General features: G+C 45.3%; 6 protein-coding genes and 2 long non-coding RNA genes across 17 annotated transcripts; 3 read left to right on the forward strand and 5 right to left on the reverse strand.

Moving 5' to 3' along the window:
- Positions 1 to 7,224: 7,224 nt before the first annotated feature.
- Positions 7,225 to 201,864, forward strand: LOC116939625 (tyrosine-protein kinase receptor-like). Of its 2 annotated transcripts, none has more exons than XM_032948250.2 (25): positions 7,225 to 8,110; positions 73,833 to 73,913; positions 77,600 to 77,749; positions 97,094 to 97,655; positions 124,170 to 124,387; positions 143,741 to 143,863; positions 148,928 to 149,023; positions 151,036 to 151,213; positions 152,634 to 152,784; positions 160,087 to 160,218; positions 166,468 to 166,618; positions 168,819 to 169,001; positions 170,185 to 170,283; positions 174,086 to 174,259; positions 175,352 to 175,459; positions 179,786 to 179,972; positions 181,823 to 181,907; positions 183,054 to 183,118; positions 187,157 to 187,286; positions 188,150 to 188,247; positions 190,404 to 190,496; positions 193,929 to 194,030; positions 196,473 to 196,607; positions 198,014 to 198,104; positions 198,880 to 201,864. In XM_032948250.2, exons 1-25 carry the CDS (start codon positions 7,225 to 7,227, stop codon positions 199,669 to 199,671), a joined length of 5,070 nt encoding a protein of 1,689 aa, XP_032804141.2. In that variant the 3' UTR covers positions 199,672 to 201,864. The 2 variants fall into 2 exon arrangements, with proteins under 2 accessions (XP_032804141.2, XP_032804142.2); XM_032948251.2 differs by having other exon boundaries at positions 143,741 to 143,845.
- Positions 8,125 to 36,401, forward strand: LOC142921794 (uncharacterized). Its single transcript, XR_012939662.1, has 2 exons — positions 8,125 to 22,207; positions 22,261 to 36,401. It is a non-coding gene; the product is annotated as an uncharacterized LOC142921794 (long non-coding RNA).
- LOC116939621 (CAP-Gly domain-containing linker protein 4-like) lies at positions 200,590 to 290,062 on the reverse strand. Of its 6 annotated transcripts, none has more exons than XM_032948242.2 (16): positions 289,942 to 290,062; positions 285,368 to 285,533; positions 275,352 to 275,491; positions 267,332 to 267,425; positions 266,973 to 267,134; positions 265,226 to 265,344; positions 259,622 to 259,843; positions 250,181 to 250,316; positions 247,254 to 247,421; positions 244,219 to 244,320; positions 238,697 to 238,837; positions 231,637 to 231,777; positions 226,162 to 226,285; positions 218,569 to 218,633; positions 210,799 to 210,874; positions 200,590 to 210,003 (listed from the first exon to the last, which is right to left on the reverse strand). In XM_032948242.2, exons 2-16 carry the CDS (start codon positions 285,504 to 285,506, stop codon positions 209,574 to 209,576), a joined length of 2,259 nt encoding a protein of 752 aa, XP_032804133.2. In that variant the 5' UTR covers positions 285,507 to 285,533; positions 289,942 to 290,062; the 3' UTR covers positions 200,590 to 209,573. The 6 variants fall into 6 exon arrangements, with proteins under 6 accessions (XP_032804133.2, XP_032804134.2, XP_032804135.2 ...); XM_032948243.2 differs by lacking the exon at positions 289,942 to 290,062 and adding an exon at positions 289,448 to 289,714; XM_032948244.2 differs by lacking the exon at positions 289,942 to 290,062 and adding an exon at positions 288,462 to 288,613.
- A 3,935-nt stretch (positions 290,063 to 293,997) lies between these two features.
- Positions 293,998 to 314,578, reverse strand: ABHD12 (abhydrolase domain containing 12, lysophospholipase). 2 transcript variants are annotated; one of them, XM_032948249.2, is made up of 14 exons: positions 314,482 to 314,578; positions 314,262 to 314,383; positions 308,950 to 309,062; positions 308,449 to 308,554; positions 307,820 to 307,939; positions 307,119 to 307,149; positions 306,683 to 306,728; positions 306,098 to 306,224; positions 305,068 to 305,105; positions 304,109 to 304,188; positions 303,232 to 303,314; positions 302,197 to 302,275; positions 301,244 to 301,359; positions 293,998 to 300,404 (listed from the first exon to the last, which is right to left on the reverse strand). In XM_032948249.2, the coding sequence occupies exons 2-14, from the start codon at positions 314,360 to 314,362 to the stop codon at positions 300,386 to 300,388; spliced, it is 1,059 nt and encodes a 352-aa protein (XP_032804140.1). In that variant the 5' UTR covers positions 314,363 to 314,383; positions 314,482 to 314,578; the 3' UTR covers positions 293,998 to 300,385. The 2 variants fall into 2 exon arrangements, with proteins under 2 accessions (XP_032804140.1, XP_032804139.1); XM_032948248.2 differs by having other exon boundaries at positions 314,262 to 314,569.
- Positions 299,477 to 305,229, forward strand: LOC116939624 (uncharacterized). 2 transcript variants are annotated; one of them, XR_004402440.2, is made up of 3 exons: positions 299,477 to 299,599; positions 302,209 to 302,294; positions 304,059 to 305,229. It is a non-coding gene; the product is annotated as an uncharacterized LOC116939624 (long non-coding RNA). The 2 variants fall into 2 exon arrangements; XR_004402439.2 differs by having other exon boundaries at positions 304,073 to 305,229.
- Positions 314,579 to 321,173: 6,595 nt separating the features above from the next.
- Positions 321,174 to 375,227, reverse strand: LOC116939620 (glycogen phosphorylase, muscle form-like). The gene is made up of 21 exons (XM_032948241.2): positions 375,080 to 375,227; positions 374,574 to 374,865; positions 351,518 to 351,619; positions 351,050 to 351,128; positions 348,400 to 348,503; positions 342,836 to 342,967; positions 341,728 to 341,839; positions 340,224 to 340,306; positions 338,250 to 338,393; positions 337,067 to 337,159; positions 336,798 to 336,944; positions 335,732 to 335,895; positions 334,666 to 334,780; positions 333,790 to 333,891; positions 330,880 to 331,027; positions 329,555 to 329,613; positions 328,679 to 328,820; positions 326,831 to 327,038; positions 325,326 to 325,460; positions 324,350 to 324,416; positions 321,174 to 322,644 (listed from the first exon to the last, which is right to left on the reverse strand). The coding sequence occupies exons 2-21, from the start codon at positions 374,814 to 374,816 to the stop codon at positions 322,462 to 322,464; spliced, it is 2,562 nt and encodes an 853-aa protein (XP_032804132.1). The 5' UTR covers positions 374,817 to 374,865; positions 375,080 to 375,227; the 3' UTR covers positions 321,174 to 322,461.
- A 17,463-nt stretch (positions 375,228 to 392,690) lies between these two features.
- LOC116939619 (E3 ubiquitin-protein ligase TRIM9-like) lies at positions 392,691 to 459,028 on the reverse strand. Of its 2 annotated transcripts, none has more exons than XM_076064722.1 (12): positions 458,889 to 459,028; positions 453,400 to 454,903; positions 443,608 to 443,703; positions 439,545 to 439,667; positions 421,799 to 421,909; positions 417,195 to 417,348; positions 406,033 to 406,190; positions 404,383 to 404,521; positions 403,604 to 403,828; positions 402,360 to 402,438; positions 401,346 to 401,508; positions 392,691 to 401,056 (listed from the first exon to the last, which is right to left on the reverse strand). In XM_076064722.1, exons 2-12 carry the CDS (start codon positions 454,852 to 454,854, stop codon positions 400,964 to 400,966), a joined length of 2,796 nt encoding a protein of 931 aa, XP_075920837.1. In that variant the 5' UTR covers positions 454,855 to 454,903; positions 458,889 to 459,028; the 3' UTR covers positions 392,691 to 400,963. The 2 variants fall into 2 exon arrangements, with proteins under 2 accessions (XP_075920837.1, XP_075920832.1); XM_076064717.1 differs by having other exon boundaries at positions 404,359 to 404,521.
- An 8,004-nt stretch (positions 459,029 to 467,032) lies between these two features.
- Positions 467,033 to 483,667, reverse strand: LOC116939743 (steroid 17-alpha-hydroxylase/17,20 lyase-like). Its single transcript, XM_076064733.1, has 8 exons — positions 482,897 to 483,667; positions 480,903 to 481,041; positions 478,411 to 478,655; positions 477,011 to 477,097; positions 474,599 to 474,796; positions 472,386 to 472,555; positions 471,522 to 471,625; positions 467,033 to 470,031 (listed from the first exon to the last, which is right to left on the reverse strand). Exons 1-8 carry the CDS (start codon positions 483,353 to 483,355, stop codon positions 469,775 to 469,777), a joined length of 1,659 nt encoding a protein of 552 aa, XP_075920848.1. The 5' UTR covers positions 483,356 to 483,667; the 3' UTR covers positions 467,033 to 469,774.
- Between the last annotated feature and the right edge of the window lie 7,603 nt (positions 483,668 to 491,270).

Here is a 491,270-nt window from a genome sequence, read left to right on the forward strand (position 1 = left end):
CGTCATTACACATACTTAAGTTGCTGTGACCTTCACGTGCGTGCTCACACGTGCAAAACAGTACCCAGAAACCAGAGTTTGTTTCCTCGGCCACAGTGAAAATCAACATCTTACCCACACAATACCCGTTATAAAAGTGTGCGTGTTTCTCTTCTAATGGATTATGGCATCTCCTCCACAGATATGAGCTGGGAGGGTGATTTAAATAGTTTCGTTGAGCTGATCGCCGAGAGATGCGTTGACACGAGTTGTTGGCTGGTAACACATGAGGTGGGAAATGTGACAAATGACAAACGAGCAAATTAATGTCTGTCTGCAGTGGCCCCTTAGTTGGTCATGAGTTGTTCCCCCTGCCGGCACTGCTGCTGAATATGCATGAATGTTACGTTACCAACAGATTTTTCACCCAAACAGTCTTGGAATTCATATTCTTGGTTCTTTCGATAAAGTCACGTAGATAGAAAATTTATAATAAAAATAAAGTGAATAAAAAACACACTAATGTATACTATAGCTTGGTTCTAATCCGAGTGAGTGTACTGGCAGTCTATAATGTAGACTGTAGCCTGGTTATTAAGTATGGTGAGTGTACTGGCAGTCCATAATGTAGACTGTAGCAATGGATATGAAGCTATCATTATTTTTTGCACTGTTTTATTATTGTCGAATATCAGTTGACACCGTGATCATCTTGGGATTGTAGCTGCTACAGGGCCCCTACACGCCTGTACTGACCACGTTAAAACCGTGTCGCACAAATTGCTCAAAAACAATAAACCAAGAGGTGTGTGTTTTCACACCAAGAAAACACACACGTGGCTGTCACTCGAATATCCTTCAAATGTTGTTTCCATTATGTTAAACACGAGCTGTCTGCATAATTATAGGTGTGCTACCGCAACCTGCATTACCCCATATTAACTGCTTGGTATTCGGTGTATTAACATAGTCAGTGTACTAACATAGTCAGTGTATTAACATAGTCAGTGAATTAATATTCACAAAGTCGCCAGAATAAACCTCTGCTACCTATTCCTGTGGTCGTGCATTACACACCAGTGTCCTTTTCAGCGTCGGCAGACACGCACGCTTTTTGACTTTTAAAAGATATTTAAAGTGTTGCCAGTGACAACCATTTCGACAAATTAGAGGCTGCCTGCACATCCATTTCGACGTGAAATTGGGTATGTCTTTAAGTGGTTGAACAATGCAGTGGCTCTGCCTAGCTCCATGGTGTTTTCGACCTCGACAATGGCACAGCGGTCACGCAATTGCTCTTTAGTGTGTATGTTTAGATGCATATATATTACATTAACATTATGTTGCAGCGAGCACCCATTCAGGTGAGCGTGGGACACGATGGATTTGTAAGGCCGTAACAATGTACGCGTGGCCATCATTGTCTCCCAGATGATATTGGCCACAGATGTTCATTTGAGGCTGAGTCAACCGAAGAACAACTAGGTAAGATACTGATTATCAAATTTAATATATTATGTTTAAACAAAAAATAATGGGAATCATATGATTATTTTAGTTGTAGCAGAGCAGTGAAGTCAATATCCTTGCGAGTGTAACAATTGATTGGAGGGTCGCCTAAGTCCACTATCTCCCAGGGATTGATAAATGAGTACCGCTTTGTAGGATTCAATATTGGTTTGTCCCATCCATCGGGATATGAAATATCTAACACCTGCTCAGAGCCACCCATGGACATGAACATTGCCTACCCAATTATCATTTAAGCCAAGTACATTTTTTTTTATAACTCCACGGCACCTCTCATGCAGATGAATGTTAATTTTAGTTGCCACCGCTGTGCTTTAACAAAAAAAGTTTTCATATGAAAATGAACGGCTTGTTAAGGTGATAATGGTGCTCCTTTGACTTTTGACTGCACATTATTCCTGCAATCAAAATGGTAATGAAAATATAATCATAATTATTGACTCCCAAAGTAAGTTTCATTTTATTTTATTTGGCACACGGATGGCCCCGTTTCGGCAGTTGCCTGCTATTTTATAGTCGAGATCCGTAGTTCATGAGTACTGCAACAACAAAAACAAATACAAAAATATCAATATTGCCTGAAGATACATTGAAAAATTATCCTTTATCAGTCAAAATAGTTTTTTTGTTGTTGTTGCTTGGACAAAAGGTCGCACTGTCTATGTATAATTGGAGAGACGAATTTAGTGGTAACTGAACGATTTGTGTTGCTACATTGTAGATGGGCCCTGGTGTATCAATAAGCAGAACAAGGTAGTAAAACTAGAAACTGGTTTTTAATCCGCTGCCCAAACAAAATGTTTAAATAAAGGACAGTACGAATATAGAGCTTTTTGTTGTTTCCCCCTAAGGATGTATTTATCCTGTTAGTCTAGTTTCAAACTTCATTATCTCAAATGGCCTCTCTACTTAATGACCGAATGATATTAATGTCGTACCCTTTGATAGACAACATCTGTATCTCACCAAAAATCATTTATTTAAAACTTATTTTTAGTGTTTAGTTTGCTGTCCTTCTCCTGCACTTCCGATTAGCACGGTTTGCTACATACGGCACGAAAGAAGTTCAACAGACATACATATCTGATGCACTCGCACGAACAAAAATACACAATTAGTATGGACAGTACCTGTTTCAGATGGGTTTTTATAAACACTATTCCGACTCTTCAGATGATTTAAATAAATATATTGTGTAATTTTATGCCATTGTCCCAAACATTTTATTTTCCAGGAAGTATGACTTTGAAGTACAACACCTTCGTGCGTGATACTTGTTTTGTTGGTGGCAACCCTAAGCATTTGATCCAACAGTCAATTAAAGGCCATACGGGGGATCTTTGTCTTTGTGGCGTGTGACAAGTGGAGCCGTTTTGAACTGCTCTACAAACCCGACGACCCGACTACCACCAGTCCTGGGCCCTCCGCAGGCACCACAGTGGCGAGATGTTAACTACATCGCCCGGTATGCAGGATATCTTTGGTTCGATCCCAACCCTGACTCCTGTATATTCGGAGTTTGCGTGTTCTCCCCGCGGTCACGTGGCTCTTTCTCTGGGTACTCCGGTTTTCCCTCCACATTTAGAATCATGCGTTCTGAGTATTTGGCAGCTGTACACATTTCCACGTGAGAAGCCACTTCGTTGAGCTATTTTTTTGTGGCCAGGTCGCTTCTAAAAAAAAGAGCTATATATCTCGGTGGGTCTAAGCTGGTAAAATATGTTTTTTTTAAGTTTAGTTTAAAACGCGCCAGTGTATTAAGAACACGTGATCTGGCGCAGCAACCATGTTCACACTATGCAAGCACTTTACGCTCTATAATAACAAACATAAACACTCATGATTTATATTTTAAATTAAAGATTGACATTTATGACCGGTTTGTTTAATACCCGCTATTTGCCATGGGTTGCCTTCATCGCATTGAAGATATATTAATGATTATTGTAATTCACTGCGAATGACTGGATGTCGCAGTGGCTGAGCATCCGACTGGCATTGCGGGAGGGAGCACAAATCTTTGCCATAGTTAACTCAAGTATTTAATTCCCACGTGATCGATAAATTCACTGCCACTTTGTGGATGTAATTACCCCTGTCATAGAAATGTGGAATCCCCTTCCAAGGCTAAGAGTGACAGAGTTTTTGTTTTATTACCCAAAATTCTCCACTACAGCGCTCATTGATATTTTGTACGTTTTTTTTAAATCTGCTGATGGCCCACGTGCTGTAGAGAGATGGCACTTGCCAATAACATCTGGTAAACAAGCAATATCGGTTTAGCATGCCTACCTCTGCCGATGAGCCCCAGGAAGTCGAAACCGGTCCAGTGTTTGCATGCTCAAACAAACACTGCTCGTGAACACAAGGCAAACCTATATATGGCTAACTTCATGAGACATCGAAGAAACGGCCCTACCTTATCTTGCATTGTTGCCCTGGTAAAGCTAAATGTTCGTGTAAACTGAAGATTTTAAGCACTCGCAAACCGATCTGTTTACCTTTGGCATTCGTCCCACCGAGACGATCACGCATTATTAAGGTGCCATGGTACTGTCTACTGATTATATGTGTGGCACAGCATATGTATCAATTCAGTGCTCGACTCCAACCGGGTAATGGCCTGATCACATTCGTTGTTTCGACGAGGTGTTTGTAGGTACTGCCTATATGAGTTGTACACCCCTAGCTGCCTCTGCTCTTCATTGGCGTAAAATAAAGGTGCATTGAAAATGTTGATACTGATGCTTCTGTTGTTGTGGAGAAACTCATGCAGCCAACTATGGCTCTAGGGTTTGGTGTTACATGTTATTTATGTAGTTTATTGTAAAAATTCGGTCACAGTCCCTATGATGACTGTGACATTGCAATTATGGCTTTATTTTTTGTTTGTTGATTTCGAAAAGTTTTTTGGTTTGGACATGTTTGTTTTGTTGTGGTACGGAGTTAGATGGCCTTAATCTAAGTTGTCTTGTGGTTGTTGTTGTTGTTGTTTGACTTGCATCCCACTTGGATTTTTGCACACAGCGTTGGTGTACGGTGCTATTTCAGGAATATTTTGATGTTTTTTCCTGGATTTTCTGTTTGCACAGTCACATAGTCACTTTAAGATGTTTTCTTGTTCGTGTTTTTGTTTTTTATTTGTTGTGGTTGCACCCGATTCAAGAGCCGAATGGCTCACAGGGCTATACCAAATAAATAAACTGAAACTGAGTTATGCAATCTCAATTAAGAGTCCTTTATTTGAGTTTGTGGACATTTGTATGCTTTCCTTTTCATAAATTGTTATTTTATTTCACGTAGTATTGGTTATATATCCATAATAGGTTTTTTTGGGGTTATATCGTGTAAATATATAAATGTGTCGTTAAACCCGCCACGACCCGACACAGCCAACTAGTAAGGGTTGTCACGTACACAGAACATGCCAATTCATCATAGTACAGCACACCGGTGTGTTGGAGAGCCAGGCCACAACATTTACAATCCGAGTACGACGTTTCGCCAGCAATTACAACTAGCTTCATCAGGCGACAGCCAGATTTGTAGAGAAGTCCACCTGATTAGTTCCTTATGGATGATATTGGTCGCGAAAGCCTACGTGTTAAACTGGTTAAATATGTATTCCATAATGTTTATGGAATGAAATACATGACCCCGCCATAATAATGTGGCATTCCCACCAGTGGATCAGGACCGCTGAATTAAATTAACATTTCCACGTACTTATAGAATGAAATACATGATAATAATGTGGCATTCCCCCCAGTGGATCAGGACCGCTGAATTAAATTAACATTTCCACGTACTTATAGAATGAAATACATGATTATAATGTGGCATTCCCACCAGTGGATCAGGACCGCTGAATTAAATTAACATTTCCACGTACTTATAGAATGAATAACATGATTATAATGTGGCATTCCCACCAGTGGATCAGGACCGCTGAATTAAATTAACATTTCCACGTACTCAGATAAGCAATCATGTTCTTTCACATAGAGGTCGTCCATAAATTACGTCACGAACCTGGGGGGGGGGGGGTTGAGAAATATGACGTCACATCAAAATGCGCAACTTTAAATAAATATCGACAACACGTTCTACTTAATTAAATAAACTTTTTAATAAATGTTTTCTCCTACAACATCAAAGTGCAGCAGTACAATGACAATAGTTTAAAGCGATTTGAAGCATTTTTTTTTTGGGGGGGGGGGCAGAGCTTTGTGACGTAATATTTGAGCGGGGGTCTGACTTTTTGTGACGAAGTGTGACGATGGGGGGGGGGGTCAAAAATCGTCCAAAATCGCGTGACGTCATTTATGGACGGCCCCATACGAGTAAAACGAACATATTTCATACTGGTATTTCGAATCGTCAACACACTTGCAAGGAAACATTCCCACCACGTGGCTCAGTTCCTCTCTAGGACGGCCACTTTAGACTTGTCACAAAGAGGTATTATTGTTATCGACCATGGAGGGTGATAATGATGCCCCTCGATTGCCGTTTGAATTTGCAGCTATTCGATTGTGAGCGCAGTGCTCCACCACTTGGCGGGCTAAACATTTACTCGGCTGAATATCTACATAATTCACCTACAGTCTAGAGAGCCCAGGGCAACCTTATAGCACTACTACCCATTCCACGCCTACCACACCTACCGGTATCACACCGGCATCCCTACCACCAACGCGTTTATCACAAACACCCTTAGCACAAAAACGACTACCACCCATTTAATGCCAATACGACCACCCATACCACCAACACTACTATCACCCAAAATACCAACGCTACAACCACCTACGAACCCTATCAGCCCCTACTACGGCCACTCATCCCTGCCTCTTCCCTATCCCTATCACCACCCACCGAGACTCAAATCACTAACCACTCCTACCAAATCGACTACCCCCCATCCCCCCACCAGCAACGCCTACCACCCTTACTACCACCACCACCACCCCTCCCGCACGCCTACCCCCCCTTAGGACCATCACTCAGCGCCAGGGGCAAGTGCTGAGGCTCGCGCTGACGTCACGCGCGTCGGATAAAGCGAGGAGCGCGCAGCGAAAAGGGACGTGGCTCATATTTGAGAGTCCGCTCGCTCGCTCGGGCTCAGTCGGGGGTCGCACAGCCTGCCCCCCCCCCCCCGCTCCGGCTGCCTACAGCCTCAGCGCACGAGGGCTTGGCTTTGACGGCTACGACACACGCCTGCCCGCACACCGCACGCACTGAGACGCGCGCACGCACGCACACTAATGTCATGCACGAAGACTGCATCTCGCCTGGACTCTTAATCACAGCCACGCCAAAATAAAGCGGCAGGAGCAGCAGCGCGTCGCTTGCAGTTCATGGTCACGACATTCTCTCGCGTCGTTTGTACCGGTAAAGCAACGATAGGAATTGGGCTCTGAATAAATAAAAGGGATAAGCCTCTCTCGGTAGACTCACAGGCTCGTGTCGGACACGCTTTTTACGCATTAAGCCCGCAGCGGAGCACTGCGGTTCTGTAACCACGTCCGTCAAACACCAAATGAACTCGCGCTGACGAACTGCGTGGCTAAGAGGGAAGGGACGTGCGCTTGGTGTGCGTTTCTTTGGGGAGGGCGGCGGGGGGTAGTGTAGTAGAGAGTGGGGAGGGCGTGTGGGAGTGGACAGGTTACCTTGGCACTCGAGGGAAGCCCCTCTGCAATGCGTTGCCCGTGAATGCAGGGAGGGGAACCTCTCCGAAGCCACCCGTACCTCCCTCGCCATCCCATCACGCGCGCCCGAGAGAGAGAGAGGAGGGAGAGAGAGCGCTCATTTCTCTCATTCCCTCCTGCCGCTGTCACAGCGGCCAGCAGCACGGGCGAGGAGCTCTCGGCACCTCGTCATCTGCCGCACCTGCAGATGAAAATCATGCCGCCGACGACGACGAAGAACAAGAAGGTGACGACGGTGGTGATGATGTGCGTGCAGCTGCTGCTGCTGCTGCTCCTGCTGCCGCCACCGCCCTCGGACGCCCTCTCTGCGAGTCGCTCCACGCCCCCGGGCTGGGAGAGCGGCTACGTCTTCTCTCCGCCCGCGGGGCTGGTGCGCAGGCTGGCGGGCAGCGGCGACGCGCCGGGTGACACGGCCCGCGCCGAGCTGCTGCTGCAGGAGCCCTGCAGCCCGCCGGCTCCCGCGCCGGGGGACGTGGCGGCTGCAGCGGCCGGGTCTACCGCCCGGACCGGCTCCCCATCGTCATCAGCCTCCTCCTCATCCTCATCGGGGACGCTCCCGGCTGAGCCCGAGCGCACGGTGCTGCGCGGGTACCCGTTGCCTCCCCCGATATGGTTCCGCGGCCGCATCGGCAGGGTGGTCACTCTGACGGTGCCGAGCGACGCGCTGAAGAGGTGCGCGTCGGCGAACGCGACTTCTGCGCCCGGGCGAGGAGCCGGAGGGGCCGAAGGGGCACCGGGAGCTGCAGGAACGGGGCCCCTGGACGTGACGGCCCAGCTCATGGAGGCCGTGCGGGGCATGGACCCCCGGGTCCGTCTCACGCTGCGGCTGAGGCCGCGGCCCGCGTGGCGGCACGTGCACACGCAGCCGCTGCTCGTCATCACCACCACGGGTGAGTGCGTCCAGGTTGGATACCTGGAAGTGGCGTCGCGCTTAGTTTGAGCGGGGGGGAGGGAGGTGGGTCTGGGGCCGCGGGGGAGTTGGGAGAGCTTTTGTGTTTGAACCCGGACGGGTGGCGATGTCGTTCGAGCAGCAGCGCTTGACTCAGCCCGGGGGAAGCAAAAAAAGGCTGCGAGTTCAAATAGCGGCGGCCTATTATCATCAATACGATGTCGATGAAATCAGTGTCGGGGAGTTCACGGGTGGTCGTCTTTACGGATCACGCCACTGGAATGTGGAGTTTGCACAGGCGCGCTCTGGCCAGTCACTGGACAATGGGCGTTTGAGCAGGGAGACACTTTGTGCGGTGAAGTATGGTCAAACACCCCCCATGACGGACACGGCGTGAGGGAGCCTTCATCCAGCAGTGGATTGACATGATGTGCATTTGCACATAACGTCTCAAGGCGTCTGGGGCTTTGAGACTATCAAATTCGACGTGTTCCTGAGCAAGTGATTATATATTCCACATTTGTGTGGCGCGCCGCTACATCAGTCTAATATCACGAGGGACAACCACCGTTGCCTTCCAGCAAGTGGCTATGCTTACCGTGTCCGTAGATTACGTTGCATTTTACGTAGATTCTATACGGGATTACTTACACCTGCTCAATTGAAACCTCGATGACAACGTTTAAAATGTTATCGTACTTGATATCACCTTGTCCTGACCAAAATCGTAAAAAAATATATTAGGCGCGTGCTCGCATTCAAGGGCCGATCCGTCAATTAAATATCGCTTCTTAAGTTGGCAAATAGACAATGTAAAAGAAAACTATTACAAACGAGACAAAAAACACTAACAAATAAAAGCATTTCAACGAGATTCGTCCTGTGGTAGTGGTGGGGGAGGGGGTTACTAATTAATGTTCAAATATCGTACAAACACAGTAGTACCTTCACTTGCAATTTGCAATGTTGCAAATTGTGGACTGTAACATCACGGCGTTATTATAACGCAGCCACGATTCAACGACGAACGGGCACCCTTGGAACGCCTCTCAATCCCACTGGACGGGGATACCTCCACGCGAGCGGAGGTTCAAGCACACATTTTCGGGGTTGGCCGTCAAAACTAAGATCGCACTATTTCACAACCCGCTGTCCACGGTAGTACATCGTTTCAACAACTGTGTTTAATAACAGATTTTTTTTTCCGTTTGTTATATCTTACGTGCACTTTGCAAAAAAAAATAGGGCGATGCGTTAATGACAATCGGTGGGCTCTCGTCGTGTTCTGAAAGAAGAAGAAGAAATACGTTACCGGGGGAATTGAACTGGATGGATGTGCGGAGAGACGGAATGAAATATTGGCCGGCCGGCTTTATCCTTACACAACCCACGGGTTGGACGGTGATTATCTGAGCCATCGTAGCTGCAGGGACGCCGGCAGCTGTCCAGGGGCTACTGGTTTCCCCCGCCTAGTCCGGAATCAGAATGTTTACTTAGACTCGAGGAATCCGATGAGCTTACGAAGCTCCATTGTCCACAGATGCCCACAACTCTCTGTCTATCGCCTGACGAGGCTGGTTGTTGTGATTACTCGGCAAAACGTCACGGTGCCCGAAACGTAAATGTCGGATGAGGGCCACTTGTGTTGTGGCCGTCACGTCGTGATTTTTGTTGTTTTATTTTTTGCCTACTACGTGACTTTACCGAATAGAACCAAAGAGTATGGATCCTTGCAGTCACGAAAGCTTCAAATCTAGAAATGTCGGAGTGGGTTTACTCTCCCAACACACAGGTGGTGTGCTGAACTCGTAATGAATTGCCACGTTTTGTTTACGTGACACAACTATACTCATTGACTTCTGTCGGGTGGTGGCGGGTTTAACGACACATGTATGTGACCATACTCCCACCACCCCCCCCCCCCCCCAAAAAAAAAAACCCTCTATTAGAGATGTCCAGTACATCACCAGTTTTGAGTAATCCTGACTGAGTAATCCTTGTTAGGTGTGTAATCAAATGTAGGGTTACTTAGCGTACCTTGGTGGATTTATGTTTTTTACGAATGTGTTTTTTAGAAAGACTTCATTAAAAAAAAACATGATTTGAACCGCAATCATGAGGAGGATGAAGTGGTGGTGTCAGCGTCTTGGGTGTGTGTTAGAGCAGCAGCAGAATCATACAGGATCGCAACAGAAAACCCCATGTAGCTTATTGCAGCTATTGCCAATGTTACAGTGAAATCTGATACAGGGTTACGTTCACTTTTAATCAGAGCGCATTGCTTGAAAAATAAATGACATCACGTCCACGGAGGAAATTGGGGCAATGAAATAAGGTTGGTGTGCAGGTGTTAGGCGATTTATTGCCCTGGATTGTACGAGGTAGTGGCGGTTTGGCGAGGCCTTCATCAAGCAGTGGATTGATCATGGCTGATGACGATAATGATGACTTAGAAATCCTATCGCAATCAGCGAACGATTACCTTTTTTCTAAAGTAACCTTCGAAACACCGTGTGCCAGCCTCGCGGTAAAACACGGAACGCGCTGCATTCATTATAAACATTCCTTGTACGTATAGCGCCGGGCGAAATGTTGTTGCCACAAATGAATTCAAGATGTTGGGGGATTTCAGATGACAGCTCCATACGCACACGCTCATGGGAATGTCCGTGTTTTATAAAATATGTATTGTGCTGCCACATCAAATAAGACGCGTAGCAATCCCTTTGCGTGGGTCTGTTGATAATGTACGGTAATAGGTTTACACAGTCTCTCTCCGAGTACAAATAACGCAAGTGGACATATACACGCGAATTCTTCTTTGCCTAGCCTCCTCTAATATCGAGTGATTGAATGCCCTCTATTAGACACTCTGAGGTTATTATTTTTTTCCAAGCGATACATGATTGTTATAATTAATATCTGCGGTGCTTCATGTCAGCTGGAGCTGTCCGAGGCCGAGCTCCAGAAAGTGTGCCATGGTAAGTTCAGTCCTGAGTATTTTTGCCGCATATGAAGGCCTGGATAAAGGATCTCGACAGCAGATGGGGCTTGCAAGTGGCAAATGCAAGAGATGCGAGAGTGGAGCGAGGAGGGCCTGCACTGTTGAGAGAGACGAGGGACAGGAACTCGCGCGTTGGATCAGTGATGACCCTAAAATCACGATCACTCTGTTTCCGGTCTTTATGAGATGTGCGCGGTCGAACTGGAATTTTTTGCCGAGTGATTTTTTTGCGCAACTTGCTTACATTTATTTATTTACAATTTATAAGGCGCAGCAGACCCAACAAAGGTCTTCAGAGCGCCGTACAGTAAAATGCGCATAAAACAAAACGACTCATATCCAGTTTACCTCACATATCCTCGAAAATATATAGGTTTTTAGTTTCTTTCTAACGGCGGTCAGGCGCCGTTCTTCAGGCAGGGCATTCCAAATGTGTAGACCCAAGGACCGCAAAAGCCCTGAGCTCCGAAACGTTTTTTCTTCCCAAAAGCGTGGCTGACAGCAATGAATTTTCGTTAAATGTTGATGTGAGGGGGAATAATTCCCCACGCCTCCCCCTAATAGTATCAGGGCAGCCAATCAGCGGTAACATATCTACACACATAGCCAATGACCAGATTTGGTCTTCCTCCAAGCACTGAGCGTGACTATATTATCTCAGATTTCATCTTCATATAGGTCTCGTTCATTTAATCTCATCGTAGTTACGCTCTGCTCCCCTCACAGCCAATGTGCAATGGAATAAACACTTTGTTCACGAATTCTCTTGTCACTCTAATTTTTGTTCACACAAGTCATACTCGTGGCACCTAGAGGTTTGGCGACCAGGGATTGAGAAGTGTTTTAAGTTGACCATGAGAGCGTAACTGACGCGCGCACGTTAAAAGAGGTAAATCACTTGAAGGGGTTTTATGTTATGGAACCAGTCCACAGGTGTTGGCTGTTGCAGGAAGGCGGGAAGCCATTTGTGATGTGTGAGCGCATCAGCAGCATTGGATGACAACCTTCACTTTGTCGCGAGTCGTCAACAAAAAAATAAGAGTCGAGAGTGTGGTAGAGTCCCATTGAAAATCTGGCGCCAATTGCATACGTTAGTTGGTGTCGTGGCGTTTGCGTTATTATTGGTAGTATTTTTTTCTATATATATAAAAGCCACCCTTTTTTCATTTTCCCCGCCCCGCACTCGTAACGATTACCCCGATCTATGCGCCCGTGCCTCGTGCGTGCACGGAATGACTAAGAAGTCCCCCACCCCCCCTTTGCCTTCCGCTACAACGGGACGAGTGACGCAACTGGCAGGCAGTGCTGGAATGACAAAGGTGGATCTCAACGACTATCGCCAAAAAAAGAAGCCACCTCCGCGTTAGGAGCGCGGACATTCCAGATTAGAACACACACCGAGCGCTCGGGATAGAGCCCGCAGCTCGGAGTTACGAGCACTCTGGGTCGCGTTTTCATCGCTGAACTTTATTTATTGTGCTCACCCCCCCTACCCCCCGTAGTTTTACACCCTCTGGCAAAATCACCTTCCTCGCCCTAACACTACGATGGGCTGCTGGGAATAGCGTTGCGATATTGTTGCCGTGAATGGGTTGCAGCCAGGGTCCATGGTATGCGAGGGAGACCTTTCAAAGGTGTCAGTGGAGCGCGCGCTAACCGACGGTGCCACGTGACGAGGAATATTCGAAAGGGAAATAGACTCCCCAAACATGGGCACAGGTGGCGGCAGTAACCCACCTGCTGCACTTCCCGAAAGAAAGCACCCTGAATGACATCACCATCCTTGAGTGATCCCTGGTGTTTGTGTATCTATGCAATGGGGCTGACTGCCGTGCCACGATTCACCTGTGTGTAAACTCAGTTTACAATGCACCTATCACTTACAGGCTGTTTTCATTGCTTTGGCTCGTGAGCGGAATACTAAGCTCTTTCGGTTTGTCCCGAGTCGAGGCCAGGCATAGTGCAATCAAATCCTTCCTCTGTTGTATTTGTTTTTACTTCAATTATATGCTCGTTCAATAAACGACGGACTATGTGGCAGGTGTCGCGCATCAAGGCGTGTTGCTGCGACCAAAGTCAAAACAAGGCGGTATCACCCCACGCAGCGATGCGTGGGATGAGTGGGGTGTGATACCCTCTGCTGTTGGCAACTCTGAGCCGGTCGTGGTAACTCGGCAATTCTATGGCTGGGGGGGGGGGGGGGGCAAAGAGAGCAGCAGCTATTTGCTTTCCAACGGCAGACGTTCCAAAAAGGATCTTGCTTCCAGACAGAACACTCAGCTTTTGGTTTAGCACTCCCTCAAAAGATTACAATGTCTTGGATATATGGTGCATGGCTTTAGATCTGGGGGAGAGTGGTCAACGCACTGCCTTGTGAACCCCGAGACTTCACGGCTAACATTGGTAGTGGGCGATATCTAAACCGGTCCTGGGCACCCCCCCCCCCCCCCACCTTTGCCAGTGGTCAGCATGGTGAAGTATGGTCAGCATGGTGAAGTATGGTCAAACAACCTCCATGACCGATACGGTGGTGGTATGGGGGGGGGTCCTTGATCCAGCAGAGAATTGACCGAGAGCTGAAAATGATAACAATTTCACATTTCTGTTAAAAAGCTACAGCTAACATTGTGCCACTTTTGGAAGAAGAAAGGGCACCATCCTTTTCGTTATTCTCCACTTACGGAGCAATGTAAATTATATCACGTGCCTTTGACTGACGTGAGTTCCACTCTGTGGGAAGCCTCGTTGAAAGACCGACTTGCGTCGTGGCAATATGGAATGTTCACCTCTGGCTCAGGACCACCGGGTAGATATGAGCAACTCTTAAGGTTGACTGGGGATTCTTCGAACACGGACTTGATTTAAATTGACGGTGATCGGTGAAACATAAACACAGAGATTGCACTAATGTATCGGATTGTAACACAATGCCCGTTGTGCTCATTTGTTCCATTTGACACCTCCAGTTTGTGCCAGTTACGTATAAATTGCTGTGAGCGTCACACCTCTCGACCTGGTGAATGGAGCATCGCACGCGCTAAGAGTTGGGATCTCTTGTAGAGTCACGATTAAAACACACACGTTAAAGGCGATTCACGGGCATGTGTTTTTTTATTATTATTGTTATAGCGCGATGTTTTAAAAAAAAATAAACAATCGCTCGCCCGTTCACCCTGCCACGTTCGCCATTCTTCTACGATTCGTGCAAAGTAACACACAGGTGTGTGTGTGTGTGGCACTTTACACCCGTGGTGGGGTGTTTTAAACCCACCTCCTTGCTTCAACCGTTACAGTTTGGGTGACCTTGTTTATTGTTCACATTTGGTCCATGGCCTTCTGTTATCACGCTGCATGCGTGTATCGTCAACAGTCGAGTGTCCCCCTGTCGGTCCACGTGTTTGGTACTGTTCATCCGGCAGAGGCGGAAATTATTTTGAATTCACAATCTGAAGATTGTGACGCGCACACGATACCACAAAGGCCCAGTGTAAAACATAAACATGTATACACAATTGTGTTGGAAAGTGTGTGGGCGCAAGGATATATATTTTTTTTTTATTTTTTTTTTACCGCGCAATGTTTTATACGATCCGTGTGTACATTTTTAAACCGATTATGTTCTGCGCACGTTCAAGGACTCGTCAAAACAATTTTGTGGGGAAAGACAATTCCATTATGGACTCGGTGAGCAACGCTCCACCTCAAGTGGCGTCAGAGAATGGCTCTGGACGACGACTGCTTCGGAATGCATTCACGGGGGGTGGGGGGTGGGGGGTGGGACTTTGTTAATCTAACCCAAGCTTGGGAGCACATCTTGAATACAATGGGCAACGGGTGTTGGTCGCATGGGAATCCTAGCGAAGTTTGTAGATCTCAGCCGGTGTATGCAGATTTAAGTGAACGTTTTTGATATTTTATCAGTCATCGGTGATTGGGTTCACAACAATCAAGTGGCTATACATGAGATCCTTTTTAATATATGCAGTAACTGAAGTACATTGGGTAAACATTACAGCTGGGCTATCAGAATACCTTAGCAATAAATTACTCTGCAAATTAGAATTTGTACAGAAATTTCTCGCCTCATCTCACCTCTTTTCCTATGTGTGCCGCTGGTTGGGAGGTCATTGATGACGTCATCATCAGCCACAATCACGCTGGGCGTGGCTTGTCGGGGGTTTCCCGCATTCAGGAGGCAGGATGCCAAGTTGTCTGCCGTTTTTGAAGGGTCCCGAGTCATCCGCCACAAAGAATAAGTCGATTGCAACATTATGTTGATACATCGATTGATTTGACTGATCGTCCCAGGTCTATTAAATATACTCACTGCTGCGAATGCAAACCTCGTGCCCCCTAATGTTTCAGAGAGCTTTAACAGTCAAACGGGCGACGCTCTGCGTTGCAACCACACAATGAATTGCTTCTGCGTACAATGCACGGAAATGACCTTGCCATGCCGCCGAGCTGATTTTATTTAATTTCTGTCTCGGCATTTATATACACATGTATTGTCAATATTATTTCCTGGCCTTTCTCATGCTTTATGCGTCTGATTTTATTTCTGCCTGTGCCACATCACTTCCGCAGCCTCCATTGAATCGCTGCACACCGCAGGGTCACTTCCTCTCCTGTGCTGTGCCTGAAGCTTGTTAACTCCCTCGCCCGGTATGCAGGAGGTCGTGGGTTGGATCCCGACCTTGACGCCTGTACATTTGGACTTGCCACGTTCTCCCACATGTGCTTCCACGGGTAGAACATGGCTAATATCAGGGGCGGAGCCAGGGGGGGTTGACAGGGGTGACATTCTGCGTATAAGTGTACGACGACACTCGGTCTGGCGGACTCCGTGCAACTGCATTGTCAGAGTGTGTCGCCAACCGATGGCGTCTAGTTCAACAGCCTGACTCTCTAATCATTCTTGAAATTAAAATTTGTTGAATGTCACCCCGGCCTGAAATCCTGGCTCCGCCCCTGGCTAATATGATACACATTTACGCATGATAGAGCGCTACTGAAAGAGAGCTATATAGCTCAGTAGGCCTTACCAGATAGAATAACAAAGAGCTTAATAAAATAGTTTCATTATTTAAAATCAACACTGGTGGATATTCTCTCTTGTACAAGAATGGCTGTGGTTACATATTCCTTTACTATAGCTCAGGGGATGTCAAAACTTATTGGATTTTTGGCCAAATTGACGAGCAAGTTAAGAGCGATGGACCACAGACGTTTACCTATATTAAATGTGATACATACTAAATGTGTGCATTACTCACCAATAAGGATGTAGTTAAACCAGTAGAAAAGACGTGCAAGAGATATTACTGGAGTGAGATGAGAAAAAAAGTCATGCATTAAATAATTTAAACATACATTAACATAAAATCAAACAACAGGTTTAAATTCAACAAATTAAAATACAGAGTGAAACATAGTATCAGAAAAGGCCAATAAGAGTCAAAGGTTCTGGAATGATGCATAATAAAATTCAGAATTCAACATTCGAATTCGTATAGGCATCATAACAGCAAATAGTTGGACATGCATATGAAATATTTGATATTCAGATGAAAGCAGCAAGTCTAAAAGCATTTACATTCATATTGTCGGGATAGTTAATTAATAGCAAATTTAAAAAGTGACTGTGTTTGAATATAGATACAATATTGTTTGATCTTTGTAGAGCATCTTGCTTGAAATGCAAATGTATTTATTTAGTGTGTATAATAAAGGTTTTTTTAGGTTAGATCGCATAAATGTGTCGTTAAACCCGCCACCACCCGACACAGCCAATTAGTAAGGATCGACACGTAAACAGAACGTGACAATTCGTTACTAGTGCAACCACAACATGTTGCGGATTCGCTCTCCAACACACCGATGTGCTGTACGAGAAACTAATTGGCACATTCTGTTTACATGATAAACCTTACTAATTGGCTGTGTCGGGTGGTGGGGGGTTAAATGACATATTTTATATTTACGCGATCTAACCCAAAAAAAAATCTGCATTGTGGATGATATTGGTCGCGAAAGCCTCCTACTACGCGTAACATTCCTTGTGTATTTTGTGGACTTTGCAACAACAACAAAAAAAATTCATTTAACTGGACAGGATTGGTTGTAAATTATTCATCATGAAATGTTTTAAATTTAACTGGACAGGATTGGTTGTAAATTATTCATCATACAATTAGAAGACAGATTTATCCCACTGCCTATATCTCCGAATAGATAACCAGGAGCACGCCCGTCTGTTTGCAGAGATTACCGTGTTAGACCGGGAAGTTTTCACCAAGAATAACGCTCCCACGTTAACACCCAACCTCAGCACTGGAGCACCTGAGCTATAAGCTCGGATGCAAGAAAGAAGAATACACCAAGTACATGGGGGTACATTCCTAAACCTTAGAACAGTCTTAAATACCTGAGCCCAGAACGGCAATGACCTGGCCAACCGCCCCCCACCCAAAGCAAATAACTTCCTCCCCTACCTTCCCCTTCTCTAATGTGCCTGATACCGTCGATGCCTCTGGTAATGCTGTCCAGAACGTCAGGATGTTACAATGTATGATTTGGGGGAGGATGTTGAATAAAAACAATTATATATTAAAAAAATAACAAAGCTCAATATTGGAGCAGACAACCCGGTCCAAATGGTTTAGGGCAGCGCTTTAGAGCTGACTGCAACACGCCGTAATCGTCAATTGCCAAGTAAGTGGGGGCAACCAGTTGGTAAGGGGGCAGATGCACATGACCTGAAGACAAAGGTGGTGCCCTGAAACTGTTGATGCAACTTGCTGGCCCGTCCCGACTGGGACGTGTGTGAAAAAGAGCTTCAAAGCTCCACGGATTCTTCCAGCATAGAGAATCTGATTCTGACTCGAGGGAGCTGTAGAGAGCTCCCTGGAGAGGATATTTGGCCAACTCTTCCATGCTGGTCAGACATCCTTGGAAGAGGTTGAGAGTACCTTGAATCAGAAACAGAATATTTATTTACACTGGAGTAATCGGATGAGCTATAAAGCTCTATTTTTTTACAGATGTCCAGTAGGGGCTGGTAAAAACGTTACAACAACAGTACAAAAAACATGATTGTAGTGCAAAGTACAAGGTGAACAAATCCACCACCCACGGCCTGCCGATCAACTCTCTGCGGTGTACAAATGTATCCTGCTGAGTGGACAGAGGTTGAAGAAGCTCACCCATTGTTTCAACTGCTGTGCTGTGAGATCGACCCCTGGATTACAAATCCAGTGTTCCTAGCAGCAGACCGACAGATCTATTTGTGAACTATAGCCCGATTTTATTGTATTTCATTGATGAGGTTTGGTGCATGCGAAATTACATTTTGATTTTTAAAAAAATCTCACCAGATATCCAGGTGTGCATCGGAAGCAACCATTTCCAAAGGGTGAGCAAGATGAAGTGTTTAGTGACATTTCACAAAGATCTGTTTAACTTTGAGAGAGATTTATGGATTGGAAATGTTAAACGTTTAGTCTTCTGTGCATTTAGTCTTAGCCGCGGGTGTCAGTTGGACACGAGAATGCGGAGGGAGAAAATAACTTTGTGTATTTAGGTAGCAATGTGCACGATAGAAGAGGTTGTGAGAATGAAGTTAAAGGACACATTGCATATGTAACACGATTTTTGTTCCTGGGTAGTAAGTGTTATTTTCTAATTGCTTATGCCTCAAAAGTATAGAAAATGGCTATTATTCCCCACAAACTTTGCTTTTGCTTTAATGACCAGAACTTTACGTGAACGAAAGACACAAATGTACACCACGTTTTCTCATTGAAAACAGGTAAATTTCTAAATATCACTGTCCTGGTCACAAAAGCAAAGTTACACAGTATTATCAGGATAGCGTTTTGATGGATATGATAAACCAATTTTGAGAGGGCAGAGATATCAAACTTTGTGTTAAAAGACAAATGTTTGCGTATTTACATCTTGAAAAGGCAACTGAGCAGTTTCTATGTCCAGGCTCGATGTAACATCTTACCAATTTGCACTTATATTTATTTCATTAAAATATACTTTACCAAACATACATAGACACACATATATGGTATAATATGCATAGACGAAGACAAACATCCCCTGTATAGTCTTCAGAGACTTTTGGGACAAGCGCTGTTAGCAAGAGTCTATGAAGTCTGGCATGCACGCAAGGGGGTGGGTAGCTAGCAACACGCCCAGCCGCCTTTGTCTCCTTAGTGGCGATGTTTACACAACCCACCAGATACTAATTTGAGGCTAAGTCGACCTCATGAATTAAACTCCTGTCTTTTTGACCTGGATAATCAATTGAGATGGAACATCTCGTCAGGGATGTCAAGTGACACGTACAAGCATTTTAAATTATACTACTTTTACAGCATATACGTTTATACAATGTCAAATACATTTACGCTGTCAAGAATAGGATCAAGACAGTCAAGGCAGCACACATGCACATCACGCCGCATCTAAATGTAAATAATTATGCACGCTGCCTGTGCAAAGATAATGTTCAATGTCTGCAATTAACTTTATGCGATCGGACTCTTGAATGGCCATTTTTTCTATTTTGTAAATCGGCGTTCAGATGTTTAGCAGATATAATGTAGGCCACCATGTACCGATCGCTCAAATTATTTCCGAGAATACCCACTGATGAGAATGTATGTGGAGACATAGTATATTGGTTTCAATAATGAGGAATTGTGTGGTTGCCTTCCATTAAGAAAGGTGGGTTCTTTTATCAATCGGGTCAATACAAATGAGGTGAGCAGATTGAATACATTTGACAGATTTTGAAGGCATTTCCATCTGAACTCTCTCACAGCCATCAATTCAGAATGGAATGATGGGAGCTGTAATGCCAAGAGGCAGCGTTCTTCACTAATTCTCAGAGGGGGGGGGGGGCATTTTCGCTGATAAGACATAATCAGTGTAAGGGCCGCCACACATTTAAAACCAGTGGGTTTTACAGCATGATGGGGTTTGTCGTGACATTAGTACCAATCATCATAACAATCAGCGTGATTGGGTAGCAGAGTGATGTGTGTACTTCAATCACAGTAAATTCAAAGATGTTTTATTATGAAGTAGAATTAAGTAATATTTCAGCTTTAATTGATGCACCCCCTTGCCCTTGTTAGACAATCAAAGCCAGAACTACTTGAACCCGCCCGATGATGCAACGGCATCCGTATTGGAAGGTCTGCGTCCTGTGAGAGGAACAGAGGCACAACCTGAATTTAAGGGAGTGATGAAATGAAGTTTGAAGGCATGGAGTTTTCTTCTAAGACTGCTTACATTTACATGTAAAAGGCAAGTCCTTGGACGGTTTGTGATGTCCGTGGCAGAGTAAGTGGAGTTTGGTTCTAGCCTGCTAATAAACCAAAAGCCAAGGTCAAGATGTCGTCATGGCCAAAACCGTAGATGCCATCACACCTCTCCAATCTCACCGATGCTAATAAATAAAAAAATATATATTGGTCCAGTCCACTGAGGTGGCAATCAGCTTAGCAGATTGTAAACATCACTTTTTTAGCTCGAACATTTTTAGTTAATGAGATATTATACACGGTGCGGCAAAAACCGTACATTTGCACGGTAAATCATCGAGGGTGCTCTCCCCTTGCATCATTCGCCTGGACACTACTCAAAATGCCCACGTTCATCTTGTATTTTAAACAAACAACAATATACAATGTATTCAGTCCAGTCCTGACATCTCTTTGGTTTCTGAACTTTTGCTGCACCCTGTATATTTGAGCTACAGACGTCAACGGCAGCAGGGCATGCAGTGGGCTCTGATCGTGACCGACTCTGATGGCTCAGCTGGCCGTTGCAGGCAGCATTTGGGTCACCAGCTACATTTGGAAATGTAGATCACCCTCTCCGTTCCATATATGTTGCGAGATGTTACTTTCCAAAGGGATGCAATTCCCTTTGATACATCTCTCATAATGATATCGGTTGGTTGTAAACGTTATTTTTAACCACTCGAATGCATGAATTATTAAAATATACTATCTGACACATTTTTGATTGGACCTCTAAGCCATCTCGCCACTTCTTCAAAGGGTCATAAAACACAAAAAAATTTGCTTTTAGGTTGTTTTACATTCGCAGTGGCAACCTATGATTAGTGACATTTAAAAAATGGTGTTCTTTCAACATTGAGTGGATTCATAACGAGCCCGGGTGCTCGATCAAACCCACAATCAGAAGGAAGCATATGCTGGATAAAAATGCATGGTCAGAGGTTACCTCAATAGATGTGTCAATAAAACGAGAACCATTTTGTACGATGTCAACAGTGGTTAAATTAAACGTTAATTGTGCTTGAGCGCTGCTGCAAATGCAACATCGCCAAATGATGTGTTTAATTACATGACGAGATTGGCCCATGAAATGGGAAGGTGGAATTTCCAGAGTTTGTGAGGGAGATGCACCTCGTCCCCAATGGTGGGAGACACTCGAACTTTGACCGTTGATAGCTTTTGGCTGTGCAGAAGTGCGACTCAATCACTGGTGTAGAAAGCGCATTTTCTGCATGTCTCGCTGTTGGAACAGCGTGTGTTGTATATGAATCATACAAAAGTACGTTAATCATAACATTGCCTCATTGTGGGGCGGACTGACCTGCCCATCTGAAATGAAAACACAGCGATGCTTTGAAACGGATGTCAGAGGGCGAGTGATGTCTGGAAAGTTAAGGCGAGGCCAGTTTTTTTTTTGTATTTTAAATGCTGATGAAGTTGTTTTTCTCACTGTACAATATATAATGCATTGTTATACACGGAACCACTGCAATTGTGGAGCGCAAACAATGCGCACAAACGTGTAAGTTATGAAACATTTTTTTTTTATAATGGAAATACTAGAGTCACATGTACATGGCCAATTCGTCATCGCAGTCAGCACTGTTGACTTACATTCTGACAGTTAACAGTTCACATCTAATTCGGGGTCAATGCAGCCCATTTTCCCTTCCAGGTCAATTAATGGGTACCAGTTTGTTTGAAGTCAACAGTGATCATGCAATGGCCAGACTGACCGATATCGTGGAAACTGAGAATGTGGAATATGTAGGTTTGTCGCGGTTGTACCTGAGGTGTTTCTGAGAGAGAATGTGTAATATGTAGGTTTGTCGCGATTTGTACTTGCGGTGTGGAATCTACACCTCGGGTTCAGCGCTGGCAACGGATGCGAGGAACAACCACTCTGATTGAGCATGGAGACATCTTGACGTTCATCACTTTGTATTTTCAAAGTGCTCTCTCGCCACAACATAAACATGTTACCAAACAACAATTGTTCCATTTCCTTTAAGCTACCTAAGAGGTTTGACGGTGCCCATTCAGGGTTACATTTTGACGTCCCATCGCGCTGGACGTGCGCGCCGCGCTAACGGCTTTGCAGCGACGGAATCTTGCGGCAACAGCTGAGAGCCATCCTTGGGAGCGTCGCAGCTTGAGACCACGGCGGTCATTTGGCGAGTCGGAAGAAGAATTTCACGGGACGTGCTGGGACGTCGGCCTTTAACCGGCAAGAGACGGGTCGAATGCACGCGATGATGGTGCTCACACGAATCTGGTTATGTTCACGCCGTGCCAGGGGAACGACACCCCCCCCCCCCCACCCTTGGGTTGCAAGTCGCGTGGTTCAATTTGCAGTACGGTCATCGCACTATATTGTTGCACTGTTGAAAAGAAGGCGCCCGTAGGTACACTCGGCGCAAAGTGAGAAGCTGGAGGTGACGTGTGAACGGTAGTATTGGGGAAGTAATTAAAGCCAAATGTAATGCTTCCCCGGCCACCCCCTATGGGTGGCGTACTCATCTAAACAGGTACTCGCTAATATTGCACGTGTGCGCGTGCGTGTGTGTGTGCAATCGTACTTGCCCCTTACAGTCTGCTACACGGTAGATCTTTGTCTTTGCAGTGTGGAGTGCAGTAGTGCAGTGGTTGGTGCACTGCGCCACGAACTCGACAGCCAAAGTTCGATTCCTGCTCACGACCAATAACGTGTGGCGAATATTTGAACCGGTTCTGGGCCTCCCCTAGGTCGACTAAGCCTAAAAAAATAGTACCTGGTGCAGCCTGTAAACATTAGCATTGGGGAGACAAAGGCGTCCAGGCATGGTGTTGGCCCCCTTTGTGGACCGTGCCAGCCTTCATAGGTGCTCTGTAACAGCACTTGCCCTAACAATCCGTTTAGGTTATACGGGGGGGGGGGGGGGGGGGTAGGAGGCTTTGCCTTTGTTCGTGATGGTGCAGTGGTTCTTGCGCTGCACCACGATCCACTTGGGCTCGATTCCTAACTTCAGCGGAACGTGCCAGCGTGAGCAACATGTGGATACCTGGAGCTGTTGTAGGCCTCTCCTAAGTTGATCCAGCCTCAAACGAGCGCCCGGTGCAGAGTGTAGACATCAGTAGCAGGGAGACAAAGGTGTCGGGCAGTCGAGTAGCTGTGGCCAAAGCACCCCAGCATTATGGTAAGCCTTGTCGGGGACCAGCACTTGCACTTTACAGTCCGTAAGTCGAAACGTGCTTGTTTTGTGTGTGCTCAACATCTGCATGTGTTCTCTGTGTGTGTGTGTGCGCGCCCGCTTAACGCGTGAGGAGTGAGTATTATGTTTCACGCGCACGCATTTCACCGCAAGTGATTGATCAAGATGCGAGTGCTGGTCTCTGTATTACACACCTAATTTGAGAAGGGGAAATAATGTGTGCGCTTATTCATTATCCGATTATGAGGCTCAAAAAGTGATTTCCTGCTCAAATGAGGATTGAGCCAGTGCTAATGTCCCGGTAACAGTCCTCAGCCAGCGATGGAAATTCCTCATTCCTATGATGGGGGCGAGTCCATTCATAGGACAACCACTGTTGACTTCCCCACAAAATGGTACTCATCGTATCAAGCACTGAGGAACGGTGGGGCTTGAGTCGACTCCCAACCAAGATCTGATCTCACAACCTTCCGATTTGTGAGCTGTTCGCTTCGACCGTTGGGCCACCAGGCGATGGTTGTGATACTGGCCGTAGTAATGTGGAATTTATACAACTGGCTCAGGGCTGCTAATGGACGTAGGCACTTCTACATGCTATTGTAAATTGAGCAGCGAAACTCGTCGACTTTTTTTTACTTTGATGTTGTATCGCGATGAAATCTCTGAAAGCTATTGTTGTTCATTTTCCAAAACCTATTCGTGGTCTATTGGTGACATTAATATGATACATATTTGACCGTAGAAGCCTAATGTTTCCCATTACATCTTGTAGGCTTCTGACAAATTTAGTTTGTAAGTGTTCAATTTCCTTTTTAAATTATTTTATTAAATCTGCGAGCACATATGTGCTTTGATTAACTATAACGCACAACTAATGTGGGAATGGCCCCGTGGCTATACGTAGATGTTGCGTTGTAAGTTTATACTGTGTATGTAATTATAGTTGATCAAATATCATTTACAGTGAAGCCGTACAAGTTATCTTAATCATTTTAAATAGAAATATACATGTACAATTCCATGTGTCCTTTATATAAACATACATGGAGAGCTCTGTTTAACAAAACACTGCTATGGAGTTATTTCAATAAGCACTCTGGTACCAACAGCATTGCCTTAGCACCAGGCCCAGGTTAACAGCGGTGTAAATGGGTGGCGCTCCCGCGACAAACGCTCAACTGAAGCTCAGAAGGTCGAGAGGTCAAATGCCACTCGGAGGTTGACTCAGACTATCATCCCCGCGGCGGTTACTAAGACTGGCGGTACTCACTTGTTGCCAGTCCTGAGTCATTGGTGAAAATTCTACATGATGGTGGAGATCCAATATCTTGGTGGCAGATTGGCACAGTGGTTAACGCTATTGCCTCACAGTTAAGAAGAGCCTGAGTTCGATTCCCGTCTCCTCCTGTTCTGCACGGGTTTCCTCCAGGTTCTCCGGTCTCCTTCATCCTGCGAAAACCTGGCAGGACCCTCTCCTGAAAAATCACTTTGAGTCTCAGTAAGGCTTTCCTGGAGTAAACAAAAATAAATTATGATCACGTTATAAGTATCTCCAGAGGACAACCACTGTATACTGCCCACAAAGTATGACCGATTTCATTGATGCCAGAGAAATTGCGATTCTTAACTCGTGACCTACTGGTGGTGAGGTGGGGGCTTTGGCAAAGCGCTACCTGAACCACGTTTGTGGAACAATTTCTGCTGTTTCAATCGTGGCGCTCATTTCAAAGGAAACCATAACGTGCTGGCGCACGTGAAAATACTACATGTTCTATACAAATACTACGTGCATTTGTTAAGGTGGTATAAAATAAATAACTCTCAACGCTCTCTAAGCTCTCTTCGGCAGGCAGGAGACTCACACATAATCCTAGAACCTAACCAGCAGCCGCAGAACATGTTGTGGACATTGTTCACACTCATTAAGGATCATCAGTACGGCATAGCCATGTTACACAAGTGCCACCGACCGTGCCCTGGATCTAATTGAGCCCATTGCTTTGAATTAGTGCACAACTCCAAACCCCTCGGGGAGTGATGGGGCTCCTAGGCTTTTCGTCTCCGCTATCTAACTCTAAGCCGTGGGTCATGCGGTTTAATGCGCTCGTTTTTTTTTTCGGGCACACTCTGCGAATGTGTCTCCATTTGGCAATAAATTTTGCCGAAACTTTCATGCCCGTCCACAGAAGTTTCACTTTTGACGGCGCTGCTCCCCACCGCATCCACTGTGCCACCTGAAAGACCCGCGTCGCCAAAGTTATCGACTAACGTAACCTGACCATGCGCCCTTCTCCAGGGGTCACTTCCACGCGGCCTCGCGCGTTCCAAAACGTGCAGGCACCGCTTCACGCAGCCAAGGGGAAGACGAATTTGACGGAGAGTGGTGATGTTTGCAAATGTTAAGAATAGCTCCTCCCGTCATAGAAACGTGGAATTTCCACTGACTGACCCACAGGGGTGCCGGCAGAAAAGAGCATCACACCCTTGCTCATGACTGCACGGCGACACTCTCGTTTTGACTAATGTAGATGCAATATTTACGTCGATGCACAACACCCGACGATTATTCAAATATCCCGTTATTTATTGACCCAGCCGTCCGACTGGTGTCAAGACGAATGCGACAGGTTTGGTTACGCCATGACCACCGTCCTCCCAAATCAATTTTTGACCAGTTTAGGCGCCTTTGTCTTTGTTCACCGAAGAACCGCCAATATGTAAAACATTGTTCATCTCCCGTGTCGCCGCTCGGCATTCTAATTGTCCGCGCAGGGCGAGGGAAGTAACTACGTTGGCACAGCAAGGCGGCGGCGGCGGCGTGCGTGCCGGGCGTGCTATTTGTCCGCTCGGCAGCCACGGCCCATAAAGAGAAATTACCCTTCGCCAAACACGACGCGCGGCGGGGGGAGCAGCCGCTGTCTAGCGCGAGGGTTGAGCGCATGCACGCATACGCATGCAACCGCCGAGCCAGAGGGCGGGCGAGCACTTCATTCAATAAGGTGAACCCGTAATCATATTGCGGGCCCGCCATGCCACCTCGATATGAGATTAGGCGCAGGTCACACAGAAGCCCAGAGTGCTCCCTCTGAAAGGTCATGCTTGACACACACACACACACGTGTACACACACCTACCTCGCACACGAGCCCTAATGGGGATGGCTAATATGAGCAGTCCGGTCGGTCCCTGCCGTCTGCAATGCTATCAGTCTGGGCTCGACGCCAGAGGCGTCCCAACTGTTTTCTCAAAAGATATCAGCGAAATCACCGCTCGCTGCAGCGCTCTCAGTCTGCTGCCCGTGAACAACAGCTGTGCGAGCTACGCGTCGCTCCCACGCATCGTGCCATGTGTGCGTGAGCGCGTTTAGTTAGTTTCTCCTAGCGGGATATTGCTTCTATTACAGTATATGTGTTAGTATACGTAAAACCTATCCTTCTTCTTGTGCGTAATGTTGAGAATTAACGTGTTAATTTAATTACGTGACTTGTTTACTCGGATTTATGAGTCTACGAAGATCCGTGGATACATAATCCATGAATGCCTGTTTAAAGTTAAGATGTAATTTTGTATTTATATTGTCTCAACAATATATCGTTTTTTATGCGTTGATTTTTACATTGTGCTATACTGTATTGGATTGTACTTTCTCATGTTATTTGAAATTGGATACAACTGATTCTTAAGCAATACAATTCATGCGTGGGTAACAAATGTAAATATATGGATTTTTTATTTTAATCTTCAAGAAATAATTTGTTTTATGCCATGCAGTTCCAGAAATGTATCGCGTTATGATCAGTTATATCAAATCTAGTCGTCTATCTACAATTCTTATCGGTAGTAGAAATTCAAACAATATTATAGTACAGTTACAATCAGAAGTAGGAAACATAGTAGTCACATGATACTGTTTATTTAAATATTGAATAATAATAATCGTACTTAAAACCCCTTGCAATAAGTGCACATTACCTGCTATGACATACGGATTGAAAATATTGAAACCGGCAGTGTATCAAAAGATGAATTTTTTGGGGAATTGCAATGCCAAAGTCATCAGGATTAACACGTGAATTAGAGAACAAGTGTGTATGAGAGACATCACTTCGACCATTAAGCAAAGCACGTGGGTTTGGGTGGGACACCGCGAGAAGGCAAAGGTGACCTCTGGTTCAGGCGAGCGATGTAAATGGCAGCCAAAGGAGAAGCCCATCAGAGTGGACGACCAGAGGAAATGGAGGGGTGATATCGTGCCATGTGCAGGAATGAGAGAAGCCTTGCGCGGAAATCCTGCGCCTCCAATTAGTACGTACGGTGCGAAGGAAGTTCAACATACGTAGCTTCGCAGGATTGTAAGGGACAGCGCCGGCGTGGGGAGGCCTTCGTCCAACAATGGATAGACTATGGCTGATGGTTATTATGATTGAATGGTGGCACATGGATTTTTAGGTCGGATCTGGGAATCGAGAGGTGTAGAGAGGTGTAGTCAGCAGTTGTTTATTTACAGGAGCAGAACTAAAACGGCACAATGGTGTCTGTGCACTGTATATACATATATATATTTTTAAAAATGCACGCATTATAAGTTCTGAGTTACGAGTTCCACCTGCGTGGAACCGCGCCAACCAACGGTTCATATCTACCGAAGAGCTCATTCCGTGTGCACTGTGGGCATTGCGCATGGTTTCAGTGTCCGATCAGTATGGTTGCAAGGAATGCAGGGGCCTCACAGGCCTTATAAAGGAATGCCCACCTAAAACACGATCGCGTGCAATTTAACTTAAATATGCAGTTGAATACATTATTAACCCAATTCAGAATTTGAAATATATATTTCTGCAAAAGGCAATTTGAAAATTCACTTTTAAAATCCTGGATTTGGGCTTCAGAGCAGAGTGCTGCCATTACTGACTTTCGGTTTTCAGCCTGTCTGCTTTATGTTGAATGAAGCTGGGTTTTAGTAGAGACGCTCTCCCTGCTGGGTTCAGTATAGACCAGGGGTTGGCAACATGCAGCTCCAGTGCTGCATACAGCTCTTTAAGGACTGCTTCGTGATATTATTTATTAAGGACCCACCGTCTCGTACTCACATTGCATTGCAACTCTTGAAATATCGGGGTTTGTACCGAATAATGTTAAACTGGCTCTTATTATTTTAGTTGCCGATAACTGTGTATAAACACTCTCCCCTCTGGGTTCTGTATTGACACTCTCCCATCTGGGTTTAGTATCGACACTCTCCCATCTGAGTGTCTCAAACAAGAGGGGATAGTGTCTCTACTGAACCCAGAAGGGAGAGTATCTCTCCTGAACCCAGAGGGGAGAGTGTCTCATTGTGTGTGGTGTTGTAGCCGGCGCCATAGGGCTCACACATTGTGCATGGGATCCAGGTGTGCGGACTCCTCGGGTTTATCGCCATGCCTGTGGATTTGTTTTAAGTCTTTGAGACGCAATCGCAAGTTCAGAGCTCAAGCTCGTGAATGTGTTGGGGGACGCTACATTACCCATTAGTAATGAGCGACAGTAAACCGATATTCACACAAAAATTAATCGGCCAAACAAATGCCATAGGTTGACATAACACATAAAACAAGTTGCACTTTGGGATGTCATTGGAGGACGAGTTGGCAGTATTCAAACTTTACAATGTTCTCTAAGAAAGTTTGACTTGATTTTAGTATTTTCGGCCTTATCTTGTTTGCCTTGGCCACATGCAATCGCTATTTTAACTCCCCCCCAAAAAGTTCACGTTTCTCACTGACAAAGGTTCAAACTCATGCCAGACAACCTGTGATATAATTCGCAGCCTAGAGGAGTATCTACAATGTTACATCCTGAATATGTTTGGGTTGGGTCTTCAACACGTGTTTCAAAAGATCATGTAAATATTCATGGCTGGATTCAGCCTCGGGGACGTTGCTAGATCTGTCAGAAGGAAGTGATGGCGAGCTCTAGTGGCGGCATCATTGGTGTTGTCAGTGATGTCCTCTTGAGTGTAAATGTGCTTGAGGGTTATACTGCACGTGGTTTGGCGTGTTATCCGACGTTTCGCTCCACTTGCTGGGAGTTCGTTTGGGACATCATGCCAAAAGAACACGTGGCACAACTCGAAAAAAACATCAGAGAGCTACAGAGCACAACTGAAAACCTACGCATAGGGCCCTCTCCTGCCTTTCCCGTGGCGATGCAGCGATTGCTCCGCGCGGTAGCTGGGCAGGGAGAGCTATAAGGGTTTACCGCGTTGGCCGCTGTATCAAAACATGCACAGACAGCGTGGCCAGCTACAAATGCAATATCACAACATCTGCAGCTCACACCTGTTACATATTTGGGCCATTCCTTAGATGCTACACTACGTGTTTGAAAGTAATTAAACTTCAGGCACTCCAACACACTCCCGAGTAACTTAAGATCGCGAGGTCAAGGGGTCAGCCCCGTCAGTTCTGTTAATGCCTTGGCATTACTGCCTGCAGTGAGCTTCTTTTGGGTGAATTATATACGTAATCTTTATATTTTATCTTTTTTATTATTACATTTTTTTATTGCTGATGTGACGGTGCACGTCTGCAATCCAGCACTATTAGAAGCAGAGTTAGTGAATGATTTAGATGTCGCAGTGTGCACAAGACACTAAATCTGAAGGGCTACGAGATAGCCAGAAGGTGGCAGTACAGGAGATAGGTAGCCCCAATTTGCCCGTACAGCTGCAGTCGAGATGTTTAAGCGTTATTTCTTCGTATGCGTGGCGGTTTTCTCTGGCCACTTTGGCTCCCTCTCGATAACAAAATAAAACTAAATATTTCAATTGCGAACTGAGAAAAAACATTCCTAGCCAGCCGTTTCTGAAGACTCCAGTCAAGGCTTTTTGCTATAATTAATGAAACTCGCATGTCAGATGCAAATTTGTTCTCTATAACAATAAGAAAAAAACCTTTCACCGTATTCTATCCCTTCCATTATTCCACTGTCTCTCTCCCCTGCCTCCAACGTGCTTCCTCATGTCACGCATAACCTTTTAAGTTCCCATGTGTGGCTCGTTACCTTGAACGTAAAACAGTAACTTATTTTTGTGCCGTAAAAAAATATTTATACGTGCGTAGTACATTCATAGGTTTGCTTATGTTAGCGTACTTTAGATTGATTTTTGTTCACACAAAAAAACTGGTCCCTCGGTGGAGAAACGCCAAGGCCAACCGGAGTGGGACACAAAGAGGACACGGGTTCTATTTCGTCACGAATCCTCATTGCACACCAATATGTATTAATCGCAACTTAAACGTTGAACAAAAAAAATCGGATTATCATGTGAAGCGGCCAATCGAATCTGTGCCATTCGCACATTGCATGAGGCCACCTGCTGCTGTTTTACCCTCCCTCATCCGGTGGTTGGTGCCAGCCCATTGAGGTGCCCCCCCCCAAGCACGCGTGACGACAATAGTCTACATCAGTGGTTCTTTATGTTTACTGCAGCCTACGCCCATTTGGTTCTCAGAAAGGGCATCTCTTGTGATAGGACTTGTAGGATGGACGTTGAGATTCATAAGGGCACGGGATGACCAATAAGGTCTGAATTGGTCTGTAATAAGGTGGGAAACTGATAAGGAGTTGACAGGTGTGCGTTACTCACCTGCAAGCATTATGATGTCCTGATCAGTCTATCAGCTTGTCCCCGGCCACACCTACCAACTGCTCCTGGACACAGTTTCGCTTCCTTAAACCCTCGCAGCAGCGGCTTTTAGCTGGCTAGCCATCGAACAAAGACGGTCACCGCATCGCGCGGCGCTTTCAGACGCGCTCCTGCGGCCGTCTGGAACGCTCTTCCTTCCGTTATTAGGAAGCCACTGGTAGCTATGCACTTTTAAATCATCTCGTTTGAAAAAATAATTTCTTTACAATTATTTTACAATTATTTTTGTGTGTGTTTCGTTTGTTGTCCTTCCCCCGCACCACCAGATTAGCGGAAAAACGTTCAACATTCATGCAAATGCATCAGCGGTGGCAGGTAGAGCCAGTTCACTCATCTCCTCGACAATCATTCTCACACGGGGAGGTCAGGGGGCGGGGTAGATCCAAACAAAGACGATGATCCCCTCGTGTAGCCTTAACAGACTGTAGGGGCAAGTGCTGTTAGCGAGCACCTATGAAGGCCGGCACGGCACACGAGGGGGTGGGTGGCCAGCACCACGCCCGACCGCCTTTGTCTCCCGCAGTGGCGACGTTTGCTACACGCCGCACCAGGACCGGTTCCTGATAATGGTCACCGGTGTTGGCCGTGAGCGGGAATCAAACTCGAGTCAGCGGGTTAATAGCGCAGCGTAGCGCTCACTGCTACACTACCGCTCCCCACAAGATCCAATGCTTGTGCCACAGACAAGGTGACGTCTGGGCCGGTCTCTGCGTGTGACTGGACGTGGAGAAGACGCGGTGTCTTGCAGAGCAATGCTTTGGAGCAATGTCCTTGCAGGAGAAAAGCACTGCCTTTGCAGCCCGCATTGTGTAATGTTGGCAGCACCATTGCACATTTTCACATGGGGGGGGGGGGGGCAAAGTAGACTTTTTGCAATGCCTAATTTTCAGATGGTAGACAAGCCACCGACCTTTTGACATGTTAACTTGGAGTAAAAGGGGTTTTCTTAATTCAAATAATTTATTTTGATTGGCTCCCCACTGTCGCGTGACCTCAATGCGACCTCCGAAGTAGCCTAATTTCACTTAACAAATTAACAATTTTATTGTGATGACCATTGCACTTAACATAAATAACAGTGCCTTAAAGAGGAAAACAATAGAAAATCAGCGGCATTTAGGACAATGTCCCTTCCTTGATTCGCCTGCTATGAAGAGAGAATGCAGGAAGGAGCTGTGTCTGAGTGAAAGGTCTGCCTGCCCCGGAAGTTGGATTATTAAAGCGTTTAATTCCCCATGGGATTAGGCTGAGAATGCACAAGCAAGCGCTTGCTTTCCTTTGCCTGTATTTTGATCAAATAATAAGTGAATTAACATGGCTCACGTGTGACTTTTAACCACATTGTACGAGATTAAAGATCGGTGGCTAACCTTGTAATATAACTTACACGAGCTGTTATTAAGATGTATTTATTTCGCGCTGTAGCCTCACACGTGGTTAATGACCTTGAAATATAAACAAAGAATACAAATCACCGTTAAAAATTACTATACAGTAAATATATTTGCCATGCACACAATTCACAGAAACAATGGTTATAGTTGTATTTGTGTAAATTGCATTGCTACGTAATTAGCGGTTCATTCGAAGTGTAAACAAATCTCACCCATTAAATTCCATTTCAAATTCATTGAGCTCTCATATTTGTAAAATATATATACATTAACAAAATAATTATCAACCGCTATAATGAACTAAATAACGTAAATATTTGTATTTGATCAAGTGTGATCATAGTTATTTGTGTTCACTGTTCAGTGTGAACTCGCATGCGTGGTGTTTCTCCAGGTGCTCCAGTTTCCTCCCAAATGCATAAATACTAATTTGCTGAAAACATCTTAAGAGGTAGAGGACTGCAGAACAATTGTTGGCATCGGCTCACCGCCTGGTAGCCTTCAATGTTGCCTGTGGTTCCTCAGCGATTGTGACGACACTATATTAAAAAAAATAATCGTGACATTTGATTTGCGTCTGTACATTAATCTGTGCAATCTTCCACTCCTATGTAAATTACTGACCAATGTTGAAACTAAATAAATGTAACCGGCTCAAAGGTTGCTTGATCTTTCACCTACAGGGAACATGCATAGAACACGTGTAGGCGCTTGAGAACAATATTACACGAGTGTGTTTACAAATGCTCGGATACACTTTGTTTATCTTTAATTGCACTTTCATTTAAAATCCATCCTGGTGGCATAGTTATAGCACCAAACTCATTCAGTTGGTGATGAAATTAAATCATCCCACTGAGGTTTGATGAAATGACTACGGCTGTCAGATATTAACGGTGGTTACGCTTCAGATTTCCACCACTGACCCCATCAGTAGAAATGAAGACCACCTCCACAATATATGGAATAAGGAGTCGTGTTGGGCTTTAACTTGTTTTTTTTTTCCCTTCAAGACATTCACTCGAAGCGCTTTAGCTGGGTACAAAACCAGAGAGCCGGACCCTCCGATGTGCCCATATCTGTTACCCCAGCAGATATGCCTCGAAAATTGCCTCTTCCTTTCCTTTTGTCAATCCGGTTGCAGCCGACGTAAACATTATCTGTAAATTTTCCACATTATCCCCCAAACAAGTGCGTTTTAATGGTGTTTCTCACTTTCGGATAAAAGCCACTCACGGGCCCTGTGGCTATGCAATTTACTGCCCAGAGTGGTCAATCAGTGTGACCCGTTAATCCTTTGAGCAGACGTGGCTTTATGCCTCCAAAAGCAATGTTCTCTCCGTGGCAGAATTAACCAATGAGTGTATAGGTCTATGTAACAAGCGTCCCACGAAGCGACGATTTTTAAATAAACCTTCAGACACTGCGTAGTATTTTAACTCTGTTCTGTGGTTAAACGGAGTGGTTATTTTGTGTGCGTGAAAAAGTTTGATTTTACATTTAAAGGAAACCAATATTTTTTGGATTTCAAACCTCTGGCAGTATTGTTCATTGCTTATAAATAATTAAAGATACGTTTACTTATTGCTCAGCAATGAAGATGGATTATGGGTTACGCCATCCTCCTTGTGACGTCTGAATGTGTGTGATCCACCAAACCCCTCGTCCAAAAGACTGGATGGGCAGGTCTATGCCACCATGTCCAGCCATCACTGACTCTCAAGAGTCCAATACACCTTAAGTCAGTTGAGTTGATGGTGTATAATTGATACATTTGGAGCAAATAAATAACACAATGAGATTGTCAGATTGACAACTGTACTTTTAATTGATATCAAGGGTGCTAAATATTCACTCCGCATCAGAACATTTAGGGGGCACTGTGAGACCATTTGCCAAATCAATTAACAATCTGCTGTGGGAATCAAACCTTTGAGATTGTGCAAAGTAGATCAGTGGATAGCATGTGGACTATGCAGCCACTACGTGCGTTATATCGATCTGTGCTAACCACAAAGTTCACCATTTCACAGCAGTCTGGGCACTTGAGCCTCAGGCTACTCAAACCTCAGACTAAAATGAGCAGGTGGTAATGATGGGAGGGTAAACCGTGCGGAAACGCTTGGGACAGGAGGTTGAAAACCGCTATTTTAGCCTAAGTGTCATGTGCTGTTACAGTCAGCCTACATGTACTCTTTAATCATCAGACAGTGCTATCATTAAGCGCTGCATCTCTGCCACTGAGTATAGTGTGTCTGCAAGCCGTAATGGGCAGTGGATTGTTGTTTAATGATGTGCTGCGCCATCCTGTACTGTGCCACTGTGGGCGCATGACCACTGTGGTTTTTGCGTATGTCCATGTGAGAGTGTGCGCGTGGGTCTGTGTAGCAGTATCCATTGTGTTTGCGTCTGTGCGCGTGCCACGAGCTGGATGTTTGTGCCCTGCATTCGCGTTTCGCGATGGACACAAAAGTCAAGCGCCAAACGAAAACGATTTTTGAAACGACGGGCAGAACCGCTGCCATAGGACACTGACCCTTTCCCATTCCGATGATGTACACTTACATACACTTACGTCATCGGAAAGGGAATCGAACGGAATTGGAAGAAAATATTAAATAACTTTATCGGTCTCGAGGCTCCCACAAAGGCCATGCGGGAGGGCGCGTGGCACAGTTTGACGCCAGCTAAGGTAGGGAGGGCGCGTGGCACAAGGTAGGGAGGGCGCGTGGCACAGTTTGACGCCAGCTAAGGTAGTGTGCGGTCGTGTCGCAAAGGTTCTCTGCGATGAATATAATGTCTTTAAAAACGACGCTATGCCTCTCTGAATAAAATTAACGATAACCGCTTGCGCGATCCAAGATTCAGCGGTGGACGGGACCCACCCTGCAACTTGCAGACATCTCGGAATGGGAAAAGGTTAACTGTGAGCAAAGTTAATGAATTTGGATGAGCTGCCCAATACAAGTTCAGCATATTCTGTCCCTTTTGATGCTTGGTTGCAAAGAAAGTGATCATCAGAAGCAGGACACCATACACATTGGTTTTGGTGTTGTGCAGAACATTATGGCATTCACACAAAATGATCCCTTACAGCAGGGTTTGGCCACATGAAATGGAAAAAGCTAATTTACAGATTTTCGTTTTTATCTGAACTGGTGATGCTGCGGTGATAAAGTTGCAAGTCTTAATCCTGGTCAGGGGTTCCACTTCACCCGTCAATCCTTCTGGGGTTGATAAAATGAGTAGCACTGTATGTAAGGTCAAAAGTGGCACTTCCATGAGAAGACTGGCCCCCGTCAGAGGAATGTAGAATTTCCGTGACTGTCGCGGGGTCACCAGTACAGATGCGCACGACCCCATGCTCATTTCAGCACGGAGGCATTTTGACTGTTTCGCTGCGGTGATTGATGGCTGTACTGGGACCATCATCTATCACCTCACTGCACTCGAAAACCTGGCTTAATCTTGCGTGGCTGCCAGGAGTTCAAGCCCAGTGTGTCTCGGTGGTGCCGGTCCGGTGCTTCTGCACTGGAATTAGCCCCCTGAGACGCCCAGCCACCTTGATCTAGTGTCTGAGGCAGTTATCCCGGTGAAGGGGGAAAGTGTAGGTAAAGAAATAAATAAAGTTGTATACACATTACTCACAGTGCTTAGAGAGGAGAGAGAAAGGGAGCTGGTGAGAGAGAGAGAGAGAAAAAGACGTGCTACGAATCACTCGCAGCGCTCAGAAGCAGATAAAGACTCGCAGATCGGCTTGAAAGGCTCCTTTGTGCCGGTCACTTTCAGTGTCCCTGCTCCTCGAGCAGCTTTTGAGAAGGCTGCACGGCCAGGCTCCGCGGTGGAGGATGCAGAGTGGGGTGGTGGCGGCGTAGGGGGTGGGGTAGGGAAGTGGACGGGACCAGGGGACCAAAGAGGCGGTTGCCCCCGTTACCCGAGGGGGGGAGGGGGAGTTTGGGGGCCCACGCTCCGGCCTCACCACGCTAGCAAGAGGAGACTCCCAGAGAACCCTGAATGCCAAATGAGACCCATTCTCTAATCCTGTGGCTCGACTTTGTTCGTGGCCTTGGTGTTGCCATTATTTGGCCGGCACGGCACGTACGGGAGGGAGCCTTTGTGCTCTGTGTGCGGACTTCAACTGAAGCCGAGCTTCCCCAAACTCCAGTCCTCACTACTCCACTCACGGTCCACATTACCACATCAACAGATGCGGGCTTGTGCCTCTGTTGCCCGCATTTACATATGGATACAGAACGGTAAAGTGGAAAGTCGGCAAGTTCTCTCCGCTTGAATTCTAGTGAAGTTTACGTCATTCTTTGTTTGGAACTGTTAAGGAATTGGCCGAATATCTCAATGTAGGAATTTTCTTTTAAAAAGGTCTTGATATACTCAGGCTTTCTATAATCAGGGACACGACTCTCCAATGTGTTGTTTTCTGGTTGTACCGTGTGTTGTTTTGGCACGGTGTCTGATATTTTTCTCCACGTGCTGGAAGCTTCTTCAGGAACTGAAACATGTATGAGTGGAACGGAAATCGTGCCGGACAAGCGGTATGACCCGAAAACAAGACGCACTCGTAATAGGCATTACATTTATTCAACCGAGTTTATCGAGCTGAGTGGTGCTGCAGCTGTGTGCTCAGAAAGTTGTGCCTTACCAGGGTCAGTGGGAAAACCACATCGTTTGGTATCGGGAGCGATCAAAATGTTTCTGGCCTGACAAAGGAAGAGTGGTGTCTGAATCAAATGTGAATGTTCATTTAAAAGTACGTTTCTATCGTGATAAATTGTAATTTTATTCCCGATATATATTTTTTCCCACCTAAATTCAATATAAACTATACTAACATTCTAGAAAATCAGAGGTGGCAGGGTAGTTCAAAGGGTAGAGCACTGAACTGACACCGTTGAGGAGCTGGCTTTGAATTCATACAGCATCTATGAAATACTAGACATCTGTGAAAAAGAGCTTCATAGCTCATCGGATTATTCCAGTCTAAATCAAGGTTCTGATTCTGAAATCTGGTTCTCAAGTGTCACCAATGAATGCACAAAGAGCCCTTATAGTAAATTAGGTTTTTCACTTCACTGGGCTAATTCCAGTTTGTGTTGATGTTCAGAGCACATAAAAGGTGCATGCCTAGAGTTGTTAGATAAGTCTATTTTAGTGACTTAGAGTAGTTCTATGACATCATCTTCCAAGATTGCTCACTGGATGCAATGGATGTAAATTACATAAATTTTGGACAATAATATCATAACTGGGATGTTTTATTTATTTCTTTCTATTATCTAGTGAAAATCCAAACGAGTACTGGCTCCCAATAACTTCAACGTATTCTACCAGCGAAGGAATCAGTCGCAGAGACATTTGATTTCTAGTGACAATGAAGTGATGCAATTGAGGAGCATGGCACAGATCTCCTCCTGGCAGAGAAACACGATTTGGAACGTCAACAGACCAAGTGCGCTGCATTGAATTTGTGATGCCACTGCAAACACAAACGCGGTGTCGTACAGCTGTCGTTCAGTGCTTTGGAGGTTGACGGTTTGGTGGCTCGGACACGTTTTTTAGAAACTCTCGAACTCTCCGGGTCTGTAACTCACCAAGGTGGCAAGTCCCGGGGGGCGAATTTGTGAACACGTCTACGCGACCTGCATGTGCCTTGGTTTTCTCAAGGTATCTTGTTTTTTTGCACAAGCGAAATACTTCGCTCATTTAAAAGGAAATCGGGCAAACGTACAAATGTAGCCCCCCCCCCCCCCCCGGAAACAAAGTCTCGAGACTCCTGGATAAATAAACTGCACGATTGATGTAAAGTTAACGCTCGTTATCAAGGTTGCTCATTGCATTGTTTCAGGATTGCTTATTGCATCGTGGATAGCTGTCGCGTGCGGGTACCATTTCAGCTCATGGTGAGATGATATTTGAGTTGGCTGTGCTCAAGTATATGTCTCCTCTCAATGAGTGCTGTTTTTCAGACCAGAACTCCACTGGCCCAGAACCAAGCCAGCACTCAGTGGCATTTACAGTAACTTGCTAATTTATAGTCAAATAAAAACAATCCACACTCCAACCGCAATAAGAACAGCGCTTGCTATATGTATCCAATGCTGGATGAATGCCTTCCCCAACACCGTGTCGATCATGGGGGTTGTATAACCATACTTCCCCATGGAAGGGGTTAACGCAGATTGGTGATGGAGGCACCTGGGACCTATTTAAATGTCACTCACCACTGATGTCGGCTGTCCCCAGGAATTTGACTCAAATAGCTGGCTTCGTATCGCAGCACAATGACAAACATACCACTGCTCCCCCAATGAGTATGTTAAAACTGTGAATGAATACTCACCCAATGAGAGGCACTGCACGTGGAGTTTTAAATACCGTAAGTCAAACTCGGCTTACGTCGGGGAAGGAGGGGAGATGGGTACCCTGGTTACAAATATCCGGGGTCCCAACACGTGGCATGATTACAGGTAACCACGGATATCATTGAAATAATGTGCAGAATACATCCGTTCGTCTGTGGTCCGGACCTCGGATAGTTGGAAGTATTTACCAAATTAGTCGGTTTAACCGTGGTGTAGACACCAGGTATTCGGATGTCCACGCCCCCCCCCCCCCCCCCCCCCCGGGATATATGGAAAAGATAACCGGGTTTTGCCAACCCAAGGTAAACGAGTTCATGGACAATTTGGTCACGGATACATGGAGTTTGACTGTAGGCCTAGTTAAAGAATGGGGGGGGGGGGGCTATTGAATAAGTATCTCTCAACAGTGTGCTGCAAAGAGAGAGTAGTGGCTGATGCATGAGTGTGAATATGCTCTCTGATGAGATATGCATGAACGCCTGGCGATTTCTCACATGGATTGGATGCAGCATACAATAGTGAACGGCAAATGAGGGTGGGTGTCGTGTTGTTTACTGCAGTCTTTGTTTTAATGTCACGGGGGAATTCAGGGACCCCAGAGCTTCCAGAGAGCGCCCTCCACTGGACGAGCTGTCGCGTGTGTCCGCTATGGCTCGGCGTTTCGCCAGGTTAGAGGTGTAAAACTTTAGTTATCGAACATTAATTTGTTGAGATAAATTTCGTCCAGTGGGTTACTTCACTCCGCAAGAAGAAACGTGCATGGCAATAACGTGCGCGTGTGTTAATCAGGGTGCACCTGGTTCCTCCCATGTGTATAAGCACTAAGCACTCATCATGAAATTTCGATTTAAAGCTTTCGTGACTGCAGGGAATCATCTTCTTTGGTTCTTTCGGTAAAGTCACGTAGAATGAGAATAAAATGATAAAATAAAAATAAGACGATAAAATTCTCACGACGTTTCGGCTACAACACGAGCGGCCTTCTTCAGGCGAAAGAACAGAACTGTCGGGACGACAGTTCGAAAAGATGGCAAGCTACCCTTTTTGGATGTCTTAATTAAAAGGAGACCTGACGGTTCAATGAGTCACTCTGTCTACAGAAAAGCTACCCATACAGATGCTTACTTGAAACCGGATTCCCACCACCATCCATCCCAGAAGAATTCCCTCATCAAGACTCTATACCATAGAGCCCAATGCATTTCCGACCAGGAACACATTGCCAGTGAACTCAAGCACGTACACCAGGCTCTCAGGGCTAATGGTTACTCAGACTACACAATCCGCAAAGCCATCACTCCAGTCATGAAGAAGGACCCTCTTGAGGAGCCACTCAAAACCATCACCTTACCCTACATTGCAGGTGTCACTTAAAAGATCTCCAAAATCCTGAATAAACACAAGATCCAGGTCCGATTCAAACCAGTACATAAAATCCGTGACCTGGTCCCATCTGTAAAGGATGCTGTTCCAGACATACAGTACCCGGGCGTTTACAAACTAAAGTGCCTCTGTGGTAGCAAACTACATTGGAGAAACCAAACGACATATCTCAGACTGCATCCGCGAACATAAAGCAGACTTGAAACACGGTAGGACGAACTCTTCTGCCATGGCAGATCACTGTTATAATTCAGTGGGCTCACATGACATTGACTTCTCCAAGACGGAGGTTCTTTGCAAGCCAACCGGCTACCATGAGAGATTCGTTCATGAGGCCATGCACATATACAAGCACACAGACAATTTCAACCGAGAAGATGGATTCTGGCTTAGTAACCATTGGGAAGATGTTTTAAACCATTTCGGTTCTTAATTAATTGTATTTTACGGTTACCGTCAGACCGCAGCTCTTTCGCTGATATTGCCTCTTAATACCTCTCACACCACGGTTAATGGTATGGTTTATAACATGGAGTATAACAACGCATTATGGCTGTCTCTCTCCCTCTCGTTCCCGAGCATGAATTGAGTCGTCCGTCTGAACGAAGCTCGTTCGTTTGTCCGTGGTGCTGGTCGTTGATGGGAAGAAAAACCGCCACTTTTCGCAATATGGCATTGTGATATATAACGACTTATTGTTGGTGGCTCAGCTGATTGGAGAGTATATAGAGTTTATTGATGACATTGAGGTAGTTTATATTTTGGTTTTCATTGGTTTTACTATATGGTATTCATTATATAGTGTAGTGTATACCCAGTTGCTTTGTGATTAATAGCTCAGCTTATTGAAGAATATATCAAGTACAATTATTATACTGATGTAATATAGACTTTGTTTTTTCTCACATTGGTTTACAGTATGATAGTTGGGTGGTTGGAGGCCCTTTAGCGTCCATATACTAAATGCCTCTGTTGATATGTAAACTTTGACTTTAACACAGCTATTTTTTTGTCACAAGCTAATCCCTAGCTATTTCAATGCTAAATTATCCTGCTTTCTAGGTCATTCACACCTATCACCGAGCTTAAAAGACGACACGAATCTCAGCAGCACTCATTGAAGCACTGTCGTCCCGACAGTTCTGTTCTTTCACCTGAAGAAGGCCGCTTGTGTTGTGGCCGAAACGTCGTGAGAATTTTATTGTCTTATTTTTATTTTATTATTTTATTCTCATTCTACGTGCCTTTACCGAAAGAACCAAAGAAGATCACTCATCATTAGTTGGCTGGAAAGATTTTAAAATAAAAACCCGATACTGGACCCGCCTAAAAAAAAAAGAGCCATCCGGTGGCGAGATGTTAACTACCTCACCTGGTATGGAGGAGGTAGTGGGTTCAATCCCGACCCTAACGCCTGCTGTATCCCATGTCTCTCTCCCCGTGGTCGCTTGGATTTTTCTCCAAGGGTCCTCCGGTGTTTCTCTCCACATTTAGAATAAACATCACGCGTTTAGAGTATTTGGCTGCTACAGATTTCCACGTGATAAGCCACTACTTCGTTGAGTTGTCATTTGTGGCCAGGTCGCTTCTGAAAAAGAGCTACATAGCTCAGTGGGCCTTACCTGGTAAAATAAATAAAAACTTTTAAAAAATAGTTTTTTGTTTAGTCAGTGTGGCTTTCCTGGACAAATAAGTTAATTATATTTCACTACGCTTCGCTTATGGAGAATGGCAGTCCGGCAAAAACATGAACACTTGATAGACGTAGGGTGGTTCATGGCAACAGAACTGGTTTACTCATGTAGGTGGCACGCATTCATTTGAACTTCATTACTCAACATGGATCGGGATAAAAAGGATGCTATGAAGAGAAACAAAAGCACGATCGAGTGCACTTGAAGAGTTGAACATCATAATGAACAGGAGCACACCAATGTTTCCAAACATGAAAGTTTTCAATCAGTGCGCACTTCCAGTTATGACATGGAGACTGACAAAGCAAATGGAGCAAAATCTGAAAGGCGTGTTTTGGGATTATGCTTCACGATGCTGTTTTACCCATGACTGTTTTTCAGAAAGGTCCACTCAAGTTTCGCCTGTGGGGGGGGGGGGGGGGGGGGGGGCAATGATTTCTGTACATAATCCCAACCGAGTAATTTGAGGGTATTTTTTCTTACTTGCCAAAATTTGAGATCGTGACGCCAGCACACGATGGCTCACTCTTTCGAATGACGCCACAGGAGCTGCCAAACGGACAGCACGGCATTGCTTACATTTAATACATTCGCGGTATTAATCACGGCGGCCGCAGGATTTGAACCGTGAACCTCTGCGACACGTGGCGAACACGCTTCCGCTAGGCCCGTGTCACCGCCTGAGACAGGCCTTCGTGGAAGCACATTTCCACAACTTGCTCAGTGTTCATACTCTTTGGTTCTATTCGGTAAAGTCACGTAGGTAAAAAAAAATCACGACGTTTCGGTCACAACACAAGCGGCCTTCATCCTGTGACTTCTTGTCCCGTTGTCTGTTAAAAGCTCTAACAGATAGGCGAAAGCCCTCCCCGTAGAAGTTATCAATTCTAGTGCCATCGATAGAGAAAGATGCACTGCCCCATTGCTCGAGCATATATTGTGACTTGAATGCATGAACATACCGGATATCTGTAAAAAAAAATTGCATTATTGCTCATCGGATTCGTCCAGTACGAATAAATATTCTATTTATGAAACTCCTGTTATCCGATTGAATGTAGGGGCGGGTGCCAAATCGCTATTTTAAAGGCATGGTAAATAATGGCTGATCACAGATTATTAGATAAACACAGATAATAGGATGAATATAGTTCTTCCAGGAATATACTTTGTGGGTGACTCTCATCTGTGAAAAGGCTCAGATAATAGCGTGAATTTGCAACCACTTGCGGGACAATACTGCGTAATGTGCATTCATGCTCAGTTTCTCGGAAGCATCGACAATACCATTATGCCCAGACTAATATGACCTGGATAAGAGGGAAGGATCGGATGATAGTATATTTATAAGAGGAGTGCCACTGTAATAATAACCACAATATATCTACTTTTTCACATTGAAAAAATAAAAGAACGTTAACACATGAACACAACGATCACCGCTGATATTTTGCTTCAAATGAGCATTTTTTAAAAAAAAAATTCACAATTACCATGATCGCGGGACATGGAAATCATTTTATCTCCGTGTTATTACAAATGGCAATGCACTGCAAGAAATGCACAGGAATGTACACGATTATCTCAAATATTACATGAACACGATGTTTCTTAAAAGCACAGACCCTAGTGTTGCTTTGTGGGCGTTCAGTTTGCATTTCAGTCTCATGGTCATTATGGTACACAGCATTAAATGCATTTTTTAAAATATAAATAAAACACTTTGTTTGAAGCATTTTGTTGCCAATTTTGCCCCCAAAACAATATATGTATGTTGAACTTCTTTTGCACCGTACACAGCCAATTCGTCCTAATCGGTGCTGCGGACATATATCTAGTTGTTGGTATTGGTAAAAGGTGTGGTGAGTTTTCACAATGATTGGTTTGTGGGGTTTTTTATTTATCATTTTGATAATATGTTAAATGTGCTCGGACAAAGGTATCTCCAGTGCCTTGCAAATAAGCTGCCTATCGGATTTAACAAACATTTTAAAAATTGGCTTACCAATTAAAATAGTCTAATCAGGTGCTGATCGCCTGTTTACAGCCCATAACAAGTGAAAATTCCACATTGCTATGATAGGGACACGTTAAACAAAAAGGACAACCACTACTGATCTCTCGCAATGTATTGAAGGATGTGTGTCCTTCCACTCAAGAACCAACAATACTACAAATAATAGCAATTACACCAAAACAATCAGCAAGCATAATTTTTTTTATCAAAATGCAAATCGACATTTTGAGAGGAAAGCGATTGTGATTGCTGGATAGATAAATTACAGTACTTTAAGATCACCATTATTGTACGTTCAATCTATTGAAAGATATACTTAATATTTCCAATGAGTATATTTATATAAGTACCAGCCTCAGATGGGGCATTGGGATAACACAAACACTCAACCAGTTTCAGGCCCAGTATGACCAGCGCCAAACCCTTTGGACCTTCATCAGGGGTAAGCGATTCACCGAACTTTGCTCACAACTAGTACACTGTATAAAGGGCTTCATGATGTGTGGGTCCCATGAGGAGGAAGTTAGTATATGCTGGACATTTCCGACAAGGATCAGCTCGAGAAATGACAAAGATGATTCTGAAAGGCAAAATGGAAGGCAATTGGGGAAGAGGAAGGAAACGGATACATTAGTGGAAGAATGTGATCAGTGGGATGGGACTTTCCACGAGACACACTGGACATCAACCCTCAGTTATGAGGATGACATCAGATAGTAGTAGTAGTAGTAGCATCACTTGCAGAAGCAGTGTCATGCAGCTTTTGCTTATTTTTAATTATTGGGACACTGGTGGCAAATAACAAAAAAAAGTTTTAATATTCATTTTAGGCCTCGGTCTGTGAGAGCTAAATGTTATAATACCAGAGAGATATCTGGTGTTATAACATGAGAATGATAATGCTGATGTATTAAAAATTGTTTTTGTGTGCTTTTAACGCAACAACCAAGAGTAATACAACAATGAGCCCTGGTGTACACAACCGTGGTGTCAAAGGTGCCAATGAATCTAGTTTTATTGGTAATATAGATGTAAAGGTAAAAGTGCAGCCCTGAAATGTATCGCTCATGCTACTGCTGGCAGAAGGGGCTCCGCTCGAGGGCGCTCTAGAGAGCCTGTTCAGAGAGCATTTGAACCGATTCTTCCATGCTTGGAAGACATCTTAAAATAGGTGGGTGGTACGCACACTTTACCCCACCACACCGTGGCCTGCCATCGACAAACTGTGGTGTTTCCATTTACACTGCTGGGTGGACAGAGAAGACGCTCTGCTCCTCCCACCCAGCTTAAAATACGATGCCAAGCTAAACAGTGTTCATTGGAGCCCTGCCTTTCCGACAGTTCTGTTTCTTCACCTGAGGACGGCTGCTTGTGTTGTGGCCGAAACGTCGTGAGAATTTGATTTTATTATGTTTTATTATTATTATTATGTTATTATTTCCCTTCTACGTGACTTTACCGAAAGAACCAAGAAGATGAATCCCTGCAGTCACGAAAGCTTTAAATCGGAAAAAAAGAGATGGGGTGATTAAGAAACTTGCACCTTCGTTTTAAATGCCGTGCTGAGCGATTGATCCAGCATTATCTGGATTGCAAGTCCATTGTTGCTGTATGTATGTTGAACTTCTTTTGTACCGTACGTAGCCAACCGTGCTAATCGAAGGTGCGGGGGAAGGACAACAAACTAAATACAAAGAGCAGTTCTAAAGAAATGACCGTAGTTTTTCATCCGAAGTTAAAAGTGCATAGCTCCAATGGCTTCCTAATATCGGAAGGAAGAGCGTTCCAGACGGCCGCAGAAGCGCATCTGAAAGCGCGCGATGCAGTGACCATCTTTGTCCGATGGCCAGCTAAAAGCGGCTGCTGTAAGGATGACGGCCGGAGTTCACGTGATGGTGTATGCTCCTTGACGGGATCGGCAGGGTTCATTTGTGGCAAGCACTCTGTGTGTAATTATTGCTGCCTGCTCTGGTGCCATGCTAACCATTACACCAGCGCAGCATTCCCTATAGGGAATAATAACAATCCTTATTATATTGACTCCAGGGGGATCAAGGGCTAAGTAGACACCTTATTGGGATTCGAACTCGCAATCTTCTGTGAGACAGGGTACTGTAACCGCCACGCCACTCTGCTAGATGATAACAGAGCATACAGTGTTGCATAGAGCCTCTTGCAGTAATGGAATGTCAGCAAATGTGCACGAGCTGTGACAGCACAATCTGTGCCTCTGTTTGATTAATGCCCACGGGTAACTGGGCCAATGTCTGCGGCCTAACGTTATTGAATGAACAGCATGCAAATACAAAAAGCATCACACGAAACATGTTATACTTGAAAATAAGAACATGGGCCCGTACGGCAGTTTATTGAGTATATTTTCCACACACAAAGACCCGAATGTTGTAATGTGTTTACGTGTGCGGTGTTAAAAAATAAAATGGCCGGGCGGTGCTTCGGTTCGATCATTTCATTCAATATTGAAAGGTTTGAGCTTTTAATTTCCCAGTTTGCAGTTAAACTCAGCCCCACTGAGGTCAATAACATTTACTACCACATTGTGAAAAAGTAAAAAGTCCAAAGTGGTTGTTCTGCAGAGCAACTCACCGCTGCCATGGAAATGTTGAATTTACCCCATTTTCTCAGGACCACCAGTGGTGATCAGCGGCCCCCATTGCTCGTTTGAACCAGTGGGGGACTTCTCCGTCTTGGTCCGGTTTTTAAAATCCTTTCCTCATTCCAAATAATGCGGATCCATTAAAATGTTGCGACTGTGCAGTTTAAAAAAAAAAGTATATCTCCCAGAGCCTGTCCATTACGGGGGTTGTTTGGAAAAAAAGGTTTGCAAAAATAAATACGTATGACCAGCGTCAAAGCACCACCCTGCGGAATGGACGGTGGGGTGGGTGGCTCATTCCCATCGGTGTCCCTAAGAATTTGGTAGAAATGTTGCATATCCTTAGCGTGCACTAGCATCTATACCGGTCAATCACCATTGCCCTTCTGAGCAAAGTTTTGCGAATGGCATTCATCCTGGAGGGATGAATGGGCTTAGTCGACCTTGGACAGGGAGTTCAACTCACAGCCTTCCAAATGTGAGTGGCACCCTCTGGCCACAATACCACTTGTTCATGCATTATGTATAATACAGTTGGCAATGGGGCATCGGGTGCCACAGTGGTAACGCACTGTGTTATGAACTCGAGTTCAAATCCACCCAGAGCTCACATCACCGGCGATTATTAGCTGAACTGGCCTAGGCCTCCTCTTCACCAGCCCACACTGAGCAGCGTGGTGAACTGTGTTCAGATAACCCCAATGACCGACACTGTCTTCATCTAGCAGTGGATTGACCAAGGGCTGTAAATTTATATATATTTTTTTATATAATATAGTCATTCATATTTTGTTATCCAGGCAATTTCCCATGAATGTGCAAGGACAATGTGAAACACCAGAGTTGTCCAGTTATTAATAATTCATATTTGAAGTTAAAGTAATTTTCTGCTCAGAATGTTGGCTGTGATTCCTGAACAGAATGTACTATTCTAATAAATGAATGTACATGGTCCTTATTGAAATTTACATTCCAGTTCACAAAACAGCTTCCGTAATTCCCAACAAAAAATTCAAAATCGTTGCAAAAAACTGTTGAGTTCGTATAATCTGTCTCTACGGAGAGTGATTTATCTATTTGCCTTATATATGCAGGTTTCGTCATGCCTCAATAGTAGTTTCGTGTCATCGTGAAAAATCAAAGCATCTTCCTGACCCAATACTCATTGGCCAGTACTCATGCCAATACTTCTCAACCAGTGGGTTGAAATTCCACATTCCTATCACGAGGACTTGTCTATCGGACACATTTTATCATCCGTAAAGGGATTATGGGCTCAGTTGACCTCTGACCGAATTTTCTACTTGAAACCTTCCAATTGTGAGTCAGGCGCCCCCACCAGTAGTGCTACCCAGATAGAATGGGTCCTCAAAAAAGCATGAAAAATGTCCTTGGCTACTCTAACCCCTTTACCCGTTCCCCCATAAGCCAACTCTGACCATCTGCACACAATGAAATAAACAACCAATTAAAACAGTAACCGCCTGGTGATTAATCCCAGACTGACAGGCCCAGGTCAGGAGATAATAGAGCCAACAGTGCTTTGTCAGCGGCATTTCGTGCTCATTTCCTGGCCTGCATCTGGTCGTTTAAACACGGCCTTCCTGGACTGTGGAGATGGGTAATCTCAACCGCGTAAACACGTAGACACACGGCGCGACTCGCCTGCCATGATTGACGGCGGCTGTTGCTTCTTGACGCACGCACCGCTCTTGAAAGGGGAAATTCAATTTGCGATTAACAGTACGTCGCCGCTTTGGATACGCGCTGGATTCTTGTTGTGTGAAACAGAGGGAAAAAAAACACACCGCGATTCAAAACTTAAAAAAGGAATATTTTGAGATTGCTGACAGTCGACTAATGGAACGCTCCTATATGTGTGTGCGGGTGTGTGATGACGGGGAGCGGTATCTCAGTCGATAATGCATCGTGTACCATTATGAACATGCACATATTTGATTCCTAACCATGAGGCACCAATGGCAGCCTATATTAGACCTCTCGTGTTATCTGAACCTCGAATGAGAACCTAATATTAGTGGCATGTCAACATTCAGTTCGTTGAGATACCTCAATATTAAAGGTGCTTTGTGAAATGGAGATTATTAATATTAAGGAACCTAATAAAATGTCCACCTCCACTTGTAAGTCACACCAGTCATAATAGGTACTGACATTTGCCTCATTAGTTTATTTAAATTATAAGCTTTGTGTTTTGTATAAGTGTATATCGTGGAAAACGTAACGGCTGAATATTGCATGAGACCCAGCATTTGACTCATCATCATCAAACAGAATAACAGTGGCTATTTAAAAAATGACTTGACATGAAACACATTGTCATTTGTTATGGTCTCATATGTACTCACATGAGCAACGGCTAGTGCAGCTTATTTCAATTTCTATTTAATTGTCAAACACCAATGGGAGGCCAGTACTTGCTGCTGAGTGCAATTTATTTTACATATAGTCAAATCGACCATTTGTGTGTCATCTATAGATAAAGCAGTCATAATCCTTTCGATAATTTGCAGTATTTTCTCTGGACGCCAGATACAATTCCTTCTACACATGTCAGGCTATGGACTCGACTATACTTTGGTAAACTGATCAAGGGAGATGGCGAGATGAAGAGAGTACATCATTCTTCAAATAGTGTACATTCAGGCCATACACAGTCTTTCCAATGAAAATGTTTGCCCGTATAAGTCCAATTTATTTGAATATAAAATTATTCTATTCCAATGCAAACCTCCATCCGCTCGAAAATACACACCTTCATAATTTTGTTCAAATAATTGCATTTAGGACACGGTAAATGAAATATATATAAAGTAGCACATGATCAATTTCATCCAATCACAGGAAAGCAATAGTCAGCCAAATCTCTGGATGATTATATTATGCCAGCGTACCATGGGGACATATATGGGGCATCACATCTGTTTATAAAAGTGCATAGTGCATCAATTATACAATGGAATATGTACTTTTCTGTGCGGATTAGTGGAATAAATTCCTTGGTAACAAAGTCTAGTAGATACGATTTATTCGTGTTCTTGTTTCCGGAGAGCTTAAAGAATACATTGCCTTTGAATCCGAGACTATCAAATTTCGCAGTAAAAATAAAGTACGTAAATCAAATGAAATCACTCATTTCCAGCTTATTGTAGAGGTGCCTTTGTAGACTACAAAAAAAGCATGCAACTCAGTAGAAACTGATGCGGTCATCGAAGCTCTCACAGACCGAGGCCTAAAACGAATATATAATATTGTAAGGACCAAAACAACAGACCACACTTTTACTTGCCATGCTACACGTGCATAACGGACAGTCAGGGGAGTGTGTCCATGGCCTCTGATTGGTGCAGGGGAGGCCTCGAAAGGGATTGGCTAAGAACAGAGAATATAAGCGATTGGGAGAGAAATTAAAACGTGAAAGGGCGCCAAACGAGCGACAAACCGGTGGAAAAGGAGGATGGGGATTGGCTGAGGGGGAATGGGGTGAGCGAACCTTCCAGAAAGGGGGACTCCAGGGACATAAAAGGGGAATTTTGTTTTAGCGCAACGCGGGGGTGGGGATGCTTGGAGAGAAGACAAAGAGCGTGCATCAAGAACCGAAGTCCGGGCCTAGGAGTTGTGTCCGAATAAAGGCTGCTAGTAAAAGAAGAAACGACGTGTTGGACGATATTACAATATGAAGAAATTATGAAAACCATTTACAAAAAACGGAATAGCCATACTGAGATTACATGGAATAAAACAGGATACGCAAATGAAAAGGGGAGTCGGACAAGGTGACACGCTTTCACCAAAGTTATTCACAACGACAGAATATATTTTTTTCTTCTGAAAATGGATTGGAGAAACAAATCCATTCATTATTAATGGAGAGACATTAACCATCTCAGATTTTGCTGACAACCTAGTCATTAAAATGACCAATGGGAATGAACTACAAGGAAATGTTAGACCAGGTTAATCAATAAGGCTGCAAAGTAGATACATATAAATATGAGCCCAACAAAAATTACGTACAACAAGCTCGCTACATAATCAGAGATACCTGCTGTGGGAACCCCAACTGAAAAACACAGCAGAATGTTGACCGAGGGCAGTTACTGACGGGGCCGAGAGCCACGTGTTGAAACGAAGAGGTGAGTCACCGTGGATTGGAGTGATTTTGGAAAACTTAATCTCCCTAATCTGGAGCCACTGTCTAAAGGACACATTGCAAAGTCCTACGATTGTTGACATCAACATGGATTCCTTAAAGACACAAATGGCATCGCAGATTCTTCATTTTGATATCACCATTCTTTAATTGACATACTTGCTCATGTGGTAGATGATCCATAAAAATGTGGAGCTCTTTGTCAAAGCACCACTGGCTGAAGGCCTCCCTGCACCTTGATGGTCATAAGTATTATTTGACCATACTTTACCACATTAGTCAGGGTAGTTATTTGAAGGGAAAATGATCAGGACTAGTTCAAATCATTTAACTTTGATGTTTATTACAAGTCACGTGCTTAAACCGAACAAATGTGTGCTCCGCTTAGTCCAAAATTCACATGATCGCCTCTACAGTACAGTAGTTGCATATATTTACAACAGTGGGCAGAGTTTGATTGATTTTGATTGGCGTGGCTCTGCTATCCACTTAGTGGGCAGAGTCTTCTGTGCAGGAGCAGGAAAGGATTTTTCAAACCTGTTTGAGTGAGTATGTTATTGTATGGATTCTAGATTTAAAGCTTTCGTGACTGCAAGGATCCATACTCTTTGGTTCTATTCGGTAAAGTCACGTAGGTAAAAAATAAAACAACAAAAATCACGACGTTTCGGCCACAACACAAGCGGCCTTCATCAGGTGAAGGGACCAGGCTGTCTCGAGGACAGCGCTGGAGTGAAACACAGCCACGCTCAGACCGCGACCTTTAAGCTGTGTGCGAGGAAACAAGGTGCCTTGACAAAGGAATTAGCATATTGTATGGACTTTTGTAATAAAACAAGATCAATACGTTCTTTCCTACAAGTTTTAGCTTTGTTCATTAACAAATTCAATTTTCTTAACTTAAGCATAACTTATACCTAAATTAGTGTTTTTTGGCATAGATATCCGCGGAAAATTGATATTTTTGGATTATCCAAGATTTTTAATTATCCGCAGCCATCCTCCTCGTCATTAGCGCGGATAATTGTAAGTCTACTGCACATTTCTCTCTCATGGCAATATTGAATTTCTACCAAGAGGCTCAGGACTGCCAAATGACTATTAATGCCACCCAATGTTGTTTACCTAAAACAAGCAATCAAAATCTTGAAGTTGTTGACGTTTATTTGTTTGAGTCAATTTACTATTATAATGAGCCGAGAATGTTTGTGTGTCCCGCGCATGACGTCATTCCACATCGAACAGCCCCCCTCATTAATAATCATGAACAGGTGACGTTCTCCACATGGAGCACCTCCCCCCCCCCTCATTAATAATGAGCAGGTGACGTCATTCCACATCGAACAGCCCCCCTCATTAATAATCATGAACAGGTGACGTCTTCCAAATGGACACCCCCCCCGCCATTAATAATTAGTGGCTGACGTCACTCCACATGGGGGGGGGCGAGGCGCCTCCTCCCCCCTCCTCAGCGTCAACTTACAACCCTCACTACAAAGGCAGAACCCTCACGTCACGCGATCTCCGTAACGCTGTTGAGACATAGAAGTTAAAAGGACTCATTTCGTATGGACAATGTAAAAATGTTCCAGACTTATGAGCCAACCGAGTGCTCGTGGCGAATAGAACGCACACGCTCAAACGCACACATATCTATATTGAAATTATTTCGCACCATAAGTAGCAAACCATGCTAATCGGAGGTGCAGGGGAAGGACAACAAACTAAACACAAAAAAGCAGTTCTCAAGAAATGAGTTTTAGATTTAAAAGTGCATAGCTCCAGTGGATTCCTAATATCGGAAGGCAGAGCGTTCCAGATGGCCGCAGAAGTGCATCTGAAAGTGCGCGATGCAGTGACCGTCTTTACTCAATGGTTAGCCAAAAGCCACTGCTGCTGTAAGGATGACCGGAGTTCACGTGGTGGTGTATGCTCTTTGACGAGATCAGCACACACCTCTGAAGACGTTTGCATTATAAAGTGGATTTTTATGCATTTAAAATTGATGGGCACGCTTGCGCTCCAGAGCCCTTTGATTTGATCCAAGCAGTTTTCGCTGGCAGATGTAGACAGGGGTGGACGGCCAGTCCAAGGGAGCAGCTGCTAACGCTCTCGTCTCTCTGACAATGGGAAGCGCGCATACAGGCGGTAGTAGTAGTCGTATAGAGCGCGCGTTCACAACAGATTTCATCAAATATATTTGCGTGGAGTGATTTACTCGGGATATTTTCCCCATTTTCTCCATTTGGTTGAATGGGGTCAGCAGTCAAGGTTCAAAGGACTGGCGTTCTCAAAGAAGCAATGTGGCAGCATCCACCTTCATGAGCAGCCCTACCATCGCCCACTGATGTAAAATACTTTTTATTGAAAGAAAATTCATTTACATACTAGGGCACCTGTTATTATCATTTCAGGTGTTTAAATAATTTCACAGCATCGACCATTGCAACCAATGTGAGCCAGCACGCATTGTGGCCGACGCGGCATTCTGGGAGTTCATCTTCTTTGGTTCTTTCGGTAAAGTCACGTAGAATGAGAATAAAAGAATAAATTGATAAAATAAAATAACACAATAAAATTCTCACGACGTTTTGGCCATAACACAAGCGGCCTTCATCAGGTGAAGGGACGAGACTGTCTGGAGGACAGCGCTGGAGCGAACACAGCCAAGCTCAGACCGCGACCTTTAAGCTGTGTGAGAAGAAACAGAGCGCCTTGACAAAGGAATTAGCATAGAATTTAGCATTGACATAGCTGAGTGATTAGCTTGTGACTGGTCACAGAAATGGCTATGTTAAAGTCAAAGCATACACATCCACAGAGGCACCCCTTGACAAAGGAATTAGCATAGAATTTAGCATTGAAATAGCTGAGTGATTAGCTTGTGACTGTTATTTTATCAATTTATTATTTTATTCTCATTCTACGCGACTTTACCGAAAGAACCAAAGAAGATGAATCCTTGCAGTCACGAAAGCTTTAAATCAAAATTCTGGGAGTTGTTGTGGCCACCACACGTGTCACTGCCTCTATTTCCCCAGCACTTTTGTTGACACGTCACACCAGAATCTGAATTTTAGACCGCGTTGACCCAGATAAAGCCCAAGCACCGGGTCATATTTAAAATGACATATGATGTGCACAGCTAGGAATCAAACTCGGAATGCTGGGCATACGGCACAGTGCGCTGACTGCTATGCCAATCGCTGTGTCAGCGCTCTCCCCGTACCATGGCGTGCACACATTGTAGCAATCGTCACACATTCACGAAAATTAATTGCCAAGGGCCTGCAAATTCCCGTCTTCTATGCTTCAGAGAATTGATTATGTTGCCGAGGGAAAGACAAAATGCCTCTTGGATCCGCACTGCCTGCACTGCGTTTGGACACGAGGATCACGTGCTGTCTGGGGCTGCACGCAACGGGGCTTTGCGACTTGAAATTATGATCCACATTCCGCATATAAGGTTTGCCTGTCAAAATGGTTTTTTTTTGTTGTAACAAAGCTCGCTATAATAGAACAACTGAGCCCAACGAAGACCAGCTGGATGACACTAAGGCAGAGCACTCACTCGATTCACAATTGGAAAGTTGCAAGTTCAAATGTTGGTCAAGGGTTGCCTCAACCGATCATACATCTGGGGTCAGATGGATGATTGCCAAGAGTGGTTGAAGTCAAGAGTGGCTGCCCTGTGGAGATATTGGTCCTTGCCATGGGAATAGTCAATTTGGAATATCAATCACATGGCCAGCACTTACATGTGTGGTGGAGTGAAATGTGGGTACTCACACATGTTTAAAAAAACATCGAGTCAGCATGTGAGAGTAGACAGCAAAAAAATGCCCTCTGCTAGAGGCTCTTTCTAGAGCTCCCTCTGGTGGAGGCCAGAAGTTCAGTGTCGCACCTTTTCCATGGCTGCCCGACAACACTCGTTCACAGCCACGTGACTTTCAGGTGCACCGCCGAAGCGCCCTCCAGTGCCGGCACGGTTGTGCTGGAAACCTTTCGGCACCATGCACTGAGTGGGAGCGATGCGGGGCCGAGCTGACACGGAGCGCGGTTGCGCGCTCTTAAGTGTTCCATATCAGACTGCAGAGTGTGAAACCCACGACAATGACAGGCGACATACCAATGTGCCTGAGCGAGTATTTCCAGCTATGACATAATGTACTAGGTTTGAACCAAAGACAATGACAAATAACATGAAACAGTAGCTGAAGAGTTGCACAAAGAAGCATGGAGAGATACATACTTGGATTTACACTTTGAGCCAGAAAGTGGAACAAACGGACCGGAGAACAAACGCAAATGAGACACGTCACATGATTGACTGATAAGGAAAGTGGGTTTGGGCAATTAACCGAGAGATAAAGTGGGTTTGGCCAGGATACGTCGTTGACAAGAATGGCGATTGAATGGCAGCCGAAGGAAATTATCTCTGAAAGGATCTCTGATAAGGCAACCACTGTTGAGATGGAGTGGTAAGATCAGTTCAGGTAATGGATGAGATGGGTTGTGGCATCGTAAAACCTTGGGGGTTGGCAATGGCATGGAGAGAGGCCCTCATCTAGCATTGAACAAACCATGGATGATGATGATGGTGATGATCATAATGATACTGACTAGGAGCTGGGATTTAACAGATGCGGTGGCAATTTTGGTTACAGAAGCAGATTTGAATAGTCGCAATGCAATATTAATTTACATACATTACAAAATAAAAAACAAAGTTGTTGGTTTTTTTATGGTCTGGTGGTGTCCTTTAGGACACAGAAGTCGCTCTCACCGAGAGGACTCCAGCTCCACCGGGAGACAGGATCCGGTCCCGCGCTTGCGGCCGCGTGTTCTCTTCCGTGCACTCAATCACGCAGCGGCCGCGACCTACCGACGCAAGTGCATTAGGCTTCAATCACCCACTCGCCATTCGAATAGTAAACAGTTAGCAACATGCGCGTGCATGAGCCTGTGTGTATGACAAGGAAACAAACATCCGGCGATACTCTATCTTACCATAACACGGGTACCACTCTGAAGGTATAATGTCAATAGAGGTAATGCCTTTACATTTGAATTATATAACAAACAAGCCATGCTTTTTTTTTGGAGTTACACCTGACATCCCGTGACATTGGCTTTGGATACAGCCATTATCCAGAGCAATGATGCGTGTCTCATTTATCTACCTTTATCTGCCACTTGGCAATGTAAAATGTTTGACATGGACACACGCACCAGACAAAGATCCATTGTTTGACATCAAAGACCAAGGAAGCAAGTTGCCGTTAGTGAGGCCATTGAAACAAGCGTGCCATTCGAGGGGGTGATGAGGCAAGCACTTTTCCAATTTGTCTTTATCTCCCCATTGCTGATGGTTGCACACGCTGTATCAGGTACGCAATTTAAAGTGTATGTGACGAAAAACAACTCACACACAATCACAGAAGGGTTTAGGTAAAATAAAATTCCCTTTGAAAAATCGGATGAAACAAATAAGTACCTGTAATAATAGGGTTTTCCCCTTTTTTCTGGCAACAAAACTGAAATCTTTTTACAAGGATTCATGTCTGCATTAACCACAATACCTGCAGTCAAATTGCAAAAAAAAGGTTTCAGTTTTGTTTCCAGAAAAAGGGGAAAAACCCTATTATTACATTTTGGTACTGGCAAAGGAGGTCTAATGATGTAGATGCTTACCCCGAGCCCTCATTACTTTGATAGTGCATTGTTTTTGAGCTGTACGCCTTCTGGCGTCATATGGTGGAGCATCAATTGGGTCGAGGCTCAAAAGAAAGCCGTCCCTTGGTGTGGACCAATCAATTTTACGGACAATGTATATATTATCACAGTGTGGTTTTTGTTTGCATTTTGACTGCAGGTATTGTGGTTAATGCAGGCATAAATCCTTGCAAAGAGGTTTCAGTTTTGTTGCCAGAAAAAATGGGAAAAACCCTATTATTACATTTTGGTACTGGCAAAGGAGGTCTCATGATGAAATAAGTACCTGCTTGAGGCAATGGGTCTTTCATGATTAATAATCGGTCATGACATCATAGGTAGGGTCTTCAGCAAAAAATACGACACAGTGTGGATTTGTAAAAGGGGAGGCCCAGAACTGGTTCAGATAACACTCGCCACTGATGTTAGCCGTGGAACAGGAATCAAAATTTCAGACCTCCGGGTTTAATGTGCAGTGCTCCGAGCACTGACAAACTTCACCACTGCTCCACCCCCGCAAAGCGACTGTGCCGTGTGAAAAATGCTCACGAATTGAATGAGCCAAACATTCCAACTTAGCACCTTTCTGCAAAATAGGTTTGAGAATCAGCTTTTTTTTAAGAAAACAAAATTACATCTTCAGCAGTAGCTGCAAGAACTGCATGATCCTGATCATTATCATCATTGCTGGCGTCGTATTATTCATCATCATCATCAAACTACTGGACATCTGTGAAAAAGAGCTTCCTAGCTCATCGGATTTCTCCAGGATAACTAAAGATTCTGAATATCATTCTCATTAGTCAAGCTTTAAGGATTTTTTTTTGGTCTGACCACGTCGTGACCCAAAAATCAAATGAAAAGTTGAATTTGTGTCTCGTATCTCACACATACTACCAGCCCAATCTCCCACGGCACAAAACACGTTCAATGATACAGGCGTGTCCTTTACAGCAAGCAACTGCACACTAACAGTTGGTGCCACCGTTAATTGAGGTGCATCAACATACTGCATGCAAACTGTGCACTGTATATACAGTGTAGTGTATGTACAGTGTACGATGCGTACAGTATGCACTGTATGTCCAGTCCACATTGCATACTGGAGGTGGAGCACACAGTCCTGGGCCCTGGAGGCAAACTCGAGGGCATTTGCTCAGGTCTCTTCCTCACCTTGGTCTTGGGAGTGTCACCTCGGGTGTCCTTGATTCGAAGACTTTGAGGATTTGAATGTTTCAAGCTAGTCATGGGTTATTTCTTACCAAGATACATTTCATAATGCAGGTGGACCAGGACAGTGGTAGAAAAGGCCCGCCTGAAAAAGTTGGTACTCCTTCTCGCTTGTCTCCTATTCTCCTGGCTCCCAATCCAGGAATGGACATGTTGGCAGTGGAGGACATTATACATTTTTGTTCATGCTAAATGAGACTATTACCATTAGCTCAAACTGCCTCAGTCTACATCCAGTCCCAGCATGACTCCTCAGAGGAAGATCTCCGTGGGCCTCCTATGATGCTGTGGTGGCAAAGTGAGATCCCCCAGTTATGAGGTGAGGAACCTTAGAAGGCCATGAAAGAGAAGAGTGCTGGCCTCCATAAGGCCCTTTATCAAGGCTGCTTCTGATAAGCCGTCCCCAGCCTTCTCAAGATCGGCTAAACCCATGTTGCTGCTGCGTCTTTCTATGAATGGCCAGCAGGAGGAAAGCATCTCTAAGGAATGGGCTAAGCTTGGGAAGAGGTTGGTATCCTCAGATCAAGGCAAGGTTCCAGATCATGTTATCGTCTACTGTAATGTAAATACATGCAGCCGACAAACACCAATGCATTATCTCTAATTCCAACCCTCGTGGGAGACGGGCAACATTTGTATTATGAATCGTATGAAAGTGGTTGTCAAATAGGCTGTTCTGTGGTATGAGTAAAACTCCAAAATGCATACGTGCCTTCATTCGGACGATGGCAAACACACATTAAGAGGCGCGTGGCTACGACGCAGTATTCTCCCCATGATCAGCCACAAAACTTTGCTTTGAGCTGCAATAAAATATCCCACGGTGGTTCAAGCATTGCCTGAATATTCCTGACAATGTTTGAAGGGAATCCTTCAACAAATATATTCCACATTTGGATAATGGTGTGCACATGTAGATGTTATTTGTAAAACAAAGAACCCAACTTTGATACAATGCTGTATTTGAAGGATTAATTCATATTTTTAAAGGGCCTTCTATTGGACTGATCATCACATACTATTGACTGGCTTTATCAGTCATTAATGAGCCCGGGTAGTGTCCTATTGAGTACCACTGGTCTGTAGCAGTTCAATATTGATTGAACACTAACATTGTCTGATTGAAGCAATTTATCTCTAACTCTGGCAACTTGCCATAACAGAAAATATGTCTGAATGAGGTGCATCAGTAGCGACTTCTCTTAATGACGTCCTCCAGCATCGCCCGAATTGACCAACGGTGTCGTCTTGGACCTGCCAAGACAGGGTACCCAATGGTGGCCATCTGCAATGCATCACAACATGGAAATCGGTTCATTATTTTGTGAGTCATTACCATCTAGTCAGCCTGGGCTATGATTACACCGTAGCATTCTAATTTTAGGTGGACCTAGTTTTATCACAAATTATAGACAAGCCAGAATTGTAATCATAATTGTAATCATCGCAAATTCTAATTGGGCTTGTAACATAATTGTCAATATTAGAGGAAATGAAATGGAGATACATTATGGCTTCTCTAAAACATTATATATTTGAAGTTTTCTTGACTGCAAGGATCCATACTCTTGGTTCTTTCGGTAAAGTCACGTAGGTAAAGAAAATAATAAATAAAAATAAACACTTTGATGAAAAACTGTTTATTCATACTTTTCAAATGCCACTTCACCTAAGACCACATCACAGAATGTAATAAAAACAAATCACAAGCAGTAATAATAGTGTTAACATTTAATTAACATTTAATAAAGAACAAAAATGTAATGCAAAAATGTTTTCAACTTTTGTCGTTTTTTTTTATTACAAAACATCTTTTTTTTTTACTCCAATCACAATCAGGTTACAAATTCCAATCTCAGTCAGGGAGTTGACCTGGCCTGTCAGCTCTCGCAGGATCAATACAAATTGTGATTGTGAGTCAGCGGTGGAATTTCCAGATGGACACAACCAATGCCCCATGTTTATTTCATCAGAGAGACATTCTTAATCTTTTTTTATTAATTACCTATTTGTAGTAATGGACGTGAGTGGGAAATAAATACAGTTGTACCATTTGACAGAATTTCGCGAGTATGATGACAGAAGCGGCCCAAAACTCCCATGATTCAGATTTAACCAGGACTGCATGCCTTCTTTCACTGCCCGTATGGACTTTCACTCAGTATTCATTGACAGGGCTCTTTACAACTTCATTAATAGATCGTTCTAACCACGTGATTTTTTTTTTACAATTAACAAATGGACTCAAGATTTGTGCCACTCATCACACGCATTGTAATGTTCTCACTGTAGCCATGTAACACGGTAATACAATCAAGCAACATTTACCACGAGATTGCGATGCTCTCTTTAGTGGGGGCGAGTTTTTACTCAAAAAATGTATTGAACGAATTAACAGACTGCATGATTCCGACAGAATTTCAACTGTACAAGTCAAATTGGCTAGGTTCATGTACAATATTCTTTCAAACTTTTTCAGATTTCCATTTCATGTGCATGCTAGAAGTCTTGGAAGAGGTGGGAGTGCCCACCACACACGACTAACTCTGGTTTTATCAATTACACAATAATAACCTAGATTTTATAAAGCGCCTTTCATATTGAAGTATCTCAAAGCGCTGTACGTAAAAATAAACTCACACGTATGGACACAATCTAAACGACATAGAAAGCTGATAACAATATCCATTACTACACTCGAAATTCCAATAAAATTGAGAACCATGATAAAAACGAATAATTACAGAGTAACCCGATGACAACATTGGTTTCCATATCTTAAGTTATGAGAAAAAGCCTGTAAAAAATAGGTGCGTTTTGAAAGACGGTTACTTAAAAAGTGAAGCAGACTCAGAATCCCTAATGGGCCCAGGAAAGGAATTCCACAGTCGTGGAACCTGGCTGCAAAGAAATTATCTTATCGCTTAGGTGATCAAGAGGCGGACGGGATTCATGAAACATCCCCATTGCTTCAACGACTGTGCCAGGAGATGGAACCGGCAGCCACTGGAAGCGCAAGCACAGCGTGCTCACCGTCACACAACGGCAGTGTCCGTGGCAGCATGCGATCTCCCTTGCCCAAATGGCATCTACAACATTTTATAAAGACAATGCGGCACAAAATTAGATCCGTACCTTGCCTGTTTTTTTTTATTAACAGCTTGCAAATTGCGCATAACAAAGCAATTTGCTTGTGCCCTGACTGGAGAACATCATGTTATGTACGCGGCACTTGGGTTGCCACCGTAGCTTTTAAAATGCAGACATTGTGTAGTGCGTCGTTCTTGCTTGGCGTACTGCATCTACAGAGATAGCATCCCATGCGTTGCATCGTAATACTCCATTACAGTATTTTTAAGTGAGCGCATTTCTGCATGCACTTTGGAATTCCGTTAATGTGTGTTTATTTGTGTGTGCATGTATGCGTTGGCCAACGGTATGTATGTATATCTTTTGGAGAGGATCTCTACATGTTTGCATTGGGTTGTGTGAGTGGGGGAGCGGTGGCATAGTGATCAGTGAATTGTGCTACCGGCATTTTTGTTGTGCAACCTGCATTTTTTAATTATTATTATTATTACCAGTCACAGCTAATATCAGTGACGAGTGCTACCTGAACTGGTCCTGGGCCAACCTCAGATCAACCTCGCCTTAAATGAGTAGCTGGTATGGAATGCTAACATCAGCAATGTGGAGAATAAAGCAGCACCCGGGCGTGGGACTGGCCACACCATCCCCAAATTACAAATACATGCCAATGACCCATGCTTTGGCGGTGGTGAGGTCACAGTGGATACTTGAGCGCAGAGTCGAAACAATGCACCGCACTCGAATTCCGAGTTCATTACCCGATGAATCTCAGAGCCGTTTGAGGGAAAACATCGTCTGCAGATGTTACGTTCACGCGCAATGAGTCTTAAGCCACCGGTGAGGAGCTTTATTGGTCAGAATTTGATCGATGCATTGGCATAAGCGTATAAATGGCATCTTTGTAAATATGACAATTGTGTCTGGTGGTGGAGGGATAATGATAATATTGGCATTTAACTAACACACGGCCCGAACCCAAAATCGAATATGGATCATGATATATATATATAAAAAAAAAAATCAGCTTTGGGAAGACAAAGGCGGCTGGGCATGATGCTGGTAACTCACCCCCTTGTGTGTAATTTTATCCTGAGTAGGCACCTACAAACAGCACTTACATCAAATGTACATTAGGCTAGAGAGGCAGGAGAGCTGTGGTGCGATGGCGAGTTCAATCCGCTACAATTCCAATAACTGCTGTTCGATGTCTCTGGCCATGTTTATACCATGAGTGTGAGCCTGCAATGTGTAGCGGCGATGCAGCATGTCAACGGCATCACGTGGAGAGACCAAAGTGATCGGGTCAGCCAGTACTGGCCACACCATCTCTCTGCCTGTGCTGTCCTTGAAAAGGTGTTCACTGGCGTCTCTTGCCCCATCGGCCATTGGATGTTGAAAGCAGGACTTTATTTTTGTGTGTGTACAATATTACCCCATCATTTGACTGTGCCTGCCCCGAGGTGAACCACGTCTGTGTTTGCGTGTGGTTTATGTTGTTGCCATGCCGCATTGCATTCACGAAGCGTGCTGGTGCACGGTAAACATTTAGGTTAGGATGTGCTCTCAGTCGGCAAGCATATGAGGCGGTTGGTGGCCAGTAAATACTATTACAACAAGTAGATTACCCACCGATCTCTCGGGATTTTTGAGCCTTAGCCTTCGGTGAGAATTTTCTGGGGTAAATGAAAACATTATTGTCATTAAATTTTATCTATATTCCATCACCAAGCGAGATACCATTCAGGATTGTGGGTGTTTGAGTATTATCCTCGAGCATACATGGCTTTTCAACAGCCACTCTGCTTTCATCCCACAATCAAAATAATCATTAAGGAGTTAGGCAAACATCCCGAGCAGAACCTTCCTCAGTGAGGTTTTCCTGGATAAATAAAGCGGTATTGTTTATGTATTCCAGAAGCAGTGAGGGTTGTACTGATTACCATGACAATGCAGTAATCATGTGTGTCACTTCAAGGTGTGCATTATTTGTATGACAAATAGACTCCAAGATGTTAGCAGAATGGATGGTAATGTTGTAGCACACTTTATTTTCCAAACCAGCTCTGAGAGGCGGTGTTAAGCAACGTCAATATCTGTGAACATCGGCACCGGTGTCGATGGCTGACGAAGTAATGCTCTTTAATTGTTTTCTGTATTGCCACGTGTGGAGTGGTTCATTGAATGTCGCATTGAGCGTGTGCGCACGCGTGTCAATCAATTAATCAATCAGTCACTCTTTCATTTTCTTCTCTTTGAAACGGGACGGAAAATTAAATGGAAACCCTCTCTCTTTTTTGCAAGGGAGATCACGTAAATAGTTTCAGCAGAGCATAACCTGCGCATCGGACAAAAAAGTTGCACAATCTGACAGAAGGAATGAAGCGACGGTGAGGTTTGGTGGCATTAACAGCGTTACCCGCGATGCCATTTTAATATTTAAGAAAATTCAGACATACTGAACACTGGACTTGCACTGTCACTCAGTGGGAGGTTGCTGATTCTTCTCTGCTGCCCCCACTGTCTGGAACTCTCTTCCCCCCCAGCCATCTGTGCTGTCCTGAGCCCAGGCTCAAGACCATCCTCTTCTCCTCTATGACCGCATCTTGCTGTCTGTAAAATAAATATCTCCACGATTATTGCACAGCGTCTTGAGATGTGGTTGCATTTAGATGCTGTATAAATCCAAATGTTATTGCAGCACAGGATTGCTTGTTGCTCTAGTCATCTTGAATGCATCACTTATGAATGTGTACGCAATGGAAATTTAGCAAAGCCTCTTAAGCTTAGTGTTTTGCTTTTACCATATGTAATAGCCACACCATTTTTCGACCAGGCAAATTCATAAAATGGTGCTGGAATTATAGATGTGTTTTAGTCTCTTCATTCACTTAGTTTGATCAACCCTGTAAATCGCCGGTCGGTAATTTTACACAGTTTTTTTTTTCCTTTCTCATGTATCTATATACGAAAGAGATTGACAGCCGATAGGTGAAATCACATGGTGCGTAATCGCAGTCTTGGATAAGTCTTCAATACAGCAGTGGGTAGAGAATGGACAAACTAACATGTACCATTCATTGCATGAAATGTTTTTACTTTTACATTTAAAATAAAACATGTACACTGTCTAGTTAACAAGTGAAAGGTCAAATTTAATTTATTTGTGACGAAATTAAGCATGTGTATCTGTTGGCAGGCTTCAGCCTAACAATACTAGCACAAACACCACCACCAGGAACACATACTTGCCACTACCACACTACCAACACAAACACCACCACCAGGAACACATACTTGCCACTACCACACTACCAACACAAACACCACCACCAGGAACACATAAATTGCCAGTACCACACTACCAACACAAACACTACCACCAGGAACACATACTTGCCACTACCACACTACCAACACAAACACCACCACCAGGAACACATACTTGCCACTACCACACTACCAACACAAACACCACCACCAGGAACACATACTTGTTACTACCACACCACAAACACCACCACCAGGAACACATACTTTCTACTACCACACCACCAACACAAAGACACCACCACCAGCAGCATCAACAAGGCAAATCCACAACCAACAGCGCCACCAATATGAATATAAATACATTTTAATAATTTTATAAGCTAGTAATTGAATTAGGAATGTAGATAAAACCTTGGAAAATAATTAAGGAAACTAATTTAAAATAAAAAACAAAAGAATGCGGGTGGAGCTCAGAGTGTGTTTAGCAAATGTCAATCCCTGATACGTATATATACTTTAAATACAGTTCACCAATACATAACTACTTGCGTAACTATTGAATCCAGGTAACTGAAAACAAATTCACATTGTCTGATGGCAGCCATTCACCCCATAGGACAATCACTATTCACTTCCCAAAAAATGGTATATATTGAATAAACCCCTCAGGGATGATGAGCTGATAACAGGCAATTTTGTAATTGTGAGTCAAGTTCTGTCCTGCCATATTTCCAGCCTCTCATTAAAGCCAAAAAAAATCCCAATACAAGTTGTCCTGCTGGCAACTTGGCATGAGACGGAGGCGTTGTCCTACCAGAGCTCAATATCATTACAGGTGAATGAAGCCCAGAGTTATGCTCGGTATGCCAGAGGTGCCAGCCCAATGCTCGCAACATAATTATATCTCCTGCCTCAGCACCCCCTGACTGGAATAGATTTATTCAGGGGGCTGGGTCCAAATCTTGCCTGCTGCCATTGGAGTGGCCATCTGGCATTCTAGCCCTCATACCATTCACATGCTATTTGTGGTTCAAGATTCAATATTTACTCAGTGGCATGAATAATTTTACACAGCCACAAAGTTGTACTTACACTGCACTGGCAGTTCGGACAACGTATTGATCGCATCCACACGTTCACCATGCACCAGGGGAATCGGCAGTGCGATTATATGTCTGTGTAAATGCTGACATTTGGAACCACAACACCTTGGCGATCTCGCCAAGAAGCATAAACCATCACGCAAACTCTGGTCATCCTCGCAGCGGATTTTGTGTCTAACCATCGAACAAAGACGGTCACTGCATCATGCGCTTTCAGATGCGCTTCTGCGGCCGTCTGGAACGCTCTTAGCAATATTCGGAAGCCACTGTAGATATGCACCTTAAAATCTAGATTGAAAACTAATTTCTTGAGAACTGCTGTTTGTGTTTAGTTCGTTGTCCTTCCGCTCCCCGCAAATTCGATTAGCATGGTTGGCTACGTACAGTGCAAAAGAAGTTCAACGTACATCAATTTTTTTGAGAAGGCGTAAAAGACAGTAGTTGACCTCACCCTGAAGGAGCTGTTGCTTCCATTGCTGTATCCCCACAACAGATGGTTTAGCACCATCTGCCCCTCACAAATCCAGAGCGTGCCTGCTGCTGTGGTCACGTGCTCTTGGGTAGGGTTCACACTTATTGGAGATCATCAGAAACACAGTTAATAGATGGTATCGCGAGAATTTGTTTATTGGGGAGCATGTGCAATGCAGAGCATTTGCTGTGTTGTCAGTAAAATGTATACTGAGTTCGGTGGTGTTGGGGGTGGTCAGAAAGGCATGGCCATGCACGCTGTAAGGATGGGGCTCTTGAATTTCGGCAAGGAGAAAGAGTAAAATAATTCCCTTCTCCAAGAATCTGGGGCCATTACCCAAACTTTACGTTGTTTCTGAGTTGGGTGGGAGCAGCAATGCAGTGGTAATCGACCCAGTGACCTGAGTTCGATACTCAGCCATAGCCAGAACGACCTGTCCCATCCTAGTTCTGCATCCTTCACCAATTCGTGCTGACCATTGCGGTGAAGTATGGTCACACAACCCCAATGACTGGCACACCATCTGGAGGCTTACATCGAGCAGTGGAATGACAAAGAGCTGTACATTACAATTGATTCATTTGTATGTTTTGAATAACAAGGCAGTGCTTGCGAATGACGAGAGTCGTCAAACATTTTCGTTTAACGCTTGCACCGTCATTGTTATGTGATCTTGTTATAGTGGCCTTGGCGTAGTGCCTAGCAGTTACAGACAGCAGGATGCTAACACAGAAACCGTGATAGCAACAGCAGCAACAGCAGAGATAAGACTGCTAAAGTAGCGTAATGCACGGGTCGACACTGAGACAGGCACACTTCGGCCTGATAACGCACGGGCGGGTATACTATACCCAACTTCGTGAAAAGACCCCCACGGTATGCGACCGTGGAAGAGAAGCTTGGAATACAACTCGAGTGAAAAAAAGTGAACAAGACATACCCTCCAAAAACATCCGTACAGAATTTGCCAATTCGTGCAGGGGAATTAAACAATATGCTAGGTTGTGGAAGAGACAACTTGCTGCAGCCCAAACTCTGATCCAACTGGCCAGCCAGTCGTCAGTTGCATACAACTCCTTCTGTTAAAATTGCCCTTAATTGACAGTGATTTAAGTGGGCTAAGAGAGTTTTGTACCCCAGATCCTAGCCCAACTCCTGACCCCAACCTAACGACGCAAATGGACCTATTAGTACCCGACTTTGAGTTCCCACCTAATAGACCTCCTCTCCTACAAAACAGCTCGGCATGTTATGAACTCCAAGAGGAAGGTGGGATAAGTTGAGTCTCCATGCTGGGACTTTAACTCGTAAGCAGCATTGAAATTGTGAGTCGAGTAGCTCTTCCACAGCACCACTTTGACAAATGCACACAGATTCGCAACAAACGGCGACGCCAACTTGCACATTTTCACAAAGCGCTTGTATGCAGCCTTTTCTGCAACGCGTAAACGCCGTGGAAGAATCGTGTCGCTCGCGACGTCTCGGAGGGCATTTCACTCTACACAAGATATGCGACGTGGGCGTTGACTTTGCTTGGGCCAAGATTATCCACACCGTGAACACAGCTTATTGCCCTGCCCTGGGGGTCGCTGTTTTGCTTGCGCAACCACGATTCCAAACATCGTCCGCCCCCCCCACCACCATCGCTCTGTCCGTGGCCTCACGCACAGATTTCCCCCACACCTCTGATTCCACCCCCCCTCCCCACACCTCGGGATTAGTACGGTTGGCTACGTATGGTGCAAAATAAGTTCAAGTTCAAAGTTCAGTGCACAGAGGCCCCTGCACACTGTGGAATTATTTTTCACGCCCGCCGATGTTTTGCGTACGCCCAGCGCTTTGTGATCACTAAACACACGCAAGTTGCATCAATTAATTATACAACCACTGTATGTGTGTATGTTGAACTTCTTTCGCACTGTACGTAGCCAGCCGTGCTAATCGGAGGTGCAAGGGGTAGGACAACAAACTAAACACAAAAAGCAGTTCTAAAGAAATTAGTTACGTTAGATTTACAAGTGCATAGCTTCAGTGGATTCCTAATATCCTGCAATGGAGAATCCAATCGGGATTAATGGGGCAAGTTGTCCCCATCTTCATGAAAGTATCTGCAGAGCAAAGTGGTTTATTATAATAATAATTATTAATGTGTTGTTGTTGTGAACATTATTATATTCTTTCTGGGTGGAACGATGGTTAGAGAGACGAAAGCTATGAATACAATTTCCACCCAGGGTCAACTGAGCAAATCACCATCATAATCCCACCAGGTTTGATCAAATAAGTACCATGTTTTGGGGATTGAACAATGCTTGTCCTATTATCAGACTAGTTCTGCTCATGGAAATGTGGAGTTTAAACTTACTTTAAGGATGGGAATACTAACTTTAGAAATAAACATTGTTGTTGTGACTCAAGCCCCATCATCTCTTGAAACGTTCGTAACATTATAAAAGTGCCATTTGATTGTAAAGTCACCACTGGTTGAATGTAGGCCTACGTCAGCAGTTTTTTTCTTGCCGTGGTTGTCCCACCTGATGACGATTGCTTGTGTTGCGATCGAAACGTCGTGATCTATTATTTTTCTACCTACGTGACTTTACCGAAATAACCAAAGAGTATGGATTCCTGCAGTCACGAAAGCTTCAAATCAAGATTTCCACCACCGGCTTAGGTTCCACCAATGATGATAAATAAGCATTGCACACCGGGGGAATGTTGGGATTGCTACCGTTAGCTCAAGAATGGCTTCATCAGCAAAGGAAATGGTTGCTCTGCAGCCTTTTTGTTTTTGTTTTCATGAACTAATGTCCAGACTTGAAAGAGGAGAGCACATACGCATGTTTTCAACGCTTGTTTCCAGAACGTGGCTCCCTGCAGTCTGGGCTGCATCTCACCCCTGTATCTCGATCTGGCATCCGAGTGCACACGTCGGCCATTGTGAACCCACACTTCCCACGCTCCCTGTATTCCTCCCTCTCCACTCCTTCACAGTCAGTCCTTTTTTTGTGTCCGGTCCCAAAAAAAAAAACTGAATGAATGTGGGAGAGGCTAGATGTGTGCCACAATGGGTGCAGATTGATGCACTCGAAAGCGGATATTTTAAGAATTCAAATTCCCCTCATATTGACATCTCTGCCGGCCTTCTCATGTGTCTCCCTGGCAGTTTTGCGTACTAAGTGATAAGCTTACGTCTCCGCGCAGCGACAGTGGAAATATAATATGAATAATTCATCAGCATTTTTGTGGGACGGCTGCCGCTTTGCTGCCATAATGTGCGCTTTAAATGCAAACACCTCTTGCTTATCCAATATTGCGGTGTAGTGTCGCATATTGATTTCCCTTCCAGCTGCTGGAACCCAAATAAATAAAGCTGTGCTTATTAAACTCCCAGGCCAGGGAAGTGCAACGATACACAATTCCATTCTCAGCAGGGCATGTGGCAAGAAATGGCAAGTGGCTGTATGTCATTTAAACTAGCATAAATTAATATATATATGCAGTGGATATTTTTTTCTTCCCTTCATTCAATCATTCATTGGACACCTTGCAAGGAATGAAATTGGAACAAGTGGAATAAATAGGCCTTCTCCGAAGGGGAGTGAAAATGATTGACTGTTTGATTGCTTTGTGAATTAATCAATTGATATTCCCCATTCAACGTTATTAGAGCCTATTGAGATTAATTATCTCTCTAGTGAGCCACGCTGTGGTAGATCACTTGCGGCTGGGCGATAACTTGAGTGCATCATCATCATCCCTCTGGGGTTGATAAAATTAGTACCACTCATGTAGGAAGTCATGCACAGCGGTTTTCCGATGCAGAGACTGATATAGCAATGTGTAATTTTCACAACCGGCTCATGGTCACCAATCCAGATGAGCAATGGTGCCCAGTAATGTGATAGGGGAGTAACTCAAATTTGAAATTGGGCTGTTGGCCCAAAATACCTCGTCCTGTGAATGACATCACAATGTCTTTAACATGTGCCCTTACGCTACATGGAACACTTTGTCTGTCAGTGTGTTAACAGCTAGAAGTTAGGGAATGTGTTTTGGTTAAAATGTTGTAAGAATGGTCCTCCGTATGAAGGGAGTGTTTACAATTCAGCTCGTGTTTGTAAACCAGTGTCATGTCCCGCGCTATGGATTGACTCTGCTGCATGGGTGATGGGCTGGGTAGATAACGGGGGGGGGGGGGGAGCTGAAAACCTGGTTTGGGAATCGAAACAAATATATTGCGCAAGCAGCTAACTGTGTGCCTTTTAATCACATTAATTCATTATTCTCACTTGTTTGGACAAAGAAGACATCTATCCGCATTGAACATATATACACGCAAATAATGATATATGTACACAACAAAGACAAATATTCCCCGTATAGCCTTAACAAACTGTTGGGGCAAGTGCTGTGAGCGAGAATCGAGAACCTATGAAGGCTGTCACAGCAAACGAGGGGGTGTGTGGCCAGCACCATGCCCGGCTGCCTTTGTCTTCCCAGTGGCGATGTTTACACAATGCACCAGGTACTCATTTGAGGCTTAGTCGACCTCGGGGAGGCCCAGGACCGATACAGAAAATGTCACTGGTAATAGTCGTGAGCGGGAATTGAACTCTGGTCGCTGGGATCGTAGTGCAGCACGCTAACCGTTCCACTACCGCTCGCCACACAACAAAGACACACACACGTGTATGGTGACATGATGAACATACACAAAGCAAAAGCATTCGCGATTGTGGACATATACACCGCATCAGCTTGTGCCATTAATAGGTACTCATTAACAGGACAAGATTTAAAAACGCGTCGTTACATGGGCAGTAACATTAGAATGTAAAAAAAAATATTATTTACAACACAACATGCAACTCACATTATACACGCCATTCAGCATAGCCTATGCAGGATGATGGGGCGATTGCTGTCGGAAAGCACCTATTAAGGCAGACACAGTGGACGAAGTGTTGGCGGCATAGCGCACCAGTTACTCATTTAACACCAACTAGAGCGAGGCTATTATAGGACATGTTCATATACTTTGTGTGTATACCCACGATTAGTACCTACTGCTATGGGATTCTAGAGAAATGCACCACCACCCCCTATAAAAAAACAAGCAAATACAAAGATACCCCAGCATAGCCTTTAACATACTTTTGGGGTAAGTGCTTATTAGTGAGCATTTATTAAGGCTGACACGGCACCTCCGATTAGCACGGTTGGCTACGTACGGTGCGAAAGAAGTTCAACATACACGTACATACGTGGCACACGAGGGGCGTGGGTGGCCAGCACCACACCCGCCTTTGTCTCCCCAATGCTTACATTTAGACACCGCACCAGGTGCTCATCTAAGGCCGAGTAAATGTCTTGGTAGTCTCAGGGCTAGCTTCAGACACGTCACTGATATTGGGCACAAGCAGGAATCGAACTGAGGCTCATCGAGCTCGTAGTGCAGCGCGCTGACCTCTACACTCCCGCTTCGGCTCCATGTTACGGGAATGTTTACGCACGCACAGCAACAACAACAACTCTTGGCCGTCAAACAGCCCGCCACACCTGCTACCTCGGACAGTGGCCCTGAATCGAATCTGCTTTTCCGCGATCACGTGACATTTTGAAAACCTTGTTAAAATTCAATACGGAGGAGCCAATACATTGCTGTTGTCCCAAAATCGCCGACGGTGCAAAGTTCCGGAATGAGAGACGTGTGTCCACGTGCAGGGGCTTTTAGGCTGCAGCGTGACGTGCGCTTATGGGGGTTGTTGACCAAGTGTCCAGAGCGAGGGTCGCCAAGGGGGTAACACCTGGACATGCGACACATTGCTCCACCTCATCGCTAAAGTGTAATGCAACACCTTCACAACCCCGAAAACCTGTTTTGAATTGGTAAATCGATCCATGGAGGCCAAACATTCTGAGATCGTTTGTCACGTTCAGCCAAGGTTTCCGGATACTCGTACAATCAAGTGCAAGTGTCTCCTTGCGCAAGCAAATAATTACAACAATTGAGTACATTTGGTAATCGCGCCGTTATTATAGTGCAAGGCTTTCACGAGGGAAGGTGCTGTGTTTAACATAGTCTTCAGTAGATTCACAGTAGGGGGTAAAGTTGCTACACGTAATCCCAATTGAGTAATTTTGTCGAAATTAGGCAGATTAGGCTGCAGGGGAAGGACCTTGACGTGGGCATACAATGGCCTGCTCATTTCAAAACGACACCCAGGGAATGCTTGAACAACCATTTCGAAGTAGACGCCGCACACATATTTAGCTAATATAACCACGGTAATAATCAGGGTGGCCTGCTGGATTCCAACCGCAAGCGTCTCCAACAAGCAGCGAATGCAACGACCGCTCAGCCACGTCATCACCCCTGGGTGCAGAGCTCACCTCCATTTTCAGCACTGAGCCCGTAGGAGGATGTTCACGATGTGGCAGGCGATGGAAGCCATCTCAGAGTTGATTAAAAAAACGCAATGACAAACAGGAGGGCAAAGACCGCTGTGCAAGAAGATATTGAGAAAGGAAACAGTCGTGCCCCTAACGGTCCAAAGGGCCAGGGGACGAGAAAAAATATGGCAGGACCTAGTCTTTCAATATAACTGGTAGCTTCCTACAAAGCGGTACTCATTATTGTGGACCCCAGAGGCATATGGTGATTGATTAAGTTGACCAACCAGCCAGAATTAGGACTGTAAAAATGTACAAATGAGAGCCCAGTGCTTCCATGTTATGGCTAACCCATGTTTAACGGAGATATTCTCTTTTTACTGTTTCCACAGATGATATATTATGGAATCGGGCTCTCATTACAAGTAGGAAAAATCCCGAGGGCATCTGAGGCCCATTCACTTGTTGAGAACAACACTGCCCCTAACCATAATGGGTCGCCAATATTTTAAAATAGCTTGTAAAATCCAGTGGAATTAGCGCTCTTCTCATTAAAATTTTACATCTTTAAAGGGCACACTAAATGTCAACCAAACAACATTACGCGTGTTAATTTTATTGGTTCGGCGGCAAGCGTATGGGCCTCTAAGGTATCCAGCTGCATTCCTTGGACCAAAAAGATGTTTTTTTCTGGGAGGACACTGGCATGGCCATTGTGCCCTATAGGGTTGAGTTTATGGGTTCGCGACTTGGCTGGTACAATTTTACAATTTACTTCTGGGCCACATTTATCCCTGTGGTGTAGCTTAGCCGTGACGATGATGTAATTATGCTCGCTTAACTGTGAATGACCACATCATTGTGTTTCGTAATCACACGTCCCACCGAGACCGTGACTCCTGAGAGCCGTTTGCTGTAGCGCAAGTGCTGGCAGTATGAGAGGTGCTGAAGTGATGGCCCGTCACGAGTAGCCGTTTAATTTGTGTGACTCACAACTCATGGAAGTCTTGCAAAGACTAATAGCATGCTTTTGGTAAGCGAATTGTTATTTTAATAGTTTGTTCAGCTGATGCAATGTACGGGAAGCGAGCGGTGGCACAGTGGTTAGTGCGGTGTCATGAACCGGTGACCTCAGTTCAATTCCCGGCTGTTGCTCATAAACTGGCCCTGACGCCCCAATTGATCAACCCACGATGACAAGCGAATTGAATTACAGTCAATTGGCAGGTTGCATGCGGTAGGGTGCAGTGTGTGGGTACTCCCACATCTTCTCACAGACGTCTGGCCATAGTGGAAGAGTATGCTATTCTCTAATGGGGTTCTGAAAGCTGCTAATGAACACAGTGGTAGCGTACACTGACGTCTTGGTAATGGCGTTCATGTTCTCTTGATGCCCCTTGATGTCTCAAAATTGAATCGTCACAAATTTCCCCAATCCTAATAACAAGCGGCATCTCATAAAATTGTGTGGACGTTGTCTATGCACAGTCTGCTCTGGCCTCCCGTGAAGCTGCTGCTGCTGCTGTCATTGCTGTTGGCGGTGCCCTCTCTTACGTTGTTGTTGTTGTTGTTTGTTGCCGTTTCAGAGAACAACTCTAAGCCACAGGATACAACCGGCACGCGCAATAAAGCCTGGGCGCCCTCCGGAGAGACGTGGGCACATGGGGGTGAGAACACCACACGCAACATTCGCCAGCCTCACCCATTATAATCGGCCAATCATCCGTCCATCCATTGGAGCTTTCGTATATATGTACGTTGAACCTTTGTCGCACAGTACGTAGCCAACCGTGCTAATTGAAACCAACCATGCGAACCGGAGCAGTTTCTGCGGGCGTGTGGAACGTTCTTCGCTTCCAAACAAAAATCATCTAGGTTGAAAAATCACCTACATTGAATACTAATTTCTTTGGAATTGCTTTGTATGTTCAGTTTGTTGTACATGCAGACGGTGGCGAGGGCAGGTCGCTTTGCTTGAACCGATGCTGGTGAACTCCCCGGATGTTCACTTGCACCGTCTCATTGGAAGGACTAAGACTCTAAGAGCTCAATGCTGGCTGAGAGACTTATTGCTCCAACAATTCCGGGCTTTTATAATACAACAGGAAATTGATTCATATGATGATGTCTTACAATTTGACCACATCTAGAGATGCCGCACAGAAAGGGTGGCCTCTTTTGTTTCCTTTCAGACCACTGCAAATTAACGTCTGTTTACTCGTGCTTTGTGCTGTTTACAACATCGGATATTTTATTACGTAACTCAAGCAGGTTGTTTTGAGGCCCATGAAGGCAAAGGCACCATATAAATATATCTTCATCAATTTAAGTGAATAAATTACACATAACTGTCCGGTGAATGTATGTAGTACAAAAACTCACTTGTAAGGACAGCATATATATCATGTGTATATCTATCTGTCGGTCTCACTCTCTATCATTCTCTATACATTATATTTGTCTTTCTACCCGCCTAACGCATTCATGAACTCAATCATAAACAAACATTTCCAGCTATTGACTTACCTATCCACTTCAGTGTGTGCTTCAATAGGGATCCATTAGACCGAAATTACCTTGTTTACAAGGATGTTACATTTGCTTTGTACATTGTGCCTTTACAAAGCTGGTTGTATGTGTTTTTTTTCCATGACATTAGCAAGGAGTGGCTTATATGTCCCCACAGTGCCATGCAAATATTATCCTACGTGACTTTACCGAATAGAACCAAAGAGTATGGATCCTTGCAGTCACGAAAGCTTCAAATCTAGAAATGTCTGTGATGGTTGACTGTTAAGCAAGCGAAGGATAAACCTTTCAGCCGAATGTCAGGAAGTGCATGGTGGGTTCAGGAAAGCATTTTCGAGTTCATTATAGAAGAAAAATAGTTACAGGCAATGATAAAGAGATGGTTGAGATGCGAGGGGCATACAGGCGAAATGGAAGGTAGGTAATTAAGACAGGCACCGGGGCGATATAACGGTTTTTGATGAACAGGAAGATCTACAGGCAGATGGTTGGATAATGTACAAATATGATTTGGCGCTTTCGTGACTGCAGGAATTACTCTTTGGTTTTTTCGGTAAAGTCACCGAAAAAAACAAAGAGTAACGTACAAATAGATCGTGGCGGTCCGGCGTCGACTTCACAAACAGGCGAGAGATCTCTGAGAAGGCAGAGAGGTCAAGGTGTGGTGCCATCGACGGTGAGGGTCATGCCGACCACTACTCTTGATATCGTTGTTGTGGGGCGGCAGCAGTTGCTTCTAATCCAAAACTCTGTCGGAGACATTGGTGGAATCACAAAGATTTCATCGTTTGCATGGGAAAGCAATATCGCCGTACCACAATGTGGCCATATTCCATGAAAAACGACGTGTGGTCTTCAAGGTCTCTCATCAGGCTCATGGTAGAACCCTACGCAGTGTCACTCAAAATCTGCTTTGGACACCAAGGTCTCAAGCTGTTACAGCCTCACGTCGGTTCTCTGCTGTCGCCCCCTCGGTGTGGAACTCTATCTCTTTGCACATCCGCAACGTCAAATGCACTCTTGACTTTCAAGATCATTTAAAGGCATCTATCTCTTTGTTTCAGGGCTTTCCAGCAGCCCTGAGCTTGGCTCCGCACCTCTGAGTTGTTGACCTGTCTGTAAATCTGGCGTGTTATGAATGTCATCGTTAATCGTTGACCGACTGACCTGTAATATGCATATTCATCACCACTCCTGCTCGCCGACAAATGTCATTAAAGCAGGTGTAAAGTACTCCGAGCTTCTGGCTGATTCCAAGGCGGAAGTGAAAGTCTCTCCAAACAATCAAAGTGCACATTTGTCGTCGCAAAAGAGTGGCCCGCTTCATAGTGATGGGAAGTTCAGTCACGCTTTTGACAAACATAGGAAACCCTGCAGCAGACCTTTACATTTACAGAGTGAGCGAGAGAACAAGTGAGAAAGTGAGTGGGTGCGGGTGAACAAGTGAGCGAGTTGTTCAGCGAGCTGTTCAGTGAGTGAATAAGTGATTAAGCAAATAATTGAGGCTGTGTTGTTTCTCATAGAAAGGAAAAAAAACAATGGTGCTGTGATTTTGCTGCTCACAGTGTTGAGGCTGGCGCATTATTAACAAAATTTGAAAAAGGTTTAGTTTGTAGTGCTTTAATAGTTCAGAATGTAATTTATCAGTCATGCCCTGTACATACTCTTTGGTTCTTTCGGTAAAGTCACGTCGGTAGAAAAAATAATAGATCACGAAGTTTCGATCGCCACACAAGTAATCGTCTTCACGAAAGCTTCAAATCAAGAATGCCCTGTACAGTGCTGAGTAATTTGAGGGCCTGTTTAGTCACATCAAATACGTCATGTGCTCGCCAAATAAAAAGACCAATAACCGTACGTCCATGGGAACAATTGCCATTATTTTTTATGTAATTTAGCTCTGGATAATTTCCACGTGTTATCGTTCAGCTTTGGCGGCCAGTACATACCGACCTATTCTTGAGAATAGTGGACAGGACAAGCCGTTCCTGAGCTGATGCTGTTCTTCTAAAGTATTTATTTTCTTTGATTTGGGTTTACCGATGACAGCCGTGTTTCTACCGTTTCAGCAGTTAACACCTCGTGCCATTAGCTGCTAAAAAACAGAAAGATAAAAAAGAAATTCATATCCCAGTCGGCGGTCGACTAGGCCTCTACATGTGGGAAGCCAACAGCTATTGTCATGTGTATATAATGGTCCCGTCATAGGAATGTAGAGTTTCCACCATTGACTCAGAGCCACAGGAAGACCACTGTCCAATGCTCATTTGAGGAAGGAGACACTTTAACTTTTGTTTAATATAGCTTGAGAGTCAATGTAAATGTGTTTATTTGTATTTTATTACAAGCAAAAGGAGAAAAGATAATTGTATCATAAAACATTAGACGACATTAACCCTTGCAAGGCTTCCTTCTGTCACACAAAAGGAATACATGCTCAGAATGCAAATTCAAAATGCCACAAAGTCAACGAGACAGACGGGCAACCAGACACAACATCCATGTACACAAACAAGACAGAAAAGATGGACAGATGATGGAACAGATCGAAGGACAGAGAGAGAGAGAGACAGACACACGTGCAGACAAAGACAGGTTACAAAATAAAAGTCACGATCGCCAGCCGCTCTCCTTGGGACTGCCATGGCCAACACTGCCGTGCATTTCTGTGCCCACGTGCCGACGATGATGTGTAACGGCAATTTAATTTACGATTCAAACAAAACTCAAACAAATGTGCTTTTTCTGCTGGCCTCAAACAACCTGCCTCTCCCAACCTCTCCCGTCCCCCCCCCCACCCCCGCCGAACAACGCTGCATTCCAGGCCACGACTGCGACTTTGACTCGGGCGGGTGCGTATGGTCTCTCCGCGGGGACAGCGGCGTCTCGTGGAAGGTGGTGTCTCCACGGGGGGTGCCCCCAGCACGCCGGGTGCTGCTGCCCCCGAGAGACTTCACCCAGGGCCGTCCGCAAGGTGAGCCGTCCCCACTCACGCGGGAAGCCCTGGGCCCCCCCTCCGCCACGTCGGCAAGGTCATAGTTCACGATGCGATATGGAAAAAAAGCGTGCCGCGAGGATTATCGCCACATCAGTTTGCCCTTAGCTCTGTAATTGTATTTCATGTTTCATAGCCTTTTTGTTTGTGCTTTTACAGTAGTCACCTTTAATGCGAATATAAAGATTGCTTCCTGGTTATTTAATTTCAATTCACTGAATATAAGCCTGCCATAAGTCTTTTGATTACTGTAACGTTGCAATCCATATGCTTATGATGCACACGGTTTCATAAAATCATGAAAAATCTAATGCTTGCAACATTATTTTAATTTAACGGCATAATAGTCCTTTTTTAGAAATGTAATTATTTTTGTGAACCTTAGTTATTATTTTGCCAGAAATATTTTGTCAGGATAGGAATTTTTCTTTTTTAAATGTAACAGGTAATGGTAATCACTATGTGAAAATATTTGAGCAAAACAGACGATGCAACAATTGTTAATCTTATAACACGATAGCAAACTCTTGGGGTCTTTGGTCTACTCGTCCATGTTCATCAGAAGTAGCCACACATTAACCTCACCACACACGATCTGCCGATCGATTGACTGCCATTGTACCCTTTTTTACTGCTGGATTGGACAATGGCAAAGATATTTAAGAAACTTGCACCATTATATTCTTGGTTCTTTCGGTAAAGTCACGTAAAAGGGAAGTAATGAAATAATATAAAATGAAATAATTTTGCTTTATTTTATTATTTCCCTTCTACGTGACTTTACCGAAAGAACCAAGAATATTAATCCCTGCAGTCACGAAAGCTATAAATCGAAATTGCACCATTATTTCAACAGCTACGCCAGGAGATGCAATATAACTGTCGTTCCCTGGTTTGCAATTGCAATGTGCTAACCAGAACACAAAGGAAACTCCCGACTGTGGATCCTGCATCGTACAATATATTGTATTGCAGTCGCATTGGGCAACCCCTATGACATACGCCCAAGGGGGGACAGATTTCGCTACGTGTTTAAAAGCAAGAGATTAGCTTCGGAATACTTTATATTATAATAATCCCACGGATTTATATTCATGTGTCCCTTAATCCAATCCACTCACGCTCACATTGTGAAATCCTTTACAGATGATGTGTTACACGAAGCGTTTACAAGCAAGAGATACCTTTGGGATTACCTTTTGGTTGCAATTGTGATTCTCAAGGCTTAAAGTTCCCTTATTCCAGTATAATGGTTACTATTGATGCTTTGTACATTCTCCCCCTGTCTGGATGGGTTTTCCTCCGTGTCCTCCAGTTTACTCTTATAGTAATAAAAATGAAACGTACAATGTAACTGGTAATTAGTCAAACATCTCAATCCTGAACAAAAAAAATGTACTTGCAAATTACTCAATTGGGATCACACACAGCAGGCACTTTCTGCTCTGAAAAAATTGGCAGGACTATCCCCAACAATATTCTCGAGACTCGGTGAGGCTTTTAAATAAGCGCATTAATAATTTAATAATAACCATACACCCGCTGCTTGGCTATGAGGTGGCAAGAACTTGGTAGTACATCAAGTAGGTCGATAACTAAATATGTATCTACTTAAATTTTGATTTAAAGCTTTCGTGACTGCAGTAATTCATATTCTTAGTTTTTTCGGTAAAGTCACGTTGAAGAGAAACAACAAAATAACAAAATATATATAAAACAATAAAAAATTCTCACGACGTTTCGACCATAACTCAAACGGTCATCATCAGGTGTGTCGGTTTGCATAAATTTATTTTGAAAAGTCATATTTATTTATTTATTTATATATATAAAATAACGTTTGCGTCACGCGCACCGATTGGCAGTTTGCCCAGGACTAGTCCATCTATTTTTTGAAAAGAGGAGGGGGGAGACGAAATTTGTTTTTATGTATGCTGTCTGAAAGCCACTGTAAGCGTGAACAATCAAGAACTGAAATGATTTATCAAATCTTTCCAATGATTGCTAAGATAGAATCCATCTTCTCGGTTGAAATTGTCTCTGTGTTTGTATATGTGGATAGCCTCATGAACGAATCTCTCATGGAAGCCAGATGGCTTACAAAGAACCTCCGTCTTGGAAAAGTCAATGGCATGTGAGCCTACTGAATTAGAACAATGATCTGCTACGGCCGCATTCGTGAACATAAAGCAGACCTAAAACACGGTAGGACCAACACCTCGGCCGTAGCAGATCATTGTTCTAATTCAGTAGGCTCACATGCCATTGACTTTTCCAAGACGGAGGTTCTTTGTAAGCCATCTGGCTTCCATGAGAGATTCGTTCATGAGGCTATCCACATATACAAACACAGAGACAATTTCAACCGAGAAGATGGATTCTATCTTAGCAATCATTGGAAAGATTTGATAAATCATTTCAGTTCTTGATTGTTCACGCTTACAGTGGCTTTCAGACAGCATACATAAAAACAAATTTCGTCTCCCCCCTCCTCTTTTCAAAAAATAGATGGACTAGTCCTGGGCAAACTGCCAATCGGTGCGCGTGACGCAAACGTTATTTTTTTATATATATAAATAAATAAATATGCCGTTTTCAAAATAAATTTATGCAAACCGACACACCTGATGATGACCGTTTGAGTTATGGTCGAAACGTCGTGAGAATTTTTTTTTTTTATATATATATATTTTGTTATTTTGTTGTTTCTCTTCAACGTGACTTTACCGAAAAAACTAAGAATATGTATCTACTTTTCAGCATGTCATTCGTTTATTCTCTAAAAGCTCCTCGCTGCCACTTTAGGTGAGTGCCTCATGCACAATGATCTCTGCCTGATCCGCCAACTCTGTCTGCCATGTTGATGGACTACAGGTGTGCACCACGACACAAAAAAAAACAAAGATCCCCCATATAGGCATTCAGACTGTCGGGGCATGTGCCCGTTAATGCGCATCTGTGAAGGCCGGCATAACACAAAACGGGGTTGGTATGGTCAGAGCTATCCCCTGCCGCCTTTGTCTTCTGAGCGCCGATGTTTCCACGCCATACCAGAAAAAAATAAAAAGCTGAGTTGACCTCAGGGAGGCCCTGGACTGGTTCAGATATTCGCCACTGTTATCTGTGGTCAGGAATTGAACGCAGGTGGCTGGGTTCGCAGTGCAGTGCACTAACTACTGCACTTCCGCTGGACCATTACGAGCTGACAACCACGGCACTTGACCGGTGCCTCCAACCCTGACAATTGGCTACTCGTTTTGTAAGGGCACGTGCACGGTGTGTCCGTCAAGGGCACGAAGCTACATCGAGGTCAAGTCAAAAATAATGAAGTCAAAGTGCTTTTTTTCTTCAAAAGGGGCAATGGTGTGGCGCTCATCTCAGTCGGCAGCCCTGACCGAGATCATGGTGTAAATTTCACATTCCCTTCGCAGTGGCCTTTCCCTCCATAAGACGACCACTGCTGACCTCCCACAATGTGGTAATCGTTCCAATCGAGACTTTCAGGAAGATCGACTGAGATGGTCCTCGACCGGAATGTAAACTCAAAACCTTCTTGTTGTGAGTCGATTGCCCAAACCACTGTATCACCCACCCGGATATTGTAGGAGGGCGGCATAAACAGGAGCAGAGACGACTCATGGCCACCAAAACCTGTCGCTGCACTGAAAGTTCGATGAGACCTCGCGTTGTCTCGCTTCATCTCTCAAAGAAAGATGGAAATTTATATGAGCAAAGGAATGCGGAGGAGCTGTTTGTCCAGTTTCTGAGAAAAAACTATTTCTGAAAGCCTTTTCAAGCAATTTGTTATTTTGCACTTATCTTTAGCAAACATCCATTCCAGCTTAGGCAACCGCCTGAGAGAAAAATATAGTATCTATCAAATAGGCTCACGATGTGTATGTAGTTTTGATTCCTGGCAAACATTCCGGTCGGTCCGTATAGATAAGGCTCACTGTTTCCATAGCACGTTATCAGGTAACTCATTGGCATTGCATGAAGGATGTGGAAATAACGAATTTGCATCTTGTCGTTCCTTTACACGCTTTCAAAACATGGCCCGATTTTGGCTCATTTAACTCAGAATCGTGTAACTGAGTTGTTAACCTCGGGCAACAATATTAACCAGTGTCCGAGAGGACACGCACGGGGAGATGGAGTGAAGTTCGTGGGCGGCTGCTCGGTGGATTGTTGCATCACAGGATCGTGAGAGATGATGGCAGCTTGGGAAGGCCTTCATTTAGCAGTGGATTGACCATGGCTGATGATGTTGATGATGTACCGGACATTTCAAAAGACAGTTAATCACGTGACTTGGCTGGATGGCGCCGAGGTGAAAGCATTCAACGTTTGATCCTACGGTTACAAATCCTCTGTTGTGCAGGTCAAATAAGCAACGATGGATACATTAAGTACAGCTTTGTGTTGAGGTCAGCAGTGGTTGCGCTATGGATAGACTGGTCCCACAATAAGATTTTAGAGTTTCCTCCCCTTAACAAACATGGGAGACACTTTGACTTGAAATTACAATCACTATAGTTTACTGTAAATCCATCTCTGTCAGAAGACCACATAGTTACACGAGATCCCATGCTCCCCAAGCCAATCGGAGAATAATCAATATTTAGCTTGCGGCGTAATAGCACTGAGCAAGGTCGGTGTCTCTACGATCAAACAAATCATGGGGTTGCCATGGTCCCTGCCGACACCTCTGAATTAGTGCTGGAAATTCCACATTCCTAAGGCAGGGGCAGTTTAGTCTAATGGAAGACCACTGTTGTTGGGCTTTGCCAACCTGAAGGATAACCAAGGCCTCGTCAAGCCCCGACGGGAATTTTAACTCACGATATTCTGACTGCGAGTCGAGAGATCCAACCACGGCAGCACTTGGCCGAAAATAATTGCTCGATAAATAATTGGTGAAAACATTTCAATGGGGCGCACTCAAAGGTGTGGCATGGATGGACCCAGTCATCGTAATGCCTTGCAGTGCAGTCTTTTCTCCTCGGCCACGGTAGTTGCGTTCCTGAATAATTAGTCAAACATCTAAATTCAGAAGAAGAAAAAATGTACCTGCAAATTACTCGATTGGGATCACACAAACAGCAGGAACCTCGCACTCTGCTCCAAAAATTTTTTTGTTAGGACTGTCCCCAACAATATTCTTGAGACTCGGTGAAGCTTTTAAACAAGTCCATTAATAATTAAATAATGACCATACACTCGCTGCTTGGCTATGAGGTGGCAAGAACTTGGTAGTACATCAAGTAGGTCGATAACTAAAGATGTATTCTTGGTTCTTTCGGTAAAGTCACGTAGAAAGGAAACAATAAAATAATATAAATATAAAACAATAACATTCTGACGTTTCGACTGCAACACAAGCAATCATCATCAGGTGTGAAAACCAGCGCAGGAAAATTTGAAAAACCTGATGATGATTGCTTGTGTTGGAGTCGAAACGTCGTGAGAATTGTATTGTTTTATATTTATATTATTTTATTGTTCCCCTTCTACGTGACTTTACCGAAAGAACCAAGAATATGAATCCCTGCAGTCACGAAAGCTTTAAATCAAAACTAAATATGTGTCTACTTTTCAGCATGTCATTCGTTTATTATCTAAAAGCTCCTCGCTACCACTTTAGGTGAGCACCTCATGCACAATGACCTCTACCTGATCCTCCGACTCTGCCTGCCATGTTGATGGACTACAGGTGTGCACCACGACACAAAAAAGACAAAGGTTCCCCATATAGCCATTCAGACTGTCGGGGCAAGTGCCCGTTGATGTGCATCTGTGAAGGCCGGCATAACACAAAACGGGGGGCGGTATGGTCAGAGCCATGCCCTGCCGCCTTTGTCTCCTGAGCACCGATGTTTCCACGCCATACCGGAAAAAAAAGACTGAGGCGCGTGGGTAGCAGCTAGAAGCATCCAGCAGCATCCCCCGCCTTGCGTGAAGCTATGCCGAGGCAGCCGTACAACGGCTTATTCCTGCTCGCGCGACGTAGTTCTGCTCACTTCAATCGCGTTATATCCAATTCGCAGTTATTAAAACCCGTGTCGAAGGAGAGCAGGCCATGTGCAGGACACAAACCAGCTGGTTAGAAACATTATTGAAAGCTACACGAACACACAGAAGCGAGGCATTGTACCAACTGCGTGGGTTCCGTGGTTGTGCTGCGTGGCTCTGCGATGCGTTTTCTGTCCCCGCTCGATGTTCGGCATGATGTCTGCGGAAATCCCTGAGGAAGTTCCCGGCACGCGGAATGAATTGTCGGACATCATGCTGAGCAACATGCAGTTGAACCCCCCCCCCCGCCTCCCCACCCCCAGCAAACACATCGGCAAGAGCTACAGAGGATTATGTTGCTTGTTTATAAGCTTTGTTAATCCCTCCTGACGATAATCGATGACTCCGACTGGACCTTGCCTCTTGCACTGTTTGTTGTTGTTGTTGTTTGTCGGCTCAGGGCAGGAGAAAGGTCTGTACGCAGTGGCACACACAGACTGCTGCCAGGGCTCCCCCTGTGCCGTGGGGCTCTCCCGGTGTCGTTTTGGGTTGTTCCGGCAAATTGTTCTTGCTCCATGTGCCTCGGAATTTCAGTGTCGGACATCGTGCCGAACAACACACAGCAAGCACGACCCGAGAACACACCAGGGAGCTCTAGAATTTCCGTGTAATCTGCATGCTGGTAATCAATACCCCCCAGTGCGCTGTGTTAAATAAAATAAAATAAAAACTAAATAATGATTTCCTCAGATTTCAGGGAAGACAATCAACAACATGGTGAAGTACGGTCAAACAACCTTTCAAACGACCAACAACATCATGGGGTTACTTTCATCCAGCAGAGGATTGACATAGAGGATGTGAAGAAAAATAAATACCCGAGTTCAAAAGATGTAATGGGGGTGTATTCTTATTTTTTCCTACCTGGACTCAAATATCGACTGGATCACCTCTGAGGACAATGACACGACGTTATTGTGCAGCTGCCCGTAATCTGATTACTACAGTAACCTTGATGGTACAATCACAAGCATCATAGCGTGGAGCTAACACGATCTCCAGTGGGTTTAAACCTAATTTTATTTTTGATGAGGCAATTTGTTCTCCTTAATTGCATCAGCGAGCCAGTCAGAACACCGCCTCTGCAAACGAGACGATTCCTTGACCAAAATTACGTCGAGGTGGTCTCGAGCGACCTTCGTCGTCTTGGTAGTTTAAAAAAAAATATCCTGAACCCGGGATCACAAGACCCCCTCCAAAAAAAACGCTCAAGTGGCCCAAATCCTTCCCGGTGTTGTGCAGAGGTCTAAGAAGGCGTAAGTAGTTGTTGCTGTATTATTATTATTATTTTTCCAGGCACGTAATAGAGGATTGTAAACAAGCTGTAGATGCCGCTGGATTTATCCAGTACAGTAAAGTCACACCAGGTGTGACTGTGTAGACTGTAGATGCACACGTGCCAACAGAGGCGAGGAATTGTTCCTATTTGTCTGGCACTATATCTGGTGCGTGGTCAGACAGGCCTCGGGCCCAGTGGCGCTGTCTTTCTGTTTGTCGTCATTCTTTGGAGGAGCGTGGTCAGCCAGGTGGGGTGTTTGGCTGTTGTGTTGGCCGGCTCTCTGTGTTGTGTTGCATCGTGTTTCTAAGTTGACTATGTTTGTGTTTTTTTTCATCATTCATTCTTACCTGATGATGGTTGCTTGTGTTGCAATCGAAACGTCGTATTCTATTATTGTTCGATTTAATTTTCTACGTTACTTTACCGAAAGAACCAAAGAGTACATCTGATTAGTTTAGTAATTGAACGGATGATCAGTTTGACTCATCGATGATGTAAATAATCAGAGAACTCAGATCTACTGGAGGTGGTAATTTGTCCCAGGTGACTAATGTGCATATTAGAGCAATAACTAAGCTGGAAGTACTGACATCTGGGTTCAAATTCAGGATCCTAGGGGCCGTCCATAAATGACGTCACGCACCTGGGGGGGGGGGGCAGACATTTGTGACGATGTGTGACGAGGGGGGGGGTTTGAGAAATGTGACGTCACATCAAAATGCGGCACAACTTTCAATAAATATAGACAACCCGTTCCACTTAATTTAAAATAGACTTTTTAATAAATGTTTTCTCCTACAACATCAAGAGTGCAGCGCCCAACTAAATAAGCACTACAATGACAATAGTTTAAAGCGATTTGAAGCATGTTTGATTTTTTTCGGGGGGGGGGGGCAGAGCTTTGTGACGTCATATTTGAAGGGGGGTCTGACTTTTTGTGACGCCGTGTGGCGAGGGGGGGTGGTCAAAAATCGTCCAAAATCGCGTGACGTCATTTATGGACGGTCCCCTATAGCACCCTTGGGTGATTGAGGTTCTCTCAAGTGTAGTAAGCTGATACCATTAGGCTGGTCATCGGTGATGCACATAAAGCTCTCAATATGTTCAATACGGTTTTCACTGAATTAATCATATTGCAGCGCTGAACATACACATATAAACATTTAGGTTATATATATGGAGGTTGAATTCAAAATTACTATTTGGTTTATATTGTGCATACGTTTGATTGAAGTATGTATAATGTTTGGTACTAAATTTTAAGCAGAAAATTGCGATTTAAGTACCGTTCATTGGAGTGATTGTAAGCTCCTAAATGCCATCTATGGATACAGAAAAACCGATGCATCCAGCTATGTGTGGAGATCAGCAGGGGAAATGCATAATAAACTCTTGTTTAAACAAAGTAGACATCTACTGAATCAGTTGCGTGTCCATTGAGAAGTGTTATCTGGAACGATTGATATCCTTTATTTAACCTGGGCGTGGGCCCATTGCCATTATTTTATTGCATTTTCTATATTTAATTGTGTGAGAACGCAAGAACGATCATTATCTCCAGTGATTGATATCCTTTAATTAAGCGTGTGAGAACCTGTTGGGATTAATTGTCTCTTGTGACTGATGCGAGAGTACTTTGACATTATCTCTCGTCACTGAAATCATTTATTTAACCTGTTGAGAACTCTTTCAGATCCATTATCGCCCACGATTGATGTCCCTTGCCTGACTATGGCGAGCCCGTTTGGGATGCATTATCTCTTGAGGGTGCGAGTCCATTGAGATGGATGTGGAAAAAAAACGATGGTCTCTGACCAAATCACCTTGCATGTGCTTCATCTCGTTGGATCACGAAAGCTAAGGAGGGCTGAGCCTGGCTCGCTATTGGATGAATGATGACGAGTGTATATCAGATGCTCTCGGCGTCAGACTACAGGCTGCAACGTTGCCAGCACCAGTGGTGAGATGTTAACTACCTCGCCTGGTATGCAGGGGGTCGTGGATTCGATCCCAACCCTGACGCCTGCTGCTGCTGTATATGCTGTTTGCGTGATCTTCTCCCCTTGGTCGTGTAGATTTTTCTCCGGTTACTCCGGTTTTTCCCTCCACATTTAGAAACGTGCGTTTAGAGTATTTGGCTGCTAAAAATTTCCACGTAAGCCACTTCGTTGAGCTATCATTTGTTGACAATTCACTGCTGAAAAATAGCTAACAAAACTCAGTGGGCCTTACTGGATAAAAAATATATATTTTGATTTAAAGCTTTCATGACTGCAGGGATTCATATTCTTGGTTCTTTCGGTAAAGTCACGTAGAAGGGAAACAATAAAATAATATAAATATAAAACAATACGATTCTCACGACGTTTCGACTGCAACACAAGCAATCATCATCAGGTGTGGAAACCACAAATTATCAGGTGTGAAAACCAGACCTGATGATGATTGCTTGTGTTGCAGTCGAAACGTCGTGAGAATTTTATTGTTTTATATTTTTATTATTTTATTGTTTCCCTTCTACGTAACTTCACCGAAAGAACCAAGAATATAAAAAATATATAGTTTTAGTATCCCCTTTCACGTGCTGAACTGCCACTTGATCATGCCACTGCTTCTCCTGTGCTGCCCCTATTGTCTGGAATTCCTCTCTGCCGCTATCCACACTACACAGGAACTTGTCTTGTTCAAGTTCAGTCTCCAATACTTTTTGTCTTATGCCCACGACTTACTGCCTGTGTTTCGTGATTTGGTGTCTGCGATGGAATGAGGCTGACGTGCAAGAGTGTGGTTGGGTGCACACTGGCGCCTAAAGCAGACTCGTACTTATTTAACTTCTCAAAGGCAACGTTTATGAGCTAAGTGCGGCTCGCTAGAAAATATGTTTTCAAACGATTTCCACGGGTTCACAAATGCAGGAAACAACCGCGAACAGGAGTACAGATATTGCAGGAGTTATTTTATCAGGGCTTTTATGCTCTGTAAATATGCCTGCACTTTAAAGTGAGCTGCGTTTCAAAAGTGGGAGGAAAAACACGCGCATTGCTTATTTATTTATGCTTTAAACATTTGACTAAAAATAAATATTTTAAGAATTGTGGGGCTAGGGAACACATAAAGCGATGTATTATTCCATCTCACGTTTACAGTGTTCTGTACCATGGCCAAGGTGGTTTTGTACTTCGGCGCCACGGTGGCGAGATATGAACTCCCTCGCCTGGTATGCAGGAGGTCGTGAGTTCGTTTCCAACCCTGACGCTTGTACATTTGAAGTGTGCATGTTTTCCCCGTGGTCGCGTGGATTTTTCTCCGGCTCCTCCGGTTTTACCCTCTACATTTAGTAACATGCGATTGAGTATTTGGCTGTTATAAATTTCCACATGATAAGCCACTTCGTTGAGCTAACATTTGTGGCCAGGTCGCTTCTGATAAAGAGCTAAATATATTTCAGTGGGCCTCACCTGCTACAATAAAAAGTTTAGTTTAGTACCGTGACCAGATTGAGACTGGTTCAGCTGCTGGATAAAAGTTCACACAGTTTCGGTCATGGTAGTTGTTTGTCCATACTTCAATGCAGATTGGTGAAAGGAGGGCTTAGCTAGGACTGTTTGAAATATATCTCTCCTGACATTATCCTCGACGAGGAATTGAATTTATCCATGACAAGGAATTTAACTCAGGTTGATGAGTTCAGAGCACGGTGCACTTAACAGTGGTCAACTACTTGACTGCAGCTTGTATGCGTCCTTGATCACCCATTCCCGTTTGTTGTCACGATAGCCCCGCGCTATTTGAATACTGCCAGGATATTACGGCCGCATGCTCACTGCGCTAAATGGGAGGGTGGGGGGGGGGTTAATTGAAGCCTGTACACGCTGACCTGCAAGCAGCCTCAATCGTATCGCCCGTCAGACAACCGACATGTGCTGTAGCATCACCGCCACTCAGTGCCGGATTATCCTAGTAGCACAAGTAGCTACATATGTAGTAGCTATTACATATGTAGCTACTACATATGTAGTAGTAGCTACTACTACACGTGTAGTAGTAGCTACTACTACACGTGTAGTAGCTACTACTACTACTACACGTGTAGTAGTAGCTACTACTACACGTGTAGTAGTAGCTACTACTACACGTGTAGTAGTAGCTACTACTACACGTGTAGTAGTAGTAGCTACTACACGTGTAGTAGTAGCTACTACTACACGTGTAGCTACAACACATGTATAAGTAGCTACTACATGTGTAGTAGCTACTACTACACGTGTGTAACTACTACAAATGTAGTAGCTACGGGCCCCGCACTTTCAAGGGGCCCGCGCTAAATGCTCTCAAGCTATCAATTCCGGTCCAGTGATTCTGCACTTGCTCTATTACTATAGTACTATACCGCCTTCAACTTTTATGAACGACTGGGTGTTTAAGGTTAGCGACTTGTATTATATGGCTGTATAGAAAATAAAAAAAATACAATTGCTTTACTTTGCAAGTTTAAATTTTGTGGGTTTTTTTCATTTATTTTAGGGCCCCTTGATAACATAAGCTACAGGCCCCGCACTTAGCTTAATCCGGCACTGCCGCCACTTAGTGTTTTGACGGGCGACCTCCACAGTACGTCTCAAGCTTAATCACGAGCACGGCAGTAGGAGCACAGAAGACGAAAATAGATGAGAGGCGATTTTTAGATAAGCGATTAATCAGATGTATGTATGTTGAACTTCTTTCGCAACCACGCTAATCGGAGGTGCAGGGGAAGGACAACAAACTCAACACAAAAAAGCAGTTCAAAAGAAATGAGTTTTCAGTCTCGACTTAAAAGTGCATAGCTCCAGTGGCTCCCTAATATCGGAAGGCAGAGCGTTCCAGCGCGCCATGCAGTGACCGTCTTTGTTCGATGGTTAGCCAAAAGTCGCTGCTGCTGCTGCTGCGAGGATGACCGGAAATCGCGTGATGGTTTTATGCTCATTGATGACAGCTGTGCCGCACAAGCAACAATAAATGTCAAGGTACCCACTACACTAGCATCACCTTCACGTTGTACACACATGAGGCAGGAGGATGAATGGATTGACAATGACCTATTCTCAATCAGGCAGAAGCATTCCCATACTCTGCAATTGTTGCGTACCTAGGGAAAAGCACGTGTGTGTTGTATTGCATGGGGAATGTATCTATGTCTCTGTTGTGTCTATAATCATTTAAGAGTGGGTTTACACTCGATCACTTTACACACCAGTTTGCTCAAGCCACTGCTGGCGGAAGGGTCTCCACTAAAGCCTCGTTCAAGTGAGTGACACCGCAGAGGGGTGTAAAGTTAACGCTGCCGCCGTGTTAACTGGGTTTAATTTCAGAACGTTAAGTGAACTGGCAGCCAATCAGCGCGAAGGAGAAGCAAAGGGGTTGCGGATCCAAGGGCTCTGAAATGTTTCTCGTGGGGTGCTTAAGAAATACTCATTGTTTTTTTCGGTAAAGTCACGTATGTAGAAATACCGTAAAATTATATTAAAATAAATCACGACGTTTCGACCGCAACACAAGCGATCTTCATCAGGTGTAAAAAAAAAACAAATAGCGAGGGAGCACTTAGGGTGACATCAACGCAACACATAGAGAGCGTTAAACTGCACGGAGGTAAATACAACAAGAAGATGAGAGACGGGAATTCAACAAACCTAAGAAAAAATTACGTGATGCAAAACCAGTCGGCCAACATACGTGACTTTACCGAAAAAAACAATGAGTAATTTATGCAGTCACCAAAGCTTTAATTCTTTGCCACAACAAGAAGATGAGAGACGGGAATTCAACAAACCTAAGAAAAAATTACGTGATGCAAAACCAGCCGGCCAACATACGTGACTTTACCGAAAAAACCAATGAGTAATGTATGCAGTCACGAAAGCTTTAATTCTTTGCTTAAGAAATAGCCACACACCACGAGACCCTTAACGCCACGCTGCTCAATTTCCAACGCAGCGATGTGAACACATGCTACGTGACGGAAGGGCACGCTTCCCCGATCCGGTGAGAACCCACCCAGAGTTGTAGCATGTCTCGGCGCTCAGGTGGACAATTGTGGTTCTGCGCACATCTCCATGGGCGATGTGGTGGGAATTCCAACATCTCAGTGGTGGACAGCCACTGTAGACTTGCAACAAAATTCTATTCATTTCATCAACAACTGAAGAAGGTGGTTGGCTCAGTCAACCGGTTGAACGCCATAAACCTGATGCGCGATGAGCACTCTGACACAATGCCGCCTTGTCAGAATTGTCCTGAAATAAATCGCTACTGCACATATTAACCAAAAGAGCTCGAGGAATGAAATGTACTAATTCGTTTTGAATATCAAACAGCGCATTTGTTTTGCGACATCCGAGCCCAGAGAGAATTAAACCATTTGTTAAAATTGAAGTGCGCCGACTGATTTCCGTTAAAGCAATATGTGCAATAATTGATGTAACACGCTTTTCAGCACATACAGCTTGCCGGCTGAAACATTGGCAATGTACCTTTCCCCAAGGCTCTTTTCCCATTCCCCAGAGAGAGGGGCAGAGGGCCTTGTCTATTGCACTTTCACTTTTTTTCTCTACAAGGTTTTTACGCTGAATAAAATGTCGTGCACACCACATCCATGTACGGTCGGGTTTGTAATGATTCACCCCCCCCCCCCCACCGTAACCAAGTTGGCGCCACAGTGGCGAGATATTATCTCCCTTGCCTGGTATGCAGGAGGTCGTGGGTTCGATCCTTAACCCTGATTCCTGTGTATTTTAAGTTTGCATGTCCTCCCCGTGGTCGTGTGGATTTTTCTCCACATTCTCCGTTTTTTTCCCCCCTCCACATTGAAAAAACATGCCTCAAAAGTATTTGGCTGCTATAAATGTCCACGTGATAAGGCACTTGGATTGATCTATTATTTGTGGCCAGGTCGCTTCTGGAAAAAAAAATTGGAATATGACTCAGTGAGCCTCACCTGCTTAAATAAAGCATTTAGTTTAGATTCGATGAATTGTGCCGATTCATCTCGGGAATCATTTCCCTTATACGGGGCTCCGTACTGGCGTCAGGAACAGTTCCTTTCGGTCGCCAACACACACCAGAAAGTCGGAGTGTGAACAACTTCCTCGTTGGTGCTGTCTGTGCTTCACCGTCTGTCTCCTGTCTCGCGTATTGTCGTGATTGCCCTGTCTTGTTTGTTGTGCTGCGGCGCCTTGTTTGCTTTGTTTTTTACCGACGTAAGTGTTTGTTCCGTCTCATTCGTTTGCTTTCTTGTTCTGTTGATCTCGTTCCACGTCTCACGCTTCTACCGTCTAATTTTGTTCCGTCACATTCGTATCGGTTGTCTTGTTTTGTTTCGTCTGTTTCACGTGTGCCGACCCATTATACTGTTCTCGGGCAGAAGGTGGCATTCTGCATTCGTTCGATTGTAAAATAGCACAATTGTAAAAAAAAAAAAGTCAACTTTCAACGAAGCAACACTATTTTCGGAAGAATTAACTTGTACCGTTTAAATCCGAGCCTGAGTTAACAACCCAGCCCATCACCTCTTTGGGTGTCAATAAAAAAAGAGATCACTCCGCGTGAAGCCAGTCGTAGTTATCCTATAGAGAGAATGACCCTTGGTAAAGGAATATGGAATGTCCATGGTGGACCTGGGATCCCAACAAAGGTGAGCACTGCTCATATTAGAAATATGCATTGAGATTAGATTATTTTTGTGCTATAAATGTCCAAATGATGCGCCACTTTGTTGAGATATCATTTGTGGCCGGGTCGCTTCTGAAAAATAAGTTAATGCCTCAGTGGGCTTTGCCTGGTAGGGTGAGGATGGCATACTTTTATTTGTATGTGTTTGGGTGATTTGTTTACCTTACTTGTACTTTGAACTACCATCGTGTTTTTTGTACTGTTTGTTGGTGTAACGTTCTTACCCCGTGCCCCAACTGGAGATATGTGAAAACGAGCTTTATAGCTCATCGGATTCCTCCAGCATTAATAAATATTCTTATTCTGAATTTAAAAAGTTCTGATATTGCTCTATACATTCTGCTGTAACGATTGATTGTGCATTCCGTCTTCAGTAAGCCCTGCCGCCCATATAGGGCTGTCACATATTTGGTTCTATTTTTCTTTCCCTTTCCTCCCCATTGCACGTCAACACAAATAACGCAGAAGGAATCAGATAGCAATGCCGGCAGCATACCTAACAATCTTGAAATCACACACCACAGTGGATTCACGAAAAGAGAGGCACATTCCATTTATCGATAATGACAGCAAGCGTACTCTTTTGTTGCTCGTGTGATGGTGTTTGTCAAAAGAGAAAGCATCTCTCTGAACTGGATTGTTTCAAATGGCCCCTTCGTTTATACCTTTGTAAACAGTAAACTACATATCTCTGTATACATCGGACATTCTTTACCATTGTTGCACATGCACTGAAATGCCTATATTGGAGCCATCACTCTTTTACTCAATCTCTTGCCATCTCTGCCTCTCGCACACACACGGCACACGATAAAAGAACGGAATGAAAAATCCAATTGATATTCCTTATATATCCTTGCTCTCTGACTATGCCCTGTCATACCGTGTTCTCAGAAACACCATGGCAACAACATAGCCTGCAACAACAAAAAAGGGCCTGCTTTTTTTTCCATTTCCCCAATGCCTATTGCGGAATAGGGTTTTTTGGTCTATCGCGGTGTTCTATGCAGTCTGATGTTTCTGCAAAGCGTTGGAAGGCTAACTGTATCCCATAATGGCGGCCATCACAGGATTCTGCCATTATCAGCCACTGGTGGGAAGAAATTGCAATAGCCAGTTATCGGCAATCTCATTGTTACTGTCCTCCATTTTCGGTGAGAAATCAGATTACATTCATATCAGATTAATGTTGCTTAAGATGGTACCGAGTGATTACGGTTTGCGATGGGACTAGTTCAGCTTGAAAATGTTGAAAGTGACGCTAAACCACTGCAGATAAATTATCATGTAAGCTGCTTTGTTCACCGGCATTAGCCGCCAATGCTTATGCCTCACACCTCCAAAGATGGCTTTTTGCAGAGCTGCTTTTTATGTTAATTAATTATACGTTTTAATTCGAAGTAAACCTTAAAATAATCGAGACAGGTGCTCACTTGACTAGCGATCAAAAGCCTTTAGTTCCTGCTTGGGGGATGATTTAGCCCATCATCTCTGCAGCGTTAGTAAATTAGAATGTACAGACGTCGCTCGCAAAGCATGCGCTCCTGAAAAACAGCGCGTAAATCGAATTGCGCTCTACGAAGCCTAGTTTCCCATAGACATACATACTATCACGGGGGAGGGGGTGCGTTTCCGAAATTTGTTTTAGTGTAATTTCACTTAATTATTTTAGCCCTGTTTTTACAATATATGTATGCATTTAACACGTAATAATGATACTATTAACATTACAAAAATGACTTAATAGGGAGCTTAAATAACAGCGAATAAGAATTAAGATTTAAAAGATTACTAACTCACAAAGATTACTCAATAAGGAGTAACTTCTGGGCGGCAGCAGCAGCACGCATGATGCTCTAAGATGGCAGCGGCCAGCCCGTTATATGACACGGTGACACCATCAGAAATATAGATTTTTCTTTTACTTCGAATTTTTGTCATTTCATTTTAAAAATGTAATTTTAACTTTCCTTCTTGCGCGCGTAACTGCGAAAAGCTTAGCGCGACGTATGATTCCTAAAAGGTGAATCGCGTAACTGCGAATTCTCTCGCTGAGGGGGCGCTTTTTGCGCGAGGGACGCCTGTACATACAAGATGATTTCATAGGAAGTCACCAGTGGGTGTCCTACGGTGGTTGTTTTCGACAGTTGAAATGTGAAATTGCGTAGAAGGAAACACAATTAGATAAGCTGTTATTCATCGGGGAATTTGTCCACGAATTACTTTGTATAATATATTGATAATTATTATAAGCGATAATAATTTGGCAGTTCTTTTCAAGACACCGCTGGATGAAGAAGGCCTTCGCACGCCTTGCGGTCGTGGAGGCTTTGTTTGACTATAATTCATCAGTCAGCGTGGGTTGGTGATATCGGTCACCAATCGTGTTTGCCATGACCAGGAATCCGACTCGAGTTCATAATGCAGTGCACTAACTAATGCTCCACCACTGTACCCCTAAAATAACCATCCATAATTATCATGTCATAGTAATTGAATATATCTAAGGGCTCGCGTGTTGTTTGTAGACCCACTTTTCTGCACATTATTGGTGACAAAAATGGCCAATTTGGCAGAAAATATCCACTAATCAGCCATTTTCACCACCAACCATTGATATCAAATGCCGAACTGTGAACTAACACATCAGGCCCTAAATGTATAAACAAACAAGTTATGAAATCAGTATATGAAACATGAACATTTGTTGAAGAACAATGGGATACTGAACAAAATCTGCGCATTCATATCCCAGGCTTGTTTTGTTGAGGAACATACACAACCGAAACGGTCGCCACTCTGACCACAATTGTGAATATTGTACATCGTGGGTTTGTGCAATAACGTTGAAACATGATGCGTTGACTCTGGAGGCCCCATGCCTCCTTACCTTATTACGGCTGAAGCGCCCCGTGACGCACAGACAAGGGCCTGCACGTATTTTTAGCAGCGTTTTTTTATTACTTCGTGATTAACGGCTGTCTGACACTCAGCTCAATTGATTGGTAAATATCTCCTGGGTTGAGTATCCCCCCCCCCCCCTCTTTGTAGCTGTTGCAATTATTTATCCCAAAGTAAAAAAAAAGTATTTTAGTCAGCTGCACGCTTACTAGAAGAGTACAGTACAGCAAGAAGGTATGTGTACGTATGGCTCTGTTTGCACCTTGTAGGGCTATTCCCTTCCGTGTGTGGGTTTCCTGTCTGTATACGCCCATGGTTTCCTGCCATGTGTAAAACACTCGTTCAAGAAAAGTTTTGGAATCAGTGGGAGGGGGGGGGGTGTTGCTAGATAAATCACATCATCTACAGCATCAGAATCAGCAGCAGCAGTGTCTTCATCCTCACCAATATCTACATCTTCACCTTAATCAATACAAAATGTCGTCTCCGAGTACATATATTTCACCACACCAGACCCCCCTTTCCGAGAGCAAAATGACGCTCAAAATTTGTGGCGGTTTTTCCACCGTAATTTTGTGGAGTGGGGGTGGGGGAAGTCACAAATCGGCAAGCGTGTCGAGGACAAGAGGACACCACACCCTCTTAGCATTCTCTTCAGAGACCACGCCCCTAAATATTGATTGACACAATTTTGCAATTTCTGGCACTGCCCTAGCACTGCCCTGACCCGTAATCCCATCCACTTTGGCCCATTTCACCGGTGTGGAATGAGGTGTGATGGAATCTGCTCCTCCACTGCTGAGACCAGTCCATGCGGAATTCCATAAAGTGGAATGAGGCACAGTTTCTGGAAAAAAATGGCAATTGTTTTGTTAAAACACGAAATTAATCAGGTCCCCGTGAGTTCAAACTCCACTTTGGAGTCGACTCTGCCCATCAATAATCTGGGATGAATTAAATGAGTACCACTTTGTGAGAAGTCAACTCCGGAGAGGTTGACAATCACTAAATAAATGTCACATTTTCACAACTACCTCGTGACGGCCAATGGAGATAAGTATTGGGAAATTGACATTTTTGTACTTTCATGATTGATGCAGACAGCAAAGTATATTCAGATCCCAGAAAAGAATGTCTCATTGTGGATAAACTTGGAAAACGTCTCATAAGCCTTACCCAATATCCTTGAAGGGCCTGTCTTAATACACCGTACTCATTTTAGGCTGGGGAACGAGTGGATTGCCAGCGGTGTCTATGCAGTATATATGATTGCGATCATGATATATGAACTGCAGTTTTCATTGCCATCATTGTGTCTTTCTTTTTGCGTGTCTGCCTGACAAAAATAACAAAAAAATAAGGCCGCTTCCTGCTGATGGACTTCACCCGGGCGTCATTCCCCAATGCGTCCGTCCTGCTGCTCAGCCCCGAGTTAAACCTCGGTGTGGCCTCCGAGTCCACCTCGGTGGGCCACCCTCAGGCTGCTGCAGGAGCTCCTCCTGGAACTGCGGGAGGTCCTGCTGGTGCTGCAGCAGACCACCCTCCTGCTGCCGCCGCCGCTGCTGCTGCTGCTACGGCGAGAGACAACACTGCTGCGGCGGGCGTGGGCGATGAAGGCGGCGGCGGATGCCTACTGCTGCAGTTTGCCGTGCGCCTCACTTGCAGCCACGGCCATTGTGGTCAACTCACCATGTCCGTGCGGCAGCCCGCGCGGGAAGTCCAGGGAGGTGGCGAGGAAGAGGAGGAAGAGGAGGAGGAAAAGGAGGAAGATGACAACGACGATGACGACGACGACGATGACGACGATGACGAAAATGACAGCGGGGTAAGGAAAGAGGATCGGCGGCGGACGGAGGAGCAGAAGGAGTTCAAGGAGGGGGAAGCCCAGTCTGTGCCCGTGCACATGTCATCACATAGCTCCGGGTGAGTGGTCCCAGCATCATCTACCTCCATGCCAGCACCGTAAACTCCCAAGGATCAGGTTCACGTGTTAACGAATGTGTCTTTACGTGCGATTTTTGTGTGAAAACATAACGACATGTCCGCTACCAATGAGGGGCAAATGGCTGAAGCGAATATGGCGATGTGTTTCTGCCATCTGATCAAGATGCGAAAATAGTTCCAATGGTGAAAATGGAACAACATTTTTTTTTTCTAATGGATAAACAAGATGGGTGGGGTTAAGGTTATGTATTTAAGTGCGAACTTCTTCTGCACCGTACGTAGCCAATTGCGCTAATCGGAGGCTCAGGAAAATGTCAAGGGTAGAGCTGGCATGAGGAGTGAACGTTGGACTGACCGCTGTCCACCCACCACAGTTAGCCAAATGGCAGGTTGTGTGTGTGTGTGTGTGGGGGGGGGGGGTGGGGGGGGGGGGCAAAGTGTGTGTACTCCCACTTATTCTAAGATGTCTGGCCAGCATGGGAAAACACATCACGACACCCACGAGGCGCTACTGCCAAAAGTAGCGTGAGCAAGAAATTGCACGGCTGCACCTTCACATGTTTAGGGATGAGACTACAGTCTGGTTGGCCAGTGTACTCTCTTCTAACAGTGCATGGCTTCTTGTAGCCAAGTATGGCCTTCCTATTTTCTGTTCACTTTGTTGGCGATAGTGTAGGGGAGCGGTAGTGTAGCGGTTAGTGCACTACGAACCCGGCGACCCGAGTTCAATTCCCGCTCACGGCCAACACCAGCGACAATTATCTGGGCCTCCCCTAGGTCGACGCAGCCTCAACCTGGCGCGGTGTGTAGTAAACATCACCACTGGGGAGACAAAGGCGGTCGAGCGTGGTGCTGGCAACCCACACCCTCGTGCACCGTGCCGGCCTTCATAGGCGCTCGCTAACAGAACTTGCGCCAATAGTCTGTGAAGGCCATAAGGGGGAATCTTTGTTTTTGTTTGCTTGTGTCCCACGCTCTAGGCGGGAATGGCAGAGATCTCTGCATGGGCAGAGATTGATGAGTTCCTAGAATGCATGCGCGGCGCTTGCACTTGCAATGGCAGTGCCTCCATTGTTAGACAAGTTCACGTCCCTCATGCACATTCTGCAAGCATTGCGAATGTTCTTTTTGAAATGGAATCAGTCTCTGAATTCTCATTACTCGAGGCCTTAGTAGTAACCTAATGTAATCCCGCAATTGGTATTGTAAAACTAGCTTCATCCGACTATTTGCCAGCTTTCTTCAAATTTAATTATTGTGTTGACATCCTCAGAACGTAGTTTATGTACTCTTTGGTTCTTTCGGTAAAGTCGCGTAAGTATAAAATATAAAATAAATTTAATTTAATTTATTTTAAATAAATTTAATTTATTTTATATGTTATTTTATACCCACGTGACTTTACCGAAAGAACCAAAGAGTATGGATCCCTGCAGTCACGAAAACTTCAGATCTAAACGAAGTTTCTGATTAATAGTACTCACGATAATGATTCACAAAGAAGGATGAAGGTGTTGTTGGTTCACGGGGCCTGTATGACCAAACAACAACAACAACACATTACATTTGTAAGGTGCTCATATCGCAACAAGCATCTCAAGATTGCATTCCTCACCACACTGGACAGTGGAAAAAGGTGGCTGGGATAGGACCTGTTCAGATATCACTTGCCACTAATATGAGCTGTGACCTGGAATCGAATCAGTACTCTGGTACTATTATTATATCCTTTCAATACAAAGTTGGAGAAGAATTACTATTGACAGGTAATGTATAAATAATGAGGGGCAATTAACACATTTAAATATAATATTGTAGTTATAGTCTCACAATTATTTTTTGTTGAGTTCCATTCATAGTTTTTTAGTCCCGTTTCCCTTTGAGTTGATCACCACTACCTGTACAATCGAACTTGTGGGTTTCCTTCTTTGCGACTTCCACGTGAAAAAAAAGATCTATTAGTCCACAATCCAAAATAAGAACCCTCCTGAAAAGCAGTCCTTGAGACTCAGTGGAGCTTTCCCGGGTATTTAGAACATGTTATTTCTCACGCTGCATGATGTTGCTTCCAGCCCTTCCTTTAAAAAGTCATTGGCCGGTGACACGAAAAGGAGCCTTTAACACATTCGTGTGCGGCTGAAAGGATATCCAGAGGCAATGTTGACCAGTTTTAATTCGGCTTGCCAGGTGGCGGTCACCAAAGGCACCTCTTAAAAGTGATCAATCTTCCCTATTTTCCTGCTGGGGTCAGCAGGTACATACGGTGGCTGGGCTGGGTCTTTCACCCCTGCTTGCTACGTGCTAATTATAAATCCCATTGCGATGTGACCCATGGGAATTTTTCCCCGCCGTGTTTTTCATTTTCTCAGTTTAATATATATTCAGAGTTAACGCCCATCTTTATGGATTGAAGTAAAAAAAAAATAGTTTACTGTATATGTATCATTGATTCTATTGTGTGCATGTTGAACTTCTTTGGCACCGTACGTAGCCAACCGCCCTTAATCGCAGGTGCGGATTCAATTGAAATAAATTATTACGCTCACAAAATACGCATCAAATAGTGTGCGGGAGAAATTAACAAATGCATGCAAATTATATGATAATGTTAAACACAGGCTAACGCAATAAATAAAAAACCCAGCACAAACAAGATGGCAAAAGTGAGATAAAAAGGATTTTTGAATCACAATCTCAAATGTGAGATTGGGGAATTCATCATTTGCATGCCTAGAATAGACCGTAGCTGCAGATGTTACAATTCAATTCACAAATAGATTATTTGAACTTAGAATGTGCATCGATCGTTATTGCAGCTGGATTAATCAATTCTAGCATCAATTATTATGATTGGTGGATCGTCATGGCAGTGGCTATGCAATTCAGAGCTTTGTAGACAAACGTTGGTAGATCACACGACGATTTTTGAGACTCACAAAATCTCTGGATTGCAAGGTGACCAGGAAAAGCACAGCAAATAGATTATTTCGTGCAGATATTTGAGTGTTATTCCGCTCGTATGCATGTATTTCCTCCGGACACTCCTAAAACACATTGTGTAATTAAGTAATGAATTATTACCATGCCGTGCGATACATTAACGTCACTCCCAGTCGCTTGGGATCCGTTTAAAAAAAAAACGAAATCCAATCGGATCTGTATAATTACGGATATGATCCGAACATTTTTTAAAATATATATTCCTATCAAACTGATCCACGTGTTTGCGTTAAAAATCCCCGAACCATGCACTGTCAGTTGGCTGCTAGCTGCCGACTAAATGACAGGGGCAGGGTTGTTATCGATTAATTCAGGGGAAAACCTCAATGCACTCACGTGAATATTTTTTGCACGAATCACCCAGGTAACTGTTGTTATGCAAGTACAGCTGCTAAGCCCGCAGTGCATTGTAGGCAAAATCTTTATTCGCCAGACAGACATGAGAGATACAATTCCCTTTTTAAACGAGACAGATTTGCAGTGCACAAGGCCATCAAATGTCAAAGTCAAGGTGTCTTCCTACTTAAATGAGAAATGAGGTGGTTGCTCATCTGAGACGGTTAGCCCTAAGGCAGGGGTGGAAATGTTTCCACATTCCTCTGGCAGGCCTCAGTCTCTCCCAAACGCAATCACTGTTGGGCTTTCCACAGAAGTGCCATCAACACTGGAGGGATTATAACACAAGTCTGTGGCGATGATAATTCAGCAAAGGGAAAAAAAAAACCAAGAGCCTGAAATAGGGTATAATTGGCCTCATGTTACCAGGGCTTAACTCAATTACCCAAATAAAGGTTAAGAGGTGCCACATGTGGAGCATGACATTTTATAATGAATGGTATCATTTGCATCTGATTACTGAACCTTTATTGGTGCTATGAGCTGATTCGGATACAGTGGCCTACAGAAAAAGGAATCATTGTGAGCTTAATGTTAAAGCCCCTCTCAAGTGTGTGAGTACTGAAAATAGGCCCTGTAATCTTCAAAAATGTGTATCTACGAGGGTAGTGTTGTGGGTATAGCGGCCAACAGGGTCAAGTTCAGAATCAGAATCTTTATTTGAGGCTGGAGGAATCCAATGAGCTGTGAAACTCCTTTTCACAGACGTCCGGTAGGGCGAGTCAGAAAGTTAAAACGACAAACAGTACAAAAAAACCGATAGGAGTTTGTAGTATATCCTCCCTCCAAGGTCATGAAAACGAATACTACTTCATGGTCGTCCTTTGCAGAAAATGATTCTTGCCATCGGGATTTCTCATCGTAGGCCCACGATCAGCAAAGGAGACGACTGCTGGTCTATTGCTAATTTTAATGAGGGCACTTTGAATTTTCCCTACAGTGTAGGAAAGGAAAATGTGGTCTCAGTAAAACAATAACACCTTCTTTTAATTGCTTGTTCATTGTATTGTCTTGAAACGACCGCAGTGTTTATTATTGTACCAGTTGATTTTTTTTTTCATTCAAGCATAGTAGAAAGTCTGCGATAGCAAGGTGACTCAGGAAAGTGACAGCGATGGAGCAATAATGCTTTCTGTGAAGGCCTCGGTTTAATAATGAAGGGGCCTGTGCTCTAGACAGCCACGATGCGCTGCTCTGTCCTGTGTTGCTTTACAACTATGTTATAAACTAGACTACTATACATTGCAATGTTATACCTTCCAATCTAAACTACATTGTAGAATATCGTATACACAGCCCAATGTAAGCTCTAACATTATGCATTATATTGATATGTCTCCAACTCAACTTTTTTTCTACATTACACGACTATACACCGTAATATACACTGCCATAGACAAACCCACCCTTGAATTACACAATGCGTTACTATACACTACCCTATACTTTAGACTGTAAAATATTTGACTTGTAATATTACACTATGTATTATTCTACCAATCCTACTGTATATCACACTGCTGTATATTCACTATACAATTACGATACTACATATTGCCTTATGAATTATGTTAAACATTACAATGTTATACTATTTATTATTATACAACATGCTATAAACCATACCATTGACCGTCGTGTGAAAGGTATTAAGAGGCAGTGCCAGCTAATGGACTGCGGTCTGAAAGTCACCGTAAAATACAATCAATCAAGAACCTAAATGGTTTATAACGTCTTTCTAATGGTTACTAAGCCAGAATCCATCTTCTCGGTTGAAAGTGTCTCTGTGTTTGTATATGTGGATGGCCTCATGAATTAATCTCTCATGGTAGCCGGATGGCTTGCAAAGAACCTCCGTCTTGGAGAAGTCAATGTCATGTGAGCCCACTGAATTATAACAGTGATCTGCCACGGCTGAGGAGTTCGTCCTACCGTATTTCAAGTCTGCTTTATGTTCACGGATGCGGTCCGAGATATGTCGTTTGGTTTCTCCAATGTAGCTGCTACCACAGAGGCAACTTAGTTTGTAGACGCCCGGGTACTATATGTCTGGAACCACATTTTTTACAGACAGAACCAGATCACGGATTTATGTACTGTGCTGAATTGGACCTGGATCTTGTGTTTATTCAGGATTTTGGAGATCTTTTTTGTGACCCCCGCAATGTAGGATAATGTGATGGTTTTGAATGGCTCCTCAAGAGGATCCTTCTTCATGGCTGGAGTGATGGCTTTGCGGATTGTGTAGTCGGAGTAACCATTAGCCTTGAGAGCTTGGTGTACGTGCTTGAGTTCACTGGTAATGTGTTCCTGGTCGGAAATGCATTGGGCTCTATGGTATAGAGTCTTGATGAAGGAGTTCTTCTGGGATGGATGGTGGTGGGAATCCGGTTTTAAGTAAGCATCTGTATGGGTAGCTTTCCTGTAGACAGAGTGGCTCATTGAACCATCAGGTCTCCTTTTAATTAGGACATCCAAAAGGGCAGCTTGCCATCTTTTTCGACTTCCATGGTAAATCTGATGGCTGGGTGTGTGGAATTGATGTGGTCGAGGAATTGGTCTTGAGCAGGCCGGCCATGTGGCCAGATGACAAGTGTCATCCACGTACCTCTTCCATAAGGTCGGGCATAGAGTGGCAGTCTGGATGGCGTCAGTTTCAAATTTCTCCATGAAAACCTTGGCTACAACCGGAGATATGGGGGAGCCCATTGGGGTGCCCTCAGTTTGTTTGTTTTTTCGACATAGAATTGTAATGTATAACGACTTATTGTTAGTAGCTCAGATGATTGGAGAGTATATTGAGTTTATTGATAACATTGAGGTCACAGCTTAAAAGCCGTGATCTGAACGTGGCTCTCTCACTCCAGCGCTGTCCTACCAGACAGTCTCGCTCCCTTCACCTGATGAAGGCCGCTTGTGTTGTGGCCGAAACGTCGTGAGAATATTATTGTGTTATTTTATTTTATCAATTTATTATTTTATTCTCATTCTACGTGACTTTACCGAAAGAACCAAAGAAGATGAATCATTGCAGTCACGAAAGCTTAAAATCGAAACATTGAGGTAGTTTATATTTTAGTTTTTTATCAGTTTACTATATGGTATTCATTTTATAGTGTAGTGTATACCCAGTTACTTTATGTTAATAGCTCAACTTATTGAAGAATATATTGAGTACATTTATTATATTGATGTAGTATATACTTCGTTTTTTCACATCGGTTTTATTGTATGATAGTTGGGTAGTTGCAGTCCTTTAGCGTCAAAATACTAAATGCCTCTGTTGATATGTAAACTCGGACTTTAACATAGCTATTTCCGTGACCAGTTACATGCAAATCCCTCACATTAACATCATGCTAATCTCCCAGTTACATGCTAATTTCTGACTTTAACACCCTGCTAATCCAACACATTAGCACAGCTACTTCAATGCTAAATTATCCTGTTGATATGTAAACTCTTTTGTCAAGGCGCTCTGCTCCTCCCACCCAGCTTAAAAGACGCTGCCAAGCTTAGCAGTGGTCATTGAAGCGCTGTCGTCCCGACAGTTCTGTTCCTTCGCCTGAAGAAGGCTACTTGCGTTGTGGCCGAAACGTCGTGAGAATTTTATTGTATTATGTTTTATTTGTATTATTTTATTTCCATTCTACGTGACTTTGCCGAAAGAACCAAGAAGATGAATCCCTGCAGTCACGAAAGCTTTAAATCGAAACATAACAAATAATTACTCTCGATTCATAAGTCCGTAAACCTGTGTTAAAATAAACACGTAGGCTTTCGCGACCAATTTCATCCATGGATGATGATGGATGATAAAATAAACATTATGAACCTTGGAAAGCAATAAAATAAACACTGCGGTAAACGTTGTGGGAGCGAACAATGTGCTGTAAATAGCTGAGGCTTGCAGTAAATGATGCTTGGTATTTGTCTCTGATCTGTGACAACAGTGGCCATCGTCTATAATAGAGGGGTTTATTTTGGGTTAGATCGCGTAAATATATAACTGTGTCGTTAAACCCGCCACCACCTGACACAGCCAATTAGTAAGGTTTGTCACATAAGCAGAACTTGCCAATTCGTCACTAGTACAGCATTGGCATGTTATGTTTACGTGACAAACCTTATTAATTGGATGTGTCGGGTGGTGACGGATTTAACGACACACTTACCCGATCTACCCCCCAAAAAACATCTATTATGGATGATATTGCTCGCAATAGCCTCACGTGTTAAAGTGGCCATTGTTTTCATTTCATTTATAGCCACACATTGTACGTACACAATTCACTATATTGCACACGTGCATTGCATTGTGTGCGAGCGTGGCTGTGTGCTGGAAAGTGACGAGCGTGGTAGGAGCGTGACTGTGTGCTGTAGAGTGATGAGTGTGGTAGGAGCGTGACTGTGTGCTGTAGAGTGATGAGTGTGGTAGGAGCGTGACTGTGTGCTGGAGAGTGATGAGTGTGGTAGGAGCGTGACTGTGTGCTGGAGAGCGACGAGTGTGGTAGGAGCGTGACTGTGTGCTGGAGAGTGACGAGTGTGGTAGGAGCGTGACTGTGTGCTGTAGAGTGATGAGTGTGGTAGGAGCGTGACTGTGTGCTGTAGAGTGATGAGCGTGGTAGGAGCGTGACTGTGTGCTGGAGAGTGACGAGTGTGGTAGGAGCGTGACTGTGTGCTGGAGAGTGACGAGCGTGGTAGGAGCGTGACTGTGTGCTGGAGAGCGACGAGCGTGACTGTGTGCTGGAGAGTGACGAGCGTGGTGGGAGCGTGACTGTGTGCCTGAGAGTGACGAGCGTGGTGGGAGCGTGACTGTGTGTCTGAGAGTGACGAGCGTGGTGGGAGCGTGACTGTGTGCCTGAGAGTGACGAGCGTGGCTGTGTGCTGGAGAGTGACAGTGACGAGTGTGGTAGGAGCGTGACTGTGTGCCTGAGAGTGACGAGCGTGGTGGGAGCGTGACTGTGTGCCTGAGAGTGACGAGCGTGGCTGTGTGCTGGAGAGTGACAGTGACGAGTGTGGTAGGAGCGTGACTGTGTGCCTGAGAGTGACGAGCGTGGTGGGAGCGTGACTGTGTGCCTGAGAGTGACGAGCGTGGTGGGAGCGTGACTGTGTGCCTGAGAGTGACGAGCGTGGTGGGAGCGTGACTGTGTGCCTGAGAGTGACGAGCGTGGTGGGAGCGTGGCTGTGTGCTGGAGAGTGACGAGCGTGGTGGGAGCGTGACTGTGTGTGTCAGATAAAGACAGAGTAGGGAGCGGCTGTATACAGGGAGTCGTGAACGCACTGCGTCACGACCCGCGGCACGGTTACCGCTCACGACCAACAAACAATCAGTGACATGTATCTGAACTGGTCTTCAGCCTCTCCTAGGTTGGCTCAGCCTTAAATTAGTATCGAGTATGGTTTGGAACCGGCCCTACCCGCCCCCGTGTTTGCCTTCAGCAGTGCTCGCAAACAGCACTTTGCCCCAACAGTCTGTTAAAGGCTATATGGGGGATATTTGTCTTTGTGTTCCGTGTGTGAGAGTGATGTGCTTGCGCGCGCGTGCGTGCGCGTGTGTGTTTAAAGAGTTAGTGCCCCAGCTGGGTGACAAATGCGAGTGCACGTGAGTGAAAGGCCTCGAGCGCGATGTATTCGACTTGACAGTCCTGTCCAGTATGCACTTAGGTGGGGTCAACTGCGTTCTGCAATAGGAACAGATAGTGGGGTTTGTCCTCTTTCTGTTGACTTATCATCGGCGCCCAAACAGGACCCGAGAAAGCGCTTTGAAAAACCACAAAGTAAAAACGTCTACATTCATCTACAATTTATTTGCTTCCGAATTTTAGGCATTAAATTGAATATATATTTGTATTAATATATATAATTATGAGCATAGACTCGACTACATTTGTGCCAAGTTTCAGCTTTCTGGCTCTTCTACAACATCATTAGAATTTGGAACAGTCACTCTGGTCACGACTGGCTACACTCTGGTGGGTTTTCAATATGCATCGTGATCTTTTCATCGCAGAATTCCATTATGTGACGTGAATATCTTTCACCGTACCACACTCAGTTATTGAACTCCATGAATCTGATTAAATAACAATGTTCGGCTAGATACCATTACAGTGGTGATGATGTGATGATAGAAGTTCAAAATGACAATGATAAGAAGACATGCTCGAGACCTGTTGGGTACGTAATATTGGGCCAACTTAATTGTACAGCCCCTTTTGTCAACCCACTGCTGTAACCGAGGCCTCCCCTCGCCGTGCTGGTCATTGGCATTGTTTGATTATACTTCATCATAGTGGTGAGTTGGGGGTCAAGGTATCACTCGCCACTGATGTTGTCCACGGCCATTAATTGAACTCGGGCTACCAGCCTCAAATGGGTTAACTCACTTTGCCACAAGTTCCCCAACACAAATAAAGTAGTTACTCTTGAAAGCAACGGATGGCATCAGACACAAATGGCCCCTGTAATTCGGTGACTGGAACATGCTTTACTCAGCGGCAGCGCGAAATGCTGGAGAAGAGATCATTCATTGTGACAAACCATCACGTTATGCTGCCGAAAATAAATCAGGGCACAACCGCACATTGCAAGTACACCCACATGGGATTTTCATATGCGGTCGTCGAGAAATATATGGAATGTGAATTACAGCGCCCATCAAAGCATGGCGCTAGCACCTGATGGATTCCCATTTGGAGGGTCATGCCCATCGCCAATCTTACCAGCATATCGTCATTGATAATGACTCATTGTCGTCATGGCAATCTGTGCCACCATCATCAGGACATGGCGGGTCATAGTCGGTCACCGAGTCAAAATTCAAAGTCCAGGGCAAAGTGTCTTCACGTTTGACGTAGGGTGATCCTCTTCTCCGTTGGCAGTCCATAGCAAGTAGTGGCAGTTCCACATTCCGATGGCGGGGACTGTGCTCTCCGTGAGGTGGCTACTTTAGGCTTCCCACGCTGAGAGACTAGAGCACTCCCTCGTGCTAATATTCAGAATGGGAGTGTATGTGATCCTGTGGTCATGCAAAGTCGGAATAATGAGATGCTATGGGGCAAGCACAAGCCATATGACCTAATCTTCCAATTAGTGTGCAAAGCCACCAACCTACAACTTGCAATTGCTCATGCTCGCAGTTTATGCTTAAGCTAACAACACCGGTGGAGACACTTTTTTACTCATGGCATGTGCCAGCTTTTTCCGTCTCTGGGACTTGTGCCGAAGCCTTAAGATACCAAACCGCTTTACGAACCTTGTTCAGCCTGCTGCGGTCTATTTATGACGGGTGTATAGTAGTGTGCATTTTGGGGCAACGGCATTTCTTCGTGGGAATAACCACCTTCACGTATATGCTCTTTAAAAAAAGGGTCATTGCCCCAACTGTTGCCCGTTATGTTTTACCTTTAAGGCAGTGAAATTAACGAATGAGTCGAGGTGTTTTTTTTTTATGGCAATCGAAGCTTTACGCCGAAAGATTCCTCTGTCGTAGCAGCCGGGGGAATTCTTTTTTTTTTTACCATTGTGAAGTCATTAGATGAAGAATCCATTTGGAAATCTCGCAGAGTAGTGACACCCATGTGACGGAGAATGGCTCCGAAAGAGACTTTTACAGTCAATACTTCTCACTAAATATCTACCGTTTGGCCTTTGTACCCTTTACCCAGTAGGGGGTCGCATTTTCCCATATACTATGCTATGAGATTTTTTTAATGGCAGTAGAAGTGATCTTTTGACATCAAGAGCTGTAATTTAGGGAAAGTAAGTATGAAACTAGGTTGAGACAATCAGATTGCTACACTTGTTAACCACAGGTGACTGCTGGATTTCCAACGCAGCATCTCAGCATTGCCAGCTCTGACCTTTTTAGCGATTGATTGCAAAATATAGACCACCTAGCAAACATTCCTCTACGACATGACTGTAAACACTTGTGCCAACGTGTTATTAACATTCAATTTATAGCGCAGCGTTACTCAAGCGTCCCTATGCGTATGCAAGATCACTTATGTAATGATAAGCCCAGAGCCAAATGCCACTTGTGACCAGTGTCAGTGACAGCACCTGTACCATAAACAGCTTTACTCATGACACGCGGTAGCCACTGTGATATACGAATATAACAAATGGCCTTTTCAGTAAAATGGCAACCGTAATGGAGACAACGGTTCAGCGATGATCTTGGCTGAGCGCACGTGCACGCCTGATGAAAGTCATCGCTGTTATTTGTGCCCCCGTTTGTGCCACAGGCCAATACGCTTGATCAGGGTGAACTGTTGTGGAAGGTAGCGGGGCAGGGAAGAGAATGAAGGTCAGGTAGCACTGTGTCTGGAGCCTTTGGATGGTCAAGAGTTAAAATACCGGTTGGTAGCCAAGTCAGCCGATCAGCCTTCTACGGTTGATAAATGAATACCACTTTGGAGAGAATTCAACCGTGACTACCTCTAGAGTGACTGACCTGCACCGTGGACATGTGGAATGTCCACTACTGGTTCAGTATAATGGAGGTGACCATCATCCTCCTGCATGCTGGATCACAGAGATAAGTTTCACTTGAAATTAGGATGCAGGTAAGTTGATTACATCAACTGGTGAAATAAATCTGATACTTGTCTTGCTGTGGCTCTCTTGACATTGTTTCATAATAATACTAATTCAGAGTGCTCAAATTTGTTGACAGCAGCACAAAGCTGGTGGAGAAGATTAGCCTCTCCAGAGGACAACCACAGTTAACTTTCCACTAAGTGGTACTCAATTTATCGAACGCACATGGCTGAGAGGCTGAGTTGATTGACCACCGAGTGGTATTAAAATTCACGACATTGCGATTTTGAGTTGACCGCTATGACCACAGTGTCACCCCGTCCAGATGGACAGGGACACATTTTATTTATGACAGGCCATTGCAAGGTGACTTAGGGCCCATGAAAAACAAGTGAAAATGGGCAGGTAGAGGTAAGGGTAAATGAATAAATAACTTAAATACAATGCGGAAGGAATACACTGTGCATCGCATAATTTCCACAAAGCTGCTTTGATCGTCTCGCAGCAGAATTCCGTTCTTAGAGACATTTGTTGATCCTTGCACCACGAATCTTTCTCATCAGCAAACTTCAAAGAGGCGCTGGAACACGTAAGGAGGAGGAGGAGGAGGGGGGTATGCAGAAGGTCATGGTAATGATGAACTATTGCCCATTTATTTTTGAACTCCCAAATAGTACATGCATCTTTCTATATTTGATTGAAGCCTGGGACAATGCTTAAAATTCCAAATTTATATGGCAACAAAAGCAAATTATCCATGTGGTTGAGCAATGGACTGCTAGGTTATTGCCCACCAAACTCATTGCCCAAGTGACTCTTTTAAATATTGAAAGTGTAGAAGGCACATTGTAACTGTGAGTCATAGTTTAATTTATTTTGGTGAGGAAAGTCGTTAAAATATCATTAAGATAGCATACCGCCATATACGTAATATACCAATATGTTATCTGCTTATACAGTAGTATGACATTAGTTTAGTATGTTACCATTACAAAAAATAAATAACTGCATATTTTAAATTACCCGTCCATACGTGTGGGTAACAGACCAAATGGTCTAGAGATAAAGACGCAAATAAATTATTATTTCCAAAGATTGGTCGGGTCATTTGTGGCCAAATTCCAACTATGAAACCTAAAAGTGTTTCCTTGCTTAAATTGGGCAGTGCTCATCTCCATTGGTGGCTTCAAGCCGTGGCGAAAATTCTACATTCAAATGGACGCGGCCCAGTTTTCTCCATAGGTCAACCGCTGTTGGCGATTCCCAATGTGGCACTCATATAATAGAAAGTCAAAATAGTTCTCAGTTCTGAATTTCACATGGGATGATATTTCCTATTTTTTTCTTGTTATTATTCTGAAGGATTACATAGTGATATGTTAAACGTTCCATTTAATTCCACAGCTGTTATACCATAGAGCCATGTTGCACCTCCAATTAGCACGGTTGGCTACGTACGGTTCAAAAAAATGTGAACATACATACATGTCTCCCTGCCTTGGAAATTTGGATTTTCCACCACCATCTCACTCCTAAAGATGAACTGATTTTATCGCTCCATCTCCGCAGTGGCCATTATTTTTCATAATTTAGTTTCAGACAGTTCGAATTCTGGGGTTTAGGCTGTGACATATACATGCGACGACCTATAAACGATTTTGTCCACAGAGTTTGTCATTTGTTAACTCTACGGGAATACAACACACACTGTTGCAAAGTGGAAATGAAAGACCCCAAGGATGCATATGTACAAAAAACACTCATAATTGTAGCATACCATATACACTGAAGTTCAAAGGACATTTAAATAGTGTGCAACACTTAGTAGTTTTAATGTATTAATCTCTGAACACTTTTACAAATTACAAGAATCTAAATTAGAACCAACTGCACCATAGCCATCACTTCTTTTTAACTCTAAAAAAAGTTACATTTTGATTGAAAGCTTTCGTGACTGCAGTGATTCATATTCTTGGTTCTTTCGGTAAAGTCACGTAGAAGGGAAACAATAAAATAATAAAAATATAAAACAATAAAAGTCTCACGACGTTTCGACTGCAACACAAGCAATCATGATGATTTCTTTGTGTTGATGATTGCTTGTGTTGCAGTAACACAATCATCAACACAAGCAATCATGATGATTGCTTGTGTTGATGATTGCTTGTGTTGCAGTAACACAAGCAGCAACGCAATCAATCATGATGATTGCTTGTGTTGATGATTGCTTGTGTTGCAGTCGAAACGTCGTGATAATTTTAATGTTTCATATTTTTTATCATTTTATTGTTTCCCTTCTACGTGACTTTACCGAAAGAACCAAGAATATCTAAAAAAGTTGTCATATCTCAGTCTGAGCGAGCGAGCGAGAGAGAGAGAGAAGAAAGTGTTCAATGTGCAAGGATCGCATTGTCTTAGCGTCGTTAATATTCTCGCTCCGTACGTTTCACCCACGACATTTTGCCTTTGCTAACGTGCCAAGGCTGCCTGGCAACATCTTGTCTCAGAAAAAAAATCTCACAGGCTTCGTGCAAGGAACAAGCTTAGTAGCACTCATTGACAATATTAGAAGCGACTGGCCTTCACAGCCAAGCCTGTGAACCAAACTCTTGTACGGTGAGATACCATGACGTAGTCTTTGCAACTAATCTGGAGATTTATTTTAATTGTGTGTCATTGATTTGGTTGAAAGCCTTTTTTTTTTACCATCATTTGTTGTTTTCTTATTGATAGGTTTTTTTGCTTCATTCTGTTATTGCAAAGTAAAGGCCTGTGTTTTAAGGCTGATGCTAGAACTCACTTGACTTTTGATTTGGGAAAATAATAATATTGCACACTGTGTATAATAATGTCCTTTACTTATGCTTATCCAGTGCCATAATAGTAGTCAACAGTGTTCATACTATGGTCCCTTGCCATAAGAATTTAGAATTCCCACTGCTGGCTCAGGTTCACCAAAGTGAGTTCGGTAGATTCAAAGTACAGTCGTGCAAACCAACGTATCACCACTCTCCATCCCGTGTATTTTTTTGTAATCAAATCTCATACATCTATGGCACATGTAAGCATAATTTACATCTAACTGAAGCATGATATTATCGTCTGTGTAAAATCAAGTAATGGCTATTAAACTGAACGCTCTTGAGAATTAAACGATTTCCAGAAAGACATGAAACAATTTTAAGGTTCGATTTTCTCTAATGTGACGATGCACCCACAAGACCGCTGAAGATTTTTTTATATATATCTATGGGCTTGTGACATAATTTTTATGAGCACCTGAAGTCTCCTTGGTTATGTCCAGGGATTTTGGTCATTCCTATCTCGTTTGCACCCTTGGCAAGATCGTTGGAGATGCGTCTTGCTGTGAGCAAGGAAAGCTGCCTCTGTCACAAGCCACTTCTTAAGTAGTAACTGTAAAACACCGACTGCCGATGCCTTGCAATGTATGCCCCAACGAAGGGGTAAATGGAGCACAGTTTGTTTTCTTGGCAACAACGACACGTCACAATCACTGCCTCAGCTCAGTGCCACCCAATTGGAATGGCTGGAGGTGGCAGCCAGGGGGATTTTGTGGCTGCTCACGATGAGTGCTAATGAGTGCTCTATGCTAATGAAACAAAGAGCAGCCTTAGGCTTAACCTCTTAGCACCACTCTTGCCTAATGGCACAGTATTGACTGCAGGCAACCCCCCCCCCCCCCCCCCCCCCACTTTTAATTAAACATCGACTTTATGTTGGTAAAAGTTGACCTTATTTACCGTTTTTGAAAATAAATAGACAACTATAAACCGTCCCTGTGCGTGCGTGTAAGGACAATGGTCTCAGGATTAGACACTCGGTGTCATTGGGGTCATAACACCGGATCCACCACACGTGGCGACCTGCCAATCGAGTCAACTGTGGCATTCCCATTTGTACTGCTGGGTGGATTTTGGGCCAGCGTGCAAGAGTAGACCAAAATGCCCTCCCTAGGGACACTCTACATCTCCCACTAGTGGAGGCCCTGTTGCCACCAGCGGCATGAGCCATCAGTTGCAGGGCTGCACCTTTACCCGTTTTGCCTTTCACATTGGATCCAGCGATAAGTACCCTGTTGAATAATATATGAACGTATTTTAACTAGAATTGACAAACTGTAAAATCGTATACGAAGTAATTATAACGTACGTGAGCAAATTGGCAATGTATAAATAAGTAACACATCTTAATGAAAGCATCTCTCTGTTCGGATAAGTGTTGGGTGGAACTCATCTGCATTGGTCACCCTAAGCCAGTTGTCAGAATTTCATATTATTGTGGCATTGGCCGGTTCATTCGTAGGACACCCACTTGTCAATCAATCATAATTATGTTTACTACTGATAACAATTAATAATAATAATGATGTATGTATCCAGGACAGCATCACGAAGTGCTTAGATTTTTCAGGAGGGTCCTGCATGAGGATCCTGTCCGAGAGACAGAGACTGGCCTCCACCAAGGGAATGTGGAATTTTCACCACTGACTTAGGTTCACTAAAGGAGAGGACACCTTGACCTTTGACCTTCGTCGTCATAAACACCATGATTATGAATTAAATTATTTTTTTAGTGACTTGCTAAACTTCCTTCTATCTCACTCTCACATCCTTTATTGCATTTTTTGTTGTTGGTGTAACTTGCGGACCCACCCTTAATGGACAAAAATAGCTTTGTAGCTCATCAGATTCCTCCGGTATAAATGTTCTGATTCCCGATTCATCTGGGCTCCCACCCAAGGTGCCTCCTATTGCGTCTATACAAACGAGGTGAGATTGTGTGTGGGGGGTGGGGGAGTGCACTCTTATGCAAGCAGATTCACCTCCCTAAAAGTGTTCCTGTCACATTGCATTTCGCCCACAATATGTCTTAATGCATTCCTGGTCATCGATGTGTAACCAAATGTACATATTTATCACAATAAAGGCACGGAGAGAGACAGTTGAGCATTTGAAATGTTAGTAAGACTCGCACTCCCATTAATACTGCAGCCCAGGCTTTAGACGGTTTAGCGAATAGTTCTTAGGGCTTAGCTCAGAGAGGTCAGAGTTCTTTATCGAAATTGAATATTAAAGCCAAAGTCATAAGAGCATGAGGAAGTGTTGCACGAGGGCAGGTCACAATCAATATTACAAGTTCAAATCCCAGGCATGGGTTCAAACTCAGCTCATAATGATTCCTCCGGCATCCATAAAATTCTAAAAAGCACTTTTTGGAAAGTTACATCTGTTGTTCTATAGATAAATACATCCCCAGACATAGGAACATGCGGTTTCCACCACTGACTTGGGGATTAGAGATGAGATCTTGCATCATGCTCATTTAAGATATGAGACCGATTATTTTTCCTTCAGTAAGAGAGCTCTTTCAATTCAACAGGCACTCGCCTGCATCCGAACAAGAAAATCCAAGTGTTGATTATTACAGTACCAGGTCACTCTTACCTTTTGGATCACACCTGTTTCTATAGAAAGGGGTTCATTAATTCCCTGTCGAGTTGAGGCATCCAGGTTCTGTCAAGCCACGATGAGCTTTTGATGGCAATCCCTTCCCTTGCTAAGAAGATCAAATATGCAATGCCTTTTATTTCGGTCCCACTTGCTTGTTGAGTGTATAAGTACGGCAGCGATGTGAATGGTGACCTAAATTAGTAGGAAATGTAAGAATGATTCGCTTTGCGAGTTGCACGGAAGACTGCAGTGTGACTGGGGAGACAGTTTCTGTGATGCATAGATAATGGCAGATCGTTTGTAAGTGGTTTTCCAATATGATGTTGTGTACAAGCTAGCAAGCCAGTCCACCTGGTGAGGCTCAATCTAGATTTGAAGTTTTCGTGACTGCAGGGATCCATACTTTTTGGTTCTTTCGGTAAAGTCACGTGGGTATAAAATTAAATAAATTAAATCACGACATTTCAGACGCAACACAAGCGTCCGTCATCAGGCGGGACAACCACAGCAAGAAACAATTGCTGAAGTGGGCAAACGGGCTGCTTGTAACATATTGCAGTGTTAAACTGGCGAGGCTCCGCAACATGTAGAAACATTCTGATCCAAATGTCGGGTTAAATAACACTTCACTTTGTCAATCCACTGCTGCATGAAGGCCTCCCTGCACTCCATGTGTGAGTTGGCAAAGCGATGCTAACCACTAACGTTAGCTGTGGGCAGGAATTAAAAAATCAGGTCACTGAGTTCTTAGCGCTAAGCACGAATGACCAATATTCGGAGAACAATTGTTTACGGGTGCTTTTAAAATGTTGATTATTGCTATTATTCTGCCCCCATATTGCAGTGTTACCAAGGTAGAAAACAGATGGATAGGGGATGAAGTATCCCCTTAATGTGTCATCTTCAAGATGGCGATATTTAAATTAGGATTTGGCTATATCATCTATTTTTTACTCTATTGATAAAACAAAACAATGACACTATATATGCTATAACCTTATGTATATTCATATCATGTGGAATGTGCCATATCTAAGAAGCTAACCAAGGTTGAGCCTGGATAGTACATGGATAGGTGAGCATCATGGATGCCCGGTTGTTATACACTGTGTTATGGGTTTCTATGAAGCAGTGTGCAGAAAAATCCATTACACTATTTTACTTTACTTCATATGCTCCTATGTAAATGCTCCCCACCCCCCCCCCCCCCCCCCCCCCCCCCCACTTTATAAATCCGCACTGATCAGCGTGGTAAAGTATGGTCAAATAATTGCCATGACCAACGGGGTATGAGGACAGTCCGTCATCCAGCAGTGGATTGATGCAAGGGCCGTGCAATTTGTGAATAGAAAGCGGCAGCGTGTAACACTGACTGCGTGGCTGCACGGTAATCAGGTGATATCTGGCTCCTCTTGGCATGTGATTAATCTTCTTTGGTTCTTCCGTCTTCTTTGGTTCTTTCGGTAAAGTCACGTAGAATGAGAATAACATAATAAAATAAAATAAATAGACAATAAAATTCTCACGACGTTTCGGCCACAACACAAGTAGCCTTATTCTTAGCTCTTTCGGTAAAGTCACGTTGAAGGGAAACAATAAAATATATAAAACAATAACAATTCTCACGACGTTTCGACCATAACACAAACGGTCGTCATCAGGTGTGTCGGTAGCCTTCATCAGGTGAAAGAACAGAACTGTCGGGACGACAGTGCTTCATGTGATTAATGATCGAGACCGTGGCGTCAGCGGCAATGGTGACGGGGCTTTTTGGTTCACGGGCTCCCAAAGCGAGCAATGATAATGAGCACCAGTGCACGTGTGCCACTGTGACGCACACAAGTTAGCACCCATGCCTAGTTGAAGTAAATATATGAATGGCAGAATGAATAAATTAATTACACAATGGGCCAGAGGTGAATTTGTGAATCTGTGAAGTAGATTTTGATTTAAAGCTTTCGTGACTGCAGTAATTCATATTCTTAGTTTTTTCGGTAAAGTCACGTTGAAGGGAAACAATAAAAGAATATCTGTGAAGTAGGTTTAAAATAATAATGAATCATACTTCTGAGTATGTTTTATTTATTGTTCCGTAGATTCACAGCTTCTTTGGTATATATAAATTGAAGTATATACACTATATGTGTCGTCATCGTTCGAATATCCAGCTGGATGGTTCCGTAGTGGAGCAATTGACTCACAATCTGAAGAGATTGCGATTTAAAATTTGGCGCCACGGTGGCGAGATGTTAACTACCTTGCCTGGTAGGCAGGAGGTCGTGGGATCGATCCTGACCCTGACGCCTGCTGTATATTTGGAGTTTGCGTGTCTCTCTCCACGTGGTCGCGTGGATTTTTCTCCAGGTCCTCCAGTTTTTCCCTCCACATTTAGAATTAACATGCAAATCTTGACTTAAAACTTTCGTGACTGCAGGAATTCATATTGTTTGGGTCTTTCGGTAATGTCACGTAACCTATCTACGTGACTTTACCGAAGGACCCAAAGAATATAAAGTAACATGCATTTAGAGAATGTGGCTGTTATCAATGTCCACGTAATAAGCCATTTCGTTGAGTTATCATTTGTGTTAAGGTCGCTGCTGAAAAAGAGCTATATAGCTCAGTGGGCTTTACATGTCAAAATAAATAAATAGTTTAGGTTAATTCTTGATCAGGGTTCGACCCAGCCCATCATCCTTTCCGGATTAATTAACTGAGCGCCACTCATTTTGGGGAAAACGCCGGTGGTTGCCCTTTCAAGATGACCTAACATCAGAGGAATATAAAACGTTCACCACTGGATCAGAGCGGCCGGTGGGAATGAAAGGCGGCCGATGATTATTTGAGCAAGGAGACATTTTGACCCTTTTTGCGTGATGCTATCTAAAATCGTGTAACTTCTTCCAAAGTTGAGAAGTCAATGGTGCTTGTCCTACGGAGAGATTGGCTCCCTAAAAAAAGTAACGTGGAATTTTCACCATCGTCCAATGGCCCTCAGTGGAGATGAGTACGGTCCAATTTTTGAACGAGTGGAAACGTTTAATTGATTGCACTATTTAACATTTGTCAATTAAGGTTAATTGTGGGGTACATGCAATAATATATCACTGAACATTGATGGACAATCGTGTCAAAAATGTGAAGCCTCTTATCTCCGCGATCTCATTCTCTGTCTGCCTCAACTGAGAGGGAGACGTGAGGATAATTGGGGAGGGAGATGTGGGTGGAGTCGTCTTCCCACACCTCCCTCCCCCATCTGTTGGTGTTCTACAGGGCTGTGTTCTTGATTCACCTCTTCCTCCCTCTACATTGTCCCTCTAAGGGCCCTCATCCAGAATAATGGCATCTCCTTTCACTGATATACACTGATGATACTCAACGTTGCTTCATTACCTCTGGTGAAGACTCGTGAAAATATCTAATCCCCATCTCACTGCATATCCAGAGCCAGGCTAGATTATGAGGTGCATTACTTCAGCCTCTGCCTCATTAATTCACCAAAGACAGTAATGTATTTATTATTGTTATTATTGTGTTGTTTTAATCATTGTAAAGGAAGAGTAGAATTACGTATGTGTTATGAGAACGTACCCTTAATTTTTACCTTTAAAATCATGGGAATTATTTTTATTATATATGAATTTTGGATCTATGCACCGTTCTTCAGGAACGCATCCTATTCATGAATCGAGGAATGCCCGTCGTATATGTGTGTAGGTTTGAAGTATGTCCCGATTCATATCACTACTCCTCTGAAGAATTTAAAATTAAATAAAAGTATATGCTCAATTACGAAAAATAGCCAAGAGCACAATTGTGATAACATTTGTGAAATGTGTTTGTTTTTACCTTAACCCACACGCCGTGAAAATTGGCGATGTTCTTTTAGCACACGCCTCTCAAGAGTAAACGATCGCCTCCGTAGCAGAGCACACTGTAAAGATTAATGGAGGCACACAAAAATAAGCCCAGCCGTGTTCCTGTGAAATTCGAACAATATCTGATCTCTAGGCAATGAGTCATCTGGTCAAACTGGACATCCAAAAATACGCGTGAGATTGGGCAGGGATGCACAGAATCGTATGACCAGATTGTGCGCATGCAATATGCATTTTGAATGCCAATCACTCAAGCCTCAGGCAACATTACTGATTCCCAGATGCATGTGAATATTACAGTGTATATATCATAATATTGTCATACATAATGCTCAGAAAGCATTCTGAAAACATTCCACGTTTATATCTCTCGTAATAAAATCCCATACTTGCTCATCATCATCACTCATGGTCTATTCACTGATTAATTATGAACTAAATTAATTTTTTAGTGACTTGCTAAACTTCCTTCTATCTCACTCTCACATACTTTATTGTATTTTTTGTTGTTGGTGTAACTTGCGGACCCGCCCTTAATGGACAAAAATTGCTTTGTAGCTCATAAGATTCCTCCGGTATAAATGTTCTGATTCCGATTCATCTGGGCTCCCACCCAAGGTGCCTCCTATTGCGTCTATACAAACGAGGTGAGATTGTGTGTGGGGGGTGGGGGAGTGCACTCTTATGCAAGCAGATTCACCTCCCTAAAAGTGTTCCTGTCACATTGCATTTCGCCCACAATATGTCTTAATGCATTCCTGGTCATCGATGTGTAACCAAATGTATTTATTTATCACAATAAAGGCACGGAGAGAGACAGTTGAGCATTTGAAATGTTAGTAAGACTCGCACTCCCATTAATACTGCAGCCCAGGCTTTAGACGGTTTAGCGAATAGTTGGGTTTGGCAGTTCTTAGTGCTTAGCTCAGAGAGCTCAGAGTTCTTTATCGAAATTGAATATTAAAGCCAAAGTCATAATAGCATGAGGAAGTGTTGCACGAGGGCAGGTCACAATCAATATTACAAGTTCAAATCCCAGGCATGGGTTCAAAACTCAGCTCATAATGATTCCTCCGGCATGCATACAATTCTAAAAAGCACTTTTTGGAAAGTTACATTTGTTGTTCGAAAGATAAATACATCCCCAGACATAGGGACATGCGATTTCCACCACTGACTTGGGGCTTAGAGATGAGATCTTGCATCATGCTCATTTAAGATATGAGACCGATTATTTTTCCTTCAGTAAGAGAGCTCTTTTAATACAACAGGCACTCACCTGCATCCGAACAAGAAAATCCAAGTGTTGATTACTACAGTACCAGGTCTCTCTTACCATTTGGATCACACCTGTTTCTATAGAAAGGGGTTCATTAATTCCCTGTCGAGTTGAGGCATCCAGGTTCTGTCAAGCCACGATGAGCAATGAGTCATCTGGTCAAACTGGACATCCAAAAATACGCGTGAGATTGGGCAGTGATGCACAGAATCGTATGACCAGATTCTGCGCATGCAATATGCATTTTGAATGCCAATCACTCAAGCCTCGGGCAACATTACTGATTCCCAGATGCATGTGAATATTACAGTGTATATATCATAATATTGTCATACATAATGCTCAGAAAGCATTCTAAAAATATTCCACGTATATATCTCTCGTAATAAAATGCCATACTTGCTCATCATCACTCATAGTCTATTCACTGCTGGATGAAGGCCTCCCCAATGCAATCACCATTTTTCATAGTCGTGATGGCGCAATACATATCACCCACGCACACGTGTTGACCTCATTGTTATAGTGGTTCTGCTCTCTGCAGAACTCTCTAGATAATCGTGTCTTCTGGTGATGTGTTCTGCCCAAGCCTACTTAGCAGCCAATATTGATGTCTATGCTCTGCATTTGTTCTCTGATTCATATGTTCCTCTTTCGGTGTGCAATTCCCATCGTGCATCTCTCCACACTTTCTTGTCTCCTCTTCAGATTTCGTTCCATTTTGTTTGTCAGTGTCCAACACATTCCTGCGGAGGGAGCTTGTAGGAACGTTGGGTTGCTCGGTCAATGGCCAGGATCAATGGGGGCACCACGTGGTGTATTCCGCAAATATGCCCGACTGTGAGGGCGGGCACAAGCCGGCGTGAGTAGGTGAAACGTTGAGTTTTATAAGGGCACCACGGGCTGTCCAGCCCCTCCCCACCCAGCCCCACCCCTCCCACCCCCCACCCAGCCCCACCCTCCCCACCCTCCTCTTCCCACCCAGCCCCTCCCCACCCTCCCCACCCTCTCCTCCCCACCCAGCCCCACCCTCCCCACCCTCCCCTTCCCACCCAGCCCCTCCCCACCCTCCCCTCCCCACCCAGCCCCTCCCTCCCCACCCAGCCCCTCCCCACCGTCCCCTCGCCACCCAGCCCCACCCCTCCCATTTTTGGATGCACGACGGACGGACACAATAATCCCCTGTGGGCTGGTGTAACCAGGAGGTTCCTACCAGTATAAAATGTTCTCCTCTCGCATGGTGGATGACCATCGAGTACGGTGGGTGGGTCAAAAAACCAACTTGCTGTTGTCACTGTCTCTTCCTAGTCACCCCACAACTCAGCAGACTGAGAGCTTGCCGGCACACGATGAAGTCGGTGCAATTCACCAAATTCACCTCCAAAACAATGCGCTACCAACATACGCCTGGTATACCCACCAGCACTGTCGTAGGCCGGCACACAACTTGTGTCAATCCACTGCTCGTTACCTTAATGGAAAGAATAGAATAACAGATCGAGGGAGGATACGGATTCGGTGCACTTCCAGTTAGTGCTAAGGAGTATAGCGCCGTTTGAGACAGATAGATGGATCGAGGAATGTAATCAGGCCAAATGTGATCCGTGAAAATACAGCCACTTGGCAGCTGTTAATTGCAGGTTGCCACCATGCTGTTTTTTTAAATTCCTATTTACTCGACTGAAGAACCCATTCATAGTACAGTGAGGGAAAAAAGTATTTGATCCCCTGCTGATTTTGTACGTTTGCCCACTGACAAAGAAATGATCAGTCTATAATTTTAATGGTAGGTTTATTTGAACAGTGAGATACAGAATAACAACAACAAAATCTAGAAAAACGCATGTAAAAAATGTTATGCATTTATTTGCATTTTAATTAGGGAAATCAGTATTTGACCCCTCTGCAAAACATGACTTAGCACTTGGTGGCAAAACCATTGTTGGCAATCACAGAGGTCAGATGTTTCTTGTAGTTGGCCACCAGGTTTGCACACATCTCAGGAGGGATTTTGTCCCACTCCTCTTTGCAGATCTTCTCCAAGTCATTAAGGTTTCGAGGCTGACTTTTGGCAACTCGAACCTTCAGCTCCCTCAACAGATTTTCTATGGGATTAAGGTCTGGAGACTGGCTAGGCCACTCCAGGACCTTAATGTGCTTCTTCTTGAGCCACTCCTTTGTTGCCTTGGCCGTGTGTTTTGGGTCATTGTCATGCTGGAATACCCATCCACGACCCATTTTCAATGCCCTGGCTGAGGGAAGGAGGTTCTCACCCAAGATTTGATGGTACGTGGCCCCGTCCATCGTCCCTTTGATGCGGTGAAGTTGTCCTGTCCCCTGAGCAGAAAAACACCCCCCATAATGTTTCCACCTCCATGTTTGACGGTGGGGATGGTGTTTTTGGGGTCATAGGCAGCATTCGTCCTCCTCCAAACACGGCGAGTTGAGTTGATGCAAAAGAGCTCCATTTTAGTCTCATCTGACCACAACACTTTCACCCAGTTGTCCTCTGAATCATTCAGATGTTCATTGGCAAACTTCAGACGGGCATGTATATGTGCTTTCTTGAGCAGGGGGACAATGCGGGCGCTGCAGGATTTCAGTCCATCACGGCGTAGTATGTTACCAATTGTTTTCTTGGTGACTATGGTCCCAGCTACCTTGAGATAATTGACAATATCCTCCCGTGTAGTTCTGGGCTGATTCATCACCGTTCTCATGATCATTGCAACTCCACGAGGTGAGATCTTGCATGGAGCCCCAGGCCGAGGGAGATTGACAGTTATTTTGTGTTTCTTCCATTTGCGAATACTCGCACCAACTGTTGTCACCTTCTCACCAAGCTGCTTGGCAATGGTCTTGTAGCCCATTCCAGCCTTGTGTATGTCTACAATCTTGTCCCTGACATCCTTGGAGAGCTCTTTGGTCTTGGCCATGGTGGAAAGTTTGGACTCTGATTGATTGATTGCTTCTGTGGACAGGTGTCTTTTATACAGGTAACAAGCTGAAATTAGGAGCACTCCCTTTAAGAGTGTGCTCCTAATCTCAGCTCGTTATCTGTATAAAAGACACCGGGGAGCCAGAAATCTTTCTGATTGAGAGGGAGTCAAATACTTATTTCCCTCATTAAAATGCAATTCAATTTATAAAAATTTTACCATGCGTTTTTCTGAATTTTGTTGTTGATATTCTGTCTCTCACTGTTCAAATAAACCTACCATTAAAATTATAGACTGATCATTTATTTGTCAGTGGGCAAACGTACAAAATCAGCAGGGGATCAAATACTTTTTTCCCTCACTGTACTTACTCATCAATTGATTATTAATTCAGCTGGGTGGGGGGCTCTGGCTACTCACCACTAATCCGTTACTGCATCAGAAGCATGAAGGTAAACGTGATGTGTACTGTGTATACGAGTTCCTCTTGAGTGCATTTACTCTTAAGCACACCTGTGTTCACTTGAGAGGTCACGAAGCAGTGGCCACTGTCGGGTTTTTAAGATACACTCAAGCAAATCCAGTTAATGCTGGTCCTTCGTATATATGTGGGCCTGCATATAGCATCACGTATATTTGTATAAAGACCACAATTTTTTGGTGGTGGATTTTCGATGATTGAAGAAAACTTGCAAATGACACAAATTAGAAGGAAGGTTGCAAGTTGCAATGCCATTTGAGGGGGGGGGGGGGTTTGACACTTCCAATTATCCATCGTAAGTCAATAAAAAACAATACGGTGATAGTAACTAGAAGCCATGCAATTGCTGGAATGACCTCTACCATGAGAATGTGAAAATGTCAAAACTCTCAGGGCAACCAATGGTGATGACCATCGCGCTGCTGTCCTTTGAGCTGGGATGCACTTTGACTTGACATCGAATGAGCAGCCGATTTGTCACACCTACCTGCCTGTGTCACAGTTGGACGTTGGTGCGCGGTGTGGTGGGGCGCCCAAGAGGTCCCTTTCACATCGGCCTGCAATGCACTTGGGGCCCGAGGGAGCAGCAACAAGGCACCCCGCGGAGGCCTGAGGAGGGGCAGCAGCTGCTGCCCACGGCGCAGACGCCACTTCTCAGGGAACGCAGCTCAGCCCTCGTGGCCCTTGATGGCATCACCTTACGGTGGTGCCCACAGCCAGGTAAGCCTTCGTCTGTTGTTTTCTGTTGTTTTCTATCCATCGTCAGCCATGAATCTTTACACTGTTGGATGAAGGCCTCCCCTAGCCGCCCACCATCCCTCAAGGTCCCACAACGCGATAGCCGATCAAGCGCCTGCACACGAGCCAATCTCATTCCTCCTTCTCCATTGGGAACATTACCAAGCTGCAGCGTGTGCGGGCACTGCAAGATCACTAAGATCTGACCGTGTTCGTCCAGTGCTCGCCGAGCTACATTGGCTTCCCGTAGCCGAACGAATACGTTATAAGGTCGCACTCATTACACACACAAAGTTCTTGCCACAAGTGAACCACAAAACCTTGCTGATCTCGTCAAGGGGCATAAACCGTCATGCGCACTCCGGTCATCCTGACAGTGGCTTTTGGCTAGCCATCGAACAAAGACGGTTACTACATCGCGCGCTTACTACATCGCGCGCTTTCAGATGTACTTCTGCGGTCATCTGGAACGCTCTTCCTTCTGATATTAAGAAATCACTGGAGCTATGCACTTTTGAAATAATCTAGATTGACAAACTCACTTGTTTGGAACTGCTTTTTTGTGTTTTTAGTTTGTTGTCCTTCCCCCGCCCCTCTGATTAGTGTGGTTGGCTACAGTTATTCTTTAACATCTCTCGTCTTAACCTATGATTAATATCCCTAGCATCATATGCATTCACCCCGGGTCAAGGTTCAAAACTAATTATGTTTTTTTCTTTTAAAAAATGTCCAAACAGTCTAAGAACACACTAGGAATGCATCTTTGAAAAATGTCTCAGCAATAACGGTATGCACAATTTAGTCAATTAAATGAATGTTAATCAACATCTTACCTCCGATTAGCCGGTTGGCTATGTGCGGTGTGAAAGAAGCTCACCTCATGTCAGCCGCTTATAAGGGTTTTTGATTAACACAAACTACCTTTTATGTACACAAATTAAAGTGAAAAGAGAGTCACCTACTTCACAATAGACTCCTCTTTCAAAGTACTACACTTCAACAGCCCCAATGACAATTATGTTGCAAAATAATTAAATCATTTAAAATTAACACAACCAGCTTTAAATTACAACTGTAATTACTGCACACAAAAATGATCATGAGTTACCTTGAACACATGTAAATTCACTACAGGCTTTGCATCGCATAGCCAAATTGTTTTTTTAATATCTGCTGTGAATCTGCAATGGCCCAGCAATATCACCAGCAAATAGGCCATTATGCATCGCATCTCAAATCACGTTCCATTGTTCCATAGTTCCATTTATTTGGTATAGCCCTGTGAGCCATTCGGCTCTTGAATCGAGTGCAACCGCAACAAACAAAAAACAAAAACAAGAAAACATCTTAAAGTGATTATGTGACTGTGCAAACAGAAAATCCAGAAAAAAACATCAAAATATTCCTGAAATAGCACCGTACACCAACGCTGTGTGCAAAAATCCCAGTGGGATGCAAGTCAAGCAACAACAACCACAAGACAACTAAGATTAAGGCCATCAGTCTAACTCCGCACTACAATAAACAGAAACATGGCCAAACCAAATCACGTCGTCCCATGATCCAAATGGCCTCATAGATATCGTTATATTAAAGTTAAAGGGACCAGAATTCCTATACACTCTGGCTTCAGACTTACATGGCATTGCTCCCAATCCATGTCGTTTTTTTCCACCAAATCCACCAGGCAGAATGGGTGTGGCACCACTCAGCAAAATACCTGGCAGCCAATCATCGTTTTGGGGAGGAGCCAAGGAGACTCAACTGAATGCATCATCCAATGGCATCATCCTAGCCGAACCCAAAAGGTTGAGCACCAAGCAGGCCTTAATCCGTCTCGCGCACAACGTGAATTTTGAAAAATTGTGCCACTATACTCTCTCAGCGGTTTATGCACAAGCCATGGCCATCAACGTCGATTGCCAAGATTATGCAAACGGTGGGAATATTTCCACGATCTCTAGGCTCCGCCCTACCCCCATCCATTTTGAGCCTTTCTGCCAGTGCGCGGAATCGACTCGGAATTGCAAATCTGTGGATAGGGGCTGATTTCCCATAAAAGCAGCCATCTTTCTGCCAAATTGAGTCTGAATATGGCCCAAATGGAGTCTGAATATGGCCCAAATTGTTGCGAGAAAAAAAAAACACAAATCGTCGATGCACAGTTTGGTACGGTTTCACTTCTTGTTTCGCATGCCTCCAGCCTCCAAGGCAGGGGCTCAGTGTGAAACTGATTCAGGCTTCCTTAAATTGCTGCTGGTTAGCCGTGGCGCAGCTGCCGCCCGTGATTACCGTGATTTTTGCTGCCACATCGTGTAATTAGTGCATCGTGAACGCGAATGATAATGAGTGCAATGTGAACGCTAATGATAATTAGTGCTGCTGATGAATGTGTTAGGGTCGCCGGCCCCCGGGATCTCCCCTGCCTGCGACCCTGTCCGCGAAGTACCGACGCTCCCAGACTCTCCACTAGTGTGGGAGCTGCCGCCGCCGCACTCCTCCCCTGGCGGGGAAAGGTCGTCGCGCTCCTGTTCCCCCCCCTGTGCCGTCCCCCCCCGAGTCCGGGTCTCCTGCCGGTGGGGCATCACCCTCGACCTCCCTGGGACCCGCTAGCGCTTCGCCGGCACCCAAACGCGACGCTCCCCGCCCGCGCAGTCCCACGCACCAATCACACGCGGGTAACAGGGGGTCAAAGGTCGGAGGGTAAGCGACGTCGTTCGTGCTCACTCCGACGCTTGGGGGGGTTGGTTTAAACGGGTTTAAAGGGCTATGCGATGGGCATGCGTGCGAGACGGGTATCCGCTCGCAGCGCAGGAGTCCGCAGCCGACCGTTCGTAGCGCACACAATCCACGCGGCGCCGCTCCACACACGCGGCGACCACCGAGAACAGCAAGCGAACCCACGCTTCCACTCTCTTTCCACACCCCCGCAAAAACCACCACACCAGTCTGTTATGTAACGACCACCGCGACAGCAAGCGCACCCACGCTTCCGCAATAACCACACCAGTCTGTTATGTAACGACCACCGCGACAGCAAGCGCACCCACGCTTCCGCAATAACCACACCAGTCTGTTATGTAACGACCACCGCGACAGCAAGCGCACCCACGCTTCCACTCTCTTTCCACACCCCCGCAAAAACCACCACACCAGTCTGTTATGTAACGACCACCGCGACAGCAAGCGCACCCACGCTTCCACAAAAACCACACCAGTCCGTTATGTAACCGCCGACGATTTATTCCACCGCGTCGGCGAGCCCTTATTTAACCGAGTCAGTCGGGATCAGCGGGGCAGGACCGATCTATCTCTCGATAGTCGGCACTACACTCTACCTGTCCTTCTCCCCTTTACCCTCTCCGGTTTTGCTCTTAAGCTAAGTCCCAACTCCCTCTCTCTCTCTCTTACTCACGGTTCGTCGTCACTGCTGTCTGGTCCTCGCGGCGCGTCGATACGTCCCACGGACGTTCGCGCGGCTGGACTCGGGAGTTGACGGGCCTGGGGTTGACTCGAGTAGCCAGAGACCCTTTTTCCTTCGCCCTGACCCGCTTTATTCTTTCTACATCAAAGGGGCTACCTGGTGCCGACTCGCGGGCCAATCAGCTCGCTGGGATCACCCGCCAATCGGTAGGCCCATCTGTATCCCAGCATCCCCCGGGCCGTTGCTTTCAGCGACGTCCGCATCTAAATTTACCTGCTCAGCGACCCTCCAGCCAGAGGGCGACCCTGCTTTCCCGCCGCTCGTGGCTCTGCCCTCCTACCTGCCTGCTGACCCGTGTGTGTTGTGTGTGCTGTCTACCCGCGGTGGCTCGGCAGCCCCGTCGTGACCATGTAATTACAACCAAAGTCACGGCGCCGCGGTGGGTGTTAGCGTCGGGGGAGACCGTCCAATTCCCTGGCTGCAGGAAACCGTGAAGATTATCCCTTTACGAGGGCTTCTGGGTGAAAACCTGTCGGCCAGGGTGTCTCCCCACGCGCTCTAATGGTGGGGGCGAGTGCGTGCGTGTGTGTTCCGGTGGGGGGGGGGGTGGGGAGGTGGTGGGGTGGGGCAATGTCGGCCTCGCCGCTCGGAGCGGCGAGATCGCAGGTGGGCCACCCGCCGATCGGCTCCGTGGCGGCGGCATCACATAGCCCCCCGAGGTGCCAGTCCCCGTCCCGGGTTGACTGGAGCACCTCGCCTGGGCCGCGCCCACGAGGTAGCGCTGCGGGGTCCGGGGGATCCGCCCGGATCTCGTGGCTGGCCTCGGGGGAGGTGGCTCCGTCCTCGGGGTTTCCTGCAGCGGTCTCCTTCTCCACTCCAGTGGCTCCTCTGATCCCTCGGCACCTGGGGGCTGGGGGACAAACTCCGCGGCAGCGGGGTTTAAGGGGCGGCGTCCCCGCCGTCCTCTGGCGGGGCCGGGACGCCTCGGGGCTGGGGGCACGGCGGGGCCCATGTAGTGCGCGAGGCCCCCGAGCACGGGTGGCGCAGGGGCACCGGGATTTCGCGGTACTCGGGCAGCGAGGTTCTCCCCCGCCGGGGCTGCCCTCCATGGTTTTAAGCGGCGGACGTTAACCACCGTTTCTCGGCCCCTCTCTCCACCCTGGATTAGTACCGTCCAGGGAGAGATCTGCCGTACCACGGTCCAGGGTCCCCGCCAGTAGGTGGTCAGCTTCCCCACCTGTCCGGCCCCGACGCGAGGGGTGTGTAGCCACACCTTGGTACCTGTCAAGAAAAGGGGGGGCTCCACGCGGGGTCGGGTGCTCTGTTCCTGTCGCCGATGCGCGGCCTCCCCTTGCGGGTAGGCCCGGTCCCGGACCCCTCGTAGGGTCTCCATCAGATGTTCCACGGGGCGACTTCCTTCCTCCGTTTGGGGTGGAGGAATGCCGAACAGCAAGTCTGCGGGTAGACGAGACTCACGACCAAACATCATTAGGAACGGGGTTTGGCCCGTCGATGTGTGCACCGTGGTGGCGTAGGCGAACAGGGCGTAGGGGAGGTGTTCGTCCCAATCCCGTTGGTTTGAGGCCGCCATACGCTTGAGCTTTCCGGCCAGAGTCTGATTCATACGTTCAACCATACCGTTCGCCTGGGGGTGGTACGCCGTGGTTCGGTCTTTCTGGATCCCGAACTCCCGGCACAGCGCCTGAAACAACTCGGCCTCGAACTCGCTACCCTGGTCGGTAAGGACTCGCTCCGGGATCCCGTGCTTAAGTACATAGTGCTCCACGAACGCCCGGGCTACTACCAGGGCCGTTTTATCGGGGATGGCCACCGCCACGGGGTAGCGGGTGAAGTATTCCACCGCTACGAGGATATAGCGGTTGCCCCGGTGGGATCGTGGGAATGGCCCCTGGAGATCGATGCCGACCAGCTGGTTAGTTCGACTGACGCGGAACGGCCTTAGGGGTACTTGGTATCGTGCCGGTTTCGGCCCGCACTGCTGACAAGCGCGGCAGCCCTGTACCCAGGCGGCCACATCTTGCGTCAATTTGGGCCAGAGATACTGGCGACGCAGAGTCTCCCGAGTGCGCCGTTCCCCGTCATGGCCCCCGAGCGGGTGGTCGTGTACCAGCCGTAGCAGCTGGGGTCGCACCTGGGCGGGAACACAGATGCACCCCGGCTGGCCGGCCTCGGTTAACTCCCGTACCACCCCGTTCTGCACACACAACCGGGCATACAAACCGCTCCAGGGCCCTGGTAGGGTGCCTTTCCCCTCCCGCAGGGCCGCTTCCACCGCCGCCAGATCCGGATCCCGCTGCTGGGTCTGCCTCAGCTGCTCGTCGCTCAGGCCCGGGAAGGCGCAGCCGACGTCCTCCTGGATCCGTCCGATCGGGGCGGGGTGGTCCACGGGGTCCCGAGTCGTGGGCCCTGCGCTCGCCGGGCGGCCGACTGGGTCCGCGCCTCCACCTGTGGGGGTCTCTGTGGCGCATACCGCACTCTCTCTCGCCGGGGGGGGGTTAGGTTCAGCGGGTTCCCGGGGGTCCGTTGCCTGTCGGCAACGTCCCCCCGTGAAGCACGGGCAGGCCTCCTCCGCCCTCGTCTCGGCACACACCGCGGGTCGCCGTGATAATGCGTCCGCGTTTGCATGCGTCCGCCCCGCCCGGTATTCGATCTGCAGGTTGTACTCCTGCAGCTGCGCCAGCCATCGGGCCATCTGTCCCCGCGGTTCCTTGAAGGTGAGGAGGAACTGCAGAGCATAATGGTCCGTGCGCACTCGACATTTCCTGCCGTATAAATACGGCCGAAACTGTTTACACGCGAAGATCACAGCGTACAATTCCTGACGGGTCACACAGTAGTTCAGCTCGGCCCCGCTCAGGGTCCGGCTGGCGTACGCAATCACCCGTTCCACCCCTTCCTGCACCTGCGACAACACCGCACCCAGCCCGCTGCTGCAGGCGTCGGTGTCCAAAATAAAGTCGGTGGTAAAATCGGGGAAAGCCAGTGTGGGGGTGTGTGTGAGGTGGTCTTTGAGGGTGGTGAAGGCCGTCTGGCAGGCCTCCGTCCACTGATAGGGGTGCTTGGGGGAAGTGAGTTGGGTGAGGGGGCGTGCAATCTCGCTGAATCCCTTTACAAATCGACGGTAATAGGTGGCGAGCCCCAAGAATGACCTTATCTCCGACAGGTTTCTTGGCTGTGGCCAATCCACTACGGCGCGTACCTTGTCCGGATCGGTGCGCACCCCCGCCTCGCTGACGCGATGTCCGAGGTACCCCACCTCGCGCTGTGCGATGTAACACTTACGCGGCTTGAGCTTGAGATGAGCCGCTCGCAGTCGCTGGAACACCTCCCGTAACCTGGACCAGTGCTCAGACAGAGATCTACTGAACACGATCACATCATCCAGGTAAATCAGGCATTGCTCCCACTGCAAGCCCCGCATCACCAACTCCATCAGCCGCTGGAACGTCGCGGGCGCGTTGGTGAGCCCGAACGGGAGTACTCGAAACTCGAATAGCCCCATCGGGGTGGTGAATGCGGTTTTTGGCCGATCCTCCTCCGTCATCTCCACCTGCCAGTACCCGGACGCGAGATCGAGGGTGGAAAAATACCGCGCTCCGGCGAGGCTGTCAAAGGTGTCGTCGATGCGCGGTATGGGGAAGGCGTCGCCGAGGGTGACTGCGTTTAGTTTGCGGTAATCGACGCAAAACCGGGTTGACCCGTCCTTTTTTGTTACTAGCACCACCGGGGCAGACCAGGGGCTCGCCGAGGGCTGAATTATGTTATCGCGGAGCATGTCCCTGACCGCCTCTTTGATCTGGGCGCGTTCGGGTGCGCCCACGCGGTACGCGGGGAGTTTTATGGGTCGGGCGGCCCCGGTGTCGATTTGGTGCTTAACGAGATCTGTGCGACCCACGTCTGAATCGTGTTCGCTGAACACGTCGGCGTACTCCCGCAGTAACCCGCGTAGCTGATCGGCCTCTCCCTTGGGTAAATCTGCCCAAGGTACGTGTACCGCGTCAAGAAGGGGGACGACCTCGGCGTGGGGAGTCGGGCCGACTCGCCAGGCCAGGTCTTGTTGGTCCTCGGGGCGACTGGGGTCCTCCGCCCAGAGTGCGAATACCGAGTCGCTGGAGTGGCGCGCGTGTAGGGGGTGCACGGTGGCTACTGTGGTGCGCCGTCGTAGTATTGCTGGGGTGCCGTGGGGGTTAAACACACGCATGAACAATCGGCCCCCATCGGCGTTTACCAATGTGGCTGACCCCACAACCCCGTATCGTTTTGCCAACTCCGGGTGAGGAGTTAGCATTACCTCCCCCGATGGTCGGTGCGCGGGGTCGGTGGAGGGTGTCGCCACAGGTACCAGCATCTCGGCGAGCGGCCCGATGGTGACGGCCGTCGTCAGGGTAGCGGCCACAGGTGTGAAGCGGGGGCGATTCGGCTCCCGTCCCAGGAATGGAATCCGTTCCCCGCTGCCTTCCACGGTGGCGCACCGCTGTCGGGGCTGCACGTTGAGCCCCAGCTTTTCCAGGAGGTCGGTACCTGCGATACACTCGTGGCACAGCACACTCGAGACGTAGAACTCCTGAGTGCACACCTGGTTTCCGAGACGGACCTCGAGGGAGATCCTTCCCAGCAACCCCATCCCGGCTCCGCTCGCTGTGTGCAGCGCGCAATCCGGGGCCGGCAGGCGGCTCACGTCAACCCCGAGCACGCTGCAGTGCGCGGCGCTCACGAGTGAGGCTACGGCCCCCGTGTCCAGTAGGATCCGGGTGCGCTGCCCGTTCACCTGTCCTTCCACCAGTGACGTGGCCCCCGTGATTCCTGCCACCAGCTCCCGTAGCCAGTCGCCCGTCCTCACCGCGTCCTTGGGTGTTGTGGCCGTGACCTGTGTGGGTGTCACTTGCTTACCATTATTATTATCGTCGTTTTGTTTCGGGACCTCGGTGATTGCACCCCTAGGTGGTCCACTCTCTAGGGGGCGTTGGCGTTTAACCCTTCGGTATATCTAGCGCGGGCGATCTGTGGGCAGTCTCTCATGAGATGCCCCTGACGGCCGCACATATAACACGCCCGGGGGGGGGTGGCGGCTCCATAGTGGGCACCCTGCCCGCTCCCTCTCCCCCCCGTGCGCCGCTGCCCAGACTCTGCTTCTAGTCGGGCTACCCTCCCAGCTAGCCCTCCCAACTCGGTCTGAATCGTCTCTACCGTAGTCTGCAGCGTAGTCACATGTGCCCGTACTTGGGTTACGTTGTTGTCCACTTGGGTTACTTTGTTGTCAATCCCCCCGATGCCCGCCTGTATCCCCGCTACCCATCCCGGGGTGGTCTCGCGGGATACCGGAGGCCCCCTTTCCCGACCCCCTACCATCCTGGTGGGCTCCTGTTCCTCCTCTTCCTCCTCGGTGGACAGACTTGCGATGGTGCGCTCCCGTCCCAGTCCTCGGAGCTGTGCGCGTTCGCTAGAAATTCTTTCACATTTGCGCGCGCGCTCGACAAGGGCATCAAAGGAGAGGCGCGTACAGTTCACGTCTGGCTGCCACCACGCCGTGCGCATTAAGTATCGCTGGATTTTCTCTGTGGCCAGCTCCTCAATCGCTTCCGTGGTGTGCCTCGGGCGTGCGATCTTTGTTAGCTCACGCACATCCTCGGCATAATCGCGCAGGTCCTCGCCGGGTTGGCGACGGCGTGCCTCTAAGGCCGCTTTTGCCTCCTCCTCATCGCGCGTACCGAAGCGCAGATCAAGTCGGCGCATCAGCTCCTCTAGCTGTGTCTGCGCGCTTGCGGGTAGGGCTTCCACAAAATCGGCTGCCCGCCCATCCAGATTCATATTAAGTTGACGTAGCGTCTGCGCGTCCGTCCACCCATTAATTTCCTTAGCCCCTAGGACGTTGCGGGCAAATGCTCTCCACGAAGGTGTACCCCGGCCAGTGAATATATGCCTTATTTTCGCGTGGGGTAACGCGGGGGTTCGTACCGCTTCTGACACCATATTGTTAGGGTCGCCGGCCCCCGGGATCTCCCCTGCCTGCGACCCTGTCCGCGAAGTACCGACGCTCCCAGACTCTCCACTAGTGTGGGAGCTGCCGCCGCCGCACTCCTCCCCTGGCGGGGAAAGGTCGTCGCGCTCCTGTTCCCCCCCCTGTGCCGTCCCCCCCCGAGTCCGGGTCTCCTGCCGGTGGGGCATCACCCTCGACCTCCCTGGGACCCGCTAGCGCTTCGCCGGCACCCAAACGCGACGCTCCCCGCCCGCGCAGTCCCACGCACCAATCACACGCGGGTAACAGGGGGTCAAAGGTCGGAGGGTAAGCGACGTCGTTCGTGCTCACTCCGACGCTTGGGGGGGTTGGTTTAAACGGGTTTAAAGGGCTATGCGATGGGCATGCGTGCGAGACGGGTATCCGCTCGCAGCGCAGGAGTCCGCAGCCGACCGTTCGTAGCGCACACAATCCACGCGGCGCCGCTCCACACACGCGGCGACCACCGAGAACAGCAAGCGAACCCACGCTTCCACTCTCTTTCCACACCCCCGCAAAAACCACCACACCAGTCTGTTATGTAACGACCACCGCGACAGCAAGCGCACCCACGCTTCCGCAATAACCACACCAGTCTGTTATGTAACGACCACCGCGACAGCAAGCGCACCCACGCTTCCGCAATAACCACACCAGTCTGTTATGTAACGACCACCGCGACAGCAAGCGCACCCACGCTTCCACTCTCTTTCCACACCCCCGCAAAAACCACCACACCAGTCTGTTATGTAACGACCACCGCGACAGCAAGCGCACCCACGCTTCCACAAAAACCACACCAGTCCGTTATGTAACCGCCGACGATTTATTCCACCGCGTCGGCGAGCCCTTATTTAACCGAGTCAGTCGGGATCAGCGGGGCAGGACCGATCTATCTCTCGATAGTCGGCACTACACTCTACCTGTCCTTCTCCCCTTTACCCTCTCCGGTTTTGCTCTTAAGCTAAGTCCCAACTCCCTCTCTCTCTCTCTTACTCACGGTTCGTCGTCACTGCTGTCTGGTCCTCGCGGCGCGTCGATACGTCCCACGGACGTTCGCGCGGCTGGACTCGGGAGTTGACGGGCCTGGGGTTGACTCGAGTAGCCAGAGACCCTTTTTCCTTCGCCCTGACCCGCTTTATTCTTTCTACATCAAAGGGGCTACCTGGTGCCGACTCGCGGGCCAATCAGCTCGCTGGGATCACCCGCCAATCGGTAGGCCCATCTGTATCCCAGCATCCCCCGGGCCGTTGCTTTCAGCGACGTCCGCATCTAAATTTACCTGCTCAGCGACCCTCCAGCCAGAGGGCGACCCTGCTTTCCCGCCGCTCGTGGCTCTGCCCTCCTACCTGCCTGCTGACCCGTGTGTGTTGTGTGTGCTGTCTACCCGCGGTGGCTCGGCAGCCCCGTCGTGACCATGTAATTACAACCAAAGTCACGGCGCCGCGGTGGGTGTTAGCGTCGGGGGAGACCGTCCAATTCCCTGGCTGCAGGAAACCGTGAAGATTATCCCTTTACGAGGGCTTCTGGGTGAAAACCTGTCGGCCAGGGTGTCTCCCCACGCGCTCTAATGGTGGGGGCGAGTGCGTGCGTGTGTGTTCCGGTGGGGGGGGGGGTGGGGAGGTGGTGGGGTGGGGCAATGTCGGCCTCGCCGCTCGGAGCGGCGAGATCGCAGGTGGGCCACCCGCCGATCGGCTCCGTGGCGGCGGCATCACAAATGCAGCTGTGCCCACAACAACACAACCACCACACTTTTCCCCCAAAAAACATTTTTAATACTGCATCCCCAGCTTGCCGGCAGTGCGTTTATTGGAAATAATACTGGTATTTAAGTCTGTGGTGCACAAGGGGTTGGTGAAATGCTGAGATAATCACATGGCTAACATTCACATGCTCAGCTATTAGGCGGCCTGCAGTAAGACATTTTATGACCTATTCGGTGCAGTTATTTTGGTCACATCTCCATTGGTGATTGTGTTTTTTTTCTCTCTGGGCACTTCAGTTTACTCCCATATACCAAGTTACCATAGATGGAAAGGGTTGAACATCTCAAGCCTGAAACCGTTCTGAGACTCTCGCTTTAGTTGCTGGGTGACCGACACGCTTTTGTATTAATCATTTAGCTCTTAGTACCCTGCGGGCAGGGGGGGCTCTTCCCCTCTCCCTTTTTGAGAGGTCTGGGGCAGGGGTCGGCAATCAAAGTAACGAGAAGAGACACTTTTTGTTCTAATTCGATCAACAAAACTCATTATTTATAGAGCCGTGTGAACAACGTCACGGAGCGGTCCCTCCAAAGAGCCGCATGTGGCTCCGGCGCCGCAGTTTGCCAACCGCTGGTCTGGGGCGATCACTCCTAGACCATGCAACAGGCTCCCTTTTAGGCGTTTTGCATCTCCTCGCAGGAAGTGTTCTCGCAAAGGCCTCTTGCCCCACACTTGATTCACCTGAAGACGAACACTCCCCGTGCTCCCCGAGCCCTTTAACCCCCTTTGGTGGGTGGGGGAGGGAGTTCCTTGTCCGAGTTGTTCCACTCATCCTCTGTGTCCCTTGCCCTTTTTTTGTTTGTTCCTATAACCTGCTTGGCCCTTGGGGGCCCTAACATGCTTTGAGACTCGCCTGCACTGACCGAAGAGTGGGCTGTGTCCGCTCTTGCCTCCCACAGCAGGAGGCTCTGTATCTTGACACTTAAGCTCCCCCACGATTCCTCCAAAACAACTTGCCAGGGCCCTCTCCAGAGCCCGATGGCTTCCTCGTACGCCTCACGACCCGCATTCTGCACGGACTTCTACCTCACCTGGCCACTTATTCACGAACAGAGGCCCAGGACTGGTCCCGGATTGCCCCGTAAGGGCCATCACGGCTTCAAAGGACCACTTGCAGTGCTGTCTCATGCTGGGAAAGAGCGAGATGGATTCTGACAGTGCCGCCATCCTTTTCCATGGCATTTTGGTGCCAAACTCTAAAGCCTCCATTCCATTGGCGGAAGACAAAGCTTAGCAGAGTCTCAGGACAGTTTTGGGCAGATTCAGCTGGAGATATTCAACTCCCCTTTATAAATTTGATTTGAAGCTTTCGTGACTGCATGAATTACTCTTTGGTTCTTTCGGTAAAGTCACGCAGAAATAAAATAAATAATAGAATACGACGTTTCGATTGCAACACAAGCAACCGTCATCAGGTATGAATGAATGCAGGCTCGGAGAGAGACACATGTACAGAGAGACACAAAGAGAGAGACAAACACACAGAGACACACAGAGAGACACACATGGGAGAGAGACACATAGAGAGACACACACACAAGCAGAGATAGACACACACAGAGAGACACACAGAGACACAGAGAAACAACGACTCTGTGACGAGGCATTATATATAGAGATGGGGTGGGGGGCATAGAAATTAGCATGTCAATGAGAGCGGCAGGAGGAGAGAAATTGGAACTTGACAAACCTGGCAAAATTTAGAGAGCGGCAGGGCGAGAGAAATTGGAAGTTTGAGAAAACAAACCGAGTAAACTTAGAAATGTAATGCAATGCAACACAGAGAGCCGGCTAACACAACAGTTAACACAAAGATTGCTAAATTCGAAGTTAAGTGTGAGTTGTGTGGAAATCCTCCCCGTAGAAGTGGTTCAAACTTGATTTGAAGCTTTCGTGACTGCAGGCATTACTATTTGGTTATGGCGGTAAAGTCACGTAGAAATAAAATGAAATAATTGATCATTTATGGTCCCGTTCCCTTCTTCTGTCTGTCACGTGGAGGCATGGTACTGCCCGGGGAAATAGAATCACTGAGAGTGCGGATTGCTAAGCTGAACTGATGAGCAGTCTCGACACTTCTTTGCGCGTGCGGCCATGTTATAATTATGAGAAATACCGCCACCGTGCAGCGCTCATGCGCTAAGTAGCCGAGTGGGCTGCACCGCCGTTGCCTGCAGGACGTTTTGGACGTCCTGCTTAGGAGCCGTCCATAAATGACGTCACGCGATTTTGGACGATTTTTGACCCCCCCCCCCCCCTTCGTCACACGGCGTCACAAAAAGCCAGACCCGCCCTCAAATATGACGTCACAAAGCTCTGCGCCCCCCCCCCCCCCGAAAAAACATGCTTCAAATCGCTTTAAACTATTGTCATTGTAGTGCGTATTTCATGTGGCGCTGCACTCTGATGTTGTAGGAGAAAACATTTATTAAAAAGTCTATTTTATTAAGTAGAACGTGTTGTCTATATTTATTTAAAGTTGCGCATATTTACGTGACGTCACATTTCTAAACCCCCAGCCCTCGTCACACATCGTCACAAATGTCTGACCCCCCCCCCCCCCAGGTGCGTGACGTCATTTATGGACGGCCCCTTAGTGAAAACCCTACTCTTAATCCCACTCGCACAAGCTAATTTTACCATTAAGCTACGTGAGCTGAAACACTTCCAAGCCCTGTCTCAGAAACTAAAAACCCTGAGGAAATGGTGACATAAGGGGTCTTGTGGTGGCGGTAGGGGCATTCTCTCGTGGGGTGGTGGGTAGCCAGAGCCCCCCACCCAGCTGAATTAATAATCAATTGATGAGTAAGTACAGTGAGGGAAAAAAAGTATTTGATCCCCTGCTGATTTTGTACGTTTGCCCACTGACAAAGAAATGACCAGTCTATAATTTTAATGGTAGGTTTATTTGAACAGTGAGAGACAGAATAACAACAACAAAATTCAGAAAAACGCATGTCAAAAATGTTATAAATTGATTTGCATTTTAATGAGGGAAACAAGTATTTGACCCCCTCTCAATCAGAAAGATTTCTGGCTCCCAGGTGTCTTTTATACAGGTAACGAGCTGAGATTAGGAGCACACTTTTAAAGGGAGTGCTCCTAATCTCAGCTTGTTACCTGTATAAAAGACACCTGTCCACAGAAGCAATCAATCAATCAGATTCCAAACTCTCCACCATGGCCAAGACCAAAGAGCTCTCCAAGGATGTCAGGGACAAGATTGTAGACTTACACAAGGCTGGAATGGGCTACAAGACCATTGCCAAGCAGTTTGGTGAGAAGGTGACAACAGTTGGTGTGATTATTCGCAAATGGAAGAAACACAAAAGAAGTGTCAATCTCCCTCGGCCTGGGGCTCCATGCAAGATCTCACCTCGTGGAGTTGCAATGATCATGAGAATGGTGAGGAATCAGCCCAAAACTACACGGGAGGATATTGTCTGATCTCAAGGCAGCTGGGACCATAGTCACCAATGAAACAATTGGTAACATACTACGCCGTGAAGGACTGAAATCCTGCAGCGCCCGCAAGGTCCCCCTGCTCAAGAAAGCACATATACATGCCCGTCTGAAGTTTGCCAATGAACATCTGAATGATTCAGAGGACAACTGGGTGAAAGTGTTGTGGTCAGATGAGACCAAAATGGAGCTCTTTTACATCAACTCAACTCGCCGTGTTTGGAGGAGGAGGAATGCTGCCTATGACCCCAAGAACACCATCCCGACCGTCAAACATGGAGGTGGAAACATTATGCTTTGGGGGTGTTTTTCTGCTAAGGGGACAGGACAACTTCACCGCATCAAAGGGACGATGGACGGGGCCATGTACCGTCAAATCTTGGGTGAGAACCTCCTTCCCTCAGCCAGGGCATTGAAAATGGGTCGTGGATGGGTATTCCAGTATGACAATGACCCAAAACACACGGCCAAGGCAACAAAGGAGTGGCTCAAGAAGAAGCACATTAAGGTCCTGGAGTGGCCTAGCCAGTCTCCAGACCTTAATCCTATAGAAAATCTGTGGAGGGAGCTGAAGGTTCGAGTTGCCAAAAGTCAGCCTCGAAACCTTAATGACTTGGAGAAGATCTGCAAAGAGGAGTGGGACAAAATCCCTCCTGAGATGTGTGCAAACCTGGTGGTCAACTACAAGAAACTTCTGACCTCTGTGATTGCCAACAAGGGTTTTGCCACGAAGTACTAAGTCATGTTTTGCAGAGGGGTCAAATACTTATTTCCCGCATTAAAATGCAAATAAATTTATAACATTTTGACATGCGTTTTTCTGGATTTTGTTGTTATTCTGTCTCTCACTGTTCAAATAAACCTACCATTAACATTATAGACTGATCATTTCTTTGTCAGTGGGCAAACGTACAAAATCAGCAGGGGATCAAATACTGTTTTCCCTCACTGTAAGTAAAACTCAGTTTTACATCGCACCATTCACACAAGGCAATCAGGGCTTTACAATAGAATCCCAGTAAAAATCCTTAACATTAAAACTAATAGGAAAACAACACTACGCAGATGGATATGCAAGATAAAATTAACGTGTTTTCAGACGAGCCTTAAACACCTTCTCTAACGGGGCTTCCTAATGGACTGGTGCAAGACATTCCACAAACGACGCCCCTGACTACCGAAAGTTCACTAACCCATTGAACGCAGATTTGTCTTTGGTACAATCAGATGCCTGGATTTGGTGGATCGAAGTTGCCAGACAGGGGCATACGGTATTGAATCGGAGCGTGTCGGTATCCAACATGCGAAGAAACTAAAACATTATTATAGATTCTAGATTTGAAGCTTTCGTGACTGCAAGGATCCATACTCTTTGGTTCTTTGGTTCTATTCGGTAAAGTCACGTGACTTTTCTTTCAGTCCCTGACCAAAACGGCCAGTCAGCCTTCACTTCATGGGCGGTTATTCGATCCGTGTTGCTACACTTATTGTCTTACGGCCCTCAAATCCAGCCTCAAGACTGATTTCTCTTCTTGCGATCACGACTGTCTCTTCCGATGAAGTTAATTCGAAGCACTTCTGCCATAGAAATATTAAACTGAACTAAAATAGCATTGTCTCAACTCCCTCCCTGGCCTACCCCTCTCTCCCTGCTCAACAACATTCCCCAAAACCGCTCTCTTCTTTTTCAAACTCTCTACATATCCTGATCCCCCCCCCCCCCCCATGTTTGAAATCACGACGAAATGCGGTTGCATTTAAGAACGTTTCACAAATTTCGATTTAAAGCTTCCGTGACTGCAATGATTCATCTTCTTTGGTTATTTCTGTAAAGTCACGTAGAATGAGAATAAAATAATAAATTGATATTATTATTATTTTATTCTCATTCTACGTGACTTTACCGAAAGAACCAAAGAAAACGTTTCACAAACCCACGTGAAACTGCACCGTGTGGTGCAGCGCCCTCTGTCTGAATCTGCCGCAACAGATTTTGACTGGCAGACTTAAAAAAAAAATTGACGACTCTGTAATTGTTTTTTTTTGTCTGTGTGTGTGTATATATATGTTGCGCTCGAGCCTAAGCGTCGAGCATTGTTAACCATGTTTACAATGTCACCTTTGCCTTAATAGCGGGGAGGGATGCGGGTCGGCTCGACCATCACAGCTTCCCTGCCCCGCTTTCTAGTGCCACAGTCGTGGGGTTGGGGCGGGGGGTGGTGGAGTTGGGCGGGGAGGGGGCAGTGGGGTTTGGCAGCCGTCACTGTTATCAATTCGGTACTACAAAGCACTTAATGTAATTAAATGTGAAGTTCCTGCGTCACGGGATGTGGGTCTGTGTACTTGATGCATTGTACATCGCCGGAGGTCAGCACCCCGAGCGGTAACGCAGTCGCGCTGTTCCGCATATCGCGACGCGTTCGCAAAATGAAAGGGAAGGAACGCAGCCTCTACGAGTCCTCACGACGCTCTCTCCTGTGCGCTTTGGCACGAGCGATGGAAATGCCGGAAGGGTGAGCGCTTCAGTAAGCGAAAACGGCAACAAAAAATGTCATCGTCTCTGCCAAAAATGAGCAAACGTGGCTTTGGTCATCATCTCCATTGCCGCCGCTGTGTGTGTGTTCGGGTCACTGACGCGTGTCGCGAGGCATGCATGTCTGATGTCTCATTTCGCGTGCTTGGGAGCCTCTTTTGGGGAAAGTGAATTCGTCGATATCTTGCTGAACAGCCCATGAGTACAATACAAATGCACATCAGAGAGCTGATAGATCACAAACGTGACAACTACACACAGTGCAATATCTCCGATGCTACTCAAGCAGTGGTGAAAATGCCACATTTCTGTGGTGGCGGTCAATGTCTCCATAATTCAGCCACCGTTTTGATGATCTTAATATCAAATAATAACGACAAACTTAATTATGCACAGGTGGATTGCTGTTGGCTCCCCCACAGTGATGCTAATTCTGTCAGCTCATGAGGGATACGTGGCTGAGTGTTGTGGTGCTGTAGTAGAGCACTTCAATAATGATCACAGGGTTTGGACTAATTTGTCTTACAAATAATTTGGGTCAACAATAGGAATATAACATTTCCACTACGGGCTAAAGACTGCCCACAGAGATTAGTTTTGTGAATGTGATCATTTTTGCATGGACACAGTCTCATAATCTACACGTAACCAAACAATTAAGTTGGACGAATGGTAATCAAGTGCTGTTGAACATGTTGTAAGTGCATTGTACCACCCTAACATTCTCCGTGCTAACAGTTTTAATTTAGGGTTTTTTAACCTGTATATTTTTGTCATCATGTATACAACATCCACGTATTAAAAAAAGATGGCACTTTTTCAGTATACTGCTGGATGACGGCATCCCATTCCATGCAATGACGTAACTAGTGAAACAGGAAGTGCATTTATTATATGTAAGGTGCAAATTAGAGAGACACATTCTGGCCCTTACAGTTTAATGAAACAAATTTTGCAAGGGATTCATCAGTGACTTCTCTACCAGATGGATGCAGACAACACAACCCCTCTCAGGAGGCCTGGTCTGGTGGGTGCTCAGCAATGATATAATTTATCATTGTCGCATGTTGACTTCACAATCCAATTATCCACCTGGTTTTAAAATCGCTTTCTCTCTCCCCTTTGACTCAGACCTTTGGGTACCACTCCAACAGCTGTCTCGCAAACCTGTTCATCTTAATCCTTTACACCTGTCCATCCATTCTCAATATTCTGTCCTGATTATCGACTGCAATTGCATCCCCAACGTTACGTTTTATTGAGAGGTTTGTAACATAAATGGCATCTGCAGTGCACAGCGAGAAGTGCAGCTTAGTTTTGTTTATATATCACTCACGTTGGCAGGAAGGTAAATATATATATTTAGCTACTACACCAACATGTGTAAAGAAAACACATTTTAGACAGACGCAATAAGACCTGCCAGTGGTCACTACAATTCACCTGCTATCTTCTTCTTTCGTATAGCATGTAAGCAACAGTTTGTATAGATGTCATAGATCAATGTTAAGGTCTTCAACCAATCCAAGGCGGCAGTAGATGCTGTATGGATTGCAGCGATGCTGCCAGGGTGTGCGTGGACGGCCAACTCGTCGGTGATGTGTTCGACGGTTTGTGCTTTACCACAAGCGCAGTTTGACGATTCTTTTTGATTTGACATTCATGGAACGTGTACGCACATCTCCCGCGCTGTGTCCGAGCCCCGGTTCAGTGCGGGGTCTACAGCCGTCGTGAGAGAGAGAGAGAATCCCGGCATTTCCACGGTCGGGTCCTCAATGATGATTTTGTTTGCCAAGTTCGTAACCGCCCACCCTTCTTCAGACCATCGAGTGCCGGTGTCTTCATTTTCAGCTGCCAGAGCGGAGGCGCTGTAATCTGCTGGGAGAGTAATGCGTCAAATACCTCGCTCTGACTAGCTCCGATTGAAACACAAGCCTGCCATCATGTTCCCAATACAATTCAAATTTTGCCTAAAATTTAGTTGCAAGCCACGAAGTGGCTGTGTGGGTACAGCTTTATCATGGGGCAACACATTGTTCTTATTTCAGAGATGAACGTAACGTATTGTTTTTGTTTGCCTCATGTTGATTTTGTTCAAAAGATGTCTCCACGCCCGCTCGCGGTTTACATGTTGCAGGGTCCTGCTCGCTGGAAGGGAGCAGTTGCAGTGGGCCGACTGTCCCGAGTAAGAGCGACGGGACTCGGGAGCAGGAGGTCGCACAGATGGCTGCACCAGTGAGACGTAAGCGTCTAAGTACAGGTATACATCACTAATAGCCAGCATTGTGAATACCACCAGCAGAAGCATAAATACGGCCCCTGGAATCAACAATTTATTTTAACGTTGAAGTTAAAAACAACAACAACAACAACAACAAAAATCATGCTCTCATCATAATGGTACAATTTTTTGTTTATGTTATCAGGAATATCTACATGATAGAAATATGCAAAGGGATTCTGCTTTGAACAGATAAGAGGAGAATTGGTTTCTAGAAATTAAGAAGAAAATTGCCCAGGCCACTTTGCAGTGAGAGCGCGATCCACACTCTCGCAGTGCTGCCACATTACATCAGACGGTGCCCTGCCTCCTCGCGGCAGAGAGGAGAAGGCGACGTTGCCATAAATGGAAAACATCTCAAGTTGGACCCGCCTAGAAAGGTGTCTCGGCAGGTCTGCAACCAAGTCAAAAGACATGGAGGTTTTCGATTATAATCCCTGCTCACGCATTAACTTGGCAAATGCAGGCACGGCACCACAACACGCGTGGTGAAGGAAGTCTCACATCATGTGTGTGATCCACCAAGCATCACCTCTACATATAATAGCTGTACAAGGCAGACCCCCGAATAATCTTGGCTTGTGATGTAATTTCCTCGTCATTCCACAATGTCATTTTGGCTATGCCCGCTGTAAGGGCATATGGAATGGAAAACTACTCATCTTTCATGCAGATATCAAAATTGAGATGTATCCGGAGCTTTTATTTCGTGCAATTAAGGAAAATGCTTTTCTGCCCATTGTCAGCGGGCAAAAAATGTCAAAATTGGAAAAAAATATTGCAATTTCATATTTTCCACCCACATAATATTCAATATAAATGTATTTTCTGTGAACACATGAAATAGACCCATCATTTATGAGAAAAAATAATAGTCCAGGCAAATGAAGTACAATCACAGAAGGTAGTTCAACAATTGGTGAATGCTATAGAAATTATAGTAAAATAAAAACATATTCTTGCCTTACCATTATGTGAGAGTTCTAAAATACATTTGTTAATATTGCGGCTCATAGATCCAATTCAGGCTCAGCCACAATTTGGACGACTGAAGAAGCAATGTGTTTCAGGGCAGTAACAATATTGCAAATGAATCTGCAATTAAATAATATATTGCAAAGTTGATCATCGATTGAGCCACCGTATGAAGGCATAGGGGTTAATCTGGCACAGAGACGCATGTGGCCCTTGAGTTATGCAACACTCAAGTGAAAATTAGCACAATAAAGCAAATAATAAATTAACAAAGAGGGCAAAACATGTAATTGGTTTCGTGGAAATGTTACAAAAGAGTAAAGGAGTGCGGTTTGTATGATCAGATGTTATCACATAGGTCATAAAGAAGAGTAGCTGATTTTCCTCCAGCCTTGTTCAATATTATCTCTGCATCTTTAACCACCCTACATATGAAACGATTTTTACGTTTTAAGTAAGAATTTTATGCTTTTACAGTCACCCTGTAATTTGTACACATTCCTTTGTTGTAAGATAGTAATAACAACAGGATAATCTAGCATTGGGATAGTTGACCAATTCCATTAAAAGGAATGCTTTGCCTATGAGAGGAAACGTGAGGAAATGAATGAGATCACAGTCTGGGTCTGCGAGAATTCGCCTCGCTGCCCCATTTGCTTGCCCGCCATGTTTCCCACCACATCACATCTGGGGATTTCACATCTGCGCCAAAAAACGCCGGCGGTGCTGTCTCCGTGCTCCTGCTGTTCATCTCTGTTGATGTTCCTGAGACACATCGGGTTCCACATTCAACACCATCAACAAGTTGTCATTTATACAGCACCGAAGCGCCACCGCGCCTCAAAGCTTTACACTCGGCTGGCTGCCTTTGTCTCCTTGGTGTTGTTTACAAACCAACACCAGATACCCATTTAACGCCGGGTCATCCGCTGCAGCAACTTCAATGGACGAGGTGTCATTTGTAAGCTATGATACGACAGAACATTTTATGCAAATTCGGTCAAAATTATGAAAACATCTGACACGTGACCAGATAACCCTAACTGTGACCCAATAATTTTGCTTACCATTCCCACAGCTTTGTTTCTCCACGCTACCACTTACAACAGAGCTGTATGTTTTTCTTCCGATTTTCATTCCGATGGCGTACACGTACGATTCAGCAGTACACATACATCATCGGAACGGAATCGTAAGAAAACATTCAATAACTTTATCGGTAAAGAGGCTCCCACAAGGCTATGTGGGAGGGCGCTGTGGCACAATTTGGCGCCAGCTATCATAGAGTGCGGTCGTGTCGCGACAGTTCTCTACGATGAGTACAATGTTTAAAAAAAAAAACAACAGCTCTATGCCTCTCTCAATAAAATTAACAAGAACCACTTGCGCGTTTCGAGATTCAGCGGTGAACGGGACCCACCCTGCAACTTGCAGACGTCTCAGAACGGGAAAGGGTTAATGGGATTCACTCTGCAATCGATACTTAATATGCGGCTAAATTGTAACTCATTCTGGATATTGTATCAATTTTAATTAATAAGATGCCATTTGAAAGCTTTTTAATATGTAGGTTATGGTTATGAAGTCACATTAGGGCCAATAATTAGCCTGATCTGCCCCGTTGCTGGCAGCTTATCAAGCTCATCTTGAGCCCCATTTTTTATAGAATGGAAAGGCGTCATTCTGTTTTTGTGCATCTGTCTATCAACTGTGACGTTTGCTCATGAACCTACATTTAAATGTGCAATTGCGCAAGATGTTGCCTTATTCTATTATTTCTGTGTATTGTTTATTGTGTCATTTAAATTAAATAAATTCACCAAATCACAGTGGGCGGGTAAATACAGTTCCTCGATGTGATGTATTACCTTTGAATCTCCATGGGCTACCTCCTAGTATACATTCATCCATACACACAAAAGCACACAATTGCACATTTAAATATCGCCATCGTGTTTCCTTTCATCTTGGATGATTAGTAACCAAGCCAATGCCACTGACTCAGCTCGTAAAATATGAATGTGGGAACAGAGTAATTTAAAACAGTGACACTCTCCACCGTTCTGTTATTTACCTATTTAATCAGGTGTGTTTTTTTTTACAGGCAGGCATTTAAATTTGCCACGTTCAGTTGGTTATAAAATATCTACACACTCTCTCCTTAATGCATTGTCAGTGTTTTTTTGTTTAGCTCTCTGTCTTTTGCTGTATGAGGCTTTGTAAACACAATATGCACAATCCGCTTAAACACGCTTCCATCCCCCCCTGTTTAATATGCAAATATGTACTTTCTCAAGACTTTAAACAATTACTGAACAAGGGAATGGTATTAGCTGTAAAATACCCGCACCACAGCTTGTGCTCATTCCATGAACTGCTCTCCGTGAACAACGTAATTATCCGTACCCAATTTAGAAGTGTTTTATTTTAATGACGGCTCTGCTCATTTGCCTCGAGGCCTCATCGCCGAGCCTAGACGCTTGCAGCTATGCATTTTCACTGGAGATCTCATCTACGTGTAAAGGATGCCATGTGGTCCCCCCATGAACGGTAACCAATGTGCGGTCGCGCGTCAACTCATGGTAATGCGCGTCGCGGTTCAAACGTGTTCAAATATCACGTATGCACACAAGCCAGCAAGGAAGCTAGTCTCCCCTGCAAAAATTGGCATGCATCGCAGTTGGCTTTCGGAATGTGACGTGGAAAACGTGAATTAGAGAGAGAGAGAGAACAAAAAGAATACGACAAACATACACATTGTTGAAGATAATGGTGTTGTTTATAGTGTTCCTGTATTCATGATCGTTGTGATTTTAGTAAAAAAAAACAAATACTTGAATAATATGTGGAGTGGTTTGAATTATTATGAATGTTAGCTGCTATTTGAAATAACATCAGGTAACCACTGTTGCATTGCTAGATTTGTTTATCATGATTTTTTTAAGTGCTTTTACATCAAGGCAAGGGTTACAGTGCAGGACTGTGCATATACCCACTTGTTTTAACACATAAGCTGACGGAAAACAGAACAAATAAATACTAAACCTAATAAGAAAAAAAACATAAACAATTGTGGTAAGTGGATGAATTTAAAGAACGTTTTGTACTTTGGTATTTTAAAAAAAACCTACTTTTTAGTCATCAGTGCCAGCATCCACAGAGGTCTTCATTTAACCATTACTTTCGCATTACCCTGCAGGGTCACGAATGGTGATGCAGAGAAGGCTTTGGGGAAACTTATACCGGCCCCCAAAAGCCTTCTCAGCATCATGTTCCTGACCTGGCGGGATAATGCGAACATACCGGTTAAACAAGACCACTGCGGACGACCAACAATAGAATGCAACGTAAAAAATGCCAAAAATGAAATGGCGTCTTGCTGTGCAAGATGTGGAAAGGATGTCGATGTTTAATGTATTTTACGCAGGGATACTCCAAGGAATAATTGGCAAGACAGTTCATGAATAATTAAGTAATGCATTCATGGTTTAGAATCAATAAAGAATGCATTCATAAAGATAGTTCATTCATGGTCCCATTGACCAGCCTTCATCATTATCAAGTGCTTTGTTCATGTTCATTTTCATTTAGCTTTTACTTATTCGTATCATGTAGCTGGTTTATCCATAGGACAAACACACACCGCAGACCTTCTACAAATTGGCATGCATTTTATTGGCTCTGGAGATGTAATTGGCAGCAATGTCTCCAGAACAAGATTCGAGCTCCGAACTTTCTTTTAGGCGTTAGAGCAATCCAACCGACGTATAAACTGGGCCCATTGCCGCCAGGGGTTTAGTGCGAAAGACGTTCCACATACATATATATACGGTGTGATTTTGTGGCAGAGTTTCCGGCATGTGTCTGCAGAATGCATGACCCAGAATTCTGCATGAATATGAATGGACTCCATCCCCCATTGGGGGCTAATCTCACCGTGCCGATCGAGGCGAAGTGGGATCAGTGCGGACTGCAGTGGGCCCATTATTGCATCCAGGTTTTGGGGGGTGGGGCGGGGGGTGGGTGAGGCTTCATAGTTCCCTGTGCTTTCTTCCATGCCACCCCAAGCGCAAGCACAGAAGAGCCGTCGATCGGTGGACATCGATTTCCAGGACTCGAAGCTTGATGGCCTCGACTTGGAGCTGGAGCTGAACTCCACACATAGTATGGCCAGCACCGGTATTCATTTTGTGAACAAAAAGCCACTCAGGAATGGTCGTCAACTAAGTTCTTATTTAATTTTAGTCAATGATGACTTTGAGTGGACAAAAATAACCAAGCTTGATGATGACAATGACTACTTACTAAAAAGACCAACGCTTCACTATGACGGGCGTAACTGATGGGTGAAGGCAGCCTAAGCAATGCACCAAGAGAGACCAAATATGATAATTGGCTATGTATTTTTCACCACGTAAGGCCCACTGAGCTATACAGCTCTTTTTCAGAAACGACTTGGCCACACATGATAGCTCAACGAAGTGGCTTTTCACATGGAAATGTATATCAGCCAAATACTCTAAAATACAGAATATACAAATATTTACTGAATTCACTGATTGGCCAACCTGGTAATGCTAACAACTACAGATGGACTGTTTTTTTGTCCGCTTTAGTTGACGAGACTAAGAAAATTACTAAATTAAAGCCACAGACAAAGACATGACTAAAATCCCACAGGTCATCGTTGACTATATTAACACTGGCTAGCACACACATCTCCAGAGAGGCGCAGTTGAATTCATATTGTGCGTAAATGTGTAGTGCATTTAAACGTACAATGCTTGCTTAACAGCGTTTGCATACATTGCAAATATGATCATTTGTGAAATGTAACACTTTTATATATGTATATTAACATTTCCAGATGAGTGAATGTCCTTCTTACCAACTATGAAATGTAATGTACAGGGCAGTTTCTTTCACAAAACGCACACTTGCATAGATGGCTGAGCTGCAAAGTGGTGGTTGTAAGAGAAACATTCACATCTTATTGATGTAATTTAACACGTTGAATTGTAAACGCTGGTTGTCACAGCGTGACGAGCTCAAACAAGGACCGCATCCAGACAGCACCCGAGCTATGAGCAGATACCCCAGTGCATCTGTGGCCCCGGAGATCACAACCCAATCGGGGATCGGATATGTTAGAGTGCATCGATTTACTTTACCACATTAGAATGTTGTGAACTACAATGGATAATTACATCATGGGACCTCCTTTGCCAGTGTCACAATATGAGAATAGGTTTTCCCCATTTTTATGGCAACAAAACAGGAAGTGTAGAGATGTTAAAACACCAAACTGAAACCTTTTGCAAGGAAGCATGTCTGCATTAACCACAGATACTTGTGGTGAAAATACAAACCAAAAAACATGTTCTGACAGTATATGCATTGTCTTTGAAACTGATTGGTCCACACCAGAGACAGCTTTCTTTAGAGCCTAGTCTCAAACGGTGTTAGACGCCAAAAAAAGGGGAAAAGCTATTCTTATATCTTGGATAATTATAGTTTTTAAATGACCCCATGTAAGGTGTGTCACTTCTGGATAAACGTAGAACGTTACGGCAAAAAAACCTCTAAAGGCCAGACTTCATGAAGCTATATGTTGAGGTGAGCTAGAAAGACTGCCTAAAAGTTAATAGGAAATTAAACCAAAAAATGCATATCGGAAACGCTGTTCGTGCAGTAAATACACCGCGCACGGAAAAATGCTGACTGCTTCAGTCAATCCACATGCATCTGTCTTACGACGAGGTAAAGCTCTATGGTAATCATGTGTAGGACATTCAAGATGCGCTTATCAACATACAGTGGAGTGTAAGACGCTATTGATGAAAATTACCTGGAAATTACATTTTAAGTGTGTATTCGTGCAGTCTGAAAACCAATTAAGAAACCGCATTACGTCGTGCTAACGGTGAGGATGTAGAATTTTGTTCCGGATTTATATATCCAAATTCTTTTTTTTATTTCCCTGTGGGAGGAAACCGGAGTGACCTGGAAAGGATCCGCTCGCATAGGTGCGAGAGAATGTGCAGAGACATGCGCTCCCTTGTTGGGGCAACCGCAACCACGTGCATTCTGATGTCCACCTTCACCACTCGCCCGTCTTTGTTTTTGGTTACCCCCCCCCTCCCCCTCACCCCTCACCCCACACCCCCGGTTGTCAGCCAAGGACAACACGCTCCAGTGGATGTTCAAAACATGCGGCGCGAGTGGGCCGCTGGGGCCCACGCAGGTGCAGTGCGACAACGCGTACCGCAACACGAACATAACGGTGGAGGTGCCGCGCACGGGGCCTTTCCGCGGCGTGCAAATTTGGCACGTCCCGTTCACCAAACACTATCAGTAGGTCTGCCGCAAACATCTGCAACTAAAAAAACACAACGTGGCTCACTGCAACAATGGTTTCTCGATCGGGCGATCAGCCGTGGGGGCGGGAGGGGGGGTGGGAATGGGGGGGGGGGTGGTCTCTTGGGTGTTGCCGTGAAAAATTACGTTGAACAGGTCCACTGTTACGGGTCAGAGTACAGCTGAGTGTGTGCCAGCAGATTGGCTTTGATGATGGCACGCTCGCCTAACCGAGAGCGCTGGTCGTGCGGCAATCAGCTCTTTAGCTGGTGCTCCCAAATGGGCGACTACAAATAACAAGTCTCTGCACTCGAAAGTTTTGCACATCAAAGCCATGGCCACTTTTGAGTGCTGCAAATGCAACAACAAAAAACACAGTTGAGAGCCCCCTGCACTGCAAGATTGCAGTCGTGGTTTTGTTGTTTATCCTATTGCCTCATCTTTCTCTCTCCATTTGTCTGCCAAACTCTCAGCTCCAGCCACTGCTCGCTGCCTCCTTAACATCGCACTCTATAAACCCGCGCTCAGTGAATTGTTACACCTTTTCCTCTGCTGCTCTCAGGTCAAGTGAATTTTGTTTTATTAATTGATCTGCCGCGTTTCTGGTGTAGGTATGCCACGTGCAAGGTGCCATTGTGCACACATTCAACGCGTCTGAATGCAGACACAGACACTGACGAATGGAAACAATTCTTAGGGTTCCTTATTAACTGTGTCGCTGGCAGGAGGTGGTTATTAAGGCATTTATGTCACACAAGGTGGAGGTATGACCAACACCATAGCCAAGGCTGGATTAAGGTTAATGAGGGGCCTAACGATAATAGGAGGGAAGGGCCTAAAGTCATCACATTTAAAAAAAAAGTACGTAAAATTACCACATTTCGATTCAAGGTAAGTCATCAAACATCAATCTCTCACGACACTAATTTCTTCAAACATTTGTTTACCCCTTGTTTTAGCTGTGGCAAAGTTATGAATAATGTCATCGTAATTCAAAGACAAACAAATTCCCGTGGCCGGGATACCGTTGCTCAACAGTTACTTCATTATGGAAAGGAGAGCCAACAAAACGTGAATGGCCTGAGGCCGCTGGGTTAATCCGCTCCTGACCATACCTGGCCCATTTTTATTTCTCAGCGCTGACGTCAATACACCAAGTTACCAATATTACACGAAGGTAACCTCGGGGAAGCCCAGGAAAGATTGGTATTAAAATGCCCACTTTTGAAATATAGCAAGAAATCAAATCCATGTCACTAAAAGAGTGCATTGCAAAAAAACACTGTGGCATAGCCAAAACCACGATCTGTAGCTACCTCAATACAGGTGCCCACTTTTGCCCGCGCAGAAGTGATGATGAGACTCGCTTGGGGTTTTTTTTTGCCAGATTACGGACCCCGACTTTGTTTAATTGCAGGATTTCGGCGTACGGGGCAGCTGGAGGGAAAGGCGCCAGAAACAACAAACAACGTGCTCACGGCGTTTACATCTCGGCCAACTTCATCCTGCACAAGGACGAGATCCTCTACATGCTGGTGGGACAGCAGGGAGGCGACGCGTGCCCTTCGGTGAGCAGCTCTTGCACCTCCCCCCAAGACCACCACCGCCAGGAAATTGTGGGAGGCAAAACACTGTTTGGCCAAACCTCCAACACTGTGGCCATCATCATCAGCAGCAGCATCATTATATTATATTACAGTTACTTAATCCAAGTCGCTTAACAATAATGTAAAAAATTGTACGATAGATGAATGTGGTTGAAATAAAGAGTGGGGTTATTAAAAGTGGTGGTTTAGCTATGGTGAGAGTAAGGAGGGACAGTTGGACGTGGTTAAGGCATGTTTGGGTTTGGGGTAGTGACAAGGGTTTGGGTAGGCCTGGTCGTAGCTGGTGGGTCAGGGCAGGGAGTAGCAGTAGGATAGGCCAAGGGAGCAGGGCAGCCTGCTGGGTTCGAATCACAACCTCTGCAATAAGCAGCAAACGTGCTTATGGCCGAGCCATTTGATCGCACTGTGAGCTCTGCACGAATACCTGTGGCACCTCTGTGTGACGAGCAAACGTTGTTCTTGCTGATTTATTTTCTGCATCTAAATGCACTTTTCCCATGTAAAACTTTTACACAAAGCCATGTATGCATTAAAGAGGCTTGACAAGCCATTCACACACAATTTTTGCTCTGAACACTTAAAAAAAAACACATTCCATGAACTCCCATTTGGCCATATTAACCATTTATACTCGAGTGGGCTTTTGATTTACGTCAAAAGCTCTCGGTAATTACCGCACATTTTCAAAACACATTTAATGCTACATGCGGGGAGTCTTAATCCACTGACCAGTAGCGGGAGCTTAAAGCTCTCAACGCATGCATTTCTCAATTAGAGCTGGGTTGTCATGCAGCAGTAGCAGCAGCAGCAGCATAAATGACTGTCCCCATTTAAACGCCCACTCCGTCCAATCCCACCTCTCTTGAATTGTATGCACATTGCCTTGACATCCTGCTACATTTGATAACTTAAGGCTCCACTCAGTAGCATGTTGAGCTGTGTGCGCAGGGCTGAAATAACAGCATTGTACATTGGTTGCAGAGCGCAATGTCTGCAGAAGCCCAGAGTGTGGGTTGCGGTTGTGGAGCTGAGGGCAATAGACTTGGTGGGCGGCGGGGGGGGGGTCCCCAATATATACGTCACCGCGATAGACCATAACATGTAGGCGTTCGCGACCAATATTATCCGTAAGAGAGGGTTTTGGGTTAGATCGGGCTGTCACCTGATGATGCAGGTTGTAATCACTGGCGAAACGGTCGGACTCGCATTGTAAATGTTGTCGTGGGTTTTACTCTCCAGCACACCGCGTGCGCTGTACTCGTAACGAGTTGGCATGTTTTGGTTTACGTGACCAACCTCACTAATTGGCTGTGTCGGGTGGTGGCGGGTTTAACGACACGTATACATTTATGCGATCTAACCCTAAACCCTCTATTATGGCTATAAATCTTGTTTCGCACACGCATCGCCAAGTTTATTCAGAAACCCATCGTAAAATTTCCCCGCACATACACCGTTAAGTTGTACAACTCGTATTTCGCGCATGCAAAGCGTATTATTAAGTAACACACCGTTCCATTGCACGCATTTTCAGGTGCTCATAAGTTGATTAACTATGACTACCCCAACCGGTAATAGGTAATACATATTCTTAAATGAACATCATTCATTGTAATCTACACTTAGAACACGTATATATTTACGCGATCTAGCCCAAAAAACCCTTTATTATGAATAACAATGGTTGCGAAAGCCTACGTGTTAAATCTTAGCATCTATCCCTAGCGCCTTGACTGCTGCGTCTCGTCGCGTTCTCTCACGTCGTGCGTAGCCAGTGCTCATTGTAATCGGCTTAAGCCTGTCCCAACACCTTCAACAATCAAGCACTACTCATCCACTCCTCAAGGTAACATCATAAATATCATAGGTGAAGATAAATGAATACAAATGTAATGCTGTTTAAGATTCTGTGCTTTTTTTTTGTTACACTAAAAATGTGTTTTCTGTTGGATTTATTGCTTAAAATGTCACAAATACGTTTTCAATTAAAAATAAAAGGAAAACTATGAAGGCCAACACGGCACACGAGGTGGTGAGCGTGCCAGCACCACGCCTGACCGCCTTTGTCTCCCCCAATGGTGATGTTTAAACAACTCACCAGGTGCTTACTTGAGGCAGAGTGGACCTAGGGGAGGCCCAGGACTGGTTCACATAATCGTAAACTGGTGTTAGTCGTGAGCGGGAAACGAACTCGGGTCGCCGGGTTCGTAGCGCAGCGCGCTGACCATTACACAACCTCTCCCCACGCAGACATGCACGCATGAACACTCGCACATGCCTGTGGCTCATGCGGAGTAGCAAAGGAGACCCCCCCCCACTCCACAAGGGATATTGTTGCCTTTGCTTTAGTAGCACCGATTGTGTTGGAACAGTTAACTTTGATGTAAATCGCTTTTTATATTCTTCCCCTTGTGCCGAGATTTTTACAAGGCACCTACTCCCACTCGTTATGGATTATTCCTTTTAATACTCACTTCTGAGACATCTGGGATATCGTTGGCAAGGCAAAGCAACAATTCGATGCGCCGACGATTTGATGAACACAACTGCCAAGTATTTAAAATCTATCGTCGATGTCAAAGAGCAGGATGTAACGATGAGAAGATCTCTCCCGCAAGCACAACTGAGGCAAAGTGCCCAAGTTCTTGAGAGATAATTTCGCAAAATTTGTTTCTTAATTTGCACGTACGACTGTGAAATGGCATTCTAAAAGGACGATGCATTCCCCGACACCTGCTTTCCTCTTGCCATCCTCGCAGCATCTTTGGGGTCGTCCATAAATGACGTCACGCACCTGGGGGGGGGGGGTCAGACATTTGTGACGATGTGTGACGAGGGGGGGGGTTGAGAAATGTGACGTCACATAAAAATGCCCAACTTTAAATACATATAGACAACACGTTCTACTTAATAAAATAGACTTTTTAATAAATGTTTTCTCCTACAACATCAGAGTGCAGAGACACATTAAATACGCACTATAATGACAATAGTTTAAAGCAATTTGAAGCATGTTTTATTTTCAAAATGGAAATATGGTTTTGGGGGGGGGGGGCAGAGCTTTGTGACGTCATATTTGAGGGAGGGTCTGACTTTTTGTGACGGTCACTGCATCACGCGCTTTCAGATGCGCTTCTGCGGCTATCTGGAACGCTCTTCCTTCCGATATTTAGTAAGCCACTGGAACTATGCACTTTTAAATCTAGTTTGAAAACGAATTCCTTTAGAACTGTTTTTTGTGTTCAGTTTACTGCGATTCCCCCGAACCTCCGATTAGCATGGTTGGCTACGTACAGTGCGAAAGAAGTTCAGCATGCATACAACCCGCGAAGCATGGCATGTCACATGACACCACGAGCCCCTACGTGGTGCTACAATGCGCGTAATCCACTCAGCCTAACACCTACTTGTATTCTTTCCACCTGGTCACCTTTTCACAGTTCTGTGGCCTAAATGGGATGACAGCTATTAAACTCACAGCTGCAGCGAGACAGGTTGGGAGAAACTTACTTGGGGAATCATGCGAGGACCCAAAGGTGCATTTACAGATTGGGTCTGGCAGGCAACCGCTGTTGACAGCGCAGCCAAGGAGGAAACCAGCCAGCCTGTAATCTCATTAAGGGAAATTGAGTCTCGCTTTTTGGATTGCTTAAATTACAATGTCACGGTAACAAAGGAGAGGGTTTTCGATTAATCAAGCAGACACTTGAGAGTGTGTGTGTGTGTGCAAGCACACTCTTGTGTACATTTGAAGACTTCTACACAGGCGAATGTTTGTATTTCTGCCGCGGGCTACTGGGGAAAAAACGCGTGTTATGTGTTGGGGAGCGGCGATGCAGTGGTTAGGACACCGAGCTACAATCCTGGCGAGCTTGGTTCAATTCGTGGGCAAGACCACTGATGGAAAGTTGCATTTCGAGCTATCCTGGACATCCCCTAGGTGAACTCAGCCTAAAGACAAAGTAGATCGCGTCACGTGTGTAAACATCAGCACGTGGGTAGACAAACGCAGAGGGATTTTTAATGCTGGCGGTACAACCACCCCCACCCCCCCCCCCCATGTGCCACGCTGACTGTAAAAGGTTGTCGCGAACAGCACTTTGTTAGATCGCGGAAATGCAAATGTTGTTGTTAAACCCGCCACCACCCGACCCAACCATTTAGTAAGGTTTGTCACGTAAACAGAACATGTTGTTTCGTTTTATGTCTGAATGTACTCGCGCTTTTGGCTTTGTTTTCGGTTGCACATGCATGCGCTGACACAGAGTTTCATGGGTAACATTAAATATATTTATTTTAAATACCATGTGTTGTATTTTGCTGAACGGGAACAGACCTCGTGGCTGAACTGGATGGCTCTTGCAACTATCATCTGGAAACACAGCAACATTCACTTATCAGGCCTCTCTCTCTCTAGTGATAAGACTCAGAAAGTAGAAATTGGTCCAGAGTTTGCATGCTTAAACAAATTATGCTTGTAATACAATGATGCAGAAGGTCTAATAGCTGATTAACTGCAAGTAGTATTTTATTTTCAAGCTGAAAGGCAGACTGAGTTTATTTATCTATGTACATATAGGCATGTGTGCGTGTATTCATGCGTGCGTGTTTGATTAATGTTTATCTGTACACACTTTACACGTATTCACACACTTTACAAAGTGTGTGAATAAGTGTATGAATGAGATTGCATGCAGGCATGTGTACGTATGAGCCTCTGTGTGTGGGTCTGTGCATGTAGGGAAGGGAGTGATGGTGACCTCAATCAATTTCCTGACCATGTAGATTCATCGCGATTTATATCTGGTTAGATCGACTGAACCTGTAATGTGTGCCATGTATCAGGCACGGGGGGTCCCTGATATACGGCAGGGTCAGGGACCGAAAGGTTGCTCCTTATAACGAAACGATGTATAACGAAACATTTTCCCCCATACGAATAATGGGAAATTGGGAGGATAGGGGCCGTCTGAGTGTAAACATTGCTTATGCGACGCAAAGCGGGGCAATGTCTCCTACAAGAAATGCTGTATATGTACAGTATATATTGTACTATACTGTACATGTGTTGTACTATACTGTACAATCCATAATGTACACATTTACAACCAATTTTGAGTTCAAGGACCTTTATACAGGATTTATACTTACCAAACCTTTAATAGAAAACCATTTTCATGAGCATTTCGAAGCAGCCTTGTACATTTTAAAAAGTTTTACTTTTTTCAATGTAGAAAACGTATTCGTTAATTTCTTAAGCAATGAGTCAAACAGAAAACCATTTTTAGTGTCAAAAGCACAGAATCTTAAACAGCATAAAAATATGTTTAACTTAACCTGTAATTCATATTACCTTACCTTGAGGAGTGAATGAGTTGTGCTTGATGGGCTTGATTGGAGAAGGATGTTGGGAGAGGATTTAAGCCGATTTAAAAGAGGGCTCGCTATACGCAGAGCGTGAGAGAACGCGATGGTGACCCCGAAGCAGCATCAGCAGGCAGGCAGGCTGGTGGCTGACTCGCGAAGCTGAGCACGAGTCGAAAACGACGGGAGGGAAATTTTACGTTGGGTTCCTCAACAAAAAGTCTGAGACGCGAGTTTGCGAAAGGGCGACGTATATCGGGGACCCCCTGTACACGGCTTGGGTCTGTCGCTGGCCACACCGTTCCTTCGTGTGCTGTGACAGTCATTGGTGGGTGCTCATCAACGGCACTCTTTCTCTTGGCCAACAAAGTTAAGCGGGGGCATCTTTAACGTCACTGTCCGCGCGCGTGTTTGTGTGTTCACACTGCACAGCGATAATGACAATCGGGCGGCTAGTCCGCCAATAATACATCAGATACCGTCTGTATGGGCTGACGTGCAATCAACGAACATGTGCTGATGTGCCATTAAAAGGAGGCACCAGACAGAGAGTGACCTCTAAGTTAACCTGGAGAATGGATCTGGAGCAAGCAGAATGGCGATGAGCAGGAGTTTGATTGCGATGACCTAAATGAGGACAATATACACTGCAAATGTATACAAGTTTTATTTGCGTGAGATCGCGAGTGGAAGCACGTGGGAAGCACGTGGGAAGCGAGTGGGAAGCGAGTGGGAAGCGAGTGGGAAGCACGTGGGAAGCGAGTGGGAAGCACGTGGGAAGCGAGTGGGAAGCACGTGGGAAGCGAGTGGGAAGCACGTGGGAAGCGAGTGGGAAGCACGTGGGAAGCGAGTGGGAAGCACGTGGGAAGCGAGTGGGAAGCACGTGGGAAGCGAGTGGGAAGCACGTGGGAAGCGAGTGGGAAGCACGCGGGAAGCAAGTGGGAAGCACGCGGGAAGCACGCGGGAAGCAAGTGGGAAGCACGTGGATCGCTTTATGGCGAGTGGTGATGAAGAGTTCGTCCACTGTACTAGAATCGTGGTGTCCCTTCCTCAATTCCTAGCCTACGCACATATTCGGTGGCAACTTGCATGCGAACCTGACTGATCAAACAAAATATGAGAGTGCGACGCAGGGTGTGAACGTTCGCACTCGGGATGTTTGTGTCGCAACGATCTTTTATTCGCGTGTGAAGTTTTGCTTTGCAGATGCAGAAACCTTTGTTCGCTTGTACTGCACTGCCAAAAAAAAACGATGCCAATTACTTTTTGCACCTGGGTCTCTCAAAACCAATCCAATGAAGTGGCACCGTGACAGAGCGAATTGATTACGATGGGATGTTATCTTTGGCATGTGCTCACCACCATGGTATCTGCGATACAATACATACAAATTTGCTGCATGAAAATTACGTCAAATACTAGTTTTATGTAACATTTTTACGGTCTTTTTTTGTGCTTTGCTGTATTTCCAGTGAGAAGAAGATTACTTAAAAGTTTTCAACTGCATTTCACTCATCTTAAGCCAGCCACGAATCTTTCTCATTCATACAATCTCGCCAACAGTGCACATGCTGTACGTTACCGTATAAATGAAATAATTGCCATGGCATTACAGCGATTACTCCGATTACTCCTGGAAACATTTCACACAGCATACATGTATGAGAAAAGTATTTACAACTTTAATTAGTTGGGTTTTTTTTGTCGTATTTTCTAAACACTTTTTTGGAATAAAAATCTTGAGGGAAAAAAAAATTCAACGACCAATATTAATGGCAACGTCACAAAATTTAGCAAAGCACATCGCGGTAACCCACCACCAAGTGCTCACGGGCGGCGTTTACCGCCGCAGTTTACGATTGCTCAAGCGGTTATTGTCGTTCCTCTTGCGGCGCGCAGATTGACCACCATGTGGACCAGGTTTGCCGAGGAGAGTCCACCGTTATAGAAGACGAGAAAAGGAAAGAGGGCAAAGTGTCTAAGTGGGCAGGAGGAGGCGGGGGTGGCGGAGGGGCCACGTTCGTGTTCAAGGTGCGTACCGTACTTCGGCACTGTGCATCGTCCGAGCGTCGTCAAATCACTCGCGGTTGAAAGCCGGTGCACGTGTCCGCGCAAACGTCTGCAGCGATCCCATCGATCCGCTGTTATCCGCGAGGTCCAAACGACATTGGAGGCCGTACTGTTGTCATTCTTGTCCCTTTGTGCAATCCCTGTCTTAAAAGCAAAAGCCTATTTTTATTTTACCAGGTGAGGCCCGCTGAGCTATGTGTCTCTATTTTTTAGAAGTGACCTGGCCACAAATGAAAGCTCAACGAAGTGGCTTATCACGTGGACATTTATAGCAGCCAAACCGTGCACACCAGTGGCAAGTGGTCTGCTGGAAACGCTGTTCTTTTTTATTGTTTGTGCTTTATTAAATTGGTCAATGAAAAGTGGCTGCAAATAAATCCTGTTTTCCAAGTTCGTGCTTTACCACTCAGAGAAATGCACGGCTCACCACAGCTAATTGGACGCAACCATAGCGCCCACCATATCGAATCAGACGCAATAGGAACTTATACAGACAATCGAATTAACTGCCTGATATCTGTGTTACCCGCGTTTTTTTATATTCATCCTGATATCCGCAATATCACAAAAGAGAAAGTATGAGCAAGGCGAATGTAATTCTCTCATCTATCAATCAGCCTTGCCAACGCTGACGTCCATTCCATTGCGGAGGGATCCACCTCAGAAGAGATTTGTGATGTCCTGGGCTTTGTTCTAGTACTGTACATTGCACATCAGGGCATACATATACATTGGCCTACCGCATCAAGGTCACGTCACAACCAATCAATCAGCTGTCCTTCACTCGCCAAGCGGTGGTGGCCCCAGAGGCAGCAGGATGAGATCGTTTTGGAGAGGCAGGTAAACTCTGGTGGGCAGGACAATGGGTGTAACTGGACGGGGTCGCGAACGAAGGGAGTGCATGCCAAGAGATAGGAAAGGTTTTTTGAACCCTTTTAACTCCAAAGCGGTATCTTTCATTAATTCTATATATATAAAATGTTGAAAGTGTAATCACAAAAAAATTGCTCAGTATTAATAGTTTCATTTCACACTGAAAGCAGAGTATTATGGGTAGACGTGACAGTATTTGGGACGGTGAAATGGCCAAGTAGCAGCGCGTTTGTCTCGCTCGTTGCAAAGGTTCACAGTGCGAGTCCAGCGACCGCCCTTGGATGAAAGGAGTCAACTCCGAGTTAAACACAATTCAACGTTAAATAGGATGCGATCATAGCAAGGTGTAGGACACTGCGGTTGTATTAATCATGCATGTGTGCCATCTGCTCCGCAATGGACGTGAAAGTTCCCATGACGTTCGGAAAAGGGTAGGCCACGTGTGCCGGCATCGTGGTCCCAAATCAACAACTACATAACCTACTCACACATCACTGACTCGTGCCGTTTTGCCCGACCGCTGAAAGCGGTGGCAGAAGCATCCCGGGCGGCTACAGGAAAGAGCCTTGCTGGTCCCAGGAAAGTGAGAGGCCGCTGGCAGAGATCAGTGCCACCCAAGACCCGGGACGCAGCACCGGCACTCACTAACGTTTTCCGAGGAATCACGGAAAACGTGGCCTTCTCACACTTCAGCAGGAAACGTGGGAACTTCCTCCGCCGTCTTGGAGCCACCTCACTGCTCACACCTGAGGGGCAAAAGGTCAGGGCCGATGACATAGCGGCCTGGCTGCATCCTAGCCAATTCAAAGGCCCAGACTACTGCCGAAAAGAAACGCACGGTGCAAAAGTTGCTCAAGCTCTCTCTGTGTGAAAAAAGCTAGCCCGCATCAATACCTTTTAAGCAAACTGGGCCTGCTGAAATACAAACCTGTCAACCCCTTATCAGTGCCTACTTTATTACAGACCAATTCAGACCTTATTGGTCACCCCGTGCCCTTATAAATCTCAACGTTCATCCTACAAAAGTCTCATCACAAGAGAGAAACACAAACAAATAGACAAAAAACATTTTTGCCCGTATTTGAAACGATTGCATGCCGTATGGACCTGAAAACTCAATTTCCCTGTACAAAAATGCGGGTAAACCGTGTGGGTTGACACAGTATTGGAATGCTACTGCTGGGCTTCTGGCACCTCCGCCATAATCCAGAGAAGACAATTGACTCATTGGAATTCCATCTGTTCAACAATGCCGCCAGGAAAGAATTCAACGTTTCCTTTTGCCGAAATCTCCTGACCCACAGACCGCGTCCGATGTACCTGGGGCATCACCCTTGACCGGACTCTCACCTCTCGCCGTCATCTCACCAACATCGGTCAAAAAGTAAAAAAAAAAGCAGGGTGAACCTGATCGAGAAACTCGCTAGAACGCCATGGGGGAGCACAGCTCGAATGCTCTGCAGCACCACAGTGGCCCTGGTTCCCTCTGCTGCAGGACACTGCTCTGCCTCATGGTCCAGCAGCTGCCACACAAAGATAATAGGCATACAGCTCAACACCGCCACGACAACTGAGTGGCTCCCGGTGCTGCCATCCGCCACGATGCCGCCGTGCTAAGCGAGATGGAAAACATTTAAAGTAATCCCGCCAGGAATGCGCTTAAAATCGCACCGGCAATTCTAGAAAACAGCAGCCAATACCCATGCAGTTGGCACCACCAACATTTTATCCACGTGGATGGAATCGTGGGACGCATGCAACGTCAAGGACCAACGCCCCATCACTGATCCAACCGTAGAGATCCCCGGCTTCGACCTCCCCTCGAAGACAGTGGACGGAAACTCGACATGATTCGTGAGCGCTGACGCGGCCACCTGCTTCATGAGTGTAACATCAGGAATGTGGACCCCGAGCGCGACTGTGGCCACGAGTCCCGGACCATGGAGAGTACCTCATCGCCCTGTCCACTAAGACCTGTTTATTATTTTACCAGGTAAGGCCCACTTGAGCTATACAGCTCTTTTTTTCCAGAAGCGACCTGTCCGTAAACGATAGCTGAACGAAGTGGCTTATCATGTGGAAATTTATAGCAGAACAAATACTCTAAATGGATGTTTCTAAATGCGGAGAGAAAAAACCAGAGGAATTGGAGAAAAATTAATGCGACCACGGGGAGAACGTGCAAACTTCAAATAGGGTTGGGATCAAACCCACGACCTCAGAGTTGGGATAAAATCCACGACCTCCTGTATACCAGGTGAGGTATTTAACGTTTCGTCACCGCGGCATCTCAGGAATCCATGATGTGGAATCGCCAATTTAGACATCCCATGATAAGCATTTCCCATCATGCTTATAAAAAAGATTACTTAATTTGATGAAACTACAGAGCAACATTACCCTTCACTGGCAGACATTATCAGTCTGTGATAGCCCTGCACTATAAAAAATTATGTGAATACTAAATGTATTGCATTATTATTAATTACCACTGCTACATACCTTTGATGATTTGAATTTCAGTAATGCATTGCTTGTAATGTATTTTTTTCTCAACACGACATAACTAAAAACAAGACAAAGATCCCCTCTATAGCCTTGACAGACTGGTGGGGCAAGTGCTGTTAGCGAGCACCAGTGAAGGCCGGCACGGCACACGAGGGGGTGGGTGGCCAAAAATACGCCCGGTCGCCTTTGTCTCCCCAGTGGTGATGTTTATACACCAGACTAGGTATTAATTTTATGCTGAATCGACCTAGGAGAGGCCCATAACCGGTTCAGATCATCGTCACTGGGTGTTGGCCATGAGCGGGAATCGAACTCTGGTTGCCGGCTTCGGTAGTGCAGCACGCTAATCGCTGCACCACCGCTCCCACTAAATAACTACAGAACAGACATATATACATACATAGATGCAGGTATATCGCTACGTACCAGCTAAAGTACTGTGCGTGACATTCTAAATGAGGGTGTATACCGTGATGTCGGGAGGGCGGTCTCCGTGTGACCCGGGGGATGACAGGGCATGCATCACCGAGCAATTGTGTGTCGTGATCTCGTCATCGAGGTCACACGGGGCACGAGAACAAATGCAGGAGAATAGAGAAATAAACATCACTTATAGGACTCAATAACGCCTTTCCTGCTTAATGCGAACACACCCATGTTTTACTGTGAGTCACCCCAAGCTGAATTCAATGCAATTTGATTTTAGTTCAATTCATTGTCCTTTTACCGAAATGGATAAAAAAAACCCTTCATTAATGTACAGCCCTTTGTGAATCCACTGCTGGATGAAGGCCTCCCCCCTCCCCCCAGTGTCGTGTCGGTGGTGTGGAGGTTGTTGGAACGTACTTCACCTTGCGGGATTGTGAAGGGGGAGTCACCGAGGGTCAGTTTGGAGGATTTGACTGACCATAGAAAACAATGGCAAAATACAGACATATATGTAATAGAGTCTTTGAAGTCCATAGAACATGACGCATTGCACACTGGGAATACCGTTCAACCATAACTCACTCGATCTCACCGGAACGCTCCACTCTCCCATCGCAAGGTCCCGAGTTCAGATCTCAGCCCGGGATTGGCACAGGTTATCATCACGCTGCAGTCCGGAAATTATTACTGCAAAGTAGGCAGTCAACCCTGGTCAGAATATGCAGAGAATCACACTTTGCTTCAGCACCCAAGATGAGGTGAGGGACACCTCATTTCCTTTGGGTTATTTGGCCATGGAGGCAACTGTGGACTTGGCTTTGAATATATCTAGAGTGCTTGATCTAGAGTGCTAAAGACAGTTGTTCCAAATGTAATGCCAATAGGCTGCAGGAAGGACATGGCTTTCAGATCCACACAGGGGGTTGAGCCACTATCTCTTTGAAGTTGCAAGTGTCCAGGGACTAGCGTCTTCACAGTGTACATAGTGTAAAGGTCGTGCACGAGTAAGCATTTATCCATGCTGTGTTCATTGGCTTTAGACCGACTCTCTTTGCTGAATTTTTGGACCTGACCTGCACACCACCCAAATAAATTGACGTCAATAAATAGACGCACGGCTCCATGTGGTAAATTTTTAAACATCTGAAAGAATGAGATCTGCACTGCAGCCGTCATTGCCGCCAGTGCTTTCGGAGGGCGATCTCAAAACGGCTCCAAAATCAGCTGCATTTAAATGTTTTGCCATCATTCACATTGAGAGCCCAATACTTTCACAGCCACACATCCAAAGTAAATAAAAACAACGGATGTTTTATTTTGCACCGCCTTTTGCTGCAAATCACATAGCTTGCGCAGCCACCTATAAACCTATGACATCCTGGCTTGCATGGTGGTTGCCCATCCAAGTACAAACTGGGCTCATGTCTTAGCTTCTGCGATCTGATCAAGATCGAGCCCGTTCTACGTGGCCCTCGGCATACCCTAGTGAATATTAAACGGCACATTCACCAAACACACATTTCTACGCAATATTTTATTTTCTACACAGTTTAGGAGCGCAGATCCAAAGCCCCAAAAATGGCAAGCGGCCAGCAAGAGTGGACTCTTTTCCTGAATTGAGCGAGGTAAAAAGAACTGGGAAAGAGAGACGATGGGCGAGGGAAATTCCAAAGTCGAGCAGTGCGAGGGAAGGAGCAGAAAGAGAAGTGTTTGGAACTGCGCGGTTGAACCCAAAAACAGGGCAAAAAACCTACGTACATATGTGGACCAGGGTAAAGTTCAACTCGGCCTCCCTCCACCACCTTAGATGCCTCATGAGTACTTGTTAACCCTCTTCAAGGTCTGGCTCCTATTTCTCTCTACACCTCCGCCACTCCATGATTCATCACCGCAGGCCTCTTCTTCACCCAAGCCACTCTGCCTCAACCGCTCAACAGCCAGGAAACCCATCACGTCGACCCTTACACCATTACCCCACTCGCTCACCAATCTCGCCACTGAAGAGCACGCAACTGCCACGGTTGTTGCTGTCGTGTTCAACGTGTGGGTTGTCAAATGCTTATCACATTTAAGTTTTTTGGATCGTACTATTGGAAAACATAGAGAATAACCCCCATTTAGATGCCAATCTGTAATAAAAAAAATAATAACTGCTGTTTTGATGTTTCAACTATTTTCCCTTATGCTGTATTATGTATGTATGATTAACTTATTTCACACCGTACGTGGCAAACCGTGCGAATCGGAGGTGCGGGGAAAGGAAAACAAACAAAACACAAAAAGCAGTTCTAAAGAAATGAAATTTCAACATGCCGCGCCAGGTTTTCCCGACAAACAGCGCTGCATATCCTGCGGCGCCCTCAAACCTGGTTAAATGAGGCGGGACCTCTGTTCGTACAGATGCAGGACGGGGTACGGATACCCCTGTTGGTGGCGGCAGGGGGCGGAGGCCAAGCCTACAGGGAGGAGGGCCGCCCGGACAAGATAGTGGACGATCCATTCGAGGGCAACCTGTCCGTGCCAGGCGTGAATGGGCACACGGGGGCTGCCGGTACGTCCATGAGGCACATGCAAGACGAGAAAGACAAAGATCCGTTATTCGATTACACTTTTTCACTTATTTGAAGTCCAAAGTCACGGTGCCGCCCTGTTTAAATTAACAATGGCATGGGCGGGCGCTGATCTCCATTGGCAGCCCTTATCCATTGTAGGCAATTCCACATTGCCTTGTCCAGAGCCAATCTGTCCAGAGGAAATGGACCATTGCTTCTCACAGAGTGTGACTCATTTAATGGCCATTTTCCCCTGGAGCAATGAGTTGATCTCTGAATTGAGTTCCTACTCTCGATCTTTCCATTGTAAGTAGTCAAACGCTCTATTTGCAGCGTCTCCAGGCCAGATGGTTAAGAATGAAGATTATTAACACTTTACAAATACGATTAACCCATTGGTTGTACTATTAAGATGAGTTAATTTGCCTAACCCAAATGGCCAGGTAGCTATTGGATTTAAACGTGTATACTCATATGGACACGTGGACATGCTCAAACATGCCATGTGCATGAGTTCCTTTCTCAATACACTTGCATGGATGCACTGTTGTGCCACGTCTATAAAAAAAGATGTTGAATGCCACTGACAACGAAAGGCAAACTGTTGTTGTTGTTGAGGAAATGCATTTAAGCTTTCTTTTCATAATCAAAAACACAATGTTCTCTGTGAATGATTGCAGAGGCTAAAAATACCTGTTGCGTAATGCTCCATGTCCTGGGTTTGTAGAATCAAATCCAGGGCATGACAGCATCCTGTTGGAACGTATGCTAATGCTTTAACCCCATGTGACTGTTGGCACAAGAGTAACCATTTATATGCCATTGTCCAGGCAGCAAAATTTGGACAATTGCCGACACTTACACTAAATGACCGTCACGGCCCTTCTAGAAGGATCGCTGGTTTTTTTATATAGTTGCTGCGAGGTTCTGGAGACCTTGAGCATTTTGTTGCAATGTGACATTTTAAAGTTTTGCAAGCTGCCCTTGCATTTGGACAGATAAAGATAATGACGTTCATATTTTAAATCCGCCAATGTGCCTGTAAAAACATAAAAAGTCTGCAATTGAATGCGGCAACCAATATTTACTCATGTCATTTGCTTTTTTCTGCTTCCCAATTAAAAACCTCACTCCGTTAACTTACACCGCGGTGACGCAAAGACGCACGCTGATGACGCCGTAATTTTTTTAAAAAATATTTAAAACAACACATTTTAAAAAGTTGTTTGTTCAAGTTTACAAACAACGAAATAAAATCCATTCTCAACCTGTGTGTCTGTCAACATTTGTTTATATTTAAGAAAAAAACCCAGCAGAGTAACCTTGAACAGTTGAATTATAATGATACCAGCAAAGATGATGATCACCATTCAAGCCCGTTATCCCTCCGGTGCCCTTAAAATAAATACCACTTTGTGAGAAGTCAACATTGGGGTTTCCTTTTGAGTTACTGCCAAACACTCCATTACATTCCTCACTGCATTTCTCTCCAGCCATGTGGCACCGTAGGGGTTAGAGTACACGACTCACAATCAGAAAGTTGCGAGTTAAGTCTACCTAAATAATCTGCTCAGAGATCATTCCAAAGTGGTGAGCACCACTTTGTGGAGAGTCACAAAGTGTTGTTATAGAAACCCTGGTCCTGTCCATAGCAATGTGGAATTTATGTCATTGGCCCAGGGCCATAAATACATGGTGCTTTCATTTTTTTTAATACTTATATGGGACTATCGTTTTTAACGTACAAAAGAACGGATAATACACTGTAACATGATAAAAAAAAACTATTTTATGTTAATTGCTTCAAAAGTCAAAGAGTCTCCACACATATGCCTGGAATTTTCTCCAGGTGGTCTCCAGAGCCCGGAGGTGGCATATTTCTTGTGGTGTTGTTACAAATTCTCAGAAGCGTTAAAAACATTTTGAAGCGCCCTGTATAGGAATAATATTTCATTGCCCTTCTACAGTCTAGCCAAGGAGACCCCAAAGGGCAACTGCCCCTGTGTGGCACGAGTTGTACCCAGCACTGCTTTGCAAATGGGCATTCGTCTACCAGTAAGGGGCGACAAGAGGAGAGCATCACTGAATTCTTGTTTGAGCAGAGGCTCTGCCTTGATCTCACTGACGGCTATTACAGTGGTGATGAAGATGAGTGCGATGCTTGACTTCTCCCCTGCCCCTGGGCCCTTGGCATCGCAGGAGGCGGAGGAGGGTGGTACGGCCACGTGGGTCCTGCCAGGTCGGGCCGCTCGCTGAACCAGGGGGGACAGGGTGGCTCTGCGTGCCCGGAGGCCCTCGTCAACTGGGCCTGGGCCACTTCGGGCGGCTTCGGAGGCGGCGGCGGTGCCTGCAGCGCCGGGGGCGGTGGCGGCGGCTACATTGGTGAGAGTCGATCCACCTCGGTGACATGGCAAGCGCTTGCAGAGGTTTCCGCTGTCCGAATCCGGCAGCCAACCCTGATGACTACCGTGCGTGTATTAACGATATAAATAAATCATAGCTCCGTAAAATTACACGCCGTCTGCTTCACAGTGGAAGTTAAAGATCCTCTGAAAGTCATTCACAAGAGTAGGCGAATGTGTGTGCCTGCATCATGGTCAAAATTTGCCAAATCAGAAAATATATCTGCAAATTGCTCGATCGCGATGTACATAGCAACCATCGCTGCCCAATGAGAGCACTTGGCAGGATCCTCCTGAAAAAATGACTCAAGAGTCAGTGAAGGCTGCCCTGGGCAAAGGACCGTAGGAAATAAACTCTCTGTGGCCACGACAATGGCTTTGGTGGGCTGCTACGATGCTCACAGAACTTGGATTATGTTGTTTTGCGTTTCTCAGGGATAATTCGACCCGGTTGTTGCTATCCACATTGTTCTTTCTTTATATATCGGGTATATGCAGCATGTCTTTGTAGGCAGAACATTGTCAGAATTGCAGTTCGTAAAGTCGTTCATATGGAGGCTTAAATTACATGTGGTATGTATGTACGAACTTCTTCCTCACCGTACGTAGCCAACCGTGCTAATCGGAGGTCTGACATTGTGAAGCGTGAAGATGCCATGTGTGGTGATGATGCAATATGTATGCCGCGTGGTGATGTGTGATGTGATGTTTAATGGTGTGTGATGATTTGCGGTTAGATGTGTGATCACGTTGTTTAGATGTGTGATGATGTGATATGTGATGAGAATGCGATGTGTGTTGATGCAATGTATGAGTAATAGTGTGTGCCGATGCAATGTGTGAGGAGTGGTGGCGCAGTGGTTAGCACACTTTGCTATTAACCCAGTGACCCGATGTCGAGTCTCGCTCACGACCAATATCAGCGGCAAATATTTGAATCGGTCCTGGGCTTCCCCTAGGTAAATTCGGCCTTAAATGACTACTTGGTGAGGCGTGTAAACATCGGCACTTTGGGGAGACAGAGGCAGCCGTGCGTGATATTGGCCACCCACCCCCTCGTGCGCCGTGCCGGCCTGCGTAGGTGCTCGCTAACAGCACTCTCCCCCAACACTCTGTCGATGGCTGCACGGATGCGCGATGCTTTGTGATGGTGCTGCATGCAGGAGGGAACTCGGCCTCCGACAACAACATCATGGCCGACGGGGAGAGCGGCGTCTCCTTCATGCACCCCGATGGAGGGCTCTTCACCATGCCCCTGGCGAGTGAGTGAGACGCTTCAGCTCCAGGACCGCTTCCCTCACTGGCTTGGCGGTTCAGGAAGGGCCCCGGCTGAGCCATTCTGCTGCCTTGCCCAAAGCTTCGGAATTGGTGTACTTGTGCGATTTGAACTCACATACGTCATCTATTTGACGTATTTATTTTTCAGTGACTTTTCTTTCCTCTTCCTATACTTTGCTCACCGATTGTCTTTTTAGCGCTGTTTTTGTTGTAGTAACTTTTTTACCTGCCCCCACTGGACATCTGTGAAAAGGAGCCTCATAGCTCATCGGATTTCTCCAGGATGAATAAAGATTATGACTCCACAAACAGCATGTCCGGTTTAAATTAGGTCTTAACATCCACGCGGGTGGATGTGTGGCAATTATATGCAAAAGAAAACGTTGCAAGTTATAATGCTTGGTGGGAGTTGATCGACCCATCCTCCGCACTGGCCATGATAAACTAAGTAACAGTTTGTTGAAAATGAATACAAGCCTATGCCATAGAAACGTGGAAATTCCACCAGCGGCTGAAAACTACCAACAGAGATTAGCGCTGGACAAATTCTCGCTTGAGTAGAGAGACATGTTGGCATTTGTTTAGTGTTGTGCAGAGAGCTTGAGAGAGCATTAGCAGGAGCACGTGGGATAGCAGACCTGGAGCCCGTAGTAATTACAGTTATGACAGCACTGTTAGCTGAAATCACAATAGCATTTTGATTGCAATTCATTACGAATCATCACATTTACAATCATAATTGACCCCAGGTGTGTGGGATAGTGTGGTGGAGAGTTCCGTCGTATGGACGGAGCGAGCCTTAGACGGAGAGACAGCCGGAGGAAGGTGCGCCCGTTTTGGCCGGTCCGCGAGGAAGCAAGTGATCGACAGAGCGAGGTTGGCTGGACAAATCTGTGACGGTGAAAGAACACAGAAATCCTGATGAGGGCGTCAATAAGTCATTAGTTTTTCAAGCTGTATTTACCCCCTTCAATGTCCCCAGGGCTGTGGTCGGCTCAGAGTTTACGCCTGCTGTGGTCTCCTGAAAACACGTTGTCCAATTGATGTTTTCAACACATTTTAGAGCAGAATATTGCGACTTAATGACACTCATCTTCGTGAGTAAATTGAAGACTCGTAGTTTCGTCGCCGCAGACAGTCCGACTCCAATCTGGGTACACCGCGGACTGCTTTTTGCATCAACGTATACAAACGTCCTTGTCATTGTTTACATTGAGACAGGCGTGCGCTCTGTAATTCCTCAGGCCATTTATAAGCAGCTCGGGCGGTTAATAATGCACCTGCGTCAGAGCTCTCAGCCAGTCAGTGGAGCTGCGATCCTCAGAATAAAATCGTGGGCTTCCACCCGTAATCAGATTTGGTCCTCGAGCGTATCACATATTTAGTTCCGCAATTAATTAATCCATGCCCAGCTCTCATTTCTTGCTCACCAGAGGTTTGGAGAGCAAAGCTCTTACTCACCTGTTAAGCTTCAGGGCTCTGCATGCCACACTTTGCCGGTGGCACGATCAGAATATACAGGCATGGAGATATTTTAAAAAGCGCGGTCACCGATCTGAATCAGCACCCGACACACTTCTTATCTATTACAGCCCAAATATTCTCCACATCTCCTCTCAGTCCCCTCCAGCAGCCCTCCCTTACCTCTCAGTGTCCGCAATTTCCCCTGGAACATGGGCCCATTTGAACTCATTGCACACAATCAAACGATATTCTTATCAGCACAGCACCGTGGACGCAGGCGAACAGCCGTGCGTGACGTTGAAGCGGGTGAATTGTGGAAAATGTCACATTTTTATCTCGAATGGGTTTTTTTCTCTCTCTCTTCCCCATCAGCTTATCTATTCAACTTCTTGACATTTTTCAATGACTGTATGGCTCATCACTAGTAAAGGGAGGTTTGTGCCACATTATTATTATTAAGAGGGGCTGATGCTTGAAGGTAAAACGGCGATGCAGTTGCTCACGGTTGAAGGGTTGATTCAAGCAGCCGGTGGATAATATTTTAAGAGTTTGAAACGCACGCCATCATCTCACTCCTACGTGGATGCTGTAGATATAAATACCCAGTGGCATCATTAGCAAAGGCGGGTGATTGTTTGGCAGTGTCATGGAACATACGCCGCAGTTGGCATTGTCCACAACTTCGAGGCGCACTTTGTTGAAAGTCAACAAAGTGGTTGTCCTATGGAATTTACACCGCCTGCACAGGATCACTAGCAGAGTTGAGCACCATCCAAAAACGAATTTGAGTATCATGATATACTTTGAGACTGTTAGAGAATCAACTTTTTTTTAAGCTCCATTGTATTTCCTGTTAGATCCTCCAAATGATTGATTAGATCAAATTAGACTTGATTCGAAGCTTTCGTGACTGCAGGAATTACTCTTTGGTTTTTTCTGTAAAGTCACGTATAAATATGAAATAATATAATACCTTAATAGCGTACGACGTTTCGGTTGCAACACAAGCAGCCATCATCAGGTACAGAAGAGCTAAATTTACGAGAGAGAGGAAACACATAACCCCAGATGTATATACAGACACCCAAGTAGGGGGAACTAACACAGATGCAACAGGGGACACAGAGAGAGAAGCATACCAAACAAACAGGGCTTAGCAAAATTTGATCAAATTACTCGTTATGGAATTGATCAAACGTTCCGCAAGAGGGCATTGAGACTCACTGAGGGGCTCTTCCTCGCAAAAGATAAAAAAAAACTATTCAATTGGGCTTTCACCTGGATAAAGAGAACTGAATACGTTCAACACTATCTTCTTAATCGGTGGCACCTATGTGGCAAGATCCGTCAGCTCTAGGTTATACATTTCAAATGAAAGCCACGGAGTGTCTCTATTGTTCAAACAAGCGTGGGGCTGTCCTCTCCCTGAGGCAAGGGTCAGTGTCACCCACCCATGCTGACGTCCGACGGGGCTACGTTCATCCTCGCAACCCCATGCACACGTGGGCCGAGTTGATCCCCAACCACACTTCGACGTCCTAAACCTTTGAAACATGAGTCGTGTGTACTCTGCCACTGTCCCACCCCAATGCAGGAGATCACATCGTTATTTTAGTTAGGCGAAGAGCCCACATTTTCTGTGGTTGGGGTCCAGTGAAGTTGAAGAGGCAAGGAGGCATTTCATTTATCCAAGGTGGCGCCAATTACTGGCAAGGCAGACGACCTTTACGGGGGATTCACTACCAACTGGAAGCAATTGACGTTGGAATTTTAATTGAAGCTCACACCTGCATTATCTGGAATGAAATATAAATGTGTTCTCTGCATTTTTTTATATATATAATATATTAACAAAACATATAAATGAAAAATTAGTAAAAGGTTTTTAACATGTAGAAAGCGTGCTCTCCTTAATATCAGCCCTGATAATGAAAAAGCAATAAATTTACAATTGAATTTATGCACGTTTGGACAACTCTTTGTAGTTCACCTTTTGTTCTTTTCATCTCCGCATCACGTTTTGTCTTTTTTTTCTCGATCTCTCTTTCCGCCCCGACCTCTCCATCTCTCACGCTTCCTTTGCACACACCACATCTCCCCGATGCACCGGCAAACCCCACTACTTCCCTCCGATTCATCTCGAGACATTTCCCCGACACGCGTTCCTTCTTTCTCCGCCGTCGCTCACCTCTCCGCCCCTCTCCTCCACCCTCGGCACTGATTCTGCGCGCCCGTCATCGACCCACCACATTTTCCGCGTCCTCTACCGGCCCCTGTCTCTCCGCCCGCCTGACCGTACTCCCCCGCCCCCCCCACCACCAGTAATGGAGAGGGACGGCGAGGTTGTGGTGGAGGAGTACCTCAACTGCAGCCACTGCGAGTCCAAGCTGTGCAAGCGCAACGCGGACGAGCACGACAGCATCGTCTGCCACTGCCAGGAGGGCGTGCTCGCCAGCGACGGGTTCTCCTGTTCCGTCACGACCAGGCCACCGCGAGGTGCGTGCCGCCGCCGCCGGCTTCTTACGCCACGACGCGACGTTGGCAGGGAGGCATCGCGGCGGTGACGCCGGTTGCCTCACAGCGGCAACCAGCTGGGGTCGATTGCCTGACTCGGGCGTCTTCCTGCACGGAGTTTGTTCGACACGCAGCAGGCTTTCGCGACCTATATTATTCATCATAAAAGGTTTTTGGGTGAGATCGCGTACCGTATAAATGTGTCGTTAACCCGCCACCACCCGACACAGCCAACCGGTAAGGTTCGTCACGTAAACAAAACTTGCCAATTAGTTGCTACTTCTGCCCACCGGTGTGTTGAATGTAATGCATGGAGTTTGTAAGGTCTCCCCCTTGTTCTGCATGGGTTTCCTGCATGATCTTCAGTTTCCTCACATAGCTACGAACGTAAAATGCGATGTACGTTGGCCAGACATCCCCCATGCGGGACCCTCCTGAAAAAGTCTTTGGACTCGGTGGGGATTTTCCAGGTAAATCTGTGATTATGAATATGATTATTGAATTCAGCTTGGCTACAGCGCAACACTAGCAGTGTGTGCATGCACAATGCAAAACATACGGCTTTGTAAGCACAGCTCAAGAAGCTGTGTACGCTCAAGTCAAAGTAACACAAACCCGAGGTGGCTAGGTGGCTCATTGCGCTTGCAGTGCTGAGGTCAAAGCACAGATTCAGCACCAGGAGGAGTCACACATTTTTAAACCAGGCTCTCGAGTGTGGAAAGCTGATGGTTGCCAAGACTTCACCGAAAATATTATCGTATTCAATTAAGTCATCTCACCTAATTTGACAAAGTTCCAGATTATAAAATATTGGTTTGATTCCCATAATATTTCACATTAATTTATATATATGTGTGTGTAGGAAAATGCGGCATACTTCAGGTAGTGTAGATAAATGAGCTCACTTGAAGGGATCCCGACCATTGACTGCACGCGGCATTCCTTACGACACTGCAGCCGTGTGAAAGTGCAGCTGTATCCTGGCTCTCGTTGACGTTCCGTGAGGCGCCTTTGCACATTAGACGGTGTGTACATTCAAATTGTTGTTGTTGACGGCATCGTGGGCGTGTGCAGAAAGCGACCCGTCCCAGCACACCGGCATGCCGCTGTCGCTGGTGCTGTCCGTGGTGACACTGGCAACGGCCGCTGTGCTTGTGCTCACCTGCTCGGCCATCATGATCGGTGAGAAAGCACGCACGGACGCTATCGCCACCTTTCCCTCCCGCAGACAGATGCATGTACGCGTGTTGAACTTCTTTCGCACCGTACGTAGCCCAAACCGTGCTAAATCGGAGGTGCGACGGAGTTCGTGAAATGGTCGACGCTCTCATTGCTTCCATCGCCCGGGGTTAAAAGCGAGGACAGCAGGAGTGTTTACCACTCGCACGAGCCGCCTGCTTCGCGATGCGCGTTAAAAAGAACAACACGTGACGAAAACGTTCGAAAGACAGCCGGCCAGGTGTGCCGGCATCAGGCTCCAAATTTACCAGACTTGAAAGATGGCTTGCACGTTACCTAACTGGTTAAAGCTCCATGTTAATTGTTGTCCTTCCCCCCCACACCTCCGATTAGCACGGTTGGCTACATACGGTGCGACAGAAGTTCAACGTACGTGCGTAATATTGCCCTCTGCTGTGAAATGGCTGCAGACGGCTGTGTGTGAATCACAACACGTACGCGAGAGCCTTGCGCTCTGAGAATGACACGAACACGAAAGCGCGCTTGTGATTTTATTTGGCAAGTGGCAAAAGTACATTCACGTATTTGGTATTTTAAAGAGTAAGGTAATCGGCTTGCTTTATATACTGTTAAGATTGCTATTGTCGCCATTAACATTGCAGTAGATAATTAGGATGTAACCTCGTAAAATAAATATTTATATATCCAGCACTGTATAGGTGTGATCTGTAATGGCTACTATTTGTCCTCACTCTAACACAAGCAGCTAAAACTATGTTTTCCAACTTGACTTAAATCTTTCGTGATTGCAGGAGTTCATATTCTTTGGGTCTTTCGGTCAAGTCACGTAGAACAATTGTATTTTTTACAAAAAACTACGACGTTTCGATCGCAACACAAGCAATCGTCATCAGGAGAAAAAAGAGCGAGAAAGCTGCTGAGGCAAGGCTGTTTTAAAGGTTTGAAATGGGTGTAGCCCAATGGTCATAAACGAAGTGGGCGGGGCTAGTGGTGTTAAAGTGAGAAATTTGCATGTCAATGTAAGGTCGGAGAGCTACCTCCACGACGAGGGTCTGGAGGTGGCCATTGTATTGTGAGAGATTAGCATGTCAATGTAAGATTGCAGAGCCACCGCCACATCGAGGACACGAGCGATGGTGGCTGTGTTAGTGTGAGACATTTAACCTGTTAATGTAAAGACATTTAACCTGTTAATGTAAAACTAGAGAGTCGAAAATAACTACGAACATCGGAAGGTAGGATGGAAACATCACAGCCAGTTATGACTTAAACTGGTTAATAACGTCCTTCCAATGATTGCTCAGTTTGTACCCATCTTCTCGGTTGAAAATTTTGTTCTACGTGACTTTACCGAAAGGCCCAAAGAATATATTTTCCATCTTTTGGTTTGTGTTTTGGAACCATTTTCTTTTTTTTATCATTAAAGTACAGTAATTATATGATTGGCTCACACGTGACGTCATCGCATATATTCCTCTGTTTAAGAACGAAACAGGAGGATCTCTCCACAAATCTGGCTGTCGCCTGATGATGCAGGTTGTAATTACTGGCGAAACGTCGTAACTCGAATTGTAAATGTTGTAGTGGGTTTAACTCTCCAACACACCGGTGTGCTGAACTAGTAACGAATTGGCATGTTGTAACGACACATTGAAATTTACGCGATCGAACCCAACAAAAAAAAAACCTCTATGAGTAATTATGTATTTTTTTTATTAATGTTATTCAACACCGATAATAATTACAAAGTGAAATAGGAGTGATAGTACCGTGTCAGCAGTGCCTGCTTGGAGAACAACAGGCGTTGCAGGTTTGAGCCATTGACATTTCAGTAATTTTATCCAATTCCTTTATTTTATATACTGTGTGTCAAATATTTTTGCTTTCATGAAACTTAAGGAGCTGTAAAGACCGTAGTATACCAGCAGTTAATTTGGGCATAATTACAATTATTAAAATCACAATTCCCTTTGTTTAAATGTATTTCTGTCCTGTTTTGATATTTTTTTAAAGTCTCGCAATTTGGCGGGCAAACATTTATTTTCAAAAACACTGACATGCAGGATATTTCCTCAGTGGAATGTAACCAATAACATCCACGCACCTGGCAAATGCGTCATGAGATTACTCAGACTTTCAAGAGCCCTGCAGAACGCTCTTGTGGTCAGCGACTGAAGAGACTCTCATTCTCAAGAACAGCCACGGCCGGTTGGTACAAGATCTCTATCACTTCGGCTGTCAAATTCAAGAGGCGTTTCCATCAATGATTACCGATGCCGTGTGTTAATACCGGGAAACAGCCTACGCCAATTAGTCCCATTAAGTCATCAATATTGACGTATCGTTTTTTCCCCCCTGTCTGGAATAAGTTTCATGTTTGCACTACGTTTAGGCTTAACCCCCACAAATCAATATTCCCTCAGCTCCGTTTGTAAACCCGCTGCCCGTGGTGCTTTGATTAGCGAGCTTTGTCTAATCGTGGGTGGTGAGTTGACTCGGCCCATCCTTTCTCCTCCACTGCTCTGTGAGACATGGATATTGGACGACCTAATGGTAGAATAGCCCCTGCTATAGGAATCTAGCATGCGCAATGCTAGCTCAGTACTGTCAGTGCCAATTAGAGCCACCCAATGCTTATCATAGTGGGGAGAGACACCACTGACTTTTGTAAACTTCACGGGAAATAAGAAATAATCTAAATGACCAAAACATGTCACAACAACTGTCACGAGTAGAACTACATTTTAAAGAGGCCAACAAGGCTTACACCGCTGATTGATGAAAAGACTGTGATCATGATTTGAAGTCCTTCATCCAGAGTGAGTGCCATTAGTCAACTGAGCCATTTCACAAAGTACAAACGCAAAACAAAAACTACGCCAGCAAGGTCCAATTTATGAAGGGTTTGTTTTTTTTATTTTTTATTTTTAAAGATTTTGCCAGTGATTCTATAAAAGTGCAAATCCCAGCTCGGCTTGCACTCGACGCGAGTACTCGCCCAGTGTGCAGCCGCTTCCCAAATCTGGCATCACGTGACCCATCCAGTGCTCGCCAAGCTGCACTGGCTTCCGTTTGCCGAACGAATGCATGATAAGGTCGCACTCATTACACACAGGGGGCTTGCCACAAGTGAACCGCGGTACCTTGCTGGTCTCGTCAGGGAGCATAAATCATCACGTGAACTCCGGTCATCCTCGCAGCAACCTTTGGCTGGCCATCGAAAGAAGACGGTCACTGCATCGCGCGCTTTCACATGCGCTTCTGCGGCCGTCTAGAACGCACTTCCTTCCGATATTAAGGAAGGCACTGGAGCCATGCACTTTTAAATCTAGATTGAAAACCCAATTTCTTTCTAACTGCTTTTTGTGTTTAGTTTGTTGTCCTTCCCCCGCACAACTCCGATTAGCACGGTTGGCCACATGCGGTGCGAGATAAGTTCACCGTACGCGCACACATTAGCACGCAGCAAAGGTCGTGACCGTAACAAGATGCGATCTTGACGGGGAGGCTAAAACCAGCAGGATTAACAATGCGCGTGTTTTTGCGTCGGTCAAATTAAGAGGCGCAACTTCCTGTGCCAGGATCGATGACGACGCGAGAATCCGCAGGAGAATTATTTTAACACCACTCTCGCCTGAGGGGCCGGATGTAAATGACGTCCCCAGCACCATGACCCCCCCCCCCCTGCTTCGACCCAATTTGACATTTACGCCGTTGTTTCTCTGGGGGGCGGATTGAGATGAGTGTTGTGCGAGAGACCACGGCCTGCGGGGATGACGAAGATGCCCGTTAGGAGATTGAAGTACGGCAAGTAGGTTCCTGGCTTGTCCGCGAGCGTTTGCGAGTGAAGTCACCAGTGTAGGCGTGGACTTCTCCACGGGTGTGCTCGTTTCCTCCCGCTCGTTAAACACTGATGTACAAACTTACGGAACCTCCTTCAAAAAAAGTGTCCTGTCACTCATTTAATTTGTGGTAAATGGTAACACTCATCTAAGTTAGAGTACTTGTCTCACAGTCAGAAGGCAGAGGAGTTCAATCCTGGACAGACACTCAGACCATTTTCTCAGCCCCATAAAATGTGTACCCTATATTGACAGCAGTCCTTGCCATCGCAAGTTGGAATTTCTGGAATTGGTATAGGACTGCCAATACATATGAGCACCTCCAAACGTTCAATTGAACAGGGATACACTTTTTAAAAAAAAAATGTTGCTGCTACTTGTTGATTATGATGATGATAAGGTGATGTCACTGCTGATGATGGCGAGCAACACTGCCTCACAACGTGTGGCGTACGGTGCTGTGTAGTGTACCGGCGCAAACAGGCCCAGCTGCAGGCCGTGCGCATGGAGTTGCTGAGCCCAGAGTACAAGCTGAGCAAGATCCGCACCTCCACCATCATGACCGACTACAACCCCAACTACTGCTTCGCCGGCTCGCCTGCCGCTCTCAGTGACCTCAAGGAGGTTCCGCGACGGAACATCAACCTGCTCAGGTGGGTGCCACGCCGTTCACGCACGCCCGCTTTGTGCGGATTCACTGGGCAATGCCGCAAATGCGTGCAAGCACAATCAGTGGCTGCCTACAAAGACAAACATCCCCCGTATAGCCCTTTGTCAAGACTGTTGGGGCAAGTGCTTTTGGCGAGCACCTATGAAGGTCGGCAAGGCACATGAAGGGGTGGGTGGCGAGCGTCACGCCCGACAGCCTTTTTCTCTCCAGTGCTGATATTTACACACCGCACCAGGTACTCGTTTAAGGCTGAGCCGACCTAGGGGAGGCCCAGGACCAGTTCAAATATTCGCCACTGCCATTGCTCGTTAGCGGGAATTTAACTCGGGTAGCCGGGTTCGTAGCGCAGTGCGCTGACCACTGCGCCACCGCTCCCCAAGCACTCGCACATATACGCAGATGCACTTATCCACGTAACTATTGATGGAAAGTCTCCACAAAAAGGGCACGCACGAATGCGTGCATCGATGTCCGATCTGCACACGCAGAAGTGCTGGTGCACACTCATTGGTGCACGGTGTATGCGCAAAGAGACCACGGTCCATTCCCAGAGCATGCACGTCAACCGGTGCTTGTTCTGCACGCACAGAAGCACGTAATCTTCCCGTGCACGCTCTGCACACGCAACAACAAAAAACACCGATGCACTCCTCGTACGCAGAGAAGCGCCGCCGTTCAGGCAGCACACGCGGGCGAAAACAATTCGCGTCGAAGACACCGATGCTTTTTCGGTGCGCCCTCCGCGTGTAGACGGTGAGAAGATCACGCGCTCCAACGCCACCACTTTCAATCAAATGCGCGTCGGTCGAACCACTCTCGCCGCGTCAGCCTCCCACAGCCCAGGGTGAGCGAGGTGCCGGCGACTCGTCGAGTCGCTCCACGCAGGCTCTTGTCGCACGACGCCAACAGAGGCGACCCAGCGTGGACGGCTGCCGATGTCTCGGCTCTCGGTCCCCCGCCGGCCCACCCCTCCCGTGCCCCTGAGTGGGTGATTTGAGTGAACGATCGATGGCCGTGTGACCAAGAAGAAGAAGAAGAAGACAAATGGCAGAGGCAGTGTGCGGCGAGTGATAGGGCAAGGAGTGACCGATGGGTTCACTCTGTGTGCATCCCGAGACGAGGGGAGATTCATATTTATGGGTATTGTTTTTGATTTGTGGCAGTGGAAGGTGACACGCACATGCACACGTTGCTGCACGTCACATTAAGAAAGTACACATGCATGCACGCACAAGGACAAAGATTCTCCGTATGGCCTTTAACAGATTGTGGGAGCGAGTGCTGCTAGCGATTAGCACCGATGAAGGCCGGCACTGCACACGAGGGGGTGGGCGGCCAGCAACACGCCCGGGTGGGCTTTGTGTCCCCAGTGGCGATGCTTACACACGACCTCATGCACGGACACACAAATATCATAATCATCTCATCCAAAATAAATATAAGACATTTCCATTAGCATCATAAAAAAATATACATAATCATCACTTTCACATACTGTAAGCATTATGATTAGAATACCGTATGTCACTATTCAAAATACCAGTCAGGGATCATCCAATCACGAGATAATGATAAAAGAAGTACCATTTTTTAGGAAGTCAACAATGGGCATATGATGAATAGACTAGCCCTGCCATATGAATGTGAAATGTCCACCCTGGCTTCAAGGCGGTCATCGGAGCACTGCCCAATAAATGCTTGTTCTGAGCCAGAAGACACTTTGACTGCTATGGTCGTCGTCGTCGTCGTCGTTGTTATCAGCGTGCGAATGGCTTGTGTTGTGCAATAAACCGGTCGCCAAGAGCGACGCTTCCCCTTTGTGGCGGCGAGCAGGGCTTTGGGCCACGGTGCATTTGGCGAAGTGTACGAGGGGCGCGTGACCGGCATTGAGCCAAGTCCTCTCAAGGTGGCCGTCAAGGTAGGGTCATGGCAGCCGTACTTTCCAGTTGAGTACAAGCGTGCGCGCGTGCGTGTGTGTGTGTGTGTGAGTGAGTGAGGCTCGTGATGGGACTTTTTAGATGTGGCACAAAAGGACTTGGGAGTTGAGTGGACCTGCCTTTTGGCTTGTATCTGCAGTGGGGGGTTTGGCCTCTGTGTGGAAGGGGCCAATCGTAGAGACTACTGGGGCAGATGGTGGCAGCCACCCTCCAGCAATGATGAGAAGAAGCAAATAAGGGATGATCCCAACCATGAGGAATCACTGTTTAAATGTGGCTGAAAGACACCCATAACCTTCTCCCTTCCAGCAGAGTGATGTAAATGCTGGTTATGCTGATGATGTAACCTTGAAATGGACACTAATGCACAAGCAGTAGGTCGCAGAGTGACTCAGTTCGCGGGTAGTTTCATAGTTTTAACACAATGATAGTGCAGTAGTTCAGTTTACTCTTTGGTTCTTTCGGTAAAGTCACGTAGAAAATAAAATCAAATAATAAAAGAATACGACGTTTCGATCGCAACACAAGCAACCATCATCAGGTAAGAATGAATGAGGAAAAAACACAAACATGGTAAACTTAGAAACACAATGCAACACAACACAGAGAGCCGGCCAACACAACAGCCAACACAACTGCTGACCACGCTCCTCCAAAGAATGACAAACAGAAAGACAGCGCCACTGTGCCGAGGCCTTAAATAGAGAGAAGGGGGAGGGGTTGGGGCAGAGAGAGAGGGGGGGGGGGGGGATTGTGGCAGAGGACAATGAGAGAGTTGTGTGGAATTCCGAACCATAGTGGCCGGAGGAGAGACAATGGACTATAAACAAACCAGCATGGCAATATTTAGAGTAAGAACATCGGAAGTTTGAGAAAGCAAATTTATAAATCATCGGCAGAACGTAATCAACCAGGCTATGCGTTAATTGTGTGTTAACCGACTCTCTGTGTGAGTGTATGTATGTTGAACTTCGTTCGCACCGTACGTAGCCAACCGTGCTCATCCGAGGTGCGGGGGGAAGGCCAACAAACTAAAAGAATATTATGAATAAAATGTAAAGTACTAGCGCGTGGCCTGTGGCTGAGAGTGGGGGCTTAACGTGGGCGAAACGAATGTCGTTTCACAGACACTGCCCGAGATTTGTTCGGAACAGGACGAGCTGGACTTCCTCATGGAGGCTCTGATCATCAGGTCAGAGTTCACACGTATATACACACAAACAGATATACTCGCACCCAAATGCTCATACACAGGTGTACATGCACACACATACAGATCGCTTGTCTACTGTGTGCACTTCAAAGTAAGAAGACTGCTTTCAGCAAACAGAGAGGGTTGATGGTGGAGGAGCAAGAGGGGGTGATGTGGAGAGCTTTGATTAACTCACGTTAACTTTGGTTATTTGTTCAGCTTTGAATTAAAGCCGCCTCAGCTGGTCAGGGCAACCTCGTGAACAACCAATGGAGACTGCCCTCTGCCGAGAGAACGTACACGTTAATTGGTGTCAATCCCACATTCCTGTTACGGGACTGCCCACAAATAGTAATACTGTACAGTAATAGTATCTACCACAGTGGGATGATGGATAATTAATTGACTCCCACCCGATATTTTAACCTTATCACTCTGCGATTGTACACTCACCTCCACACCACAATTTTTCTGGATATTGACTCGATATGTAAATGATGGATGCATGCACGATCTAGACATTCGCACTGTGCACAGTTTGATCGCTTTGTGCAATAACAAAAGTGTGGACGGGGAGAGGCAGTGGCGTCCCCCACTCAGTCGTGAAGTTGTCTCATTTATCGGGCACAGGATTAGGAAGGTCTGTCACTCTGTTATTACAACACCCACGTCGCAAAACCAAACAAAAATCCCACATTGGCTAATGAGCTTTTAATGAGCACAAAGCGGGCGTGCATTTTTTTCTCTAAATTACATTTCAGCCAATCTGGCTTAGCGAGCCCTGCTGAGATAACGAGAGATGAAAAAATAATTCAATTAGGAGCACATATATACATACATTAATCGTCTATTGATAAAAAAAGCTAATATATTTTTAAGTATGCCATGCTCAAACAAGCATTTGGTGGCAGCCTCTAAGTTAGCAGTAGAAATTATACATTCCCATTACAGGAACCAGTATCACCAGATGGTGTCTTCCGGCGACTGTCAACACAGTGGCACTCGTATTATCGACTCTGTAGGCACGATGGGTTGAATGGACATCGGGCCAGAATTTTAACTTGTAACCTTCGTATTGTGAGTTGAGTGTTCTTTCACAGCGCCACCTGACTAGGACATAATAAAATAACGAAATATGTAATAGATATTGTACATACACTATTCTTTATCCACATTGGCAGGGCTCATTAGGAATGAGACGCAGTAACATCATTAGCATTTCTGTGGCTAGCCTTCAGCATTTGGAGCTGTCCATGGTGCTGAAAATCCGCTGGAGGCACCGTGTGTATGTGGGGAGCGATGGGGAACGGTGGTGCAGTGGTTAACACACTGTGCTGCAAAAAAGCAACCTGAGTTGGATTTCTGTTAACAGCCAACATCAGTTTGGAGAGCTGAATGGAGTGCAAAAGAACTCACAAACACCCCGTGAAAGACCCAACGGAGAAGATCCCTGGGTTTGATCGTCCATGAAGCACAAACCATGGCAGATGCGGATACCTGATGCACAACTGGAACATGTAGAAACCCTCTGGTGTGCGACGGTGGTCATCCCAAATAGGCCATGCAACATAAAACGACGCAATGCCCGATTCACAAATACGAAGGAAACTTCGCAGCGATGCACTCTGCTACTGCTGACGCCATTATCTGGCTTGACCACCTGAATGTGAAATTGTAGTTCTTGCTGTGCACCAACATCAGCCATACGAAAGAAGAGGAAGCAATGAATATCTGAATCGGTCCTGGGCCTCCGCTGGGTCAACTCAGGCTTAAATCAGTAGCTGGTACGGTGTGTAACTATCAGCACTGGGGAGACAAAGGCTGCCAGATGTGGTGTTGGACAAAAAGATGAAGACAAAGATCCCCCGTATAGCCTTAACAGGCTATAGGGGCAAGTGCTGTTAGCGAGCACCTACGAAGGCCAATACGGCACACGAGGGGGTGGGTGGCCAGCACCACGCCTGGCCGCCTTTGTCTCCCCAGTGGCGATGTTTACACACGACACCAGGTACTCATTTGAGGCTGAGTCGACCTAGGGGAGGCCCAGGACCGGTTCAAATAATCGTCACTGGTGTTGTCCATGAGCGGGAATTGAACTTAGGTCGCCGGGTTCGTAGCGTTGCGCAGCGCTAACCGCTACACTACCGCTCCCCACCATATCATAGGCACTTGCTAACAGCACAAACAGTCTGGTGAAGGCTATACCGGAGATGTTTGTCATTATATATTGTAAAACCATGATTCTAGTAAAGTGACGGTACGACAGGGAATGCAATTTGGAAGTTAGGGATAAAATATACTTTAGAAATACTAATGAAGAGAAGCTGTGGCAGGTAGTGCACGTCTATTAGATGGCGGAGGCCTAATTATGGGAACGGCAGCATCCAAAGGTCAGCAACCCACAAGAAGCCTGAAGCCCAGCTGGTGGAATACCGCAAGAGCAGACCTCGGAGGTGTCAGCTGTACAAGAGTTATGGGACCTGCCAGATGCAGTGCCAGGTTGTGGTGACATCAACAACATTGACAGTAGTGACCTCTTGATATTCAAAAATATTCCCTGGACCCTCTGACAAATGACGAACTCAATTTTTTAGAAGCCAAAACATTGCAAAGTAACAGTGTCTGCATGATCAAGCTAGAAATTGGCAGTGCTTGTCTTGTATTGGCAAATCTCAAGGCATTGGTGTCAATTCCATATTCGTACAGTGGCAACCAATCTCGCTGTTGTCTTCTCGCATGAAGAAACTAGAAACAATGGGCTGAATAACTTCTTGTACATCAATGGCTAAAACAAATGTAAAACATATGGGACTTTTTACTGTCTTTATAATCTGCAAGCTACCAGAATGCAGTCTTTTTTTCTATCAAAAGTCAGTCAAATTGTATACTGGCTCCAATGAGCAATACGACACTCATTCCTCATTGGCATTACTGAATCAGTGGAGGAAATTCTACATTACATTGGACAACCACTGTAATTATATATACCATTATACAAGTGCAACGAGTCATTCAGACTGCATAAAATAAATTGACATGGAAACGTGTGGGTTCTTCCCAACTGACATTTGTGCTCAATGCCATCCTGACAAAATGTGCATAAGATTGGTAAATAAAATATGCCAGTTTAACACGTAGGCTTTAGCAACCAATATCATCCGTAATATAGATTTGTTTCTGGGTTCGATCGCGTAAATATTTCATTTGGCTCTCGTCAGTTTGGGTGCTATAAAAAACACATCCAACAAGTCACCAACTGTGTAATGGTAACTTATGTGTCCCTGGGATGCTCCAAATACAGTGCGACTCAGATAAACGCACGCTCTTTTTTCTCAGGCTCATATTGAAGTTAACAATTACATTCTCAGCGGCGGATGTGAACGCAGCCTTATGTTTTTGAAAACATTGATTGAAAAAATTGAGACATCATCACACAACAGGAAACGTTGGCCGTGTAGCTCGGGAGAGAAATGATTGTGTTGGGAGTGATAAGCGATCCCACTCTAACGATGCTGGATTTAACACCCGGACCCAACTTGAGCTTACCCCCAGGTTCTCATTTGTATCAATTTAGCTTTACTCTCGAGCCGAGACTTTGATTGGGAAGTGCTGCAGCTAGAGCACATACCTCGCAGTAGGAAAGTGATGGGTTGAGGACCACATAATGAATTCGGCCGTGTAGGTGTCCGCGCTTGTGCCGCGTCTCTTGCCTTTGTTATTAGGTTGTATCGTGTGAAGTTCGGTATCATCTCCAATATTTTTCTCTTTCATTGGACGTCATGCTGAACAGCACGCGTCGGAGAACAAACCGAATACCGCTTTGTAGGAAATCAATGTAGTTGTCCTACAACGTCCCTGCAATACGAATGTTGAATCTCCACTGCTGGATGAGGACCGTATTTTGGAGATGAGCGCCATCCGATGCAAAAATTCGAGCAGGACCCAGATCGTTTAAATTAATTATTGATCTTTGTCAACAAATGTACCTATCTTGTTTCGCGCATGATGGTAATGGCCGTCTGCATCTCGTTCCGACAGTAAGTTCAATCACCACAACATCGTGCGCTGCGTTGGGGTCAGCCTGCAGACCCTGCCGCGCTTCATTCTGCTCGAGCTCATGGCCGGCGGAGACATGAAGACTTACCTGCGAGAGGAACGGCCCAGGGCGGTATGTGCAGGGCCCAGAAAGTGTGTTGCGTCTGTGGGAGGAACGGCGGTGCAGCGATTGAGATTCCTCGGCTCGATTCCTGGGCCACAGCAAACATCAGTGGAGATTATCTCCACTGGTCCTGGGTCTCGCCTAAGTTGACTCAGCAGCTGGTGCACGGTGTAATCGTCAGCATTGGGAAGACAGATGCAGCCGGGCGTCGTGTTGGCTACATCAGCACCTCGTGCACCATTGCTGGCCTTAATGGGTACTTGCTAACAGCACTTGCCCCAAGAGTTTGTCGAGGCTACACGGGGGAACTCGGTCTTTTTGTGGGAGTGGTGGAGCAACGGTTATCGCACCGAGCTACGAACTCGGTGAGCTGAGTTTTATTTCCTGCCATGCATAACACCAACAGACAGTTGGTATTTAAACCCTGTCCATGGACTCCCCGATATTAATTCGGCTTCAGTTGTTGTACCTGGTGCAGTGTGTAATATGTCAGTGCTGACGAGACAAAGATGCTTGGGCGTAGTGGCAGCCACACCACCTCCCTTTGTGTCCCTTTCCAGCCATAACAGTTGCTCCATTAACAGCGTTACCCTCAACCGTATTGAGGGGCAAACAGGGCCATCCTTGTTGCTAAAATCCTTGCCAAGACCGTTCTCCATTGGCAGACAAGGGAGATGCCCCAGTGGCGATTAACAATCAGTGTGGTTCCTCTTGTTATGAAGGGATAATAACCGGGACCTCTTTCCAAACGTTAATTGGCCTTGATGGAATTCCCCTTTTGAGGTACACTGGTCATATTAACTTGCAATGGCTCTACTGAGTTACACGGGGCCATTGCATCACCAGCCTCCACTGTTGGATGTGTGCCCCAGGGCCGCAGCTCCTCGCTGGTCATGCTGGACCTGCTCACCATGGCCAAGGACATCGCGTGCGGCTCCCAGTACCTGGAGGATAACCACTTCATACACAGGTAGGGGCTTACCGTGCCAGGCATCTCAAAGGGTGGTGACCACCCACTGATGAAAATGCAATATGCAAAAGCATAAAAATTACGGAACATTGCATTACCCTGTTCAAGGATAGAGACGCATGTGAAAAGGAAATATATGAGGGTTGCGTTTTTATTTTGAAATAGGTAAAGCCTATTGGGGCATACATGCAAATTTCCGTTGGGTTCCTGTTATAGAAAGCTGGTAACAGCAAGAAAAATAAAAACATGAACAAAACAATCAAAAAAACAAAACTGTATATGGTCAAATTCCAAATGGCACAGTCACGGGTCAGGATGGTAGATATGAATTAGAGGATGGGGTAAGGGGCTAAGCGAGAATGTGGACAGAGAAGAGGAAAGGTTCAGAGTGTGGCATGGACAGAATAGAAGATATTGGAAGGGTGAAGGCAGTCGGTGATAATCAGAGGGGAAGACGAAATACTGTGGAAAACATGGAGCACAATAGCCATCGAGGCATTTGCCTACCATAAGTAGAGAGATCACTGTCTTTGTTAATATGAAATCTACCATCATTCTGAAATTCTCCACCATCACTATAGGGACAGAGCAGTAGCTAAGTGATTCACATACTACGTTATAAACCCAGCGAAATGCGTTCAATTCCTGGCCATGCCTAATATCGGAGGCGAGTGGGATCTGAACTCGACCAGGGGTTCCTCGCTTCACAAACCCTGAATTGACCAGTGTGGTGAAGTATGGTCACACAACCACCACGACCAACACGCTATGGGGAGTCCTTCATTCAGCGGCGATAGAAAATACAAACTCTGTACGAGTCGGGCATCGAACCCAGGCCCTTCTTGCTGCGCGGTACGAGCATTACCACCCTGCTCCCCAAGCGGCAACAGTGTGACCGCACGCTGGGAACGGAGCACACGTTAAGCAATCGGGTTCTAGTGATGCATAGTTTTAATCGCATTGCTGGTGGGAGGTGGCAGATCTGGCTGATTGGCTTCGTGACTCATTGTGCCTCAAGAGAATGATCACTTGACTCGAAAACGAGAGCCAGGGAGATCATGCAGGATTTCTTTTTCCATCAAGAGGGCTACAAGGTGGCTACGAGGTGGCCTAAACATGAAAGGGCAGCAAATAGGTTTCTCTCCAGGCACTCTCGTATCGTATCATGTGCAAAAAATCCTAAAATATTAATTGGCCAAACATCCGAAGCAGGATTTGTGTGAAAAAAAGGGTCCTAGAGACTTGGCAATGCTTTCTTGCTTACAGCACGCATTATTAATACATAGATATTTGAAAACAACATTTTCCAACTTGTGAGTGCAAAACACATTCTCAAGCAAGTCTGTAAAATTTAATGCACAAAAAAGCGGTGTTATTTTTGTCTGGGGCATCATATAGCAGCGTAGCAAGACTCTAACGTAACAAATGATGATGACGTAACATCTGCTCGCATGAGTAGAGGGATTACGATGAGTCGTCGAGTGAGACTGAAAGAACGGCGGAGTGTGGAGATTGTGGGGAGAGGAGCGAGAGGCTCTGGGTTTCAGGGGCTTCAAGCAGAAGGAATCGGTGAGAATGGCAGTGGCGACTACAGCTGCAGGGACACGATGGACCAACTGGGATCGATAGAGATTGGCTCATCTCACCCGGCGGAAGGCAATTTCAGAGTAACAAATAAAATAAAAAAACCTCTCCGCACATCGACGATCCATCCCTGCACGTCTCGTCTCTTTCTCTCACCGTCACTCCCTCGCCACACTTTGCCACGTCTAGCGGAGCTTCAGCGGTCTGTGCTCTTCCCACTTCACTCGCGTTCGTTCTGGCTGTCCCTTCACCCACTCATGTGTCGCTAAGCTCACTTCGTGTCACCGTGCCAATAGTGTTTCCATGCCGACCTGCCACATGGAGCACGTTGTGGTCCTCTTTTAACACTCCATACCACACAACTCCTGTCTTACCACCCTATTACAACTTACATTCTGCTAATTCAACTGTCAATCACTTACCACTTTTGGCTCTACACCACCAACGGTAATTAGGTTCACAGTAGGTTTTAGCCTTTGCTCAGCGGATTTCAGTAATTAAAACAAAAGACTCCACCACGGTGTGTGTGTGTGTGCGTTCTTGAATGGCTGGCTGTGCGCATGTGCCGACAGGGACATCGCGGCCAGGAACTGCCTGCTCACGAGCAAGGGCTCGGATCGCATCGCCAAGATCGGGGACTTTGGCATGGCTCGTGACATCTACCGGTGTGTTGCAGGGCTTCTGTGGGACTCCTAGGACAGATGTGAATGACAACCACGCCCCCCCCGCCCCCGAGGGCTTTCCCTCTGTCAGCGTCTGCCCTTGGGCTTGCTGTGTAGCTCTCCGACGTGCTTACGTGTTGTTCGGCACGATGTCCGGCGATCTTGCGACACGTACTCCGCGCGCCGGAGCGAAAAGCAAATCGGAGAGATGTCCTGCACGACCGCGAAAGCCTACGCAGCGGTGTGCTGAATTTGTCCCCCACACAGTGTAATAGGGAGGGGGGGGGGGTGTTGGGGCGATGGGGGGGGGGGCTCATCAACATAAACCCTTCGGACAGAAAGTGCGGCCGAAAGCAATGATGGCGATACCGTGCTGATAATTGCCAATAAGGATGACATTGGTATACAGCTGTCGTAGTGTTCACCTTGTTGCTGTAAGCAAACACGTCATAATAATCGGTGCTTTTGAGCTGATCATAACAAAGTTGTGTATAAAATATGCATGATATAGTGATGTCTTCTTTGATGTACTAAGCATGGTCACATTCCTGCTATATTTTTCTATTGAAGACAACGTTTTGTGCTGTGTGCATATATACACACACACACATCGATAACATTTCTTCCCAGCCTGTACATGTGTGTTCTCTGGCTGCTGAATTGCCTCTCCAGCTAGACAATGCACAATGATTTGGTTAATGCGCCAAAGGAGAAGGGCTTGTGACCAATACGGAACTGCTGTGATTGATCAGCATCATCAACAAAAACTGACAAGGTGCTGCGTTTATTTGATTAGACTATTGATCAATCAGGTCAATCGACAGTTACTCTGATTGAATGGCTGTTATGAACTGGCCTTTAAAACTGGTTCTGAGAGATGCACAGACTTACTCAAGGCAGCGGAAAGTAATTCTGTTTGGTGAATGACGGTGGTTTGCGCGAGTCAATTATGCGATTTGAGATTGTAGTACTAAGGACAGAATTTCATTTTTTTGTATTCGTTGTTATTCCCACAACGCCATTCACGCATAATGCACTTCAAAACACTGCCGAATTTGTAACGGGCGCAATTTTTTGCACGGAGGCGCAGGAAACCACAGACAAGTGGAGTGAAGGCAGCCAGAACTAACGCGAGAAATTGCCCAAACTCTGTGGTCATATATTGGCGTGTTGGGGCAACGCCACGAATGGGTGTTCATACATTACGTTCATCATCCCCCCCCCCCCCCCCCAGTGATTTGATGAATTGTCCATCGTTTCTCATTGTTGCCGGGAGATCGACCCAGACCAGCAACCTCTGGGTTGTAAATCCAGCGTACGAATCATTAGACCAAGGGAGCAGCAGCAGCAGTATCCCTCTGCACGTTAGTACGTCGGAATATCCACCACCGACTTGGAGCCCGCCAAAGGAGATGAGCAATGGCCCCAGGACTCACTGAACTAGATTTTTTTAATTGATTGTATATCCTGGGAATACGACTGTGACGTAGGCACAACATATTTCTGCCCTCAAAATATTACCGCAGGGCCTTTCGATGACAAATGTTTCGCATACGGTACCCTTCATTAACGCCTTGCAAAAGATTACCAAGCCTCAGCGGCATCACAACGCCCCTGAACTGGAACCGACACCGCAATGCAAATTAGCAACATGAAATAGAACAAGGCATTGCTGGTAATGAAACTGACATTACTGTAAATTGTGTGGAGGCCGACTTTCATAGCACGCAGAGGACATCTCAGCTCTGCCTGTCTCACCCCAGAGGGCGTTCGAATGCAACAGCCGTGGCTCACAGGCACTGCGGTTGCGTGCCGAGAGCCAAAGGGACCAAGAGATCCAGAGCTGAAGCCTGGCTGTGCATCAGCAGCGCCGCTGTCGATTTCTATCATGAAAAAAACCTTACGGTGGAAATATACTCGAGAGTCGTGGTTCAAAAGCTGTGCTCCACGGACCACTTGTGGCCCGCCGCAAGGTCGTGGGAAGTGGTCCGCAAAACTGTTGCGGACGCAGCGCTATGATTTGTGGGTCGTTTTTTTTTTTTACAGCCCATTGCGCAACAATGTCGATGCTGATCATGATTCAGCGACACACAGCGGGCTATTGAGTGAATCTGCCGATTGCTGGAATTCGGTGCTGATGAATAGTTTTCGTTTTGAGAAGTACATTATTGGTGCGTGGTGGTCCGCAAAAATATTTCGAAGATTGCCGGTATGATCCACGGGTGCGAAAATGTTGGAACCGATGCGTTAACGTATCACAGATGCACATGAATCGTCCTGCAAAGCCATGACTAGATTCTCAACATCGGTAATGAACGGCTGAGCTTCAATTTCATACAAGGCTAGCTGCATTCGCGTGTCGCTTTTGTCAGTTGATAAATGTAATTTTGTTGCCAAGGGAATTTCTGTGACGGAAAGGTCATGCGTTTTTTTTTTATGTGGCACCGAAACTGCAGTGTCCGTTGAATAGTTTCCAAGTACTGCTCACAATCTTTAAGATAAATTGGAAATCGTACCAGAACTCACGACTTCTTTCGTATGACCTCTTGCTGATTAACATGCTCAGTAGAACAGGAGTACCACGAGTCCCACTCAAAATGTGTGTATACACTTTGTGAGGAAGACAGCAGTGGTCATCCTATAGACAGACATGGTGACCAGGTTATAATAAAGCAAAAAAATATAAACTTGTAGAATAAAGAACACTTTCCGCTTCAAATTCAGATCTTGTATTGTGGTCTAAAAACCGGGTCACCTGGGAAGTCCCCCCAAATCTCGTCTCATCTCAGAAGCATAATGTTCATATGGGAAACCAGGTTCATCTTTTGGGTTCTTTCGGTAAAGTCACGTAGAATGGGAATAAAATAATAATAACAGAATAAAATTATCACTGAGAATAAAATTCTGTTATTATTATTTTATTATTATGTTGATTATTTAATAATAATAAACAACAAAATTCTCACTGAGAATTCTCACTGAGAATTTTATTCTGTTATTATTTTTATAATTTTATTCCCATTCTACGTGACTTTGCCGAAAGAACCCAGAAGATGAATCCCTGCAGTCACGAAAGCTTTAAATCGAAAGTAAACCAGGTTGGTACGGGCTTCTGCGAGACTACATTGTGGACAGCAGAGGGCAGTGCAGAAACAAATCCATTGTAATACTGAATGATCCCACATCTATGCTCTTCATATTCACCAAACCACACAAATCAGTATGGCGAAGCATGTTCAAGTAACCACCCGCCCCACTGCCTGTGAGGCATGGGAAGGCCCTTGTCCAGTAGTGGATTGACAAAGTACTGTGCATGAGGGCTGTACAGGTACACTTCCGTACATGAGATACTGAAGGGGGGTCGTGGTGGTGGGGAAAGCTGACGTGCACACATCCCTTGAACGCTTCCTCCTCCTATGGTGGGTGTGGGCACAGAGCCAGCTACTACCGCAAGGGTGGTCGTGCCATGCTGCCAGTTAAGTGGATGCCCCCGGAGGCCTTTCTGGAGGGCATCTTCACATCCAAGACGGATACATGGTAAGTGAGCAAATGCTGACATGGGCGGGTGGCTTATAGGACTTGATGGTTAGAAGGCTAGCAGCCCTGAAATCTTTGACTTAAATTCGATCTCCAGCAAACCATGATTAAACCGGATTTTCAAGGGCAGTGAGCTGGTCTCACGTCATTTACCAGTGATTGTATATTTTTTTAAACTTCGTGAAACTACGTTCAGTTTTTCACTTATTTTGACATTCCTGTACCGAGTGGTAAACATTTGGCTCGATTTCCACGCAACGAAAACTCTTCACTCGTCAAGTATATACGGATAGGTGTGGAAAGGAGTCCAATTGTAGTTACTTCAAGGAGTAGTTTTACGTGACATGCGCTCGTAGCTGTTTCCTGGCACGATATGGTATTGCACTGCTTGGCGTGAGAATTCCTTGCTGGAAGCTCTTGATCCCATCGCGTGATGCCGGTACACGTGTGGACATACGTAAATACATCCTATTAAGAAAAAACAACAAAAATATGACCACAGGTGACATTTTGTTGGTCTGAAAATGTTTTGAGATTATCTGAAGGCTGCTTTTTTACAGTTTAATAAATCCTAAATCAGGGTCATATGACACATGACTTTCAAATTTGCCCTATGGTAAAGCATCAGTTTGAAATAAATTTGACGTATGACACGCCAGTGGTTGTGTTTACGATAAAAAAAATAATTGGGTCTGCCGTCAAGCATCTTGTTCACCTCCCATGGATTATTAGGGCATCACACCGACAAAAACAAAGAGTATATGTCAAGAAAATATTGATGCATTGTGTGTACGTGTGTCTCCACGTTTGTGCACGCGGGCGCTTATGTGATTGTCTATGCGTGCCTCTGCATGTGTGTTTGTGCTCAAGATGCTCTTGTGAGCCTTTCCCCATCGTTGCGCGTGTTTGTGTGCTCAGCTGTGTGTTTGTATTGGATTTGCCTGTGCACGTGTACACGCGCGTTTTGTTTACGCGCACGTTTGTCTGCGTGCGTCTTTGTGATCCCAGCGACTGGGGTTCAGTTACCAGCTGTAGACAGTCAATCAGTGGCAAGTGCCGTCAGAACCTGTTATCGGTCCCCGTGATGTGAGCTCAGCCTCACAAAGATACCTGGCCTCCTGATATAGTAGCACTGGGCCAGACTTTGGGAGCTGCTCATTATCGACACCAGCCTTTTCAGTCTACAAGGCAAGATTGGGGGATCCTTGTGAATTGGAAACGGTATTGTAATGGTCAACATAATGCGGCACAATCCTGCCGCTACTCGGTTTCAATTCGAGGGTCAGAAAGTTGACCTTGACTTGCTGTTGCCGATGCTACCCCTTTATGCACCCAGCTGGGATTTGACTAAATAGCAGTGCGGTAGAGTGGTGCCGCAATTGTTAATGCGCTGCGTTATTAACTCGGTGACCGGAGTCCGATTCCCGGTGACGGCTAATACCAGCGGCGAGTATTATCTGAAAAAGTCTTGGTCCACCCCCCACACCAACTCGTACTGATCAGCGTAGGGAAGTACAGTCAAACAACCCCCATGAAAGGCATGGCATGAGGAGGCCTTAGTCCAGCATTTGATTGACAAAAGTGCTGTGAATATGCGGTTTTTTTGTCTCAACAGTGTATGGGCGTACTCCACGTGCTGCTGTAAAGTTCACTTCGAGCAATGTTGGGTGTAAACACAGCAAATCCTATATATTTCCAAATTAGCCAGAGAACAGTATAAAACGTGTCTTCTCCAACACACCGCTCATATTGCATAACGCATTTTAGTGTTCGTTAAGTGTTAACAGACATTTGTACGTGTACGAATTGTGTTTGCAGACCATCGTTAAAAAAAATTACGTCAGCTGTACAGCAAAGCATTACGGAGACTTAATGCTGTTTCAGGAAGCGTCCTATACATTGGGTCTTTAAGTGTTTGCACGTGGGAGCAAAACAATAGTGCTGAAGAAAACCCATGAGTATGTAGGGGGATAACACTCAAAAGGCCAACACAGTTAAGGTCACAAAACCATGTGTTGCTCCACCATCTTCTGGCCACCTCGCAGCCCTGCGGGTTTGGGAGATTCAGAGCACATGTTGAATCTGGCTTTGTCTGTGTCATTCGCCGACGAGCAAATGACCCACAATTTCACCCGACCTCGTCATCAGCCAAGTCGGGGGTTGAGCTTGGTTTGTGCTCGGATTGGTGGCCGCTTTTCAGATAATTTTATCATTGGCCGCACGGCTACGTGGTGTCCGGAAAAAAAAGTCCACGCAGAAAAATCCACTGCAGTCCTGTTGTACCATTTCATTCTCACATCTATGCTCCCCACCCGCACCAACCCAAGCCGGCCACAGTGTGATGAAGTTCGGTCAAGTAACCCCCACGATCCACACTGTAAGGGCTCTCTCGTGCGCTCTGTACGTGTCACTCACGGCTGCCTCCCAACGTTGCTTGTCTAGGTCGTTTGGGGTGTTGCTGTGGGAGATCTTCTCCCTGGGCTACATGCCCTACCCGAGCAAGAGCAACCAGGAGGTGATGGAGTTCGTCACAAGCGGTGGCCGCATGGACCCACCAAAGAACTGCCCCGTGCCCGTGTGCGTACCATGCTGGAACGTTTATGTGGATGCCTTTAGATACCACTGCATTGACAGAGTGACCTTTAGGATATCCGAAATCTTGTTGATTTTTTTTTATAGAGCGTCGTCCTTTACGTCGGGGCGGTTTAAGAACGCTTTACACATGATAAGCGGCTTGCATCACATCTCATTTCCACACTGTGGAAAGCGCATTCCCAGTGGCAGCTGTCCTTGTATGGCACAAGGTGACTCAGCAGCCGGCGTGCAAGTGGGCATATGTCTGCCAATAGGAGGCGATGATTGCTATGCGTACTTCAAATTGAGTAATGTGAGAGTAATTTTCGAATTTAGTCAACTTGGATGACACCGACAACACAACAGGCTAGCTTGTTTAAAATGTGAGTGGATCTTTAACAACAAGAGGGATTGAAGCGGATGCCGCATTTATTACAATTAATGTACCTGCAGTGATAACCATGGCGGCCTGCCAGATTCGAACTGTGAACCTCTGGACAAGCGGTGGACACGCGATTATTGGGCCATGTTACCGCCCCATGCATCGAGACAATGTATCTACAATGTATCTGAACTCTTCCACTGAGCAATGCGGCGGTGATGCAGGAGTTCCAAATTGTGTGCAAACGGAATCCATATGGTGCCCCCCCCCCCCCCAAAACTCTATCGAATGGATTTCCAAACTCGATATAGTTATGAACTTGGTCCTTTGTTCTTCAAATGACATATGAAATACGATGTGGGTCATGCACCGTTTTTTGGCGAGTGGTGGAATTTACACACTCCTATGGAGGGGGTTCCAGTTTATACATTGGATGACCACTAAGTAAACCCAAAAGTGTAGGGGCTGAGCCAACTCTCAGCCACAAATTGTAAGTTGCAAGTTAAATCCCTGGTCAGGGGTTGCTTCAGTTCAAAACGTAAATAAGCACCCTTTTGTAAAGTCAATAATTCTAGTGATAGACTCGTCCCTCACATAAAAATTAATAATTTCCAAGACAGGCCTTGGGGCTCCAGCAGAAGTATGTATGTTAGACTTCTTTCGCACCGTACGTAGTCAACCGTCATCAAAAGTTCAGATATTGTTGGGCATGGAAGACACTTTGACTTTCACAATTGCCATGGTCAGTGAAGTTTTTGCTTTAAATTTGTTTTACCTGGAAATACTGCCAAATATGTACTTACGATGTGTTGAGGAAATGAAAGAAAGAACACGTTGGCAATGTGCTAGTTTCAAGCATGCCTTCATGCAATCCTATTTGTTAAGCGTCATACTTTATGCGCACGTTGGGGCCTGATTACGTTGACGGCCGTCCTAAAGCGACTCAAGGGGTTTCACATCCAACTTTTTAATATGTGGGTGGGTGAATTGATGTTGCTATCGGTTTAAGAGGTTTCTGCTCATACAGGTACCGGATCATGACTCAGTGCTGGCAACACCGACCAGAGGACAGACCCAACTTCTCAACCATCCTGGAGCGAATCACTTACTGTACACAGGTGCAACACTCCCACACAGTGCTCTGGTGACATTGAAGTGGGAATCTTAGAGGTTGAAAATAGTAATATATGGCTGCTCTACATTTCCCCATAAACCACTTCGTTGAGCTATCATTTGTGGCCAGGTCGCTTCTGAAAAATATCTATATAGCTCAGTGGGCCTTACGTGGTAAAATAAAATAGATGGTGCAATGCTCCAAGCGCAGGCATTGGAAGTGCGGTCTTGATTGTACAACAGTTGTGAGATTTGTCATAAATAATAATCAGGTTTGATGGTATCAGTAGTGTCAACAGCTCTGGTCTTCATGGTCACCTTGATCTTCTGAGGTGGCGCATTGGCTTAGGTGGGCTAACATCATGTCAGATTGGCTAACAATCTGAGCCACCCATCATCAAAAACGAGCGCCTTAACAGTAACGAATTGGTAACCCATGACTGCACAGAAAAACAATACAAAACGTGTTTTTTTTTTATTCCGGCAATGAGGACTACATTTATTTGAATGCCTTGCAATAAATACTCTTCATCAGCCATGTAAGCGTCCACCACGTTGTTTTAAATAAGAGATCTCTTGAAGTGACTCCAGGAGTAGGTCTGCGATATTTCTAGGGGCCATTCCCTGCTGACACAAATTCAGACTCTACTTGCCAAAAGCACTCCCCATGGAAACGCACTCGTCTTGACATAATGCTGATACATGTCACAAGGGATTCAAAAACATCTTGAAATTTAAAGAAAAATTAATAACACATCCATCTCTTTCCACCCTGAACAGGACCCGGATGTGGTGCAGACCCCATTGCCAACTGAGTACATGCCACCTCCGGATGACGAAGGCAACACTGTGATGCGTCCTCCCAACCCAGACCGGGTGCCCCCACTGCCCATGAGCGGCCCACTTGAGGCAGCGCCCTTTGCCGCCCCTCCACAGCCTGCCCGGCCCAGTCCCACTCACCATCAGGCTGGCCATGATCCCAGGAACCCGGGTAACCAGCAGCAGCAGCAACACCACCAATCTCATCAGCATTATCCACTTCAACAGCAGCAGCAGCAACAGCAGCACCTCAAGAAACTGCAGCAAGCCACGGCGACCCTCTCGCACCCTGGTCAGCCAGCTCCTGGCCAGGCAAACGGCAACAACCTGTGGAACCCGACCTATGGATCTTGGATGACCCCGGCTGCCAAGGAGGCTGCTTTCAAGGCAGGGACGTTGGAGCTATCGCAGGACCACGGTCCGCTGTCGCCTCCCTGCAACTACGTGTCAGTGGCGCCGCGTTCGGTGGCTTTTGTGCCGCCTGAGCGCGAGGACTCGGGCTTCGAGGGAGGCGCCGCCACTCCGACGGGAGCGCAACCGCAGCAGCAGCAGACGGCGGCCGAGCAAGTAGGCGGGCCGCCACGGGGTGGCACTGCAGCTGGGGTGGCAGCCGAGGATGGCTACAAGCAGGCGGGATACGCGCGGCAGGAAAAGCACCTGCCAGGCGTCAGCACGGCTCGCACAGGCACAGCGCCCTCCACCCGGGACTCGGGCCTCTCCCTGGGCGAGGGCTGCAGCGTGACGACGCTCTAACCAGCCGCGCCGCTGTGCTCTCAACTGAAGCTAATATGCCAGTGTACACCACAGTGCAGCTTAAGCGTGTTAAGTTTTAAATACTAACGTTACATTTGAGGTGAGGTTCTATTTTTAAGTTAATTGGTACGAGGCGAATAGAAAGCCCAGGTTAGCGATGCCTCACAAGTAGTGGTGATGTCACACTGGGCAATTACTCTAGCAGATGCTACAGAACTTCTTCTGGGAGTATCTTAATTAGGCCTCTCTTACCCAACACTCGATGGCACTTGTTGATGTTATATATATAGAGTTGTTCACCACATGTCTGTCAGAGTTCATGTGCATTTACAAACGTCGCCTTTGGAGATGGACTGTAAAGATCACCAATATGCTCGACACAGGAACTTAGATTAATCTCGGGTTTGAACCCAGGTTATTAGTGGTGCCGGATTTGTGCTCTGACAAGGGTATTAAACCCCTCCAAGTAACCTTTTCACCCCTCTGGTTATAAAAATAAAATAGCGTAACATTAAGTCATATATTTTTCAAAGCAGTGTTTAAAAAAAAAAGGCATCACATATAGCATATAGTTTTTAAACTTTTCTGGAGAAAAAAATACTGATACAAATTGGTACGGCTAGGCTCTTATTTTTGCTTAGATGGATAATATTATCATGTTGTGAAAACGTGCAGTGTTCTGCTCTTAGGAATATATCCTGACGCACTGAATAGAGGGAGTTGTGTTGTATTATATTCTACACAGTTTCCCAAGTGTAGCCTAATGTACATTAGAAAACATGTAGCGTCTCCATTTTAACATGTGGTCGTTGATTGAACGTTGTCCTTAGTACTGAACTGTAAACATAAAAGTTAAGAAAAGCTGCATGTATTGTCTGTCATATGTACATAGATTTTAGACATGTCAACAAACCTCACTTAAAAGCGTGTTCTTCCCTTTATTTAGCAATCATCAAAACAGCACCCAAACGAAAGCCTTGTGGAGTTTAATGCAGCAACACAACCCCACTAAATGTCTACATACAAATGTGGGATGCTGTTCAATGGGATAACATTTCCAGGATACAATGTGGGGCTACACGTGACAAAAGTGTTACAAGCCCAAATTTAACACCACTGATAGGCAAAGTGGGACACTCCATATTAAACACCCCCCCCCCCCCCCCCGACGTGCCAATAATGATGACACAAGGGATACTGTGGGATGTTAAAGATTGACTGTTTCCCACTTCCTACATTGGATGGCATACTGTTTAGAGCGCTCAGCTTGCTGTCAGTCATTTTATTGAGTCCTCTGCAAGTCTATAAAATGACAACTGCTTTGTCGGAATTACAACGGTGGCTATTCCATAGATAAGCTGAAATTCCAACCAATGGCTCAAGTCTGCCAATGGATGTAGTGCTCTCCCTGTGCTCACTTCAATTTGGAGACACTTTTGTCATTTGGGAATTCTCCTTTGGTGAAATTCCACTTGAAAAATATAAACCTCCAACAAAGCCGCTGCTTTCCTTCTCACAGCTCTAGTGTTGAAACCGACCATCCTAACAATGTCAACACTTGGCAAGGCATACAAAACACAACGCCACTAAATTGCAGAAAATTCATGTTTTGTTTCAGTGTGTCTACATAAACATCTATACCCTATATTCTTGGTTCTTTCGGCAGTCACGTAGAAGGGAAACAATCAAAAAATAAAAATATAAAACAATCAAATTCTCATGACGTTTCGACTGCAAACACAAGCAATCATCATCAGGATGGAGCAGAGCTTCGCAGACTCCACTCCTCACATCCTGCCACTTGGCACGCACGGCCGTTTTGTCAGTGAGAATTTTATTGTCTTATATTTTTATTCTTTTATTGTTTCCCTTCTACGTGACTTTACCGAAAGAACCAAGAATATGAATCCCTGCAGTCACGAAAGCTTTAAATCATCTATACCCTGTCACGGAAAACATGTTCACCTATTTACTACGCCGCTCGCTGTTACATTTTGTTCGTGAGCTGTACAAAAGAAAACACTGCTTAACATTCATTTCACGCCAAGTCTGTTGACGACGAGCCTGCTTTACTCAAAATGTAAATGCAAACTTGAACTCTGTTGCTATGGTCGACTAATGCGTTGGACTGTGCTGAAGACGAGACTCCATTGCATGCTACCTAATAAATAAAAAAAAACCTCTTGGCACTCATCGTTTGCTATGCACGTGTCTTCCTTGTTAAAACCCCGGCACAGGGTAATAAACGCGAGTATCAGGGGGCAATCCATTCAGTACGTACGCATGTAGGGGGGAGTTAACCCAAATGCGTACGCTTGGTTATGGGGGGGTCTACTGACAATGTAGGTACGCATAGGAAACGGGGGGGGGTGAAGCCTCGATAATAATTTGTCTATATTGGCCTTCAAATTAGTTATAGTCCGGCGGTGGACTATCTGTTTGCTTAAACACGTTAATATTATTAATCCTTGATCGTTTCTGCGTGGATTAAATATCGGCCGTTCTATAAGATTCGGGGGGGGGGGGTATGTCAAGCGAACGTACGCACGTGGGGGGGGGGGGGGTAAAAAGTACGCGTGCGTACAGGGAGGGGTCAAGTTGTGACAGATCTTTGTGTACCTACTAAATGTATGACTCCCAGGCGGGGTGTTAAAACACGAGGACACTTTTAAAGACAACGCGTGGACTTCAAACACACGCTCCGAAACGATTACCGTCATCATCATCAACACTGCTTTACAACAGAAAAAAAACATATCTGTGGCCCTTCTTCAAAGCATCCAGACTTGAATTCATCTGTTGCCACATTATCTGAAATTCATCCCATTATTTACAGAATGAAGATGCCCTCTTTACCATGATCTCGAGTAGCCGCTCATACTACCACAACTCCCATATAGTGTATGACATTGTTCACCTCACCACACTTAACATCGCGAAATAAATCATGGTTATCACAATCAGTCCAGATAATGGTCATAGGTAGGGTTTCTTTTCAGAAAGGAGAATCAAACGGCCTTGTTCAGGGAATTTTCTTATTTGCAATTAGGTCCGCCAAGAGCACAGATAAGAGGAGTTCCTCCAAAGTGATAGACCCACACCTTACAATGTATACTGTTACTGCTTTACACCCTTTGGAAACGGTGATGCAAACATATGAATAGTTTTTAATTCTATACAGTATACGAGCAGATTTCCATGAGTAGACACTCAAGAGCAAACATGCCAATTCAAATGTCACAAAAATGAAAACCATTCAAATTATATATAATTTGATACGTATTTTTATTATTTTTTTGTTCCTGGGTAGTAAATGTTATTTCCTAATTGCTTATGCCTCAAAAGTACAGAAAATGGCTATTATTCCCCACAAACTTTGCTTTTGTGACCAGGACAGTGATATTTTGAAATGTACCTATTTTCCAGAAAATTCCAAATAGATTCAGTGCTGAGTAAACTTGGAGTAACTTCTAGAACATTCCAGTAATATAAATAGTATAAATACAGGGGCATTAAGCCCACCAGTTCAGTTTAGTTTCAGCTAGCGAAGTGGATACATATCTGTATTTTTCTGAGATGGCATCAAGAGGCTGAAAGCATTCGGCAGACGCATTTTGCTTTGTCTGCGGCCAATTTATCAAGACAAGAGCGAAAAAGTACTCTGTGGAAGCATCTGCTAAGATGTGTGTGAGGCCTACGAGGCATATTTCGGCATGCCTGTCGGGGGATCAAGACAACCCCTAGGCACCCCGTTTCACTTGTGAGTAATGCAAAAAAAACTGGAAGGTAAGATGGACAATTGTTGCTTGGAATTTTATGTTATAAAATTTGTTTGAAAAAATTTAATTCTACAAGTTTTTAATTTAAAAATGTTTTACAATTTTCAATGTTATTAAAAAAACGTCATATATGAAAAATGTTGCGATAATCTCTTACACATTAGTCATGGGTGAAATAAATGTATTTTTGTAGGATGGTACAGAGGGGAAAAGAGAGCCATGAAGTTCGCTCTCCCAAGAATTTGGCGGGAACCCACTGACCACTGAAGCAACTGTTACTTCTGTTACGGACTGGCAAGAATGCACCAGCTATCACCTTCCTTCATCCATCGCCCCGGTGCCACGCTGCCATGAGCTCCCTGTACCCACTCCTCCGGAGAGAGAAGCCGTCTTTAGAAGAGAGCAGCAAGTCAGAGAGCGAGAGAGACGTAGATCCAGTTGACAATTTCAGAGGTGGAGCTGAGGAGAGAAACCCATACTACCCTAAACAAAAAAACCTCAACTACTTGATCAGAGATCTTTTCTAATGCCGATTTTTTTGACGTCTACGCTCAAGCAGTGGAACTTGTTGGATAAAAGTGTGCAAGTCGCGGATCAGAGGAAGCGTCACCAACCTTTTTGCAGCTTCTTCACCCGTCAAGATGGGCTCTGCTTCTACCACAATGTAACCAGTCGGAATCGCCTGTAACCAGTGGCACCTTTTCATTGACGGCTAATCCAAGAAGCTCACTAGTACAGAGAAAGTGGCTTGGAACAGCTCTGTCGCAGTGGTTCGTGGCTTCCTGGGCAATCACAAGGTCGAAAACTATGTGGAGCTGGTTGAGACTCTGGTGAAGAACTACGGCACAATGGGCGGTAGGATGTCCCTCAAAGTCCATATCCTTGATGCTCATCTTGATAAATTCAAGAATAACATGGGAGCGTACTCAGAGGAGCAAGGCGAGCGCTTCCACCAGGATATACTGGACTCTGAACGGCGCTTCTAAGGACGAGAACATGATGGGAGACTACATTTGGGGGCTGATTCGTGAAAGTGATTTACAGTATAATCGTAAATCTCGAAAAATGACTCACTTCTAAATCTTTCGTAGTCATTAAGGTATTACTTTAGTATAAATACATGTAAATTTTGATTCATGGTTTTTTTCGGACTTTATGTGAACGACAAGACACAAATTCGCCCTTTTTCTCATTGCAAATAGGTACATTTCAAAATATCACTGTCCTGGTCACAAAAGCAAAGTTTGTGGGGAATAATAGCCATTTTCTATACTTTTTAGGCATAAGCAATTACGACATAATACTTACTGCCCAGGAACAAAAGATGTGTTACATAGTGTCATCGGTGCACGATTTCACGATGTGGAGGGTCAACGAGCAACATCCATTTTGTGGGAACACAAGACGGCCATATTTAAGTAATGTTCATTGTTTTCAGAGACGGTTCACGTTAAAGTGAAAACCTTGGGCGTTAAGGTGGCTTTCTTTCACAGACGAGTCAAATTTCAGCTGTGGTAAATAATTAATGGACGGGTACCTGCTTCTGGTCTTAAAGTCTGGCAAAATCGCCCGATGAAGCTGAATGTACTGCCAGCGAAACGTCTTGCTCAAATTGTAAATGTTGTGGATTTACTATCCAACACACCGGTGGGGCGAAGTAGTAACTAATTAGCACGTTTTGTTTACGTGCCAAACCTTACGAATTGGCTGTATCTTGTGGTGGCGGGCTAACGACACATTTATACTTACGCGATCTAACCCAGATTTTTGTTTAATTGGTCGCGAAAGCCTACGCGTCAAACTCATCAATGGATGCATCAGCATTTTTCATAGATGTAAAGTCACAGCAAAACACGTTTTCCAAAAAACCAAAACCGTGGAGTGTGCCATTAAAAACGTTACACAAGGCACTCTGTACAGACATGTGGCAACAATGGATGCTTGAATATATATAGCCGACAAATGCACAAACTCTTGGGTTTTTCCATTGGAGTCATTATTAAGAGATCAAAAGGCAACACACAGGCTAGCAGAAGCTAACACCGTTATAAATCAAATACAGATGCACGCACAACTGCGAATGATATCCGATGCAGGTCAGGCTAATTAGCAGACTCGCTTCAGTCAGGAACTGTCCATGGATATATATAGCATGGACATCTGGAGCCAGACAATGTCTTCTAAGAATAGGTTGCCACCAAGAGCAACACTGTACTGCACCGTAGGGGAAAATGCTAATGGACACGAAGCCAATAGTCTGATTAAATGTACTTCCACGACAAGCAAGGCAATTGAAGGTCATGTGCTTATTCTGTCATTGAGTCAGCAATCAATGCATCCATAAATGATTTAAACGTACAGCAGCTTTCTTTAAAAAATGTGTATTAAGGCCCAAATACCTTCATGAAGTAAACCTATTTCTAATTAGGCTTATTGAAAAGGCAAATATTTTTTTGAAGTAACTGCCACCATATATATGTGCTATGTTGAGACTGACACCCACCAGGCCAAAATGTGGAATTTCCACCTCTGGTTTAGGCCACCAATGGAGTCGAAAACATCCAGTGGCTTGAGGGAGATAGTTTGAATAAAAAATGTTGTAAATAGGGGACGAGTAAACATAGAGCATACATTTTTTTCAAAAATGTAGCAAAGCTGTAATGTGATTCGAGTGCCAACTCACAATTTGAAGGCCATGAGTTCAAATCCTGGTCAGGGTAAAGTTAGTATCGCTATGTTGCAAGTGAACAATTATGCTTTGCAGACAATGGCTCGCACCATGGATATGGCTTACAGCGGCAATTCAGATAAGCGCTGCCCAATGTTTGAGCAAGGAGACATTTAATTTACATATTTTACAGAGTTGCTGCTTGAAACTGTGTAGGCTACATTTCCCTCAAATAAAATATTCTTAAAATCTCCACTCTACACACTCAATTGTTTATTTCATCCACATTTTGTCTATGGCTCATTGGGCCACTATTTGGATCCAATCCTTAATCTGAGCATCAAGCATCACTTGCCTATGGCCGAATCACCCAGAATTAACTTGATCTTGGCAGATCTCAAATGCTAAGCAGGTTGGAGCCTGGATAGTGCGTGGATGAGAGACCAATGCGTTATAGGTGGCAGGGCTGTGTAGTGAGCAGCAGAGGGTAGTGCGAAAAAACCCAAATGTTGTACTGCATTTCTATGCTCCTAGATAGACTGTCCCCACCTTCACTGACCTTCAAGGCCCAGTGGTGAAGTATGGTCACATAATGGTGTGGGGAGGCTCCTGTCCAGCAGTGGTTTAAGATCTATACATGTGCATCTATTGCAATAACGATTTTACGAGGCTGGGTTTGCCGGCGAACACAGTAAATCGTGTACTAAGAGGTGTTAATAACGAGGAGTTTGGCACCGGTGTTGTGGCATTGTTTATAGAACCAACTGAAAATTCTGAATGGAAGGATGCCCACTGTAGCCTGGACTCCCTCTCCTGCCTTCTTTGGTTGCTTAGTTTTTATGAGTGTACATGTAACTGACAACAGATCATGTGGCACAAAGGTGAGCAATGACAACACTTCTGTTAACACACATTCATACAAATATACGTAATTCAGGTCTAAAGTAATAAACTCACTTACACACATGTGCATGATATAAAAATGCATATACATAATACTACAATCACACATTTGTAAAAGTTCAAGTGTTTACCTGCTCACTTTGAGTTATGGTGCAGTAGTCATTTATGTTGGCAGTACCCATAAGAAGCCAGTGGTGGAAATTACATATTGCCATGGTGAAGAACAGTCTAACTCGTGGCTAACTATGTACATATTATTCACGCTGACAGGAACTATAAATACAAATGCGTACATAGACACTGGGTGGCACTTTGGTGAGGGTACACACTTTGGTTCGGGCACTCTACTCACACAATTCACAGACTTTGAGTCAACATCCTGATTAAGGGGTTGACTCAGCCCAACATCCCTCCGTAGTTCAACAGCAGGCTTCTTGTGGTGAAATAGGGGGCCCCTAAAATGGAAACGGGACATTTCCACTGCTGGCTCGCAGGGACGCCAATGGGGATCAACAGTATCCCGTGTTGCACCTCCGATTAGCACGGTTGGCTACGTACGGTGCGAAAGAAGTTCAACAAACGTACGTACGTACATGTCCCAATGAAGCAACAGACACATCTTGGCCATTACTTCTGCGCAAATGCCGTGCAGTAATCCTCAAATGATAGGCCTCCGCTCTAGTGATCTTATAACAATGGATGAAGTTGGGTATGCTTAGCAATGTGGTAATTCCCACACAGTAAATCGTTGCCAAGGTCAACAAATAGCTAAAGCTAGAATTTGGTAAATCTCAGAAGGCAGCCTGGCAATCAAACCCGATATTTTTTCGACGCTTGATTAAGCACCCCGAAATTAACATAAGATTAACCCAATGCTCCATCTTATTTCAGGAAATAAACATGGACACTGTTAAAGGCACAGCCCCATGTTCAAATTGGACGCCAGTGATGTGTGCTCAAGATGGACTTCAACTGAGAGTGCCACAGAGAGAATGGCCACTGGTCCAGTGTTAGCGAGTGACTTTTTGAAAACCATTTACAAATTATTTGAGGCTTTAGAAGCAATGTAACACTCCATACTCGTTATAAACCTTTTGATCGCAGGTTTTGTAGTGTGATAAATACAGGATCCTAGAAAAGATACTTCGTTCGTTGTCAGTTTCCCGCGAATCATTTTCAAATAAAATACATTGACATTAAAATGATACTGTGCTGTATCTATCACAGTAATCTGACTACCCAGTGAAACAGGGCTCCTGGTAAATACTTTTTGTAATTTTCATAATTTAAAGATAAGAATTTTCCATTTATAAAGCACTGCAATACTGGTTTCTCAATCATATTTACAAACACCGCTGCAGCACAAAGATTAAAAAGGGGCAAATCAAACAAAAGTAATTAATGCAACCGAGAAAATAACTGGCAGAGAAATACAAGCCCATCGATCCGCACGCACAACTTGCACAATCCGCAGAGGAGCGAGAGCCCATGACTGTTATAAAGTGACAATAAAACCAAAAGATTACATTCATGTTGAGTGGAGATTCGTAACATCGATTAGAGTGACGTGTCCCTCGCAACCCCATTACACTCCAAAACTGCATGGGTGATGAAAATATTGTCAGCAAGGGTTGGGAAACGATTCTATTGCAGACATTGTAATCGTTCACAAATCTGCATTTCCTGAATCTAAAATATTCCCAAGTTCCTTCTATAGTCTAAATTACTTTTAATTCTTCATAATTAATTTCCAGTTCATCCCATTAATTCACCCTATGTCATGGTACCGATTAAAATATATATATTTGTTCGGGTTGTTGCAATACATAGGATAGTTCCTATGGGGAGACTGGTCTCTACCATGGAGATGTAGAATTTCCATCACTTTCCCAGCACTACCAGTGATGAGATGTGTGCATAGAGACACTATAAATGTATCTTGTAATATGTAACTACTCTGTGCATTGATACCTGTCAAATCAAATCTTCTCCTTTTACAGCATCTAAAACCCAGCAGCAGTTATTTACATTTAAAAAGTGCATAAATGGTTAACCAAAAAAGGCAGCACAGAACAATTGGCGGCTGTAGCAATATTCATATTTCTATATATTAAAACTATTATATTCAAATGGTTAAAATTACTTATTTTTACTTTACAATCCCCCGATATCAGAACTTATAATTTCAGTATCTAAGTCAAAGTGCTCGACTTCAAATCAGAAGGTCACGAGTTCAAATCCGAGCCAGGCGTTGCTTCAGCTCATTATCCTGAAGCGATTGATAAAAGTGAGCAACACTTTTGTGAGGTCAACAGTGGTTGTGCCACGGTAATAATGTCGCTTTCCGTGGGAATGTGGATTTTCCACCAGGCTACAACCACCAACTGAGATAGAGAACCAGTTTTTCTATTAATTTCAGCCGATGGACACTTTGACGTGCCATACAGCCCACACAACTATAGTCCTCATAGAAGACCACCCAAACAAATGCAACAAACATCCAACAGCATTGTGGACTTGAACGGCAAACGTGCCGACCCTGGCAGGGCACTTCAGCCGAGCAGTGCCTCGCCAAGCAGCCGGGCGCCATTGATGCCGCGGTAGGAGACACGGCCCGGCCGCACCATGACGCCACAGCCCGGCCGGCAGCTGAAATAGCGGTGGCCGCCCACGGCACCGTCGTGCTTTCCGCGTGGCGCCCTCAGTTCCAGGCCCAACCATGTGCCCGCCGCAAAGCCCACCTCGCCCACAAAGCGCACTGTGCCCATCTCGCCCGTGCCCGCCACCAACACCTGCATGCCATCCCGGAGGCGGGGAGCGCCGCATCTGCCACCACCGCCGCCCTTCTCCACGTTGACCCTGTCGCTGCCGCCCGGGACCGCCGCAGCCGGGGATGATGTCGCCGGGGAGGCTGCGTCGTTTGCGGCTGATAATGCAGCGGTGTGGCTCAAGCTTCGACACAAGGAGCCTGGTTTGCCACGACTGATTAACGTGAGCACAAGAAGGTAAATGGATTAAAAAAATGAAGCAGCAGGTCAATTCAGATAGCAGACACAGTGAGAGAAATGTCAAAGGAAGAGAAATGGAACGTGAAAGGAACAAAGAGTGACGGGAATAGAAGTGCATGGGAAGGGAAGAGTATGAAGAACATGCAACAAATTAAACATTCAAATGTTTACGACCGATTCCAGTTCGGTGACATTTTGATTACAGTGCTTCATAGACGTTTGTAATTCTTTGGTTTTTTTCGGTGATGGCGACCGCTTGTGTTGCGATCGAAACGTCGTGGGTTTTTTGTTTTGAATCTCCGTGACTTTACCGAAAGAACCAAAGAATATGAATTCCTGAAGTCACGAAAGTTTTAAGTCAAAGTTTTGACGTTTGTAAGCTTGAAAATGCAACCAAATCCCCATCAGGGATTAGCTGAAAAAAAAAACATATTTCTTCCATCAACTGAGCTCATCATCCCTCCAAGCTCAATAAAATGGAGACTGGTTATGCAATCGTAATGTTCAATTATCATCAGTCTCAGGGTCGGAATGTACAAGGTAATATATCCATTGCTTACTATAGCAGGAAGACAATTTGACTTAAGACCATTTTTTTAGTCCATTTATTTATTATGGTCGTCCAGTATTTAAAAAAAAATCATTACCATTCATAAAGATTACAGGATGCAGCGTTTGACACCTCAGTAAATAAGGTACTTATGCTGTATTTCCGACACACTCATCCACTAATAGGAGATAATTACGAGGCTACTACTGCAGAACGAACCTGCTCATGGGTGTCCGACCCAGAGGCTTCCTTGGCGGTTTTCCAGTGTTGGGAATACTCAGGCTCCGCTGGAAGGCTGCGCAACCAACCACACAACGGACACTCCATAATTCACGAGTGGCGATTTGGCCATCCGTAACAAGCACATCCTACATTATCACATGACAATATGTGGAGGTAAAAAAAAAAGCAGCCACAACAGCAAACTGTTACTATTCATAATAAAGGTTTTTGGGTTAGATCGCATTTATTTATAAATGTGTCGTAACCCTCCACCACCCGACACAGCCAATCAGCAAAAAAAGTGTCACGTTGACAAAAGACAAATAATTCACTACTTTAGCCCACCGGTGTGTTGAAGAGTGAATCCACATTTACATGCTGGATGTGAATTACCCGATGATGCTGGATGTATTTACCAGCGAAACGTCGTACTGAAACTGTAAATGTGGATTCACTCTTCAACACACCGGTGGGCTAAAGTAGTGAATTATTTGTCTTTTGTCAACGTGACACTTTTTTTGCTGATTGGCCGTGTCGGGTGGTGGAGGGTTACGACACATTTATAAATAAACGCGATCTAACCCAAAAACCTTTATTATGAATAATATTGGTCGCGAAAGCCTACGTGTTAAACTGTTAATCTATCATTGCAACGGTCCACACAGAAAGGGGAACTTCCACTCAGCTTTGAGTGGCACCAATTAACTCTCCAAAGTGTCCACTATAGTCGTCAAAGGAGACATGGCCGACTCTTCGGGGGGGGGGGGGGGGTAGGGGAGGGGGGCTGAGAAGGAATTGCCAGCGTGCATCACTTCTCTTGCCGTGCCAACATCTGAGAATAATGAAGGTTAGTTTTAATCGGCTACAGTGGTCAACGTTCGCTCAAGTTGACAATTTCTCTCGAATGGCCTTTCAGACACATTCTGCTCAAGACTTCATCAACGCGAAGGGGTCGTGCTGTAAATATATGGGCTCAAAATTGAAAGGTTTATGGAGTTCCAGTCCTGGTCAGCAGTCACCTTGGCCCTGTGGGGTTAATAATGTACCACTTTGGGGAAAGACAACAGCCACCCTTTGCAAATACAATCACCCCTTCATAGGAATGTTGAATTCATTCCACCAACTCAGAGGCATTTAGACTGACAGTTTATGTTCGTTAAACCGACTTGTGTGCAAGTCTGATATGTGCAATACTAACCGGGAAACAATACTCCTGATAACAAAAAAAACAACGCAGCCTGACTACAACATTGTTAAAAGCTTCCTGTATGCTTGGAGCTCACGTGTAGTTAATTAGCATGAAAACTATATATGTATACAGTTCATTCGGTTTGAAAATACTAAGAGCTCACAAGAGATAAAGGTTTTCTGAAAGTAAATTAGCTAAATTTTGATTTAAAGCTTTCGTGACTGCAGGGATTCATATTCTTGGTTCTTTCGGTAAAGTCACGTAGAAGGGAAACAATAAAATAAACAATAAAATAAAATATGCTTTATATTTTTATTATTTTGTTTCCCTTCTACGTGACTTTAACGAAAGAACCAAGAATATAAATGAGCTAAGTAAAGGTTCTTTTCATGCAGAGATAAGAATGTTATAATGTGTCATCCCTGCATTGAAAAACAAAACAAGATATGACTATTCCACTTGGAATATGCTAATCAAAAGTCACAAGGCTTATGCAAATGTAATTATTCTCTCTTGGGCTTAACAATGTAGGTTTGTGAATAGACTTCTAATTTGCATCAATCGGTGCCATATTCGTGAAGTCTAAACCAACTAATTTATAACAAAAACATCATAACATATTTCAACACTTTTTAGTGATTCAACATCAAGGCCAAGGCCGCTGATACCACACACTCACCATCAGATCCTTTCTGCTGCTAAATCCTGAAATATGCGTAGCTGCTACCCAACATCCATGGTCTGCTCTTAAAAATATCCACCCATCTGCCAAAAACCTGACCTCTGGGTGCCACTCCAATGCCTGACTCTCTCTCTCTACACCTGTCCTCCTTCATCTTGCACGCATGCACAACCCATTGCCACCTCATCACCCTGATTTACATAGACAGCACTTTGCTGCCACATCGAAATTGTACACTTCCTAGTTGCATACTCTTTCCTTCAATGCAATGCCTAGTTTCTTCTGCATGTGCTTGCATTTAAAGACTAGAATCTTAATTTCTAAGTGCGAGTGAACAACTGTCCCGACATATACTATCACAACTGAAACTAAAACCTACAGAATAACCCAATATGACCCCCATGTTTCACTGTCAGACCTCACTACTCAGTTGATTCCCAGAAGCCAGTTTTGGAGGTCCTGAACAAACATTTTACTTTGTTTAATGGCCCAGTCGCTATATCAACCAGCCAAAAGGTCACCTTGGCAGACAGAAGTAGTCAATGCCTCCAGGCTTGGTTGTTTTTGCAATAACAACCAACACTCAAAGTGAGGCGTAAATACGAATGATTCCACAATGTGCCCACCCTCTCACTCTACAGATATTGAATTGGCAGTGTTAATTTTGCTGGAAATAAACGTCACGTATTTTTTTCGCAAGACTAAATCGATATTTTCATCTCCAGACTGCCGCTTGTTAATTGTATTTTAGGATTCTTCCTTTGTTGTAGGAAAGGTTTACAATAACCTATGGCAGATAAAAAATACATCAACAACAACGCTGTCTTAAATTTATCTTTCACAGGGCGGTCCACCGGTGAAGTACTCCATTTACGATCGAAAAGTTGCAAGTCCAACTTATGGTCATGATCAACGCAGCTCATCATCCTCTAGAATTATTAAAATAAGTATCCCTTTTAGGAGAATCCAAGAGTAGTTACCCTATAGGATACACTGTTCCCTACTTTGGATTGTGGAAATTTCACCATCAGCTCATGGCCACAAAAGAAAATGTGACACTTAATTTCTTGTTTAAGCATGAACTAAATTTGATAAATAAAACCCTGATTTATTAACTATTACTCAGCTATGATGGATTGTGATCACAGGCATAGTTCCATCAGCATGAAACAGAAACATAAATTACATCTGAAATAACTCTGAAACTTTAAATAGAATGACATCAAGATTGCAATTCACACGCAGCTTAAATCACTGAGCATAGGCTGCAAGTCACTCACAAAACCCATCTTCATATTCGGAATAATTTTGTGTGGCACTCTGGATGGGTTTTTATATTTTGGTAAATGAACATCATGTTCAGAGGTTGGCTTATAGTGGAGTTTCGTGGAATATTAACATACATAAATGATTTTATTCCCAGTGCCAAATAGATAATGTAAATTCTAATACAAAAACATCCACAGTGTCTCATGATCAAGCAAGCAGAGTGCAGCATTTATTTTTGATGGTAGCCTTCAAGCCAGAGATGTAAATCTCACATTCCTAGTGGATGAGCAATAATCTCCACAGTAGATTTTAACGACCCAGAAGGGATAGCAGGTGGAGTGAACCCCAGCCAGGATTAAAACGTGTGGGCTTTCATTTGCGAGTCAGGCGCTCTAATCATCGCGCAACTAAGCCAGATGAGCAGAAGCCTGCTTGTGCAAAGTGCCACTTCCCAGCATACAGAACACAGCCACATTTAGACACCATTGTCATCCAGTTGCTGCCACCAGCATTCACACAGCATCCACAATCAGATTCACAAACACTTCCCAAACCACCTAAATTGCGAGCTATTTGCATTTAAGAAAAGACTGCGACACAAACCCTACCCTTTAAAAAAACACATTAAAAAAGTTTTATTAAAAATTTCTATATACTCCCGTCAGGGTTACTCAATAGGCGCAACATGGACCAGCACCCCCAGTTCTTTGTGATGTGCCCCCCCTCCCCTTCTCTCGCACCCTCATTGTGTGGCTGCGGCCGGCACGCTAACCCGCTCGCTCGATCACTCGCGTATAAAAGAAGGCCGAAACTCTGCCTTTCATTTACACAAAATACTCTTCTATTCAAGGCTTGCCTTTTTGTCTAGATCAATAGTGGCTGAAGCCTTCTGAATATGAAATGATGTGGCTTCCCACATCATTGAAATTGAAAGTTTTCTTCGGTGCAAGGCTGTGAGTTTTATGTAACTGTCTTGATTTGTAATAAGTTCTGCTACGATAGTCCAAACCTGTACATTCACAGTTGTCCTTTTACATGGGAAATGTAATATTTTAAAAAGAATGTCTGCCTTGGAAACAAGCGAGGGTTGGGTAGAGAATATTTCGGACGATTAAGTGGAAGTACTGTACACGTAAAATGCCCACTACATATTTTTTTGTGTTCTATCATGGGACCTTATTTGCCAGAATCAACGTATGAAAAATACGAATAGTTTATAACCTTTCTGGAAATAAAACAGGTGTTAAGATGTTAAAACAGATGTTGAGATGTTCAAACATCTTTTGCAAGGAAACAAGTCTGCATTAACCACATGTACTTGTGGTGAAAATGCAAACAAACATGCTCTGATAATTCTAGATTTAAAGCTTTCGTGACTGCAAGGATCCATACTCTTTGGTTCTATTCGGTAAAGTCACGTGACTTTACCGAATAGAACCCAAGCGTATGCTCTGATAATATAGTCTTTGAAACTGACTGTCTCTGGTGTAACTCAATAAGTTTAAAAGATAATGCATAATATTTTCAGAGCATGTTTGTCTGCATGTTCACCAAAAGTATGTGTGGTTAATGCAGACATTACCGATATATAAAAGGGAAATTTGTGAATATGTCTGTTCGAAATGTTTAGCATACTTCCCGACATGCAACAAACTTAAAATTTGGAATATGGGTAGTTTCCAGACTGTACACCATGCAAACAGCATAAAGATGGACTTTTGTATAGTTTTTTTTTGGGGGGGGGGGACGCAATAATGGATATATTTTGCATGGCAAGTGAGCCGTGACGTCAAATCTGTGATGTCACCCGCATGCGGAAGTGTTACGCAGTGTGCCTGCTGATGTCACACATCCCCGCCCAACCCTCCGCGAGTAAAGTGCCATACAAATGTGTTGCAGGTCTAAGGCGTTCTTCGCGCAGCATTGGTTTATTATTTGAGTCGTTTACTGCCGTACGCACCTTGAAAGTTGTGTGTGTCTGCAGGAAGCGTGTGTATGTGTACCTATGGATGCGCGTGTGTGTGTGTGTGTGGGGGGAGCGGTAGTGTAGTGGTTAGCACGCTGCGCTATTAACCCGGCGACCCGATTTCGATTCCCGCTCACGGCCACCACCGGTGACGATTTTTTGAACCGGTCCTGGGCCTCCCCTAGATAGACTCAGCCTCAAATGAGTAACTGGTGTGGTGTGTGAACATCGCCACTGGGGAGACAAAGGGTGTGGTGAATCCAAGTCCCGGGCAAAGCCGAGTAGTAAAGCTAGTTCCTTACAAAAGGCATCTACAGTATTTGGTGATTTAACATCTTAACACCTCCTGTTTTATTGCTAGAAATGGTAAAACTCATTCTTAGTTTTTATACTTTTTCTGTACTGTTCAACAGAATGCGAAATCCCCATTCATTTGCTCGTGAGCAACATTACGTGTGTGTGCCAATGTCAGAGACAAAGGATTTGCAGGCTGACTGCTGCAATGCCCTTGAGCAATATTGTGGCCAAGGTGGAGTCCTTCGTCTCCAATTGTAAAGGTGTAATGACCATGACCTTGGCTGCATCACGACACGGGTGCTCGGTGCCTGGTGACTGGCGCACGCTGTTGCACGCGCTTGGGTTACTTATGACCTGCAATGGCAGCAGGACAGTGCTCCTGCAGCTGGAGGCAAGGATTGAGAGGTGAATTATCACATTTCTACGTACCAAAAAAAAACTGATTTCATATGCCACGTTGCCATTTAGTGATTATTACTTTGATAATATAATGTAATACATTATAATAAGTTGCGGCCCTTTGTGAATCCATTGACAGATGAAGGCCTCCCCATGCCGTGTCCATCATGGGACTGTGTGACCATGCTTCACCATGCTGGTCAGTGTCGTTTAGTGGGGGGGGGGGGGGAGAAGACAAGTTCAGATATTATCTGTACCCAGATTGATAGCGCAGTACACAAACCAGCATGCCACCATAACCCTGAGCAAAATCAAATACATCAAACAATGATTCTTGATAGACATCTTCCATTAATTCTCACAGCGATATCAATCCTCGTCCATGCAGCAGTCAATACAGGCTCCTGTGAAAAGAAAACTGCCCATTCGTCTCTCATACCTCGGTCACGAATTACAGATTACAGGACAAGGTGCTGCACGCAAATTCAAATACCCCTCCAAGCGCTGCACACCGCAGACGAACACGACACAAACTTCAACCGTACATCGCACATCATGACGTAGCGGGATGACAGCACTCCAACCTTGTGGGGGCGGGGTGCAGGGGCAAGTGAAGGATTCCAGTGTGGCTGTGGGTTAGTAACGATTCCTAATGAGTCTATACGGATACATCACTGTGCAGCTTGTGCTGGCGAGTAACAGTATGTAAATGAGTCAAAGTCAAAGGAGGAGGGCCTGGCGCCTACTCTGACGCTTCTGCAATTCGCAAGCATGGTGTTCATGAATCCGATGTATGACGTGGTTGTGCTCCAGTGAGAGACAATATCCATCCAAACAGCCGTGTGTCCCTGAGTCACAAGATGATGCATATAAACATATATATGCACCAAACATCAAACTCAAAGTGAGACCCAGTGGCATATCGTCTATGTTTATGTGTACAAAAAAAAACAGATGCTTGTTTATGAGCTTGCTTTTTCCCTTTAAGGCAGTATCTTTCCAAGCATGAGAAGCTCCACTGTGTTGGAGACAGCAGTCTGCAGTGAGATGGGGGGGGTGGAAGATTTGACAGAGGTGGTTTATTTTTTATCATTGGGAGGGATCTCCAGAGGCAAGCAATATTGTTTATCCAATTAAAATTAAACGCATTGAGGATGACTAACACGCAAAAAAACTCCCTTGGAAAAGTTTCCTCTGATTAAGTGATGTTTTCCTTTGTAAAATTAAATTATTATCAACACGCTCGGGTCGGTATAGGGGTTTGAATACCAAAGGAAGAAGCAGGTTCTCGTGCAAAGCAAGATAGTGGCAGAAGCATATATTTGGTGTAAGCAAAGCTCTACGAAATGCAATAGCTTATATTAAAAAAACGCAATAAATATTAAGCAAAGTTGACACTTTTGACAAGAGAATCAGATCACAAACAGAAGATTTTGATTTTAAATCCTGTCGAGGGATGTCCTCAGCTCATTATCAGTGCTGGGTTGATATTCATTTTGTGGGAAGTTAACAGTGGTGGTCAGTCTATTTTACAGGACAGACTGGCCACCACCATGAATGTCTAATTCCCACCAATGACTGAGGGCTGCTGAGGACTACCCCATGCTCATTTGAGTAGGGAAGCACTAAATGTATTTTCGGGTACCCAAGGCATCCATCGACTCTCAAACATTTCATTTGATATCCCTGGGGTCTTATAAAGGGGCATCCTTCAAAAACGCAGCACAATAGATCCCCTTGCAAGGCGTCTGTGTCAAGGTTTTCCCTGGAATGATAATGAAGAAAACCAAACAAACCCACTGCAGATCCTGTGCTGCAGTGAATGCCATTCTGATTAGCTGCTCCGTAAAGCATTTGCTGCATGTTCAAAGGGACCTATTGGAGCTCACTGGATGAAGGGACTTTGAGCCGTTGTTATACATGGCCCAAAAAAAAACCTTGCACCTTGAAAACAGAGAGACATACCGGACAAAGGATGAGACGCCTTTCCTGTGGGCAAGTCCAGTAGCGACTCCATAGACACCGTCAGCCTGAAATAGGGGGCACAAAGTCAGCGCAAAGTGTCTAGACAGATTTAGCATAGCAATTCCAGCGTTGGCCAGACATGCAACTGGGTGTGCCAGGAAAGTCCCAGACAGGCAACGAGGAATCGCTCAATAAGTCCTTCGCAGCCTCAAAAGTCTCATAGAGGAATCTGAGAATTCCCAGACACATCCATGATATAGCACCATTTAGAAAACCAGACACGATAACAGAGTGGAGGCCAAGTGAGACTTTTCACTTCAACTCCCCCAGATGTTTGCAGTAGCACATAGTAAATGATTGAGAGAGGTTATGTTCAAGAGGTGGCCTAACTCATAAGACCATACATACTTGGATGTGTCACAGTAGTTTTCACATTGTGCTATGAACCCAGTGACCTGAGTTCGATCCCAGCCACAGCTGGCGACCGGGATCAGAACCTGTTCCGAGCCCTTTGAAAAATGACACATGGGTGTCTGGTGCAGTGTGCACAAACTGATGATGCACATCTGGAATCCTGTGCTCTTGATCGGACTTGGTGTGGATTGGTGGATCAGGAAGGGGGGGAGGGGGGTTGAGGAATATCAACAGCTGCAGAAACAGCAGCTTCATCATTAGCCCCATCATCGTCGTCATCATCATCGATCTCATTTATCATCACTGTCATTATTATCCATTACTATCCTACATATTTGGCTGAAAAACATCTTTATGTATTAAGGATGGAAAGGCTTGGGCAATTGTTGATGCTGGCTCACCACCTGGCTGCCTTCCAACCTGTCGGTGGTTTCTCAGCAATTCTGTGATGCAATTTGCATGAACGAAATTGTATAAAACTAAACGCAACATTATTATAACACCTGAATTCATAAAACGTGTGAAAACAGCTTCTGCATGAAATAGGCCCTTAGAAGTATAAAAAACAGCCATTATAATAATTATACCCGCTCCTACTGGACATCTGTGAAAGGGAGAGCTGTATAAGCTCATCAGATTCCTCCAGTATAAACAAAGATTCTGAAATATTCTGATTATGAGAAATCATTAGTGAGTAACGTGCGTGTCGACCCTTAAAAACCGCTATTGTTAAACATGCAGGAAGATTACACACATCCTGCTTGAAATGTGGAGTGATATTAGCTTGAAATTCGCTGGTTCGCCATTTTTAAGACAAGCAGATAAAAAAAAATCCTGAGTGCCAGGCTTGGAAGATTTTTAACATTCAGGAAATGGCTATGGGCAGGGGGGGGAGTCACGTGGGGTAGGCGCTGTTCCCCCATCCATGCGTATTAATTAAATTGATATTGAATTCCTGCATTGCTACGTTCTCTTGAATACTGGGCAAAGTAATGGTGTTCTAGTCTATCTAGTCGGAGAATGTCGGTGACCACCGTTTAAATAAACTAAATATTGGGGGTGAGACAAGGTGGTTACATTTACAATGCCTTTCTGGTTTGCACTACAATTGCACCATTTGTCGGGAAATCAATCCAATGGCTCACAAACACACTCCACTGCAGCCCACCTACCACCTCTCAACCACCTCTTGGACGAATCCATCATTCCAGACATTTCATGTCAGTAGCAATAGACCTAATACGGGGGAAAAAAGGATGGAACCACTGAAATGCAGGCAGTCTTGCATTGCAGCCTTGGCCCATTTGTATTCTGCGCAGTGGGACGCCCTGCTCTGCATGCTGCCTTGGAGCCCCTGCATGTGGGCTGACATGCCCTAGGGAGGGCCTGTGCGCACCGCTCAAATGCATGTCTAGCGGACGTGCAATGACTCACTGGAGTGTGGGTGTTCTCCTTCCTCGCTCGATCAAGGGGGAAACACTCTCCTCCCCCACCACCCTGGTCTCACTCTGGGTCAAAGCAGTGAAAATAATACCACCATTTGGCTAGGTCGCTCTGAAGTTTGTGTCAGAGCACTGAGCCAGCACCATTTAGAGCCTAGGTTGAACTCTGGGTTTCAACCACCCGTCCTAGCGAGTTGATGGTCTCTGCCAGGTGACAAAGGATCGCACAAAATGTTTGTTTTTGACTTAATTCAGCGAATCTTAAGTTACGTAAGTAAAAAATAAAATAACAAAAATCACGACGTTTCGGCCACAACACAAGCGGCCTTCATCAGGTGAAGGGACGAGACTGTCTGGAGGACAGCGCTGATAGGAATACTGTGAATAACCCAGTTTAGCCAGACAAATATAGAAATCCATATGTTGAGGTAAACAATTGAAAATTTATGGACAACAGTAAAAGTCAACAATGTCACTTCCAGGTTATTCCCTAAATGTGAAAGGTCAAGTCTGAGTGTCTTCATGCTTAAACGAACAAGGAGCAGTGCCTACCTGCACTGCCAGTTAGGAGCCAAGGATGAAAATTCCACTTTCCTATATCAAAATCAGTGTCTTTATAGGACAACTACCATTGAATTCCCACAACATCAGTAGTCATTGTATTACTCCTAAAAAGAATGATGGGCTGAGTCAACCTCTGGCCAGGAATTTAACGTGTGATCTCCCTCTTAATAGTTGCGTACTCTAACCACCTTGCAACTGCAATGGGAAATACGTCGCGCTGTTTATAATTGCACACATGCCAATATTACAAGAGAAAATAAATATATTAAACACTTCGTAGGTAAAAAAATAGTATGATGGATCAAAAACTGAGTTGAAAAAAGTTTAATCTAATTCGTTTTGGGATATGCTATTTAATGACAAAGGCAATTTTTCTCTACTAAAATGTCCAATTTTTTTATTATATCAGTCAGTGCATCTGACAAAATGCAGATATTGTACCACCAATGCTGTTTTTTTAACACTATTTGTACTGTGGGAAAATACTAAATATCGGTTCGAACACCAAACAAGGGTTGCTAAAATCACCACACATTCATACACAAACAAGACACAGATCACCAGTTGAACCTTCTAGACCAGAGGAACAAGTGTTCTGAGCCAGTGCCTAATAAAGCCTCATTCACACATGGCATGGTGGAGTGGTCAGCACCATTCTTGACCAACTTATTCTTTTCAGTGCTCATGCTATTGACCACATTGCACCAGATCATTGTTGAAAGCCAAGTTGACCTTGGGGACAACAGAAAAGGTGTATATGCCATTTGCAACTGACTTTGTGTCATGGCTCGGAACTGAACCTAAGTTTCTGGAATTATAATCCAGTACACACAAGACAATCCATCACCACTCACTCCCACCCCCTCAACCATACACCCACGGAAGCAAATGCACACAGTTATGTGCAGTGGCACACACACGTATGCCTTCATCCTCATGACACCTTTCAAACTGGACCTGAGATATTTCAGAACTGTGACCTAAATTTGGAAGTGGAATGAGTCAACAACGATGTGGGGACAATGGGTAGGCCAACCTTGAGGCACCGAGAAATTGAAAGATTAAACAAGCAAGAAAACAACCTCAGGGAATTATGGGTTGTTACACATTAACACTTTACTAGCTCATTGGTACAGTAGAATATATTAGTTAAATCACTGTAAACATAATGCATGAATGAACAAATCATAAGGGTTGCTTAACATTTTATAACATTATAAACGCACCTTCTGCCTGCCTTCTGCCTTGATTTGTTCTTCCAATCACATGGCAATTTGTTAATAACAGCAAAGTTGCAAATTACATGCTGTAAGTGCCCGGGTGACTCGGGATTCAGAGCAATGAGCCAGCATGCTGGGATCTCTGTAATTTTCAAGTGTAGCATGTTCATGGTCTCAGCCACACACCAATGACTGCATAAACGTATACATCACATTTAATTTAGTTTTTCACTTATCTTAGGTTAAGCCAGCATCTGAAACATACGTATTTTAATTTAAAGCTTTCGTGACTGCAGGGATTCATATTCTTGGTTCTTTTGGTAAAGTCACGTAGAAGGGAAACAATAAAATAATAAAAATATAAAGCAATAAAATTCTCACGACATTTCGACTGCAACACAAGCAATCATCATCAGGTGTGAAAACCACAGCACATTTTCTTGCTGTGGTTTTCACACCTGATGATGATTGCTTGTGTTGCAGTCGAAACGTCGTGAGAATTGTATTATTTTATATTTGTATTATTTAATGTTTCCCTACTACGTGACTTTACCGAAAAAACCAAGAATATACATATTTTAGTTTGATTCACATGCGATGAACAATCTCTATAGGGGATTAAATGCGTGACCCGTGTGTTACAGAACACTCAGCATATTCTGAACTATTAGGATCCCATAAAGATTTAGAGCTCATGCTAGAGCTCGTAGCATATGCGTGTAATCAAGATCACTGGAGGCAGGGTGGATGGCTGATGCGGAGATAATTATGTGCTGTAAGATGGATAAACATGCGGGGCTGCGAGATGGCCTGGTGATGTTAGAAAACAAATGGATCCATGACCAATCTGTGTGAACCTTTGAGTGATATTCCCTCGTATATAAGGGGATAACACCTGCCCATATGCAAACACAACAAAGGAATGGTTCAACATCCCAATGCAAGATTCGTATAATAAGTGTTTTGAATATTCAGTGAGCCTTTCCTGAGCAAGGGACAAGACATGTCGATCCCCCATGTGGGAACAGGTGGCCTTAGTGTCAGGATGGACAGGGCCAACAAGCCGAGAGCATCTAAGGGTAGTGCTTGTGTCAGCTGTACAGGGTGGTAAATACCAAAGTTAATTATGTTGCGCTACGTACAATATTCACCAGCTGCGCATCACATTAATAAAAATATTGGATTTAATAGGGAAAATTGCAGGTTTAGGCTAAAATGGTGTGGCAGGGGGTCCTGAGTCAGCAGTGGATTGACAAAAGGGCCATACATGTACATGTGTAGTGACATAGAATTGGTCACTTAGCAGCATAACGCTGGTTGCTGGCAGGGGTGGGGATCTGCATCTTATAGCAACCCTGACTGGCAGAAGGCCATATGATAGACCAGAGAAGGATCTAGGGGAAAGGTTACGGAAGGGGCACATCGGGAACCTGCTAGAAGGTTCCAGAAGGGGGGCGTGACCGGGGCAGAGCCAGGCCACTCGGACAGTATAAGAGGGGCCCCAGGAGGGGACCTCGGGGCTGTCGTTTGGAGTGGGATCCCCGTCGTTACTGCTGAAGATCGTCGCCATCATCGCTGTCGTCTCGCCGCCATTGTCGCTGTCGTCATCACTTGATAGACGTAGTTGGCTGTCTTAATTCAGCGCCGTCAGTGTCAAGACGGCTAGCGTTGTGTGTAGGCTAGTTAACCAGTGTAAAGTTGCGTATAAGCGAGAGACAGAGGAGTGTGTAACAGTGTAGGGTGTGTATTGTACAAAGTGTGCTCGGTGTAAATAAAATAACTGCCTCCAAGAACTTACGTCTCCAAGTCAGTCACTACACATGTATTTATATATGCTGTTTACATGAGTATTATTTAAATATCAGGGCTAGATTTAATAAAGCAGTTTTCCTCTTAGCATGCCTATGTATAGTGGAGAAGGGCCCCAACACTGGCAACCCCCTGGCACTAGTGTGTTGGTAAGAATGCCCGATCCACTCGTGGCATATGACCGTGCCCATCCACTGACCTAAAACATTGTACGAGATGCACGTGACTTCTCCCTGACCAGGGCTTGTCAGGTCCTCTTTGTAAAGTGTATTCCTGTGGAAGAACTGAAGCTCTTGTCAGATGTCAGGCCTATCGCACTTGACATGGCACGTGGCCCACAACTGCCCAGCTTGCCTACCATTTTTATGTGACCACCGCGAGGCCTCGACTCTTGGTACTCCCGGGCTGTCAAATACCTTGAGATGCAAGCCTACTTCTTCCCTCCTTCTGGGAGCCAGGCATGAGGACACCCCTTGGTGGGTATCAGCTGGTGGTTTAACGGTTGCGCCGCACCCAATTGCACTCGCCCCCCCCCCCATGTGGGGTCATGTGCTTAATGGCATCATAAGGCATGGGAGCAAGTGCGGAGCTGAATTTTTATGCTGCACAGGGTGATCACAGGTTAAGAAAGCCTGAACATATTCGTAATCAATAGACTCTGGAATGTATTAAAAAAACGTATTTCATTGTTGGAATAAGAAACATTTCTGAGAAATTGGGTTACCAAGGGAGCAGTAGTAATGCAGGTGTATGTCAGGAGTGAATTATGCCCTGGGGAAGTATGGTTTTGTTGTCTTCACATCTCTCTGGCGTCAAGGCATGTTACAGTGCAGGAGTGGAACATGTTGATAATGAGCACGAACCTATTCCTGCAGCCTTCACCTTGTCCTTAAGTTTTTCTAAGTGCCTTGTCAAGGACCTAATGCATATTCCTGCTCATCAGTGCCACGGTGAATAGACCATTAAACTGGCCTCTCATGCCTGAATAATCCAGCTTGCTATATCAAAACATTGCATATCACAGTCCTTATTAATGTCATTTAAAATTATTACAACGGCACAATTAGCAACTTAAAGTCCTTCAATGTTTCATGAATTTTCAGGCAATCCAATGTTGTGACAAGACACGAAGACCTATTATTGCATTGGGAAATTATCAAAAATGAAACAACAAAAAAATTTTGCCAAACAGGCCTGTAAAAATCAAGTTGATCTTTTTCAAAGGAACTACAAAGCAACAGACTCGAGATACCCTACATCATACCCACCTGAGCATTGAACTAATTTTGACCCAAAATTGTAGCAAGAAAGCTAGGCCACGGTTCATAAATGTTGAGCACGTAGGGTCACACAGCCACTCGTAATCCAAGTGTGGTCTTGTGGGTTAGGCAGAATGTTGAGTATAATCATCTTCTCTCAAACCTTTCTCCACACGTTGCTGCGGGCATCTTGATGAGTCTTCGATTCAGGCATCTTCAAGAGTCGACCGCTGGACAATTTCCGTTACTTATGAGGCTAGTGGGCCACTCTGTTGTTTGGCAGAATGGATGGGGCACAAGCCTCGTGAAACACAAAAAAACAATCCAGTGAAATACGCATTATTAGAAAACAGCCTCTTCTGAAGGTCACTTCAATTGATTGTCACGACACACCATATGGTGGTTCTTCATGCAGTATGAAAAGTATATTGTCCATTTCACGAGCAGCGTTTGTCTCATTTGTAGTCATGTTGTATTTTATAAGTACATTTTTATGTTTCTCATTTGCATTACCTCTCTCGCATGTTTTGACTTGTATCATTCATCTCACTTCATGTGTTTGTAGTGTCACATTTTTGCTGTCCGTCTCATCTATATTTCCTATCTCCTTTCTCCTGTTTGTCTCATTTGTATTGCGCGTCTTGTTTCCACTGTGCCTCTTGTTTGTCTTGTTTACAATAACTGCCTCGTGTGATTCCTCTCGTGTCTATCACCCGTCTTGTTTGCATTGTGTCTTGTTCATCCCACGAGCATAAACATAACATTCACAAATAATTAATTTGCAGAACTCGTGAATAGTCTGCAGCAGGGCATCACTGGAGGACGTTGCAGCTTCAAGTCTCGCTGCCTACCAAAATGCGGCACCGGATGGGCAGTGGACCGTACCTCTGGACGCGTGACGGGGGTGCAAATACTCCGTGCTTGGCCGGGCACTGGAAGTAGCGCACACCTGCTACGGAGCCATCATTGCGGCCGCTTGGCTGCTCCAGCTCGATGCCGTACCAGTGTCCTGTGGGTGCACGCACACGGTCATGTATGTATTTATGTCGAACTTCTTTCGCACCACACGTAGCCAACCGTGATAATCAGAAACACATCAGTGGTGAATAAACAGTAAAGACACCGTGAAAAAAGGCCAGCGAGTAGGTCCAGTTTCTTTGTGACTATGGTAAGAGAGCTCTATTAACAACAACTTTCTGGGTGGCGCTGTCGTTCGATTCCTGGTCAGAGGTTGACTCAGCTCATAATTTATTCGAGACAAATAAAAATGAATGCAACTTTGCGTAAACTCAACATTGAACCATGGATAGACTGGCCCACAATATAGGAAGATAGAATATATATAAGTGCTCAACCAGGATCACCAACTTATCTGCATGCTAGCTGCGGATAGAGTATGGACTACAAATAGGGAAACTGAATGGACTGGATATTCTTGGGTCTTTCGGTAACGTCACACAACCTGCCTCAGCAGCTTTCCCGCTATTTATTTTTCTCCTGATGACGATTGCTTGTGTTGCGATCGAAACGTCGTAATTTTCGTTCTTTTTTTTGTTATTTTCTTTCAACCTATCTACATGACTTTACCGAAAGACCCAAGAATATTATTTCCTCCAGTCACGAAAGCTTTAAGTTATGAATGGACTGGCTTGTAAGAAGATAAATATTTATCAATATGTGCACCGTTGACCTTCGACAAAGTGGAATTAATTTGATCCAATTCCAGAGGGATGATGAATTGAGTTTAACTCCACCGTGATTTGAACTCATGACCAGATTTCAGCATGCTTACAAAAAATGCTACGAGGCAATACACTGTTTACAGTCTTCAAAAACAAACCACAAGCGAGGCAGTAATTCTTTAAATTTCATCTCACTCTGCGTTAAACAATTAAATTCGATGGATAGCACAGTGCAGCCCAGAAACGTTGGATTATAAATGTTTAGCTTAGCATTACGGCACATTTGTTCAATTTGGAAATGTCACACTGTAGAGACTCCTACCAGATCATGGTATGTATCTTTAGGGAACGCAGACTGACAAGGGTGTTTGAACACTTACCCACAAGCTTATCCAAGTCTCATTCCTAAATATTTAATCTGATTTGACCAATTAAAACACCCTTGTTAAGCCTGGGTCAATGTTGGCTTTAAAGTGGTCTGTGTTTGCTGTGTTTACTGCTGAATTTACAGCTCTCGGCATGATCTATGACAGCTGCCATTGCACCCATGCTTTATAGTAGGGAAACATACTTCCACCCACAAATGCAACAAGTGTACACGCTAATGTGCAAAGCAAAAACCAATGTGGTTGTGTTTAACACGTAGGCTTTCACGACCAATATCATCCATAATACAGGTTTTTTTGCGTTAGATCGCGTAAATATATAAATGTGCCGTTAAACCCGCCACCACCCGACACAGCCAATTATTAAGGTTTGTCACATAAACAGAACATGCCAATTTGTTACTAGTACAACATACCGGTGTGTTGGAGAGCCAAGCTACAACATTTACAATCTGAGTATGATGCTTCGCCAGTAATTACAACTTGCTTCATCAGGCGACAGACAGATTTGTGGAGAAGTCCACCTGTTTCATTTCTTTAATTAGCGGCGTAGATGTTATTACAATACTTGTGCGCTTATCTTGCGCAAAGTAATTACAACTAGCTTCATCGCCTGATGAAGCTAGTTGTAATTACCCCCCCCCCCCCCCAAACACCTGTATTATGAGTGGTTGTATTTTGGACAGATTGGCTAGCACCATAAGAATCTAGACTTTCCACTACTGGCTTAGGAGCACCAATGAATTTAAGCAACACCCCATTTGTTACTTCAGCACTGAGACACTTTCAATTTAACTTTGAATATGCTCTCGTCGAAAGGAACACAGCCAAGAGGATGTCCACTACAGAATTGAAGCAATGACTCAGCTCGGGCGCCGAAGCGATATTAATTTTTGCATTGTGAGACAGTGCGAGATGGTGGGTGGGAAGCTTGGGGGGGGGGGGAGAAACCTTCATCAAGCTGTGGATAGATCACGGCTAATGATGGTACTTTAGCAAAACGAATCAAATGTAAGTGTTTCACCACGAAGAATAAGCCCGCAGAAGTGTTCACCTCTTCTTTACCAACCCAAGACAGCGGTGTAAACCCCACATTCAGTCCTACCATACGTGCAAATACCCGGAATCCCACGTGCAGTGTTTTATAACGCTCAGAATATCAATATTGTAAAGAATACTGCGGCCGTCAAATATACTGCAATACTAACCCCAGCACATGCCTTAATGCCATTCAACTCTCACTGCCTGAGGTGACCTTTGAATAAAGGATGTATAATTAAACACTAAGCAATATTTTAAAGTGTTTCTTGAAAATTAGATTTTTCATTTTGAAATTCTAATCATTTTCTAATGAAGACCCAGCTCAAACATTCATTTCATTTTTTTTACCTGCCGTATGATAAAATACAGTAAATATATCATCTTGGCCATAACCAAATATATGTTTTACACAAGGTGACAGCAGAAAAAGGCTTGCATCTTATCAGATATCCAATAGTTATTGCAGTCGTTTTTTACGTCAAAGTATCACACTCCTTAGAGTAAACATTGATTTAAATGCAGTCAACGAATGACAATAATAAGCAAATGTTAAAACAAAATCAAGAAACCACAGTGTCCTGTCAATCAAACGAAATTCACATGGAAGTATTAAAAATGTTACATTCCACAGGGAATTCTGGGGAAATATTTCCAGATGTGGTGCCGTCCTCAGGCACTCCTTGTTACAATATTCAACCTCACACAGCTTTAGAGTGGAATACAATTTGATAATACTAAACATAAACATCCATCTCTTCACTGCCATCCTTCATGGCATAGTCATCATCATCAGTTATTGCCTGATCACTGTTGGCTGCAGGCCTTCCAATGCTGCGACCATCGCTCATAGTCCTTTGCTGCCACTCTTGAGACTTGAATGCATGCTACGACACAACGTGCTACTGCACACACATTGTCTCATCATAATAAGCCACGATCCAATCTTGATTTGAAGCTTTCGTGACTGCAGGAATCCACACTCTTTGGTTCTTTCGGTAAAGTTACCTGACTTTACCGAAATAACCAAAGAGTAAGCCACGATCCATCCACTGCTGGTCTCCCTAAGTGGTCACCATTTTTCATATTCTTAGTTCTTTCGGTAAAGTCACGTTGAAGGGAAACAACAAAATAATAAAATATATATAAAACAATAAAAATTCTCACGACGTTTCGACCATAACACAAACGGTCGTCTTCAGGTGTGTTGGTTTGCATAAATGTATTTTTAAACAGTGCATTTATTTATTTATTTAAAAAACGTTAGCGCCACGCGCAGCGATTTGGCAGTTTATTTAGGACTAGTCCATCTATATTCTGAAAAGAGTAGGGGGGAGACGAAATTTTTTTTTTATAATGTATGCTGTCTGAAAGCCACTGTAAGCGTGAACAATCAATTAAGACCTGAAATGGTTTATCAAATCTTTCCAATGATTGCTAAGATAGAATCCATCTTCTCGGTTGAAATTGTCTCTGTGCTTGTATATGTGGATAGCCTCATGAACGAATCTCTCATGGTAGCCAGATGGCTTACAAAGAACCTCTGTCTTGGAAAAGTCAATGGCATGTGAGCCTACTGAATTATAACAATGATCTGCCACGGCCGAGGTGTTGGTCCTACCATGTTTAAGGTCTGCTTTGTGTTCACGAATGCGGTCCGAGACGTGGCGTTTGGTTTCTCAAATGTAACTACTACCACAGAGGCAACTTAGTTTGTAGACACCAGGGTATTGTATGTCCGGAATCACATCTTTTACAGACGGAACCAGATCACGGATTTTATGTAATGTGTTGAAACGGACCATTTATCAATCGTGCGATGCAACAATCAGTCTAGTGCCTGCACATGAGGTGATTGCATCACTCCATCTCCGTGGTAGACGTACTCTCGGGTGTGTACCCTCCTTTGGCTGCCACTGTCATTAGTCTCGACCACCAGTCATCATCTTAACAATCAATGTGATGTCTCGAACTTGCGCATGTTCTCTAAATAATGTGTTCCTCATTCCTGTCGGTAAATATAATTACAAGAATACAACTCTCAATATATAGTTTAGCCGTTGTTATTTCTCTATAAGCCACAGCGAGTTATAATACACTGTTTAAAAAAAAAACATTCATCTTTATGGACGTTGGTATGTTACCATTAATCTTAAGTTCAGTTTTCCAAAAGCACTCCAATGTTCTCAAATTGCACCTCCTATTAGCACGGTTGGCTATGTATGGTGCGGAAGAAGTTCAACATACATACAATCAGCCGGTTTTTGTCATCATTTTGATCCAGGTTTACGTTGGTATGCATACTAAAATATGTTTTGCAGCTGTGTTTCTCCAACAGACATATTCAATTGTTGAGCAAACTTGTACATATTTATTTTTCTACCCACTGTGAGCTTTATTTATTACTTTTTTCATAGGAGTTCCTGTAAAGTCAAGCTGTGTTCATAATTACTCCATTATCAGCAAGTGACTATGTCATTGGCAAGCACTGGTCAATAACAACGCCTAATAAGGCCCAAGACTCAACTCCCCATCCTCTCTTCTCGCCTGCACAGCCCAAGAACAAAATGTTTAAAAATACTAAACGGATAATTGTTTAACCGCCATAAAGTTGAATAAATAATTATCACATCTTTACACGAAACATTTCCCCCGTGTCATAATGTATGAGTGATGTAACAGATTGTGACATTATTTTAAAACTGTGTTGTGTGGGGACCGCTGCAATCGATTTCTAGAATGACATCATTAACAATACATTTCTGTTTGATGATGTCAACATTTATATTCTTGTCTAAGCAGTCTGTAGGGGATGGTCCTTTTGTAAAATGGTGAACATTTTGTCAATTTAGTTAATCACGGTAAACACTCCATAATAGGAAAAAAAATATATACGTATATAATACAGAAATAAACAGCAAGATTTGTAATAAACAACGATACCAATTATATATATACAAAATGTAAATGATGAAGTCACCCACTAGGGCAGGGGTCGGCAAGCTGTGGCTCCGGAGCCAGTTGACCAGGGAAGTCCTATTCACCATGGAAGTCGTCCGGTTCTCTATGGGAGTCCAGTTTACCAAAATAATACGGTAAAAAAGCCTCAATATTTCAAGAGCCACAATGTATGTGAATACGAGACCGTGCTCCTTGATAAATAATGTTCACGAAGCAGTCCTTAAAAAGCCACACACGGCTCCGGAGCCGCAGGTTGACGACCCCTGGGCCTAGGCAACGGGGGCATCACTCACCAGGCGCGAAATGCGTCGTGCCTTGAAAGCGCAGCACGCCTGCCCTCTGCCCCGACACCAGCAAGCGCTCTCCCAGCTCCAACTCGGCAGCCCCATCTGACGTGCCGCCACTCCCCGACGAAGGTAGCCGCTTTCGGACCCCTGTTTCCAGCACCAACATCGGCAGGTTACACAATCTGTAAGGTGTGATATAGCCCATATTTAACACTGTCGTATAATTTGCACAAATCGTAAACAATCGATTGTTGCATGTAGGATTCTATGCATGAACCTTGAGGGTAAGAATCAACAGTCATGAGAAATGAAGCAAAAACGGTTCCATAGATAGAATTCAAGCATCTTTACAATGGGGAATTGTCAGTGCGTAATTTAGTCGCGATCCCTGGAATGGCCACTAGTGGCAGTAGAGTTTAATTTGCAAGGTGATACACCCATCGAGTCTTCTCTGCAAGGATGACCTGAGCCAATAATTAAACAAGCAGTATAAAACATTACGGTATATCGTCGGGAAAAATCCTGATTGATCCACTGTTTCAAAAAAACGCCAGAAAAGAAGAACATATGCGAAGCCAGGGATGAGAAGGAAAAGAAACGACCAAATAAACATGACCACTAAAACCGCACCGAGTTCTTACGGCCCTGACCTCACCAATCCACCCAGACCACACTGACCACCCCCATTGATCATGGGATTTGCATACCAAATCCAGCAGGGAACTCCTATCTCAAATATGCATACACTGTGTAATTACTCTATTCCATCCAGTTCCCCACGCTGCCACTGCACAACTGCCCACCCACTATTCCCCGTCCCAGCCTCTGGCTTCTACATCCCTTTGCCTCTACTCCCCTCTGCCCCTCCATCTCTCTTTTAATTTGCATGAATTTGGTTGCATCTATCAGTGTTGGATGGAATTGGCAGAATTTGACATATCATGCTCACCTTTAATACAGATATACACCCAAATTTTGTAAACAAATTACAATAATACACTTTGAGGATCGGTGCTATACAACATCATAAGCCCAACCTGTACAACTTAAATGTTTTACAGGTTGCCCTGAAACTATTGCATGGCTTTAAAAGCCACAGCATTGTGCATCAGTGATGTGCGCCAAAATATTTTCCCCTTCTGTATGGCGCAACATTCATTAAGATGGCAGCATTGTTCTGTGCATGAAGTAAAATTGAATAAGGGCAAACATCAGTCACAGCAAAAATGCCTTTACAGAGGCATAAGGTTATGTGTGCCTATTAATATACATTCATGAATTCTGCATTAGTTATTTGAAGAAACACATACCCAAAGTTATGAACCATGGATAAACACAATGACAGTCCATAAGAGGTTTTTTTTTGGTTATATTGCGTAAATATATAAATGTGTCGTTAAACCTGCCACCACCCGACACAGCCAATAAGTTAGGTTTGTCACGTTAGCAGAACGCGTCAAATCGTTTCTAGTACAGCACACCGGTGAGTTGGAGAGGAAAGTCATAACATTAACAATTTGAGTACAACGTTTCGTCAGTAATTACAACCAGCTTCATCAGGCCACAGCCATATTTGTGGAGAATTCCGCCTGCTTCGTTCCTTAAATAGAGGCGTAGATATGATGACAACACGTGTGTGCGCTTCTTGCGCGAAGTGAGGGGGGGCGGGTTAATGAATGTATATTAATATGGTGTAAAATCAACGTGCATTATGCATGCGCATTATGGGAGCCCATTGCTCTTGTACTTCCTGTCGATTGTGTGTCCCAAAATATTCATTACTTGAGCCACTCAATAAAGAATTTATATCATGTAATAGCATTGTATGTATCAGAAAATCGTGTGCATTAACATTGCTATCCTGTCTGCACATGCAGAATTGTAGTACGGCAAGGCCTCGTTTAATGCGTTGACGGGCACGTTCCGTATTGTGTGAAAAACGTCCCCAAATGGAAGAACCGCGTTTATGACGATAAGTCTTGTGTTGTGAACACGCGGCATTACATCATGGGACCTCCTTTGCCAGTACCAAATATATGAGAATAGTTTTTCCCCTTTTTTCTGGCAACAAAACAGGTGTTAAGATATATTCTTGGTTCTTTCGGAAAAGTCACGTAGAAGGGAAACAATAAAATAATAAAAATATAAAACAATAAAATTCTCACGACGTTTCGACTGCAACACAAGCAATCATCATGTGTTGCAGTCGAAACGTCATGTGTTGCAGTCGAAACGTCGTGAGAATTTTATTGTTTTATATTTTTATTATTTTGTTTCCCTTCTACGTGACTTTACCGAAAGAACCAAGAATATGAATCCCTGCAGTCACGAAATCTTTAAATCAGAAATATAATATTATGTAATTTTTATAAGTCATTGCTTGAGCCACTAAATAAAGAATTTATATCATTGAATAGCACTGTACGTATCAGAAAAACGTGTCCATTAACATTGCACGGATAATTATGCATATAGAAGCAGATAAAACGGACACCTAAAAATGCTAATGCAACATTTCAAACTCGAGTTAACTCATGCGTGACCTATACCAGTGGTGAGTTATCCATCTTGTAATTACACACTCCGTGAGCTTACAACCAAATATATCTCACATTTTCCAGTTAATGCATTTTTACTTCACAATAAAAACTGCACCTTAACTGCACATTAACCAGCATTTGAAAAATTGTGTTTTTTCTCTCTCTCATTTAATGGTAACGGTCGACTGAACTGGGTATAACAAGCACATCTATAGTTAAATCGTCTCCCTGCTCAAATGGGCACTGGGACAATACTCATCTTTGTTGACAGTCCTAGCCGGTGGTAAAAAAAATCACATTCCCATGGCAGGGGCCAGTCCACCTATGGAACACACTCTTTACATTCTAGCAATGTTGTACTCGCTCTATGGCAGGCTGAATTGTCTCCGTATCAAAGTTTGAATTCTCAACTTTCAGATTTCAAGTGCTCTTAGTCAAAACGCAACCTGGCTCAATGCAGACAGGTACAGTATTTAAACCCTTGCAATAACTGTCATCCCATATTGATTACTGTCAACCAAAAGAGACAATGACAGTGTGCACTGTGTTCTAATATAAAAAAACAAATGTCATACAGTATTTCGATATGGAACACCTGCGTGAATTCTGAGATGACTGACCTCCAACGTGTGGATTGTCATATGGCTTACCGCCGTTTCCTCCCATGTAAAAATACGAGCAGAAAAGCCTTAAATATCACATTCTAGAACAGGACCATCTATAGAATGAAGCGAGCTTCCCAGGGTGAATATTTAATATCAAAAAATAAAAAGCAATAAAAAATGGTTTCTAATTTCCTGGTACTATTCAAATTAAAAGCCCATTTAAACCATGAAGAATGTATACTTCTTCCGTGACAATGCATATATTTGCACAACACTTCAGTATTACATTTTTGTGCAGAGTTCATTCATTTATTATGTTGAAGAAAAAAAAGAACCTTCAACAATATTTCTCTGGATCATCAAAAAAATCTATATTTTTTAATATTGCTGTTTAAAGGCTATAGTTTCTCCCATGACATGGAAGCATTTCCATTTGTACAGCCCATCAGTCCTCAGCTGTCAATAAAAAGGGTACGAATTTGTTAGAAATCCGCAGTAGTTGTTTTCGAAAGACTGGCCTCCAACATGGAAATGTGGAATTGTGACGACTGGCTCAAGACCACCAAGTGAGAGGATTACTGCTCAATGCTCATTTGAACAAAGAGTCACTTGGTCTTTGTGTTGATTATAGTTCATTAACTGACTAATGTATAGATTAACCTTCTCTATATAGAGTAATGGGATCAGTATAGAATCAGATATACGCTACTGGAATCTATGTAATACTGGAATCGGTATAATCAGTACATACATTTACCTCTCCCGGATAGCTTCACTGACAATCAAGATAATTTTTCCCAGTAAGGCCCTGCTTTTTGGATGAGTAGTTCCTGAATGAATTGTTCACATGTAGCCAGAAATTGAGGTGCTCTGAGAAACCCAAAGCATACAAAGGTATAAGATGAAAAATATTAATCCAGATAGGTCGGTAGCCCAATTGCTCTGCTCCCATCTACTGAAATACAACAAAGCTCACCATATAGCTTACAGATATTTACATCCACTTGTAACGTATTTTGGATGTAATAAGAAAATGTATCAAATATAAAAAATAAAATTATGAACTCTAGATTTGAAGCTTTCGTGACTGCAAGGATTCATACTCTTTGGTTTTTTCGGTAAAGTCATGTAGGTAAAAAATAAATAAAATACAATAAATGAAAACTAAATTAAATCACGACGTTTCGGGAGCAACACAAGCGTCCTTCTTCAGGTGGGGACAACGCAGCGAAAGCACAAACGCTTAAGTGTGTCTCAGAGATGGCTGTGACGAGGGATTATATAGTCGCGCTGCATGGAGAGAAATTATGAACTTCAATTTATATTTCTTATCATATGAAGTATATTTTTAAGTAAGAACATTTAAAATGATTATCCCTGATAGCAAATCCAACATGCTCAAGCGCAGCTCAAGTACAGCGACTGTTTCTGTGGCAATACCACCACGGAAGTGGAGCGATGAGTTTAGCTCATGTGCAGGAGTGAGATGGATTGTGGCATCGCAGAGCTGTTAGCAATGACGATGGCACAGAGAGGCCTTCATACAGCAGCGAATATATAACTACTGATGATGACAGAAGACTACATGGTTTTAATAGCATCAGAATGAAAGGCTCATCTTTCTTTAATTGGCTGGATTGTCAGCTTCTCATCACGTGTAAAAACCCAACATGAGGCACATGGCAAGTCATGACAGAGACTATTTTAAATTAACAATTCTTCATATGAAATATTTGTATTTCAGAGTCTATCTTCACACTTGAATGAAAGTGTTAATTTAATTCATAACCATTACTGCTTTGGAGTAATGACAGTCATTGCCAAATCTCATTTTAAACTAATGTACCATTCATTTTCATTTCCCAAAAGGAAATGAGATATCATTATTGTGTAATTCACCAACCCAAGCAATCAAAGGAGTACCTGCATTTACTTATACAGCTGCCATTAATATATTTTAAATTGCACTTGGTCTGTACGAGATTTGGTCTAAGATATACACAAATATAAAAATGTGTACACAATAAAACCTTGCAAAGGCAGATTTTCTGGGAATATTTGTCAAACTGCATATACTTCCAATAACACATGTCAACACTATCTAATCTGATTAACACTTAAAACTTACGAATAGGTAACTCCATGTCTATGATTTACGAACCACATCATTGCAGTTTAATCTTAGTGTTGTGTAGTACAACCACGCAGAGATGAGGAATACTAAAGGGGCTGTTGCCGTTTATTAAAACACTCTCACACTCGGCATCCTCCACTCACACCAGTGGAGGTGCACTATCTCGGTCCTTCACCCGGACACTAAATACTATTTGGACCCTACCCTCGGCTATCCCTTTAGCTCTCACTCGTCTGCCTGGAGCAGGGGATCAGCCAACACTGCTCCGCAACGAGGAGAGAGACCCTCTTCCAGCCGGTCCTTACCCTGGCTCCCCACGACGACCCTGCCCCCTTTTTCCGAAAGCCCCTTACGTAACCCATGACGTTACGTCAACCTGGAGGAAAATCCACACGACCACGGAGAGAGAGACATGCAAACTCCAAATATACAGGAATCAGTTGGGATCGAACCCACGACCTCATATATTAGGCGAGGTAGTTAAAATCTTGCCACCATGGCACTCATGAAAGGATGAAGGGATTTTTACAACGGACTTGAAGAGAACAGATTCACATAATTCCACGCAACAAATAAGTACGCAGCTTTGCAACTGCTAGTGCACAAATGCACATAAACTCTAGTAATGACAATTGTCAGGGATAGCATCTTGCACATCCTCGCTTGGACAAAGCAAGCGGATTGACTGCAGAATACCACATCCTATTACGTGCAGCGTAAATACCGTGCCAACAGATTTCCCGTTTGAGATTTTTAGGCATTCACATTTTTCTTTTTCTTTAGGCCCCCGTCCATCTGCTTAGCAGCGACGGTGGGTCTGAATGTAGTCCCGCCCATTACTGTTTGTCGTTTACAAATATCACGGCTTCGTTTTCTGCCAATCCCCGCAGTTATACGTCTTCTCACACTTGATCAATCCAACGCGGCGGTATTTTGTCTGCCTCCACATATTGATCCTTTTTTTTAGGTGTGCATTACCACATGTGGTATTCTGTCAGGATCCATTTTGAAGATAAGTCAAAACCACTGCAGTCTTCTCGCGTCGGTATTGTGTAACATTGCTTTTCTTTCCCTAGACATTTTCTTAAATCTGATTTTTTTAAGCCTTGAAATTCCCAAAATGTAATTAATGGTTTTGAACATTGATGAACGTTAAGCAGTAGCCAATACTCATGCAGGTATCACATTACACGCATCATGGCCCAGAAGTCATCATCATCATTATAGGCTATCCCTCGCAAATAGGATGATTTTGTTCCATAGAAAAGATGGATTATCTGTGGGTCCAAAGATAGCTGAAGAGACCAATCTGGGATTGACAGATCCTGCCGCAGTTCAGGCACATGTGTCCAGAAAGAGTGGGTGGGTGGAACTGCATTAGTAAGTCGGGCTGCAGCGTGCTGTTTCTGCCATTCCAGTTTTTCCTCTTCCTGTTTCCGCTTTTGAGTTTCATAATGTTAGGAGCCTTGAAATACAACTCTTGTTTCCAGCTGAAGTGATCCTGGGCAATAGTCTCCCATGAGTTGGTGTCAATGGTGCACTTCTTCATGTTTAATTATCCGACTTTAACACTACCAATGCTGGGTAGAGCTGTGGTTAGAGCAGCACTCGACTGAATCGAAAAGGTCAAATCCCACTCTGGAGGTTATGCTTGGAGTGTAACACACGCAATGACATCTGAAATAATGAACAAATCAACCTCTAAAACAGTGAAGCACAGGCACCATCACACCCAGTGGGGCTTTGAGACTGGGATGGCAGACGTGAAATGTATAGCAGCAGGGTACCGTGCTGGATGCGTGATTCTGCTGGCTTTGTCCGGGGGGGCTGAGCTCCTGCATTGCGCGATGGCTTGAGTGGCAATGTAACTGACGCCCTTCTCCTGGTCAAGTGGGGGGAACTGGAACCGGATGAGGATGAGCCAGAGCCTGAAGGCACAGAGCAGGTTTTTACTCACATCTATTGTGCATTTACTCACATCTATCTCATTCTTCAGCTCCCAAAAACATCCTCAACGACGAACTTACATTTTATCGCTGCAAGCGTGACCACTAAGTATCGTTGAAGAATTGAACACTTACCATACGTTATCGACCTCTTTCGTAAGTTGGGAAGTTTTTAAAACCATGGTGACATGGAGGCGTGTGTCAGTGAAGTGATCACAGCAATGCTGCTTCTCCCACTACCGCAATCGGTTCTGTCACCATCTCTGCTTATTTACGCATCTCCTACCTCTCCACATATCCCGTTCCTCTCACTCCACATATCTCGAGCCTCACATCGCACACAACTCCCATTAGCAGTGATGATATAACTAGTTGCTTCACTTTTGACAGCAATGTTCAAACACAAAGTTTTCATTCAACACCTTCATTCCAATTACAATTGTCACGACACCATTGCATTTGCTCTGACGTTGCAGCGAGCACCCAAAGGTCAGAAATCAAGAGAAATACCAAAGTCCCAGACAGTTGATATTCAATGCTGGGTATTGTCTGCGGAACACTTTTTGTAAATAGCATAAGGAAGTGAGGGCAATATGCAGAAGCTTCAATGGCACAGGCTGCAATTACTTTTTAACCTTGACCTTTGGTCAAGGCAAATGGTCATGTTGATTTTGATGACACAACGAGTGCATTTCTATGAATGGGTGAAAATTTAATAAAATGACTGTGCTGGGAAGATGCAGTTTTAAGACATGGGTTTGAAAATCCCAAAATCAATCAATAATAATATTAAAAAGTCAATGTCGACATCAAAAGCAGTTATGGATATTAATAAATAGATTCAATAATGTCTATTAAAAAGAGCATTAATAAAAAAAGAAAGGGCTGCATTTTATTGTTTCCTTTATCTAAAAATAATCAGATACACTATCAAGGCAGCACTGAGGAGTATAGGTTCCAATAGTCCTTTACCTAGGAAAGCCAAACCAAAGCAACCCTTGATCTTTGAGAAAAAAACCTTCATTGGGATGTTTGACCAATTATTATTTTTAATGAGTATGGAGGAAACTACAGTAGGGTACTCGGAGAAAAATCTGTATGCAGGAGAGGAACATATTCAAACCTCCACGCAATGGATGTGGAATGCATTGCTGGACTGCCATATCCTGGCTATTTCATAGTTCAGAAAATGTAGTGTCATGCACATGATGCCCTTTGCATGATCCACTAATCCTGCTGGTTTGAAGTCTTGTCACCCACACCCTTGCTAGGTTAATACATCACAGATAATACAAACAAAAAAATCCACAATTTTTCACAAGCCTCATCAGTCAAGGTGTGTCCCTGCTAAAATAAAAGTGTGGAGCAGCCTTCAGGTCCAAAATATGTTCTGGACCAGCAGTGAAATTTCTATATTTCTATCGTAGAAAACAGTCTGTCTATAAAAAGTACACTCTAGGTCTTTCCCACAAGGTTTACTAATTTTATCCACAATGGCGTGATGATGTATTGAGTCGATCCTTGACTGAGATTTGAACTCAAGGTCTTTTGACATGGGTAAAGCGTTTTAAAACAAGTACAACAGGCAGTGGGTGTAAAAACGTTCTTCACAATCACGGACCGGTGCATGACAAAAGACCGTATTGCAATAATATTAAAAAAACGTAGCAGAAAAAGAACGATCACAATTAATAAAACACAAAAGGCCCTTCTCTGCCAACCGCGCAAGCATTGCCTGGGCTTAATAGAGTGGAGGGTAATCAACGCGTTTAGGTAGAGTCTGACAAACACTGCATTATTTATTTCACAAGTGAATAATTAAAAGCACTGGTATTTTATCAGACAGCATGCCAAGGTGAAGTGACAAAATGGAGGAGACAATTAAACTGGTCTCTCTTCCTCAATCGGTGCAGCATGGAATAGTTGCGCACCAGTACCACTCAATCCAAGCCGATTCTTAGCCACGCGGCACAGGGTCGCCGTGAATGTTAAAAGGGAAACAGTACACAAGTAACAATTATCGTTATTGAAACATATTTTTTTAATTCAATATCAATAGTGCGACTCATTAAAACAATATATGGTGCTTTTAAAGTGTATTCCTGCTTCACTCTCACAATACTACCCATCTATTTTTAGAAAGGCTTTGTGGTTTTGTGGCTACAGCTGTAGCTATTTTATGTTCTACCATGTCCTGCCACACAGCAGTCCACCCTAATGAATTACATATTCAGTTTTCACCTTGATAAAAGCACTTGAGTAATAACAAGTATTCTTTATTATTATGTTTCTATCTACGTGGCTTATTGATTTAAAGCTTTCGTGACTGCAGTAATTCATAATCTTAGCTCTTTCGGTAAAGTCACGTTGAAGGGAAACAATAAAATAATAAAATATATATAAATAATAAAATATTTATGAAACTTTCGTAACTGCAGGAATTCATATTCTTTGGTTCTCTCGGTAAAGCCACGTATTCTTAGCTCTTTCGGTAAAGTCACGTTAAAGGGAAACAACAAAATAATAAAATATATATAAAACAATATTGTTACTGAGTCACAAATCATTTCGTCCCAATTGCAGGGTTCAACAAATTTAGACTCACATTAATGTATTCATCCCACAGCGAATGAAGTACCTGATTTGGTTCAGTAATGACATGAAGGCCTTATTTCCCAGTGGTGCACGCTTTCTTTGGAAATCGCTGCTGCATACTAATTGCTCTGCATCACTCGGTTGTGGCTGAGTGATACAATACAAAACTATCCAATATGGATGTACATGCAGTCTCAATAAACAGCTGTACCCCCAAGACCAAGTACAAGAGAGGGAAAGTGGAAAAGTTGTGTCGTATGCTTATAACGATATGGGGCAATCATGAAGCAGTCTGGAGTCAATCGTGGAAAATAAATTGTATCATGGTAGGATGATCAACTGTGGTATCCAACAGAGTAGCACTTCATCAAACTTGATGAATTTACAGACTGGGTAGGACCCTGACTAGGACGTCAACTCAAAAAGATTTTGGGGGAGGTGGGGTATTCGAACGTACACTGCTATGCCAGTCGTCATAGATGCTAGCTAACAGCACTTGCCCCAAAAGTATGGTAAGGCTATATGGGGGATATTTGTCTCTGGTGTCGATGGCTTGTGTAAGATGCAAGAATGATGGTGGGTGTCATTTTTGTGAAATGGTGACAATAGATCGCAATTCCTTGATGAACTCGAAGCATGGCGCAGTTTGTTACACAAATTCTCTGACAGCAATGTTTGGACAGCCAATTGGATCTGGCATAGTCAGTCACACTGTGTCATTGTACCTCTGTGGCAGGGGCCTTACTTTAATTGTATGAGTGCAGTCATCTGCCTTCCTACACACCCGCATATACCTGGATGCTGTTGACCAACATAATAGCGTTTTGAGATACTTTAAGACGATTTACACTGATATAAGGTCAGGTTATGTGCTATCCATTGGACCAAGCAGGATTTTCAGAATGCTATATGTATTGTTACATTTCCCAGCAATCATTTTTTTTAAAACATACTATATATGCAGTATGGATAAAGTCGCAGAGTGAATGATAAATCAATCAAGAAGCCTTCCACAGAATAAAGATTGACAGAACATGTTTGGGTAAGACCCCAAGAAAATAAACGTTAAAATCGAGTCACTGTCAACGTGCATACTACCCAAAGAACCATGGGGCAACACTCAAGAATTCGTTGTTATGAGTCATTTGTGGATATGTAACTAATGCTTGGTGGAAACCAGAGTCTGCCTCTTACATAAAACCACTGTTGCCTTCTCTCAAAGTGCTACTCGTTTCATTGACCTACGAGGGGCAATGAGATGAGTCAACCATCGACTCGGATTTTAACTTGAAACCTTTCAACTGCGAGTTAAGTGCTGTAAACCAGAGTGTCATCAGGCCAAATTAACCCTCCAGAACTCAGCTAATTTGATTTACTTTGTTGTCAAGTTCTCATGTGTCTCCTAATGCTTCTTGTACAGCAGCATCATGTCCACCTATAACACTTACTATGTTTACATCCACCTTTTTAGTACATCACATCAAATGAGGCTATTTAATTATTTCCAAAGTGATGTGAATCAGAAGTGACACTGCTATTTTTTAGCAATGGTAAATTTGAATGCATGTTTCCACAAATGCACAAGAAATTGATTGCTTAAAGCAAGTGATGCTCTCTCAGGTTTACATAGCCCTAAATTTAGGACTTTATAGCCTGAGGATTGTTTTCCTGCGCTAAGACGCCTAACCGGCAGGAAACATCACCGGGCCCTCGTGACCTCGGCCAAATGAATAAATAAAATTACATTATGTTATTCACATTTCAGGGTAGAAAAGTGGCACAATGATTAGTTCACTGTGCTATTAACAAAGTCACCAGAGTTAAATTTCCTACCACAGCTAACATCAGTGGATAGTGACTGTCACAAGATGGTCTCTTCACCAACTCACACTGACCGGTGTGGTGAAGTATTGTCAAACAACTCCCTTGATGGACACGGTGTGGGGAGGACTTTATCCACAAGTGAAATGACAAAGGGCTGTAAATTGTTGTATTAAAAATGTACATTCAGATCAGCCCAATGTGAAAACCCAGTCCAACACATTGTGTTGATTTGCAATGGGCAACCAGGAGTGTCCAATGCAAAAAAATGCATTTAAATATTTTCTGCATTGCCCTTTAAAAGAGATCATATTTATTTTGTTATGCATGAGATCGATCTGGATAAAATAATGGTAAGGCCCAAGAGGTGGCCGGGTTGCTTAGAGATCACGGCACTCATTGACACCACTGAGGTCCTGGCTTCGAATCCAGGTAGCCACACATGATTAAACTGGATTCTCAAGTGTAGTGAGTTGATGGTCTCAGCCCAATCACCAATCACTATGTAAAACACAAATGATGCACAAAACTGGTCTGTCACATAATTTGGCTACATTCTAGATCTAAGAATTAAGATAATATACACTGTCATACAACAAGCATCAATGTCTCTTTATCTGTGTAACAAATAAAACAAACTTCAACTCAACATCAACAGAGTGTATGGAAAGTGCATCCCCTATTGTGTAAAAATAAAAGGGTTTTTAGAACAAACTATGTGAATGCTTCTTGTACAGCCATTCTCTGACACATCAGGTAACAATGCCATTTAAAATGTCTGACATAACATCGGTAGTGGACTGAGAATAAAATGGTAAAGAGACTTACCAATGCATTAAAAACATACTTTCCAAAAACGTAGCACACACCAGTATCACCCAATCCAAAAGTTTGATGGAAGCACGGCACACTGCACACTGCCATCCCATGCCTACACACACAGGTACCTTGTGGTTTGTTGCTGTTATTCTCTGCGGAGGCATCGGAGGAGAAGGCCGAAGCCTGCACTTTCCGTCTGGGGCTACTCAAGGGCTTCATATTCGTGTGACCTTTTAGTGCACATGGCATAAAGTACACCAAACAAAGTAAAATGGTAAGATAAAAAATATATATTTTTTACATGCTAAAATACACAATAACATTCAAATGTTTAGAGATTACATCAAGTGACGTTGGCACCAATGGAATTAGCCGAGATGGTGTATTGCATTTTTTTCAAATACATAAAGAGCTAAAATGTTAACTTTGTTTATCTAGCCTCTTATAAACTTAGTTTTAATGAAACTACGTTTCATTGCGTTTCATTAAAAAGGAAGCCATCAGGCTGCTTATAGTGAGCACAACACCCACGCCTGCGTGAAGTGCGAGCCGAATTATTAAAGCACATTAATCATCATTACCGGCATGCATTATTAAAGGTGCCCGCCTTAATAACACAGTACTATCATATTTAATGAAGGCGCATCCATGCACACGTGCCTTGAAATATAATTTTACAAATTATTAAAGTAGTGCTGTTGATCTAAGAAAGCCTCACTGAAAGTCTGAAGTCTTTAAGGGGGGTACTGGTATTGGAATTTTTCGGTCGATTCCTTCTTAAGCATGGTTCCAGTGTAAATGGAGGAGTTTAACACGTAGGATTTTGCGACCAATATTATTCATAATAAAGGTTGTTGGGTTACATCGCGTAACTATAAATGTGTCATTAAATCACCACCCGACACAGCCAATTAGTAAGGTTTGTCATGGAAATGCAAACCTTTATTATGAATATGTAAAGGAGTTCCAGCCCGGATAAGTCTTGAACTTGGAATTTAACACACCCCGAACCCCTTCGAAGTACTCCTTTGATTCACTTTCCCATCCCTTCTAGAACTTTCCCGACTCTCCACCAATCCCCCTTCCGTTTTTCCAAACAGTCTAACAACCGAGCCCTCATTTCCATTTAGATTTTCCCGGGCCTCTTTCACCCTACGTTGGCTCCTCCCCCTGTGATAGCTCCTCGCCAGTGAGTGTCGAGCACGCTATTCAAATTCACGAGGAACTGTTAGACACTATGAGTATATATTTGTGTATTTCTTAATAGGGTTTGCCTCACGGTATCCCTTACACATATGCTGAAAGCACCACAAAGCTGGGTTCAGCAAGCGACTTGCTGTGCTGTAATCTTCAGAATGCACTCGATCTCGTCAGACCTCAGGATCTAAGCAGAGTTGAGCATAGATGGGCGACCACCTTGCACAAAAGACAGGTGTAATGGGCATTGTGGGCGGCGGTGGAGAGCAGTGCAGCAAAATCCACTGCAGTTCTGCACTCATGCTACCTTCACCAACCCGCACTGACCAGCGTGGCAAAGTATGGTCAAATATCCCACAAGGTGTGAGGGAGTTCCTCATCCAGCAGTGGATTGACAAATGGGCTGTCCATATACATGCACAAGTGTGCTTGCAAGCACCAAGAACACAAGCCACGTTCCTGCACACACGCTGACATCTAGTGGATATTGCTGGGTATTCACATTCTACAGTAACGGGAATTCAGTATATATCATCTACAGTCGTGGGAATGTACAGGATCTAAAGAAGGGTTAATATAAACGAATTCTTCCTTTCAACTTGACAGAATCTACAGCCGTGTGAAGACACATATATGTTTATAATCCTTCCTTTCAAGTCCTCACAGTGTGAATTCCCCCACAATTTTTGCACCATCTTGATATGAAATAACATTTATATGCTTTTTTGAAATCCAAACTCTAAAGAGGCATAGGCTTGCTTGCAAGCTAGCCATTCCACATTAACACACGCCCCTCTCTCCGGGGCTCTGTAAAGGGTCGACTGCAGTGTAGAGGCAGTGGTTCCCAACCTATGGTCTGAAGACCACTGGTGGTTACCGGGCCAACCGGTGACCATGGAAAGCCATGGGAGGACGGCTGCAGACCTGTTGCAGATTCAGAAACCATCGTATATTTTTTTCTTTCTGCATGGGGGGTTTGCAAACAAAATGTTCGAGAGTTCACAATTCGTCCACGGGCCCGGAAGGTTGGGAACCACTGGTGTCGAGGAATTACCTGGAAGTCTACCATTTCATGTCATCGTGCACCTTTGCAAAAATTCCTGATGAAGATTGCAGTATGGAGGATTTACCTGTAATCCCACCATTGTGTGTAAGCACGTTACCGATCCCTGCCAGTGTAGAGGGATTTACTTGTAAATACATTATGCTACTCGTCGCATGAAAACCCCGTTATAATGCAGAAGATTTACTTGCGAGCCACCATTCTGTGCACACCGGTCATGGTGAGTGTCCATAATGCAGGCTACAGTATTACACAGAGGATTTGCTTGGATGGCATCCGACATGAGAACACCCACACCAGTGTTTTCCATGTTCACTGTGTAAACAGCGTGGTTTTACTGCAGGGGATTTGGCTGTCGGGCAACAAAACCCTTCTACTCCACACGCCCGTCACTGCACTCTACACATAGCTATGTATTCCCCGAAGCAAGCGATAAGTCACATCGAGCTGTCTGCAACACACTACACGAATCCTCGACCGGATGGGTTCCAATTCTTTCAAATGAAATAATTGGAACCTTACAAGCGTAAGGTCATGAGTTCAAATTCTGATTGGGGGTCAATTCAGTCCATTGCATTCCTAGGGTCAATAAAAAAAGTACCAATATGTTGAAAGTGGTCATTCTGTTAAAAATTTTGCCTTCTCTAGTAATGGAGAATTTCCTTCACTTAATGAGAGTCACTCCATTGCAGATTTGAGGAAGGAGGCAATGTATCCCAACAGTTCTATCCAATTTCAAAGTGCAGAATGCTGTTATTCAAAATAGGCAATCGAACCGCCTTATGCTCATTTCAGCAACAAAAAACCCCACCTTCTTTTTATTACACAAAAGGGTCCCGGCTACCTTGCTGGTAATATACATGCTCAGGTACATTCCACAGAAAGCACTGCGGTCACGCGTACCGGCGGTGCGGCGTGAAGCAGCGTCGTCGTGGCAAGGGTCGGCGTGTGAGCCCCGTGCCGCGATTCGCGACACTGGCACCGCGCTCCTGATCGCTCCAGAGCTGTTCAAGGAGCCGTGGCGTGACGACTCCTCAGCCCTCGCCACTTTGGACAGTGGTGCAAAGATCCCTGCAAAGCAGAATATCCACCGGTGCCCAGTTAGGGCACTGAATAAGGGGCCCAGGCTGTGGTCTGTGGATTGTGGACCGTACCGGCACCGCATATGGATAGGTGTGAAAAACGGCCCTGCGCATTGTACAACACAGCACAATTCGGATTTATATGGCGTCTAAAATGCAATTGCATCTCAAGATGATGTACAGGGCAGTGGGCATGTTTATTTTATAGACAAGTCAAAGGCAGATGGGGAGTTGGCATTGTGCAATGGTTAGCACACTGCACTTGCAAGACGGCACAGGTTCAGTTCGATATGCTGGCGCAGCAGTTGAACAGCCTCTGTCCACCCAGCAGTACAAATGGGTACACCAAGACTAGGCGATCGTTAGGTTGCATGCGGTGGGATAAAGTGCGGATACTTTAACCTCTTCCAATGTGTTTTGTCAACATGGAAGGGAAGACCAAATACCTCCCCCCCCCCGCCCCGAGAGCTTCATCGAGTGGAGGCCCTTCTACCAGCAGTGGCGTGAGCAAGGGCTGCGCCTTTACCTTTACCATAGGCAGACAGAAAAAAATAACCCTTCTGCACAGCTGAAACTGTAAGGACTCCTTAATAAAACATGAGTATCAACCCAAATGCCTTACGCCCCTTTGAGAAAACAATGAAAAGGCTCTATACTTTAATCTCAGCACTGCTTATACATACGGGCAATTGCTTCGTTTCCATGGCTCTATGAGCTGCTGCCAATGACGGTCAAGAGCGATGTAATTTGCATCTTAAATAACGAATGTTCTTAAACATTACCAGGACAGGCCGCAATTGAGAATAAGTAGTTTCAAGGGGACAAATGATTGTTTGATTCACGAGCAGAGTCACTGTTTACGAACATGCTGTAGTATATAAATCAGTACCGTGGGGTATCTGTGAACATTTACCTTGTGCAAAATACAGTGACACTCCTCGCTCATCCACGATGATTACGGGGGGGGGGGGGTAGGGGGAGCAGACCCCCCCTCACAGAAAGACAAAATCAGGGATGCAAAGAGTTTTCATCCGATTGTCCATTAAGCGTACTCCTTTTGTCCGCAATAAAGATTATGGGAAATCGGAAGGGGTCTGTGACATATCGTACTCTGGAAAGCTAAGCAGAGTAGAGCCTCGATTAGTGCTCGAGTGGGCAATCGTCAGTGAATGGGAATGGCACTCTATTACAGCTTCAGTGACTTCAAACGTCAATCGTCATCGTCATCATTTACATCATCCCGCAGTCAACAGGATGGATTTGTCACATGTACAATTCGAGGAATATTACTGACAAGGACATCCTCATCTTATTCAAACATCTTACATCTTAATATATAAATCTTAATATATATATAAAATCTATACACATGTAACCTATTGATGATCAACAACCATATAGAATATGAATAGCATTACATCCTATACATAGCATGTGGATATAGTATTCCATATTCAATATACACCACTGCATGCATATCGAATAGCATTTGAACTATAACACTCCAAAATAATTCACAAGGCCGAAAATACGAAAAAAAAACATTTCTCAACTGTAACTGAATTAAAAGCATTAACTGACGAGCACCGTTAACTTAAATAATCTACAAATCGTAAAAGTGCTTGAATTAAAACCAACGTGACGCATGTATACATGAAAAACCACGAATCACAGAAGAGGGGGAGGGTAATTGAATGGGCTCATGCGATGCCCGAATCCCTGCAGTGGAGACAGAATTTTTACATCAGAATCTAAGCTCCCAAAAAAGACGAAAAAAACACCCCAATATCTATGAATACATTTGTTTTAAATGTATTCATCTGGCCGTGAATAGCTTGGTGAGCTCACTCTGTGAGTCATCACAAACATAGTTCCATGGAGAGAGTGAACCAACCCCATCATCAGAACATGGAATTTCAACCACTGATTCGGGACCAGAAACAGAGGGGTTGCTCCATTGATTACAGAAGTAGCAAAACACTACGTGTTTATAACTGCTATTTATTCATAATAATCCCATTTATATTCCAATAACACATTTGGCATCATGTAATGAGAATTCTCACAACGAGTAGTGTAGCATCATCTTATGATGGCCAATATACAAGGCCTCAGAAGGTGATATCACACTCAATATCCCCAATGAATGTATGTTGAACTTCTTTCGCACCATACGTAGCCAACCATACTTATCGGAGGTGCGGGGGAAGGACCACAAACTAAACACAAAAAGCAGTTCTAAATAAATAAGTTTTTAATAGGTGACACACCATTATAAATGTGTGCACTGCATGGCGATTAAACCATAGTGATGGAATATGCTAATTTAAATTACAAAACAAAAGTATGAAGATTATCATGAGTGCAGTAATTGTTAAGTTGGCTGAGACCATCAGCTTACCACACGTGAATCCCCAGCTCATTCATCGGTGGCTGCCCAGATATTAATCCAGGCCATCCGCCGGACTAATTAGTGGCCGGACATGACATACGCTCCCCTGAGTCAGTTTTTTACCCTTACAGCAGAGCACAGTACAGACCTTGACGTGACTCAGACTAGCCCAACAGTGGGAATGTGGCACTTCCCAGGCTTCTGATGAAGATCAGCATTAAACCTCGCTCAACAGATCACGGGGACACTGTGGCAATTACTTTTGTGCTCAAGACTTTATGGGGGGGGGGGGGGTGTGGTGGGGGGACAGTAACCACAGTTCCGGTGAGTGCTGAGTCTAGGAGGGTGGGCCTCACCGTGCCGTGGCGCACACGTGAAGTAGCGTGTGCCGTCCACGCTTCCGTTGTTTTTGCCGTCGGCCTCGTCCAGCTCCACGCCAGCCCACTGGTCGCCCGCAAACTCCGTGGGGCCACAAAACCTCAGCACACCCGTCTGCCATACACACACACACATTGATGCACACTCAAATATATCCTACTTACACATAATGTATATACAGTATATATACACATTGTTGAGGCGAGGAATTTACATGCAAATCCTTATTCCTCATCCAAATTACCTGCGATGATAAATGGATCAGAAACGTGGACATTGACCAAGAAAATGGAACAAAACTGAAGAGTGTGCAAAGGAGACAGATGCATGGAAACACAAAGAGCAACACATGGAAAAAAGGTAATACGTAAGGGGCTTTGGATGGGAACACGCCGCTGAAAGGGATAATGGTCACTCATCAAGGCCAACGGTGGAGTGGCAGCCAAATAAAGGTGAACGCCAGAGATCACATTGTCCACAGAGATGGAGCGATGAAATCCGTTCGTGTGCAGGTTCTTGGTGGATTGTAACATCGCAGGATCATGAGAGATTGCGACCGCTCTGAAGAGGCCTTCATCCAGCAGTGGTTTGATTGTGGCTCATGACGATATACACAAAGACTAAGCTTCCCATTTTGTCCTATAGACAAAGCCTATATGAATATGAAGCGGGGAAAAATATATCTCAAATTATTGTATAGACAGTTGGGGACAAGTGTTGGAAGGGAGCAAACTACGTCAGAGAATGATGTGCCTGGCACAAAGCCTGGACACATTTTATCTCCATTGCTAACGATCACACACTGTTTCAGGTATTAATTTATGGCTGAGTAAACCTAGGACAGGTTCCTTGCCACTTGTGTTATCCATGGCTGAGAATATAGTCCAGATGGTTAGGATAATAGCACAGCGCGCAAACACCTACACCACCAAAGACAAAGATCCCTCGTATAGTTATAGCAGCCTGACAGGGCAAGTGCTGTTAGCGAGCACCTATTCAAACTGGCAAAGCACACGAGAGGGTGAGTGGCCAGCACCATGCCTGGCCAACTTTATCTCTCGAGTAGTGACTTCTACACATGGCACCAGGTACTCATTTGAGGCCGAGTCGACCTCGGGGAGGGCCCAGCACTGGTTCGGATTAATTGTCACTGGTGTTGGCCACGAGTAGAAATTGAGTTCCCGTGTTCATTGCACAGCATGCTAACCAATGTGCCAGTGCTCTTCAGCGACACCACGATTGCAATCGACACACACTTCCACACAAATGTCCCTTTTACCTAATTTGCTTTACAGACTAAGAGTCACATCCTCTGAAATCATTATTCAGCTCACATTTGAGACATAGGTGAAAATTCGACATTCATACACAGAGACTAGTGTTTCTACAAGATTTTGATTTCTGACAAAGAGGTACCTATTTTATTGACCTTGGATAGATGATGGGCTCAATTGTCCCAGAGCAGAATTAGAACTCACCAACTGAGATTTGAGTCTCTGTAACAACACCAAATGAGAGCACCTACAGAACATAGCTGACATTCTTCAGTGGTGTGACCAACATGAAGTCTTTTTAATATTTGCACAACTTGATCTACACAAAACACTTTCACATCTGTCCTCCGTGTTTTCTGTATCACTATTTATCACACGCCACCTTTTCAAGGCAAAAAAATACTAATATCAAAGGATTTCGACTTGATTAGGTTGCTGAAGAAAAACTACAAAAGTAATGCTGTTGAGCTTCACAATGCATGACAAGAGGTATTCCGATGGTGACAAAAGCTAGCATAATTGTTAAACTCAGCATTCATTATTTAACACGTTGTCTCAACATTAAAACATCCTTTACAGCGGATGGGGAGTGTTACTGACGTGTGAAAATGATAGCTTGTAAAAAGAGCTTTCAGACGTCAGCTATAAAGCCAACAGACATTTTTTTACGATCAATAGGTCATCACGACCATAGCATGTGATGCCACATTTCACCAGCACTTATTCTCCCTAGACACTGCAACTGCTTCGTCCGACCTCCTAAATTCCAAGGCCCACTCTTAAACGTTTTTCAAAAATTGACTTGAGGCCTTCCCCTGTTCCCTCAACCTCTGGATGCCATCTCAGTGTCTTCCGCAATGGCTTGCCCTCCTTCGTCCTGCACACACGTGCACCACCCATCTCAACCTCCTCTTTGTGTTTACATCTACTAAATGTTTTAAGTTGCTTACCCTAATTTACCATTACATTTCTACCATCCTCTGCATGTACTGTAGCTATATTTAAAGAGCCAACGCTTATTTCTGGTTGCTTTGCTTCGTCCAGCTCTCCGACCCATACGGTTAACGTACATTGCTTCTGCCTTAAACATCCGTCCAGTAACACTAATGTTTGACCTCTCTACTCGCCCATAGTACACTGAGTCCCAGCAAAAAGCCAGCTTCACAACCTTCTTCGAACAAGCTGAATAATTATGCAAATTACAGTTCTACATAACCACAGTAAATCCCCTAATACCTCCATTAGTGAATGTGGGTGGGCAATAAAAGCAATGAACACAGCAACGTCAATTAGAAAAACAAAATGCCAAACTGCAATGTCGTGAACAAATGGACGACTTACTGCTTAATGTTGCAGGCCACGAGTGAAATTGTTTCCATAAATTATAGCTTTTCTTAACTTCAATTACCATGGAGGGTTTCTAAATAAAATAAAAAGTAATCATGGCGATGGTGCTGCAGAAGGGTGGATCTGTGGTTAGTATGCTTCACATAATCAGGGGTTGAAATTATCCCAAGCCTCCCTTCAGAGTGGATAAAGCACCATTTTGTAGAAATAGGGAGACAACAGTGGCCATCCTATGGAGAGAATGGCCCTCAGCAAGGGACCATTGACTCTTCAGCACCGGCCCTGGACGCAAGTGCAGATAAGCAACCCTCGCCCCCCTTTGTTCGTTTGAGCCGGGAGACACGTAGGTCTCAATGAAGTTACGCCTGTGATCGTGCATGCTTATGCATGGAAGTGTCTGCACAATACAATGTCCCTAATTAGTATGCAGCACTGTAAATTACATTTACATAAATTAGGCAAAGAAAAGGCCGCGCTCTAACTGCATCGCACAAGAAGATTATGTTAGTCGACTTTCATTAAATCAATGTATTGACCCTAATAGGTCGATGGGGTGATTAAAGTCCTAACCAAGGTTTGAACTCCCAAAGCGTCGACTGTGAGAAAATGGTCTAACCACAGCATCATCTGTATGAATGACCCCAACACAGGAAAGCACTGATCCTGTAAACAAACTCCAGCGAGTGGTTATTCTTCAGTGACCACATATTACGCCTAAAATTGTGCTAAAATATTAATCTGAACTACCTGCCATGCAAATAAAAGCATATTACTCTTATGGCTAATCAGGCATAGGACACCAGCACAAATTTGTGGATATTATCGGAGCTGTCAGGACATGGTGCTGTAGGTGAAGAGCAGCTGAAGCTAAACTACTCATATTACCCCATTGTGTGTCGACACATAAGAATTGATCAATTAAAACATATCCTTGCACTTACATGCATTGCATAGTGCGTATGTACAATATGTTGAACTTCTTTCTTACCGTATATAGCCAACCTTGCTAATCGGAGGTGAGAGCTGATGACGAATTATGCAAAATAAATATCAACCAATACTGTATAATGACCAAGACAGAAAATAACATGATAGAATATACGACACAGAAAATATAAATGAGACAGTACAAAGCAGACAAAAACACGATTCTTTGATTTAACAATGATAATTTAAGGAATTTCTGGGGCATTTATTGTACCAATGGATGGTCTAGAGACCCTGGTGCAAATGACAACAGGTTTATGAAATGTGCTCAAGCTTGGAACTCAGCAGACCACGACAACACATATCAATGGTTTTGTAAAAATCCAAATAACTATAGCAAGAGCTCCAAATATAATTAGAATACCAGCAGATTCACAAGTAATCTTTACAATTGGCGATTTATTCACTTTTTTTATTTGCACTTTATTTGATTTGATTAATTCTGCCCATTTGTTTTATTTGTTTTCTGCCCTGTAGCGATTCTGAGGTGATTAATATGGTACTTTAATTGTGTATTTTATCGCTTTATTTCTCTAAATCCAATTTTCTCCGATTTTCAGAAAATATATTCCAGTATCTCTGTAAATAGCACTGATGAGACGTTCAACCCCTATACGGACAGAGCTCATATATGAACACCTTTTAACCTTAGTTGGAGAGCGTTAGGAAGGAAAACTTTCAGGACCAGAAAGAATAACTGTAGACATCATGAAAGAAGTAGCACCAAGCTGCTGGATACAAATTGACACTTATCTACAATCAGAATCTTTATTTAGACTGGAGGAATCCAATGCACTATGAAGCCCTTTTTCACAGATGTTCAGTAGGGGCGGGTCAGCGAGTTACAACAAACAAAGCAAAAACATGATTGGAGTGCAAAACAGAGAAAAGGAAAGCAAGTCCTGAAAAATAAATAAATAAACATATACAAATTTAGTATATAAAGTACAAATTGCATATGTATATAAATTCCTACAGATTTTTCAACGATAAATGCAAGCTTGGGTAAGGCAGAAGAACAACGATAAAACAGTTCGAGACCACACCAAGACAACACACAGTCCCTCAATAAAAGTGCACATTAAAATTAAGCTACGGATACACGATTGAAGATCACTAAATGGTTACATTGAAAAGAAAAAAAAACTCAATTATGGAATGATGCCTCAATATTTTTTCTATTCCAAAGGCAGAACAATATAAAAAATAATTACAATAAACCTCTTATCACACATAAACCTCTTATCACACATAAAGGAAACTGTTCACGAAGGTCATAGAGAACGGAATGGTAAATTAAGAGGCCACCCAGCCATGCTTTTAGAAAGAAATGCTGTATATATAAACCAAATATAAAATCCCATTCTCTCTAGCTTTGCAGACAATGAAAATACAATTGATTCAATGGAAACTGATTCATTCATCCAAGCTCACACAAACCGAGGCTTAATACAAAAAAATATAATTATCAAAACGCAATTTTTTTAAAGAACTACAATAAAATTGAAGACTTTGTCCCGAAAATAACACACGATGATTCAACTGCATTGTATGTACCATCATTAAAACAAAAAACAAAATTTTTAAAATCTGTATGCAATGCATCGCTTTCCATTTCATACCGAACACTCAACAGGCAGTGATTTATCGACCGAGTGACAACACTCGACCGGCATTTGCAAGTGCTTTTAATCACAATCAGTTTTGTTGCCAAGGTAATTTAGCATGGGCTGCCAAGCCTCCTTCTTAAAGGCTGGCCTCTGACTTACAGGTAAAAATAAAACACTGCCACCGTAGTAAAGAGATTCACCGGGGTGCAGGGGGACTGCATACATGAGAAAACGCTTGTCCGCTTCTATTCTCAGTATTAAAAGTTGGACACTAAAGATATTCAGCCTCAAGACCAACCTCTTTATAGGCGTAAACTCTTCTGAGCTGGAACATTTTAAGAAAAGAGCATGAAAAGTGAAAACGTGTGACCAGTGCGATATAACAAAATCTGGCGGGATTTTAAAGCATTAAAACGTCTCTCTGCTCGAATGATTGTTGAGCATATATCATTTGTATTGGTGATCTGGATGGAGGCAGTGGTGAAAAAAGATATTCCTGTGGCAGGTAAGCATTACTATATTCTCCAAAGGACAACCACCACAAACTTCCTACACAGTGGAACTCGTTTTATTGACCACAGACGAATGGACTTGGTTGACCGCAGACTCGATTTGAATGTACTGTATTACCTTATGATTATGAATCAAACATTCTGACCATGGCGCCTTCTAGTTTCTGGATACGTGCTGCAAAGCATAGCCGAGTTTAACCTGAGATGGGAGTCTGGGAATTGAACGTGATGTTTCATGGTAGTGCTCGATCAGTCCTTTGACATGGGCATTTGTGCCATGAGCTATCATCTGTCCACTTTCTCCAACAAACATTTTACTGTTGAAATTATTACTACCTTAACAGAAAATACAAACTTATAAATTGCCCACACACAATTTTAACCAACAAAGAAGTATTTACACTGTGATATTACATTATTTACCAGTATTATCTACATTGAGTAACATAAACATTGGCCTAACACAGATATAAGTTCAAGGCAAACGCTACTTCTCTGTGTACATTTGATTTAACTCCCATTTAACTGAACGGCTGCATTCATTTTCACACATTTTGTTTATTAAGAAATAAAATGTGGAAAATTTGCTTTTTTTGGTCAATTACATTTGTTTTCGTTAACGTTCATAGGTCGTGTGTGCACTTGCGTACACCAGTGGAGGTGTAGAGGTTAACGTGCTGTGCTACAAAGCCGGCGACCAGAGTATAACTCCTAGCCCTGGCTAATAGTAGTTCCAGCGATTTCACAATTCGTGGATCTTTTCTAGGTGAACTCACCCATAAATTAGTACAAAGCGCAGTGTGCAAACAACAGGCGTGGGTGACTAATGCAGTCGCGAGTGGGTCTGGTGACACCCGCTTGCTGTTCGTGGTACCGGACTTAATAGGCGCTCACTAACAAGCCCTGAAGATTTTGATTTAAAGCTTTCGTGACTGCAGTAACTCATATTCTTAGCTCTTTCGGTAAAGTCACGTTGAAGGGAAACAATAAAACAATAAAATATATATAAAACAATAAAAATTCTCACGACGTTTCGACCATAACACAAATGGTCGTCATCAGGTGTGTCGGTTTGCATTAATTTATTTATTTTTAAACGGTGTCTTTATTTTTTTATTTAAAAAAACGTCAGCGCCACGTGCAGTGATTTGTCAGTTTATTTAGAAGGACTAGTCCATCTATGTTCTGAAAAGAGGAGGGGGGAGACGAAAAATTAATGTATGCTGTCTGAAACCCACTGTAAGCGTGAACAATCAATTAAGACCTGAAATGGTTAATCAAATCTTTCCAATGATTGCTAAGCCAGAATCCATCTTCTCGGTTGAAATTGTCTCTGTGCTTGTATATGTGGATAGCCTCATGAACGAATCTCTCATGGTAGCCAGATGGCTTACAAAGAACCTCTGTCTTGGAAAAGTCAATGTCATGTGAGCCTACTGAATTATAACAATGATCTGCCACGGCCGAGGTGTTGGTCCTACCGTGTTTAAGGTCTGCTTTGTGTTCACGAATGCGGTCCGAGACATGGCGTTTGGTTTCTCCAATGTAACTACTACCACAGAGGCAACTTAGTTTGTAAACACCAGGGTACTGTATGTCCGGAATCACATCTTTTACAGACGGAACCAGATCACGGATTTTTTGTAATGTGTTGAAACGGACCTGGATCTTGTGTTTGTTCAAGATTTTGGAGATCTTTTTTGTGATCCCCACAATGTAGGGTAAAGTGATGGTTTTGAAAGGCTCCTCAAGAGGGTTCTTCTTCATGGTTTGAGTGATAGCTTTGCGAATTGTATAGTCAGAGTAACCATTAGCCTTAAGAGCTTGGTGTACGTGCTTGAGTTCACTGCCTATGTGTTCCTGGTCGGATATGCATTGGGCTCTATGGTACAGAGTCTTGATGAGAGAATTCTTCTGTGATGGATGGTGGTGGGAATCCGGTTTCAGATAAGCATCCGTATGGGTAGCTTTCCTGTAGATTGTTCACGCTTACAGTGGGTTTCAGACAGCATACATTAATTTTTCGTCTCCCCCCTCCTCTTTTCAGAACATAGATGGACTAGTCCTCCTAAATAAACTGCCATATCGCTGCGCGTGGCGCTGACGTTTTTAATAAATAAATACGCCGTTTAAAAATAAGTAAATTAATGCAAACCGACACACCTGATGACGACCGTTTGTGTTATGGTCGAAACGTCGTGAGAATTTTTATTGTTTTATATATATTTTATTATTTTATTGTTTCCCTTCAACGTGACTTTACCGAAAGAGCTAAGAATAAGCCCTGAAGAGTCTATAGAGTTATACAGGTATATTTTTGTTTTTGTACAACACTCATAAGCCATATCTGAAGCAAGCTTCAGCCTCCCGTAGGTCAACTCGGTTTTAAAAAAAGTGCAGCTGGGCTTGGTGCTGGCCATACCACCACCCCATCGTGTGCTGTGTCGGCATAGATAGGTCCGGTCCATGTTGACAGCATTTACCCCTACAACCCATAAGGCTAAACAATGGATCTCTGTATTTGGTATGCATGTGTGTGTGCATGTATACATTCACTAAGTACATGAAAACATATTGCAAACAGAAGCGCTTTACTGCTTCTCAATTGCATAAAAATTCCCAATTGCAACTGCATTGCATATTAAATTATGTTTGCTGAATGAAATTACAAATGTTAAATCTGAATGCTGCATATTTTGCGTGATTTTTTTAAAAACACAAATCATGTGTAAATAGCAATGTGAGGCATGCATTAACCTTGCTTACTTACGTGTTAATTAAATTAACTCTACATTGCAACAGCACATGGCACTCCACCAACAAGCGTCAATGCGAAATCGAAATACCAAATACGCCTCACTAATACAGATCCTGGATTGTGCTTCGATCGGTGACTATTTAACAAAAGGCGGAAGACAGCAGTGCAATAAAATCCATGAATCAATAAATACAAGATTTATAATGCGCGGCCATAATCAACAAAAAGCTGACACTGAAGTGAGGATGGCACAGAGAAAAATCAAATGAAATGAAACTAAACTGAAGAGAAAATTAATGTTTTTAGTCCAGTCTTAAAACCACCAATTGTCATGGCTGAGCCGACTTTAGTTGGCAGACTGTTTCGTTGCAGCATACTATCCCTGCCACACCACCCAAACTGCATTGAGATGTATATTCTTGGTTCTTTCGGTAAAGTCACGTTGAAGGGAAACAATAAAATAATAAAATATATATAAAACAATAAAATTGAGATGCTTTATTTCTGCAGCAGATTGACAAAGGTCTAAACTTGAATAAGCTAGGTAGAATTGTGGTTAGAGTGCTCAAATGATAACTTGAAGTTGCTCTTTCAAATCCTAGTCTGCGGTCAAATCAGCACCCCACCCTGAGACAAGTCAAGTACCATTTTGTGGAAGTCAACGGCGATTGTCCTACGGAGACATGGGCCCACACAATGAGAATGTAAAAATTACAACACTGGTTTAGGGCAAACAAAGGAAAAAGGTTCAACCCCAATGTTCAATTGAGCATCCAAGGATGCCCGTCCAGCCCCGTTATAGCAGACTTGTGCTACAGTGGCACAGCTCCTTAAAGGGGGATGATTCAGTGTGGTCACAACCAAGATTTGAAATGTGTTTAACGCTATATCAAAGAAAGGTGCCGGTCACGTGGGTGCCTAGTGGCCTCACCTTGCGGCCACCAACAATGACACGCTGGCCCACTGTGAGTCCAGGTGGCGCTGGTGGGGTGGGCTGCGATGGGAGTGGAGGCGTGGGCAACAGTGCGGGAGCGGCTGTGGCCCGGGAGAGCAGTCGGCGAATCTCCCTTGCCACCAGTGCCACCTCAGCCATCTCCAGGGGCATGTCAGCTGCGTCTGGCACCACATCGCATGGCACCTGCCCTCGGTTGTTCTGCAAGGCACACACAGGCGGCAGAAAGTGTTACTTTGTTTAAACTAACGCACCGATAATCAGTTCTCCACACCAGCTTCCCGGCAATCCCTACGTTGCTACACTTGAGATACCAGAAACGTTTCCTCAATGCACGAGCAACTTTAGTGATCTCCACACCACTCACCACAACCCCAACCAGCCCTACTCGACACACTAGCATAAAGCAATAGCAGGCATATGTTGATACAATTCTACTTGCAATATTTGCTTAAAACATATGTTCAAACCTAGCACAGCCACTGTCAACAGATGTAAGAAGGGCGAGTTTGCTTTTCTGAGCAGTGTACATGAAACTATAATTAAAATTCCCAGACCATATGGCCATAACTACACATTGGTCAATCATATGCATTGCGAGTTATTTTCAACTGCAAACATACGGTTTAAGCAACCGCAAGGATATCACAAAGCAGTCACTACCTCAATAGCCAAAGCCAATTCCGATGGCAATATTTGCTCTGAAAAAAAAACGTCAATTTAGGGAATACTCATTAACACTCCACAATAACGCTGGTAGCTCTGGCAAATAATTTGAGAGCTGGCTTTACAAGGTAAATCACCAGCAAAAGCTAATTTACATGGCTTGTGCAGTTTTTCATCTTATTTAATGTAATTTTTAGTTTCTGCAATAAGCATTACCGTTTGCTAAATTTTTCACTGGAAATGGTCCGGGGATTTCAATACTATTACATTTTAAAACCGCCTTAGAAATTATGATATTCTTAACCTGCAATTATATTTATTTCAACCAAGTTTTTATTAAAATTTCTTTTTTTGAAATGCCAAATCATTATTTTTAAACTTCTCTCATAATTGTTTTAAATATAAAACTTTTCTTAGTTATTTGTTGTTGCTGAATTTGATTTACTTATAAAGTAAAATTCCAGCCAGACAGCTCCATATTTGAAGCATTTGACTTCAAACCTGAAGGCTATGGGTTAACGTCTCCGTTGAGGGCCAACTACCCCTATCACCCTTCTTGGGTTAAAATAATCAATGTCTCTCCGTGGGACGTCAACAATGCTGGCATTTGGAGTGACCAGCCTTGGCCACCGGATTGTGTAATTTCCACCCTTAGTTCAGGGCAACCAACAGAGACGAGTGCCAATTCTTGTTAGTTCAGATAAACAATTAGACTGTTTTCAAAACTTTACAAGACTCCATAATAGAGGTTTTGGGTCAGATCGCGTAAATATGTGTGTCGTTAAACCCGCCACCACCCAACAGCCAATTAGTAAGGTTTGTCACGTAAAAAAAACATGCCAATTCGTTACTAGTCCAGCACACTGGTTTGTTGGAGAGTAAACCCATGGCATTTACAATTCGAGTACAAGATGACACGACCTCAAAAATAACACTACTGTGGAGGTGTATTGCTGTAATTCGGTGATTATGCAGAACAAATGTTGGTGATTCACACGTAGATGGCGCCAGTCATCGGTGGAACAAATACCTCCTGGGGTGCCCAGCTGCCAGGAGAAGGCAATACAGACCTACATCATTGAACCTCCTTTGCCAGTACCAAAATATAATAATAGGGTTTTCCCCTTTTTCTGGCAACAAAACTGAAACCTTTTTTTACAAGGATTCATGTCTGCATTAACCACAATACTTGCAGTCAAAATGCAAACAAAAAACACACTCTGATGACTCCAAAAGGCATCATCTGGTCTAGCACCAATTGAGACTAGGCTCTAAAGAAAGCTGTCTCTGGTGTGGACCAATCAGTTTCAAGGACAATGCATATATTATCAGTGTGTTTTTTGTTTGCATTTTGACTGCAAGTATTGTGGTTAATGCAGACGTGAATCCTTGTAAAAAACGTTTCAGTTTTGTTGCCAGAAAAAAGGGGGAAAACCCTATTATTATTACAATACAGACCTGTGAGTGCAAAGTTCTGGGTGTTTCCACTCACATGCTCATACTTTCTCTGGGCATGCAGGGCATTCTAGTTTACATCCAAACAAGATAAGGCACCTACAGTTGTACGACAAGTCTTTTAAATTTGTATATGTCTGGGACCATAAACTCCATTGCGCTAGCAATATGCGACACTGAGTTGTTCAAAGAGGTGGCTTGAAGGGTAGAACATTGACGGACAAAGCTAAGTGAAGCGACAGCCTTGAGATATTAGATGAAAACGTGTTGTTTCTAAATCCTGTTCTACTCGCAAAGTCAATGGTCATATCAGATGAATTTGAATTATCGAAATACAGCTCTACCTTCCAAAACCTATTTCTCACAAGTGTAGGGCCAAATTATGCATTCATTGTTACAAAATCGCCAAAATAACCGTACGTATCTTTGTGGAGAATATGAAAACTAAATAAATAAGCAGGCAAAATGCTTTTTCCAATAGATTTCTCTCTACATAGAATTTGTCGAGGTTGATTCCCTTAAAAATGTTCCAGCATATATCCCAATAATACTTTTCTGTTATCTTCTGCCCACTCAAAGCACAAGGATTTTTTAAGCATACAAAAACTGCCACAAAAACATATTCAGGAATTGTAAGATGCAGACTTGGTATTCTTTAGTGATAGGGTTATATAACATTCATGACATTATTAGTTTCATATTTCTTGTGAGTCATTGTTACAGCTATAACTTTCTCATAACCACGATTTATTTTTTATTTATTGAGAAAAAGAAGTTGCCAACTTTTCACCCAGGCAACCGGAGAGCACAGACTTAGGTTTTTCTTAACCCATAACTTAAACAACAACTACATATATTTAAGAACGCACAAGTAAAAAAAAAACAATATACTATTTATAATTTCAATAAAAAAATTTACTTAAAATATCGTCAATGATTCTTATCATTATCATCAGCTGTTGTATATCCACTGCTGGATGAAGTCCTCGCAATGCAACGCATCGCCCTCATTGCTTTACAATCGATCTCACTGTTTAACATGTACACTTTTGTGACCAATATCGTCCATAATACAGGTTGTTTTTGGGTGAGATCACGTAAATATATAAAAGTGTCGTTAAACCCGCCACCACCCGACGCAGCCAATTAGTAAGGTTTGTCACGTAAACAGAACATGCCAATTCGTCACTAGTACAGCACACCGGTGTGTTGGAGAGCAAATCCACAACATACTCTTTGGTTCTATTCGGTAAAGTCACGTAGGTAAGAAATAAAACAACAAAAATCACAACGTTTCGGCCAAAACACAAGTGGCCTTCTTCAGGTGAAGGAACAGAACTGTCGGGACGACAGCACTTCAATGACTACTACTAAGATTCGCAGCGTCTTTTAAGCTCGGTGGGAGGAGCAGGGCACCTTGACAAAGGAATTTACATATCAAAAATAGCTGTGTTAAAGTGTTGAAGCAACAGGGTGTTAAAGTCAGAAAATTAGCTGGGGGATTAGCATGTTTTTGTGTAGAGGGTGCAGAGGATGGGTCACTGTGTGTGTGCAATAGAAACGGAAAAAAATAAAGATCGGCAAGAATGTGCTGTCAGGGGAGAGTAGAAAAAAGGGTTTAATAGAAAGTTCGGAAGGAATATGCTTGGTATACCATTACTTGAAATTGCTGTTAGAAATTAGTTGACGTTTGGTATGATTTAAAACGTCTTTCCAATGGTTGCGTAATTTGAAACTATCCTCTCGGTTGAAGTTATGTCTTGTGTTTGTATATCTGAATGGCTTCGTGGACAAATCTCTGGTGATAACCTGTAGGTTTACAGAGAACCTTGGTATCGAAGAAGACAATCTCATGATCACCCATAGTGTTGTAACAATGATGAGCCATTGCAGATGAATTCGTTCTGCCGCGTTTCAGATCTGATTTGTGCTCGCGAATTCGGTCAGAGATATGTCGTTTCGTCTCCCCGATATAGCAATCACCGCAGGCACAACTCAATTTGTAAACTCTGGGGTACTGTAAGTCAGAGATGACATCCTTCACGGATGGGATCAGGCCACGGATTTTGTGTACTGTATTGAACCGGACCAGGATCTTGTGTTTGTTTAGAATTTTGGAGATCTTTTTAGTAACGCCTGCTATATATGGTAGTGTGATGGTTCTGACCGAATTCGCGAGCACAAATCAGATCTGAAACACGGCAGAACGAATTCATCTGCTGTGGCTGATCATTGGTACAACGCTATGGGTGATCATGAGATTGTCTTCTCCGATACCAAGGTTCTCTGTAAACCTACAGGTTATCACCAGAGATTTGTCCGCGAAGCCATTCAGATATACAAACACAGACATAACTTCAACCGAGAGGATGGTTTCAAATTGAGCAACCATTGGAAAGACGTTTTAAATCATACCAAATGTCAACTAATTTCTAACAGCAATTTCAAGTAATGGTTTACCAAGCATATTCCTTCCGAACTTTCTATTAAACCGCACATTCTTGCCGATCTTTAATTTTTTCCGTTTCTATTGCACACACACAGTGACCCATCCTCTGCACCCTCTACACATAAACATGCTAATCCCCCAGCTAATTTTCTGATTTTAACACCCTGCTGCTTCAACACTTTAACACAGTTATTTTTGATATGTAAACTCCTTTGTCAAGGCGCCCTGCTCCTCCCACCGAGCTTAAAAGACGCTGCGAATCTTAGCAGCGGTCATTGAAGTGCTGTCGTCCCGACAGTTCTGTTCCTTTCACCTGAAGAAGGCCACTTGTGTTGTGGCCGAAACGTCGTGATTTTTGTTGTTTTATTTATTTACCTAAGTGACTTTACCGAATAGAACCAAAGAGTATGGATCCTTGCAGTCTCGAAAGCTTCAAATCTAGAAAAGCCACAACATTTACAATCTGAGTGCAACGTTTAGCCAGTAATTAAACTGGCTTCCTCAGGCAACAGCCAGATTTGTGGAGAAATCCTCTTGTTTCGTTCCTTAAATAGAAGGATGTATTTACGTGATCTAACCCAAAAAACCTGTACTATGGATCTCTTTGTAAATGCAACGAACTCATCGCCCCATCTCCACACTGGTCCGCTGGTGCGCGTTCTCTCCTTTGGCAACCGCTTGATAAATCGTCTTTGTCCATTACCCCCTTCTCACAACTGCCCTCGTGCACGTACGTTCTTTAACAACCAGTAACATGCCTGTGACGTGCATTTATTCCCGACCAGCTGGTCCCCTTTCTTTTAGAGTTTTGCCCAGCTCGCAACTCTCCTTGTTTCCATTAAACGCTCCTCGTTTCTCAACCTCTCCTTGCACCCTTCATCTTTTGTTCCATCTCGATGGTGCTAAAGGTATTAATTGGCTGGACCAAAGCGAATGACTAAACTGTGAAATAAGTCACGTGTTACATGGACAGTTGGACTGGACATAGGCAGGGATGCGCCTTCTTCACTCACCTTGAACAGAGGGTTGGCCGAATGTTCCAGAAGGCTCTTTGCAGCAGACAGACACAGGTTGGAGGCCGCGATGTGCAAGGCCGTCCCAAAGTCAAAATCACTGCAGGTTGCGTCTACCTCTGGTAGGCAAGAGACATTAAAACGCAGATGACTCCTACAATAACCATCAGGGCCCATTTCAAATGGGGGGGGGGTTCTCTTTCCCTCCACGAAAAGGCACATGTGCAAAACTGCTGCGAACACAGTGGTGTGTTTATACGAGCAATGTCATAAAGGTTACTGCACCACTAATCACAGAAACTCATTACACTTGTGTTCACAAACTGTAGGAGCACAATTAGCGATCAAGTGAAGACAATGTGTTTTATTTTATCCAAATGCCTGGGCACTCAGTTAAGATTAAATATACAATTGGGTCAATAACCAATGATACACCAGAGACAATCAAGAAAACGTTTTAGTTTCATAATCCTTCACTGACATCAAGGGTGATATTTGTCGCTCAACTTAATTGTATAGTTAAAGAAATCCAATAAATTATATTGATCTGACACATTTCAACTGCTTTGTTCAAAAAGTCTCCCTCCTGAAAAGTTCCACATTCCCATGGTGAAGGCCACTTGTGTTGTGGCCGAAACGTCGTGATTTTTGTTGTTTTATTTTTTACCTACGTGACTTTACCGAATAGAACCAAAGAGTATGGATCCTTTCAGTCACGAAAGCTTCAAATCTAGAAAGGACAGTCACTACTCACTTCACACAAAGCGGTTGTATATTGAATCTATTCCAGAGGGGTGACAAGCTGATTCAACTCTTGACCGATAAAACCTTACAACTGTATGGTCCTTTCATCAGAGCCAGCCAAACAAACACTTGATTATTCTTGGAAAAGTGAATCACAAATCAATTACATCTCCTCTTACATTGCTATGGTGCAGGGGGGAAAAACTGGTCTTCTAAAAGTGGCCCATTTGTTGTCGTGACAGACATCAGCACCGTGAGCAGGGTACATTCTTTCCCTTGAGATAGTTCAGGCCATGAACAGGACACACATGCCCAGCTCAGAGCCAGTCGAGGCTAGACATGTAGTTTTGGAGACAGACTATATGTTTGCACACTACTTAAAGATAACAAGGTATATTAAACATTGCAGATAGAAATACAATTTAATCAATTTAAATATTTATTTTTTACATTGGTTAAGTTAATATTTGAGCAAATCATGCAGGCTTATTGTTGGCTGACAGAAGCAATTATTGATATCCCAAAGCAAACACCAAGGAGAAGAGATGATTCTCTATGTGGGCTGAAATACATTGTGCGATGACAAAGTAAGCTTCATAGCAGAATGAAAATGGCTGTAAAGATGAAAAAGAATTGTAATTTATTCATTATAAATGCGGCTTATTTAAGCAGTACAAATAAAACGTGAAAAACACACTAATTCAACTCTACTTTGCATTTTCGGACTGTAACCAGTGCGTCATTCGGCATGATGTTCCGACATTTCTCTCCACGAGCCGGGGGGGGGGGGGGGGGGTGAAACGTCACAGATGTCATGCGGAACAACACGCGGCACAATCAAACACGTACATACTCACATCAGGATGCTCCACGTGGTGCCGACAACACAAGCAAGCCTTCATGGCACCCTGATGGTGGCCAAGATGATAACAATGAAAAAACTGGTCTACAATGCCAAGCTGACATGGGGCAGTGCATAACGCAACCACACCGGGTTCCTCACCTTTGGGCCCGGCTGCTTGAAGGACGACAGGGATGATCTCGGGCACGTCAAAGTAGGCAGCATAGTGGAGCGCGTTCATGCCCGTCCAGCGGCTTCTCAGTGACGGGTTGGCCTCCAGCGTCAGCAGGCGTTCCGCAAATGCCGCTGCTGCTTCCGCGTCGCCTATTCACGAGACAACATAGGAACGACAACAACAGCAGCCGCCATTCACAACAAAGTGACGGTGGCATTACCGCATAGCTTGTGCCAGGCTGGGTGCACTTTGAAGGCCACGCGTAGCATCGAAGGCTCAACGGCAGGAGATCACAATGGTCACAGCAGGTAACATTTTGAGATAGGATGAAGGGAAGCAGTCTTACCAATGCCTGGTGCCCCAGCCTTGCAGGTGTAGTGGAGCAATGTCATGTCGGTGAGCTCATCTCGATCATTGGGGTGGCAGCCACGCTTCAACATCTGAACTCACACAGGAATGAGGGCAGCATCAAAGAGGGACTTCTGTCATTCATTATTCTGCTGTGGTGCAAGCAACAGTAATGAGCACTTGTTACAGTTGGCATAGCACACAAAGGCAGTTTCAGAATTAGTATGATGAATGGCTTCAGCATCTAAGTGGTGATGAGTCACTCACAAACTTGGGTTGTTGCTCATCCACATTGACAGCGGTACAGCGGTGTAAATTCCAAATTCCTATGGTGAGGGCCAGTTTATGCATATCACACTCAATGTTGTCTTCCAACAAAGTGGAACAAATGTTATCAATGTTGAATGGTTGATAAAATGAGCTGAACCGAACCCGAATTCCAACTTGCAGAATTTAAAATGCAAGTTGAGTGCACACACCACAGTGCTATGGTTTCACACTCATATGTTTAAATAAACAAGATACATTAAACTCTCCCAAGTCTCGATCTGCCTACATTTAACCTAATGAAGACTATGTGCTGTAGGTTGTAATTAGTATGTTGTACAAGAGAACAATCACATTGCTATACACATGCTCCCCAAAAAAATGAATAATACCCCAACAGGCAGGTCATTATGTGACTACTGCAATAAACAAAATACCCCATGGTCCCCTCTGTGGCATGGTTTTGCATGACAGTCCACAATTCAAAGGAAACCCTGAGAATAACAAAAAACAATTATTGATGTGTCCAACTCACATGAGCAAAGCACAATGCTCCAACCCATCAGATGCAGAAATGGCACAATACCACATGGCTGGAACACAAAGTATTGCTTTACAAAAACTTGTATGCATTACAGTGTACATCTCTCTAGCCAGATGGTATTTTATCACAGAGCATGATGCACAATTGGAGGAAGTTGTGAGTTCAAATCCCAGTATGTTGTCGACTCAGATCATCATCCCTCCAAGATCAATAAAAAAATTAGTATCACTGTCAGGGAGGCACATTGGGGAGATGCATCCCCAACAACAGCCATGCATATATCTTTCAACACTGGTTTAGAGCCACTTATGAGGATGTGCACCGCTCCTGGCACCTTTGATTAAGGAGACACGCTGTGATTTTAATGAGTAACCAACGATTAAGGGGGAAGGCATGTGAATATATGTAGTAATGCACATGAGGTTTTTTTAACCACTTTTTTAAGCGTGGGCATTGACTGGTCAGTGTACAACAAAGGAGGCTGGATAGCAGAACATTCTCTACTCTCGGACCGCCCTACACACTGGAGTTTAATAATTGCCGCTTTCGCAAATTCTACAGCGTGGGCGTAACAGCTGGCGGCAACCTTTCACAACAATGTCCAAGGCACACAGCGATTGCCAGAATAAATTTAGAGTAAAATTCCATGAATATATTTCCTCGAAATATTTGTTGTAATTTATATTGTGCAATTAGTAATGTTTTCATAAAACGGATAACCTATGATAAATTACTCATTTCAATTTCAATATTAGTGCTCCAATGGTTTTTTTTCTGTTATACTTGGAGGTGGTAAACTACATGCATTCTCTCGTAAGAAAAAGATATTTACCTCCTTTAACGTAAAATAATAACCAATAAATTCCACTGCCATATATACAACACTAATTTTGGCTCCCAAGACACCACATTATTTGGAATGTTGTGGCAATCAATACGTCTCCCTGCTGAACTCAGCAATGGGATGGTGCTCATATCCACAAGTGGCTCTGAGCCATAGATAGATATGTCAAATTCCCTTTGCCAGACATGCCATTCTCAATGTCCTGCCGTGTCGTACACCAAGACAGCGGGACATGGAAGGGGCAGTATGGACACAGCAGGACATTGGAGGGAGACATACCACAGTGGGATATGGAGGGAACTATGTGGACAAAGGAAAACTAAATGTAAAATCATAACAGCTCAGATATCATGAGCCATTTCAGGAAATTATACTTTTTTTAAAATTGTGGTGGTGCATACCTTTGAACCAGTGCTCTAAGTGACAAGGGTTGGTGGATCACGTATGGATGTAAACCTAGCAAACGCCCTATAGATTTTTATAGCACCCAATTGCAAGGCGGTTTACAGCAATTTAAAAATGATACATATGATGATAGAGTGGGCATTGGAGTGTTCCTCCCACAAACAGAGCACTCATTAATGGAATTGGCCAAACATCCCAATGCAAGACCCTTTTGAAATAAAATCTTGTGGCTCAGCGAGGCTTTCTTGGATAAATATAGGACATCACTTGGCAAGAATGCCAACTTGTTATTTTCCGACATGAACACTGCTGATCATAATGGTGTTTAGATTCAACAGATTGTCCATGTTATCCTGTTTCATGGTGTGTTCTTACTCATCTTGCTCTGTCTGATGCTTTCAAATATTACCAATTTATTCAGCGAGGTGAGATTTATTATAACTTCACTAACACTGCCTTCCCCCAGCTTATTATTCTTGAAGTGTTAATCTTATTGCAAAATTACATTCGTTACATACTGTATTGTTTAATGTTTTGTACAGTGTGTATATATACGTGATGCATTCAATATTTGTTGTGTTCTCTCATATATTTTATCACTCTTCCAAATAATTTATTGCCACTTTGGGAGAGCACTCAACTGACAACCAGGTGGTATTTAGTCAACTCAGCCCTTAAATCTGGCTCCTGTCAAGGGATACTGGCTCCTGTGAAGGGAATGTGTAATTTTTACAACTCGCTCATAGCAATTTAAGTAGAGCTGAGCAATGGTGAAATGCTAATTTGAGCAGGAAGACGCAATTACTTGACTAGTTACACACACGCACTGTATGCACAGTTGCATATACAATAACAATAATAATGTACGGCCATTATTCAATGCACTGCGAATGAGGGCCTCTCACACTGTCATACTTCACCACGTTGGTAAATGAGGGTTGGTGAATGGTGTGCGCGTAACCACTTCAAATATGACCCACCGGTGTTCGCTATGGCCAGGAATTGAACTCAGATCACCAGGTTTGAACTCATAGGTCTGAGTTCATAGTGCAATGAGCTAACCATTTGCACCACTGCTTCACCTCATAAGTATCCATTATATATTGTGCATATATACTACACATAAACATGTACTTTTTCAGCTCTTTATCAATCGATGTACGTATGTTGAACTTCTTTCGCACCGTACGTAGCCAACCGTGCCAATCGGAGGTGTGGGTGGAAGGACAACAAAATTCGATGGAGAATGGAGGTCTGTATACTTCTCCGCACTGGTCAGTGAAGATTGGTGAATGGGGGGGGGGGGGGGCACCCAGCTCTGGTTCAGATTTCACTCAACACTAATGTTGGCTGTGGGCAGGAATCATACCGAGATCGCTGGGTTCATAGTGCAGTGCACTAACCATGAATAATTATAATCTCTATTTATTAATAGCGCCTTTCAAATTGAAGTATCTCAAAGCGCTGTACGTAAAAGTAAAACTACACTCACATATAGATGATATCCAAGAAAAATATAAAGCTGAAAAGAATATCAATGGGCTTTGGCAAGACACATCGTTGGATAGGATGATGACCATCGGACAAGACTGGTGATGGAACAGCAGCTGAAGATGTGAATGCATCCAAGAGGACAACCACTGCATAGATGGAGCGATCAAATCAGTTCATACACAAGGGTGTGCTGTATGGAGAGAGCACTGGACCATGAGCAATGGCGATGACGTGCGGAGACCTTTAGACAAAAGCAGCGAGACAATGGTGAATGATAATGATGACTATGAATGCACACAGCCATGAAGCTCTGCATGTATTCGTTTACCTCCCAATAGGCTGGCCTCCACCGCCTACGTCACCTGCTGCATGGCCACGTTCATTTTTAAAGACGCCAATCACAAACCTCAACCACTGCCCACGATTTGAGCGTTTACGTAAGGCAGGCAGCAGTGCACTCGCCAAGAACTCCCACTCGTGATGAAATGTCAATAACCAATTGTGGCATTTATATTGTGCCTTGGTTAGCCTCTCACACGCATCTGTGTCCAACACACTAAAGGCAATAAAACGCAGTGCTTTTTTCTCATTTATTTTATTACAGCATTTGAGTTGAAAATAATTTAGCAAATTTATCCACTAGAATTGGCCTACAGGAGGTGTTATTGTTCCAATCGTGCCCCTGGTGACTATGGGATGGGTTAATATAAAGATGAGTGCATAACTCCACCGTCGCTAATAACGAGTGGATATCAACAATTCCACAACTAGTAAAAAAAACGTATTAGTGGGCACCACCTAGAGACGAGAATTTACATAGCAAGCTCAGGATGCACTGCCTGCATTTAAATTAACAACAGGATTCCAGTGCTCATACACTTAAGAGAGCAACGGGGAGGCATTTGTCTCCATTAGCCAATGAACAATGGAATATCCACCATCCTATGATAGGCGTGAGTCTCTCCGTAGCACAACCACTGCTGACTTACCGTGAAGTGGTAAAGAAAAATCAACCCCAGGGGGAACAGATAAATGGAATTTGAATTCCAATTGAGAGTCAGCATCACACAAATACATTTTTATTGTATTCGGTACATGCGTTCTATAACTGTGCGGGCATGAACTGCGTAAGGGCATATTCCATCACCTTGCTTCCAAGGACATGTGTATAAATGCGGAGTCTGTAAATATATCTTCAGAGTATGACGTGCACATGGTGAATCACAGGTGTAAGGAAATGGATTACCTATGGTGCTAACCCTGGGGGTAATTCAAACGTGGGGTATTAATAGCGGGTCTCTGGATTCTGCGACCGTGTCTGTGCGTCATTTCCACGATGTGGGTGCGTGGGCCGTAGCAGAGCCGCTTTCGAGCTGTACTTCAAAACCCACGCAAGTACATCCTTCGGTACAGTGCCAAATGCTTGTTCACCTTGTTTTCCACGGAGACTGCCGCAAACGCCACCAATAAATGGGGTGCATACACCACACCAAAGCGCTTGGATCACAAGACCCTGCTGAATTGTTCCATCATGTTTCGTAATTTGAAACAAGAGTGCAATTTTTACGGGCTACCTTGGCAGCTCGATAGCTTTACGGCTCACAATAGTCCTAGAAATCCATTTTGTAAATGGTCAGCGGTTTTATTCCTGGATTGGCCTGGTAATTTCGGTGGGGAACAATCAATATGCATTCAAGAAGTAATAATGGCCATGCTGATGTCATCGCTTCATACTGTAAAAGCCAGCAACTGGTGAATAGCATGCAGTTAATTTCCAGTCTACATTGTCTTTTATAAATTATTAGCTGTACTACCCGGCTTCGCCCGGGACTTGGATCCACCACGCGCGAATCGCTACACAGGCCCCTCCCACACACACAGGATATAGACAAAATCCCCCGTGTAGCCTGTAGGGGGCAAGTGCTGTTAGCGAGCACCTATGAAGGCAAGCACGGCACACGAGGGGGTGGGTGACAGAAGCACGCCCGGCCGCCTTTGTCTCCCCAGTGGCAATGTTCACACACCACAGCAGTTACTCGTTTGAGGCTAGGTCGACCTAGGGGAGGCCCAAAAGCGGTTGAAATAATCGTCACCGGTGGTGGCCGTGAGCGGGAATCGAACTCGGGTCGCCGGGTTCGTAGCGCAGCGCGCTAGCCACTCCACGATAATGGCGTTACGCTTCCACATGCGCGGGTCACGTGACAGATTTGACGTCACAGCTCACTTGCCGTGCAAAAAATATATGCATTATTGAGCTCCCCCTCCCAAAAAAATGCGTATTTTTATAATTTTTGCATGATGTACAGTCTGGAAAGTACCCACATGGCAAATTTCCAGTTTGTTGCATGTCGGGAAGTATGCTAAACATTTTCAACAGACACATTCACAACTTTGCCTTTTATATATATGGAGATATATTCAATACTCGGGGCATCATGCATGAAAGTAGGCTACAGACAACATTCATGAAAGTAACCATGCAAGAACTGAAATCTAAAATATTAATATTACGTACAATTAAGGTATTAAAAATGTATGACCGTCCCTCGAAAATGCAAAAGTTTAAGTATATCCCTGCATGGAGTGCTGTTCATTTCCATTGGTAGCCTAGAGTCAGTGGTGAACATTTTCCATTCCTGTGGCAGAATCTAGTCTCACCATACATCTGTAGTATAACCCACACTGTCCGTGTGATCATGCAATCGCGCAGTTTCCACAACACACCTTCATACTCCACTACACATCAATTGTGACTTGCCAAAAAGTGGAACTCATTTTATAGACCCACGAAGAGGATGATGGATTGCGTTCTCCCTAACCAGGATGTGCACTTGCAATCTTCTGACTTCAAGACTGAAATATTTTTTTGTTTATTTTTCTCCACCAAAACTATCTGTGAATCCGTCAGGATTTGCAGACAACAGGAAGACCTGTAAATCCCCTAGGCCCTGCATATAACATGATTTACAGATAAGCGGATGATGGATGAGTTGTACTGTGTTTTTTGTGGGTGTGAAGCAAATTTAAATTTCTGTTCCCGCTGTCCCCTTTCATTGCTCACGCAAACTCGCCTATCACACATCCCCACCACCCTCCCCCCTTGTCCTTTGTCACCATGATTATCTTGTCCTCTCTAAGTGACCTTCTATTTACGTCACATGAAGTTTAAAGTATAGATTCTTAAGAGCCATAAAATCTGTAATCCAAGGACACTGCTCTTTAAGCTCGAACCAGGATTTGACAGGTGAGGTTTAAAAGGAGATTTGATGAAAAATAAATTAATCTGTCACATGGCTATAGTTCAACAGTGCAAAGATGTGAGGAAAATGTAGGAAAATTTGTTTTTTAGGTTGCACTGGGTGATGCAGTGGTGTGCAAAGGTGATTATTTCAAATCTCACGTGTAGGATGACACTGCCGTTGTCCCTCCAAGGTTGCTAAAATTATAAACCGTGTATCACTTTTTGGGAAGTGAACAGTGGTAGTTGTATCATTGTATGTGGTGTTTGATGAGTTGGGTATCCACAATGAAAATGTCACGACAGGTTCAGTGGTGAAATTTCTACAACTGGCTCAGAAGAATGCCAATGGAAATTACTTTCTACAACAGCTGGGTCATTCTTATTCTTATCCTCAGCATGGAAACTAATGCTCGTGGGATCATGGGATCAGTGGAATCATGAAGAGGCCAGACATTGCAGACCCCATTTTGGTGTAAGGGAGGGCTCACGAGGCCTGGCTGACCTAGGGAAGCCTAATAAATGTATGTCAGCCGTATGTTTCAACAGAAATTCTGGTCGAGACCAGTCAGTTGGTATCACAGTCGACCAACGGGACTACAATAGCTACGAATATAACCTTCCGGACAACCACTCGGACTACCGATACCACCAGAACTTGCACTGGAACAACTGAGACCACGGGAATGGCCACTGGGACCAGCGGAATTACCATTGAGATCACCAGACCTACCACGAGGGCTACCACTAGAACCTCTTAAGACTACCACTTGGATGGCCAGGACTACCACTGCAACTACAGGGACCACCGAGACTAGCATTGAGAATTTCATGACTACAAAATTATTAGATGTTCTCCCACACGTGTGTAATTTATGTAAACACACAAATGCTCACTCGTGTATGTATGCATGCATGTGTGAATATCTAACACAGAAATCGCCCACAGAAGAATCTTAATTCCTGCAGGAATTGCACAGCTCTAGTCTTGATAGATGTTTTTTATATTTTTATTTCAGCATGAAGGACACAATGAGCTGTTTTTCTCTATTTTACGAGTGTCCCACAATGGTAAAGATGTTATTCAGTGCAGATTTTAAGTTACAATCACAGCACTTCTGATGACAATCTGCAATTTCGTATTTGCTCATGTGCACATGGTTCTCAGAAACTGTGGCCAGTGAGCAGGCGGGGGTAGAGTAGGTGGAGTAGAAGTCAGGGGTCACCTCGTTGCCGATGAGCGCCACGTGCTGCTGCACCTGCGGGACCCACTGGCGCAGTACGGCGAATAGCTGTGACACCGTCGTGCTGGGGGACAGCAGCAGCGTCTGGCACGATGGTTCCTTCGGGTCGAAGAACGCAAAATCTGTGACGAGAACAACCACACGCCGCCCACGGCCTGAGTTTAGACCTGCCGTTGTTAAAGTGGCGGGGCCAGATTGACAATGCAGCAGTTGCCGAGGGCCCCCTAGTGGAGGGTCTAAATCGAAGCACGGGTGGGTGTCGCGGCTGCAATGGGATCACCTAACTTAAAGGGGCCCCACAGTTTGACTCTTACAGAGGCGCTCGTGAAGATTAATGTGGTGTCAACGTTTTTCCCTAAATGTTGGTCGAGATCTTTATTGAAAGCCTGCAGTCAGATTGTGTTTCTACACAGTGAGGCAGCGCTCTTTTCCATCAGTGGCCCCGAGCCACCAGAAGAACGTCTACGTTCCGATAGTAGGGGCCAGTCTATCCATAATACAAATACGGTTTAAATCCCTCTAGTAGCTGTTTTTTAGACTGGCCCCTGCTATGAAAATGTGGAATATCCATTGCTGGATTTGGATCGCCAATGGTTAGGGAGGACAGCTCCACAGTCATTTGAGGAAAGAAACACCTCGAATTGACTCCTTACACTTGAATGAATTTATCTATGATTCAATCAAAAACTACAATATACTGTTAAGTATATTATGCAACAGTCACAAATGCAATGCTGTCCTTACCTAAATGGGTGGCTGGGAGCTCGTGTTCGTGTCAGAGCACTGAGCCAGTGCCACTGAAATCCTGCATCTAAATCCTTGGCCTCCCACCAAAGATAAAATCAGGTTCCCAACTACAGCAGGTGTGATGGTCTCAGCTCTATAACAAATTACTGTCAAATAAAAACAGCACTCACTTCAACTGACAGAAACGGTGATTTAGTGGTTCACACACGATGCTCTGAACCTGGAGACCTGAGATTGAGTCCCACCAACAGCTAACATTAATTACACGGTTCTGGGTCCCCCTTTCACAAACTTCAAAGACCTCCATGGCCGACAAAAGGCATAGACAAACTATCCAGCAGTGGATTGACAAAGGTCTGTAAATAAATTTAATTATTACTTACGATTTGCCAATTTCTAGCGCCTAATTATGAAGCTCTCTGCTGTGCAAACGATTCTCATCTTAACGGCCGAGAACGTGGTTGGTTAGTAGGGAAATAAAGATGCTAAATAAATGTAATAAGGAATGAAACGCCACTTCAAGTCCTTCCTCAACGTGAGGCAGTGATCATCTCCATCAGTGGCTCCGAGCCACCATAAATTGCCCAAAGAAGAATCATAATGCCTGTAGCTCTAATGTTCACATATATTTTTTGGGATTTACTTTTTTTTTCAGCATAAATGACCTAATGATCTGAAATGCTCTAATTTCATGTGCATTCTGATAAACCAGACACTTGTTTACACATACGTAGACTACAGGATAAAAGACTGCACATGAATGCAACTGCAAGTTTACGGGGATTGTATGTCCAAAAATGCAGGGGCCTCACTCTGCCAGAACCGACGACGCATAGTGAGGTTCAGTACTGCGCAGAGTGACACTCAGTACTGCCGACTCCGCACAATGTGAGCACGCAAATGCCACTTGAGCTGCACGGGAGAATCTCCACTCACAAGACAGCTGACGACCACACCTCACCAAAAATAGCCGGGTGGAGGGTGGCTGGCAGCTGTCGGTGAGTGGAAAGTTGAGTCAACTCTGCAGCAGACGCAAACTTTTGGATCACCTCTCACCAAAAATCGACAGAGGTGGCGAAAAAATTCCATCGCCAGCTCTGCATAACCTTTACGTTTTAGCGCATTGCAAGGATAAGCACCACAGTGATAGGATGCAATAGCAAGCTTGAACGCAAATACAATTGAGTGGAAATGACAGAGTTGGGTACTTGTGTACACAAAAACCACACTTAATACAGAATTGGACCAAACGTAGAAGGCTAGGACCTCCTGAAAAAAAATTCTGAGACTTGAAGGGGCTTTGTTGGATAAATAATGGATTATTGTAATTATTATCTTTCCAGGTGGTGCTGTCCGGTTAGTGTGTGCTTTTCACAACTGGGAGTTTGAAATTTCAGCCCCAGAATGCAGTGGATATCCCACGGAGAATATGGCACCCTTGCTGGTAGAATTTCCACCACTTGCTCAGGACTCATGACGGAGATAAGCGCAAACCAAATATCATTTGGGTACAAGGATTATATATATATTTTGTATTGAAAAAAAAAGTAATGCATTTTATTATATCTACCTTAAAAATTCCACTAAAAAACGTCACAACCAATCAAAACACAAAAACATTTTTTAGTACTGAAAGTTGGTTGTACCACACCTTTCCATTACTTCCTTTCAGCCAGACTTCACAGCTGTTGATACCCGACCTACACGACATACTCTTAAGAGTTTATCGCCCTCTGTGTTTACGTCCATTTAACAATAATGCATACAATGTATTTTTACATCTTTCCTGCCATCAATCAACGTCTGTGTGTCTAAGTGGGAAGTTGTGGCATACCAGTATGTACATATTGATTCACCTACCTGACAATTCAAGATATTTACACGATTAAAAGGTCAGGATTTAAGAACTGATTCTCTTTATTTAACATTATGGTCAATTTAGCATCTATATAGGGGCTGCAGTTTAAATGTGAATCAATCACATTATGCATCTACGAATAAAAAATAATCACTCTATGTATACATGATTTAGTGCATTTATTGTGAGTGGAAGAATACATTTTATTGGAAGAATTCATGCATCTTGACATCCCTCCTTGTTTGTGCACACTATGATATGGACACAGCGACCTGGGTTCAAATCCTGTCCATGTACATGAATAAAGTGGTATCTGAACCTGTCCTGGTCTTCCTCTAGGTTGCCTCAGCCTTAAAGAATATCTGACATAATGTGATCAATATTGAACACTGGGGAAATTAATGCAAATGACTATGGTGCTCACTGCACTACCCGATTGTGTGCTGCACCAACATGTGCTCACAGAACACAGCACTTGTCCCAAAAATGCCAAAAGGCTAAGTGCAATGCTTGTATATTTTCATTCGTGTTATAAAAAATATAAATTAAATAACACATATGGGCCTTCCACAGAACACTCAGGAGAGACAAGCTCCAGTAGTTTCTACAACCGGTGCAGTTCCTGATATGACAAATGATCACCAAGACATTTTCAACTTTATTGAAACCTGAATGTAGTCCAAGCATTTGCAATAATGCCAATGTGGCACCTTGCAAGCATCCATTTATAAATTACTAAGTAAGTCATCGCTGCCCCTTGCATTTCCAAGTGTCAAGCTATGTATCATCCTTCATGTTAACTATGCAACTTTTCCTCGACCATTTGAAGACCAGGAAAAATAAAACCCACGAGCCCCTTTATGCATGCAGATAGTATGGGAGAATAAGAATTGCTCTTTTTCCCTCAAAAAGTCACAGTAATGTTCTCCATGTCAGCAAACATAACCCAGGGAGAAACTCATATAACCATTATCCTCCCTTGGGAACCTTGCTGTATATGCCGGGTATTGAAAATTTGATGAAAATAATAACGATTAAATGAAAGTTGGAAGAATGCGTAAATACCCGAAAATATGTTTATGTAATTGTGTGCATAAATTATGCTAATTCGATATATAATCGTATTTATTTATGCGCATGTGTGTGGTTATGCTAATGTACGCAGTTATGATAATTAGGTCCTGCCTCGCTGACGAGGGTCGTATCGTCAATCGGGATAAAACAATTAATTGTATGAAGTTACAGAGGGAAAAAATTATTTTATCCCCTGCTGATTTTGTACGTTTGCCCACTGACAAAGAAATGGTAGGTAGGTTTATTTGAACAGTGGGAGAAAGAATAACAACAAAAAAATCCAGAAAAACGCATGTTAAAATGTTATGAATTGATTTGCATTTTAATGAGGGAAATAAGTATTTGACCCCTCTGCAAAAGATGACTTAGTACATGGTGGCAAAACCCTTGTTGGCAATCACAGAGGTCAGACGTTTCTTGTAATTGGCCACCAGCTTTGCACACATCTCAGGAGGGATTTTGTCCCACACCTCTTTGCAGATCTTCTCCAAGTCATTAAGGTTTCGAGGCTGACGTTTGGCAACTCGAACCTTCAGCTCCCTCCACAGATTTTCTATGGGATTAAGGTCTGGAGACTGGCTAGGCCACTCCAGGTCCTTAATGTGCTTCTTCTTGAGCCACTCCTTTGTTGCCTTGACCATGTGTTTTGGGTCATTGTCATGCTGGAATACCCATCCACGACCTATTTTCACTGCCCTGGCTGAGGGAAGGTTCTCACCCAAGATTTGACGGTACATGGCCCCGTCCATCGTCCCTTTGATGCGGTGAAGTTTTCCTGTCCCCTTAGCAGAACACCCCCAAAGCATTATGTTTCCACCTCCATGTTTGACGGTGGGGATGCTGTTCTTGGGGTCATAGGCAGCATTCCTCCTCCTCCAAATACGGCGAGTTGAGTTAATGCCAAAAAGCTCCATTTTGGTCTCATCTGACCACAACACTTTCACCCAGTTGTCCTCTGAATCATTCAGATGTTCATTGGCAAACTTCAGACGGGCATGTATATGTGCTTTCTTGAGCAGGGGGACCTTGCAGGCGCTGCAGGATTTCAGTCCTTCACGGCGTAGTGTTACCAATTGTTTTCTTGGTGACTATGGTCCCAGCTGTCTTGAGATAATTGACAATATCCTCCCGTGTAGTTCTGGGCTGATTCCTCACCGATCTCATGATCATTGCAACTCCACGAGGTGAGATCTTGCATGGAGCTTCAGGCCGAGGGAGATTGACAGTTCTTTTGTGTTTCTTCCATTTGCGAATAACCGCACCAACTGTTGTCACCTTCTCACCAAGCTGCTTGGCATTGGTCTTGTAGCCCATTCCAGCCTTGTGTAGGTCTACAATCTTGTCCCTGATATCCTTGGAGAGCTCTTTGGTCTTGGCCATGGTGGAGAGTTTGGAATCTGATTGATTGATTGCTTCTGTAGACAGGTGTCTTTTATATAGGTAACAAGCTGAGATTAGGAGCACTCCCTTTAAGAGTGTGCTCCTAAACTCAGCTCGTTACCTGTATAAAAGACACCTGGGAGCCAGAAATCTTTCTGATTGAGAGGGGGTCAAATACTTATTTCCCTCATTAAAATGCAAATCAACTTATACAATTTTTGACATGCGTTGTTCTGGATTTTGTTGTTGTTATTCTGTCTCTCACTGTTCAAATAAACCTACCATTAAAATTATAGACGGATCATTTCTTTGTCAGTGGGCAAACGTACAAAATCAGCAGGGGATCAAATACTTTTTTCCCTCACTGTATGCAGGTGGGCTGTAAGTACGCCAGGTTAACCTCGGCTTCGTTGCCTAGGTTCGTATTATCGATCGGTATAATACAATAATTCTTGCTTTAACATTTACTGATTATGTATTAATGTGTTTATATCAGGTCTCCAAATTCAAATCTCAACGCAGGATACAGTTCTTATAAATAAGATTATGCATGAACTCAGGAACACTTCTGTGTTAGGCAATTTTAATTCTAAACAAAACCTTAACACTTCTAATATGCGAATTATTATGCTTGGAATTACCAACACAGTACTCCAGGAGAAGTTCCCCTCATTGATCCATACATTTAACCCAAAATGGTCACGTTGTTAATTTGGTAACAGATTAATTGAATATTTCCTCAGAGTAACACGAGCATATACGGCAAAATAGGAATAAAAAGTCCTTAAAAGTTCATGCAACGATATTCACGAAAGGCAATAGAAAATTGTTATACCCCAAAGGCAAAAGTATACGTCAATAGATTCATCGGCAAGACTATATAATGAACTAAATGTCTTGGAATAAGGGTGTGCGACGGTGTGCGTACTCTCCTACAGAAGATTCTTATCTTTGGCTAAGCTTTAATTAATTCGTGGACAAGATTACATGATAAAGAAACAGGTTTAACACGAGAGTCTCTCTGTGAGCGTATAGAATCGTGACGAAGGTTAAGAATAATTGAGTTTGTATCGATGAATCTATTGGTAATTATGCGATTGGAGGTAGCATCACACGAAAAAAAATAATGTACTTATACACGACGTATAATTATCACTCGATGGGCCGTGATGCTTTCACGGCCAGCTGATGGTTCATGCACTTGATAATTAGTCTTCTTATTAAAACCTATCTTCTTATTAATGATTCGTGTCTGGGTTGAGTGGGATGGATTGGGTTAAGTGGGAATGTGTTCTGGATCAATTCTATGCGTCAAGCAGACGCCAGGTGATGCGTGGTAATGTGGGGCAGTGTGCGTATCATACGGATAGCTGGGTTCTCTATCTTTCACACGGGCGGCCCGAGTTTGGTCCACAGCTGGCTGGACGAGTTGACATGACGCTCGTTGTCGCGCGCGACGATTCATCGTCAGATAGCGCCCGCAGCTCGTCCGCTGGCAGCTGACACTCTTGCTTGGTGTCGCTTGATGGCGCTTGGTGGCGCTGCGGCGTGCTCTCTCCTGCTGCGGCTCTCTGGTGATGAACGATGCTCCCGTTCGTTGATGGCAGGCTTGGTCGACGTTTGGCGCTTTCCGCCCTCTCTGGTGTATGATGCTGAAATTCTCGTCAGCTTAACTCGAACTGCAGAGCTCTTGTGAGCCGAGGTTCAAAGCGGAATGCTGTTTGAGCGATTCTTCTTCTGATGGCGCTAAATTCGCACGGCGTAACATGTCGCTAAACGGCGAGCCTCGCCATCCTGGGTGAGTTTGTTGAGTCTTCTTCTGCGTCGGTGGTGATCTCCTGCATCGGTGGTTGGCTGTTATCTTCGAGGGCTGAGCATCTTCAGTAGTTGGTCGCCGTCTTCTGCCGCTGGTAGCTGTGATTAAATGCTGTCGTGTCTCCCTTTTTATGCCAAAATTTCTCCCTCTGGCTCGCCTCTTCACAAAGGACCGGATCTTTCTTTGATCTCGCTCTGTGTTGTGGGGGATGGATTGTCGTGTGTCCGTGTGTGTGTGTCATTTATTGAGGCAATATGAGTTTCATCAAGGCATGCACAGATGGTCCCTGCAATAAAGAGTAATTTCCCTCGCTCTGGTGTTACATTCTTTGCTATGCCGTGCTGCGGGAAGACAAAGACGGCCGGGAGGCTCCTCTCCTATGGAACACAGTCCATCCCGGCTGTGTAAGTTTGACCTATTTCGCCTCATTTCCTCTGGACAACCCTCGGGTTCAATACTGCACAAATATCATTTGGTCTATGTTTCCTTAGACCTGCGATTCATTGTCATCACAACGCATTTCCTAGGGTTTATTAATTTTCGTTCCCCCGTCCGTATCCGGGGATCGGTGCTGTTATGCTTGAGTTATTATTTACTTTAAATTTTTATGTCTTGAGTTTTATAGGTAAGTTTCTTGACTGTTGGAATTCATATTCCTTGGCTTTTGTAAGGTCATGTAACGGCAAGATGTAATGTAATTTAAGGTGTTAGGTTAGTGTTAATATGGGATTATTATTTTTGGTTTATGTTTCCCAAGATTATTCCTATAATGTCAGCTTATTCTTGTTGTTGAATTTTTCTTGGACTTTCTCTTAATTAAACATAACCAAAACCTGTCTGTCGGTTTTTGTCTGATGTGTGTTTGTTCTATTGTCTCCTCAAGACCTGGCCCCTTCCTTGGGGGGGGGGGGGGCGTGTGTATGTTTTTATTTTACTTTATGACTGACCCTTTCCGTTGGTGGGAGGGGAGGGTGTCATTATGCTTGCGCGAGTGACAGGACAGCTGCTCGAAAAGGGGGGGGGGATTTCGTTTGTTTGTGTTCCCAGTGACCCCGCGAGTGATTAAAAAAAATATCGGCAAAATTATTAATATCAAAAACAAAAATGGAAAAAGGCCTATATACAACAATCTAACAGTAGCGCATGTAAAATATATATTTTTGTGGTCACATTTTAAAACACGAACACCATAGGGAGGGAAATAGTTAGAGAAACTATTTGTAATACCGACAGATATTTAATTTTTATTTAACAAAAAATTATGCAGAACGTATCTGCCCAGATGACGCTGTGTTTCCTGGGTTCCAATCACAAACTTGCAGGTTCAAATCACAGTCAGGGATCGACTCTGGAGTCAATAACCACTTTGTAGGAAGTCAAACCAGAAATTTTACCACTTCCACGATAGTGTGGAATTTCTACTCGCTCAGGGTTGCCAAATGAGATGAGCACCGTCCCTTTTGCTGGTGTGAGTAGAAAGACACCTTAATTAAAACCACGTATAAGAAAGGCCTATGCACGTAGGTTGAGTGTTAGCATCAGCAGCACACATCAAAAAGCAGTCAGGTTAAAATTAGAAAGGGTTTCCGAGTGGTGGTAATCAACCAAGCGACAGGTGAAGAGTACTTTAACCTTCAGAGCTTATTCACAAACACACTGAGCCAACCGCAAGGTCATTTTAAAAAATAGACTGGTAAGCATGCAACCATGTTGGGAAAAGCTAGCAGAGTACCATCGAGTCTTTGACAGGGTCAAAAATATGTATGCTATATCAACAAGCAGGAAACCAGCCCAATAAAGGAGCCTGTGCTTTCCTAAATAAATGTTGTATAAAGTAAAAAGAAAACACGCAGTGATTAAAAGGGTTATTTTTTATTGTTGGGGAGCATGTTTCCTAAAGTATGTAATCCAAAGAGTGCAGTTACCATTGAGGGCAGTATGAACAATCTAAGCATGTAACAATTCATATATTAAAAGTGATTCTTACACCAAGGACTGAAAAGTACATATGGAGATAAGTGAATTTCACTTTATGCACATTACATACAAAATGTACACTCATGTACTTTTATGTTAAAGAATAGGACAGAACAAATTAAACATAACATATGGGATGTGCAATATAAATGTATGTTGAATTTCTTTCGCACCGTACGTAGGTGCGGGAAGGATACAATTGCAAACAATCCAAAAACATGTCATTGATATCTAAATTGAATCATGACTCTAAATTGTGGGGGGTCAGAGGCTGAATATTTAACGTGCCTGATAAACACTGCAATTAATGTTCTGATTCACAGTACCTACTTTAATTTTGATCATTAATACTACCAATGAAATTATTTCAAGCATAAAGTACAAAGGTTCCTCATCCATATACTGATGAAATTCCAAAACACTTCACCTTGAATCTTTGGGCTATTGCAGGTGTTGGAGACATTGCCAGGTTTTTTGTCAAAAATTCTACAAAAAGGAACATTTGTGAAAATGTGAATCAGACCTAAAGAATCTCTGGACTGAAATTACTGGAGATCATCTCTGATGGTGGTTCCTAAGGTAGTGGTTAAATTAAAATTGTATCCAGTATCATAATGCAAAACATGTGAAGATGCTTTACAGACATTGTGAGCACTATCAGGATAGTTGAGGAGTTACAATAGTTTATAGGAAAATTGAGATATAAAACCATCATTGTAGGCAATCAATTATGTGTAGCGGAAAAAAGGTAGGTCTTGACTGAGCAAGGTCTTAAACAGTGAGAATAGGTTTTTTCCCTTTTTTTCTGGCAACAGAAAAAAACCTATTCTCATATTTTGGTACTAGCAAAGGAGGTCCCATGATGTCTTAAACAATGTTGGCAATATAGATAACACGCCTGAGAGAGAATTCCAGACAAGAAAGGTAGCAAACATATTAGTCAATCAAGGGCTCTGTCCACAGTCCTACCGATCAGATATTTCTGTAGATCTAAAACTAGTGGGCCTGTCAGCAAGCCTTCACTCGTCTGTTGGCCTTAGTGCCTGCACTAAGCCTAGCAAAGCACCGTGGTGACCCTCGTCACCCCTGTGGGAAATGGTAGTCGCTGCGTGTGGGCTGTGGGAGGCTTAGTCAGAACCTGCTTACCGCTGCCGGGAGGCATGGGGGCGGCTGCCACAGCATGCACCCTGGACACGATGCCCTCAGTGCTGTCGATGGATGACTTGTAATCCAGCATGCCGAACTCCACCTCCAAGGCCGGCTCCACATCCTCCTCTCTGGTCATGTTTGCTGCGGCTGTTTAACTGGTACACTTTAAAAAGAAAGGCCACAAAGATACTTACGTGACTCACGGGGCTAACAATATTCCCGCCATCGTAATAAGTGAGCAGTGTTGAGCTACTGGATCACAATTTTGGATTCCCACCGAAGGGTAAACCAAGTTCTCATACTGGGAAAGGTATAAATGCATTCATCACTGTGCAGCAGAACCAATTATAAATATCTGGTTTTGAACATAAACTTGTGAACGACAGCTCTGAGTGCTTAGGCATCTGAAATATTTACTGACACAGTTGAAAATGGAAATGAGTGGTGGTGCAGTGGTGGCATGTTGGTTCGTGCACTGACAGATGAACCTCGCAAACGAAGTTTGATTACCGGCCAAAGCTAATGTCAGTGATGCATATCTGAACCAGTCCTGGCAATCCCCTTCACCAACTCGTACAGACCAGCATGGAAAACTGTAGTCCAATAATCCCCACGACCAACACAGTGCAGGGGGACCCTTCATCCAACAGTGGACTGATAATTATTGATATTATTGTAACGTTATTTTTCTCAATAAAGACCTCGTCAGACTATGTTGGTCGTTAGAGTTATATGACCATACTTCACCGTGCTGGTCAGTACGTATTTTGAAGGAGGGAGCCCAGGCAATCTAACCGAGTTGGCCGGGTTCAATGCAGTGCGCTAACCACAGCACCACCGATCCACCATTGTTTTTTTTACAGTAGGGCTTCTGGAAGTTAAACAGCAAGGGTAAGCAAATACCAGTGTAGGAGCAACTAGAAGTTAGGTGACATCTCCCATGAAATGAAGACCGGTTATTGGAGTGTCACATTGAGTGGAAATGCTTGAGATTTAAATTTCCAAAAGCAGGCAGCTTTAGAGATTAAGTAACAAATTTGCTGCACTCCTTGGCAGAGGACCGCTATTTACAACCATTGCTATTTTGGCTTCCGCGCTGATAGAATATTGGAGCAATTATTTTACGGCCAACTTTCCATGCAGCCAAACACAAATGCATGGGACGAGGTTTCAATTTCACAACGAGTATATAAAATTCTAGATTTGAAGCTTTCGTGACTGCAAGGATCCATACTCTTTGGTTCTATTCGGTAAAGTCATGTAGGTAAAAAATAAAACAAAAAATCACGACGTTTCGGCCACAACACAAGTGGCCTTCATCAGGCGACCTGCGCTTGGCTTTCTTCACTCCAACGCTGTCCTCTGGACAGTTGGGTCCCTTCACCTGATGAAGGCCACTTGTGTTGTAGCCGAAACGTCGTGATTTTTTGTTGTTTTATTTTTTACCTACGTGACTTTACCGAATAGAACCAAAGAGTATGAGTATATAAAACTTGATATGGAGCTTTCGTGACTGCAGGAATTACTCTTTGGTTCTTTCAGTACGTGACTTTCGGTACGTGACTTTACCGAACGTACCAAAGAGTAACGAGTATATTGCCTCCCTGAGTGACAGCTGCTTGCAAATATTATTCTGAATTCTACATCACAACTGCAAATCTATTAGAAATTGTCTTTGCCTATTACAATTCAATAAATAATTTAGCATTGTTACGCTTAATAAGAGATTACAAAAACGTTGATTGCACAGCTTCGTTCAAAGGATCTTAATTGTGCATTCATTTTTAAGGTAAACGATTATTTGATTAATTATTTAGCATTTTGCACAATGATTTTACTGGCTTATCATCACTAATTTTATACCAAAATTTCATTATGCACCATTCTTAAAAGTGGACGCATCTCTCAAGGTCCTTCAGTTACGTTTGTCAATCCACTGCGGTAAGAATGCCTCTCCACACCGTGTCGGTCATGAGGTTTGTTGGACCATATTTCACCACGCTGGCGATTCAAGGTTCGTGAAGGGGGGATTGAGAGGAGGGAAGGAGAGACAAGACCGGTTCAGCCCGTTGCGGTGGTGCAGTGGTTGTTAGCACATTGCCTTCTGAACCTGATGGCCTGAGTTTGATTTTATTAACACCTAACATCATCAACAAGTGAAGTGCAGGGGACATAAGGGACTAAAGCAGCATACACATTTAAAAAAAAAGAATCTAATTGGGTATCCGGCCGAGCAGCAGAGTGCCTCACATCTGACAGGTTGGGAGTATGAAGTTCCCGATTGAAGTTAGTTCTGGCAAAGTCGACCCCATGAAGTGTATTTTATCAGTAACATATTGAAAGTGTAGCATAAACATAAAACGTCAGTGTCCTACACTCAAATACGCTGTGAGCAGTGCTCATCTTTGTCAGCGTTGGAGCCTTGAGTTGTGAATTGCGTTACAAACCCGGTAACCTAAGTTTGAGTGACGTCTGAACCGGTCCCCCCCCCTTCACCAGCACACACTGACCAGCGTGGTGAAGTATGGTCAAAGGATTCCGCACGTCCGATACAGCGAGGGGCCTTCGTCCAGCGGTGGATTTGACACACGACTGCTGCAAATTTAACCTTTGCCAGAGGTGGAAAAGTTCCACATTACTATGACAGGCTTAGTGCAAAAAGTGGATTAGATTACTCAACTACGGCATAAATGTAGTAAAATTCTAGAAGATATTAATAAAATCGTTGCACACAATTCAAAGGACGCGCAATTTCAAACCCCGACACGAATAACGCAGCGCGCTCTGTACCGTGTCCCGGGATGCAAACATAATAAAACCGAACATCTGAACAATACAAATTGTCACACATTTGGAAAATTAAAGACGAGTCACAGTAGAGCGATTGTGACCATGGCGACCCAAACTACAAACCACTTTTAAAGTCTGCGCTCGTTCCACATAGGAGTGAGGAAATAGAAAAACTACACCCAAACCTCCCGGCTTAGCAAGAACCTAGACGACGTCGCGCACCTTCCAAAACACACTGCTACCATCATACACACAGGCGGAGAGTACAAATAAAAATTCCTCTGGCCACTCATCCTCTCACCACGACGACTCCTGCTCGCAACGCCAACGCGCGCGACGCAGAACCCCGGACAGCGACCCTCGGTCGGCGCGGCCTCCCCATTGGTCGGCGCATGGCGGCGCGCGTCCTCGAACTCGGGCCGCGGGGGACGCCCGTGGCCACGGGGGACGCTTCGTGGCCACGAGGGACGGTCGTGGCCACAGGGGACGGTCGTGGTCAAGGTTGACGCTTCGTGGCCACTGGCGACGCTTCGTGGTCACGGGCGGCGCTTCGTGGTCACGGGCGACACTTCGTGGTCACGGGCGACGCTTCGTGGTCACGGGCGACGCTTCGTGGCCACTGGCGACGCTTCGTGGTCACGGGTGGCGCTTCGTGGTCACGGGTGGCGCTTCGTGGTCACGGGTGACGCTTCGTGGTCACGGGTGACGCTTCGTGGTCACGGGGGACGCTTCGTGGCCACAGGGGACGGTCGTGGCCACAGGGGACGGTCGTGGTCAAGGGTGACGCTTCGTGGCCACTGGCGACGCTTCGTGGTCACGGGTGACGCCCGTGACCACGGGTGACGCTTCGTGGCCACGGGGGACGGTCGTGGCCACGGGCGGCGCTTCGTGGCCACGGGGGACGGTCGTGGCCACGGGTGACGGTCGTGGCCACAGGGGACGGTCGTGGCCACGGGGGACGGTCGTGGCCACGGGGGACGGTCGTGGCCACGGTGGCTGAGATGTTAACTCCCTCGCCTGCTATGCAAGAGGTTCGTGGGTTCGATCCCCACCCTGACGCCTGCCGTATGAGGAGTTCGCGTGTCTCTCCGTGGTCGCGTCGACTTTTCTCCGGGTCCTCCGGTTGTTCCCCCCCCCCCCCTCCGACACATTCAGAATCAACATCACGCGTTTAGAGCATTTGCCTTGCTATGCATTTACACGTGAGGATAAGCCACATTGAGCTATTATTTGTGATGGCCAGGTCGCCTCTGAAAAAGAGCTCTAACATAGCTTAGTGGACCTTACCTGGTCAAATACAAACGAGTGCGGCGTTCACGCAGCCAACGCCGCCGCCGCCGCCGCTTCTTCGTCTCAATTCTACTTCTCGTCAACACGGCTGACGAGACGTTAAAGACAACTACAATTGCACGCGGCAAGGCGGCCAAGCCAAGTTCACGAAGCGCGTGAGGGAGCGGCGGGGTGTGGGGCCGACGCTGACGCCGTTGCGGTGGCGGGAAGAGCACGGGGGTCGGGGGGAGGGGGTCGGGGGGGGGGCGCGTGGGCGCGCGCGCGCGGCCGTTCAGCCCCCATGGCAACGGCGGCGAGCGACGAGAGTCGGCGCGGCAACTGCGAGGCGACTTCGCGGCGACGTCACTCGGCGAACCCACTTGGCCCCCAACGCGTGTGAGGACGCCGCCGCCAACCGCCGCCGCCGCCGCCACCGCCGCAGCAGCAGCAGCAATCAACCGCCGCGAAGCAGGGGGCGGCCGAGAGAGATAGAGGGCGCGCGAGGAACTTACGCGTCCTGCGGTGGCACCGTTCGTGCCCGCTTGCTTGCTTGTGTTGGTACGCGCACCGCGTCTCACCACCCCTTACCCCCCCCCACACTCTTACCCTCGGCCACCCCGTCCCCTTAACCCCCCCCCCTTAGGGGCCGTCCATAAATGACGTCACGCACCTAGGGGGGGGGGGGGTGTCAGACATTTGTGACGATGTGTGACGAGGGGGGGGGGTTTGAGAAATGTGACGTCACATCAAAATGCGCAACTTTAAATAAATATAGACAACACGTTCTACTTAATTAAATAGACTTTTTTTTAATAAATGTTTCTCCTACAACATCAGAGTGCAGCGCCACATTAAATACGCACTTACAATGACAATAGTTTAAAGCGATTTGAAGCATGTTTTATTTTCAAAATGTAAATATGGTTTTGGGGGGGTACAGAGCTTTGTGACGTCATATTTTAGGGGGGGGTCTAACTTTTTGTGACGCCGTGTGACGAGGGGGGGGTCAAAAATCGTTCAAAATCGCGTGACGTCATTTATGGACGGCCCCTTATCCCCCCACCTTTCTCTTACAGCCACACCCTTACTCTCAGTGACTCCGCCCCCTTACCCTCGCCCCTCCCCCTTTACCCCCCCCCCCCATTCCCTCGGCCACCCCGCCCCCTTACCCTCGCCCCCCCCCCTTACCTCCGGCCACCCACCCCAGACGGGGTTTACATTCGCCGCGCCAGACATAGGCGATGCGCCACACGCGACACGCCGCAGCGGTAACACACGCCATGTTACGTGGGGGTAACCGAGGTAACACACGCCATGTTACGTGAGGGTAACCGAGGTAACACACGCCATGTTACGTGGGAGTAGCCGCGGTAATGCCATGTTACGTGGGGGTAGACGAGGTAACGCGCCATGTTACGTGGGGGTAACCGAGGTAACACATGCCATGTTACGTGGGGCGGGGGGGGTGCGAAGTCCGCCTCGTGTCATTGCTCGTTGGGCCGTGTGACGTTCCCTCGAAAGGCGGCACGCGTATGGGCCCCGATGCATCCGCCAGTCGTCTCGGTCAGGTCAACCCCGCGACCCACTTGCCAGCGAGCCTGTCAGACAACACTTCACGTGGCCTGGCACAGACGCCCGTCACTTAGTGGCGAATGTTGTTCTCGAACGCCGGGGTTTGTTCCCCTGAGTAAGATGGCGTTGTAGAGTCCCGTGTATGTTGCACGCTACTGGTAGTCCAGTTATAGGGGCTCTCGCTGTGCCACGGAGTGGTTGGTTAGTCGCACGGCACGTGCTATCCACGTGGGATCCTTTCAAATGAAAAGGGGGTTTGGTTACTCGGATGATGTGGAGAGAACTCGCGACGCGAAGGCGCGGCGATGTAAATTGGTATCTGACCTCACCCCCCCCCCCCCCTTCGGCAATTGTTGATCAGACGTTCTTGGAAGATGCGGGAGTACACACGCACACATTTTACCCCACCGCACGCGGCGATCAACTGAACTGTGGTGTTGATACCCCCCCCCCTCCACATTTACACTGCTGGGCGGACAGGTGCTGCAAGTTGTCCAGAAGATGGCACGTTATGTTTGTGACTTGGGGCCCCCGTGAACTCAGGCCAGAACATTTCACTTGGTACCACCTGAAGCGGGTCCTAAACATGTATCATGAACCACCGCAAATGTACCACCCAAGTACTTTAACCTATAGCAAACTACCGATATTTCACCACAGTCAACCCCCTCCCCACCCCCTCGCGCACCCTTCCCAAGCCTCCGCCACCCTCACGCGTTCCGATTACTTTTGAGAGATTAATTTTGGGTGAAGTAACTAATTTGCACGTTTTGTTTAAGTGACAAATCTTCCTAATTGACTTTCTGGCGGTGATGGGTTAGCGATACATTTCAATGTACGCGTTATAGCAAAACACTTTTTTTGGATAATTTTTCGGTAGTTTTCAGGAAGTCAGAGGTATATTTGCAGTATTTTGTGATGCTTTGCGGTAATTAGGACCCCTTGACGTGGCATAACCTTAATGGTTCCAAAATTTGATGGCCATAAACAGTCAATTATGCTCTAGCCATATAAAATTAGTGGGGTTATCAAATGAATTACTCTTACAAGCCATGTAAATGATTTGGAACAGTACTAAAAACAATGCTAGCATATTTGGTAGTAATTTATGCCTTCGCCCATGGACTTTGTCTAGTCTCGACCCTTTTCTCCAAGACCTTTTATAGGTACTTACAGTGAGGGGAAAAAAGTATTTGATCCCCTGCTGATTTTGTACGTTTGCGCACTGACAAAGAAATGATCAGTCTATCATTTTAATGGTAGGTTTATTTGAACAATGAGAGACAATAACAACAACAAAAAATCCAGAAAAACGCATGTCAAAAATGTTATGAATTGATTTGCATTTTAATGAGGGAAATAAGCATTTGACCCCTCTGCAAAAGATGACTTAGTAATTGGTGGCAAAACCCTTGTTGGCAATCAGAGGTCAGACGTTTCTTGTAATTGGCCACCAGGTTTGCACACATCTCAAGAGGGATTTTGTCCCACTCCTGTTTGCAAATCTTCTCCAAGTCATCAAGGTTTCGAGGCTGACGTTTGGCAACTCGAACCTTCAGCTCCCTCCACAGATTTTCTATGGGATTAAGGTCTGGAGACTGGCTCGGCCACTCCAGGACCTTAATGTGCTTCTTTTTGAGCCACTCCTTTGTTACCTTGGCCGTGTGTTTTGGGTCATTGTCATGCTGGAATACCCATCCACGACCCATTTTCAATGCCCTGGCTGAGGGAAGGAGGTTCTCACCCAATATTTGACGGTAATTGGCCCCGTCCATCGTCCCTTTGATGCGGTGAAGTTGTCCTGTCCCCTTAGCAGAAAAACACCCCCAAAGCATAATGTTTCCACCTCCATGTTTGACGGTGGGGATGGTGTTCTTGGGGTCATAGGCAGCATTCCTCCTCCTCCAAACACGGCGAGTTGAGTTGATGCCAAAGAGCTCCATTTTGGTCTCATCTGACCACAACACTTTCACCCAGTTGTCCTCTGAATCATTCAGATGTTCATTGGCAAACTTCAGACGGACATGTATACGTGCTTCTTGAGCAGGGGACCTGCGGGCGCTGCAGGATTTCAGTCCTTCACGGCGTAGTGTGTTACCAATTGCTTTCTTGGTAACTATGGTCCCAGCTGCCTTGAGATCATTGACAAGGTCCCCCCGTGTAGTTCTGGGCTAATTCCTCACCGTTCTCATGATCATTGCAACTCCACGAAGTGAGATCTTCCATGGAGCCCCAGGCCGAGGGAGATTGACAGTTCTTTTGTGTTTCTTCCATTTGCGAATAATCGCACCAACTGTTGTCACCTCACCAAGCTGCTTGGCAATGGTCTTGTAGCTCATTCCAGCCTTGTGTAGGTCTACAATCTTGTCCCTGACATCCTTGGAGAGCTCTTTGGTCTTGGCCATGGTGGAGAGTTTGGAATCTGATTGATTTATTGCTTCTGTGGACAGGTGTCTTTTATACAGGTAACAAGCTGAGATTATGAGCACTCCCTTTAAGAGTGTGCTCCTAATCTCAGCTCATTAACTGTATAAAAGACACCTAGGAGCCAGAAATCTTTCTAATTGAGAGGGGGTCAAATACTTATTTCCCTCATTAAAATGCAAATAAATTTATAACATATTTGACATGCGTTTTTCTGGATTTTGTTGTTGTTATTCTGTCTCTCATTGTTCAAATAAACCTACCATTACAATTATAGACTCATCATTTCTTTGTCAGTGGGTAAACGTACAAAATCAGCAGGGGATCAAATACTTTTTTCCCTCACTGTACATTTTTGACCACTTGAAGCAAACTGCATTCGCTAAACATCCCAATCTCGGACCCTCCTAAATGCCTTGAGTTTAAGAATTTCCTACATGAATTCAAGGATTATTATCATTTGATGACTTTATTCCTGTATAAAAGGCACGTAATTCAAATTGTTTTTCCTCTGCTTAAATACAACAGGAAACGTTTTCTCTCCAAAAGTCCCAAATACAACAGGAAGCAAGTGAAAATTCAAAACAGGTTTACTTATTTCAGGTTACACAGTTACACTTGTTAAGTTTCAATTTTTATTTGAATAGAACAGATAGTATACCATGTATTTTTTGTAAAGCAGTGGTCTCAATGTATTTAAGAGTTTGACCAAACAAAAATACCAAAACGTTACCCACATTGAACCACAGCAAACCTATATATTCCACCTCAAGGATGTTTTGCCATAACAGAATGTTTTATATGCAATAAACAATTTTCAGTCAGAACTTTAGTACATCTTGGTAGTCAGCCTCATCCCTATACACTAAATCCAGACTTTCCACCACCGGTTCATCAACTGCCATAGCGGATGAAATGGTTTAAGCATCGGTACAATGCTCATTTTCATTGACAGTCCTGAGCAAGTGGTGGAAATTGCACATTCCTCTGCCGGGGGGCGAATCTCTGCATAAGATTACCACTGTTGACTACATACAAATTGATACTCATTTTATGAGTCCCAAAAGGATGGTGGGCTGTCAACCGCCGACTGAAATTTGAACTTGCGGCCTGATAATGGTCAGTTGAGCATTCGTATCACATTCAGTTGGGATTTAATTCTTTATATGATTGAACTTGTAGAATGTACTTCAACCCAAAGATGGGAATTAATTCTAAGCAGTTAAGATAACCATGACGATGCTTGGTGAGATAGGCTGTTCCCACCTTTGGATACAGAAACATGCCACACAACACCCCCTGCAATCACTGCATGCATGACAATCACCGAATTTATACTTCAAGTAAACCATGGTCACATCGTGTTGTAGAAGTGACATAGGACACTCCCAGGAGGAGCAGAGGGAAACGGGGTGATTAAGTTTTCTTTAGGCAACGCAGCAACATGAGAACGTAAATCCTAATGACCCTTCACCACAATGCTAAACGTTGCGCGATTGTTTGTAATCTTAAAACAAAAACCGATGTTGAAGTGCATTAACAATTGTTTAAGAGTTTTCATTTTGCCGAGCGATTGATAGATTTGATTTAAAATTATGACTGGTATTATATATTTAAAGCATTCGTTAAGAAATTGCAGAACCTTCCTCTGAACGTTTACGGCTCAATTTTCTCATCAAAAATTATTACTGTAAAAATTGTAATAACGTCATGAATGCGATATCTGGTACTTCACACGTTTTACCCAGGGTCTTAAATAATGTTAGACTTGAATGTAGTTTGAGCAAATTTTTTTATAATCAGGTGAGAGGGTATTTGGGAAGTATTTTATTGTATGTTTAAATACTGAAACTAAAACGGACAATACAGGACAAAATCATCTTCACACAATTTGTAAAAAAAAAAAAACACACGTTTAAAAGTATCTTCATGACGGAAACAGGCAAATATATATCTGTAATAATGACCGATGGGGTACCATATACGCATCTAGAGGTGAACTATGAGAAGTCACACACGGCCGCCGAGGGGGAATGTTATCATCTGCTGCGACCTATCCACTGTGGATGAGGGTCTCCCCAAGCCGTCACAATCCCTCATGGTCAGACGGATACAACAATCCTCACTCCATCCGCACAGTGCACGTCCACTATACAAACTTTTTTTATTTTAACAGATAACGGCCAGTGAGCTATCATAGTTCTTTTTTCAGGAGCGACCTTGTCACAAATGATAGCTCAATGAAATGACTTAACACGTACAAATTTATAACAGCCAAATACTCAAGCGCATGTTTCTAAATGGAGGGAAAAACCGGAGATAATCCGCGCGACCACGGGGAGAACATGCAAACTCCAAATATACAGGTTGGGATAGAACCCACGACCTCTTGCATACCAGGCGAGGTAGTTAACATCTCGCCACTTGGGCATGTTATCCCCTTTGTTGCCACTCCTCCATTAGTCTCAACCAATGGACATAATTCCTGTCAGTGACGTGTTACGGTACGTATTATAGTGATAAAACGATCCAGAAATAAAACTAGTTTGGACATATGAATCATTTGGCGGGACCCCGGGGTCCCGCAAAAATCAGGTCAATAATTATTTTTCAGTCCGCCCACTCGTGATCCCGACAGCAACGCGCCGCCCGCCCAGACTCGCGCCAACAAGCGCCAGCAGCAGGCGGCGATCAACGCGATGGGCGCAACCCCACCGGCCAAACGCAAGCCCCGGGGGGCGTCTGCCGCAGTCGCGCGCGGCGACAACGCCCTCCGGTCAGCCGTCGATCCTCAGCTTCTTTGCCAAGGCGAGCCCCGCCCCCGCAGTGAATTTAACGTGTTTATGTAATTTTTCAACTTTTTAAGAAACTTAGTGCCTCGAGTAGCTCTCGACGAGGCCAATCGATTGACACTAGTTTTGTTGTCGGTAAGGCAAGACTCGTGTCGCTACGCGGTTTTTCCCACCCCGGGGCAGTGATGGGACCCCGGGGTCCCGCCAATTGCTTCACATACTCATTAAATTGTTGAAAAAGTGTCCACCAATACATCAAAATGGTCCTAAAAAAGTGATTCTCATGTCGGTGTGTTGTGCTTTTTTATTTACATGTAGCTCTTTCACAGCTGTAGAGCCTTACCAAAATCCACCATCAAAAGGCGCTTGCGATGATGAGTCAAGGCATTGATAGTGGACGTGTTCAGTGGCTGTGGTAATGGGATGGAGTGATATTGCCGCTAAAATGTAAGCAGTAGGTTAGCCCACGCAGAGTGCATTATAATGCATCTAAACTTAGCTTCGTATTACGAAGCTCTTGCATTGATAAAACTTAAAGGTTTATGCTTATTCATGTTAATACGACAAAAATCAGGTATAATTGTGCAACTTAAGATTTTCTTACGAGAAACCACCAATATACAATATATGATTCTGAGCAAAGCACGAGGAATGCAATCACTTCTCACCAGCAACACACAATTTGATACAATCACTGCAAATGGTTTACCATGCTTTCTAGCAAAATGTATAAAATCCTTGGGATTTTTGCATTTAAGTATTTTATTTTTCTCTTGGTTATTTGAAATGAAGTGGTTGTAGCACCACAATCAACACAATATTCGATTTTTTTAAGAGAATGTACCATCATTGATGGGGTAAATGGTGTAAATACCAAAGTTGGGGAAAGTGTTTTTAATGTTTTGATTTTAGCCAATGATAAATATTCACAATTGTACCTTTGGCATGGAGGAATGGTGTGAAGGGATTTTTTTTTCATCCAAAAACATACTGTATATGCACCCAGTCTCTGTAAAATAACCATTGAGTGATGACATTCGTTAAGGACCTGTCTCTCACAAATACTAATCTGTACCCTCTTAAGGTTATTTACACATCTAATGAACACATCCTTACATAAGAGGCCAAAGTGCAAAACAAAGTGCTTCAAGTTGTTATTTGTTATGCCATCAGTAACTAAATTTAAAGCAGCCAACTTTCTTCATTAGGAACCTTTTTTTATTTACAGTGGGATTTTAACCCAGGAACTCGGTCACACATTTTTTCAGATTCTCAGATACTGGCACACAGTATTAAACCCCTGAGCCATCTGTCTCTTGGTGAGGTGCATTTGTAAACCATTCAGGCAAAATTAGTGAATAAAACAGTGAACACCACAGTCTCGATCATGAGCAGGACTTACAATTATACACTCTATGCAGCTCGAAATTCACTCCCAAATTAAAATCTCTAAGGGCAACAATCACAAAAGCATTGAAATAAAAGGAGAGGGCAACCAAAAAAAAACACCGGTGTCGTTTTTGTGGAAGCGGAAGTAAGTCTCCGTGTGCACGGCTGTCCACCGCGAGTTTGAAGCTCCGTTAATGAAATGGGTGAAAAATGTAAGTATAACGCTGCCATAGCACCATCTAGTGTTCTCAACGAGACATGGCTACCCCGTGGGTTAAGACGAGCGCAGCATACCGTATTAGTTCCTTACATAATGCCGCGTGAAAATAGGTTTTCCACTTTTTTCTGCCAACAAAACAGCTGTGTTGAGATGTTAAAACACCAAACTTTAAACTATGATAATATATGCATCGTCTTTGAAACTGATTGGTCCACGCCGGAGACAGCTTTCTTTCGAGCCTTTTGGCGTCCTCTGGTCTAACACCGTTTGAAGAAAGAAAGCTGTCTCCGGGTGTGGACCAATCAGTTTCAAAGACAATGCATATATTATCAGAGTATTTTTTTTACCACAAGTATATGTGGATAATGCAGACATGATTCCTTGTAAAAGGTTTCAGTTTGCTGTTTTAACATATTAACACCTGTTTTGTTGCCAGAAAAAAGGGGAAAACCTATTCTCATATTTTGGTACTGGCAAAGGAGGTCCCATGATGTAATGCCGCGTGTTCAAAACACAACACTTTTCGCCATAAACGCGGTTCTTTCATTTGGGAACGCTTTTCGCACAATACGGAACGTGCCCGTCAACGCGGTTTCTGAGCGGGAACGCATCTACCACATTAAACGAGGCCTTGCTGTACTACAGTTCTGTAGGTATAGACAGGAGAGCATCTGAATGGACATCAGGGGAACCATGCTCTCTGGACTCATTTACATGCTTGAAATGCACATTATGTATAACTGCATGGCACAGCTGCTATGTATGACTGCATTGCACAGCTGCACACAGCCATTCGAGCAGTCTTACCACGAACCCAGTGGGAAGCCTGAGACTCACCCAGCCAGTCTCTCAGGAATCTAGGTACCCTGTGCCTCCAATTAATAAGGATGCTGCGATATAATTATTAACGACACAACACCACATTTCACGATATGGAAATTATTACATTATCAGTTTCCCATTACGTTCTACAGTATTTGTAGTTTACGTTATTGTATGCTTTGCTAAATTTCAGTACGAGTAAAGATTACTTTAATAGTTCTTCGAACTGCAGTTCACTTAACATAAGCCTTTCACAAATACTCTAATCCTGTAATTCCATTTTACAAATGCTGTCAGTTATAAGAAATCAGCATTACTACTAAAATAATGTCAATTGCCATGCCATCAGTAACATCGCAAAGCTTTATGCATGCACACATTTTATAAGATAGTTATTTACAACTTGAATTATCAAGTTTATTTCATATTTTAAATCAGGAAATGTAATATTTAATATTAGCGGTAAATACGACATAACGATATATTACATAATCTGATACGTTATATTGTCATATCGCAGCAAGCCTATTAACGAAGTGAGAGCTCTGATTGCATATTTGCCATGAAGCAGCACTGCATTATGGGGCTATGCAGTGTTAAATTATTTGCATCCCAGTGCAGACAGGAAATATCAATCTTTTAGCATTTACGTGAAAACATATTTGCTCTACGTGCCACAGTTGCTACGCCTGTAAATATTAACAGCGTCAACCAAATATCCAAAACATTTACTCAAAATGTTTCTTACATTTTTGCGTATATATAGATGCGTGGGAAAGTGTGACATCACACCACCGTTTCTGCAGTCCAAATCAACCTCACCCATCCCCGCTGGCCACCAATGGACTGGTCCACAGACACCTCATGCCCCCACTGAAAATTGCATCAGTGGAGGACAACAGCACCAATTGGGAACAAGCCACAGCATCATCAAGAGCAATCCTAATACAGGTGAATACCACCAACCATGTGCAACATTCAAGAGAAACGAACCTTCACATCAGTGCTAAAACAACTGTGTACCCACTATGTCACCACCGTTATCGCCCATTCTGTAATTGTAAACCATTACCAACCTCTCGTACCCGAGGAGGGGTGTAAAATCAATGGCCGATTAATCATCTCTGCCCTTCCCCAGCCTCAAGTGCTTTTCCTCTAGTGGAAGCAGAAGCACTTGAGGCTGGCTTTAAAAGGCTCACACGCCTTCCTGTAGTCGGAAGCCAGGATATGAGAAGTGAAAATGTCGTCCTCTAATCACGGAAGCTGATTTCAACTGCGAGATTGGTTTCGATCAATACTGTCTTGACATTAATAGCATCCACCTGTGTTTTGAGTTGCACCTTCCTTTGAAAGAGACGTGTACATTTTGCAGAATCGTTAATCACATCCTTGTTCATTAGGTCACACCATGCACACAAAAGCACTGCAAGACAGTTTTCAACATTTTGCAGGCACCGACCTTGGCTGGGATACATTTGGTCAGTAGCAGTGAAAATCCACGATTTCACTGCCATGCCCACAGCATGGTACATTGCACAAGCGTTTACTACCTGTCACATCCAATGCTTGAAACATTTATTCTAATTTGTTCTTCTTTTACAATGTTAGTTTAGATTTTGCTGTAAAAAATCAAATCAAAGTAGCACAAAGCAACTTCCCTCCCTCCGTGGATGTACAGATGTCCTATTCCCAGACTCTGTGTACTCCCACCAAGAAACACATGTCTAGTATCCTCCCTCAGAGGCTGAGGAACCTCCTGCAGAGGCAGAAACAAAACAAAAGCACAGTTGTTGCACAGGTAGTGTGTACATGACAGGAGCCGTGTACGCTGTTAACATGCCATCAGGAAAGCAGCATTGAATTCCCACAGTGGCACTCATTTTATCAACACAAGAAGGCATATGTGGTAATATGCTCTATGATGATAGTTTTTACATTTAAATCTCCAATTGTGAGACGAGTAGGTTTGCAACAGTTGCACGCAGTATACTGAAAAAGTGTTATTTCCAAGGTTAATTCAACGTAATGTATTCTAATTGGAATAAAATGCTCATGACAAAAATAAAGCAATCAGATTATGCTACTTTGAAAATACAAGTGTTATTTGTTTACTTCTAACTCAGAGTAATCAGTAGTCAAGGGACTACTTTGCAAATGTAATCATTCTAGTACTATATGTATGTTGAACTTCCATATGTAGGCAACCGTCTTAATTGGAGGTGCTGTAATTGCCACTGAAAGGCAATTACAGTAACACACCGTGTCCATGTACAAATGATCACTACACACTCATCATCTCTGTTGATAGCCCACAGCCAGTTGCAAAAATTCGACATTGTAATGGCAAGGGCCAGTCTTCTCCTTAGGAATACCACTGATGACTTCTCACAAAATTATATGTAGGGTATTTTATCAACCCCAGGGACATGGAGGGCTGGGTCAACCCCCCGACAACCTGAATTTGACCTCGCAACCTTCCGATTTGAGTTGACCGCTCGACCACTTTGCGACACGGACACATTTACCGTCAAAGGGAAGCCATTTCCCCCGTTTCAGAAGTGACTATGACACGAGTGAAGGAGATGTAATTCTCACCTGATAATGAGTGGCAGTCCTGGATCTGAATACACGTACTTGTGGCGGTAGCCTAGGTTGGCTGCAAATGGGACAAACTCCACATTCACTTTCGCTGATGCTGCTATGTCGTAGAGCTGCAAGCAGTTAAGTAGACACACACACATAGACAGATTTTCCATTTAGCATTTTGGAAATGCAGGGTCATATGCTGTTAGCACACCTGCATAACAGAATCACAACAGACATTTATTTCTTCAGTGATAATGTTCACTATGTACCCATCGTAAGACTGTGGCAACCTAGTGAAGGCCCAAGACAACTTAAGACATTGCTATCAAATGTGTGCATATCTAGGAACCCATAGTTTTCAAAGTGTACGAACCATTGCCACTGTACCACATATAAGTAATCACGTTCGCGAATAAAATATTGGCCAAATATCACAAGCACACGATCTGAAAAAGTATCTTCAGACGCAGCGGTTCCCAAGTGAAAAAAGTCAGTTTCTACTACACTAATTTCCACGAGCGGCACTGAGCCATTGGTGGGTGAGGGCTGGTTTCTCCACAGCATGAGCACTGTGGACTCGCCGCATCGTGGTCCATCGTTTTACTGCCCCAGAAGGATGCCAAATTGAATCAACCACAGCTGAGATACGAACTCGTAACTTTATATTGAGTGGAGCCCTTCGCGAGAGCCCCCTGACCATTTTAAGTGGATGTTAAAACCCTTGTTTACATCTCTAAGAGTATACCACAGTACACCAATTCAGTAATAACTACACCCGTGTGACTACAATTACCCAAAACGCTTATTGAATCTCAATGGGATTTCACCTGGGTTAAATGATCATAGACTAAATTTAATCAACGTTAAATAAAATCACTTTTTCACACAAAACGATACATTCTGTAAAATATATATTGTTTACAACACCAGAAACTTCCACAGATTTCTATTCTTCTGTTTACCTTTTTTCCAAGATGGAAGGGCACAATGTGGTCATCTTCAGCATGCAGGATCAAGAGGGGACAAGTGATGTGCTGCACACTGATCCACACAAGTACAGGTACACACACAGACATAAATGTACACACACACACACATTTGGCCTTCCCCATGTTTCTTTACAAACTGTCGGGCAACTGCTGGAATGGCAAACAAAAGGGATAGCGGTAAAAGTGTCATTAATGCCATAAGAAAGAAAGAAGAATGCCTAGCTGTCCTTATGAGTGATGCTAGGCGCAACAGGTATTCATTTTAGGCTGAGCTGATCTAGAGGCGACTCAGGCCAGGTTGTGATAAACAATCGTCGTTGGTCTTGTGCATGGCCAGCAAAGCAAAGGCAGGTCACTGGGATCGTAGTGCTATGGACTAACTACGGTGCCACCATTCTCATACACATTAATAAACACACGCACAGTTAAGTTCAGAGGCACATGCAAAAGCAGTCACTCATTCAACCCAGAAGTCTCAAATGCAGATGCGCAGGTCTCATATTTGCCAATTATGTGTAATCACTTGTGAATTTCAGCTTTGATCATCTGCAAGTTTGCCTGTCTGCTAGCCATTTAAAATATGGTAATGTTTGATTGGGATAACTGCAATGTAGTGTAGACACAATTGTGTTCTAAGAAATCAAGGTGTGTGGCATAAACGTCAACTATAGTTTGTATTGAACTTTTGTTATATGACAGAACAAGACTATACGTGTTTCATATAAACAGTGGTTCAATAGCAAGTCAAAAGTCAACGCATCTTCCTGCTTAAACTAACATTTGAAAGGTATTAGTTAAATCCCCGGACCAGATTTTGAACCCGCAACCTTGTTCGGTCGAGCCAAGTGCTCAAACCGCATCAGCACTTGGCCAGACACTGATGTTGGCACATAATTTATCCATACCGTCATCAGAATGTCAAGACTTTTTTTTCAAGATGCTCTTATTCCTTAATGATTTAAAAGACGACTTAATATCTGAAAGCGGCAAAAATAAAAACCCCCTTACTTCTCGTCACTTGCGAACCTAACGCCACTGTCCGTGATCGAGTCCAAGAAGAACCAGTCAAAGGCGGGAAATATTTTGTATATCTGCACACGCACACGCACGCACAAACATAAGATACAACACAACACTTGTTTTAGAATATGCCATCATGTAACGCTAGGTTTGATACTATCCCAGATATCTGCCCTGGCAATAATCCTACACCACCAACCCTGACACTAGCCCATTCCTCAACAATGGTGCCTCATATTCAATACATCTTACTTGTCATGTGCTGCTGCTCGACGAGTACCCCCCATTGGTGCCACGAGTTCAATACATATTCCCAATAGGAATTATTTGAAGAAAAAAAAATAGCTCTCCCACCGCTATTCATGTTAGCTTTGTGTTGTAATACTCTACTAAATTGCAATGGTGTACCATTTCTAAATGTCTGTATTGTGTTGGTATACTCTTTATAGGGCACACACATATTGCAATCTCCTTAAACATTATACTCCATACTTTTTTATTTAAAGCTTTCGTGACTGCAGGGATTCATATTCTTGGTTCTTTCAGTAAAGGGAAACAATAAAATAATAAAAATATTAAGCAATATATAAAAATATTTAACAATAAAATTGTTTTATATTTTTATTCTTTTATTGTTTCCCTTCTACGTGACTTTACCGAAAGAACCAAGAATATGACTCCATACTTTCTCATCAAGAGCAGGATTTTTGTATGTCCAACTGTACTATTTTCCAAAGTATTTTTCATTACCTTTGGATTTCTGTGCAACATTAAGTACACATGAGGATGAAATGTAGATGAGGGTACACGTGAAGGATGTGCCGTCTAGAGCCATGATGAAGAGCGTGTCGTCAATGCTTCCTACCTGGGCGAGAGGGTGACTATCGGCCTCCTCCCGGATATTGGTGAACGGAGCTTCCAAGATGACAGCACCTGGGGGTGCCCCTATGCACGACAGAGAGCAGCACCAAGTGAGACAGGAGGAGCTCATCACTCTTAACATTCACGAGCAAATCCAAGTTACAGTCCAATTCCATCGACACACTGTTATCCATATGTAGGGGAGTAGTGGTTGACGGCACGTCACGCTCGCCCTCGGAGAGAGTGGCGTCGCAGAACGTGACCTCAGGCGGACCCTGGGGGACGGTGACGTCATGCCCCAGGGGGGGTATTTAAAGAGGGACCCGGGGTGTAACCGGGGTTCGTCGGGGGTAGGAGTGGGGACTCAGGGTAGTTGATCCTCACCCGAGGCTAGGGGAGGCTACTCCGCCCGACCGGCCGAGGTTGGGGTAGTCCCGGCATGGGGGAAGGGGGGAGTTCCGAGTTAGCCGGGGTTGTAGGGATGACAGTACCCTGTCCCCTGGGGAGTTATCGGCTATGGGGGTTTTGGTTCAGCATAAGCCCTTAACAAACTTGGAATAAGCCCTTAACAAACTTGGCGTAAGCCCTTCATAAATGTGGCGTGAGCCCCTAACCGCAAACTGCTTCGGAGTCGTGGATTGCACCGCAACACATACGCTAAATAATTACATCTGAAATAAGGTTCCATTGTCCGAAATATCTTGCAGGTAAGAATGATTAACCAGAAGTGGTTATAGCAAGTGCTAAATTCATCAAATTTCCCACATGAACATGATGAAGATGCCAGCAATCATGCTGTTCCCTCTTGCTGCTGCCACTGCTAATGGTGATGTCATTATTATCATCATGATGTTGCTGTCGTTGCTGTAAACCACTGGTGCTGGTAATATTGGTAATTACAAATTTATGGTGTTAATTCGTTAACGACTAATAGTTAAGGAATTTTACGTGAAATTCCAATACCTTGCTCACACAGTTTCCGACCCACATTTGTAGCAACTCTGAAAAAAAATAAAAAATAAACATTAACTCAAACATACATGCATACAGAGCACAAAGACATAAACTGAATGATCTCCCAAGTAATCGTATATACTGCTAGATTAAAAATTCGTTCTCTCGAAATAGTGTTTGTGTTTAGTTTGTTGTCCTTCCTCCACACCCCTGATTGACACGGTTGGCTACTAACAGTGCAAAAGGATTTTTTCGATTTAAAGTTTTCGTGACTGCAGGGATTCATATTCTTGGTTCTTTCGGTAAAGTCACGTAGAAGGGAAATAATAAAATAATAAAAATAAAACATTATAAAATAAAATTCTCACGACGTTTCGGCCACAACGCAAGCAGCTTGCGTTGGCCGAAACGTCGTGAGAATTTTATCGTTTTATTTTTATTCTTTTATTATTTCCCTTCTAGGTGCAAAAGAAGTTCAACATACATAGGTACATACTGCTGGGGCAACTGCTGTTATAGCAGACGGAGTAAAACCTGTCGAGCCATACTCGAGGAAGCCAGAGTTCGTTGTTAACCATTCCCCACACAACAACAACAACCGCCATTCGCCACTAAGTGGCGGTGACGTCACCACAACGTTTGTGCCAGGCCATGTGCACTTTGAGCCCATTCCCCACACAAAGACAAAGATCCCCCGTATAGCCTTAAGACTGTAGGAGCAAGTACTGTTAGCGAGCACCTATGAAGGATGGAACGGTACACGAGGTGGTGGGTGGCCAGCACCACGCCCGACCGCCTTTTTTCTCCCCAGTGGCAATGTTTACACACCACACCAGGTACTCATTTGAGGCTGAGTTGACCTAGGGGAGGCCCAGGACCAGTTCAGATAATCGTCACTGGTGTTGGCCGTGAGCGGGAATCGAACCCGGGTCGCCGGGTTCATAGCGCAGCGCGCTAACCGCTACACTACCACTCCCCACAATTCCCCACACACACACATACACACGCGTGCACGCACGGCCAATCACAGCGAGCTCACCCAGTGCCGAGCGAGTGTCCCCAGATGTACACGGGCCCTGCCGCCCGCTGCTGTGCCCACTTGTACACGAAGATGGCATCTGCCGTGATGCCCTCCTCCGTGGGCGTGCCCGTGGAGTCACCCCAACCTGGCAGGCATCGACGACGACGACATTACATCAGGTGGTGCACCTGCCAGATCCCCTTGGTTCAAACGTGTTCTTCAACTACAGTTAAGTCAAGTCAAGATGTCTCCTTGCCCAATCAAGCAATTTGGTAGCATTACCTCTGGCAGCCCTGAGTCAGGTGGTGGAATTTACATACGCCCATAGTAGGGGTTGGTCTCTCCGTAGAATGACCAGTGCTAATTTGCTTTAAATCCTGCCTTAAAATATCATCTGATGCTAAAATCAGTTTATTCCATACCAAATAATTTGTTTTAACCAGCAATCAAAAAATAAAGCATGTGCACACCGACAATTGGGAACGATACCAATATCAAGTTAATTTATCTGACTGAAGCCTGAAACTTTTCAATGAATCCTTAGTCACGCAATTGAGTATCATGCAAAGCAGGTTAGTATTGTACAGTTATCACATTACTTACCCCGATAGTCCAGTGTCACCACGTGAAAGCCACTGGCACTCAGCACCTACACACCCAAGGAGGCACGCACATAAATGTAAAATCATCCATTTGAAGTCACAACTGATGGAGAAATTCATAATTCTTGCAGGGAACACCCTCGCTATGATGCGGCAACAAAACGCACTAACACACAATATGAAACATGATTTAGTAACACCACGTTGACTAGAGGCGTGGACATGTGATCTCTGAGTACTGGCCTTAGTAACCTGGGGAGGGGGGAACATGGGGACCAGAGGTGTTGATTGCGGACCGCCATACCAACAATTTAAAAGCTACTGGCTTCGATTTTTCCAAGCCAAGGTTGAAGCCGGGCTCTTTATGCATGAGTCCATGGCCACTATAAGGGTTCATTGTCCTCTAGATATCTATGTACAGCACTGTAAACACATACCTTATACAGCTCCACTCTGTGATGTCCTCCTCTGAAAATGTAACACAAGATACACCACATTAGGGCTGACATTTGAAACGCATACCTGGCTTTCAGAAGATACAAATCTCTATATATGTTTGCGAGATACACGTGAGTGTTTGCGAGGTGCACTTATCCTCATTATGGCCCAGCTGATGGTGGAAAAGCAGATATTTTCGGCACTTATTGTTTATAACTTTCACCACCACCATTGTCTCTCCACAGTAGAACATTCTTATAACACACTGCCAGATAGATTTCCCAAACGGAACAATTTTTTTAACTTCATACTAAATGCATATTAATAATACGTGAAACACGTAAAAAAACACACAAAACTCAGGGCATGCTCCTACTTAAGTTCAATGTGTTAACTAGGTGCAGAGCATTTCAATGCCACAATATTGCATTATTGTTCAAATACGCATGCACTATACTTCCATGAGTTAGTAAAAAAAAAATACTAAAAACACTCTCAAACAGACATTGAAGACTGCTATTGATTCAAATCTGGACACAAATGGATTTGGCAGAGCAGGGCAGAGCAGCGCAAATGTCTCCGATGTTGTCTGCCAACCGAGTTGCCCTTGTAAAAGAACTTCTTAGCTCGACGGGCTTTACTTGGGTAAATAAAACTTCCGATTCCGATTCTGGCATTACGACTCACTCTCTCGCCTCACCTGGTCCCAGCGTTTCCATGGAAGTAGACAAACACCGGTGCTCCATTGCCTAGCGCCGCATCGTACCACTGCTGGTCCTTGCCCTCAGCCTCCTTCCACTGGCTGGCAGGGACAGTGTGCCTGATGGGTCAAACAGACAAAAGTTGTACTCTCCTTGTATTCAAGATAAAATAAGACCTACGTCACCAGGATATGTCCTGTAATGTGTTGCCAGCGAGCCATCGCTGGCCTCAGCGTGCCGAGCTGTGCCACAGACGCCATTGTTGATGTCATCCCTCATTATGCTCTGCTGCCCTTAAGAGTCTGGTATCCCCTTCCCCCAGCAATCTGTGGTGTCAGCTGCGTCCCCTTGATCAAGTCCAGGCTCAAGGTCTTCTTCTGTACGATGGCCTATTTCTGTCTATAAAATAACAATACCCACTGCTTCTGTAGAGTGTCTGGAGATGAGGTTGTATTTTGACACTCAATAAAATTTAGATTGTAATTGTTGCGAGGGCTATTTTTATGGAAAAGTGGAAATGCATGAATGTACACATATGAGCATTATGTGTACAAGTACGGATGCATCACCACATATGCAGGTGTTTATTAAATTGCCTGTTGTTGAGAGCCTTGAGGCCAACACTCACCAAACTCCCAGGCGCACACCTGGCTCCGGAGTCAAGTACTGGTTGGTTGTGTGGTTGAGACCCAGGCTCAGTGGGTCATGCAGCTCAATGAAGAATGGTACACGTACTGTCCCGCACACATCATGACAAAAAGGTATGGGCAAGTGCTGCTGGCGAGAATCGATGAGGAGTGATGCAGTACGCGAGTTGGGTTATGGAGCACACACCTCTGCCCATTGTGGAGTCTGCCTTTGAAAGAACAGGGAAAGTCTTAACATCAAATACAACCAGTAGTGGGAAACCAAGTCAACTCCAAAGCACCATGTGCCATTAATCCATGTATGTATGATGGACGTATTTTGCACCATATGTAGCCAACAGTGCTAATCGGAGGTGTGGGGGAAGGACAATAAACTAAACACAAAAAGCAATTTTAAAGAAATGAGTTTTCAATGTCGATATAAAAGTGCATAGTTCCGGTGGCTTCCTAATAGTTGCGAGTGCTGATATCAAGGTACTGACTGAAGTTGAGGAAGACGATCTTGGCTTGGATGGTGGGGCACACCTTGACCAAAATGGGCACAGCCACGTAGATCACCAGCACAACTGCCAGCACCCACTTCACCCAACGCCACCTGCATGGGGAAAATGAAACACAAGGGTACCAACTTCTAAATCCCTTTACTGGAGCCGACTGTAATGTTAATAATGATAATAACATACGGACCTTTGTCAGTTCCCTGCTGGATGAAGGCCTACAGTATTAATAATATAACCCAAATACTCTCCAATCGAATTGCTCATCCCAGTTTAGTGGCGGTGAGTCCATAGAGCAAAGTCCACGTTTCTACGGTGCGAGTCAATCATTTTGTAAGACAAATTATAATTCATTCTCATTTGATCAAAACCAGAGGGATGGTGATGGGCTAATTTGACTTAAAACTACCACGCCAATTGCGAGTCCTGCAAATCATAATTTGGGAGAGAGTACCTGTATTTTGGGAGCATCATCAGCCGAGAAAATCCCTCCACACTTTCAAAACTACTGGCTTAAGAGGCAAGAAGGAGCTTCTGTAACCAAATGTTACACAAAACGCTACAGGCAGCTGACTCGCCCCAATGCATGCATTATCTTGCGCGAAAATTGTTTCGACAACTGCAGCCGTAACACAGTGGGTGCGTATAATTTATGGTGCTAGGATAGAAGGCACTTTCCATCTAAGCTGCGGTTAATCTTCCTGATGGCCATCACACAACGAGGCTAATCTGTGAGGGCATGGGATATAGTCATGGTTCATTGAATTTGCAGATAAGCAATGCCCTGTTTATATGTAGCATGATGTTCCTATGTTATGAACAAAGTGTCTTTATTCTCAAATGGGCAATTGAGGTGCACTCGTTCCCTTTGCTTGGTAACCCGAAGCAATCAGTATGTGTATAATTCAGTACTTATGAAGCGAGGCCTTCCCCTGCACTGGACGGCCACTTCTCACAAATGGTTCTTACTTTTATCGACCCCAGAGGGATTCCCAAACCAGCATACGAGCTAACATTGTCCAGCAACCTGAAGAAATTACTTTAATCATTCTTAATGTATAGGTATTAGCAGAGTCACAATGTGACCACATACCCAAGAATTCAAGTCAAGTCAACATTAAAAAAAAATCTAATGATCTCATTGTACTTCACATTGTGTCTATACTGGTGTCAAATATCATACATGCCCTCTGCGTGGAGATAAAAACAAGTTAAATGACCACTGAATGATGCCTATGTCTGTTGGCCATCCTAAGCCACTGGTATATATTTTACATTTACAAGGCAGGAGAGACCAGCGTCAGTATGCTTTTCAGTGGTGATTTTAAAGAATTAGTATATCGCAATTACTACTACCGATCAGGTGAACTCAACATAATAAACATGGATAATAAGAAACATACATAAATATATGTAACCAAAAGCCAGCTTATTTCACAATGATCTTCAGTTCCTCTTTACAAAACATTTCTCATAAGCGTTGTAGAAAACAGAACAGCCTATTTAAAAAAAAACTGAAATGTAAAAACAACAAAAAACCAAGAGTCGTCAACTGGCAGTCGTGCACAAGTACAAAGAAAAAAGCTTCCTTTATCAGTAACACTGGCTGATAACAACAACATTAACAGGGTGACATTTAGTGACTTGAGAAAACGTAAAAAATTTAAGTTCACAGAGGGACACTTGAATTGAAATATGAACAGCTCACCAGGAGCGGACTGTTAATTGCAAACAAACTCTCAAAAGTCAACAATGTATGCATAAAATCATTAATTAAAAAATGAAATTAAGAAATGCAAAGGAAAAACTGTACTGTGAGAAAGCCAAAGCAGCATTTGTTTTGTTATGAAAACTCGTTTCCTTTTGATAACTCATTTCTTTAGAACTGCTTTTTATCTTATTTGGTTCTTTCGGTAAAGTCACGTAGAATGAGAATAAAATAATAAAATAAAACAATAAAATTCTCACGACGTTTCGGCCACAACACAAGTGGCCTTCTTCAGGTGAAAGGAACAAACCTGTCGGGACGACATGTCGTGAGAATTTTATTGTTTTATTTTATTATTTTATTCTCATTCTACGTGACTTTACCCAAAGAACCAAAGAAAATGAATCCTTGCAGTCACGAAAGCTTTAAATCGAAAAACTGCTTTTTATGTTTAGTTTGTTGGCCTTCCCCCGCACATCTGATTGGCATGGTTGGTTACGTACAGTGCGAAAAAAGTTCAACATTACATGAGCCACTTTCCTGGCTGATTTGTGCCGATTGCAGATCATTGTATGTGACTGCTGAAGTCAACCGGTTCTTCTGCAATTTTACCAAAATATTCCAATGGGGTGAGTCAATAGCAAAGAGGAATTGGGTCTGTCGTATATACAATAGTTAATACGTTTAATAAGTGAAGATGAGACCTTCGTTAACTCAATCTACCCTTTGTGGTTGATAAAATTCGTGGGAACCCAACACTTTTCATTCTGGAGAGAAACTGACCCAGCCTTTTGAAAGTACAAGGATACACTTTGACTTCAAATGTATGATAAGCAGTGGTCGAAACGGGCCAGTATACAACGGTGTGTCATCCCAGCATTTATCAGAACATCAAACGTACATACTGATACTTTTAAGTAAGGTTCCTATCATCTTCTGCAGAGGCGAAACGGCAGTGAACATAGGCTGCAAGGCGATTAGGTGTCATAACGGCACTTTAAAAAAATCCCATTTTTACGACATGATAAGTCAATATTTACGGTACAAGACGAAACGAACATGAATCATACGCTAAAAATACCATTGCATGTGTGTGAATGGGACTGGCTTTTCTACGTGACAACCACTGCTGAGGTCCCACACATTGTGAAAGGCGGACTTGATCCCGAACTACGACTTGAAATTACAGATTTAGCATTATTAGTAGGGCACTCCCACCAAAGTGCAGCCTGTCCAGATGTATGTTTTAAATAAAGCTATACTAAATTTAGATTTAAAGCTTTCGTGACTGCAGGAATTCATATTCTTGGTTCTTTCGGTAAAGTCACATAGAAGGGAAACAATAAAATAAGAAAAATATAAAACAATAAAAGCTATACTAGTTTAAAACGTTGGCTTTCGCGACCAATATTATTCATAATAAAGGTTTTTGGGTTGGATCGCGTAAGTATATGTCGTAACCCTCCACTACCTGACACAGCCACAACATTTACAATGTGTAGATTTACTCTCCAACACACCGGTGGGCTGAAGTAGTAACTAATTTGCGCGTTGTTTACAAACCTTACTGGCTGTGTCGGGTGGTGGAGGGTTACGACACATTTATACTTACGCGATCTAACCCAAAAACTTTTATTATGAAAACTCTACGAGTATACAGTGACTCAACACTGTATGATGTTGGTTTCAGTTTGCTGGAACTACAAGAGCCTTAGCACTCCTTCGTACCGGCATTGTTAAGACTTTAATGCCCTATTCACACAGTGCCCAACGCGGGGCTTGCAGAGGGCATTAGCCAACGGAATGACGCCGAAACATTCACTCCCAGAAAGGCCGTGTGACCGATGGGATTGTTGTTGTTGTATGCGGAGGCACAGGGACAGCATAAGGAGGCGAACTGTCCGCTTATTTACCGAGTAGGAAAAGGTGGCAAGAAGAACTTACCGTGTACACGACCTCACCACTGGAAACCAGACGCACGCTGGGATGGTAGGTTGGTGGTGATGGGAGGTAACGAGTTAAGTAAAATATATTGATCAATGGTTATGACGAAAACATTTCAACTCCACAACCGCTCCCAGCAATTCCAGGAATAGTCAATCAATGACTCAAGGACCAGTTTTGACTCAAGAATGCCATTAAATTTCGTTCGGCGCCATCTCAATTGTACTCCATCGTCCGTTTCTGTGTGTACTGTGCGCGTGTCATTCGTATTGTACGAATTGTCCTTGTTTGTATTGTATTGTCTTACTCTCTGGTATTGTTTGTACCGTACAGTTCGTCTAATTTGTATCGTCTCCAGTGTTCCTTTGCGTTTGCCTTTCTCGTTTGTATCGTCTCTGCTGTATCGTCTCATTTGTAATGTGCTGCTGATTTAAAACACCTGTCAAATATTCAACGTCCGTCTCGTTTGTATTGTCTCGATCCTCAAACGGTACATGTGTCGGTTGTTCCGTTTCGATTTTATTAGCCTCAATAGGCACGTAAATTACATACAATTTGCATAAATCACACGCAATTTAATGCCAGAATCGTGAGCAAAAGTATCAATATTAACCGATGGATCTATGCATCGTTCTATGCCTCGTGCATATTTTCCACGCGCAATAGTTGACGATTGATCGGCATGCTCAATATATGCAGTGAATAGATCTTTAATGTTTAATGACACTGTATGAGGGTGAATGGGTAATAATGTATAACACAATTCCATTATGTTATTCGTGATATGAGTAATGCGATTATAGGCAATCATTTTGATGAGTGCCATCATGATTATTTTACTGGATTTTGTTCGTGACGACGTAGGCGATTCGTGCTCACATCGCAACTCTTGCTCTGTGACTTTGATGATACTGATGATTACCATGATCATAAAGTACGGTAATGAGTATGATATTTATGTCAACGACAAGTATGTTATTGAGGATGTTATACAGTATTATGTTGATTACGTTAACTATAATAGTATTGATGTGATCATCTGTTATTGATGTTATTCATTTTGACGACGGTGATAACGATGAATGCTGATGATCAATTCGGTCATGATGGCGCTTTTTATAATAGCGGTGGTGATAATATTGACGTTATTGATTATGCGGAGGATGATGACATTGGTGATGATATTGATGACATTGATGACGACATTGATGATATTGATTACGACATTGATGATGAAATTGATGATATAGATGATATTGATGATGATATTGATGACATTGATATTGATGACGATATTGATGATATTGATGACGATATTGATGATGACATTGATGATGATATTGATGATATTGATGACGACATTGATGATATTCATGACGACATTGATGATGATATTGATGACGACATTGATGATGATATTGATGAAAACATTGATGATACTGATGATGACATTGATGATGATATTGATGATGGCATTAGTGATGGCAGTGGCAGTGATGGTGATGACGCTGCGGGAAATGACGACGACTTTTAATAAGAGCGCTTACGCTGACGACGACGATGTGGGTGATGACGATGGTGACAATGTCGATGATGACGGTGACGATGCTGAAGGGATGTTCATGCCGACGATGTCGGCGCTCACCTCCCGCCCCGCTTCTCGCCCCGCGCTCCCCTCGCCTCGTCCGCGTCTGCCGCTCCACCTCCTCCCCCGACGCCCCTCCGCCGCAGACCCCGCGTGTCCATGCTGCCCGGAGTCTCGACAAACTAATTAACAGAATACAACGACGACGCGCGTAGAGTAAACAATAAAACAACAAAAATAGCGAGATTTATCGCGATAAATAAGATTATTTCCTACTGACAGTTTCTGCGTCGGACGCCGCTCCGATCAGCTGTAAACACGGAAGTTGGAGCCGCCTCTTTCACGACTCCCCAGCGACGGATGCGCGAGCGGCTTTCCGTTGATTGGCTGACTGGGGGGGGGGAAGGGGGAGGAGCGGGCACGTGCTGCCGGGGTCGCGATTGGTCAGGGAGAACGTGCGGGGCGGGGGGGCGCGGGGCTCAAAGCGCGTGTGCGCCACGTCATGTACACGCGGCGTTTCGACCAATGGGGCGCCGGCGGCGTTCACACGCACGTGCTTTTGTCACCGCAAGCGAGCAACATGGCGGAATCGCGTACGAAGAAGGGGCACGCAGCCCGAAACGTCGTCGATCAACAGTGTTAGGAACATTTGTTTAACACGTAGCTTTTTTCGCAACCGATATTATCCATAATAGAGGTTGTTGGGTTAGATCGCGTAACTATGAATGTGACAAACATTAATAATTGGCTGTCGGTCGGTGGCGGGTTTAACGACACATTGATATTTACGCGATTTAAACCGAAAAACTCTATTGTGGATTAATAAAAAAAAATGTTTAAACACCTTGGCTTTCGCGGCCAATACTGTCCATAACGTTTTCTTGGGTTAGATTACGTAAATATAAACGTGTCGTTAAACCCGCCAACACCCCCAAACAGCCAATCATTTTATGACTAATGTTGAGGTATTTTTGGTGTTGTTGATTGTGTGCACCACTGTCAGGGCAGCGGCAGAATCACCATATGACTCGTTTGACGTGATACTCTGGTGCGCTGAGACACAATGACCAACCCACATTGTATAACACCAAACTCAACACATTCGTCAGTGACACTGTCACTCAAAGGGAAAACAACGTTTCTGGCAATGGTCCCGAACCGACGCCTATTGGGGTTTTCTCACCCTTTAAAGGCAGTTACTGAAGATTGTATTCTTTCGTATGGCGTTTATATTAAAAAAAAAACTCTACAGGCTACAATTTGTATTTTACATTTTTTATGGCATACCACGCCATCCGGGGTAGCTCAGTGCTGTTCCGCCGAATGGTTTACACCTCACCGCATTAAGGGTGCCACGGTGGCGAGATGTTATCTGCCTTGCCTGGTACGCAGGAGGTCGTCGGTTCGATCCCGACTGACGCCTGTATATTTGGAGTTTGCATGTTCTCTCCATGGTGGCGTAGATTTTTCTCCGATTCCTCCAGTTTTTTCCTCCACATTTAGAAACATGCATTTACAGAAGTTGGCTGTTTTAAATCTCCACGTGATAGCTCAGTGGGCCTTACTCGGTAAACGAAAAGTTTACTACATAATAGAATGAGAATAGGTTTTCCCCTGTTTTTCCGGCAACAAAACAGGTGTTGAGATGTTAAAACACCAAACTGAAACCTTTTACAAGGAATCATGTCTGCATTAACCACATTATATGCATTGTCTTTGAAACTGATTGGCCCACATCAAAGACAATGCATATATTATCAGAGTATGTTTTTTACTGGTAGGAAACGTAGTGGACTGGAAGCCCAACCGAGATTAATTCACAGGAGGCAGGGGATTAATTGTGGATGTCTGTGGATGTCTTTCCACGTGTGTCCGGACACCCGGATATATAACAAATGCGCTCCTAGTGGCCATTACTGGTAGGAAACGTAGTGGACTGGAAGCCTAACCGGGATTAATTCACAGGAGGCAGGGGATTAATTGTGTATGTCTGTGGATGTCTGTCCACGTGTATCAAGACACCCGGATAAAATGGGAGGGGTGGGGCTGGGTGGAGAGGGGAGGGTGGGGAGGGGCTGGATGGGGAGGGGAGGGTGGGGAGGGGCTGGGGAGGGTGGGGAGGGGCTGGGTGGGGAGGGGTGGGGCTGGGTTGGGTGGGGAGGGACTGGTCACAGCGTGGTGCCCTTATAAAACTCAACGTTTAACCTACTCACGCGGGCTTGTGCCCGCCCTCACAGTCGGGCATATTTGCGGAATACACCACGTGGTGCCGCCGTTGACCCAGGCCATTGACCGAGCAACCCAACGATCCTACTAGCTCCCTCCGCAGGAATGTGTTTTACCACAAGTATATGTGGTTAATGGAGACATGATTCCTTGTAGAAGGTTTCAGTTTGGTGTTTTAACATCTTAACACCTGTTTTGTTGCCAGAAAAAGGGGAGAACCGATTCTCATATGTTGGTACTGGCAAAGGAGGTCCCATGATACATAATATAATTTTGCACTTTACGACCGCACAGCACTGTATTGAGTTTTCGTCATTGTCGGGAATGAGGTAATTACTAGGCGAGTTTATACCCCCCCCCCCCCCCCCCGAGAGCTGACTGGACCACCCTTCACCACTCCCTCCCGCTCTCTAAAGCTAAAGCTGGATCGTACCAACTGAGCCAGAGCGCAAGGGGGCGACAAACAACAATTGACCCTTAATCCATTCACCTTTCTGTATGTTTCAGCACGTGTATTCCAACAAATTATATTTTACACAATTGTATGAATGTTTTTTGAGATCCAGAGCGTGACGGACGGACACTTGAGAGTTATATACAATCTATAGACAACATGCCGCTGTTTAATTGCAAATTTCAGTCGGGGTTCAAATACCAAGTGTATTTTTGGGTGAGTTCACGGAAATATAAATGCGTCGATAAACCCACCACCCGACAAAGCCAATTCGTAAGGGTTGTTACGTAAACGAAACGTGCCAATCAGTTACGACTTCATCACACCAGTATGTTGGAGAGTAAACCCGCGACATACAATTTGAGTACGACGTTTCGCTGGTGATTGCAACCAGCTCATCGGGCTATTAGCCAGAATTTGGGTTCAAATGTTCGCTCCGACCACAGTGCTCCGGCTCGTTCCGGCTATTTCCGCCACTGGTACTGCATCTGTTATACAGTAGGGTTGTCCATTATGTACCATGAATAATGTACTGCAGTTTCGGCATTTTAATGTCATGACAGTACTGGCCCATAGGCTGTTATGATGTGCCTTGCCAGTGGCCCGTTGACTTTAGTTTATTGTGTCCTTGGGCCATGATGTGCCCTGGAAATTGCCAAAAGGTAATTGCTAAGGACATTAAGATCTGTTGACTCATTGACCATCACATTTCCACACATTGACAAAACAGTACTTTGTGTGTCCCGGGTAGAGCTCGTTTATCTCATTATAATGTAGATCATCCATCATTATTCTAGCGATTGCTGGTATGAGTACTCAACTAATCGTATGACACGAAAATAGTTGTGGGAAAAAAAGGTCGGACCTCTGGATTGGGAAGTGATTGTCAGAGCTTGGTGACATCATAACGGTGGGCGCATCTCGCTGGGCGTGGCTTGTAGGGGGTTCCCGCCTTCGAGGGGCGTGACGTTTGAGCGGCCACTATTTTTAAAGGGGCCCCAGGTAATGGGCCACAAATACGTACTACGCTGCCGTCAATTATATTCTAGTCAGTTAATCGACTTAATGGGTTCATCGTCCCAGCTCTATTCGAGTTCATCAGAGCAAGTGCTGTCCCACAGCCCTCCCTGCACCGGGTTCATTAGGGAGTAAACCGCATCCCAGGCAAGCTCACAACGCAGCGCTGCACAAATTAAGATTATCCTGCGTTAACTGTGTTGAGTACAGGAGTAATGCGTCACGTGTACATTTTGCATATTTGCCGTGAATGTTACATAATTTTAATAACGAATGCGGTTCAACTTCAATCGTGATGTGCTGTGATTAAAGCCGCAGTATCGCCGTGAGCCACGATGCGTCAAAGCGTTAGCAGCATTTATTTATTTATTATAAATGGGGCCGCGCATGGGCGCGTTAATTATCCTCCGCCAACGCCCCCTGCCGCACACGCGCAACGATTCATCATCATCACGATCCATGGGGCAGATAGCCCGTAGATGCCCACTGCACATTTCGTCATGTTTCCACTTTCCTCTGGTCTTGTGTCAATATGCTCAAGTAGTGCGCACATCTTTCTGCCACCAATCTCTCGTGTCGTCGTCGTCAAGCCGCTCTCTCTCTCTCTGTTCGGTCTTCCTCTCTTTCCGCTTCCTTCCATTTTTTTCCAAACAGCAACACTTTTCATTATCCTGTTGTTGTTCATCCTACGTGTGTCCAAATAGTGCCAGTTTCCGACTCATCACTGCCTTGCATTAGGTCTTCCTTCTTTGTTGCAACCTTATCCTTCTGCGTTGGTTAATTAACGATATTATTTGTATCTCCCTGCTCCTGTGCTGCCCACGTGCCACCACGGAGTGCTTGGCGTCACGTGGCTGCGGCTGCTGCTGCTGCAGCGCCAGGGACGATTCGCACGGCGAAGTCGCTCCGCCGCTCTTGCGCGCGACGGACGCCAACGGCTTTCCGACTCGCCTCGCGCCAGTGTCTCGGCAAGGTAAAAGGTCAAAAGCAACGAGCCTACCTTTACCCTACCTTTTACGCTGACCCCATACAAATTACCCGATTACAGAGTAATTACTGGGGTACTGCATGTGAAAAAAGGTTTGTAACAGGTAAATGCTAGGTAGAGTGCTTCTTCATTCGTATAGAATACTCCTAAGACGATTCCAATTTTAAATGGAGGCCACGGACTGCACCACGGAGCTTTTAGCGAGCGGTAAACAAGGAATTGACCGGGTAATACTTGGCGCTACCTTTACCCCGTGATGCCACGACAGCGAAGCCGCTCCGCCGACGGCGGGGCCGCCGCTGTGCTGCTGCAACAGAGAAGCCACCCGGCTTCCGTCACAGCGCTTTCCCCACCACCCCCCACGTAAACACACACGTGCACTCACGTAGGGCCTCGTGGGGGGGGGGGGGGGTCACCTGCCCCTGAGTTTTTACCCGAGAGATCTCCTCGTGGGGGTGCTCCACGGTTTCTGAGGGCCAGGGAATTGGCAGAACCCCTCCCAGGCCGGATGACGCTGCGGCGCCGTGGATTAACTTAAAATTGTACGGCCACAGCGAACTCACTGAGAACCGCAATGAGAAAATGCCAAAGGCACACGCAACGGCAGGCAGGCGGGGGGGCAGGGCGGCGCAGATTGACCTTTAAGGTCTGTAAACGATGTGTGCGATCACCACAAACTGTCACACATCGGTTAAACAATGGGGGGCAGGGCGTCGGAGAGGGGGGATAATCTGATTGGCCAGGGGTGGGAAATCCGAGGCTGCCGATTGGATAAGGGGCCAGCGGGTCGGCGGCACGTAGGCTTTGAAGTTGGAGCATAAAAAGGGACAGATTTGGGAAGCTCAGTCTCTTTGCGCCGGGGGTCAACTGGAGAGAGGGATAGAGTCGTCATCCCCACTACTACTCGAATGTCCGTGAGACGGGTCAGAGAGCAGCCGGGTCCAGTTTCCCAGCCAAAGCCACGTGCAGCCTCGCCTTTCCGCGGCTTCCTACACCTCGAGGTCGGAGCATAAGTATAGAGTGGAGAGGTAAGTCCGAGGAGAAAATCCCGTAGAGGGGTGAGTAGGGAGAGACTAGGCAAATTGAGCCCTAAACAGCTGGAAGATAGGACAGACCTGCCCTGCTGACCCGCACTAACACGAGTAGAATAATTCTAGTCAAATAGAGAATAAACCACCAGTAGACATTAAACCGTGTCGTGTTGTCTCTGTGAGTACGGGGAGGGAGGGGGGTGCGTGGTGTGGTGAGCATGTGCGTTGTGTGGTGTCTTGTGGTTGCGAACGAGCGTATATTTTGCCCGCGCGTGCGCGTTCGCCGTGCACATGAACTGTGAGCCTGTGCGTTGTGGTGCCCCGCGTGTTCTGTACGCGTGGGCCCTCTCGCCGTTGCGCAGCTCGTGGTTGGCGTGTACGAGAAGGGCACCGCGGCGTATCTGCGAGTTGGTTAATGCAGCAAGTTAAATCATGCCCCGAGGAGCAGCAGCGAAGGGGGGAGAGCAGGAGGACAGTGGGTCGCAGGAGAACGGGGAGACGGGGGGCAGTCTCCCTAACAACCCTACCCCTCGGCATGTCGACATCTTTACCCTTTTACCCAGTAAAAATGGTAAATTACCTTACCTTGCCGAGGCCTCCTAGTCGCGCCGCTATTTCACTCGTGGCGCACAAGCTTCAGCGTCGCAATGCCTCGGGGAGACCGAGGCGACGGGCGTGATAGATAATAAGCTTGTGACGGCACGGGGTCACGGCTCTACTCTGCAAATTCCCGAGAACTGTGGCAAAATGTTAAGCCACGATTGCGAGATGTTAACTATCTCGCCTGGTATACAGATCGTGGGTTCGATCCCGACGCCTGTATATTTGGAGTTTGCAAGTTCTCGTGTGCGCGTGGATTTTTCTCCGGGTCCGGTTTTTGCCTCCACATTTAAGAACATGCGTTTAAGAGTATTTGGCTGCTATAAATGTCCACAAGCCACTTCATTGAGTTATCATTTGTGGCCAAGTCGCTTCTGAAAAAGAGCTATAAAGCTCACTGGGTCTTACCTGGTAAAATAAAAAAATATTTTAGTTTAAACTGAAGAAGTGGCTTCTTTGTGCGAAGCTAGCTACAATTTAAAGAGTGTCACTAAAAAAAATTGGTGGAACACGGAACCTTGAGTGTGGCTGTATTTTTGCCCAAATGTGTATGCACGATTGAGAGAGTTGAGAAGGCCGGGGGGTGGGGATGATGGCTGTTTACCGAACTACGCAATTTTAAACATACTACAAACATCACAAACACCAACACAAGATTTTGCACTTTGTCAGGATAACCTTTATTTTTTGCTTATATAGTTTCTTTAGTCATTTATTTGCTGACCACTTTACAGCCAGGGCCTTTGCTAATCATCTGTAACAGAATGTACACACAGCACTTGGGGATGCGTCTTGCTCGATGAAATAAAATATGGAACAGATATGCAACAGAAAAAAAACCTACAGTTATTTCAACTGTAACACAGCATAACCATACTAATTAGCAGAAGATCCAAGCTAGAGATGGAAAGAGACCGATGGTGATAGAAATGTACAGATATTAAGCAAACAATGTATACTGCACAGCCTGAAATGTAAGGACAACAGGTGTGTATGGGTAAATAATGCCTGCATATCAAAACGTGTTTTGTAACAGCTTTAAAGATAATTCCCTGACTGGGTTTTCTGAACTCAGCACATACTGCCTTTAGGTGGTGATTATGCCACATTAGAAATGTCAGTTGAGTCTTTATGTACTACACATTTCAAGACATTTTGAAAACAATGAATGGCAATGCATTCATTCAGCTCTCTGAAGAATATTAAAGCTGCCTAATATCCAGCGGGGTTACAACTGTCATTACAGCAGCGTTCAATTCAATCATAACTTTTCCAGTTCGGGGTCGAATTAGCCAATCATCAACCTTTCATATGAAAACGAAATACCACTTTATGGGAAGTCAACAGTGGTAATGCAATGGAGAAAAGGGTTCCCGACACAGGAATGTGGAATTCCCACCACTGGCTCAGGGTCACCAAGATGGTGCGGAAAGTTGTTTCCCCTGGCGTGTACATTGTTTGCAAGCACCAATCGCCAGAATAAAACGGCACAATCATTTTCTCACCATTACCAGGTCACTTTTTCTCAGCCGAGCATCTTTTCTGTCTATCCAGCTGCATTTTCAACATACAGTGCTCACTGTTGGGAAATAAAATGTCAATACACGATATTTAAATAACAACGCTAAACCTTCATGTTCGTCAACACAAAATTTGTATTGTGTTTAAATTAGTTATAAATGAAATGTAAAAGGGGCATTAGCTCTAAAGTTGCTCTGGGTCTTCCTATTTCATGAACCAACTCATCCAAGTTGGCAAAATTCTAACTTTGAACTTAGCGATGGAAAATTTGCCAGGGGCGCGACTTATACGAGGCAATTTCCAGCGGCGGAACTGCTCCCTTTATTTTTGTCATTGCCGCCACCCGGCTGGCTGGCATGCAATAGGGGCGAGGTGGCATTAGCTTCGGGTGGCGGTAGGCGGAGCTCGGCACTGCCTCCCGCGCTACTTCTTGGCCTTGATGGGCACCGCGTCGATATCGCGGACCTCATTTGGTGCCGGGATCTTCTTGTAGGTGGGCTCGACGCCCCAGATCTCGCGCGCGTACTCTGAGATGGTGCGGTCGCTGGAGAACTTGGCAGAGCCCGCGATGTTGTGAATCACCTTCTTAGTCCACTCCTTCGGGTTCTGCTCGCAGGGGCGTGGCAGAAAAGATAATAAAAAGGCATTGTCAGATGGCTCAAACATTTTCTCGTCACAGAATTGAGTACAGCTTCCACATTTTAGAATGGTGTCTGCCTCTCTTGCTTGTCTCATCATCACTTTGTTACCTTCCTTTTGCCTTTACCACCACCACTTATTTTGAAGTAGAGTCGATCATTGATTAGCCAGCGGCTTTGGGGGAGGAGAAGGTGCCAAATTTTAAAAAAAACGCTAGATAATCACACTAAATCATTCTTTAAAATAGCTTTTTCTTGCAGATTCTTGTATGACATCATGTTTTCAGGTGTCATTATGGTTTTTTATTTAACTATTTGAAATTGTCATAAACGTACAAAAAGATAAAAAGAAATAACCTACCGTAAAAAGTTACTGTATTTACTTTACCATGCTTACTACTCCAATCTCGAAGACTCTGCATGGGGTGATGTAAGTACTACGCTCTTGTTTCAATAAGTGTTTGACGGTCGCCGGACTGATGCAGCCTTTAGACCAGGGCTCTGGCGAATACCGAATTACACAACTCACTTTTTGCCAGATCGCATTGTATATTATGTTTTAATTACTGTCGTTATCAGTCATGAAAAATGTATATACATGCAGTATTTCATTGTCGAAGTTGTATACAGTGTATAATGTACCATATATATTTGACACTGAAATCAAGCATAGCTACTTTTTTGTCATGCACATGGTGTAGATCGCTGAACTGGAACAGGCTTTGGAGCGATTTTGCCGGTTTTGCCGGATCGGCCCGGGACCACCAGATAATGTTATAAGCCGGATAATCGATGATCAACTGTATGTATGTATGTTGAACTTATTTCGCACTGTACATAACCAACCGTGATAATTGGAAGTATATTAGGTAATTCCACTTCCATCTGCTCGACCTCATAGCCTTTTGCACAATCAACACCCAACTTCCTAGGTCTGCTCTAAGTCTCCCATCGGGCTTTAGGTCTTCCCCTTGGGTCACAATCACTGGTTACCACTGAAGCTCCTGTCTTGGTGACCTGCCCTCCTCCATCCTACACTTGTGCTCCTCCCATTATATCCTTTTATTGATCACATTTTCAATGCAATCCTACCACGTTCTATTGAACACTTCCAAGTTGCAATATCCTCTCCTCCCCTGAAGGCATCTCTACTCATAAACCAGTTATCTTGCTTAAGCACGACTCGATGATCCTTAGAGTAACACATACATTACTCATGTCTCAAACAGATAACCCTAAATAAAATTAAAAAAAAGCTCATCCCCCTCCTTTTTTTAAGCAGCTTACAGGAAAACTCTTCTTATCCAAATTAATGTGGGGTTGATAGGGGCAGATCCTAGTTTCTCTGTTTGAGAACAATACTTCATTTGTCAATGTGTGTTGGGGTGAAAATGTGGGTCCTCCTGCCTCTTCGAAGATGCCTAGCCAGCGTTGAAGAACAGGAAAAATTAACCTTGAGAGAGGTTCTGGAGAACTCCCTCTCATCGAGGGCCTTCTACCAGCAGAGGCGTGAGCAAGAATTTACAGGGTTGCACCTTTTCCGTGATCATTTTACTAAAAATGTCCGCAACACGGAGAACATTGACGAAAACCAAAAACAACAAACTCTAATTATCTGTCACATGAGTACAGAGTGAAACATTTTCTCTATTGAAATGAAAAGAAGAAAATACCTGATAAAGTGCACTGACTTTATCTTGAGCCACCATGTACGACTCGTAATCGGCAAACACCTTAAACCTGGTAGAGAGAATGAACAGCACAAAGCAAACATGCATCACGTGCATGAAATACCCACACCACTGGACTACGTGGCAGGCAGTATATGGCAGTACAGCAAGTTGGCTTCTGATCTATATTGTGGATTTTTGAGTATTTCTTTGGGAATATTGGTTTCCTCCCAGAAGCAACAAAAAAAATACAATAGCTGGCCGAAAAATACCAAGCAAAACCCTGCTCAAAAGAGTATTGAGGCTCTTGGATTAATTGGAACTGTCCCTGACCAAATTACCCAGAATGTGCCTGATTTCACCACAACTAGGAGGCTAAGTGGATAATTGTTTGGGTGAGAAACCACCTTGCACAATCGGGTTGTCATAGGGCCTGTGGGGCTATATTGTGGGCAGCAGGAGGCAGGGCAGTCAAATCCATTGCCATGCTCACATGCTCTCACATCCATGCTCCCCATGTCCACTAACCTGCACTGACTAGCGTAGCGACGTAACTCCCTACAACTCACAGTATGGGGAGGCACTTATCCAGCCATGGATCGACACATGATCTGTACATTATTGGAATTGGTCCAATCGCACTGTAGCACAGTGCGTAACTCGTGATCGAAAGGATGAGTTCACATTCCGATTGGGAATTGACTCGGCAGATCATACCTCCGGAGTAGATATAATGCATACCACTTTGTGGTGAGCCAACATTATTTGTCTTATGGATAGACTGCGCCCCCCTCCGTCGAAACGTCGAATTTTCTCCACCATTTCATGGCCGTCGTTGGGAATATGCCGCCACATGCCCACTTGAGCATGGGAGACGCATCAACTTGATCTTCATCCACTTCAAAGCAGGTCGGTTCCAGGTAAACACTACGGCGAGGTCGTGAGCGAGCTGGGCCATGTGCGGCTGCCTGAAACTCACCTGTCGTGGTGCATGAGCATGTTGACAATGTCCTTGAAGAGGTCGGGCTGCTTGGGTGAGAAGAAGCCGCTGCTCAGCTGGTCGATCACTTGCCGCAGCTCAGGCAGCTTGTCGTAGTAATACTGCGCGTCGTAGCTGCATTTGGGTTTAGAGGAAAACAATCCAAAAATTCGATGCTATTTTAGTATATTATTGAAACAACATCGATGAAGTAAAACGCAGAAATTGGAATATTATTCTGTAAATAATATACATCAAAAGTCACCTCGAGTCATGGCTAAAGGCTTCGGGAAGATTTGCCGTTGTGGGATTTAAACTCCCCAAAACGTTGCTGGACTGCAAAGACTAGCATAGAGCAGCTCCCACTGTGCACTGCCTGTCGTGACGTAGCTAGATTCAAGGGGCTCAAACCTTGTAAATTGAGGCGAAATGCTTCTCGGTTCGTTGTGGGTTACACTTGATGTTGCACACATGCCTCATGATGAGATTGCATAGTTAAAAGTTACCACATTTCTTTAGGGGCTTAACCAAGAGACAGTCTGCGGGGCAACCCATCACTACCAGCCCCACCAAATGTATAGCCATGCCCACACTGATGTTGGGCCCCACCGACTGGTCATTGGCCCCACCGACTGCTCATTGGCCCCACCGACTGCTCATTGGCCCCACCTAATCCTCAGTCAACCCCGCCCACTAGTCAGGGAGCCCCTGTCATTTTGCCCATATTATGTGTTGAACATGAAGGGCCAGAACGAAATTCCAACAACAACAAATCGGGACACCAGAACAGCCTTTTTAAAACTGAGACTTCCAGCCAAACTCGAACGCTTGGTAACGTTATGTATAGTGCAGTAATAGTGTGGAAATTATCTGGGGAGAATGTGGCGTCCTCAGTACCTCTAAAAAGTACACATGATACGGCAGTCGTAAGACAGGACGCCACTGGAGAGCGCTGTAGCGATGCGCCTGAAAATCGTATTTGATAATTCAATTTTTCTCATGAGCAAAGCTTCAGACTTTTGAAACAATGTCTAGGTATGTATCTACAAAACCACAAATAGCTTTTGGGTTGCATAATCCTTCAAGAGGGATTACGCTCAAGCAACATTCACGTTCATCGCGTGCTCTAGGCCTGTCTCAATCATGATCACACAAGTGGCAAGTTCAGATTAAATTAGGATAGTTAACTCGACCCACTTTCTTTCCAGCACCGAAAAATTATATATATTTTTTGCAAAGCTTAAATTGGCCATACGTTAGTTGTTTCCTGCCATGAGAACGTGGAATTATACTGGCTCACAAAGTACTAATGGAAATTGATGAGTGCCGCCCCATTGTTTGAGCAGGAAGCCAATTTGACTTTGACTTGAATGTGACCACTAGAGGGCTCCCCTTTAACTGTGGGGTCCCACTGTTGTTAACGTGGCCCCGTTCAGGGAGATCGGTCAACCTTGACTTCAATTGACAGTGCCCACAGCAGCACCGCTGGGTTGCCGCGAGCTCACCCGGTCTTGTCCATAGCCTCCACGTCGGGCACACGCATGCCGAAGATGAAGAGGTTCTCCTCTCCGGCCTCCTCCGCCATTTCCACGTTAGCGCCGTCCATGGTGCCGATGGTGAGCGCGCCGTTCAGCATGAACTTCATGTTGCCCGTGCCAGACGCCTCCGTGCCGGCCGTGGAGATCTGCTCCGACAGGTCCGACGCCGGGATCACTGCGCGGTGGAGCACACGGTGGAGGGGGGTGGGGGGGGGAGCGACACGAAAAAGAAGCGAGTGGACAGATACAGGATGGTTTAACACGTAGGCTTTCGCGACCAATATCCATAATAGGTTTTTTGGGTTAGATCGTGTAAATATATAAATGTGTCGTTAAACCCGCCACCACCCGACACAGCCAACTAGTAAGGGTTGTCACGTAAACAGAACGTGCCAATTCGTCACTAGTACAGCTTACCGGTTTGTGTTGGAGAGCCAAGCCGCAACATTTACAATCTGAGTACGACGTTTCGCCAGTAATTCCAACTAGCTTCATCAGGTGACAGCCAGATTTGTGGAGAAGTCCACCTGTTTCGTTCCTTATATAGAGGCGTAGATGTGGTGACCAAACTTCTGCGCTCTTGAGTCAACGGACATTATGCATGCACATTATGTGGACTCATTGGTCTTGTCATTCCTGTACTTTGTGTGTATTAAAATAGACGTACCAACGGAAATCCCTATTGAAGTATGGTGGCATGCAAAGGCATGCATTTAAGCAATGTATTATTTGATTATCCGCTTCCACGCAGCCCGAGTCGGTAGCTATCCGAACGGTTAAAATCATTTTTCTTTCTTTACATTTCAATAGATTATCTAATTAGTCTTGGCCATTAGTATTTAGTTTTGCACCGATCTTCAACATTATCAAAATCTATTGAGTGTCCTTGTTGGCATGCGTATTCTACTACTGCTGACAGTTGTATTTGCGAGTATTTAATATTCCTTTGGTGTTCTTTTTAGTCTCGTGCTGATCATTCGTCCTGTTTGTCCAACAGGATGGGTTTTAAAAACAGTCAGCTGCCTCTACAGTCATATACCTACTGCAAGTTCAAAACCTGGTTGGGGATCGATTCGGCCCATCATCCTCAAAAATCCATAGGATTCATAGCACTAGTCAACTATGCTTGTTCTACAAACAGATTAGTTGGCTCAGGGCCACCGTCCAAACTGAGAGCTGACCTTTGCTGCATTAACACTGTTTCAACTGACCTGAATAGAAGTATCAGAAGCTTTATTTAGACTGGAGGAATCCGATGAACTTCGAAGCTCTTTTTCACATGTCCAGGTATATTTTGCCTGCCTCTCCATAGAACGACTGCTGACTTCCCAATAAGCGATACCCATTTTAACTAACCCCAAAGAAATTATGAGCAGACACAACAACTGACTGGGAATTTAACTCATCATTTTCCAATTTGCCAGTCAGCCATTCTTGCTACAGCACAACCCAGAAAGACCTTCAATCATAGGGTCAAATAAACTCCCCAACTCAAATTGTAACTTCTTATTCTTAATCAATTGTGTAAATTCCACATTGCTATAGTGGGGGTAAGTTTCTCCATATGACTATCAGTGTTGACTGCCCATAAATGATGCTTGCTTGATATAGGGACAACGTTAATTTTGACTCATAACCTTATGATTGCGAGCCGGGTGTGTCTAATTATAACCATCCAGCCTTTGTGAAGTGTATGTCAAGTGGTAACAGTGGCCCTTATATAATCCAGCAAAAAACATCCGCTATAAATCCACAATGAAAACACCTGAGGACCAAAGCTCTCAATTAAAAGCAAAAAAGCGTTGAAATCCCCACCTTTCTCGGCGAGCGAGACGCGGTAGTTCTCCAGGAAGATGAACTTCAGGCGGTCGCCCACCTTTGGGTCATGATTGACAACGTCGCCCACCGCGGTGATGAGACGGATGATCATCTTGGCCATGTGGTACCCGGGGGCGGCCTGTGGGTGGCAGACGATAAGAGCAGCTGGGTGGCAGGCGGGAACAGGACAGACTGTGAGAGTACTCTCATACCCCACCTTCCGTCGATGGACCACTCCAAGGCACCTTACACAATATGATCCACAAACAACTATACTCGCGCGAGATGCGTCTGATAATTTTGCACATTCAACTGCGCGATGTATTCAAAAAAATGGCAGTCATAGACATCTTTTTAAAAAATGCTCAGAAGTGAAATTGTTTAACGAAAGTCTTTTAAGTAAAAGAAATATCAGCATGTCTCCCGGCTCGAACGAGCAATGGAGCAGGGCTCTTTATTCATTGGCAGACCTCTGCCAGTGGGGGGAATTCTTCATTCCAGTCTCGCCACACGACAACCACTGTTGAACTCATGTCCTTCCAACTGTGAGCTCGGTGATCACAGCACAGTGCTACCTACCCGGCATTTGGATTTAGGGTCCTGCCATTATCCGCCGCACTAACGAATATGGATGACACACACCCAAGGCTGCCAAAACCCCAGTAAATCAATTTTTTAATACTCACGTTAAATCAATTTTTTATAAGTGGTCACCAACTGGTTCTGATCATATATATTTTAAAAAATCTCAGTGCCCAACACTCGGGCAGTGGAATTGTGTTCTAATGTATACGATTGGAGCAAGTTGGTGGGCACTGTACGAACAACTGACGTACGTGTGATGAAGAAAGAATCCGCCGCACTACTGCTCACCTTTCCTCCGATCATCACAGTCCTTGGGGCATAGTGCTTCTTTGGGTCCTTCTTGATGCCTGCAGCAACAAAGAGAATTTCATATTACCACATGAAGTGCCAGATCGGACCCCCCTCTGAGACACCTATAGCCTTTTCTGAAGCCCCTTCTGAGCTCCCCTCAGATCTAAGGCCATGTGTATGTGCGTGCGTGCATTTTTGAGCGTGTGCGTTTGTGTGTATGCGTGTTCATGTTTTGTCTCCGGATGAGTGGGCCTGCGTGCATGCGTGTATATTGGAAAGCACATGTTGACAAGAGCATATACATGCGTGCATTTGTTGGCATATGTGTATACATTCACCTGCAAGAATATTCAACATTACGTTCGCTATCCCTAATATGCATTTTAAACTCGCATAGATAAAATTCACTCCGTGGTAAAGAATGGTCTCCCTAAAAAATTACACCACAGAACTACTTATGAGGTGCGGGCGTCCTGCGAGGGTACAGATGCTACACAGTAGAGATCTTAGTGACAATCGTGGTTACGTAGGGCACTACTTGAAGAGAAAGGGTCGGTACACGCTTCACACGTCGGAAACGTATAAGAAAAAATGCCTGTGATGAAACATATAAAGCATGAATACCCCTTCAAATGCCTTTCATTCGTGATTGATTCGTACCCCTTTGAAATGCTCCACGAGAGGTGTTTGTTTTGACGCAAGTGCTTACGCCACTGCTTGCAAGAGGGCCTCCGTTAGAGGGAGCTCTAGAGGGTGTTTTGGCCTACTCTTCCATACCTGCCAGACGTCTTGGAAGAGGTACCCACAGTTTACACCACAACACACGGCCTGCCGGTCTAATAACTGTAGTGTGTTCGATTATACAGCTGAGTGGATAGAGGTGGGGCCATTTAATAAACCTGCCTATTGTTTTAACTACCGTGGCGGGACACCGAACCGGCGACCTCTGGATTGCAAACCCAGCGAGCAAGATAAACCATGCCACCACGGCAGAATTCCTGGCAACAAAACCAAAGCTGCGCGTTTCCGCGTGCACAGCATGCGTATGCAAGTGCACTTTCACTGTATCGCGCGCTTTCAGATACGCTTCTGTAGCCGTCTGGAACACTCTCCCTTCCGATGGTAGGAAGCCACTGGAGCTCTGCCCTTTTAAATCGATGGAGAACTCATTTTATTTGCAACTGCTTTTTGTGTTTAGTTTGTTGTCCTGCCGCACCTCCGATTAGCACGGTTGGCTACGTACGGTGCGAAAGAAGTTCAACGTATACATACAGGCTGCATGTGTGCGCGTGTGCATGTGTGTGTGTGTCTGCGACTCTCACGGTTGTAGAGCGTTATGACGTGCAGGCAGTTGAGCAGCTGGCGCTTGTACTCGTGGATGCGCTTCACCTGGATGTCCATCATGGACGCGGGGTTCAGTTTCAAGCCGTGCTCCTTCTCGTAGTACGCCGCAAACTTGATCTTGTTTTCCTGTCGCCAACCAGATGGAAGTGCGGGTTACGGCAGCAGCGCAGTGGCGCGATGGAACACGACGGCGATAACAAAATTGGAATTCAAGAGAGTGTCAGGATACAATAAGTCAAGTGGGGAAGCGGTGGCACAGTGGTCGGTGTAGTGCACGATGAGCCGGGCGATCCGAGTTTGTTTTCCCGGCCATAGAAAACATCGGTGGCGAGTCGGAACGTCTCCTGGTCACTCCGCCTGCCACCCCCTTCACCAAGCTGCACTGACTCGTGTGGTGAAGTGTAGCCAAACAACCCCTATGACTTTTGATTTAAAGCTTTCGTGACTGCAGTAATTCATATTCTTAGTTTTTTCGGTAAAGTCACGTTGAAGAGAAACAACAAAATAACAAAATATATATAAAACAATAAAAAATTCTCACGACGTTTCGACCATAACTCAAACGGTCATCATCAGGTGTGTTGGTTTGCATAAATGTATTTTTAAACGGCACATTTATTTATTTATAAAAAACGTTGGCGTCACGCGCAGCGATTTGGCAGTTTGCCCAGGACTAGTCCATCTATTTTTTTTTTTAAAAGAGGAGGGGGGAGACGAAATTTTTTATAATGTATGCTGTCTGAAAGCCACTGTAAGCGTGAACAATCAATTAAGAACTGAAATGGTTTATCAAATCTTTCCAATGATTGCTAAGATAGAATCCATCTTCTCGGTTGAAATTGTCTTTGTGCTTGTATATGTGGATAGCCTCATGAACGAATCTCTCATGGAAGCCAGATGGTTTACAAAGAACCTCCGTCTTGGAAAAGTCAATGGCATGTGAGCCTACTGAATTAGAACAATGATCTGCTACGGCCGAGGTGTTGGTCCTACCGTGTTTAAGGTCTGCTTTATGTTCACGAATGCGGTCCGAGACATGGCGTTTGGTTTCTCCAATGTAACTACTACCACAGAGGCAACTTAGTTTGTAGACACCAGGGTATTGTATGTCCGGAATCACATCTTTTACAGATGGAACCAGATCACGGATTTTATGTAATGTGTTGAAACGGACCTGGATCTTGTGTTTATTCAAGATTTTGGAGATCTTTTTTGTGATCCCAGCAATGTAGGGTAAAGTGATGGTTTTGAAAGGCTCCTCAAGAGGGTTCTTCTTCATGGTTTGAGTGATAGCTTTGCGGATTGTATAGTCGGAGTAACCATTAACCCTAAGAGCTTGGTGTACGTGCTTGAGTTCACTGCTTATGTGTTCCTGGTCGGATATGCATTGGGCTCTATGATACACTGTTTAACCAATACACTGTTTAACCAATACATACTTCACTTGGAATGGAACTTTCTACAAACAAACTGAGGGCACCCCAATGGGCTCCCCCCTCTCTCCAGTTATAGCTAACATTTTCATGGAGAAATTTGAGACTGACGCCATCCAGACTGCCACTCTGCGCCCAACCTTATGGAAGAGGTACGTGGATGACACTTTTGTCATCTGGCCACATGGCCGGCCTGCTCTAGACCAATTCTTCGACCACATCAATTCCATACACCCAGCCATCAGATTTACCATGGAAGTCGAAATAGATGGCAAGATACCTTTTTTGGATGTCCTAATTAAAAAGAGACCTGATGGTTCAATGAGCCACTCTGTCTACAGGAAAGCTACCCATACGGATGCTTATCTGAAACCGGATTCCCACCACCATCCATCACAGAAGAATTCTCTCATCAAGACTCTGTATCATAGAGCCCAATGCATATCCGACCAGGAACACATAAGCAGTGAACTCAAGCACGTACACCAAGCTCTTAGGGTTAATGGTTACTCCGACTATACAATCCGCAAAGCTATCACTCAAACCATGAAGAAGAACCCTCTTGAGGAGCCTTTCAAAACCATCACTTTACCCTACATTGCTGGGATCACAAAAAAGATCTCCAAAATCTTGAATAAACACAAGATCCAGGTCCGTTTCAACACATTACATAAAATCCGTGATCTGGTTCCGTCTGTAAAAGATGTGATTCCGGACATACAATACCCTGGTGTCTACAAACTAAGTTGCCTCTGTGGTAGTAGTTACATTGGAGAAACCAAACGCCATGTCTCGGACCGCATTCGTGAACATAAAGCAGACCTTAAACACGGTAGGACCAACACCTCGGCCGTAGCAGATCATTGTTCTAATTCAGTAGGCTCACATGCCATTGACTTTTCCAAGACGGAGGTTCTTTGTAAACCATCTGGCTTCCATGAGAGATTCGTTCATGAGGCTATCCACATATACAAGCACAAAGACAATTTCAACCGAGAAGATGGATTCTATCTTAGCAATCATTGGAAAGATTTGATAAACCATTTCAGTTCTTAATTGATTGTTCACGCTTACAGTGGCTTTCAGACAGCATACATTATAAAAAATTTCGTCTCCCCCCTCCTCTTTAAAAAAAAATAGATGGACTAGTCCTGGGCAAACTGCCAAATCGCTGCGCGTGACGCCAACGTTTTTTATAAATAAATAAATGTGCCGTTTAAAAATACATTTATGCAAACCAACACACCTGATGATGACCGTTTGAGTTATGGTCGAAACGTCGTGAGAATTTTTTATTGTTTTATATATATTTTGTTATTTTGTTGTTTCTCTTCAACGTGACTTTACCGAAAAAACTAAGAATATGAACCCCTATGACGACAAGCTACTTATCCAGCAGTGGATTGACAAGGGCCTTTAATTTTTTTTGTATACACAAGTTAAAGGAACACGTACCTGCTTGACCTTGGCAATGTCACGGATGAGGGCATCATCATTGGCAAAATCCTTCAGCTTGTGCAGCAGGTTCAGGTCACGGATGAAGTCATCGCCGATGCGCTGTGGATGCACAGGACACGCAAAGCACACACAAACAAAGCGATGTTGAATTAATTTATGCACGTCAAAAATTTAATATCACCTGGATTTTTTAGGCACCTAGTCAAAACTGACATTGTTTTAGTGATCAAGGCATACAAATAGACACAGTCCTAAACCATAAGATTCCAGAGTAATATGTGAAGGTCAGTACTGATATAACACTAATAGGACAGGAAGATGCTACAATATTTGGCAATAATTTATTCTGCGACAGAAGTGTTCCCAAACAAGGCAACACAAATGAGAGATTTGGAATTTTAGGCTAGGCTCAACATTACCCTTCAATTAATGGAAATGCTGTGAATGAATGCCACGACACCGTTAACAATAATTGTTATGGGTCATACCTTGTTGCTAACATGTGCATATCCAATAGGTAACAACTAAAATTAATAGTTGGAACTCCTAGTCTAGCTGGAAGAGTAATCTTGCAAAGAGAATATCTGGATCTGTTGACTGAGACAACAAGAAGTGGGTTTTACAAATAATAAGCACAGCATATAAGGATGATGCTGTCGTGTAATGGTTAGCACACTGGACTTGCAATCCAGAGATCGCCAGCATGGTAGAGTAGGCCAAATGAGCTTTGGAGGGGTGCTCTAAAGCTCTGTCTAATCAAGTCCCTACTGCCAGCAGTGAAATGAGCTAGCGAATGCAAGGCTGCACGTAAGCATATGCAGAGTGTCTACGTAGTATAGTGCGGGTGAGTTTGCAGAAAGCGTATGCGCTCACCTCCGCAATGACATCAGCCAGCCCTGGGTTGCAGAGCAGCAGCCAGCGGCGGGGGGTGATGCCATTGGTTTTATTCTGGAACTTCTCGGGCTCAATCTCGTAGAAGTCGCGGAAGCTGCGTGTGTGGTGGAACAAATAATAATCATGGTGATGCACTCGCACTCATGTTGCAGCCAACATCTTTTGGCTGCTGCTGTAGTCACATAGCACTTGGCCAACAACTGGAAAATCACGAGTAAAACTCAGTCTGTAAATCCTCTGAGGTCCCATCCACAGTGGTTGTGTAATGGAGAGAATTGCCCCACCATGAAAAACATGGAATTTCCACCAACAATTCAGGGCCGTTAAAGTGTCCCCATGCTCAAAACGGGGTTGGGGTTGCACTCATCTTTCCTGATGCTCGTCATGCACGGCTGCATCTCTCCAATTACATCCCTGAAACGGTGTAGGTAATTCCACATTTCCAAGACAGGGACGTGTGACTGCATAGTAAAATCACCGTTGACTTCCGACAAACAGGTAGCACAATATCACTGGTTTTACAGGCCACACTCTGCTAATAAAATGTACTGAAATCAAAACCGGTGCAGGGTTTTACTTGTTTTTAACGAAAATATATATCTGCATTCTACTCACTGCAGACGGCAGCTATCGCCATGGGAAGACACTGCATTCCCCGTTTGGATTATCTCCATCTACGCGGGTGCCGTGGTGTAATGATTATCATACTGGACTTGCAATTGAGAGGTCGCCAGTTCGATCGCCTGACGAAACAGTTGAAACGCTTCTGTCCGCCCAGCAGTATAACAGTTTGTCGATCGGCAGTTCACGTGTGTATGGGGTAAAGCGTGGGCACTCCCACCGTGCCATTTCTTTCCAAGCGTCTCGCCAACCTTGGAAGGGTACGGCAAAATACTCTCTCGGGGCGCTCTCTAGAGCTCCCTCTCGCGGAAAACCTTCTGCCAGTCATGGCGCGAGCAAGACATTGCAGGGCGCCGAGGGCGCCGACGGTGACGAATAAAGATGGCAACGCGCGGAGACTTCGAGTGCCTTACTAAGCACTCACCATGTGGCCTTGATGATGTCGGAGTGGATGCGCGCGACGCCGTTGACGGCGTGCGAGCCCACAATGCACAGGTGCGCCATGTTCACGCGCTTGGTGCCCTCCTCCTCGATGAGCGACATGCGGCGCATGCGGTCCATGTCTCCGGGGAACAAAGCCGAGATTTTCTGCCACATCACCATGGAATTAAAGCAAAAATATAATGTAATATTATGGGGAGGTGGGGGGAGTATGGTTTGTTTTGCACCGTCATTAGTGGCAGCTCAGCTGACACTATTAACTCGCAACACATGTGAGAAGTTAATTCAATCACGGATGGCTGGACACCAGATCTTGTCAGTGTCGACTGTGCTCCATTGTGTTTCTCCCTTATTAAACACTAGATGGCGTTTGTATAGTTCTCACTCGTGATCTGGTTGAAACCATCAACTCGGTATGCTTGAAAACTTTACTTTATGAGTGGTTGAAACCAATATTCAAATCCAGTTCTATGCAATGATGGCACTGTGCTTTGACGCAGGCAATAGGAGTCCCCTGAACTGCTTGGATAGCTGTTACACTCATATTAATGTATACAAATCTTTGCTCAGTGAGTGGGGCAGGACCAAATGAAGTTAAAAACTAAGTTCATGTGACAGGGTTTTTTGTTGTGCAGGCATTATAGATCAGGCTGACACCATCAATTTGCTAAGTTAGAGAACTGTTTATTCATGCATGGCTGCATGGATATGAATCCAAGACATCGGCTTAGGATTACCATCAAAGTCAACATCAAAGTGTGCCTCTGATCAAACCAGCAATGGGGCAGCACTCGTGTCCATTAGCGGCCCTGAGCCAGTGATATAAATTGCACATTGCCATGGCAGGGGCTTGTCACCGCGTAGGATGACCACTGTTTCAACAGAGGGATACTTGTTTTATTTACCCTCGTGGGATGACGCGCTGGGTCAACATTAGATTTGGATATGAACTCGTGACCTTCCGTTTGTGAATTCGGCACTCAACTGCTGCGCCATAGTATAATTATATCTAATAAGATGAGAACAAGAAACAGAGACTGCTCTCTCACATTGAGGTGTCGGAGGTTGATCTCGTAGATGATCTCCAGGTGGCGGGGCAGCAGCGTCTGCAACAGATCGATGGGCCAGCGCTCCAGAGCCTCGGGCAGCACCGTGTGGTTGGTGTAGGCACACGTACGCTTGACCAGGTCCCATGCCTGTGCACAGAGGGCACACGCGCCGGCTCGGTCTCAAGCGTCTGGGGTCACAGGGAACACACACTTGTGCACGAAAGCGTACATTACACACCGTGCACCCCAATTACACGCGCAACACTTACCACGTCCCACTGCATGTGCTCGAGGTCAACGAAGATTCGCATGAGCTCAGGGATGGCGAGGGATGGGTGAGTGTCGTTCAGCTGGATGGCGACCTAGAGGGGCAGCAAAGAGGTGCGCGAGTGTGGGAGATGCAAAGATAATGAGGCAAAGGAAGGTGTGCACATTGACATTACTGCACATAGGTTTTTGGGGTTAGATCGCGCAAAAATAAATGCGTCGTTAAACCTGCCACCACCCGACACAGATTATTAGTAAGGTTTGTCACGTAAACAAAACGTGCCAATTCGTTCCTGCAAGTTTGACAAAGAGGCTCTTTACATTTATTACCAGTGATGAAACTTCTAAACCACAGTAAAAGTGTATTTGTGCTCCCAGTGTTAAGTGCTGCACCCCTCTGTTAGCAGCCATGAGCTGGTGGTGGTCATTTCACATGCCTGTGGGAGGCAGCCAAGTTTTTGTTCCATAGAACAACCACTTCTACTGTCAGTAAGTTTGTAATTACCTACCTCTGCATTCTCACTTCCTACAATGACAAAGCAGGAACCCACTCCCTTACCACTGCCATTGCATGTTTCAGATGTTTATCTAAAGCCCCGGTTTCCAAACTTGTTGCATACTTACAAGCTATAGAATAACCCAGCCATTTTTTGTAGTTAACAGACCTCTTTTAGATTCAAACTGTTTACTGACAAACCTTCCCTATTTGCACATCGACTATGTTCACATCTTACTATTTACAATTGTTTCTGCTATTATTGTAAATGTTGTGGATTTGCTCTCCAACACACAAGTGTGCTGTACTAGTAACGAATTGGCACGTTCTGTTTACGTGACAAACCCCGGGTGGTGGCGGGTTTAACGACGCATTCATATTTACACGATCTAAACCAAAAAAAGCTATATTATGTGTATGTTATGAGAGTCAATATTCAAAATAGCCGGCGATGCATGTGCCGTCCTGTATAAATAACGTAAAATATGGGAAGGAACATATTTCCCCATCTAATACAAAACTTACGACTATTCCCAACGAAAAGACTAAAGTTCAAAACCTACTCAACAAGGGGACCTCCGACTTACGCATTCGCGTGGAAAGAACGAGTTTTTGTCCAGTCAAGACACTGAATTGTTGCCGAGAGGGATTTTTGCGAAGCGTCTCTCTGCCCTGAGCACACCCCCCACCTTGTCAGGGAAGGTGGCGAAGTCGACACGCACGGCCTCTCGGCTGCCGAATTTGGACGCCTTGAAGCGGCGAACGATGTCTTGCAGCGTGGCGGCCACCACAAAGTACTCCTGCTTCAGGCGCAGCTCCTTGCCCTCGAAGAACTGGGGTGACAAAGGGGAGGAGAGGGGTCTCTTCGAAAGGAATCCACCACAAACACCAACTAAAGACGCTGCGGCACAATGCTCAGACCTAGTGTGATACAGTTTCAAATGTTTCTATCAAAAGCAGAGATACTTTTGTCACTGGCAGGCAAATGCCCATCAGCAGGACGGTGCTGTTTACACCTCGTGCTGCATGGCAACAACAGTTGCCACTGGGGGTCCCCCCTTGGCAAGACTGCAGCAGGGCATTAGAATAGTTGCGATGAGATGTGATGCAAGGCGCTTTGAGTTGCCTAGGCATTTAAGCGACCTATAAATGCCAATACTTATATTTGTTTCAGCACTTGGCTTACTGTAAAATATATCCATGACAAAGTCTCAATAGCCTCCCTCCACTCAAAAGAGTGTGGGGGTGGTCCTGAGCCAGTATTAGAAACTCCATATTCCTTTGTCACCGGGCAGTCTTTCCACAATGTTGTACTATTTTGGTGACTTAGGATGGATGAAGAGTAAAGTTAACCCTGGTCTGAGACTTGCACTCGTATCCATCCAATCTTCAGTCAATTACTGTGACCGCAGCACCTCCTAACCAGATCAAAACTAGTAAAAGATAAGAACTGTCCCTGTTCAATTGCTATATATAAATATCGTAGATGTCCGCAGCATCACCCAACAAAGCAGCACGTGACACTGCTCACTGCCAGTCACAGCAACTAGATCATGTTAAGAGATTGTTTTGATTGAATACATTGTATAGTCATGAGCCAAGTTCTTGTGGACAAAGCACATCTTGCAATGCAGCATTCATTTACAATATTTACTTAGCTGCACTGCCTTGTGTTTTTCATTGGTATTGGCAGGGGCATTATAAGCCAGCTATCAGATAAATATTGTTCCACTATTTGCACAGTTGTCCCGAGCCATTGAAATGTTTGCTCATAAATATTTTCACAAATATCAATGCACACGAAATTTAGACTTCAAACTTTCGTGACTGCAGGAATTCATATTTTTTGGGTTCTTTCGGTAAAGTCACGTAAAAAAATATATTTAAAAAACAAACTCGCATTTCGATCGCAACACAAGCGGTCGTCGCCTGATGACCACCGCTTGTGTTGCGATCGAAACGTCGCGAGTTTTGTTTTTCTATATATATTTGTAAAAATAAAAATTTCATTTTTAGTTATCTACGTGACTTTACCGAAATAACCAAAGAATATCAATACACACCGTCAGGCACTCAACACAGCAAGGATTTGTTTTTACTGCAGTACTGCTGCTTTCCTGAACACACAATAAATTATTAGTTCATGCTTAATTGCTAAATCAGGTTATGCGAGCAGGGCATATATGTGTATAAATGACAAGCGGTCACATTTGGCTGAGGGCATGAGACCCAGAAAAATGACGCAATTCCAGGTTTGGGAATATAGCCGTTAACAATACAAAGTAAAAAAAAAGCACTGTTTTCCTGTTCAACTGAACACGAGGAAGTGCTTATGTGTATTGCTGACTGAGCAAGTCTTGAAAAAATCCACATTACTGTGACAAGATCCAGTCACTCCACAAAACAACCACCATTGACTTTCCGCAAAATGGTGATAATTTTATTTGATCTCAGAGGGATATGAATTCATGCCTTTCCAATTGTAATTTAAGCACCCTAACCACGCAGTTACAAGTCCGATCTTAAGAGTACACTCAACACAATTGTAATTCGTGTATTATCATACTTTATGGGTATCGAAAACCAGAGCAAGCATCCTGCAGGCACAGTGACTGCTGCTTCCATTGATTATAGGACGGCTTGGGGTGGAGGAAACTGCTCACGTTATCGTTGGGGTAAAGCACACGTGAGATGTTCTCCGCCAAGTTCCTGTCCAACACGGCCTGAATGTAATCACCGACGTTGACTGCACATCGCAGAGGACAGAAATGACAGCATCACAGGTCAAGAAAATGAGGCCATCATGGCCCGTTCTAGTGATGCAACCACACCATGCCACCATTCCTGGACCTCCCATTGGCACGGTTGGCTAAGCACGGTATGAAAGAAGTTCAACGTACATACGTAGTCTTCAGACAGATCCCACAACTTTGGCATGGTCGGCAACAGTACTCCAAGGTCTGCTCTTACAGTTTCCCACCACCTGGCTTCAGGTCTTGCTTATGGTTACTTTTGGGTGCCACTGCAAAGCAGTTTCTCACTAACCCAGCCTCCTCCAGCCTACACACGTGTCCCAACCTTCCCCCTCATTCTTGTTGAATCGACAATGCTCTCTTTTCACATACTAGTCTAAACTTCCAAGGCAATCACCCTATCCTGTCGTGAAATTATTACAACCTCTCGCTGCATCTGCACTCTTGGGATTAAATATTTCATTAGAGTAACTTCATTAAAATACAGCTCTGAAAATGGCATTTATATGAACCATGTATTCTAGATTTGAAGCTTTCGTGACTGCAAGGATTCATACTCTTTGGTTTTATTCGGTAAAGTCACGTAGATAAAATAAAACAAAATAAAATAAATAATATTGTTTTATTTTATCTACGTGACTTTACCGAATAAAACCAAAGAGTATGAACCATGTATTGTAATCACAGTTGTCAAGCCGAGTGCCTTGGCATATGACGTAAAGTGGCCAACAACAAAGAGATACAGAGCATAGGAGGTTAGAGGAGGGGAGAGGCTTCTTGAATTGAATCAGGCCCAAGGGTTTTTGGAGACAGATGAAAGACAGGAGTTCCATAGCCGAGCTGTACGAGAAAAAAAAAGAGAAATGTTCCATCCTGCAATGTGGAAACTGGTGTGGATGAGATTTGTCCAAGAAAAAGAGAGTACCAATGATTTGCTTTGGTAACGAGTGTGTCCATTTTGTGGCGGGGTACCCGAGTATATGAACGTATTGGTTGTACGCCGGTGTGTGCTATAAAAAAAAAAGTACATTTTTCGCAACCCCGGTCTGAAAATCTTGCGGGGTGAGTAAAAATCAGTTCTCGTGATGTCGATGCAGTCGGAAGATGAATGTCAGTTCAAATGTAGATTTTAGAGTGTTTTATGAGGACCGGTGTGTTATACCCCATTTTTATACGGTGAGTTTCTTTCCTGTGATGCATATTATTTCCGAGCAGCATGGAGATGCAACCGACAAGTCAAACATAGTTTTTGAATCCTGTTCAGTAGTTTACTTTTCTGTTTAATTCCAAGTTGAGCTTATTAGTTTTATAGGTCATCCAAATAAACGCCCGTAATGAGCGTACAGGGTAATTTCTCGCCGCCCACGTGATTGCAAGGATGCGCTGTACACTAACGATGCATCGGCCTACGTACACTCCTGCAGGTTGAAGTCATTGGGCGCCTTGGCGGACCACAGCCTCATGGTGTTCACGGTGTTGTTCTTGTAGCCGGGCACGGGAGTGTCATAGGGTAGCGCCAGCACCAGCTGTCCACGGACAATGCCGACAACGCGAGTGCGTGTTTGTATGCGAGGCAAGAACAGGCACGCACAAACATGCACGCATGTATAAATGTAGACGGGGAAGGCACCAATCAAGTCACAAACACATTTATAGTTTGTTGTTTAACCAGGTGAGAACTCAAGAGAGCAGGATATGATCTCATTTGCAAGCATAACGATGGCTCACCAAAATGACTCGAGCAAACTAAATATAGTACAACAATGCAGCAAATATAAATCAGAACAAAAACAACTGTCTAGAAAAATGCCCAAATGATGAAATATTTGAGAAATGTGGACTTGACCATTTTCCCATCCCTTAATCGTAAAGTTTTATATGAAGAAAATAAAAAGATACACAGATACACCTATGAAGGTAAATCTGTGCATATGCTTGCCTGTTATGTACGTAATAATGTATCAATTAATCAATTAAAATTAATTGTTACGTGAAATAACGTGCGTATACATTGAATGTGTCATTTATGCTACATGTTACATTTACATTCATGTTTATAGAGCAAATAAAACTGTAGAAATGAAACATAAAAGCGAAAAAGTAATCGAGTTAAATTACGACAGCAAATCATGAGAGTTCGTAAATGCACTGCGAAGGGTAAATCGGTCTGTGCCTGGTATATTTGCACTAGTCTGTCCTTGTAATAATGTGCCTGTGTGTCTGTACACTACGAATGCCTGTGTGGCTATCTTTCTGTGCGTGGCCAAACACCTGTGTACCCACCCGCCCACGAACATGCATGTAACCGCCAGCGGAATGGTATGGTTGGCAATTGCCAAGGTAGAACAAAAAAAAGGATGGGGCCCCCTGATCCAATTTCCCTTTCTACACGTAGCTCGACACCTGGACCGATGGGCAACGGCACAGTCGCATCGATTGCACACTTGACAACTGCACCACACCGCTTGCGATGCGAATGCTCGTGTGCCCGAACGCCCACACATGGGGCGCCATGGTCGTACCTGCGTGTTGGCCCACTTGGCGCCCTCGGCCGTGTGTTCCACGTGGCCGTAGTATTGGACGGGCAGCATGTACTCGGGGCGCGCCTTCTCCCACGGGTTGCCGTAGCGCAGCCAGTCGTCCGCCTCCTCCCTCTGCAGGAGGGCGCAACACGAAGAAGACAAAGATCCCACCGTATAGCCTTAGACTGTAGGGGTAAGTACTGTTGGCGAGCACCTATGAAGGCCGGCACGGTACACAAGGCACACGAGGTGGCGGTTTGAGCAGCACCACGCTCGATCGCCTGTCTCCTTAGTGGCGATGTTTACACACCGCACTGGCTATTCATGTGAGGCTAATAAGTCGACCTAGGGGAGACCCAGCACAGGAGGCACAAACACACGCACATGGACAGGTCAAGTGGTCCGCTGTCGTTGTTTTCTTTTTGTACCACCCCCCCCCAAACCCCGGGGAATTTGAGCACAGGCCCAAAGGCCCAAAACATCAAGCGGCCAACAAACGCCACTATTGAAGATATACGAGATAATAATTAATGTTTGTTGGATTGAGTAAAATCATGAGAACCTGGGAAAAAAAGACCATGGGAGGGAATCATGAAGTCTAGCAGTGCAAGCAAATAATAAGTGTTTAGACCGAATACAGCATGGATGAGACAAAACAGTCAGTCTGATAGACTGCATCCCCAACATGGGCTAAGGAACAAGTGAGCTTAGTCCATGGCAATAGTATGTATGGTGGTACAGATAAAAGAGTAATAAGGAGGCGAATGACAACTGGTGAGTGAGTTGGAAGAAAAAAAATCAGTGAGTGCTGGACCAGCAAGAAACCCAACCTGAGCTCTCCTTTGCAATGAAGATATGTTGCCTTCACATGTTCCCCTTTATTGTATAGTGATGACGAATAATATTAATTGCCGTGAAACGGAACAAAAGAAGAAAACGAGGGAGGTGAACTACTACAAGTTTTAAAGTTTCCAGTTTCATTTATTTGGTATAGCCCTGTGAGCCATGCGGCTCTTAAGGCCGTGCAGTCTAATAACAGTAAGAAAATGAGGAACCAATATTTCCCCATTTTTTAAAATTCTAAATGAGCCATGTTGAACATATCACTAGGCCTTGAAATACAATGGTATACAGTAAAAGGGGTAGGTCATTTCAGTGTAAGCTACCTGGATAAAGTTCCTAAACGTAGCACACGGGTATAATGTCATGTACAGTTACAGATGGGCCTCAAGGCAAAGAGACATCCTTTGTGTTGAAGGAAGGTAGCAGAGCCTTAGCAACCCTGACAAAATAATGCACTGTTTCATCAGACCACACTGTGGCCGAGTCAACTTGACAACCACAATTATCCCGACAGGATTCCATCGTTATAATAGTATCCTTTATTATCCCGAGGTCCGAGTCTCATTGCCTCAAATTTAGGCGGGGGGGGGGGGGTATCTCCCAGTTGAGAAAAACAATAGCCCGGTGCCCATATCGATTACAGGCCCAAAGCCAATGGTGGAAATTCCACATTCCTATGGCGGGCAACAGTCATTCTACAAAAAAACATAATTTTTGTCCTACACAGTGATATTTTTTTTCAGGAGAATCCCTTATAAGGATGTTTAGCATGCCCCTTTTATATAGTGTTTTGCATGTGGGGTTAAAAGGTCACATCTAAAAGGGGACGAAAGTCCATACAGATCAGTCAGGAAGCTCTTTGGTGTGCCAGCTACCGGCTACCCAGCAGACCCACAGGTTAAGAGTTTCACAGCACATGATGAATTCCTTCATGATCCACTAACATGGCGTGGCTACTATGAGAAGTTTAAACGGTGATAATGATTGAGTAAACTATGAATGCATTCGCATTAGTTACAACTAAATGAGGACTCCTTAGACCAAACCTTTCTTGTGAATGTGGAACTGGGGTAAAAGTCTAACAACCAGCTTGGAAGGGTGAATCAGGCATTGCAAACGTGTGCATTAACCATCCAAGCTAGATCATGCAGACATCATGTGCACTTTAAACACGGCCTGGGAAAACTTCTCCCCAATTCATATAGCATGTACAAAGTTAAACGGACACAAACATAGAACCTGTCGTATGACTTAATACATCTTATGTTATCTCATGTCGATTTATATAGCGTGTTATTCCAAGGCACTTTACGGTAAATATAAAATTGTACATGAGATGAAAGTGGTTGAAATAGAGAGTAGGAATTATCTAAAGTGGTGTTGTAGTTATGGTGACAGAACAGGTGGGAGTGGTTAATTAGGGGTGGTGATAGGGGTAAGTGACACGGGTTGGAAAAGGCCTGGTCGTAGCTGGGGGTTGGCGGCAGGGAGGTTGCAGGAGCAGGATGGGCAAGGGAGAAGAGATGGGGGGTTGTATGGGAGGAACAAAAGCAGGTTCGTGAAGCCGATTGTTTTTGCACGTACTACAAGTGTCATGAGATTGTGGACTTTCCATCAATGGATCTAGAGCAATAACAGATATCAGTGCTGTCGCATAACGAATAAGAATATGGACTTTAAGTTATGGCACTTGACCTTTTTGCGTGATACAAGTATGCAATTTGGTGGATAAGTAACACATTAATTTAATCAGGTACTGGCATTCAAGCATGACTGCTTTTTTAGTGTGTAATCAAATTAGCATTAGCAGGTATTGGTTGATTACTTAGTGTGCTTGTTCCATTGGAAAATGTTTAACAATTATTGTAAAACAATTAAAAGGTGTAAATGATCATGTAAGTAGCTTGAGTTCATGAAATTAACCATAACAATAAAAGCACACAGATCCCACTACAATCCACAAACTCAAAAGCAAAGGATAATTTATGAGTTTAGATCATTATATATGCTAATTTGAACGATAAACGTAAAAGAGACTATTGTGAAAATTCCAGATGAAATTTAACCTCGAGTCATCAGTAATCTGACTACTGTTCAAAAACAACCCTTTCAAACGCTGCTCACACACACAGTGCATTTATGCATTGCGGTTCAGAATAACGTACTGTACAGAATACATTATAAACAAACTTGGCCAACCCAAAAAAATCCCAAGAGATGGAATGAAAAAGAAGACAAGGGATAACACCCACGTTAAAAAAAATTCCCAGACTGCACAAAAACTTAAGGAGAAAAGAAGAGGAACTGATCTACGCCTACACGGGGCACTGGCAAATAGTGTGCAGCCATCGCTGCACCACAGCATGCCTTGTGGTGGAGACAGCTGAGAAAGTGGCCAGTCTCTATGCACGTATTTACTGTAACCACTCTGCCCTTTAAGCCAAACCGTGCCAACTCCCCGTGTCACGTTACAATAACTCCCAGCAGACCTCAGCCCTCTATTTTAAGTACAGCGAGCTATTACAGAGCCTGACATTTTCAAAACGCTGATGGCGACTTAGACGGGAATGTCTCAAGTGGCTTCAACTTGGCTCATCCGTTTTGGGAGTTTGACCACACCTTGTGAAATCATTCAGAGACTCTCCGACTGCATTCGGTGTATTTTACGTTGACGGCGTAACCCATAAAAAAATACATACACACACATTTGGGCATCGTTTTATTGCATTATCGAAACATTATCAATACCTGGCAAGGAGTCCCTTGAAATATTGTGCAATTAGAAAACTGCTGAGTCACATCTTAAATCCTGGCTGCCGGCTACAGAATGGCGTGCTGCCACCACAACTCCCATACGCTAACACTTGTTGCAGCTTCTATCATACACCGCATATGATGTGAAACAGCTGGGCTCCCAACTTTGTCAATGAAGGTGAAAGGACCACAGCACGACTGTCAGTCAACGAGCCTAGGCTAGACATTACACTTGTCAGTCCCACCTGAGGTGGCGCAGCTTTAGCGGGTCCCAATTATTTTCTGTAACCAATAACAGTGAATTACGTGATCAAACATTTGAAATGAGGGGGTAATAAATTCTCTCCTCATTGGATCTACTAGGCGTTTGCTACCTTTTGTGAGACCCATTTCTGCTCTGGGCTGTGTGCTGTGATGGACAGCGCTCCAGTGAGATCACAGCCCAAAGCCACACATTGCCTGACAGTCATGTGGATTTGGCTTTCAATTCATTTTTTTCAATAATATAGTAACGCTTAAAAATCATGCCAGACAGCCAGTGTTTTAATGCACAGTGTGGAAAACAAGGTTTGGTGGATGACATAAATATGTGAAACTCCCAAACCCGATCAGCTAAAAGGTGGCCAGGAGAGGTGCAGTACAGTGAAAATAAGTCTGTTAAGTCAGCTCTGGGAATCGTTGAGTGCTACACTCCTTTTATCCATGAGGTTTGTTGTTTTAGTGCTGCAGTTTCTTCAAACATAGCAAAAAAATATACATTTGAAGTACATTTTGCCAGACGTTACAACGCACGACCCTCCTGCATTTATCCAGATAACTGAGACTTTTTATGGATGTAATAATTAATAATAACATTACATTCAAAATCGACAGGGACCAGTTCATAAAATTGCATCTGAGCATACCTCCAGAAGACGACGATCGAGGACTGCTTGTGGTGTCAACTCAAGTACCTGTTATCCTCACTATATGGTAACCCTTTAAGTCAGACAAAATATCCATCACATGACAATGAAAGACTTGGTCCTCAGAGAAAAAAAATATACCAGAGCGTAAATAATCAAATTAATCTCACGTGAGTTTTTTTTTGTGTGCAATTATTTACAAGTCATCAGGCTGAGACCAAACACCCACAACATACCGGATTCAACGCCGGACAGTGATTTAAATGCCAGACTGTGTGTCCAGTACCTAAAACCAGCGCTGCCCAACACTCAACACTAACTCAAAACGCTCAAGATCAGCCGTATATCATGCGATGAACACACAGAACACGCCTGGCGAGCGCCCTCCAGAACCCCGGGCCAGCGTTGTGTTGCATCAAAAATTTAGGCACTGCAACACGAGAACTCTTCCTTCCTTTAAAGGATAGGGGATATTAATCACCGCTGGTGGGCAGATACAACTTTTCACGCTGCAAAATGTTCCCTTCAAGGCTTGTGCGCATTCAGGGGACCAATCCAACCAGTCCATTAATTAATGTGTGCTTAAGAAACGTGTGCACAGTGTAATGACGTGTTAATTACAAGTGGTAACGTGCTCATTTTATTGTCACTTGCAGAACGACATTTTGGCCAACTGAAATAATGGGGAAAATCACATGTGCAAATACAGATCTTCATCAAACTGCTGCTAGATGAAGGCCTCCTCATTCCACGTGGGTTTTGCTGGTTATCTGAATATACTTCACCTCACTCGTCAGTGTACATTGGTGAAGGCAGGGAGCATAGATATGGGAGCATATTGGTATAGTACAATGGATTTTGACTGCACTCAAATAGCCTTAAATATAATTTACAAAATGTATGTATGTTGAAATTATTTTGGACGGTACATAGGCAACCGTGCTAATCCGAGGTGCTGGGGAAGGACAACCAACTAAACACAAAAGAGCACTTCGAAAGAAATGAGTTTTACATTTAGATTTAAAAGTGCGTAGCTCCAGTGACAGTGACGGGTGAACGGACCTGCCAGCCATCGCAGATCCTCTGGTTGAAGATGCCAAACTCGTAGCGGATGCCGTACCCATAGGCAGCCAGCCCCAGTGTGGCCATAGAGTCCAAGAAGCAAGCTGATTCACAATAAAACAAGCAATTTTTTGTTTATATTAAACATAACAAAGATAAATATAGCGGTGGTGCAGTGGTTAGCGCACTGTGCTATGAACCCAGTAACCCTACTTTGATTCTCGTTGACAGTTAACATCAGTGGTGACTGATCTATGAACCAGTCCTCGGCACCCCCTTTATCAACCCACACTGAACAGCGTGATGAAGCATGGTCAATCAACCTCCATGACCGACACAGCACGGTGAGGCCTTCATCCGGCATTGGATTGTTAAAGGGCTACAAATATTATTTGTATAACCCAGAGGCAGGTGCAGTTTTGCGAGCGCCTTTAAATACCCGCACAGCGTACGAGAGGGAGGCTTGCAGCCAACACCACGAGTGTGACGTCACCTTTGTCTCCCCGTTACCCATGTTGACAAACAGAGCCAGATAATCACGTAAAGACTGTGTTAACATATGAGGGGCCTAGGATTGGTGGGGATATCAAATTGCTACTGCTGTTGCGCAGCATCGTGGCCAGCGATTAAGCCCTAGCTCACTGGGATTGTGATGTGGAACACGAACCGCTGCACCAACGCTCCGCACATTAAACACGCTGCACACAGGCACGCCGGGGCTGCAAAACGATCGCACTGCTCGTGTAAATTCAAAACACGTGCAATTGCACCCACATTGCATTTCCACAACCAACATTGGGATATTTGCAATTACATTCCAGGAAACATTTAATTTTAATAGCAGCCAGTAAGTACATGTGATACGACAGAAGGGTATGTGCACTGAAAGCAAATCAAAGCATCGCAGTTGTTGACAAGACCTGTAAATTAAATACAATTTTATTTAATCTCATATTTCCTTTTGCAGAAATAATTTTCAAGTAACCAAATGTTGCAAGTCATCAAATTTGTATCCCTGCCTTGGGGTCGAGGGCTGATCGCTACAGTAGACCTCTGCAGCTAGCGGGTATAGAGTATAGATTGCCAGTTGGTATACAGTGTAGATTAATGCTCTGTTTTTATTATTTAAAGCTCTTGGCAGGAATGCAAGCGGCAGAGCGAGGTAGCTGCAGTTGCTGTTGCTGGAGTTACACAAGAGGACCACCGTTCACGCCTTTTAAAGGCAACAAAACAAGGCAGCAGCATCCAGAATTCTGTCCGTAAGGCATGCGGGGGGTATATTAGGCAGGATGGAGGGTGGACACTACGAATTGATAGCCAGCATTGTGGAGTAAACAAGTTTTTTTGACAAGTGGGGCCAAGTGCCTAAATGCCATACCCTTGCTTGTTTTAGTTTACCGCTACATTTCTGTCTGAGTGCACGTCTTGTTCGCAAGCGAGACGTGTGTAAGGACGGCTCTCCGGGGCAGTTGTACACATCACACTCTTGCACGCTCATTATCCACGACTGAACCTAACACCACCCCTTGCAATCTACACTCCGTCAGTAGAGGGGCCAGACAAAGGGGGTCTAACTCACACAGACCCCATGGCCATACCTCAAGGTCACAGTTTACTCTCCTAGTGAAGAGGTTGAGAAAATCAAAGTGGCCGAATGCACCAATGAACACGAGGAACTGCTTATATCATGCGCTTACTCTGGGTCAGTGATGGAAACTTTACATTTCTACTGCGGGGTGGTACGCCCAACTGTGCTACTAAGGCTAAGGTTAATATCAGTGGCGAGCTATATCTGAACCAGCCATTGCTCCTCCCTTTACCTTCACCAACCCATACTGACAAGCGTGGTACAATATGGTCAAATAACCCCATGACCAACATGACGCAAGGAGGCCTTCATCCAGCATGGGACCGATGCATGGTTTTGACGTAATTATTAAATTTCTGTACTAGTACAAGTACCTGCTGTTGAATGACGGTTCCCGAACCCCCCCCCCCCATTCCCAGGTGGTACCCCTGGCATGTCACAACCCCCAGGGAGCCCCCCCTCAAACACCGTGCACCCCCACCTGCACATGCACAGTGGTCACCCACACACCCCCTCCTCTCCCTGCAGGCACTGAGCAGCACGTGGTCTCCAGCCAATGAGAATGTCTGTAATAGACTGATAAAGCTGTAGATTTTTGTATAAGAAGTTTATTGTGGGGGCCAGTCTACAATGTTGACTAAAATACTTTGTACACTATTAAACTACGCTACTTTGTAAAGTGTTGACCTGATGCTTTACGCGGCCTTCTACTGGGATCTTCTGTGCAGAGCTGGAGTGAGTTCATGCACGCTGCTCATTGCTGTGTAACCCTGTGGTCTTTTCTCCTGCTCTGTTCTGTGTGTGCCATGTGGTCAGTGAGAGCTGTGTGAGCACGTGCTGTCTCATCATCGGTGTGCTGTGCGCGTTGCGTGCCATGCGAGCGCGTGCGTGCTGTGCGTGCGAGTGTCACCTAGTCGGTGGGCTGTGCGTGCCGTGCGAGCGCGTGCGTGCTGTGCGAGCACGTGCCATCTAGTTGGTGTGCTGTGCGCGTGCGTGCCATGCGAGCGCGTGCCATCTAGTTGGTGGGCTGTGCGTGTGCGTGCACCGTCTTGTGGACTGTACCGGCGAGGCGGCCCAGGCCTCCGTTGCCAAGCCCCGCATCCTCCTCAATCTCCTCCAGCTCCTCAATGTCCAGGCCCAGCTACAACCCCAACAACACGTGGCAACGAATCAACACCCAATAACCATCGCAGGCCAAGTACTCACAAGAACACATTTACTCTTTCTCTTATCAAAACAGGTCAAAGTATACTTAAACAAGCGTTTGGGTAAGCTTATCGCCAGTGTCAGTCCTGATGGTGCAACACCTGTGTGAATCTGGGAGAAAGAAGGGGCGGTGAAGTTTGGTAGTATCAAAGGCAACGGTCGGGATAACCTCCCGTCCTCGACCTTTGTGGTAATCATTTGTGCGCATTTAAAAAGCAGGCATTTTCATAATTATGAACACACTACAACGCAGATTTAATAGCAACAAGATTAATCTGTGTCGGCACGGTACGGAATGTGTGAGCGGGTTCATTCCCCTCTGACCTGGTACATGGCCTCGTCACAGCTGTTCTGCACGCCCAGGTTCACCATGGTGTTTTGGAGTGTGCGGCCCATGTAGAATTCCAGGGAGAGATAGTAGATACGCTGCGGGGGGGGGTGATGGGGCACAGGAAGACACACATGCACAACGAAAGAATGCGAAGTGTTTAGTTTGGCCATCAAGCAAGATCCAGAACATGGGGAGGAATATTTTTTTATAGAACAACACACTTCTCTCAACGGGAACAAAACTTAAACATAATGGCGGATATCAAAAAAAGCCAGTGGTGAACATTTCACTTGCTTAAGACAAGGGGCAGGGTTATCCATAGGGTGAACAATGTTGACCTCCCAAAAAAATGGCACATTTTATTCAAAACGCTGAAGTTTAAAATGTGTTCGGGAGTCATCAGAGCACTCTATCCCTTTACGTTTGATAAAATTCGTACTAACCTGTGAGAAAGCAATAGTGGTTGTTCTTTGGAGATACTGGTCACTGCTTTGCGAAATGTTCATTACTGACCAAAAGCTGCCAACAGCATTACTTCACGTTAATTTTAGCATGGCGACACTTAACTTTGAGCCCAAAAAAATAGTTAAGTATAATACCATAGCTGTACTCATATACTGTTTCACAAATAATGCACCGTACAAGTAATTCCTAAGCCGCTTTAGCTTACTCCAAACTTCCTTGAATTCCACCCAACTCAATTACATTTACGCAGATGCTTCTAGTATGAAGTAAATAACTGGCTTGGTAGTCCCTGAAATGAGAATTTAGCCCGTAGACAACCTCAAGCAAACCAATTCGTGCACCACCAATAACCATAATGCTTTGGCCCTTGCAGTCAAGATCTTGTCTTTGGGTTCAATGCCATGGCTACTGTACCATATTAATAGCTCACAGGGAGCTTTGGCAATGCGAGAGCTAAATTATAGCCCAGAATATTAAACTTACAACCATACACACAGATGCCACTCACACACACACACATGCACACATCCACACTGCAGGCACTTGAGAGGCCGGTAGGACCATTGTGATAATTGCCATGGGGCCTGTCAGCTTATAGGAGCCCATGGGAGACTGCTCACGTGTTAAGACATGTTGGCTGAATTTCTCTAACAAGTGAGAAGTAAAACAATGACCCTGATTTATTATGGAAGGGTAAAAGGGCAAGAATACTATTTGCTACATGTTATAATTGCGTTGTTAAATAATATTGAAACACACTTTGGAGAGTCAATGGAATGTGGAAAGCTTGACTGACAAACAGGAGGAGTCAAATGTTGTTGTCCTTCCCCCGCACCTTCGATTAGCGAGATTGCCTACATACGGTGGGGAAAGAAGTTCAACATACATAAATACAAATTGAAATCGCAATCAATGGTCAACTGAGCCCATCATTTCTCCAGAAATGATGGCATGTCAATTGTGGTTATCTCATGGAGATAATGACCACCACGATCAGAATATGGAGTTTCCATCGCTGACTCTGGGCTGACAACAGAGGAGTGCTGCCCATTTATAACGAGCAAGGAGACACTTTTAGTTGAAAGGCTTAACCATGAACTAAGAAGCTCTATGCACTGCAAGTGTGAAGTTAATGTCTGGCAGACTTACCCACAATGAAACATTACATTAAGAGGTTTATCTGATCAAGGGTACAATGCTGTAGGATGCATTGCCTTTCAAGCAGCATTACTCATGCGTTCCTTTCAACGCCTCAGCAGAGTTGCAATGCTAATCATCACCGTAACTGATACAAGTGTGTTCAACATTGAATTGCAAACAATGTTTACGTCAAGTTGTTTTGATTAATCATTCCACAGTAGATCATAACTTTCCCCACATTTCATTCATGACACTTGTTTGTATAATTGGCTGCAATAACTCCTTAAAACTCGTGCTGTGTACTGAATAAAATGCTGCGCAAAAACAAATAGGTATTTGTTATTGAATGCCATTCTGCCCTTATGACATAATGCAAACTGTCAGGATAGGATAACACAAAAGGATATGTTTTATTTTGTTTTAAAAAACCTGACATTTCAAAAATGGATATGTAAAACGTTATATGTTTATACACCGGGAGTGATGAGGAGAGCATCACCATCTTGGCAGTATCACAACTGCAATTCAGCACATTTACCGGACTACATTAGTGATAAATAAATATTTCCGTAATTGCTATTACCACTGCTGGAAGTCCTCCCCACGGGCATGTCAGTCACGGGGGTTGTTTGACCTTTGTTTGACCCCGCACCTCTGATTAGCACGGTTGTTTACGTACGATGCGAAAGAAGTTCAACAAGTATACATACCTTACTACACCGCACTAATCAGTGCAGGTTGGTGAAGGGGTGGAGGCAAGGACCGGTTTAGTTATTACTTGCCACCGATGTTAGCCGTGGCTGGAGATCGAATTAAGGTCATCGGGTTCATAGTGCAGTGTGCTAACCACTGTGTTACGGTGCCCCCCACCGTACTGACACTGCACAATTACCCATCACAACTGTAGCTCCTTAGGGGTGCTGTGATTAGAAAGCTTGTGGAGAGTCAACAACGTTCATGCAGTCAACTGGTTTCCACCATAGTAATGTGGAATTTCTCACAATGGCTAAAGACTAGCCAAGTGTTTTCCTGTTTATTTCAAGCAAGTCAAACTTTTATTTATTTATTTTATTCTGCTAAGTGTCACAGCCTCCGATGGTAACCTTAAACTGTACCCAAGAGCACAGCAGTGCTGACTCAGCACCCTGGCACCAGCGAAGCATTTATTCCCCGCACCCCTGCCCTTTCCGTGTTCATGAAGAACCCGCCGAGAGGATTACTCAACCACCTGCATGCACCACAATATAAAACACCGCTGTCATATGGGGCTTGGGGTCATGGCTGATGCAAGCTGACGAATGCATGAAATGCAGCGTTTCTAGGGATCATATCATGGTAGCTCACTGCCGCATCGTCGGAGAGATTGGTTCACGCAATAAACATATGGAATTCTTATCAGTGACTTAGAGCCACCAATGGAGATTAGTGATTGGTCATTGCACGTATGAGCATACTTGGCCTTCATGTTTTTCATGCATTATGAGCACCAGATTCGGACCCGAAGTGCAGTTTCATCAAGTCGAGAATCAAGGTCAGGATTGCAGGTAACGCTATCGGGGGTTCACTGTAAAGTGCTGCAATTTCTAGAGGAAAACAAAATTGATTTTGTGATGCTTGAGCATTCTAAGATGTTGTATAACGCGCCGGGCACTTTTCCCCAATCAATTGGTGTGAGGTAAACAATACCATCCAACAGTACTCGGATCTGTGCATTTGCTGTACAGTATTGTATACAAAACACTTATCTGGCATATGAAAGAATCATTTGAATTTTGCCCCTGTCAGAAAATTTGCTGGCTCAAGGAACTAATGCTGTACCAATGTGAGAGATCACCGAGCCCAAAACTGCTGCGACGCTGGGTTTTAATCTGAAGCTCCCATCTAAGTTTAAACCTGGTTCTCGTGTGTATTGAAGACTCAGCCCAGCCGTATAAATAACTGTGAAAATGTGGATATCTAAACAATTGTTCATTTGAACATGGATCTACTATTAATGTGAGAACATTTTAAAAATAAATAATTGTTATTCTCTCAACCGTAATCAGTCACGAGGATTACATTATTGTCGAATTGCACCATTAGATTTAAGAGCCACCCAATATATAATTAGTGCATTTCCACAAGTTTTCCCACAGCATATTTGGTGTGGTTGGAAAGGGGCAATCAATTTCCAATGTCATAGGATCACACGCATTGAAGTATAACGTTAAAAAATCCTGCACCAACCGCTTCAAACCTTCTCCTGCATTCACCCACCACCCATTATGCTCCACAATCGCCCACGGGACAATGCACTTAACCAGCAAAGGTCAAATTTTACCTTTTTTTAAGCGATGGGATACTATTTAAGCAAAATGTACTTCATTCATAATTCATGTGAATACGTAAGAGAGGTTCCCATTAATCCTAATTCTGCACAAATTTCTAAAAAACCTACTGTATACATGGTGTGCTTTGATATAATACACACAGTATACATGGCTCTAGCTGAATTACAGTGAGGGAAAAAAGTATTTGATCCCCTGCTGATTTTGTACGTTTGCCCACTGACAAAGAAATGATCAGTCTATCATTTTAATGGTAGGTTTATTTGAACAGTGAGAGACAGAATAACTACAAAAAAATCCAGAAAAACGCATGTCAAAAATGTTATAAATTGATTTGCATTTTAATGAGGGAAATAAGTATTTGACCCCTCTGCAAAAGATGACTTAGTAATTGGTGGCAAAACCCTTGTTGGCAATCACAGAGTTCAGACGTTTCTTGTAGTTGGCCACCAGGTTTGCACGCATCTCAGGAGGGATTTTGTACCACTCCTCTTTGCAGATCTTCTCCAAGTCATTAAGGTTTCGAGGCTGACGTTTGGCAACTCGAACCTTCAGCTCCCTCCACAGATTTTCGATGGGATTAAGGTCTGGAGACTGGCAAGGCCACTCCAGGACCTTAATGTGCTTCTTCTTGAGCCACACCTTTGTTGCCTTGGCCGTGTGTTTTGGGTCATTATCGTGCGGGAATACTCATCCACGACCCATTTTCAATGCCCTGGCTGAGGGAAGGAGGTTCTCACCCAAGATTTGACGATACATGGCCCCGTCTATCGTCCCTTTGATGCGGTGAAGTTGTCCTGTCCCCTTAGCAGAAAAACACCCCCAAAGCATAATGTTTCCACCTCCATGTTTGACAGTGGGGATGGTGTTATTGGGGTCATAGGCAGCATTCCTCCTCCTCCAAGCACGGCGAGTTGAGTTGATGCTAAAGAGCTCCATTTTGGTCTCATCTGACCACAAAACTTTCACCCAGTTGTCCTCTGCATCATTCAGATGTTCATTGGCAAACTTCAGACGGGCATGTATATGTGCTTTCTTGAGCAGGGGGGCCTTGCGGGCGCTGCAGGATTTCAGTCCTTCACGGCGTAGTGTGTTACCAATTGTTTCCTTGGTGACTATGGTCCCAGCTGCCTTGAGATCATTGACAAGATCCTCCCGTGTAGTTCTGGGCTGATTCCTCACCGTTCTCATGATCATTGCAACTCCACGAGGTGAGATCTTGCATAGAGCCCCAGGCCGATGGAGATTGACAGTTCTTTTGTGTTTCTTCCATTTGCGAATAATCGCACCAACTGTTGTCACCTTCTCACAAAGCTACTTGGCAATGGTCTTGTAGCCCATTCAAGCCTTGTGTTGGTCTACAATCTTGTCCCTGACATCCTTAGAGAGCTCTTTGGTCTTGGCCATGGTGGAGAGTTTGGAATCTGATTGATTGATTGCTTCTGTGGACAGGTGCCTTTTATATAGGTAACAAGCTGAGATTAGGAACACTCCCTTTAAGAGTGTGCTCCTAATCTCAGCTCGTTACCTGTATAAAATACACCTGGGAGCCAGAAATCTTTCTGCTTGAGAGGGGGTCAAATACTTATTTCCCTCACTAAAATGCAAATCAATTTATAACATTTTTGACATGCGTTTTTCTGGATTTTTGTTGTTATTCTCTCTCACTGTTCAAATAAACCTACCATTAAAATTATAGACTGATCATTTATTCGTCAGTGGGCAAACGTACAAAATCAGCAGGGTATCAAATACTTTTTTTTCCCTCACTGTATGACCGATTCTATTGTAACTATCCTCCCAATTGCCTATAGAGCCACACAACTTTCCACATGCAGATTTGTCCTGGTCACTGATAACAAAGTGAAACGAGCACTGCCTCAGTGCTCAACTTCATTGGCAGCTCCAAACAGAATTCCGCATGCCCTTGCTCAGTCACCATAACACAAACAAACATATTTAGTTTCCCACAAATTGAATACAATTGAACATATGATAGTTTCTACACGGTACACCCAACGGACTTGAATGAAACAAAATACTTGTATCTTTCTCGTGAATAATACATACAGGGTGCATTCTATGAAAAGCTCTTTAATCGTCTTAAAGCCTTTGTGAACTCACTTGCCTAATAGTTTTTTCCACGATTCCATATTCCATTCTCAACTGAATAAAAAAACAATTACTCTTTCAAAAAAGTGGCTTCCACCAACACAATTTTCAGGCACTAGCGAGTCAAGACCTTATTATTTTCTGTGGCACCTAACCGATTTTGTGAAACATTGTCTTCCATTAAATATATTAAGCCTATTTCACTATTTATGCTTGGTCGCACATTCCATAATTCAGAAACTGGAAGCAGGGTGAGTGGAATCATGCACATATGGAGACATCACGTTTGTGAGACCCTTACCTGCATGAAATGAAGGTGCCTGTTGTGTGTAAGAAGGTTTTTACGAGAGGCAATCTTTGTGCTGAAGTATTATCCCATTGTACACATGAATTTTCTCCAGCAGTTTTCATCTCAAATATAAATGCACTCCAACAGGAAGTGGCCAAATAGTCCCAAGTAGGACCTTCCTGAAAAATAGTTGAGGTTTCAGATGAAAAAAAGGATCCAAGTGCAAATGAATCTAAGTTTACTTTATTTGTTATACGGACGATCGCGTTTAGCCAGTCGGGAGTGGTAGTCATCTTTTATGGCATTCACAAGCCAGTGGTGGAAATTCCACATTGTGTGACAGAGGTCAGTTTATACATATGACTACTATTGACTCAAAAACAAAAGTGAAGTCATGTATAAACCCTGCGGGATGATGGGCTCGAGTTGGTCCCTGACTGGGATTTTAACTTGCAACGTTCCAACTGTGAGTCAAGCATGCTGCCACGGTGCCACCCAGCCGGCTTAAGGCTTTAAGGATGATTGTATCAAGATCAAAAATGTCATCCTGGCTGCTGCCATTCATGGATCCATACACCTACCCATCACCTCATTTCATACTGATAAATCGAGAAGCTGTTCCATTGTTGATGCTTTATCTACGAGGTTTGTATTTATATTTTATATTTATATTTTGGGACGAGGCATTCTCCTTGATTGGTGACCTCTGGGTAACCTGCCGTCCTTCGTTCTGCATAAATTCCCCATGCATCGGCACCTCATACACTCCTCCTAATTTCCATTCTGAATTTCCAAGTTGTTTACCCATTTCTGCTGTATAATTAGAAATGTAATGAAATTTCAAGCACTTACATTCATAGGGAAAAATATTAGTTTTATTTCCTTTCGTGAAGTCAATAATTGTGTTAATAACTGCTTAATAATGTTAACTATGACGACATTTAACTATGTCAGTATCTGTAGATAGTTTACCTTTGTATTGGGAAGCCGTTTTACATGTGTCATTAAAAAAATACGTACTATAAAACTAATTAGAATTTCCGGTACCTTTCAATACTCATTTGGATGCATCTGTCTGACAGTTATCACAGTGCAGACATCAAATGATCAATTAAATGCAATCTCTTTGTTGCACTGGCAACTATGACCAGGGCCCTTGAGGCAATGCTTTCCAAATATAACCATTCCCTCCTCTGTGTTCGGTGAAGGTTATCGGGGGGGAAAAAAATCCATAGCCACCCTGCTCCTCTCGAGACCAGGCTCATTGCTGTGCTCGTGGCCATGCCATTAAAACCATAACCAGCTGACGAATTTGTACATTCATTTGTTTAGGTAAGTGCGCGTGGATGTGGATGGACATGCGCACTCTCCCGATATTCTTTCTCCGTTTGAATCCTGCCAATCATGCAGCAGGTGAGGATGCGGCTGGACACCTCGGTGGGCAAATGCTATTTATTGCTCGCAACTGCAAAGGTCACGGGTTGGCAATGGCGATATAGGCCTTCGCAACTCGTGAACGTGTTGTACCATACTCTTTGTTGGGTGTATTATTCTCCATATCAGATTCGCAATTTCCTCTTGTTGCTTAGCAAGCCCGCCAACAGTAAGGGTGCTGAATAACAAGTCATTACTGCAAGAATAGATACGGTGCTGTAGTTTCTACTGCTGTTCATTGACAGGCAGATATGGATTGTGGCCATTGCACTCACACTGTGCACTCGTTCCATCAGCCAGCAGAGCGGAACAGGTCGAATGAATCATCCCTTGGCCAGATGTGACCTCAGGAGCTGAGAGATACAGGTCCCAGTCCTCTTGGGATAAGGGCTTTAGGCTAATATTTAGCACAATTAGCTAACTAGGGTTATTTTAAACTTGCAAATGAGCCTCCAGTAGGTAAATGGTATCCATATCAGGGTAGTGGGACCTTCAGTATTCATGGCGATACCAAAGAAGCTCCTACTGACTCATGGCTTCCACAAACAATGGGAGGGTCAGATTAATATTTTACTCGGTATCCTACCAATAAAGCTGCCAAACGTCTCGGTATTCCCCGGACAGTCCTCATTTCAGAAAGGATATCCCGGGTGCCCTGCTGTCCCAAAGCATTTGCCAAAATTGGGATTTTTGTCCCGATTTAAAATTCTGCTTTTATGCTCATGATACGAGCAAACGTCGGGGCTACCTACGTAGTGCGTGAGGCTAGCTGAGGAGTAGATGGGGCCTATGAAAGAGAATAAATGTCTAATGACAATAAAAGTGGGGCCATCACTCAGTGTGTGGGCAGGGCGAGTGATTTAGAGGGCTAAGTAAAAGTGGGCAAAGGGCTGCTAGCTCACTCGTGTTGAGCGACTCCAGCTATTCGGTAGCTTAAACCTTGCAGCCACCAATCGTCAACAGTAAGAACACATTATTTTGGAGGTCTGCTTTTACGGTTTGCGGTTGACTACGCAACAGCTGCAACACCTAGAAGATAGAAGGAAGTGATGATGAAGTGTGGTGATGTTAGCAGCGTTGGCTGCAATGGCCTCTTATTCTTGACGCAACTTGCCAAGAGGGAAGACTGACAGCGTGCCGCAAAAATTGTTGCGTCAGCTTTTCTGCCAGATCAATTACATAAATTATCAATGAAATACACTTGCATAGCCCAGGCAAAGCAAAGAGCATTGTCTAAAGCACAGTGACCATGGAAACAGCTTCTTAAAGATTTATGAGCAGATTAGCAATGGCTGGCACATTTCAAGGACAATGGTGGTAACCTTCCGGCAATACCAGAGGCATAGTGAATCAAAAGGTGCCTTAAAGGGTGCAGTGCAAGACATGACATGTTTTTACTTTCATGGCCATTTAACAGAAGGTGGATTCACAATTCTAAAAATGAGCTGAAAACACTGCACATGTATGTGCTGGAGAATGTGTTGTTTAGCTCTTGCCGAAATGCCGCCTTGTTGATAATATGAGCAACAAGACTAAAACGTACACAAACACACACATTTTATATTAGCACAGGATAATGGGAGGTGATGGCTGTGGAGAGCGTGGGGACGTGGAGGGTAGCGCGTTTGCTGTGTTAATGCAAGTTACTATAGCAGCACGGTCACAAGGGAAATGCTTGTTCGTCAGTACAGTGCGCCAATGCTCAAAGGAAACCTGTGGGTTACTTAAGGCTCCTGGTCTTCAGGCATTCAGCAGCTACGCTCAAGGTCACATCAAGTTCATTTCGAATTCATCTTTCGGCAGCCTAATTAAAATGGCAACTTCACCTTTTCCATGGAATAAAACGGCTATGAAGGGAAGGGCCATAGGATTTACAGATCCTTTCTACTTATTTGTTACCTGCCCATTTAATACACCACGACAGCGCGTGAGTTTTTGCAAAATGTTTGCTGTTTGAGACTGAGTATGCCCCATGATTTTCATGGATAATTCGATTACACCACACAACCAGCAGCATTTGCTGATAAGATTCAGAAAGTCAAACACAGGACGAGAATATTCCTGCTTTGATAAATGCTGCTGGAAGACATTGGTAAACAGCTGATGCGCAAAGTTAGCCTGTAATTCCCATGGGGGGGAAATTGTGAATACTGTACTGTTTTTGGTAACATTTCAGTGTTTACCTTTGTAGCTATAAACAAAAAAAAAGCATTCCCTTAACATAAACTCCAGCAGACGCTGTCGAAGTAAACGTTAGGATGAAAATGTTTACAGGAGCGGGAAACTCGTCAGATAAATTCGGCACACTGCCTACCACCATCAGTTTCCGTCCCTGGCAGTGTTCACTTGATAATACAGAGCCCGTTTTAATGAGCATTGTATCAAAGTAATAGAATAAACGATGGAGTGGTGGTGCAGTTGTTAGATCACTGTGCTACAATGACGAGCAACATGCGTTTGATTTCTGAACACAGCTAACATCAGCGATATCTGAAATGGTTCTGGGTCTCTCCACTTCCCTTTACCAACCTGCACTGACCCGCATGGTGAAGTATGGTCACCATACTGGCCTGTAAACTAACGAATGGAACAATAACAGCCCGTTTTAATTAATTCAGCACGAGGTGCATTAAGGACAGCAATAATGTATTGATTTGGTTTTGCAATTATTCCATTTTGCACTGGGTCGAAGATTTGATTCTCACAACCTTCTACTCAGAGTGATTAATGAGAGGGATAATCAAAGTCAAGTGAATGTTAGAGATCCTGTGACAGCATATGCATGATTATGCCGATTTGTGGTAGCAGTTCAAATAACATTCAGGAATTACACTTATCTAATCTTACAATAAGTTGTAAAACATACAAATGTACCATGACAATCTAGAAATTCATTAATACAAAAATGATAAAATGTGTACCCATAAAAAAAGAATCCACATATTTATGATATGGACTATTCTCTCTGCAAGAAAATATTACTGTTCATAATTAACTTTGTTTATCTAAAGATTTTAGTTTTTAGAAAAAAATACAATGAATCTCACCTGGCTCTTACCTGGTAGAATGAAGGATATTCATTCCTTTAAATGTACTTTACATAAACGTGTTCGTGACTAGAAAAGCATCGACTTAAGTACGATGGGGCAAATATTATGGTGCATTATAACACAACACATCCAGCACGTAGGCATGTTGCACCCGTCCTAATCGGAGCACGGTGAACAACCAATTTAAGTCGAGGCCATTTCACCTTTGAGGGCTTAAAAAGCCCGCACCGTAGCTTAATTCAACATCTCAGATAAATTGCTACTTACAAATCGAGGCATTTTCCTTATCCAATGTGATAAATTGTCAAACGTTATTCTAAATATTTTATTAAACCTCGTCGAGTACATATATAACGCAACAGGAAGCAATTGCTTCCTGCTCACATTTACATGTGTAAGAGAAATGTGCCTTACAACTCGCACCCTTTCTGTGTAGCTGCCGGCTTAGTACAGTATCACAAAACGTTACTGTGCTTAAGCAGACGTAGCAGATGATCAGCTGGCAAATGCTCCTCAGAGTTACCATATTATGAGAATCGATTTTCCCCTTTTTTCTGGCAACAAAACAGGTGTTAAGATGTTAAAACACCAAACTGAAACCTTTTACAAGGAATCATGTCTGCATTAACCACAATACTCTGGTATAACGCCGTTTGAGACTAGGCTCCAAAGAAAGCTGTCTCTGGTGTGGACCAATCAGTTTCAAAGACAATGCCACATATACTATCAGTGTTTTTTGTTTGCATTCTGACCACAAGTATTGTGGTTAATGAAGACATGATTCCTTGTAAAAGGTTTCAGTTTGGTGTTTTAACACCTTAACACCTGTTTTGTTGCCAAAAAAAATGGGAAAACCTATTCTCATATTTTGGTACTGGCAAAGGAGGGCCCATGAAGTTACCACATTGTGTTCTGGGTGAGGTGCAGTGTCAACTACCAACTATTCGGTCGTAAATGGCTCCAACAACTACTAAATGTGCCATTTAACCTCGACAAAATATGAAGTCAATTATGTAACGCTGTGCCATGCCCATTGTATGGAGGGTAATCTTAGAAAATTGACCGGTTTCCGATTACGGCACATATTTGACATATTCCATCCGTAATATGATTATTTTATTACATTTCAGAATGTTTTGTTCAAAGATTCGTTTAAGTCTAGTAAACCTGGAAATTAACAACACTACACTGTGCATGCAATGGGCTGCTGCTGTACTCGCATTAACACAAGCCAATGATGACTTGAACATTTTGTCACAGAATTCGTTTTTGGAAGAGCTTTCCATAAAAAAATATATTAAAGTAATCGTAAATTTTAATGTACCAGAACAAGCCAATCCTAATCTAATCATGCAGGCCTGGTGGCGCAACACTTGTGTCCCCAGCGTTTGAGAGGAAAATGTTTGTTAGACTCCCAAATACATTCGACTGCACGGTTACACGGAGATAGCAGTACAGCAGCAAATAGGGTCATTTTCAGTGCTATTCTCTCGTGTATAAATGTGCATTTTCTCCAGGTCCTCTGGTTTCCGCTCATACACAAAAAAACACCACATGGGACCCTCTTGAAATTATCTTGAGGCTCAGTGGAGGCTTTCCTCGGTAAATGAATTGCAATCATTTCGGTCAGCATAATCAACCAAAATCAGTTCTTACACTCCCAACATATGCATCAAATCGTTGGAATTATATCTGTACATAATATAGCTATGTCCTATTATTACAAGTGCTTGCTGTTTCAGGGTCCTGTAATATATTATGGTTTATCGGTGTCACACTGCAAGCCTAAGATTTATGCACAAAACCATGAGGAAGCTAACTAATTCAAGTGCACCATTATTGCCGTGGCAACATGGCTGCTATAGATTTCAGTGCAGTGTGGTGCATGGACCTTAACGTTACAAATAAGGTGGCCGCATTTTTACATTTGTTATGCAATTTAACATTTGTGTTATTGTTACTATTCATAAACAAAATAACCGATTTACGATGTTGAACTGGTAAGTTTGGCAACATGAATATAAACCAATATCACGCACACGAGTAATTCAAATCAATATTTATGCAACGAGCAGACAAAACGATGGACGAGTAACCGAATCAACACATGATGGATAATTCGCACAAAGATGCCGTAATGCGAGCGGGCAGAATGGGCTTCCCCCAATGCAGCCTCTGGAACCAAGCCCGCACACATTGCCCCTCCCTCTCTCCCAGAGACCTGCAATGCAGCACGCAGAGTGTGATGACATCATACTACGGGTGGATTTTTCCGATGGTTTGGCGCCGAGGAAAACGCAACAGCCATCTGCTACTACTGCCCTAGTGCGGGAAAACGCCGCAATTGCTCTCAAAGACGAGGAATGCCCTCCCCCGTATGTCACACACACACACACGGAAAAAAACATTTTTCCATCACAAATATCAACCACACTGTCGGAGAAAAATGTACTGAAGGTTAATAATAATGACGATGGCTCTAACCGTAGGTGGTACTTAGCATTCAACTCCGAATAGGATGGTTGACAGTTCAAATTCCAGTTAGGGATTGGCTCGGCCAATCACCTTAAATAGGTCAGAAAAACGCGTATTAATTTCTGGTAAATGAACAGTGGTTGATCTATGAAGATTGACAGCCACCATAGGAATGCTGAATTTAGAATGGAGGTGAGCGCGATGCAAAGCACGTTTTAGCATGGAGGCATTGCCTTCTCTTGAGCACAAAATCATCCACACATCAACGACTTCGCTTGATTCTTTTTTTAAAAAACAACACCACAGACATCTACAAAGGCTACAAATGAATTTCCAATTGCAATGGTGTATCCTCTTATTTCTGTGAGTGTGTTTGTGTCTCCAATAAAGATGTAAGTATGGTATAAGGATGAGTTCTGAATGCTGTAATTAAGCAGGTAATTATTCATTCAGAACCATGCCAAATGAACTTCAACCCGCAGTGTAATTCGTGTAATCAATCCCGTTCGTGACATTTCCAAAGCTAATGTCGCATGTTCAGATGGCCGTCTTCAGTGTAAAGCAGTGCACACAAAGGCTCTCCATACATTACAGCACACAACTCATTGTGAACACACGCATGCAAAATACCTGCAGCAGTGTCAAATTTCACCCTTCCAGATGCCAAAATGGCTGTAGTCCAATCAGATAATCTTCTGAAAGGCTTCCGCAGTAGCAGTTGCTGAGTAATGTTATTTTCTTTAACAGTATTGCATGTAACGTTTTTATAAATACACATTTAAGAAATACCATTCACCTGATAATAATTTTGCAAAGCCTGCGAACAAAGCTTGTTGTTCGGTGAAGTCAAAATGTCCAAGTGTCACCGCGTGTTAATGGAGTGTTGGCCAATGCTCAGCAGTTGGCAGCCCTGAGCCACAGCACTATGACAGGTTCCATTCAAGTCTCTCTCCTGGATGAACACTGTTTATGGCAACAACATGGAACTCATTTCATAGACCCTTTATGAAGTATTTAATGCCCTCTCACAAAATCACCGGGCTATATGGAATGGTTCCACGGTACACAAATGACAGATGAGTAAAAACATCCACGAGAGGTTACCATTCCAGTATTTTATCTGCATTTGAATTGATCACTGGGTTGTTTGTATTGCTTATACAGAGCATGATGGTTGGTGTACTATTGCAAGTTATAATTTCACTCTATACCTAAACTGGGATGTGAGCACTAAGCATCTTTCATTCATAATATATATGAATAAGCACAAATGTATGTTCAAATGCACGTGACAATACAGACAAGACTCTGCCAGGGTAACAGGGCAAGTTTCGTTAACGAGCACCTGTTAAGGTCAGCATTGCATATGAAAGGGTGGTGCATCTAACACCGTGATACGTACTGCGTGCATTTGTTTTAACACAAGATGGTAATTTCCACCTACGAGCCTTACACTAGTTCCTTTTACTGCTGAATGCTTTGTATATTTAGGGCTAGAGACTTCTCTTAGGAAAACCTAATTTAATGTATTCGAATTATGTGCAACCATTGGTGACTTGAACGTTTTTTTCTTCACATGCCGTGGGCATATGTTTTGTCACATGACTATAGAACTGCAATTTGTACTTGACAGAGCTGAATTATAATGTACTATAGGAAAACTAAACGAAACAATTGTCCTGTTTGTGAATGAGTGCGAAACGATAAATTCACAAGAACCTGATTTGATCAAGTTGACTGAAACCCATATTTACACCCAGCATCTGATTCTCAGCAGTGTTGCTTCCATACATTAACCTCCATATAAAATCTACTTTGGCAATGTGTCTCATCGTAAACACAGTAGGTGGTGCGATGTGCTCAGAGCTGTGTAATGGAGAATCTGCTTTTCCTGCCTCGCTTCCAAAACTCAATCTGGAGGTTTCGACCTCCAGCGACCGAGCAGCTATTTTTGGAAGACGCCTGTTGCCACGCTTCCTTAGATGTCCCTGTAAAACTCGCCTGTAAAGGTCGCCTGACACATCTGTTCAACGCACAAGAAGCCCCTGCCTGACATTACAGACCAGTTATTCAAGATCAGCCACTGTACACATCGATTGCAAACGGTGCACTTCTGCCACCCATGTCGTTTAACTCGACAATCTCTAACCAAATGAAAGATGTTGCTGAGATGTGAGATGTAGATAAAAAAAATATTTCTGTGGTTTTCCCACCTGATGATGACTGCTTGTGTTGCAATGGAAACGTCGTGATTTATTTTTTTTATTTTATACCTACGTGACTTTACCGAAAGAACCAGAGAGTAAAAGATGTACAGTACTTTGTTTTTAAAGGGAGATCTGTTCAACTAGTTACTACACAAAAACATAGTATTTGCAACATACTGTGGCTACAGGTCTGTTTAACATCTTCCACTTGAGCTGCTCTTGCAAATCATACCAACAGATCTGTAATGGGCACTCAAAAAAACTCCATCACCCCTACCCCATCCCTACCCTCCACAGCCAGTGACAATTATTTTAAACAACTTTAACACAGGGTTGGGTTAGGTAAGGCTACCAAGCCATCATCCTTTACTCGTCATTTTCTACATTTTTATTTTTACAAAAATACACAGCTATGAAGCCGTACTAAGCAAACGACACCAACGTCCATGCATCCCCTTTTCTGCGTCTGAACTAATTCCGGGGTCGGCTAAGGGAAAGGGGCACACGACTAACTCCCTTATGAAAGTGACCTCGTGAGCCCCCCCCCGCCCTTAACGAGCCAACTTGGTGTCAGATAGCCCCGGTAAGGAGGGCTGCCTTGGAAATCAGAGCCAAGCGTGCAAGGCCAGTTCATGGCAACGTGGGGAAAAAGTATCTGAGATAAAACACGCATTGGAAGTGGAGGGATTTGTCCTCACAGGGTTCTCCCCTGAAAGAAAAACTTTTTTTGTTTCAATGGGCACTCACCTAGTACTGTATAAATAAAGGGTAATGTCGGTAACCAAATAATCTATGAGATCGACCCTCTAACCACATCGCCTCCCAGCCAAAATGTTGTCCGCTTATGGATGATTACAATTATGTACATTTAAATAAAGTAATTTGCATTCAAGGAATAATTCTGGTGACATTTTTGCCAACTCATAACAAGAGGTTAGGCCGCTATGGTTAAAGCGCTTTCACGATCAAATACCAGTCAAAAATTATCTCTCTTTGGTCGATAAAAACCGGTTCACTCTGTGTAAATCAATAGTGGCCGTCTTGTCACACAGAAATGTGGAATTTCAATCACTGCCTTTCGGGCCAGCAAATGATTTGAACAACCGGAGAATTTAAAGGCGCTTGTTTGATCAGGAGGACATGTCACTTACTACCTTGTATCAATTAAAAGGCGTTGTTTGCCAACACAGCACACCGTGATGTGTATACAGCAAGAATTGCCTGTGTGAGCAGAGGACGCCTACAGTACACACGTCCAGTACAGTGTACCTATAAGCGGACACACTGTGCGTGTCACGTTTCAGATCCTGTTAAGAAAAGCGACAGCGGAGACTTTAGACAAACATTGCGCAATCACGCAGGCCATTCGCACAGCGTTTATTGTGCATTGCGCAGCAGCCCTTCTGGTGCTACAAGTGTTCACGGAATATATTTACAGCTTCACTAAATATATTTACAGCTGCACTATAGGCAACACGTACTTGAGGCTGACAACTAAGGATAAAACGATGGGCATTCATCCGAATATGCAAATGTATTATTCCATTCATAGATGGTGCCTAAACACACACACACACACGTGTCAGCAGGACTAAACAGCCAGTACCGTTGATGTCACCACACCTATACATCGCTTCCTACCTTCTGTTAGCTCCCACCGCTCTTGCATACAACAACCAAGCCTCCGACGGCTACGTTAAAGGGCACTCTATTCGTAAGATCGTATTTAGTATTTTAAAAACAAACTTGCTAATTGTCGAGAGACATATGAGATACAATCCCGACTGAAAGTACATGGCGGTGAACGCGAGAGTGCACGCGCTAACTCACCAGCTCTTAAAAGTCTGCAGTGTGTACACCTTTAATATTTCGTAAACATATGCTAATTATTAAACGGATGCACATGTGGATACGGTAGATGCTGACGACCTACGCTCCCGGCTTTAGGGTTAGAGCGGTTGCCCTTCATTTCACCTACAACGGCACGACAGTGCGCACCACCATATTTGTGTGGCGACATCACACTTGGGAGGCAAATAAGAGTGTGCAGTATTCCCCAAACAAGGTAGCTTTACTGTTTTATTGTACAAAGTGGCACATTGGGTACAATGGCTGCAGCTAAGTGACTTTAATGTCAACATGCCATTCCCTTTAAAACGCCGTTTGTATAAGACAATATATAGGCATTCACCTATTCACAAATACATCACTGCATTTAGAATTCTGACAAAGGTATGTTTCTGATGGAAAGCAGTATGTTATTTGTTTAGCAATATAACTATCTCAAAACATTAAAACATTAATAGCCAATCCTGTGTCCCCTTGTATTTGCAAATAACATGCTCCTGTTGGTTAACAAAATATGTTTAGTGTTGCATAAAGCATATCTCAATGCGTAGTATGTAATTGTTTTTTGAATTGTAAACCAAAACACCATTAACTGTTCACAAAGGGTCACATTGCTATTTGCATAAGTCAACCCCGGCACGCATTAACGTGTACGAATAAGACGATGCTGTAATGAAAGTATACATTGTAATACGATTTACCCATTTACAGCGCTATGTCAATCCACTGCTGGATGAAGGCCTCCCTCCCAAGCTGTGTCGGTGACGGAGGTTTGTTAATCATACTTCACCAAGCTGGGTAGTGCAGGTTAGTGAAGAAGGTGGGCCCAGGACCAGTTCAGATATCACTCACCATTGATGTTAGCCATGGCTGCGAATTAAACTCAGGTTACCAGCAAGTCTGCAAACCCATTGTTCCACCGCTCACATCTTATAACGCGGTATATGACCAATAAATGTTTCTGTACATGTACAGTACACATATTATGCATACACACAAATATATAGGTTTCTATGCGCACTGCTCAAAGTACTTGGGCATGCATTTCGCAATTGCTGCAGAGCTCTAATGGCGAGATTTACAATGCTATCGTCGACTGCAGAACAGCTACGGAAATAAGTCCTGCAGCACAAGAGGGTTCTCGTTTGTAAAAAAAAATCGAGAGCCGCAGTGAAGGGCATGCATCCAGACGCTTTATGCCAATGTGCTATATTTAACCTGACAAGCACCCACTGAGCTATATAGCTCTTTTTCAGAAGCGACCTTGCCACACATGAAAGCTCAACGAAGTTGTTTATCATGTGGACATTTATAGCAGCCAAATACTCAAAGTCTAAACGCGTGTTTCTAAATGTGGAGGGGAAAAACCGGAGGACCCGGAAGAAAGATCCACATGACCACGGGGAGAACATGCAAACTTCAAATGTAGAGGCATCGAACCCACGACCTCCTGTATACGAGGCTAAGTAGTTACATGTAGTGTATAGTTACATGTAGTGTATAGTTACATGCGGCGCATAGTGTTGGGTTACTTGAACGAAGTAGTCAATCTCTTGATTCACTTCTGATTACAGTACCGATTACTGGCAGCTTCAGAAGTAACGTGACATACTGTAATCACGAATTTAGTATGTTCAAGGTAATGTAATCGGATTACGTGATTCATTTAATTACTTATTTATTCTAATTAAATTTGATATAACATTTGACATGAGCACTGTTGAGTACGTATCGTACTCGGAAGGACAACCATCATTCATAAAACAGGTGTTGTTACTGTGGGACGACGTCGTGGGTAGTGCAGTAAAATCCATGGTACGTACAACACAAACATACTGACTCGTGTGGTGACGGGATTGACAAAATTGTGATGCATGCCTTCTACCAACAGTGGAGTAAAGAAAGCTATTTCACCAAAATTCTAATGAGAAATATGCCATGCGGACATTTATTTCCCCACCGTAGGATGCCACCTCCGAATAACTAAAAAAACCATGATACTTTCTCCTTTACCTCCACTCTCAAGCCTGATGTAATTTATATATCCATCCATACTTCCTTCCCTTTGCATATCTATTCATGTTTTCCATCACACGTTCTCTCGTGCTTCTCAGCCATCAATAAACTCTCCGATTTCTTCCCTGTGCATACATCTCTTTCAGAATATTGTCTCCCTGCAACTTTTCTACGTACCACTCGCTCATGAAATTCTGCCTCTCCCCACATACATCACCTCGCTCCATGTCTCATTGCTCCCTACATCTAGCACATTAAGCCCTCAGTGCTGATGTTTAGCACACTGAACCAGCTTCTGTACTCATTTTTGGCTGAGTAACCTAGGGAAAGCCCAAACCCGGTTTTGATACAAATAGCTATTGGCCTACGTGGTATAAAAATAAAACTAGGGTTGCCAGGACCATAAAATGTAGTGACCACTTTGCCACCACTGACACACATACACCTATAGACTAAAACTATGAACGGTCTGAATGAATGTTAATAACATTTTACGGGAAATACACCAATCAAATGACAGGCCTGTTTGCGCAAATTTTTATTAAGCCCCAGCAGAAGACGTAGTTATCCGAGCTGCACACAACATACACAATATTCCCTTTCAATGTAAACGCTTAAGGATAGTGAAATCTTTCTTTCATACGTCCATTAGCCTCCTGAGAAAACATTAATGTACGTGTATCTGCTTGGCTAATGAGGCCTGCATAAACTTGCTGATATGGCATATGACATGTATACATACAATTGTACATTAATGTATATGGCATGGTTATAGGTTAGGGAACCTCCATTAAGACAATTCAAATTAGGATTATTTGACATTTTGAGAACCAGATGATGCACTGTAAGCGTTCCATGTGCACTCATCTTTGGGTACATTCTTATGTTGCTTTTCATTATCAAAATACATTTTGCAATGCCATCATTTTCATCCCTGTCCACCTGCTGTGAAATATGAATTGAAAGAAACATGCTGAGAATTACACTGAGAGACATAACAAGGAAAACACGGATCAGAGAACAACTATAAATAGGGGACGCGATATTGAATATTAGGAAAAGTAAATTGGTTTGTGCAGGACACATCTCTAGAAGGGATTATGCCTGATGGTTAACACTGGCAACCAAAAGAAACACACTCAAGGCGATGGCGAAATGACATCAGTGCATGTGCATAAGCAAGATGTTTTATGGCATCACAAGACCATGAAGGATGGTGACAACTAGACCTTTATCTAGCAGTGGAAAGATCATGCCTTTTCATAATGATGTGGCTGAGTAGCTTGGTGGTCAGTGTGCTCTTTCGTGAATGAGTCTTAAAAGTCAAACCAATCATCTGCTGCATCTCCAAACTAAAAAATGCTAGGGGGGAAACTGTAATGTGGACGTTAAATCCACCTTGGTATCATTGAAAAAATTGGCCCATATGTACATCCCAAATTTAACATAAACAAATTAAATGTAAAATAATAGTCTCCAAAGGAATTGTGCCAATCCCAAATATGCTTGCAAAAGCAAGTGACTCAAAAGGTATTCACCTCGATAGAATATGACAATGTCATTAATATACTAGGTGCAGTAAACTTTTATGAGTATCCATTAAATGGTAGGTTAATTGGAGTATGGCTTTGGTGCCCATGAGTACAAAACACTGCTTGAATTGATAATGAATCAATATATCAAGGCAGGTTAGAAGCTGGAAAAATGTAATAGAAAAAATATAGGTTTTGCTACAGCATACACTATACAATATATAGTGTATAGATAATGCATTGCATGCTATATATATATACACTACCTAGTGTATGCGGTTATGATCAAATCACACAGAATGTGCCTGATCTTATGACGTCAGAAGCTAAGCAGGTTTTACCCAAGATTGTGCTTGCATTTGCGAAAACGGAGGTTAAATACAGGAGTTGTAGCCCGTTGCATGCTACGTAGTCAGTAAACGGCAGTGAAGAAAAATTCCTCAACATCTCTGGTCCTTGCCTTCAACAACCCAACGCAGATCCCTTGGTTTTGATCTTGCACCAAGCTCATTGTCCACACTCTACCGCGTCCGCACAAACCGTGGCAGATGCGGATACCCACACATGGACAATTAAACATTATCCAGTGTCGTGCGAATGTGGTCATCCAGAACAGACCAGAACAACGTATGACGATGCAATGCCCGATCCACAAATACGAAGGAGACATCACGGCGATGATACACTCCCCGCTGCTCCTGACGCGCTGGACCACCTGAATGTGAAATTGGAGTTGTTTCTCCGCATTCCACATCAGCCGTACGAGACATAAGCATAAGACCAACCCGCACAGACTGCTGCGTGGGGAGGAAGCCCTCATCCAGCAGTAGATTAACAATGGGCTGTACGTTAATGTGCAACACAGTACTGACCCCGAGAAACGGAATCGGCACCGTACGAGTCACATAACTTACGTAACACCCAGGACGGAAACTCTCTGTATGGTTACCGAGAGACTAAGGCGAGCCCTCATCCTTCCCACTAATATCATAGTTTTGTATCGCCTGTGGGCCTCTGCTCATTGTTACTGCATGTTGTGTGGAAGCATGGTGCATCGTATCATTGGTCACTATTTGGTGAATGCAGACTGCACCCATTCATACTCCCGAATTCTACTGTACATTGCATGCATACGTGGGGGTCCAATCCATACCCCATTATAATGCATGCGTTATCTGAAAGCCCTTCAATTTACCGTGTGCTTTGTTTATGTGCAATCACACAAACGCACGTGAAATATGACTACCAAATCAGTGGCTCTCTTTAGAAGCCCTTTAACAATGCGCTGTACCGTACAATCACTCTGGCGTGACTGGGTTTCACGTGTTGCCCATATAAGTACAGTACTTGTATGCGCAGTGTGGAATCTTTGGGGTCATCAGTGGCGTTCCTTTAACTGACCCATTTCCTCCCCCCCGATACAGTTTCGGAGCTTGTACGTGCAAATTCTGATTTAATATATGTAACCTATTGCAATGCGTGCAGTATCTGTGGGGATCATCCTACATTTTGACAGCCATCTCTGCCCAGGAATCTCGCTCAGAGATAAATACATGTCTTGGTACAAACGGATTATCAAATGGAGAGGAGTGTTCCCAAAACACATTATTTCGTTCTCTCAGCTCATGCCTACACATCCCATCTCACCCCTGGCCCCCTCATCCCAAATCAATTACACCCCAATCCTAATCCACAATTCAAATCCCCATCCAAATTGTGTGGAATCCCATCACGCTTCCATGCGGCACAATCTGCGCGTGCACACTAACTATACAGGGTCTAATTGGGACCGCATCCTCGAGAACGCTATTCAGAAGTCGTGGTGGGCACATTCATGTTGGGGACGGCGCAGAAACGACGGCAATATATGTTATTGCGTCGCCTTATAGGCAGAGAGAGAGAGAGGCGGGGGGGGGAACAAGGTCACGAGCCGGGACCTGAACGTGGAGGAGCAATGGGGAAGTTGGCAGCACGGCGGGCACGGCGCGGGAAGGGAATTCCACTCCTCCTCCTCCTCTGCAACAGGAGGAGGAGGAGGAGCGCACGACCTCTCACCGACGACAGCCTTGACGAAAAACCATTCCGAACCCTGCCCGCACCCACCCCTAAGCAAATATACCCCGTAGAGACCCCCACCCCCCCACCCCTCCTCACCTTTGGGTCCTTCTCGTAGTAGTACTGCTGCGTGCGGATCCACCTGCCCACCAGGTGGTCGCGGACGGCGTGCGCCAGGGCGAAGTAGTAGTCTCTGGTGGTCGACACGTTTCGGTCCTTGACGAGGGTGAAGTGCAGGTGTCGGTTGAAGCTCTTCTTCAGCTCGCCGACGCTCTCCACGCCCACGATGCCCCGCACGCTGATCTGCTTGCGCTTCTCCTGGTCGGTCAGTGGCTTAGACATGGTCGCTGCTGCTGCTGCTACTGCTGCTGCTGCTACGATACTCTCTTACCTGTCAATCGAGAAGCACAAAAACACACTCGGTGGGGGGGGTGGCGGTGGGGTTTTAATTTAGCGGTTTCTGAAAATTATCTGTTGGAACGGGCGGGCGGGTGGGCAAGGTAAGGATTGTGGCGAGTGTTTGCGAATTGCTGATCGTCTGTTGGTGGGGAGCAAGGTTAGTAATGTTGCCGTGGTGTGGTGTCTTGAGGAAGGCAGTGACTGACGGTGGAAGAGAGGAGCGGTTCTTGAGCTGCCGCCTGCTGCCCGAGAAAGCGTTGCAGACGCGGCTCGAGAGGCGGCGCGCGAGACGTCAACCCTCGCCTACTGACCACGCCCACCGAACACAGATCACGCCCACCGAACACTGACCACGCCCACCGAACACTGACTACGCCCACCGACCTAGGACACGCCCACCCCCAACACAAAGGTCCCCCGTATAGCCTTAACAGACTGTAGGGGCAAGTGCTGTTAGCGACGAGGACCTATGAAGGCCGACACGGCGCAACGAGGGGGTGGGTGGCCAGCACCACGCCCGGCCGCCTTTGTCTCCACGGGTGGCGATGTTTAACGCAGCGCACCGGGTACTCGTTTGAGGCTGAGTCGACCTAGGGGAGGCCCAGAACCGGTTCAAATAATCGTCGCCGGTGTTGGCCGTGAGCGGGAATCGAACCCCGGTTCAGCCAGGTTCGTAGCGCAGCGCGCTAACCGCTGCACTACCGCTCCCCACACCACCAACAACAACCGTCACCACGGCGCCAGTGCCAGGCTACGTGCACGTTAAGGCCACGTGAAGTGTCGAACGCCCGCTTGGCAAAGAGGGCACGGGACAGGCCCAGCAGGTGCCATGGGTTGTTTGAGATGACAGGCAGATGATGCACACCACCCGTGCCCCCTACTGCGACACAGTTTTTCAGTTGCAGTTAATTTATTTTGGTATAGCCCTGTGAGCCATTCGGCTCTTGAATCGGGTGCAACCACAGCAAAAAAAAACGAACAAGAAAAACATCTTGTGTGAGTGTGCATACAGAAAATAAAAAAAAACAGCAAAATATTCCTGAAAAAAGCACCCTGCACCAACGCTGTGTGCAAAAAATCCCAGTGGGATGCAAATCAAACAACAACAGTCTAACTCCGTACTACAACAAAACAAACATGTCCAAACCCAAAAACTTTTCGAAATCACCAAAAAATAAAGCCATAATTGCAACGTAACAGCGATCACAGGGACTGTGACCGAATTTTTTACAATAAACTACATAAATAACATGTAACACCAAATCCTAGAGCCATATCTGGCTGCATGAGTTACTCCACAACAACAGAGGCATCAGTCGGAGTATCAAATTTTTCAATGCACCTTTAAGATCAGCACGCTAAATCAAAATACAGATAATACTTTGCAGCGTCATCCGAAGCGAAACATTTCATTTTATTTTACGCCAATGAATAGCAGTGGCAGCTAGGGGTGTACAACTCCTCTAGAGCAGTTTTGAGAGAAGATCTCATTGGTAGCGATTCAAGTTGCAGTTTATTGGCAATAGCATTCCAGACCCTGGGGGCATCAGTTTTTGTACGGCAATAGGGAATGTGAAGCTGGTAAATGAGCGAAGACCTGAGGTCAAATTTGTTCTTTGAAACAGAGAGGAGATCCAGCAGGTAGTCTGCGGATTTTTTTGTAAGTACATCGTGAATAAATAAGATCTGGTGCACAAGCCGTCGAACATTAAGAACATTAAGAGACAACCAAACCACCACCTCCCTACCCCGTTCCCACCGCCTAGCAAAGACAAAGAACCCCCTGGGGCAAGTGCTGTTTAGCGAGCATTCCATGTGAAGGCCGGAACGACACACGAGGGAGTGGGTGGCCAACACCACGCCCGGCCGCCTTTGTCTTCCCCCCGTGGCGATGTTTACTACACACCGCACCAGGTACTCGTTTGAGGCCGAGTCGACCTAGGGGAGAAGGACCCAGGTGTTGTTGAGCCGTGAGCGGGGGAATCGAACTCGGGTTTTTGCCGGGCATCGTAGCGCGGCGTAGCGCTAACCACTGCGCCACCGCTCCTCAGTGGTTCTTAACCTTTACTGCACTACCCCCCCGTTGGTTCTCAATCGTAACAAAAATGTTATAATGTTAATACACCCATAGGGTTGAATGCGGCAAAGTAGTTGTACTTCGGGGCCGTCCATAAATGACGTCACGCAATTTTGGACGATTTTGACCCCCCCCCCTCGTCACGCGGCGTCACAAAAATTCAGACCCCCCCTCAAATATGACGTCACAAAGCTCTGCCCCCCCCCAAAAAAACATTTCCTTTTTGAAAATAAAACATGCTTAAAATCGCTTTAAACTATTGTCATTGTAGTGCGTATTTAATGTGGCGCTGCACTCTGATGTTGTAGGAGTGTTGTTATAACAATTCTATATTTATTTAAAAGTTGCGTATTTTGATGTGACGTCACATTTCTCACCCCCCCCCCCCCTCGTCACACATCGTCACAAAATTCTGACCACCCCCCCCTCCCTCTAGGTGCGTGACGTCATTTATGGACGGCCCCTTACGTGCCCGTGCTTAATTTAAGTTTCGATGATTTACCTTCTAAAAAAAAAATCTGCCCACGTCTCGCACCCCCCCGTGGGGTCCGGTGCACCCCACCTGTAGAACCACTGCTCTGCGCTCCCCCACCACCACCACACTGTGTCCGTGCAACGCCAATCACCTGGAAGCCCCCCCGCCGCCCATCACCATTGGACACCGCCGCCTCCCATCGACTACAGAGAGTTGGGGGTGGTGGGGGGGGGTCCCTCCACGCTCCTCGCGCGCCACTCGCCCAGGCCACGCCTATACCGCCCAAGGCCCCGCCCCCACCGGCTCGTGTCTTCGCGTGCCCAGGGGGGGTGGGGGGGATGTTCGCTCGGCTCTTGAGCGCGCAACTCAGAATCAGGCTACGGGGAGTCCTCTACTTACGAACGAGTTAGGTTCCAGAGGTCTTGGGTTTGATCGCGTAAAAATATAAATGTGTCGTTAAACCCACCACCACCCGACACAGCCAATTAGTAAGGGTTGTCACGTAAACAGAACGTGACAATTCATCACTAGTACAGCATCACCGGTGTGTGTTGGAGAACCGAGCCACAACATTTACAATCTGAATCCGACCTTTCACCAGTAATTACAACTAGCTTCATCAGGCGACAGCCAGATTTGTGAAGAAGTCCGGCAGTTTCGTTCCTTATATAGTCGATTCGTCCGTAAGTCCAACTTTACTCCCGTCGATTCCCAAACACGTTGTTACGGCGTGTACACAAAACACGGCGAATGGATTTAAAAGTTGTGTAATCTCCTGTAGATGTAGATGCCGCTGGTTCTTCACGTACTGCAGATGTAGATGCCACCACCGCAATCTACTGCGCGGCGGTTGAACTTACGACTCTCGGTCCGAACAGGCAACTCGACATACGGACCAGGTTTGTTCGTATCTCTGAATGTTTGTAAGTCGAATGTTCGTAAACAAAGGAGTCCATGTGTTTATTTATACTGAATTCGATGAGCTATAAACGCTATTTTTCACAGATTTCCAGTAGGGGCGGGTAAGAACGTTACAACAACAATATAAAACAGGACAGGAGTGCAAAGTACAAGAAGGGTTAAGTATTCTTAGCTCTTTCGGTAAAGTCACGTTGAAGGGAAACAATAAAAAACGCATTTATTTATTTAAAGTTGCGCATGTTTCCCTTCAACGTGACTTTACCGAAAGAGCTAAGAATATGAATTACTGCAGTCACGAAAGCTTTAAATCAAAATGTAAGGGTTAAGTAATCACCAAAACACATACAAATACAACTAAACCACCCCCATCCTATCAGGCAAAGCCTACTCAGGTATTAACTTCTTTTTCAGAAGTGACCTGGCCAACATGCCTCTGTTCTTGCCTTAAAAGGAAATAAACATGTAATAGGCAACGTTTGGGGCAATGGGCCATCTTCATAGCACATAAAATGGTACGGTACCACCAAGTAATGTGTTATTTCACGATACAATACTGCGTTGGCAGTTGGGCCCAGGCACATACTAAAACAAATCAACTCGTTAACACTTTCTTAAAATGAAAATACAGTATCTAAAACAATATGCTGTATATCTTAGGCGACGTTTCGGGCAATGGCTCTTGATAGCACATTAAGCGACCAGTGTAATGTTTCTTGCCAAAGCCTCCATTCGCCTTCACGTGTGATTGCATTTACTATATCTCTTACCTTGTAGGGACATTCTTTGCTCCTTCCTTTCAAGGTCTATGTCCCAGTATTTAAAATCCCATTAAAAGCCGCTTCCAGCCAGCATATGACCCCAAGTGCCAATGTACGACCACTCTGCATTAAATAAAGAGGTACCACTACATACTCTTTGTTTTTTTCGGTAAAGTCACTTAGATAAAGCAAAATAAATAAATGAAAACAACTAAAATGAAAACAACTACGTGACTTTACCGAAAAAAACAAAGCGTATGAATCCTTGCAGTCACGAAAGCTTCAAATCTAGAAGTACCACTACACGTAACATTTTAATATTAGCTTCAGCTAATGCTGTTTCAGGTCAGGCCTGTTCAAGGTCAAAGACAAAATAAGACCAAATAAGGCCAAACAGAAGCCATGTTAAGGCCGAAGCTTTGTGTTAGGATAAGGGCTTGAATTGTTAAGCTTGTAGTATGGGCTGATTGTCGCGAGTAAGGGTACATTCACAAGCATTGAATTCAGGGAAAAGGCTTAGGCATTTCAAAATTGAGGCTAGAATTTGAACTGTTATGATTAGGCTTAATGTCCTTGTGGATAACGCACCAGATATAGCTTGATAGACCCAAGGAAAAGATCCTGGCATGCTGGATTACAGCAAAATAATACTGCATATAGTGAGGGGTATGCTTGTTATGATTAAATGCGGGGCATGTTAAAATACATGCAATGATGTATTGATTAATTAAAAGGCTTTCGATATGACAATCCATCTCGTTTCGGCAGTCATAGGGCCCGGCTGTAGTGGACATGGGTACAGTATTTCTCCATCCTGACCTGACTCTTAGCAGTCTGGCTACACGAATGCATTACTTTAATCGTATCACGATTATATCTTAATTTGATCCATACGTTGAGTCCACGAATTTGAAATGTTGATTACACTTTACTTTAGTGGCATGCTTACCCGATTAACTTGTCTATTGATATGCACTTTAGGAAATGCGTCTAACTAACCAGGTGGCTCAGCAGTAGAGTGATTTGCAATTGGAAAGGTTGCGAGTTCAAATCCTTGGTTGGGTTTGACTCATCCCATCATGCCTCTGTGGTCTGTAAAATAGTACCACTTTATGGGGAAGTAAACAATGGTTAACCTACGGACTCACTTCTGCTATAGGAATGGGGAATTTCTACCACTGGCTCAGGACTGTAGACAGGAGATGACCATTTATCTTGATCTTCATTTGAGCAAGAAATCACTTTGTCTTGACTTTTGTTGAGTGTGTATAAATGTGTAATGGCACCGGAAGGTGGGTAGTCTTTAAAGTGCTGGGAGGTTTGGAAAAGCTTTTAGCACAGAGCAAACAAATACAGAAAATTTGCTCCACTTGCCAAGAAATGCATTTCGAATCATCCTAAGTAACGATTGGAGATATTCCATAAAACCTGCAAAGCATTACGAACAGAGACTAAGCAAATTTGGACTGAGCCATTATTCCCTCTGGGATTGATTGGTACCTTACAGACAGCAATGTATAATTTGTATCACTGGCACAGGGCCACCAATGAAGAAGAGCACTTCAGCCGATTGTTAAGATGACACACTGCAGGACGGACTTGGGGAACATTAAAGGCATACGTCGGTCACATCTCTTATTGCAATAGGCATTTGCAGTCACAGGGGTGACTGAGCGTGCTAAAAGTAAAAACACAATATTGCCAGGTTAAAAATAAATAATTTCCTCTTAGTACCATATGAGACTGGTTAAGATACTTGAAGTGATGGATAAATGCCATTTGTAGGCTGATGTGTAGTGATAAGCCACGGGCTATGTGAAATTAAGTTGTGGGCCGCATCTGGCCTGCAAGGCCAAAGATTCTCCACCCCCTGCAAGAGAGAAATGCTTCATACTTTGGGCGAATTCATGTTTTATTTTGTGCTATATGGACTGCATTGAACTATCCTAGAATTAGTTACTGTGTACTGCCAGTGATGGTACCCAGCCAAACAAGAACCATACCATGCAGTGATAAAAGAAAAAACAATATTCTCCTTAAAGCCTACATTTACTATTAGGGCCAGTTCTATTTGCAAGCAGCTATTGAGGCACAAGGGGGTGGTTTGACCGGTTCCATGTCCAGCCACCTTCGTATCCCCAGTGACAAATGTGGCAGCACATTTGCATTTCTCGACAAACTAAGTTTGACTGTGGATTCCATTGTTACTCTGCAGCAGTGAGGCAAAAGTGCTGCAAAACGTGCAGCCACTGCACGTTGTTCTCTCTGTAGTGTTTATGATGACGAATACACTTCTTATGAGGCACACTCTGTTTATTGTAATTCTTCTCTTACACAGTCCTTAACACACAGAGGGGTATACGGTCCCCTCACCTGATACCCTAAGAAGGTACAGCCTGCGGACTTAGCGTGACCTACACACAGGTCTCTTGCTAACCTAAGGAGGTACAGCCTCCTGTCTTGGTGGGACTTACTCTCGCGTCTACCGCTATCCTAGAGTCCTCTGGCTGGGACCTAGGGGAGGCTATCTGACCCACCGCTGGCCCGGTGGATCTTGACCACTGGATACGCCGAGCCTTAGCCCTCAGAAGGGCTGGAAGGCTGGGTACAGGGTCCTGGCTATCTTCAGCCCGGGCTTTGGTCTTCGTGTAGGGAGAGAACTCCCCGCGCTCTGCACGCTCACCCTTCTTATACTCGTTTGTGGCCAGGTGTAACCAATCCCACATTCCCAAGTGGAACTGTCTGATTGGTTCTTACCAAACTGTGGCTACGATCCACTTCACCTCGTCTGACCCCAACCTTTATTCACACAGAGGTAACGCTGCACTGCCCCTTTGATACCTAGTGGCAATGCAGGTTACTGAACAGTAAGTAGTTGTGATGTGGCACCTCTACATATCTATAAAGGAGCCACATCACTCATCAGCATAACCGGCAGTGCCAGATGGCTCAAGAGGCAATCGATATGCAGTACCTTTGCCAGTGTTTAAAAGGCAGTCATATATTACAGTATAAAACTCAACTATACGTTATGTTTTCATTGCAGATGATATCAAGTTTACAGAGACTTTCAGTGGCTATAGACAAGATGGAAGCTGGGTCAATAAACCTTTAGGTCAGGTGACTGCTTTATTTTACAAAACCAGTGTAGTTTGCAGAGTAAGTTATTTTTTCTAAGTATAAGCAAATACCTGTACATATTTAATGCCTATAGTATGCATGTCATGCAACCTACCTTATTGATTCCATATTTGTCAAGGAGCAGGGGGCGTAAAGGCTAGATGGTTTGAACGTTTGGTCTGCTCTAGACTGCAGACTTTGCACATGCTAGGCCAGATGGTGCGATGTCTCTCAGATGAAATGCCAGGCGTCCGGAACACCAAAACGGGGCTTAGCTATTTGTGGAGAATAGCTACCGTGCCAGTGCATGGACGGTCCTGAAGGTCACATGTGGCGTCATGCATAGTCACGTACACCAAGATGTGATGCCAGCCACCGATCGGGTGGCTCAGTGGTTTGAGTGCTCAACTTGCAGCCGGGAAGGTCACAGGTTCAAATTCTGGTCAGGGATCGAATCAACTGATCATCAAATTTGTGGCTGGTGAGCCGCGACCTCTGTCCTGTTGTGAGGCTCTCTCTGCCACAGGAATGTCTAATTTCCACCATTTTCTCTGAGCCGCCAATGGAGATGGGCGCTGCCCCACACTAATTTGTAGAGGATGAAGGCACTTTGACGTGACCCACTGTGCACCATCTCCCAAATACACATCGATATGGGATGGGTTAGCTAGCTTGCTGATGCATTGTGTGTGTGGTCACTTTGCATATTACCGTACTTTATTGACTTGGGGTAGGCCCAGCTTCAGTGAGCGTGCAAAAATACACAATTTCCTGGGGCAAGTCGATGACAAAGGCTACCACAGCTTTCACTAGCGGATAGGCATCTACGATGACATAATAGCGGGAGTCAGGATTTAAACTTTTATTAATGTAAGTGTAGGCGCAGCTTTCTTGTACCAAAAAATATGCTACGCCTTACACCTGGTGGAGCAATAAGTCTTACGCGTGTTTGACGTGTCTTAAATTAAAATAAAAACTGTCTTTATTTCCTAGTTGCACAAAACGAACGATTTCCAAAGTTATATCTCGCCTTTTACTTCATCACGTTATCACACGGTCAAAGACTGTGTCCACTCGTTCCATCTGGTTCGTCTTCTCCTGGCTTCCCTTTTACACTACCAGACCAGAAGTGACGTCATGTGTTGAACTGACGGAGAGTCTCACCAAGGGGGATTCTAAAACAGTTGAAATATTCCAAGTCATGTATGCCCAATCTTCAAGAAATATGACAGATGTACATCAAATGTATACACGTAAATAATACATTAACTTTCTGTCTTATGGCTCTTACAATAAGTGCAGCGTTGTTATGCATAAAAAATATTAATCAAAAGTTACAAATATAATTCGATGTATCCCGACTCAGAGTCAAAGTGCCTCTGTGTTCAACTTACACTGAGTGGTGCTTATCTCCTTTGGCAGCCACTGATGGACATTTCACATTCCTATGGTGAGGGCCAAACTCTTTCTATAAAGCTCACTGCTGACTTCCCACAAGTTAATATATATCATAGACCTCCAAGAGATGGTGGGCTCAGCAGTTTTTGTCTCAGGATTAGAACTAATGACCTTCCAATGATGAGTCAAGTACAGCACTTATTTCACAGGGCCATTCATACTACAGTCATCACATTTTAGCAATAGACATATGATTAATGTATAAAGCGTTGTTGTTTGATGCTGTAAGCCCTCTACTATAGCTCTGGTTTAAAAAGTCTAAAAATTATGTTTACTTTTTTAACAAGCCCCATTGTTTTAAATAATAAATTTTCCTCAAGCTAGCCTGACTCTGCTGATGATAACACGAACTTTGAAACCATTCCAGAGTTTGCATTTTGTTGAACCAATGCTGTTGAAATTATGCACCCCCAGAAGGCCCTGCGGCTGATGGGATGTGGAAACATACTTGACTTTCTTTGTAGAGGGATAGATATGTTAAGGAAGGTGAATTATTTGCTAATTTATTTAGTGACTACCCTATCATAATTTAGCTATTTAAGTCATGCCTGGAGTTTATGAAACGTCCGTGCAGAATTCTCACTGCTCACTACAAAAGCGACAGACACATTGTCAGGGAACAGCACCAGAAGATGACACTACATAACAACGATTGGGTTACGATTCATGAGTTGCTAACACTAGCGCTTCGGCACTTAAATGGCAGATTTTAACCCTATATCCACCTAATTTCAACTTGTAACTCCCACAGGATTCCCTTGCTTTCGAAGAGAGACTCAGATGCACGAGAAACCACAGACAAGCAAGAAAGGCAGCCACGTGTTGAGCCGGCACCAAATTCCGCCTAAAGTTTTGCGGTCCTCTATAATAAGTGTTTCTCAACATTGTTTGGCGACTGTACCCCTTGTTGACTTTTGTTTCAACTGAGTACTCCCGTTGCCTGACCCAACATGGTTCTGAGATATACATGTATGAATAATGGACATCAATATTTAAATCATTTGTCCATTTTGTGAGGTATCCTAAGGAGCCACTAACGGCAAGCGAATACATTTTCAACGGACGCTCTGCATTGCGTGAATTAATTTATTCTCGCTCGCTGGTTACTCTTGGAAACCAACATTGTTTACCATCAATGAGTTTATAAAGGTATTGTGTGCCGTTCTAGGTTACTATATGTATTTACATTTTATCGTAGTTATTCAATATTGGCAGATTCATACGTGACTATTCGCCAATGACTCATGAATGATATAATTTCACACATTTGTAAATTACGTCAAGAACCGTACCACTGCGATATTGCCACGTACACCCGGTTGAGAACCACTGCTCCTATATATGAAGGTGTTATCGGACAATTAATTGTTTACTTTTCGATTTAAAGCTTTCGTGACTGCAGGGATTCATCTTCTGGGTTCTTTCGGTAAAGTCACGTAGAATGGAGATAAAATAATAAAAATAACAATAACAGAATAAAATTCTCACGACGTTTCGGCCACAACACAAGTAGCCTTCCTCAGGTGAAGAAACAGGACTGTCCGGAAGACAGCGCTTGAGTGAACCCTGCCAAGCATGGACAGCGTCTTTTAAGCTGTGTGGGAGGAACAGAGCGCCTTGACAAAGGAGTTTACATATAAATTATCATGTAACTGGGGGATTAGCATGATATTGGTGTCGGAACGGAGGAGGGGGGAGAGGAGTTTACATATAAATTAGCACGTAACTGGGGGATTAGCATGATATTGGTGTCGGAACGGAGGAGGGGGGAGAGCAGTTTACATATAAATTGCCATGTAACTGGGGGATTAGCATGATGTTGGTGTCGGAACGGAGGAGGGGGGAGAGGAGTTTACATATAAATTAGCACGTAACTGGGGGATTAGCATGATGTTGGTGTCGGAACGGAGGAGGGGGGAGAGCAGTTTACATATAAATTATCATGTAACTGGTGTTTACTTTTTGATGGCAACCGGTGCACCCTGGGAAAACCCACGCGTGCGAAGGGGGGCAACTCTCTGTCTCATACAGACGGGCCACTTTTAAGTTCGCATTTGCTGCACCGCATTCGTTTGGCAAGCCCACGGGAATGGTTTCACAGCAATTGTGTGACCCACCAACGCTGACCTCCACAGTGCTGGATTGGAGGCGTGCATTGCCACCGCCGCCCGTCGTTTGCAATTCACGGTCCAGTGCTTTTCTTATTTCTCGTCCATTACCGATCTCGCGTCAAGCAGCACAGCAGCGCGGGTAGGGCTCAGAGCGCATTTAGGGGACTTGGCCTCCCAACAGCCGCGCAGGAAGGAAGGGGCCTGGCAACAGAGAAAGGGCTGATCACGAGCACTTGCTTACACACCGTGTCCACTGCGCCACCACGTGGCAGAAGAAACCCACAACAGTGAGCCGACGACCCAAAAAAAATACGCGAAATACGCGAAAAAAAAACAATCGTTAACAGACATGATCCTGATGGCGGTACCCCGGGGTACCAAATAATATTTAATAGCCGAGGCAATTTAATGTTTTATTTCTGGGACACTATTTTTTTCCAGGGGTGTACTTCACTCCGCGTCTGAGGTACCAATCAATCCGAAATCAGTGCTACTCCGCGATGTCGAAACGCCAAACAGCATAAAAAAAAATCCGTTATCGAAAAATTCAACTTTGAATAGTGCATCGTGTGCAGCTCGTCGAGATGAGTCGATTGCCGCATCGCCCACCATCAACAGACATTATGGGTACCCCGGGGAAACCGACATTAGGTTCATATAGTGCGGGCCGGAAAAAAAACACAAGTTTCAAGCACCACGTAAAAACGTGTAAAACGCGCTCCGTCTTTGTGCGTTGTGCAAAAAAAAACATCGGCAAAGGTACCGGCGGTGGTTTCCCTCTGCTGATGCACTTGCGTTGACCTGAACTCGAATTAAACCACAACACCATTTGGTGAAAAGCGGTGTTTCCGTAATTTTCAAAGTTACTTAAATTGTGACATAAGTTAGACGGGGTTTCCCAGAAATCCTTCAGAGTAAGACTTTCCCAAAATAGTTGCAAAAAGGTAAACACTGGATTTTAAATAAAATGTGACATTAAATGTTCTTGCTGCCTACAACATTGCTGATTGTAACGTATTTGGTGAAGCATTTCTGCTCAGGACAGAAATTCAGGACAGCCTGTGAAATGAAATTGGCCTGGAGAAATTAGAGTGAACTTGAAATATGAAAACACGGGGTTGGGGAAGTAATTTGAGTACTTACTCGAATTCTGTGGCTCATGAAAACATAGTCGTCTCCCCCCAAAGGGGCTGACAGCCATGGGAGCCCACTGTAGAAGAGATAAGAGCATGAGAGGGGAGAGAAAGGGGTCGAATAAGCCCCACAATCCACCATCAGTTGCGTTTCGTGATGAAATTTACTTGAATGAGGAATACAGTACCTTCACTTTTCACAGGGCGAGACGCTCGGTAGGGAGTGTTCGTCACTTGGAAAAATTGTGCACCTGCCAGAAAGTCCTTTCTTCTCTGCCAGCCTTGACTGACAGGACTGATGCTCTTAACATGGTTAGCAATAAGACTGGCTCGACAGGTGTTATGTGCACACGAGAGAATAATGGATTAGTGGGATCAAGCACATTTCCTCTCCGTGGCTCTTCAGTGATGTATGTGTGGTGCGTGGTGATTTTCTTCTTCACACACCTAAACAAGTAATATGTGAAGCTGAATTTACCTAGAGGAGACCTCGACTCGGATGCCACCAATCTATCAAGGCTACACAGCCAATCAGTGCACATTAGTTGGGAGTGCAGCTGGTGCATCTGCCAGTCAACTTAGTGGCGGCCAACCTATTATAATACCTAAGAACGTGTCCCTCATCACCTGCAGCAAACAGGCCTTTGCCACTTGGCTTCAAAGTTCGGCCAGACCACAGGACAAGCTCCACGGTAGAGTTCTGCATCGGGTCACGCAGCCGTAAAAAGCGCGTCCGAACCTAAATCGTTTCGACGGCTTGCCATTCGGGTGAGGGTCGGTTCATGGCGAGAACGTGGCACGATGAACAACGATGAGCGTGACCCGGGACACGCACCCGAACGGCGAGCCGAAACGCGACTTAGTTCTGACCCGCTTCTCGAGTCACGCGCGAGTACCCGACCCGATGTTTAGACTCTGCTCCATGGTGACATCATGGCCCCTTAGCGGGTGTGCGTGCGAGTACAGCACTGAATCGGAGAGCTGCTTTTAAAACTCTGGAACTAAAAAAAAAACTATGAATATTCACGTATTCTTGTCCACAAAGTGGCCACTCTCACGCATTTCCCATCCTCACACTCGAGAGTTTCGATGTAGATTCGACTCATGGATTATGAAATCAGACAAATGAACATTTAGTACTGTGATAAGACAGCGTTTAATAGTAATACCGCACTTTATAGCTACGACCTGGCGTGCCTAATGCGGCAACATCAACAAGCGCCCACCCAGGCCCTCCAGACAATCACCTTGTACAGACAGATCTAAAACATCTTTAAATATATAAAAACAAATAGAGCCATGGCCTGTGTGTATGCTTGCTCAGTGGCTATCCGCTAACAGTTAAACAGCTTGTGGTTCACATGCCAACTGCACACTTACATGTTCACGGTATAACACTGCGCGTTGAGAGATAATAGGCTAAACAGCAGACTCTACATTAGCACGACAACTGCACATTTATACAGAGCCTTAAATTCCACAGTCCATTAACTTTGTTGGGTCGATGCATAGAATGTACCGTAGTTTGCATTCTCGAGAGTTGTGCGTGGACATTAAACCCCTGTTATTCGAAGGGCCTCGCCATGGGAATATGGTATTTAAGTGTCTGGGTCATGGTCATCAGTGGACAATATCTGTCCCATTGCTCATTTAAGTTGATAAAAGATGTCTGATTGGATAAGAACTCTTTCTCCCGCCATATAATAAGTCGATATGCAAGTGAGGATCATTGCGTAGACACTCATTTGAAGCAACGCACGGTACGTAAATGTATTTGGTACGCGGAGCATTGTGCAAAATACCCAAAATGCAATGCCGGAGTCAAGCCAAAGTTAGTGTCTGCACTCTCAAATTAACAACTAGAGCAAGGCTCATCTCAGTTGGTAATCCTAAGCCAGAGATGAAACGTCCACATACCCATCAGAGGTAAACGTATCTCCAAAATATGACCACTGTTGATATCCTACAGTGTCACGAATCAGTCCGCGAGAGATGATGAGCCAAGTCTTACTCTGACTTGAACTCAATCTTCCAATTTTAAGTCAAAGCACACAAAGCACAATTCCACAACTCATCAGCTGCATCTTGGTGGATTCAATGCAGTGACATATATGTGTGTGTATATATACACACACACAGCAACTTGCTTACATCATTTCTTAACCCTGCCTAAACAATATTCTCCCGTAATGATGGATATTCTGCTGTTGAACTGAGACAGCATTATAATGGGAAGAAAGACAATTGTATTTTAAGAACAAATCTGTTTAACTGTGCTTATGATTTTTCACACGTTATATATAAAACGCATAGCACTGTAGAGTAGAAGATACGATACTGCCTGGCGTGAAAATTAGCTCCCTGCAAAGTGGCCTCCAATTTATTCAAGTACCGGGGTGTGTGAAGTGGATATTTGAATGCCCAACTTATTGATAAGTAGCACCACGATGACGGACATAATGATTGTGCGTGCAGAACACCGCAAATCGTAACCTTTCAGACATGACTACTGCAGTTCAAAGCCACCTAACCGAAACGTGAGCTCACCCAGATCTTCCAAACATATCCCGTAAGCTGCCAATTAAGTAAATGGATAGGGACATTAATTGACAGTGAGAAGCGGTAGATCATAATGATTCAAGGGGGTTGCCGTCCAGTGGAAAAAGGGTGGGGGCGAGGGGTCGCCCCCTTCTCTGCTGAGAAACAGGGAGAGAGACACGAAAAGACACGGACAGAGACACGGAGTGACAGAGAGAAACATAACTACAGAGGAAGCCAAAGACATGGAGAATGTGAGAGACGCAGCATGACACAGACATAGAGACTATAACAGTGCGTAGTCAATGCTTATTATTTAATTTACTCCATTTAAGGGGGGGGGGGGGGGTGGTGGCAGTGTCTGAGGTGACATATTTTAGGGGCGATACGTGATCAGGTTAAGGTTTAAGTTTTTAAGTTCTGTCGCCACCGCCACTGCGTTTAACTATTGTACAAGCGTGGATGTTGAAACTTCTTTCTCACCGTACGTAGCAAACCCTGGTAATCGGAGCATTATCGTGGCATTTCCATTTTTTTCGAAATCGTTTTATAACAAAAATACTCAATGTTTCAAGGGCCGCAATGTACGTGGCAAATACGAGACGTGTGGTCCTGTAAGAGTGGCATGCAGCTCTGTAGCTGCAGGTTGCCGATCCCCGGGTTTTTTCAACTGTCCTTAGGACATCTCCATGTTTCAGACCTCAAGATCGATGTAGTCCAGCGATTATTATCTCCCGGTGACCAATTCAACGGATGTCATATCATTTAATCATGGTGTGGGAAGGCTGACCAAAATGAATAGATTTGGCTCGTTATGACATTTTATAGAAACAATCATACAGCATGATAGGCTTGTATTAAAGATGCTGGAATTAAAGATTCCAAATTATATTTCATATGAACATCGTCTGTGAGCTTTTTTTTACCTGCTCCGTCAGTTTTGCAGACAACGTCAGCCGCTTCTTTTTAGACAGCACATCTCTCGTTCAAAATGCAAACGTGAAATACAAGCTCCCACTTGGGGCTTCAGAGAGTAGAGCTCACAGCTCTGTTCCACAACAAGTTAGGAGAAATTTTCAGTCGAATGACTGTGTGACGTCAACTACAACAACACCACCAGGCATACGGCATCAACAGGAAGCTGAAAAATGGTTTTTTTTTTCCATGAGCATGATTACTTGCTGTTGATCGACTACTGAGTAAAGCGCACAAGCGTGCAAGTAGGCTTAGTCATGACGAGTTATGCCAACGTGGTGGTGCGTTCCGATGTGACCACCTGCGGTTTGGTTATATAGCCTTGGTATCGGAGTCAGTGCGCGACGCTTCAGCGGTCTTCATCGTGAACGATGCTCACGTCAATACGAAGCGAAGTCCACACGTAGCAATTCCCGCGTGCTTCTCATCTAAAGCTGTGCACGCTTTCAATTGGCACACCCAAAGTCGCATCGGGCGATGCTGTTTTCTTCATCGAATTAGTGGCGCATGGCCTGGACGAGCCATTGAGCAGGCATATGACATCACAGTCGCCTCGAATTGTCCCCGTGAACAAGGCCACCCCCAAGTTCGGTCGACTTCGCTGTGTCTTGCTGCTCCATGACTGTTGCTACGTATGGACGGAGCTTCACGTGTCACAACACGAATTATACCGTGGGCTGCATGGCCTTGTGACATCATAATAACAGATTGTATAACATCTTATGGCCCTTTACCATATCATACCTTACCGTATCCTCCATACATTATGGCTTCAAGCCACGTAGCTTAAAATACGTACGATATATATTATGCCATATGCAGTGCCATACTGCACTCATAGGTCACATGTACACGTGTGGCCGATCCTGTACGCACGTTTGTGTATGCGCCATCATATAACCGCTTCCCTCTTCCGAGTTTAAATAAGCTTATATGCTAAACATAACTCGTCACATATAGCTTAACTGCTACCGCACATATTAAGGCTTTAACGTATAACACAGTATACATGTACATTTTAGAACATCCATGATGGGGAAAAGCCAATTTAACTACTGCACACAGTGTACACATTGTCATGTGTTCATACTTCAACATGAACGCGTGCACCGATTCCATTATTTCTATACTTATACTTTAGTCTTCCAATTAAAGTAAATTCCAATTACACCATCAGAATCATGTTGCCACGAGATGAAGACAGATCCACTCAGAGCAGTGACTCACCCTGTTAAAGAACAGCCTCCAAACAATGTCACAGGAGGAAAGTAGTTCTCAATTCCCTTCCACAGGGCTCATATCAATACTCGTTGGCCTATATTTTAATATGCCCTGCAAAGGGTGTTTGTCAAATGGTAATCATACTTAAATAGATCATCCAAAAAGCTTGAATATGTCATCATAATGAAAAGTTAATTCGATATGCTGCGTTATTTTTTGTACAACCCACTGGTGACTGCGCTGAGGCCATCAGCGCATTAGGCTTGAGAACACGGTTGAATCATGGGTGACCGATAATTCAAATCCCCCATCCTGGAGATGCCAGGTCAGTATCAAACATGGAATTGGCACCCTGAGCCACCCAGCCAGATTTTCATAGATTACGTTAAGTTCTAAAATAAGGAAACTATGACCTGAAGCAAGCCTGTCATTCAAACATCAATAATTAATTTCCCTTCAAAGAGATTTAATGTCCCAGTTTGATCGTTTGTTTTATCAACCTAAGAATGCATTTATATACAAGCTTAATCTGCGTATCATTTAGCATTGATCTGACATTTTTGTACCATCTTGACGTGGAGGTCTTATGCAGAAATACAGACCTTATTTAAAAAAAAGATTCCGTGATTCCAACGTGAGCCTGCATTTTCATGGGTAATGGTGTTAATCAAATATTATTTTTAAAAAAAACATCCTATTTTTATTATTGTTATTATAATATTTCAGATTTCACTAAAAGGGGAGGATCTTAGGAGTGAAACCAGTCCCATATGTACCCAAGGTGGCCCGGTACCGTAATGATCTTATTTTACAAAGGCAAGAAACAATTAAGTATAAATATTTGTGGACATATTCTTGGTTCTTTCGGTAAAGTAACGTAGAAGCGAAACAATAAAATAATAAAAATATAAAACATAATAAAATTCTCACGACGTTTCGACTGCAACACAAGCAATCATCATCAGGTGTGAAAACCACAGCAAGAAAATGTGCTGTGGTTTTCACAACTGATGATGATTGCTTGTGTTGCAGTCGAAACGTTGTGAGAATTGTATTGTTTTATATTTTTATTATATTATTGTTTCCCTTCTACGTGACTTTACCGAAAGAACCAAGAATATGAATCCCTGCAGTCATGAAAGCTTTAAATCAAAATTTATTTGTGGCTAGTTTGTGTTCTCCTCTCAATCTTTGAGAGCACACAAACACCTCAAATAGGATTTGTACAAACGTCCTAAGCAGTACCCTCCTGCAAATACAAGTCTCGAGACTCAACCTTACCAAGTCAAACAAGCGCATACAAAACATCTGATCATTGTGGCAAGTGTGCTCAACTCAACAATTGCAAAGTTCTGAGTTCAAACACCGGATGCTGGTCGAATTAGCCAATCATCTCTCCTGGGTTGCAAAGCCACTTTGTGAAACGTGAACAATGTGCCTATGTCACCGTAATTTGAAATATCCATGACTGGTTCAGGGTCACCAACGGATATGAACACCATCTCATTTGCAGCACCAAACCTCTGGAACATTACGCACAATCGACTCCATCACTACATACACGTCACAACTCAAAAACACATCTATCTATGGGACCGTTTTGCCAGTATCAAAATTATGAAAACAATAACAATAGGCGTTACCTTTTCTTTGCGCTTGCATACAACGGCTAACTCCCAGCCGCAACTTGCTTTCATTGTTTTAATGTTTTAAATAGCTTTATAATTGTCTATTTGTTCTGTCTCTCTCGCTGCGGTATAGAATTGTATATATATATTTTTTATGTTTATGAGTATAAATGTGATGGGCGTTTTGCGTGGCAGATTTGTGGCAGAAAGTCGCCACGTGTTTAACCAAAAATAAAATCGACTTGAACTTAACCATTTCACGCTTGTTTTAGAATACAGTTGGTATATCGCTTGTGTCTCATTTACAATAATTACAGTGATGCAATACAGACTGTTAGCACCACCTTCATACAAAAGTGACAATTGAGCTTGGGGCGACGCGTACGTTAGAGCAGCAACTTTAAAAGAAAGCGTGGATTAGCTTTAGTCACAAACAAAGAACCGCTGGCCTTCGAGAGAACGACTACTTTCCCACGTCCACGAAACAGCGATACCAACATGTGATCTCGAATACAACCACTATTCAAAAGTTCCGTGTCTCGATCGTTTCTAAGCACCACGCGATCACTCCTAATCATGCTAACAAAAAAAACCCTGTCCTCCAATTACAAACTGACAGCATTGCAGATCATTTGTGGATGATGCACACTGGTGGGAGCACAGGCGTTGACATCAATACCTTTTTGCAATATTTGGTGTACCTGTACAAGTCTCCATTATTAAGAGCAACATTTTGAAATTTTATATTTTAGTGTCGTCATTTTACAAAATGTTATAAATATATCTTATAATCGCGTACTCTGATGCACACTTTTGCCATTACATGCAGTGTAGAATTTTTTGTTAAAAATGAATGACTTTATTTTATTTTACAAAAAAACAACCACTGTTTACGACACTATATGCATTATTGTATATCGTAAAACTTTGTTGACGCTTCACCAATTTCGCTAATTAAAAAAAAAACCGATTGTGTGAATCAGTGTGGTTGCTCGATATTAAGGCCGATTGTGTTTACAGGTAGACAGCAGGACGTGCTGTAGATATCTTCGCCAGAGCAGCAGTCAGCGCCTGTGTTTTTTTCTTGATCCATGTGGCACTGACCCAGAATGCTAGAGTCACATAATGAAAGTTAAAATCGCTCTTTTTGGGATTGACTCAGCCCTGTCATCCCCTCTGGGATTGATCACATGAGTTACATACTTTGTGGGAATTTCCAACAGTGGCACGAGGATGGCATTGGGGGGTGAAAATCACCCCGGGCTCGTTTGAGTGGGAAGCCGCTTTTTTTCTTTGTGGGTTTTTACTTTTGCAAAATGTAATTTAAATCTGTTACGCATGTTGAAAATTAACTTCACAATACATTTTAATATATTATTAGCTCTTTCGGTAAAGTCACGTTGAAGGGAAACAATAAAATAATAATATATATAAAACAATAAAAATTCTCACGACGTTTCGACCATAACACAATCAGGTGTGATGACCGTTTGTGTTATGGTCGAAACGTCGTGAGAATTTTTATTGTTTTATATATATATATTATTATTTTATTGTTTCCCTTCAACGTGACTTTACCGAAAGAGCTAAGAATATGAATTACTGCAGTCACGAAAGCTTTAAATCAAAAATACATTTAAACGCAATTAAAAAAAAACTTCCTTTTGAAATCAGCTCAAAGTCCAATTTGCCACAAATTATTTTGAAGTACAGCCAAGTGCCATACAATTCAACACATTTTAATTAAATTGAAAGTGTCTCCCCGTTCGAATGAACAAAGGGTTGAAACGCATTTCTATGAGCAGTCCTGAGCCAGTGGTAGACAATCCACATTCCCATGGTGTGGGCAGTGTCATTATCGGACAAAACCTTGTTGACTTCTCACAGTGATACATTGAAAACTAATTTCTTTATAACTGCTTTTTATGTTTAGTTTGTTGTCCTATCCCCGCACCTCAGATTAGCACGATTGGCTACGTACGGTGCGAAAAATGTTCAACATACATACGTGATATTAATTTCTCACATTACAATGACCCCACAGAGAAGATGGCCTGAGTCAACCCCTGGACCCATGATTCCAACCTTACGATTGTGAGTCCCGCACTTAACTACTGCTCCAACTAGCCAGGTATAGTATTGTTTCACCAAAATGTAGTTGCAACTTATATTTTAACTTTACATTATGGCTATATTCCATAAGCAGTTGCATACTCCTGTAAATGAAGTCACAGGGTCAATAACATGACTTAATTTCAGCCTTAGCTGTTCAGGGCTGAGCTCCAGAAAATATCCCCCCCACCCGTCCCTCGGGTGTTGAGGGACGGGTGGGGGGAAATATTCGAATTAAGGTCAGGTGATGAATGTATCTTTCACAACACTGCATTGGTGCACCATAGTCATCCCACCGAGCCAGTTTACAAGCAGCAAACTGGCTCTCAATGGCGAGTGCATTAACAATTTTCTGACCCAGTTGTCATCCTCAGTTGCACAGATTTAAACCGGCACCACGTTATTGTACCAAACATTGAGACTCGGGGTCTCTGAGCCGCCCTGTCAGTCCAACGCATTATATTACAATCAGGGTTTTCTATTTCATGAGTGACCTTCTAAGTAGCTCCTTGTAAGGTTTAATTTATTTCATGACATAGGAGCTCTATGAACCTTTAAATGATCAGTTAAAACACTGCCTGTGCCAAACATTTTCACAATATTGGTGGAGCCACTCCCGGTAATGTTCAGCACAATTGGGCTGATGTGAACACGTTCTCATATGGATCCTTTAAAGGCCCCCATGCACCACCGTTCCACGATCAGCTCACCCTACCATGTAGCAAGGCTGAAATCCCAATTAAGGGTCAACATTAATGTAGCACCATTTGCATTGACAATGTGCACCTCTATGGATAAGAGGATCTGATACAGTGAGCACGGAGCAGAAATTCCATATCGTCACTGCTTCGCGGTGACAATTCACATTGACAAACATTTAGAATCAGGTCAGCTGGTGATTCTAGCCTCGCGTGTGCAGCTTTTTAAAGTATAGAGACCCTTTCTCTAACGTATCACCCCAACCAGCAAGGCCCAGAATCCTTACACAGTTTGGCCACAACATCTAAGTCGCCCTTGAAAAAGAGACTTCTAGCCTCAATGGGCTCTTACCTTGTTATATATAAAAGTAATGTATAGATCTATCTACCCATTTATCCGTTCACTGCTGACAAATTGAATTCAAAGTAAAAGCAATGTCCCACCCAGAGTGTGGTTAAGAGGAGGGGATTGGAGAGGAATGGATGGGCTGACCCTTGTCAAACGCAAGCACACTTCTGGTCCGGGTGGTGGGGATTACAAAATGAAATGTGATGTCCGAGGAAGTCGATGGTCAGTCGCAAAGACCCTTCCAAACGGGGTCACCACAGATATATATACCACACACACTTGCCAAACTTTTGACTGTAATATCTCGCAATTGCTCACCTCGCCTGAACTGATATTGTGGGTTTAAAATACGCTATGGCAGGACATTTGTAGCCAGTGTTCAGGTGACTGCATGCCTTGTTGTATGGCATGCCATATTATAATGTGGGTGATGTGACCTTCAGAAGTGATTCACCACCACAAGTGGAATATTCCTCATGGACATCCTATCCATGCATGGTCACATGGTATATAGTAAGAAATTATTGGAATTCAAACTGGATTTTGGTTGTACATATAACATCCAACCATACCCCATACCTCCCAATGTGAGTACAGATTCGCTGCAGCCTTAACATACAAATATAAGTCGTCAAATATTTTGCACATGAATTGCATTAGAGTACAGAAAGGCTCAGGACAGCACCAACGCTTGTTCAGCGCTGCTTGACTTAAATGCTGGACACACTGGGCGATGGGACAGGTGGCCAGCACACACATTTTTTTTGGCACAAATGTGGTTCACGGCTGGTATTGGTTGAACATTATCAACGAAATACTGTAAATTTAATCGAAAACCTATTTTAAAAAATGTAAAAGATGGAAACAAATTTAAGAAATTGCATTTTTCTTCTTTTACTTAGATCACGCCTGAACCCAATTAAGTCCCAGCATGCATCGCGTACACATAATGGCGGACACTTATTACTTCCGCCTCGTAGTATATTCACAGCGACATCAAAATGCTAAGCTACCACTTGGCTCTAGCCTAACATGCGAGCGGAAAGCGACGCTGGTATTATACAAAACCTAATTGCTGTTGACGTGTTGTTGTTGTTCATTGCTCGTGTCGGTCAGTGTTGGTCTCCTTGACCGTACCTTTGGAGTCATGGAATTTCCACCACCTGCTCAAGGACGCCGTTTGAGCATGGTGACACCTTGAACTTTTATTTAACCTGCATTGGTCTCAGCTGCATGGCAGCACAGTCCAGAGGAGGAGTAAGAGATAAGCGGCCACCTCACGAATGGAGAATCAACGTTTTCCTGAGAGGTGTATTCTATAAACAACTGCTGGTGGGTTTTGCCAGGATAAAAGCAATACTCGTAGACTGATTGAAAAAAACACCGAAAGCTTATGAGAAGCACCTTTTAGCGTCTATCGGCCACGAACAATTGTAATGCATTTGCTGCATAAGTTTGGCAAGAAGTGCCAAAGTTGCTCAATTTGGTGAACTACCCACAATTTCCCAAATCCCACATCGTCATTTCACCAATAAATACCTCCTATAAACACCTACGTGCCAAGCGCTCAGCCGACTTGAGAGAGCTCTCTGGAACTGCAAAGGTTTAGCTGCTTTTTTGCTGTCTAGGTATAATTTCTGTTCATATATTCTCTCCTGCTCCAACCACGACCAGGTGGATCATTTGTATCCCAGTCAGGGGTCGACAGCCTCTCAACTTTCCTGGCTCAATGAGTACCACTTTGTGCAAAGTCCTACGAATATACTGGCCTCTGCACCAGTAATGTGGAACTGCATCCACTTGCTCAGGGCCACCACCAGAGATGAGCACCACTTGAGAGACTTTTGACAAGATTTCAAATTCATCACTCCGATGGGACGAAAGGCCTCTCTCATTTTGGCCAAATAGTATAGGCACTGTCTTTAACAGCACTCTAGAGGAGCATTGTGGTTGGAGTGTCCGAACCACTCAGCAGACATTGCTCACGTGAGTTTGGCCCCCCAATGCGTATCCTCAGTTTCTCACTCTCCTATCCGACAATGCGCTTTGTTGTTTCGTCTGGCGACTGGTGGCCCCCTCTAAGAGTCTGGGGGAATGTGCCCGCCGTATTCGAGCGTGCATGGCTCTAAGGGCCCGACAAAAAATACTCGTGGAAACGGGACCCGCGCGACTGTAGGGAACACGAGGGCGGTGTGAGTGCAGACACCCGCTCGTTTCAGTGATGTTGGGCAAGCAGGTGTCACATTTCCCTACATCTGAGAGAGCCTACAGCAAGCACAAACTTCGACTCGCAGCATTCCCGATCGAGAGTAATCCTGCCGAACTCAGCAAACTAGTGTTATGAACCATTAAGGTTCTGCCTATCTATTCATTGAGTGAATATAGTCGTGACTTTACCGAAAGAACCAAGAATATGAATATAGTCAATTATGCAAAACTACTGGGCTTCTTCGCATATGTGCATTGACCCTTGCTTGCCAAAATTACAACGGCATTGCTGTATTTGTGGCACCAATTTCCAGACTTGTTCATCGAAGCCTTTTCTGCACAAAATTGTCACGAGGTTGAAGTCGAAGCCACTCTTTGCTGGTTCCATAACGGCTCCGCTAAGTCAGGCTGTGCCCGTAGCTTATGGCTCGACGGCAGAAAAAAAGCGCCTGTGCAATACCCACGGCAAACTGAGCATTGCCAAACCCAAGGCGGAGCGATGTGCACCGCTCCGCACCCTCCACCCCCATTGACGTTAACAGCGGCTCGCGTCGCTGCGCCTTCGGTCACTGCCCCGATGTTTCTTGTTTTACACCATCAAACTTGCTGCTCAGCATTGAGCAGTACCCCACTGGCTGCGCAAACTAACTTCGAAGCGATGTTAGGTCCCACTTGGAACGTTTACACGCAGAACGTTTACACCGGTCATCCGGCCTCGAGGGATGGCTGTCCGTCACCGTAGCGATGTCGACTCCGTACCACTGGCTCGGGGGAGATGAGCGCTGTCCAATGCGTGTTTGAACACAGTGGTGGTGCGGGGGGGCACACTTTGATTTGAGTACAGAGGCAGTCAGGTGGCCAACAATCGACAAACATTGCTCCCGTTGAGTATCTGGAGACCTCAGAGTGAATTCGCCTTTCAAGGAAAATAAACCTCTACCGCAATTCCACCTTACAGCCGCGGAGAATTCAGGCACGAGACGCGCTGTAAACGCCGGCAATGAAATGCAGCCAACAACCGACAATGCGATATTTTGCAATGGGGAGGAGGAACAACCAGTATGGGGTGGAGCAAACTAGCCCGTGAAATGCTAGCCCTACCCCTAACCAACCGAGCTTTGTACTGGTTATTCCACTCCCCCTTAACTCCACGTCTGCAACTTCATCGCATGCCCTGTTGTTTTGTTTGTTTCACAGCTTTGGCGGTCACAGTGCCTTGGTGTGCGGTAGTTTTGGCGTCCTGACCAACAGGGGAGTACAGGGGTGCCGGGGGGTGGAGGGGGTGGTACCATCAGTTCTCTTCAGGGCCCACTTGGCCTCTCACGGGAAGCACATCAGGTCTGTACGTGACCATTACCACGACGTTCGGTGCCCTCGGAAGGACCTGCTCATGCATTAACGTCGACTCACCATTAGGGGGCTCCGTTTTACACCAAAAGTTTGGCGACGCTTTAACGGCAATGTGGCAAAAGAAGACTCGGCCACCAACACTACCAAAGTATACAATTACCGGGGTTTGTGGCGAGATCTAAATGCATCGGATGTTGCTGTTCTGGCATTGACCAAAGTCGCTAACACGTATCGTTTCTCTAAGCTGGTGGCAATGGTCGTTTGTCTTTTGAATTGTTGAATTTTAATAAATATTTATTTAAATAAAATGTAAGCAATTGGTACATGCCAAGTAACAGTAGTCTACACAGTGATAATAGAGTAATCACACAGTATTACTTTGGTAATTTTGATGACAGTAAAGCGTTATTTCTACTGTCTTCCTCCCCGCCACTGCAAGCAAAAAGGTTCTATGATAACCACCCTTCGTAATTAACCTCTGCTACGCACTGCACGCCTATATTATAACATCCACTGTGGAACACCGTGTGTGCAAGACACCATTTTCTTAGTCACCCCCCCCCCGCCCCCCATTTCAACCCAAACGTAAAATGCATCATTTCATCAGGGGGAGGTACTCAGTGTGGGAGACATCTGGGGGGGTGGGCTGTACCAATTCCGGTAGGGGTATGTGCCAACCCTCATCCTCACTCTGCATCTCCAGCAACGCAGTAGAAACGGCAGCTGGTATCGGCGTGACAGATAAGCAAATCCCCCACCTGTGGACAATTCCATGAATCGAATGTTCTTGTTGGAGCAAAGTTCTAAAATGCATTCATTTCGACGTGCCCAGCTCTCGCGTTTCTGTTTCTATACTTTGCAAGTCTGGCACAGTGACCTGTGCAGCATTTGCGTCACGTCGTTTAATTTGGTAAGTGCTTCCGAGGATTCGTGAAGATGCCGCTGGTAGCAACGGGGCTCAAACGGTCGCCGTGGGCCGTGCCGCCGCCACCGCCGCCACCTCCTCCTCCGTCTGCACGTCTGGAGGCTCCAGCCCTGTGTGCAGCGTCACCTGAACAAGAAGGCACGGGGCTCCTGTTAGCGAGCACCTATTAAGGCCAAAAGACGTACCTGCCCATGCCTGATGCAGGCCCCTGCACACAACTGCACGTGAATTGTTCACGATCATACGGAAGAAGTTCAACATACATACACGTGTAGGTTGTACGTATGTTGTTGAACTTCTTTCGCACCGTACGTAGCCAGCCGTGCTAATCGGAGGTTTGCACATCATCAGCCCTCAAACCTTATACGCCCCCGTCATCTGAATTATTCTCATTTTGTTACCGATTTGTAAGCACCTGCACGTTGCGGTTGAGGCTGATGGCCGGGAAGAAGATGCCCTGCAGGTCATGAAAGGCCACGGGACCCTGCGGCTCATCGTTGATGAAGAAGGCGAGGATGCGTCGCGTCAGGTCGAGTAGCACCCCGACCGTGGCGCCCTTAGAGATGCCGCCCTCCGTCCTGCGGCGAGGGCACAGGCGGGCACACAAAGGTAAGTTTCAAGTTTATTGAGTTTAACGAGGTGAGGACTCAATGGGAGAGAGTGAGCGACCGGGCACACCGAAGTGCCGAAAGCAAGCAACGTGTGAACAAGTACAGTACCGTAATGGAGCAAACAGAAATCAAAGAAAAAACAACCACGTTGCGGAAGAAATCTAAAATGGCGTACAAACATCAACAATTTTACGTACAGAAATACATTTCCGGGAACAAAAGTCGGCTCTGACATGTTCATTTGCAAAAGCATTCACAGTAAAATGAAGTTAGTAAACATCAGAGACCCATCACTTTTCTAGATTTGAAGCTTTCGTGACTGCAAGGATCCATACTCTTTGGTTCTATTAAGTAAAGTCACGTAGGTAAAAAATAAAAAAAACAACAAAAATCACGACGTTTCGACCACAACACAAGCGCTGTCCTCGAGACAGTCTGGTCCCTTCACCTGATGAAGGCCGCTTGTGTTGTGGCCGAAACGTCGTGATTTTTTTTTACACCTATGTGACTTTACCGAACAGAACCAAAGAGTATGGACCCTTCACTTTGCCTAAGAGACCCGAGAGCAGGGGCTCCCGGCCTGCGATCCGCGAGCCCCTGCCGTGGGAAAGGGGTCTGTGGAACCGTTGCAGATACTCCACTTCGATTTTATTTATTTTATCCCACAAAAAAAAACCCCACAAGATTACTTTACCCGTCCTTTGCACGACTACGCACGTGTAACGCAATGCTCCACGACACAGCTGGCCGTTGAGCGAATCTGCCGATTGTCGACATTGGTCACCCCCTCAGCATGCGAGCGTGGTGAGGGTGTTTACCTGTGTGTGTGCGAGTTGTTGTGCATGAACCAACTCCGGTTGTTGTCCACGTACATGGCCCAAGCCCGATCGTCTTTACCTGGATGCACACAAACACAGATACAGTAAAACCTTGGATTGCGAGCATAATTCGTTCCGGAAAACGTGTTTGTAATCCAAAGCACTCGTATATCAAAGCACTCGTATATCAGTTGTGATCACGTGACGCTCGGCAGACAAAGCGTATACGTGCTACTCGTATTGCAAGACCTCGCTCGTTTATCAAATTTATATTTATTTAAAAATTTTGATCGTCTTGCAAAACACTCGCAGACCAAGTTACTCGCAATCCAAGGTTTTACTGTACTTAAGATTCCCCCATTCAGCCTCATAGTAGATGGCAGCAGCGAGCGCTGTAAGCCTCGTGCGCCTTTTAAGTGGCTGCTCGCTTATTTGGCTGGTGTGATTGCCACAACGTCCGGGCCACCCGTGTCTCCTCAGCGCTGCTCTTAATACACCGCATGAGTGACTCATTTAAGGGCAAGTCAGCCTAGGGAATGGTCAAGACAGGCTCAAAAATGCAATTATCCACACCGGTATGAACGCAAGCACACATGGCTGGGAACGAAACGTAGGTGGCCGGGATTGCAGAGAAATGCACTCAATCGTTGCAACACCACTCCACATGCGCACACTCAACGGGGGAATGTTCTCCACTGCACTGCACCAATGCAAAGATGAGAAAATTAACTTCATTAGCTGTCTGCCTGGTGCGGTGTTGGCACATGCCTGCAATCCAGCACTTTGGATCGCACACGCAGAGATCGATGTGCGATTCCCTCTTGGAGGGCTTATTAAGTATCATTGAAAGCGGAACATAAGTACTACCTTATAAGTCTCAAGGTAACGGAGCAGCCTTGCAATATCCTGCTCATGCCACTCTAAGCAGAAGGGTCTCCATATGAGGGTGCTTCAAAGGGCCGCCCTAGAGGGTATTTGGCCTACTCTTTCACGCTGGCGGTGAACCCAACTACGCTGCTGGGTGGACAGAGGCAGGAGGGAGGATTTCGGAAACCTCTCCATTCATTCATCGACCACACCGGGAGATCGAATCGGACCGGTGACCTCTGCGTTGTTAGTCCAGTGTGCAGCTGACCGTTACAACCATGGCACGGCCCGCCACTGCATCGTCGAGCCATCCCTGGAAGTGGGTCGACCACCAATCCACGAGTTCGAAGCCCGCCACACGCACCCACCAAACCCACCCAGCATCGCGTCCCTCGTGACGTCGAGGCGCGCGACCCCGAACGCGGGGTCCGGGTGGTTGTCGTAGCGGTCGACCGTCACCTCCCAGTAGTGAACTCCGCGCGTGAACCCCGCCGAGCCCAGCACGACGCGCTCGTCGTAGCTGCTGCACGACGCCGTCAGGTTCCCGTTGCTCAGGATCACGTCCTGGTGGGCGGAGCTGGGGTCCAGCGAGAACCACGCCACTTTGGAGGGGGGGCAAAGCAGAGGAGGAGCAGACACAGTACGTACAGGCCATAAAGCACGTGGAGTCAAGATCAAGATTAGAGTCACGGTCAAGGTTAGGGTTATCATCGTGGGATTAGGGTTATGGTGTGGATGGGGTTAGTGTCAAGGTAAGGATTAGTGTTAGTACCAGGCCAAAGTTAGGTAGGTCACAATTAGTTCAAAGTCGAGGTTAATGTTGAGATTTGGGTTAGGATTTGAGTGTCAATGGTATGGTTAAAATTTGGGTGAGAGATGAGGTTCGTTTCAAGCCAAGAGTCAGGGTTAGTGTTATGGTCAGGCCACCAGGGTCAGTGTGATCCATAGGTTAGGGTTCAAGGGATTGGGTTACGCGTATGGGTTAGGATCAGGTTGAGAGTTCAGGTTAGGGTCAGGTTGAAGAGATAGGGTAAGAGTTATTAGGATTACCGTCAAGTTTAGTTAGACTTATGCACAGATTTAGGGTAAGTTTAAAAGTCAGGACCAGGGCCAGGGTTGTGGTCAAGGTCACCGTTAGTGTCGGGGTCAGCGCTACCCTCGGAGGTGTGCAGCACCACGGTCTTGCTGTGGGGCCCGACTCCAGCTTTGTTGAAGGCCTTGACGCGTGCGCTGTAGGTGCTGCTGAAGTGCAGGCCATCCACGGTGCACAGCGTCTCCGTGCCCACGTACACCTCCTGCAGACACAGCGCGTGTCTACTAGGGTCGCCAACCCTCCCGGATTGGCTGGGAGTCTCTAACCAGAATTGGCATCGATCACCGGGTGACGAGTGACAGGAAATACGGGAGATTTAAAATCGGATATTTTAAGAAAATGTATTAATATAATGAATGCGCATAATTAGTACGGATATTCATAATTATTCAAAACTTTAACAGTGTCATCTTATTGCATTTTTTCTTTCTTTTGGCAGTCATGTTGGGAAAATAATTATCCCGGAATAGCTCCAGTGAGAGTTGGCAACCCTATACGTGTCCCAGTGCATTTCTGGCTAAATAGTCATCTCTCGCACCTCGGATTAGCACGATTGGCTATGTACGGTGCCACAGAAGTTCAACATACGTGCAAAGCATGCCCTGCTACTGCAGTCATTTCCAAAATCACAAAATTAGCTTTTGTCACTTAATTATAGAAAATCCAGCTTTGGAGTGAGCAAGTGTGTCAGCCCACTACGAAGTGTTTTTTAGAAACACAGTGCGAGATGTACATTGGCAGTGGCACCCGCACCCAGAAGTGGCATCCAGAAGTCAATCATCACAGAAAATACGGTAAAGCTAAATCATGGGATACTTTGCAGCAATATACCTTGTGGGTGTTGGGGGGGGTTAGGAGTTGACTGTGCAACAGCTGAGGAATCTAACAAATCGGATCTGGTCCGTCTCAAATATCCTCTGTGTGTCACGCGCGTGTGTTGGCAGTGATGTATCGGCTAAGACCAAAACCACGGCACCATCATCGTTAACACTGCCCCGTGGCGACGGTCGGTCATGAGGTGTAATTGGTCTATTCTAGATTTGAAGTTTTCGTGACTGTAATGATCCATACTCTTGGGTTCTTTCGGTAAAGTCACGTAGGTAAAAATAAAGTTAATCAAATCACGACGTTTCGGAGGCAACACAGATGACGGAAGCTTGTGTTGCCTCCGAAACGTCGTGATTTAATTAACTTTAATTTTTATTTTTACCTACGTAACTTTACCGAAAGAACAAAAGAGTATGTAATTGGTCTCCCCGCGTCGGTGCCGTCACTCCCCCTGAATTCCCCCTGCCTACACTTTGCCGCCCATCCTGGATTTTCGAGTCAGCCGCCCTGTGAAAGCTGAAAAATCTTCCAGAAACATTGAAACTAACATTTCCGCCAGTTGGTCAGCTACACCGTAGATCTCCCCTCGTCCTGTATCATGAGATAATCTTTCTTCTCATGATATGCGCCGTGTTTGTGTACCGAATAGGTCGGGGGTCGACAACCTGCGGCTCTTTAAGGACCTCTTCGTGAGGCTATTAAGGACCACCGTCTCGTATTCACACGCATTGCGGACCTTGAAATGTTGAGGGGTTCTTTTGTTTTACAGAATTCCAAAAATATGGCTCTTCTTGTCTTTTTTTGGTTTCCCGGACCCCTGGAATAGGTGTAAAACCCAACCCTGGAGACTCTCCCACAACCCCATGTCACATGCGGTCCCCGGACCCTGAATAAGCCCTCGGTGCCATCGTCGAGCTCCAGGACGTATCCCTCGATGTTGGCCGATGACAGCGGCGACGCCTTCCACGACAGCGTGGCGCTGTTGGTCTGCGTCGAGCACTCCTCCAGCTGCAGCAGTGGGGCGGCCGGCACGGCCGGCTGGGCTGGTTTGGGAGCAGCAGGGGACACGGCATACGAGAAGGCAGGGATGGGGAACGCGGGCGGTTACACACGGCAAGAACTCGTTTAACGTGGTAGATGCGTTCCTGAAAAGCGCCGCGTTACACGGGAAGAAGGTGTTAAGTGAAAACGATTTCCTCATCAATGACGTGACGATAAAGTTTGGCGAGATGCGACGTAAGCACGCACAGTGAGGTGGCGGGACAAATAACTAAGAGTACGCCACCGCGTAACTGTATCATGCCACGTACTGTATCGCACCGCTCAGCCGCTCAACTCAAGAAAGTAATTCGTCGCGAGCCGCTCTTAAACCATGTTCGAACGGTGCGTGGTCCGTGTTATAATAATGAGCCGGGTTTCGCGTTATAATGTGCCCGTTCCGTGTCATGCGGAAAGTTTTTTCTCGTGGAAGAACCCGCGTGATAGCGAACACGCATTTGCTGAACACGCTCTTAAGCGAGGAATTACCGTATAAAGAAGGGCATGTCAAGAGAGTACTGTAGAGCAGACGCTCAGCGGTTAGCGCACAAACCACATGTTCATCTAAGGTGGTGGCTGCTCGCTGTGCAGTGAGTCATAGCTAACAGATATCTACTGAACTACCCACCTCTGGGAGCAAACGTAATACAAATACAAACAAACGCGCTTGGAGCGGTGGGACATCGTGATTGGGGCACGGCACTATGAACCCGGCATCCTACGTTTGATTGCTGGCAATGGCTAACACTAGTTGTGAGTGGTAATCTGAACACGTCCTGGAACACCCTCTGTGCCAACCTGCAGTGACCAGCGTGGTGAAGTACGGTCAACCTAGCCCCATGACTGACACAAGGAGACCCTCGTCTAAGCAGTGAATAGTCAAAGGGCGAAAATATATCATGTCCACAGTGGCAGGTGGAGGGAGATTAGCACAAGCACAAACAACCAAAATACTTAAGAAATTATGCGAGGCACGAATTTATGTCTCTGCTGGGACATCTCACCAAAGCACAAAAAGGCCCGGTCACGCTCTGCCATCTGCTGCTGAACACCAGTTTCAGATTCTCAAAACGTTAAAATCTTTTGTTCGGAGTCGACTCAACTCGGCATCCCTCTGGGTCAATAAATGACCACATTGTGGGGAGTCAACGGTGGTTGTCCTATGAAGAAAGTGGTATTTCAACCACTGGCTCATTGCCACCAGGACACCATGCCATATGCGGTTTTGTTAAAGGACACACTTTGACATTACTGTTTTTTACTTAACTCAGAATATTCCATAGCTGAAGACTTAAAATGTCAGCTTCGATGTTATGCGATGAGCACTCTTCTCAAAGCATGTGAGAAGAATGTAGACTTTCTACCACTGTCTGAAGGCGGCCAACGAAGCGTTGTCCCCTTGTTCGTTCGAGCAGCGAGACACTTTAACTTTGGCTTCGTGAAAGGACAAAGCGCCGAGGGGGTAGGTCTTCTGCAGCAGCGGCGGTGACAGAGGTGTCAGACCAAGACGAATAAAGCGGCTTAGGGCTCCTCCGCTCCTCCGGCTCTGGCTCGAGAGTGCAACGGCTCTGTCGTGCATCTCCCGCCCAGAGCAGAAAATCAATTGCACCAAATAAATCAGTTTTGTGGGGAGGGATAGAGCGCTGTAATCCACAGGCGGGAGTGTGTGGGGCGTGCGTCGCTAGCCCTTGGGTCATTACAGCAGGGACCATTTATAACGCGGTACTGCGGTTTCAGTTCCCTCAAGCCACACAGCTCCTAGGGCTGCAACTGTCGGTTTCACGGTTATTAATATTACGTAGCTCAGGGTGTGTATTTTTTTGTGGTACAAAAAATATATATGTGCATAATATATAAAAACCATGTTGGTATCTATATATCATCATCATCGACGTCGTTAGCGATGAACAATCCACTGTGGAATGAGGGCCTCCCCAAGCCGTCCCCACTTCTCTCAATCTTGTGGTGCCACAATCGATCCACAACCTGCACATGAACCGATCTCATCGGTGGACACCGTCTATATAGAAGCGGTTTAATTTGTCTCTTAGTGTGTCGGTCACAGCATGTACTTTTCATCATACAGAGTCCAGCGAGGGCTCAATGGGACCAGAATAAGACGGGATCCCACGATCATTGAACATGAGCTATTTATGACCTTATGACCCTTATGGTAGGTCAAAAAAAATACTTGACCCAATTTGTGTAGAACGTTGAGGAAGGTTAGGGCCGGGGGGGGGGGGGGCTAATGGCAGAATGGGGAGGGGCAACAGAGGTAAAAAATTACGTTCATGAGAATGAGTTGGTGCACCGCCTGGCATGCGATAAGCGCACTGAGCATCACTCTTGCGTTCAGTTTAATTGGCAATTGCTGTCTTGGAAAAGTGAGGTGAACAAGTTGTGAAGAGTGGTTGACCTGGGCAAGGAGCTGGATATGTTGTGGATAGAGAGGCAAGCATGTTGGATAGGGTGTGAAAAACCATGGAGGGAGATATTGTGGTTTCATAAGATGATATAACGTGTATGGAAGCAGACATTCTGGGAAATGATGTAGATATGTTGTGTTTGGAGGCAGATTTGTTGGCTATGAAAGTGGATATGTTGACTGGCAGGCAGACATGTTAGAGGACGCCACAGTGGCGAGATGCTGACTACCGACCCGGGTATGCAAGAGGTCGTGGATTCGAGCCAGACCCTGACTCCTGTATATTTGGAGTTTCCGTGTTCTCCCCGCGATCACGTGGATTTTTTTCCGAGCCCTCCGGTTTTCCCCTCCACATTTAGAAACACGCGTTGAGAGTATTTGGATGCTATACATTTCCACATAAGCCACTTTGTTGAGCTATCATTTGTGACCAGGTCACTTCTAAAAAATAACTCTATAGCTTAGTGGGCCTTACCTAATTAAATAAAAGTTAGTTAATTGTTTTAGGATGGGCTGACAGGGACGATGCCCTGTTCATAGGAAGGTTTTCCTGTAGTTTTTAATAAACCAATAATTTATTTAATATATATATATAAATTTACTAAGCAATTATTACATTCAGGTGGGTCTGTAGTTAGACCATTCAACGTGTAAGTTTAAATAACCGGTGCGGAGTTGTAATAGCAGGACACCAACGCATTCTTCACTCTATTTGTGTGAAGCTGCTAAGAATAATGCCTTTATACGTAAGGGCTTCTCTGGGTACTTTGCTTTCCTCCCACACATCAAACACTAATGAATGGAATTGACCAAACATCCAAATGCAGGACCCTCCTGAAAAGAAGTACATTAATACTTTTTTTGTCAGGCTTTCCTGGTTGAAGGACATCTGAATAGAGGGCATCGCTAGTCAACCCTAGAAGTAAAATAAAAGGACTACCGCTTTGTGCAAAGTCAACAGTGATCATCCTGTTGATAGAATTAATGTGAAATATCCACCACTGACTCAGGCACGACACCCAATGAAGACGATTAACTGCTGTGTCGCTCATATAAAGCGAACACAAACAGGCATTGCAAATAAAATAAAAAGTCAAAACCAAGGCATTTGGTGGTGCTCAGAGTCTTAGTGCGGCATGGAAATGCCACATTACTTGGGCAGGATAATGAAAGGATCCCTCAAAGTGGTGCTCACTGGGCGGCACTTATGTAAATGAGCCGGGAAAAATGAAGGCTTAGCCAACTCTGGGCTTCATTTGAATGCAGGATTGATCTCACAACCGGAAGCCCTGCTGCTCACCAACTGAGTTATATCGCGGCCACAAAGGAAGGATTATAAGTTCTATAAATATTGTATGTTTTCTTTAAAGCAAAGCCCTGTCAACCCTGCGGGTGAGTTGTCTCAGAGGGCAGCCCTGGCTCGGCTCCGAAGCATCAAGAGGCAGAGCTGTCCGTGGTAGAGTGGCCATTTTCACATGAGCTACTGACCTCGTGTTATGCTGCAGTGTGTTCATGTAGACTCTGTGAGAGGCGCAATGATATCTTATTCAAAAGTTTAAAGGCAAAATATCTACCTGCTCACCGAGTTAAGAGTTGAGTGTTAGCATCCCAAGTTAGTAAGCGATAAGGATAGGGTTTTGCCTGGCTAATATGGTCTGTCTCTTAATAAGTGTGTCCTTCCCCATAATGCTTAGGATGATCTCCTCAAGCTTGATCTGTACTCGCAGTGCTGTGGTGGTTCAACTGCCCAAGCACACAATCAAAAGGTCGTGAGGTCTAATCCTTGTCAGTGGTTGACAGGCCTTCATCACCCCTCCCAGATCAATAATAGTGGTGCCAGTTTTCGTACTAGATTTACAGAGATTGTCTTATGGAAGGATGGCATTGTCATAGGAACGTGGAATTTCCACTTCCTGGCTCAGGGCCACGTAGAGGCGAGTGCAGCTTATTGGAGCATGGAGGCATATTCACTTTACTTTGGATTACTAATAATATGCCTATGACCAAACCTCCCGGAATGCACGCAGATCTCAGAAAATAAGCAAGTTTGAGCCTGGATAGTGCTTAGATAGCATTTGATATTTGTCCAGAGCACACCTCCACAATGCCGATGAATGCTCGCATTACATGCGCCTTCTTGAAATAAACTACGATCCACACGCCAGACGAGACGCTGCCAAATCCACTTTACCTTTCTGACACCTCATTTGCATTCCAAATTAATATCTAATTACGTAATAATATTTATACTTAAAATTATAATCAATTAAACTGCCAGGGCAATTCTTTATTTAATTCTCATACATTTCAATTTAAATGATAATCAGCCCAGGACAGTGGAGGCTAATTAATCTACAGCGAGTACAGTAATGCAAACGAACACGTCCCCATTCAGAATCAATTAGAGGGTGATCGTGTGAACATTGGAGGCCCCTATCCTTGACTAGAGACACTTGGATCACGAGGACAGGACGATCACATATTTACAATCACATTATACACAAGGGTGAAGAACCATTAAGATGCGTTTTATGGGTTGTATTTTTCCCACATATTTTCTCTTGCAACAATAATTTGCGGTAAAATATATTCAATTGCGTAGCCTCACTCACCAAGACACAAACGCATCCATTTAGCGGTAACACAAAAACTGTTGTGGCAGGTGACGTCCATGAGTGCCTGCCAGGTATGGCACCTCCGATTTAGCACGGTTGGCTACGTACGGCGCGAAAGAAGTTCAAGGTTCGTGGACAAAACCACCCTTAATTTAATTTGCCTCCTCAGTGCTGATGTTCACATGAGCCTTACATCTCTACCAGGGGAGACAGCCTTAAATCTCCACGAGGGTAGAGATTTAAGGCTGTGTCAACGAAGGGAGGGCCCGCGACAGGCTCGGACACCGCCGATATTGCTCCCGGTCGCCAATCGAACCTCGGGGCTCTGACGACCGCGGCAGCAGCAGCAGCACAGAGTTTGTGAACCACCGCTCCATGAAATCCCCGCGCAACGCGCACACTGCGTAGGACAAGCACAGCACTAAGCCCCCCCCCCCCCCCCCCCCCCCCGGTGTGTTTATTCCGCATGCAGCGGCGTGTGCTCGCTTTTTTTGTTTTTATACATATAGATAATTCAGCCAGGCCCCACACAACTAAAGGGAATGTCCGCTGCAGGCCGGGCAATGGAGCGGTAGCGCCACACGATACACGTGCCCTTTCATGCGGGGGGGGGGCGGGGGGGGGGTGAGCTCAATGTCAGATACACATGCAATCATGGGCATACATAAATCACACTCCGCCGTCAATGTTTACTGCGCTGCTTTTAATACGCGCCCAGCTTTGAGAGGAGCAAGCAATGCATTTTATTCACCCGCAGCATTAGTTATTCACCGCAGCGTATGCCTGGCCAGCACTACGCTGAGGGTTGATCGTAACGCAATCACTCTTTATGGAAGAGGTTTTTTTCTTTATGCCGTGCGGCTCTTTCATATTTGCGTAGCTGTTAGGTCAGGTTTCCCCCAGGATGTAAACATGTTTTGGTACGGGGCAGACAGAGAATAAACAGACTTACGGCCACAATTGACTCCTATAGATATAGCTAACCGGAGTATATGTGTGTGGCGTGCAAAAATAATAATATTCTGCAGCATTGCAGATAACCCTTTGGTAATTGAACAAAATGACAGCGCGCAGATTTACGACATTCATCATTCATTCATAAACCAATGCAGCGTTAAGCCCTCTCTCTGCTCACAGCATGGATCTGCGTGGCGACAATACCAGGCACGGTCACACATGACCTAGTTTCAACGTTGCAATCCCTCGAGGTGATTCCGTTCTATTTTGTTTCCACACTTGGCTGTCACCCCATCACTAATTTTAGCCATTCTTCGTCCCAATCTCTTGTGCAATCGAGTACGTGAATATATATACACGCAATGCGCAATAAACGGACATTGATGTTTCGCGTCTGAAGATGCGTGAGTACCATAAACTGATTTTGCACGAAAGCACATTTTTTTTAGGGTTTGTTTACTTGTATTCTGCCACACTGTACACGGATCGATCTATCTCTATCTATCTATCGGTTGTGTGTAAATATATATTTGTTTAACTCAACACATTTGTCAATAACACCGTGGCCTTCAAAAGGTAAGATATATAATAGGTGACGTTTTGGGCAATGGCACTTCTTCATAGCACACAACTCTGCTATTTTATGTGCTATGAAGAAGGATCATTGGCAGCAACGTCAACTATATATATTTTGTCCTTTTGAGGCCACAGTGTTATTGACGAACGTGTTGAGTTTTTGTTGCTGTTATTTGTGCGTGTGCACCACTGCCAACGCAGTTGTCGCCAAATAATGCGTTTATCTACCGTGCACCCTGAACCCCAGCATGGACACAGGGGGTTCAAGCCCCAGTGATCGGATCATTGGGGTTTATTCGTAATAAATCGGCATTTTGCGTCCCCCACTGCCACTGTGTAGCATATTATTATGTGCCAGGGACTCTATGAGATGATAAGACAATAGTCTGATTCCATAATTGGCAATAAGTAACGGAAAAGCGGTTATAAGCGACTCAGAATTGTGCGCAGTTGCGTACACACTACACGACTTCCCTGAAGGCATCGACACCTTCAGCGAGCGCGATGGCGATCACACAACGCGGTTCGAATTCGACCCTCGATCGATGGCTGCGCCATCGCCGCACACGCGTCGAATAAAAAGCAAGGGACAAGTTCTAACTTACTAACAACTCCTCTATTATTTCTCATTGCTGGTGGGGTTGCCCCCCCCCCCTACCTGAAAATCCTGGCTCCGCCATTGTGCGCAAGGACGCTGCACGCTGGCAAGAAGAGAAAACCAGCGGGCGAAACGCTGCTGCTACCAGAGCACGTGCACACTGAGAACAGGGGTACGCATGCATCAGCGTCAGCGATAGGCTTGCAGTGATACACGGCGGATACGGTACGTCGTACGATACAAGGCCCGCGACGGTCGCATCGTCCGTTGTGCACGAATGCATGGTCTTTATTGGTTGGGCATTTTAATTGTTCTGAGTTATCGACAGCATCGTTATTATAGGACATCATTGTCCTAGTTCATCTCACGTAGACTGACAGCACATGCATTACTGGTTTTATAAATAGGAGCCCTACGTGCCAAATGTGGCTAAAAAAAATCCATTGAGTTCTGCAGGCTTAAAGCGAATAAACTGCAGTTCAAGAACTTTTTAAGTCATCTTTAATTGCACTGGTAGTGCAAGCAACGGACTCAACACAACATAACCGTAAAGTACAATTTTTTAAAGTACAGTTTGAGCAGCTGATGCAGTATTGTGATAATCATCACAACGTTCACATGAGTATCCGATCGTATTGCGAAACAAATGATATCACGGCAACCCTAGTTAGTGCAAATGTTGTTTTTCTTGACACGGCGCATGCACCACCTAGGATCGGTCGGTGATACCCGGACCAATCCCGTGCACACGCAGAGCTCTCAGCATTCGCAGCAGCTGCCAAGCAGTAGCAGTCGCTGCTGTGATGGATGGGCACTTTGCATGCGCGTGCCAGTTTACAAGTGAATGTGTGTGGGTGCGGCATTCCATTGTGCGTGCGGTTTTTTTTTATGAAGAAAATGTTTGGCTCAGCATTGTCTTTATTTAATTCTTCCCCCACCTCCCCGGTCCAGGGTTGAACTCTGACTCCGCCCTTGCAGGTTTCACGCATCTACTGGCGCACTCACTCACTCTGGTCAGAGTACGGGCCTTGCTGACATTTTCCGAACCTGATCTCACATTTTCTACCTCTCTCATTGTTATGCTACATTTGTACATCTCTCCCCCTTCAGCCACCACTTATTACCAATCTCAAGCTCTGTCAATTATTGGCTTTTTAATGCCAAAACCCAACTCATGACTGACTTTGATGATCTTACCTCCACTCTTGGCCCCTCCTCCTCCTGGGTGAAATCACACGAGGCGATAAACTCAAAAAACTTCACAATCAAAGACCCCTGTGGTACATGCATTACGATCAACTCACCACCTCAAAGCCCAACAGACTGGGGAGTCTCACAGCGCACAATAATCTCTGAGTGATCCACCAACCTCAGCTCTGAAGCATGGCTGGATGTTTTTGTGTGTGTGCCAGTATATCTGGCGTAACCTTGTGCACGTAATTCACCAAGTTCCAGCAAAACATCCGTTAAAAATGCACTGGTTTATCAATACATTCTCTCCTCTGAAAATAAACTACTAACAAACACGTTAAATTATGTTTCTGCTGCATCATTTATGCCACAGCGTTAAATTATGACAGCGCTGAAGTGTTTGTGATGTTCAGCTTACAGGTCCAGTGCCAAGTATTTACAGATGAACCTATTTCTTGTTGCACAAATACAGAAATCAGAGGCAACCAAATGACAATTAGACGGTCCAACAAAAATGCTTCAGCAAACATTTTTCGTTAGCGAGTGCAAAAAAAAACGACACAGGAGTTGGACAGAAAAGCCGATAGGGAGCAGACCTTCCGCAGCCTGCTATCAAGAGACGAATCAATCGCAACAACACAGAGAGTGCAAGCTTTATCAACAAAGGCCATCAGAGAGAGTGAATACGGACATTATCAAGAAGATCTCCCCAATGGAACTGACACCAAAGAAAAGACAAAATTCACACAAAATGAGCTGTCAGGCAAAAGGACGCAAAAAACTATTCTCAGCAGTAATCAGAGCAAGTATGAACAGGTGGCGGAACAGCCTAATAGTTAGTGTCAAAGTAATAAAAATCAGAGCTCAATATAGCACTGTGGGGGCACGTTCCCGCCGGAGGCCCTATGCCAGTGGTGGAAAATCCAGTCACCACTTGGTGTGGCTGCATGTATTGATACGTGAATTTCCAGTGTTCCGGTATTTTATCAAGGACTAACAGATGCATACCATCTACTGTATATATACACACACACAAACATCCAGCCATTTCCCATCCCAAGCACACTATGTCAGTCATGGAAGTTTTATTTATACCATACTTCACCACACTGGTCAGTTCGGGTTGGTGTAGGTCAGGGGTGGGGAACCTTTTTTCTGCCAAGGGCCATTTGGATATTTATAACATCATTCGCGGGCCATACAAAATGATCAACTGAAAAATTAGCCTGTTATATTTGGTTAAACATTGAATTAACTCGCCCCTAATGTGACGGCTGGAACTGCTTCTCTTTGGTAAGGCGTGTGATGTTAGCTGGTATTGACGATGTTGCTACTCGCAACTGCTTTTCCAAGTTTGCTCCTAGATTTATTGAATTTCGAGTCCCGCCTGCGGTTGCCTTGGCAGGGCCAGACCAAATGGTTTCGCGGGCCTCATACGGCCCACGGGCCGGACGTTCCCCACTCCTGGTGTAGGTGGTGGAGGTGGAGCGGCAGGCAGGGGAGGAGATGGCAGGGCCGGTTCTGATGTCAGTGTGCGTTAATAACTGCGCCACCACTCCACCCATTGCTGTATATATATTCTGTACAAGTAGAGTAAATGTGTTATTTTGCTCGGCACTCAGTGGGTTAGTAAATGCAGGATGGAATGCTCTGCTACACAAGCAAAGGGTGGGCACTCAAGAGAGTATGTGCAGCACACAGTGGCACAGGCCGTGCATTTCAAATGCGTTGCTTGTTAAGCGCTGAAAGTGCCACACTCTCCACCTTTATTCACTTGCGGAATAAAGTGGTTATTGGTTATAAAAACATGTTTTGTACCGAGTAAGTGAATTCCATAAACCGGCGTTGAGTCGACCACCCACTGGGAGTTGTGACTCACAACCTTCTGACTGAATCACATCACCTGGCTGAGCTATGAACTGTATACAAAATAAAATCATTCAACGCCAGCCATTCTCAAGCTATCAGCAGATGAAGGCCCGCCCCACGCCGTTGTCGGCGATGGGGTTGTTTTAAGACCATACTTTACCACGCTGGTCATTGCAACATATGTAATTCCAATCAGATGGAACATGCCCAAAATAAATAAATACAAACCCTGATTTTATTGTGTTGGTGTTTTGTGCGGCCATTGGTGACCAAGCTAAGACCGACAACCACGTGGAGGCTCTAACGACAGGTGGAAGAATAATGGTCTCTATCCCAGGATCTCTGTGGCCGATAGCCTCCGGAGCCACCCAGCCGCCACTTTTATTGATCAATTTATCTCTAAGGTATTGTATTATTGTTATCAAAACGTTAAACGTTGCATAGGGCTTACCCTCAGTGTTAACCTTTTGATGGAAATTTCACATTCCTACATTATATTCGCAAGACGACCACCGCTGACTTCCCAAAAAGCGGTACCTATATTATTGACTCCGCAGTGATGATGGACTGCGTTTACCCCCAATGGAGGAGCCTCAGATGCTCAAGCAAGAGTTGAGTGGTGCTCATCAACGCCAATATCAACGAGCCAGCGGTGGAAATTCCACGTTTCTGTGTCAGTCGCCGTTCTCTCCGTAGCACGGCCGTTTTGGTCGACCCCCAGTGGGGGCGTGAAGTCTCAACAAGGTGGCGCTCACCCCACACCACAGCCAGGGCTCACCTCGAGTCTGCAGGAAGTCGAGCTGCTGGATGGAGTGCAGGAGGGGTCCGCTGTCGAGGGAGAGGTCAAACTCGGGGTTGGCGCGGGGCTGCAGCGCCCCCCGCCCCCACTGCTCCTCCGTGCTGTGCACGCGCTTGATGAGGGCATCCGAGATCTGCTCGGCGCACGCAATGTACGCAGTGTGTGTGTGTGTGAATACACACAGCGTACACAGACAGTGTACTCAGTCCACACACTCAGCCTACACACTCATTCTACACACGCAGCATACACGCAGCCTACACACACAGCGTACTCCCATAGCGTACACACGCAGCGTACACACACAGCATAGTCCCATAGCGTACACACGCAGCGTACACACACAGCGTACTCCCATAGCATACACACTCAGCGTACACACACAGTGTACGAATAACATACACAGCTTACAGATAGCATACACACACAGCATACACAGTGTATAGCGTACATGGACAGTGTACACATAGCACACACAATGTATATGCGTGACGTGCACACACGGCAATTGGAAAAGCAGCTCATTTGAAACTTGTCCACACTGCATTAGGGAGACTGCAGAGGTTTCACCGCTTTGAAGTTTTATTCCCTTTTTCCACTGGCACACCCAAGCCACGTCAGCACGGCGTGGTTTTCCACTGGCTATTTTACCAACCCGGGCCAGTACCAAACCATGAAACTCTGGCCTCATGAAACATCCGAATCTGACTCGGGGTTAAGTAGGGGCCAGGGGGTGGTTTTAATCTTTTTCATCATACGCGCGACTCGCCTCGTTCAATGCACGTGACATATAGTGGCATGGCTCAGGCTCTTCACCAGGTACTCATTGGAGACTGAGTCGACCTAGGGGAGGCCCAGGACTGGTTCAGATAATCGTCAGTGGTGTTGGCGGTCAGTGGGAATTTAACCTGGGTCACCAGGTTCGTAGCGCAGCACACGCTAACTGCTACACTACCGCTTGCACAACAACCGACAATTGCCCCTAAGTGGTGGTGATGTCACCACGGCGCTTATGCCAGACTATGTGCATGTTAAGGCCACGTGAAGTGTCAAACGCCCGCTGGCAGGTCATGGGACAGACCCAGGTGCAATGGGTTAACTGACTGAGATGACTGGCCAATGTGCCACCTGTGCCCCCTACTGTGTCAACTTGCTGTGTTTTAGCCATCTGGCGCTGGGCTCATTGTTGCGAGCGTCGCTCCTCTGCCCTCTGTTGTTGCTGGAGGGCGGCTGCCTTGAACTGCCCAGTAGTAGCATCCTTCATGAGCCTCGTCCACAGAGACTGATCTTGACACCGCTAGTACCAGTCATTGGCAAGTCCACTCAGCTCCACATCCTCTTGTACCACATCACTCCATCTCTTCTCTAGCCCTATGCCGTGCCCGTTTAGCCCCCTCTATCCAGCCGAACAAAAGCTGCTTAGGCATGCGGTGGCTGGGCATGTGGGCTACATGACCCAGCCAATGCAGCCTTGCCTGCCGGAGGAGCTCACCAATGGGACTTTGTCCAGATCTTTCAAGGATTTGTGAGCTCCTCACACAATCCAGCCTGGTTAAACCCAGGATGGATAGTAGGCAGGCCAGCCTAAATGTTTCCAACTGGCGAAGATGTTCCATTAGGGGGGGTCCACATTTCAGAAGCATAGAGAAGGAAGGGCATGACCGTGGCCAAGAAGACCCAAAGCTTTGCTTGAAGCAACAGACCAGTTAGCTTCCACATGTTATGCAGACGATGAAAAGATGCCGCTCGACTGATTCGGAGTGAGACCTCTGCTGTAAAACCGGAGCAGGTCATGAGCACACTGCCCAGGTATGGAAAACACTCCACTCTCTCCACAACTGCCCCATCACCAATTGGGAGTTGTGGGGGTGGAGTATCTGATGGTACAAAATACCTAGGCAGGTGCTGAGTTCTGGTGGGGCTGATGGTAAAACCCCGCCTTTTAGTAGCACGCTCCAGATTCAGCAGCAGCGCCTCTAACTCCTCTGAGTGAGCAGCAATCACCATATCATCAGCATACATAAGATGGTTGACCAATAGGGAGCCATCACTTGACCGCACCCTTGAAGGTCCTTAATGATCGTGAGCAGAGGGTCAGGGACTCCGAAAGCACGAAGAGCAACCCAGATCCCAGGCCTACTGATGGTCAGGTCAATAAAGCAGAGATGTAGGTCCTGTTGGAATTCCCTTACACCTCTGCTGCAGCAGACATGACATAAAATATGGCATCTGTGCAGGAACGCCCTTTCCCGAAACCATCGCTTACAACAACCGCCATTCACCACTAAGTGGCGGCGACGTCACCACGGCGCTTGTGCCAGGCTATGTGCACGTTGAGGCCAAACACACACACACACGATCTCACGCACACACACGCACACAGGCTAGTAACCACGCCACGCGCACGTGACATCATTAATATTGATGAGCACTTTAATTTCACCGCACGAAGTTGCCGTATCACGCGCTACACCCCCCCCCCCTTTAGGCATGCGCCAACCGCTGTGAATATTAATGAGCTCGAGTGGTGAACTGTTGACGGCGCCTGCCAACCCGACCCGATGCTCCCCTCCCCCCCTTCCTGCAACTTGCCCCCACCCCTCGCTCGCGTCTTACAATACGACAATAGTTGAATGGGCGCGTACGCCCATTGAGCATGTGTGCGCGTGTGTGTTTACATGTTGCGCCTACAGCCCCTTTGTCAATCCACTGCTTGATGAGCGCCTACCCATCATGCAGTGGGAGCGGGGGGGGGGTTTGTTTGGCCATACTTCGCCACGCTGGTCAGTGCAGGTTGGTGAAGGCAGGAAGCACTGACGATTGGGCATAGTGCAGCCCAGCAATTGTTTTTCTGCAACGCCAGTTTATTCCACTCTTGCAACATAACGCTGCAGTAACCTATAATAGCTGTGATGCACGGTGGACGTGCATCCAGGCACTAGCCAGGCTAAATTCTGCTTAGCTTCTGACGAGATTGGGTACATGCTGGGTGATTTGGTCATCTGCGATCATTGATCATGTGACGACTTTAGTTCGTGACGCTGTGCTGCGCTGCCCCTTCTTGGCACGTTTATATCTGAATAAGCACCCTTTTAATAAAATATATTTTTAAAAACTACTTGGGTTAAACATTTTACATTTTGCACAGTCCTGAAAGGATATTCCCAGATTTAGCTTTTGTTTCCGAAAAAGAATGACAGTGAAGAGGAGACATTTCTCGTTGTGGAGCCTATGGATGTGCAAATCAATACTTTGTGCTGCGACTGGCAATCATCGTGGGGGTGGAGGTAGCATAGCTGCTGCTGCTGCTGTCATCATGATGATGGCACAGGATGACAATTGCGTGCGTCTAACCACAGCCACCGTCGCCATGAGCAACGGCATCAGTGCATTCTCTCGGTGGCTTCCGCCGCTGAAACTCGTGTCACGACTCCCTTCAGTCATGCGACAGCGTTCGCGGGGGTCTCGCAGTGATTGCGGGTGTAAGTGCGGAGACTGGGAAATGGGATGATCGACAGGTGAAAGGGATGTGGGAGTTAGGAGTTGAGTCGCGAGGGGACCGCGTGGTCAGTTAAGACAGCTGAGTTAGTTAGGGGAGAGAGTCAGTCAAAACAGTGAAGTGAGTGAAGGAGTGAAAGGAGGAGTGAGGGACGACGTGGCAGAGAGCAGAGCGTGAAACAGTGTTCATGTAAATACTGCAGCGTGCACAAATTGGATAATGTTAAATAGTTTGCAAAGCACATAGCGATAGTTATCGGATGTTTTAAGTGTTGATATATTTTTTTACTGGAATATATTCGTGATTCATAAATATTACGGTGGACATTTATTTTGAGTCCTAGTCCGATATTAGAAGAGCAAACCTCCGTTATGCGTTTCCACTTCCAGATAAAATATGTTAGTCTATCAGTATGTTGGCTTTCCAGATCAATACTCACAGTTAAGAGTCACGGTCTGTCCGGGGGTAGATGTTTGTATGCCACAGCTAACTGGGAAATTGAGTCACAGTCCGTTTACATATCAATAAACAAGTGGGAATGTGTTTTTGTAATCAAGAGAGCAATCGGAGGGCATGCGTCTCTGTTGGCAACCCTGAGGGAGTGGTGGAAACTCCAAATCGCAGCATGCGCCACAACTTCGATTCATCCCTATGTCCTGTGTAAATTCTAGCGTTGTAATTATTACGAGCTGTGGTTTTAATAAAAAAAAACAGTGTTCGACAGTGCGGTGCTGTGGAAGGGTGAATGACTCACTGAAGGCTTACATCTTGGGGAAGGGGAAAAACGAGCTTATGCCTCCATGATCAATAAAAAGTACTGTTTGTGGGAAGCCACAAACAGTTGTTGTCGCATGGGAATCAAAAACTGGCTCCCACCGTACTTACAATGGAATTGCCACCACTGTCCTAGGACTGCTAAAAGAGATGGGTATTTCTCCCAGCACATGGAGTGAAACATCAGACGTGTTGAACAACATGCGGCATCGATGGAACGCATCGGAGAGCTGTCCAGCACAACCGCGAACATCTACGCAGTCGCACTTTCACCACTTGGCTACTGCTGTCTTGAGTTTGATGTCGGTACCTGCAGGAATCCGCTGGGGTCGTTCTCTTTGATCACCTCCAGGCAGAACTCTATGAGCCCTGTCGTCTGCCGTAGCTTCACAGAGCAGTGGCTCATCTGATCCCGCACCAGCTGTGAACAGAAACACGCGGTCGCGCACGCACATGAGGTATGTTGCGTACGTGTACCACCCAGAATCCGCACGAATACCACCCAAAACCCGCACGGACAAGCCAGCAACCGATTTGTTGCACTTACATCTGCTGACCACTTTCTAGCCCAGAAGTATGTGATCCACCAACCTTGTCTTCAAAACACTAGGCTACACGCTTGAACCAGTGTCTGGATAAATTGTACAACAACAGCTACTGATGTTAGATTGATGTTAGATTTACACCAATTAAGGGAGAAATCAGTCTACTCTTTTCTAGATTTAAAGCTTTCGTGACTGCTAGGATCCATACTCTTTGGTTCTATTGGGTAAAGTCACGTAGGTAAAAAATAAAATAACAAAAATCACGACGTTTCGGCCACAACACAAGCGGCCTTCATCAAGGCTTTACCCAATAGAACCAAATTCAGTCTACTCTGTTATGTAAAACCCTTGCTGTGATCCCTTATGGGACAACACCATGTGCCCACATCCCAATTTTGTTGGAAAATCTGCTGGCAGAAACTTTGGCTGAAAATGTATTATTAATTACGACACACATTTAACTTTTTGCGATGCGACCCGAAAATCAATGACAAATAAAAAAAATTATTCCACCGCATTCACCGACAAATTTCATCATCAATTTCGCCGGGAGTAATGGACGAGGCGCCATTCCCCGCCGATCGGCGGCAGCCAATCCAGAGATCGAGACGTGCAAGGGAATTCCAATCCGTTTCACACGCGCACGTACGTGTAATTCCGTGGTGCGGACACCTAAGTCAATTTGTGAAGGTCTGTGTCAACGGCTTAACCTCCTGCAGAGTCGTGTGGGGTCGCAGAGAGGACTCCATCTGCAAAAGGTCTGTACGCTTTCGTAGGCGTCGAACCCTGCTTTCAACAAGTGGAGGGGCATTCAGTTTGCTGTAGTGATGAAGTGTGTAGCTTTGCTCATACCAAGGACTTAATTTCTCATGGAGTATTTTCCAGGGCCCCATAACCACAAAACCCCTGGACCTGACTGCCAAAGGCGGACTTTGACTTCTATATTTGGGGGAGGGGAGCAGGGGTTCGCTTTGCCCCTCACATTAGGAATTTAGGAATCGCGGGTGCATATGTAGTGGTTCACACCAGGGAGATGGAAGCTTCTTAGATGCAACACGTTTATTAACAATCAAGCCCTAACCACGAAGGGGTATATCTGCGCCTTCACCAGCTAACCTAGGGAGGTATCCCCTCCGGGCTAGCTAACTCTAGCACACACTGGGTGGCGACCTCAGACCGGACCCCGGCTCGGGTCCGGGTCTCGTAGTCGGGCAGGGCTTCTCTCGGTGACGACTTAAGTCTTGATTCTTGCGACAGCCGCCCGACCCGTTCAGCGCGTTTCGGCTTATATTGTCCGTGGCGGGGTTCACTCCGCCCCTAGCCACGCCCACCTTCTCGAGCCTTCGAGAAGGACCTGGTCCTGGTCCCGTGGTCCCCCAGTCCCCTCTTTGGGGGCCCCCGGGCTGGTACCTCCGGTCACCAGACCTCCGGGTTCACACAGAGTGCCATGGCCCCCTGTGAAACCGTGCACCGTACCTGGCACTCTCGCGCCCTAACCTCTAGAGGCTGGCACTGCACGTGAAATGCAATGCCACCCATCCTTGATTGGCGATCTCAGCCGGTCCCCGCTAGGGCCGGTACTGCATCCGTAGTGCAGGCTGTCCGGAGTGTGCCTGCCCCATATCGTGCCTCACACAGCCCGGCTCACACATCATGCAGTGGCATTCCACGATGCCACTGCATACATAATTAATGTATTTTTCATCTTACATTGTAAACTACTGAAAATAAATGTATAAAGGTGTCCAGTTTGAGGGGTGGGGGGGTGGAGGCGATACCCCCACCCCCTAAACTCCAGCCATGCCTACTGCCATCTCCCCCAGAGCTCAGCCCCAGACAACTGTAGCTGAAAGGAAGCCCTGTCCCCATCACAAACACATGCCTACAGATGCACGCGTGTCTAAATTACATACCATAAGCAGTTTAACATCACACTCAATGGGATGGACATCACCTGGTTTACTGATAATGGGCATCATATCCTTCACACAATAAAATTGCTTGATAATTTAAGCGTGTAAGAACTTTAGGCTGACCCTGCCCCAATCTACCACTGGGCCATAATGTCTGACGGCATACATTTGAAACGTTTTTTTTTAGTCAAATCAGACTCAGCTACAGTGGAATGTCCTGCGAATGGCTCTGAAGGAAATGGAAATGGTAGAACTGAGCCACCTTTCTGCATAAACGGGCATCGTTCTGCCAAAAACAGGGCAAAACGATGGTCAAAAAACATTTCAATACGAGTTTAACACGTAGTAGTAGTATGCTTTCGCGACCAATATTATCCATAATATAGGTTTTTGGGTTATATCGTGTAAATATAAATGTGTCGTTAAACCACCCACCACCCGACACAGCCAATTAGTACGGTTTGTCACGTCAACAATTCGTTACTAGTTCAGCACACCGGTGTGTTGGAGAGTAAACCCACTACATTTACAATTCGAGTACGAAGTTTCGCTGAATTGGGCCCCATGCCCCTTGTGAGAAGGGAGGCTTGGGTGCAAACAAATCAGCTGTGCACCTACCGTCATTAACTGACGATTAAAGTGACAATTACGCAGGCCTCTGGGGATGGAGGCTTGCTGTTGAGTTGTGGGGAAACCGGGCAGATGTAAGAGGGGAGGGAGGAGTGAGCGAGGATGCTGTCACGTGAGTGCCCCAAGTTGCACAAAGTGTGCATGTGGTGCATCTGCCAGTCACTGCATTAACTTAACCCATTACACCCGGGTCAGTTGTTATATCCTGCCAACAAACCCTTTTGAGACTTTTTGTGACCTCAAAGTACACCTAGGCTAGCACAATCACTGTCAGTATGATTTCAAGCCACGCACAACATGAGTAGCAAGTGTAACGCTTTCTGGAACCTCCTATAGATTGACTCAGCCTTAAATAAATGACCTTTCATAGTGTCACCTGGAGACACAAAGGTGACCGAATAGCCTCGTCACACCACCCTTGTATTCTGTGCCAGTCTTAATAGATGCTCACTAACAGCACTTAAGCCTACGGTCGTTGAGGTTGAACGGGAGATGCTGTGTCGGTGTGTGCGTGTGTTTTTTACGCTTTTGTGTATGTTTGAGTGAGTGTGTGTGTTGGTTTTTTTTTTCCAGGTGATGTGACACATTCTAAAATCACGTTGCAAGAGCTAACACCCACAGAGGGGATCTTGCAGTTTTAGTGGCTCTCAGTGGGAACCGTTTATGTAGCTTCCAGCTACCTCACCAGACTCTAACAATTAACACCGAGCCTTGCCCCACAAGCAGACTACTGCACAAAAAACATTAAAGGGTGTTACGAAAAAATGTTAACACTTCACTGAGAATTTGCAACAATGCCACGAGAAATGTGCCTCCGGGCTCTGAAGAACACCTGGAGAAGATTCCAGGCACGCGTTGACAATGATGCACAATCTGAAGATCTTAATGATCTTGATGGAATATTCGTAGCTGAAGGAAGTCGTGAATGTAGGGAGGAGCGAGTCCATTTAAAGCCTTGAATGCCACGGCGAACATCGGGTGGCGAGCGATATCGGAACCGGTCCAAGGCCTTGCCCATCATTCCCATTCCCTCCGCCAACCCGCACCGACTGACCGGCGAGGTGAAGTATGGTCAAACCGGCCCCATGGCTGAGACAACGTGGGGGAGGCCATTAACCAGCAGAGGGCTGTGAATAATTACTGTTATTATGTCTGTTACTATTATGATTGTAGGCCTCTGCGGTATGTAACAGTTGGCACAGCTGTCGTTGCATTAAGCTGTAGTCATTCACCTGTTAATTATAAATATTTTTAATATAAATTAGATTTTATTTATTTTAATGAAAGCATTCCGAATAATGATTTAGCTATTACCTTGATAACATAATTCGGTCGCACGCTGAAAACGGAACACTAATACGGATTTCGTAGTTACGGCATTTTGTCATCTGATGACAGGAATTCATTGTTGCCGACTGGTATGCGGATGTCATAGAGACAATTGCAATGTAGCGAATGGGCGCTGGGCCACCTCGCACTGTGCATCATTTGAAGGCCACCCGCAGCTATAAACAAACCCTGCAGCTGTTTTTGATGTGAGACCACCCCAGAACAGTGCTATATTTTTTTTTTTGGGGGGGGGAAGGATCGCCGCATTCGTATTGCACAGGGCGTCTAATAAATCAGCGTAAACGCGTAATTATCTCCCGCTGCTATTTGGGCGAAGGGCGTGTGTGTTATGTGTGCCTATGCATAATTATACCGTTAGAGTGGGTGTGTTTTGTCAGTATGTGTGTGGGGCGTGGAGCGGTGGCGCAGTGGTTAGCGCAATGCGCTGAGAAACAGGCCGAATTCGCGAGCACAAATAAGATTTGAAACACGGCAGAACGAATTATTCTGCCGTGGCTGATCATTGCTACAATGCTGTGGGTGATCATGATATTGTTTTCTCCGATACCAAGGTGCTCTGCAAACCTACCGGTTATTATCAAAGATTTGTCCACGAGGCCATCCAGATTTACAAACACAGACACAACTTCAACCGAGAGGATGGTTTCAAATTGAGCAATCACTAGAAAGATGTTATAAATCAAGACAAACGTTAGCTGCCTCTCAATTTTTTGTACAGCCATTTCCTTTTCTCAGTGGTTGTATTTCAAACTTTAGCTACCTTATAATTGAACAGCCGTTTGCACCCACTTCCAAAATCTCCCTGACCCCACACTCAGCATAACAAAAGGTGTTTTTTTTACCCACTCCCGTGCAGTGCGAAGTGGTTGTTACCCGCAGCAGCCTATCAAAAGGCTGCTTAACCCAGCCCTCCCACCCACCCACGCCCCCTTACTGACTCCTCCCCCCTCCCTTAACCTGTATATAATCCCGGTTGTCTCTGAACTGTGCTCCTGACACAGATATTCTGCGTTGACTTTTCCACCTGCAGACGGAAGCTTGTGTTGCCTCCGAAACATCGTGATTTAATTATTTTATTTTATTTTATCTACGTGACTTCACCGAATAAAACCAAAGAGTATAGGCCACCTGAGTTCGATTCTCGGCCAAGGGTAACGTCTAGACCGATCCTGGGTCTCTCATAGATAGATTCAACCTTAAATGAGTAGATGTACATCGGTGCAATGTGTAAACATCAGCACTGGGGAGACAAAAGTGGCATGCTGGTCTTAATGGATGTTTACTTACAGCACTTGCCCCAACAGTCTGGTAAAAGCTGCATGGGGGGCGTTGTCTTTGTGTGTACATTGAGCAGTGCAGTTCTACGAGAGGTTCTCGCGCTGTGCTTTGATCATGGTGGACTGGATGTAATTTCTGGCCATGCTCATCAGTAGCAAGTGGTATTTGAATTGATCCTAGTTCTCCCTATGTTGGTTCAACCTCAAATGAGTAGCTGGTGAAATGTGTAATCATCAGTGGTGGGGGTGGGGGGTGTAAAGGTCACCAAGGTGGTGCTGGACACTGGGGACATCGTGATTCAGCCTCCCTACAACTTGATGAATTGTTGCGATTCAGGGTTTGCGATTCAATTGAAAGAGCAAATTCCCTTTTGAACATTGTGTTGAACGTGGCGGCACAGATCGTGTGAACCCGAATGAAACAGCGTCGTTTCTCACAGATGACATTTGATGCTTAATAATTGATAAATGTGATGCGTCGTTACGTGCACAGTGTCCACACAACCTGCGCAGATGCCGTCCCTCGCCGGTGCCCTGTTTTTTTCGCTAACGACCCTTGCCTCCAGAGTGTACATGATGAAAACCAAAAAGGGAACTTTGTTTACGAGTTCCATCCCTAGGGGCTGTCAGCAAAAAAATTGTAATGTTACCGCTGAACAAAATGAAAACGTTACATGATGCACCGATACTCACCCGGGTTATCCGTTGGGATGACATCACAACGGGGAGGGGGCGGACTCGCTCCCATTTGGGTTCGAGTGTGAAAACACGACTCAATTCCTCGAGCGTTAATATCAAATTGAGCACAGATGCGAAGGATTATTTTCCCATCGTGCCTTCGATCGTGGGGTCAGTAGGTCAGGAGTTGAGACCCAAAGTGTTGCTTAAAATAAAAGGGTCATCCTCCAAGTCGAAATTGTTTCACAATGCTGGGGCAGAGCATACAGTCGTCATAACTGTGGTATTCATTATTATATTACGTGAACATTAATATGTTACACACAATACGATATCAGTCTGATTTACAAATCATCTAAATGTGTTCCGCGTCTCAAGAAGCTGTACAAAAACAGTGGACGTTTATTTCATAGAGACGGTAGTAAAGTCAGTGAGACAGATGGACAAAAAAATGTTGAGCCCAGATTTGAAAAAGGAGGTGCAGGGCATTAACTGCATGAATGATCGTGGTTGCCTTATATGAATTCCGGCCCATGCCATAAAAAACGATGTCATAATAATGTGCCACTCTTTGTCAATCCACCGCTGGATAAAGACCTCCACCCGTGCCACGTCGGTCACGGAGGTTCTTTTCGCTGTAATTCACCACGCTGGTCTGCAGATTGGGGAAGGGTCTGATGACCTGTTCAGATATCACTTGCCAGCTGATGTAATCCGTGGCCAGGATTCCAGGCTCCGTTCTCAGCGTGTTAAACATTGTGCCACCACTCATCCTCGCCATGTGAACGTGTAATTTCTATAATTGGCACACAGTCGCCGACAGAGATTAGCTCCTACCAATGCGTATTTGCATATGGGGTTATCCTTTTAATTAAGCTTATCTTGCAAATAAAACATAATCAAGGTACTAACAAACTGTCAACAAATAGATTTTCCGTGAATTAGCACCAAAAGATTCCTTTGTATAGCATGAGTTCTGAGACAGAGTTTACACCACCTGTGTCAAGTAGGAAGATTAGTTATTCGCTGTTTTGATCCAATCATACCATGTAATTGCTCCCATCATACGCATGTAGTTACAAAAATTAAACGAGTTAAATTTAGTTTAACATTCAATGGTCTCAAGCATCTTCCATTCAGTTGCTATGTTACGTGGTGTCAGCTCTTAAACCCGAGCAATAACACAGACGCTGCGCGACACCAAATGTGCAGATTAACTCTCAAGGTTGGGGTCCGTATTGTACAGCATCGTGACGCTGCGTAGCGATGTCAAGGAAGGATAGGTGGTTGCCATGGCAGCGCGCGTGCACAGCAGGTCGGATTCTGATGCTTAGAAAATGTGCCAAGGATTCAGTCAGCAAGGACAGCGGCTGCTAATGTCTAATGCAATCCGTGCGTGCGTGTGTTGAACTTCTTTCGCACCGTACGTAGCCAGCCATGCTAATGGGAGGTGCTGGCGGACGGACAATCTACTTCCGCTTGCGTATCTTAATGAACTCATCAATCAGTGCAAAAACACATTGGTTATGGCATCAACGGCATCGTTGGTCACAATTCAATATTAAGGGGGGTATAAATACAACTGCATCTCCAGACATTGTAGACAACGGTTGGGACATGCACAACCGTGGGGTAAGAAGCCTCACTTATTAATTTATGAAGAGAAGGAGACAGTGAGTCATAGACGGGGAAAGATGACGTTTTTGAGATCTTGAAAAGTGACAGGTCTTGACTTGTAGATCGGGAGCCTTTTCTTCTTCTTCTGAAAATCACTTGGAAATTGATGCACCTGGCATTTTTGGGTGTAAGTTTTTTCACTGCTGAATCATAAATTTGATGTTCCTAAACTGGAAAATTTCATTTCACAGGATGGTTTTTTTCATGGTTTAAAACGGGCAATCCGAACGTAGCATCAAACCAGCCAAATATGTTTTATTTCATTTACTAAACCCATTTTTGAACTGAGTGTGTGTTTCCATAGCACGCACTATGCACACACAACCAATTCCTGGAAGATGTTTTTTTTAAATTGTCATTTGCATTTTCAACGGACACGAATTAGGCACGGGTATTGAACGATCAGTGTGTGCCAAGTTACCTACTTGAACAAGGCCAGGGGAGATGGCAGCACAGATGGCTGGGGGGAAGGGAATTCTGGACTGCCGGGGTGGGGGGGTGGCAGAACACAGCCCATGTTGGGCAACGTGGTCAACAAACACCCAACTCCTCGTGGGCATTCCTGCCGACCTGTCCGGACGCTGCTTGTGACAGAGCCTACGAAACTCCCTTCCATGAATAAAAGGATGAAGAAAGTGCCAGTACGGAGGGATTTGATGTGTGTGTGGGGGGGGGAGGGATGTGTGCTTGGCACACTTTGATAAAAAAAGATGCATGGTTCACCTGTTATTTAACAGCTGTAGCATTATATTCTTAGTTTTTTCGGTAAAGTCACGTTGAAGAGAAACAACAAAATAACAAAATATATATAAAACAATAAAAAATTCTCACGACGTTTCGACCATAACTCAAACGGTCATCATCAGGTGTGTCATGCAAACCGACACACCTGATGATGACCGTTTGAGTTATGGTCGAAACGTCGTGAGAATTTTTTATTGTTTTATATATATTTTGTTATTTTGTTGTTTCTCTTCAACGTGACTTTACCGAAAAAACTAAGAATATGAATTACTGCAGTCACGAAAGCTTTAAATCAAAAGCTGTAGCATTGTTATTATTATTAATAATAGTGAATGACTGCCATGTAGGTATGACAAGCTACGGAAAGGATCGTTTTTTTATTTCAATGCACGCTTGGATTATCCGACACTAACCCGAGCTGAAATCAATTACAGTATAATCATAATTTTTCTAAGACGTCGCCCTGCAGTCGACGACGCACGAGCGACGGTGTCGACCGCGCCGCGTCTTCTGCGCGTCGACCCCGTGACACCAACAATCAATTCCGAGGGTGTCCTGCCTCAGAGTGGGGCATCGCTATCGTGCGCAGGGGGGGGGGGGTGCTGCTACGGTAGGGCGAGCTGCTCGTGACCGGGTGGAGCACGCAGGCTGCCATCGGAAGTCGGGCAACACGTGGCGCATGCAATACGGGAACCACATACAGCACACTGGAACCGGACCTGAACTGTGATGAACCCAGGAGCAGTCCCAGTGCGGTCCGAGGAGAGCTTCCAATCGTCATTGGGACACCGCATTGTAATTCGATTTGCAGGGAGAGAGAGAGAGATCTATATAGTGCTTAAATGCATCAGCAACTCAAAGCGCCTGACATCACATTTCACCTAATGTATTTTTAAGGGTAGTATCAGGACACGGTGAGGTGGGGACACGGGACCACAACCAAGATTAATGATTATTATTACCGCTGCCTTTCTTCCTTAATAATGGCAGAAAGGCAGCGGTAACGAATCCGCGATATTGAGGCAGGAGATCGGAGAAGAGGCGGAGCGGGGGAATACTTGTCGGGAAACGAAGAAGGGGGCTGTGAGGAACCTCTGGATGGTTCTAGAGAGTGCAGCTGTCCACGTGCAGCACAGGGTGGCTCTGCCATTAAAGGGGGTCCGTGGATTCTCCCTATAATCCCTCTTGAGCGATTCGCGGGCAAGTTTTCAAATACTCTTTGGTTATTTCGGTAAAGTCACGTAGTTAGAAATAATATAAAACAAATCACGACGTTTCCATTGCAACACAAGCAATCTGCATCAGGCGTGACAACCACAGCAAGAAAAAATTGCCGAAGTGGACGAGAGAGCTGCCGTGGCAAGACGTGATGGATTCCTACAGTCACGAAAGCTTCAAATCAAAGTTTTCAAATGTGCCAAATATTTCCCCGTCGCGCTGACACACAAGCACCTTGTCTCTCTCTCTCTCTCCCCGCCGTCTCGCGCTCTCTGGTTCACTGTCGCGCCCTTCTGCGCGCCGCGACTGCCGAATTGGAGAAATCAATCCTTTGCAGCGTGAGCAAAGCCCATTAATATTTAACCAGGCAAGAGGCGGCAACGCCGGTGTGGCGGTGGTGCACTCTGCGTGCACAGCCAGAGACACGCCGATCGCAACGCACATCACGACGCACGCACACAGAGGTACACGCAACCACGTGCACATATATTCACACAAAGATCCCCCGTGTAGCCTTAACAGACTTTAGGGGGCAAGTGCTGGCACGGCTCAAGAGGGGGTGGGTGGCCAGCGCCACGCCCGCAGAGAGAGAGGGATACGCAGATGAAAATGCGCACCAGGGCCGGATTAAGGCGCGGGGCTTTAGGGGGCTGCAGCCCAGGGGGCCTCCAGAGATTAACTGAAAAGTAATTTCATTTGTGAATGCTGAATTGTATTTGTTGTTAGCCTTGTAAAAATATATATTTTTTATTTTTCTTTCACTTTGTTTTCCTTTTGAAAATATTACTGGGGGCTTCACAGTACCTGTAGGCCCAGGGGGGGGGGGGGGGCTACAAAATCTTAATCCGGTCCTGATGCGCACGTAAACACTTACATATGCGTAAACATATGCTCACATATTCCGACGCGTGCAAGGCAAATAAATATAAGGATCCTCCAAATAGCCCACACAGATTTGCCAATACATCTATTAAGGCCGCCAGAACGACGCACGGGAGTGGCCCTTTGTGTCCCCAGTAACGATGCGCCAGGCACTCGTTACAGGCTCGAGTCGACCGCCGCAGACATCGACGAGCCAAAGCGAGGCTATTAGCAGTGGCCGGGAAATTTGTGACTGCAGCTCCGCACGACCCACGCACTCCTCACGCACGCGCGCGGAAACACAAAGACGCGCGGACGCACGCACGCATACACAATAAACAAGTGCGCCTCGAAAAGCGACGACCACGAGGCATCTTATTATAAATTATTTGATAACGAACTGAAAAAAGCTAACCCACGGTCGCCGTGGCAACAGCCCGGTGCTCTCACTGCGCGGAGAGGAGGCTGGAGAAGGATGATGATGGGCAGACGCGCGCTCCCCAGGCGACCACAAGGATGTAAATTTATGAACTTCATTCGTTTATGCATTTTATTAAGGGCTTGATGCCTATACACGCACGAGCGTGGGATGAGAGCCCCATTGCATCTGGTCTGAATGCAAATTTTTTATTGATTTTTTTTTTTAAAATATACGCTCATGCGTGCATAGATTGATTTATATGTTCACCGTCTTGCCGATAGTAATCAATGACGTCAATGAAATTCAACTTGCTGGTGGAGGTCGCTCAGTGCCTTAACGCATGAGCTCTGAGCCGGCACCGCTGAGAGAGAGAGAGAGAGAGTTTCAATGAATCAGGGTGTCGGCTAACCCGTGACCAAAACCGGGTTTCACAAGCGTAGCTAGTTTTATGGTCTCAGACCTGTCACAAAATTACCGCTTAACATTCATTTGCTTTTGTCTTTTTTTAATTTGGCACAACAAGGGGCACTAATGGACAAATGCGATTCACGTGGTGGTGGTGGTGGTGGTGCAGCGCTCCACCAGGCGAAAACAGAACCTCGACCAAGACAAGGAATGGCACCAGAAATAAAAAAAAGATACACAGCACAAGCAGAGCCGTGCAGAATTTGACACACGTCCATGCACAGCCCCTTTGCGAATCCACTTCTGGACGAGGGCACCATCCCCCCACTCTGTGCGGGTCGTGGCGGTTTACGTGACAATAAGCACCTCAGTACCGTATCTTTGGAATTATGGAATAATTTAAATGCAGATATATTACCATACTTCACCACGCTGGTGAGTTCGGGTTGGCGAATGTGAAGAACATTGACGTGAGAGCATAGCAGTAACAGTGGAGTACTGTACAACAATTTATTTTGCTGTACTGCCCTCTGTGGCCCACCATGTAGCTTCGCAGGCCAACATAACCCATTGCTGTGCATGGTAGTTGCCCATCCGAGCACTATTCAGGCTCGGCCCTGCTTAGTTATCGAGATCTGATGAGATCAGGAACATTCCGATTGATTTGGTCATAGGCAGTGGGAGGTGAGATTGGTCAAACGAAGTGACCCAAATGGAGTTCTATGTGTCACTATCTGCGGCTGGTTCCTAACTTGACATTGCGCTGCTCTGCTGGGGGAGGTAAACAAGGACAGAGCTTTCACGGAATGCAATCATTCCGATATCACAACACGGATGGGGCTGGGTTGGAGTGTTTGACGCACAGTTGTATAATTGCGAGCTCCAAATCCGCATCGTCAATAGACGTAGCCCCTACTTGGTGGGAAGCAAATGGTGGTTGTCTTATTGATAAAGTGGTCTCTGCCACAGTAGCATGGAATTCCTACCACGCAGGCTCAGGTCAGCTCATGGAAATGAGTCCTGCACCAATGCTGGTTGTAACAAAGAACCACTGACTAGACTTAATTATGCAAAGCTGACTGGACCAACCGCAGTGTAAGACAGGCCACCTTTGACCCATGCCTTGACAACAGAAGGCCACGTGACCAAAGAACATCTCCATAGCTCTGAAATAAAAGGTAAAGATGCAGCGCTGGAATTGCTCGCTCATGCCGCTGCTGATGGAAGGGCCTCCGATAGAGGAAGCTCTAGTGAACCGCTTTGCAGGGCATTTGGCCTACTCTTCTACGCTTGCCAGACGTCTTGGGAGGTGGAAGTACCCACCCTTCAACTCGCCACATGTGACCTGCCGATTAACCAACAACCGTGGCGTACCCATTTATACTGCTGGGTGAACAGGGGAGGTGGGATTTAATGTGACTTACAAAACACCTAAGGGGACATCCATTGCAGGACTAGGTCAGCAGGCCCGCTGCGTGTGGGAATAAAAAGCTGAAATCAAATCTCTAAACGATGACAAAACCCATCATAACCGAAAGTGTGGATCGGATTATTCATAACAAACTGACTTTAAATTTTTTGGGGTGGTAAAGACGTTTCCACTTATGAGTCCTATCCAAGAACAGCTTGTGTGCAGGCGTGCGTGCATGGGTATATGGCTGTCTTGTGTGTGTGTGTGTGCAGTGGTGCAGTGGTTTGTGCGCTCTGCTACAAACCCTGGCGACCCAAGTTCAATTATCGCTCGCAACATCAGTGGCGAATATCTGAACAGATCCTGAGGCTTCGCCTAGGTCAACGCAACCTTAAATGAATAAATGAATACCTGGTGCAGTGTGTACACATCAGCACTGGGGAGACATTTTTTATGTTGTGAGATTAACACTCGTGGTGCTGCCCAAGCAGTGATACATTTGGAGCGTTTGATTCACGTGACACTTTTATGAATGGGCTGCGTCGGGTGGAGGAGGCTTTACGACACACACATTTTCGTTTACACGACAATTGCCCGCTGCGTGTGGGAATAACAAGCTGAAATCAAATCTCTAAACGATGACAAAACCCATCATAACCGAAAGCGTGGATCGGATTCTTCATAACAAACTGACTTTAAATTTTTTGGGGTGGTAAAGACGTTTCCACTTATGAGTCCTCCACGACGTCCGAGCCACTGTGAAATTGACGCTCGTGGCTGCAACAGAAAAGGAAGCACGGGAACAGCAGAGCTTGGTTCCCCATTCAACAACCTCCCTTACCCCCCCCCCCCACCCCCGTGGTGGCACCCGCAGGCCAACTAAGACACGTAACGACGTAAGAGCTCGTCTCGGAGCAGCTTCCACCGCCAACGCCAATTAAAAATCTAGGGCAGGGAGTTGTGCGAGGACACGCTCCCAGTGCCTCGATCGTTTTTGCACAGATTTGCTGCAAAAGCAATTTGTGCAAGAATGCTTTTACGCATCCCTGCGTAAAAGCAACATCACGGAGTTTTTTTTTTTAAATCCCTAATGTGACGCTTTCCGACGCGTTAATCGAAGGAAGGCTGCACATGCACCAGAAATGTAGCGGCATCAGTTGACCGATTTCGTAGTCACGGTCTCAGGTTTCAAGGTGAGATCAGATCACAACGAGGATGGCCTGTGAATGAGCAGGACCTATTAAACGGTCCCTCTGTGACTTGCCAAGCTTTCTCCATGGGTTTATTTTTTTACATATGCGACGATCCTGTCATGTACACGCTTTAAAACTGCGCTTCATTGCCACACTTTTCATATATATACGCTGCTCAGTAATAAGGCCTTAGCATGGAGTTAGAGAACTTGACGGTTTATCTCAACAATTATTTCCCCCCCCCCTCCCAAAAGATACGTGTATTTTCATCATTACTGTGTACGTGACAAAAGTCAGGTGACACTGTCAGAGGAGCACTTGGCTCGCAGTTGGGGCAGGTTGCAAGTTTAAACCCTGGGCTGCTATTCAATGTGCGCTTCACACCCCTTGCTTGTGTCCTTCAGTGGCAGGTCCGCCGCCTGTTTTAGGCTCAATCCTGCCAAGTGCCGTTCAACGGCAAGCCAATGCTCGCTGACGAGGGGCTTGCCATAAGTGGAGTGAGAGGTTTGACGAGACGTGAAGTATGAGTACTGCAATGTGGATGTTTTTTTTGCAAGTAATGTTCGCAGCAAAGGAAGGTGGTCATTTGAAATATTTACTGTATTCTGGGTGATATTTGTAGCAAGGAAGGAAAATCACACGTACGCATGGACCCCGACGCGATTGCCAAAATGTGTTTGTCCTCGGCAGCACGGCATTTAATTGGCTACAATAACTTACCTTTTGAGTTACAAAATGTAAACGTCACATGGCACGGGATGAAGAGTGGATGTCTCGAGATGACATCACACATCATCACGTCATGGGGAGGGGCATGGTGTGTGAGGTCATAAACCTTGGCTGGAAAAGTTTACTCGCTATCGATGCCTTCTTTTTGCCAAGCTGTGGGTAACGCTTTAATACATCTGCCCGGTTTTCTAGAGGGCACATCCTTACTAGCAACACAACTTCAAACGAACATTTAATTTATATTAGATCATTTGTGCGAGAGTTATCGTCACCCTCACCCCCAACACAGAAACGTGGACAGAGCTAATTAATTAACGATCTCAACCTGACTTGGGCAGTGCAGTATTGCAAAGTCGTCAGTTTCCGTAGGTAATAACCATTCAACTCTCTGGGTGGACATTCTTGACAGTGGCAAACGGGACTACTCTTTTGTTGCAGGTGATGTTGATGCTGGCGTCGCTGGTGTTGCTGGTGATGTTGATGTGGCTGGTGATGTTGATGTGGCTGGTGATGTTGATGTGGCTGGTGATGCTGATATGGCTGGTGATGTTGACGCTCGTGTGGCTGGTGATGTTGATATGGCTGGTGATGTTGACGCTGGTGTTGCTGGTGATGTTGATGTGGCTGGTGATGTTGATATGGCTGGTGATGTTGACGCTCGTATGGCTGGTGATGTTGATATGGCTGGTGATGTTGATGTGGATGTTGATGTTGCTGGTGATGTTGATATGGCTGGTGATGTTGATATGGCTGGTGATGTTGATGTGGCTGGTGATGTTGATATGGCTGGTGATGTTGACGCTCGTGTGGCTGGTGATGTTGATATGGCTAGTGATGTTGATGTGACTGGTGATGTTCATGTGGCTGGTGATGCTGATGTGGCTGGTGATATTGACGCTCGTGTGGCTGGTGATGTTGATGTGGCTGGTGATGTTGATATGGCTGGTGATGTTGACGCTCGTGTGGCTGGTGATGTTGATATGGCTGGTGATGTTGGTGTGACTGGTGATGTTGATGTGGCTGGTGATGTTGATATGGCTGGTGATGTTGACGCTGGTGTGACTGGTGATGTTGATGTGGCTGGTAATGTTGATGTGACTGGTGATGTTGATATGGCTGGTGATGTTGATATGGCTGGTGATGTTGATGTGACTGGTGATGTTGATATGGCTGGTGATGTTGATGTGACTGGTGATGCTGATGTGGCTGGTGATGCTGATGTGGCTGGTGATGCTGATGTGGCTGGTGATGCTGATGTGGCTGGTGATGCTGATATGACTGGTGATGTTGACGCTCGTGTGGCTGGTGATGTTGATATGGCTAGTGATGTTGATGTGACTGGTGATGTTCATGTGGCTGGTGATGCTGATGTGGCTGGTGATATTGACGCTCGTGTGGCTGGTGATGTTGATGTGGCTGGTGATGTTGATATGGCTGGTGATGTTGACGCTCGTGTGGCTGGTGATGTTGATATGGCTTGTGATGTTGGTGTGACTGGTGATGTGGCTGGTAATGTTGATGTGACTGGTGATGTTGATATGGCTGGTGATGTTGATGTGACTGGTGATGTTGATATGGCTGGTGATGTTGATGTGGCTGGTAATGTTGATATGGCTGGTGATGTTGATGTGACTGGTGATGCTGATGTGGCTGGTGATGCTGATGTGGCTGGTGATGCTGATGTGGCTGGTGATGCTGATGTGGCTGGTAATGTTGATATGGCTGGTGATGTTGATGTGACTGGTGATGCTGATGTGGCTGGTGATGCTGATGTGGCTGGTGATGCTGATGTGGCTGGTGATGTTGATATGGCTGGTGATGCTGATGTGGCTGGTGATGCTGATGTGGCTGGTGATGTTGATATGGCTGGTGATGTTGATATGGCTGGTGATGTTGATGTGACTGGTGATGTTGATGTGGCCGGTGATGCTGATGTGGCTGGTGATGTTGATGTGACTGGTGATGTTGATGTGACTGGTGATGTTGATGTGACTGGTGATGTTGATGTGACTGGTGATGTTGACGCTCGTGTGGCTGGTGATGTTGATATGGCTGGTGATGTTGATGTGACTGGTGATGCTGATGTGGCTGGTGATGCTGATGTGGCTGGTGATGCTGATGTGGCTGGTGATGTTGATGTGACTGGTGATGCTGATGTGGCTGGTGATGCTGATGTGGCTGGTGATGCTGATGTGGCTGGTGATGTTGATGTGGCTGGTGATGTTGATATGGCTGGTGATGTTGATGTGACTGGTGATGTTGATATGGCTGGTGATGTTGATGTGACTGGTGATGCTGATGTGGCTGGTGATGCTGATGTGGCTGGTGATGCTGATGTGGCTGGTGATGCTGATGTGGCTGGGGATGCTGATATGGCTGGTGATGTTGACGCTCGTGTGGCTGGTGATGTTGATATGGCTAGTGATGTTGATGTGACTGGTGATGTTCATGTGGCTGGTGATGCTGATGTGGCTGGTGATATTGACGCTCGTGTGGCTGGTGATGTTGATATGGCTGGTGATGTTGGTGTGACTGGTGATGTTGATATGGCTGGTGATGCTGGTGTGACTGGTGATGTTGATGTGGCTGGTGATGCTGATATGGCTGGTGATGTTGATATGGCTGGTGATGTTGATATGGCTGGTGATGTTGATGTGACTGGTGATGTTGATGTGGCTGGTGATGCTGATGTGGCTGGTGATGTTGATGTGACTGGTGATGTTGATGTGACTGGTGATGTTGATGTGACTGGTGATGTTGATGTGACTGGTGATGTTGACGCTCGTGTGGCTGGTGATGTTGATATGGCTGGTGATGTTGATGTGACTGGTGATGCTGATGTGGCTGGTGATGCTGATGTGGCTGGTGATGCTGATGTGGCTGGTGATGCTGATGTGGCTGGTGATGTTGATGTGGCTGGTGATGTTGATGTGGCTGGTGATGTTGATGTGGCTGATGATGTTGACACTGCTCGGGATAGACGATGCTCACGTTGCGCACGAACCTTGTGCTTCTGCTCTCGCTCCTTGCCGACTCGTGCCATCAGCTGTCCCTTGCGGCGGTTCAGGGCGTCGACGAGCGCGTCGCATTGCGCCACGAGGCAGGCCTCCAGCTCCACGCCGCTCTCCTGCCCGACAAAGACAAAGATCTCCCGTGTAGCCGTAACAGACTGTAGGGGCAAGTACTGTGAGCGAGCACCTATGAAGGCCGGCACAGCACACGAGGGGGTGGGTGGCCAGCGCCACGCCCGACCGGCTTTGTCTCCCCAGTGGCGAACTATACCCGCTGCACCAGCTTCTCCTTTGAGGCCGACTCGACCTAGGGGATGCTCAGGACCGGTTTAAATCGTCGTCGCCGGTATTAGCCATGAGCGGGAATCGAACTCGGGTCACTGGGTTCGTAGTGCAGCGTGCTAGCCACTACACTACCACTCCCCACAAACACATGCACGGGGACCGTCCATAAATGACGTCACGCGATTTTGGACGATTTTTGACCCCCCCCCCCTTCGTCACACGGCATCACAAAAGTCAGACCCCCCCCCCTCAAATATGACGTCACAAAGCTCTGCCCCCCCTCCCCCCAAAAATATATAAAACATGCTTCAAATCGCTTTAAACTATTGTCATTGTAGTGCGATTTAATATGTCGCTGCACATTTCTCAACCCCCCCCCTCATCACACATCGTCACAAATGTCTGACCCCCCCCCCCCCCCCAGGTGCGTGACGTCATTTATGGACGGCCCCACAGATGGACACGTGACCCCAGGAGTATTGCAGTCCCGGTTGCCAAAGTGTTACGAATGGGGTTGCTACCTCTCTTGTTTATCCCCAGACCGTCCACAGTACAAACAGAAAAACGCACCAAAGAGTTTTAAGGTCAAAACTGCCTCCCTTCTCAAAGAAGCAACGGGGCAGAGGCTCATCTTTGTTGGTGGCCCTGAGGCTGTAGTGAAACTTCACATTCCATATTGTGGGGGCCCAGAACATCCGCATGAATATTCAACTACGGCCCATTGAACACCAGCTACGTAAGCACAGTCCAGGCAGCCCTTCCTCCTCAGCCATATCTACAAGAGGGCATTTGCTTCCCCTCGCGGTGGTGCCGGTGGGGGGAGGCGATAAAGACACTGGAGGATGAGGGGAGGGGCACATTTAAAGCTCCATCAATCATTGCTCGTCACGGCTGTCCTATCCAAGAACAGCTTGTGTGCAGGCGTGCGTGCACGGGTATATGCCTGTCTTGTGTGTGTGTGTGTGCAGTGGTGCAGTGGTTTGTGCGCTCTGCTACAAACCCTGGCGACCCAAGTTCAATTATCGCTCGCAACATCAGTGGCGAATATCTGAACAGATCCTGAGGCTTCGCCTAGGTCAACGCAACCTTAAATGAATAAATGAATACCTGGTGCAGTGTGTACACATCAGCACTGGGGAGACTTTTTTATGTTGTGAGATTAACACTGGTGGTGCTGCCCAAGCAGTGATACATTTGGAGCGTTTGAGTCACGTGACACTTTTATGAATTGGCTGCGTCGGGTGGAGGAGGCTTTACGACACACATTTTTGTTACACGACCATTGCGATGTGTATGACGCATTTACGCGAGCACTGCCCTAGCATTTGAAAATCGCTCGCATTTGACGACTTGTGAAATATTAAGTGGTCTTTCCTTTGCAGGCTTTGCAGAGTTCAGGAAATGCCTGTGCCGAACCGAAAGCACTCCCAGTTGTCTATCCTACGATAATTGGCACAACAGTGCCAAATCAACCAATTAATTTACAAAATATGTGTCACAAGTATGGGATGTGTGGGCTAACATCACAGCGTTATTATCGCAGCCCCTCTAACAGCACGCGGCACAATCAGACGACACATTTGGCCCTACCACATTGGAAAGAACGGTGCTTATTTGAGCCTAGAGGGTGGGATGTTATACACACCCGTTTGTGATGTTGACTTGGGAAAAGTCATCAGTCTACGATAGCTGATTAGCCATGGTTGTAGGAGTAATAATCATAATTAAAAATATCAATTATCCATGATCTATCCACCGCTGCATGAAGGCGTCCCTAAGCAGTCTCTCACGTGTTTGTGATGCAACAATCCATTTGGGTCCTGCACACATGCTGATTTCGTTCATTTGGGTGTGTTTCCTCATTCAGTTGCCGCTCCATCATTAAGTCTACACCATAGGGCATCATCCCTTCTGGCGACGTGTCCTGCCCATGCCCACTTACTTCGACATGATTGCTCTGCTTCGAGTTTTCTCTCCCATCCACGCGCTCCTCTCTCTCGTCCCTCGGTGTAGTTTCAAGCGTGCACACTTCTCCATTCTAACTTCTAAGCTTTCGTCCCATGCTCGATCTCAATGTCAGTTTTCCCAATCCACGCATCGTAGCAGGCAACGTACAAAACGATGAAATAAAGGAGGTTGGTGGGATGTGAACAGATTCGAGTGCTTTTGGAAAATGCAGCCAAAGAATCAAAAGGCTCAAATGTGCCTAAAGAATGAAGGCGTAGTAAGACACACTTTAATTCTGCGATTGGGATTTGCAAAATTGTCGGGTTATTTCATTACGTGAGAAACTGCTTTCTTCAAATGAACCTCTGTTAGGCCGATAAAGCGTGGAAATGAGAGCAGGATGCTACGCTGCCACCGTCCAACACTCCCCCCCCCTCCCCCCGCATATGCGGTCAGTGTCACCTTGTGCTTGTTTTTATATCACTTTGGAATTTACAAGAGAAAATACGACGGTTATCTTAAATTAATCAGCTGGTTGTCTGATTCATTGATTTTAAAACAAAAAATCATCTACGGCCTTTTGTCAATCCACTGCAGGAAGTAGGCCTCGCCATGCCCTGTCCAGTAATGGTGGTTGTTTCACCATACTTCACCACTCTTACGTGCTGAGATTTGTGAAGCTTGTGGTTGGGGGGCAGGAACAATTCAGTTACCACTCGCCACTGATATCAATCCACAGCTGGGAATCTAACCCAAGCGATTGGGTTCATAGCGCAGTGAGATAACCACAGCGCTGCTGCCCCTCCACGATTAATCTGATTACACACTGGATGAAAGGAGTTACAAGCAAAAAAAATACAGAGCGATGGGATTCTGTCTCGAGAAATCTGATTACAGCCGCACGTTATTCGCAACACGTCACTCCCAAAAACCGCGTGTCATGTCGATGAGAAATTCTTACGCTTCCCTTCGCCGCGAGTCAAAGCGAGTCTCCGCGACGGCTGAGTGACACCGGGTCAGCGCGTGTCTTCCACACGACGCCCAGGGGCCGGTCGGGCTGAGGCCAATCCCGTGGCACGCCACCCCCAGCCGGGTTCCCACGACCAGGCGGAGGGTGCGTGGCCACGATGCCACCGCTCGCAATCGTTTAGTCTCGTTGATTAGGTCGCACAATAACCGTCGTAAATCACTCTGTCAGGCCAATCAGTGCCATGCGAGGCAGTCCCCGACTTGCACACAGTCGCTCGGCATCGTACCTCTTTTTTTGGGGGTGGGAATGGAGCGGCTGCTATGGTCGTGTCGGCGTTGGGCCTAAATCCTGGGATGTAGGGGTTAGAGTAGCAATGCGAGTTAAGCGCACGTTAGAGCACAGAGCCAGCACTGTTGAAATTACTCGGCCTGGGATCGAATCTCAGTTTACTGCCTAAGATAAATTCAGGTCGCCGTTATTAGCGAGCCTATGGACAGAGACGGTCACTGCATCGCGTGCTTTCGGATGCGCTTCTGCGGCCATTTGGTATGCTCTTCCTTCCGATATTTAGGAAGCCACTGGAGCTATGCAGCTTTAAATCTACATTGAAAACTCATTACATTTAGAAGTGCTTTTGTATTTAGTTTGTTGCCCTTCCCTCCCACACCTCCGATGAACACGGTTGGCTACGTACGGTGCGAAAGAAGTTCACCATACACACGCGCATCCATGTATAGTTCTTCCTACTGAGCCACATGCTCCACCACGGGCACCGCCCGTTTGGGTGGCTTAATCACGCTGCGTCTTGCGTCCACATCCCTCCGCTCCCCCCAGTCACACACCCCGGGGCTAACCTGAATCTGTGTGGCTGCGTTCTTCAGCTGCCCCAAGAAATCCTTGGCCTCCTTGGCTCGGTCCGATAGGCCAGTGAGAGCCTGGGAGAGCTGGCCCTGCACCCACGTGGAGGCACACATGTGAACACCACGTGTCGTGATCCCAACAAAGCACAGAAACAATCACAAACACGGCCAACATCAGTTTCAATTTATACAGCGTCTAAATGCAATCACATTTCAAATGAAGGTCAACACTACATTGCTCGGCTAAATCTGTCTTGTTTGTTCTGTTTTTATTTGTTCCGTATGCCGTGTATTGTCTGTATCGTTTGTATCGTTTGTATCATCTGCCTCGTGTGAATGCTTGTCTCACTTGTTCGGTCTCATTTGTAGCGTTACGTTTGAGTTGTTCACATAGGGACACAAGGCCTCTCACGTTTATGCAGAAGGGTATAGGTGAAACTACTGTACATGTTTTGTTCACTTTCTATCTGGTGCAGAATTTAATTCCATCAGCTGTCCTGTGATTTGCAGGTGGCTACGTGAATTTGGGAGCTAATTCCCACATCACAGCGCTGAGCTGGCACTATTGAAAACCACACCACATGATTAACCAAATTATCAAGTGTGGCAAGTTCATGGTCTCGGCTTGCTCACTGTTTGATTGCAACACAAACATCTTCCGCAAGACAGGTGAGTGCACCTTGTAGTTTGGACACGAGGTTCGTTTTCAAAAAGACGCAATTCGTGAGCTGCTTCCCACTAGCCCGTGTGGCCCTGAGTGACGGACTCACGACCTGCAGCATCGATCGCCCTGAATCCGCTGTTTGTTATTCACCAGCAGCCGGTCCGGCACTGGGGACCGACCGCGTTCCTTTCCGCATTAGCTAGAACGGTGAAGTGGATCAGACCAGAGCATGTTTGGGGGGTGCAGCAGCAACGGTGGTGGAGGACTGAACGTGGCAGTACATCCAGTGCTCTTCACGGGCGCTTGAAGTCGTATTTTCCAGAAACAAGGAAACACGTTTCCCAGAAGACCTTGGGTCTGCTTTGAGAAACATTTTCAAGGAGCAAGTTGCCTCAGGCCAATCGGAAGAGACTGTGTGCGGAGCATGAGCCATCGATCATGTGACTATGAGCCTTCGATCATGTGACTATGCACTTGCTTCAGGCGCAGTTTTCCAGGTTGGGCTGCGCATTGATCGTTTCTTCTCTAAAGCTTTTGCCGTGCACTGCTAAGGGCATCTTGAATTCAACTCCGATGTGATGGGGGTGAAGGAACAAATTCTAAACGTGCAGCCTAACCTGAAAACCCACAGTTGGAATACGAGTGACTGCAAAAAAACCTACTCCTGTTAAATATATGCACGTGCTGCTTGTAAAAGTTTCCCAGCAATGCGTGATGACAATGCTTGAAGAAACGTGTTTCTGCCAGAATGTTTCCCCATCTACGCGCGACTTGGCACCACGTACACTCCACCCAATGTCTGGTGGAAAAACGCAACAAATATATACTCCCAACTGGGCCAAGGCATAAAAGGGGGCAGCAGTGGCGTAATCACATGATCCAGTCCGAGATGGGGATCCATCCCTCATGAGCAGATCTGTCCCATATTACCCTGATACAAATGCACTCGTACAAATATAAATACAAAGATCCCCCGTATTGCCTACATACTGCTGGGGCAAGTATTGTTAGCGAGCGCAAGGGGACGGTGTGGCTAGTGCTGATGTTTACACACCACGCCAAGTACTCGTTTCAGGGTGAGTCGAGTGAGGAAGGTCCAGGAGCAGGTTAGACATCACAGGCCAATGGCCGGAAATCAAACCTAGGCGAATGGGCTCGTAGCGTAGCACGCTAACCACGACACCACCATTCCACCCCGATAAGTAAACAAAGACACAACTAAAAGCGAAGATTAATTTCGAAGACCACAACAAGGGCGGCACACAATACAGCAAATGAGGTGCTGCCAAGGTGCCTACACAATGCGACAGTCACACAATGTACATGGTTCAAGACAACACAACCAGGCGGTGCACCATGCAAGGTCCATGTGACATCAGCTGGCTTGAATATGGAACTCGAGGCATCAAACATTTCCTGCGCAATTGCATCACCATAACTCTCCAGGGGATCTTTGTTGAAGTGTCGAGGGGGGGGGGGGTGCTTTCCTGGCCCACAGAGAATCTTAACAATAAAACCATCACTTTCTTTTTGCCTGGTGCAGTTAGCTTCCAGGCATATGGGACAACAACATTGGACCAAAAAAATTTGCTTTGCGGCCAAGAAATAGCTCAGCCGAGTATCAAATGAACACGTCAGACCGAGCATTTAAGTGAGTACATTGGCATATAACTATGCCCCTCTAAAGATCATATGCCTCATTATCTTGGTTATGAGTGCCACATCTGTTAATATGAACATCAGTGCACAAATGGAAATGTAACCGAGGATTAAGCCATTGAAGAAAAGGTTTAGGGGTTTTGGTTCAGGACCAGTGTTCATTTGCATGCATGTGACACTGTCACTTAGGGTGTGCAATCCAATCAGTGTAAATAAAATCCAAGGTGTCTCCCTAAACAAATGAGCATTGGACAACACTCATCTGCATTACCAGCCGTTGAGCCAGTGGTGGAAATTCCACATTCACATTATTAGGTACAGTCTCTGCACAGGATGACCTCTGCGACTTCCCGTCCAGTTGTGGATCTAAGGGGGGAGGGTTGGGGAGGGGCGCATGAGGGTGCTTGCACCCCTGCCACTTGAGGCCCTGAAATTTGTAGTGCATTGATATTTACGCTTTGAATGTTTTTATTTTATGAATGAAAGGCCCAGTTAATGAAAGGCCATATTTAAAAAAAGGCTTGACATTTTTGGACCGCCCTCCCCCCATTCCCCTTTGCGATCCACCTCTGCTTCCCATAAAGGGTATTCATTGTACTAGATAATGACAATGAGCTTCGTCGATCCACAAATATGATTTTTAACCTGTGACCTGATCGTGAGATGGGTGTTATGCCACGTCTCTAACCAGCCAAACAGATCAGTGTAAATGAAGGAAAATGTTGACTATAGATGTTTTATACAACCAGACGCACAGACCTATGGCTCGTATAATAAATATACATTTAATAAATACAATTGGGTTACAGTTTGGGCTGGAGCTCCGGTTAGGGCTAGGTCTGAGTCTTTTCGTTATTAATGCTCGCATCATTGCAGTGCGCCTTATCTTCGCGTTACTGTGTGTATCACGTTTTGCATCACTGCGGCCTCATCTTTGGCATGAAGGAGTGCTGGGCTGGAGGGACAGGGGACGATGGGGGGTGGGATCAACAAAAAAAAAAACTGTTGGGAGGAGGGAGGGAGAGAGGAAGGTGGGGGAGGGAGGGTTGAAGGAGGCTAGAATACGGGGTGTGGCTACATCTCATCCCATTCTTTCGCTCCTCCATCCCTGGCTCAGTTGCCCCGGAAACCGTTGCCATGGAGGTCATTTATTGCTCTACCGAGGGTTACCATTGCTCCGTGTTACCGCGGCGCGTGCTGCTGCCGAGGCCATTTTCAGGCGACCGGATGCAGGTAAAAGGATCGCTGCTTTCATCAGCCAAAAACCACCACCGACACACGCAATCTTTTCTCCCTCATAATCGCCCTCGTGCTCAGTCTACGATGCGACAATCACGCCAAAAGTGTCTGCCTGCCCAAAATGGCAAGGGGCAGTGCTCACCTCCATTGGTAGCCCTGAGCCAATGGTGGAAATTTTCACATGCCTACGACAGAGATGAGTCAGTCTCTTTATAGGACAAGCACTACGGACTTCCTGCCAAGCGACATTCATTTTGATCAGCTCCTAGCCGAGTCGACAAATCGGATCCGTGTGTGAACTCATGACCATCCGGTTGTGCGTCAAGCCCTTTCCCAGAGTGACACGGGACCAAATCCCTCTGCGCGTGGTGGTGTGCAGGGCAGGGATAGGTGGAGAGGGGTGTCTGGAAAGTGCTCCCCTGGCATGCGTGACGTTTCGACTCTCCCCTTTATTGAAAATCCACCAACCATGTACATTAATTGCTTTTCAGATGGGGCCCTAAGCCAGGGGAGGTCTTTATGTAGAGAGGGCCCACAGTAGGAAATCATGCCCCCCCCCCTTCCCCAAGCCACATTTTCACTATTTTCACCACTTCAGCACGCACTAAAATTGTATCGTCCGCAATCAAAAGCCCATGCCCAATTTTATAATTGATTACATAATTGTACGTGAGAGTTTTAATTTAATTGAGTCCCTTGAGCAAGCTGAAAGATCTGTTAAAATGCCACTGGATACCAAATTACGCACAGCAATAAAGTCAATGAATGCCTCTCTGCTCATACAAGCAATGGAATGGCACTCATCAAGGCTGCCACAGCACCGAGAGGCATTTCCTCAAAAGGCCAGACCTTACCGAAGATAATTAATTCGCTCCAAACCATACCAAAAGACACTCGTAAACATTGATATGAGAATCCCAAAAGTCAATGCATTTAATTTCTTATTTTTTCCTTTCCAGCAATAAAACCTATTCTAATTATGTATGCAGTATGTCATTGCCTGCCATAATGATTAACAAAACCGAAGAAATACACAAAGTCGGCCAATACAGAAGTGCAGCTTTCTGGATCATTCACGCTCTACCCTCTGCCCCTTGCACCCTATTGCGATGCACAAAATAAGAATGTTAAGATAATAATGAAATAACAACACCATTATGGGGATTACTTGGCACAAGCAAGCCGAAACATAACCCCACAAGCAGCTTACATCAAATCCTTTATTTACACCGGACAGATCCAATAATATGTTACGTCTATCCTTTTTTTTCAGGGTACGTGAAACGCTGCAACCACAGCAATTAAGGAAAATGACTCAATTGTGTTTTTCGCACGAGCAATGTGGCGTGAAATTGTGTGCGTTAACACTCAGAATCGGAGATTTAATTGACCGGGCGTGAACGGCACTGCGGTTAGAGTGATCAACTCAGTCCTTCTCAAAGTTCAAATCCTGGTCAAGGGTCGACTCATCCACGAAAGTCAATTCAACATTAAAAGCATTTTGTGGAAAGTCAACAACAGAGGTTGTCCCAGGGGTGACCTCGCCCTAACAGCACGAATGTGGAATTTCCACCTCTTTCTCAGGGAAACCAACTGATATGAGCGACGCCTCATTGCTCATTCGAGCACAGAGACGCTTACTGCATTTGCACAGCCATCAGAAACCAGCCAGAGCCGCGGCGCGACCACTCTGGGTCAAGCCCTGCACAGCTCTTTCTTATCCCATTGCTTTGGCTCAAGGGTTCAGCTCCCCACCCCCCCTCCCCCCCGCTTAACTCATCTCACACCCCCCTCTCCCTTCTTTAAGAACAAAGCTTAACGCATGATTGGGTTTCCTTACTCCCCACGCAACGCCAATATCTACACTTACGTAATCTTTTTGCCGAACCCAAAAAAAATCACGCACAAACCCTGCAGTTGACCTCAGCCAGAGACGCCATCGAAGGCGTCCGTCTCTCACGTTGACCTGTGATGTCACAACTCGTTCCGAGGACGGTTCTGGTTAAAAGCGCAAAGCCCACTTGGAAAAGCAAGCCATGCGGCCCAGCAAAAGTGAGCCAATCGGGCCTGGTTACACCCCAATTGGCAAAGCAAGGCTGCCGTGGGTATCCGAGCCAAGCTCACTGGCACAGTTCACTAAACCAGACGAGCCCCATTTGAATTTGTCGCGGGAACGTGGCAACTATTGGGTTATTTTCACATTATTGTCCGACTTTCGAAAAAGATGTGCAGATGTCTCCTTTCCTAACCATGACACCATAAACCCACTGCATCAGAGAACCCGTTACACCTCATCATGTGTGACTGCCATGGTTCATTGCCCTGAACCTTAAGACTTGCCACCTCATTGCTCGGACCACTGAGCCATCCATTCAGCGACAGTCCCTGACAATTCATGTGACGGACCATCTTCCCAAACAAAACATACCCTGGCTCGTTCCCCTGCAACTCAGTATTTTCTCTCTCTCTATAACTCGCAATTAACATATGCATTTAGTTTGTTTCAGCGTGAGGCAATGCTGGCCCCCGCGGATCTTTCCAATCATAATTTACTCCACCAGCCCCCAGCACACAATCACACTCTCCAAATTAAAAGCCTTTAATCTAAGTAGGCGCCTCAGGAGGGTCATAATAATGGCTCTGCCATAGCATCAAACCAGCATTGCTGAGATCGTGGATTCAAACACAGGTGACCACCAGGGATTAAATCAGATTTTCACGTGTACTCTGTTTAATGGTCTCAGCCTGGTCACGAATGTGAACCAAAACTCCCATCACATAAATTAGGCTTTTCACTTTCATTTGACCTCACCTTGATCTCAGGAGTACCATGTAAACTGTGAGCATTCCAGACTGGAGTTGGGAGATTCGAGTTGGGTCGGAGAATTTTGTTGCAGTAACGCCATAAGTAGTTCTGTCATGCCACCTTCTATGCCATTCACAGGCACACGTGACCCAGGCACACGTGACCCAGGCACACGTGACCCAGGCACACGTGACCCAGGCACACGTGACCCAGGCACACGTGATATCTATTTGCCTCAGGACTCCATAAAAGTAAAAGCCCAAAGTCAAAATTGCCTGCTGCATATATGAGCAATGGGGGCCAGTGATTAGATTGGTTGGTGGCCATTAGCCAGGAGTGGAAATTCCACATTGCCATGGTGGGGGCCAATATTTCCATCGTATGCGTTCTGTTTCTTTCTCACAAAGTGGCACCAATAGCAAGTGGTGTGTGTGTGTGTCTATATATAGCAAATGGTGTGTGTTATGTCTATATATAGCAAGTGGTGTGTGTGTGTCTGTATATAGCAAGTGGTGTGTGTCTATATATAGCAAGTGGTGTGTGTGTCTATATATAGCAAGTGGTGTGTGTGTGTCTATATATAGCAAGTGGTGTTTGTGTCTATATATAGCAAGTGGCGTGTGTGTGGGTCTATATATAACAAGTGGTGTGTGTGTGGGTCTATATATAACAAGTGGTGTGTGTGTCTATATATAGCAAGTGGTGTGTGTGTGTCTATATATAACAAGTGGTGTGTGTGTGTGTCTATATATAGCAAGTGGTGTGTGTGTCTATATATAGCAAGTGGTGTGTGTGTCTATATATATAGCAAGTGGTGTGTGTGTGTGTCTATATATAGCAAGTGGTGTGTGTGTGTGTCTATATATAGCAAGTGGTGTGTGTGTGTCTATATATAGCAAGTGTGTGTGTGTGTGTCTATATATATAGCAAGTGGTGTGTGTGTGTCTATATATAGCAAGTGGTGTGTGTATCTATATATAGCAAGTGGTGTGTGTGTCTATATATAGCAAGTGGTGTGTGTGTGTGTGTCTATATATAGCAAGTGGTGTGTGTGTGTGTCTATATATAGCAAGTGGTGTGTGTGTCTATATATAGCAAGTGGTGTGTGTGTGTCTATATATAGCAAGTGGGTGTGTGTGTGTCTATATATAGCAAGTGGTGTGTGTGTGTGTCTATATATAGCAAGTGGTGTGTGTATCTATATATAGCAAGTGGTGTGTGTGTCTATATATAGCAAGTGGTGTGTGTCTATATATAGCAAGTGGTGTGTGTGTGTGTCTATATATAGCAAGTGGTGTGTGTGTGTCTATATATAGCAAGTGGTGTGTGTGTCTATACATAGCAAGTGGTGTGTGTGTGTGTCAATATATAGCAAGTGGTGTGTGTGTCTATATGTAGTGGGGAGCGGCGGCACACCAGTTAGTGCAATGCACTACGAACCCGGCTACTCGAGTTCGATTCCCACTCACGTCGAACACCAGTGATGATTATCTGAACCCTTCCTGAACCTCCCCTAGGTCAACTCAGCCTTGAATGTGTACCCTGGTGCTGTGTGCAAACATCGCCACTGGTGAGACAAAGCCGGCCGGGCGTGGTGTTCGCCACCCACCCCCTCGTGTGTCGTTCCGGCCTTCATAGGTGCTCGCTAACAGCACTTGCCCTAACAATCTGTTAAGGCTGTAAGGGTAATCTTTGCCTTTGTGTATTTTATGAACACTACTATACACTCGAGTACAGCCTTTGTAAAGACCGTTTCTCAACATAACATTTAATCACTCAACCAATTCTAAACGCTGCTTGCCTTGGGGCAACTGCCTATTTAGTTGCTTAATTGGGAACTGGGGGTCAAGGGTCACGACTGGAGACCGATGCCTGGAATCATAATGGACATGAGGCTGTGCTTCCGTGTGGCTGATTTGCACACAGCTGCAGTTGAACAGTTAATTTCTAAATAGCACGCGTTTCAAAATTCTCCATCCGCTTTGTGGTGTTCGGCCAATACTTTATTGAGGAGTGTTTTTTTCTGTGTGGAAACAAAACTGCAGATCCTGGAGAAAAACCGAGCATGCGAGCCAACGGCGCTCAAAAGTCCATGCACGAGGGTCGTGGGCCTACTTGCTGTGCTGCAGTCTCCTGGCCACCCGAATATGATCCTCACTGCACCTGCTAAAATGTACGTTCTTCTCCAACCCGACTGCCGAAGCAACGTGCTGTCCTTACTGAAGCACAAGATTGGTTCCAGTCGTCTGTGCTGATATTGCGCCCAGCACTGGCCACTCGTGGCTCACCCGCGGAAGCGACTGACATGCCATTGTGGCAATAGTCAACATTCGAATTCTGCCGTTTTCAGGATTTTCTCTCTTTTCGTTTTCACGCAACGCACGGACGAGGAAGTGGTCACGCAAAACCGGCGAGGGAGCAGACGAATGGATCGGCATGCGACAAGCGGAGGTTTCATCAGCGCAGGTTCTCCACTGAAGGGGCCTTTAATTGAAAAGCAAAACAGATGCTCGAGAAAAAAACATTCCTCGTGAGACCGCAGTGAGGCTACACTGCCATACTGTACATCGCCACAAGATTGCAATTTATCAATTAGCACCCTTGCAAGCCGCTTGTGCAGGTGCTAGATTGTTCGTTGTGTCGCAGGACCGTGAGACACGGCCAAGGCATGGGAACGGATCTCATCTGGCAGTGGATGAAGCAAAGCCAATGGCGATGAGGATGTTCATGCTGGGTCCAGCAGTAAAAGCCAAGGGCGAGCTTTGTCCATTCTCACAGCCAGGAGCTGTCACATTCAAAACCGATGCCTCTCTCTGCCACCATACGGGTGAGATCACCTAAGAAAAAAAAGAAAGCTATCACCAGTACCAGTGATATTGATATTTCAATAAAGTTACCTGCTGCAGTGTGTGAATATCACCGCCTTGGGAGGCAAAGGTGGCCGCGCGTGGTTTCGACCATTGCCGGCTCCAATAGGTGCTCGCGAACAGCATTTCACGACAGCCTCATGGTCGACATCATTCCACGCGACCCGCGGCCACGCGAGGTCGGCCACTTTCGAAGCGGCCCTTTCACGAGCGCTTTTGAGCCGAGCATTGGAGCCGCACTCACCGGGTACCAGAGGGCAATATTATCGCGCCGGAAACATTGTATTTCTCATTTTAGCCCCACGCTGTCGGTCCTTTTTATTTTTCCCGTCATTATTGAACAGGACTAACGTGCTTGACGATGCGTGGCCCGCGAAAGAAAAGCAAACGTCCGGTTCAGCTCTCGGTAAGGCTAAAGGGAGGAGCATCTTCGTGCACGTGTGTGTGATCGCGCGTGCGCGTGTGCATTCACGTGTACGTGAGCGCGTGCGTTTGTTGTGTGCGTGCGTGCGTTCGTGCAAACTCGCCCTGCTCCTCCTCCTCCTCCTCACCTTGTGCAGCTTGCACATGGCCCCGAGGGCACGCACCTCGTGGCGCGCGTGCTTGCCCTCCTCCAGGCACTGGTAGCACACGGGCGCCCGGCACGGCACGCAGTACATGGAGTGGCTCTCCAGCTCGTGCTCCGCGCACGTGGCCGGGCGCCGCGCGGCCGGCGGCCCCAGCGCTCCCAGCCCCAGCAGCCCGGCGCCGACCGCGGCCCGGGCGGCCGCCCCCAGCAGGGGCTGCTGAACCCCGGCCGCCTGGGGCTCGGCTTGCGCGGTGGACGACGCCGCCGCCGCCGCCGCCGCCGCCGGCGACGACGACGCGGGCGAAGCCGACGCATCGTTCGCAGCCGGTACCGTCGCCGCCGCCGCCGATGTCGATGACGCCGACGCGCGCGCCTGCAGCACCAGCGCCGGCGGCAGCAGCCGGTGCTTGGCCAGGGGCCCCCGGGCCGGGTGGCAGCGGCTGCGGCACGCGTCGCAGTAGAGCACGTCGCACTGCTCGCAGAGGACGCTGGCGGGCCGCGCGGGGCTGCGCTCGCACAGCTGGCACTGCAGGGCGCGCGCCCGGCCGCGCTGCGCGACGCGGTCGCACACCGCTTCCAGCACGCGGTTGCGGGGCAGGGCCCGCAGCCCACGCTCGTCCAGCAGCAGGCTGCGGTGGCACTGCGGGCACGTCAGGCACGAGTTGCGGTGCCGCTGCTGGACCGCGGCCGCCTGCTGCTGCTGCTGCTGCTGTTGTTGTTGCAGCAACTGCTGCTGCTGCTGCTGCTGCTGCTTCTGTTGGAGGATGTGGTGCTGCTGCAGCAGCTGTGCGTGCATGAGCGCGTGCTGCGGGTGCAGCTGGCTGTGGTGCTGGTAGGAGGGCAGGGGGGGCCGCGGCGCCGCGCTCGGCACGGGGGTCGGCGGGAACACGCGCACCCCGTTCGGGGACAGCTTCGGCAGGACGGCCACCCCCGACGACAGCGAGGAGGAGGAGGACGCGGAGGAGGAGGAGGACGACGCTGCGGAGGAGGAGGAGGAGGAGGAGGAGGGCGTGGTGGCCATCGGCGCGTTCGGCGTGCCGGGGCTGGTCAGGTAGCCCCCGAACGAGCCGTAGCCGCTGTCCGCCTCGCTGTGGAGACTCATCTTGTCCAGCTCCAGGTAGTCGTAGTCCGAGCCCGAGGGGGATACGCGAGGAGCCACCGCGCCGTTTGCCACCGCGTGCTGGAGCTGCGACGCGCTGCCCACGCCTGCCGCTGCCGCCGGTGGTGGTGGTGGTTGTTGAGATGTTCCTGACACCGCTGCTGCCGGCTGCTGCTGCTGCTGCTGCTGGTGCTGTGCTGGTAGTTCCCCATCGGGCGTCTGCACGAGGATGTTGCGAGCGCACGCCAGGCACAGGTTGTGCGAGCAGGGCAGCAGCACGGGGTCCCGGTACATGGCCCCGCACACCGGACACTTGAGCTCATCCTCCATGTCTTCCATGGGAGATGAGGAGCGGGGGCCGCGACGGGCGGGGTTGGGGCTCAGCGTGCTGGCGGAGGGGACGGGGGATGAACGACCGGAAACATTCACATCATTCGCGATCGATCAAGAGGGGCGCCGCAGTGGCGAGATGTTCAATACCTTGCCTGCAGGAGTTCGTGAGTTCGATTCCGACGCCTGACGCCTGCTGTATATTTGGAGTTTGCGTGTCTCTCTCTCCCCGTGTCTGCGTGGATTCTTCTCCGGGTCCTCCGGTTTTCCCCTCGACGTTTAGAAGCACGCTTTTAGACTCTTTGGCTGCGATGAATGCCCACGCGATAAGTCACGTTAGTTTGAGCTCACCACGTGGCCGGGTCCCTTCTGTGCAAAAGCTGCCTGGGTGGCTGGCACGCGGTGACGTCACTGCGGCCACATTTGCGTGACGTCGTGACTCGGATTTATCTTTAAGCCAGACCCGTGCGTGCTGGCCTCACCACCCCATCCTCTCAGCCCAGTTAAAAAGGTAAAGGTTAAAGGAGCCCAGGAATTGCTTCAGAATCAGAATCTGTTCTTTTTGTTTGAGACCGGAGGAATCCGATGAGCTATGAAGCTCTTTTTTTCACAGAAGTCAAGTAGGGGGGGGGGGTCAGAAGGTCACAGTGAACAAACGATGCACAAAACACGACGACACCGCGAGACTGCTTGACAACGATGCTGCTGACGGATGGGCCTCCCACCAGAGGGAGCCCTAGAGGGTGTCTGTTGTCTCGCCGTCCACGGATGACCAGACGTCGTGAACGGCGTGGATGCGTCCACACTTTTACCCCCCACCCCTCCAACTCGGGGGACAAGGGCTAGGGGGAATGGAACCGGCGTGGATCTGGATTGCAGGTCCGGTTTAAAAAGTGCAAACCATTAGACCAAGGACGCTATACGATACACCGCTATACATGTGTACAGTATGTCCATAAGCACAGTTCGCACATCACGTTCATAACTGGCATTTCTTTTACATTATTAACACCGCTTTATATAACAGGCGTGGAGATGTGGTGCGGTGGTTGGTGCGTGAAGCTTGCCAACCGCGTGGTTCTCAGTTCGATTCCAGGACACGGTGAACATCCGTGGTGAGTGATATCTGAAATGGCTGGGCCCGTTCAGATATCAATCCTCCACCATTGACCAACCAGACCGGTGAAGAATGAGTAAGCAGACCATTACAGAGAATATCTCATTCACATATATCTTCCGATCAACCACACCGCCTTGTGGGTAAATTTAAGCGACGCCGGTTCGACTTAAGGGCCGTCCATAAATGACGTCACGCGATTTTGGACGCTTTTTGACCCCCCCCCTCGTCACACGTCAAAAAGCTCTGCCCCCCCAAAATAAAACATGCTTGAAATCGCTTTAAACTATTGTCATTGTAGTGCGTATTTAATGTGCCGCTGCACTCTGATGTTGCATGAGAAAACATTTATGAAAGAGTCTATTTAATTAAGTAGAACGTGTTATCTATATTTATTTAAAGTTGCGCATTTTGATGTGACGTCACATTTCTCAAACCCACCCCCCTTCGTCACACATCGTCACAAATGTCTGACCCCCCCCCCTCCCAGGTGCGTGACGTCATTTATGGACGGCCCCTTAAGCAAACTCTGGACCGGTTCTGACGTGTGGAGGGACAGATATATGAAGGAAATATATTCTCTGTTTATTCATTGTATTCCATATATTCTCGACAACGACGCGATCGATTCGATTTAAGTATTGTCTAAACAGCCACTAATGGCCGATATGGGGTGAAACGGATCAGCATCCAGAATGGGATGTAAATACTGGAATGTGTATTTATACAATATAAATATAACATGCAGTATTCGTGTATATGCTTCAGGTGATGACACTTAATCCGTGCAGGGAACAAGGGGAGGTAGCAAAAAGGCAGCAGTTGCCTTCGAGTTCGCAGTTCACGATTTCACAACGTGGTGCCTCGAAACGTCCCACGGGATTGGGAGAGACTTGATGTAATAAAAGGGTTTCAATTGTCAAATAGCTCGTGGCAAACAAAAACATTTTCAATCGCAGCAACAACAGAAAACAAATAGCACATTCTAAGGAATGTATATACAAACATGAATTTGTGTGGGCAAAAAAATAAGCTGTGGAATGTAACTGGCTAACTCTTGCGGCTAAAGCCTACATGCGTTGCCATTTAAATAATCCAATTTTGCGTTTGAGCTCTCCTCTCAAGAAGCGCCATTGCACAAACACACGAGCGTATATTTTGTGTTGGCGAATCGTTCCTTTATTTAAATCTTGACTTAAAGCTTTCGTGACTGCAGGAATTCATATTATTTGGGTCTTTCGGTAAAGTCACGTAGATAGGTTCAAAGAAAGAAATATATCACGACGTTTCGATCGCAACACAAGCGATCCTGATGATCGAAAATAATCCTGATGACAATCCTTTGTATTGCGATCGAAACATCGTAGTTTTTTGTTATTTTCCATGAACCCATCTACGTGACTTTACCGAAAGACCCAAAGAATATGAATTCCTTCATTTTCCATCCGAATCCTTTTTTCGGCCGAAACTTTGCCGGTGTCTTCACGAGTTATACTATCGCCAAAGAGACCCATCAGCGAGGCAATGTGTTCGTGCGTTTTGTCGAAGTTGTCACCCTGGCCCGATACTATATTTCACGTGCGAATGCGTATGCATGTGGATGTATGGGTGGGGAGTGGCAGACCGCAGTTGGTGAGCGCGTTGTTTCACGAACGCTGGTTGCACTGCGGACGGTTTGGGGCGATAACCAAGATAGGTGGCAACCCGATTCGTAACACTTTGACAACCGGGTGCCCAGGACTCCCACGGTCACTTGTCCATCTCTGCGTTGTCTAGGTGTGTGCGTGCTGTTGGGAGCGGTGGTGCAGCGGTTAGCGCGCTCCGCTACGAACCCAGCGACCCGAGTTCGATTCCAGCTCACGCCAACACACCGGTGACGATTATATCTGAACTCTTCCTGCTGTGGCTCCCCTTGGTCAACTCAGCCTCAAACGAGTACCTGGTGTGGTGTATAAGCATCACCACTCGGGAGACAAAGGCGGCCAGGCGTGGTGCTGGCCTTCATAGTCGCTCGCTAACAGCACTCGCCCCAAAAGAATGTTACGGCTATGCGGGGGACATTTGTCTTTGTATGCGTGCGGTCACATCCACTGTGATGGAATTCCAATTAGCCTACAATACACACACACACAGACCGTGGAGATTGTATTTTTACCCAATCACGCCAGCATGCTGAGTAAAGCCAATTTGTACAGGTGAATGCTTTATGTTAACATGTTGATGGACGAGGGACCTACTCACGCCGTGCGGGTCGTGGTGAGCGGGCTATTTCATCATACTTCACCACGCTGGTCAGTGCAAGGGAGCATAGATACGTGGTGGGGGGGGGGGCTTTGATGTACAGTACAACAAAGTGTTTTTTTATGCGGCACTACGATCTGCTGCCCACAACGTTAGCCCGCAGCCTATAACACCTTGTTACGCACGGTTGTCGACGTCCAAACACTAAACCCAGTTTCAAATCCCCGCTTCGCTTCCGAGATCTCACGCGCTACGGGTGATTTTTTTTTGCCACCGGCCAGATTCAACGTCCTGCGGGCGTCATTCCATCACCATACCATTTACATCATGAGCCGACACACACGACGCCTGATTACAACGTGGCTTAGGACGCGTGCGCCGGATTTCATCGGGCTGGGGGGGGGCGCTGTGGCTGTAACGTTCAGCTCACAATCGAAAGGTTGCGAGTTGACCGCCCCCCCCCCCCGGTCCGAGGAAAATGCAGCCAATCCTCCAGCGGTGGAGCTTAGCGGGGGTTCACAAAATGAGTACCACTCTGTGGAAAATCACAGAGAAATGGTAGCAACGTGGCACCTCCAGCATTCGTAACTCAGGGCAGCGCACGCAAAACACTCGCTCTCCTTGAAGCAGAGCTACAATGTGTGTGTGTGTACAGTATATACGTGCGGATGTCTCAGAAACTGACCTTGTCTGCTAACGGGGATGTGTGGTGAATGATGATGCTGCTGCCGCTTGTGATCGCCGCCGCTGCTGCTGCTGCCTGCCCGCGCAGTCCAATGCAGGTCGATGCTCGTTCCAGTTGCTGCCCGTGCGAGGGCTTCCTAACAGCTCTCCTCCTCTTCCTCGCCCTCTTCCTCCTGCTGCTGCTGCTCCTCCTGCTGCTGCTGCTCCTCCTGCCACACCTGCTCAGCTGCTGCGGATTGCGCCGAGCGCACGACCGACATTCGCGGGCCAATAGCGAGGCGAGGCGCAGGATGGCGTTCTGCCGCCGAATGATGATGATCGGGACGGTGAAGACGACGATGCTTTAGCGGCGGTGGTGATGGCGCTGGGAGCGGCTGGCAGGGAGGGGAGTGCACGAGACGGCGAGAGGGAGAGATGCGCGGCTGTGTAGGATGCGAGGGAGAGGGGTTGAAACGGGCGCCGGAGTGCGGGGCGCAGAGCGATGAGATTCAAGGCAGAGAGGAGGGCGCAACCAATGGGGGGGGGGGGATCACGGAGCTAGCCGGGGGATTGGGGAGGTGTGTGTGTGTGTGACAGAGTGAATATGCGCGTGTGTGTGAGATTGTGGCGAGCGGTGGCGCAGTGGTTAGCGCGCTGCGCTACGAAGCCGGGTTCGAATCCCATTCATGGACAAACACCAGCGACGAGTATCTGAATCTGTCCCGGGCCTCCCCTAGGTCGATACAGCCTCAAATGAGTGCATACCTGGTGCGGTGTGTAAACATCGCCACTGGGGAGACAAAGGGGGCCGGACGTGGTGCTGGCCACCCACCGCCTCGGTTGCCGTTCCGGCCTTAATAGGTGCTCGCTAACAGCACTTGCCCTAAAAAAGGCTACACCGGGGGATCTTTGTCTTACTCGTGGACAAAATCACTGACGAATATCTGAATCGGTCCTGGGCTTCCCCTAGGTCGAGCCGGCCTTAAATGAGTGCCTGGTTCGGTGTACAATGATCAACACAAAGGAGACAAGGGCGGCCGGGCGTGGTGCTGGCCACCCATCTCCTCGTGTGTGGTATCGTAGGTCCTCGCGAACAGCACTTGCCCCGACAGGCTGTGAAGGCTATACCGGTGGTCTTTGAATCTCTCTGTGTGTGAGTGTTGGCTCTGCGTGCTGGTGGGGGGTGTGAGCGAGGGGAGGGGTGTGGGAGGGGGGTGTCGCCCCCTCAGGGGATGTCGAGGGAGAATTTTAATAAAGGAGAGAGAGAAGAGAGGGTGGGAGAGAGAGGGGAGAAGAGAGGTGGGGGGGAAGCGCGCATAGAGAATCGGAGCGTGCGCGCACAATGCGAAGAGCGAGTTGCCCATGTGGGTGAGGGTGTGGGTGGGTGAGGGTATGGCTGGGTGAGTGAGGGTGTGGGTGGGTGAGGATGTGGGTGAGGGCGTGGGTGGTTGAGGGTGGCGTAAAGGTTACCGCACTGCGCTACGAACCGGGCGACCCAAGTTCGATATCCCGCTCACGGCCAGCACCAGTGACGATTATCTGAATCGGTCCGGGGCATCTCCTAGGTGCATTGTGTAAACATCGCCACTACGGAGACGAAGACGGCTTGGGGCTGGCCACCAACCGCAACAGTCTGTTTAGGCTTACGGGGGATCCTTGTCTTTGTAGGTGAGGATATCGGTGGGTGTGGATGGGTAGTGGTTGCGGGTGAGTGGGCGGCTGCGTGGGTGAGGATATAGGTGAAGTTGTGTGGATGAGAGTTTGGGTGAATGAATAGATGTGTGTGTGGGCGATGGTTTGGGTGAGCGCGCGGGTGAGCCTACGGGCGAGTGGGGGAGCGGTGAGAGCGATGGGCATTGTGGGTCGCGCGGACCACCCGAGGTTGAGTCCCAGTCACGGCTAACATCACTGTGATATCTGAACTGACCTTGGGCCTTTGTATGGGGAGGGGGTCTTTGTTGAATTGTCGATGAGAATATGCAGGACTGAATTTCAGCCGGAGCTGCTCGGGAATGAGATCCGGAAAATATGAGGGTTTGGGGGGCGGGGGGGGGGGGTCTGGCTTAATTTCTTAGGAAATATTGAAAATGTTTCCTGACGAATTAAGTGATGAGACCGCGAGAGTGAGTTGATGTGAGTGATGCTTTGTGGGTAACGTCAAGGTGAGGATGCGTCTGCAGCGAAGGCAACGCTTGGGAGAGTGAGCTGAACAGCAGTCCCATCCACTTGTACTCGGAAGGGGCCATCCTTGGTAAGTCCACACAGCACGGGCTACATCGGATCGAACGAGAATTTTAAGGCTGCTGAGATAGCAAAAGCGGGAACGTACAAGGTGCACAAGAGATAAGAAGAGACGTCGGAGCACACGGGCATACGCATAGAGGACAGAGATACGAGGAGAAAGATTGAGAGAATTGGAGGCAGACCGAGCGAATTCCAGAGGGCACGGCTCGCGATGTGAGCGTGCCTGCTGTGCCTGTGTGTTTGGGCAGTTATGGCAGTAGATGCTGCTGCTGTAACCTAATTGCCGTGCCCCGAGGTTACACTTTCCACGGAGGAGGGGGAGGAGGAAGGGATGAGAGTGACCCTGTTAAACAGAGATGCAGTTAAGTGTTCTGGGGAGGATTGTGACTTTGGGAGGAGGGAGAAAGACCCCTGGGAAAGTGGGAACCGTACAGCATGGAAACGAAATAAAAACCCTGACAGACGAGCAGATCTTCCACACTCAAACGAGCACCGAACTGGGTTCCGTTAGTGACCCTGAGACAGTGGTGTGAATTCCACATTCCTATGGCCGGAAAATTCCTGTGGACACTGGAGGAATGTCGGGGATCAAAGGGGGGGGGGGGGGGAGGAGTGCATGATGGTAACAATGTGGATTTATGATAGTAGTGCTAGCAGTCATAGCGATGATGATTGTGCTAAGGGTGGGTACCCTGCAGTTCTGGAGCCGCATGCGGCTCGTTTTAAGGACTGCTTCGTGACGTTATTTATTAAGGACCACCGTCTCGTATTCACATGCGTTGGGGGCCTCTTCTCGTTACCTTGGGTTTGCCGACCCCTGATCTGGGCTCCAGTAAACTGCTGACGAAGCGTCTCCTCGCCTCCAGCGGAGCTCCATCACCCCCTCCCCCACCCCCAAAGCGCGCTGCGCCTTCATGCACAGCCAGCAAGCAAATTAAATACATAGGGCTACGCTCCATCCACCCCCCCCCCCCTTGTCCTTCCTATGGCTAGAGGGTGGCGGGTGGTGAGTGATAGGTGAGTGCAAAAAGGATGGGTGAGCATTAGGAAGACGTGATGAGGCGCGTGGGGTGGAATTGAACGATAACCGCATGGTTCTATTAAGTAGAATCATACTGGTAGGCACCTCTGGTTACACCAGCCTATAGGGGATTATTGTGTCCGTCCGTCCGTCGTGCATCCAAAAATGGGAGGGGTGGGGCTGGGTGGAGAGGGGAGGGTGGGGAGGGGCTGGGTGGGGAGGGAGGGGCTGGGTGGGGAGGGAGGGGCTGGGTGGGGGGGGGTGGGAGGGGTGGGGCTGGGTGGGGAGGGGCTGGTCACCCCGTGGTGCCCTTATAAAACTTAACGTTTCACCTACTCACGCCAGCTTGTGCCCGCCCTCACAGTCGGACATATTTGCGGAATACACCACGCCGCCGTTAACTCACGCCATTGACCGAGCAACCCAACGTTCCTACCAGCTCCCTCCGCAGGAATGTGTTTTGAACATTTGGTCTTCAGGTTTTGCTTATAGCGTAAGGCTCTCACCAGTAGTCCACCGGCAGGAGGTGATGTTATAATGTGATTTCATAAGATTAAATAATTTTCGGGTATTTTATTTCGTTTAAACCAGGGGTGGGGAATATTTTTTTCTGCCAAGGGCCATTTGGATATTTACAACATCATTCGCGGGCCATACAAAATTATCAACTTAAAAATTAGCCTGTTATATTGGTCAAACATTTCATTAACTCACCCCTCATGTGATGGCTGGAACTGCTTCTCTTCGGTGAGGCGTGTGATGATGTTAGCTGGTATTGATGATGTTGCTACTCGCAACTGCTTTTCCAGGTTTGCTCCTAGATTTATTGAATTTCGAGTCCCGCCTGCGGTTGCCTTGGCAGGGCCAGACCAAATGATTTCGTGGGCCTTATACGGCCCGCGGGCCGGACGTTACCCACCCCTGCTTTAAACCGTGACGCCGGCAGACATGGCCTACTCTTTTTCAAATCGCATTACGTGATCTTTATCGTTCACTGTCAAGCAGACAGCGCATCTTTTGGCGCCACGGTGGCGAGATCTTACTACCTCGCCTGGTATGCAAGGAGTTTGCGTGTTCTCCACGTGGTCGCATGGATTTTTTCCCGGGTCCTCTGGTTTCTCCCTCCACATTTAGAAACATGCGTTTAAGAGTATTTGGCTGCCATAAATGCCCACATGATGAGGCACTTCGATGAACAGTCATCTGTGGCCAGGTCGCTTCTGAAAAAGAGCTATATATCTCAGTGGGCCTTAACCTGATAAAAATTAATATAGTTCAATAGTTTACCTTTCTGACACTCGCAATGCCGCAAGTAAAGTTGCTGCCCGGAGGTAGACTCGAATGACCCTCAATCTGAGTCTGATCAAATAGACATTGCGCTGTGGCAAGTCAATAAAGTTACTCTATGGACAACCTGGCCTCTGCTATGGTATTGTAGAATTTCCACCACGAGCTCTGAGCCAAACTCCGAGGGTTTGTCCTTTGTCTAGACACTCCAGTTTCTTCTGGTCACTGTGGACAAGTATGGCCAATGTCTCTCCTTATGGAGGCCCTTCCACCAGCAGTGGAATGAGCAATTCCAGGTCGGCACCTTCACCGTGTTTTTTCACCATCATGCATTCCAATGCCAACGGCCGACATACATTTTGAGACTCCGTGAGGTTTTCCTGGATAAATTACGGTTGTTATTCATCTGCGGAACAGACTTGCGACCACATTGGGCCCTCACCTGATGAAAATGTCACAGGTATACATTCAGTACGTATTTGCATGCATATGACACAAATCTGAACACAACGTGCACATCCATTACTGCGATTCCATTCAACCGGGCAAAAGCCGTTTGAGACGCTGCCTTTTGCAATTGGGATGCACGCCTTATTCGGTATATACTGCAGATAATTTGTGCATTGGATAAGGAACACAGACGTCTTTCCCACTCTGTTTAATAAACAGGGTACGCGGGTCTGTCGACGGCAGCACTTGACGTGGTTTACAAATAGCCCTGCGCCTGCACCACCACTGCACGCCACTCACGGGCGTAGCGGGGTCTCGCGCAAGCCTCCTACTGGCGGCGGTCACGCAGGCCTGGCCTCAAGATTCATTTCACAAAGCGGCGCTCGCTCCTGTCTGTCACTCGCGGATGTAGCACAGGAAGGGCACGCATGCAGTCCTGCTGCATGGTCACATGCTGGTACTGTGTGCCTCTGTCGATGTTCTCATCTGTTGAATTTTTTTTCGGATTGCGTTGAATCATAAGATTTTTTTTCGCTTCAGCGAGTTAGACGGGATGTACGTTTGGGATATACCTAGTCACCGCCACGGGAATGTGGAATTGCTATTTCTGGTATAAGACGACCAATGCACATATGGACACTTTTGACATTTTGTTAAGTTTGATCCAGCTTTGCTTCCGGAGGAAATTCACCATCACTGTGATACACAATAAAATATTAAAATTTTAGCAAACCTCATGCAGTACTCGTGTTCCACAGAAGTGGACCACTAATATGGGTTGACTGATGTTTCATGCCCGATAGGACCATCTCTAAAAGGCTCCAACTGTAAATAGCCAAACACGAGGGTAATTCAGGTGTAGTGATTCACCTTTTGTAGATGAGGATAATTCTTGTGGAAAACAGCACAATGTACTGTTTGACACAGTGCCTGCTATTACATCTTCTGGAAGGCAACAACACGTTCTTCCAGATGATGGGGAACATCTTTAAAATAGAAAATTCATTAATCCTGTGGTTACTCTCGGATGGTGAACAATCTGCGAGCCGCGACTGGAGCCACTTTCCCCCCGCTGCAGCCTTGGTCCGCCGTCACAGCCGTCGTGACCCCGACAGCCTCCGCCTGTTCCGCCCTCGACGACTTCTCGGGCCGCTTTTAGTCTGGAGCCTTCCCTTTGACTTAAGCCGGCAAAAGGGTGACCCCGCCAGGAGCGCGAGGCATCCCCGAAGGCTTCGCTCTCGGGATCATCGGAACACGCAAACCTCTCCACCACAAGAAGGCGTCGAATCCTCGGAGAGGATCGTATTGCAATTGGTGAACGACCATCACTGCGGCGTGTCACCTATCGGGCCGAACGAAACAATGTATCGCACGTGCGTTTGAAACTCGTTGTGTAGGCATCTTAGCATAGAGCACGAGCTGTAGGATCGGAGCAAATGGGTTCTTGACCAATCGGAATTCATTCATACACTGTCTCAAGTGGCAGACGAATCTTGAAAATGCTGTAAAGACAGCTGTTATCACGTTTGTAAATTATCAGAAAGCCGATTACAAAAGTGGTAATAATTGCTGATTGATCCAGGAAAGTCACTCCGAGTCCTATGACTCTTCTTCAAGAGGGTCCTGCAGCGGGGGGTTTATTTTAAGTCTTCAGCCAAGTGATCAGTGTTTCGCACACCTTCAATTGGCGCGGTTGACTACGTGCGGTGCAAAAGAAGTTCGACACACGAGCATACTTCCACATCTACCCTAATAGATGTGGAAGGAAACCAAGTTCCCAGGGAAAACCCACACAAGTGAGGGGTGGGGGCAAAACTGTCTCCATATATATGGAAACAGCTGGAGGTTAGTCCACTTGCTCTGCTGCCTTCTGCTGGTGAGCCAGGACGTGGCACCTCTAAATTGTAATGGAGGGGAGATTCACAACAATTGTGTGATCCACCAGTACCTCCCCTCCACAGTGCTGGCATGCGGCACCACCGCCGGGCTATAAAGATGAATGCAGGGTGGATACAATACATTTAACAACACGCACAATGGGTGCATTGCACGTCCAAAATCTCTCGGCGTTATCCAGAGCTTACCAGCGAAAAAAAGGTGACCATTTTATCGTTTAGCCCACCAACTGAAAGAGTTGAGAAAACGTGGCCATGCTGGCTGCTGTCGCAGAGCTTCTCCATCGAATCCGGTGCACCAAGTCATCGACCAGAAAACACCTCTACTGTCACGCTGTCCGATGGCTCTATTTCTCTATCCCGGTCTCTCTCCTCCTTGTCACTCTGCCGGGGCTCCTCCCCCCTCACCTGTCACTCTGCCGGGGCTCCTCCCCACTCACCTGTCACTCTGCCGGGGCTCCTCCCCCCTCACCTGTCACTCTGCCGGAGCTCCTCCCCCCTCACCTGTCACTCTGCCGGGGCTCCTCCCCCCTCACCTGTCACTCTGCCGGAGCTCCTCCCCTCTCACCTGTCACTCTGCCAGGGCTCCTCCCCCCTCACCTGTCACTCTGTCGGGGCTCCTCCCCCCTCACCTGTCACTCTGTCGGGGCTCCTCTCCCCTCACCTGTCACCCCCCACACCGTCCCGCAACACACAGCGCCGAACCGCGAGGGAGGGGCGGAACGAGGGCGAGGGGGGGGGCTCGCAAGGCCCGCAACGCTGATCACGTGAGGATGTTCATCTCAGCAGGGGAGGCTTGTTTCTGAACTCGGTCTATCACGGAGGGCACAACACTTCCCTTAAACTCTGCTGGCATGATTGCCCGCCATGTCCTCGTACCTCTCCATTATTAAGGGGGCACACTTCAGATGATTAGCATGCCGAACATTGTCCACAGTTTGCCATGTACTAAAGCAATGCTGTAAAAATATATAATGCTATTCCCAGAAAGCCGTTTCGCTAATAGGCAATGTAAAAATATGAAAGGAAGGACAAATATGAGGAGGCATATTGTCTGCTTATTTACTTTAAGGTTTTAAGGGTTCTCAGTTCATGCCCAAGACTCGGAGAAGCAGTTTCAAGTGTGGAATAACTACGGGTAAACAACATAGCATGTAAAATGTGTAAATTGTGCAGCACATGATTAGCACGGTTGGCTACGTACCGTGCGAAAGAAGTTCAACGTACATTTACGAGTGAGAAAACGTCTCATTGGAACACACGCAAATATTAAAAGTACAACATGTTTATATGAGTGAATCTTCATATATTAGGGCACACATCATAATCATTATTTAGCAAAAACCTTGGGATACGAAGCAAGATTTCCATTGCATGTTTCCAGTTCTCGGACAAGCTTCTACTGAAATGCAAGCATGGACGAAACGTATTTATATACTGCTACAGCTGCTTAGCTAATGCTTACAAAAATGAAACACACGAGAAAATATAATATTGAAACCTTTTACTGATTGCAACAGATATAACGCTGTGTGGTCTAAACGTAGAGTTGCAAAATGCGGTGCTAATTTAATCGCCAATTAAAGATGTAAAATCATACGATTATCAGATCACAGTGTCATTAGATGAACACGTATCCCTTGCTCGTACGAAGAGCAGCAGGGCCTTAAGCCATCACTTTGCGAAAACGCCCCTGGAAAGTGATGAGTCTCCTGCATATGACACATCCTCACACTTTAGAGAATGGGTTATCATCCATCCATCCATCATAAATGACTGTTAAAAGTAATTTGTCTGGGCCAACAATTGTACATTGTAGTTTATTCATATATTTTTCTGAAATGTTTTCAATATTTCCCCCCTGTAAAACGGACGTTGTTTTTGCTCTGCTGTAGTGTAGTATGTTTTATGTTATCAATATGGTGACACGGGTCGATCACTATTTTCGCCTGCTTAATATTTAAAACAAAAGTCCCATATACGTATTCACTTTGACCCTCAGGTGTATAAGTAATTGACACGTGTCAGGGAGACACTTTGTGTGTTTTTTATGACACATACAGAAAGCACCAGATCACGCATTTGAACGTATAGACTGTAAGACACATGCTGTGAGTGAGAACATATTAAGGTCATCATTTCAAAGGGGAGGTGTGTCCTTGTCACGTCACATTTGGGAAGGTCTGAAACAGCTTCTAATACCATTTCAACTTCTGTGCATTTTTGTGACAAGAGATTAAACCTGGGTCTCAGGAAATAGAACACGGTACGTGAATCATTAAGGCCTTACATCCGAACAGAAATATCGCATCAAGAAGATGCTTCTGCAACTGCTGCATCTTATTGGATATTAAGTCTAAATCCAAACAGCCATAATTAACATTAGTCTTTAACATTTTTTTTCTTTAAAGAGCGACGCTACAGCTCAATTACTAAAACCAAAGTTGTTGCCGCTTCTCTTTCCGCTTCCTTGTACGTGTGTTGAAATTATTCTGCACCGTACGTAGCCAACCGTGCTAATCGGAGCTCGACCGTGATGAGATGACGCCACCGCCTTAGAAGCATGTCCCTGCAGCTCCCCCCTCCCGATATAGCGCTACAAGCCGTGCCACACGTTTTCCCACTTGAGTTTTACCCGTGCGCAAGAGGATAGAGCGAATTCACATGTTAACGAGGACCCAGCGACTTCGTTTCATTTACAAGATCCGCTGCACTGACGTTACGTATTCATAGAATATGACTAAGCACGTGTGTGCGCCTTAAACATGAATGACAGATTATTCGCATGGGCTGGATTGTAAATACAGGACTAGCGCTTACTTGCCGAGTCTGTTAACGCGATAGTTGACTTGTGATGCGATGTAATAATTATCCAACGAGCTGATGTTGACCCATTTCGGTGGACATCCTCTCACTGCGTCCCTTGACCTGGCCCCCACGGTTCTTATTTTTCATCGTTTCTGCTGAACTCCCGTCTCTCCGTGTGACTCCAAGTATGCGTCTCTCCATTCTTTGTGCATTTTAAAAAATGCATTCGTGACAATGTTTATGTGAGCCATACATCATAGCAGGTAATATGCACTGATTAAAAACGTTCTTTTATAGGCACATCGGTATTCTGCATATCATCAAGTGAACTTCTGAAAAGCGGTTCAACCTGCTCTCGCTCGCCTCTCTATTCCATCATTATTTTGGTGCCATTTCAGCTTCTAATAAGCGCTCTTTACATACGCTGTTTTCGAGATGTTGCCTCCTACGTATTTTTTTTTGAACAGTCAAATTTGTTTTTAAATGTTTTAATAAATGAGATCATCAACCAGTCACCGCTGCTGCCTGCCCGATACATGCCGTGTTCTGGTGTAACAGGCGGACTGCACTCAAGCTACCTTCGAATGTCGTGGCATGGCTTACAAAACGTATAGCTGCAAATGTAGCCCGTAGCTTTTTTCAACCACCGTACGAAAGAAGAATCTGCTGCTGCGTGAAGGTCTCTCCCATGGTCCCGCAATATAAATCTAACAATCCACCTGCACCCGAGCTGATCCCTTGATTATGACGACTACCATACACGAGACGACCCCCGTGCTACGTTGATTTCATTATTCTGTAAATCCCCGCTCGGCACAAGGTTTAGCGGAATTACAGGAACACCGGATTACGGCGCACGAATATTGACTGTATGTTGCGAATACACACATGAATACAAATATACACACACACACACGCATGACACCTGCACACAGGGCATGTATGCATGCGGTTACGAACAAAACATTGGGAATGGAACAAGGCAAGGTAACCATTTCCGTTGGTGGCCCTGAACCAACGGTGGAAATTCCACGGTCTTTGACAGGGGCCAGCATTGGACAAGAATCGTCGACTTCCCACATAATCGTATTTACACTGAACTTCTCACACGTACATTTTTTTTTATTAAATCCAGGGGGCACGCAGAGAGCGCGGAAGAGACTTTTAGAGGCGGCCTAGCAGCAGCAGTGCCTGCGCGGCGTTTCACACCCGTGGCGTCAGGGCCACGTGGAAATCCCTGGGCCTCAAGACGACCCCGTAAATCCCCTCTAGGTCCGGCAGGGCCTTTCCCGGGATCGGTCCTGCTGAGAAGCGTTGCAGGATGGACGCCGTGAAGAGGAAGAGCTGCAGCTTTGCGAGCGCCTCTCCCAAGCAGACGCGTGGGCCAGCGCCGAATGGGAAGAAGCCCTCGTTCGGTCCCATCGAACGGCGCTGGCGACCGCACGGCGACAGGAAGCGGCCTGCACGAGTGGGGTGCAGAGTTAGCGAGCGCCCATTAAGGCTTCCGTGGAAATGGTGTGCAAGTAGGTGGCAGGGTGGCACACTGATCAGGTATGCATGTTGAACTTCTTTCGCACCGTACGTAGCCAACCATGGAACAAAGACGGTTACCGCATCGCGCCCTTTCAGATGCGCTTCTGCGGCCGTCTGGAACGCTCCGCCTTCCGTTATTGGGATGCCACTGGAGCTATCCACTTTTAAATCTAGATTGAAAAGTAATTTATTTAGAAATGCTTTTGTGTTTAGCTTGTTGGCTACATACGGTGCAAAATAAGTTCAACATACATACCTACAAGGGCCTGGGCTCGAATCCTATATCGGCTGCCTTTTTGTGTGGAGTTTGTATGTTCTTCCCCTGTTCTGCATCGGTTTACTCCGAGTTCTCCAATTTCCTCTCATAGCTAAAAGCACACAATTGCATTGAGGTGACCAATCATCCTAAAGAGTTGGATAAAGTTGCCAAGAATCTGCCAGCGCTGGAGTTGGGATTGATGGATCGCACCTCCGATTAGCCTGATACATCGACGTACTTTAGAAAGCAGTAGAGAAAGTAGTTTCCTGACCTCTGGTTGGGTATCCCCTTACATGCATGGGTTTTTTTCTTCGAGTACTGTAATGCTTTCCCACTCACATACTCAATTATAAAACGGCAATCACATCACGCAGGGCCCTCCTGAGGAAATCATGCCTACTCATTGCAACGTTTTCTGTATAGACAACTGTCAGCATGTGCGTGTATTCATTCGTATGGAGGCAATTGCCCTACAACAATCGAGGTTCGAGGAGCGACGCTCACGACAACGAGCCAGGCGATTAAAATCCAGCGAGTTGGCACAGGCTGGAGCAATGGTGGTGCATCTGCCAGTCATCTCAGCCTGGGTCTATCCCGTGATCTCCTGCCAGCAGCGACCGCCTTTGGGACTTCATGAGTAGCCTCAAAGCGCACATAGCCTGGCACAACGCCGAGGCGATGTCACCGCCACTTCGTGAGCTGTCAGCTGTTGTGTGTTGGTCAGCATGTATTAATGTGTACTACATGTGGAAAAAGTGTGAATGCATTTATGAGCGTGTAGATATTTCTGTATCTTGTACAATGGTTAAACATACATATTGCGAGCTAAATAGTCCAAGGGCATTCCTAGTTGAGACCTGCCTAGGCAAACAATACCTCCTTTCCACTGGTACATCTGACCCAAGCCAGCAGAGGACACTCGCGGTGAATGTTATAGTCCACTGAATAACAACCTGATAAACTGGCCTCACGACCACTGAATATAGGGTGACGCCAGTGGGAAATATTACTGCGGCCTCCTGAGCCAAGTTCGCTTGGCATGGCTCGGTTGCGCATTGGAATATATATATGTGTAGAATCAGAAATACAATGTCAAGAGGGTGCCAGCTTTAACACAGCACATGGGGCAGGGGGAAAATGGCAATGGATTTTCTGTACCGGGATTGAACTCGTCGGGTTTCTTCCACAGGCTCTCGTCGTGGTGGACAGCCCACAGGTTGACGATGACCTCAGTGCCCTTCTTCACAGGAAACTCGCCGATCCTTGAAAAGCAACGACAACAAGCAGGCTTGATGAGTCTCGAGTAAGGCGAAGCCCGGTAACATCTATATGAAAGACAACCTCCTGTTGCAGTTCATGGAATATCAAACCCGCTGAAAATCTCTTTTCGTTATTTTGTCACTCAATGGCACCGGTTTTAGGACCACACCCACCTTGCTGATGAGATTTGGTGACGTTTAAACTATTCCACAGGTACATTCATAAGCACATTTTACTGCCAAATATTAATTTTGTAAAATAGAGTAATACATTATAGAACATGTTTTCCCTTGAGGCCACAGGAGGCCTTCGAGATCGATGTTTCTCAGCAGTATTATTGAAGCAGATTACAACTTTTGTCGTGACTTTCCGAGGCTGTTCAGAAAGTCACAACATGTAGATTTTTATTAAACAGGTGGGAACTATATTTAATTGTTAGAATATTTCACCTGTTATTTCCCTCGGGATGGAACATCTTTTTCACACGTGCCGAACATCGCCCCTTACTTGCAGACTAATTCCAACTGGCGAGCCTGTGCTGAAATCACCTTGCCTCAAGTAGAGACATCCGCTACTGTGGGTTCCCCCTTGGAATGTTTGAGACGTGGATGTGACATAAGCGCTTCGAGTTGCCGAAGCTTTTAAGCAATAGCGTCCGAATACAAACATCGTTTCCCCCCCCCCCTGCCCTGCCATAAACGTGAATTCACTAATCCTCCTGATCCTGATGCTGCCGGTGCTGCAACCGCCGCAGCCACTCACGTGGTGTCGCACATGGCCACGTGCGGGATGAGGATGGCAGCGACCGGTCTGATTCGTAGCACCTCGTTGATCGTCGCCTCCATGAAGGGGAGTTTACCACGGTCGCCGGCGCAGGGGGGCCTCTCGCGTCCAATCACCTCGTCCAGCTCGGCGTGAATGCGGCCCTGAATCTGCGAGTGCAAAGATTAAGGATACTCCGGTGTAGCCTTGACAAGACTGTCGGGGCAAGTGCCGTTGGCAAGAGCCCATGAAGGACGACGCCGTACACGAAGGCAGTGGTGTGGCCAGCACCGTTGTCCGGCCGCCTTTGTCTGCCCAGTGCTGATGTTTTTTATTATTATTATTATGCGCTTTTATTTAACTCACTCTGTTGTTGTTGTTGTCGTTGTTGTTGTTGTTGTATCCTCAAATCTTGTAACTCAATTTTAACCCACTTCCCAATGTGGTATCGACTGCAAACTTGGTATACTTATGTGGTGGGTAATTGTTGGGCGTAATACGCCGCCACCACTTTGGTTGAGCTGGTACTTCCAGTCAGGGCCCAACAGGGGGCAATAGCGAGTCCGACCTGTGACCAGCAGGACTCGGGGGTCAGGTATCCCGGTGGGGGGGGCGGGGACGGTTGGGAACCGGAGGGGGACACCCCAGGACCCCGGGTGGGAGACTGAGAGGGATTGCACAACAATCCAGGTCCCTCGAGAAGGTTCCAGATGGTGGGCGTGTCCAGGGGCGGGGTGACCCTGGGAGCCCCATAAAAGCCAGACCACAGAGCGGCTGAGGCCGTTCGCCTCAAACCGAAGTTCCAGAAGCCACCTGAAGATAGGACCCTGGACCCCAAGCCCCGACGTCTTTCTGAGGGCCGGGGCTCAGTGAGGCCAGTGGTCAATAGGCTAGGACCCTGAGGATCCCTCAACCCGACGTCCTTCTAAGGGCCGGGTCTGGATGGGCCAGGGTCGTGACTCGTTCCTTGGCTGGGTCGAGTCAGCCTCCCCTAGGTCCCGCTAGGGCTACAGGAGCAGTTAGCCCCAGTGGCTAGGGCACGTTAGCTCGGAGGCTGTAACCTCCCTAGGTTGTGGGTGGAAGGGGCCATTACCCCTTCGTGTTAGGGACCTAGTGTTGTGTTGCTGTTACATTATATAATAAACGTGTTGCCTCCCACGAAGACTCCGTCTCCATACAAACCCACTACACTTATGTCATACTGATGACAATACTATATTCTATAATACAAAAATAAAAGGTATATATTTTTAAACATTCTTTTTTATATGTTATGTTTCGGTTTGGGTCTAATTTCCCACGGTCAACTAACGTTGGCTGTAATTTCCCACGGTCCCTTGCGTTATGCCCCACGCTTTTATTTGTATTCAGTTACAACAACAGTATATTAAACATATATAATGCAAAGTACTTGAACAGAAAAAATATTTATAACTTTTTACTAAATTTCATAAAAGCGTGTTTAAAAAAAGTGTTTTTTATATATATTATTTACACTTCAGATATTCATCACCCATGTCGGCCTCTGAGCAGGAATAGAACTCAGGTCGCCAGCTGCACCCACTATTCCAACGCATGGATGCATGCATGAAAACGCACAAACACATACACACACACTCACAGGCAAAAGCGCAAACACATACACGCACACACAACAAAGACAAAGATCCCCCGTTTAGCTTTAAAGACTGTAGGTGCAAGTGCTTCTTTGTGTTGATAATTATTATTACCCAGCGAACCAGGCACTCATTTAAGGCTGGCTCGACCTAGGGGAAGCCCAGGACCGAGTCAGATATTCGTCAGTGATTTTGTACATAAGACAAAGGTCTCCTGGTATAGTCTTTTTTGGGGCAAGTGCTGTTAGCGAGTAGTAGCACCTTTGAAGGCCGGCACGGCACACATGCAATGGGTGGCCATCACCACGCCCGACCGCCTTTGTCTCCCCCAGTGTCGATGTTTACTACACAGCACCAGGTACTCATTTGAGGCCGAGTAGACCTAGGGGAGGCCCAGGACCGGTTCAGACAATTGTCACCGGTGGTGTTGCCCGTGAGCGGGAATCGAACCCGGGTCGCCGGGTTGAAGCGCAGCGCTAACTGCTGCACCACCGCTCCCCGCAACACGCACCACATGCACGACAACACACAAACACACGTGGTGAACGGGCGGCACTGCTGCCTGACCCTCGGGGGAGGGGGGGTGGCTCGCCGCACCTCGGGGTGGTGCACCATGAAGACGAGGATCCACTTCATCACCGTCGTGCTCGTCTCGACCCCTGCTCCGAAGATGTCCCCGGCGATCATGAGGAGGTGGTCGTCGGTGAGCTCCACGCCCGGCGGCCGCGGGGAGACGCGTGCCGCCTCCAGCAGACGGTCTAGCAGATCGCGCGTGACGCCCTCCTGGAAAGTGGCCTGGGGCGGTGGAGGAGTGGGGGGGTGGTGGAGGAGTGGGGGGCGGTGGAGGAGTGGGGGGCGGTGGAGGAGTGGGGGGCCGGTGGGAGCGAAGCAGAGAGAGAGCGAGACGTCGATACAGGGGGGGATGGAGGGGAGAGTTAAGCGCAACAAACGCCAAAATCCACACGATAAAATATAACAATAGGTCTTATGCCCTTAAAACAGGTGGTAAGATTCATAATACAGGGAGGTTTTTTTTTTGGGGGGGGGGGCGGTAGATCGCGTAAATATATATGTGTCGACATAGCAAACTAGTAAGAGTTGTCAAGTAATTTACAAACTGAGTACGACGTTTCACATTTATATATTTACTCGATCTAACCCCAAAAAACTGCATTATGAATGATATTGGTCGCGAAAGCCTACGTGTTCAAAGTGTTGATGTATAAAGACCAAACAGCATCCTTTTTCAAGGAATCCCGCCTGCATTAACCACACGCACTTTTGGTCAACATGCAAACAAAAAACGTGCTCTGATAATATGATGGCATTGTCTTTTAAACTGATTGGTTCACACCAGAGACAGCTTTCTTTTGAGCCTAGTCTCAAAGTGTTAGACCAGAGAGCACCAAAAGGCGAACAGCACAAAGACAATGCCACTATCAGGGCATCTATAGCTCGGGGTGAGCAGCTACATCATCTTAACACAACTGTTTTATTGCCAAAAAGGGTAAAACCTATTGTTATATTTTGATACTGGCAAAGAAAGCTCCCACATCGCACGATTAAGTCCGTGACACCGGGAAAAAAGGGTGATGACCGTCTCATGGCTCGCCACTCTGTTACGTGGATGCGCGTGCGTACGTTTGTTGGACTTCTTTCGCACCGCACGTAGCCAACCGTGGCTTATCGGAGGCTGCGGGGAAAATCCACATCGAACGTTCTCGACACTCATTGAACGTCGATCATGGACCTCCGTGCCAGGAGGGCAACATTTGAAGCAATGCATATGAATCCACGATTCTGACCGATGCTGATGCTGTTGCTGATAACAAGGTAAATATACATCCCCTCTGGAACAACCTTTCTGAACTGAAGCGTGAGGCTCTGTCAGAGGGAGAACGTACTGAGTTGCAACATTCCTGGGAGCTGGCAGCCCTGTCCTCCACCAGTCTTGCCCACTCTCACATCGGCATGCACACAAAATAAAAATAATGGGGTCAAAGATTATAAGAATGTTATAATTGGATACGTAATTTGGCATTCGTGCCATTTTTAGAACGAAGGGCTATGTTTCACAGACGGATATTGTCTGCCAGTAGGGACTGATGTTGCTTCGCATTTTCAAATTGAGTCATTCGCGGGCAATTTTTTTTCAATTCGGCAAAAATTTGTACCATTACTCAACAGCTTCCTCTTTCGAATTACATCACGGGATGTTTAACGTCGACATTGAAATAGACGGCGCGTAATAATTGATGCTTAGTACATCGACAAATCGTAAATAAATAGGCACTGCCTTCCTCTCAGGACCCGCCTTCCAATTGTTGAAGCTACCATCCAAAACTCTGACTGCTGCAATGTCGCCTACACATCATCTTCAAACACTCCTTGATAAACTAAATCATCTTCGTCATTGGGAACCCATCACTGCGGGCTTCATTATGAAGCTAATCTAACCTTGCCGACGTTACGAAGAAATGTGCACTGGGCGACCTTCATCTGCAAAGTTCTTAAATCCAAATCAGCTCAGTATTGAACTGATATGCTACATCCATTAAAAAAAACACCCTTAGACCTCTGAGTGCCTGTTGACCATTCCTAGATTGAGAACTCAGACTGGTTCCAAATTTTTAAATGTTTCTCATAACCAAGCTTAAAATGACCGTCTTTTACATTTTTAAGGCCATGCTGCAGGATTACCTCTGGCAAAGTCGTAAATGCTACAAATAAGGTACGGTATGTCTGCAGTTTATTTCCATATGCCTGACAGGATGTTTTTTTTTATTTGATTTAAGTTATTGTTTATCCTGTTTTCAGTAAGTTTCGGTGTGAACTTTGCTGTAATAATGTTTTGTTATTGTTAGTTTTCACATTCCCATCTTGCAATGACCTGTAACTGCGGTCACTGCCTTGAGTAGTTTACACCCGCAGCATTATGCTCTACTGCTGAACATGGTCACCACGCCAAATGATGATGAGGTTAAAGACAATGTGTAGATGCTTGCTCACCCTGTGTTCTTGAAGCTGCTTCTCAAGGAGTTTGTCGCGCGCACGCACGCATGCGCGCAGCTTCCTTAGCGACATGCTCGGGAACACCTGAGCAGGACACGACGGAAGGGAGAAATGTTCCGGAGATTCATTATTATTGTTATTACTTTTGTAATGACAGTAGAGCCTGCATGTGGTGTGAGTGGACTAGTGGCCACAGGAGGTAATGCCACGGAGGTCAGCTTTCAGTACAAATGCACTAGTGGCCACGGGAGGTAATGACATTAAAGGACGCGACCTGGGCTTGGCTGTCTTCACTCCAACGCTGTCCTCTGGACAGTCCAATCCCTTCACCTGATGAAGGCCACGTGTTGTGGCCGAAACGTCGTGATTTTTGTTGTTTTATTTTTTACCTACGTGACTTTACCGAATAGAACCAAAGAGTAATGACAGGGGAGTCAGTTGTGAATGCGAAGGGACTGGTAGCTACGGGAATGTTCGAGAAGGGGGCGTGGTCAGGTGACGGAAGAGGACGGTGGAGTCTGCCGGTAGAGGGAGCATCCAGAATCAGCGAGAATGATCGAGAAGGGGGGCGTGGCCTCGTGTTGGTATATAAGGGGGAGATGCGCGGGAGACTCTGGGCTGTTGCAGTGGGGATCTCCGCCTGTTGTCAAGTTAATGTGTCTTTAATCAAGTGCCATCTCAAAAGAAGTGTTTACCCAGGAAAGTATGACTCTTTTTCAGAAGGGTCCTGCCAAGTTTTCTAGTAGAGGGTGGTACTGCTATGTGTCATCCTAATTGAGTATTTTGCAATGCAATATTTGGCCAATCTAAGAACACGGGGGAAGCTCACGCAGACAAATTCCACAGAGAAAGGTGCCTGAGCAGGGTATGAAACTCAGGACTTTCTTGCTGTGAGGTGCAAGGTGCAACCACTGTGCCCCCCTGCCACTTAAGTTCAACACCCTGGTGTGGTGTTTAACTTAAGTGGCAGTGCGTGTGCGAGCGCGTGTTACAGCACAATCTGACACCCTGGAGATAGCCATGAAGAGGGTAACTTAGGTGGACAAGTGACTCAGGGTTTAATGATAATTCTGGTGTTAAGGTTAAGATGTAATGTTCATGCTAGTGTTAGGGCTAGTATTCTGTTTAATGCTAACACTAATGTATAGGTTTGGATTAATATTAACACTCGTGTAACGGGATATTGTTAGGGTTAATGCTAACACTCGTATTTGGGTTATTGTTTGAGTTTCATGTTAACAAAGCGCACGAGGGTTCGCTAACGCCAATGCATGGGTTAGTTTTATTGTTAGGGTTTAATGTTGACACTAATGCATGCATTACGGTTAACGCTGACACTCGTGGTGTGGGTTAAGGTCGGAGTACCGCGGCCCAGTGAAGCCGAGGACAACACTGACCCTGAGCCAGGGGAAGATGTCCACAAGGTCGTCCTTGGCCACGATCTCCACAATGCCGCGGCTGTAGTCCAGCATGGTTTGCAGACCAGGGTCCCCGCGGGAGTAGCGCGTGCCGAACACAAGGCGCATGATCACGTTGGTGGAGGCGCGGGACAGCTCCTGCTCCGGGTCGCTCGTGGCGCTGCTGGTGGAGTCGGATGTCGTCTCTCCCAATGCTGATATGAGCGCCAGCGCCTCCTCCATTACTGTGGGGAAGACGTTCGGTGGAGCCGTGTGATATACATCGCACAAGATGCATGGCAATATGTTAATGATCTTGGTCGTTGTCTCAATCAATCAGAGATCAACCTGTTTGAAGATAATTCTGTCACTTTTGGTCAGAGGAAAGTCAAACTCACCAAACGCAAGGGGAGGGGGTGGGGTACAGAAATTCTGCGAACAGCAGCCCGAGCTCGACTTGACAGGGCCTCATGAGGGTGGAAAACTGGGCTCACTTCCCCACCCCCCAGCTTCAAACACTCCTTAATAAACTAGATCCTCTTTACCACTCAGCTCTGAGATTCACCTTCGATGCCCCTTATATAACGCGTCACTGTGAGATGCATTTTAAAGCGAATTTAACCTTGCTGAAGTTATGACGAGATCTACACTGGGTGATCTTCAAGCTACAACATTCTTAAATCAAAATCAGCTCGGTATTTTACTGATATTCTTTAGCCATTCAAAAAAATCCCAAACACATTATAGGGCCCTCCTATTGCCTGTTGACCATTTCTAGATTGAGAACTCAGACTGTTTTCAGGGCCTTCTCTTGCACAGCATCCACATTTTGAATGTCCTCAGAACCAATCTTACTATCTCACAATGACCTTCTCTAGCTTTGTTTGTGTTAAGGTCATGCTGCAGGATTACCTCTGTCATAATTGTGGATGCTATAACTAAGCTCCATTGTGTGTGAGGCTGTACATACGGTTTATTTACATACATCTGCGAGAGGATTTTTTGACAGTTTTTTATTTGTTTTTTAAGCACGCAGTAAGTATTGGCATAACTTTCCTGGAAATAATTGTTGTGTTTGCGCTTGTTAAAACATTCTCCCTCTACAATGTCCAGAAACTGCCGCCACTACCAATGATCTTCGGCTAATAATCCTGTACAACTTTGATCAATGTACCTTACCCACTGAAAGAGTCTGAGTAAAAATACTCATTAATATCACTTTTGGAGAATACAAGTAACTACATTAATGAGCATAGAGCTCGCCTCCTTCCCATATCTGCCCTTCCACATCATGCTATTAAAAATAATATAAGCCTCAAGTTTCCTGGCTGGTTGCTGGCTGGGCACCTCGCCACCCTAGCAACAATAGGTCTGTTGTTGTTCGTGCATGCCGGCCATTGCCACGGAAACTAGCTGTTCCACGGCGTATTTCGTGTGATAAATAAACATCGAATCGAAATGGCAGAAGAAGTTCAGCGACACTGAAGAGGTGAAAGTAATGAATACAGAAGACTGACACGGTTCATTTAAAATTACTCTAACCTTTTCATGTTGTGCTCCTATTAATGTAATTATTCCACCAGAATATGATTTACATCCTACAGACTGTAAAAACAAATCCTCAATTTATAATTATCTTGCCATTTTATTACGTTGAAAAGAAATATCAGATATTGAAAAAATCTTCCCATAAGCCACACGGCCTTCTCGGAGTGATTTTTTCAGAAGCATTGGTTTAATAATAATAAAAAAACCCTCTGGACTGGTTTCGACATTCAGTGTCTCATCAGCTGTTATGGGATGGATCGATACATTCTGCTTATTTATTGCAATTAGGCGATAAGCACCACCTCGATGCTCATTTGAGCAGGAAATCTCGTTAACTTTGAAGAGTGAAACCTGTTTGGTTGGATTGGCATGATACAAACAGAGGACGTCTGTAGCAGGGCACGTGGGAAGGTGACCCCACCCAGTGTGGTCAAGAGGTCATTTAAGGACCTCGCAAGAAGTTGTCATCTTCCAGCGGCTGATCTCTGAAATGTCACGAAGAAGGCCCATTGCCCAATATGTTGCTGATTGCACTGTGCACAGATTTTTCCTTACAGTGCCGCAGTGTTACTGACGAACGTTTTTAGAATTATTTATACATATATAAAAGAGTGTATCGCTGCCAATGCAGTTGCACCCAAAAATAGAAAATTTTCAAACACTCACACCTTCACAGAGGTTTGAAAGAAAATGTGGCTTTCATGACAGTTTCACAATTTAAATATAACGGGGGGAACGTTCTGTTATCTTTGTGAGTATTTGATGCACAGCGCCGTTTGGTTCAAGAATACATTTTCAATGTACGCATCGTCTCGCCCATACTATTTGATTGGCTGAGACGATCGTCGTCGCACGTGCGGACGGTCAGATACACACGTGGCCACCTTGTGATTGGACACGTCGGTTGTGACGTTACCGATTGGGCACGTCGGCTGTGACGTTACCGATTTTCTCGAGTGCGCCCATTCCGCCGGTCTTCGTGTAGAGGGAGCCCAGCACGAGCTTGCGGTGGAAGCGCCACGATGGGCCGACGTCCGTGAATGCGATGTCCTTGCCTCCCCTCGACAGGATGTCTGTGGTCACCTGGTCGCGTCGTTACAGCATTCGACGACAGTTCAAGATCACGACGTTGTCGTGGCCAAAAGCTGTGAATGCCGCTGTAGCTCATTGCCAGGGCATTCTCTCCTCTAACAGATCCCGCAGTTGCTGCGCAGTCGACAGGCGACTTCCAAGATCTAGCCTGACAATATACAAGCATCTTGCCTTTTGGTCTTCTCTTTAGTGGAGAACACGCTAATGCCTGTCTCGTCAATTGGCTCATAGCCATCCTGCACACACGTCCTTCCCAGAGCAGCGGTTTAGTGCTGAATCGTATCTTAAACATTCACCCGTCATGTTCTCTTTTGGACTTAAGCATCGCTTATCCTGTCTTGCCGTGAAATTGTCAAAACAGTCGTCGACGTCTCATTTTGCAGCAAAGTGAGAATGAAACCGGAGGGCCGTGGCATGGCCCAAGTAGAGATCGTAGCCAAGTTCAGATCAAAAGCAGCCTGTCAGAAGAGTGTGCGCACAAGAGAGAGCACACATAACAGGGAGGAGGTTTGCCACTATAACCCGAAACTTAACATCGTCCTAAGAAATGTTGCTGTTCGTCCATACGGCATAGGCATCGTCTTTAGCATGCCGATTGTCAAATATCCAGTGGAAGAGGATGAAATATAAAGACATTCACCAGCCTGCGCTGACGAGCATGGTCAGGTATGATACATAGCTGAATATAATTCAACACATAATAGGTGATGTTGAAATAATAATGCATTATTATAAACCTCACGGAGTCTCAGATCTCTTGTATCGAAGGGTCCTGCTGCAAAGGCATGTTTGGCCATGAATTCCAATAACTAGAGGGAGGTTTTCTTGTCGAAGGAAACCCGCGAACCCAGATTAAAACCCACCACGCATAGACAGAATCAAGAACCCATTGCCGTGCTTCAATATTCAATCCACCACGCAGCCAGCCACAATTCCTATAGTGTCCGCTATTCAGGCTCAGACTTGATTTTATCCCGGCAACGCTCAATGAGCTAAGCTGCTCTTTAACAAGGACAACCACAGCCCAAGACCGCTGTTGATTGTGGCGGCAGTAACATGACATTCATTGTAGGAAGGAAATGAAAACTAACAAAAGGGAAACTTATTTTACACGAAGCCCACGCGAAAACGTGCTGCGAACAGGATAAACAATAAAGTTATTGAAAATAAATGTAAAAGAATGCAATTGCAGTTGCAGACGTATTTTCCCATTCAAGCACGAATAACGCTCAGCCCTGTGGAGCGTCAACTCGGCGCCTGTTACGACGACTGAACTTGCAGGCGTGGGGATGAAAAAAAAACCCAGCAGTGCCAGGGAAATTCCACACCCACCTTAACCCATGGGGCCATTCATATCGCTCTCTGATAATCTTTTCAGTAATAAGAAAAAGAATCAGACAAAATGCTTTCTTCCCATACACATCCCATCAACCACGCAGCCTTGTGGGAGTGCATCGTTTCAACAGAATTGTTTTAATACAATACAAGAAAATATTGGACCGGTTTCAACATTCAATGTCGAATCAAAAGTCAGCCTCGCTTAAACCAATGCTGGTGAACTGCCAGATATTTATAGACCCTCTACTAGATATGCAAGAATCTAAAATACAGCATTATATAGTTTTGCATCGAACTAGGACCTATATCTAACTGAAAGAGTACTCGCCATACCGATCTGGCAGTTGATCAGCATTGGTTAAAGCCGGTGTAGATGACGGGATGTGCAACGAAATAAATTGTAAGTTTGCATGCGCGGATGGGACCGATTTGGGAAGGATGGAATTTTGTCCGCCGATCGATTTTGTGTGGTTCGACAGCCGTGGCCGGCGCGGTCCGCGCGACTCACCGCGTGCACGCGGCCCCCGAATTCGCGACCCTTCCTGATGAGCACGTGGTGAGCGTGCTGCGCGCTGGTCACAAGCACCGCGTGCCGGGCCCCCAGCTTCAGCGCCAGGGCGCCGCCACTCCTCGCCGCTCCGCCCTCCTCGCCTCCGCCACCGACCTCGAAGTCTCCCCTCGAAGTGCCGCCGTCGCCGCCGCGCTCCGCCGGGCGCGGAAGACTCCGTGCCACGGCGCCGTGCGTGCGGCCCAGCTGAGCCAGGTGGACGTGGGGCTGACTCGTGCCTCGCAGGCTCAGGAGGCTGCCCAGGACGGGCAGCGAAGGCAGCGAGGGCAGCGTCGGGGTCGGCTTCGGGGAAGCCGCGTCCCGTGGAGATTTGCTCGCCAGCGACGACGCCACGACGACGATCGTGACGACGATGATGATGAGGACGGAGATGGTGATGAGGTCGAGGATGGGAAGCATGGCTCGCGGGAGCTGTAGTCTGAACCGGTGCTTGATGGAGCCGGTGCTGTCAATTAGGATCTTGGTTTTTTTTTTGTAACCTATCTCCAAATATCAAAATCTGTGTCAAATGTGATGAAGGCTAATATGAGATCTTCTGCACCTATCTCGCTGTTGCAAATCGTCCTATATTTCGCTTTGCCTCATCTCTTCTCGAGTCACCGTCTCTCCACACGTTTCCTTCCCCCCCGCTAATTTGCGCTGTTCTCTTGGGCCTCCCGTGGTCTCCGCGCGCGCTGTGAAGAATTAGCTCGCGTGAGTCTCTGGGCCCACGCACTTGAACCTTTATGCGGGCGCGACAACCTTGGCGTCGAGAGATAAGAACGCGGGCGGCAGACGAGGGACAGAGATGTAGTGTGGGGTGGCGAGCGAGGGCGGGGCGGGGGCGGGGGAGACAGATAAAGTCACATATGCAATATAATATTAGAATTGTTATTATAATACGAGGCGTCATTTCAAATCGCATTGCAAAACAGCGTCGAAACGTGCAGTGGGCACAATTGCATCGCGCGCGCAGAGGCGCAGGACACCACAGAAAAGCGGGAATGCAGCCAGACAGAACCCGTGGCCAGATTGCCCAAACGTGGGGGTCCGTGATTGCCAGTGCCGGATTATCTTAGTAGCAAAAGTAGCACTTTCAAGGGCCCCGCGCTAAATGCTTTCAAGATATCAATTCCGGTTCAGTGATTCTGCACTTGCTCTATTACTATAGTACTATACCGCCTTCAACTTTTCTGAACGGCTGGGTGTTTAAGGTCAGAGATTTCTCGTATTATCTGGCTGTATAGGTAAACAATCAATGTGTTTTAATATTCACGTGTTTTATTTGATTTAGGGCCCCTTTATAACGTATGCTACAGGCCCCGCACTAGCTTAATCCGGCATTGTGTACGGCCAACTCCCTGAACAAGAGTTTACGCATGCGGGGGGAAACCAGTCTCCGGAGAAAAAGCCACTTGCGTGAGAGGGAAGTTACGTTCACTCTACATACACGTTGACATGAATCCACTTGCTGCACTGCCATCACAGAGAAAGCTACGAAAGACCGTCCGGCATGGCGTGGGCTTGTTGCGGCCCTTATGCTCCACAGGGAGTGAAGAAGAGTAAGTAAGTACTGCCATCATACACTGGCGAGCAAGGAGATGGCGACCTTGACGCCCACGGATTGGGGGGTTTCGCCGAAGTTTGTGTGATCACCATCAAACCTCGCTGGCTCCACTGCGCTGCATTTACAGGCCATGCGCCACGCATGTCCTGTAAATGTGATCGAGGTACAATAAAAGCCCCATGGAAATAAAATAACAAGTCAATGAGCCTATGGTCCCCTCTGAATTAATTGTAACAGTAATTAAGCAACAAAATTAGAACAGTTGCAACTCTCAATATTGTCCACAGTGTGGTTTGTTAAACACGTGGTGTTGATCTGTCCCAAAATAAGTCAGTGAATGGCTCGTTCAAATGAGAATTGAGGTGGTGCTCATGTCCTGTATACAGCCATGAGCCAGATGAGGACATTCCACATTCACAAGGCAGGCGCCAGTCTATCCAAAGGACAATAACCTTTAACTTTCCGGCAAAATGGTACACTTTTATCGACCGCAGGGAGAATTGCCAGGTCACCCCACAACAATGATTTGTACTCACAATCGTTCAATTGCGACATGCTCTACCACCGAGCCACCTAGCCAGAATAAGGAAAATTCCATATAAATATATATGAGTGCAGTGTGCATACCCACATTCAGTGCATAGATTCACACAGGCCAATAATTACATTCCCACAAGTCTGCATAAACACGTTCGCAAAAATCCAATATGTCCATTTCGTTTTCAGTGTACAGATAGGTGTACAGACAAGAAGTGCCTGGGTTAATTTCCCAACTCAGGCACCCTTTTCCGTGTCGAGTTTGTATGTTCTCCCCCTGTTCTACACGTGTTTCCTCTCTGTGTTCCGCTTTTCTTCCCATTAATAAAACAAAAAATACATGCAATGTAAGTTGTATTTGCCAAATATCACAATGCTGTAAATTGTACCTGCGAAATTACTCCTATTTGGATTGCAGGTAGCAACATCTCCCCCACTGCAAAAAATGTGGCAGGACCCTCCTGAAAATGTCTTGAGATTCAGAGAGGCTTTCCTCCGCTGCTCCTGACATGGTTGTCTGGCTTCATCGCCTGAATGTGAAATTGTAGTTGTTGCTCTGCATCTACATCAGCGTACGGAATAAGAATAAGATAGGACAGGAGTTGTTACGTGTGCAGTACAGTTCTGAACATACATATGGAAAACATCAAAATTGACGCAAAGCAATTTTTATAAATTCATAAAATTACTTTGTATTAACTTTTCTTCCTTCCTCTGCTAAACTGACTTGACCTTTAGAAAAAAAACCGCACTGACTTTCTTTAAAGTTTCACAATAAAAAACATCACAGTTCACATGTGTTCGGTGTCATCTCGGAAGATGCGTAGTAAATGCAGTTTCTGCATCATGAATCCATCTATGGTGGCATGATGTAAACGTCGTAAATGTGAGTAGTAAATAGGTCAGTCGTAAACCGGAGACCACCTGTAATGTTTCCCAAATTTTAAAACGAAATTTTTACTGACATTTAAGAATACAATAATATCCAATATTTAGTTGAATATTCATGTTTCACAAATTTTATGCACTCCAAAAAATGGGCTTTAAAACGAATACGATTGACATAAAAACTCACACTTGCTTCATTTCAGCAGAGGAATGTGCAACATCGATTTGAAATTCCCCAAAATGTGCTTAAATTAGTAATTTTGATTTGTACCTTCAAAGTAAAATGTATCAGGTTAATTCAAATATGCATACATAATTTTTAATTAAGTAACATAACTTTTCTGTGAATTATCGTTTTATTCTAACACCTCACCATGCCAAAATTGTAGCCTTAGTTATTGCATTTGCTTTCCAAATGCAAACATAATTAACACAATTAATGCGCAAACAAGATGACATTCTGATTTTGTCTCTCCACATACACTGCTCAACAGCCCAAAACATTTAATTTGTTAAGGAGGCATATTGTCTGCTCACTTTTTTGTTTAAATATTCTCTACAACGATACTTTAAATTATTTGAAGGGAATGTTGCTTGTGTGTGAGTACGTTTGTGCTTGCGTGTGCATGTTTGTGTTTGTTTTGTCTGTATATCTGTGCGTATACGTTTGCCTGATTGTGTCAAGGTGATCTCTGAGGCCTGAGGTCTCTGTCCTTCTCGTTCTCCCTCCCTCCCTCTCTCAGGGACATGGCCATATTGGATACCCTGAGCCAGCACAGATGAGATCCTGGGGTTACGGTTCAAGCCTTGGGGCTGCGTCTTTCTTTCCCCCTCTCGCTTGTTCATGCATGGCCCTGGTCGTGTCCGTGCCAGACACCACGCCTGCCCTACGATCCGAGGCTCAAGTCCTTGGGTCGCTGTCTGCCTTTATTAGGGTTTATAGTGGCTGAATGTCCCCCACTTTTCGTTCTTGCCACAATTGTCATAAGCGCTGCGTCTTAGGCACTGAGTCGGCACGCTTGCGAACGTGAGGTCCAAGCCTATGGCAGGGTCGTGTCTCTCTTTTATGGGGAACAATGGCCGTGTCTTCAATCCTAAGATCAAGCCCTAAACTGGGTGCGTTGTGCTGTCTTTCTCTCTGGAGGCCAAATAAATGTGATGGATGGGTTAGACAGCAACTAAGAGCGCTACGACTTGGTTCCTCATCCCATCTACCTATGGCACTGCCATTTCTCTTATTTTGTCTCATTCATATTTTTCACTCTTAGCCCCCTGATTCACTCAATCCCCAGCTCACTCATTTCCCACTGCTCCCCTCTAATCTCCCATTCTCTCGAATATCTCTCCCCCCCCCCCTATAATCTGTTTCTTTGGAATGCAAGGATAAGGCTGCGGCCTTGCAAATTCTGGGTTCAACCAACAACATTGGTTTAAACGGCACGCCACACCCGAGGCATCTACGGGCATCTGTAGCATCAATTCTCGATCCACTGCTACCCTGCATCACATTTACAGTGAGGGAAAAAAGTATTTGACCCCCTGTTAATTTTGTACGTTTGCCCACTGACAAAGAAATGATCAGTCTATAATTTGAATGGTAGGTTTATTTGAACAGTGAGAGACAGAATAACAACAACACAATCCAGAAAAAACGCATGTCAAAAATGTTATAAATTGATTTGAATTTTAATGAGGGAAATAAGTATTTGACTCCCTCTCAATCAGAAAGATTTCTGGCTCCCAGGTGTCTTTTGTACAGGTAACGAGCTGAGATTAGGAGCACACTCTTAAAGGGAGTGCTCCTAATATCAGCTTGTTACCTGTATAAAAGGTACCTATCCACAGAAGCAATCAATCAATCAGATTCCAAACTCTCCACCATGGCCAAGACGAAAGAGCTCTCCAAGGATGTCAGGGACAAAATTGTAGACCTACACAAGGCTGGAATGGGCTACAAGACCATTGCCAAGCAGCTTGGTGAGAAAGTGACAACAGTTGGTGCGATTATTCGCAAATGGAAGAAACACAAAAGAACCGTCAATCTCCCTCGGCCTGGGGCTCCATGGAAGATCTCACCCCGTGGAGTTGCAATGATCATGAGAACGGTGAGGAATCAGCCCAGAATTACACGGGAGGATCTTGTCAATGATCTCAAGGCAGCTGGGACCATAGTCACCAAGAAAACAATTGGTAACACACTATGCCGTGAAGGACTGAAATCCTGCAGCACCCGCAAGGTCCCCCTGCTCAAGAAAGCACATATACATGCCCGTCTGAAGTTTGCCAATGAACATCTGAATGATTCAGAGGACAACTGGGTGAAAGTGTTGTGGTCAGATGAGACCAAAATGGAGCTCTTTGGCATCAACTCAACTTGCCGTGCTTGGAGGAGGAGGAATGCTGGCTATGACCCCAAGAACACCATCCCCACCGTCAAACATGGAGGTGGAAACATTATGCTTTGGGGGTGTTTTTCTGCTAAGGGGACAGGACAACTTCACCGCATCAAAGAGACGATGGACGGGGCCATGTACCGTCAAATCTTTGGTGAGAACCTCCTTCTCTCAGCCAGAGCATTGAAAATGGGTCGTGGATGAGTATTCCAGCATGACAATGACCCAAAACACACGGCCAAGGCAACAAAGGAGTGGCTCAAGAAGAAGCACATTAAGGTCCTGGAGTGGCCTAGCCATTCTCCAGACCTTAATCCCATAGAAAATCTGTGGAGGGAGCTGAAGGTTCGAGTTGCCAAACGTCAGTCTCGAAACCTTAATGACTTGGAGAAGAACTGCAAAGAGAAGTGGGACAAAATCTCTCCTGAGATGTATGCAAACCTGGTGGCCAACTACAAGAAACGTCTGACCTCTGTGATTGCCAACAAGGGTTTTGCCACCAAGTACTAAGTCATGTTTTGCAGAGGTGTCAAATACTTATTTCCCTCATTAAAATGCAAATCAATTTATAACATTTTTGAAATGCGTTTTTATAGATTTTTGTTGTTGTTATTCTGTCTCTCACTGTTCAAATAAACCTACCATTAAAATTATAGACTATTCATTTCTTTGTCAGTGGGCAAACGTACAAAATCAGCAGCGGATCATATACTTTTTTCCCTCACTGTAGAGTGTGCAGTAGCAGTGCAGGGCGGTGTGGCTACTCCTCAGGGACTGGGGAAATTGGGGAACAGCTGGATTTAATAATGGCGTTAATTCAGAGCTCTCCGTCTCTATAAAGTGACTTGAGTAAGAGATCGACGGGAGCTTAGGGGATGGGTGAGATTTTACCTCGGCCGGGTATCTCTCTGCTATATTTTAAGCTGTTTTTGGATAACGTTTACATTATTATTTTTAATAAACACCTGATTGATACTGAACCTGCTGTGACCGCTCCAATGAACTCACCACATCATAACAGATGGAAGAGGGGCTTTTCCCACCCTCTTGGTTGCACGCTTAGGGGGTATGATTAAGTGCAAAATGAATGCAAATAAACAATAACTAAAGGTCAAGAAACGCAGAAAAATGCGTTGCAATACAACGTCCACACACTACAACAGTCACTATGCGAGAGAAAGAGAGAGAGAGAGCGTTGGTGGTGGGAAGAGAGCGGTGATGGGAGCTGGGAGATGAGACGATGCACGGAGGGAGCACAGATGCGGGGTGATTTGAAATCACAAGTGCCGGTCGCCGTGCTAAACCGCGGATACACAAAACGCCATACCGCGGTTAGCAAATTGCTGTGCCGAAAGAAACCGCGGATACGGAAATACCGAGGATGCGCAAAACAAAACGCGGTTGGTCAAGTGATTGCTGTATATTTGTATATACAAACACACGCGACCACGGGCCGAAATTCGCCATGAAGTGGTGGTGACCTCACCACCCTGATTTTGCGATGCTAGGTGCACTTTGAGGCCACGTCAAATGTTGCAAAGCTCGCTGGCCGGTGGTCACAGGAGAGCCAGATGTTATGGGTTGGCTGAGATCAGATTCTTTATATCGACTGAAAGACTCCAATGAGCTATAAAGCTGTATTTTAGCATATTGCACCACCTATGCTCCCTACTGCGTCAAATTGCTGTGTTTTAGTCGCCCAGCCCTCCGATCGTTGCTGCGTGCACACACAAACGCACTGAAACATTTTAACAAAACACATTCACACACACACACAAATATGCGTGCACTCAGATGATGTCTGTTGCTATCGCACTCTCAAGGGCATCCGTGCCCCTGGATGGCTGAAGGCTTTCCTTTGCTGATGTAGTAACGAGGGTCAATGGTTACACAACAATAATAATCCTTTACCCTGGAAGACCTCACTTAGTCTCAGCATTTTTTTCCCCCCAAGAGATCCAGTTTTAAATATTAATCCATGTTATTAATTGTATTGTTTGTATTTTGGGATGAAACTAAAGCACAAATACCACTTTATACACATGGAGGGACAACGCTTTACTGTAGTGTAGTTGTAAAGGGGATAGCAAAGTCCATAGCAAGACAGCGATATCAATGGGCGACCTTCGTGAAATTTCTCCACGTGGTCTCCTTGAAGCGCATTTGGTCTATCACAAATGTTCCAAGTCTTTAATCACTACCCAGCAGAACGCCTTGTACCCAAGCACACATCCCTGCCATTATAATCCACTCAGAGGTGGCCCTGATCATTTATTTGCTAACTGCCATCGTTACGGTTTATGTGAACTTCACTCATTGATTCCTGCACCCGTATTGAGGACTCGGCCTACAAGATTGACTGTTTCGTCCACATCCACACCTTATTCAACCACCGCACACTGCAGGTCAACACAACATGCTCGCCCACTCATTCGCTCACTCAATCGCCACACTACAGGTCACAGACACTTCTCTTGTTGTTTATTCCCTCGCTCTGCTCAACTTTTTGTCACTAAACAATGGGTGGTGGTCGGTGTTCTACCAGTGGCTAGTCAACTGCACGAGCAACGGTCATGGCAGCGCGGGGCTTGTGAAGGGAAGACGTCCTTGGCGACACAGCAAGTTGCATTTCACATATCCTCATCTGTGATTTCATTGCAGTTTAGTGATTGGCTGTGTGTAATATTTCTTTGTGATTGTGCTTTCGTGTTCCAAATGACCACGAGGACTACTCCATCGGGATCCCAGAAAAACAGGCCTATCACAGCAGAGCGCTGTTATATTAAGAGCTTTGCAATAATTTCGGTGACTCGGATCGGTGAATTTGACTGACCAAACTTGAATCAACGAACATCGATTAAAGTCCTGAGTAGAGCAGAGTCTGTCTCCTTTACTGAAATTGGCAGAAATTGATGCAAACAATCCACAAATGGGAGATCAAAGAATCGCC

This window comes from Petromyzon marinus, chromosome 6, assembly GCF_048934315.1.
Source record: "Petromyzon marinus isolate PM22_M1 ecotype Great Lakes invasive population chromosome 6, UKy_Petmar_22M1.pri1.0, whole genome shotgun sequence".
Lineage (NCBI taxonomy): Eukaryota > Metazoa > Chordata > Hyperoartia > Petromyzontiformes > Petromyzontidae > Petromyzon > Petromyzon marinus.

Bases quoted from the DNA above. Each gene is read 5' to 3' on its own strand.
- LOC116939619 (XM_076064717.1), bottom strand. From the start codon at position 454,854: ATGGAAGACATGGAGGATGAGCTCAAGTGTCCGGTGTGCGGGGCCATG. The intron at 417,349-421,798 runs GTACCGACATCA...TGCGCCGAGCAG, and splicing joins ACCCCAGCGGATTCCTGCAG to ATCTCGGATGCCCTCATCAA. The intron at 401,057-401,345 runs GTGCTTACAAAT...CTTCTTGTTCAG, and splicing joins GCCTCAACCGCAACGTGCAG to GTGACGCTGCACACAGGGCT.
- ABHD12 (XM_032948249.2), bottom strand. From the start codon at position 314,362: ATGGACACGCGGGGTCTGCGGCGGAGGGGCGTCGGGGGAGGAGGTGGA. The intron at 309,063-314,261 runs GTGAGCGCCGAC...TTCCCCATGCAG, and splicing joins GGCGAGAAGCGGGGCGGGAG to GTGGCGTTGGGTGAAGTGGG. The intron at 302,276-303,231 runs GTAAGGGGGTTT...TGTGTGGATCAG, and splicing joins AGGTTCGCAAGTGACGAGAA to TGTGCAGCACATCACTTGTC.
- LOC116939621 (XM_032948242.2), bottom strand. From the start codon at position 285,506: ATGACCAGAGAGGAGGATGTGGAGCCGGCCTTGGAGGTGGAGTTCGGC. The intron at 244,321-247,253 runs GTACGCGTGACC...GTGCACTAAAAG, and splicing joins TGCTTCACGCCGCACCGCCG to GTCACACGAATATGAAGCCC. The intron at 226,286-231,636 runs GTGAGTGATGCC...GTGCACCCACAG, and splicing joins CACGACGCATTTCGCGCCTG to GACACTGGTACGGCATCGAG.
- LOC116939620 (XM_032948241.2), bottom strand. From the start codon at position 374,816: ATGTCTAAGCCACTGACCGACCAGGAGAAGCGCAAGCAGATCAGCGTG. The intron at 342,968-348,399 runs GTCCGTTCACCC...GCCCTCCTGCAG, and splicing joins GGATCTGCGATGGCTGGCAG to AGGGAGGAGGCGGACGACTG. The intron at 340,307-341,727 runs GTACGTAGGCCG...TGCGATGTGCAG, and splicing joins TGACTTCAACCTGCAGGAGT to TCAACGTCGGTGATTACATT.
- LOC116939743 (XM_076064733.1), bottom strand. From the start codon at position 483,355: ATGCTTCCCATCCTCGACCTCATCACCATCTCCGTCCTCATCATCATC. The intron at 477,098-478,410 runs GTCAGTGTTGTC...TGTCCTGCTCAG, and splicing joins ACATCTTCCCCTGGCTCAGG to GTGTTCCCGAGCATGTCGCT. The intron at 474,797-477,010 runs GTGAGCAAGCAT...CCACCGCCCCAG, and splicing joins AGCAGCTTCAAGAACACAGG to GCCACTTTCCAGGAGGGCGT.
- LOC116939625 (XM_032948250.2), top strand. From the start codon at position 7,225: ATGCAGGGAGGGGAACCTCTCCGAAGCCACCCGTACCTCCCTCGCCAT. The intron at 149,024-151,035 runs GTATGGCCAGCA...CCCGGTTGTCAG, and splicing joins GGAGCTGAACTCCACACATA to CCAAGGACAACACGCTCCAG. The intron at 174,260-175,351 runs GTGCGTGCCGCC...GGGCGTGTGCAG, and splicing joins CACGACCAGGCCACCGCGAG to AAAGCGACCCGTCCCAGCAC.